At 38.3% G+C, this 445,567-nt stretch overlaps 11 protein-coding genes and 1 long non-coding RNA gene across 34 annotated transcripts; 8 read left to right on the forward strand and 4 right to left on the reverse strand.

The window, feature by feature from the left end:
- Positions 1–36,952: 36,952 nt before the first annotated feature.
- Lgr3 (Leucine-rich repeat-containing G protein-coupled receptor 3) lies at positions 36,953–42,801 on the reverse strand. The gene is made up of 21 exons (XM_034316537.2): positions 42,385–42,801; positions 42,049–42,162; positions 41,634–41,711; positions 41,418–41,520; positions 40,987–41,058; positions 40,843–40,914; positions 40,633–40,776; positions 40,488–40,556; positions 40,343–40,414; positions 40,086–40,157; positions 39,936–40,007; positions 39,527–39,598; positions 39,376–39,447; positions 39,197–39,267; positions 38,975–39,136; positions 38,660–38,805; positions 38,414–38,564; positions 38,102–38,231; positions 37,844–38,034; positions 37,627–37,785; positions 36,953–37,567 (listed from the first exon to the last, which is right to left on the reverse strand). The coding sequence occupies exons 1-21, from the start codon at positions 42,470–42,472 to the stop codon at positions 37,425–37,427; spliced, it is 2,253 nt and encodes a 750-aa protein (XP_034172428.1). The 5' UTR covers positions 42,473–42,801; the 3' UTR covers positions 36,953–37,424.
- A 519-nt stretch (positions 42,802–43,320) lies between these two features.
- On the forward strand, positions 43,321–50,365 carry LOC117600740 (odorant receptor 82a). Its single transcript, XM_034316559.2, has 6 exons — positions 43,321–43,977; positions 44,718–45,003; positions 45,081–45,180; positions 45,254–45,364; positions 45,456–45,611; positions 45,721–50,365. Exons 1-6 carry the CDS (start codon positions 43,485–43,487, stop codon positions 45,769–45,771), a joined length of 1,197 nt encoding a protein of 398 aa, XP_034172450.1. The 5' UTR covers positions 43,321–43,484; the 3' UTR covers positions 45,772–50,365.
- On the reverse strand, positions 50,309–56,382 carry hrg (poly(A) polymerase hiiragi). Of its 3 annotated transcripts, none has more exons than XM_034316538.2 (12): positions 55,896–56,382; positions 54,914–55,147; positions 54,588–54,831; positions 54,253–54,357; positions 54,022–54,172; positions 53,728–53,939; positions 53,340–53,637; positions 52,797–52,973; positions 52,369–52,490; positions 52,116–52,286; positions 51,933–52,031; positions 50,309–51,277 (listed from the first exon to the last, which is right to left on the reverse strand). In XM_034316538.2, exons 2-12 carry the CDS (start codon positions 55,117–55,119, stop codon positions 51,224–51,226), a joined length of 1,839 nt encoding a protein of 612 aa, XP_034172429.1. In that variant the 5' UTR covers positions 55,120–55,147; positions 55,896–56,382; the 3' UTR covers positions 50,309–51,223. The 3 variants fall into 3 exon arrangements, with proteins under 3 accessions (XP_034172429.1, XP_034172430.1, XP_034172431.1); XM_034316539.2 differs by having other exon boundaries at positions 51,883–52,031; XM_034316540.2 differs by lacking the exon at positions 51,933–52,031.
- Positions 56,383–56,401: 19 nt separating this feature from the next.
- Positions 56,402–281,890, forward strand: LOC117600737 (uncharacterized). 16 transcript variants are annotated; one of them, XM_034316548.2, is made up of 12 exons: positions 56,402–56,543; positions 56,615–56,701; positions 60,366–60,452; positions 126,315–126,471; positions 224,335–224,552; positions 238,320–238,458; positions 243,772–243,921; positions 244,739–244,882; positions 266,500–266,721; positions 276,840–277,082; positions 277,695–277,926; positions 278,000–281,813. In XM_034316548.2, the coding sequence occupies exons 4-12, from the start codon at positions 126,411–126,413 to the stop codon at positions 278,247–278,249; spliced, it is 1,659 nt and encodes a 552-aa protein (XP_034172439.1). In that variant the 5' UTR covers positions 56,402–56,543; positions 56,615–56,701; positions 60,366–60,452; positions 126,315–126,410; the 3' UTR covers positions 278,250–281,813. The 16 variants fall into 16 exon arrangements, with proteins under 16 accessions (XP_034172439.1, XP_034172442.1, XP_076548974.1 ...); XM_034316551.2 differs by lacking the exon at positions 126,315–126,471 and having other exon boundaries at positions 56,403–56,543; XM_076692859.1 differs by lacking the exons at positions 56,402–56,543; positions 56,615–56,701; positions 60,366–60,452 and adding exons at positions 157,221–157,281; positions 196,049–196,129 and having other exon boundaries at positions 125,605–126,471.
- Positions 204,605–215,616, forward strand: LOC143306140 (uncharacterized). Its single transcript, XR_013063572.1, has 2 exons — positions 204,605–214,100; positions 214,318–215,616. It is a non-coding gene; the product is annotated as an uncharacterized LOC143306140 (long non-coding RNA).
- Positions 281,891–289,211: 7,321 nt separating the features above from the next.
- On the forward strand, positions 289,212–290,788 carry LOC117601074 (BPTF-associated chromatin complex component 1). 3 transcript variants are annotated; one of them, XM_034317348.2, is made up of 4 exons: positions 289,212–289,304; positions 289,638–289,729; positions 290,169–290,267; positions 290,363–290,788. In XM_034317348.2, the coding sequence occupies exons 1-4, from the start codon at positions 289,287–289,289 to the stop codon at positions 290,643–290,645; spliced, it is 492 nt and encodes a 163-aa protein (XP_034173239.1). In that variant the 5' UTR covers positions 289,212–289,286; the 3' UTR covers positions 290,646–290,788. The 3 variants fall into 3 exon arrangements, with proteins under 3 accessions (XP_034173239.1, XP_034173240.1, XP_034173238.1); XM_034317347.2 differs by lacking the exon at positions 289,212–289,304 and adding an exon at positions 289,332–289,462; XM_034317349.1 differs by lacking the exons at positions 289,212–289,304; positions 290,169–290,267 and adding an exon at positions 289,328–289,462.
- A 166-nt stretch (positions 290,789–290,954) lies between these two features.
- LOC117601072 (lysosomal dipeptide transporter MFSD1) lies at positions 290,955–294,739 on the forward strand. 2 transcript variants are annotated; one of them, XM_034317344.2, is made up of 7 exons: positions 290,955–291,405; positions 292,314–292,590; positions 292,663–293,079; positions 293,156–293,344; positions 293,543–293,655; positions 293,736–293,974; positions 294,081–294,739. In XM_034317344.2, the coding sequence occupies exons 1-7, from the start codon at positions 291,267–291,269 to the stop codon at positions 294,123–294,125; spliced, it is 1,419 nt and encodes a 472-aa protein (XP_034173235.1). In that variant the 5' UTR covers positions 290,955–291,266; the 3' UTR covers positions 294,126–294,739. The 2 variants fall into 2 exon arrangements, with proteins under 2 accessions (XP_034173235.1, XP_034173234.1); XM_034317343.2 differs by having other exon boundaries at positions 290,956–291,405; positions 293,156–293,467; positions 294,081–294,738.
- Positions 294,740–294,898: 159 nt separating this feature from the next.
- Positions 294,899–299,630, forward strand: ath (ATP-dependent RNA helicase DHX33). The gene is made up of 7 exons (XM_034317340.2): positions 294,899–295,233; positions 295,680–296,297; positions 296,589–296,821; positions 297,504–297,854; positions 298,166–298,364; positions 298,628–298,904; positions 299,313–299,630. Exons 1-7 carry the CDS (start codon positions 295,007–295,009, stop codon positions 299,487–299,489), a joined length of 2,082 nt encoding a protein of 693 aa, XP_034173231.1. The 5' UTR covers positions 294,899–295,006; the 3' UTR covers positions 299,490–299,630.
- Positions 299,630–309,658, reverse strand: LOC117601073 (uncharacterized). Of its 2 annotated transcripts, XR_004580590.2 has the most exons (2): positions 303,366–309,658; positions 299,630–303,296 (listed from the first exon to the last, which is right to left on the reverse strand). XR_004580590.2 is itself a non-coding variant. In XM_034317345.2 (1 exon), exon 1 carries the CDS (start codon positions 305,836–305,838, stop codon positions 304,357–304,359), a length of 1,482 nt encoding a protein of 493 aa, XP_034173236.2. In that variant the 5' UTR covers positions 305,839–309,658; the 3' UTR covers positions 299,630–304,356. The 2 variants fall into 2 exon arrangements, 1 of the variants encoding a protein (XP_034173236.2); XM_034317345.2 differs by having other exon boundaries at positions 299,630–309,658.
- Positions 309,659–314,806: 5,148 nt separating this feature from the next.
- LOC117601068 (neuroligin-1) lies at positions 314,807–349,178 on the forward strand. The gene is made up of 8 exons (XM_034317338.2): positions 314,807–315,934; positions 318,429–320,102; positions 331,985–332,131; positions 339,528–339,716; positions 340,750–341,006; positions 341,671–341,817; positions 342,496–342,920; positions 344,421–349,178. The coding sequence occupies exons 2-8, from the start codon at positions 319,295–319,297 to the stop codon at positions 345,508–345,510; spliced, it is 3,063 nt and encodes a 1,020-aa protein (XP_034173229.1). The 5' UTR covers positions 314,807–315,934; positions 318,429–319,294; the 3' UTR covers positions 345,511–349,178.
- A 23,469-nt stretch (positions 349,179–372,647) lies between these two features.
- Positions 372,648–413,287, forward strand: Nha1 (Na[+]/H[+] hydrogen antiporter 1). 2 transcript variants are annotated; one of them, XM_034317341.2, is made up of 6 exons: positions 372,648–374,273; positions 375,189–375,575; positions 389,985–390,249; positions 393,893–394,093; positions 405,119–405,283; positions 411,048–413,287. In XM_034317341.2, exons 1-6 carry the CDS (start codon positions 373,960–373,962, stop codon positions 411,573–411,575), a joined length of 1,860 nt encoding a protein of 619 aa, XP_034173232.2. In that variant the 5' UTR covers positions 372,648–373,959; the 3' UTR covers positions 411,576–413,287. The 2 variants fall into 2 exon arrangements, with proteins under 2 accessions (XP_034173232.2, XP_034173233.2); XM_034317342.2 differs by having other exon boundaries at positions 372,651–374,273; positions 375,201–375,575; positions 411,048–413,286.
- Positions 413,288–414,956: 1,669 nt separating this feature from the next.
- On the reverse strand, positions 414,957–436,610 carry LOC117601069 (putative G-protein coupled receptor Mth-like 2). The gene is made up of 9 exons (XM_034317339.2): positions 431,514–436,610; positions 430,723–431,100; positions 423,820–424,078; positions 422,615–422,840; positions 420,274–420,509; positions 419,889–419,967; positions 417,154–417,332; positions 415,859–416,039; positions 414,957–415,510 (listed from the first exon to the last, which is right to left on the reverse strand). The coding sequence occupies exons 1-9, from the start codon at positions 431,805–431,807 to the stop codon at positions 415,180–415,182; spliced, it is 2,163 nt and encodes a 720-aa protein (XP_034173230.2). The 5' UTR covers positions 431,808–436,610; the 3' UTR covers positions 414,957–415,179.
- Between the last annotated feature and the right edge of the window lie 8,957 nt (positions 436,611–445,567).

Below are 445,567 nucleotides of genomic sequence, written 5' to 3' on the forward strand. Positions count from 1 at the left end.
CCAAATCAATAGAAGCTTCTATCTATGGTACATAATTACACAGTGAGAAAATGGCAATTGATTTTCCATATGTATTGCATGTTAAACAGATTATTGATGGTGATTTACTTATAACAGTAAACTAATGTATTTTATGGAGGCTGTAACACGCCAGGAAACCGAAACCAGTTTTATGGAGAAAAAAAAGTATCGTATACCACAAATTGTGGGTCAATCTTTTCTCGATCATAGTAATTTTGCGAAGAGAAACGGTAGCAAGGCAGGTTTGCATAACATCATGAATAGTGTTATTTAGATGGAACGAATATTTATGCTAATAGCAATGAATTATTGATAGAGAAAGAATTTCGTGGATCTGTAAAAATTGAAATTGAAATAAAAAACTATAATAAAATTGAACGAACAACATGTTTGAATATAAAAAGATAGTATAAAACGAAAGTTATAGGACTTCGAAAAAATTCTAGGCTCCCGTGCCTGACTAATGGTTGAGTTATACTACTGAAAAACGTCGCGCTCGATTGTTTCAGTAATATTAAGTAAAATTTGCATAATCAAAGTATTACAAAGGATTATTTTACGCAGATAGAAGTTTCATTTACCTATAAAAAAATATTTTTTCTGGTTATTCTCATTTTTCCATTTGTTAAATTAATATGTAAATCAATGAAATCAGAACGTACACTGGTTCTTCTAATACTTTTTAACAAATAAAAGTTATTAATCATGTTCACGCCTCGAATGAAACTACAGTATGACAGAACGAAGAAAAATAAAGATAATTTGTAACAGAAATCCTACCGTTTCGAACACGGTAATACATGGATATTGACGCTTCGAATGAAGAAAAAATTCGCGGTAAACTCGAACATGAGACGGAAGGCCGGCGATAAAACTACACCTACGTCCAGCAGGCTAACGGCACTGGATCATCCGCATATCAAACACTATCAAGTGAATATCAGTCGCTATGGCTGGTTCACCTACTTTCAATATCTGTCTCTCGTTTTACGACGCGATACCGATTAGCTTAACCACGCGAGAATCATTTTTTCACCATTGCATGGCATGTTCATGTGATCTATCGAGATCGGGTATCGGTCGATTCGTGATCCTGATATCACATCGTTCGCTTGAATTTACAATAGCCTTTGCTGGAATGATTGCAATCTTTCTCTATCAATTTCATTCTTTAGTAACTATTTGATTTTTTATCTTCTATTATGTAAATTGAAGACGTAATTTCAAGGTAACATTCCCAGGTCTCCGTTTACATTATTGAATAAAAAATTTTTAAATATTAAAGCTTCGATGAGCAATGGGACATCCAGTTGCCCTCCGGTTGATGTTTGCGCCCCGATGGTCATAAAACACGGGTTCTCCCTAACCGTTGCCGGTAATGTCATCTCGTTAAGTGCATCCCGGGTGCATAGAAGGATAAGCGTAGACATCGGCAGTATACTCTCGTAAAATAACGATCATTGCCCGCCACCTTATGACGACCAGATCCGAGGCTTGCAACCAGTTTTGCGATACGCATCGGACTCTCTTATATGGCCGTCTGAGGGATGTTAACCAGGTGTTTGAATCGAGTCCAGGATACAGATTGAGTCGTTGTAAAAATGAAATTGAAATTATTCCTCGTCCCGTGCGGTTACAAGCAGTTTGATAAGGATGCATCGATATCTGTATGCTTTTCCGGTGGGAATTACTATGTTGCTACCGGTGTCAAATGAAAACGCGAAATCGACGTCTAATAAATTTCCCTCCGATAAAACGGGACTTGGGATCGTGTTACGGATATTTCATACGTTATCGTTATCCTTAACTTCTTTAGTAGCTCGATATTATTGAAAACGCATATAAAATTGTTATGATTATTATCAGATCGTACACTGGAAAATTAATGTCTAGAGGGATAATTGAAATATTGAAATAGAAAGGAGATGAAAATTTATTATAATATCAACGACCCACTGTCTAAGAGCTAATGCTAATTTAAAATTTCATTTCACTTCATTCATTAATTGATTGCCTCGAATTTGTGGTTCAGCTTAAAATTCCCTTCTCCTTAAGCATCACCGTAATCAAAGTGTGCGGTGCACCCGTAAAAACCCTCGGCCGCAACATTGAAACCGCAGGTTTCTTAACTGCTGTTATGACGATCATACGTGCTTTAATTCTCTCCTCTCGTAGGCGTGTTGTCGAGGTAGCTGGATACCTCTAGCAGATGTCTAGGCGAGGTATGCTATCTTCCGGGAGTACGCATGCGAGTTTAATTCGTACAATCAGTTATCTAACAAGTCACGGCAAGTGTTTTAATGCCGGTGATCCGTAATCGTATTGTACTCGATACTTCCTCGTGCAAGGTTATTGCAGATGAAATAAACAGGACTCGATAACGCTTTACGACCTACCAGTATCTACAAGTTCGAAGATCGCTAAAGTAGATTGAGCCGTACGTCTTCGCGAGGCCTCGTTCTATGTAGATCGGAACCAGGTGCAAGAAATTTGTAGAAAGTATTTTCATTTTCTCTTTGCTTAGAGATAATTGTCGACTTCTGTTGTATCGCCATTCTTTCGCTCCTGAATTTCGCGCTTCGATACGAAAAGTCATGCGGAGTCTAGTTAATGTTCGAATGCCGATTGCTCGTGTTGTCCGAGTGAAATGCGAATCGTCTCGATAATAGGGTCTCGATACAGGATGTATCGAGTATCTCCGTACGTCTCGTGCCGGTATTTTAAGATCGCTACACGATCGGGCGGGGCTCGGTCGTCTCGGCATTCCGATATCGTCTTATCGTTGGTCAGTGATTACTCTGTGACTTAGACAAGATTAACGACGCCGAGCTTTTCAAGCATCCAACAAGGATTCAAGAATGAGTACTCGTACGCATGTGCGTACGTGTACCTGTTCTTTTCCTCGTATCACGGTATTTACAGATAAAATAAGTGTAATTTGCCTGGTTAGCTGATGCGGGGATCAATATTAATGATGAAGTTAGTGGAACATGTCCAGTAATCCATCAGTTCATTAGAATTATAACGATTACATAGCTCGTACAATCTTGACAGATGGCAATAGATTCATCAGCACTTTTGTTCGGGTAGATTGTAAATTCATTCGTAGAGTTATAGATTTTAACGGTATATGTTATATTTCATTATTGCCACGTACGTATAAGCGGCATTGATTTATGGCAATATAGGAGTAAAAAGACGGGCTATTAATTCTGTCTATCTTCATTAACGACAAAAAGCTGTCTGTGAAATAAACACGATAGCAGTGTCGGGTTTTATTTATTTTTCATTTACCTCGCCTCCGGTTTATAGCATTATTAATTAACGATGACTTAATGTGACCTGTTCGTATTAAACACGGTTCTAATTTTAAATATTATAATTTTAGAGAAATTTGAAGATTTTTATTAAATTCACGATGCATTGCTTTGAAATTGTTTGGTGGGTACTGTTGGATCGGCCATTATCGGATTCCCGTCTTTACTATGAATTATGAACGGTGTTTAAACAAAGGGGAGCTATCGACAACCGCGAAGATTGCATTGCGTGTACGTATTACTGTACGAGACAGGCTATCGTTCACAATTCTCCAATTTAACATTGCGGTTAGATTCGGCCTGCTTCCGCAGCCCCTACAAGCATCTCGCGTTATTGTAGCATCCGCATTATTGGCACATAAATGCAGACTACAAGCCGCCCACGCGATCAGGAAATGATCGTAGACCCACGCTCCATTCCGCATTGTTTATCAATTATTATAACGTACTCGCTTGCTCCCGTCATATACGAGGAGATACCATTGGCTCGGCTTCGAAACGATCATAAAGTGGATATGCTTATCGACCACAAGATTAGGGTGAAACGATGCCGAGGATATACTACCTCCTCTTACGTTGAAAGTTGCATCGATCAATGTACTTCGAATCGAAAAGTTATCTTACAACGTACTAGTTCCTTCCTTGCTGATAAATTATCACCGAAATGTAAATTTTCATAGCTTTTGCAGAGTACTGGTTACTTTGACGTTTCTAACGGCAAATGTGATACAAATGGTAAACAGTTAGAAATGGTTAAAAGAGAGAATCTTTGGAATTTCGAAAGATTGCAAATATAGCGAGAACATATTTGCACTGAATAAATATTCATATTTGAAAAGTGTCTAAAACGAACGAATAATCATTATTGAAACATCGTATTAAAAAAACGTTTTTGTTGAAGTTGTCGAGCAGATCTTTTGTCCTAGGTATCATCGATGTCTGTTCAGGTATTATGATCCGACGATTCGCAAACGTGGCGCCCATGTGGCGTCCGAGCATCGCGATGAAATATTCATTTCGCTGCTTGTTCGAGCGTACTCGCGCTAACAAGGCGCTCGTTAAGCTATCGTCACCACGGGCAAGAATTCTGGCGGGTGTATCGTGATTAGAGCTCTTACTCTTCGTGGCATTCGCGGCATTCGGACATTCTAATAATATTCCTGTGGCGCTAGTTAACATTTTAATTGCTAACGCCTGAACTCTTGGCCGTGCCGATATTAGCCTTCTCTGTCCCCTATGATTCCACTCCACTATACCACGAGTTAGCAATCGAGTATCAAATAATTACAAAAATAGTGATAGATACAATTTCTGAAAATCTATCCGACTCCCCTCGCTCGATCAGCTAATTATAAATAATTGCATCTTCAACGACTTTATTGATCCACGAGAAATGAAATTATTTAGGACGAGACCGCAATAGATTTCCGCAGAAAGGATTCTATTCGCAGTTTAACTGCGTCTGGATTCCTTGCTGTTGGAGTCAGCTAGAATAACGGTGTCCCTCTAAAACCGATCGTACCACGCAGCAAGGAATAATAGCTTTAAAATAGTTTCACTGGGAGTTGCGTTAGTTCTGTTGGCATTTTCCGGCGAAATAGCCGCGGAGACTAAGTTACAGATGGGACGAGTGTCAGCACTAGGAATCGGAATGCATCGTAAACGCAAGAACAACGCTCGGTGCTTTGCAATTAATTACACAGCTAGGCTCTATTGTGATGGATACCCCAAGAGGATCTATGTATCCTCGGCGAAAGTCTGCACATTTGCATCGGTTCTTTACCGTCCGATGAAAGTGCTTCAACGCACATTCATTTCAGAATTTTTATCCTTTCAAACGCGACGAACATTCGTTTAGACCGAGTTAGTTAGTCTATCTATGGAACGTTTGTTTCGTTATTGATTTCTTCGCGAAAGATAGACGCGTCGTATAATTCTTCCTCTGGGCAAGAACTTAAGCTATCCGAAAGGGTGAACGAGCAACATTTTACTCGCTGTTACTTTAGAACAGAGATGGCATTAGATTCATTTCTCAGAGTAACGTGATACATTGCGATTGAAATAAATTTTAGGATTTTAATTCTTTCTGCTGGATCATTTGTCATTACAGATAGTTCATATCAGTGGCATGCAAAATGTCTCGATATTCCGTCTTCCGCGGTTCGAGTTATTTCAGGTCCACTTAAGCGTTTCGGATAAGCGGCCATTTACTTTTCCTTTCAACGACTTCATCCAAATTGTCTGTGCTCGCTTAAATTCGTAGCTCGTTAAATATCCCGCGTACGGTCGGCCTATCCGCGGTCCTCTGTCAGCCGTGACACGTGCTTAGAGGACCGGCTGAAAAATCCGGAAAAATCAGTTACAAGCGCACTCGTGGCACGTATGTACCTATTTAGGTACCAGTAGATCTAAAAGGCGGCCCGCGAAAAAGCAACGCGCATCGTGCACCAACTCGGACACTGCTCGTAAATTCACGCGGACAAGCAAGTCGGACGTTAACGCAAGGTTTACCGTCAACGCCGTGAAATATTCCCGGTAAGTTGCCGGATAATTTACGCCAGTAACCGCGGGAATAACGCGCGCTTCGACCACGACACTCTGTGTCCCTTAGAGCTGCACCTAGGCCCAGCATAGAAGCTGTAAATAACGTTTTATCGACGTCACGCCCTCGCACGCAATGCTAGAGACTAGCTGTCCTCTTCTTTTTTTTTTTAAATTTCTTTCGCGTGTCCACGTCCCCGGAACAGAGCACGTGCGTGCTTTCTTTCCGCATCCCCTAAGCTCCAGTCTCGCCTCTGCGACCCGAAGAACACTTTCCCAACCCTCTGCTACTCCATTTTGGTATCCGTGACAGAGAAGATTCGCGACGAGAAATTACCCACTCTTGCCTGTTCTCGTTTCATTCGTTTTCACGATTCAGCTCCTTTTCTTTCCAGCATAGTAGAAATGTTTTCAGGGCACGGAAGTGCTCATTGTGTTTACCCGAGGTACTTTTTCCTATTTCTAACGGGAGAAGGTTCTGTTCGTTACGTCGATCGTGAAAATAAGGATTACGATGCCTTTCACTCTCTTTCCTCTTTCATGGCACTTATGCTATCTTACACGAGTATCTGGACATTTGGAGCTTCGAAACGGTGCTCATAAATGTCACAAAAATAGAGTAAATTACCGAGTGAAAGCAGTTCTTTCTTCCTTTCCATGGAAAGAGTAAATTATAAATTTGTCTCTTTATGTTCGGTTTAAAATTGATAGCGAATGTTTAGAAAGAAGGAAAAATTAATAACATACTGCAGATGCAACGTTGCAGTTATGTCTGCCCCAGGGTGCATCTCAACAAAGATGGTAGTTCTATCATTTTTCTAATTTTATTAGTTACTCAAAGTGGTTGGATTTCTAACGAGGAAGTGAAACGAGGGCGTTGGGCGGGGCACGTCTTTCTGTTCTTTCAGGAAGACCATAAGCAACTGAAAGAGGAATTCACCGAGGTGATGTTCCAAAGCGAGGGAACATAATGCATCGCAGAAAACGTTCTCTGACCGTTCTCCGCGTTAAAAGAAAAACAATCTGCACGGTCTGTAATGTGCAAGAAATTCAATCTCCTTGCGTAAGAACGTGGCGATGCAATAACGTTTCGATTGTTATGTCATTGAACGATTACTGAAATACTTCCAAGTGTTAATTGCCATTGAAACGGTCAGTAAAACGCTGTTTATCGCAAGCGTTTACCAACGACGCGTTACAAATTACATTTCCCGACGGGATATTACCTACACGTCATTAGAATTTTAATTCGCCACTTTCGTGCATAGGCGTTTCTCCAGCGGTATGTTGGTCACGGCGAATCGTATTACAATAGGAGAAACTTAGAAACGTCGATAATGTTTCTGTAATTCTAGGGAAATTAGAATTCAATGACATAATTGATGTAATTATTCCATGTACGAGATACGATGCATCGTTTGGAAGTAAAAAAAATTCTCTTTGTATTATGTATGCAGGTATTTGTACGCTTCCTTATTCCTCACGAAATCTACATACAGGTCTTCTTGGGATTACATTTGATATTGATCTAAAAATAAAGGGTTTGAAATCCTTCGGTAATGCCAAAAGCGTTAAGAATGATTAAATACTGTTTGCCAGCTCGGAGTGGCGATAACCTCAGATAGGATAATAGGAAGCGCCGACCCGGAAGGCGCTCGTTTACCGGTGTGGTCCGCGTTCGATAACGATCCCGTATTGATCTTCTCCATCGATACACTCTCAATCGATTCATCATTTCACAATCATACGTCGGAATGCACGGATTTCTTGTGCGTGTATTATTTTCGTGACGAACACTTTTACGTAAAATTCGCTATGATGAAAAAGAAAATTCGTTCCTCGTGATAAATATAATTATATCGCGTTGCTCCCGACACTCCGTTATAGCTAATGCTGTTAGACGATAAAATCACGGAATTATCGCGCGGTACAACGGCCGTAAGCCCGGCGAATTGCAATACCGTCCATATCTGCTTCTTGTACCATTGCCTTGTATGCACTTCACACTTGAGGAACCGCACACCGAGAAGTGCAGTAGATCGTAATAACAAGAATCCTGGCTCCGGATTGCTATTCAGATTTGTTGGTGTATAATGGCGATTGAATCAGGGTCCCTGTACCGTGTATTCGTGATTGCTGATTGCTGGAACAAGACTGTCGATGATTATAAATTTTTACTTTGCCTGGAATTCGATGATGTAAGTTTTCAGGATATTCGAGGATCTCTTAAAAAAAATTATTTTATTTTCTTCAGTATGATAAATTTACTTGAAATGTGAGAAAAAATAATAATTTTCTAAATCCTGATTTTGAACATCGTCATTTTGCACAGAAAGGTCCACCATTCTCGATACTGTACACATTTAAGGATGTAAATAATTGCATCTAGTAGTAATGATTCTTCGGCGTTGATCATGTTAATTAAATCTGCTTTTCTAAAGTAATCTGAGCAGCCGGTTAATTAAGATAGGATCATTCAGAGTGACTGGAAATATTTAGTCGTTTTACGTAACTCGTCCCGTGCTTATCTGTAACATCTATGTACAACTTTTTGCGCCTTCAGAAAGGATAGATTACTATGAAAGGAAAGCTTGTTTGCTTAAAACTACGTTGACGGCTATGACCGGGTAATAAGAATTTCTATCACGTACGAAGCGTTCAGTCATTGAAGAGTTGCTCGTAAAGTACGTATTGATAATAGTGTTTAAAGTAACTTGTTGAACGGATCTCTTCTTTCTTTTCAAAATTTAATAACACCTGTAATCTTTTTTTATTTGAGGTGTTTTATACATTTAATATTACCTTCAATTTTCTATTTATACGGATTCAATACAGTTAGGTATGATACATAGGGTTGGATGTTACAAATTAATAAATTCAACATAACACCTGCAATTAAATCAAAGGAAATCATCAAGTACTAATTATTTGTTTTAGAGAAGTACGTAAAAACATGGTTAAACCTGTCTTTTAGAAATCTAACTTTCACAGACTTGAAAGCATGTGAAAAGGGCAAGTGCTCGACATTCAATATATCCTATTCCACGTTAAAAACGAAAGCAGTGTCATGTTCAGACTGTGCGGAATGTCAATGGCTACAGTACATTATCTACAGCATTTGTGTTATATCGTAACATTAATACTATTCAGAATTTAGTTATATTTGATCAAATCGAACACGTTAAAAATTTCATTTTTGTCATTTAGATAGTTCTTACTTTAATAATTGAATTATCCTCCTATCTTTCCAATGTAATTTCACGTTATGTAATTTCAATGCTATTACCCCTGCATTGTTTCAGATTATGTAAGTCAACTTACACTTTTGTCTCTCTTTCCACACGTGTTTAGCATAGAAAATCATCCGAAACAAGAGTCTATTATTTCCCCGATTTCCTGTAAACAAAAAATCTAAACGACATAAGAGGTCTTGTTTCACGACAAGGCACAAGCACGCCGCTTATATTGCACAAGTTTTATCTATGCCTAAGATCAAGCAACAATAATAATCGATTGGGTCGACAATGGAGAAAGTTGGGCGGGTGCGGGTGTAGGAATCACGAGAAGTTAGACCTTAACGGAATAACTGTGGTTTAGAAATTTCCGGCTCTTAATCTTTGGTATTCCACGTATTTCTTTCGAGATAATCCACGGCTGAAATGTCTTCCAGTGTATCTTGTGTCCGACGCCGCGAGAAATTGCTTTTCATTCGCGCAAAATCCGCCGGTTTCCTTGGAAGAACGCGTGAAATTCACCACTAACTTACGCTTTATTAATGAACTAATTAAAACCACGTATTTATGCCCTTTGACGTTGAACGCCGTGGGAATATTCCATTTCCTTGAATATACTATGCTGTTTGATAGGAAAAGATTTTTAGCAAAAGGTCTTCTTTATAACAGCGCTATGATGGTATTCGAGATACGCGTAATTAACGCTTCTGTCTAATGATGAATACTAATCATTACAAAAGACTTTCAAATGGAACGTGAACATTTCAAGAGAATTCGTCGAGTATAGAATGTTAATGAGTCGTAAAAATTGTTTCGAGACTACTGTTTCCATTCTGGATCTGTTATTATGTATCTGAATGGAAACAATTACAATACCTCTTCATCGTTGCGCTAATTACCACTGAATTTCTCAATTTTTTCGCAAGTACGTTGCGTATGCTCGCATTGCAACGAGAAAATTCAGTCGTTTGGAAAGTTTTCCGTGGTTACCGTTAAAATAATTGACGAGAAACCGGTATTACTCGGGAAAAATGATTCGTTATTAATTAATTTTCCTGAAAAAGTGTTGTCTAGTTTTTCACCAACATTAGACAAACGCTAAGTGTCGGACACGATCTAATTCACATTACTTTCTTGCTCGTTATTACCATTGCATTTTCCAAAGCCAACAAGATAAGCTGTGTGCAATTACACGAATTCAATTACACTTGTTACAAAATTAGTAGCGGTACAAAAAGAAGTGGTATTGTCTCTGGAAAAATTATATAGACTGCAACTGCACTTGAAAGTAAGGTGTCGTCGATAAAAGTGCATCGTGGCGTGCATTTAATTAGCCGAGAGAAAAGAATTACGCTGGAAATCGTTGTTTTATTGTTTGCAAACGCCGACGAGATCCGTTGACGAATGTGCATGCGATATTTACATCAAGATTGTTTGAAGTTATTCCACAGTCTTCTAACACACGTTCCGCAGGAAGTGTCGACACGATTGTGACCCGGTTATACGAGAAATCGTATAGGAGAATCGTAAATCTACTCGCAGGAAATTGCGTGCACCGTTGTTGTTAGGGAATCTTTTGCTGTTGTTTTATGAATTATGTTGCGTACCTCTGTTCTTCCCTGAATATGTGAAGACATTCGTGAGCACTTTAACATCGTGAGAGTAAATAGAATTTATATTTGGTATAGTCTATTTTTTGTTTTTACTTTACACTATAATCAAAATGAAATTATTCCAGATCAAAGAGGTAAGAAAATCTGTTCTAGTTTCCACGGATATCTGGATTTTAATTTCATGATTTACTTCCTCGTGTTGGAATAAACCGGCAACTAAATTTCCGCAGTCGACTAAAAGTCTAATCGAGGCGATATTCGAATGTAATTAAGCGCTCCCGCCACTCTTCATCGCAAATGTTGAGAGGTCAACGATCGTTCACCGCGTTGCATGATCCTTTGAAATCAGAAAAACCGTAAACTCCGTTCGTATGGCCGACAATCGTAACAGTACAATTAATGCTGTTACGGGGTTTCCATTACTCCGTCACGGACAGCGAACCGTAATTAACGCGAAAGTTTATCAATACGAAGAATTCTCGCTACTTCCTGACGGCGTGTCCACTCATTTTTCTATTCACTCTGTTAAAATAATTTTCGACCAAGCTTTTGGTATATTTCTATTAAATTTCCTACGGTTGCATAAAATTTATTCGAAGGCAAGATGTTCTAATTTCATTTAATAAATTTTACTTTCACGTCTCGTGTTACGCGACGATAGTATTCTTTTTCCACGTAATAAAAAGCATCGTAACGATAACCGCAAAACATGAATCTCAGGTGAAAGGCACGTGGTGTTTTCGCGAAAGAAATTGAAAAAAAAAAAGTGAACGTTGATTGAAGCTGCAGATCAGACGGCAGAGTTGATGACAGAGACTTTGCGTTCGTTTTCAACTGCTAATGAGTTTGAAGCGTATGTCCAGAGCGTGTTTCTCTCGCTGGTGGAGTTCCATCTTCTTCATGGTTGAGTTATGTGACAACAAGTCCTCACGTGTTTTCGGTGACTCGCTATAATTAAGCGAATGTCGCTTCAGATCTGGAAGATTTTCGAGTGAAAAATTCCACATTCCTCTTAACACAAATATAGAAATTTTCACCACGTGTCATTCCTTTCATTACCACCGTTATATACTTATTATATTGCCTAAGATCGCCTTGGACTTACAATTAATAATATTAAATATAATTTGCCTTATTGTAACTAGTATTACCTGACATAATTTTTCAATAACAATTTTCTCAAAATTTCTATTTAATTTTTAATTATTCCAAATATAAATTACTTAGATACTTCTACCGTACCCTACATATGTTATTTCAAAAGTAAAATTATTCGCGCTTAGAAAGTTAGACCGGTATGTTGAAAGAGTTACAATTTACGAGACAGCTGTGAGTCGGTTTTTTCTTCCTGTCTGCACGGCACGTGACATTACGAATGTGCGAGATGAGGCGCGGCTACGCGATGATTATCAAATTAGAGGAAAGTTAAGAAAGTTAATCTGCTATTCGCTCGATATAACATCAGCTTCACTTTCGTTCGGTTACGAGCGTGTTATGACAACTTGAACAATTCGTTTCGACTTGCTTCGCGAGTCACGAATTACTGAACTAGAACCCGTGAATTTTAAACCGTGGAATTTTGTTGATCGACAATTCGGTGTCGTAAAACGAGAGCTACCTTAGAAACACGTTTATATTTGAAACGCGTCAGTAACTCTAATAACAAGAGTTGCCTGAAAGAATGACTTAAATATTAACACTTTAATATGAAACCGATTGTTCGTGGGACATTGATGCTTTTCTATCTTCTAACTTCTCAATAATTCACACGCAATAATCTAAGACTCCCTATCTTCGGATATAACACTAATCTTTGCAAAAACAATAATTCAAATGCAAAGATCTAATGCTATCTTTTCAGTTGAATTACAGCGTGCATAGACACCACGTACTTAGACTGTTCGTTTAAGGCTATCTAAATGATGCCATCGATCAGTGTAACTAGTCTGATGGATTATCGTTTAATTTGTCCTGTCACGATTCAAAAGTTCCTTATCGATTAAGTTTCCGGCTCGTTTCTCGTCGATGAGAGGCGAGCAGATAAGAAAGTGGTGGGCGTAAGGCCATCCATCTATGATATCTTCAAAATTGAAAAAGACTGTCCAGAATGGCTCGAGGGGCCGGTTCCATGATACACTTAAACGTGTGTTCTATTCCTTCGGTGTACCGTGCAATTATAAATAGAATCGTCGCGACACCGTGGAACCATAAATTGTCGCTTTGTGATTTAGCACGCGCGTTACGCATTTATCGGCGAAACGATCTGTGCGTCGAATAGCTATATAACCGTCATAGATCACGATCGAGAGCTTCTGGTATATACTCGTAAGCTTTTCCACTTCGAACTGCAATTAGAATACATAATTCGACGTGGTGGATGTTGCACTGAAATGCAGTTCGATAAATGCATCGGATAATTGAATCGTTCGCTTATCGTCACTCGACACTGTTTAACCCTTCTTTGAATACCATATCACTGGGATAATTTCGGGCAGATTTATGTCTCTGTAAATGTTTATTAATTGAGCATTTCTCGGATTGATATTTTGGCATTGAAATATTTTATTAGGATTGTAATTGAACATCTTGCGGATCGCAGAGGGTTGAGGGTTGAAAAATCGTCGAAAAATGAATATCAAGCCTGATCATTCCACGTCGCGTTCGAGATTCAATCGTGATAGCCGGCTCGCATAACACAACACTAAGCAATGTCAGTGACAGGGGACACTTCTTGTCTCGCTGCTTCTCTATGTGGACGTATAAATCCTGCGAGGCGCGATCGTTATTTCAGCAGGCTGCGCCGCGCCGGTATGCTTTGTTTTACTCCTCTTCTTCCCGGTGTCTGTCGTGTCGCTTTTGATTCCTTCACATCTCACTGGCTCCTCTTGTAGTATTCATCTCGCGTATGGTCACGTTCAACTCTTGCCCTGCTATGCTCCGATAGTTTGTATCAATGACAGTCGTTAGCGTCATCGTTCCCCGAGAGATTTATCGATACCGGCTTCGTGACTATACTTATTTGTCTAGGTCAGGCTACTGATAATCCATAGTTACAGTGTCATTGGATAACGGTACCATTTAATTATGTCGATCTAAGGATCGAACATGTGTTCTGGCTCCGGTCTGACCTGAACTAGTACTGTCATGGTTCTTGAAGAGCGTGCTTGATGGGATTCGAGTCCATCTGGATTGACACTTAAACGTTGAAGGAAATAGATAGGCATTGACTAGAATGTTATCTTTGTAGCGAGCCAGGCACCCTATCTTTACTTTCCTTAAATTAATATTAATTGCATTGTACTTGAACCCAAAATTTTATGATGGGTACCAGGCCCAGCTGGTCAACGATCATTATGGTGCTAATAATGACCACTAAAAATTTAACGAGTTCCAGGTACCTTCTTTCTTAACACCCCGTATAATTCATTTTATTGTTAGTACAGTTGTTAATACATGCGAATAAGGTCTCCAATTATTACAAATTATACAGCATACAATCGTTCTGCTTATGCAGCCCCCTCTCATTTCTTATTATTTTTTTTTTTTTTTCGACCAACCGAACAAAGAACTCTGAAGGGAATCGTAGTCAGTGGGTGGCGTTTGTTTCGTGACGTCGACGTTTACGATGTATTCAGCCTTCGGCCTGCGGGATAATCATCAGGGTCGCTCGTATACAGAACCACGAAGAGGTCGAAGGCAACTATGCAAATTGGTCTCCGCGTCTTTCTTGTGGATCTTTCGGTCCAACGCCTGTTTGCGATATCGCGGCGGTAGAATTTCCTTCTCATGAGTTTTAGAAAAATTTAGTCACCTTGAAGACAGGTAGCGATGTTTACCGCGGTGCTTGTATCATTTTTCCCCCCTGGCATTTATTTAAACATCGATGGATTATGATTGTTTCCCTTGCAGCCATGTAATTCGAAACGTTCACTGAATTTACCCACTTTGCTCGATATGGCAAGATAAAAAGTTATGCTTCTCAGGAACGATCATTCGAGTATAGCAATGCTAAAATCCAAGTAACCATCGTAATTATTCCGAGTTCATTTTATACTTGTTCCTAAAAGACTTTCTTCCGGGCAATGCAGCGTGCACGTGGAATGCGATCATTATTCGCAAAGTGAACAACAATGAGTAATGGCAAGTTACACTTTCTCTTGAACGATCCCTTAATTTGGTTCATATTCATTTGCTTCCCATCACAAATGATTTCCGCAAAGTACTTTGATTAAACACATTTTCTTCACTGTCCGAAATAGAAGGGCTAAGTTGTCGTATGTTTTGTTCATTTCATTTGCAAGAAAGTAGGTCGAGTGTTAAATTCGTCGAGCGAGGTTGGAAAGTAGATTAATACTAATTAGCTGTGAGATTAATTAATTACCCCTAATTTCTGATCGATGTTATTTTCATATAATGCCGGTTCTCGCGTCCTAGGATGAATAGACGCGTGCACGGCTGTGCATCGTAATAGCGACGGTATTCCCGATCCGAGGCTCCTCTATTTCCGTCTGGCACTGGAATCCGCGTCGAATTCTATCATCCTCGTTCTTCTTCCTCCTCTCATCCTCGTGCAACATTCAACCTTCCTATGGATCCCTTAGTATACTCGTACGAAAGTGAAGAGGAGGATGGGGAGACAGACAGATGGATCGCTACATTTCATGATCAAGGGCCAAAGATCTCCGCGTATGTTTCGCGGATACATCGCAATATGGGATGCAACCGTGGCTTTTATGATTTCCGAGTGATCTATCGATCCTTTAAATGGAGATATCGACCGGTAACCAGAGTTTCGAGAGAACCGTTATACGAAAAGTTCAATATCCGATGAAAAGTTTCTGAACCAAGAGGGAATTTTTCTGAGTGAAATTGCATGGATGGAAAATGGAAATTGAAGAAGAAATCCAAAGGATTGGAAAAGCAAGAGGAGGAAAGCCAACACTTCATCGGCAACACCAGCCAATTAGTTCAGCAGATGCGTTAAATCTGTCGTGTACGGGCCGTTAGCGAGATCCTCTTGCGTTCTGTTCAACTCGCGCAAGTGTACGGAGGGGACAAAACGCGCGGCGACTAAACAGCCGTGAGAGATAATCATGCGCCAACAGCATAACTAATACGAGGAAATGTAAGAATCCAACGGATTCCTTATAACTGTCCTTCCTCGCGTTCTTCATTTCGTTAAACAAACTGGGGATGCAGCATCAAAATTCCATTCACAGAATATTTTCTTAACGATACCATTCTTTCGCGATATTATTCGAAATTTTTATACAAAATTGTGCAGTTCAGTCGGTTTCACTGTTCGATAATTCGCGAATATTTTCCACGAGAAATTTTCCTCAAGCCAGTTTGAAATAAGATTCATCGGAAAGGAGCGAAGCCGAGGGCGACGTGAAAGACGCATAAGCGCATAAATATACCGGAGATCCTACAATTCCTCGAGGGATGCAAGGGGAAGAATTTATGCAAACGACTGAAAGAATAATCGAGGAACGGGCAGGGTGGCAAACAAGTGCTCTAGGGGTGAAGGTTTATCCTATAGCTTTTCGCAGAACCTTGGTCCCTGACCCGCGCTCCACGAGATTTACGCAAGGTGCTGCACGCGTGTGCCATGCCGTGCCATGCCGTACTATTTCGAGGCCAATTTACGGATTCCGCGAGAAAAGTAGAGAGCCCCTTCTGTCACCTTCTCCACCTTGGAGAGCTCGCCTTCTTGCTCCTCCTCTCATCGGCACGCTCTCGAAACGACGAAAGCGTCCGTTTCTCACTCGTGCGTGGCACGCGACTTTATGGAGACACACGGCACCGTTGGCTGTTAGCCGACATCGCGAAATTCTGCTTGCAAAATCAATTTTTGCCTGATTAAAATTAGTGTAATTATTTAGAAATTTTATTATGAAAATTCGACTGGCGCAGTAGAAATATCCACGTATGGTCAGACACATCATAGAAACGATTATTAATACAACAGAAACGTTTCTTATATCTCCAATAATCCAAAGGAATAATCGAACGTAAATCGTACAGTACCGGTAAATGAAAATCATTCCGCAAACATTGCGCCATGATTAATGGTCTCGGTAATTCCAATCGAATGGCAAATCGATCTGTTCTTCGTCGATTACACATTGGATGTATCATTTCTAGAGGCATCGATCGAGGTTGCCGTAATCGATTATCCTAAAAATCGATTCCGCACCGTGTGTAGGATGGTTCTGCTTTGGTATTGCGTAACGTCGGCTTCCTCGGAGTCGTTCTCGCGAATCTGTTGGCTGCAAATATCGTTCTAGAGTAGGACAAAGAGAGAAACAAGGAGGAGGTGAGCTTCGTTCGTTACACAGGCTGTCGCGATCCGGTGACAGGGACTAATACTCCTATCCACCGCACACGACTAACGGAAAGCCCCGACTAATCTGCCGCGGGGGGATTAGCGAGCAGCTATTATCGAATAATTTAGGTGCCCTAGGAATGTAGACAGATGCCGCTTATCAGGTTGACGGTCTTTCACGATTTATCGCCACTTGGTAACACCGTGTACGACTTACCCAGATTTTTCCATCCTGGAACATCCTCTGGAATGATACCGGTTCGCGAAAAAAGACACGGATGTATCGGTGCAGATAGATTTTTTTAAATTTTCTAAATTATCACGCTTTTCGCCCTGTTACCGCTGTAAGATGTATCGACACTTCAATATTGAATTTCAAACTATATTTGCATACGAGGAATAGAATGGTGGAAGTTGAAACGCGGATTCGTGTCACCGGTTGACTAATATTCCCACTCGTTACGTATAACTGACAGATAGTCTCTAGCTAATCCGCCTTGAGGATTAGCCGAGAGTTATTGTTGAACTAATAATTTTGGCACAGCCTGAACGCTGACAGCGAACGCTACATTTTCGTGGATTTTAGGGTAAATAGAACTGTTTATACAGTGAAAAGGAGATGCAGTTACCATTGTTCTTACGATAGCGACGGCTTATCGCGGTTAGGTTTCTTGGAAGCTCGGAGCGTAGATAGAATTGTTTTCGCGACTGATGATCCTCTTTCATTTCGAAGACGAAAAGGGGCCATTTCTAACGCTTTCATTCGCGGCACGAACAATTAAGTTCGCGAGGAATATATCTTTTACGTGGCGTACTCTTACACGGTCGCCTGCAGGTGTAGGCTGCCGTCCAATTAGCTACAGGTTGATGATTTTGCCAGGCATGCTCGATGGAATCGCTAATTCTAACCTACCCGAGCTTCAGATTGGTGAGTTAAATTGCATCGAGCGTGCCCCGTACATTTGTAAACGAACTTACGGTACACGCGTTTGCTTTGAATTCCTTCTATATAATTACTTATCATCTCCAGCCATCTTACAAACATTCAGACGTGTATAAAGCGTTCAAATGTATCTTGGAACTTGGGTCAAATTTATCGTGCATCAGAAATATAATGCAATTAATGAGACGAATAAAATTACAAGCAATCGTTGGAATTTTTCCTTTTTTTATTTTTCGTTGAATGTCACCCGACTGGATTTCTATAACAGGACCGCTAACTATAAATAACGTAATTAGAGGACTTGATGGAGATTGTTCAGATAAATACCGCTATTCCTTTCTTCGCGATACGTGCTCTCGCGAACTCCACCTACTTCCACATCCGGTCCTAAGCACCACAGATCAGTCTCAACTCACTGACCTAACCCTCGAGGCACATATAATTTCAAGATATTATGCGTCAGTATGTTTCTCGTACGCGTAGATTATGACTTCCGTGCACGTGCTTCGGATAAACTCATCTCCACGCGCCACTATTATCCTGATACCCGTTTATTCCCAGGATATCGAATATACCCGATCTAGAACGTACGGTATTTTCCTTTTATACCGTTTTCTTGTTATACAGTCTGGAAGTGTCTACTTTTTTCTATAAAAAAAATAAAAACGGGTGTTTTCATCCTTTTTAATTATTACAATTATGTACCATCAGCTGTGAAATAGCTCAGTTTGCAACAAAATGACGGCTTCCAGATATTAACATTGTAATACACGGTTAAGATGACGTTTGAAATTCTTCCTGATACGCGTACACTCACCTCTCCCTACGCACTCTTCCAACGAGTGCACTTGGTGCACCATAGAGAAATACATCGGACAATATTCGTGGAAAAAACTCCTACATTTCACCCACGCAGATGGGCGTAGGTGCTTATTGCGCTCCCGTAATATCTACGCAACGATGGACATTCGGATGGCTCTTGGCGAGGCTTTTCTACAGGGACCGTTGTCACAAAGTTTCATGTAATATCCAGATATTTTGTACGTTGAAATCCCACGAGAAATTCGCGTCGATTCGAGTGGTTTTTTATTTAAATCTACTCACTCAGGAGCTTTTACGATCGTACGATTTTCAGTTCCCCCGAAGTAATAGGGACGATCAAGATAAATCGGATCGTTTTATTCCTAATATTGTTTAAGGATGATTCCATTGTTTCTTGAGTTATGCCGAGTAATTCGTGAATCTTTCTGCGTATATTGAACTGGGTGTGTCCCATTGAATTACACAGGTCAATGCTTGTTCTGGCAAACGACCAGATATTCGAAAAATGGAATTGAGACCTACGCTGTTCCTCTGCGTTTCCTTCGTTTCATTTTATTCTTCTTCCAATTGCTTCCTTTAGGAGATTGAAAAGGGTGACAAACCTTGCGTTCAATCAGCTTGCAATACAACGACAAATTTCTAATAAAAATCTGGGTGGATAAAAAATAAAAGCAGGAAGGGAATATTACATAATATTCGACGTCTTCGTTTTTATTACTCACACGATCCTAGATTGCAGGCCAATCTTTCAAGCTCCGCGTTTCGCAACCTATTCGAAATTAATGTTTCTTTCAAATGCATGTTATCGTGTATTCCTCGAAGGCATATACGCACGTACACGCGTTTCGTACAACGAATCAACGCGCGTGAAAGTAAATGTCATCGTTGAGAAGAGTGATTACAATATTCAGAAATTTTTCAAACTATACCAATTTCTCAATACTCTCCTTTTGGGTCAAAGTATTTTGCATACCATGGTACAATTATTTTCCAAATTATTTGAAACTAATTTTATGCATACTTCAGTTATCATGCGTTGTCAAGTATCCATCATATTTTACATGGAATTTATTAAAAATAGAATTTCTAATTTTTCAAATTTCCACATCGTTTATTATTCTAACTCGTCGACAGAAAATTGCCATTCAATGATATTCGTACCAGAAAATCATTGATCCTTGAAAGCAAGCAGGCAATCTACTCCGTTGAATGGCCTGTTCGTCAACGATTTTTCTCCCGATTAATTCTTCGACATTCGAAGGAGCGAAAATAAGCGGCCTATGCGAGATTGGTGCGCGTTGCGGCTGGGGATGATTAGGGCGGGCGCCGGTAAAATATGCACTTGCGTCGGCTGCATTCTGCAACGGCCACTGCGAGGCTATGAATTCCGTCGAGACTTATGTCGGATGCAAATAGTATGTAAGAGTGCGGTGGGAGCAGAGATATGGCCGAGCTAATGACCGAAAGAGTATGAGGCCGCGGCCTCGAGTTTCCAAGACGCGAGAAAGGAGATCGAAAGTGAGGAGAGAAGAATTATTTCAGGGGGGGAACGATTATGGTCCATGGTATACGTGCATCAGCTACCACGACCATCGGACAAATCATTTTGCTTTTCAATGTGCTTTTCATTAGTTCAAAGGTGCAATTTTATTACGGTACAAGAATTTTATTGAAACATCTTTATTGTAATTGCTTCTTCCTCGGACCATCGAGTTAAGGGAATTAAAAGTAGAAAATATTATTCCTCGCGTAACGACGCGAGGGGGTAAGATAAAATGGCTCGGAGGTCGGATAAACTTGACAGAGGACAGTATTTAATTCTGGTGGCGGTAAACTGTCACGGTGCCATTTGCGAGGAGAGTCGAGCATCAAACCGAAAGAGCTAGACCGCGTGTAACCGTTGATCGCGTATCTCCGCGGGCTGTTTCTCTCGTATTCGCTGGCATTTCGTGCGTTGCCAGGCATTCCAGAAACCATATTCGAGTTCTTGCGGGCTGCTTTGGCGCCCGACTAATTATCCGCAATGGGAGATAGTTTCGCCGCATTTCGCACCGACCCCGGCGTACATTAATTCCCGTCCACGCTCGTTTATGCGGATCTCCGCCTTCTGCTTCCCGCCAGTCACCGACCGAACCGCCGCCGACTTACGTGCCCGAGTCATTCTCTTTTCGCTCGATTAACGTTAATACGTGAAGATGCTCGACGATAATCATTGATAAGAGAGACGCTCCGTCCTCGACCGGGCAACTTTGCACCGTTTCATGATTTCTTATTACCTTTCAATTATTCGGCTACTCGATTCATTCCCGAAAGATGAAAGCATTTCGAGGACGTTCGATAAAAATCCAAAGATACTCGATTAACGAAGATGCTTCGGATAATTGTTGATAAAGAATGCGGGGATACGCGTTTGCACTTCGGTGCATCGCGTTCCTTGATTTTTAAAATAATTTTTTTATTACCAATGCAAACGATTTTTCTCATCGTCATAGAACACTTCATCATTCGGTGCTAAAAAAGCATAAAAATGTGATTCACTCGAGTTTCATTGAATTTTATTGCCTGTCGAGCCTTCAGTCTATTCTGTTGACACGTGTCGTGCACTCGAAAGCACGAATGGACAATCATTTTTCAAACGTCATCGTTATTGACATAATTTGATCGTTTGAAATTAAACGAAATACGAGGTAGAGGGAAAGGATTCGCCTGATGGCTGTTGAAAATATTCCAGGTATGCTAATTAAACGCAAACAATGTAAGGTTCGACAAGGATCAATTTAATGATGACTATGAAATAAGAAGACGATGGACGGACTCGGTGCACGAGATTAATGCGATTCGATGCACGCTGCAGAGCGTGTTGCAATTCGATTACGTTTACATGGGTTGAGAGTCAAACGGTACGGACACGATTAGGCTTAGAATTCATAGCTGCTCTTCGTTTCTGATTAAACGCGGCAGGACCGAACAGAGACACGAAAGATATTCTCGATGTTGCAGATAATTATGGGCTTAATGAGTATAACGTTCGCTCTGTTTATTGCTACGTTGTACGTGTACGTTTTGATAAGGTTGAGAATTAATCAAGTGCATTGTAACTTACAAAGGATTAGTCTTATGGGATACGTTGTTTCAATCTTATTTGAGGTACATGCAAACTGAAATTTTATCAGGATTGAATCGGACAAATTTACAAAAAGAATACACTTTATTTTTGAGGATTTCTTTTCGAGAGAAATAGCTGTGATAACTCGCATACTTGCTGACTTACTCTTAGTCTGTTTGCTACTAAAGGAAGCCAAGTCACTCTCCTAGCATGAAAATCTATGGAGACACACGTGAATAAATACAGAAGTTTTCTTGTACTCTGTGAACAATAGGGATACGCTTTCTCTTGTTCCTATCAGTCTGTCAAGCGAATTACGCGTGATTAACGTACCAGGGAAGTAATGCGCGCGTTAAACAAAGCAACAGTTTCTTCGAGGAGCAGGAAAAATATCTTGAAGTTATGCATCCCGACGTATGGAATTCTATTTGATCATCCACCCGTCGTTGCTAACCACAATCAGTAGAATTTAACCGCAACAGACTTGGTGCCTGAACCTAGTATTTCTATTTGTACGTGTATTTTATGTTTTGTAGATAAAATATAGGAATCTCATGTTTCTGAAATTGAAACTGGAATTTATATATCGGGTTAGAAGTTATTTCAGTTTAATAGTGTTATTAACCCTTGGATTCAGAGATCATCATTTTAAACTCCTTTTCATTCTCGTTTGGAAATTCGAGGGTTGAATTTTTATAAATACATTAGGCATCAAAGGGACGTTCATTTTTCATAAATGATAGTTTAATCCCCAAAGGTTCCTATTTTACCCCAATTCGCTCCATTTAACGGTCGTTTTCCACTGTGTCAATCAACGTGTCAGCTGTCCGTCAACGAAAAATTCGGTATTTCCAGTAGGATAATTCTCGGTATTTCTCGTCGACGTAAGAGAAAAGGAAAGACAAGGGATAAAGCGTGCTCTCGTCGAGCGATCCACAAATAAATGCTTTTCACCAAGCACACACACGGGGTTCGCTATGAAGTCCACGTAGTCGATGACCGTGTCACGGCACGTCCAAAGTGTCCGTTCCGTTCATCGGGGAAGAATCTACCGCAAAAGCGGCTTCGTAATTGGCAGGTACGGCAACACGATACCGCGATGTAACGCAGTACACTGCACTCAGTGTGTCGCGTCCCTTCTTTCTCCTCTTCTCCTTCGACATGCTCTCCCTTATCCACGAGGATTCACCCACACCACTGCCCTTCAACCTTCTCGAAAGGAGCGCGTCTCCTCCGATCTCTACTCATCGTCCACCCTAAAGACGCGAGTATCACTTTGCATCTCGTCACGGCGTGCAGCCTGCAGACTGCGTTCCGCATGAAACTTTATATTTGGCGGCCTTCGTTTCGCCGACCAGAGAAAAGCCGCGAGCACTGCGATTTCGTTTCAAGGGTAACAGGAACTGGGGAATTTTTCAATGATAAAAATGATAAAATATTTCTCGAGAAGCGTTCTCAGGCACCGTGTAGATTAAATTATCAATTTGATATGATAATCTACGATTCATCGCGTCTTTAAAGTCACTCGTGGATTATGCACGGTCGTTGCAACCCGGTTGACTCCTTTTCTGTCGCCATTTTCAACCCACGATCTTTTACTCGAACGTGCGAATGTTTCGCTTAAGAAACACCACGTCCTGAACATCTCGCGAAAATCGGGTAGCAATGTTGGCGAACGAGAGGAGGCAAGAAGCCTGGCGCTTAACGAACGAGCCAGGCCGTCGAAAATGAGGGTGTAAATCAAATTTAACGCGGTCGTTACGCTGCCACCGAGTATCGTACGTTTCTCTACCGCGCGTTAATTAAGATCTGATCTCTTTTTCGTTCTGCGCTCGCTGTTTTTTCGACGATCAACAACCGCGGTGTATACATATCGAAGGAACGGAGGTACGCGCTCGGTAGCTGCCGAAGAGCTATGGAATCTGTTGTAACGGCAAAGAGAACACGATTTATATTTGCTAATAACTCTGTCACAGAGAGCTACCCAACTGCTATTACCGGCTTCTCGGTATACAGAGTCGGTTGGTGCTCCAGATATAGAGGCGCAACCTCGTCCGCGCAGAAGGGACGAAAGACGGCCACTTACACGGACTTGTATCCACCAGCCATATACAGATGTTTTACCGATATCATATTTGCTCCTTATACAGTAGCGCGCACCCGGCCACCCGACTGTTTCTCGCGTCACCCATTCGAGAAAATAGCCAGCTGCACCCGGCTGCTGGTCATTTCCGATTTTTAGAACGGCTTCGATATGGTAACTGGAAGAGTCCTATGGTGATTCTGGTGTTTGCCTTCCTTGTCTATTCCTTTGCAATCGATTGTGAGCTCTCTTAAAGCAAACGGATGCGCCTACCGATCTTGATATTCGTTAAATTTTTAGAAATTTTTTCATAATCAATACCGATCCATCTAGATGGCTTGTGCCTTCGATTAAATTCTTTGTCCAGCGAAGCACAAGTCCTTGATTTATAGAGGAAAATGTAACAGTACAAGATATCCGTTCCGTTGCCCAGTATGGTAATGCAAGAACTCCCGTAAATATTCTCTGACTTGGCTCGATGCGTGTGTGTGCTCTCTTTCATTGGTCGTGAAATCGAAACGATGATTTTTGAAGTTTATGGGACCAACTGCGTTTGTATGCTCCTCGGTGTGCAACCGTGATAAAGTATACGATGCGAGATTTTGCCAGGGTGTTTGGTTTACGTACTGGTTAACGGTACGCAAAGGTAGCTGTTGGTTTATCGAGGAAGAGGTATCATTGCGGTAGTCGATATACAATTTTCAATTGTATTATTTTAGAGTTCAATTTCAATTCGTTTTATCTACGAAAAATCCCTCACGCGTGATAACATCGATTTCAACGAAAGAAGGTTAACCAGATATATTCTCTTCGTGGTTCCTCGTGTAAGTTCATGGTTGCACACCGCCCAAAAGCGAAACATCGAATTCGAGACGGTGGGCCGTTACTTCACCCACAACACAGTTGGCCGTGTACAAAGGGCATGACGTAAGCGAATATACAAGAAAAAAAAAAAAATAATGAAAAGAAGAGAGTCAACGTGGGCGATTAAAAAAGAGTCGAATCACCGGGCCGATTCGAAGTTCCTTCCTCGATGTTGCCCGACGCGTGATCCATCGAGGAAGAGGAGCGTGCTGGTTTGTTTAAAAGAGTTAAGATCGACGAAGATTTCGAGGCATTGTTCGCGGCGATCGGCGATTAAGCAATTACGAGGGCATCGCGTCCGGCAAGTCGATCGGAAAGCGAACGTGCACGACGGTTCGTAGCTAATCAGCTGACTTAATGGCGGCAGAAATGGAGGCAGGGGATGAGCATCGAAGGTAGGGGAGAATTTATTAGCATATAATCTTGTTCAATCGAGGCATCGGACGTCGGATGATCTCGATGGTCCAACGATCGTCGCGGTGATCATTATGCTAAATAGTATGAATCCTGAATCATCGAGGTAGAAGCGACTCACGGTACCTCGGATCTCCGCTTCCAGCTACGTCGGCCACGAGGTTCGTGGGTGGATGGAATGTCGATAGGCATCTGGGTACACTGGTTGGCCCAGCTGTTGGTCAGGATTACGCGAGTACGTGGCGCATACCCGGCGAGAACCTTCCACGATACACATCCTCCTTTCTTTACATCCTCTTGCGGTTATATCCTGTGTCCACTGTCCGCGTCCTGTCGCTCCGACTAGCCGGATCCTAAATTGGAATTCGATCTTGCGTAATTAATGTTTGTGTGCGATCGCTCATAACGGTTCGCTTGAGCAGAGGTCGATTATTTTATCCTCTTCCTGGGCGAGACATTCGTGTACCAGCGTAAATTTAGCTTCGTCCTTCTCGATCGGCACAAGGCTGAATTTCATGAGCTCCACGAACGAGCTGCTGTGGCTGCAATTTAATATCCTTCCGTGGCTTTCGAATCACGACCTTGCCTAGATTTCATTAATTATGCAAGCATTTCTTCTTCGAATTTTATCAGATAGCTTCCTTTTATTTTGACAGTTTTTTTTACTCCTCTCACCTCTGTCGTCTGGGATGAAACTTTCTTCATGAACTTCTACACATGGTGCTCGTATGAACGCACGTGTGCACATTTTATATACTGTAAGGTGTACACATGAGTACCTCGATTGAGGTGGATAATATTTCGTAAACAGTGTCGGGTGTCCCGATCAATTTTAATCTTTCACCGTGGGTGTTTTTTGAGTTCAATAACGTGGACCTACCGATCGTTGATTTTATCTGAAGCTTAATCAATAATTTATGCGGTTACAGGTTGAATTAGCCATTTATTTATTGAAATTTCACGGAATTATTTGTTAACTGAGATTCTATCATTAATTGCAATTACTCAAGATATAATCATTTCATTTTTTAAACTAGATTTTTTAATTTTTTTGTTTTATACAACAATGATTCGTTCATTTTTAGAATATCTAATACCTAGTGCCACATTATCACAACGTTTATATCAAGCTAACGGACAATCAATTATCCCCGATACCCACGTACCACCATAAATATCCCTTACTCATTACGTAACTCTATTATTAAACGAACATAAGTTCTGCACACACGTAACACCGCGACGCGTGTACTTACGAGTAGTTCGATATAAATTCGTTACAATGATTTTCACCCTGTCTCGCGTGGCCTTTTGTCTCAATTTTATTATTCCACGACGTGCATTCGGGAAACGTGTTCGTGATTGTATAGTGTTAGAAAAGTCGACACGACGGCACGACTGGTTGACTAATTAAGGAACCGCCGGAGTACGATAAGACCTGAGCTAAGTATACGGGGTGAAATATTCCATTTGCATGGATTGTAACTGTTCTTTGGTTAGAACGTTAGAAGTAGGAAAGTAAATTGCATTAAATTCTTTTATAGAAGACACACTTTTTTGTAGTTTAACGCTTTCACTGCCACGATGGAATTTTATATAATTAATTTTCTTGCTTTCCGTTAAATAATACTTAGAAGCTATGCAAATTGTATACCTCACCCTATATATGGCGCGAGAAGGTGACAGCAAGCGGTGGTATAGAAAGTAACAGAGAAAGAGGGATAGCAGAGGAATAGTGCACTTAATAGATCCCGCGGGAGGGCTGATAATTAACATTCCCGTCGTATAAAGCGCCGCGTAGTGAACTTCTTGTCGCGTGGTCTTGCCTTAGCACCGCTTCGTCGAAGATAGAACGACCATTGTTTGTGGATCGGCATAAATACCGTATTCTCTCGCTTTACACCGTGGCCACATAATAGGATACCGCCTAGTGACAGCTTGTTCCCTTCTGCGTGTTATATGATGCACCCTCTATTGCGGTATATGGCGCATCCTGCTGCGACGTGCACTTTTCTGCATTGTACAGGTACGCGGCGAGCTTACGTTGCTAAACGCATTCAGGGAGAGTAGTTTATTCAACGAGCCACAGGATTTCCGGCTTTAGCTTCTTTCCACGCCGTAATTAACCCGATTTTTGCCAACTGCCCGCCTTTATGGACGGTGAAAGAGCGCTCGGACGATAAAGGTAGGCGAAACGAAATTGTAAGGAGCGGAATTTTCAAGATTTATGCAACAATTCTACTCATTTTCACGTTCGAAGCGGCTCTTTTAGCTGGCTACGGAATTCATTCAACCATCCTGGATATTTTGCCACGGCGTGACAAAACAGAGACACCAACAACGATAAGAAAATATATTTATGATACACGAAGGTGACTGGTCGCTGTTAAGTACTCTATCCACTTTTAGTATGCATTAAAAAGGTGTACCGAGGGATCGAGAAGTTGGCTAATCCTTTCTTCGCTTACTATGAATGGAATGGATTACGAGGGATTACGAGGTGACTTGAGAAAGAAAAGTGGGATAGTAATATCCCGTAAGCTCGATTCTCAAGTGGGAGTAGATTGTTTAAGAGCCGAGACATTTGCATTTGAATATTCTTGATTGAAATTGAAAGAATGTAGATAGAGATACGTATAGACTGAAAAGATTTCAAATCTTACACTTTTCACTTCCTGGTTACACTTCCACTGAACTTGTTCTATGACTCTGTGAGGAAACCTACTGTAACTCTAGCAGCCGGAAATGGCCGCAAATTACTTTGCAAGAGAAACGAAACCGTTTGATGAACACTCTTGATATACATATTCCACGTGCTGGGGTAATAATTAGAGAATTACGGAGGAACCGAGGGTACGCGACTAGGAAAAGATCTATTGTATTTCCTGAAGGCGAATACACGTTTATTATTCGAAGAGGAACGAATTATCATTGAGGAAAACGAAAGAGAAAGTGGCCCTGGATGTGCCAGTATATTTTATGAGATCATCAATGATTATTTTAAAGAATACAGTACTCTCTGTTATGGCTGTTTAATACTGCAAAGCAGCGAGAAATTTCTTTTCGTACTTCCTGTTTCAGGATGACTTCACTCGATTAACTTCTGCTCAGTTCTCAGGACACCATCATGGGTAGTCCATCTGATTTTTGCTTTGGAAGCAAAATTAATTACGCTCGTACCGTTAATCCAAATAGCACAGGATGATACAATTTATTTCTTACTTAAGTACAATTTTTGAAAAACCTTCTCTAACGTCTGTCTTTTTGTCACCGAGAGCGCAATTGCTCTGGATGTCATTAATTACGAATTTAACGTTTATAACAGTAGATATACTGTTTGAATGGAACTTGCAAGGTCTTTGCAAAATCTCGGCGATGGTGAAGTACTCTTTAATTGGAATTTGAAATTTTACAATTGGTACAGATTCAAAATAATTTTACTTTTTCGAAAATTGAGTGAAATTAGTGATGGTAGGAAATGGTCATGTCAGAAGGCAGGGCAATGCTCGATCGAATGTTTGGTACACGTCGTTGACCCCGATTTCTGACTCATCCTGCAATTTCAGTGAGGTCGCTTTGACTTGGCTACCCAACCACGCCTTGTATTGTCTCTCACTGTTAAACCCACTAATGTGTGCCGTTGTGACCCGCCCGACTGTTCGTCGTACGAGCATGTTACCGGTCGATCAAAGTGAGCGAGATCTCCCAATATCTGCGTGGCGTTATGATTTACCTTTGATGCAAAATCACGACCCGTGGGTGGAGCTCAGCGATGGCTAAAAACCATCTCGCATACATACTTTTTCGTTTCAATACCATTTATAAAAGAAGAGCAATTTTCATATTTTTCCTTTTTTCTTCATATATTGAGATTTGCAAAATGAAAAAGGCATGTTGGTATTATAATTTGTTTATTAAGAAATTTTTCAAATGTTTGAAGTTTATTTTCCAAATGGTGCTTCAATTCTTCCCTACGATGTTCGGTCGCCTTGACGAAAATGCTAATTTTGAAACGGCAAATCCGCTCGCATCATTGTTCTTCCAAACCGATCGTGACAATGGTCATTTTTTAATCCTAATAAACAATGTGTCATTGAACTTCGTACATAAATTTACACGTCAGCATATACCATACATTATCGTGCGACATTTGTAGGTCTCGCCATTAATATCGCTTAAAGAAACCGTGATGTAAATCAAACCTCCCAAAAAAGTTGATAAACTGAATGTAGACAATATATTTTTGTCTTTTTCATCTTTTTAAGTAAAATCTTTGTCACGGGACGCGCGAGCCGAGTTGATTATCACGTTAATGGTTGACGATGCAATTAGCAGTTAGTTGAACACTTAAGTCGATACGTTCTAGGGGAGTAATAATTATTAGACACAGGATGTCGGTGATCCTCTTATTATCTATTTCCTGCCGATCTCTCCGACCTTATTCTACTCGCCTACCTGCGAGCGTAATGAAACGTAATGGAACGTAATAGAACGTAATGAGTGGACATACACCTGGTCTATAACTCTTGCCTTGATCTTAAACTTGGCTTATAGCGTGGAGTGTGCTGAACTGTGAGAAACGCTTTGATCCTTTCATCGAGAAGGGACATTTTATCAAGTTAGACGGATGGTATAGGCTAATGTAATTTAACGCTGTGGATCCTCGACGAAATAAAAAATGTATAATGGATCGATGCAATTAATAATAGGCTCACGGCGAAACACCGAATAGTCATTTATTTGTCGAGCAAGAATTGATACGCTTACAGCGATTCAATAACTGCTGCCACGGTTATCACTTATCGCTATTAATTCCTGTTATTAGGCAAGGAAGTCAGAACAGAGATCAAACAGTCGGATTACGAGAATGGTCAGGAAGCGGTAATTAATTTATCTGTTACTACTTACCGAGGAAACTAGTGATCTATACGTCTGATCATCGGCGCGGACCGTTACTACTGCCACGAGGCGGGTAAGAACTTCGGCCGGAAGTCATTCTAATAAATTACACTCGCTATGTATCATCTTAGCGAATCTTACACCGAGATTGTTCGAGTAAATTGCGCTCGTGGTACGTGTTTACCGAAGTGAATAAACGTCGATCATTTACTTCGATCATCGTTTTTGACAATATGCCTTGATAAAATATCGAACAAAAACCTTTTGATACATTAATGAGATCCACTTTTTAGTACATTGATGTAATTTAATTAAATACCCTTTGGTTTTTCACGTTTTCTAAAAATCTTTATTTTCATTTTATTTTACTCTGCAATCAATCAAAACGGATTCTGAATCATCCTTCCTCTAATTAGCGTTTGTACATGTGAATAACTATATCTGGGATATAGGGAATCTCAATAAATCTTCATTTTGAATGGAATAAAATCTGTCTTCTCACGATAGATATAGCATTAAGATAAATTACATGTCCCTGGAACGGCACTCCTTCAGGAAAAGGTGTAATTAGAGTAGTATCCATCCCAAAAACCTAGTGACCATGTCCTGTCTGCCATTAGATACACGGACATCGCGAACGTGGAATTATAATAATTTCCTGACTGCTATCCGAACGACCTAATGTCGATCTAACGGTGTGTTGTCCGTTTCTAATCTCGGTCGTGCAGGGTATTATGTAGATCAGTTTTTCTCATTTCATGATATCTTTTACAAGAAAACGTTTCGTGCCAGATGGTTCGGTAGAGTGATTCTTCAATTTCTATAAAATTAAATTAATAATCGTTTGACCGCTAATGGAACTCGATTGCAACGAGCTCGAATTTGAAAGAACGCAGACATTAGCATGCTAAAATTAAAACGAGTTTACATTTTTCATCTCTAAAAGATTGAAATAATGAAAGAGGCTTTGGAACGTCTAATTAAGAGTTGTTACATTTTTATTCATATAAAAGGGTTAATTCCCTACGGACTGAAAGAGAAGAATTACTTTCTTTCCGAATTTCAAAGTCAGAACATGGTATAAACGTAAACGGGTAATTTGTGTTTCGTTTATACGTAAATTCTTCGTTCGTGGACCGAACGCGGCCTCGCGTGACTGAAAACCAAAGGAATTTTTATTCCACGTAATTGTGGGAAAGAAGATTCGTGGCGCCTCGTTCGCATCGATTTCGCGCCAGACGTCTGATTCAGGTCTGTCAGCCCTACGATTGCCTGTTTGATCAAATTTTCTTCGCGTATTTTATCCTGAGTCCATTGTTAAACGTGTATCAATAATATTACTATTGAAACACAAATTTTGTTTGAAATTTAACAGAGGGTTTACTATTCCAATTTTGTCATTTGCCAAATTACGTTTAGGAAATAGGATCACTCTTTCAAAATACACGTTTTATAAATGCCTATTCATAGAGAACGATTTCTAGAAATTCAAAGACTGTACATTTGAAACGTTTGCAATTTTATCATAGCCGAGGGAGTCAGGAATTGTAGGGCGTCGATCGATCACGACGACACGACTTTCGTTCCGAAATCGATTATTACGTCGAGTTATGTTCCCTGGGGAGGTAAACGTATAAAAGTGACGGTAAATCTTGAATAATCGTGAACGGTATGCCGGTAGATTTGCTATAATTCTTTGCCATATTCGCTTGCCACATTACTTTAACTTTCTATTGTTGTCGGGAATGTTTGTATTTTATTGTCACGTCTGTCGTTTATGAAACATTGCGATCGTGAATTGTGTCATTTGTATTTCAACTAACAGAATCACTTTGATACTCGCAACAATGATTTCTGCAATTTTTTTAATGACACGAATGTAAATTACAAAATAATAGCCTATGTCCTAATCTACTAATTTTCAAACGAATCGGTTCACCGATCGAAGAACAAACGTACACCTTCCTTACTATATATTACTAAGATTTATATCAACCTCCTGTGAACTCGTTCAATTCAAACGTCAAGAACAGACGTACGCTTGTAATTATCCCAAAGTCTATCAATAGTTCTGTTTCAATCAGTCTTTAAAACAGCTTGATCAAGAGAGCGGTTACCGAGTACCTCGGGTTAAGTGATTCCTAATTACGTAAAGCACGCTTTCAAGATTCCAGGGCGTCGATGAACGATCACGAAGACACGAACCGATCGCAACATTTATTCCAGCCGATCGTGAGCTTTAGTAACAAGGTAAAAGTTCTCTATGACGACAGAACTAGATGCCCTGAACCCGTTGTACTCAACATTTCTTTGTCATACGTGCTACCGGGGTTTACAGCAATTTATGTGACCTGTCCTTTTTGTCTGACTCCGGTCGCCGGTGATTTCCTTCGAGATATATACGTGCTTTTCAGTTTCTATGGCTACTACGTGGCACGCGTTTCTATTACACAACACGTGGCGCCAGGCCTTGTTTATATTCGCTAATGAATCCGATTCGATCGAACGTAAATCCGTATCGTAAATCGCTAGAGTAAACGTCGTGGGTGAAACTCATTGGTAGAAAGAAAATTCCCCTCAACGTTTTGTCCTTATCCAGTTTCAAATATTTTTCTATTCTACCAGTTGTCTTTATAGATAGTCGCTACTGGCAAGAGAAGGAACTGAAATGATTCATAGAGTGTTACGACAGTGATTTTGCAAACAGTCAAGTTGTATATGAGATCTTGATGGCCGATTGCGAATGTGTAAACGAAAGCATACGCGTTCGAATTACCGAACCATGAGAGTAATTGACAAGTTCGATGCATTTCTATGCATTTGTATGCATTTCTGTAAAGTTTCTCGATGCAAAGCCGGCCGACTGGTGCCGGATAATATCGAGCACACGTATGGATTTTCGTTCCGGTGTGCAAGTAGCTGCCGTTTGAGGTCATAGTTGATTCGAAGTGGATAGAATCGGCGACTTTCTCCGGGGGCCGTGTTCAGTATGGTCTGTTATAAAACGGAGCCGTGCCGCGAGCCGAGGCTTGTCCGATCTAACGCGATAAGCGAACTTGAAAACCTATTGTTACCAGCCGCCTTCTCCTCCACGGCTAAATTATCCAAATGCATTCGAATACCGTTCCGCGTCGGCTAACAGTAAACCGCTCCGAATTTTTCCTGCATCCGAACGCGAGACAAATTTCTCGTTACTACACGCTCGATCATAAATTTTCCATCGTTCGATCAGCCTTGGCAAAAGCGACCCGGTCAGCGTTCCCTTTTTCAGTTCAAGTTGAGGGAACACGTGCGCCCCTTAATCCTTTTGATCGTCGATTAATAATCCGATTAGTTCGATCATCAAAAATATTCGCGATTTTTATTAGTCCACGGCAAATCAGTGCGAAACGCTTTAATTAACGCGGTGATCTATTCTTTTTTACTTCGAGCACGTAACCGGCGATTTTTCATTGCGCTGGAGAAAGGCGCGGTGATTTTATCTTTGCGCTGGCTACGCGATACCACTCGAGATCGATTTGCATAAGTAAATCCACGCTGAACTAGGAAAGGCGCGTAGTTAATTAACGTGTCCCACTCGCAGATTTATACGAGATCGTAACCGTACGATTCGAGGAGTCATCATCTCGTTAAGGAGCTTCGAGGATTCCCAGCGTTTCGAAGAATCGTCCGCAATGCAGAAGTTGAGACTTGTCTACTGTGACAACGATTCCGATAACGTACCGCTGAATTTCTATAAAAATTTCAGACACCCTTTGTTGCTTCATTATTTTATCATTTATATTTTTTGTTTCCTTTTTCTTTTTATTCGAGATCATTAGATGTAAAGTTATTATTCTTAGTGGCATCATCTTAATAGCTATGTTTATATATCTGAACATTTTATGGTGAAAGGGAATGGCATCATTAGAGATAGGAATAGCAAAAAAAAGGCCACAGTTTATTGCTAGTTAATTAACTAGTTACGATGCAATCACCTGAAAATACTAACACCGTTCAAACTATTTCAACACCTTCAAATTTTTATCCTACTTATGGTGTATCGGTGTTAGGTTGATAGCTACTTTCGCTAATGAGAAACTTGATCTGTTCAAGTGGCTTCTTGCAATGCGAATGCAAGTTATAGATAGAGTTAATAATCGCATGGAATGCAAGTGGAATGGAGTGCTATAAATGTGGAATAATAAATCTACCTGTGCGAATTAACAGTAATATCTTTTGCAAGAAATCAAGGCTTAGCAAAAAGCGAAATGCATTTAGAAGATAAACAAGTCTGATTTTCTGAGAGAACAGTTTACAATTTTTTAATATTTTTTGTAGAAACAATTATATTTCTATTTCTAACAAGGATTTAAGATACTTAGAATAAGGTGGTTTTAAGCCATTTATCTAGCTTTGTCTAATATTGGGTGATCAATAGATGAAGGTGCACATATCGAGAGGTTAATCTCAGGGAAAGACGTTGCACTTGCATGCACATTCTACAGCGTACTTCGACGCTTAGCATCCGAAAAATAGCGAAAGAAACAAAAATGAAAAAAATCTTCTTACACTTACGATCCTCGTGCTCGCGCGATGGATGCCGAAGGTACATACAGGCATTTTTCCATGCGCGTTAGAAAGGAATTAATTTGCAAGATAATGAGCGTGCCGGTGTAGCTAGCACGCGTTCCGTGTACACCGAACGGGCCATTATCGATTCGAAAAGCGAACAACACGCACGAAAACGCGTTTCTATGAATCATCTCATCCGTATTCAGAGATGCTTCTACGCGAATTCGACCCTGAAGCAGCCACCTACATCGTGTACGATAGCGTATGCGAATTCTGTGCAAAGAAATGGACAGATTAGTCGAGATTCGATCGAAACAGCGTCAGCATTTCTAATTTCCTTTCCTTGAAACTTGCACTGTTCTGACGATTAACGTGTTAAGAAAAATTCACGACACGGAGGTGTAAGATCTTGCTGTTTTAAGATCTTCGACGAATAAGCATGCAAATGAACCTGCAATGCGTCGTCCTTGATCCGGAGTGGGTGGGTAAGTCGGTGCATGTAACTGGGAAAAAGCATGTGCAAGGACTGCATAATACTGTTCGAATCCGTGAAATTACAGAAGAAATATAATATTAATTTTTTTAGATTTTTCTGAAATTACAGAATAAGTATAATCCAATTTATTTTTAAGCCTTGCCAAAAAAAAGGATTCCTTCAATTGTATTTTAATTTTTTATAAAATCAATGTATTGTACGTATCGTAATTGGTTAATTAAATGTTATTCAAAGACACGTCGACAGAAGATGAAAGAAAAATCAGTCCGAAAAAGCGAAGCGTGTTGCAGGAAGTATCGAGGCCCCTTAACGGGATCCTCCCATTGGCCATCTACCATAAATTATACATTATATCGTGTAAGAGTCGGCCCACGTGGCGGCGAATCGTAGAGTGCAACGATGCATTCTTTTTTCTTTTCCTGCAGTCAGTGTAATAATTTATGTCCGCCCGTAACGTAGCCGAATATCGATTTTCTCGCTCGTAAAAACATTTAATTATAATATGAGGTTGCCATTTTAATTTGCACCCTGTTACTTTTTAACAATTTCCTTGTGTTTACAGTATAAGTGCATCTTCATCTATTTTATTCCACTATATTTCAAAAGACGACAAGTGGAACATGTTGATTGCTATATAATTTACTAGGTGGATGATACTTGAATTTCCATAGGAATTCATCATTTTTCATACTAATTTCATTTTAGTTTCCAGTCATTCTCATTTTCGAAGCCTCTCGGTCACAATTAGCCCAGCTCCGTTGAAATCGTTCAGAAGCCTTATCCTTCCAATCAGTTTGTTCCCATTCGACTACTTTTAACGCGTTGCCCGTTGACTTAATTAGGCAATCCAGGGAGGTCGGTAAAATACGAGGCGAAGTAATTTACGTTGATCGAGTGCCGAAATAAACGGCCAGTTAAGGCGCGTCTTGACAAAAAGCGAGCCGCTTATTCTTCGTTGCACAATAAGAAAATCGTACGAGAGAGGCTGACCCGAGGGGTTCCTTCTCCCCCCATAACGATGCAGCATCGTGCAACACGATCTGCCGATAGATCAGAAATGGATGCAATAAATTTTTCGAACGCGTTCTCGTAACCTTCTTCGTTAGGAGTAGTAATTTATTGTACGGTATAGAGACAAGGTAGAATCGCATAACTCGCGTCTCTTCGCGAGTTGCAACGATCGATCGAGTGTTTCAGAATCGATGCTGCAGATTGTAAAATCGACAGAGAATTCTATAAAAGCTATCATGCGATCGTCGACCGATTATTCCGGTCAATTAAATTGCAAAAAGTAGCATCGCGATGTTGTTGCGGCACTCGTTATATTGCTACCTGCTTTGAGGTTTCAACCCTTTGCGGTCATTAGATTTTTCTTGTTAGAATCTTAGAAGTATGGAATTTAAAAATTATAGAAGTTTGGAATTCTACAACTTTTTAATTTTAAAGCTTAGCATTTTGGAATTCCGGAATTTTTAAACTTTTAGAACTTAGAATCTTAGAATTGTAAAATACTAAAAGAGCCAATCAACATTTTTATTTTTGGGATGGGAGCAATCATAGAAATATTTGTAGTCCATGTTAGAATTCAACCCATGTCTTGGCTGATTGGATTATTAATGGTTCGAGTGTCCGAAGAAGTAATTTTTTGATGAAAATAATTTACGAGGTACCAGGATTTATGTAAACTTTCACTGTATTTCAGCAGCAGATACATTACATAATGTTCGCGGAATGTTCGCTTGATTTCTTTAATTATTTTTCGAGAAATCAAACGTTACATCTGTCTATGAGTTAGATCAATCATAGGAATGATGGAGTATTTGTGTAACTGTTGATTGCAAACTTTATTCAGTTATGCTAAAGTAATTTGTCTGTTGGGAAGTCCATTTTTACATACACCTACGTACGTCGGTGAGATAAATAGGCTTCAACATTAGGATATTCAGTGTAATCGTTTATCACAATTTTATTCAACTATGAAATAATGTTTCTCTTAAGGTATAATACTGTAATAATACTTGGAGTATTCGCGTATCATAAAACTTACCTATCTAATATTCAAGTTCTATGTAATTTTCGATTAACAAGTGAAGCGTAATTTAATCTAGTCCAATCACATTTTCTGATAGAGAAAGATGTTTGTTCTTTGGAATTTCTGAGCAACAGAAAACTAATTTCACAATATGGAATTTATGAAATATGATCGTGTTTATCAGATTTCATTTTACCACTGCTGAATCCAAGCAGGGGAGGAATTTTATTGTCGCAATTATTTCCACTTGATAAGGATAACATTATATTTTTGTTGCTCATTGTTGTGGATACGTGAGAATCTGCAACAATGATTTTAACTAAAAAAATTCAATTGAAATTGAAATAAAGGTAGAAATACCTTCAGCAGATGGTTTCCTTGTCACGTAGTTGCGCATTTTTCCAAACCACCCATCGCTCAGTCTCTCCCGAAATTTGGGGGTGGTAAACGTATACAATAGGGGGTTGACTGCACTGTTTACGGGGAGTATAAAAACTACCACCCAAGCATGGAGATCCGCTGTAATATGAAAATCATGAAAGTTCAGTGATGAAATTTAATAGCTGTTAATGCTCACCTGGAATGGGATACTTCATCATTGCTCTGATCTTAAGAATGATGATCGGTGCCCAACAAGCCGCGTCTGTCAGTACGATTAAGAAGAACCTTAATGCGAATTCGGAATCACCGACAGACAAGGAACAGGCATGTCTAGTTTTCCAAATGCTTAGAAACATACCCGCATAAACGTATCCAATTGTTATCAACCTATAAATTTCAAATTACATTTAACATTGATAATTACTGTGTTAACGAAGGTGTTAAACACATTTACCCTGTAAGATTTAAACCCAAAAAGATAAAGGCTGAATACTCCCATCCGATTAAATATGGATCATCGATGTGCAAAGGGAAACACATTCCATTTACACCATAAAATCTTGTGCTGCTTCGCCAGTGTATCACTTTAAAACAATAAGGAAGATATTAAAAGCTCAATATCAATTACTCATGACATTGAATCATAGAAGTGGAATTTAAATGTCGTTATCATAATCGACGAGTTAACAGGTAGTTGAACATCTTGACAGGTTATTAGATATTATCACGTGTCATGCAGTTGTGCTTCGAATGAGAAGAGACGAACCTGGCACAAGAGCAAGGGTAATTCCTATGATCCAAATAATGATCATTGACGCTGATGCTGTTTGCGGTGTCATGGTACGGTGACCTTTCAATGGTGCCGCGATTAGCATGTATCGTTCCACTGACATGAATGACAGGATCAATACTGAAACCTTGACAAGTGGATTTTAATTTAATACATTAAGCAATCATATATTTGCTCGAGGTTCTTTGAATTATTAAATGAACGATTGAAATAAGAATATACCTCTAAGGATGTCATCGCTAGGACTCCCACGAATGTACACGACCAAGAGGACATCCATGAACTGGCAACTTGGTTGTAATTGTCACGGAATATCATATCTGCCACGGCGATTATGAACAGATATAATCCCATCAGCATGTCGGAAACTGTAAAAGGATTATTTGATTTATGGTCGACAATATTATCGTTACGGTTATCCTTATTTATAGCTCGATAATCCCTAAAGGTTTTTATTATTGCAACAAGATTGTACAGTTATAAATCATGGAGATTTTGTTATGCAGATCATAGATCATACTTAGTATTTATTCTAACCAGCTAGATTCCTAATGAGGATTGTTAATACACGATTCTCGTCCTTAGCCGTGATTCTTCCCCAAAGAACGAGCACATTGCCCATACAGGTAACACAGGATATTACCCACACCGATGCTCGTAGAAGAGTCTTATCCAGTAAATGCGATAACGACGAGACACCTAAGACAAAAATTAATTATCAATTTTGGTAGAACGTTTCATTAATTGAAATTTTCTTACCGTCACTAGTAGGTCTACACCTTTTTGCTTTCGGTGCATAGGTTGCACAGTAATGAAATTTTTTGAAATACCTGAAAATTCATTACTTAATTGTAAATACCTCAACAATTATAATAATTTTTATTTGTTGTGGGAAACATTAAAAATCTGTTTGATACATTGCAGCCAGATCTACTTACACGAAGTCCAATTGCCGGAACACGTCAAACGCGTTTTTCTCTAACACATCCAAATTGATACCCTCCAGGTCGCTGAAAATTATATTCTAATAATAATTAAATTATCCGTAAAATAAAAAAATATTGACAAAACATCATTAACGAAACTCACAGAGAGTAAAGTCTCGTCAAAGGGCTCAACACCGTCATCGGTAGATTATGCAGACAATTATACCCTAATTGGCTGTAATTAAAGAAACCCTTGAAAATTATTTGCACGAATGGTACGAAAAGAAAAATATTGACGGAATATACTCGAGGTAATTGTTGAGAAATTCGCTTAATCCCACCGTGAAACATGGTTATGACGCGTTCATTCGTATCCACCTTATTTTCGTACGTGCCGGCACAATAAATAAAAGTTTTAACACCGGGTTATACGTGACGTTTCTCTCGTTTGCTTTTCTAACAGCATGTTCGACGGTAAATATCGGGTAAATATGTTGGAAGCACGCGCGTAGCTTAAGACGTGTAACGTTACAATTTATGCGAATACCCGTGTATCTCTCGTATATACTTACAGTCTGGTCAGATTTTTTAATGGCTGGAACACATTCAATGGGACGGTCGTTATGTTGTTGAACGCCAAATTACTGAAAGGGCAAGTCCGTTGTGCGCGTTGAAACGATAAATAATCAAATGTAATTATAATTTTTATACGAAGAACTTACAGCTCGATCAATTGCTCCAGATTCTGAAAGGTATCTGCTGCGATTGTCTTTATCTTGTTTTTCTGCATACTTCTAAAGATTGAATAATATATGATATTTCTTTAAAGAATTAATTTTCTTTGGTTTAATTATTTAATTAGCATGTCTAGGCTGAATCTCAAATAATCCGAATGTTGAATTTTTAATTTCTTGAAATTCGATTAATTTTTTAAAAATGTTAATTAATTTTTGCCTCTAACGTTTACTTACGTACGTACAGTGATTTTAATGCTGGGCATCCAGCGAACAGCGTGTCTGGTATCGATTCAAAATTATTCTCGTCCAATAATCTAAAATATTATTGACGGAATTAAAACAAATTCTTATATTTCGAGTGGTAGAATATTAGAATCAAGAACTTACATTTCATTTAGCGCCGGTAAATACGGCAATTTCAGTGTTTTTGAGGTCAATTGATTTTCATTTAAATTTCTATGCACATGTAAAACATTTACAAAATTGTAAAACTTGTATGATATCGTAATTTGGATAAAATGAAATGTCTTACATGAAATATAGAGCATTGCTTCCTTCTAAATCTGAAAAATCCGCCACGGTAATTCTGTTCTTATTAGCCCTCAAAGATTCCAAATTAATTAATCCAGTAAAATGCCCTGGTAGCAGCTCACTGATCTGATTATTATCCAGAGCTCTATTTACAAATCTTGTATTAGTTATAACAAGTATTATTAAAACCAATTTAACAATTCATACTCACAGCCAGAATAATTTGGTTAAATTAATGAAAGCACCTTTATCTATTATTTTTATACCACTACTATCAAGATACCTAGAATTAAAATAATTCATTTGTTCCATAAATTCCATACAAAAAATTCAATAATAAATTTCAGAAACTTACAGTATACGAATTTCTGGGTATTCTGCAAATGCACCCATTGGCACATGTTTAATGGAACTATCGTAGAGTGTTCTAAAAAATTAATGAGATGAAAGAGAAGAAGATTAGAAATATTAATGTGAATTGTGAAGCATTTCAAGAACAGTCCACCTGAATAACTCATCTTTGAATGATAGAAAAAAATTCTTCAAACAAACATTGTTTGATTTCATGGAGGGTGACATATCTATAATTAACATCCTATGGATATCTTTAGAATCGAGAACTAAGGGAATATAATTGAAGGTTTCTTAAATATTGACCTCCTGTAAAAAATCAGGAGTAAATCCAAAAGCTTTGTGTAGGATAGGCGAAATATGTAAAACCATCAAGTCCAAATGAATTATTCAAATGCATAACCTGTTAATTATTAAATATTAAGTAATTCGTACATCGAAGTAATTTCAGAAGATAAATTCTGTGGTATTTCGGTATATCTTTCACAAGTAGCACGACACATTACGTACATACATCCAGCAGGAGTGTTAGTAGCATCTATAAAGAAAGAAACGTAAAGCAATAATCTTTATCCTGTATTTTGTAATTTTCCTTTATTATATGTGCGATTTGATACTGTGTTTCCTTGTATATAAATTATATTGCATTACCGCAAATTGATTCTCTTACTGCATCCCTTACGGAATCCCTGTCGCTGCCAAACCAGTCCAACACACCGTGATAATCATCTGGGTACAAAGAGATATTCTTTTACGAAACGGTACTTCGCCACAATGTGAAAGTGCGAGAGTAAAAATGCGAGAATGTCGAACGTTACAACTAAATTTTCAATTTAATACACTGGCGGTCTCATATTTTGGAGAATTTATCACCGTTGCAAATTTACGTTTCCTTTATGCTCGATAAAGATTATTGTCGGAATTAAGTTTGAAAGTTTTATTTAGTGCACGTTGAAAAATTAATAATTTTCGTATTGCAATTACCATTTCATGGAATGAATAAAAATAAGGGGAAGAATACTAATTTTCGTATTATTTCTCAAGTATTATTGGGCATTGAACGTACAGCAACTTTGTTCGTCATCGCCAAAAGGACATTGCACTTCCTGGTCGCACCAATTTCTTTGGGGTAAACAAATAGTGGTGTTGAAACAGAGAAAAGTTCCCACAGGACAAGTATCTGAAATGACGAGAATTTTTTATAATTATCAAAATTCTCTATCATTTTTCAAGCAATTATTAATACGAAGTCACAAATGGATGATAATTAAAATTGGATCCCTGCTGTAATCGATTAACGATTTAATCTTCCCATTTCTGCTGTTTTCTAATTGGCTTGTGCTAATGACTAAATAAAAAAATTCAATAAAATTAGCAATAATGATTAATAAAAATCACGTACCTTGATTAAAATAATACATCAGCCCTGATAGGAGGCATACGGTCGCAATTAGAAACGCGCCAATTATTCCGATCCGTTTGAACCTCATTTCGAATAAAAAATATCTATGGCTCCCTAGGATGTTTAAAATGATCTAGCACCCTTGTTGACCACGGATTTCTCTATTTCCCCTCACATGAACAATCTTCTCCACGTGCACTCGGTGCAACGACTGTATGACACTGGTTGCATTCGGTAGTCGGTTGCAAGCTCCGCCGCCACCGTCGCGCACACGCGCTCTTCATCGTCCTCGAACGAGGATTCTTTCTACATTTTGCGATCACAATTTTATTCTGATTTACAACGATCGATTATTCTTATCACGATGATCTCAATGATGTAGATAGACGTCTTTGATATTTCACAATCAGCGAGGAAAAATAACAGAACAGGCTGATGTGCATTTGAATGAATTTGTATTTCCAAGAGATTTCTTTTATTTGTACTAAAAGAAAATTATTATTAAACGATAGATTAACTAAAATAAATTTAGATTTCTATTGAATTAAAATCTGAATGCAAGAAAACATTGTCAGAACAGGTGTTCACTGCAAAACTAAATTTCCCATTTTTCAAACTGCGAACAAAGTAATAATTACACCGTGAAGTTTCTATCCGAAAACTTCACATTCGTTCTTTAGAACCTCGCATGTAACTTCGAAAATAAACGAAACTCAGGTGCAGTTGATAATGCATGCAAAATTGTCCGGGACGAAAACTGCGACTACGTTTCAAAGCAATTCGCGCCGATACGATGGCGTGACGTTACTATACAACAGCCGACAAAAGCGATCAGGAATGTGTAATTACCCATTAATGTGGAAGTAGTATTGATTGGAAAGCTATGGGGATTCGACACCGCGTGCAGTTCGTGAATTTGTTACGTTCCAACTTAAAAACTGTAGTCGTGTATTCACTGTTCGTACGACGGTTGACATTTATTGTTTCTAAGAAAAATATTACAAAACAGTGATTAAGAAAACGAGTGATTCATGGAATTCACGGTGTCGAATAAGATAAATTTTACCGCATCATTCGATAGAAAATCAACGAATTAAACGATGAAGAGTCGTGTTAAGAGCAACATGAAGAAACCCATCTCTTTGAATATAGAATCATTTTACGACGAGACGGTGCTCTCGTGGAGTAAACGTCTCCTCGGCTTATCTGGTCTGTGGCCGGAAAATCATAACGATGTACAATTTTTCTTCTACATTACTTACGTGGTGATCTTCACTTGGCTGGAGATTGTCACGTTGCTGCAGAACATCGACGACCTTGAGAGGTCGTTGAAAAATATCACGCTATCGTTCCCGACCATCTTGATAGTGCTGAAGGCCGTGATGTTTCGGATGAACATGCATCTCGTCTTACCTTTGCTGGCGCTCGTGAAAAGGGACGTGGAGCAAGGATTGTATCAGACGCAGGAGGAACGAAGGACGGTCGTATGGTACAGCGTGGCCGCCACCTTATTTTCCACCTCGTCGGCCCTGTCTTTGTTCTTCGTCCCCACGTTGTTTTACACGAAGCCAGTCGTCGGCTGCTTTTTCTCGCGTAAGTGTTCGCCATTCGATTCCCGATCGGTAGGTGTTCTCCAGGTTAACCAGTTAAGGAGGTTCGAATAAAATTAAAGAAACTCGAAAGTTTTTCTAATTGTAAATTAATATTTATTAATACGAGATGTACGATACTTCGCTCGGCCCACTTTTCAGAAATTTATCCCAGCTTTTAAGCGTCAATTTTAATTTCATTAAAATGTAAACAGGTATAACGTGATTCTTTCGTATCCGCAATTTCGTAGATTGAAGAAAGCAGTAAAGGTGGTGGTTTTATTAAACTTACCATCCCGTCACGGATGCAAAAGTATGATAAATCAGGACTTTAATGCAGACTTTATCGCACGGATCCAGGGAACCACATTCGATATCCGTATCCTCATGATCGCACGCGTACAGTTAGCTGGCGTATGCAGGTTTATGGTGTTTCGAGGCGACAGTTACTTCCTTCACGATACACAAACGATCGAGTTTTACGAGGCTGTCACGGTTTGTCGAAGATTTTGCACGACCACCGACGACGCGACTCCTTTTTGCAACCGTTTCAAGCGTCTTTTCGTTAGCCAGCAAGAAACGCGAATTTATGTACTTCACTCTGGTCGTATCTACCACTCGTGTCCCTTCCTCTTTTATGAACAAGGAAACTACCTGAAATGTACCCTTCAAATTTTAAGAAGCGATACCATGCTTTCTTGAAAATTATTATTCGTATATTAATCTTGTTTTATTCATTTGCAGAGTTCATCAATTGCACCCTTCCCTACGAGTTACCCATGAAAGTGCATAACGTTTACGAAGTGACGGAAATGCGGACGTACGCTCTCTTCTGTGTTTACCTGATACCAGTCAGTATGATGTTAACAATCGGCGCAACCGGTGCGGACAGTCTTCTGGTGACGTTAACGTTTCACATTTGTAGTCAGCTTTCGATCCTGACTCATCGAATTAAAAACGTCGAACTTGAACCGCAAATATACTTTCCGAAGATGAGAATACTCGTCGAACGACATATCGAACTTTTAAAGTGAGAATTTAATTAAAAAAGAATCAATCGAATTAATGACGGTAATATGATTATTCTTAATTTTATTTCTATTTCAGATTGGCGAATATCTTAGCTGAGACATTCAGTTCCCTGATGTTTGTACAAACATTAGGACTAATATTTTCTTTATGCATTGTGGTGTATCAGTTATTGATGGTAATTTTACTTTTTTTATTTATTTAGATTTTCTCTGAAGTCTTGTTGACATGTTTAATTAAAAATTTTATAGACAAGCGAATCTGGCGAAGATATGAATACTATACATTTCATAATTTATTCCTGTGCTGTTGTGTTATTAGCATTTTGCTATTGTTTTCTGGGAGAATGTCTAATTAACGAGGTAAAATTTTGTATAAATAAAAATGCTATCAAAATTATTTTTTGCAATCCTTACACGTGAAATATTATCAATACTTTATTTATGTTTCCAGAGCAGTGAAATGCAATTAGCTTGTTATTTCACTAATTGGTACGAGTTGCCAGATAAGTACGTGCGATCTTTGATATTCTGCATTGCTCGATCACAGAAACCATTGTGTTTGACTGCGGGCAAGTTCTACGTATTTTCCCTAGAAACCTTCGGCATTGTAAGTTCCCTTCATCAATCCTAATATTACTAAACACCATCAAATTCTTACAGTGCAACTATAGAGTCTACAGTAAGTACATTTCAAACTTATTTATTTTTTCTTATAGATAATAAAAGCATCGATGGCATATCTTTCTGTCATGAAAAGCATTGTTTAAATAACTCCAATAGTGAACTTGTTAAATATTTATTAAGGGGAATAATTGTTATCCATTATAGTGTTACTTTGAGGTAGTTAAAATTATTAAAAAAATGTCAATAATATTTGATTACGCGTTTCGTGTTAAGAAGGAGGCTTTAGGGAGGGAAAAGAAAAAACGTCAACGATGACAACATAGAATGACACTAATTATTGACACATTTCAAACTCTATTTCATTACATTCAAGACAATCACAGTAGTCGTGTGTCATTCTATCCGATCATTGTTAAGCATCCACAATTTTTGGCTGAAGGAATTGAAAAGAAAAATTTATTTCGGTTTATTTCAAGAAAGATACAGAGTGTACAACTGCCGATGGGGATACAAATTATGCTTTATAACTCGTGCCTCGCGGTAAACAATCATCCGTATTGCAACGTCGAAGCACGTGGTTGTGTGGACCCTGTCGTCGTTGTTATGTTTTCTTTTTTACAACGACCTCGATCCTACGAATGGAGTAACAACTAACGCGGTTACGGTCTTCGCGATACACCGATATCGCGTACGGTCTCCTTCGAGATCCATGCACCCACCAGCACCCACTCTCAGTGGCAAGGAACTTAAGTAACAATGTGCATCCTCGTGTACCCTCGATGCTGCTGAAGAAGACGCGTACACGTTCACACACCAGTGTATAATATCCTTCGAAACGAGACTCTGCAAACTGTTTTATTTCGAACGAGATACACGAACGAACGGTACAATCGCGAGACAATGGACACACTAGTATAATGATATACACCAGACCTTTCCAATAGTCTATGTTGTTTCTATGGTGCTAGTTGACATCGTGTTAACCCTTTGTGTTGGAAAAATTCAAATTAAAAAAGTAATTTACAGAATTGAAAATGATAAATAGAGAAGTCTAGTATACTGTTGTGGTAGTGTTATCGAGGGAATTCTTAATTTGTGTTTTCGAAATTAAACAGAATAATTTTATTTTCCATTTTGAAGTGTCAACGTTTTGCAGTGAATGATTATAATCACCCTTAGTGATAAAATAGTTAAGAGAATTTCTGAAAAGTTAGTGTGATTAAGGCAATTTAATAATTAAATAATTTGTCCAATAATTTTATCCAGATCATATGCATCGTGTGTACACGGGAAGGGATGAGGGTAACGGTGTGTCATTGGGCGGAGAGTCCGTTCGGTGTATCGCGAGGAACCTAAGCACATAAACACGTGATGTAATGTATTCGATGCCGTTTAGTTTCCAATCAGACAAATGACTCACACCTTCACATGTTAAACACGCAGTCTCGATGTATTCGCGTTACTTCAACAGTTGTGTTCCATAGAAAATTCGTGCGTGTCACGTGTGTGCTCACGGTCTCTCGTATAATTAATATGCAACAAATTCCCGTTTATTGTGTGCATGTTGGTGTTTATCGTTAATGGAGGCGAATGTCGATCAAGACAGTCTTTAAAATTTCCTATTCTGTACATCTCTGTTCCTAAACGATAGTTGGCTTTGCCTTCAGCACTTTTTTTTCCTCAAGTTTTCAATTTCTTGCTTGTATACGAGAAAAAGACGTGTACGTGTTTCGTGTTTATGAGTGACGTTCACCGTTTCGTTTCTCTAATTTTTCTACGGTATTTCGACGTTTGGTGGGTCGAGAACGTCCCATTGACACACAGAGAGCTGCGACGTTCTCGAAAACGGATCGAGGAGGTAAGAATATGCTATAGACATGTCTGCTTGACATCTTTTTAAGAACAGAAGTAATGATTTTATTTTTCATGTTTCTTTTATTTTTTTGAAATATGAAAATACGTGGTACTTAATAGGTGAGGATAATATTGATGTTCACTGTTTATTGATCTTTTTGTATTTAACTATGATGCACATGCTTGACTATTTTTGGTAGCTATAATAATAGATAAATTAGCTTTTTCTAACTGTGATATGATTTTTATTATCGAGAAGTGAAACAACGATGAAGGAATAATAATAATTCCATGATAGTCGCAAAGAAAAGATTTCGGATGATAGGGAAATACAGCGCAAACCTTACGCTTGTTCTGCATCATTTTATTAACATTATTTTAAAGTAAAAAATTATTTCCTGAGTACTTTCATTGAGCATTCTCGCCTGCCACCTAACTGACTGAATGACTGTCGTAGAAATTATTCCAAGGAACTTTCATGGTATTCGTTGTCACGTTCGAAACGATAGAAATTAATTTGAAAGAAAATTCTTAATTAATACGACGGAAAAGATTCGATCAAAGATATATTTCAGTAAATAAAATATTTCTCTATGATCGTAACTTTCCCGTATTCTGATTAATGTTACATTCAGTCATTCAGAAATACCTAAAAGTTTATGTATTGCACCATAATCAATTCGTTTTTGAATCTCTTTTATTAGAAAGTATAATTAGGGGGAGAGAAAGATTAATATTTTTCAGTTTTGGGAAAGTTAGTTCTTTGCATCGTAGTGCATTTCGATCGATAATTAACTAAGGAAAAATGATAAAAACTATAATCGACCTCAACGTAATCGCATAAACAAAGGTACGAGATCTTATAATGATTGTACACTGAACTTGTTTAAATAAAAGGTTCAGAGTCGTCATAGAAAGATGAACACAAAATGAAGGGAAAAATAAAATCTTCAATATTCCCTTTTTTTATTGATCATGAGAAGGCGAAAGATGGAAAGATACCGGATCTTGATCAATCAGACCAATAGACCTACTATAAATTTTGACAAAGAAATTAAAGCTAGAAAGATGATTAAAAGATTATAGCAAAGAATAACTAAAACTGGACACATTTGACCAGAATAATGAAGAAAGTTTAGACAACTAAAATTTTAAAATATATCATAAATACGATTATTTGACATTAAGATTTATTAATATATTTTATAGAACACAAAATAGATTAAATATTTTTTATTAAGATACTAAAATGAATTAAGTCCCTCGGGGTTAAGGATGGGGATGAAAGTACCTATCATATAAACGATTAAATAATATTCGTTCTAAATGGAAGTATCAATAAATTGTCAAGTATTTCCTGCATAAGAAATTCTTTTATTTAAGACCTGAAAATCTTAATTTACATACCTTCACGATAATATCAGAACGCGGGTTCGTTTACATTAAACCTAGATCTCTGCAAGACTTAATCGTTCGTTTTGCATAGACTTTGCTCTTTACTGTAACAAAATTACAGAATTAAAAAAAAGAAAAAAAACATAAATAACGTTTTCATATCGTACACGAGGTCTAACTTGACTATATAACGCAAAAATAGAGAAAAATAAAGGGTTCATTTTCTAGTTGATCCTTAATCTCTCACTGTACAACGTGTACGTATACATTCCCAATACTGTATAAACAGAGAATTACGATATACCGACATAATTGACGAGAAAAAAAAACGAACTAGTATCCCCAAGATTATGGCGAGTATTTACAAGCAACGAAATGGTCCCTAACCATTGAACAAAATCAACTATAATATTCGCAGAGTATTGCAATGAATTTCAATGGAATATTTAATAGATTCGCAATAAACATTCATTAAGCAACGTAAAACACTTTCGTGCGACTGAAGTGTAAAAAAATTGTACAATCAGGTGCAACGGGACTTCTTATGACTAAGATTAAAGGGAGGAACCTCCCATCATTTGTATTGAACCTGGGAGAATTTAAGTAAAATTTAACATAAATCCCTCCAGGTCCTTGGACGTAAAGAATAAGGACAAATAAAGTCCTTAGGCCTAGGTAACTTAGACCTCTGAATTTTGGGTGAACCCTGAGAGAACCTAAGGAGAACCTAACATAGAACCTCCCATCTTCAAATCAGATAAATGATGAGATATTCCTTTTGATACCCTTCTTTTTAACTAAAGAAAGCCCAAGTTGCACGAGATTGTAGAATTGATATGAAATATCTGCCTACCCTGCAAATACTTAGTTTCATTAATATGATGATCATACACGCGGTTTTATACTGTGTATCGTTGGTAATCGGTATCTGTACATGTGTTATTAAATAGTGAACATCAAACACCTCGGTAGACAGCCGATAAGCGACATGCCTTTAACACAAATAGGTAGTTGGTAAAGGAAAAGGTGGTAAGCGAGATTTTGGATTAATTCTATATAGGATAAAATCCGAACTGAGAGGGGGGACTGAAGGCAGTCGAACACCTGAAATAACTCACCAACAGGTGATCGATGGTTTGAATAATCCAGATGCCAGTCCCGTGCTTGCATTGTTAAAGCTATAACTTCGTTTTCTGTGAATAAAAACTAAAAAGCGACCACTCTCCGTACGAAACTGATTCGCGTAACACGATCGTCAACAAGATAGTCAATGGCCTACGATATTTCATTTGCAGAGTTATTTTCTTTTAAATTAACCATCGAGGCAAACCTATTACAATTTTTTTTTTTTAATTTTTTTCTGCAAATAAAACATTTCGATTTTTTATGCCAGTGTCGGTGATTTTCAGTTCATTACTCGACTGGTTACAGGAAAAAAAAAAATTAATCTTACGCGAAATTATAACATTATTCGTAGAAGATGGAACTGATATTTCGTGCAATATAAGAGGTATAAATAATATTAATATTAAAGCAATATTATATAAATATTTAGCTAAACAACTGAAGCAAAAGAGACGTGTTTACCACGATACAGTGACGCTACTTCGAACTTAAAAAGGACAGATAGTTTCGTGTCATTTACGACACGAGAGAGTAACGAAGAGTATAGATTATTTACAACTTAGACGTACTACTTCTTTCTTTATACTTTATCTACTTATGCATTAAAGAAATGCGTTTTATACAAGAATACGTTTCATCTTCGTAACGCTGAAACCTTCGAGCGTATTTTTTTTTCTCTTTCTTTTTGTTTCGTTTCTTTTAATTGAAAACCCTAATTATAAGCTTTTAATGAAAATATAACCATTTTCCAGGCTTTTTCTTTTTTTTTCTTCTCTTTTTTTTTGGTTGCTTTTAATAATTTCGTGGGTAAAAATTATCATAAGCGATATATATGTATAAAATGAAATATAAAAATAAAATTATCGAACTTTACAAATAGTGATGCTTTCAAGTTCTCGTATTTTAATTCTCAAATTGTCACATGGTTTGCGATAAAAAAAATGTGACATCACAGACACTGGCACAATCATTCGTTCGCGGGTATAATTGTTCCCATTGACTGTTGATGTTGTTTATAAAGATTAAAATCAGAGCGTCTGTCATACAGTCGTGCATCGATTTACTCCAACGGGTAGCTTCCTTAAACGCATCACGTTGCTTTGTTTTTACGAAACGGGGGACTTACAGTGGGCAGTGGATGGTTGCATGAGAACTGATTTACAGTCTAGATGACCCAGAGGAGCATCTGTGAATCGACGTGAGGTAGTAATTCTGCAGTGGTCAAGTGCAAACGTACCCTTCCTGTGCTACTGTTGATGCACCAGTAGGCCCCTCCTGAAATGATTTCATTGACACAAGAATTAACGGATTAGGTCACGAGTATAGTCGCGTGCAATAGTACCTTTTGGGTACAAGAAAAACTGTAAGGGAAGACTTTCTATCATACTCCTGACTACCTATTATTTCGTCGTTCCCCTACACTTTCCTTTTATTTAAAAAAAAAAATCTATTTTTGCACGCGACGATACATTGCCAAGCGATAAATAGTGAGCGTTGAACGACGAGCAGCGCGTGAAGTCGCATACGTGTTGAAAAGCGCTGTTATACTATTATTACATGGAATTAATTTATTAGCAGATAATATTATACATTTATGATACAAGTAGTTATAAGGGAGAAGCAATGGTAATAGCTCGTATTTGTTGAAAATATTGTAGTCATCGCTCATTGTTCACCGTTTAATAATATACTCGTGACCTTAGTGTTCAAGAAACTGAGCAATTCCAAGTGTATTAAAGAAAGAAGCGGAACGTTAAAAATGATACTACGATATCCTCCGCCCCTTACCTCCTCAAGTTGCCAATTTACGATTAACGAGTTATTTCTTCTCTGACAAATCCGAAATTCGCTTACTATGCTCTAGTTTTATATGTAGTTACCTAATCCTGCTCTATGCTGATTATTGTTCATTATATGTACAATGTCTTACATCCTTAGCAGCTGTCAATGTTTGCTTGTATTCATCCAGACTAAATCCGGAATTGCTATCTTCTCCGCAAGACTGAACCACCAAAGACCCATCTTCTCCCTCCATGGATAATGTAATGTTTGTTAGGTACGCTCATCATAAAATTTTCCTTTTTTCTATATCGTCGTAGTTTTTAACGCGTACCTGTGTCACTTGCTGTTCATTGTCGTTAACTCTTCGCTTCTTTCCACACGAATCCGTAGTCTGGTCTGATAATCTCTTCCGATTCACCGGGTCTCCTTGGTTCCGTGGTGACACGCTACCATTGTTACCATTCCCAGCAATATTTCCGTTTTTATGTACACTGCCAGAAACCTGATCGAAGTATCATTTTTATTAGTATGATTCATGATATAATATCAGGAAAATAATCAAAGAGATTGAATTCTTTCTTCACCTTTCTTTCTCGCCTGAGCAGACTAGGAGAAACATAAGTGTGTAGATCCTTTCTCTTCACGTGTTTTGCCTCTATCCACATACCCTCCTTCAGAACGCTCAATTGTTCCGCTTGCCTTTGAACTAAAAATCCATGCAAAAGCAATTCAGATAAAAGATTATCTACTGCAATAATAATTTCTTGGGATAATAAACGCTCGTATTCGGATCAATTTTACGCTAAACACAAGTGTTTACATAACGAAAAAGACACTCGATAATAGTTCCGATAGTAGCAGTTCAACAACAGATTAAGTTATTCCTTCTGACCTAATGTTTTTCTCAGAAATTTCGTTTAGAAATAATTTTTCGGGTCAAAGTTTAAGTATCCTATTAACTAGACGTTCGACTAAATAAAGCTTTGTTGTAAATATCCTAAAATATACTTACTTGAATCTACAAACGATTTGATATCGTACGTTAGATCGACGTTCAAGTTCTCGCTTTTGGCAAACAGTAAGCCGATAAACCACATGGAACAATGACCCTCCGGTTCTGGTTCTAACGGTGGAAATGCCTCTGGGTTTACGTGTGCCAATGTGATGTGAGGATTCCTTTCCAGGGTACCTGTGTTTAAGAGTTAGGATTTTGCCATTTTGGCATCCGTGGATTATTAGTATTGCAATATCGACAAATTAATATTGAAAGTCAAAGTTTCATGATTAGATTAAGACACAGATTAAGACAGAGATTTGTATAATTCAGCGATATATTATAACTGCTGCTTATTCCTGTGAAAGAGGTATAAACTTATCTGACGACCTAAGAGTATATCTAAAATTTACGCTGTAATAAAAATAACCTGTTTTAATCTACGTCATTTAACTGAAACAAACACTATACAATAAATGATAAACTAATTCAAAAGTAAGCTCAGTAATTTTTTATAACTACGAAATATCGCGCGAACCACGAATGTATTCAGTATTTTACCTATCAAATGCCGTATTTTTGACTCGACAAGCCCACACCATTCGAGTTGATCCTCTGGAGATAAACTTCTTGCCAACAGTACAATATAATGTTTGTATTTGCCAAAGAAATTTGGTGGTTCAAACAGCTTGTCCCACGTTGCTTTCCCCATAATAATTTCTTCCGTTATCGACAGTCCGGTTTCGAATGCTTCCTGCATGATTGTTCTCGTTGAAACCGATACGTTAAACGTCGAATTTTGTTGAGGATATGCCGGCGTAATTATTGGCATCAAGTGATACCTATCCGATATATTAACCTTGAGGAAGAAATTTATTATATTACGAAGCTTCTGTTACTCTAAAACAAGAAAATTTATGCGGTGTATAAATGAAACAAGATTCCTTACTCTTGGATCCCAAACTGGAAAACCTAAATTAACATTGTCAGGCTGCTTTAAAAGTACTGGCTGTGGCCATTTCCACTGAGAAAATACAAGGAAAAATTTTTCTATTAACGTCGCCGCAACGGCATTAGGATAAAGTTGACACGTTCTTGCAACCAACATTGCCCAAGATACACCTCCTAGATATCCTAGCACATTACTATATATACCGTGTCCTATGAATAAACAAGTAAAATGAGATGTTAGAAAAATGTAGGTTCCATCGTGCGATGTGTGATCTTTAAAAAATCGTCTTACTCTTTGCCCACAATTTAATAGCTCTTAAAGCCAGCCTAAAATTTTCTATATTAGGTACTAAACGCAATATTTCATCAGTTACTCTGCACCCATTAAGACTTCTCACACATTTCTGATCAAGATTTTTCAGAAGCATATCATCCCTGAGATCCTACATAAACGAAAAAGATAGATTTATTAGATCTATGGTTGGGAAACAGAAAGTAGACTTCTCTTTAATAATCTACTAACCATTGAATCAGGGATTTCTTTAAGAGCTAGTTTTGCAAATAGCATGTCAATCTCAATACCATCAAAGTTCATTTTGATTACTGGTACAAATGCTTCTTCCACTGCCTAAAAGATATTAAATGACATAACTAAATAACTATAAAACTTGTATTTTTCTAATTGATACATTTTATATAAGACACACTGATGACAGTATTCATCATAGAATCCTACATTCTCTGTTGACTATTGATCTAAATGTAAATCACTACTTACTGTGCAAGAGCTATGTGAAAAGAAACAGGTGTTAAATGAACAATTGATTAATATTATTTGATCATTCATAAAATACCTACCCTCAAGTCAGTCACTTCTTCTTGCATTTTCAGTAATTCAAAGAAGGATGTAAAGTAATCCGACCTATAGATGTGACGGGGTACAACACATAGGGCATCTATATCAGCACCTTTGTGGTGTACCCCTAACCTATATGAACCGAAAGTATATATTTTACCGCCAACTTGTTCAGCAACATTAGGTGGCATATTTCTGGCAATACTTGTGTCCCTTATCCACTGCTTCACCAATGCATTCAATTTGCTAAATAAGATGAAAACTTAATGTAATGTACAATACCCAGTATTTGATATGGTGATAAGCATAGATGTTTAAAGAAAAACACCTTAAAATTTCCATTCTATGATTTAGTTCTTCTTCTGATTCAAATACATTGTATGGCTTTAATGCTTCCTTTAATTCATTTGTCCTAGTAAGGTCACTGGGCTTTGGTTCTGCTACACTGATAGCAGATGTCATACCCAATGTACGTAGATTCTTTTCTTCTTTTGAAGCATTTGAGTTGGAGTTGTTTCCTTGTGATGACCACATTTTGGAATTTGTTTACTTTATTCCAGATCTGGAACATAATTGATCATGTTTAAACATACAGCCATATATGCTAAAAAGATATATATACATGGGGAAGAAAGCTTAATTTAACTGAAACAAACACTAATACATAAGGGATTGTATTACAACATATATAAACTGTTTAAGAAATAAAATAATTTTATTTATGATAAAATTAAAACCAATAATTAAGTATCTTTACAATTGAAAATAATTTTAAATACATTTTGGATTATTGTGATATCTAAAACATAACAGAACAAAATAGATAGATAAAAATATAAATTTTTAATTGAATTCTATGTATAATGATATAAGTACACAAGGGGAAATAAACAAGAATTGCCTACTGTGGTATCTAAGTACATACAAACAAAACTCTGACTATTCTTACACAAATATTCAATTGAAATTCTAGGTATATCATTTCTCAGTACTTTTTATTCATCTATTATAATTCTACAATAACATTAAGATGCACTGATCAACATGCATAGAAACAAGAAAAAATAAAGGTTTTAAATACATACAATTGGTATGGTTTTATAAATGAAAGAAAAAAGAAAACAGAACAAAGTATAAAGGAGAATGAGAATGAAAATGAATACATTTATTTCACAGAAGCAATTTTACAACATACGCAAACATTCTTGAATAATTATTGTGATTCGTACAATTGTCTCTCCTACAACGCGGTACACGTGGTAGAGAATACGTAGAAACGTGGACGTGTCGCGGTTTCGTTAGATTCTTACCGCTTAATATTTTGTCAAAGATGCAATGACATGATAGAGATAGAGAAACTTCGGACGTGTTGTCAGGTTATAAAACGCGCAAAATGCTTGTGCTAAAGATGCATCACATCCATCCAATGTACGCGGACGATTCCTGAAAAGGAAATTGTACTCCTAGCGTGAATAGCACGTTCTTAGGGCACTCTTTACTCTCAAAGCAGCTTGAACAACTTGTAAACAATTTATGAGGTAGCAAAAGAATCCCGAGAAACGAAGGTCCATAAGTCATAAAATTGTTCGCGTCTACCAGATTATTTCATGTACTCCCTGATAAAAACAATTTGTCCACAATTATAATGTAAAGGAGACTTCACACTTAGGACACTTCGTACCACGGTGTATCGTGTAAATAAATAATTAAACGTTACTATTTGAAAATAATGGATAACACGTATACCCGCACTAAACCACCTACGGTATAAACATGGCTTCTCCTCACGGCTTGCTTTAAACGTGGAACACCAGGTGGCTAGAAGTGCATCCGGTCCGGATGTTCCCGTGATGCACCTCACGCGCCATCTTCCGCCGTAGTTGGCGTCGGAAAAGTGGAGAGTTCGTACCGGAGGTGTTTTGGCGCAAATATAACTGAAATATTACTGTTTTATTCCTGTAAGTTGCTATTTGAGTTACGTATATTTTGTAGATGAAAGATTTAGTCATAACAGGGTCGTTAATTTCAGAAATTTAATTCAACATGACATACAAAATTGTAAATGGAGGAATTGCGTTGTGGAGATTGTTTTACCGCGCTATTGAGGTTCTGCAAGGTATGTAACTTATGATCTGCATCATAAATGTGCTTTCATTGTTACATATACCGTTATTTAGATTCATTTATAACTTTCTCAAATTATGCACATGAATTCTTTTACCGCTTATTAATTTGATTAAATCAATGCGTAAAGTATCTCAACATTTAAACTCTGATGATATAAAACGCGTTCTCGTGTTTGAGTAACAACGTTTGTACAACGTGTTCGTTGCAAACATTAAATAGCAGAGTTCATTGACTAGAAAACCTATATTAATATTCATAAGTATATTGTATTTTCAATTTTGTATCTATTCACTACGGAAAATCTATTTCCGTAGTGATCATTATCATTTTGCATTATTATTTTATGAGAGAAAGAACTCGAAAATTCATGTAGGTTAAGGAAAGGAAATCAAATCAACGTTTAAAACATCGATCACATTACAATTTACATATATTTTATGATATAATGAATAAAATAGGTACATTAATCCATTGTGGATGTTAGATACATTTTAAATAATTCTAATTATTTCATTTTTTGTGAAAATTAATCATTTTCAATTATTTTACAAGATATCGCCTGATAATAGGTGCTATTTAGTTCTGAGTTTTCCCGAGAGATGGCGCCATAGGACATGATTTTTTATGGCGGTTTTTTACCTTTTACTATTCAAACGCTGATTCTATTTTCTTATTTTCTTCTATTCTTTTGGACTTTAGTGTAAAGAACAATTAGAGAAAATGAAGAAAGCTTCTATTTAAATATGAATGATCAGGTCATATATTTTTACTTATTTTTTAAATATTTAGTCGAAACGAGAAGTCCGTTCCTTTTGTTCTCCAGAAGTGCGTTAGAAGTCGTACCGTTTCGTGGATAATTTTGCTATCCGTTGGCTACTTCCTTCCGTTCGTTTATTTTTCTTGTTTTCTTTTCGTCGGTGGCATCCTGTACGCAGGAACACTCGAAATAAAAGGTAGATGAAAACGAGACGTCGCGTACCTCGAGTTTCATTTGCGGCCGAGAGTTAAGCTTGTGCACCGTACCCACGGGGCTGCTTCAGACAGAACGCTTACTAGCCACTGCTAAATTAGCACCGGAATTAATCTCCATCCACTCTCGCATTCTACACGATTCACGTATTCTCTCGACGAAAGTTTGAGCGTTCGAACGAATACAGTAATTTGCACTTTCACTCTTTCTTCTGTTTCTGTACTCGCATCGGTTACTCGCTTTTCTTGATACAGTTCGATAACAGACCCAGAGAAAATCATGGTATGAATTCTTTTTTGTGTCATTTCTTTCGTAAAGAATTACGAAGATTTTCCTTGTCGTTGGTTCATTTAACACCAACGTATCTTTTCGCCGTTATTACTCGTCGTATATCGCTCGGGAAATCTCAGGGATAACGAGAGGTCCTGGAATTAAAGGACTGCAAGATTCGTACCCTTCGAGATCGCGAGGAATAATTGATTTTTCCCAAGGGTTAGCATAAAATTGTGCAAGGGATGTATCTGAATTTCTAGCCACAGGTTACACAGTATTCACTTCATTATTTAAAGCTATTTTAAGATACTTTATTTAAAATTATTTTGATCTAGGATAAGGATAAAAATATCTGCTTACCTGAGTAAAATGAATAAATTTGAAAATACCAATTTCAATTGATTCAAATTAATCGAATTCTTGGATATGACATTTCGTGCCTTCTTTGTTTTCCTTTTATATCGATCCTCTAGAACGCGCTCGGTGTCAGCAATTTTCGTCGTCTTTTCTTAGCGTTATCGTCGCTTCGAGTTGGTCAGCTTTTTGTTTCGACCGAGTCGCGTCAAAACCCTACATCAGCGTCTTTTTCATCCTCCTTCCTCTTCGTGTTTCGATCGTTCAGATACCCGTATCTTCCCTGCAAGTTTTCTAGGTCACCGGTACCATTTCAAGCGTTCCCATTTCGTTCGAACAGTCCTGTATCTTGACTTTTCTTTCGCTGCGGAATAACAATCCTTGCACTCATCCGATACCAGGGATATTTCATTTTTTATCAACCTCGTAAACTGCGTCGTGTTAGAAAATTATGTGCCAGTCGCTCGACGAACGACGTGGCTTTAATTAAGACCCGCGAAAATCTCGTCGTGTCGCCTTAATTAAAACCGTAAACGCGAGAAGTCCGAGTGAGCAGCGGTTTTAAGAAGCGTTAAAAATCCTCCTTAAACGTGGGTTGCTTCCTTTGCCAGATATTAATATAAACAAAAATTTTGTCAAGGCATGTCGGATCCTCTGTATTTCAAAATCCGTCGGTTGATATACAAGAAGGTAATACAAGCGTCCATTGTGCGCGAGCACATCAGCTTCCATTCCCGATTTCACCGTCACAAGGAAAAAAGTCACCTAGACGATAGTAAATCTCGGATTATCCCTCGCGACTTAATGTCAAGCGAAGCTCCATCATCGTGGAAGTAATCTTCAGTATTCAAAACTGAACCTCTTCAGCACCTTTGAGGTGAAATGTTCGGTGTATGGTCGAAATCATTGTTCATTATAAATTGAATTGAAAATTATGCGTTCCTATAGTAATCTTTCGTGAAATATTCGCATTTCGTTAAAAATATGTACCCCTCGACTGGCAGTTCGTTATTTAGCGTATCGGTTCGAATGCGGATACCACGATGCGGCTGAATTATGCCACGAATACTAATGACCAGGGCCGACCATTGAAAAATGGTGTATTTTCGAGCTTCGCTTCGTTCAGCGTGGAACTCGTTAATAGGTCAACCGATAATTTCAATGCGGCGTGCTAATCCTTGGCTATCGATGCGACTTCATCGACAAAGCAAGAATAATGCGCAACACCGTCCAGAATCGAGTTATACCGTGCAACCCTTTTAATCCTGTTGCTTTATTGTTTTAACTCGCGATTTTAATAATCCAGAGGTATCCCATTCTTTTATGCATTTTTTTTCATCCACATATGGGTGGCATAACAGTCAACTTATTAATAGGATATTGTCAAAAATTACATAAATTGAAAAATGTGTTAGACAAGTTTCTGCTCCTTCTTCAAGTGTGATCGAAAATTGAATTATTCGTTCATAACAATTCATAACATTCGTAGTTACGTACATATATGGAGGGTGAAGCACGTTCGTTCATAATTTTGATCGAATAGGAATTAATTCACATGCTCATTAGCGCGTCGATTCGAAATACCTGTAAATAATCACGCCGTATTGCTTCAGCTCGTAAGTCAGTTGCTACGTTTGCCTGTGGTCAGTAATTACAATCACATGATATCCAACGAATTTTGATTCTCTATCCGACGATTAGTCATGCCAGAGAAGTGAGTAATTGAAACATTTGGGATCGAATGTGTGATCTAAATGAAAATTAATAGGTCGCTTTGCTTCCGTAATAATGTTCGTTATCAACGTATACAGCGAGTCGCAGAAGTATTCCCTCTCAGTTAATGACATGTTGATTGTCATGTTACTTGAATTTTCATTGGAATTCATCACCCATATGATATTAAAAATTATGGATAATAGGGATAGCGAAGCATTGCGAAAATAAGCACTTCAACTAGTGTAAATCGTAGATTATTGCAATTTATTTTGTAGATAAGAGTAGTAGAGAACACTTGGCATGAAGTAAGCCTGGACTGACAGTAGATTTATGCTCACAGGTCAGACGCAAGTAGTACGAGCAACCACTAGTCAGCCACCGTGGACGACATAGGCGACACCGCAATCGCAAGTATGCCAACGGTCTGGTGAGTCCTGTATATTACTATCAACAAATTTGTTACCATTTTATTATAAAAAAAGGCTGCATGCTCGCTACTAAGCCTATTTTTTGACTCCAAATGTGGGTCACCTATTTTTCATAGTATAATACTTTTTAACTTGAAAGTACAAACACTCGTGAAAAAGAAACGAGCCTGCGTTAAAAATTAAAAAACAGTTTTTCTTTACATTTAATTAACGTAATTATATGAAACAAGATATGCTTTACAAATCTGTGAATCGTGCATATTTACCATAATTTTTAAAGCGTATTTACTTTACTGTGAACAATGCAATCTCACCGCGACGGGTTACGAAATATAAAATAGAATTTCAACAAAATCCGTGTCAGTGCACCGGTGCAGCTGTGAACACAAATTCCTCGTAAACGTTAGATACATTTTCTGTAGTACGACGCGATTGCAAGTACAAATCGTGTTGTACAAAATCGTTCATCGGTACGCGGTGTTCGTGTAACGTAACACGTACACGTGTAATCGTATTGCGAAACGAGAAGTTTTCTACGTTTTGCAACCAACAAGAGCTGGTTTTCGTATTTCCTACGGCGACGAATTACAGTTCGCCTCGTTTCGCCCGACGTCAATACCGTCTGTCTTCATTTATGCGCTTCTGTAAAGCGGAAGCCGAACGTTCGTTCGTCGGACGTCAGACGAGATGAGAGGAAGTAATGCACGGGGTTATGGCTTCCTTTGTTTCAAGACTCCGAGAAAATTCTAACTAAATTACAATCTCCCTCGGATAATAATATAAACGTTAACATTGTTTCTTTTTTAAATTGAATGAATTTTATTATAATTGCGATGGGTTCTGCATTTTTGCAAAAATTTTACAATAGATTATTCAATTTGCAAACTAGAATCTGCAGCTAGAAATTTGAAGTATGAAGAGAATTTCTTATTTAAATTATTCCTAATTTTTCCAACTTCATGCTCATATCTTTAGAGACCCATTCAAACTTTCCTACGTTCGCCCTTGTAATTTAAGCATATTACTTGTTATACTTTTAGCAAAGTTTTATCGTATTATATTGTAATATAGTAATATGTTATATTAACAGGAGCAGAGTTAAGTTTATACACGAAAAGTGTTCAGGTGAAAAGCTTCTATAAGAACTTTCTTTTGAAATTTATGTTTTATCACCTCTCGTTACTATGATTTTTAATTAATATTTTCGTTCGATGTTCGCATGAATTGTTCTCATTCACTCATTCGTTTTTTGAATAAGAATGAAGAGTTTATCTGCGAAGGTTGAAAAGGTATGTCAATGTTACAAAATGGAAAATGGCTGGATAAGCATGTCCATTACATACACTTGGATATTGTCATGATTAACATCTTGCAGATATTACACAATAACGCAAGGACATCTGCTCGCCTTGATATTAACTCAGATTTCCTCGCGGGGAAATATCGTTCTCGCAAATATCCCTGTCGTAACTTTGCACAGGGATGCACGTAAGTGCATTTTCTCCAGTGCTCAGCATAGGAAACGTAAAATACGAGTCTCTTGGCTGCTCGAAATCCTCCTGTTCATGAATAAATAGATCGAGCTGGATGAACTTTGACATGGTAAACATGATTCTCCTTGCTCTTCGAACTGTCTTCATTTGCGACATCAGTATCATGCTCTTTCATGGCTAAATAGTTTTCGAGAAATAAATAGTCCTCCTGAACGAAGGCTGTATTTTAAAAATATTTTATACTTTGTGTTTTAATAATTTTCCAAAGATATTGAACGAATGATGGTTAAACGCCATTGAGTTCACATTTTCGTCCATCATTTGATGAAACAATCGATAAAGCTCCAGCTTTTCCGGCTTACGTTTTCAATCTTTGCTGCTCCGGAAGCAGAAAGTTCGCTTAAACGGAAGATCCATTAAGCTGGAGTTCTCATTTACTCGAGATTTTACCAACTCCATGGCTGCAATATCCAACCAGATATATAAACGAATCTAATTTCTCAACTTGTAATGGATAACTGACGATGTAATTTTTCCTTTACTTTCTTTTCTCTTCCTTCCTCTTCGTATTTTTGTATTCACTGTTGCTCGTTTTAAATATCACGAAACATAGCCAATTTATTTATACAGAGATTGTGTAGATGGAAAATTGAACTGAAAGAAGTGACAGTACTCATTAGACGAACGCTTTTGCCTGTAATAATCTCCTTATTCTAGAATTCTATTCATTCTCGGCGCAAAACCGATTCAGAATAGTAGAGGGTGGCATTCGTGAACGACTGTGCCGAACTATTAATCTTCCGGCTCTTTGATGTCGAGCAAACCATCGAATTTCTCAAAGTAACGCAAGATTCTTCCGGAAGAATGTTCATACCTTCTTCTGCCCGTACCTTCCGATCCGCACAAAATCCTGTCTCTTCTCGATCGCAAAGGGATTCTTCCGATATTTACCAGAAGGAACGAACGAGACGATGATTCCCCACCATCTTTGTCTTCTAAATTGTTGCACGCCTTTGAAAAATGCGTATCAAAGACACAGATTGCTGATGAATATTGTTAAACCAGAACGTCGAGGTCCTGAAGATGATGGTTAATTTTTAACAGAAGTGTTCCACACATTCTTGGAATTAAACTTTCGCCATCGTGCACGTGCAATGGCGAAAGATTTGCTGGATAATCGAAAGAGGAGCTACGTGTCGGTGCAAAATCGCGTCGGCACGCGAGGAGAGGTCGGAATGGGAGGAAAGGATGTGCATTATCGCGGTAAAGAGGACGGAAGAAAAGGAATATAGCAAGTGGCAAATGCTCTTGATCCATCGCACACAACCGGTCACCGTTACCCCGCATATTCCTGTCGATTTGTGCGACGTTTGCATAGCTGAGATTGCATTTTACTTTTAAATCCTTCTCGTGCAACTGGCCACCCTGGGCGTTTTTTTTTTCTTCTTCTTCCTCTTCGTCCTCCAATCGAAGATCTCTCCCTCGTCATTTCATAAGTTATGGCGACGAGCGATATTCCATTTTTGCCAAATGGAAGCCTTCCTCCTACCTCTTTCTATCCACTTCCACGGTCTTTTCACCTCTTAAGCCAGTTGTGAGCCCTCCGACGATAATATCCTTTGAACGGAGATACTCTTCTTCTGAGGATTTCTTGTAATATCCGACGGCACAGGGCAAGAAAGAAATTTTCTATGAAATTCATCCAGTCACCGCTCATAATTAAACGCGGGATCGCCTTATAGGGTATTATTTAAACGAATTCTGTTATGAGGATCTTTTGACGAGCATCGCGATCGGTCCTTGTGACGGAGGAACCGTGTCGAATAGATCGTATCTAATGAAACTTTCGATAGTTTCATCGCGGCAATTAACGCGTTAAAATTAGTTTCCTCGTCGCGTTCAGTTATGATGAGAAAAGGAAGAGCGATAAGCCGCGACAGTTATTCGGTGGTCGCTGGTCGACGCTGCGAAATATCCGATCCGCTCTAATTATACCGAACAGTTAATAAAAACATTCTGGCCGTCGGCCAGTCGGTTTCGGATCGGGCCAGTGGATACGGTACGATCAGAAAAGGGGTAGCTGGTTTGATGGAAAAAGTTGCTGACACAACTGGTCCCGGCCTATAACATCGTGAGGAGAGGGTTGACGGTGTACGAGCCAGCGAATCGCGTCGTCTGCAGGTTAAACTCGCCGGTATACGATTAAATCCATTGTCACGGCAATCGAGGTGAAATGTTTCCGATGCATTAATAACGCATAAATGTCAGTGAAGGTAGTAGCTTGTGGCACGTTGCCAAAACGTTAGCAGCGAGCTACGTTTCAAGCTTCGTCTATTTAGGAAATCCATCATTCTTGAACGGTCAGCCGTCGTTGGTACCTTTCGAGCTGATAAATACGCGGGCTCGTTGATGCTCGTTAACTTTGACCACGCTCGTTTCGTTTCTGTTAAGAGGAACATAGGTTCGGCTTTACAGAGTTCAGATACCGGTGCCGGCTGATCGATAGACGCGTAAAATCATTTGCCCGAACGAATTCGAACGGTCCCGGGGCTTGTTTCAACCCTCGTTTACTCCTCGTTCGCGCGTTATAGGGTAGGATCCTAAGAAAGAGGGGATAAATTCAGCACACCATTTTTTATTTAAAATAGAAAATAAAAAGTAAAATGTTCTAGCAATTTTTTTTCTTCTATTTTTAATGACTCGCCACTGATTGGAGAGAAACAACCCTCGGTACTCTAGTATAGTTTATAGACGCACTCTAATTACATTCAAAGCTTTCAACAGATGATACTAACTGTTGTACATACGTGATATTTCATTTAGTGGTAGATCCTCAAAACTTTCTAATAGAGTTTCCTACGTTGCACTGCTATGATATAAATTACTTCTCCTGGGGATAGTAAAGCATTGAAATCAATTACTATCAAGCTCCAAAGTAATACTTAACTAATTCAGAAGCTCATTTGCCGATTTCCAATAAATCATATCCTACTGACATCAAAATTTCTAATTCGATTATTTTGAACTGGTAAATATACGTACTCGTCGATGCTTGTTAACTTCAATCACTTTTGTTTTACATCGTTGAGAAAGAATAGAGATCGCATTGATTTCTGTTTTCATCAGGAGGGCTGTCATACATATGTCACTGTCTGTCAAAAACACCGGTTCTATGTAGTTTTATATTCAGAATTGCATAGACCAATCGTGGTTTAAAAAACATTTCCTAACGAAACGATTTTCTTCTAACGAGGATTCATATTTTCATTTTTCTTCGGTGAAAATATATATTTTTATAAACATTCGCAGTTCAGTTGTTACAAAGTAAGGGGTTAATCGAGCAGTTTCTTTGCCCCGTAAAATGTAATTTTCTTGTATGGTTTCTGGTTTTAATCAAGTCTAGGTCCTCTATGGACGTTGATCGCCGATCGAACATCGTGTTCCACGAATAGCTCGATTATCTGGAGATGGCCCCTGAGAGAGGTTGCTCTCATTTCGTCCTTCCTTTCCTCTTTTTACCTTCCCTTTACTGTTCGTTAATTCGGAACAGTTCTAGTCAAGTTAGGAATGTTGCCAAGACGTTCTTGGACGATTGATTACCCGCGACCTATTGCGATTAAATGAAACAAAACGATTTCAATATACGTCGAAGAGGATCTTATCGAAACTGTAATTTACTGGAATATTTGGTAAGATTTTATTAAGAATTTCTGTTTCTTCCTCGGAAGAAATACTTGCAAATGCAGCCTATCTGTGCTGTTAGGCTTCTTGATGTATTTCGAATGGAATTGCATACTTGTTGCATCCTTTAGGACGAAAGCTTTCAAGGTAGAACCCACTCGAAATTTCACGTGACAGCAGTAAACTGTCAACGTGTGCGCGTAAAGTGCTTTTCAATTTCGCGAAGGCGTAATTTCTCTCTCAACTTCTAAGCTTAATTCCTGATTTTATGTACTTTCAACTTTACAAATATTACCAAAGGTAAATTCATTTTTCACGATGTAAAAGGTTCACTTATAAAGGGAAGATTTTATTTCCATTTTACAATTTCCTGTCGCGAAGCAATCGTTTTCAATGATGTTAAAACGCCACTGTCCTTAACGATAAATTAATGATCTCTGTATACGACAGCCCTCTCAACGTCGCAATAATTACAAACTGATGACCGTCGGAATAAAAACATAGTCTCATTTCCGTCAAATTGATTTACAATACGCTGTACGAGCGAATTTTCACGAATCATTTATCATGCCTTTAATCCCACACGAGTTTCCTGCGTTGCACTCTATCGATATAAATTATTTCCGATAGGGATAATGAAGTATCGCAATGAACCATTTAAAACGGCACTTTTCATCGGACATCGAAGTTAATTTATTTCGAAATTCAACTCGGTCATTTTTGTTCTTCGCATAATAAATACCGAAATTAACGAGTAATAACAGTTACATTTAACTTTACACACCTTTTACTTGGGTTTTAATTTATTAAGTGGGCGGATATTCGCGTTACCAATAAAACTGGCACGAGCTTGTAGCTGGCGAACAATTGTGTAGAAAGTGGCCAAGCATTTCGATGAAAATCCGTGGTTCGTCGTTCCAGTTTACGCTTTACTAACCCTCTTAAGGCGAGCAAGCTCCGAGTGTACAACTATATGAAAAATACGAGCCGTTTCATTTTTTAAGAGGCCATACACGAAAGGGTACAAAGAGAGGGGGATAGAACTAGGAGCCTGGTTAATGGAAACACTTAGTTCCGTTTCCTCTTTCCTTTTTCTTTCTTCACTTGCCTCAGTCCCTTTCAACAAGAACTGCGACAGAGTCTTCTTGTTTTCATGTAAAAGCGAACAGAACTGTTTTCTTCCCTGTCCGCTCTATTTCTGACGAATTCTTTGAAACGAGACCGATTTTATAATTGTTATATGTAATTGTTGTATAAAAAATTTGATTCATACACCGTTTCTTCATCGAATAACCATAGATTAAATTTCAAATGATTTTTCCAGGCACTTGAAACGATTGCATAAATTTTTGATCAAATAGAATCTCGTGCGAGAGTTATGTACAAGTTCAATCTAACTAAGTCGCAGTGTGGGAATAAGAATTTCTGTTAAATGGCCCGATGATCGATAACGCGAAAATGTAGTTCGCGGGAGTTTCGGGGAAACGAATAAATAACTCATGAGTTGCCGGGGTGGAAGAAAATCCGATCAACGCTTGCTGAAAGCCGTTGATTTCTTTATCAGCCGTAAAGAAAAGCTCTCTCGCTTCCATAGAGCTGTTAATCTGAACGTTACTACGAGGCTTGCATATTCGATAAAAGTATTCAATCGACGTTGAATTCGTTCTTTAACTCAGGTAATTTTTTATGCATAACACTAATCGAATGTCTTTATACAACAAGACTTTATTTTGATAATAAATTTCAAATTATTGAAATAATAATTTATTTGAAAGGAAGTCTAAAGTGATCAATTATTATGTTATTTTCTGAATGACAAAATCCTGTAAGATTCGGATGATATTCTGGATTTGAAACATTTTTTTTGGCCGCACGTCAATTTTGAAATATGGGTAGCATCTGTAACGTGGATTACTTTCGGTATACATAGAACATAAATCAATTTTGAAACGTGGACGCTGTTAAGACAGATGTACCAATATGCAAGTGTACTCGTAGATCATTTTTAATCTTTGTGACCTATAAATTACGTGTAGTTATATTTGACACTTTTTGTCTTGACATTTTACAAATTGCAATTTTCTTAATCAGCAAGATAATTAGTTCTTTCATGAGAACCTTGTACTCAGCAAGACTCGATCTGTCGTTTACACAGTCTATACGAGGTCTTGAAAGTTTACGATCGTATCGTCATCCCTCATTACGACGCGACTTTCTAAACGGTAAGAAGTCGGAACAACGAGGCATTCTGCTGATAAATCACGAAGTGAATGAAGATAAGGGCGACTGCTCGTCGAATCGGCAATTCTTCGAATCTTTCCTTGTAAAACGAACGATCTTCAACTACCACCAGATCCGACGATGTTTTTCAGTTCATTTCGGGTTAGAGGGCTGTTCAAGGTTCTTTAAGATGCCCCATTCGTCTTCGATGTCTCGCTTGTAATCTAAGTAATCAGTTTGCATCTGTTATCTGAAACACAGAGGGTGTTTCAAAAATAACGTGCACCATAAAAATTGCTGATACAAAAGGACAAGAAAATTTCAATTTCAGCCTTGATTTATTATTGCTCTACTATAACTGAGGTCATTTGCAATTTTTCCCAGGGTATTGGTGTTGTAAATTTAATACTGGTACCTAATGGAACTCTTAAATCGTTGTTGGTTACTGAAACGAGATTTTCTCCATTCTATTTAATGCACTCACCTTAATACCGTATGAGCTCTGTTGGGGTGAAGTTTGTGGCCGCTTAAGATTGCCTTTACGATTATTAACTTCCCCAGAAATGTGCCTTAAGTTTTATATCCCATCAAATGGTTCAATTCTTATCGAGAACACATCATGTGCATGGGAATTTCATTCCATCTAATGCATTAATTAAATTATTCCGATCTATACAATTTTTAACTTGAATTGTTTCAAGCTTCATTCCTTTCCGGACGAAAGCACGTATCGTAGGAAATGTACGTGAAAACGATAAAGTACCGACACGTAGCACGATTGTTCAAGGATTAATGCTTTTTGATATCGATAAACAATAAACAATTGGAAATATCTGCTCTCGTTTACGTTAATGCAACCGAACGAAAGGACAGTGGGGAACGATAAATAACATTTTCTCGATCGACACTTGTTTGTCACGTTATGAAATTCCCAGGGGCGTATTTCGAAACAACGCGAAACATGGCTGGAAGGATCGGAAAATGAAAGAAAAAAAAAAAAAAAATGAATTTCGATGGCGGAAGGATCATCCCGCAGCCAGCATTGACGCGGCTTCTAATGGAATAATAATGCGATTCACGCGTCCCTGTTAATTCGTCGACGAGTATAATAGCACACGTGACGTTCCATTATCAGCTTCTACGAGCGAAACGAATTTATTTATCGATGGGTCCACGGGGAACACGAAATATCGATGTCCAGCCAGATATTCCAGTTGATTTTTCCGTGGTCTTTTCATGTCATCGACGGGAAACGAGATTTAATTATTGTTCGCCAGGAAAGCGTAATATTTCATTGAATTATAGCTGTTGCAATTCAATTTGATTCTTTGTTAGGTATATTGCTTTGTAAAGGATATCGCTGTGATTGAGCTCTAAATTTACCCTCTCCTTTTTTATATCATTCTTTTATAATTTCATAGATTGACATCCAATCATTATCGTTTGTTTTTATTTTTCTAAGATTTCCAGATTGCCTCAAAGGAAAACACTGTTCTTTGTCGAATAGAAAATTCGTCTTATTCGATGGTTGAACCTTTTTCCGTGTGCTGCAAACCACATTGTTCCGTGTTCGTTGTTTCGTATTTGTCTGTTCTTTTTCGGCTGGTACCTTCAAATGTAATCCTTTGGTTTTTCTGTCTGCCATTGTTTTTCCTCAGGGAACATTGCGGACAGAGAACATCGCGGTCAGAGAACATCGCGGTCCTCGAAATAGACGCGAAGTTCTGACGAGTAATCTAACGGGCTTGAAAGAAATTTACGGCTCTGTTTGACTCTGGCTATTGTAACGAGATTTGTCCAGTTCGTTTGCACCCCGTGTTCCTCACCCTTACCGGTTGCAATACAATCTTCGTGTAAACAAAGTAACGAGTCGTCTCGTTTTTAACTTGTCTTTCCAATAAAAACGCGACCGGAAAATTTACCAACTTCATCGAAATAGAAAAATCTTCTTTTGCTGGAGAGAATTCTCGAAACAGGAATTTTCTATTTCTTCTTTGAAGATTAGAAGCTGAAAGGAAGGTTTCTAAAATTTTCTTATTCGAAAGACGTGACTTTTTAAGATCAAAATTTTGGCGATTTTTCTTTTGCCAACTTCTAATCGTCATTATTATTAAATGGGAGGAAATTCTAACTCCGGATATCAGGTCGGAAAACTTCGTTCAAACGTGGATTTATATACTATAGCTTAAAGATTTTCAGTGATGTAAAAAAAAAAGAATTGAAAGGGAGACAGAAAAGTTGAACTTTTCGGTGAACCGACGAAGTAGCCTTTAGAGGAGGCAGCTACTTCTCAGAGTGACCACGGTCATGGAAAACTTTTCCAAATGGACCATATTTGCCCGTAGTCCTTCAGTTGAACGTTCTACGCGAAAATTCACTGACTTTCCGGCGGTTACGATTTTAGGATACAAACTTCTCACGATTTTCTCGGTTACTCCTTTCTATGTCGGTGTTCCGACGATTTGAACGACGTTTCGTTTCCATGGCTTTATTTTCGTCGTGTTAACTTCCAAGGCTGGTTGCACTCGAATTTTCCGAAACTTTCCTCTGCTTGGGTTTGTAATTTACCTGTAAGAACATCGGGTACAAAATGTACTGCAGGCAGAAGTTGAAAGCAGTAGCTTTATTGAAATTCCCGGCTGAGTAAATGAAAGGTGGTATTAATCTTTTGACCGCGAAAGACGTACATACATGTTCAATAATCCATGAAAAAATTGTAAAATGCTGATCATTTCTTTTTCTTAGAAAATTCTAAAAATGGTAAGGACGCAGAGAGCAAGCAATTAAAAATTACGTCTTCTCTGATGAACAAGTAAATCAATTAAGTCATTAAAAGAAATTAAAGCAATCTGTCAAGTATCATCTGATGAAAATTGAAAAAGTGTCTTTTTGAAAAACTGAGGGCATCAAATTGAAAATCTTCTGCAGATGTCCTCAATTTTATATAAATTCCTTCTGTATAACGGGGAAGAAAGAAATTGGATGTTCGAAGACGCAAGGGAAAACGGTCAGTGTGCTAGTTAAGTCGAAGCAGACATTAGAGCTTTTCATAAAGAAGACCCCTGCATAATGGATCCTCTGAACAAAGAGCTCGAATGAAGACCTCTACGAACGTTTACGAGTTCCACTGGAACCTCTCAGCTAGAACCAATGCTTACCAATTTCAAATAGAAATAGTATTTTTCCTTTTTTTCTTTTAATTAAGAACCTTTATGCCGGTTGAAAGCAACCCTTGCTGCAGTGCCACTTTTAGCAATTGATTTTCTTGTCTTTTTGCATTAGGCACGGCTCAACGAACGAATGTTAATGCTGATTAGATGTAATTACAGCTAATTGCTTGCTTCTCCCGTACTAGTTTCTGGATTTAATTTATAGCAAGAAAAAAAAACGAATTCAAAATGAAAATGAGGTCGTTGTTTCAGTGTTTTAGGAAACAGGGTGAGCTTGAGATTTTTCTTTGTTACTTTTAAAATAATTTTGATATTCAAGGCTCAATTACGGTAAAAATTATTATTCTTTAAATGCAGCAGCTGCGGTAATCAGTGATATTTTTTAGTACTTCTATTTCTTTCTTTTGCAAAAACAAAAGCTTACCTCCAGCAGAAAGATTTATCAGCGTAAAGAACTTCAAACAAATTTCTCTTTGATTTTGCCAAGCACTACTATTCTAGTTTTTATCGGGTTCAATTTTATCGTTCCATAAAACTTGGTGGTAATGCAGCTGCAGCTGAAAACGAGTTGTTCAGAGTGTAACTGTATGCGATGCTGGTGGTTGGAACGCATCGGATAAAGAGAATAGGACATTAAGGGAGCCAATAATAATCGGGTAGCAGTTTCCTTTTCATCGAGCAAAGCAACTCCCTCCGGGTGCTTAAATTCTACCGCACTGTAAATTCATCGAACCATAATTTTCTAATTATCTTTTAGCCGGCTGTAACTTTCATGATTATATACCCGTGTTGTTGATCGTAACGAGACACGTTGAAACGCCTAATTTTACGTCTATTCTGCTTATATAGAATTTTCGATAAACGCGAGCATATAATAATGTTATTATACACTATAGACTGTATATTTCGTTATTTTTATTATCCAAAATTTTAAGCGTCTAATAAGAGTAATTGTAATTGTTAAGACTTGCAAAGGGGTATTATTTCTTTGAAGTTTTTTGTTCGAGTGTAAATTCAACACAATTATTACCTAGTTACTGTTCGTTTAACACAGTCAACTTCTGTTTCGTAAATCAACAAAGTCCATTAAACGAACGAACGAATTGCAAATATTTGCTCGCGTCGTTTTCTACTTTTTCAAATATTCTATGTAGATATCACACAACAATTTGTTCGTAACGCTGGTGGAGAGGAATGTTTTCTATGAAACGTGTGGTAAATTTTTTGTTCCTCGAAAAAGTAATTAATATTTTGTATACATTATTAAAACATCGGTTTATTAGCTTCGCATTCGAAAATGCAGATAGTTTTCCAGGTAACACAGACTTATTTATAAATCATAATTCCATTTCATTTATAACAATGTTTTATTATGCAGCTGTACATAAAAAACAAGAACGACTAAATGTTTGTAATTAAAATTTTATAAAATACGTAGATCAATTAAAAATTCTAGTAAAACTTTAATATGTTTTATTTGGTTTGATTTGTCAAACTGATAAGGAAGTCGTAAAATTCAGTCATTCTTGGTTTTTACACTCTAAATTTCAACAGTAACCATTTTTTATTATTCAATTTTGTATAAAATGAAATAATGTTAGATTTTCTATCTTTTCAAATCCTCTATTCGACATGGAACAACCTAATACATTATTTATGAGTGTTGGTACCGTGTTCTTCGCCTTTATGGTAATCTCACAGCAATGTTGATAACGTGTGAAACGTTAGCGCAGGTGGATTATGTTAAGTTTTCAACGGGAGCGTAAGGCTTTACGTTGTTTGAAGGTTTATTGCGATGGATTTGAAGCAGAGGATAAATAATAAACGAGAAATTTACCATTCAATCATATATTCATCCTGTTTCTCCGAGAAATACAGTTTGCAAAATCTTTCACCAAGTATGATTTATAAGCTCAACTTTGAAGGATGTTTTCACCCTTTCAATATAACAGAACTAAACACGCGTCGAATAATTTTTTTTCAAATCAATAATAAATCAAAGTTTAACGAATTTTCTTTAAAAAGGTTGTATCTTAATTTGATGTCAGAGTTAAAGAAACAGCCAGGTACAGTTCACCTCGTCGATCGTCGAAATGAAACGATTTTCAGCGACGTGTCAAGGGTCTTTCTCTTTGAAAATTTCACGTGGCGGTCGGGTCAAATCGTTTTTGGAAAGGGGGATTAAGTGAACTCCTGAGAAGTCGGAGAATTAAAAGATTTTCTCGAAGTGGAATGACGTTTTCTAAACTCTCGTAAAAGCAGTTCAGGTCTTTCCTGTAAACAGCTCTAGCAGAGATGGTGCGGTGTCTTTTATTGAATTTTCAGAGATGATGGCTCGAAAGTAGTAACCGAATAACGAGGTAGATTGTTTTAATAAGTATATGTTTAATGGACGATTATGGTTCCAGTTGCTTCGAACTTTGATTTAATTTCAAATCTCATTTTAGTTTTAATCTTTTACGAGTCGACTTTATTTTATGTCTACAGAAAATCGACCATCTTTTTAAAACAAATCCTGTAAATAGAAATTATTTCATCTTTTCTTTGAACGAAGCCTACTTTTTCGGTTTAGTGATATCCATTCTTTAATCTATCAAAGAACTCATTCAACTCTAAAATCGACTCTATTTATCATAAAAATTTGCTCGTTAACTCTGTGCCAATGAAATTACATGCGTTAAGAAACGCAGTTTCCGGGATCGACTTTCGTAACTGTCATAAAATTCATTGTCGTCCCCGATCGCTAGCGAAGGCGTCGTTTCACAAGAAGAAATACGAAAATAACCCCGCTGTATCCGGATCGATTTTATCCCTGGTATCCAAGAAGCAATTTAACGATTGCGTTTTGCACGAGACCCAAAAATATCCGTTTCCAGCATTGTCTCGACCGAGCTTCCGTTCAATCGCTTCCGTAGGAATCCTGCGTTCAAGCCAGATCAAGCCAGAAAATGCAGCTCGATTCCGTCGCGAAGGAAACTCGACGATTCACCACAATGGACGTGTATTCTCGAAGATAGGCGACAGGGTTCGCGTCCCTAGGGAAATCGGTTGCTTGCTGGCTCGTCGACGAATCGGTTAATATGCATTATTCAACCAATAAGTCTGAACCGGCGTGGCGCGTAAATGCTTCTATCGATCCGACCGATGATCGAAACGACACGTTAGCTGGGGTAAATTTCGGAATTAACCCTCGCGCGATAATTATCGCGAGCATAGTCATTTAGACTCACCTGTAGAAGTGAAATATGGAAAGCTAATTGGTGGAAATTTTTCTTACTGATGCGTGAAAATGGCGAAGATTGAAACTGTAAATGGAGCGAAATCAAAAATGAGCAATCATTTATTTTGCCCGTAACTCTGTAAATTAGGTGAAGTATCGCGTTTGCTTCACTCCCCTGTGCAAATTATTAGCCTGTGCTCAAGAAACCGTAATCGATGGTTATATATTGATTGGAAATCGGTGAAGTTGGGGTCGAAGTTAGGAGTAGAGTAATTTAAATGAAAGTTTGTTGTGGAAACTAAAACAGGTGAAGTTGAATCGAAAGTTGTGCATTGGATCGGGTATTTAAAACAAGTAAACTTGAATTATAATTCTGAAAAATGAAATTAATGTTTTCGATAATAATATCACTGATCTTGATGCACAGCTGTAATTTCTCTAGCCGAATGTACCTAGCCTATAACGTTCCAAGAAATCCCTTTGGTAGCTTAAATGCAAACGTTAGTTTCACCCATTGTTTTCGCGCGAAAGTTTGCCCGCACTTGGCAAATGTAAGCGACACGTCCTTTCGAAGTTGCGCGTGTCAACTCTTGCAGATGGCGATTACGAAAAGCTTGTGCAACATTTATGTCAAAAGTTTCTCGTGTGGTTGACAATGAGTTCGCTCGAGCAATGTGACGTACAACCCATTCGCGAACTATCAGTGTTGAACCGAATTATCGAACTTTCGGGTAGTAACTCAATCATTTTCCTTTCTTCTTTTTCTCTTATTATTTTATTACTTTCAACCGAGTACATAAGTAACAAGTATGACAGTGCAAGTTTTCAGTGGTGCGTGAAAATGTATGCGACGAATGAAATTCCGTCCCGCGATTTCCATCTGCAGGCCGGATAGTCCGAGCCGCGAAACACCTTCTTCTCGTTCCGCAGGCGATAAATTATGCATCAGCTAGATCGTTTCTCCTTCGTCTTTCTTCGAAACTTCCTTTTCCTGTTTCATGTTTCTCTCACCCTCTTTCCGTTTCCTTCGTCCAGCGGGAGAAGTTTGCCGGTAGAAGCAGCTACCGTTGGACAAGTGGATTAAAAATTGTTACGGTACTTTCATAAATATTTACCAGGATGTATCCTGACGGACAGATAGAGCGTCTGGTCGAATTAATTGAACGTACTTGCCTCGGACGAATTGAGTGGAGATAACATTGGACGGAAGTTGACGACAGTTTAACTTTCATTACGGTGGCTTTCTCTGAAAAGTAAATTCGTACGTTTTTATAATAAATTATCTTCTTTTGTTCCCTCTAAATACATTGCAAAATATTACTTCGTACGTTCGATATCAATCAGTGTGGCTAAATTACTGATCCTATCGAAAAATGCTATATAACTTGTCGCTTCGATTTTTCGTGATCTATCCAACGGTGTAGAGGTCTTCAGGATATTTTTTAACACCCTGTATAGACGTATGTTTGAAGTAAGCACAATCTCCAGGAAAGTAATTTGAAAAGAAGAAACTTGGTTGACCCGCGATAGTGATTACCCGGGATCGAATATTTCCGCGAACGGTGTCTCGATGATCGCCAGTCGATTCTTTGACATGGAAAATAGACGTAAAGGGAAAGCTATGAAAGAAGCCATCGCGGAGAGAGATCAGAGATTAAATCCAGTTTTATCAGGTTGCTCTTTGATGTCGCGATCTGCTTGATAATCAGTCGGTGGTCTGCAATATATCACCGAGATGAATTCTTCAGATGTGCACCGCACAGAGTGCGCCTCGCCGTGGCGGAGTTCACCGAATTTCATAAAAACGGGACATTATTGCTCTCAAATATGCGTTTCGCCCTTCTTATGAAAAACCTCATCCTCCGACGTTGCGACGCCTTTTTTCTTTCCACCTGCCTTTTGACGTATCGCGTCTCATAGAAAGCAAATTTCAAGTCGTTTGCCAAAGAGGAAGTATCGGATACAAAACATTTCCGTCGAGATTTACTTTAATCTCTATTTATCTTCGAAAGGATGCGTCGCAGGATGCATTACTTTGCCTACTTCTAGCACTTTGCTTTTCTTAAACATTTCTTAAATATTTGTCAAAGAAGAAGGGATCAGTTAAACGTTCAAAGATTCCTCGATAGCGACGTGAGAAATTGAGTAGATCGAAGATGGCCGGATTATCATGGAGGGAGGACGTCGCGTCGTGTCGCGTCGCTTATTCAGGCTGAGAATCCGCGTGGAATGTCGACGATACAGGAAACGTTCGTTGCGGGCGTCATTATCCGGCAAATCAAGTACATGCTGACGCACATTCCGTGATAACTGAAGGGAGAGAGAAGATTCAGTTCCATGGAGGATGAAACTACCCTCTCTGAGCAAGCAAATCGAACGTAACGATGTCCGCAGCGTGCCACGGATAAAACGAAACGGCATGGGGATTCCATTGGATTTTCGCGTAATAGGGAGCTACCATTTGCAAACATCTGAATACTTTCCTTTCAGTTTGACCAGATAACATAACTGTTGGTCCTGTAAAATGCTACCAGCAAGAATCTACATCGTTTTACGAGAGAATATTTTTCTAAATCAATTAGAATAATTTACACTCATTTAAAGTTTCGTTTCTATCTGTCGGAATTCAAATTTTTATCATAGAAAAGAAGCTTTATGCAAGGCGCTGTTCTGTGCCGGAGGATTTTGATCCTTTCTGCACGTAATCGTGAAAGGAATCGCAAGGCAACGGTTTTAAGCGTTCATCGATCAATCTTTGCGAAGAATATTGATAATTTACAGCTTCTTTTTCACCGACAGCCGCGTAAAAATTCATACCCGTTCGCTTTTCATCGGCACGAAAAGCAACGGATCGAGGAGTCGCTCGAAGAATTCACGATATAAATCAGCGAGATGAAGTTTATCGGTCTGGTATGCCACGGAAATCGAGAAGGACGCATTAGCCCGACACCCTCGTCGAGGAATATTGCCGGTGCCGTGGGCACTTATTCGAGCATGAAATTGAGTCTTACAGTGCGACCCTCGCGACGGGGGTGAAACGGTTCCCTTTTTTGCCGTTCAACACCCTTCTAGTTATGTCTCAATCGTGGCCTGATTATTACGCAATTTGAATACGTTCAAGCCACGTCTTAGAAGAAATTACCTCCCCCTGTTGGATGAAAACGACTAACAGACTTGATTCTTCATTTATTATTATATCAAGTTATTTCTGCTTTGATCGCACAGATTTTTTTTTAAATTGACCTTCTCGAATAACTGAGTATTTTTGGTCATTTTCGAACATTCTCCTTTATTAATATTTTGCTCGAGCTGTTTCATAGTACAAAGAAGAAGACGTTTCATTATTAACGAGGGGATTTAGATCGATCAAGAATAGAACTGATCAAAGGGGTGAATCGTTGTAGCGATTTGCTAAGGCGAGACGATAAATCCGCATTGATGACGGAGCCCAGAAGAATCAAGACAATAGGTATCGTGGTGAGGTGCGCGATCGTAAATTTTGTTCCGGCCGCGTTGACCAGATTTATCGGTTCGTTCGCGTAGCCGGATAAGAAGAAATTAATTTCCCGTAGACACCAATTTTTCAGGGGTCCGTGTCGTACGGTGCGACCTTAATAACGTTCCCTCTGTGGCGCCTTTTAAATTCTTGCTTACTTCTTCTGCTTCTTCTCTTTCTTATTTATTGTCGCAGAATTCTTCTTTTTGACGAAGGATCTTCACGTTGTATCTCGAGTTGTTAATAGACACCGTTTGAATCGTTAGTTCAAAATTCCATGCTCAAACTCGAATATTATTTAAAATTAAAATAATGTTCATTTTACCTAGAGTTTAACAAGAGAATCCTTTCATATGAATACGTGTCCATTTGTGTAACGCGATAAACTAATTTGGAATCGGATAAATATTGAATTTTAGAAGCAACTTATGAGGTCAACTCGATTAAATTAACTTCTGTAATTACAAGAGTCGTCGTGATAAATTCGAACAGGGAAATCGAATTTGAAATTAGTTTCCCTAGCACGCTGTGTTGTATACACAGCCAGATGTTTCTTTCATATTAACGCTTGCAATTTATTTCCGTGCATTGGCTGGAATAGCCGGTGTCTGAAAAGCGTATACAATTTGGGTACTGTAATGAGAGAGGTCGTATGTTGAAATTCGCTTATTAACAAGAAATAGCTGTAATAAGGGGATGAAATTAGAGCTGCAATTAATTGCTTCCGATTGCAGGAAATTTCGCTAATACCACGAGATTTAACCAATGGATTATATGGATTAACGTTAAATGAGATTGGCTAATGTGTGATTAATGTTGAATTATCGTCTGGAAGTACTTCTACGTGTAGATACCAAGAATCTGTCCGGAAGGTTGGCGACGCATGGTATTTTCAATTTGAAAAAGTATCAAACCCTTTGATGTATGGTAATTTTAGTAATTTAGAATCTTTGATCTATTATTAGTCGAAATGATCAATGAAAACTCATTCAGTGTTCGCACATTATTATACAAATGATATTAAAGCCGACGTACTATATCTGTGCAGCTGTTGATGCTAATTAGCACCGACTCCGTTGTAGAAATCTTGTTTGGTCTTTAGCGACACGGGTTAACGCAGTTTCTAGGCACTTTCAAAACTAATTTAACAACCACGGTTTAATAACCGGTGAATGGTTTAACTTAACGAAGTGTCCTGTCAATTAATTAGTTATTCAATTGAATTATACTCGACGGGACTTCTCCTTTAACTTTAAATGCTTTCTTCCTTCAAAAATTATGTAGATTACTAATTTTATATATTCTTTTTTCTCTTCAATTCAACCAGTGTCCGAGGTAGCGATCGATGTGTTAATTAAATCTTCAAACAAGTGATCAGTTATTCCCAGTTTCAATCAATTTCTCCGTAAACCGTGTCTCGATTTGACATTTTGATGTCGAACGACGGAAGTTAAAGGAATCGCGGCAAATTCAAACGTCAGTCCCCGTATTGGGCATCTTCGGATAGAGGATTTCGCGACGGATGCAATCCTTGATGTCGTTACGTTTGAGAAACTGCGGCACCTACTGGCAACTTTGTCCCCGTTCCTTTACCTGCGGCCAGATTTACGAGGCCACGTTACGTTCGCAGGAAGAAGAACGGATGAATAATGGCGCACCTGGCTCGACCCAACGGTTGCTGGTATTATTTGCGGTTTCCAGAGAAATTATCGGGTTACGTGTTTAATTGTGCGGGGTTTTATCGTTAGACAGATACCGTTTCGCTTTTAATTCAACCTTTTTCTTTCTCCTTTTCTTTTTACCCGACCTTCTTTCCTCGCAATTCTTCCTCTCTTACTTAAGTTCAGTTTGAGATACTATGCAATTCTTTAATTAGCAGTCTTTTGCAAGAGCGTAGGATTTATTTTTATTGTAACATGGGAACTGCTTTTAATGAGGCTAGTTCTGTATAGATTTTCTTATAAAATAACATTCAAGTGGTATCTTTAAAAAATCGAAGGAATTCTGTGAAAGAGGAATAGAAAACTTAGCAGAGAAATAGCAATCTTTTATCAATCCCTTAGAAAATAAAAAGAAGAGATAGATCAATAATTAATCACTGATTAATTATATTTTGAGATGAATGTCAGTATAGGGATTCTAATTGAAATCATCTCCATTAAAAATAAATATGTTTTAATTGCCATGTAATTACAGAACGCCAGTTTCTCTTCGTTCCTTAAGAAACGAGTCAAAAGAGAAACTTGGATCTCCTCCTTTGAAAGCTTAAATAGTAAAGAAGCATTCGATATCGCAGAAGTATAACCGTCTGATGGTTCGTAATTAGCTCATCAGACATTCATAGTGAATAATTAAATCGAATTTCGCGCAAGTATTCATCCATTATGGATATTTCAATGAAAATACGTCTTCCTAAGGAAACGTCTATTCCACTCATAAAATTCTGCCACTGTTGCGGTAATAAATTGTGCGATTTGACAATACTTCGACAAGAAATCGATATATCCCGTAAGCGCCTTGTCTCAGCCGAGAAAAGATATATCGACGTCGACCGACTGCCAAGTGTCCAGATTTCTGTCGAAAAATTCGAATTTTCCCTCTGAGTCTCACTGATGCTTAAATTCCATCAGTTCGCAAATTTAATAGGTACCATTGTTCGTCTAAAATTATTTCACTCGTAAATATAAAATTGAAGAAAATCAACCGCTATGTCAACAGCTGGCTACCCGTTTCATTTGAAAACCTCAATTTAAAATCCTTTTGAAATCTGCGTGGCTCGTGTTCAACTTTACAAAAGGTTTCTCAGCAACTTTCGTTTCGTTTTATTCTTTCCGAAGAATTACGTGAAAAGTATTTTTGGCTAGAGGCACCTTACACTCCCTTCATCCACGCCAAATACTTGTCACGTATATCGAAACTTAATCCCCTTTAAGTTTTCGTTGGAAACTCCGAGGGTGGCTTAAAGGATACACAAGTTTTCCGACTGACCAAACAATGGATAGAATCTGCGGTTCGTGAAAAGTACTTGAAATATATTTCAGATAAATTGAAAATATATTAGAGTACCCTCTCGTTCACCCTCCAAATTTCATTCGGTTTTTCTTCAAACTTTTTCCTTCCATCCCTAAGATCTATTCACGTGTAAGTATTTCAAGATAGAAAGTAGCTTATTCCAGCTGATCTTTGGAAATCGACGTTGCAAGCAGATCGAAGAATCGTCTGAAATAATCAGAGCATTTGAAATCCCAGGTATCCAGTTTCTCTTGAATCGTTCATACGATGTTCTTTTTTCTCTTCCCGTGAAATGGGACCCATTCCCGTTCTTTACTCTAAAGACCCTCTTTTCTAGACGTCTTTCAGGCCGACTACACTCGTCTAGACGTTCCACTTAGTCCCCTTTTTTTCTAACTCGACCGATTTTCAATCACTCACGATTATCGTTTTTCCCCTCAATCAGTCGCCTGTTCTCTTTGATCATTGAAATCGTCGTGATGTAAGGTAGACTGGCGATGAGAAGAAGGAAAATTGGCGTTCAGATTTTCTGTGCTAGCCTTATAATTCATAATTCAATCGAATTAATTATATTCCTGGAAATCGAATAATATTTTCCTTCCTCTCATTAAAATAATATTTAACAATGAACGAAGACCGTTAATAATACACAACGCACAGAATTATTAAGCTCTACGAAAACATGATAAACAAAATATAAGCTTGTTGCAATTTTGTTTTATCCCCTGCGAAAATACAGTTCGCGAAACACGCAACGATATGTTGTTACCTTGTTACAAATGGAAAAACGTGTTTGTTTTTAACTTCCTGTGAATCGTGTGTGGCCGTTGCATAATTCCTGTGTAAGCAGATAAAGTATTCACCGGTGTGTGTGAAATTCAGTTAGTCCCTTGGAAGTTCTCAATGATTTTTATTTACGACTTGTTTCTTCGTCCGCTTTCAGCTTAAACCGGAGTTTTAATTGTACACGGTAAAGAAGATTCGCTTGTATACTCTGCTGAACGGAAAAAACTAAATTCAATCGATCGAAATTTATTTGCCTCTCGTTAGCTTGTAACCAGTATCAAACGATTGAAATCGATTGAGGTAGCGACGGATGATTGGAATTACAGGCGGATCATTTGCCGAAACTGCTGAACGAAGCTTAACGTAACGCCACACGGTAAACTCTTTAGCGGGGGTGGATGCCCAGTTAACTCTTCTGCTGCACGACGAAACGGTATTTCAAGTGCAAGCCATTAAGCCCTCAACAGTGTTGGATAGTGATTAGGTCCAGGGGTTAAATCCTTGTCAGTGTTAGTGTTCAGTGAATTGAATCACGCAGCTCTCAGGACAATGCTGCATATTCCTGGCGTCAGGCTACCAAGATAATTGCGCTTCCAGCATTAATCAGGCATTCGCCGGTTGCTCGCTTCGTTTGTCCCTGGCCTTATTGTAGCAAAGATTCTACGATTTATCCTACAAACTGAAGGTAATTACCTATGGAACTGAATAGATTTAAGAATCTATGAATTGTAATTGTTGCCCGAGTCATATTAGTAACATTGTCCGTAACATTTGGGAGTCCTCTGCGTTTACTGATATAATTACTCATAGCGACAGTGTTGTTTTAACGGTAAAATTAATGGTAGGGTTTTTTTATTCAAAAATATCACGGCCCATTGAACGATATTGAGATAAAGAGGTAGTCGATCATCGTGCCAAGCGGATCGTTAGAAAACAATCTACCGGTTTGTATGAACCGAAAATCATTAATCATTTCCTGTCCTCGTAAAATTATTCGATCGATTAAGTTCGTTCTAGCTCGTGTGTGGATGATGTATATAGAAACTGTTTTTCATTTATTAAAAATATAATTGAAATTCCATTCGCAAATTTTGCAAGAGCAAAGAGGGAGGAGATATTTTTCCTGGCGTGTGTACGATGTTAAGAGGATCTTAAGTAGTCACGAAATGTAGCCGGAAATCTTCGATAAAGAGACTGCGCCAAAAAAAGAGGAGGGTTGTTTTTGTCGAAAGAAAAAAAGAAAACAAAAATTCGGAAATAAGCACCTTCAGGGTGAAAAGCAGCAGATAATGCAGCGACCCTGAACAAATGAGAGCAATTAACCAAAGCAATTAGGGGTTTGGGTGTATGTACACGTTTAAAATCATGTCATGTATGTGATACATAGTGAAGAAAACTCTTTAATACGTATGTGGATGGCTCTGATGTTAGTTTCGTAGCTGGTTGTATTAATTTTTTAATGAAATATTAATGTTTGCAAATGATAAATATTACTTGGAAACAGTAGTGGCTGCATTATCTAACGCAAAAGGGAGAAAAGTATATTATACTTAATTGATATCATCAAATGTTTAAGTTTTCCAATAGAATCGTATCTGTCGCCAGTAAAATTTCATGGCCTTAAAAGCTTCTGAATATCATATCGCACTTATCATATGATACGAGGTTGCCGGTAAAGTGGTCGTCAAGAGAAGGTAATCCTCGTCGAAATACAATATGAGACAGAAAAGAGATTCCTTTCGCATCGGATCGAGTATTTTTTATTATTCCCATAAATCGGTTACGTCGTTTCTTCATGAAGGCGACACCGTGGCTCGCGTGCCCATAAAAAGGGTGCGATTTTACAAAATAAAAGGAGACCTGCAGTCGATCGAAAATCAATATCATCGCAGAGGCCGCGTTTTTGTGGGCGTAAACGTGTTTACAGCCAGCTAGAACGCTTCTTATTTTACTCGTTCCTGATCCACCCCCTACCCTCAACCTTTGACCCTTGACGACGCTTTAAACGGATCCCATAGAATTTTCCAGCAGATCTATTCCATCCTACATTTCCACGGGAATAAAACTCGCTATTCCGGAAACTCGTGGAATTCGACCGACGACAATGTCCTCCCCTGAAACAATACTTTTCCCCTCTTTGTCGATATATAGGTCTCGTTCCCTATGAGATTAATATCTCTGGTGGCGCGATACAACTCGAAAATCTCGATGTTTCGGGTTTCAAATGGAGGATTCAGTTTCGTATCTTTGACATGGGCGTGAAATAGAATTTTTATCTAGGATCATAGTTAGATAAATAATAAATAATTTTTCACTCGAAAAACGAATAATCTCACGGAATAACAAAAATTTTCTATTTTCAATTTTCTCCTTTTTTTCCCCTTCATATGACATGCCTCTTTTTCGATGCAAATTAAAGTTCTTTCACGCGAGTTGAACCAGCGCTATCAGGCGAGACACAAATTTCCGGTATCGGTTCTAACGGTAACCGAATATTCGAGTGAGAAATTGCTTTCGAAAATCACGGACAAGTTGTCTGGTCCGGGCGTCAGCAGAATGGATACCTTAGTCAACGCGTCGATACAGAATCGTAGGGAGGGAAAAAGATGAGGTGGATGAGAGACGTCGACGGATTTGCATGTCGATGGAAAATCGATTCGTTGAAGACCGATGGCCACGCCGTAACATCCATTACGGGACTGCACAAAATAAACAACGGCTAAAGCATTCCGCCGTGATGAACTTGCTTGTCTCATCAGAATGCAACTGTCAGGTGATTCTCGAACCGTAGAAATTCTTTCCGTTTTTCGACCAGCCAACAGGAAACACTGGCTTTCAATGAATAAAAAGAAAATGATCGAACCAGAGAGAAATTGTCCGATCTGGTGTGTGTCGTAGGTGATTCACGATATTATTCGGGAAACGAAATTTTCATTGAATACATCAATTCGATGTTTGTGAAAAATAAGGATAAAATCTGGCTGATATTCCGTTAACAATAAAAGATGCTCCACGATTTTTGGAATAATAATTTCACACCTCCGTCGCCGACATTTGTTACCTCACATCCTCCCATTTCGAAAATTATTTCACCGCGAGAACTAATAATCCAAAACAGGAAACCGACGCGTTGCACCTAAATAAATGACCCTGTTTTTCACCGGCAAAATGTGAAATTGTATTCATGAATCACGTGGAGATTTTTGCATATGTTTCATTGCGCTTGTTAATTTATTTTTTAAATGATACGCTGTTTAATTAAAATATTCTCTGTTTTCTCGTTTCCTTTTTTGCTACGAATTCGCACAGAAGCCCGGTGTTTCGAGTACGATAAATATTTTGTTCGCGTTTCATTTTCAAGCATTCTCGGCTGGATTTATAAACGTTTATTGCATACCGGTCTATATTAATATTGAACTGTGCTAATGTAAAAAATGTTTCTCTCTACTTTTGGCTGATGGTTCAGAATAATTTAAAAAATCGTAAAAAATATTAATCTAATCGTTGGCAGAAGTTTCGCCAAGTATTCTCGGTTATTTCGCAATAAAAGAAGAATTCAGCAAGAAATTCTCATTTGCCATTCATTCTCTCGCAAACTTTCCAGCGTTGATTCGCGATGCATAGATTCGTCGAGTCCCTTCCGTTTCCCTTTTCCGTGCCATTTATTTGTCCACGAGTTTTATACTCGAAATCCTTGTCACGAGCTCGTGGTCGTCACTGGTATCCGTCAATCTTGTGTTTCGACGAGAAGAGATTCCGGTTACAAGCGGAAATCGTTTCAGGACGATTACCTTGAAGACGTTCAAGGACGAGCTGCATTATTCATGTTACCGGGCAAGGATCTACATTGAAATCGTTTCCATGGAGGTCGACGTATATCGTCCTTGATTTACAAAGCAGATTATTGGAAGCATTTCTTCGTGTCGTCTTCCATGGCCGACGATTCGTCGCACGTTTCTCGTAACCAGACGAATCCCTCTTCGCCTCAAACTTATCGTCTGTTGGAATTCTGCTGACAAACGTGTATTTCGTGTCAGATCGGTCCGATAAAATACACTTCGCTAACAGTTTTTCACCCGTAGATAAAGATAAGATCGAAAGAAAACGAATGAACACTTTCACTCTCAGGATAAATAATTCCAGTTGCCTAGAAGTATTTCTAATTAAGTAATTAAGGAATTCTTTATGAAATGGCTGATGGAGTCTTATGGAAATTCAAGTTATCAGTATAAATTTTATCATTTTTGAAATAGATCACTCTAACTTGAAAACTTACAGTGAAATATCTGTTTAACTTGAATTCTCGTTACCAACGAAATTAATCCTTCCTGGCATCGCGTATCGCGCGATTAATAATTGTTCCGTATGACGCGTCACGGTTTCATTCAAGATAATCGAATCATAATTAATCCATTCCCCGGGCTATGTTCCATATTCATCAGTAAACCGCGCGGGTCACGTTTCAACGGAAAAACAAAGGTTTCCGTAGCGAGCACAACTAATTCTGGGAACAACGCGGATTTACGGATAGATACAGGGACATACATCTTTGCTCTCAAGGGATGAAACTCCTCTCTACGATCATTGTATCAAAGGGAATAATTTAATGAATCGCGTTTCCGTTGCTTTCCTTCTATGCACTACTATGGGTACGATAAGACTGAGCTACTTACTCGTCCATGCAGTTTAAGGCTATTTATATAGGAAACCATTAATACTATGACAATAGGCTATTTTTCAGAGTAAGTTTCAAAGACTGTAGTGGGTATCGTAATAAACGTTCTTGACATTGATTGACACGATTATCATCGATCTTTCGTATCGACTATCATTTGTCAGTGTCTTCAGCGTAGTACAACAGTACGCGTATCGATGGTCATCTGTGAGATTCATTTGAAATACCTATTGTTAAGGTGACAGAGATAAACGAATGAGATTAGGCGAGTGAAACTTGAACAAGAACGACCGAACGGTATTGTTATAGATATTAATTACGAAAATAATCACTTCCATCTTAATTAAAATGAGCAGTTATTAATAATATAAAGTGTATTTGTTAATTTCTTAATAGAGGAATTAATATCAGTATCTATGCTAATTAGTATCATTTTCAGTTGGAATATTTTATTAAAAATTTTTCATTTTTCTTGCAATTATACTTTATCCCAACTCAAATTACTGCATGTATAATATATAGAATTTAACTTCTCATAATTTAAAAAGCATTTGTATGAAATATGATAAAGTAATGAACGTAATAATATAGAGGGCATCAGAAGTTGAAATTATTACAAAAGGGGAAAAAATATAAAATATGAAAACTCAGAAAATCAATGTTAATGCTGCAGTCGAATTTTTTAAATGTAATATTACGTGATTTAAAATTTAAAATATCTGACTCTTTGTCCGTGTGTCGACGTAATTTTCGATTTAAATTATCAACGGGACATCACTGCTCGAATTTTTCTCTGTCGGACGAAAACTACGATCGTTTGGTCTTTTATTGCGTTTCGAAAATTAATATTCGAAATTAATACTTGACAATTCAAACATGTTCGATCCCCATTTTGCCTGGCTTTAATAGCCGCGAAACTTCGAGTAGAAGCTTTTAAAATCCACAGAATGCATTTCCAGTGGCTTACGTTATCTCTCATACACAATGATATGTACTCCGCTTTAACATCACCGTAATGTACGCAAATCCATTATTAATATGCTGATGAGCGAAATCAGAGAATTCTCTGCAAACGATCGTTACAATCGCAAGTCGATGAAGGCAGAACGATATTAAATAATGTTTCCTCTGATTTCTCCTATTTTGTAGAATGAATTGTTTCTCTTCTCAGAATGAAATAACTGAAGATGTACAATAGTTGTACTTTGTTAATTAGTAATTGGATATGCAGAAACGTGGTATCATATTAATGAAGATTTTGTTTAATATATACTTCATTGACAGGAGTCAATTTAGTATGACGATATATAATTTTCAATAAAAATGATTAAAAGTGTTTTTAATAGAAAAAGGAGTAGAAGTAGGATAACCAACAATTTCAACATTGCCCTATGATCAAAATTTCACAAAACTGTTAGCATTCATTAATTCCATTTAGCATTTCAATACTTTCAACATTCAAATAACTTCCCAAACTATTTGCATCATTCTATCTACATGAATTTAACTCCTCTTCTATAAATCCAACGAGAAACATCTGTTATCCACCGATAAATCTATGCATCGAGATAAGAAACGAGTTGCTCTCGTTTCCCTTCGATGTAATGAAAATTCGAAATCGGCATATTCCAAGCCTCGAGTAATTCCTGCCGAATAATTGTTCATCCACGAGCGTTGACGTAGGCCAAGGCCTTTCATCGTGGCTTTTGCATTTGGAGGCAATATTTTAGAGCGATTTCAGAGAAATGTAAAGCCCGAGGCACGTTTTACGATGCTTACAAGAGGAGATGGTTTCTGCAGTTTTCGTGACGGCTCGTTTCTATTCCCCAATCAGGATCGTAAAGCTCACCTGCGACCCTCCACATCAAAGGTCGACCGACCATCAACCATGGAATCGCAGGATCCCTTGTACCACTCGTAAACGATCAGGTTGCTAATGGGATTAAATCATGTATCGCGCGTCCTGACACGTTCCGGTATGTTTCTCTCTTGGGGATAACTCGCGAATCAGATTTATCGTCTTGGTTGAGCAATATCGTGACGAGAGTCCTCACCTGCCTATTAGAAACAAAGCATCCCCCAATGGCTTTCGATTACATTATTTATGGGGGTTCGAGCGTGGCTAATTCGATTCTGTTATGCGGTTTTCTGGTTTAATTGATTTCCTGTTATTTCAATTTTTACATCAGCTGATATTGTAAGCTATGAGTATAATTCAATTACCTACATTATCTTGAAAGCTGTAAAGTATAAAATATATTTCAAATTATAAGATGATACAAGCGTAGAAAGCTTCACACTTGTTTCAAATCGAAGCTTTTCATATTCCAGATAATCGATCAAAGTAGTTATAACTCTGAAAAAATCTCGACAATGGTATCTGACTAATGGCTTTTAATAACGCTATTCGAGTGTCCATAACTCAACGTGTCCAGAACTGATTCGAATAGTAGCATCCTGGTTTACTGATAATTCCGCTATACATCATTTCTTTCATATTTCTTCGATCACAGCATCGAAACGAAGTTTGTTTCCACGTGATAATATACCAGGTAGAGAAAAAAAATATATCATTCTCAGGGATTGCTTTTTGAAACTAATTAACTTTATACGCCAGGTGTTTCGTGTTTCCTGTAAGGAAATACTAATTTTTTGTTCCTCTATGAAACCGTACGTTTCGAACGTAATTAAGAGATGCAAGAGCATCGTGTTTCATATTAAACGAAGGCGACAGAAAATATAAATACTTTCCTCGAAAATACGCTTTGAATATTAATTCTGCTCAGAGAAGATCAATTTTCGCTTAACGATACCGTATAATATTTTTCAGAAATATTATATTTAAAATATAAAGTTCATCTTACAATTTATTATTTTATAATCAGTATTGTTTCTTGATTAATCGTCGTTCTTTATAAGTTCTTCCATTCTTCAAAGTCTATTATATCGTCTGATGGTTTCTTCACTCTATAAGTACATTAACTTCGCTGTGTCTATCTTTTCACCTATTCACCCGTTCGTTCGCCTTTTTCCATTATAAAGGATACCATGAATGACTGCAAATTAAGAGATGTGCCAGGGTAGAGAAAAAAAAATTTTATACACACCGGAGATATCTACGTGATTCGAATCTCCTATGCTTTTACCACCAGCGTTTTCTATGTCCACGATGATTCTTTGTTTCAGCTCGTCTCGTTTTCTTTTTCCCTCTGTTTTTCCTCCTTTTTCCCTCTTTCTCTTTTTAACTTTAGTTCCACTCTCAACGAATATCGTTACGATTTTTCCATACGTCACGAGGTACTTAGCCCTGACTCTCTTTGTGCTCTGAAATTGCACGAATCTCTCTGCCTCTGTCTCTTTTATTATCATTTTCCTTTTTTTTCTTTTTTTAATGAAATTTGTACGGCTTTTGTGATATCCTCTCCGTACAACCGAATGGATTCGGTTATGAAGAATGGTGGTGAAAGGATAAGTTTCACGAAGTCAATTTTTACTAAACAATATTTTAAAAGACAAATGCTTAATGAAAATTATTTACATAATAAAATGTAGAATAAAATAGGATTTTATTAAAAGTATAAAAACGAAGGGGCTTATGCAAAGATTAAAATCACCGTTGAGAATGGAACAATTTTTCTCCTTCTGTTAGCTAAAAGTACATTCAGAAAGGAATACGTATTTTTGTGAAATGTGCCGATGAAACAAATCTCGCTTTTCTATATTGAATTTAAACGAGAAAAATATTCGTTTTGAATTAATTAATTTTATCGAACAGTACCTATATGCATTTCATATGCACAGATGATATTATTTTTTATCTTCGAATCGTTCCGTTATTTTCAATTCACTATCTTTCGAAAGAAATCTTTTCTCGTTTATACCATGTTTTCCGATACACCCTCTACGACATATTACACCCTTATGGTGTAAGCGGTTTTTGATTGAACATCGCAGCAGGGAAAGGGTTAGAAACAAACAGACGAAGGAGCAGCAGGAGGAAACTCAGCGGGCAAACGTCTCGGACAGTCTGATAACTCGGTATTATTACGGTATATAGGTTTCTACGATGAAGGAGATGCCCCCCAGCAGAAAGGGAAGCGACATAAAAGGCGGCCTCGAAACCACGAACGCGATACAATTCACCGAGTACCTCGGCCTTTACCCATCATTGTACCTGGTAGCTCATTGTTCGCTGTCGGACAGTCGAGATCGTTCGTTCAATAGTTCCGCACCGGTTCTCTATTTTTTTTTTTTCGTGCTCGGTACTATGAATGCTATCCTTGATATCCTATCGAAAATATGAAGAATGAACCTTCAAGATACCGTATTTGTGACGCGACATTAATCCACTATCCGGGAAACTCAGCTGAACACTTGCTTTGCACGCTAAACCTCGTTCGATATTTCTTTTCTTTCATGCACGCTGTTGCGTTGATCGATAAGCTTGAAATTTAACGGGACGGACATCCACGGTGGATTAATTAAACTGAAAGCTCCGTTTTATATATGCGCGAATAAAGAAGTGGAAAGAACGTGTTTACGAGTTTTGGTAGGAAAGTTGTGGGGAATGGAGTCATGGAATCTCGTCGAAGAGGACGTTGACAAGCGGTAGAAATGAGTTCACGTTCGTCGACGATGACGAGTAGGATCTTACTCCCCGAGCTCGTTCGATAGGAAGCCGCAAGGTGCTTGGAAGTTTTCGTCGCTTGGGACTCCCAGTTTCTCGTTGTCGATCACAGAGATTACGCGTGACGTGCATCGATAACAGTACCAGCCGCATCTACGTGTCGCTGAACGTGCAAATTTTCGGCTCCCATTCGCACGTTACATCCTACACTACACATGCTTCGCTTTATGCTCGCAGATCAGCGAAGTAAACGAACAATTTTGGATTTCTTGCAAATTTTTGATAAAAATTTTCATTATTCCTTGCATTTCATGTTGACAAAATTTCTATTTGGTATCAAAGAGTAATTAAGCCCTTTCTGTTGTTTCGCAGAAATTGCAAAATTAATTCGATCTTCATAAACATTTTTACTGTTCTTTGAAATTTCACCCTCCTCTGTGTACACATATGTATAAATATGTATAAAAATTGTCAGGTAATTGAAAAACTTGGTCGTAATTTCATTTATTTTCATAATTCGCGTCGTGAACATTGCTTGTACGCATTCAGTAAAAGGTTTGGTAAAAAAAATCGTGAAAGAGTATGTTTTCCGAGCTCTTTTCTTTCTGCCAATGTTTGCATCGATACTTCAACCGTTTCGCTTTTCTCCCTTGCAAGTTACACATTCCTCGCGCTGCTGTAAAAAGCTGTACGCGAAATAAATAAGCTACGGGAAACGAAAATAGTTTAACGAGCAGCTAAAACTCTACCGTGGCGAACACGGTTGACGTTGAAAGCTCCGTTCAGAGGGTGAACGACTTCTTTTCCCTTTTAAATAGTGCTTCGATGATGACAAGAGTGTTGTGATATACAGCCTTGGCTTAAGACTTTGATCGATTATAGGGTCTCATGAATGCAAGCGTTTTTTAAAATATTTAAAGAACCTTCATAGTCACTTTTAATTTCACATTTTTCAATTTCCTCGAAGCAAAAATGTCTTCCTCCGTTCAATGTAAAATTCAATCATCAGAATCATCATATATATCTCGATAAAAAAACATGGAACGTGTATTTTGTACTTTTCGTTGAATTATATTCATAATAACATACGATATGAATTTATACCACGACCGAGAAGAGCATACCACGGTTTTCCATTTTATTCCTTTCCCATTTCGCGATAATTCTGATCCACTTCGCCATCGAGCTCTCATTCGTCGAGCAATGTAATTAGCATTTTTATTACGCGTGCATGTCGCGTCGCTCCTCGTCGTCGATGGCAGACAGCTCTATTCACGGCTCGACATTCAGTCAGGAGAAAGTTTTAAATTACTTTGTTCGAATCTTTGCGAAAGTTCACCCTCGTTCGCGACCCACCGATTTTCATCGATCGTCGATGCGCTCGAAAATAATTTTCGCAATAAGCGCCAAAAGTAAATTGTTTTTAAAGTACCTCATTGTTCTGCAATAATTTCAAAAAGTTTGACGTTCCTTCGGTATACCGGAGTTTCTATGAACACTGTTTTAAATAACATTGTACAAAAATGACCTATGCTTGATAATGTCGAGAACAAGAATAAGTAGCGGCTTTTGTATGAACACTGAATTACGAGCGCGTTTTACGCCACTTATCTCAAAAATGCAGCAAGATAATCTCTGCAGTCTCCGTTCTTAGCGTAAGACTTTTAAAATTAAATCTCGCCTTTATATGACCCTTTAAATCCTCCCAGCGAATGGAAAACACGAGAATCTCGCGTTTTTCAGAGTTCCGCGAAAGCATCAAAGGAAAAGTAACCTACATTTTTTGGAGAAGAAGCGGAGGGAGAAACTTGTACTCGGTTGGAAATTTTCTCTTGAGCAACGTGCTTCACGAAATATTATAAAAACAGCTTTTCATCGTCTGCACGCTTAGGAGTCCGCAACGTGTCGAATAATTCGGAACTTGTATTTTGGGCCTTTCAACCCTTTCCTGCAACATTATTTTCTTTTTTACATGCTTGAGATTCAGGTTTAATTTTTGCTCTGCTAAATTTTCTTTTATACCAAATTTTTTGTCAACGAAACACTGATGGTGCTTTTGAGAATTTGCAAATTTAGAAACATTACTGTGGTCTCGGTTAAATTTGTTTCGATTCAATTTTTCGTTAAAGTGGTAGGAAAATCGTTTAGGAAAATTGTGTTAACACTGTTCGAGTTGCAAATCGTTCTCCAGATTCATGCAAATTAGCGTCCATATCAGGAGCGTTGGACGACGAGTAGAATCTGAAAACATTTAAAATTACTAGCCAACCGTGAGAGAACAAGCCGGGTCATGATAGATGGAAATTAATTCGTGGAATTAGCATTTTAATTCGGTATCGCAGCTGTAATAGCGGGTCCCGTTTTTCCAGGGTGCCGGTGCCCCGTGTCGCGGATGAAACCCTCCGTGAACCCCTTTAACAATGTAAATATTTCACAGGAAAGAGAAACGGAGGTGATGGCTGTCCTTTCCGCGTTTTTACAGCTATGGTAAACACTGCTGTCGGTTCCTCGAGAGGACATCAGCTAGGAAGATTAAGAGCTTCCGCGAAGTAAAAGGTAGCAAGGGTTAGTCTCTGTTTCGAAGCTCGCATTTAAGAGAAAATTGAAAAAAGTGATACATCCTTATCCTATTCTCTATTCTCTTACACTCAGAGATCAAAAGATAACGCAACTCCTCTTATAATTTTTCTCATTTCTTTTCCTATTTTGCTCTTCCATTATTTAATTTCTCTCTCCCAATTTGTTCATCTCTTACAAACGTAATTCTTTCCTCTTTTTAATCCCTCCAATGTACAACAGTCGAGCGATTTTGTAAAAGAAATAATTTACAAGTAGCCTGAAGCGATCAGAATCTTTTGGCCCGGATATGGCAGTTCACTTTCGTTCGTTCTTTCACGGTTATATAATTTTCCACGGCTTTGGTCTGCTGTAAGGAAAGTGGTAGCCTCGTAAAATTTGATGGTCAGCTTGGGAGATGGTACGATGTGGCATCAAGTGGAAACACTCGGACCGTGAACCAAGAAAGTTCATTCGCAGTTATTGTTGGCCACTGTTGGACATACTTTGTCCCCTTTTCCACTCTTTTTAACCGTTTCCTTTTATATTTAGATTTATTTTAACGATCTTCCGCCTGCTCACGTGTGGCTCTTCCAATACCCACGTGTAAGCTATATTAAAGAAACTTCGCGGTGTATTACCGTTTTCATTTAAGTTTCCCAAAATTTTCTTCATTTGATTGCGATCATTAATCCTCGCGTTTAATATTGTAGATTTCCAACATCTAATTTCACAAACTGAACGTAAATTTTATTATAAAATTTTAACGTGATTCTCATAGCGATCCTTGACGTGAAAATTCTCGGGTTTATCCTTTGAGTATATCCTCTGTGCAGCATTTATTTTGTGTACCACCTTTTGCTGGCAAACGAACGCGCTCAACGGCATCGTCGCCTGTTGCGAGGTGCATCAAGGATGCACCCCTTAATTTCGAGAACGCCGACGCGGCGTCGCGTATGGACACACGAGACGGGATACGAGGCGTCGCAAAGGGAATAACGAAGTTTGCAGGAAGATCCGGAGAACCGCCGCCATGGCAGCACATATTTGTAAATTCGCCGTGAAGCCTTCGGGCTTGAATTCTCTACAGCCCCTTCCTGACACGTAGTTTAGTAGCTGAGCAACCTTTGCCAGCGGCCAATCTTGTCCGTTGACGAACTCACACGCCGATAATCGAGAAATAGATAAACTAGACGATGATCAAAGAGTGCTATGAAATTTTTAGAAAATATTTTTCATGGCCAATTTGTGATCGGATGACTTTTTTATATAAAAAAATAAGTATTTTTCTAAGAATTGAATTCTGATTAGAAAGTAACCAACTGTGGCACACGTGCGATAAATGATGGAAATCAGTCGTGCTTCGAATGATTCCAGGGAAATTGAATTTTTCCACTCGTGATTTGCATACCAAGTTTCAATGTATGTAAAATTTATTCTTCTCAGCATACAAAGTCATTCGAAGTTGAGTTAGTTGGAAATATTCAAGTTTTTGATGTAGCTACTATAAATTTTCATAGAAACTTCCACGATACACTGTGTGAAAATGCAATCAGTGTCAAAGAAACAATTCGACCCTACAACAGTCTATTGTCTAAGGCAGCCACGTGCCTTGAAGATAGTTTTCATAGAAACGAAATGGCTCAGCCCTGCCAAAGATGCGCCTAGAATAAATATTAATGCAACTCGTCCTTGCGATCCATGCTCGGTTTCCCATTGTTTCTCTTCTCCTTCTCTGCACCAGCTACGTGACATTTGCACCCTCCGTGCTTCTTACCCCTGGGCTTTTACTTGCCAGACATCGTAATTTCTCGATTCCTTGATATCTGTCACCGGAGGGTTATCCCTGCGGTTTCACTCTGACACAACGAACCCATTCCTTTTATAGATTTCACGTGTGTTCCGTTCCTGGCATTTGTCAAAATTTTCACTGGCATCCAAGCTATTGAATGTTCTGATTCGAGCCTTCAGAAAATTTCGCTCCTATTTGTTTATGAATCGTTACGGTATCTTCTCTATTCTTATAATTTTTGATATTTTTTCAAGGATATAAAATATTCGTGTTACGAAGGGCTAATATTGATATAGCGACAGAGACATTTGAAGAATCGATGAGGCGATATTATGTAAAAATAATGAAGCTTCTTTGAAAGTCTGAAGTGAAGAAGTTACACTGAAATGAAGAAGTTACGTGAGGGAACTATAACCGATAGATATCAAACATTCAATACCGAGGTGATTAAGAATGGAGAAGCTTCGATTCAAAATGTATGATTCAATGAAGAAGTTGTATCAAAACGAGTCTAGAATTCATAGTAGCTTTCCTCTTATATTAATTTTCTTATTCTTTCTGATGAATTTCTAAGCAGCAGTAAAATTCAGAAATATATCTTCCTCTTCGGGAATCTCTTCTGTTTTGTTTTCATAATCTGCCAGTAAAAGCAGAGTAATCTGGAATAATGAAAATGGAATCTAAAACACGTCGTGGCTAGAATCGAGTCGCTATTAAGAGGAATTTCAAGGGCGGATGAGCTAAGAGTCTGATGAGGATTTAATCGGGTTAGAAACATGCTATTTGGCTTCTTTGAAGAGGGGTCGGAATCGCATGTCGATCCAAGCGAGCTCATCGAAAGCGCGTTAAGGATGATTACCATGCGACTTACGCTTTCTTGATTGCTCGACAAGGGACCAACGTGTCCTGCGGTGACTGCTTCGATCCGAGATAACTTATTGCGTGCATGATATCCCAAAGTGAGACTGAAACGTAAAATGATCGCTCTTCTTGCTGATTTGAAACTGATGATGCATAGACGAGGATTTAGTGGCGGGATCCTAGATAAAGTTCTTCTGAACGCAAATTCTTTTGAGATATATGGAAATATTTGTAATAAGGTGATTCATTATTGCAAAAGAGAAAATATTGATATTGTTGATAAAATTTATCCTTCTTTGTTGCTTTTAACCTTATTGCATTTTATTAATTAACTTTGAAACTTGGTTGTTTAAGTAGGAGTAAGTTTCTGAATGTCGATTCCTTGCTTGCATCTGTTTATCAATATTTATCGTTTCAAATTTGTTTCGTAGAACGAAGTATCCTCTCAAAACTTGCTAAAACAATTTTCGAGCAATTAAAGAGCAAATAAGCAATTATAATTTGAAATATAAATTTTGTGGCAGAGAACAAATTACGAATTACCGAACATTTATATGTTATCAAGTGACTTATTAGTCTGTCACAAAGTTCTTTTATAAGTTGCATAGGAAAATTAGACTTTCCGATTTGAAATTCAATATGAACTTGAGAAAACGCAGAACTATTCGCATGAAACGCTTTCATTTCCTTTCATGAGTATCGCTGAAAGGATTCCATTCATTGAGAGGCCATTTCATTTGAACTGAACTATTTTGAATGCGTTCATCTTTTTCTTCTTTCATTTATTTCATCTTCCAATTGTGTTTCTAAATAATGCAATTCACAGAAAGATCCTCAAATAAGTTTTAATTATCATTACCTCAAAAGATCAAAGTAGTTAAAGGGTTAATGGAAGAACTGTTAAAAATTAGCATCTCAAGATTATCCTTAATTTGATGAAACGTTTTTAAAATCAAATTTCCAACTTTCCTCGAGTTGCATCGATTTCTTGGTGAACGAGGCATTCGACACGCGCAATGATCGTCGATCGAGCAAATGCAGACTGCATAATGCAATTCCACTTTGTGCCAGTGAAACGTGCCTTCTACGTGCCGTGGAAATGAATTTCATATGCGAACACCGTTTCTGACTCGAACTTGGAATTCTTTTTTTTTTCAATCGCTAATCGATGAACGCACGTGCAAACGGAAAAAATTAGCATCCCATTGAAATGAGCAAAGCTGCTAAACGATATTCTCCATTTGTCTTTTTCAAAATAATCCAAATGTTTTGTAACTAAGCGTTGAAAATTATTGAACATGCTATTATTTATAGAGAAACTAAATCCATCTGAGCTTGGTTCATTTACAAGCGTATTTGTATGCACAGTGTCATGACCTGTGCAAAGATGTATTATGGAGAACCTTCATAAGCAGCTTATGCCAAATAGGCGTACAGTACAGGCATCGCATCACGCTATAATTTTCTTACTTTGTAAATAATAAATTAATTCCAGCAGCCTCTCGCAACGGTGAATAATTCGAACTTACAGCGAATACCGTGAACAAGAACCTAGAATGTAATTTGGCAAAAGTGGTTATGATCACTTGAAATATTTCAAGTGTCAACGGATGTACACCGATTAAAATCGAAATGTAATCGTTGAAGGAGGAATTCGAATCTCATTAGTGTCGAACATAGATCGAGCAGCTTGAAAATCCGATATATTTCCTTTCAATGAATCCTCGTACATTTTTCATTTCGTAGTTAAGACGTCGGTTCGATATCTTTCCACCGATTGAGCACGAAACTTGCGAGATTAAGTGGAACCCTTTACCGGCTTTTCCCGTTTTTTCGTGGAAAGAAAGGACTGCAGGAAAGCGAGAGGCGATAAAGATGAAAAATGCATAGAAGTAGCTGACGAGCAGTATCAGCTAAAAATCCACCATCTACTGAACATTTCGTTTCGAGTTTCTTTTAACCTGGAAAATGGTGGACTATATCAAGAACACTTTCAGTAATTCGTGTTACTTTTCATAGAATTATTCGCCGATGGTGTAATTAAAATTTTGAAATTCTTAGAACTTCAGAATGGTAAAGGGAGATGCTCAAAATATGAAATGGTCAGCAGAGGTTGATCAATAGATCAGTGGAATTGCGAGAAAGATTCGTGGAAGGCGTCTAAAGTCCAGTAAAGCTGCAGTGTAATAAGTTCATGTAATTCCGGGCCATGGAGTCACGATCGTTCCAGTTCGATAAGTACTCGAAGCAGTTCGTTGTTCGAAGACGTAACTAATGAAAGCTGGAAGCTTGGCCTTCCGGACACTTTCCTGTTCGAGTGGACGTAAGAAGCCGAAAGCGGGAAGATGCTGGAAGTAATGCCACAGTATACAGAGCAAAAAGAACACCAGAACTAGCAGATCGAGCTTGGCAAGAATCCAGTTTGCAGCCCATAAAACGTTTCAATGTTGCCTTCTATAACTCATAATGAGAGGACTGCTTATGGTGGAACTAGAGAGGGTCAAAGGTCAATGAGATCTCTGAAAAATAATCAAAAATAGGTCAAATTAATAAAAGACACATTAAATGTAGGCCACAATTGACCCCATTCTGTTATTAATTAGAGTTGTATGAATCTACTTGCATAGAAATATCTTAGGTTCCTATTTTTTCTTCTCTACTTCCATGAATTTGTATACACATAATAGACGATTACAGTCTCTATTCAACATTTTATAGCGTTCTATAGATTCTAGAGATCTTTGTACGACAGTTGAGAATTTTTGTGAATACCCATGGAAGCTCTTTAGAATTTTACACAGCTGAGTTAGGTTTATAGCTACACATAAATCTTTATACACCTCCATAGCTATTGTAAAAATTGCCCAGTCTCTTTTGATATTTCTAAATTTTATACGATTTCTGCTTTTCGTATCCAGATTTTCTATGTTTTGGAACCTAATATTCCCGTTAGACGAGAAAATTCTACAGATCATTTTGTCCTTCCTATTAGGAGGAAAGGTAAAAACTGTAAAAGAGATTTAACAATTTTATGAGGTGCCTCGTCGAGGCACCGTGCTTTCCTCGTTCCTTTTTTTTTTGTTTGTCAACGACTGTCAAATAATCTCAAAAAGTCGACGTGGACGCACTTTTAACGAGCGTCTTTCAGCGTGTTCGTAACAGGCAACCGTGACTTATGGATTTTGTTTCGCCTCTGAAGCTCCCTGCGTAATTCTGTACAAGAGATTTTTCTGTGCTTTGAAAATTTCCTCATGGTATCTTTTTTCCTTTGAGATAGAAAAAAAGGATATGATCAAAGGTAGTCAGAATGAAATCAAATAATCATAAACGAGCTATAAATTTCCTTTGCTTCATTTCAATCCTCGTTTAATAAATTATTTTAATTAAAATATAATTCTATAATCGAGGTCACGTAAAATATACAATGACATTTTCCATTAAATATTAAGATTATTGTTATGATTGTCATCAATTATCAATTTGGTTTGTTTAATTATACAAGCCAAACCAATTAACATTTAATTATCGAATATTATTACGTAATTGTTACATTTGAGCGACTGTTTCAAATGTATCCAATTTCCTCCGAAATTGTTATCGATCAAACGTTACTACCTATTCGTAACGCTAGATTTCCTCGAAGAAATGATTAGAAAATTGTAGTTACCATGGTATTTGGTTTTTCGGGAGCATCCAGGAAATTGAAATAACAGTTATTTCCATGTAGGAAATGCACTTCTTCGAGAAACGTCACTGAATTTCCACTTTCGTGAAATTGCAGTAAACTCTTCGAAATATTGAATTTCCCTTTTCGATGTCGAAGATGTCCCGACATATTTCCTTTCCTTTACTTCGCGTAAACTTGTTTATTATCCTGTACATCTATAAATTGAATTCAAGGCGACAGTTATCATTTCAAAATTTGAAGCATCAGAAATGAAAAATCTAATTATCTTCTGAAAATTAATTTTCTTATTATTTTACAAGAAATCTATATCTACTGCAGTTTTTATTATTAGAGAAAAATAATGAACCAGAAGCATAGAAGTTCAAATACAATTTTTCGTTTTTTTTTTTCTTATACAAGCAGATGGGTTCCTAAACGCGTCTGTCATGCATCCTCTAATAAGAAGCGACTGGATGAGATCGAGTTTCCTGTCTCTACTCTGGAAAGGAGATCCTTATTCTAAAAACGCAGTAGAGCGTGTCTCGGTTAAACGAAATTACTGTTGCTCGTTAGAAGATCCTACGATATAATCTTGCATAATTTAAATTAAATAAAATTACTTCGGACAATTGTTTCGAAAATTATCAAGGGCGATTCTAAGCTTTGATAGGAGATAACTAAGAGACCCGTAGAGGCGACCTCTTCTATTAATTGCTCACACGAATATTGCATTCACGGTTGGACGCTGTGTACGGGCGTACAAATGGCGAATCAACAGTGCGGTTAACCACATTGTGTACAGTTACAACGAACCCATCAGAAGTAGTTAGGGGAACGCAGAACAGAGTGATAAGTGAGCCTCTTCTGATTACTAATTGTATGGCGTTTGATATTGGCTTAGAAATTCTTATTCATAAATTTAATAAGAAAGAACATTTCCAATTACTATATAATAAAGAGGAATTTTTAATTTTGATCGCAATAATCCATTCTCATTGAATTCTCTTATTACTGGATACCAGGACTGTGTACACTGCACGTATTTAATCACTTGAGCCCAATATTATCTCATCTATGATAATCCAGCTCGTTGCTAGAATATGGTTTCGTATTATACTGTAATCTGTGTAAGCCACGGATACTAAGGGTATTGTATAATCTTTCATGGCTCTTGGAACGTCTACCAATCGATCCTCCCAATACTGCTTCATTTTTCGACCTGACTGTTTTCGACTTTGAAAAATTGCATCCTCTAACAAGCAGAAAACGTTAGGAAGAAGCTAATCCGTGAAATTCTAGCTTTAACTATTGATGAGTAGAGTCATTGTCTTTTTATAACTATCCTCTATATTTTTTTTATCGTTCCTCTGCGAACGAAGCGAAGATTCGTGGTTCAATAAAGAATTGACTATCGCCTGTAGCCTGATCGGCTTATCACACCTGTTCGATCTCTATTACGTTCGAAGCCCGAAAATCGCAGTGACAAGGCGTCGAGGCTCCGAATTTCTCTGCTAAAAATTCGATAGAGGAAAGGAATTAGTTGGACAGAATTGCTGGATTTAGATTCAAATTCGTACCCTTCGTTCAGTGGGTTAGACCGTTCCATCGATTGGATTGCAAAGACCATTACAAGTGGAAATCTAATTCCCTCTCAACGTGTAAGAGTGTGATATCAATCTAGATTTCGACGAAGAAATAGAATACCCTCCACCACGTTAAATTCTCAGGAGATAATATTCATCTGGAAAATCGTCCACTTTCGGAATTGTATTAAAGGAAAAAGATATAGAATTTCTTATCTCGTGGTTGTAGGATACTGTGACCCATTTTTGAAACTCCGCAAAAATCAGTAATTTTCTCGAAGAATTGAACGTGTCGTTAAGCCGAAGCTTTATTTCAGCGAGGAATCATCTGTTGTTACAAATCCACGCTGAATTTTTCCAGTAGAAAGTGTGTCAGGATAAAAGGGAAAATCTCGTTGATTTCAAGGATGTAGACACGTGTTTTGTGAGTAGGATTATTCTTGTTTATTCGTGGCTTTTGCACGCGTTAGTTTTGCCGAGCAGCAAACCTTAATTCGCATGTTTTAACTCCGTAGAAGATTATAGTTTACTATTGCAGACGTCTTAGTTGAAATTCTGACAATTATGAAAATATCCTTTCGATGAAAGTATGGAAAATCTTATTCAAATATCAGGGACACGTAATTTATCAATTGACCGATAAAAGAAGATCGAACGACCCTCGTGGAAAATCGTCGTCATCGATCACTCGAGGTAGGAATTCGAGGAGCTCGAAAGACTTCACTAAACGCCTTCACGTGTCCCAATTTTCGGAGTCACTCGTCCGTGCGTGTAGCCTCGCATGCTTGAAGTAGCAGTCAATTTGTTTGGATATTTTCAGGCATCCAGCAGATGCTTTAATCGTTCGTCTGACCCGGAACATCTATTTTCTCCGTTCCCCGACTTCCTCCCTATAGTTTTTCCGAGGAGATACGGAATAACAGCTTCGTTATCCACGCTTTCGTAAATAACGAGACTGAAAACTCGAGCATCGAATTACGTCGACCAATTGGACGGGCGAACATTAATTATTGCTGGATCAAATTACCTATTATTCTTTAATTACTAAAATCAAAATAGAACATTTCATAATCGCAATCATGCAAATCGTGCTGATACAAAAGTGGTCAAAGGAGCTCGAAGGACGAGGAGGGTGTCAAGTGTATCTAGTGGGACATGAATAATAATCAACCGATCAAAGCGCGGCATTGTAGAATACAATTAAACGTAGGAACGTCATCGCTGGGAGCTCGTTAAACACGAAGGAGCGGGTGTTCGATTCGCGTACGAAATCCTGTCGCGTTGTTCCAAAGCTTCGAACTGCGTACTGGCAGACGCATATCAGCTTGTACCTTAAATACATGCCCGCATCACGGCTCACGTATACGTGTATGCAAGTTTCTATGTATTCCGTTCAGGTAGATGGGTTTCACGTTTGGCCCAGAAACAGCGGAGGCAAGTTGCCCGTTTGACCATGGCAAGACCCACCGCGTCGAGTCTGAAGATTTATAGGCTTTTGTAAGACTACACAGTGACCTGACCTAAGTGCAATTAAGAGGGCACAGATGGGGAGGGACCTGTATGCCCAGATACTGCGACGTGTGCGGCTCCAGGGAAGCACTAATGGAGCGGACGTGCGTTGAAACTGGAGACATCAGTCTGTTTCTCCCGGTTACGGAATGCTACAAAGCGCTACAAATTACCGAAAAGTAAGAGAATTCGCACGGAATTTCGATTGCGTTTCTGCGATTAATTATACTGGAGATTGAAAAGGATTCATCGGTTCGCGGAAAATAAACTTAGACGTGCAAATTTTTGCTCGAAGACTGTTTATTTGGAACATGGGCAAAGAGTGGTTGACAAAATTAAATGAATTCTCTGTTAAAAAGTCAGCACCTCGCGTGTTAGCACCGCGACTTCCCCAGTATGCATCGTTCAAAGCAATAAAACTTTATTCACGAGTTGGTAGTTTCCGTGGCCGCGTGTTTCGGACGCGAAATACCGCGATCCCGTGAAATTTTAATTAATACTTTCACGAGCCGCGTACGCATGGGAACGAGCTGCAAATTGTTGTTGGATTGACAATGTCTGCGGCTGAACTAGAAAGATAAAGAAGATTTTTAAAATATATTAATGCTGCTCCAATAACAATTTAGAGACTTTTAAAATGTTGATTTTACATAAAATGATGGGTATGGATAGTGAAGAGGAACATTAAAAAAAGCAACCTCCTTTATGTTTCTTCCTAAAAGTTTCAAAGATAACAAGAAATCTCTGCGTTGAACAGAAGATACATCTCTCTTGAAAGTTTTCTGAAAATTTCAAGACAAACGGATTAGTAGCACCATGGAAACCTTCCCCGTCAGCTCGGGAAACATTCTTTGGAGAAAAACGCGTTTAAAGTTTCAGAGTTTGGTTTAGTCATTATAACTGTCGAATTTTTAAATTTACCAAACCGTCGTTCCTTCCAGGTCTATATTCCGCAGTCTTAATCGAAGTTATAGCCCGTGATCCAAGTTTGTTTTTCTCTTTCTTTGAATTCTTCCACCCTCTGCATGATGAGAAAAGTTCTCTTCTCATCTTCTATCTGACAGTGAAGAAATCTAGAGGCTAGACTTCATGATTCGTGCATTTGCAAAATGTTTGTTAAATCATAATCAAACGTGGTTTAATATTTTGTTAAATTTCTTGGAATTTTATTTTCGGAAAATGTCAAAGAAAAATTGAATTTTTCCACTCGCCAGCGTGACACGTTATTCTTGAAACGAATTCGTAACGATTCTCGAATTTCAAGGTGAGCACATGCTTCTGTTTCATAAGAACGAAGCCGCAGGAGTCTCGACGAAGGCGAACCGGAAATGGAAACTCGAGACAGGTCGAGCCGTGTCGCGGGAGGACGAGTACAATGAAAAGCGCCGCTTCGAACGGCGAAGGGATGAAGAAAGTGGCTGGCGAAACTTTGAGGGTACAAGTCGAGATTTACGAGGCCCCTTTTCGCGCTTGGTTAAGTATTTAATTAAGCCTCTCTCTTGGCCTTGAATGACGTCGCCAGTCAACGATTTTACGCGGTGTTTCGTTGCCAGTATTGGGCTTGCCTTCAAGAAAGAATCCTTAATGAACGAACTTACGAGCCGAGGGTTAATTAAAAACGACGAAATAAGAAGCGTCTTTGTAGACGCGGACCGCCTAACTCGGTTGGTTTTACGTTTCAAGAAGCGTATTTCCAACTTTAAAAAGAATATTTAATGAGTGAACTTGAACATCTTACGAAGAATGAGTAAACGCTTTTTGAAATTTAACGTGTTTGACATCGTGTCAGTCATTATATGAAATCATATTTTTAGCTTTTCTAATGTCGAGTGTTAAGATGAATTAATTTTTCTTCTAACTAAATTAATCCCATAGTTCCAGTTAATTACAAAATTCTTCAAACTTTTTATCTCCTTTTCTATAAAACTATATCTCTTCAACCCCTAAATTTCTTCCCCTACAATGTACAGTCAACGATAAAAATTTCGATACACGATGTAAATCGCCCTTATTGAAGACAAAAACTGGTCAACGAGGTTCTTGACAGTTTGGTGTTCGCTTCATAAAGCGATTGAAGGTGCAACAAGACAACAGTGAAGGGGTTGTATGAAAATCCGTGCATGTAGACAGAGGATCGTTCGGTGTTTCTGAGGCAAGAGTTTTCAAAGAGCACGAAGGGTAGCTTCTAGTAATCGATAGTTTCAAAGACGTCGGATCGTAAACCTCCAGAGACTTTATAGCCTAACCCCCGTGTACCAACCTTCTCCGATGTTGTTCGATAGCTTCTATATATACACAGGTAAACCGCGTCAGCTCTGCAATCTTTTAGAGAACGTAGTTTCGAAGTCAACCGGTCACCGGGACAAGTAATTTACTTCCCGAAGCAATCACGTCCTTGCGAATTATTCAACAGGGTCCTTATGTTCGACCGTTCGTCCCCTACGTTTTCATTTTATACGTTTTTCAATTTTATACAAACCGATCCGTCATTGTAATCGAACTTTGACACATAAATCAGTGATGAATAAGTGAAAGCATTGAACAAATTTTATATTTTTATATTCTTAGATCTCCAAATTTCCACATTTGACACACTTTATCTGTTCATCATCGACAGAAATAAATTTCAAAAATGTATGTGTGTCACTTGTCCCCATTTTCTCATTTACTGGTTTCACTGCTATTCATTTGTTTGCTCGAAGTGGCGTGTCGTTGAGATTCCAACAAGTTTCATGAAACGAAAATGAACGGATACGCGTACCGACAGCGGAAGCGCATAGATTTTTCTCTTGTTGGTGCTTTTTTGAATTCAAACCGCAGCAGCTGGGCGAGACCCAAGAGAACGACAAGAACAATTCGACCAGCTCTATTTTTATCCGTCCGTGTCAACCTGAGAGATTTAAGACCGCATAGATAACGCTGCCTCACGTACTTCCTACGTTTTGCCTGATCCTCCCTCAACGAGCCCGTCGATCGTTTGCTCCTGATGCCTCTTCTGTTTTCCTTCAATTTAAATATCATCAGAGTCTGTCGTTACCTTTTTAGCACCTTGATTTTCGTGGTAAAAGTTGGTATTGTAATAGCAATTATTGATTTATTCATTAACGATCGATGCCTCAAATGAAATGTAATTGAATCCATTTATTATTCTCAAAAGCAACCGTAAAAATGTAATCGAATCGAGGGAAACGTTCTGTTCAAGTTTCTTTGTTCCTATTTCTGAAAGCGTCTTTATTAGCGTTAATCAGCACGAGTTCAACTTACAGACCGAAGTTACAATCGATATTCACGAAGTTCTGTAATCAATTGAGTTGGAACTTCGAACGTTAGTTGAGTGTCTGACTGTGGTTACAACTACTGCTGATGCGTACCGATGGCTTGAAAATACCTTCTAATTTCTAATTCTTCTTTTTAAAATAATAGCTTTTTCAATTCAATAAAACTTTTCAATTTTCCTTGAAATATCAACGTTTCTGTCATTTTCTCAGTCTATTCTTATTTCTCAGAGCTTCAGCCTCCTGAGAAAATAATTTCATATCCCGCATCGTCGTCTGTTCGTCGATGTTTTCGCAATGTCGAAGACGTGTGGAGGTTCATTTTGAGAATATTCTCGCGCAAGTAGATGCGTGTCGTTTCGTACTCGTACGAAACTGTCTGACTGCAAGCACGTCTGTGATTACCGCAAGATTGTATGTCGCAGGAAAAGTAACAGCACAGAGACGATTCAAGGTAGAAATTGCCTTTCGAGGTGTTTCGATCTATCAAAGAATCTAATCTCTATCTAAGGCTTTTACTTGATTGAACTTTGGACCAATTGCTGGGGGAATTAATTTTCATCGCTATTGAAAGCATCAAAGCACATAGCGAAAGGGTTATTAATATGCATTGCTGTTGATTAGTTTATGAAGTTAATTGGGGACATGGTCATCTTCATTATTTTATTCATTATTTTTCACAATATTTCGTTATCGTTTATTATCAAAAAATTCGAAATGATTGTTAATCCTTTATTCGACAAAACGAACTCATCAACCGGGCACAAGTTTATGGATTAACTCGAGAAGCCAGATATCTCGGCTGGTCTAGACCGTTCATCAATTACTGTTCCGTTTCACGATGTTTCTGGCCGTTGTTCGAAAGAAGAAGAATCCGAGGGAACGTAAAATAAAACTGGTCTTTTATGAGCAGACACGTAAGACGAGAGTTGCGAAATATCCAGTGGAAAAGCCTATGGCCAGAGCAGCCACGGTGCCCTCTATAAACCCAGAATGATCCCTGTTGTTGAACGTGCTCTTTGGCCACCCTCGTGCCGCAGGCAACGGCAAAAATATCTTGCTACCAGTTATCTCGTAATAGGATAAATAATGGAGCGGCTATTCCAGCCGCTTATACCGGCTGGCTGCGAACTAACCCCACAAGTATTTCCGTTTGATGGAATTCTTGAAATAAAAGGGATACTAGGGGATGCAGAAATATACTTTGCTGGACGCTGAGGTTGAAAGATACACGAAATCTGAGAATTAAGAATTAGAAATATTAGACTCGTGTATGTAGAGCATCAGGGGAAATTATTTTACGCGGTTGAAAAGCAGTGGAATTATTAATAATTTAATCCATAACAAAATTTACTTTCTCGTCCTCAATTTTTTAATTTCTTTCTGTACTTTTTATTTCTGAGAATTTCCTACATTTCCAAACTTGGAATATTACGGTTGATAAGGAAAAAGAACTTTTTGGTGCTTCGTGTTGTTCGATTAACAGAACAATCCTTTGTCAGATGAAAGGTCCAGGTTAGTATCCGAATCCAGCAATCCAATTTGCTGATTTTGCTTGCTCCTTTATTGCTATACCGTAATAGTATTTCCTTTCTTTTACGCTTACGCCTTTGTTTCTCTTCAAATCGATCCTTCACGGATAACACGTTTCCAATTTAATATAAGTTTCAAATCACTAAGGGGTTGGTCTGAATTAAATAATCAATTTATTCATTAAACTTTGAATACATATACATTTTATAAAAAATGATGTATTATTTTAAAAGTTGAATTATAGAGTTGTGTGATCAGGACTCGCTTCTCTGGGTGTCACAAAAATTGAAAATGTCTTCCTTTTTCTTGCTGGCACAGAGATACGTAGATTGCACCTCTGTTCTTCCATTCACAATTTGAACCCACAAGAGCGACATCCACCGTTCTCACGACGTGCCCTGCCAACAAATGCCGTCTCAAGCTTAGCATTCGCTTTAGCACCCCTCGTTCTACGCTAAGGTGACAACTTAACGAGAGGGCTTTCGCCCTTTTACCCCGAGGCTTGTTTCAAGGGCTTGTGTAGAATACAGACTCCTAGTACCTTGAATTTTTCAATGAAATGTGCATGAGATGCACAATTTTTTTCTTAATTACTAATATTATTCAAAATATGAATACCAAAGTATTCCTTAAACGATTGCTATTTCCCCTTTTATATCCTATCTTCTTTATTTCCAAGCTCATCTAATAAGTTCAAACTAGAATTTATCGGGTTCGTATGATAATAAAAAGAAAAATTATTGCCGTCCCGTATTCAAATGATGCATACACAACTCTAATATCAAAGGTATTGAGAAAGGTACGAAACACGAATTGCTGTCGCCAGCTACTTTATCGCCTGTTTTTAAATCGTAACTCGAAAACGGCGCGAAATTTATTCAACCATTCGTCGTAAAAATTGTTGAAACGCCTCGTCTCGTATTTCCCGCGTAAAATCCATGAAACAATGGTCGTAACTATAGAACTATAGAAGCGGCGATAAAACCGTTTCGTTGCGGAAACGCGGCTTCTGCCTTCATATTCTGTTTCGTCTCCGTTGAAATTCGAACGATGCTTCGGTATGGCTTATTTCAACGATCGGACCCCCAAGTAACGAATACGAATCCCGATTGCCGGCTCAAGCTTTTCCCTCGAACGTGCGAGATGTTTGCGCCGCCTTACGTCTCCGCTAAAGTAAACTCGCCCACCTGATTGCCGCGAATCAATGAAACAACCGGTCGAAACTGTCAACAGACATCTGAAGAACTTCGCAAACGTAGCTTCACCGATGAAGTTCAAGTTAACGTTAAGAGGGATCTTGCTGACCCAATTGCCAAGTTTCTTTTAGAAACTCTTCATAACATACTTTGCTACAATTTATCAGGGTAACATTTACGCAACACGTGTAATAACCGTTTCAGAAGCTATAATTTTAATCTAATAATAAACTAAGGGAACCTCGTGGTGTCGATTCTTGCGAAATGCGAGCGTAGGCGTCATCTCGAAGACGAATGACTTCCTGTCGCAGCTTTTCACGCTAACGAGTCAATCCCAATGCACTTTGCGGATCGAAACAACAGCGGCTAAACTAAACGTTTGCATCGGACGACGTTCGAGAGCGGGCAGCATGAATTATTCAGAGTCATAAAGTGGTCGCGCTCGCGCTCAGTAATTGCTGGTTTCTGAAATGGCGTGATCGAGTGTATGGTTACGCACGTGGAACAATGTCGCGAATCGATTTCGTGCCGTGGATTAACCGTACAGGCAATAACGGGGGTTGAGAGATAGGATAGGGATGTATTAAGACTTCAAATATTTCAAAATATCTTCAGAAATGAAAAATGATAGATGAATCTAAGGAGGGTGAAGTAGAACTATTTAAGTTACCTCTTAGTAAAAAATTGCAACCGGTAAGTTACATGTACCAAGACGTAATAAGATTGTAAGGGATTAACGTTTAACGAAGGCGATAAAAATAACGCTGCCTAGAACAAGTAAAAATCGCCGTTTAAGAAGATAGAACGTCCCGGATTTAACAAGTTGAGAAATTTCGTTTTTCTGCTAAGACAGGGTTCGTAAGAAAATCTCGAGTAATTAAATTGAAGAAAAACTCGTACTAACATCATATCGTTGCAATTTCTTTAACTAAACCTCACTGTATGCAAAAAAAATTCGCAGCCTCATCGATCATCGTCGATAAAAGCAGAAAGCAGTAAAATTATTGATGGATCGTTTGGCGTCATTCTAAATTAGAAACCGATTTATCGATTCTTATGTACTTTTCACGTCGTTCGCAAGATTCTGTCGATATGGGATATGCCAGTGTCTCCTATCGAGTTCCCTACCAATAATGTGGTTAGTTGCAGCCACGATCCACGGTTCACGGAGAATTGCTTCCAATAATGTCAGACACACCCGTCTAACTTCTCGATACGTTGAACCGTGCCAAAACCCTCGGGGATGTTTTCGGCCCGATACATTCGCTCTATCTGTACGATTAAAGAAATCGATCCCTCCTCACTTTTGGCACGTACCTAGACGACACGCAAGGGCGTGGGTATTCAACTTACTTAGGATTTCTGTAAATGCTCGTTAAACACTTTATTGACCATAAGTCTGCTAACCCTTAAGGCGACAGGGCGGACTCCTAGGAATTTCAATAGATATTTCTTTTTATATCGTTCAATTACAGATGCTATATTTGAGATAATTTATTTGAAATATGTATGTATATTTATAAATTTTTGGAGAAATTAGCTTGTTTTCCAGACGTTGAATTATTATCAGCTTATAAATTCTAATCCAAGAACACGACCATAGTATCCGATACCAACAATTTTCCAATCTGAGAATTAACGAGCGATCCGCATAGTTGCATCCCCTGTCCTAGCAATTACCAGAAGATATACGACCCAGCAAATTCTAAATGTAACGAATGTGGCATTGGTTGAAAAAGGAGAGGAAAGAAAGAGATACGTAAACTCGTGCCAACACTGGTAGTTTCGATCCGTTAATCATTCTACGTCGAAGAGTATGAATCATATGATTTTTTAAGATCGTGTTATTGATACCTGATGGCGTATAATTTGTTTGACGGATGTCTTAATGTTAGCAAGCTAGAGGAGGTAATTCTAATGTTTTGAGAGCAGTGTTTTTCAATTTTATGTGATTGAAAACGAGACATTGCGAAAGGGGATGAAATGTCTAGCAATTGAAGCGACAGTTTCTCCGATTCGTGAAAATAATGCTTGACTTATTTTGTTCGTGATCGTTCGAGCGTCACGATAACTGGAACAAGTCGTTTCTTTTCCCCTCGGTTAGCGAATCCGCCGAAAGCTGGAAGCAATGGAAACGATAACAGTGTGTGTTCTTCTCTTTGGTTCGTGAGCTATCGGCAAACGGATGTATTCGAGAATGAAAGATTATTACGTGCCGATGGAACATTTAACCTTGAGAAAATCATTTGTCTTGGCTTTAGTTAGCTTTGGAAAAATTACTGGCGCAAACAACACTCGATCATAATTAATTACATCAATTTATTATTCCGGATTCTTGGACTTTCAAATGAAAATATCTCGTTGAACGAAGATCGTAGATTTATTTAACGAATTGAAGAAGGAAACGGTTCTTTATCTATCTGGCAAGTAGCCGGTGTCTTTGCTGGAAATTTTGAATTCCCATAATCATCCACATACGCTTTCCCACGAGCCGTTGAACTTTCGTCGCACGAAAATTACGACCCACTAAATCGTTATCCACTAGCGTGCCGACCTACTCGCGTTGCTTCACCCGGTTAGCATAAATTTGCATTGCTCGAGGAGGCAGGCAAACGTTCTTCGAAAGAGAAGCGTCGTCGACGTCGTCTACAACGACGACCACGTCGAAACTTCGATTGAACGGTGGTCGTCTTGGGACGAGTTTCGAAAAAACAAAAATTCTGCATCAATTCTCGAGCGACCTAACAGGTTGCACACAAGATCTGATAACTCTTTTTGTGTTTCGAAATTTACCGATTAATTCAAAGTATAAATTCACACAGAGGCGAGAATTCATTTAAATTTAATTTAATTAAAGGAAAACATTGAAAGGGGAAAAGGGTGAAAATTTTGTAATCACCTATTTAATAATTTGCAGCAATTAATTGGTAATTGATAAATATTAAAATGTTGAAAATTAAACGAGTTTCGTTATTAGAAAAATGGAGATATTTATTTTGGGGGAAATTTGATAGCAGAAGATGCGTGTTCCAACCGAAAAACATAGCAATGGTTGTGTACTTGGGAAAATAGGTCGTGCACCAGGTAAATTAATGAGGGTGAAGTTCATTCGAACTAATCTCTTTGGATGAACAATGTTTGCCTTGCGAATGCACACCGCTTTTCTGCCTATTCCTGATGGTTTCCTCGTGTTTGCGTTTTGTTGCTCTCATTACATTTCACAGACGCGTTTTCCCGCGGTCAAATCTTTCGCAAACAGGAATCACATAGCATTACACGATTCCCTCAACCTACATTCGCTGAATTTTTTTCAAGCTCACCTTTGAAAACACCTTTAACAGATGCGGTGAAGCTAATCTGAAAAGGATTTAAGTTTAATGAATTTTCATGGTTTCCACATTCTCTGTTGAATGGCGTAGCGTTAAAGAAAAATCTGGCTGAAATAAGGAATCATTTAATCAACTGAGAGTGTATTTCATTCAATCATTTCTATTTATTGTTAAATTTTATCATAATAGACGTCGATATTGAAAGAAAAGGAATTCTGATTTCATAAGATGGTGTAATGAAATCTTTGTCTCCAATGGATTATTATCCAGGTACGAAGGCATTAAAAGGAAACCATTAACCGTTCGCGGGATTTTCCCATAATTTTGAAAGAATTAACGAAGTTCAAGTTTCTCGGCTAGTTGCATGTGTTACTCTTTGTTCCCTCAAGGAATTTCCAGTTTCCCTACGGTTTTATTACTAGCCCATACGGCACGATCCTCAAGGCGTCATACTTTTTCTGAGGGAGAGAAATATGACACCTTGGAATGCACATGGTGCGTGGAAATACCCTGGATTTTCCTCTGTGGTTTTCATGTTAGGTACGTAATAAAGCTACCCACCAATAAAGATATACTGCCTTTCTTAATTATCAAGATTTTTTTAATTTTCTCAAAAGGGGATTCCAAAAATTAATATCCTTCTCTGCTATTATTTCAAAGGATCATAAATAGTCTTCTTCTTAAAATTCCTATTTCAAATTTGCATATTCCAAAGGATCGGGTACAAGTATCAGGAATATTTCTCGAGCTCGGTGTTAAAGGGAAAAGTTTGTCGTCCCTGACTGCGGTGTACAAGCTAAAAAGAAAACTTCTCAGAAATTGTAGACTTCGAATTGAAGGTAGGAGAAAGGAACCACGATGAAGTGCAGTGGTGTGTCAGAAGTCGCACGTGAGATTGATGAGGTCTTCTTGTGGCTTTCTAACCCAGAACCAACACATTCCGTATCCTTTGTCCGTGTATACCGCTTCAACCACTCAGAGTGTATTAGAAAAGGATTAACTAGCTACTACACAACAGTCTATTCTGTTTTTACCATCTATCGTTACATCTCTATCTATCAAATCCATGAAATTATAATGTTGGATAAAAATTTATTGAATGCAAAGTATAAGCAACGTTTCTTTTGGAATTTCATATCCAAGAGGGTAACGTCCTGTACTGAATGAACGCTACACCAGTTGTTTACCAACCAAACGAAAGATCCTGGTATATAACCGAGAACATGAACTTCCGTCGAGGCTGTCAAACATAATCGATTCTCCCAGTGCGTTGGTAGCAAGCAAACAAAAACATTTTCCTTCGTCCGGCAATCGAATCGCGTCGAAAGGGAGGAAGAATCAACCACGTAGCTTCATGATTCACCGTTTCGCGAGGTGACAGGATTAAACGTTCCGAATCGCAAACATTTCTATCGATCGTCACTCGTTGCACGTCGGATATCAATCTAATGAATCAAACGTAGCCGTGTTAACGTGAGAGGAGAAGACAGATTGATAGATACACTATTGGTCAAAAGTTAAGAATCATCGACAAGAATTAGAATTTCAATGAAATACATAAATGAATGCTCTTAAAACAACCGAGGAAGGTTTATTTATTATAATAGGAAATTAATAAGCATCATTTTTCTATATTCGTACAATTTTTATTGTTACAAATGTATAAAGTGAGATACATAAAATGTACTGTTACAATTAGAAAATCATAAAGGAAAGGTTTATTTGTGAATTACAATTGAAAGTTCAAATTTTGAGAAAATGATTGAAAATTTTTGTCCGGTAGTGTAGATAGAAACATCGACAGACAAATAGATAAAGAGAGAGGATTCCTTTGATCCATGGGTAGAGTTTGCACCGAGTGCTTCCTCTCTGGAAACGTGGCCACGGAACGCGTCAGTCTTGCGCCGACGTGATTTACAGTCGGCGCGGTAAACGTCACCGGGTTATCCAAAACCGATAAATCGAGCTTACAGCAGGTCGACGGTCCCCCATGCTTGTTGGCGAATACGATTTTCCAACGTCCTCGACGGAGCAGCCTCTCTCCGCCTACTCGAACCGCCACCTCCGGTTCCTGGGATTAGATCCGGAAGTGCTTGCCAACTGGTTTGAATATTGGACACGTCGACTTATCCGACCGCCAAGGAACGCTCGGCTCTTTACTCGTCGGCGTGTTTAGATTCGGGAATACACCTCGATGCCGGATCGATTCTGAACAAATTATATCGGGACGGACAGGATGGAGGGGTCGAGCGTGCTTCCAATTTTGAGATCAACTCGAGAATTCTCGATGATGGGATTCCAGTTGATCGTCTCGACGATGAGATGTTGTAAATTCCACGCGTAATCTTCCGCACCAACCACCACCGATGCTTTTGCTAGAATTTTCATTGTTTCCCGTCCGTTCAATTGCCTCGATTTTCTAATTGGTTAGATACAAGTGTCTTTTATATTTTTGAATGATAGGAGAAAGAAATAATGGATCGGTGTTGAGTAGATTGAATTGAATGAAATTTTAATTGAAAGATGTGTGTTTGAGGATTTTCATCGGGGTGTGAATGAAAGCTGGTATGACCACAATACTCATACTTTAGCCTGCGACCGCAAATGAAACAACTACACGTAGCTCTACTTCCTAGGGTTTGTCCTTCGTCTGTTGAACCGCAAATGGAACCGATTCCTCCGAAACCACGACTGAAACGACCGCTGTTGGCACCACTCCAAAATAATTATACTTGAGATTTGGTAAATGCATAATTTCGTTGGTGAGGTGAATCAGATTTGGTAGAGGATGCTCGGATAAAACGCGACGCTCAAGGAAGATATTTTTTTTTGTTTCATAACTAACGAACTGAAATTTCAACATCCTGCAAATTCTGGGAATGTAATAAAATTCAACGTTGCAAATGCATAGAACATGATTGCGCCTCAATTTCAACGAAATTTATACTTCAAAATAACTGTATTGTTTCGGAAAAAAATATTTAATTGTTGACGAGGTCGGTTTTAATAACAGGTTTAGGTAATTATTATTTTTCTGAAATCCAGGAGCTGCGTGCAAATGTTTCAAAATTATGGAGTTATAGAAACAGGGGTGTAGATGTTTTTGTATTTAAATATCTTTTAACTAATTTTCAAACGTTGATCAATTAAGAATATTATTTTTTTAATATGTTTTTGACATAGAAGATTTTTCAACAGGCTTCATTGCATTTTCAAGTGATAAGAAAGGTGTGATTCACGCGAGAAATGCTGCCGAGCTTCGCGTAAAAAGCATTCCACGAAACACGCGTACTTGTGCTACACTTTTTCCAGCACGGAAAATTAGTAGAGGAGAAATGCTTGTTACTTGAAGGTAGAGATAAATCTTTTTCCTTATCCTAAGGAAATAAACGCGGTTCGTGTGCTTGAAGAGGCTCAAGTGCGGTAAGAAGATACGAGAGATGTGTCTCGCGTGAGCTTTGGGTATTCATTGCGTTCAACTGGTTCAATTTGCATCTCTCCTCTCTTGATTTCTCCTTTAAACTACTTAAACGTTGAGGAACGAACGAGAGCATAGAAAAAATATTAAAGAGATAATTTTCTCTTATAAACGTCAAAGAAAATACGAATATTTATGAAGATTTTATAAATTTAAAATTTCATATCTATCAAATTCAGAAGATAAATGAAAAAATGATAAACACTGTCTGCGTGTCTGTAATTTTACACTGAGGGCTGAAAAATGGGCTGGCACTCGTGTTTCGTCAATTAAGGGATCTACTTGTGAAAACTGGCCACAAATGTGGCGAGAACTCCCTCTGGATATCGTCAAGCACCCAGAAGGCTTTTTTGAACCGAGCCGACCAGACTACAGGCACAAAAGGCATCCCTTGTTTGCCGGCTCATTCTTCGTACTTTGTAACAAGATCCACGTACATACTTTCGCGGAAGACACGGGATCACTGATCTGTTTCTCCCTCGAAGACCCTCGTTTTACACGATAAAGAATGTCTTCTCATTTTTATTTCACTTTGATGCCCCTTCGTTCAAAATCCAAAGGCTGTACGTTTTTCCTATGTTATATTACTGTTCCACACTTTTATATCGTCAAGAAAATTTGTTTAATTGCATGCCTCTCGCGTTCGACGCTCTCCGTGCACGAAATATTGCACGAATGAAACGTCTGCAATCATAAAGACTGCACGATACCGAGTTAATTGAATTTCTCCGCGTTTACGTGCACGACAAATGAATTCTACGACTTCCCACCCTTTCTTCGACCACCTTTTTCCCTCCTCGTGTTTTAATAAACGTCGAGGTATCAAAAGGCGCCAATTTACACACGACATCTTTCATAAATTACGTTCTGTGGATGTTGAGAAGTCTCAGACAATCAAAGGCTGTTATCGAAAATAACTCTGAATACATCAAAGAAACGTAACGTTTATACACGGATTCTTTACATATGTAGAAATGTATGTGGTTGTGCTTCGGTAAATACGGTTTACCTTTCCCTGGGGCCATGCGTTTTCCACCGTTTCCTCCGGTTTTCCGTTCTCCTTGCATCTCGGTACGCGGAGGACACGACACAATCTGACAAACAAACATATTTCAAGCGACCGTTCGCACCAACCGGAACACCGAGGTTTAAAGGAAAAGAAAACAGAAGGCGATTACCGTGTATGAAACACGCGAACAGATGCAAATTCTATTTCCCGCGGAGATTGAATCCTCCGAAGGCTTTAGTCGAATCGAACAGTAAATCGGATGTGATTAATTGGTTTCTGGTTTACTAGATGAGTCCATTAACGCCTTTTAGTTTGCCGCGACATAACGTGGAATAAATAAAAGAAAAAAGTCGAAGGAATAAAAGCTTGAAGCATGGAAGATTTTATATTTTATAAGTAATTCATTTTATTTCAAAAAATGTACCGACACTGATCCTTTAAAAGTTCTCACCAGAATTCGTGCGCGAAAATTCCTTCCAGTTATTCTTTCTATCTCCTCGTATGTTTTATATATATGTTTCAATAACGATCACACTTTCGTTCAGAGCGTTTTCAAGGGGCTTTCGAACACCATGAATACCGTTCGTGGTTTTACTGTAATAACGCAAACCGTCGAGCTTTTGTCACGCAATTGCCACTCGTACATAATTGGCACTTCCGCTATCGGTTCTCTATATTCTATATCCTGCGAGAGAAAAGTATACAGGAGTATATTGTCGAGAGATAGGCACGTAATAAGTGGAGGTATTCCCTGGTGTCGGAATTCTTTTCAACGAAACATTTTATGCTGCTATACAAAATTTATTCCGAGAGGATGGATTATTTGAGGAGAAATAGGCTCTAAAGTATATAAATAACAAAGTCATCTAGTTAGAGAAAATTTCAACTTGAAAAACATCTACGCTTAATGTACGTACTGCTGTTTACGTGGAAGAGGTTTCGTAATTAGCCTTTTAAGAGGAACAAAACTTGGCAATCCGAGGTACTCGAGAAATAATGAGCAACGATATGGACGAGAGAAGAGTACCGTTGTTTTTCTATGATTTCGTCCCGATTTTAAGGGACTAGTGCAGTGTAAGCAAAAAAGATTTGCAAAGCTACTTCTTCGTTTTTTTTAAAATAATTATTATCGTAAAATGAATGAAAATAAAAGAACCAGTTCAATTTCGTGGAAATAGTACATGAATCTGGTTATTGGAAACCTTAGAGGACTCTTTTATAAACATGAGCGTGGTGTAAATGATGGAATTTCACGAGGAGTACTCTTACATCGAGCAGTCTGCAATTCTTCTTGCAGTTCGCAAGAATGAAAAGTCAACGGAAAGCGGTCAAGCTACTTCGTATTGGAAAGCCATTTTTCGTTCGCACACCCTCCATGGTGCAGGAAAACGAAAGACGGGTTCTTTCCGGATAAAGTCGGTCTATCAGAGGACATTGCAGGAATATAGAAAGTAGGAAAGGAAAAGCGAGTACTTCGGTTCGAGTGAAATTCTATACTTCGATGCGAAATTAGATTCTTATTATACAAATACACCTATATTTTTATCAAATATTTTCCTTCTTCAGATAATTTTCTATAATGATTAAAAATCCTATTTGCGTAAAGATTCATTCGTTGCATTTCAAGATAATTAAAATTTCGAATTAAACCAATATTAATTGAATAAATTAATATTAAAATCATTAAACTTAATATAAAATTAATTTCAATTTAGTGAATTCGAAGTACTTGCAATTATAATGAATATTAATTCAATAAACTGTAATTAAAATAAAATTTCCAGGTATTGCAAAGAGGAAAAATATTACTATAAGTAAATAGTCGTTAAAGATCCTTCGCGCCTCTTTAAAACACCATTAACCCGTTCGTTAAAAAATGATGAGGTTCTTCAATTTATCATAAAGTTCGTACAAGAATCATCAAGTACCTTCATTATTTAATTCAGAAAGTTTGTGCAACTTCTCATCTCTCGTTCTCTTTTTTTCTCCACGCCCCACGGTATCGGAAGCGAAGAATCTGCGGAAAGAAACTCACCTTCTTCGTATCGGAAACCTATTTTTCGTTAACACGGTTCGTATCGTGTAAAAGGAGCTTCCTTCAGTGGAAATCGATCAGTGGTTACCGTGAAAGTGCATGCGAGGAAAAAAAAGAAGAACAAAAAGTAAGATCTCCCAACGGAAGGAACTTTAATTGTGAAGAGATTATCGAGAGAAGTTACGCAGTCAGTCGATCAAACTTTCGAAATGTTTACAAGAAACCGAGGAAAATGAGTATCTACTTCTTTTATCGTCTTTCTGAACAACAGATTACTGTTTTTCTCAGAAAGTCGTATAATTTGGAATTCCGTTTAGAAAATATTTTCGTAGCAGTCATAAATACCGTTGAAGTTATATTTCCAGAGAAAGATGGTTGCATGCTCTTGAAGATGGAACGAGCAAAACATTTAAATCGTTCCACTTTGTTCAGTGTACTGGAGCGAACAGTCGCGTTAAAAACTTAAAGAGCAGAGAAACGTGCTTCAAGCACTGAAAGTGGCAAAAATTCTTGTCACTTGATGCAATCGATAATTCAACGTTTCCCACGATGGCCTGAGAGTACACGTAAGTGTACGGTACTTCTGTACATGCAAGGTTGAAAATTGAAAAACTACATTTTCCTATGAATACATGTAATTTCGAAAATATTTTAGAAGTTAAAATTTTTATTAGCATTTTTGAAAATATATTTCACTGCTTGAATTACATCGTACATCTGAAGGAAGGTTAGAAATGATGTAACAAGCAGGTGAGTTGATTGATGATACACAAGGATCTCGATTTCGTCCCACACGTGGATCGTAGCCGGACGTGTGCAACCAATCGAGGAAATTTTCGACGCGTGAAATGTGTATTTCTTCACGTAGAAACGATCTATCTTGTTTTCTGCCCTTTTCAACGCTCTATTATCAATAATAAATTGTTTTCCTAACTCGGTTCGAGGCACGGTCGCGAGACGCGAATCGTGATTGCCTTCACGATCGCATCTATCACGGATCCTTTTATCATTTATTGATCAATTCGCAATGCACTCTTGCTTCTGCCCCATAAGAAACCTTATCGACAAGGAAGATTAATGATGTCCGAGTCCGTTCGAACAGACCACATAATATGTTCCGTGTAATCTCGAATTTTCACAGGTAAAGAATCTCATCAATTCTCGCCAATCCTTATCTTCGCTAAAAATCACCCACAGATTTCTAAATAATTTTCACCCTTTGGGAAAAAATGTAGTCAATCAATGTATCTTCATCCCTTTCTTCAATTTTGAAGAAATAAATAATTATTCACACATGTACTGTGTTAAACTCAAGAATTCTTCGTCCAGGTTAATGAAATTCGCCCTACCGTTTGCATAGAATTAAAACAACAGAGTAAGTTGCTTTAATCTCGACACAGTGTTTTAGTTAATCTTGTTTCACGAAAAAGGAGACGTGCCCATTTTCAGCAGTCTCAAAGCTGCAGCCGCTTTATCGTGGATTTATCAGAATAGCAGAGGACCTCGCGGACAGTGTGTTTCTCTTCGTGTAGGCACCGCGTGCGATAATTACTCGAGTTAAGCTTTGTTTTCGCGCCGCGTAAAAGAGGGTAAAAGGAAAGGCGATTTTAAGAGTGTGAACTTCTCCCTCTAGGCTCATCCTCTCTACGCGTTTTCTCTTTGGGTCGTTTTCATCTCTTTTCCCTCTGGAATCAGGGACAAGCGGTATAAACTAACCAAGGTGATGAAAGTACGGTCGACGTTGCAAGAGCGAACCTTCCCCTTTATTTATGACGTTCTCAAGAATTTCACCGAGACTTTAACGGCACCGTCACCTGTCTAATTTATGAAAAATTCCCAGCCCCGAATTCGCCGAGCGTAAAAGCGCGGATCTCGTTCCTCAACACCGCCTAAGACAACCTCGATCCGCGCAGTTGCTATTTCTCCATGGGGATTGTTTTGAAAAGTCAATCGTTCCCGCCTCCTTCGACGATCCCATCCTCCCTTTTCGAACCATCTCAGCGATTTCTCGACTGAAAATCGCTTTGAAGTTCACCGACTGGATGTTGTTTGTAAACGAGGCTGGCGCCAACGAACAGTCGATTTTAACGCCTTCGAAAATACGCTCTGCATTCTTTTCGACGAGCACCAGCAAATTTTTTTCTTCCTTTATGCTGGCAGATTCTTCAGAGGTTATTGTACCCATGAACTTTCAAAAAATTGATATTGCTTTTAGAATATTTCTTAAGTACTCTATAATTGGTCAATTTGCTCCATTGTCCTCTGAATTATCTCTATCTGAATTCATCATCCGAAGACTAGTAATATTCAATTCCCTATGAATTTCATTTGCCATCTTCCTATCGCAAGAAATTGAATAATCTCGAAGAAAGCGAAGTAACATGTGCTGGAGCAGTAATTTCAGCGAATTGCAAAAGTTGCTCCCTGTGAATATGAGAGAGTCAAATCAGCCTTGTCGAAGTCTTATTACTTAGTACTTATCTCAGTAAAAATGACTTTGATTTTTATCGTCAGCGATGAGTAAGTGTAGTTGCGAAAATGTCTTCTCCTCTGCTCGTGGATCACCAACGATACCGTGTTTCTTTCTGTCACGGTTCAACCCTAGAGTTTTTTGCGCGAAGATCGTTTGCGAAAGGAAATGATCGCAACGCCAATGACTCGTTTCGATTTAATGCTCCGCGAAATAGATGGGTGCCATTTTTTCGTTGGCTCGCGAGAGCTGGAGCTTCAGCTTTGTCGGGGTGTTGGTTGGTAACGATGATTTACGCGTCTCGTTTGTTTTTTGTAATTGACACATCGAGCCAGATGGCGGGCACAAACTGCAGTTCGACAAACGACGAGATTTTCCGAGTAATCGACGGATACACAGAGAAATCGGTAGTTCGATATTCGCAACTGGGGAAAAAGCAACGATAAAAAAAAAGGCATAGGAAAGAGGTAACGATTGCTCGATATTATCGAAACGCGATGGAATTTCCAATGAATTCATGGGTTTCCGTGCAATGATTTCGCGGTTGCGAAATCGAGACCTGTAATCAGCTTAACGTGCTTTACTCGTGGCGATAAATAGCAACAGGATGCAGAGTAAATACGTGACGGAGTTTACGATTATTGCTGTATGCATCAGCGCGCTGAGCAAACGTATAAAATCACTGAAATTTACATGGCGAACTTTATGCTGCTTCCATTAACATGTTGACTACCATGGGAGACGCTACCGACTGATGCTATTAATTTCATTCAATTACATAATTCAGGGATCAACAGAGAAGGAGACTTCTGAACATTAGAAATATTATTCTACTGATTAGAAATAGATAGGAGTATCTTTTGATCGAAGCTGAAAAGAGTTGAAGTTTTGTGAATACTTTGATAGATAACATCAGTGTAATGATGGGCTATAGATAAGAAAAAGTTTCAATATTAATGTTGACAAGTATAAAGAAGTCTCACTTAAAACGAACAAACTAGAACGCACTGAGCGTAGTGGAGAATGTATTTCACGAGTTTGCTGCTTTAACTTGTTCAAGATGTGGAACTTTAGTGTGTTCCAAGACGATGCTTTCCATTATGCGATTCAAGCTTGCGTTAAAATGCCTTTTTCTCTGTGTATTATACGTAAACGCAAAAATTTTTAACATATTTTCTAGAATAAATAAATTATTCTAGAAGCAAACGTCAAAATTCGCAGCATGTTGTTTGAAAATGTTGAATTAAACAAATTTGTTAACATTTTATACATTTCAAGCAAATATTTGAATGTCAGGATTTAATCAAAAAATAAACTTCGCGAGCTGAGTTTAACATACAGTGTAAATATCATGTTTATAATGAACGTGATAATTTTATTGAAAAATGAATAAAATGTTGACATAAACATGTAGGTTAATGGTACACATCACTTTACGTGTCAAAAATTACAAAATTTAATTAAAAGTTATGGAAGTAGGATACTAGGAGGATATTATTTTGAAAATCTTAATTGGGATTAATATGCAGTTCTAAATAAAAATTCATTTCTTTTGGAGGTTGCCACTCAGTTATAGGCATCCCATATATTCTATAAATTTTAATTTAAAGAATTCTTATATTCTGGTGCACCATGGTACACTTTCTGAATTATATATCAAATAACATCTTAAGTGATCTAGCAAAAAGTGATCTTCACAGTACGTTTAAAATTATTTTTATTTCACCTGAATATTTCATGATTTTTTTTACTCTTCTGATATGCTCACGTTGCAAAAGTGAAGTAAACCGATCTAAATCTCCTTCGTTTTAAACAACCGAGGTACATGGCATGTAATATTTAAAACGAGTACCAACTCTGGATGCACGGTTCTTCCATAAATAAACCACAGTTCATGTACGTCGACGTGCAAGGGTTTTGTGTCGTACTGCAATGCACGTTTTTGGCTCACCGGATAAATAAAATTACCATATCTCGAGCAGATGGCTCTTCGTGTATTTTTGGACAGTTCTTACGGTGGATGCTTAAATATCGATGCACATGGCCTCCCTTCTTGGCCACGGTGAAAAACTTGCTTCCTGTACGAGCCTTGATAACACTCTGTCATTTCAGGAACCAACAGGTATATCGATTTTTGATTTCATTTTATCTTCTCTACTTTTTCGTGTTCTTCTTTCTTAACACTTCCATGGCCGTATGTTTGGGGAAATTTATCATCTTTATAATTTTATTTGCCTTTCAATGATAAGGCTCTATTGTAATTTCGTAGATATGAGGAATATCTGTAGCACTTTGATTCACTTCAGATTTGAAAATTCAATTCCTAGAAAGCGAGGATGCACCTGATAGTCCATAAATTACTCACGAATCGAGAACAGAAGGATCCATATTTTTTACGGCTGCATCCTCGTAATAACGTCAAACATTTGATCAATCGCAGCATTTAAACAGTCCCTTTATGAAGCAGTAAATTCAACATTATAGTCGTAAAGGGAAAAACTGCCAGATAAATGACTCGGTCTTAAGGGTAGAACCGTTTCAACGGAGGGTGTTGACTCCTCATCCCCCGTTGAAACCGCGACCTAGGCTAAGGCCTACCTACTTTCGTTTATCGCGCAAACGCACTCGACACTGCTCCCCGTGATGTGATCCGCATGTATATTACACTTGAAATCTCGTTTCTCCTGGTCGCGTACGTGGATGAAAGCGTTAAACGATCAAAATGCAATTTATGGTAAACACGGTACATGCATAAGGAAATGAATGTCCCTCGGCCCATCACGTTTTTAGATACTTGTTTAACTCGTGCTTTCCACTTAGAAAGGAATTTACTTTAAATTAGGCTTTAATTAACATCCGGACAACGTAACAATGTTTCCTATAATTTATAAGTTTTCTATGTTCTCTATCTTATTCATTCTCCAAAACAATTGGACGGAGGAAAATAAAATAATCGAGAAGCGTGAGGCACATCAATATTTTATATCCAATTTCGCTGATACAGTCGGCTTAGAAATAAATAAGGAAGCCTAAATTTCCATAAGGGTTTCGTTGAATGTTCACCGGGTACTAGGATATGTCGTCGCTATGAAGATTGACGCTAGGACCGAATATTTTATGAGTTTCTTACATCCTGCTGGCGTGTTTCTGAGCGACCGTCTCTGTGCAACCGCCACATCCCGCGGTGGCGTTAAGCTTTACGAGGTTAAACCTCATAAGGAGTTACGATCGTGTTTCATGTAGAGTTCAGAAGCTTGTAGAAATCTCGTGATACAAAACGGCACTTACAAGAAACACGTCCAGCTGAGTACTGTTTTAATTTCCTGCCATTCTTTATGTACCTTCGCTCCACCATAATTCCTTTTAATTAAAATTTATCGCATTTATGAGGGACTTCGTGCGGCTTACATTATCTATTCAAGCAAATGGCAACCGTAAAGGAAAGAAAAATAAAAAAATAAAAAAAAAGAATTGAAGCAATACGATATAAGAAGATAAAAGTTCAACTTGCTGATAACAAGACTCTCATCTAAAGTGGGTAAATGGATTACAGCCCGACAGATTTATTAGAGACTTGTTCCTTTTCTAGCAAGCAAGAAAGCAAACTTTGTGACATAATGTGATTGAAAATGGCAGATATTAGGATATTCGATGGTAGTTCTATCACGTTCGTGATTATCACCGTCATTCCAGCTGACAATTATAGCACGGATGTAATCGTGAGTCGCAGAACTTCTTGTCTCCTGACAGCGTTATTACGTTCTACCGGTTCATGTAATCCGTCCCAAGAAATTCTGTTTCCAGAAGAGAAGGTTGATAGTATTTGCTCGAAATTATCCTTATTTCTGTAGAACGACGAAATTACAGATTTCATATAATTCTATATATCCTTGTTTTTACAATCGTGTCTCTGTTCTTCAAACCAATAAACGTCTACGATATTGAATCTCATAACTCACGTTCGGAAATTCGTTGCAAGGGATACCGTCCGTTGAAGACTGTATTATGTAAATCATGACTCCTGAGTGACAGATGGTGCACCAACGTCATAGATCACGATACATCTAAGAATTTATGCGACCATCTATCTCCTTGTAAGATTATGAAACTTTACGAGGTCACGAAAATGACACTAACAAGTTCCATTTATGGAATAGAAGAATTTAAAAGCCGACTGGTTGTGTTACGACAACACAAATCTATGTTTAATTTCTATTAAAGAGGCATTAGTACTTATTTGATGGATCGTTTATGACAGGAAAGTGAAAGGGTTAAAGATTAATCAAAGCACAATAATTCTTTTCAATTATTTAATTCTTTATTAATTAAAATTTACGAGGTCATATGTTCATTGTCGTCAAATTTCGCGGCTTTTAAGACAAGCAGAGCAGCCGAAATGGTGGGAGGCCTCTGATTGGCTGAAGAGTAGCGCGCGGCGTGTAGAGTGTCTGACGTCACGCCTCAGCGGCTTGAAACGCTCCGAACCTTCAGTCGCGCGTCGAACCCCGAACCGAACACACGTGTCAGTTGTCTCTCCGTGTCGAAGTACCTATTGTTATCATTCAAGCTTCAATCGTCGAAATGTAAATTAATGCGATTAATTATCGTAATATCTATTCGAAAAGTGACGTTCAATTTAATGACTGGTTCAGTGAAGTGTTATTTAAAAAGCTTCATTTCGATCGGGTATATTTGTGACGGACGAGCCGTTCTCGTCTCGATCGTCCATGATCGTGTACCACAAAATAGAGGACGTTTTTGAATTACTCCGGTTTATTCAATTTCCGTGTACAATCAACAGAATGTATTTAAGTGACGATGGATAGCATTGCTCCAACTGATGCGTGTCAGTGAACGACGCGACGTTAGACCACGTGACCGGTGCTTAGAGGGTATGTGAACCACTCGTCAAGATCGTGACATATTTATTCATCGTTATCGACGTTCGTGAATTATAATATTATCGGTGCGTGATTTTTATCGTTCATTAGTATCGTGTATAATTCTCGTGCGAGATTGATTTCGTGTGCCATGTAATTAATATGCTAACCGCGAGGAAACGGACCGGCTCGATGTTCGACGCCGTAGATTTGACTTTGAATTCGCGAATATCAGCGTGACTACCTTGTATTTATTCGTCGTTCGAAAGTGCGTTTTACATTAGTGACAAAACGGGGGTGATGTGCAGGTATTTATGTCGCGTCAACTGAGAGCTGTGCACAGTGTGTACCGGATGTCAGGACGATAATTGTTGCTGTCTTAAGGCCTAGTGACTCGTGCCACCATGCTGACAATCGTGCTGCTACTCCTCCTGGGCCAACCGGCTGCACGGGCCGACTATCTGAGTGAGTACCTTTCCTTTTTAAATTCCAAATTTATTTCATAGCGATCTGCGATTTTCGTCCATGGAAAATTATAATTTGTATTGAAATTAATAATATGTCTTAAGAAATTAATTTTATCGGTTTTATCGATTGACCGAATTTTTCTTTCATTTCACTACATTCCATTTTGGAGTACAAGAACGAACCGCGTGCCTTTATGAATTTTTATCGAACCGTGTTTTACAACCGCCTTGAAAATCGTGTCGTAAAGTCTTGGGATTCAAAGTTCCGGTGTCGATATTGCGAAACGATGCTTCAATATTCCAAACTTTCCGTTCTTGGTCCGAAAATCGGGCTCCGGTTGACCGTGTCGAATCCTACACGATTCTTTTTTTATACCTTCGTCCAAGTACCACCTATGACATCATGGTTGTAGCATTTCTCGTTCGCGGTATTCTAAAAACATACACGGAAAGCGAGCAGCTCATTAGAGTGGAAAGTAGTGGAAATGAAAAGCAATCGAACTGAATAGGTAACCTGTTTCGAGAGAATCTCTCGCAATGTTTACAAACGGCAGGTTAGTTTTTCTAAACTATAGACGCGTAAAATTTTCCATGCTTTAGGTGTGTCCTCTGCCGTGTTATTAATAGGAAACCACTCGTATCACGCGGTGATATAAGCGTCGTAATTACCTATTTTTCTTCTCTTTGTTCAGACATTTTCCTGTACAGATTGTTATATCTAGCTTCGTAATATAATTATGGATGATACAATGGATAAATTCGATAAATTACACTTTCACCGTGTTGCATCATGAGAATAAATTATAATTTTATCTTTACTTCGTATAATTTTTAATCTAGGTTTAAAGCATTTCATAAATTTTTATTTTTATTCAACGTGATTAACGTAGATTAAAGTCTTCGAGTTAAAAGATGAAATTTAGATATTTAAATGTTTATTAAAAATAATCCATTCATAATGCATGTGAAAACTTTCGTGGGTGACGGTATGTCTCTCTTCCTAAAATTGAAACGCAGCCATCCACAGTAATTAGTGTAATCACTTAATGAAGGTAAAGTTTCGAGATCAGGTAGTACGTCTCTGATAACTTTGCGTACATTGCACTTGCTCTACTATATCTTGTTTCTACGCGATACATTGCAAATTCGAGATTAGTATTCCACTGTAAATTATTTCTACTCTCTATCGCATTATTTGTTTATGGAATTACAGTAGGATGCTAACTTTCCGAATACTAGTTATTTGAGGGATCAATTAACAGGGCACAAAATGGGTTACGTGTTTCAAGTAGTATATATGTAACCATGTTTACTTCATTTCATTCATACATGTTTATTTCAGAATATATTTATTAAAAATTTCTAGAATATTTGTTAGAATTTATCGAGGCAACGTGAATTTATTTCGTGTCGAGCCTGAAGGCATTTCTATTTGCAGAAACGACAACGTGTTTTCTGATAATTCTGCTAATTAAATAGCGATTTGATCTGCGAATCGTACAATATGTATCTTTTACAATCATTTATATTCGTTTTATTAAACATTGCCGTAGTTGGAAATTTTCATAAATGTTAAGGATGGAAGAGATCGAATTACTCGTATATTTGCAAAATTAAAAATGTTTGAAAAATAATGCAGTTTCGTGGATTTCACGAATTTCGAATCTTTAGTTTCATTTTATCTTTATAATTTATTATATTATTCATTTTTGAATTGTAATTAGTGTTTGATAGAGAATATAAATAACGTAAAATATGAAACATCAAAGTTACGTATACGTATGATCATCAAAGTGTTAATCTTCTATATCCAGTCTCCTATTCTCAGGAATATATTTACGTAATGTTTCTTTGCGTTTCTTCTTCAAAGCAGTATTCTATTTCAATTTGGTATTCAAATGACTACAATAATCTTAACGTGATGTTTCCATATTCAATATTACATGTACAATGTTTCTTGACGTGTTTGCTTATTACGGTGCTGACGTACAGCTGATAAGTAATCGCAGATCGTTAATTATTCTAATATCAATGTATTATGATAAAATGTATTTAACACTGCGCGTTACGTAATACATTTCTCACATGAAGGGACTGTTCTTTGTGAGGAAAAATATAAAGAGGTCGCGCCTATTAAAAGATAGATGGAAGTGGTAATTCGCGATTCGCGTATAGTAGATGAACCGCTTATAATTAACGCTTTTTACTTTTCCGGGTCGAACGGTCAAACGATAACGATCCTTCTCTGTAGATCAATGAATAATGAATAATGATCAATAGATGTCTGGGAAACGGAAATTCTTAGAAATAATTATGCAGGCTGCCTGGTTACACCGTGTGAAATAGATTTTTTGTTTCACATGATACTTCAGCAAAAGAAACAGTAGTCTTGTATAGCAAAAAATTATAAACTGAAGATTTTTTCTTAAATTGAAGGTTGTATTCTTGTTACATTCTCGTTACAAATGAGGCTATGTTAGAGAAAACGCTTTTTTGTCATTATTATCTTAGCTTCATAAGTCCTAATTACTTGAATCAGAATAGCTCTTTAATGAGATGTACGAAGACATTCTCGAATGTCTGTACATCATAAACTTCCCTCATAAGCAGTACGAGATCCTTTAATCCTGGCGCATCAGTTATAATCAGTGAAGGAACAATACCAGCGCTGCTTAATTATCTCTATCAAGAGATACGAGCTCTCGTTTTATCGTATCTCGCGCGTTTCGGCTCCATCTGGTCGGTAGAAATGGTTCGATCGATCTCGTAGCCATCGTACAAGATTAATAACTCCATTCAGCTGAGCAGACATCGTCAGAGTCGAAGTTCGCGTCGATTTCCCGTGATTCGAAGGGAGCGGGTACATCGACCGGTTTGCACCAATAACACAGAAACACCATTGAGAAAATACCCCTTGCATTTGGGATATCATCCGAGCCGGGTAAATATTTCCGAGTTCGCAGAGGAAAAGTCGGGCAAACTCGTCGGTAAGATACTGAATGGAGACGGAATAAGAATAATGAATATAGGAGAAAGAGTACTTTGGCCGGCTTACAGGGAAGAACCGACGAATAGCGAACGGTGGAAGCACGTAATTACCCTCGTAAATCCGTCGGACATTTCGCGAAAGAAGAAGAGTTGGGAGTCTCTCGCGCCCTTTTTGATAGCGTTTTATCGATAGCCTGGCCAGTCGCTCGAATCGCTCGTAAATTCTTATTATAATTGGCGCGATCGTGGACAGGGAAATCGTGATTGGCTATGGCTCGAGAACTTGCTGCTATCTCCATAAATCGCTGCCGATAGAATCCTTCAGGATGGAACTCTTGCGGAGGGGTTTTAAAAAAGGCCAGGTAAATTAGTAGTCGGAGAATTGGAGAATAGGTTATATTTCTCTATAGCGTAAAAATTTGGGTATGAAGATTAAGATTATTTAGATTTTATTGATTAACTGTATCAGCCATTGCTCTTTTTTAATCGCATCCGAACACAATACCAGGGTTAATATTTTACGGTAGATAAATTACTGAGATACTTGAGAGAAAATAAATTGCCAGCTTTTTGTCGACCGTTTGGATAAGTGAACAGACGAAAGCAAATCTTGCTTTTTTAAAGTTGTCGATTTATTTTGCAGCTATCCTAAGAGCGAGTATTTTTCTCCTTTAAAAGGATGCGAAAATCGAGGAAGTTACTCTAAGATCTATGTTTCCTTACGCTCTTCTCTCTTTATTTTAATCCTTGACATGAAATTGTATATCTACAATAGAATAGAGTTTCCATTTTCATGTTAAGTAACAAAGAAATTAAAGTTTTATTGCAACTGAATTTTTTCACAAAATTATGTCTCGTAATTTAATTGCTAAGCGAGCTTATCGCAAAAGAACGCGTTTCTGTGTGCGCCTAACGAGGAAACAATTTATAAACGCGTGTGAATTAGTTTCGTTAGATAGAGAAGTAAACGTACATTTGCATTTTTCTAGTAAGCAGAAAATAACGTGCATTTTAAACAAGTTATTTCGTAGCACCGTGCAGAGTACACCTTCCATTTTTCTTGTAGTATTTTTGTATCATGGCAGATGATCGATTGCCCTATTTTGCGAGTATTTCTCTTGGCTGTTCTATTTTTACTCTTCTGCAGCCGATGGTTCAGCTTTCGATCAAACAAATTTATGAAAAGGGTGAATTCAATTTTAATAAGACTTCATAGAACTTCATCATTTTTATTTATATAGAACAGGTATACATATTTTCGCATATTTCTTAAAAAAGTAGACAGAATTATCAAGTGGGGTAAAAAGAAGGAAAGGAAGGAAACGTGTTCTCAGCGTGTTACGAAGTTCACATCGAATCGAAGTGGCCGTTTGCCTTACGCGTTCTTTTTTGGGGAAGGAAAGTTCCCAGAACAGGAGAGTACCTCGTTTCGAAGCTTTTCCATTTCCACTTCGTTCTGCTGGCTGTTTCACGATTCCCGATTCAACGAGTCGCGCTGCTTGGCATAGGTTTAGTGTTCCACGCTTCACGGAAGTGCATTTACCTATTGTTCAGCCAGCTCGTCTTTCGTTGAGATTTGAAAGCACCCTCAATTTTTGTATTTCCCCTCATGTCAATTCATCTATCACGAATCTGCCCCTAGAACATAATTTTAATTTAATGCAGTGCATTCCTAAATTGACGAATAATTCTATTTTGGTCAATAATCTATTCTATTCTTTCATGAGTTTCATTTGAACACAAGTTCCTTCAATTTAACATACCTAGATTTCTCCTTTTTATGTTTGTACGTACAATATTTTGTTATTTCATGTTTCGATTCATAGTTTCATTCTCCAATCGCGACGTATAAATTTGAATGGCTAATTGTCAGCTCGGAGACCGTATTTTTGTTAGGAACGTGCGTTTAGTCGGCAGAAGCAACTGTCGCGCAAAAGCATTGAAAACAGGAATAAATAAGTTGAAACAAAACAGTTTGCGTCTGCAGCAAAATCAATGTATTCAGCTATTCTCATATCTGGCACCTGTTTTCATGCGAATTTCTGACTAAAATGGAAACTGCAGCGTACTGATAAATTGTGTGTTCGTTCTTATCAGGGTGGTAATCACGTAAACTAGCGTACACCGGCGTGGCGGTGCGCAACCGATACGTTTCGTTCAGCTGGCGATTCAGGTGTCTAATAATTTCATATTCCTCGCGAAATTATTCAAACGGAAGTATTAAATGCAGTATGCGCACGGCGGAGATACGAAATAATGAATTTTTTATCGAATTCTCGAGGAGGATGAAACACACTACTGAAAGTATTAAATGCATTCCTTTTGAAATTATCTATCAAACGATCTGTTTAATTTCGGCTGATCCATTATTAAATGAGCTTCAAAATGAGCAGAATTTTTTAAATTGCACATTATATTTTAATACATTTTATCTGATAAATGCTTTCTTCGTTAATGCATGCTGCATGATTTTATTATCATCTTAAAAGCATCTGAATGAAAAAAAAAATTTTCTATGGACGTTGTAACAAAGAATTTTTAATCAAATCATGTTCGATGATATTAAATCGTTATCATGATAACATAAAATTGCAGTTTGCAAGGAAACAATGCGTTTCCGTTACCATATCTTTTCCCAGTATCAATGGCATCGAGATAATTACGTAAATTAACGGAATCATTGATGTGTAACGTTTACGACGTGGAACAACGCGCTTCAAAGTGTATGTCGACACGTTTCGACCACAGTATACTTAATGAACGCGAAATTATTCGAACCGAGAATCACACGGCGATCGTGATCGGTCGTTGCATTTATTGCATACGATTGATGGGATTGGATTCGTAACACGTGGATAACTTGGCGAATGAGCTGTGCATCGCACTCCTCCTATCTGATTATCAATCATTAATTTCCAATTGTTGCTCTATGATCGATTATGCAGACGTAGTAATAGGAATAATTATTATAATTCGTTAATAACTGTAAACAGTAATTATTGACGGATACATTTTACTATGACGGCTGCCTAATTTGATTCGAATGGTATAATTATTCAGAGTACCCTCGTTAACGTTTAAAATTGATATACAGAATTTATTTTTCAATAATTAGATATAAAATTTTTAAACTTGCACAGAATCTACAGAATCAGAACTTCTCATTTCTTGTTGAAAAGGGTGTGCACAATTTGTCCCGCGAATTCTCTTGTTTAACCTTTTCTATTCTCTTGAACCCGTCTTCAGCGTACCTATTGTTTTTGTTCCTCGAAATTTATTAAATTATATTTTTCACTGTTTGCGCTGCTCCTTGTTTCCGAGGATCCCTTTCGTTCTGTTTCAATTTTCCCGGTTCTTCAACGCCTTGTCGTCGACGTTTCCATTATTCGCATTTTCTTTTTCATTGCTCGACCATCTCTCTTTTATTTCTGTTCCGGTGTCACCACCTCGTAATTTTCCTGATGGAAACACGGAAGGAACCACATCTCGTTTCTGTTTTTTCTTTTTAACAATTGCGTTTCCCCAACACGTCGACTTCAAACAACAAGTCTGTACGTAAGAAGGGAGGACATTTTAAGTGGAATTCTCAGCTACGTTTATTAAATTTTTTCTTCTGTATTTCTCCGGAAATTTTTTCGAAATGTAAGTAGCTGTTAGAAGAGTATTTACTATCTATGGTGATTGTATAGATATTAGTTTACAATTTTTCAAAGAAAGAAGAGTAAATAAAATTTAAGTGATTTTTACTGAATTTTATCTCATTTTGTCTATATTTGTTCAATACAGAGGGACACTGGCAACATGATATTATTGACCATGTTTTGAAATTAGTTTCAATAATGAAATTAATATTAAATTTCAATTGTTCGAACATTATTCCGATGCAATCCGATATTGGATAAATCAAATTTATGATATTGTTCAAAATTCGAAGCTTGCAATAGAAATTAAAAGTTTGTCGTAGAAATTGAAAATTAAAAATTTATTCGGCATGTAACAGTGTGCTTTAATTTGAGGTACTTTTATTACCGTGTTTTTGCAATATCATATATTCATTTTATTCTGATTGGAAATTGTACACCGGAAACTGTAGATTTTTTGCAGAGAATATAAAAGCAAATCAAAACCAAACAAATTACATATTGAATGACTGGTTTCATCTCTTGTAAATGCATGTTGACTGTGATTATTAATGCTACGGCAAAATGGCAAATAAATAAAGGGGAAATAATTTTTGTTTTATGTTAAATTAAATTTTAGCAGTGAAACAATAGATTAAATAGTTGTAGTGTACAGTTTTGAGGCGCGAATGTATCCTCACCGAATAAGAAGAGGAAAAGTTGGACTTTGTAGTGGAAGTTGCGATACACCATCGCTATTTTGTTGGATTTAACGTTAGTTTTACTTTGAACTTTGTAGTTCTTTAAACTCTTTGCAAAGAACTTTTCTCATCTTATATTCTTTTCACTTGCGATCGAAACTGTGAACATGGTTCTCGTTTATGCGTGCTTCTAACAAGTGTTCCTTATAAATTATATTATTTATAATAATTACGCTACTGTCCTTTATTCTTTGTTTCACTTAAAAGTGGATATACCTGCGGGTAGTATCTTGAATAAATACCGTCGGCCACCGGCTGACTGTGTCCAAAAGGATTAGTTTTCCCGTTATACCACTGGGAATCCTATTTCGGTTTTCCCTTTCCATTGTTCTTCTGGATTTTCGCTGCCTTCGCAGAACGCGTTCACACTTGTGCTGTTGCACGTGTATCAGTCACGAGAATTTCCCGAAGACAATCAACAGTTATCCTTGGGTACAATTCTTCAGGGACTAATTTCGTCGGTTTTCAAGCTGTCCATAAAATCGTACACACCTGCGCAAAGGAAAGGCGAAGGTACAAAGAAAATCCTATTCCTCGGTGGCATAACGTCGACAGAAATTAAATGGAGACCCATTTAACGATCTCTCGGTTCCAAAACGGGGGTGCAGAATTTCAGTCATCCCCTCGAAGATGTCGTGTCGCGATTTAAAAGACAGTCGACCTGTAAAACCCTGCCTTCGCGTGCTCTTCGCTCGAACGTAGCTCGCTCTCGAGTCTCCCTTAAACGAGAGGAAAAAGGTTCGGAACACGAGCAACCGTTTATATTTTCTTCTCTTCGTGTTCGCTTAAAATCCACACGAAATTCGCAACAACGCGCGTTCAACCAGGTTGGTCGTGATAAAAAAACGATCAAAAATTCAGGGAACAGACGCTCTCGTTGAGGTCCGCGCTCTGCTAGAGCCAGGGTGAAAATGAAATTAAGAAAGTACGAGATAGGCTTGCTGGTCCACGAAGCATATTACATTTTCCCGCAAGAGAAGCTGCGTTACCAGCGTCGCTATCCCGGAACACGGTCCGGAGATATATTGTAATAGCCTCTCGGGAACGTCCTTAAAAGTCGTTGAATTTACATCTCCACGTAGCAGGGCGCCAAGTGCCATGGAATAAAGCGCATCTTGCGCCCTGGCCAATTGTCCTGCGGTTATTCATTTTCCTACCCTGACTTTTTCGCGGTTTTTTTAACCCTTGTTCTTTCGTTCCATTGCCTTCGCAATTGATCATTGGATCACGATTAAATCTGCTTTTTGATGGGTAGACAGGTATCTCTTCATGGATTATTGATGGATGCTGAATCGCATTGGTCGAAGCCAGGATAAGCTTTTAGGAACATATTAGATTATTCAATTCAATTAATAAACAAAAAATTTGTCACCTCATTAAATAAATATTTGGAGTGAAAAGTAATTTGGGATGCAATAATGGTTGCAGTAAAATTTTATATTTAAATTTATTCAATTATTCAGTGTTAAATCGTTTCATGCATAAAGATTGTTTCTGTAATAGAATGGATTCTTTGTGCTAAGTTTCTTTATTCTACAATATGTTGCAATCCAATATTGAAGGGATAGTAGCTCGATAAAACGAAACGTGTTCAACTGTTGTTCACCCTGACCTGGCACGAGCTCTTCTGCCCTCACGGAATTTAGGAATTAATCTGGCCAGCAATTCCATTAGTTCGAGCGATATGTTTCGTTGCTCTTACAGCTACCCTCCGATATTTGCTCATACATAAAAACGATAAGAGCAGCGACAAATAGAAACAAGCAGCGGCCTGTTTCCCTGAAGCGTGAAATCGAAGTACATGCTGGACGCTCGTAGAACAGAAAGCTTTTCCTTGAGAGATAGGATTCGTTCCGTAGAAAGGAACTTCGAAATAGCATTGTTCGACTCTTAGAAATCTTTTTAATCCCTAAAATCCTGTATAAACCAAACGATTTCTTTTACCAATCAATACATTTGTAATGATTAAGAAAACTTGAAAATCAATTTTACGATGCAACAATTTCTAAAATTTAGAAATGTTTCTTATTTTACTTTTTGGTCGAGTAATTTGAACATCTCTGTGCAATTCAAATTCGAATGTAATTGGTGCCTTTAATGGGGTCACTTATCACTCGTGAGACGTTGAGACAGTCACTCCATCGCACGACAAGTTGTCATGTGATTGACTACAGGAGCCGAATTGCAGTCCTTCCGGTTTCTAGAGCACCATAGTTAGCAAGCAAAAATTATTTAATTGTTTAAAATAATTTTATTGATCGTTTTATCGTGTATTCATTGGCGCGGCGCGTTATTGATTGATACCTTTCACTTGCCGCAGAGACGGTCCGACCACGATACACTATACTACTTGCCAGAGTTTAACCACAAGGCTCCATCTTCGAGGAGTTATAAACTTTGTCTAAAATTAATTAATTAATTGAATATATATTACCTAGTTCCTTAATAATTCGCAAATATGTTGTTCACTAAACGATAAATAAACAAATAAACGTCATCAAACTAGGTAAACATTTTATTTAATCATGACGAGCAAATATTTTCCGGAAATTTACCTAGAGAATATAGTATTGCAATATGAATCCCAGTGTCCAAGAGGTAGTCAGCGTAAAATGCGGACGTTTCGACCGCGTGACACCTAGCATTTGCATAATTTGCATAATTAGCAGAGATTTTGTCCAGGCTGTAATGAAGTTCGCATTACAGTCCGTGAATTTGAAGGGACATGTTGCGTGTACCCCACTAAATTATTTCGCCAACTGGATCAACTGGACGGTACCAAGTATACGTTTTCTATTCCCTCCTAAAAACACTCCTCGTAATTTATTTAACTCCAGACACGTAATGGAACGGTAGTTCAGGAACGAATTTATTACGGTCTGAGATGTCGTGGATTTGATTCGAAATTCAAAAATAATTTGAGAAAGAAAGGATGTTATTAAATTTCGTCATTTTTTCTATGCAACGTTTTCCCAGAAATGGAATTGGTATTTGTCAAGGGACATTTTTTATTCCTGATTTGCATACTGAGTTCATGTTTCAAACCGATAGAATAGAATGGATGGGGGAGTCGTGTGTGCACGTTGAAGCGTACCGCGAGATAGTCGAGATAGATTACGGTGAAAATTGTGGGAAAAAAAGAATAGTTATCTATCGAAAACATGAAATAGACCTACGAATGGTAGTTTCTGTGGAAACAAAATTTATACTCGTTGTAGAATTAGTCATCTCCTAATTGCTTATCGATATTGGTTATTGGATGATACGATGCATAAAGAGAAGTTGATTTATTGTTGCTTGTTATCCTAAATTTTCTTACAATTCTTACAAAGTATCCTTGATCCACATTCGACCCACAATTTTCGGCACCCTAAAAGCATCGTTTCATGGTGTATAAAAAATGAAGTCGCGTTTCCAAAAAGTCGTCATTCGTCGGTACAGAATCGATACGTTCGATCAATGTACAGTAGAAACTAACACGAACAAACAAAATTCCCGTGAGATCCTGGGGGGTCTAGTGTAATACTTTTGCGTTACGTTTAATTCCCGGGACGCGTCAAAATAATTTACGAGGTGATAGACTCGCGTTTTGGAAGCCAGCCAATGGATACAGGAGAGCACGAACAGAAGGTAGAGCCGCTTTTGGATAGAGCCACGTGTCCATAAATTTCGAATTAAAGGAATCGTATGAAGCTAGACCGAAGCGAAGGGTATCCAATATTTTTGCGGCTTTTTGTATCACCGACCTGGATACAATGTGCAGTCCGAATTTTTCAGAGGATCCGAATGTTCCTGGATTTCGCTCGTAACATGACAGATTAAGAATCATATTTTTGCTTTTCTCTTTAGAAATATGTTGAAAATAAAAATGTGCAATAATAGACAGACATCGTTAATTAACCTCCACAAAAGGTATCGATTCATTTGAAAATCTCTCTGATAAAAGAGCTAGTTTGATAGAGATGATGCATAAAGAAATGCAACGCGTTTTCGTATGCAGCGCAAACTCGTGAAGGAAAGCTGGGATGATCCTCCCCGTCTAGTTACCCGTTTTCCTCTCGATTTTATTTCGACCTCTCTTTGAAAGAGTTCGTCTCGTTGATTCAACTCGAGTCGTTTTCCTCTTCTTTCGCTACTCCTCGTTTCTGCTACTTTTGTTCGGTTCGATCGAACTCGGCTCGAGAACTCGGTGCATCTCGATTGTCGATACATCGAGTTCCCCTGCCGTGGTCCGTCCGTGTGTGTTTCTCTTGCAGCTTCCGGCGAACAGTCACGGTTCGATTCTCTTTTTGTTCTCTGTTCGTCGACGTCGAAGCGGAAAAACTGGAAGACTGATGAATTTTCCTGTCCCATTTACTGGCACCGGCTCAAAGGGTGCATATTCAAAAATCCGGAACGAGCTCGCTTCGAGGATCCCTCGTTTCCTTCCTTCGACAACCATTAGTATTTCGATGTTTATAATACATAGAAACAAGTAAAAGCCTGTCGGCCTATTAGGTTTTTGCAAATGAAATGGTCAATTTATTCACAGCAATTTCAATGCTACGATTCTTTAATGGAATTTGATTAATTTCTGTTTAAAACATATGATACCACTTTTTAATAAATCTGATGTATGTTCAGATAATATTTAGAATTTTAAAGCAGTATTTAAAATACCACCCTACGTTAATATTTCTAACGAGCTTGCGGCAAGTATTTACAATTTTACCGGGAAGCAATTAAAAGCAGTTGTCGCGAGAATCTTGTTAAGTTTCAAGGTAAAGGGCTCCATTAAAGACACTCGCAGAAACACAGTTTCATAGTGAATAAATAGTAAAGCAATTAAGTCTCCGAAAATGAAGCTCTGAATATATAAAATGAAAGAATCTCTAGCACTTTTCTAAATGAAAATCTTCTCGAGAGTGCTTAAAATAATCTCGAACGTTATTTGAGAAACATTTGCGGAATTTAAAACGATATTATAAAAAATTGTATCATCCTGACAGTGAATGGGATTCCACAAATTTTCTCGACAAAGTGTCGATATTTTTATTGCAACAACCGGATCAACCCGGTAGATGAACCAAGTTCATCGGGCGTATCGGGAAAAGGCATACAATTCAAATTTGATAAACCACGAAAGGTGCATTTCCAGTTCCATCGATCTCCGTTCGGCGTTAATAGCCGGCAACGAATCTGAAGGCAACAGTTTGACAGAACGGGGTAAATCAAAGCGGAAACCACAGCGTGTCTAGAATCGAATAGAAAATATGGAATCGAGTTAAAAGCGTAGAAACCGTGTCAATTACACGCGCTCGAAATCCAGCTAGTCTTCGTCGAAGTTGAAATTTGTTTAAACAAACTCGAGTATACAGGTAGGACGAACCTCTGTATCTTATCGTCAGCGGCAAATGAGAAGTTCTGATTAAGAAAACGGGTTTTCACTGCACCGTTGTGCGTTTCGCTCTCGAATTAATCGTTCTAAAACAGAGGAGAATCTCCACTGGTCGTGGAGCAGAATCAAGGAGACAGGACAGACATTCAGGGGCCACTTATCTCTCGTGGCAGGATTTATGAAACGCTCTGTTCAAGCGACGGTAGGATAAGAGGCTAAAGGGAAGACACTGCATAGACACGGTGGGTAATGCGAGGATTAAGAAGCAGCCTAGCGAAGATAGTGCTCGTTGCAGCTAGATTAAAATATCGACGAACGAGGAGAGTTTTCGATTCAATTACTCCGCTGTGGTTGCTTTAGCACCGCTGACTCCTACTCTGACGTGTTTTGATTTTGATTATACAAGCTGTTATGGTATACACAGAACGTCTATGCTAATTCTGAACAGCCATTTCCTAATATTATTAGAGATAGACAAATTAATTATACAAAAATTGTATGGTACGAAAGGAGAATATTTTAGCGAACAGGAATTCCTTTTTACATCGTTATGTTGAGGTATAAAGGTGAAGTTCGTTCTTTTTAATGAAACTCTTCAGGGTGAGCCGAGCAATTGAACCAGCTTATATTCAGAGCTTAATTAGAAATAGAAAGAAGGCTGTAGGGGAAAGTATGTAGAAATATAAAGAGATAGGTTGGTTGAACATTCGTAGGAGTAAAACAGGAGCGATCGATCGGTGAAATCCGTGCTAAATTGCAGCTGCGATATCCTGAGGAAGGATTACTGCGTTAAGACCGGCTGGTTTCAGTAACCTCGTAATACAACCGATGATATGAAGCTATAAACGCGATAAAGAGTTGAGCATAGCTGTATGGTCGATGGTGTCACGAACCGCGAGACATAATCATAGGCATTGATCTAGTTTCTCAAGTGTAGTCGTTCGGCTATCCTTGTATAGTCGCCACTGAAATATAGCGTGCTATCGCACCCCAGGGGTCTATAATCAGCCTTTTCGTTCTTCAAAAGCAGTTAAATAGTAGACATTTTCGAGCAGCATGCTATATTTTTGTAACGACTATACTTCGATGGTAAACTACCTGCCCTGAAGGTGTTAGAATCGTTTAGCCTGCAATTTGCCAGATATTCGCCGTGATCGTGTTAAAACTTTCATATACAAATGGTCGCGCCATTCAGTGTGGTTGTCGGCACGATAACACCCGTGCTGTAAATCAAGGTTGATCTTCCTCAGCCCAGTTCATGGTACGAGGAAATTGTTTATGGCTTGTGTTCTGCGGCTTAGGTGAAATATGTTTACACACGGTTCTGCTTTGTTTCGTCGATAGTGTACAGTGTTCATTCAGTTTTAGACAGCTTTCAACGAGAGACGGGATAAATGATTAGGTGATTGTCGAAGAGATTTATGGTAATTCATCTCATTATAACGATATTGGTTTGGTTAATTTATTATGATTAAATTTACTTTAGTAGATTGAATGCCAAAGTAGATTTAAATCTAAATTATAATTAAATCTAATATCTAGATTTAGTTGATTTATTGTAATCTATGTAATTATTATACATATAATAGCATTTATGCGAGCAACCACAGTTAATGGAATTATATTTTATTAGAGAAATTAGAGAGGATACATGGTTTTCATTATATATCTTTTTTAATATTCAGTGTTAAATTTTCATAAGCATCTTCCATGATTGTTAAATGTTTTACTGTTGAACCACATTTTCGACTCGTTATCTGTTTAAGCGACACTTTCAGAACCACGAGTGCATATCAGTTGTTTCGTTGCACATTTGTGTCGGCCCGGCTGATATGCAACCACCACAATAACAGAAAAGCCAACATTACACGCGTGTCGAGCACTAATTAGGTTACTTGGTATATACGAAACAACATGACCTGCATGACACACGTTTGTTTTGTTAAAACTTTACCACGTTAGCATGTAATGCAGCTACCGTAAATTGCATTTAATTCTTTATCGTATTTCTTCTTTCAATTACAATATTTAATCGCAAAGTTTAATATAATTATTCACCAATTATTCTATCGTTGAACGAACAATAGTTTCAGGAATTTCATCAATTTTAAAAATTTTACAAATCTTAGGAATTTTTTCGGGTTAAAATTAATCAATATTGACCTGATGCATTTTTTTTTAACTTCAAAGACAGTTAAGAGTTATTTAAATGACCTCTTTTGAGTACTACACTCTGTATATGTACATCCATCGAATTAAAACGGTCAGTACCCATGAAATAACTCGTTACTGTTCAATCATTCTCGTTCAAAGACACAAAATGTTCCGAACGATTCTCGTTTTTTACGAAAATTGATGCAATCAGAAGCGAGTACGTTCAATCACGGCTTCTTGCTCGTAGAACGAATTTATACGTATTGCAGGGAAATTACCCCTGACAGCAGGTTTCAATTTCGCCGTTCAACCAAACAACCCTTCTCTGATACGTAAACACAGTGCACACGTAATAGGAGTATAGGATGTACCGGACTTCCGTCATATGTTACCGTCAACGGCATCGTGTATTTACATACGCGAAACACTCTATGTACACATATGTATATACCTGCGTACTTTTCGGTCAGTCGTCCACGGAAGCACGGATTTTCCCGTGTTTTCATCGGGGATACAGTGAGCTGTAAACCGATCGTGCTAAACCAGCCCGAAAGTCGTCGACAATTTCGTTCGGTAGAGACCTCTATTACGGATTTATCTGTTTCTCGATGACAAAAATATCCGCGCGATTATTCGTTAAATACTCTAACCAGAGAGAATCTTATCTACGATTTTCAATAATTCAATAATATTCAAATAGGGGCTGAAAAGTGATATAACATTTAATATGATGAAATTCATCCTAACCACACAGGTGATGGTTGTTTCACATTACGAAATATTATTTTTATTTTTACATTTTAATTGACACGTGGTACATTACTTTGATCTTACTTTTTACTCTCACACCACTTTACTGTCGTATTTGCTGAGGAATACATACAGAAGTTCCTCTAACTGGATCTTCCTGGTCTCACGGTTAGATTCATCTTCCTCTTTCCCTTTGCGGGTTCGTTAGACTTTCTGTTCGCCAGAAAATCGCCTGAAGGGTGTTGCGGTGTTTCCGTTTTACAAATTAACTGGTGCGAAAGGAAAAGGCGGTCGGTGACGGCAGCTTTCATGTGGTTTGGATTGTTCTTGGTGTGGTGACACGTTGCTGACAGAATTCGTCAAGTTTTTTATTTATCCTAAGAAATGGAAATAACTTTTAGAGATATTAACAAATTCATATTGTACTTTACGAAATGATCTTTCAGCAATGTATTTTTAAATTAATTTCAATTTTCAATATTTTCCTTGGTATATTTTTATTACACCCTGTCAAAATTTTCCTCGGTATTTCGGTAACAAAATTTCCCGGTTGTAGATAAGTTTTAATCGGTTCGCGTTTCTCGTTAAATCGATGAATCCGTTGCCAGTGAAATATTTAAGCCGGTAGATGCTCGAAGCGAAAATCAGGATTTGCTGGGTAAATAGGACTCGGAAATTTATTAGTTATGGGATAGGAATTAACGATCTAATGTTAAACGAGCAGAATCTGTGCGTGTTTCGGGCACGATAAATAGATACCTACCGCAAAGAATAGAGTCGACCGGTAATTTCGACAAATTGGATACTATCGCGATTATCCGAATGCGAATTATTTCAAAAATAGGTCACAGCCCGTAACGAATGCACCGTTGCGAAACTAATTTAAATTTGACTCATTATTCCGTGCACTCCTAATCATTTAAACGATTATTTCCTCTCGGAGATGATTGCTTTCATCTATGTTAGAAGGATTTCAACATTTCTACTAATTTTAGAAATTCAAGGAGATTTTTGTCGGATAATCAATTTGAATTTGGGACACGAAATAATGAAAAAATTATTTTATTTAAAAAGGAAATTTTATTTAGTAGTTCAGTGCTGGTACAGAAGGTGTTAATTTCAACAGGTTGATAAGAAATGTCGAGAAAATTGTAAAACAGTTGACAGGATGAGCAAAGAAGACATCAGTGGTTAATGATGTCTTATTGTGTCTTGAGATAGATATCGTACACAGTGAATTACTGTACGAGTTTACATTTCTGGCGAGCCTTCTGGCGCCGTGATTACGGCAGACTGATGCTAGTAATTTCTCAAGAGAACTGCCCACTTACGAAAGTTTCTTCCTGGTATACGTTGACTTATGGTCCGGAACTTCCGATTCCCGCTGCACTGTTCTGCTTAGAACACGTCCGAGAGTGCGCGCTTTTGTGCATCCTGCATTCAGTCAGTAGACTGATAATCGTTGTAACGATAGTAATCGAACGAATGCACACGATTTTTGAGAAAATTGTAGAATTTACTTATCATTTTGAATCGTCCAGCTATCCTTAAGTTTAAATTTCTTATGTTTTCTTCTTAAATTATATTTTTTCTTTGATAATCTGAAAAAGAAATAACAGCAATTTTCAAATTACAAATCTTGTAGCTTCTGCTTTCATGTAATATGTAAAATGAAAATGCGAGAGCTGGGTTGAAGGATTGATCCCTGGGGGTAAACGAAAAAATCTAGCGGTCAGTAAGGTAAAAAATTCGAGTGAGATGCAAATCCTAGACACGTCCGGCAGGTTCTTTTTTCTTTTACTGGCCCTTTTGCGCGTTGGAAGTGTCAGTCTGGTAAGAACAGGGAATTCTTTTACATAGCTGAACGAGAACGAAGGTTTAATACGTGCTCTTGGCGCTTTGCATTTGAAAATCTGACGTTGCAGTACGTGCGTCGGGGAGAACGGTGCTGCTCGAAATTTATGCTCCTAGGAAAATTGATATTTCACCCAGACTGAATTTCAAAATAATCCTTCGCGGTTCTTTCGTTCTCACCGATTTAATAAACGGATCGCTGGATCGAAACAGAGGGAAATCGGGCTTAACGAAATCGATCCGAATTTAATTAAATTTCGTTGTGCACCGCTTCACGAGTTGCAAAACTATTATTACACGTCGTGTTTTAATACATTCCCTTAGTAATTGTTATTTTTCCTATAAATTCCCAAGTTTGGTATTCGTAAAACCATCGAAAAATAAGACAAATTTCATAAATTGCAATTTTTAATCTAAGTAAGTGCCACGTATTTGGATTAGATTTTTTTAATAGAACATTTTATTGAATGAAAAGTTTGAAAGTGATAGTAGAATAAAATAGAACAAAATGGAAGTAGAGTACAGACAGGGAACTTATGAGTTGACTTATGACAAAATACCCTCGGTATTTCATACGAATATCCTTCCTTCCCATCGAACAGAACGTGTCACCGATTCTATCTACTCGAGCACAAATGATTTTACATGTCGGTCAAATAGAAGGCTATTTTTTAAAAGGGAAGGTCGTAGGATCGTGAAGCTAGGATAAGCAGTAGACGCAGGATGAAAACGTCAGGAAGACTAATGGTGGCTTTCTTCCGCTGCTTATTCGTTCTTTCTTCTTTCTTCCGTCCGTTTCTCGCCCGGATCTTCCGTATTTTTTCCCCCCTTCTATCACGAATAATTTAACCCTCCAGCCGGATAAACTTTTTGAAGTTACGACGTCGCGATCGGTTCTCCCTTTTCTTCCAGCTGGACCCAATCGAAATTTTTTAATACGAAGATTCTTCAGAAAGTCCAGAACTTTAATTGCGCCATGAGAAATGGACCGAAGAATCCAAAGTTCTTTTATCAAAAGTCGATGTGCATAATTCTTAGTGTTCTCAAATTCACCGTCCATAAGAAATTCATTAATTTCAAATTAGAATCTGTAAATAGCGTTAGCGTAGAACCTGTAGAGAGAAGAAACGTAATCAAAATCCATACCTCTATTATGAAAGATTTTAGGGCTGAAAGGGCTAAAGACTTACGTGTCGAATATATATATCGACATTTCAGCAAAGCTTCCCTCTGTCTATTAACTACTTATTACGAAGTGTACTTTTGAAAGTGTGCTTCGCGTTAAAAAGTTTGATTATGTTACAAGAAAATCGCATTACATGGAAGCTTGGCTGAATTTACAGTGAATGAAAAAAGCGTTGGCATCCTGTTGTGGAAGTTCTTTTCTGCTATAAATTAGTCAATTTGTAGGCACAATATTCTGAAAACTAGTTAATGAAAAGTTGCTCAAATTATATGAAGAAAAGTATTAAAAGGAACAAACTTGATATTAAGTAAAATAATTGCAAGAGACTAAAGAGTGTCGATATCTTTATGCTATCACTGTAGTTCATCGTGTTAAAGATCGTACTCATGTCGAGACTTCTCTACGCGCGAACACTGATTTGCATATAAAGTCGAATTTCCCTCAAGACTGTGAGATCCTACCTTATGAAATTGCGAGTTATTACGAGGTCCAGCGTAATATGGAACATGAATAACGCAGTATAAGATAGAGTTGATAGACGTACAGAGGTACTTGAAAGTCTTACCTTCTAAGTCAGTTCAGTGCTGGCTGTTCAAATTATACTTCAACAGTTTCGTCAGAAGAAATTTATTATAATTTCCTTTTTCAATGAATTATGCAGTGAAATTAACTATTTGAATGATTTACCATTTATTTATATTATTTATCATTTGTTCACTTCCTGCAAATATCATTATAATGAAGAAAAAAAAAAAATAAAGAAGAGATTACACGGTAGCTCCTAGAAATTGAATTTAATTTGCGCTATTCCAGCAACAGAGGCGCTGGAAAATACTCGGAGGGAAAAGTTTGTTGACAAAAGCTGTTATTATTTCAACTTTCTGATGGATTAACCGAGATACATAATAATAGAGTTGGATGCCAGTATTTTGCCGGTTCCTCCGAAGCAGCGCTAAACGCGGAAAGCAATTAAAGTTTTCCTCTTTTTACTGCGAATGGATATGAGAAATTGTCTCGGAAACTCGCGAACCATGCTCGACAGCATTCTGAAAAGGTCAGTCGTTACTTTTCACTGAAAGGGCAGCGACTGACCGAATTACAAATTGAATTAATATTGAAATTTAGACTTCACCGGGAATACCTATCATACAGCGTATACGTATATTAAAATTTGCCATTTTATGATCCGTTTCAATAGAGAATTGAATGAACGCATGTCCAAGATTGTTTAGCGAAAGATATATCGACTATGCTTCCCCATGGCAACGAAGGCAAATAAAACCAATTTTTATTCCAATACAAAATGGCCGTTGTGTACGGCAAGTTGGCTGTATTTCCTGGCATCCACTCATATTTCTTAGATGTAACGTCCGTAAGCTAGCAAAGAGTCATAGCACACGGGGAATGCAAAATTTCCAGCATTACTGTGAATGCTCGAAACTGGGACGCGAAGTTTCAACTTATATTTCCCGCGTAGTTCGCGGTGTCGCGAATAAATGAAAAACGGGGCGAGATTTAGAAACGTTTCGAATCTCATTTCGCCAACCACTCCATTCAGGTTATTGAGTTATACTTGAGGCGGAATTCAGAATTCTTGGGAATTGCACCGAGGTATCTGCGCGAGGATGACGATGAACGACAACGCGGACGATTTCTATGATTCATTCTTTGCCGGAGGATTGAATAAAATCTTCTGGAACGAACAGCGAACGTCTTCTGTCGAGTGATTGCGAGTATCATCGAGAAGAAAACAGAGATTTGCTGTTACGCGTACGGTTTCGTGCCTCGAGATTTCATCGAGCCGACGCGGATTCTTTACTCTGCTCTTCCCTTGTTTCGTTCGGAAGTTAGCGAAGGAAACGCTTTGAAATCGAGGAGCGTGACAATGGTATTATTTGACGCGACGATATTACATTTTCACTCGGTTTAGTTTCGTTTGATCTTCCGGCTTTCGTGACAAAGATCTCAATTTTATCAAAGTCTACAGGTCGTTTCGTGTAATCGGTCTATAGATAACATTAAAAAATCGATAGCATTCAAAACAAAAGTTAAGTTGGAAATGGAAAAAAGAATCAAATCGTAAGATTTTTCGTATAAAAAGTTTGAAATTGGAGAATAATTTTTAAAAATGTAATACCAAGAATAAATCTTATTCTAAAACGAACATCTTCAAGTGTATTGAAGGAGATCCAAGTTGTAAGAAATTGGTACTCAAGATGTAGCATATGATAGGAGGAAGAGAAACATGCAGGTTACTAAATTTCCCAACGTTCTTTATATTGCTCTTCAGAAGTAGCAGAAATCAAATAAGATCTATATCTTTCCGTGAATTTCCACAACATATGAAAAGCAGCATCCTCGTAAAGAGCAGAAAAGGGGTTTCAAGATACTTCTGATTTACTAGTAAATTTCCCCATAGAAGTTGACTTGCACATATTTGTATTTTTCATTCGTGAAAAATAAATGAAAATTTGGTCTCTCGTACATAACACACCATGCGATAACCATTAACTTTAAATGTATGTGTGTTATACTTGGGCAACAGTTTCGAAAAAGGAGCATTTGGTTGTTTTCTCGTGGAATCGAACGACCGGAAAGATAGATTCTCCCAGAGGAAGATGCAGTCGAACTGCAACTTATATGTCTCTAGCCATTTGCATCAAGTTTGGAAGCGAGTTTACGCGTGGTCGATTTCCGTTCCTCCGTTCCTATTTCGCGAAATTTATTTATATTTTTCCTACGTTGCTTTTAGTTTTATATTTTCGTGATCAAAACTTTCTTCGTCTATAGTTTCAATGATTTTCCTTAATTTGACGGAAGAAAATCAAGGTTTCATTTTAAAACCAATTATCATATTTTCATAAAGGAATCTTACTCGATTTTTTTTTTTTTTCATCATAAATTCGACTGAGGAAAGATTTATGAAAGGTTGAAGCCCCGACTTAGGTCACTGTTACGAGCTGTGCAGAGAATCGCGTAACTCAATTGCGTCACTTAATTACACGCTTCCATAAATCGTCCACTTCAATTTACCGCCGCCTTTTGCCGGCGTGGCACGTTTCCCGTGCACCGTAATCACTCCCGTTTTCCATTCTTTCTAAGTTGCTTTGAACGCTCTGTCATTGACCTACCAATGACCCACCATAGCAGTCGACGTGTTAACGAGGTTCACTGATCGCGGTAGTTTAATTGTTTCTTGTGAAAGGTAACAATCTTAGTTTTAAAGCGAGCAGTTTCATTACTTTTCGAGCAAACTACGCAGGATGGTAAAAGGTTTCCCGTGTGCTAGAATCTGGAAAATGACGGTCCCGATAGGTCGGGATGAGAATTATCGATGGAAGGAAGCATCCCGATCTCACGTTGTCGAGCTGCAAGCTCGTGCCTGCATTAAAGAATCATGAATATTCATCGAATCGCTGACAGACCGGGCTAAAATCGATCTTACCCTCGGCAAGATTGTTTTATGGGTCATATCGAGCTCTCGTGAAATTGAAAATAACTTGGAAGAAGCGCGTTAATCCTTTAACCTTTTTTTTCCATTAAGTTCTTCATCAAATGCTGTCGCATAGATTCTTAATAATAATTTACTTAATAATATTTTTTTCTAGTTTCTCATTTTCAACCTCGTTAATTCTCTTTCCAAATATACAAGGAACTAGTTATTCGTTTTATTCGCAAAGTACACCTTATTGTCCTGTATAACAGCATCCCCATGGCGACAATGGTATCCAGTGGTTTCGCAGAATAAAAATATATTCCCCGGATAACGAGCAGCATCACGAGTTTCCGAGTTTTATGGAACGAGTCCCGCGGTACCAAGTTCATTTTAGAACGTAATTTTCTGATCTATATAAGGCGACGATATGCATACTGTGCAAACTTCATTCGATCTACTTAACGCCATTCTTTTCATCTAACTATATTGCTCTTGAATAGATAGTGGGATTCATTCAAAAGTGGTCGTATCGTTAAAGAAAGTCGAGTGTTCTTCAGATTTTTACTTGCTTTCGCGCTCTTATGCATTAATAACAGCCTGTCACCTATTTTATAATAATTCATAGATGAACCATTAACGATCAAAGGTTGCTAATTGATTTCTGATCAATAACCGCTGACATCGAAATTGAAAAGTTCTACCTACAGTTTGCAACAAATTATAAAATTATTAAATTATAGATGAATTATTAATGATCAAAGGTTACACTATTAAACGATAGCCACCGACACCAAAAGGGTTTTAATAGGGTTTCGGTTGGTACGGTGTTAAATGAATTATCGTGATGCTTGTTTGAAGAATTAATTTTAATTAGATATTACATGAAATTCAATTTTCATTCTATTCCATGAATAGACCATTTATATTGAATTTTATCCTCCATCAAATTCAATATGAATATTTGATTTTTTAATAAAAAGATAATTTAATCGTTTAATCGTTTAATATCGTAACATAAATCTGTTAATTCCCATGTACATTGTTTCTACCTTACTCGTCCGCAATTTGCATAAATGAAATTCCAACGTAAGTCTCTTGCATCGAGCATTATTTCAACCGTGCCGTCGTCAAGGATCTCCGAGGATCCTTTTCGATCTCTTGATCGCTCTTCTACGACCAGGAAATATCTTCTCCGTAATACAGTAAGCGTAATGGGAGCATAAATCGTTCCGGATTAACAGAAATGCCAGAATTTAAATGTCCGAACATTCGTCTCGTCCAGCTCAGTCGGATACGAGTGGTCGTGCGCTCACATAATCGTCCTGGACGAAATGGAGCTTCGAATGACGGACATCCATTGTTTGAAGTGTTTCTATATGCGTTCTCACGCTTTGCCAGCAGTATAGCCGATGGATCCATGCCAGCCACTTACTTTTACGAATGTCCCCATCGCTTCGATTCGCCTCGTTCCCCTTAAACGGAAAACTCTCTAACAGGTTGCGTTTCATCGTAACTAGTATATTGCAATTTTATTTTTCAACGAACGTTCCGAATAATTTTCGCTGAAAATATATATTTAACTCCGCGTACATTTTTCTTGAAAAGGGTTAAAACTTTGTAGTCGACGAATTAGCAAATTCTTCGCACGAAATCGCACCTATGCGCGTGAAGAAACTTTCCAGGTGACCACGCGACGGCTCCCTCGAACCCCATACGCGCCTACGGTAACAATGGTGATCGCGAACGGGTACAATGGAGTCGAAAAGTTGGCCGAGGGGTTGTTGGTCGACTGGTTACCTCGCGGTTGCCTGACAAAAGTCTTAAAACAAAAGTCGCCCGGACTCGTGAATAGCTGAACTTTGGTGCGTTAGTTCCGTTTCCTTTGACCAAGTCATCCGTTGAACATTGCATCCATTGTCGTTGACGTGTTCAGACTCTGTTGGGCCGCGACGAAACAATGCTTCTTTCTCCCACGGGACCCATGCCTCTTGGTACATTTTCCCTCGCATTCGTTGGAGAAACAGACGATTTTGCTCTTTCCAAAGCTGATTAATATATTAATTCTCAATCTATTAAACGGAGTCAGGTGATTTTACAAAAATAATTAACTCGTTGATGCCAGGATAGAAATGGCCGTAAGTATTATAACCCCGTTGCTAATAAATTAAAGAAAATCCTGCAATATCGTAGGAAAATCTGAAAAAATTGTCTGTAAGACTAGGCGAATAAAGCGTGTAATAATTTCTGGACTCCTTTCAGCACACACCGTATAAATCGACCTTTATTCGCAGCGATCAAACATTCGCGTTAATTTATGCATCAACGAGTAGTTAGATTTGTAACCGGCCGTCAATATTCGCGAATGGAATCCCCGGTGTATTCACACGGGCATTAGTTACTCGAAACGAAACGAACCATTAAATTACGTTTCGCATTAGCCAAATACGAACAGTTTTTCAAATTTATTCGGTGTCTCCGGTTTGATCGGGGTAAACGGTGTCGGTTGACACTCGACACACATTTTCTCGTTCTCATGATGAATATTGTGCTCGACTCGGGAATATTTCCAAATACCAGTTCGCAATCAAATGCTCGCTGATTCGAGTTGCAATTGAATATTGTATAAATAATACGTACGTTCGAAAAATGAACGCTCGATCCTTTTGATCGTTTCTGTTCCATCGGGAAGATTAAACTGTCGCGGGGTGAAAAGGGAAGTTGCGAGGTCTATTGATATTTTCCTTTCTTTTTTCTTTATTTTCTATCGTGAAACATGGGAGTACACGTAGGTACAGAGGAATAAAGTGGACAGGTGAGAGACTAGCTTTTTTCAGGGTACGGTGGAAAAACCACTGGCTGTGGTTTCGCGACGAATTAGAAGACATTCACTGGGATTTGGTTTTGTTCGATTTTTCGTGGGTAGTATTTCATTTTTTTTTCGTTTTTTTGGCTGGGACACGTGCGGAAGACTCGAGAAGAATAGAAAGAAGAATATACTGCGTTGCAGTTGCAGTGGCTGTCAATCTTTTTTCTTGTTTTCGGTGCGTTGGAAAATTTATTATTTTTCCTAAAAATTTATTTTCTATCTTCGTTAATATTCTTTAGGCTATCGACTGATTGTTGCAACAAACGAATAATTTAATTTTGTTTACGTTCATTAGCTCGTTAGTTGCGCGCTGATTTATTCGGCATGGTATATTAAATTTATTCGCGAAACGAGAGAGGTTGGCCTCTTTCATTAAACGCACGTGTGACAGTGTAACTGGTAACGAGTGACTACGAAGATTTATTACACAGCACGTTCCATTTTACGACTGCGAAATTGTGACGTACGAAGTGTCTGGTTCAAAGATAATCCTGTAATGTACATGTACACGGATGTAGTGTTATTCACATGCAAGAGGTGCTGGATATTTTCTGCAAAATTGCTGGGGAATAATTTACACCTGTTTACAGTAGTCCTTTGGACGACGAGCCAGTATCAGTTACAATTTTAATGTCATTTTTCATTCAATCCCGAAATACTACTCACAAATTCCGATAGAGGAGCTCAGAGGAAGCGGATGGGCTGTTGAATTAATTCGTGTAATGACTGATAGTACTAAAAGCGACGAGGAGGAGGCGGAGTTCTCGGCAAAGGAGGTACTCGATGACAGATAATGACGACTAGATTACAGGGATTAATTTATTATTCCGCAGCGCGCGGTGATTAGTAAGCAGGAACGCATAGGCCGATAACCGTCTCCAATGGGGCGTAGATTTTCGGATTTTTCCGTGTGTTAGTAAAACGTGACATTCCGCGAACATTCCCTCACGTATCCGTATAATAGCCATTCCTACGGGAATAAAATGCTTCCCCCTCGTTCAGTATCTTACACCGTTGTCTCTGTTGCTCGACGGATTTGATAAATTATGATCCCATGGGATTAGAAGCTTTTGAAGCTCGATTCAGCTTTCATATGCTGTTTGTATAAAGGATGTTCTTGCATTACGCGGTTGATATTTGTCATTTGTTTTATGGCTAGTGATCGATCATACGTATGCTGCTTCCTGGGTTTTATTACACTTTTATGCTGAAAGGATCAAATCAGAGAAAAATATTGGAATATTAAAAATTATATTGGAATTAGACGCCGTGTTATCTGAAAAATAGTCATTATCCATAAGAGTATCAATTTGTCATAGTTTAGTTTATAATCCCGCATTATTGTCGCAATTACGTTTCAGAAATGATCGCACCCTTCTCAAGAAGCCATTACACCGAATAATAAATTAATCTTCCTCCAGCGTGGTATTAGAGGACAGGAGGTATTTTCTTTATTACCTTTTCCTCGGTCACATTCATCTCTTACAATTTGCTGCTTTCATGTACGATCCGTCATTGTAGCAAGCGATCTTTCAAAAGTTTAGTCCAACAATAACCATCTGTCGTTGTTACTCGTTCGATCAAACGATGTCATCCAACGAGAACAAACGGGCTCGACGAGAAATTATCTCGGCCGGAAAAGCTAGTTTAGGCAGGAAATGCAATCAAATCCCTAACAAACAGAGGAACTTTGAAGGCGCTGCTTTCAGTCGTATCGCACTTTCGGTATAAACGCCTTGCGATACTCTTTGAACGCTTCGTGCCCCTCTTGTTTAACTTTAAATATTTTAGTTTACCGCTTGCTTAAAACGTTTGCTCTTGATTTACGATCGTAGACGTTGTTCTACAGCAGAATCCTTCGGTTTTGATCTTTGATTCTTTGCGTTGGAAATACAATTTTACACGGTACAATAATGAAGTTTCTAGTTTAGTGTTTTTCACACGTTTAATTTCGAACAGTATATTTTTTCTTCTCGCACGTGGAACACATGCAACAATATTATTCGTCCGGAGAAAAGTCCGTGTTTTAATTTTTCAACTCTGATACACACGCGTGGCAAAGATTCCAGTTACCTCGTAACTGGAGCAACATCCACACGTGTCAACAAAATACGTGTCCGTAAATATTTTTCCTTCTCACCGGGGGCTGAAGAAGCGGTTTACACGTGGAAAGCAATTTCTGGTGTTAAGTAGAAAAGCATCAGGATAAACTGTTTACCGGAGTGGCTGCGAAGAGAAAGAAAACCGTGAAGAAACGGGACTGCAGCAGACCCCTTTAAAGCGTCGTACAACCGCATCGTTGTTTGTCTTAGCGAGGGTTCTTCTTCTGGACCTAAGGTTGAATCGCTTCCGGGAAACAGCGGGAACCGTCATCAGTTTAAGTATTTACGTGTGTTTTTTCCCGCTTCTGGGTCGCCCTGGATAGACATTTCGGACGTATGTCATTCTTCTTCTACCGATTTTGTCACGCGAAAATTCTTTGGAAAACTTAGTAAAAATACGATAATTTAAGTTTGCAGTAAAATTTGCCTCGTTTATTCTTCAAAAAAATAAAATTTCGTTTCGATAAAAGGGATCTATATTGAAGATTATTGAGAAAACTCTTTGCCAATCGTAAAGTGCACGAAAGAAGTACCTCAGGGAAAATCGCACGTAGTTTCGTCAGTGAAAAGTTACTGCATATTCGGTGTCCGTTCCGGTGAGAAACGTTCGATCGTGTAACTTCGGACGTGTATTTCAAATGTGTGGCGCATAATTTTCAAGTTTCGTGGATCCGCGCGAAATTTCCCAACCGAGTTTCATTACAAATCGATTCAGCGATTTGACCTGATTTTACCCTGACGTACAGACTTTCATGTAGCTGACAGCCGAATGCATAAGACACACCAGCACATGTTGCGGTGACCGAAGTTGAAAACCATGTCCGTTTAAATCGCCACCATACTAGATGCATATCTATTTCTATCTCTGTTAAATGGTAATAAACTTTTGACTTTTTCCAACGTGAAAAATAAAAGAATTGATTTTTAATTTTTATGTAGAATTGATAAATAAAAATCTGAAAAAAATGTTAAGGTATTGAAACATCAGAGAATACAGAGATTGAAATTGTTATTTTATTGAACCATCCAACGTTCGTGGAATAAAATTTTTCTACCGTTTCTGAAATTTTTTCCGTACAGTTTTCATATTGTAAATTTACACCGAGAAACGGAATGTCGCCTTCATATAAAAACGCAGTAAAACCACATTTTATTTAAGAACTTGCAGTGTTTTCAGGCAGTTCGAAAGCTCGCAAATGCCAAGGGGATTTTAGAAGTATTCAAACACGTTGCTTGTAAACGAGCGCGTATTTTCTCCAGAATCGCGTGAACAACAATGTAGAAAGTACGGACGCTCTATTCTCCCTTCTGGAGTATAAATATTCAAGAAAATATTCGAATGTCGCGGCTTTCGTATTTACGCGAATCTACGGCCAATAAAGTGGAGTGGCGGCTCCTGTTATGGCTTCATATTTTTCTAGCAGGTTATAGAATCGAAGTTGAGATGAAAAAAAATATATATATTCACTAAAGCTATTATATTTGCATAGTACACGTTATAGTCTATTGATTATTAATAAAGAGAGAGGAAGATATTTTTTAAGCTAAAATAACGAGGAAAGTTTGCTATAAAAATATGGTAGAAGATTTTGAATACGTGTATTTTTATTTCAAATTATTTTATATAAAAAATTAGATACAGTTATTAAACAAGCAAATTTTTCAAAAATATTTTAAATGAAGTAATACGTGTTCATCTCTTCTTATCATTTCTTATCTTTCTGCACACTTCGCAACTCGTTCAAGAACACATTAAATACACTCTCTTGCCCCTGATATTTGGTACATCAGTCTTCGGCACGACTGATAAACGTCAGGCAGTCAAAAATATCTTCCAGCGACCTTTGTTCCCCGATGGTTACACTTATGGCAGTCTTCTTAGAACCGCCACAGTAGCAACCGAACTCTTTCTTCGCGAGCTTAATACAAGCAGCTGTCGTCTACGATTCGATCAGCCCGGGCGAATTTTCTTGGAACCGGGTTGAAAATTTCAGCGGATACGGGAACGGGAACGTGAACACGCGTTCGAATTTCAAAAATTCGTAGAAGGAATAGAAATGGCTCCATTTCCGAAAGCCTCTAAGCTCGAAAAATCGTAAGTCCGACGAGGAACACGAAAATAGAGTTTCTACAAAAGCTAATGCATTCAACGCGAAATTTTCTAATGAAATTTCGGTCCCTTCATTCTCGTTGACAATTTTGAGAATCGTTTGTGAAAGTTTGTCTCGTTAGATGTCCGATGATTAGACGAATCGAAGTTTGAACGGACACACAAGTTAGATTGTAAATTCTAACGAGACAAAGAAAGGGTTCTGAAAGATCGTAGTTTAAAATACACCCAACTCTTCGTAAATAATGTATGAATTCGATTTGGTACATAATGCATTAAGCACATTGCGATCTATCTTCAATTTTTCAATTCATGACAGAAGTTTCTAGTTTTATCTCGTGATAAATAACACTCGTTCTATTACCGAATTCGAAAAATCGAACGTTCTTTCGTCGATAGTGTTTAAAGACGATTTGTTATTCCTGGAACAGCATGTTCATAGAAGAAAAAAGAAAGGAACAGCCGTCAGCTGTGCGTTCCGCATGCGTGAGCGGACGGCGACGATAGCCGTCGTCGTCGACGGCGCGCCGCGGCGGTCTTGCCATTAACGGGTCGTTATCGTCGCTATTTTTTACCCTTTCGTTATCGGTATGGGAACAGTCAGGGACGCGCGCTAGTGGATGGGAAATCATTTAGTCAGGGTTGAATGAAAATTCCATCTGGATCTAAAAATCTGTTATTTTAATAATCACAATTTTTATTGACACTTGTCGAGTTCTCCGTCGAAATGGAGTTGTAATACATGATTAACTGGTGTCGTAGGGAGGGTAACGTTTCGAGTAGACGATATACAATTAAGATACGATTTCGATCAAAGCGAAACAGTGCGGAGGTTGTTATCATTAAGGAAGCCCAATACGAGCAAACATTATCGCGTGAACTTCGACTGGAAGCTGGTCTGAATTATGCAGCTGCAAGCCGTTCTCCTATGAAGCCTTCACCCTTCCCCCCTCACTCTCTGTCTACGCTTCTGCTGCTCTTCTCCCGAGGCAAGAAGACCCCAGGGAGACACAAGCTGGTTTCTACTATAGTAGGAAGCTTGTCTGCCCGTTATGTCCCGCAATGGCTCCGAAGACAGGTTTATTTCTCCCTGCTTAATCACTGGGAAACACCGAGCCCTGCTGTATGCAGCCGTTTCCTGTCTCCTGAAATTGCCGCGACTCCGAGTAGGTGGCTAGATTAATTGATCCATAGTCTCGATTTGTCCGCAGGCCGAACGGCCAACTTCCGTGGTTACCTTGCGGCTTAATGTCGCGCGATCATGTAAGTAGGTTTCACACACGGGATCGGAGATCTTTAATCTTTGCGGGACGGATATGGAAGGTGATTTGTCGGGGGAACGTTACTTCGCAGGTTGAAACCATATTCAACGGGAATGTTGGAACTTTGTTAGTAGGGCGGTGCATAAAATTCAACCTTTAAAGTATTACTTTCACCCCTTGGTATCTTGTTCTCCATGCTGAGAAATAGGTCTCCTAAGAACAAATGAAAGAAAATGATTCTTTGAATTTTACTAACCTATTTTATTCATTTTCTGTTTCAGGTAAGTGATCTTTACCTACCACACAATTCGAGAGAGCATTGACACAAGGATGGCGGTATATGTAAGCAAACATTGAATATCGTAACTTACGCATGCATAATTAATTTCTGCAATTATTTTTTAATACCGTTACCTAGATCTGAGTGAAAAAAAAGTAGCAGATTCAATTTCACTCTACCATGATACTCGAGAGTTAAAAAAACAGAAGTTACAGTCTGTTCCAATTTAAACTACCGTCGGATTCAACCGTGAGAAAGCATTCTCTCGAAGGAATTTGCCGAGAGACAAACAGAAGTAACAAAAAAAGGAAAGAAACGAAATCCGCGAGTTCGATGGAGGTTCCATTTCCGGTGTGCTCGATTGAGATCTCGTCCTAATCGCGACCACGTTCGTGCAATGAAAGCAGCCACGATTTCGAGATCTAACAATCCGTTTTTCCTGAACGTACGGGAATCTCTATCGACTTTTGTTCCGTTCTCTTTCCTTCTTGATTTCCTCCCCGTGAATTTTGAATGTGACCCGCGCAATCCACGTCACACGGTAAATTCTGTCCAAGCCTCCGCTATTTTGCTTTGGTCTTTCTGTTTAAAATTCCGCGTCGCGCGGAGATTGCAACACGGAAGAATCGATCGCGTGTTTTGCATTCGCGTTTTCCCGCATGGAATCGCAGATACCGACGTGAGATAGAGAAACGTCTGGTTAATGCGGTTAATCGAGCCTGATATTTATAGGGGATCATTTTCATGGTAGATATGGTAAGAAATTGTGATGTGGTTCGAACTGGTACGGAATAACGAGGGTAGAATGCTTTTTTACCACGAACCCCAAAGTAGTTCTTTTCCATTTGAAAGATGACCTAGTTCGTGTAACTAGTCAATAAACTTGTCCCACGTGTCAAATACGTATGAAAGATAAATATAATCAATATGAAATATTCGTCTGGGTGCAACGAATAAACGTGTCGCTTCTAATATAAGACATATTCTTTTTTCTCTTATTGCACTCGGTGCAACCAGTCGCATTCGTTTCGACTATAGCCTCGTATTTTTCACAAAGATACGTTGTTTTTAGATGTCGCGCCGCTACGAAACGAAACGGATGGTTGTCGGAAAATTTATTTCGTCGCTTTTCCGATATCGTCGAAATCGAGCCGGCCGTAGAATTGAAAAGCTTCCCGAATAAGTTCGTTAAGATTAAGATATTTTACCGATTACTTTCTATCGCGCGAAAAGGAATTTGAATCGCGTATTAACTCTTCCGTGACTGCACGTTTCACAGAATCCTATTTCTCTTAATTTGCATGGAGACTTCAAAGTTTTCTATAAAATAGAAGAAAATCCGTGTGACAGTCCGCAATCTGCTTTAAAGGCGTTCGTTGGAAACCGTCTGTCGAAAATCCTCCAAGCCGATGAAATTGACAAGTAATCGATGGGGCGTCTTCAAAGAAATAATTTGAAATTCCATCGAAATTCTCGGCCCGCGTGGCTCGAAGAAGTCGCGCAAACGGATCGCGTATTTGCTATCCCGTAGGTAGACGGGAGACTGAAAACGAGGGACGGATGTAAGTTGGACTTTTCCGTGCGAGGCAAAGCGAATTGTTTTGCAGAGTAGTTGAAACCGCATGGAGGAAAAGTTGAAGGTAACTCGAACATCGAGCAAACCGATCGTAAGCGATTAAATGGACCAGTATTAGTTTCTTTCTGTTGAACACGAGAAATTCGACGCGAGAACGAAGGTTTCTTATTAACATAGCTTCTACTTGTAACTTGTCTCGTTGAACGCATGCGCTTAGGATAATCGCCGCCTAGGTTAAGGCAATTTGCTTGGTAATTAATAACACGGGGCCCTCTATTTGTTGTGTCGCAGCAAATTACGTGATTTAGGTAGCCATGCTAGCGATTCGGCTGAAACAACCTGGGTTATAATACGAACTCTCGCCAACTACTTACTTCACGAGACTTTGTATTCGTAAGAAGGAAACTTGGATTAATTGAGATTGTCGTTTCGAGTAATTTAACTTTGGAGTTTGTTGCGTAACGGTCACGAATGAATCGGTGCAATTTAACTGTTCGATTTGTAATAGCAAATCAATCGATGAAATATAATAAGTCTTATTCGTGAAATGATTAAATTTTCATCCCTTATCAAATTATTTGGAAAGGGTTATGAATGAATCGATTTAAATTTCATGGTGATATTTTGTGTCTCATTTCAAACGATGTCTCAAGTGAATTAAATCCGCAAATTATTCGCTGGAATATCGACGAGATAGGATGAATCTCATTAGATAGCCGAGGAAATGGTTGGTTGGTATTGGTCCCGGTGCAACCGAACAATCAGCCTTGGCTTCGGGGCAACCTTTGACCATTTTTATTCCACGGTAGAGTCTCAATTTTATCAGGCGAACAAAGTTCCGTCACCGTCTTTTTGTTCTCGTTTTTCGTCGGGCGAGGAGGTATCCTTGCGGTTCGAATAAAGGGCTACATTTTAAGTTTCCGCGTCGAAGGAAACCCTTTTAATTATTCGTGAAGGAACGAAGGATGGCAAGCGTAAACCCTCGTTGAACATTTACCTCCTTTTTTTCTTCGTTTTCTTCCTGTTGTTCGTGACCAGTGAGAATTTTAAGTCTCGCATCCACAAACGCGGCGACCCTCTCTTCAACTACTTTTTACTCCCTTTGTTTCGCTGCTACTTTTGAGACGTTCGATCACGTACCTTTTATTAAAAAGTTCCATCTTACCGCGGAATGAACGAACCCTCGGAGTTTTTGCTACGCGAATGAAATAACGACGAGTTTTAGGAAGTTCGAATCAGTGTCAGGATTAATTGTTTCGGTGCAGTTCGATTTGAGAGTGTACAGCAAGCATACTTTATTATGAAATTGCATTAAAAATTTAATTGAATTTAAAATTATAATCATTAATACAAAATATAAACATTTGTATTTAAACTAATCCATGGTTAAATGATATTTCATTCGATTTGCATTTTCTGTACAATCATACGACAGTTGCTTGACCCATTTCCTCTTCCAAATTCAATAGAACCTTTGTACCACCTGTACACAAACAGTTTGTTTCATATTTATAACATTTTTCAGAGACAATGGCTATTCTCTAGCCATGTTTGAACAATATATTTTTCCAGCTCATGCCTCTATGGTTTCGAGTGTCCAGCTGACCAAGCTAAACTGAAAACGTGACCAGGTAGATAGAAACAAGCTCTCTCAATATAAAACGACTTTCCAATCGCGTAATGAATTGTGACGGAATATAAAAGCCGTGCACAGCCGTTGATAAATCGCATCGATGAACCACAAAGAGCCGGGAGGAGAGAAGCGAATCTTCCCATCCATTCAATTTTTGATAGCAAACTCGTAACAAATCGTCACTCGTTATCTTGCGAAACGAGTATCGTGTCGTTCCAAAGAGACTGCTTATAAAGTGGACGCTGACGATGATCTATTATCAATAATCCTCAGTTATGTATTTAATAATTGAAATTAGAATTTTGAAATTTGCATTTGGCTCGTGTCCAAAAGCTTGAATTAGAGTTAATTACAATAGAACTGTGAAAAGAATATAATTTTTAACTTGTATGGATTAGGTTCTACAAAATTCTCTTTATGAGCTAATTTATAACTGGGATCCTCGGATTCCATTCATTCTACTCTCACACCCTTTCCCTTACTAATTGAATATCGATATTTTGCGATAATGGAAGCAGATACCAAGGGGAATGCAACGATCTATTTCACACCAGGTACACCGGGGTTACTCTTTGAGCACACGTACGATTTAACAGGTCAAATGTGTCTGCAATATACTAGATAATGCAACCATTAAAATATCCGGGCTAATTATTCTCTTGAACAGCTATTTACTGTTCGTTATGCTAAATTAAACGTATCGTTGATTGTTTTTAAGGGATTTTAAGGGTTTTGAAAATGATTCGAACTATTTATCAAAAAATGAACGATTTTAGTTAACTGCAATATACAAAAGTGCTAAAATTTGGAAGAAATTTTGACACAGTAAATTACAAGCATTCCTTCCATAATGAACCATAAAATTGTCGATATTTGAATACCTCTGCTCAGCAATTCATAAAAGCACAATTTATTAATTCGCAATATGAACGAAGAACCCCAACAAAGTGGAAAAACGCCACATAACAGAGAAATATTTATCAACCTGTTTTACCATTTATCTCGTAGCGGGTCCATTAAAAGGCACACAACTCGCGGAATATCGTCGTTCATTTTTTATGAAATCGTGCATTATTGAACTGGTTGCGCCTATAACCGTGGACGCTTCATCGCGTTGTTAATTAAAAATAAAAGGAGAAAATACGAGGCGCGACATGATTACGGTGCTCCATCAGAATCTCAGCTTTTATCCATGCATCGTTCATTCGCCGCTTCCTTTTGTTTCCCGATGCATAGAAAAACTCTTCGTGTTCGACAAGAATTATTCATTTGGGCGTTCAGCGTGAAAATGGAGCATGGAAAATCGTGATGGGCAAGGTTTAATCCATTAATCCTTGCACGCCGCTTACAGGCTCATTTCGATTCATCTACCCAATCAAAATATGCAAAACATGGAAATCTTGTAATAACAAAGATACCTGTGTTAACAAATTTCTCGTTTCAAAAGTTACTCGATTCACGAAATTATTTCATTAATCTGATACCATTTTGTCCAAGAATCGTGACACGAAACCGTGATCCAATACTTTTTATCAGTGACAAAAAAAATCCAAGAGGGTTCGTTTAATCGTAAATAATAGGAAACGAAGCGTTTTAATTACACACTGTATCGATTCGTTGGAGGGAAGGAAATATCGGTCGCAGTTCGTAGAAATAATTTAGCAGTACAGCTTGTTCTCGTGAACAAGAACAAATTAACACCGGCATATACGCCGGGAAAAAAAGTGCAGTTGAAAACTGGCTGGAATACGTCGACACGCACCATTCCAGCTGGCACGGTGAAAATTGCCTGGACTCGGTTTTTATCGCGCGATACACCACGGTTAATTAATTATCCTGGTTGCAAACGGTAGCTAGCCATCACTGGTCGGTCTAGGATTAAACACACCCCTCGAATTACAGTTGGAAAACTAATAAAATAGCGCCGTTGCTCGTGTCCGACGGAACAGTTTTTATTTCGTGTCAGCAAATTGAGGTCATCATAGAACTACGATATTATCTCTATACTCGAACGGAAAATAAAGATTAAAAAGTCAATAAAAACGTCATGTGGCTATTATCTATGAGGCGAAATTGTTTGAATAGTGAGGGAACACGCTCGATTCGCGTGTTCGCTCGTCATATCACCATTTTCATCCCCGACGGGGTTTGTTATATCGAGCGTTGCGATGAAGAGTGCAACAACCCCGACTGTTAATCTGCTCTTCCTAAAAAAAAAAGCAGATTTTTCATTAATCCGTGTCTCGCGCTGCTCCTGTGGGATCGGAAGCGTTAACATTATTCCCCTTTTTAAACATTGAGAGCGGGACGAGAGGGTCGACCGCGTCGAGCGGACGGTTTTGTGGCGAAATTCGCGATTAATGCGCGAGCAATTTAATGCACCGTGGACGAGAACGTCGCGCTAGATTATCGTGACTTTTAATTGGCCTCATGAAAGTTTAGAAATTCGTTGAATGGAAGCGTTGAGCACTGTTTCTCTTCTGTTTCCTTTTGTTACAATATTGTTCTCGTTACTTGAACTATAATGGATTATATTTACATGCTGAATGTGTATATGTAAATCTTTTCTGGAAAAAATCAAATAACATTCTATGCAAAATGGAGACTTCGCTAAAATCATTCGTGCGTTGTTGTTTCTGAAATTTCTATTAAAACAAAGGTTTTTAATATTTGTTTTATGTTGACAAAAGCCATTGTGAAATTCAAAGTTATATGGCTTTTGATCTCTCACGTTGTGGCAATCGAGTTTGAAAAAGATGGAATTTTTTCGGAAAATGTTTCTTCAAAAAGGGGATGTTTTCATTCTTGGAACTTTTTGATCGTTGAAACGAAAAGTGATTTTATTATTAGGGTCACTAATTTTTCTAGATACTTCAGAATGCTAAATCCAATCTCTGAGAGTTAATTAAATGTTCGCGAGGGATTCTTCGCAGAATACAAATATTTCTCGGCGTTCTAAAAGCGAGCAGAGAAAAAAGGGGTATAGAGAAGCGTTGTTCGCCGTGGAACACGAGATAAAAATCGTGCACACACGAAGAACACGTTTCCATTGCAACCACCTACGTATCGGGCAGGTTTTTCTTTGCAAATTTTTATTGGCCTGTTCCCGTTTCCATCGAATTCATCAGGCTTTTCTTGTTCGACGCTGATACCTGGCTCGTTTTTTTGCTAGCTGCAACCATTCACCAGCCTTTGGAAGTTTAACTATTCGAAGCAGCCGTGATGAGAATCTCCTTTCTATAGTCAAATTTATTAGAAGAGAAACGTGAGTGTTTTTCCAAGTTTTCCATTGTCTCTGTAAGATGCGGCTTGGCCAGGTATAAAAGGGATCGTGCCAAGTAACCCTTCTTCGTTGTCTACCATCGAGTTATCTTCTTTCCTATAAATTTGTTTTACTGCCGATGATTTTCGTTCGTCCTGAATTGGCCAAGTTTCGCGAGAATTCGTGCCGAAAATGTGCGATAAGTTTGTGCGGATTACCGAAGCTTTCGTATTTCGATGGAACTTTAACTATTTTCGAATAAATCCTTTTATTCTGGATTTCTGAAATTCTCTTCACCCTTATGGGGCAATTTTGTATTATTTCAGGATAATTGAAGTACTTAAATTACGAGAAATATGATTATTTAATAATTTAATACTTTGACGGTCATTAATGAATGAGGTTCACTAATGATGGTATAATTACAAAGGCATGGTTATTAAATATTCATTATTCTTTCTACCCTCTTATATGCAATTATTAGCTAGTTACCTAGCATAAAGAAATTTCTTTCACCTAAACAAACTAAGCTCCTCGATCCATAAGAATTTCCACGAAAATATCTCCTCTGTTATTAGTCATTCTCATTCTATAATACTTGGTTCCGCACAGTTTCGTTGCCTTTGGCTACTGCTCGTTTAATCTGTCTTCACTTTATAGAGAATTCTTTTATTCAGTGGAGATAAGTTACGTCCCATATTTCTCCTTAGACTCGCATCTCCTTTTTCACTCACACAAATATACGAATTTATGTGCGTTCATGAGGCAATATACAGGGGTGGAAAAGATGGAAGGAGAAAAAGGCATCTTTGTCCGAAATGAGGAGACGAATCTGCATAAAATACAATTGCAATTCGTGGTTGACATATAATTTTTTGCGATTTATTAAATTTGGAGAATAATCGGAAAACCAACTTCGCAACATATAATATTATTAAAATCAAATAGAACAATTACAGTTTCCCGATTTTCAAAATATTTAATTTTCTTTATTTGTCTTAAAATTGAAACAGCGAATAGATAGGTAAACTTAATGCAAAGCTCTAACGGAATTCCTGCAGCTCGTTACGAAACCCGTGGTCGATCGAGATCGCGAGAATTTTTCTTCCGTCACCTTCCGTCCGGATTTGTATTATTCATTGTCGAAGTTACGCAGCTTCGAAAGAGAATCGTGCAAATCGACCGGCTTCACCATTCGAGTTGACATTGTTAACTTTTTCTTCGGGCGATTAAAATTCAGGGAAATGATTCTACCGTTGAATACGAACTTTCCACGCTGTTGCTTCTCGTTCGACGAAATTCTCAGCTACCTTCCGTGTAGTTGAAAAGAAGACGAAAACTTTCAATCCCTGCCTGTGTTTGCCGCTCTTCGTTCAAAAGCACACGGAAACGATTAAAATTCTATTCGTGATTTTCCGTGCACGCTACCCCTTTTTTAACTCTCCTCCGTCCTCGAACTTTAACTGGATCGCAGCTACTGTTTCACAATGATTTCACGAAAATTCAAATTTATCGCCGAGAACGTGTTACGTGTTTTAATCGAACAATTTTTCGCGTATTTCCTGATTGGTATGACATTTGCATTATATATCATTTTAACGTGAATTTTAAACACGAGGATTCATAATTTAATCATTCTATTCCTGATACGAATATTTATTATAATTAGACTTCGATTCTAACCCAACTTCGATTATTAATGCTATTAGAACAAAGTTCTCCCTTCTATACGCCTTTGATTTAGACTTGTACGGCATTTCAAGACCGAGTTCGTTAAAGGTCTTAGCAAAGTTAACAAGAAGGCTTAGAATATTGCATACCCATTCACCTGATTTGAAGCACTTAAAGTAGTTTAGTGCTCAGAGACAAACGCGCATTCGTTAGCCGATCAGAAAGTGATTAGAACACTGAAAGTGCTCCATCTGTTCCTTGTGTTAATAACGTTAAATCTTAGTTGGTTCCAAGCTGAAGATTGTTTTCAGACAGTAGAAACAATCGAAAGTTGAATTGCCGGAATTATTTCTAATCACCTTAGACAACTTAATAGAATATTAAATCAAGTAAATCGAAACAGACTAAAAAGTTGCTGCTTAATTAGGTATGCAATAAATTAATATTTCGTATCCCTTCAGAAGAGAACACATAAGTTCCATTTTTCATACAAAAAATAGCATATGACGTGTAGTTTAATTTCATATAAAACTTTAAAGGATAAAGTAAAAATTTCCAGAAAAATTGTATGTTTCTGGTGTAAGTCTTAGCTTGGGAATTTTCCATATGTCCTGCGAGATAAATAATGTCCCGTTTCATATGCGTCCCGTCCTCTACATAGAGGTAAGAGGAGGTTGTAAAATTACGAGAACAGAATTACTTTCTTTTTTACATCCAATAAATCTTGGCGGAACGATGCTTTGTGTCCTCGCCGAGACGTGTACGGTCTCATTTCGTTGGCAAATATTCTACCTTGTTTCTGTTCAGCGTTCTACTGCAAAGGAATTCTCAGAGAGGAATTCAAAGGGCTAATTTCTAATTCACGTATCATACGATGTTAGATCGTAATCTAAAAAGAAGATGAATTATGGGGTAACAGTCGGGGCAATTTCCACTTGGTCGCGGCCAAAGAGCATCGAATCTCCCTAAAATATCATGGAGGTTCATTTGCGATGGTAAACGAGCGATTCGCGTGTCGAGGGAGTGTAACGGTGTGCGGGAACAGGAAATGCGTCGCGCCGCATAATCCAAGCATTACTTCGACCGCATTGTTCACTGGTCATCAACCAATTTGGAATTCGCAAAAGATCCACCGTTTCGGCTCCACTCGGCCAGCTTATCTATGGCCCTTCACCATGTATCTTTGCCCGTCGAGCGTGTAACGCGTTGGTTTGTTAATTAATTCGCAGCCCGACCAATTTGCGACTCGACCCAATGCTGATTCCGCGCCTCTCTCTTTGCATTTCTGGCCAGATTATTATCCGCGTGGCCGGCGGTCCGCGTCTGTTGTTTCCTGTCAGCCAATTTTGCCAATTTGTCATTGGAAAATTAAACGGGTCTTGGACATGCGGGATGCCGTTCGCCATTTGTGAATTATCAGATTTCTGTTTGTTGCTTTGCGGAGGTAAATTCGAGTTTAGAAGCTTGTTCTGGGAAGATCTGATTTTCGCGTTAATCCGTTTCAAGGGAAAATTATTTTGTATTCTTACAACTGTTTTCGGGGAGATTGATTTCTATATTTCCCCGTCAGAGCTTGACGAAACAATTTCAGTGGCGGAAAAGCGCGGTCGCGAACACGAAAAACTAATAGCAGCTTTTTTTCCATCGAAAGTCAAACGGAATCAGATTAAATCGACCTTTCTACCGTTCTTGCCGCGCTACGGCTATTTACCGACCTCTCCATCGACGTGGATTTTGGTAAATAACCGTATCGCACTCTGGCTTTTCACTGGTTTTTCTCGATTTTCCGCGTATTTTTCCAACGCGAAATGTTGCTCGAGCTCGAAATAGTTCTCCTAGTTCCATTTCATAGAAACTCGATTATAATAGCAAGAATAGTTTTGTTTTACAAAATCTCTACTTTTCAACGTTCTGTGTTTAAAAAAAAAATATATATTTTCCTGGAAAAACTTTTATGAAACATTATAGGAAGGGTAACAAACGAAAGCTATTTCTGCCACTGCTTTTATTCAGGGATGCGGGGATGAATATTTAATCAGAAAGTTTCTCTGCTTAAGCCATCCGAGGCTATAATTAGCCACTCGAAGAGGCAAGATGTCTATCGAGCTAATCAAATTATCGGATGAATGATTAATAAACTCTGACCGCCGACACGATATCGATCGATCTGTGTTTAAACTCGACCCATGCCAAATTTTCCGAGGACGTTGAACTATGATATTTATTTCCGTGATACAGTTAAACCATCGATTTTCACGAATCTTATTTAATATTATCCGTGTGTTAATTTAAATCCCTATTAGACCATTAGTCAAATACCCCTAAAAATGGCTGAAAGCAAACCAATCGTCCTACAAAATCCACCTTTCGTGTTAATGAAACGATCCCAATGTACACCGTCGTAAAATCACACCTGATCAATTTTACTTAACGTCTGCCAATCGGTCGGTCAATAATCAGGCCATTCCCCTGTTCGTTTAAAGAAAATCGATCCCTAACGATAGTAGTCGGATTTAGCGTGAAATCGGTCGTAAATAAAGGGAATGGGGGTAGACCGGTCGAATTCGCGTGTCGTTGAAGAAAAGATTAGCGAGCCTCGGGCACGTTAGTTCAATCAGTTGGTGGCAATCTTCGTGTCGTCAGACTCGAGTCATTGGCTTCGTTTTCGTCCTCCCTCTCGTTTGGGAGCGCCCTGTTCGCCTGACCAACGCGTTCATCCCTTTTCGACCGCTCCCTGTTCATCAACTAATTGGCCCGGATCTCAGCCACACCTTCGTTCGTGCTCGTTCACGGCGATTTCGAGCGCATTTACTCGTCAGGTAGACACGAATTACCAGGTGGATTCACTTTAGTTCCTGGCTGGCCATTGTCACGACACCGAGCCTTCGATTATTTCATTTGGCCATCGATGTTTCCGTGACAGGAATTTCTTTCTACCGCTTTGTTCGCGAAAGAATTTATTCAGAAAAATATTTGTACCATCAGTACGATCCAAGTTTGTCAAAGAGTAAAGAAAAGTTAACGATCCTAATTGAAATAAAATTAAAATCGAGCTTGCGACAGGTATTTCATGCCAGCCTCGAAGCGAACCGATCTCGAGGTTCGATTCTTTCCTCTAATTAAAACTTCTGATAAACTTCATCGAAGTCGAAGGAAAACTTCGAAGTCTCGTGCGAGTTATTAGCTCGTGCACGTCATTTATCGAATCTCATTTCAATTTCCATTCCCTCCATTTGGTACTTCGCGAAAAAGTGAATAGTTTCTAGATCGCGTTCGATTGCATTGATAACGAGTTTCGTTTTCCCCGTGGCCTGTAGATACTAATTACGTCGCCAGATGAAATTAGAACTCGCATAAACAAGCGTTCCTTAAGGCTCGCGTATGCATGTTTTTACGAATGTACCAGCTGGATGGTTCCCGTGGGATGGTGCAAAAAAAGGAGGAGAACAAGGTCGCTTGCAGTGGTACGGCTTCGAGCCCACGGGAAATATGCATATCGAGTTTCCTTCGGGAAGCTTGGCTCGTGCCTGACTCTTCCGTTCACGGATGTTTGACTTCGAGCAAAAAACACCCTCTAAAACGTGTTGTTCGATGCCACCCCCCGAGTTGTTTCCTTCTATTTGTTGAAACTTCATGCTTCCTGTTCGATGCCGGAATGCTTTTCAACATGGACAATTTGTCGATGCTTTTTTATGAGACGATCCGTTACGAGGAAATTGTTATTGATCTATTATTAACCAATACATCCGCTCAAATAATACAGGAACATACGATAAGGTTTGATTTCGATAAAATTAGTTTAGAAAATCTTATCTTTTGCCGCAATACTTATGTAAAAGTAAATATCGTTTACCAAGTTCGGTCTTAGAGGAAGTTCCCGTTAAGAGAAAAGTACAGTAACTCGAAACTATTAGGAAACTTAATTGGAAACTCCTGTAAACATTGTACCTGAAAAACTATTGAAAATTGCATGCTCCTTCTCTTAAACAAATTTCAAAGTACTCGTGAAAGTACACTCGAATCGATCGATCCCCAAGAGTCATCGAATCGGAACGATTTGGCTAGAAACCCCAAGAGCTCGAGGTTTTTTTATCGAAACAGAGGAGATTTTAATTACGCGCGTTCGGCCACGGTATGAGCAAGCACAAAGAAAAGAACCGAGAGAACAGATTCGACTAGAATGAAGAAACGTGAAAAAGAGAGAGAGAGAGAAAAAAAGAGTAAAATGTCGATGAAGGTATTCGGGAATCTCGTTAACCGTGGAGGTTTCCTTAATCAGCGTCGAAACGTTTCGTGATTTTGTTCGAAGGCTGCAAATCATTCGAGCAAATATCTCAGAATCACCTGTAATGCTGTTCGTTATGGGGCGGAGAAAAATGAAAACAAAATGTAGAAAAATTGCAGCTCGCTGCTGCAGGCAACGGAGAAAAGCGAACGTGAAGCACGACCAGGGGGAATGAACTGAATGGGCGTGGGTGAAAGAAAGAGGGAAAGAAGGAGGGAAAACGAGTATGAATGCAGTGAAATGAACAAAGCGTGCGAGACAGAGAGGGCGAGACAAAAAGAATGACACAACTGGGCGGAAACTTGAAAACGTTTTCATCTAACGACACGATCCTTCGTCATTCGCCTCACGTTCATCGATCCACGTTCATCTGCTTTATTCCAGGGAGCCGCGACCACCGAATCGTTAAGCAGCGCATGAAAATTATACGAGTCATTTCATCGACGAATCGCATTGCACTCGTGTGTCTACACTTTTACACTGAAAGATGGTACATTACTCAAATTGTCTAGTTTACGATGATATACTCTCAGACAGAGGGGCGCTATTTTTCATTTCTGATGTTAAAATTGCGATTACCGAGGTGGATAATTATGAAAAGTAATCGCTGCAAATTATTGCAAGTGTAATTTGCCAAAAGTGTTAAATAATTTTTGGATCCTCTTATCGAAATATCTGAACAAATGGTTTTGAGTTCCATAGGAAGATTACTAGGACTTTTCAAGATAAATGATCGATGGATCTGGAACACCATCAAATCGGCTCTACATGTCACTTGGGCGTTCCATTTTGCATTCAGCTTATTACAGTGGTGCTTTCTCGTCTGATTAGAGATTGACTATGTGCCGATGACTTCAGCTTATGATTAGATGCGTGGATGAACAATAGAGTAGATGATTGAAGGTTCTAATTAATGACGATTGTAATGGTGAACTCTAATTGATGTTTCTTTCCTTATTTCTCCAAGTAGAATTTTCATCCTCTCTATCTCTTTGAGATAAATACGTGTCATTTAACATTAATGACATTTAATCCTCACTCGACTTTCTGAATTTTCGTTTCTGCGAAAAAACTTGGAGCAGATTGCAGCAGAGTAAAAATGAAGCCCCGCTTCAACTTCAGCGCGAGAAACTCGATAATCTTTGCGAGAAACATTTTCCAAAGAGTTGAGAGCAGGCTGAAGCGCATGCAAATACAATTTTCTTCAACTGCTAAGTGTTCCTAAAACGTTGGAGCTTGGTGAAACGTAACGGCAACAGAAAACCTGTCGGAGACCGAAGAGATTTTAGATAAATTTATGAAAATCAGAGTGTAATAAACTGACGAAATCGTCAGGGAAAATTCACGAAAATTAATGGTTCGATACGACAAAACTTGATGGAAATAGATATTTCTTTCATAGCAATTTATGATTCAGACACCCCATAAAGTGTTAAATGTCAAGGGAGTATCAGAAAGGTTTTGGTACCTCTGTCCTCTAATTTCTTTTATTGTCAGAAAAGTGTCAAGATTATATATAGAGAACCATTGTTGGAGTTTTATGAGACAAATATTGTACCGTCCGAGACAGCCTTTTAAAATTTCTATGAAATACATTTTGAGCAATCTTTAAATATTTGACGTTTACATTGGAGCTTCCATAAAGTTTATACAAGATATACAGTGTAGAAAGATACGCTAGCGAATTGGAATAAATGAATATAAAATATTGGAAGGAAATTTATGCCACTGAACTGGTTGCTTTTCTATATTATTTACAGTCAACAGAATCGTCCAATTTAGATAATACAAATTATCGTAGATTATAAATCGTCTTGTTTTTTCACTTGGAAAAAAGTAAAAAATAGTCGAGTTCTCATTTTCCTGAACAATTGAAGGAAAGTAAGGTGAATGATTTTTCCCCGAACGGCTACTTTGCTCGAGAAGCAATTAAAACTTCCATTAAGATTTTTCATCAGCATCGTCGTTGACGGCCGCGAAGAGACACAAAGTTTCTTGCAGAAACTATGACTAATAATACCTCTGTTACCTTTTCCTCTCGTCGGAAAATTAATTAACACCTCTGCTCTCGGGATAGTTCGAGGATATTCTGTCCCGTTTCACTGGTAACTTTAAGTTATCTCCGTCAAAAACATTCGGAAATAGAAAAATAAGTGGAAGAAAAAAATTAATCATTTTAATGGCCGCAGATAGTACATCTGCTCCATATTCTGCAAAATAAATGGATATTCGTTTTTGATACAAATATCGTGATAGGATTTCAAATGAAAAATTTTTTAATCTTATATAGTCAGAATTCTTTCTATCTCTGCAAAATCTTGTTGAATTTCGAGCCTCGCCATGAATTTTCCGATTGCCATTCGCTGACGGAAGCCGAATAAGAAATTTAATCGTCAACACGGAAAGGCTGGTCGAGCAACGAGAAACTTTTATTTGTTTCTACGAACGACCTTTCGCGACTGGTGCATGCGAAAAGTCCTGAAACGAAGTTTCGAACCGACTCGACGAATAGAATATCGCGTACTTCGGCCAACGATCAGACGATTCAAATCCATTTCTGAAAATGGAACAACGCTATCGGAGCTCAGCTTGTAACTGCAACGAGCGAAACGTTGGATCGAACTCCTCTCGCAACTTTACCATCGGCCATTTCGTATTCGTTTCCTCGTGTTTCCCCGCCATTTATCGGCGAGTTCTTCGACGGAAGTTGACGCCACGTGGACACGCTAAATTTTCCTCGAACTTTGATCTTATCTCCTATGCAATACGTATCCGTCTTCATAAAAGGAAAGTTCATCAGTCGCATTCATTTTAAATATCAGAGAACTTTCTACATTCTGAAGTTCATTAGAAAAAAATTTTAATTCATTCAAGATTACACATTTCACCTTTGCTGTAATTAATTTAATCCTATAATCATTTCAAGTACGTTTTACTTTCTCAGAATTCAAGCGTTCCATTTCAAAACTCTAGAATTAATTACACATTTTTTCCAACCGTAATTAAAATTACGCTTTAATGAAAATGTCATTTACCAACATCGTTCGCGTTTTCCTTTAACGTCGTTAAAGCCACATCTTCATCGGTTTAGCGGAATTAATCGTCGACGTATAAACTGAAAAGCGTGCGACGATCGCTAATTAAAAAGCGCTGAAGGCTATGAAATTTAAGTCGCAATCGGTGCAACCTTGTTTGCATTCGAGTACCGGTGGCCTGAATAAAAGCTTTTTAATCTGAACGATTAAAGTTGAGAAATTTCGTGGTTGCCTCGCTTGGATCATCGGGTGATTTTAATTTACCAGTCCGCGGATTTACATTCAAACTAAACACTCGACTGGCTCGGTGTTGATTCGATGAATTCTCACGACGCCTGTTCGCATTTTCCTGTTCCTCGTTCCTTCAGGAAGCTGCTCCCTCCACGAGTGTGCTCCCGGAGATTGGATCGGGGCTGAAGATCATCTCGTATCAAGTTGGCGTATCGGAATCCTTGATCGCCGGAAAATTAAATGGTAGATTAGGTTATGATTAGAGGTAGCCGGAAATCTTGTACGACGTGGTGTAGGGTAAATTATAGCAGACACGCGAGCTAAGGATGCGTTAACACGTTAATTTCTAGGGTGTAAATTCATTTATACGATGAATTTATTAGATATTTAAGATCATCAAAGATCTTACACGGTAGTAAAGAGGTTGAATTTAGAGAAATTCGAGAGATGAATGGGAAATGGAAATCGGGCATGAAAGGGACATTTTCACAGTGAAAGGCGGATTAATGATAGTGGCACAGGACAGTGTTGAAGTTTTTGGTTCCACGGAAATCTAATTTAATCCGTAGAAAAGCTGACGAAAGGCCGAGATGAAAGGCACATTAACAGCTTTCAGAATAATGTTTTCTACTATAATGGGACGGTGCATACTGTTATTCATTACAAAAGCTTAATTATTTTAGTAAATTACTGAAGGTTTTTTTTATTCTTTACATATTATTTAAATTAAAATAATTCTAATTACAATCTCAATTTGAATTACTTACAATCAGTGATTAATAGAATGATACTCATTACAGTAATTAGTGGTTGGAATTTTGCATAACTCTAACAATGTATTTGTATGTATATTTTCCATGGTACGGTGTTTGAAGTTGATTTTCAAGCATCGGCTCGATAGAAAGTCACTGTTTGGAAACTCGTTGTACCGGAAAGTATGGAACTTTTTATTATGTTCCTGTCGATGACCACTTTTTCCCCTCGGTTGTAAAGGCTGTTGAACCATTTTGATGACGCACGGCCACCGAGAAACTTTTCCGGAGAATTAACTCTTTTGCTCTGATTCGTACCCTTGCTTACGGCAATAACGCTCATCATCCCCTGTGAGAGGTTCATTAATTACAGTCCTTCGTTCCCCTCTATCAATCCTCCGCTTTCACTCCACGTGGAACACGATCGACGGGCTGAAACAATTTCTGGAAGCTAAATAACCATCTTCTAAAATAAAAAAATAAGAACTTGATTGCTGTTGAAATTTGCAATTTAATAAAAAAATTTAGACCATCTTTTTGCCATTCAAATTACATCTATGTAATTTTGGTAATTTTATATTACTATATCTGAGTACATTTTAATTATCATTTACGTTGTATATCTTTTTAAACTGTTAAACCCAATTAGTTTAAAAAAATGTAGGGAAAAAAGAATGAAAACGAAAATGGCTCAAGTACTCGATATTCTACGCTGGTTTTGCATTCCACCCTTTCCCCACCCGTTATTTCAACCAACCTCTCATTAACACACCCCTTTCTCGATACGGATAGTGGAAGCGAAATTTCAATTTTCGCTGATCATTATACGCGAACTGACGTGATAATGCTAATGATGATAACGATGCAGCCTTTTTAATGAACCTTTATCATTACATTGTTCCCGACGAACCTTCTCCATAGGCGTCGAATGTATTTTAATCGTTTTTCTCCTGATTGTAATTTAATTTCGATGCTTTCAAAAAGTTCGAAGCTCGTATCGATTCTCATTAAAACTTCCACTGCTTAATATTACAGTATATCAATTATTAAAAAAAAAATGTCACGTTTATATCCTTTTCATATCTGATTGATATTAATTCACTGGCTTTAATTACTCGGAGTTATCGCAAATTGAAACTCGTGATAACTGCAATCAACTAAATTTGTCAATAAAATAAATATGTCAATTTATTTGCACCTGACGTTTTTACAATTTTCTATGAAATTGCATTTCTGATATTTTAGTAAAGAAAAGAGAAGTATAAAAATTAAAAAAATTACAAAGGTTCATTTGTAAGTCAATAGGAAAATGAACAAAATTTTCAAGAAAATTACTTAATGTAATTTCTAATTTGAATAAAGAAAACTTCAAATTGTCATTTCAGTTCAGAAAATACCAGTATAAAATGAGAAATGAAGATAAAAATGGGGGATGGAAAAAAATAAAAGGGTGGAAGAAGATATAGGAATATGAAAGGGTTCGATTTCCACGAATAGAAGAGCTGTTCACTGAAAAATGGTCGAATTCGTGTGTTCAATGCTTGACTACGTTTCTCGAGTGTTGATAAATCGCGATGGGGTCGTACATCTGCGCGCATCATCGCGATAATTACGCTCAACAGTGAAGATGAACGATCGGGAGAATACTTTATTTCCTCTCTGTAAATATTGACTAACCAAACCCTGTTCCCTGTCGAATTTTATCGTGGCTCAAGGCAAACTTTGACAATACTTTTCCAAACGCAAAATTTCAATCTTCAGCATTCATTCATCCATTAAAGTTCTATGTAAAATCAACTCCCAACTAAATGCTTTCGAAAAGAACCTTAAATATTTCATCTATATGTATTTTGGCAAAGAAAGAGATGATCCTTTCTGTTGTGCGAATTAACTTCCTGTCCGCGTGTCATCATCAAAGACCGAGTCGAAAAGGAGTGGATCAAAGAAGCGAGAAGCTTTCACAGCTTCAACGTTTCCTCCCCATTATTCGATAATTTTATTAACTCTCTCTGAAGGAAACGAGCGGTCATGCAGTTAACGAATAAAACTTTAAAAAGATTTCCAGGCAGCTCACGAATCTTCTCAGTGAATGGTCCACTGTTTCGAATGCTAGACATTCCGCCCAGTTTGATTCGTTCTATTTTACAAGAATCTCCTCTCTGTGTCTCTTTTATATACTTCCTTTTTCGAACGGCTTTGTTTTTTCGCAAAGCTCGTTTCGACCTCTTTTATTTCGCTAGACGAGATAACGAAAGCTAGACGTATCCGATTTTATATTGTTTTCTTTTAATTAATCGAGTTTATGTAATTTGCGATGCCCGTGACCATTAGAATCACGAATAAATGGCTCTATTGGCTGCATCTTTTCGTCTCCTTTTTTCACTCCTTGCCTTCTGCTCATCGTGAACTACGTTTTCCTCATTAGCCACGAACGATCGCGCCCGCTTTCATGAATATTTCACAATGCCAAACGCGAGGGAGGAAGTCGTTTCCCTTCGTCAACAATGGCACGGTTATATTCGAGTTCGATCGTCTGCAGCGAGTTGCGTTTCCATTGTTGCCCGGATATGGGCGTTTATTTCTTGACACTAAAAGGAAAGCCAAGCAAAAAGCCAGAAGTCTTATCGTCGCGAGGCTGTCGATGCTTGGATTTCTATTGTGAAGAAAATTGAGGCGGAAAGTCTTACTCTGATTTGATTTCTGGCATCACAAAGAAAGGACAATGGGGTAGCTTTTGTACTAGCTTTTCATCAATTTTGGTATTAATGAAAAAATGAAAATTCCTTTCGCATTTTCTGACATTCTTATACATGGCGCGTTGTTATTGAGCTAATTTACAGTAGCCAAACGTCGATTACTAATTGTCCGAGTGTTTGTTGAACGATCAGTGGGAAGTTTACTGCGGTACATTTCGCACGAGCTAAGTCTCTCGCGGGAAGATATCCCCGTAGATGGAGGCGCAGGCTTCCTGCTTCTAGTCTGACGAACTTTCTAAGTCCCGAGGAAAGCTCTGGCTGGAATGCGACTAACACATTTGCATCTTCGATCCTGAAACTTGGAAGCCGCCTGACCGCAACTTGACCGAAACTCCGCAGGCTATATCGAGGTTGCTTCGATCCGAGTGCTGCCAGGATTAAGTCAGTGCCAGACGATGTTAATCGATTCTTCAAGCTTTCCACAGCTGCAAAATGTCCCACATTTTTTCCTTCCTCTATTTGTTTAACGCCTCGTCAGCTCTAAAGCCATTGAAAGCTTTAGATTCAGAAAAATCAAGCATCGTGATCGTAAAAGTATCAATTTCTAAGATTTGCCCTAATTTTCTATCATTTTACGTACTCGCGCTTGATGAAATATCAAAAGCTTCGCACTAATGGCTAGCTCTCACGGTATCGACTTTTTAAATTGCCAATCAATTATGCCGGCGCTGCTAGAAACGGTAACAAAATCACAATTTTCAATGGATGTTCATCCAGACAGGCGGCACCACCGAGGGAGATTGTTCACGGTGAATCGATTTATTACCCGATCATGAAACGTTTGTCCACGGAAAACAAAAGAGAAACGACCGACATTTAACAGGGCGTTCAGTTTCCGAGTACTCGTAATTTTTTGCACGATTTTCCAACGGTCACCGTTTTTATTCAGCTTCGCGGCCGTGATCAGTCTCCGGCCCGAATTTCGATTTCACCCCTGCTGAAAATTGCAGCCATTCATTTCGCGATACGCGTTCACGCTAATAAACGAAAACGTTGAAAAAATTCGGACGAACAATAGCATGGAAATGAAGGGACGTATGCGGCTACCTTTGTCTCTCTCTGCAGTGTGCGTGGCCAACGATTCAGGGAAAATATTTACACGTATTCATAGATGATTTATGAACAATTCTTTGAATTATTTATGTTTTTATAGTTTTGTTCGATCGAGTTGCAGTATTATTTTGTAATTAAAATTCCGTTAAATTTGTTTACACCTCTGCCTTTTTAAACAGAAGAAATTTAATTACGGCGAACGAACGTGTTTCCTGTTTTTTCGTTTCCACCAAGTTCCGTCTTTCGCGAAGCGGAAACTCATTCGTCAGAAATTGATTTCTTGAGAAGGAACAAATTTTTCCAGCGATCAGAAAGACGCACTTCGTTGCCGATCTCACGAGCAACCGTCTTACGTTGGTACTTTCAGATCAAAAGTGACGAGGCAACGGAACCTTCAATTTTATTACATGCGCTCACCTTTTCGAATTCTTTGCCGGAATCCCCCAGAGGTTATGCGGTCTATAAATATCCATATACATATATTCTTGTTACAGTCGATTTTATAAGAAACTTGGAATAAATAACTCGGCGAATTATTGCGATTTCTGGAAACCCTTTCTCCTCGCCAGTTTAATAAAAATTTCAATTACCTATTCGTTTTGATAAATATTCGGTTCTTTTTATTAATCTATTCGGTAAGGGACATACGAAAATTACGGATGATACAATTTCCCGGTGGAGGAACGCAGGAAGAAGAAAATTTCAGACGAATTTTGTGCAACGAATGATCCATGGCTCGACAATAGCGTGCACATATTATTAGCGCGGGTTGGCCGTGCCAAATATAAATACGAGCATGGCGGTGAAACGGAATTCCGGCCTTCGTAGTCACTCGCGAAAACACCATCAGTGCCTTCTCGGCATTTCTCCCGGAACGATCGTCGGGAGCTTTCCGTTTATATCCACTTTGTTGTACAACAGTTCGCGTTCAAATTGGCGGGAAAATTTTGTCGAACGTGGTGTGGTTTCGCGAAAGTGCAATTTCACTGACACCGAGGTTATCCCTGGTTATTTTATAAATTAACGAGTGATACAATTGAGATTCAGATTAAAAATTTTCATTTGCATCAGGTATTAGAAATACTTTTAATGATAATTAATGAATATCCTGGTACATTTACCGAGTTTAGAAAATGGTTTTCATTTTTCTACGTGAAAGTATTATAATTTAGAAATCTTTGACCGTTTCTCCTGCTTAATGAACGTCAGCTTGCCAAGATTAACAGCCCCAAGGGGTGAGGCTGGCTACACGTGTACCAACCGTCGACATTTTGGAAGCCTCGTCTCCTCGACAATGCATACTCCGAGCGGTTGCAATACCGTCGGGAGAGCGGGTTAAAATGATCGAGAAACGATGGAAGGTGGAGAAAGCTATCAAGAAGAGCGAGGCTAGGCTTCCAGTGCTGCTTCACGAAAGTTAGGGGTGAGAAGATTGAAGGAACGTGGAGGATATTAGGGAGAATTCGATGGCGAGGAGAAGTATGGTAACTATATTCTGATCGAAACTTGTCGGACATCTTGTAAGCTGATAAATTCCTTCATCGATCAATTACGTTCACCATCGTTCTATGTATTTGTTTCCATCTGCTGTTGTATTTGGATATCAAGTGCATCATTGTTCCTTATATCCTTTCTTTCTATTGTTATATTTGATCACATATTGGAAACATGGAACTCATTCTTCTCGTATTTCTCTCTTTTCCAATGTTATAATTGACTATGAAGACATGGAACTCGCCATTATTTTCTATATTTATTTCTTCCTCTTGTCAAGAGAAATAGGGTTTTTAAAATAAAAAAATATTTCTTGATCCTCAATCCAGCTAAAAAGTAATTTCCTTCGATGGAGATTTGGATAAGACGAGATACAGGAGCAAAGCAGCGATAACAGTTGCCACTTTGTGATTAGGAGTTCAGTAGTCCAGAAGCGTAATTACTACAAAGCAACTATGTACGTTTCTGTCGGATGTGTATGGACAAGGATGCAGCCGAAACGTCTCTATACGTGTGTGTCTGAGATATGCTGGAGAAGTTCAATGCAATTCTCAGTCGGTTCTGATTATAACTGAAGTCGGTTTGCGCATAGTTGTGTTGGCTGGCTTAGTGGACCGATAGGCGAGCGAGGATGACTCTTGCATAGAACGAACACGATTTCTCCGACTAACTATTCGCATCTTCGACCTGGCTATTATATTCGAAAGGGACTGGTTAGCATCCGCGTCGGGCCAAGTGTACTCGTCTATTGGCCGAGTTCTGGCACCGAACTTCGAAACTGGCGAAGGATACGACCGGTAATTGGTTTGAGATGGATTCCGCTTTCGCAGCTTCGCGATCGTGACTTGTTTATTAACGCTTCAAGGATTTTCTCGCTATTCTGGTAACGAGTCAGATGCATTCTCGTTGATGCAATGAAACCATCGGTAAAATTTCATTTTCTGTGAAAATTAATTGTTTGAGCCAATTGTGCGTGGTGTCATGTGTATGAAATAATCTATCGTAAACTATTTTACTCAATATTTTGTTCCTCCAGAAATAAAAGAATCGTAAAAATCGAAATTGGAACTTTCCGATCGACCCAATATCTCAGTAATATTACCGATATCCCGTTCGGTACAAGCAAATTTTCCATTTGTACGAGTATAACAGAGACAAAAAATCGTCCGGAAGTAGGAGATAGAGAAATCCATGTAACTTACAACATTTACTGTGTACGTTTCTCTGTGTCGTACTCTTGGCACGAGAACTTAGGCATCTCGAAGCAATATCCGCCTTTGAGGTTCCGATATTAGCTCTCATAGAGTGGAAGGAGATGGTCGTATTTCCGTAAAAACAGGATCCACTTTCAATTGGTTACTCGGCCAAATATATATTTCACGTGGCCTGTATCCGTGCGCGAGCAAGAGGAAACGAGAAAAAACTTTTCCCTTCCTCGATCCTTCCGGTGAATTTCTTTTGTCGAGAGAATCGTCGTCGGAAATAAATCGCGAGTGGTTTGATTACGAAATTCTGATAGAAGAGTCGCGTCCGCGGACTTGATACAACCGAGTACCACGAAGGAAATTGATTTATAACTTCTTCGAACACGATCCAACTACTTTCGTTAGTTTCCTCGCGAATCGACAGCGAAGGGTTATAAGAAATTGCAAAAAGTATAGAGGAGGGAGTAATTTTTCGTGGACGAAGAAAATTTCGGTATCAAAGTTGTCTTGTTAAACTTTTCTTGACGTTAGATGAAAGACAATCGTAGATGCTCGAGGATCACTCGACAGACTTCGAATTGTATTATTTCGTTTCAACTTCCGGACCGTTAAATACCAGCGCAGAGATTAGTCAGTGAAACGGGACGAAGTTTCGATGTTGTTTCTTCGACGGTGTAGTAATTTTGCCGGAAGTGAGTCTCTACGCTTTGGAAATTTAATTGTACGATTTACGCTTGACCTGTTAGTTGCGAGTTTGAAGTTAATTGCTTCGAAGAAAAATGAGGGGAGCTCTGACAGGAATAGGCAAAAGTAATACCTTGTTTCTAAGGTATATTTATGGTTCAAGTTATTCCACATAAGATATAAAATGATATTTTTAAGGAAAAATTTCATTAACAATTCGCTTTAAATTTTTATTTCATTTTACGTGATAATTGCTGACTTCGTTAGGTTCTCTAATTGCAGAAGCAGCAATCTGAATCGAAGCTAAATTGAAAGAATTAGGGTAAATCCGTGAATCCTTATAGCTCAATTGCGGAAGAGTCAATTGGCGAACGATTCGAATCGGCAAGGAAATTGAATATCCATGTTATCGTAATTGATTACGGATCACCGTTTTCTTCTTGCGCGTTCATCTACTATCTTCTTTTCTTTTCTCCCTTACGTTTATTGGCACGCGCACCCTTGCTGCCCTGGAACCTAATCTGTTGCTTTCTGTCCGCCATTTATTTTCGTTATTTCCTTGGAAATGCTTGGAAACCGGATAGAACCCGAAGATTTACCAATTTAAACGTGTTATAAAATACTCCTTTAATCCTTTCGCGATTGAAACAGATCATCGTATCTTATGGTGTTAAAAAATAGTTTCTAAAAACAGGAATATAACAAAACTTATTTTCTATATTTGAAAAGTGGTAAGCAAAGAAGCGGTTCGTAAAGAAGATTACATATAAGCGAAGCGCACCCTTGCAACAGGGGTGACAAGGCAAGGGTGCAAAGCAAGGGTGCCTTGCACCCAATACACTCCGACTGATTTGCGCTTGTACTTGGTCTCGCGTTGAAGCATTTTGAAAAGGACTTGTACGAAAAAGGGAACTTGATGACGTCCTCTGACGTTGAAATTGCCATAATCCCGAGGCGACCTGAAAAAAAGAGGGGTCCCATTTTTCACTACGCACCCATTGAATACTGGAGATTCTTTAATTCCTTGGATTGCTACACGACACGTCCGCCATTGATATTCCGTTGGCGTTTGACGAGCGCCGCAGACGAGTGGGGATTAGTTTCTGAAATTTAATCCACTCTCCAGACTTTCGACAGGATCGTTCTGGCTGCATCTGTCATATACGAGAACCCTTTTTTTTAACAAAGAGGAGAGTACCTTTTCCTGCTTCCTTCATTTCTTTGAAAAAATTCTATAATTAACACGACTGTAGCTTCAGACTGGATTACTCTTTCGTTACTTTCTCTTTATAGTTTTCTTTGTGGATGATTCTAATTTTAGATGGATGGCAATTTCAGTGGTTGATTTTTCAAAATTTCAAACGTTTGAGCAAGTTTCACCAATCCTCTTTTACGATATCTGAAGACTTTATTCTTTATTAAAATTAAAATCTTTTAGAGTTTCATAGAAGATTTTTACCGAATGCTTAAAGCTTCTTGAATATAATTTTCATTCAATTTGATGGAGATCAACATTGAACGTCAAAATGTATTGTATTCTTCAAGATTCTTTGAACCAATTTCAATATGAAATGTCCGAACAGTGCTTGATAGTTCTACTAGTGATCCGTCCACTCGTATGCCGCATCAATCGTTGATATTTCTACTGCGGCGTCCAGTATGTCCAACCTACACAATAGAAAGCTCGATCTACTATTTAATAATTCAATTAGCTTATCTTCCCCGAACTCTTCTACAATTTTCATTCAATTGTTAACGTTCTTTGGCAAAGAAATTCGCGTTTGATGCTTTTTGAATTTCTTTGTCGCAGGGCAATTCGCGAGCGACGCATTTGTCCGTGAAACGAAGCGTTTCGTAAAGTCACGGACAAAGCGAGGGATTACTTACTAGCCGTTGTTTGAAGTCGTTTGAAAGAGATCTCGGTCGGTATGTCGAAACCAAGGCATCCTCAAGTGGCCTGTCCCTTGGGTGCTCTTAAATTCTTTCTGCTCCAGAAGCGCACCCTTCCACCAACTTCCTCCGAACTTGACGCCCGAGTCACGAAGCCATCTGTTACAGTTCGTCGAAGTTTCACTGCGAACGATCGTATTTATTCACACGGGATGAGAGATCTCGTATTTTTCACGAACGGATGAAGAGCTTTGAGAAGTTTGAACCCGCGGTACCGATTTGTTGGACCATCAGATCCTTCGAGGAAGATAGTTTCATTTTTTTTTTCTCTCTAACTAAAACAGTAACCCTTTCGCTATGATCGCCTCTGTATCTCATTAAACTTCGTCTAATTTAGGATAACACCAATTACGTGGTACACGTTGACTAATGCGATTAAAATTTCTGCAGTAAAAAATTTCTCTAATGGTCGAGTTTAATTTCAACTTTTACTCACTGACCCAACAACCACAAAACCAGTTTATATAGTTTTTATAATAATTAGCACTAACAAGCTTGGTTTTAGCTGAGATAAACTCTAAGAGATGATTTCACCCCTTAAGGGGATTTTTTATAAAAAAAATTGTCTCTTATTTTTAGTCTTTGGTAATGAAACATTTTTGAGATAATAAAATAAGATTAATATGATAACTTTGCATCATATCAGATTTTCGAGTGACCTGATAGTGACAGCTTCTCTGTCGTCGACACGTACTACGTTGAAGATCGAAATTTACCCTTGTAACGCATCAATTTAACCCTTTCCGGAATCCGTTTCACTCGATTAACTTTGAATTTGCAAGCGGAGAGAATTTGAAAATGGGTCACGTCAATCCTCCGTCGTCTCTCGATGGAACGAACGACAGGTTTCACTTTCTTATGGTACGCGATAAAAATTGCACTTGCCTACATAATGGAACCCCATCGCTGAGGTGAATAAGAAATTCGATCAGAAACGAGGCGATTCCACTCGCTATACTTGTGTCATTATTATTATTTTTACAGAAATATTAAAACCATTCGTGCTCTTTTCATCACGAATAAATTCTTCTTTCCTTTTAGTCTGTTTCAATGATATTCTCTTAGCAAAAGTACTGTGTAATCAATATTTAAGACAGAATAAAGTGTGCGTTTAAAGCAGGCGATTAACAAAGAACGAAAGAAAGAAACGGAACTGATTGCATTTTTCCACATGAATGCAATTGTAATAAGAATGGCTGCTTGAACATAAACGGATAGATGTTATTTTACGTTTGTTTTACACTCGTTCATTTTTTATTTGCTTGAATATTAATGAACGTGAAGAATGTTAAATGCTTTTACCCGGTTTTCGTGCAACTCGAACACAACATATTTTCCTAAATTTAATAATTTGGCATTTTAGTATTTTTGGTGTATCAATTTAAGGTTTAATATTTGATAAAAATGAATCCATAAATATTTCAGTAATAGTATTGATACAATATAATTGATTATTCGTTGATAGAAATAATACAGCAATCAGTTTATACTATGATGTTGTCCATTAGCAAATATCCAATTTTCATTCACTTAGAGTGTCGAGCAATATTGAACCACTGAAACCGTTTCCATTTCCCATAACAACTATTTATTTATATATTAATAGAATTATTTCAGTTTCAAAGGCAATTAATGTTTCCAACATAAATCTGATGTTCAAAATGTTCTTTACTTTTACACACCAATGGCACCCATGGCACTCGATCAATTAAATATTTATTTTGATAACACGTTTTATCATTAAACGCACATCATATATTTCCTGTGCAATTTCCACGTATCAGCCATGTAAGCTGTCATTTATTTCGTTTGACTTTTACCCTCATATCGTGGCACTCGTCGAGTATTAGGTCAAAGTTCACAAAGAGAGGAGGGTTGTTTCCCTTATCGGCGATCGAGCCACTGTCCCAGTGAGTTGCGTAAATATTTATACGATTACGAGGGTCGGACTTTGGTAGAGAAATCTTTATTATTTCAGGGATATGAAGACCTCTTCGATTCGCAAAATGAAACGTCCTCTGTGATCCTCCTCCCTTCTTCTTCTCCATTCACGTGCTCCGTTCGTCTGATCCTATAACCGAATTGGCCAGAGAATCGAAAGAGGTCCATAAATCGAGGGAGACGTCGATGCACCCTCTGTTAAGCTTTTCACGAGTGAAACGACGATCTAAAGCGTCTCTGTCGTTCGATGAGATTGGCGCAATGTTCCCTTTCAAGCAAGAAAATTGAAGCACTTTAAAATATATGCAATTAATTTGCCTAGCTCGAAGGTGACACTTTGATTGAAGCGATTCTCTTTCGTCTAGAATTTTGCTCGTGTTAGATTCGTTAGAAAGGAAACTGTTAACTCGAAATTTAACACTTGCCATCAGATTGGAAATGTTTATTAACAGTACATGTGTATTTGACAGGAATACTCGTTGGGTCGCCATTTAATATGCTTAATGTACTACACCCACTAAAATTCCGATAACTTTTAATCTCATTTAGAAGATCCACGTCTCCGCGAATATGTCATATTAATGCCTCAAGGGAGAAGGAGTTTCAAGCGGTGAATTACTTCTTTAAAAACGTTCTCTCGAATAACAAGAAATCCCATTCTTTTGTCTCGTCCCTTCCTGCTCTAAAGAGCAGGTCGCTGCTTTTCTACGAGCTCGATTCGCGTAAACTGCAAAGTTTCATTATAAATTAATGTCTCGACGTATCGTGGCACTGTTTTGCAATTGAAAAAGAAATTTTCCCATACAAAATTTCTCATTATTCAAGTTTCTCTACCATTCCTTTCTGACATTCGTGAAATAAAATTCAACTGGAGGATTGCACTTTTAATTATCTCAATTTCATTAGCGGAGCACTTAATTGGGATTCCATTATTCAGAAATCAAATAATTTATTTATCATCAGCAGATGGTATAAGTGTACGATCTCGAAATAATTAACGTATTTCATTAAAAGCAATTCGATGTCAATAATTGAGCTCCAAATTAATTAAAGTTATACTACCAATAAATGGTTGCTATTAATATTCCAATTCCATCGATAAAAAGGATCTATACCTGTCAAGAAATATTCAAAATGATAACTTATATTATTACTCGCGTCAGTAAGAGATAAGTTTACATTGGGATATGTTTGACAGAATTGAAGGATAAAACGAATGTAATTGGAACGTCGCAAATGTTATCCAGAAACGGTTCATTTCGCTGACAGGATCCCTGAACATTTCAACGGAAACTTCAATCCTACCTACTGAAGTGTATTCCCTGTATCGACGTTCCTATTATTTCGTTCGGAATCCCAGCTATTCGTGGCACTTGCTCGATGAAAACGGACACGCAGAATTTTCGTGAAACATAATCGTCCAGGCGAAACGTTCGTTGACGTCGAAATCAATGGTGACTGGGCATCACTTACCAACGTGTTTGTAATTGCTTTAGTCAGTGTCATTGACATTTTGCTTTATTGTACTTTGGACGTGCAGTAAAATCGAGGGTTGATTTTGGAGCTTTCAGATTTTTAGGTCGATCGAAATTAACTGTGACTTAAACAGGACACATTGGAAATGAAATATTCTATTTTTAATGGGACACAAGCATGTGCATCATCATTTACAGTATTATTATTTTCACGTTGTCAACTAATTTTGATATTCGTTGGCTCTTTGAAAAATTTATAAAAAATCAGAAATGGAGATAGATGAAGCTTACATAATTACCTGGCAGGAGCTGTATAGCCATCATAAAACTAGAAAATTTTAATACGTACACATCATTCTTCGTTTATCCATATATGATTCTTTTTCGTTTGTTCTGATCATGTTTCGAAAAATGTGCGTAGAGGAGAGTGCATTTTTCAGCTCTAAATAACTCGTTTGTAATGCGCAACCAGGTTCTTTCATTAATCTCGTGTTTCGGTTAGTATCAAATGAAAATACGACCAAGAGAAAAAAACTAAATGTTGAGGTATTTTCTACGCTAAATTATTCCCATCTCCCAATATTTGTTCGACGAAGCTATTACTTTTAGTGTCTTTTTTTTTTTTTTTTAACGAACATCTAAATATGCAGCAACACGCTCGCGTTTCGTTCAATATTGATTCATCCATTAAATTTCAATTGAAATATAAATAACGACAAGTTATCCGTACCGTGATGTAGAATTGAAAAATGTTTTTAAAGGGTTGTTAAACATTTTTGATATATTTGAAATCCTCCGCTGGTGATAGGTAAATTTGTCACGCTATCGAAACAGACTTTGATTATCACAGAATTTAATTTTCTTTAGTCTATTTTTCCTCTTGTGTATTTTTCACCGACTTCGATCGTGCATTTTCAAAAGGAAGAAGGGAAATGAATGAAACATTAGGCAATCCCCTGAAGGAATAAAGCGACATTTTGAAAAGAAAAAAGGGAAGAAAAGAATGGAGAAGGCACCGTCAAAAGGAAAGCCAGTGTTTCTTTGGCTGATTTGACGTTTTCGTGTACGCATATGTGAATGTGTGTGTGCATGCGTCTGCGAAACAACACGTTTTCATCGGTTCAGAACGGAAACTTGGAAGAAGAAAAATGGGAATATTGGGAAAATTGCTCTCATCGGTGTGTCTGGTGTCCATCTGGTGTCTGCTGATCGTCGAACCCATCCAGATTCAGGGGGAACAGGATCATCTGGGTAAATCATCCCTTTTTATTCTTTCTGTACTATTGATTTTCACATCGGAGTCGTACAATTTGTTGCTGGTATTCCAACTATCAGCGTATTTCAATTTCTAGAAAATTTGGAATGGAATTTCAAAATAATTACCACGTTTCACAGAGTTAATTGAATTAACGTCACATTGAAAAAGAGGAAATATTCTATATTTGATTGATATTTCATTTATAACATAAATTTTCTAATTACATCGGTAAAGTGAAAAATTAAACGTTTGTATCTTTAACAATATTTCACTAAAACTCATCTTATGAAGAAAAACTTATAAACGAAGATTGTTTATATTTTTTCCTGCCAAGCATGACGTGTTGTAAAACAAACCTTTTCATTTTATCCCGAGCGAGGGCTGGCCATGTTAAAAGTTTATGTGCAGACGCGCGGATGTTTCTACAAGAAATATTCTTGCAAAAGTGCAGCTATAAAGAATGATTTATCGCTGGCAGCACGAGAAGTGCTTGCTTTTTGTACGCTTTTACACCGTCAGTTATTTCGAGAATTATTATGCGGAAACGTTAACAGAAATATCGTCATATTTGTTCGCGTGCATCGGGCAAACATGTTCAATAAAACGATTCTTCTCCTTAAAATGTAAATAGGTTAAAGTGTCTACTTGTTCATCTATAAAGTTTCATTTAATTATTACCATACATGAATGGGAAACGAAAGGGTGTCAAAGCAAAAATTGATTATGATTCAAGAATAAATCAATATTTATTAAAAACAAACACGAGAGCAAAGGACTTGTGAATTTATCGTTGCATTCTATGAAATATTAATAGGTATAGGTGTGCTTTGTCCAATCGATATTTACTTTGCATATCGAGTTTGTTCCACTGATGTGTTACAATATATTGAACTCATATATTTTATTCTATCGATTATACAATTAACAAATAGAAACACATTTTTTACAATTACTTAGCACTTAATGCTAACTATTTGCAATAAATTCTATTGTAAAATATTCAGAATTCTTGTCAGGAAGATCTGTTAGGATATCAGATAGCTTCAGTGGATTCTCCGTTTGATTCGATTTAAATGAGAGCTTCCAGATGGGCGTGGGGTGAAAACACAGAAATATTGTTCGAATCTTCGTTGAAATCCTGCCTAGAGGCGGTTCGATCGAGCAAAAGCACAAATTTCATTAAATCAACCACATAAATCCACTATTACCTTTGTTCGATAACTTCGAAACGTTGAACACATATCTTCCCTGATCTTTCGAACGTTCAGAATGTCGGAATGAGAATCCAGGGAAACGGAATACAATCGGTATACAGGGGAAAAGGGATTCTCGTTTGATTCGTATCCTCGGCAAAAATGATTAACAATCAGATGGGAAACGTTGGATTCCAGTTTTACAACCGATTCCCTATTTCCAATCAGCAATCGTCTAAAAAATTGCAGATCTTCGGTTTGATAATTTTTGATATCTTGATGAACCACGTTGACGCGTTCGTCCAGAATTCACCGCACGGTACATTAAATCTGTGATTGCTTTTTTCGTTGCAACAATCAAAAGTAGGAAAATTGTCGTTTTTATTATTCCTTCTATCGCCTAAATTAAAATCTAAAGGAATAATTTTTAGAAAATTAAAATAGTAAAATCCTAATTTGAATTTAAATTCTCAAATTTCTGAATGGTTCATCTTTCAAGGATTAAAGAGTACAAAACAACAAATGAAAAAAACGGAAAATCGAGGTCTACTTTTGATAAAAACGTCACGGAGATCGATCGGTGATACCCGATAAATACAAGCTCGCCTCCATCGTGTTCGATTTCTGGTTCGTTGAAAACCAATGCAGGGTTGGATGAATGCTTTTTGTCCTCGCCATTCGAGGTACCTCTGTTCAATCGTTCTTTCACGCGTACGAGTAGCTCAAGGTCCATGGTTCGAGACTTCATTTCCGGAAAGCCGAGCCACCACGAATTACTTAGTCGGAGAATCTAATAACTTTGATCGGTTTTCATGACGATGAACAGACACGACCGGGTTCGAAGAGAATAGGTGGCAGAGATGGATGCCGGCTAATGGAGACAAATGGACGCGTAAGAACAGGAGAGGGTTGCTAGAGTGGGTATGAAATACTGAAGGTGCCTGGAGAAAAAGTCGAAATTTTAAGGTTTCAGCCCGATGGAGGATGGATGAGTGATTGATGCTTAATAATTAAACGGATTCTCAAATCCTTCGCATTCTCTGGGGGGAAAAAGTGTGAAATTGAAGGCTCGAGATAGATCACTGTATTTTCAAGCTATTTTTAGCGAAACGGTGTTCCACTTTTCGTGGTACACCTTTATCGATAGATTTTAATCAAGTAAATTGAAATAATATTAGAATTAATATGATGATTGGTACAGTGAAACTGTTGGAAATTTCATTAGTTGATCATAAGTTTTCGAAACTATATCGGTAGCATCGATGATGATTGGATGCATCGATGGTCGAAGGTGAAACAGCACTCTAGGCTGCTGACACTGACACCGTAAATAATTCGTGGTCGTCACTTTGAATCGCGCCTTGTCATGCAAATGTCGTTTCTATTGCATTTTGGTCACAGACGCCAAGGAAATTTCTACGCTCGGTTTCCCATTCCGCTGAATTTGATCAAATTAGCTGATAAAGGCAGTTGCTACCGGTCTGCACTCCGTTACCTCTGATCAATTGCTGTCACCGCGTTTATGGATGTTTTGCTGAATGGTGGTTGGAATTGTAACAGATACAGAAATGCATCGATGAACAGACATTTTGGCTATCGTTGACCGTGTTCGTTATCACGTCAACATCGAAACGTGAAATAATTAAAAAATGAATCTATTATATTGACAAATGATAATCATCATTTGTTAATACAATATCATTTTTCACGTATCGATTTTTCCACGAGAAATCTCATTTCACGAGTCAGCTACAGCAGGAATATACCTTCACGCTGATTTCATCGAAATTTCATGCAAAAATGGAATTCCACGTGGCTGCAAGTCAATCTCTGTTCGAAGCCGGTGGCGTCACTCAATTTCTATTTCCATCGAATTTGACGTACAAACGGAAAATCGATGAAGAAAATCTCGTCTAGAAACGATTCTTTTGAGCCGACGGAACTTCGACAAACGTGCTTTCTGTTGCATCGAATCACCACCGAGATCGTAATTCCACGTTTTGAATCTATCACGAAACAATTTTAAATTTACATTTCGGTATTTGCCGTTCGAACATTGTTTGCCAGATATCGTAGCGGAGACAATTTCACGAAATTTATTTGCGAGCAGGCAAATTTGTTCGATTAATACGCATCGTTGGTAATGAAGGTCGACAAGCAAACATAAATAATGCGGTCACTTGGAATTTCTATTAGCATTCAGTAATATTTCATTTATGAACAAGTCAAGTGATAAGCAATTGATCAGAGGGGAAAACGTGAAATCCGTTGAACGGAAAGAATCATTGGACCGTATGAATGAAGCGACTTGTCGTCTTCTTTAGATGGTCCGAGGAATTGATTATCCTCGAAGGTAAACAGCTTCTTGGCTGGTAAGAAAAAGAAAAGGTGCTCGATGAGGATCGAGAGCAGTGGAACGGGCTCATCACAAGACGTAATCTTCCGTAATTAATCGACGAGTGGCGGTTTAACTGGCGAGTAAAAGGGAGAAGCCGGTAGGTGCTGGGTTCTCGTGTCTAAGAGCGCCTAAATCCGCTTAATTACCTGCCTCTCGTTTGATTCCCGCCTGCTCGTCTTGTTTCCTTTGTGCCCTTGCCTCGAGAGGATGATCGAGAGGAGGCTATTTCAGTCGGAAACTGGCACGGATACGCTTTAAGAAAGACGTCAAGAAATTATAAATGCGACGATTCGTCTCGATTCTAGAACCTCTTGCTAAAAGAACGATTAACAGTCTTTCAAGGCTTTCATGGTCAATGGAAACGATCTCTTTATGGTACTCTACGAAAGTATATACCTATCTATGTATTCCTTTTCTTTTCATTATCTATTTAAATTCTAATGTCACACGTTCATTGTTTCCATGACAATAGAATTCAAGATTTCATTTAAAAATTAATTTATTTACACATAATGGGAATTGTTCCGAATTAATTGAAGAGATTAACTCCATCTGAAATACCTTCCTCCCAATTTAATTGATCAGCTGGTCAATTAAAACAGCCATTAGCTGATGGTTAATCCCAATAATACCCTTACCTGATTAACCACCCGAAATGATACCTGATCGAAATTCTGCGACGATACCACCATCGGATCAGTAACCTATGATAGGTACACAGGTATTTCAGCACTGTACATCATTATCTTGATAAAGTTCAGTGCACTGCTTATAGGACGTGAATCTATTGATGTTATATTTCTCTTTTAAACTTGAAAAAGAGGTTGTCGCTAGTTTAAGAGTAGTTCGAAGTGTACGGAAGTTTAGCACCATCAGTGTTCGACACACTTTTAAACTTGGACGATATTGTTACCGCGAAAACACAGGAAGACGGTGGTACAAGTTGGAAATGGTTCCTTTTACGATTCCTTCCATGAAATTAGATTTTCCTTAAAGATTCACGAAGAAGCAATAAAGTCAAGAATTACGAACTTCCTGCCGCTCTGAAAGATGTAATTTTATTACCGTTTAAAGTAATTAGGAACGGGAATTGTCTTTCGTCTTGTTTACAGTTCAACAACAGCGCTACGATGCACTGATTTCATTATTTATTGCAATATATAACAAATGTTATTGGTCAGGATTTATTTAAGAGTGTTTCTGATAAATATTTTAGTACAAGAATTTACGATCACAATGTCGTTACCTGTAAGTGTACCCAATATCCTGTATATCCTTAGAAAGGCGAAAACTGTAAATTTCAATTTTACCAGCCAGAAAGTGTGCAATAACCACGGCGATGATATAACATTACACTCATAATCTGGTATAATATCGTTATCCAGGCGAGAAGGAAAACTGTAATGTTCTCTTTGGGCGATTGTCAGTGTCCAGTTTCGAAATTGCTTCTTAGCTACTTTTCAGCAGTTTTGCCCTGCTGCCCGTTACGCAGCAACAGAAACTTTAGAACTGTGTCAAGCGTTAATAACCCCGTTGAATTTCCTTCCCTTCAAACTTGTCTGGAGCAGATCTCAGCCGATGCCAAACTTTCGTCTGGTAGATGGAAATATCGTTCTATGATACATTTATATATCCCCTTGAAATATAACAATTATTGAAAGGATCTAAGGAACTAATAAAAAAGTTGATTATCTTCACCGTCATCGTGTCATCTGTGACCTAAATGGAACCAATTTCAAAGCACCAGATGTCAAGAATAAACGTCATTAATTTCTTTGACTGGCAATTCGATTCGCTCTATAATTTATTTTTAGCTTAGAGCCATCTAAAACCCTTCTGTTAATTCTATCATCAACCCTTTCTATATCGGAGTAGAAAAATAAAATAGAAAATGTTGGAAAATAAGAAACCCCTCGCATGTCGAGAATGAGGAACGAGAAGAAAGCAGAGAGGAAAATGTGGAATTACCCAGAACTATAATACAGGGGACAAAGGGTACACTCAGGTAAATGAGAGGAGAACAAGGCCGTAGCATAATTCGTCGTTTCTCAATGCTTGTTTCCTTTAGCAACGGAAAATGGAGAGCATCGAGTCACGAAGACGTTGGCAGGGAAACAATTGGAATTTCAGCGGTCGGGCTCGAAGGAAAAAGTCGGTTGTCCAAGTGACACGGCCCGAAACTGGTACAATGGGGTTAGAAACGAGAGTCGAAGTCAGGACTGTCTTCCTGTGCGGCAAAAAAAGCAGCAGCGTAGCGGAGAAAACAGCACAGCTGTGCTTGAAAGCAATACCGTAGAAACGCTTTCCATCGAGGACGTGTGTCACCGCGTTAAAGAATTTTCGATTGCGAGCTGCAACAGACAGGGTTGCTTTTAACCCGACCACCGCCTCTAACTTATGCTACTTTACGATTTTATTCCATTTTTTTTATTGATTTTGTTAAGGCACATGTCAGGTATTTTATGCCAGCAATACGAGGTATTTCAGGATCCACCCTGGTTCCCAAGGTGGAGTAGAGTTTATCGAGTCGAAGTTGGTCAGAGAAAATATCTTCCACGAAAAGGGAGAAAGAAAGAAGAAGGTTGCGGAAGACAGCAGATTCGAGATTTTTAGAGAATCCAGTAGAAGTGTCGAATATCCTCGTGTTAGTACCGAAAAACTTTCAGGGAGACCGTATTAATCTTACTTATCCATAGCTTCTGGTTGTACTTTCATTCCATCGATCTTTCCACCCTTATTTTTCGATTCTCCTTCGAAGCTGGACATCTAGCAAAGATGTATTCCTATTGAAAGCGAATGAAATTTTTAAATACTTTCTTCTTTACAAATGTATATAATTTCTATAATTCTTTCAAAGCCATTTCGTAAGTTATTTTTCTATTTAAAATCCAGAAACCTTTTCGACCGAACAGCAACGCGTTCGAATACTTTTTCCACGCCATAGTATGTAAAAAGGCGAAAAGAAAGAAGGGGTTGAGGGAAGGTTTCCTCTAACATTGTGGATAGTCCACATGATTCGAAGCTCGTAAAGCTGCCACGTAACGTTTCGCCCATAAAATAGTTCTCCGGTAAAACGTTACACCAACATTCAGGGCATGGTAGTACAGTTTCTCAAGCTTCGAAGTTGCTGTCTGAAAAGGAGAAAACAGCCGTCAACTTGGTGATATCGGTGAAATAAATTGTGGGAACCATAGGTCGTTGTGTCGTGAAAAGCGTGTCGTTTTCAATAGCTTCAATAAAAGCGAACGCGAGAATAAGACGCATGCAGACTGTGCAAATATAATTCCGGTTCTGCTTTTGTGCTTTCTAAAGAACAGTTTCTATAAAAAAAATACAAGAGTTTCTGAAATTATTTCTAAAAAAAATTTTCCATCATTTTCCTCTTCGATTCCATTTGTCGGTTCATTTCACCCTTCACTGCAATCAAATATCAGCAGGTAAATAAAGCTGTAAAAAAAAATTCATAAAGTACACAATATATATATCAAACGCACACATGATTGAAACACGTTATTCAAAGGGTGAATTGAACACGGAGACGGGTAAAATAATACAAAAGCTCTCTTGGCTGATGAACGTTTTTTCATAACAAGGGAAAATAGTAATTGTTAGTAGAGGAGAGAACAAAACGAGTTTCTCTCGGTCGCGACACAAAGCACGCTTCGAACTTCTCTGGAAACAATAATCCACTTATGTCAGTTTAGTGTGCGGGAAAACGAGTTACAACGAACGTCCGGCTCCCGTAACTTTTTAATGTCGTTAACGTATGTTCCGTCGCGCATATTTGCGCGGGTGTACGTTATTTATCAAGCAAGCGGTGGCTCACAGGGTTTAATCTGTACGGTATTAAGGAGTTTCGTATTTCTACAGACGTGGCTCGATCGAAATTAAAAACAGGCAGGTATTTTGCTAACTTTATACGAACACTGTTGAAATTCACAGGATTACTATTCTGAGAACGGCGTATAGACTAAATAATATTAATTTCATTAGTTTCACCGGTTCTTCTCTTATTAATTATTCGATTAAATTATATTTTAGAGTCACCAGTGACCCCTATGGCAACTCGTGCGTTAATTTAAACAGTTGGATATGAAAAGAGATCGAAATCATTGAACCAGAAAGAAGGACACTTATTAAAGTTCCTTGCGGTCTGTAAATAGCAGAAGACGTGAACGTGGAATTTTAACGGCTCGAATTATTAACGTTCCGCTGTTTGCTTTTCAAATTATGTTCAAATAAGAGGGCTGCAAAGTAGACTCCAACAAGAATATAACTGTGAAACCGTGACATTTTTGTGGTCCAGTTGTTACTGAATTATTAAATGTGTAACCGGATTAATTTTGCGTAAGTGGAGAAAAGGTGGACAAGAACGTATAATATCTAATAAAAATTATCATCTAAGATTTTAGCATACTTAAAAAATTGCCACCCCTTTTGTTTTTCTTCGCCAAAGATAGCTCGAAAAATCCATAAATTACCCTCACGGAAGACGATCAATCTCCCCGGGCAGAAAAATCTATTTTCGTGATGTTATTTCGCGCGTGAAGAATAAGCGCGATTTTAACAAGGCGGATCATTAAGGTTTTCTAATTGCGACGGATGTTCGGGTTGCTGTAAGTTCGAACTTCCTCGAGAAGCTGCTTCGATAAATTACTCGGCTTCTTTCTTCCGTTCTAGCGAGTCGTCACGCGAGCAAGAAGAATCGCACGAATCGTCAGAATTCCGTGGCGATTCCACGAAAGCCTAGGTCGCGACCAACCGAGGAAAAATTTAGTTTGTTGCCGGCAACGACGCGAATAACCGAGCGGAAAACGTGGGCGCCATGAAAATACATTTCCTCCGTGATGCATCTTTCTCTTTATGGTAAACACTGTCGAGAGAAAATCGTGATAAAGCGGGATAAATTTTAACAATAAAATGAATTTACTGTAATTATTATTTATAACTAACCTAAGTATTTTCTTTTTGTTTCAGGTAAGTTATCGAACTTCCCATGGAAAAATCTCCTACTGAGGCCAGGATGGTAGAATAAATTCAAGCCGTCTCTAACCATAAGTATTTATTTCATATTTATTATTAACACAGTACAGTGATAAATATCTTCCATTATTTATTTTTCAAATTAATGATTCAGTATGTAACACGCGTTCGGAAATCCCATTAGATTTAACATTTCAATTTATTTGGTAAATTTTGTAAATGAAACGAGGCTCGCAGAAAAGCTCCTTCTCCTGTCGAACGAAGCTCTTGAACAATGCGTTAAAATAAGAATCCAAAAGAAGTGAAGGGCAGTTTAGAAACTCCTCGATAGTCTGCATTGTTTTTAGATGCACGTGTACAAGTCGATTCTCGCAGCTCGTGAATCGAGGGTAAAGTGTCCTGCTGTTGGCATGCAATGAAACAGAAATAGCCCTCTTTTTCTCGCTTATCGATGCTTATGCACCGTGTCTTCGTATATCTCGAATCTTCCTTTCAAGTTCGATCATTCTGCGGGCAATAAAGTAGCGCTAGATGAAAGCAAACGCGGATTTACAGAATATCTCAAAAAGGTATGCAATTTACAGCGTAATCATAAAAATTTCCAAGTACTAAAATCAGATCCACGTCTGATAAAGCACTTGGAAATTGATCCTCTTTGCACGTGATAAAACAGGAATGATGGAGGGCAAGCAGACAGGAGTAGGAGTCTAAAAGCGGCGGGAAACCTCGAAAATATCGGCTACAATGGATCCCAGAAGTGCGAACACGTGGCCATGTACACGTCAGAATGCACGTTGCAAGTCCCGACGATGACGGGGCGAGCAAAGGGTGCATTCTTCGCTGACGGATCCGTCCTCGAACGCGAGAGACCGAGTGGCTGTGGCCGAGAAACGCGTGTTTCGTCGAACGGATTATTTTCGTCGCGGTAAAAAGAGCGTCGCGACGCGAGAGAATAGGGAACGGGGGAATGCAAGTGGGAACTTTCACGATGCTGGAACGTCGAAGATGCGAAGCACCAGGTGCACGCTCGACCCGCGATCTTTGATTTTTCCTCGGGTAGCAGATGGTGCAGTCAAAGAGGCCAGGATCGTTGACTCCGTTCTAGTTGAATGGAAACAGGAAAGCTACGAGGACAGGGTATTAGGGGATTGGGTGGAATTCATTGAAATCGTGAGACACATTTCGGTGATGCAAATGTGTAACGGGTTGATTCCGTTCCAGCTTGGTCTAGGAAACGAAGGTGGTTCTCGTATTGTTGTGTTGGGTGCTCCGCAAGACATTGTTCGATATAGACCGCAAACAATACAAGTGTACCGTTCCCACATGTCTCTGTCTGGACACAGACAATGCGTACTTGGTACACCGCGAATCCTTACTAATTTCAAGGAAACTTTGTGGGGTTGTAAAGTGATCCATGTCGAGATTAAGGCTAGCCTTCGTGCATACCCAATTTAAATTTCTGAAAATCTCATCTCCATTCCACGAATACTATTCGGAATATCTCGTTACTTTCAAAAAATCCCTCGATCACTCTGTACTTAACAAAAGATCGCACACATTCGCACACGTACAACACACTACTACATAGATACGATCGAACTACCAGTGTAAGAATCTGTGGAAAATAGGGATCTGGGAATCAAACCCGAGTCTCCAGCTTCTAGCCTCCTACCTTATCCATTACGCCAATGTCAACCCCCTGTCATCCCTACTTTCATGATTCCTCTTATTGGGTATGCGGGTCCTGATCCCATATATAGTCACTTTCGCATTTCTACAAACGAGCCTGACATTTATTTCCTCTCGGTAACATAAAAAACACGGATGGTTATTAAGGCATTAGGTGTAGAAATAAATTCTCTCTTACCTTGGGTAAATGAAATTGTATCGCAACTCTTTAGTGGAAATAATGTTAGGTAAATTCGAGTTGCATTAATTTCATGATTCAAATTCGCGACCGTGACTGGATATAAAATTAGCATGACATCTGCAAAAAGCAGACATTATTTTCCCCTCTTTCGTTGATCTTTGATCTCGATCCTGGCTCCGCGAACGTTAGGCAGGGAATCGTGAAACGTCCTACAGTTTATTTTACTTTGTACTCTCTCCACGCTTTGTGCCTTTGCTCGGGAACTACTCCGGCAACGATAACGAAATTGTACGGCGACGTAATGCGGCTCAAATTGTCTGCTAGGAACGTTTTGGTAATTTCATGGCTACGGGCTTTATCAGAGGCTGGGCTGTGTCGCTTTATCGAGAGGGGGATCGAAGTTGAAGGGTAACTGCGTTGTGTTCAACAATTATCACCGTTTCATTTACGATAAGAATCGATTAGCAACCACTTTTATTCAGGATAAACGCTGGGAAAATTGCTGTTGCATCGTATGTGGGTGCCATTAGCCGAATGCATTAATTTTCAGAAAACAAATGAGTGATTAATTGTTTTATTGCTTTTGATCATTTACTTCACCAGCAATTTTCATATCTTCGAAGCTGATCGTTTGGTGGACGCTTTTATCATGAAAGCAAATATTTTGTAGGTGGAACAGGAAGCGGTATATTTCCGTTTCTTGGTTTAATCTCCGGTCTCGCATTCGGTGCGCCCTATGAAAAGGGTACAGAGACGATGCCGGAACTCGTTTCGCTTCCTGCTGTCGTCTTTTCCTTTAATAACACCCCTGCTGTTGGCATCGCTGGAAATTTTCGTTGATTCTCGATTGCAATTTAACGACTGTATCGATTTTCGTGTCAACCTGTCGCCTGGATGCTTTCGATTTTGACAAAACATAATTAACGATCTATTATAAAAATCATTTATTTAACAGCTTAACTGTTGTGGAGAACGGCGCTCCAAATTGTTTCAAATAATAGGATAATTAAAGGACGATAAAAGAAACTTACATTTTTAATGATAATCCTGTTATACTAATGGCACAATGAAAATTTAAATTCACAAAATTGAATTAAGTGCCTTACTATTAGGCACTCAGAATGAATTTTTAATTGTATAAATAATTTATGAAGCAAGTCTTGCATTTAATGTTCAGCTGTTATTAAAGTAAACAGAAAACATTGGATTACTTCAGAATAACAATCCGGGCTCTAATTATCCTTGAATCAGACAATATTGTGCAGTAACAGGAAGCAGGTTGGCACGATTATCTCGACCCAACAGTCGGGGCTGGAACTTAAGAATTCTTTGCATTAACAGAAGTTTTTACCCAAGTCTTGCAGACCAGGGCTATCCAACCTTCTTTAAAAGGAAACTTTCTTTAGCATTTGTACATACTATGAATGCAGGATAAAATCTTGACTTAATTGGTTGTTCTTGATTGGACAAGAATAAGCTCTGCAATTACATTATCGCGCTTAATAAATTGGTTCGCCTTACGATTTTTTCTTCTAGTAATGGACGAAGAAAAATATTTCTTTTATGGTATTTTCCATTTTTCGAAAAATAAATTTTATGTCTAACATTCGATAACATTATCTTTATTCTGTTTCAATTTTGAAGAATTGTTGGTGGAAATTTTCAATACAAATTTCCAGCATTTCTGGCTGGAAAAAAAAAGACTTGCCAGTTCATTCGAGGTTCATTTAAAATTCAAATGCTCTGAACTTCGTTGGACGTCTCGCTCGCGCTTCCACCTGAATGGAAAAATCACGTGGATGTTTCGATGCTGAAAATTCAGCGCGTTACGCTCCATTATGGCCGGGTAAAAAAAAATTTGTTTACACGGTAATCGAATTCTTTCCCGTGGCTGGTGGTTGTTTCGCGAATCACGCATGGAAATTCCACAGTTCCAGCATGGTATCGTTACCGAAACGACGTCGCTTTGATTGTCTATTGAAATTTGCGCCGATCGTTGACTCTGGACCTTCCACCGACTATCTGTAGCTAAACTAACTTCCGATTTCGAACAACATTTATGCGAATGATCGCGAATACGGGCAAGTTGAATACTCCCCCATGGCAAACACTGCTGGACTCTAGTTTAGGGGAATGTTTACATTAACTATTACGGGGGTTACTAGTGACTGACGTTGCGAATTTAATTCACTCGATAAATATTTAAATTTAGAATAATAACTCGATCGTTTATAGTATTTAAGTAAATATGTTATTCTACCTAAGCTTGAAACGTTTCCCAATATTATTCGAACGATAAATTTATAGTGATCCATTTGTGACATAGATAGTTTGATCTTCAAAATGATAGAATACAGCAAACAGTGAATTTCCAAAAAGTTTGGAAACGGTCCTTCGTCGGAATGACCGATTCAATTTTATTGTTCTTTTGTTTGCCACTATTTGCCGCAATGATACTTCAGTTGAGCGACACTACGAAATGGAGGTAGGAATTGTACGATTTGAAAAATATCAGCGTACAAAATGAAATTGGAGAGAACTATGGGAAGAGGGAAATTGATTTTTCAATGTTTGTTTGTTTCACTCTTTGAGTGCTGTGGACGTATACAAGGTGGGATATCATAGAGTGATTCTACATAGTAGATTCAATAAAAAATATACAATAAAACGTCTCTATAGATAAAACTAAAAATTCCATAGCTTTTAAGAAAACTGAAAAAGAACATCGTATCTATTTCCCTTCGTAAAAGTAGAATATACGATTAATTCATTAGGAGTTCAATCGTATACTGAAATGGCTTACTATTAAAAGTTTGTCGGCAAACAATGTATTCCTGAACACAAACACCCACATGTACAGAAAGATAAATGCATGCACGTGGACGAACTGGGTGTTTCTCGAATTGGAAACAGCTATCGATGGAATTGGTAAAAAAGGAAAAAAATACGAGAAGCGAAATAGCAAACCGATCGCAAATTTCTTCTCGTCCACGGGAAACAACGGGTTTGTGACCTGAAATTACGAGCTGGAATTAATTAATAACCGATATACCGAGAAGATCGCGCTGACCGGATTTATACCGGAGGCAAATAATTTTTTTTTTTTTATTGCCTTTAACGCGTTTTCCATATCATCCTGTTAATTTGCTTCTGGTTCGATGAACGTAGGCGCGATATTAAAAAATGTCGGAAATTGTCAGTGAACGGCTGCTCGTGTCCAGCTTTCATGCCTTTTTTATGTTTACTCTTCATGATTTTGTTCTGCCCATCGTATTTCAACCGTTTGGCATGTTGTAAATGAAAATTGTTTTATTCTGTTCTGTTAGGTACGAGTTATTTGTTCACATGGGGCTTTTATTAATCACAAATCACAACGAACATTCACGAATTCATAGCAATAAATAGTGATGTATATTATTAAGCGAAATGGTCATTCATATAAGAAAGAGAATCATAAATCAGCTTTGAAATTATAGTATAAGAAAGATGATAAATTTCCTGCTGAACTAAAATGAAATTCAAATAATATAAAACATCGAACTACGAAATTAATGAATGAGATGAAAGTAGAACTGAAATAATGTAAGAAACGATAAAATTGCAAGATGAATTTACTAAATTATCGATGATATAATATCTAAACATGTTTTCTAACATTGCCATTTTCATTTTCTCCATAGTTGATGGATTACCTTTACTTCACTTTACTTTATTTCACTTTGTATACTTCCTACTTTGCAGTAATATATAAACTTTGCTTCTGATACAGAAATTCATTTACTTTCATCTAAAAACAAAGTAGGAAAAATGTAACTTTACCTTTTATTTTTAACTGCTTTTCATTATTTTTATATTTTTCAGTTGAAAACCCAATTTCTCATTTTCTTGTTAAGATAACGTGGAAGAGATAAAACATTTCAGTCTACCCTGGTATCTCCATTTTCTTTTCCTTCTATTTTACATTTATTCAATTTGAGAAATTATCATTCATCTAAATTTTCCACCCCATTCTAATTCAATCTACAAATTTTCACGTCTTGGACTTTCCATTATTCCTTTTTCTCTTCGCTCTCTTTTTCTCCCCTCTCTTTTCCACGCTCGTTGCTCCCTTCATTTCTACGCCCTGCTATTTTCCCTGTTTCACCCCGTCAACTGTCCATTCTACCCACTTTTCTATTTCGCTCGCCGCGTTTAATCGCGCGACGCATCGCGCGGACAAATTTCGGCTCGTTAAGCGGCAGAATTAACTGCGGCAGGGACGAGTGCCGTCGCGACGCTCGCATAATGGATGGGATATCCTTCGACCGGTGGACCACCGACGCTCTAATTTAACAGGTGCTTTTTTTCTGTACCTCTCGCCTCGTGACTCGCAATACCTTTACCGTATAAGCGTTGAATTAGTGCTTTCACACCTGGAAAAGAAAAAAGAAAGTAAATTTTTATGAATTTTAAAAAATACAAACCATAGTTGATCTAAAAATTTAAAAATAAAATGAATTCTGTTTTTATGAGGATCGTCCCCTGTAGAATCGAAACAAATCAATTCTAAAATCCCCAGTTACCGTACAGTAATCAAAATTCTGAAATATAAAAATGCATTCCGAATATGGCAAAAGTTTCGCTCGTATCGCAATTCCTATTTTTCGAACATTACACTTGCACCCTCTTTGTTTCCTCCGAGGGGTTGCATTGGCGACAACTACGATAAAATTCTACCGTGTTTTCAACCCGGATTCTGACTCGCTGGGAAATTCATGAGGATCTGGAGTTCATTGTTCGTGTAAATTCGCTCGTTATAATTTGGTAGACGCGTCAGTTGATAAAACATTGTTGTTTGAGAAACTCTCGTGAAGGGTTGTTTTAAATTGAATGAACCAAAGGAACTGCTGTCAGGCGTACGTAGATAAGTTTTGATAAAGTAATCGTAGAAGGCTGAATAGAAATGAAATTTCAACACATTTCGTTCGAAACTCATTAAAAATTTCTATGTAAAATATTTTCTTTAGTTTTCTCAAATTAAATTATTGATCGTATTGATCTGAAATCAGTTTGAAACTGATAGATGTTCAACTATTAATCGATAAAGTATCAGGGTATCGTGTAGAATAATCCCTTGGAACTTTGAATAATTTTTCAACTGCAGTTATTAAAACTCTCTTTAGCAATAATAGTTTGCTAATTGGTATAGCCTGTTCAATTGAAGTTAAAGGTTCAATGAAACGATATGTTTATGTCCTCACAAACTCAATGAAGAAAAGTTTCTTATAGAATCTCATTCTTAATCTCAATGAACGTCGAAAGAAACAAGGTTCATGATCCACTCGCTCGTGCGCGGAGTTGAAAAGTTTAATCGGTAAAATCTTAATTAGAGGGTGCATTTATTAGGGTGGAACTAGCAGGAGGATGCGCGACTAGTCTTCCTCTCTTTGCATCGGCTGGCGCAAAGAAGATACCGACGGACCAGTTTTGTTCGCGTGCGAAACGGATGCCTGCAGTTTCTCGTGTGCAGATAACGAGGTTGGCAATTATTAGCAAAAGGCGGAGCCTGAAAATAAGAACAAAATAGAAAATGGAAGAGGAGAAGTGGTCGCTGAGGGCCAATGTCCTTGGTAATAATTTTTAACGAATATCTTTTTTTCAACCTCGCAATGAATCGCGAGGAAACAAAGGGCGGAGTCACGATTTCGATCGAGTTCGCCCTGTAGGCGAATTTTTACCAGCTTTATTTTCATTTGTTTTTCGCTCATTGTCAGTCGAAGGTAAAACTGCTTTTTCGCTTCGTGAATGATTTAGATGCACTGGTCTGTTCGTGATTATTTAAGGAATTCAGTGTTATAGGGTAAAGTCAGCATCTTTTACTACCCTAATTTTGAGTGGACTTGGGAACTTTCAAATTTTTAATATAAATTCAAAATAATTTTAGAGAAAATTAATCTGCTTGCTTCGGGTCAACTAACGAATGAGTGCAAATAAATTATTCTGTATTTATACGTGGTTTAATATCACAGTAAAATTAAGGATTAATGGGGGCGTATCGCAGTTGCGGTTATATCAAAAAGCTTTGTATAATTTCGAAATGTATAGATATCAGTGTTCTGTATTTTGAAATTCCCAGTTGATCGATTTATATACGTACACATATTTGCATGTATGAAATATGAAGCATATATTTCAAGTTACTCGTTCTGGGTATACTAATGTTTATCTTATGCATTTGATCGATGCAACAAAAGTAAAAAGTAATTTATATTTAAACAGAAACATCGATGTTTCATTCATTTAAATATTTCAATATTACTCAGAATTTTAAAACACAATTTATTTATTTTGAACTATAGTTACATCATTGAATGTGTCAGCAGTTTGGTATTTAAAATGAATTAGAAGTACAAATTGCTGACAATTTTAATTATTCAATATTTGCTAACAAATTTTTATTATGTACAGAATATTTTAGTTAATTACACGTTAGTTTAAACGGAGATCTGCAGAACAGTTAAAATTTTTTGTAGATTAAGCATGATAATAGATCGACCTATTGTTCGTCAAACGAGACACGTCAGTATATGTTTACAATTCACGCGCTCGACGCACGGCCGGAACTCAGTCGTTTCCAGTTCTTCAAACGTTTCGGTCGAGGTTTGTGTACTGTGAGCCGAGCCTGCTTCGAGCATGTGAGTTTTAATTAATTAATTATTTCAATTTTATTCTATCGTTCTTATCCCATTGAGCGTGGCAAAGGTGTTACAAATTTTTTAAGTTTGTTCTGCAGACGTTAAATAAATATGTATCTACTCGAATGATTTGATTCGATTAAAATTTGCGAAAACGTTTTACAAGAATGCACTATTATAATTTATAATATTCTAAATTTACTTTATCCTCAATTAGAAAGTTCCAAAAATGACAAGTTCGTCCTCCACTGTTACAATTTCTTTCATGAACAACCAAACACGCGCGTGGTGTCCAATTTAAACGTTTTATAAATACTCGACCGTGTTCGTTCGCTCGAACACGTTTTCCAAAACTTGTCGCGCTTATTGGGAATAATTAATTAGAGGCGCAATTAGGCTAACGATGCACGGGGTAACGGTGGACCTTGTTGCTTGTTCGTTGCACAAAAATAAAAATAAATTTGAACACAGTTTCAAAATTGTCGAAAATAGTCGAGGATAATAGAGGTTCCTCACGTGTTGTATAATAAGATCACAGTCAAATTGGATACAAAGGTACATAGAAATCGCATTTGTATTATAATATAACGCTGTTGTATTATAAATGAATGCTGAGAGCGTATAACGTACAGTCTCTGAGCAAGGAAAAAGCTTATCCCGGAGTCACGAGATTCTTTTCATTCGGAATGAAAGTGACAATTCATTTCTTACAGCAGGACATGTTTCACCAAGGGACATCACTTGTACACGTAAAAGCACTCGAAAGCTCTTCGCTCGAGCTTTCTTATATTTGTTCCTGACAGTAGTTCCACTTAATTGCTGCACACTTAATCTCTGTCTGCTTATTAAAGACGAGTGAATCTTTTTAGTCGAGCTATTTCAATGAAACGTGTCATTTATAAATCTCATCCTCTTAACATAATTCAAATAATTTTTCAAACTCCTTTTCCCATCACGATACAGAGAACGCTTTTAAATCGACAGTTTACTGTATTCTTTAAAATGGTAAGAATCTTGAACGTTTCTATATTTAAAGATGGTAAAGATACTCGAAAGGAAGGAAAATTGTTTTCATGACGAACTTTCATTTTTCACAGAAAATAATAGCGTTCTTTGTACAGACTTAATATTTAGTTAGGCAACTGTATTCATTGAAGTATAGTTACCTCAACACTTTTTATAGTACAATCAATCACTTTAGTGACACGAGAAACAGTGACATACTTTTAACGAGATAACACGCTTGCTGAGTATGCGTGATAAATATAACGACCCATAAATCAATCTTCCACGCTATTAACGCGAACTTGTTCGTTCATTACTTTCATATTCCACCCCTTTATACAGATATTCGCGTCCCACGCCGCAATACTATTCCTACTGATTCGACATTAAATCCTTCAATCTCTCTACAATTGCATTTGCACGCAACCCATCGAATTTGTCTCGTTGAAAAACGAATTTGCAATTAGCGAAAAATCCTGACCAAATAAATTGAAACGAACTTCCGTACTCGAGGCAGTTTCCAATATTTTTTGAATTATATTTGGAGGAATAATAATTTCAGAAGGAAGGAGTCGAGGATAAAACACGTGGAAAGAAAACACTGACGTTTGCCATTGGAAATACAGAAACATCCATTTTGCTCGTGTTATTTGAGAGACGCACAATATTATCTCTGTCGACCGAAAATGAGCAACGATTTCGAAGGGTTTGAAAGTGGAGAAATAGAAAAGTTTCGATAGGTAAAATATAAAAAACGAAAGAAAATATTCTCAAACCACTTTATTAATATTTGAAATAATGATTAACAATACATATATATCTAATGATTCCTTTAGAATAAGTAACTATTCCTTTTTTTTTGTTATTGTAAATGAATTCTTGGAGTTTTTCTGATAGCTCGTATTTCGTTCTGGATTTCACAAGTAGATTTCCGAAGCAAGATAAGCGCACTTCAAATCCCTTTGTCGATGTCTGGTTCGATCGATAGAGTTCAATACGTTACGAGGTGTCGTCTCGATGCACGTCGATCTTAACGCTCGATGGTCGTTTGCTTCTATTGCACTCGTGCCATAAAGTTCATCAGGAATGGCCTTTTTCAAGAGATCGTTATATCCATCTCGGTTTCTCGCGTGAAATCTTCCTCATCTTGATTTTTACTCTTCTTTCTCTTTTGAATATTTCTTTTTCTTGTTCACTTTGCCTCTTTATACGCCCTTCCTGTTTTTCCGTGTTTAACTTCCCTTTCCTCTGTTTTCTTTTATACTATCGTTTTGGTCCGTTCCCTTTTCTTGATTCTTTTCCATTATCTTTTTTTAAACTTTTCTTCTTTGAAATTGCTTTATCTTTCTTGCTCTTATTTGCGTTTATTTCTATTCTGGTTTTTCTTTATTTCTAGGACTTGCTTTCATTTTTCTTTTCTCTTTCTTTATTAACTTCATTTACTTGCAGCTTTTCTCCTTTTCTTTATATTCTAATTATTTCTCCGTTTCCTACTTTTTTCTGGTTTCTGTATTTCTCATTTTTTTCCACCCACGTTTCTTAATCTGTCTCTAATTTCTTATTTATCCTGCTCGTTAAACGAACAGGAAAATGAAAGCGACGTTACAAATAAAAGGATCCTTTCTTCCTTTTGAAATAAGATATTATATAAGGAAATGGGTTCATATTTTTAAATGAAGACGAAAATTACGGTTATTTTCATTTCTCTTCATTTTTCATTCGTACACTCGCTTCCGCAAAAACCTTTTACGTACAAATACTATCAAATGCTTACATGCCTCGCGTTTTTATTTCTTTCACCGATCAAGAAAGGTTGTTTGTTCCGATAAACGTGCCTTCAAAGAGATCTGTTCGCAATTAAGTTTTAAATTGAAATTAACTATCCTTTGGGTCGGAAAACACCGCAAAGCTGTGCAAAAATACTCAAGCTCTTTTTTTCGAATGTTTGTTAAGGTTCTGTCCATTGATTTTTTCCCACCAGGGGATGGTTCGTCTTTCTTTTACCCTTTGAACCTCTTTAGAACACTTGACCCATTTATGCAACCGGTATTCATGTTATGCCACGAATATTTACATAATGTTTCGCGGCACTTCATATTTTTAAAGAGCTCAACTTTGTTCCTCCTTCTCGAAACGGAATACTTGTCTGCTCGTTATAAATTATTTCTTTCTCTTTCGAGCATCTATTTTTGAAGACACTAGACCGTCTTTTTATTCAAATATTTGAGTTGAAACAGAAGGATTTTTATCGTTGTTCATAGGCGATGAGATCAATGGCTCAATTGGAAATTGTAGCTAATAATTTCTCGTTAGGAATAATTGATCCGACGCGAACTGAATTTTGGATTACCAGCTCGATGGATGCCAACCATCCTTGTAATCGGGCGGTATTTGCGGAAAACTCATGGCATTTTGTACGATAAATCGTGGCACTATTCCCGGGAAATCAAGAGAATTGCTCTTGAATGATTATGAAATATTTTTGGAAATTTCTACATTCTGTTTGCTGAATGAGCACTTGAAATATAAAAGAGAAAGAGAAATTATATTATGTAATTTCTCTATTTGTCTTCTGGCTTATTACTTCTGTTTCTTAGCATGGAAGTTGCTTTCAATTAATATTGCTACTTGCCACAGGCGGCGTACTATCTTCTTGTCACAGTGTCATAAGCACCTCGAGGTAGACACACGTAGGCAGTTTAGTCTGTCGCAAAATGTAGAAATACAGTGCGATACGAGCATAGATACGTGCCTTTACGTTTCCCTTAGAAACGTGAGCCTCTGAGGAACACGCGTGCACTTTCCGCCCTTCGTTTCACGTATCGTCGAGGAGATTCCACATGGAAATTTCTCATGTAATATCGCAGCTCTCTGTGCACCGTGGCTGATTTCCTTTTCGTGGATTAACCATCTCCGACAGATAGGAATTGTTGGTAAACGCATCCCTTTGCCTTTGCGAAGGAGAACATTCACTTAGTCTCTGTTATTCGCGGCATTGTGCATTCTCTTGAGAGTATGATAACATTCTGAACCGTATCAAACTAACTCATACTAATGTAGAATAATTTTCATTTGCTCTGACCTATTTATTCGTAGGATTTCTTACACTTTTCTGATTAAATTTTCGAATATTCATCAAAATGAATTACTAAATTTCTAATCAATATGCGATAATACGATCACTGTAATTGCACTGGAATACTGAAACAAAATCAATACAAGATTTACAAAAGTCCAGACATCACTTTCACGATATACTGATTCATTATGAACCGCAAGACTGCCAGTTTCTTTCATTGATAGACTTAATTGGCGAGTTCTCGACTTGAGAGCAGAGATCAGAACAAAGGAGACTCTGTTAATGCTTATGCAGCTGTGTCTCGCTTTTCTTTCTCGTCTTAAATCCATAAAAACGATCCACGTACTTAAAACTTTACACCATCGTACGCGACGATCGCTATTTCATTTCTCTACAGAATGATTCATCGATATAGAAATTCTGCGTATGATAGTACGCATTGAACTTTAATTGCACGCGGTGCATCGCGCCGATTACACAGTTCAATTATTCCACGGGAATTCGACGATATTCCAGTTGAATTGTCCTGTCGAATGTTTACACCAGTTTGCATATTTCAGCATGACTCGCGGATTTACTTGTTAATCCGTTTACCATTTGTTTATTGTCTCTAAACCTTCTATTTCTGCATCAGATTACAAATTAATTACAGAGTAATAAAATTTTATTTAACGCGTTCAAACGATGGTTTATAGTTTGATAGAATGCTATCTTGTAAAATAAAAACATTTAGCGACAGATTTCCTTCGGAATTTCTGGGAAATCCTTGGCGTTAACTAAAAGCAACACTGAGTGTCAGTCATAATGCCGGTGCAGACAGATCGTTTGAGCCGTCATAGCGGAAAATTACATATTACCGCGGCACCGCAATAAGCAATTTGCCCGTTGGTACACGTATTTCCAACGTACTTTGCCCACCCACACTCGGCCACTACTGCGATCCACTTAGAGATATGCACAAAGCCGTAACGAACAGCGCGCAGGCTGATATTTAGCGGAATTCTACGCATCTTCTCTGTTGGAAAACCATTATTAACGCCTTTTAACCATACAAGGTCCTTTGCATCTCGTGTCAGATAAAAATAACTCATTTTTAAAGTAGGTAATTGACAGTCGTTGAATTGACAAAAACTAACACATGGATGGTTATAAATTCAGCGATGTTGAAGGTGTGAATCGTGTTCGAATCGGGAAACGAGCTCGGTAAAGAGACATAAATCCTTAAGAAGCGTCACTTGGAAAGACCTAATCCATTTAATCTCTCGATGAAAAATCGTTCCACCGCGATGCTCGTTTCCCTTATCGCATTATTATTCCTTATCCCAGAATCGTATGTGCTGGGATGCGGGTGTGTGCATGCCTCTTCCTGGACGATTTCCAAAGTTTCATCTACGCCATGACTTATGATAGCGTTTCTCGTTTTTCTTCAACCAAAGCAACGAACACACATTGAATTCCGATATAGTATATTTATTCACCCATTCTTACTCTCCTTTCAACATTCAGTGATATGTAAAATAATGCACGGGGTATAAAGAACAGGAAATCTATGCGATCCGCGTGAGCAATAAAAATATATTTCATTTCATTTTTCAGTCGAAAATTATGCAGGACATTTGATATTGTAATTCATAAGATTTTGGATAAATGTTTGTGATGGCAGATACGGTTGTTTTGGATTTCTCGAATCTCCTGAAATTTTTTCATATTTCCATCGTTGAACAGAATTAAATTTACCAACAATATTACTTCCTCCGTCCATTTGTCTACACCCACGCGCAACTATTTTATTCGGTGACAATAATTGAACACGGTATAAAAAAAATGTGTGTATTTTTAAAGCTTCCTGAAAAATTCATATTATTACATTCTCTTCTTTGTCCTCGCGTTCAAAGAACTCTCATACAAAAAAAAAAGATATAAAATTGTATGAAACATCCTGCAACGACTATCCCTTTTTATGCTTGCCACAATTATTTGTCAAATTTCCATCGTCCTCTTTCCTATTCATTCGTTTCTCTAACAAACTGGAAGCGACTCTTAGTCGAAACAACGCGTTCAGGAAGCTGGTCGATCTATCCTTCTCTGCACCGCTCGATGCTGGAATCAGTCGCGCAATTTTTCATCGCTGTAAAAACAAATCGTTCTTAAAACGACGATCCGCGTCGTTCACCCCGTTCGCTCGTCTTTCATAAATCTCGCAGCTGTTCCGACACCCTTTGTTTTCTTAGCTAAGTCAAGAGCCGTGTTCTCGGTTCACGGGTTCGCTACGGATTCCTTTCTAAAACCGACCTCTTTCGAGCGAAAATGTCCATACGCCTTGCATCGAACGATTTAAAACAATTCGGAGCGTGTGATCCGGCCTCGTCTCGCGAGCATTTTCTCGCTTCGCCTAAGATGGGTTCCGTGTTACCATCGACGTGTTTCTGTTTCGTTGAAAGAGACAAACGGCACCTATCTCCCTAGCTGAATGTAATTGCGTTCCCGTGTAATAGCTTACGATAGATTATTCATTTGTCGCGGGAATCGTCGCTCGAGAAAATCGCTTCGACGATCAACAAAGCGGAATTGCTTAGAAGGTTGCTCCAATTCAGGATTACGATTTTCATGGCTGAGTGAATAGTATCTGACATGTGTGACGTGTACTATCGATCGAACGAAAGATTGTTCGGAGACGTAAAAATATTCAGGGTAAATTATTTGGTAGCTGTTTTATTTATAATTTATTTATAATTCATTTGAAAACAACTGTGAAATTTTCCCAGCTCGCCAAGTAAATTGCAATTATCCTTCTCCTTAATTACCAAGACACTCAGCCACCCTTTGAAATTTACGCCGTTCTCGGTTAAAAGCGACAGTATCGTCACCTCTTTCTCCTCAGCCATTTAGAAATTCCGGCCACGAGGATCCGGCAGTTATTCGAGAACCAACAGAGACGTCCGGGTAACCGGTACCACAGAGTTTGCTAATATTATTCAACGAGTATATGGGCTTCTCTCGCCTATAACGTTTAGGAAAAGACTTGGGTTAAGATTATTCGAGAACACGTTTAATCTTGTAAACGGTGCATCGCGAGAGGAGCTCATCTACGCCTGGAAAACGTTCCCGAAAACGCACACTTTCGTATTATTCGCGTGACGGAACAAACGCTGGCACGCTTGCGGGTATTTCGTTGAGCGTTTAAGCGGAATTCTGGCCGCACCGAAACGGTGTAATTACGCGGAGAGGTTTAATGGCGAGTGTAACGCGGGTATTCATCGAAAGGTACGATATTATTAACGAATGGATAATGACCGATTAAATTCGACGATATCGCGATGAGTTTTTATCTTGATACGTGTAATTACGGGTCTTGGAAGGTTTCGGGAATGATTGATTCGCGTGAGTCCGCCACGTGGGCGGCGATGATGCTTCCTAATAATTTTGATAGTAAGAGGCGACTCATCTCTTTTTAAGTATAGGCTGTCTGGAATAAGCAATGTCTTTTAAATGGTTAAAAATAGAAAAAGTTATTATTCGAAATATTTTCTAGGCTTCTTCATGCAATCTGTTCTAAGTCTACTTCAGTCGCGATCCTCTTGGTACGAGACATGGTTGTAATACTTAAGAGCTTTCAACTTTATTAAAAAATTTTAATACAAACTTTGTGATACCCTTCTACAAACATAGCAAAGTTTCGTCTAGGAGCTCGATTCATTTTCAAACGTGTACTTCTTCGTTACTACATGTAATCGGTGTTTAAACATGCAAATTTGAGTAAAATCTAATCTCTTATGAACACTAATTTTAATTTTGTGTAACAGTCAAAATTCTTATCCTCCTCTTATTTTAATGTGCACTTCATCTGATACACGCGAAAGGTCCCCACCCCCTGTGGCTCGGGGGGCTTAGAATACGGCCACGGTATTCCCTGCCTGTCGTAAGAGGCGACTAAAAGGGGTCACACAGACACATACACACACGTACATTGGGCGTTCATTGGGCAACAAGGTGACAGATAAGTTACCAAAAATGCCAGCCTTTGGGCGAAATTTGAGATAGATAGATAGATCTGATGCACATGCTTCGTTTAATGTATCTTCAAAATTTCCAACTTCAATTCTCTCTGTAACCTATTGTTTTCTGAAACAAGAAAGAAAAGAGAAACCATCCAATTCAATATGTAGAATCCCTGGCAGAGCCAACAGACTGGCGCTCTCCCAATTCGTCCGACTAATTAATTAGCGTTAATATTCATAGGGGCGTCCGCACAAATGGGCTGCTTTAAAAACAATTTAATTAATCTCCTTTGGGAGGGTGAAGCTTCTTTCACTCGTAACACCGTTCCATCTTTCTCTTTCTTCTTTCGACGAGCAACCTTTCCAGGTGACAGGGGCCACTGCTACAAATGTAATTCAACTTAATTCCCTCGGCGGGTCTGAACGTCCGCGACAGACGACAAAATCTGTTTAATCAGTTCCACTTACTGCTTGATAAGGAATTAAGGAACGTGCAGAGCAGTCGGCTTTACGCGATCCCTGCGCTCTACGTATTTGCGATCTTTATCTCCACTCCGTGCTATTCGCTTTGTTTTACCTTCGAATTAATGTACGGCTCTATTTGTTAGAGCAATTTCCTTTTTCTTTCGCTCGCTGTCAGGGCTTTAGGGATATGGCGAGAAAAGTCTATGAGGTTAGAGGTGAACGAACGACAAAGTCTTGACGCGTCGAGTTGTTTCGCTCTTTGAGCTCGAAGGGATGACAACGGAAAAAGGGGATGGCGAACATGGGGTTGAGATTGAATAGAAGAGATATTGATATCATAGCGTGGTGAAGGGTAGATTTAATAAAAGAAGGGATTCATTGTTAGTTATCTGGCATTATTTTATATTTGAAATCTTTAGAAAATGAAACAGAATCCCTTTTTTTCTTAAGATACGTAATTGGAAAGAAGCATCACGAGTTCTATAGCGGTTGAAGAGGTTTTCTTTTGACCACGATAAATCTTTTTAACGTTTCGTCGCTGCAGGCAAGTACAATGAACATTTGGAACTGGTACTCGGGCATAGCTCCGTCAATTCACGATATTTTTCAAACGAGAGAAAATCGATCGGCAAGGATGACGAGGAGCTGCATGGTGAGAGCCACTTCCGGCCTCTTCGCGAGAAGAAACGCGTCGCAAGCTAAGAGTTCCTGTCACTGTAAAACGTCTCTCGACGTGCCGCTGTAAAATGTTTTCGCTTCGTAGAACGCTCTCGACCCGCATACGCCGTTTTTCAGTCACTTTATTCCTTACGTTTGCCATTTTTCCGCCACGTTCAGAACGACCAGCTTTCGAAAAGTTCTGTGAGAGTGGTGAAGAAGAATCAGCAGTTAAAAAGTATTAGCACCTGGTCGAGTGCAGTTGGGATGAAATAATTGAATACAGTTGTTAAATTAGGTAAATTTTGAATTTAACATCTTTTATATTGGCACCATTTTATTATACTAACGACATTACACCATTTTGTACACTTCACAGATTTTTCATCTTCTTTAATATTATTACGTGTTCATAATTTCCATTGATTTTCATCATGGAGAAAATTTCTCGCGATTTTTCCATGACCCTTTGAAGCGCCTCTTTGTTTTGTAATGAAACGATAATGTTATTGCAGGAAACGATGCTTTCACGTTATCCCCTACACAATATCGATGATCGAAAAGCAGAATGCAGTGAGATAATAATTAACGGGGATTGTGATTTCAATTCAATACGTTCAATAGCGGCGAATGATTAATAGTGATGAATGCGCGTTGCTCGAAGAATAGATATTATTGAGTTGTTCTACTGAAAAGTAGCGTCTGCGTTGCATGGCTCCAACAAGTACATACTGTGGAGTGTGACGAATCCAAATCGTTTAAATCCTTCTTCCATACGGGTGTATAATAAAATATGTTAACATTTTCGATAATCAGTTATCAATTCTTCGATATTTATATTTTAATCGATGGATGTCTGATTTATTTCAAACTAACTACTGAATGTACGAACAGGCTCCAATCAAAACTCCTCAAACTAACGCTATTGTATGCGTTCATTGGCTATATTTTTAAATACTGTATTAAATTACTAGTATCCCTCGTTACAGAATATCCTGACCGGCATTAGTAAAGGAACAATGCATAAACTTCAATCTATTGTTCGCTGCATCTAATAGCTAACAATTTTGTAACAAGACTATGAATGAAAGCTTTGTATAACCAACAAATTTTAAACTTCAATTTGATGTATCAGAAATACAATTTTGCAATACTTTTACATAATTAAATCGTGTCGGACGAAGAGTAGAAAATGAAAAATTGAAATCTCACAATCTACTAACATTTTTACATATTCGAGACTATTGTTTGCACTTAAATCAATGTCTTCATCAACGTCAAGAGGCAATTAATAACTGCACCGGTCTTTTAAGTGATACGTTGTGACACTAATTTCTACTAATCGTTTAATTACAATCATTACTAGCAAATCCGTGCGTAATTAGCGCATAATGTCCAATACTTTTGTTATTAGTGTATAACTTTGTTATTAGTGCTCTGACGAAAAAATGTTGAAGGAAGAAGATAAATGGTTCGAAAAGCACTACATCTGTAGGCCCTTAGATTTTTTTAAATGTAAATAGTGCATGCGTAATTAACAATTTCATCGTTTTTTCAAATGGGAATGCATATTTTTTCTTGCATAAATCGATTCCCCTATTAATTCTACGTCAAAAAGTACTGGGGTAGTATGGCATAAAAATGCTTAGTTCTCGAGATATTTACGAAAAACGTTGTTATTGAAGGGGGATTTGAAATCTTTAAACCACTTTCTCTCTCCTACTTTCTTTCTTTCAGCTTTCTCCGTGGGCTCATTCTTCTTGTCTTTCGACACCCTTTCATTCTACTTTTTTTTTTTTTTTTTTTTTTTTTTAGCCAGGGGGTGCCCCTTGGAGCACCCTTTAGGAGCTGTATAAGAGATGCCGCACCTGAATGTTTAGGAGGCCAGGTAGTATGCTTACTTATCATGCATTAACTTGGGTTTCGGCATGTACAATCGCCTTTTCATCGGGTCCGTATGACCCGAGATACAGGTCTATAACGAGTGTTTTATACGGAACATTAGAGGTGTGCGAACAGCGCATTCAAACATGGGGCGGGTGACCGCGGACCCTGCGTTCTTCAAAAATGTTTTAGAATTCAACTATCTCGCGCCAAGATTCTACAAAATCAAACAGGGTAACCAGTGGTGTTGAATTTGAGATCGGTGATATCTAAAAAGTGCGGAGGTTTCATTCATGAGGCGACGAAGGGAAATTCAAGAGCCGATCTCCAGCGACTATCTCCAGAGGTAGTCGCGTGTGGCCGGTAAAATATTTTTGAAGATCGCATTAAAAATATTTTTGAACCTCCGCACGTTTTAGATATCACCGATCTCAAATTCAACACCACTGGTTACCCTGTTTGATGTTGTAGAATCTTGGCGCGAGATAGTTGAATTCTAAAACATTTTTGAAGAACGCAAGGACCGCGGTCACCCGCCCCATGTTTGAATGCGCTGTTCGCAGACCTCTAATGTTCCGTATAAAACACTCGTTATAGACCTGTATCTCGGGTCATACGGACCCGATGAAAAGGCGATTGTACATGCCGAAACCTAAGTTAATGCATGGTAAGTAAGCATACTCCCTGGCCTCCTAAATATTCAGGTGCAGCATCCCTTATACAGCTCCTAAAGGGTGCTCCAAGGGGCACCCCCTGGCTAAAAAAAAAAAAAAAAAAAAAAAAAAAAAAGTAGAATGAAAGGGTGTCGAAAGACAAGAAGAATGAGCCTACGGAGAAAGCTGGGAGAAAGAAAGTAAGGGAGAGAAAGTGGTTTAAAGATTTCAAAACCCCCTTCGATAACTACGTTTTTCGTAAATATCTCCTTTCCTTTCTCATGTATCTCATTACAAATTCTATGGTACATAACATTCAACAGTGTTCGTTTTCTCTCTAGTATTACCTTATTACCCTTTTAATTGTCCTGCACTAAAACTGTTCTAAAGTTCTAATTCTTCTGGATTCTAGCCGATCGCTATAACATGTAATCCACTTCGCGGCTGAATCTGTTCCCTCGTTCACTCGTATTCCTACGACGAATTGGAAAGCACAGCTTGCGCTGTACTTTTCGCTCGGAAGAGGAAGAAATTCGTCGAAGTTTCCTTGGCACACAGCCGAAAATCTGTTCAACGCATGAAACTCTTGCTACCAACTACAATCATATTTTCGTGATTTCAAACGATTCTCGGTGAGATGACTGTCAACGTTGAATTTCATTGTTGGTTACGGTTTAAACGTGATATAGGTACTTAAGTAGAGTTACATTATAGTTCCAGTACTAATTACAATTTAAGCTGTCGAGATTCGCCGAAAGGGTGTAATGATACTTCAATTATTTGCTAATATGTTGAAACAGTGAATATTTCATTGATTTGGGCATTTGTTAATTTTTCTTTTTACGAGAATTAATACAATTAATTTTATAATAAATTCATTGTATAATTCTTAATAGAAACGCTCAGAAACTGTCATACGAACATTGATTGGGTTTTCTCGTTTCGAGCAGAGGCGGCGAAATATAATTCAACATTTCCGCGAGACAGTTGCCTTTTTCGACAGTAATATCACTCGGCCAGCAATTTTATTCCGCAGCCAAGCACCGAGTTCCCGAGACAAGCGGTGATATTGCTAAAAGAGATAAAAGAGAAGTAAAACCGCGAACGCTGTCTCTTCTACCGGAGCGAAGAAAGAATCTAGCCGAGCGAATATCGCGCTCGAAACTTTCCATTAATATTCGGGAAATATTTAAACTTAGCGGGAAAGTTGAGGGATCGTTCGAACCGTGTTAATTCGGGCTTAAGCTCGAAGCTTGGTCACCGAACAGAGGGGGATGGAAAAGTAGAAACTACCTGCGGAGGGTTGAAATGATGTACAGAGTGGAAACGGGTATATTGCGAGCAGTGAATCAACAATAAAGTTGATCGGTGTCCTGTTTCCGTTTCAGACACCAGAACGACGTCGTTGCTTTTGTTCCAACAGTCACGTTTATCTGAATTATCAGCGGGCAACGGGATGTACGGCTAAAGTTTGTGAAATATCCTGATTGTATTTATTGAATTTCTGTTTGATTGTATTTTATTAAGTTGCATTTCAAAGCATCAAAAATCTGACAAATTTCGGTGAAAGAAATATTTATTTTTTGAAATAGCTGATTAATTAAAGAATAGTCAAACTGTGGTAATTTGAATACTTAAGCAATTCTAATAATTTATAAATTTCTCGGCGGTAAGGAACAATTAATTACTTATTTTATTGGTATTAACTATACTGTAAAGTGAGGTAGAGAATGTAATTGAAAACGTTTGTAGTGAAACTTTCTGTGTCTCGTTCTTGGGTCGCGTTGAACCTGTGCACTGTAACGAGTTAGAACGGAAGTTAACTTTTCTATTTCCCTGGCCAAGTGGACGATTCAGATAATCTAGCTAATGGAACGACATGATCGTTCCTTCTAACGGTAGCAATTTATTTTAATATATTTTGCAAAACCTTTTGCGAAACGCGAAACCCATTAACTGTCCACTCTATATATCTTCTGCTAACAATCTAGATTTCTTTCCCGTATTTATAAAAAAAGATAGTATTAGCGCAAACCTCTTAAATAAAGGCGATAAACAAGTATCCATTTCGTATTTAAATTCACGATGTATTGAAATATTTCGACAACAGTACGGCGACAATACGAAATTTTACGACCTCTGTTCTGCGTTTCACAGAAATTCGAGTATACCATTTAATAAATTAACTTCAGGTAAATTGAAATCGACCGCCAAATGAATGGCATTCCGCGATTATAAACTTGCGAGAAAATCAATTGCAACCGCGAAACGATTCACCCAATTTTAGAACAGAAAGTTGGATTTATTTACACCATAATACCTACCTTCGTTTCATATTTCAGTCGCTATTTAAATATGCTATCAACAAATAGCAGTTGTTTACTATTTTATAATTAATATCGAGTGCTATTATAATTTGTTCAATTAGTCGTTGTCAATACCTGCAAGAGAGTTGAAATTGGAAAGCTGGTTCAATGGTATTTCGAATAATTGCAATTATAACTTTTTTCTATATACTGCCGTTTATTCAGAAGCCAATTACAAGTTGCATTTTCGAATGCCAAAGACAAAAGGGGAGCTTTAACTCCAGAAAAGAGATTGACGATCCAGTGCCGGGCCATCGAGTTGAGAAAAGTTGGCATCGTTTCCAGATTTCGGTTGTTCCAATGAAAGGGTGGTTGAGTTCGTACAGTTTGCCTCGTAAGCAAGTCGAACGACACGTCTTCCGGTTTCCGTTACGATGCAATTGATCGGATTTCATTGTGAAACAAAAACAGCATCCACAATTTCGTGATCTCCAGGTTTGCATATCTAATTAAAATTCATTACAAAAACAAACTGCAAATAACATTCTGTTTTCGTTATTATTATAACTAACCGTTCATTATAAGTTCGCTTAAATTAAAATATTTATTTGACACGAGCTGCTGTCAGCGCGCTGAAATAAAAATATAAATTCAGCTGACGTGTTTTATGAAAAATAATTTCATTTGTAACACCTTACTCGGTTGTCAACGTGTTTAATTACGCTATCGTTAAACTGACATTAAAAATCCCAGTGACGTACAACATCCTTGAAATTGTCGTTCACAGTTCCGCCTGAAATTAAATGAAAGTTAATTTTTATAATGAACATACCTTCCGTGCATTACCTCTGCGAAGCTATTAGGTGAAACAAATTTGATAAATTTCGTTCGTCGACACTTAGAAATTTAAGTTTTTGAATCCATCTCTTCTTTAATTGAAAGAAAGATCGAAACGCTTCTATCAAAGATCTAAAATAATATCTGTTTTTCAATTTAATTAACCATTAATCTCCACGTTTCTGAAACAGTTTCAGCGTGTTGATATCAAGCTAGGAGACATTTACACCGACATTCCTTCGATCGAAGGGATGTTACGTTAATTCCCTTCTAAGCTTTCGTTTCGGTTACCCTTTAAAGCTTGGATTAACCGACGGACAAATTAACTCGAGTTAACTTTATCCGTGCGTTTTGATTGATCGCAAAGAGAAACTTTCGAGAAAATTCATATCGCGTTGTTTAATCATAGCGACGGAATCACAACTCGTTGAAGTCGAGCTTGAATTTCGCTCATTAGCCGGTTTCCACGCTTTGACAACGACCTCTCCGCTTTCGACGCTCGCTTTTCGCTTGTTACGTCCTTACTTCTTGATCCGTTCAGTCTACAATTTTCCAAACTTCCTTCGCTTTTTTTTCCTGTTTATAGAATCGTTGTTCTTTCTAATTAAACAGACTGCCATTGTGCTGACGTAGTTCTTCCTATTTCTTTCTTTTTTTTCTTACTTACGAATAAGATTAACGTTCTCTCGGGGCGAAGTTCTGACACGACGGTTTAATTAAATCTCTGTAATTCTACCGACTTGATAAGGGTAGTAACACGTTTTCTCTAGCGTTTCATTCTAATTGAATCGGTTTAAGTGTAAGTAGAAATTGTTTATTTTTTCGAGCGTTGTCTACCCTCTTTTTTACCACCCTTAATTGTTCATTCAACGTTGGTCACCCGAGTAACATAACAGCGTCTCGTTCGATTGATACGCGAGCATAAAACGCCCGTTCTTCAACGATCATAAATTCTTAACCACCGAAAGGATAGAACGAGCCGCAGAGAGCCGTTAAAATTGCGCCGAGGGAGAATTCAATTTATTCTTCGGTAGTTCCGATGATTCGATTCCGCAGGAAGATACAGCTGATAAATATCCCTCTTAAACAACGCGTCTAAGCTGCTTTGCGGAAATCGGCCGGCTTGTACAAGCGGCTGAACATTCGAATTTACCGTGTACCTAGCGTATATCCAACGCGAATAGAATTTTCGATTGTCTCGCAGCTTGAGAGCCTCCTGTGAAAACGGACAGAACGCGCTTGAAATAAGAGGTCAGCTAGCTGGTAGCTGAAATCCAGTTGGAAAATACGCCCGCGATAAATGTACCGCCTACGTATTTACATCTCTCCGGACAGTTTTATGGATGTACGAAAACAGAAATACTCTGGGGCTGATTTTTATTCGAAATAAACGGTCTCTTGTCCAGGCTCGTTTTCGGGTTCAGATTGCTTTGTGAAAAATATCAGTTCACCCATTTCGTGTGCATAATATTTTTAATATCAGGTAAAAGGTACATTTCTCGACTCTCGTGAGTAGTATTAATAAAAGTATTTTGCCTCTTCTTATGGATAGGGATTTGTTGTCCTGTAAACTTCGGCAGGTAAAGGGTTAACGCGAATGCACGTGGTTTGAATGGCGTAACGAGAGGTTGTTAGTACAGTAGCTCGATCAGCAAACTGGCATACGCTACGCATTGTAATCGCAGCGGATCTTGCACATATCCGCGAGTGCACCAGCGTTCCCATTACAATGGTCGCACAATGTAAGACACTTTTGTCCATGGCGGTCGTTTGTTCAAAGGCCTGCTTCCGAGGGTTTTCGATGATTCAGCAGACAAAATGGAAATCGATCGCATCGATCTTTCGAAAATAGGTACCGCTGGGAGATGGAAAAATTCTAGGTACGAGCGTCCAGTGAGTTATGAAAGTGGACGAATATTTGCGGACTGGCTGGATAACTGGTGAGATATTGTGATGAATATGAAGCAATGCGAGTGTTATCATCGAGCCATGTAATATTTATGAAATATTTGTTTCGAATGCAGTTACTGTGCAGAATTTTTGATACTTTCTGAATAGTTTAATTTAATTAATCCATTCCAAAAAATGTCGTTAGTCTTTGACGAAATCGAAAAGTAACGTAGATAGAAAAATTTGAAACCCGTCCAAGCACGTACGCATAATGCATAGTTTTCTATCACTTGGAAACAAATATTGAAGCAGCTTTTCAACATGAAAATTGAAACTTTTAAAATGGGAGAAATTGCAATTGGACGTGTGCGCGTCGCTTTTATCCATTTTTCTCGGGCTTTTATTATTATGTATGAATCAGAGGAAAGAACGGAACGCTTGGCATAAGAGGATCCTTTAAGGGGAAATAAAGGTAGAGAGAAATGAATTCTTTTGTGCGGATGTTTAAAGTTCTCAAAAATATGAAAATTGCAACCCACGGTAGCGGCTGTTCTCTAAGCCTGTCGTAAAACAGGATATAGGTAGATATGCGGCGTTAAAGAACCCTCAGAGAGAAATAAAAATAGTGGAAAACATTGTGTGAGTCAACAATTTTGCTTTACTGCATTCAAAGTTCATATTTAAGGGATGAAAAAGGCGAACTAATATATTAAAATTTAGGATCGAAAAAGAATAAAATATTTAATTAAAATTGTCCCTCTCTCCGTGGTACGTCGTTTCAAGATTATTGCAAAATTTCATGACGCAAACGACTTTGTTACTAATCCACGTCGCGTCATTATTGTATCCGTCTGAAATAACAGCCACGTCGGGAGCGTAATTTATTTTCACGCCGTGGTGAAATTAGAACCGCGCAACGAAATTTACTTTTCTCTTGTACAAACGAAATTACCGTTTCGGGGAAGGACGAATGATAGCCGGGTGGAAGGCTCGTTGCTCTTCAACTTTGCCAATGTTTCGCGAGATAAAACGATCCAAAGCGATCCAGTCGCCTACCAGATGTTCTTCGAAGAGCACTTGTCTGGTCGCGTGAATTATCGAGTTCGCTACTTCGAGTACGATCCATCGGTTTCGTCGTCGTGCACATTCGAAAAGCCGGGAAATTTCGCGTCTCCTATCCCTTTCATGTGGTCTCCTATCTATCGACAAAGCAATCGGAAAATTTCCTATCACTTCCGTCCCATAGTGCTCGATCGGAACCTTTATATCCTTGTAAGGAACTCTAACACGATTTTCAAGTAATTTACACCCGTAGTTGTAATTTGTTTTCCATTTGTCCGTGGATCGAAAATAATTTTAAGACGAAGAAATTTCTTTTACTAACAAAAGCTTTTCTTTTTTCTGTTTCATGTTCACCCTTGGACGACGCCCTCTCCTTTGGACTTTTCAACGAATTTGGGTGATGGCTCGCAACAACGACACACTGATTAACTCTGGTGATGGTGGGCCACGCTAACGCGTCGTGGCGATGGTGACCACAATTCCTGGTACACCGTGGTGACGGTGACAATGACACGTTAATAAATCATGGCGATGGCGACCGCACTGGCATGCTAACAAACCACCCGTATGGTGCACCACTTTGATACACTAACATTTTGTTGTACACCTTGTTGGGTCAACGACTTAATTGCTCTTGTCACACACTCCCTTTGATCGCTTTTAATTATCCAATATACTATTCGCTGCCTCATTACTCTTATCCTTCCTTTTGCAATTCTGATTTAATTTCGTCAAACATTTTATTCGTTGTCGTTGGAATTTTTCATAATTTTATTTTATGTAATTGGTCGCTATTCTATATAATTTTCTTTACCGTTTTTTATTAATCCCATATTATAATTGTAATTAAATGCAACCATAAATTCTGATGAAATTTTATATTCTTGCTTCGTACTTTCATTGTTGTATTAACATCAATTATTTTCATTGATTTAATACTTCATTCAATCATCGCCCTTTATGAACAACGAGAACCATGATTCACGTTCCTGAAACTGACTGCTGTTCGTCAACAACGATCCCCAAAATGATCATCGTCGCATTTCCCTATGTTGGCAATGAATGTCACTCTGTCTCACCGTCGTTTCGTTCTTACTCTGATGGATTTCCACCGAAAACACCGCAACCGTTGCGGTTTCGCGCGCAAACTCGCCGCTGAATTCCACAAATGTGGCCCGGTTGTCCTGCCTGTGTTTCGTGTGTAAACGAAACGACACCACTTTCGCGGGTGTCATCGATACATCGACCGATCCTCGATTGATCCACTCGTTAATTACCACGAATCCCTCGAAACTGATCACCATTGCGGTGACACCGTTACGGGTCGTCGATCGATCCTGACTCTACTGTTTCCTTCCTTCCGGTCGCTCCTGTCAATTTACACCCCTTTCGATGCATCCACCTTTCATCGTTCCTTTCCCTTTTTTTCTTTCTCGATACCCTTTCGCGTGATTTTTACAATTTTCATCCCTGTTTCGAACCCCTTTGAAATGGAACACCGTTGTTTCGATCGTTCGATTCGATCGAATTACGAACTTAATATCTTTGTCTTGTTCCCGCTTTGTAACACTTGATTTATTCTTTATCCGATACCCTACGCTCTTGTTCCTGATTTCTCTTTTACATTCGCTTTTGTTCAACGAACCGTTTTATTGAAATTCTTCGCATGTAATGATTGATATTTAATATTGTTTAATTTTATTTTGTATAAATTCGCGTGCGTTTTAACCATTATTCTGTGCTCGTTGCTTTATTATCTGCTTGATTTATTAATTAATATTCATATAAATTCTGTCGATACTTTTCATTCCTATTCATTACTGACTTCCTCATTTTCAACCTTTGAATGGAATCATCGTCTGTTAATTCGGATTGCGTGGTCGCGGTTTCGATTCGACAGCCTTGCTATCAGGCACCTTGAAGACCTATCAGCGTGCAGCATGCGACGAAGAGCTGATGATGCTCAAGTGTCCACCGGGTACCATGATATCTGTCGCCTTAGCTCAGTATGGCAGAGCCGGGGCAAATGGCACAGGCAGGTGTGGCGCACTCGATCCATCTTTACTGCTCCATGACAAACAGACAAATCAAACTTGCATCTGGCCCCAGTCGCTACAGGTATGTGTTTTAAAAGTATCTTCTTTCAATTTTTTAGTTATGAACAATGTATACAGAATATTTCGACGTTTCAAAGAGATCGAAACTCTATCTCAAATAGAACACGGTTCTCTAGTCTGATTGGTGAACTGTTTAATCTGGTGATCAATATTCAATAATGCTACTAGTAATAGGGTCGATTCAATACCTCACAGATTACAGCTACGCTTAGAAACCTGATACAATATTCTTCCCTAATGATTTAATAAAAATATTATATTATCGATCGCAGTAAAATATATTTTATCCAGAAATTCAATTGTAGAATAAGGAAAACTTTTATCTCGACGCGTAATTATTTTTTTAATTTATACACATGCAAGAAGAATAAAGAGCCGTTTTAATTGGAGGAACAATCAGGGGTTAAACAATCACGTTAATCGAATCGTTGCAAACCCGCAAATACGAAATCACGCACAATGCATTCATTTCTCTGAAAATGAGCAAACCTTGTTTGTTCGAAACCTACAAACGCATAATTCGTGAGAATCGGTACAAATGGCAACGATGATGAAATTTATTGAATTTTGAAATCTGGTATTAAATCCGTGTCACAATTTACACTTCAATATTGCAAATTTTGCGTTTCTCTCCGCTGATGGAAACAGATAGAGGTGTATACGTGACAGATAACAAAATATCTGTTATTATACATGAATAATCTTTGTATTTATATAATTGCATCCGTCTCTGATTAATTTTCATTCAATTTCTCGCCACTTTCCTATATTCTGTCGAGCTTCTATTATTCCTTCTACCACAAATCGCGATGATAAGTGAATAATAACCTGAACACATATTTCCAATGAAACTTCACACTAAAGTGGAATCTAAATCTGGTTGATCTGCGGCTTTTGTCAACAACGTTTCAAAGCTTCATACCTCAGATTATTGCTTCCGTGAGTTTCGTATTATTACTTCCGGTGTTTTGCTAATTAACACTCGAATTCGCTAAATTTAAATAGCACCGAAGTATTATATCATCGATTCAAAGGTAACGAAACATTCCAGGAATAATTTCATTTACAATATCATATAGAAAAGATTATATTTTTCCAAATATCAAATTGCATTTCCATGGCATTGGATTTCCTGTCGCCATATTAATGTCACGAAATTGAATCGTATTGATTTTTGCCCCTGTTATGGGCACATGGTGAAAACTACATCGTCGCATTGTCACGATTGTACAATTTCACTTGAAATTGATCATTCGATGTTTGACATTTGATTTTGATCGAATCATTTGTAGTCCAATGTTTAAGCCTTTGTTTTATTGGTTTCGAAATGGTTCAAAAAATACTAAAACTTTAGAGATTTCATCAGTTTTTGTAGGAATTCCCTTTGAAAAGAAATTTCTATCTATCCGACTGTCGAATATGCGAAATCAAATTTTATTCAGTTTAATTGAAAAGGATCGTTCTTTTTTATTTGTGAAATTGTTTTTGCGGTATCAAAACATTAAACATATTTTTATTTTGAATAATTCTACGTAAAAAGCAACCGAATTATTTTCAACTTTACCCGTTTCTCACTTTGCTCGACGAGATTCGCAATTGCCAGAGAATTTTCTGAAATTTCCTGGAAATTAGCTTCTGGCTTTCGACACCTTTCTCGTTGCTTCTTCGTTTCAGCGTTTCGTTTGCGGCCGAAATGAAACTGGAATCATCACTGCTTATGCGTTTTCATTCATCTCCATATATAAACCTGCGAATCTCATCTAACCAGACTTTGTTAATACATTGAACATCCTGGAGCTACTGAGATAACTGATATGCAAATTTAATATAATCCAGCAATTGAATAAAATTATATTGAAAATAATATTTAAAATGCGTAAAGAGTCAATTACATTTTCAATCGTTTAAATTGTTTTAATTAAATAGAAATATCTTTCATTATTTCTTTATCACTTTATGTCAAAGTGACCTAATGTGAAACGTGTTTCCTAAATAGTGGTATTTACGGTCAGATATGGTCTGCAATTTCGAACAGAATTGAATAAACCTTCTAAGCGGCGGTAATTGCTGAATGTTAACGACCACAAATCTCTCATTTGAGATTGTTAATGACAATTCAGAAATGAAATCTGCTTTGCCAAAAATTTCAAACAAGTCTTCTATTTCTCGACAAATTGTAGATCAATATGTACTTGACGTAAAATTCGTGTTCATTTCGGTGGAATCTAATCTCCTCTAGTTTTCACAAAATTTCAACATAGAGGATCTGTTCAATCGAATAATCTCTTACGTCCCAAGGCGCACCACCACGATAATAACTTATCGATGAAGCTACAATGGAAACTCCTCGTGGTTATATCTAGTGGGTTAGGAAAGAGGTACGAGGATTTCGTATTGATTTCGTATTTCACGTTTCCACTGCTCCGGAAAGGGACCATTGTGCATGGTCCTTGCCACGGCACCGCGAAAATAAAATAACTTCTTTTATTCAGCCAATGATCTCGTAGTCGTTTCTTGGCCTCTTTCGTCTTTCTTCGCGGACCTTTTATCCATTCCCTGCTACTTGTGGCCATTTTTTTCCTGGCCGACTTGAAACCTGCTAACCAGAATACATTTCACTGTTCTTATCTTACACATAAGTGAACCTTGCCTCTTATCTTTTTTCTTGTTCGTAAATCTGACTTATCTCGATCAACCATTGAACAGAATTTTGCAATTCTATTATTTTTCGGGTCTTTTCGATTCTCCTCTTAAAGGATATTGAAACATAAAATGATTCAAGTATTAATTGTAAATCATAGGAACAACGTACCGGAACGAAGAACGAGAAAGAATCTCCCTTCACCCTTTCTCCCATTTTTCTAGCATAATGTGATTGTTCTAACGACGTAAGGAACAGCGATCTCGCTCATTTACTTTTTCCCATGGGGCTTATCGGAAATGGAATATGAAAAGGTTGCGGCAAACTGGAGGACCGAGGACACAGAGTCCTCGAACGCATGGCATCGCGCCAAATACGCTCATTATTTTGATTGCCACGATCAAATTTATTATTCCAGCGCGTGGTAACTGCGGAAACGTCATCTAGATTTATCGAAGCGCAGCTAACCGTGGCACGAAACAATTTCGCCGTTCTATTCGGCGAAGTTTTATTAAGTAAACGCGATCTCCCCTCGGCAACAGCCGCTATTAAACGTGCCCATCGAGAGGTAGATTACGAGCTGCAATTTCCCTACGATTAAAACTCTAACGTGGTTTTCGCAACCTTAAAAAAATTAAAAAGTTTTCACTACGTCTCGTTAGCTTTTTAAAGAATTCCAAGGAGCTTTCGAAAATTTGATTTTCGGTACCCTCGATTTCGCTGAAGAAAATTTCTCAACGTTCCTTAATTAAAACGAAATAATTCTTGACTATTCCTGTTCTTATCAATTGAATCTCTCTTCGATATCTATAATAGCCTTCGGCACGCCGTTTCCTCGCGGAGGATCCTTTTTATTACCGGACAAGTTTCGCGTGTTTTCGACCGAAGTAAACGAGATCTGGCAAACTTTCAACATTCGCTTTCGAAACGACGAAATCGTTCGATGAACGTGTAAGTTCGCCTTCTTAATCGTTAACGACCGACACGAACTCGTTCCTTCCTTCCTTCCTTCCTTCCTTCGCTCTCAAAGGAGTTCCTCGTCGAGTGGCACGTGGCTGCCTTTGTGATTCGTTTGCCCATGTAAATCGACTTCTTAACAGCCTTTCAAAAATCGAGTTAATTGGAAGACCGATACTCGATCCTGCGAAAATTGTAAGTGCGAAAATTAAGCTTTAATGATCGAGCTCTTGTTGCTTCTGCTTCGCTGCTCCAGCATCCTCTTTGCAGCATTTTCAACCACTCGGTTCTAATTAACTTAATTAAATAATAAGTTTGTTCATCGCGACTTGAAATTTCTCTAACAATAAGCTTTCGTAAAATGATGCATAAAAACAACCTGCAGAATGTTATGTAAAACTCTTAGACAGTTTCTGTTTGCACGTAACAAGTATCTAATATTTCCATCGGCAGAGAATTTTTCATTGAAACTTTCCTATAGAATATAACCATACAATATTGACATTCTTCGTCAGAACAGGTCGCGCAAAAGCGTATGCTCGTCGAGCTCGCTTTCCGTTTTTGATCCCGGCATTAGGGGCAAACGTGTGCAGTAAACGTTACACGTAACCAGAAACCGTACCTTATTTCATACACCATGGCCATTTTCAGCCCCGTTTCGAGGAAAAATAAAGCTTTTACAGCGTTGAAAGTGCGCGCTTATTGGCATTATTCAGACCTTATTGTATACGGGGAGAGAAAAAAGTGTAGCACGATTCGCAGAGCTATAAAAGTAGCTGGATAAAGTCTAAGGATGAAATATTGGATCGATAGCAATTTCAGAATCGTTCTCTTAAAAATTTATAGGTATCGACTTTTGTTTTCCTTTCTATTTCGAGTCAGCTGATATTTGAAGAGAGTCGAAAGTGATCTCAAATCAAAATTTAGATTTTGCATTACGAATTTAAGTTTAGGAAAATGTGATTATTAGAAAGTAAATCGAAATAATGTAAAATTAGAATATTTCCATTTAAATCGTGAAAGTTGAAGAACTGTGAAACTCGTTACTCCTAGAAAGATTGAATTCTTTTCGGAGATTTTTCCATTTCGTATCTTTCCATTTAGCTGAAATATATTTCGTCGATTGTGCGATACAAATATGATCTTAAGCCACGATATGTATGTTTCTTTGTTAGGGTTTCTCGGAGAGAAACGAACTAGGTATACTCGAAAAAATTTCATTGTTATTTAAATGTTTTACTTAAGTGTTCTACTTTAAGGTGTTCTATTTTAAGTAAATAAGTATTTATGCAATATTTTATAAATGAATGAAAGTTTTACTAATGAGCAAACTTGTATAAGAAAATATATCGTGTCCAATAATACTTTGAGTATATTGCAAATAAAATATGAATAAATTGAATGATACAATAATAAACTTTTCAATGCAATATTGTATTTATAACCATTTTTAAGTTATGTAAGACCAATGGAAATGTTCATTATAGTCAGTATCCAAATCCGAACAAAAAGTATAAGGCAGTATCATAGAAAATTTCTTAATGCGCGTTTTCAACGAGGACAATGGTCCCTCGGGCTCGATTCAACGAAAGTAATCTCATTATGCAATAATGAAACCCGTGTAGCGTAATTTCGAACGACAATACATCCTATTCATCGGCTGAAAGGAAGCACGTCCTCGATTTTTCGAACATCGCAGTGTCACAGGAAGTAACTTCTAGGCTAACTAAATTTGGACAGAACTTTTTATCGTGCGCTCCGCCAGTGACTACAGATCCAACAAGACTGGACCAGCCTTTCTTCTCGAGGGGTCATCACTTTAAAGGTGCCAAACATCCCCAACACAGATTAGGTCTACACCCTCGATCACGCTCGGCGTCCCTATAGTGAAAATGGCGGTTTAAATAAGCGAAGACTTATTATTTTATTATAATTATTTTATTCAAATATTTTTGTAACAAATACATTGTAATATTAACTGCGTAGCGTCTTTGCCATTAAACATAGACTATCGCTGGTGGTTTGACGTGCGAGGTGAGGCGTCTAGGATTCATTCCCTCGCAGACCGCGGTACGACGACGTTGTATTTTAATAAACCTAATTTCTCAAACGACTCTTACATTTTACAACAAATTTGTATTCACTTCATGCACCTTAACAAATAAATCATTTTATAAAAGGTACTAAGTTACTATTTAATTTACCCAAATTTCTTTTTGAGTTGTTTATTTTATTTACACAATTTCAGTTCTCAGTTATTTATTTAATGCATGTAATTTCTTTCTTCAGTTATTTATTTTATTGACTTAAATTCTTCTCTCATTTTATTTATTCAATATACTTATTTTCTTTTTTTCTAAATTATTTATGTATACAACATTTAATAACTGTTTGATCTTTAATAAATTATAAATACAATACACATAAAAATCAAACTTACATTAAAACACAGTAATTGCTTTTCAACGTGAGAAATCTGATCTACAACGAGGTGCGAACTTCTCAGTCTTATAGCAACCGCCGAGGGATGCGGATCAACTTATCAAACATACGGGTGTTGCTAATTTCCTGTTGGAGTTTATTTAATCTACTTTATTTATTTTTTCACTTATTACATAAGCTTGTATACCTCTTCTGACCATCGGCCGACCGTTTCATTTATTATTTTTACCCTTCTTTATGAGACCCAGCTAACCTTTTCAAATTATTTATTATTTTATCCCTCTTCATGGACATCGCGAAGACTACCCCTTCCAATTATATATTATCCTATTCCTCTTTATGGACAAAGGCTTCCATTCGTAGTTATGTATTTTTTTATGCGTTTCATGCGATTCCCGGCGATTACCACTAAATCACTACATCTATGAATTTTTTGTATCGCTGCACCCATTACATCTCTGCATCTCATATAACCCAGCGTTTCTTATACCACAGCATCTTTTACATTGTTTCATCCCTTACATTTCTGCACCCTTTATATCTATGTATCTCTTACATCGCGGCATCATTTATATTTCTGCATTCATTACATCCCTGTCTTCACCAAATCCCTGCTTTCTTCACATCACTGCATTCTTTTCATCCCTAATTTCTTTCCATCCCTACATTCGTTTCATCCCTACATTCGTTTCATTCCTACATTCGTTTCATCCCTACATTCGTTTCATCCCTACATTCGTTTCATCCCTTCATCTCTTACATCCCTACATCCCTACATTCGTTTCATCCCTACATTCATTTCATCCCTTCATCTCTTACATCCCTACATCCCTACATTCCTTACATCCTTTCATCCCTTCGTCTCTTACATCCCCACATTCCTTACATCTTTTCATCCCTTACACCCCTGCATCCCTTACATTCACCTTCTGCAACAAGAGCGTGATAAATCGTGCAAACTTTAGTTCCTTTTTTCGCCGCTAGAGGGCGCTGATTCGACCTCGAGATTTTAGTTCGAATTTTTGCCGCTAGGGGGCGCTATTTTTTTGAGATTTTTGCGAAAACCTCGGAAAAAACAGCGCCCCCTAGCGGCCAAATTCGGAACTAAAATTTTCGCGAAAATTCAGCGCCCCCTAGCGGCCAAATTTTGAACTAAAATTTTCGAAATTTTTTTAGTTCGAATTTTTGCCGCTAGGGGGCGCTATTTTTTCCGAGGTTTTCGCAAAAATCTCGAAAAAAACAGCGCCCCCTAGCGGCAAAAATTCGAACTAAAAAAATTTCGAAAATTTTAGTTCCACACTTGGCCGCTAGGGGGCGCCGTTTTTTCGAGATTTTTGCGAAAACCTCGGAAAAAATAGCGCCCCCTAGCGGCAAAAATTCGAACTAAAATCTCGAGGTCGAAGCAGCGCCCTCTAGCGGCGAAAAAAGGAACTAAATTTTGCAAAATTTCGAAAAATCAACTTACCTTTACTTACCTTTACTTACCTTTACTCGAAGCAGTCTTTGTAATATAATTATTATAAGGTTTGCAGGGATACAAGCGATGAAGGGATATAAGGGTTGTAGGGATGAAAAGAATGTAGGGATGAAATGAATGTCGGGATGTAAAGGACGAAGATATGTAAGGAATGTAGGGATGAAACGAATGTAGGGATGAAAGGAATGAAGGGATGAAACGAATGTAGGGATGAAAAGAATGTAGGGATGAAAAGAGTGTAGGGATGGAAGGAATGTAGGGATGAAACGGATGTAGGGATGAAACGAATGTAGAGGGATGAAACGAATGTAGAGGGATGAAACGAATGTAGGGGGATGAAACGAATGTAGAGGGATGAAACGAATGTAGGGATGAAACAAATGTAGAGATGAAAAGAATGTTGGTATGAAAAGAATGCAGAGATGAAAAGAATACAGGGATGAAGAGAATGCAGGGATGAAAAGAATGTAGGGATGATGTAAGAGATGCCGTGGTGTGAATGATACAGAGATGTAAGAAATGTGGAAATGTAAGGAATGCAGGGATGTAAGGGTTGAGCCCCGTGAGGCCCTCAAATGTTAGTAAAATAATAAATAAAAGACATAGTGAAGGAAATAGCTAGTATTTGGGAAGGCTGAATTTTTTTTTTTTTATTATTTAACGTGAGGAAATCTTGCATAAGACCCCCCACCGACCCCTGGGGATGGTCGGCGGGGGAGTGTCAGATTCCTACTGACTAAAACCCCACGACGACCGGCACTGGCGCTAAAAAAGGGCTTCAATACCTTATGTGTATTACTCCGAAGCCCCTCACGCCTGTCACTCAGGTGTTCATCTCGAGAGAGGTTCTAACTGAGACCTCCCCGTGATGCTTGCCCTGTGGCCGGCACCAGGGGTCGCACCCGGTGCTGGCCTCTTTGGCCGCGTGCAAAGGGGCGCCCGGAGCCCCACCTCCGGACGCCTGCGGCCCTAACAGCCCCACCAGATTTGGCGGTGGAGCTATTATATTATATCTAGTGTTGAAGAACGGACGAAATTAGCCTGCTTTCGCTGCTCCTCTTCACCCAGTTTCTGTTGGGTATGACGGTGTTGGGATGAACCTCTTCACGGACCGTGGAGACTAGAGATCAATCGAAATACGGCAGTATCTCGCTGGGATATACGAGATTTAAGAACATAAGGGATACAGGGATGTAAGGATTGCAAAGATGTAATGGATGAAATGATGTATACGTTGCCGATATGTAAGGAATGTTGGAATATAACCGACATAGGGTCGAACCTCGCGAGCGGAATAAAATCAACTTCATCCCCCTAATGAATTTATACAAGAAGATAAGAAGATAAATACAGCAAATGAAATGAATGCAGAATATAATATAAGGGTATGTGTATACACGTATATGTATGTTTAACGTCTAGATCCGCACCGCTTCGCGGTCGCTATAAGACTGAGGGAATTTGACTTTGTTCTGCGGTTGATAACGGTGTCCGATCAGTTCGCCATTTTCGTTGGAGTTGCAATTTAATGACACCCAAAGGGAACGAACTTTTCTTTCAAAGCGGAGGCACCGCGCAATTTTGTCTCCTTTCTCCGAATGAAGCGTCTTTGATGGAACGAGACGAACGTAAGAATAGACGAATCGCTGATGCTATTAGCCACCGTTTCCACGTGGTAATTCCTTTCGTAATCGCCGATTGATTGTTAATTGGACGGAGAAAGAATTTGAAAAGAGTCTTTCGTTGATCAAGGAATAATTGTTTTAGAAAGTTAGTAATTACGAGGACGAATACGTTCGTTCTAATTACATATACTATTCTCCAGCAATTTGGACATTTTTGTGCATTGAATAGAAATGTGAAAACCTTTTTCCTCAATTATTGAGATACTTGATTTTGAAGAAAAAGGAATATAAATTTGCAACTCTGAAAATGTTTAGTACTTTTTGTACTGAACTTATCCGTATACTCTTACAAATAAAATTATGTAAAATACAATTTTTTATTCTAGTGTTGTAACTGTTGGAAAGAAGAATGAGAGAAGGACATGTATCGAGGCCATGGTATTTGCTCGTTTATTTTCATAGCACCGTTTTTATCAACTACGTGCATCGAGTGCGATTCCACGGAACGAAGCCACGTGATAACTCGTGATCACGATAAATCGACGTGTGCAATCACGTACAACGCGATTCTGGCTCGCCGTTTATCGTTAAATTCCAGTAACAAGTTCGAGATTTTCCGAGCTTGAAATTGCCCGCTGATCGAAGTCTTCTGATAACGTGGAAGATCACGATAACATGGAAATCTCCATTCAGTAGATGTGTTCATCCAGAAAAGGAAGGATTATAAAAACGAGTCGACTTTCAATGAAATTTCCTGATTCGATTTCGCAATTAATCCTACGAAACATGGAGATCTATGTTATGGAGACACCTGGAGATCTATGTTATTACTATTTTATATTATAACAGCGACGGAGTGATTTGTACAAAAATATTCGTCTTCCTCCATGGATAACATGACACGAAATGAATTATTAGTGTACTAATTAATTCAATGATACAACGCTAAACAGATTAAATCCGCCTGAATTATACAAGGGTATTATACAAAATTAATTGCTTCGAACAATCATCCAGTATAGTCGTCTCGATCGAATTTACATGATTTATAGAAATGATTAGCTGTCCATGTACATATTTCATCTCGATCTATATATTATGTAGCTTGTAAAACGTTTAATCACGATATTGTTGGTTAATATTTAGTATCATTAGCCATACTAATCGTTTGAATAATTATACTGTGTAATTACAATTTCAATTTTGATGAAAATAAATCAAATATTATTTAAATTGGCATTATTTATTTTTTTAAACATTACCTCCTAACACTTTAGACGATATGCAATTAATCATATAGCGAAGATGTAATTTTAGATGACTGCGTATAATTATATCAAGAAATTATATAGATGAAACAACTTACTTTATTGATAATACGATCATACCCTCATCACCGTATTCCAGACTGATTTTCCTAACTCGTTCTGCGCACCTGTGTCTCGCGTTGCTTCCAATGATATCCTGTTTCCGGAACGACAGGGAAACGTATCGTTAACCGAGGAACTAATGGACCACGGGATAAGCGTTCGAGCGTGTAAAGGTGCATGAGGATGAGAGGAGGGTGTTCCAAGAGGGAAAGGAGCAGGTCGAATGGGCGCCGAATGTGTGCATCGATGTATACAGGAAATCGATTTCTCCCGCGGGAGCTTTTCTCATTCGTACGTGAAACGCGTGGAAACGGGTGGAAGCTCAGATAGTCAATAATTAAATGCGTGAGAGCAAATGTTTCGTAGATTAGACGAGCCTCCCCTTATCGGGGATAATATTTCAATGCATCGATTGGTAAAGCTTGCTCAAATTTCACGGGATTTTTCACGAATTGTTACACATGGATGCAGAGATAACATTTGTTTGATTTATCGAGGTTGTTTTAGCTTTTGTTTGCTGTTAAGGATCGGAAATTTTTGTGGTATCTGTGGTTTGGTATTTGAACTGTGCAAAAGATGGAAAATTTTACTTTGTGTTCTGTTTCATCGTGTTTGATTTGTCGTCGATGGAAATTTGAATCTTTGTCTTGAGAAGTGTAATAAAAGTGACAATATGGAGGTCTTGGTAATAAAGAAATATACAGAGTTTTTAAATAAGAGAAATTTCAAGTGAAATTTAGAAAATCAAATTTAAGAAATAAAGAAGGGTTGATTGTTAATCCATATCTAAAGCTGAGTATTCACTAGTGCCACGTTATAGAATGTTTTCTTAAGTCAGAAGAAAAAAAATTGGGTTATAAGGGTTGAAATTGAATCAAGATCGTTCTCAATTTTCGAAGATGATACAGATTATTTGTGAAACGAGGGTCAGTCGAGTTTTCTATAAAAACGGCATCTCAGGAATTTGAGACAATATCTCGTAGGAGCAGCAGCAATTTCGGAGGCGAATAACTTCTCGCTTGGTGGATATCGAAATCGCAAAAACCGTGATGGTAAACTGCAGCCTCGATCGATCCATTTCTTTTTTACGAGCAATTTGAACGAAAATGAAATTTTCTTAATTAAAACTGAAATAAGCTTTCTCTGTTTGTTCGTGCTCGTTCCGAAAACGAACTTCTACGATTCTTCATAATCCTTCTAACTTTCTGTTAAATCAATATCTACTATACGTTGAATAAAAGAGAACATATTTAAACGTTTCAATGTAAACTAAAAGACCAGGGATATTGTTATCCTAGATTAAAATTTCATTGAAGTTTCGTTCGATTGGATTTTTTATTGGATATACGAACGATCAAACTGTCGTCGATTAAATTTTCTGACATCTTCAAACATTCATAAAAACGTCAATAAAATGACAATTATATTCTCTGTTGAATATTCTAATTAATACTTCGGAAATTGAAAATATCGAAATTTCTTTGTGATCGTAGATAAAACAACAACAGCTTCAAGCAGTGTGTTTTGCAAAAATTGATTAATCAGTTTTCAAACACGATACGACGCGACTGAATGATGAATACAACAATCTGACACAGAACAGAAAATTATTAGACTGAAATATTTGTTGTGCCATTGTTTTATGTATCGGCGTGTTCGAAAATGCGTAGACGGATTCGTTCGTAGAGATTTTTTAATTGGATTTTTCGTTTAACACGACTTCGATGGGCAAATTGAACTCGGGGTTAATAAAAATGATACCGCGAGCGTAGCTAAAGGCGTCGTATTTTATTTCTCTTTAATATCCTGCCAGATTCCATGACGGAATTGATATGTAAATAGAATAGGAAGATCATATGTCAAAGAGAAATTTTTATCTTCTTTGAATTGATAGAAATATTTCAAATAATAAATTTATTTTATAATTAAAAAAAATTATTAGTGCAAAATGATTTTTTAAAAGGGATTGAAGGTTGTCTCTTTTTGAATAACTATTACATAAAAATTATCATAAAAAAAATTTAAAAAAAAACAGTTTTGGGGAACTAAGGATTTGAACCGAGGACCTTCAGATTGCGAGGCATGAATCCGCTCCGTGGTTAAATACATGAGTCGCAATCTAAAGGTCCTCGGTTCAAATCCTGGGTTCCCATTTTTTTTCTTTTTTTTTTTTTTAATGATAATTTGTCTTTTTTTGAACAACTATTACAGTTGTGCTATAATCATTGCATTTATTATTAATTAATTACATACACTACAATTTTTATAGAATTTAAGTTATTCAAAATAGAATATAGAATTTTAGTTTAGAATTATATAGAATTTTAATTATTCAAAAAGAGACAAATTAACATTGAGAAAAAGAAAAATGTTGGGAACCAAGGATTTTAACCGTGGATCTCTAGATTGCGAGTTGTATGTGTGAGTTTGTCATATTTCAGTATGTAAGGAGTAACTAACAATTTGCCGTCTGCCCCCAAAATGGGGTATAGGCGTGTTCAGCTCGCCGAGCTCTACAAGCTGGCAAAGTTTCATTAATAAGTGAGTGTAACACTTGGGTAGTATGAGACTAAATTGTGTCTCCCTTCTTGTTCACGATGCAATACGATCCCATTGTTAGCCCACTTTCTACCCCGTGTTCTTCTTTTCTTCGTATCTTCGAATGACATGCTGTTTCGAAAGCGAATTAACTACGAAAAAGACAGGCGTACTTCTATTTACTGACACGTTTGACGTCGATACCTTGTAATACAGTTTTTCGCTTACTAACAAACGAACTTTGAAACTTTAAACCATTGAACGAGGAACTGTGATATCGAATCACGCTACTATGGGTTTGTTTCTCTGATGTGACTATTTCTAATAAAAACAGGGGATGGTGCTTTTAGACGGACGCAATGAAATTTTAGTAGCAGGAAAATTAACACATTCCTCGCGTAGAGCCAATTTGTCATTGAGTTAATGGACATTACACTGAAACGTACGTATGGAAACACGTATGTTTGTCAAAGAAACATTTAATGCTTCCCTGAGCATCGTGTAATAATATGGTAGCCAATTATGCATTTTAGTATAAACATGTTTACCTGATGTGCTAGAATCTAATTACATCGAAATACATAATTTTGCTTCTAATATACACATGCAATATCCTTCGAAAATTGCATAAATTTAATTAATCATTTCCTTAAATATTTTAATTAAATAACATTGAATCTCATCGTAAAGTGAGCGGATCTTCTGAATGACGTGTTAGTACTCACTGTTACAGACGGTAGTGGAGCAATGTCACAAGAAGAGGCAATGCAAGTTCAACACCAGTCCAAAGACCTTTGAAGGCGATCCGTGTCCTGGACTTCCGAAGTACATCGAGGTCGCCTACAAATGCCGTCCTTGTAAGTAATTATTCTTTCACTTAACACTTTTACAACTCTTTCAATCAATAGTTCTTTATTCGAAAATCCCTTGATACGTTTTCATGAAACCACATTCAAACGATGGATTGTAAAATGTTTTTATAAAATGGAAAAATGTAGGATAGCCGGAAGAATACCTACGCGTTGTTCGCCGCTTTTGACATTCTATTTCAGTTCTCCTTTGTTCTATTTCATTATTCCGAAACACATCTCACATTTTGAATTTAAAAATATGTTTCATGTTTTTCGAGGTACACGTAATTCAATTTTTTTATCCCATTTTGCCTGGGTATCTTTTCAGGGTAGATACTACATGTTACTTTTATATTATTATTCTGAAATTTGAGTAAATTTCTCTGTTTCATTTCTAATTTGCAATTCTGTCGCCGGGGAAGAATTCACGGGAAATTAAGTAATAAAAAATACAACTGAACTTCTATCAAATGTAACAGGAAAGAGGAGTAGTAGAGACGGTCAAAGTGCATTGTGCAAGGTGCACACACAAGCATAGCTCGAGATCTCACTCCGAGACGAGCTCGTTTTTCCTTGCAGCACTTATCGATGCCTTTTTACGGGGATGTCGAACATTAGCCCAGTTCAGAGACTGGCCGAGCTATGGATGTAGCTCGAGGAAGATTCTTTGCTCGCGTTACCGTAAATGCGACGACGAAACGAGAAAAATTCTTGTCCTACGTGGATCAGTTGATGAACGTCGTTCGATCATTTCTTGAAAAACGTACTAATTGACTGTAACGTAAAATGAAAGGCTTTTTGACAGTCTGTCGTTTCGATCTTACAGTCATGAATCGGGTAATTTAGAATTGCTACAGAAATTATTTTCGAACACTGCACTTGCATTAGTTGCACTTATTTAGAATGCATTAAATCATTATTTTCATAGGTACAAAATTATGATCATGATCCCTGTATCTATATATCATCCTATATTTTAATCAGGATCCCAAGTTACCATGGCAACGTGTGCTCTAAAATAGAGGATGATCTAGGTGCAATGGGTTGGCGCGGTAAACAAGGTGGGTATAGGTCGAGTGCATAGGCGAGAGAGCACGAGCGTAAAACACGGAACGGAAAGAATTACTACGCCCTCCGGCAAAAATTACTTCGAGCTTGTTACGGCAACAGGTTGTCACGGCCGTATTGTAGATGCACAGATCCGTACGCCGGGGTTCCTACGGTTAATATACATATTTTACTTGCCATGCAATAAACATGCCCCACTGTTTTATCATCTGCTCGCTTTCCTCTTGGTTCCTTTATTCGAAGCTACCTTTTGACTTTCAAAATTCTGGTGAATCGAGTCTCTTATTGTTTGCTAGCATCAACAGACTATCGTGGAAAATTTCAGCTTGCTATGAATTTAATTTAGCAAAATAATCAGAAAATGAAGAAGATCCAACTAAATAAATGAAAAAATAAATGACCTGCTGGATCAATGTGTCAATTTTTTTAACAATCAGAAAAATTCACAAGTCGTGAAGATAAAACGAATTTCGTTGCATCACCTGTTAACGGATTTCACTGGATGGAATTTTAATTTGCGAGGAAGTGGCTGCTTAGCGAAATTGGAATTTCCGCTCGAGTTTCATTTAAAAGGCTCGTCCACTAGCTGTCCGATGATACACAACAGTCCCTTGTCGTGTTTATTTCAAGGATAATTGAATTTAATCTGACGTCGATGAGAAGTATAAAAACAACGATGACGTCGAAATAGAAAAGACAAAAGTTAATCATTCCATTTCATATATTTTTCCCGCTTCGGGAAAGCTGAGATGCGTTTCGCATCCCCCTATTAGTCGCCTCTTACGACAGGCAGGGGATACCGAGGCTGTATTCTAAACCCCCCAGCCACAGGGGGCAAAAGTTAATCATTTGATTCGTCACATCGAGACAGATAAAAGTCGAAAAAAGGAACGATCGATTAATCAAATAATGGGACAGTTGAATGTGGCTTAGTTAAATCGATCGAGATCTCCTTTCCGGAAGTTGATTTTAACCGGATCGACGGTAGGAACACGTAGAGGGATGAAAATCCACGTTGCGCGTCGTAAACGTGCAAATTACTTTTGCCAGATTAATGTCACCCCATGCTGAACATCCTGAATCACCGTTTAATTAAATAAACGACCTCGAACAGACAAGTATTTTCGCACCCACCGCCAGCTGGACTCTGAATAATTGTCATTAGGTTTAATCATCCGACGATTTAGTTAATTATTCACCATTCGAAAAACTGGCAACCGCGTAGAACTATTCATTGCCCGTTGATGATATAAATAGTATTAAAATTATACAACTTACTCAACGATATTCAAAGTTTAGTTGAAAACAGAAAATTCATCAGATATTTCAAATTTCAATTCTTTTTTCAGATTTCAGAAAGAACAATATTTTTCTCTCCTCTCTTTTAACAAAATTCATTTTTTCTTTTTCGACCCGACCACGCTGTTCGGTTCACTGACAGCTTGTCATTATTGATTTTGTGAGGTCACTTCTCTGACTTCGATATATACCAAGCACCGTATTCTACACGTGTACAATCATACGTTTTCTATATTTTTTTTTATAGCCCACCGTATGTACGGTCACGTTTTCCTGTGGAAAGCAGGGAGAGACGAGGGCAACAAGTTATACAGAAAATCCATTAAAACAGTGAACGCTCGTTCCAATATAAAATAGCCGGTTCCGCAACGTTCGAACGGACGGATCGAACACCCTCTGCGACGGGAATGATTGAAACACTCCAATTTCTTCGTGAATATTGCATCACGCGCATCGTTCTCGACGAATGTTATCAGTTACGCGCGATTCCATTAAGTTCAGCTTTATTGCTTTCCTTGCGTGAGATATTCCGGGTTAGCGATTTAAATCTATTCCGCTGGACGATCAATTGGAGAGGTGTAAGGAGAAACGTCGAGAAATGCCGATGGAACATTGCTCTGCCGTTGAAAGGAAGATTTAACTTCGATATCGATTACGTTTATCTAATAGACCCCCTACTAGTTTTACCCCTCGACGAACATCTCTTTTCGTTTTCCTAGACGTACTTTCATTCGACTTGATTTCATCTAAGCGCGTTGTTAAAAATAAAAGGACGTAAAATACTCACTTAATTAACACCCTTCTATTTTTGATTTGTATTCCTAAATTTTATTGATTCAGAAGATTAAATATCCTCGTGTTTCAATTAAATTGAATAAAATCCTTCAATATCATTATTTAAATTCTCCACATGTTCCACATTCGAAACGTTAAATGAGAGTGTTTATCGCTTCTAAATGAAAATCGATTCGGTAGCCGAAGCTGAGCCTCATCAATTACTAAACAATTATTCAGTGCACGCGTTGAAACAACGTAACATCGTTCCCTGGATTACGAAGAAAAATGAATTAGTCAAGTGATGCACGTTCAGCTAATGACGCGATGCCGCAATAAGTGGCACGTGTGTCGTCGAATAGATTTGCGGTCGACACGTGAGGTGTCGGCTGGTTTTGGCAGCCAACGTGACACGTGTAATGTGTATTTGTCTCGTTAATTCATTGCGTTTGAATTACCGTGCTATCTGTATGTCTCCGACTCCCTTTTATCATGCTTTCATGTAGATTGACTGACGATCTTTCTAAATTATTAACACTTTGACAGCTGCACATTTTGTGCAATGAATGGAATTATATGAGAGATTAGAAAACTTACTATTTTGGAAGGTATATAATTAGTTCCAAATATAGTATATTTAGAACTAATGATTAGAATTCTACTGTAGTTCACACCATACACAGAACTCAAGATTCCATCGAATGTGGGTCGATCGAAGAGACGTGGAAAAAGTTTCCAAGCTGGTCCATTGTCGTTTCGAGTGGTCGAGCATGCTCGGTGCCGAGACAATTACTTCTATACCTACACCTTTTGCGCCCCTTTTTTCGAGACCTCCTTGCCAATTAATGCTTTAGACCGGAGTCTCGCCCGGAGGATTGCCCGATAAGGAAGTTTGCGAGGATCGTTCCCGTCTTTCTGGGAAATTTCACGAGCCATTGATACTACTATCCTTGATGAATCGCTTTGCTACATGCTCGGCTAGTTTACTTTGGAATCCTTCTGTATTTTGATCATCCTATTTATCGTCTAATAACGAAAATACTTTTTGAAACCCTTGGCAATAATTTTGTTAAAGAAAAATAAAAGTTACGAATGTAACATTATTATTCAGCTAATGTACTAATATATTTGAAACACGCAACAGCGTTTAATATGTACAAGTACTGAAATTGTGCATGCAGAAAAGCGCTGCACAGCTTGGACATCGAAGATAATAATTTTATTTATGATTCAGTAGCACAGTTTATCGAGATCCGTACCAAATATCGACCACGCATCTCCAAGTTATTGCTACAATTTATCTTATTTATTACCTGTTATTGTTAGATTTATCTGAACAGTTTATATTATCATATGATAATCATTCGTTATAGCAATTTCCCTGTTTCGAATTTAGAACATTTGTTACGAAGCTGTTTAACAATTTCGTGATTATAGACCGATGTAGAGCATCTGCATTTTAAATTTTTGCTTACAATGAAAATGTTATGTCATCGAATTGTGTCAAATTTCCTACAGTTAACAGAGCACTATTTTAGCTCAATTAATATTCAATAAATTTTATAGAACTATTCACGAGAGGTTCCTAACTTCGCGCCAGTTTCCATCTATAATAGCATTGGCATAATATTCGTAGCGGATAGAATTCCGATTATCCAGTATTAATCGTCCATAAATTGATTCCCCCAAGTAGCACAATCGTCAACGAGAAATTCTTGTACCTAAGACACAGGGACTGTCGCGTTTACGTTGAAGGATTGTGATATCTCTATACTTCGAGAGCTTCATGCTGATAATACATTGGAATAGTCTGGTTAGAGAACATTCCAACTGACGGGGTATATTATTACCAGAACAATCTGTTTCCAAGTTTACTCTAATAATCGATATTTCGTGATATTAGGTTGATATTAGCTTCTTGTCAAAATTATTCCCAATACCGTTCCAATATCGAGTTTAATATGCTACACATTTCCTATTTTGGATTTGTGTCACCAGCCATAAATAAAATAGATAAGCACTATTACTTTATAATTGATAATAACTAAAGTTTAAAAGGTGTAACCTTCATTTTCAATTTCTTCTTAATTGAGGTACATCTAACTTTTATTATCAATTGATTTTTCCAATAATGTGTTAAGAACAATGAAATTATTATGAATTTCTTACTTTTTTCAGATGAATTCAGAAGCAAAGTAGCGTGCGAGAATGATCATATCAATCTTGCCTGCCATCCCGGACAGAGGGTTGCAATTTTTAGTGCATCATTTGGTAGAACGGAATATGAATCTCATCAGTGTCCTCAACCACACGATGTGAAGGAAGAAAGTGAGTAAATGAATATTGATATATGAAAATTGAATAAAAATTTCATGGGTAGTTAGTATTCGCAAACTAGAGGATAACTTACAGAAATTAATACTGTCATTTAAAATAATTCTCTATTTCATAAAAGGAAGTAGCTCACGAGCTTCTGGTGCTCTACACGAGAACAACAGATTATCTGTCTTCCTTCTATTTATATATATATGCTTCGTAATAAGATTATCCTCACGCTTCACCAGTTAAGCATATACATATCCTGCCGTAGTATATGTACATGTAGCCTAGCTGTATATCCTCGCGTAGTTCGCAAATCCTCAACATGATAAGATGTACAGTGAGCTGCATGAATTCGTAAACATAGAGTGGGAGTGCATAAGATATCACAGAATGGTTATCTTAGAATGATCCATACTATAAATTCATCGAAACATTGAAATCAAGGATAATATTTTTCTCTATTTTATGAAACTATCTGCTGTTAAATTCTTCTCGATCAATATCCTAACACATTTCAAATCATAGAAAATCTCTGTTCAAATGAAAAATTCCAGAACAACTTGTTATAAAAAGAGACGTAAAAGCATGCTTTATACCGATATACGCTCGCTGCAGAACTGTTGTCAAATATAGGATTATTACTCGCGGATTGATGAAGTTGACGTTTCCATTAAGCGAGATAAAATAGTCACAATCACTCTTTAATCCGTCATTCGATTTTCAATCGACGACTGATCCGTGCGATCTTTGACGAAGTGAAGAAAAAAACATCGTCGATCAAACGATGGAAGGTGTTAAACTAATCGATTTCAATTGATTACAGCGTGCATCGCACCGCACGCGACGGAAATCGTGATAAATATGTGCCATGGGAAACGACGCTGCACCGTGGTGGCGAACAGTTCGACGTTTGGCGAACCATGCAGCCTAGAGAGCCGAACTTACTTAAAAATCATCTACACCTGTGGTGAGTCGAATATCCTATTCTGAATATATTCGCGGACATTTTTCAGGAGTTTGTTTTCACGATACAACGCATTCCGATCTCTAATAAAACCGTTTGTCCCGGGGAAACCATTTCTCGTTACGGTGTAAATCACAGTGTATTTTTAGTATCTGAACGAAAGCAATTTTATTTCTTTCTGGGAAACAAACGATGTTTACAAGCAATTTACCATTGGAACATTTAATAAAAATATATTGTATTGTTCCTGCTTTTTTTTCTTTATTAAAGACCAACAGTTCAATGTATCAAACCATCCCCAAAAATTGCCCCGAAGTTTGCCTTCGAGAAACAGGTAGGTTTGTTTCACGATCAAATGTCGATGTAGGAAATAATCTCGATAGATACGCGAGGAATAGAGACGATCTCAATTTGCGGCTAGTTGGACTAACGAGCAAACAACAAAGCGGTCACCGTAGAGTCGGAAGTTCACGTTAATGCCGCCGATTGACCCAAAAAGCTTCGGTACGATTGACACGACCCACGGCTCGCGGGAAGTCCTGTTGATGGCTTTTCACTCCGGATAGCTCGTTTCTGTACTTAATGGCCAGTCAGTTCGGACGAAAGGACCGGCTTAATAGCCATTGTTTGAAGCGGTGGCAAGTGAATAATGATCGGCTGTATTCTGTTCGACGATCGTACCGATGGTAACTTTCGGTTATCTATCGAGTTTCCAGATTTTCAAATCGATAGAATGGAAAGGATTCTTGGATTCTTTGATTTTTTGATTAGAATCTGAGTACCGTGTGTCGCCGACCTTTCGGACGGGTTCTTGATATCTGTACCTACGAAAGAACGGTACTAAGAAGACTCAGAGGACGGAGATAAAAGTTTCCAAGTCCAAATTCTATCCATCTAATGGCACTGAAGGGAAAAAATCGAAGTTCTACTGGAGACAGAAGGCATGTGCCCTAAGTTTTACTTCAACAATCCCTTTTTTTGTTCGAGAAAAGTAATTACATAAAAGAGGTCGAAGAAACAGGATGGTGAGAGGAACGAATCGAGGGGCAATTTCGTAATCCCAGTCAGGACACGAAGCGTGAAATTTTCAGAAACAGCTCGCTATCTTGCCACGGGCCACTAACGACTCCTCTGGTTATATCGTACACCGTCTAGCCGGTGCATTTCCGCGAAAAATTCCAGAATAATGATACTACCCGGCCTTTAACGACCGCCAGCCTTCGTTCGACCAAGAACCGGTGCCCGGCATCGAGCGTACAATACTCTGTAACGAGGAAAGCTACCTTGCTCGTCCGCTTGTAACGCAAACTTATTCTTATTGTGCTGGCGACGGGCTGCTCGCGCCACGGAAAATCGAGACAAAGATATCATCCCCCTTTACCGATCCTATTTTCTTCCTTTCCTTTCCTATCTAGGTTGAGAACTGGTCCAGATTCAGCCGCGGACACTTTTAATGGCACTCGTTGGGAACGGCGTAACATTGTCGCGAAGTAACGACCGGCTGCTCGCTCGCATTGTCGGCGAGTTTATGGTGCCGCACGAGGAAAAGTGGAGGTTCGTTAGGCTGTTTCCTGTTTTTTCCTGATTCTACGGGATTACTGCTGAATTGGCACGCGAACGACGCACGGAATGGGAGTTCGTTAATTGGCGAAGAAAAGACGTTATCAGAAATCATTTTGAATTGCAGCATTAAATCAATTAATAAATGTAAAATACTTCTCGAATAAAGAGTTGATTGGAATATATTCATGTGTATAGTATTCATTTATATCCCATTTTCACGTTTTAAAATACGTACAAACCGTAGATATCACTTCATTTAATTTCCGCTAATTAATACATTTCATTGTATCAATTAAACGGCATTACAATTTCTGAAATTAGCACGAGTGCGTGACAACCTTGGCATGTTCATACTAATTGAACGAGACGGAATGGAAGTTAAATGCTGGAATGAAACATATGATAAATGCAAATAATAGCATGAATCTAATTGCATATTAATGATGCGTGATATCTGCGATTAAAGGATCAAGACGTAACGTCAGTTAGGTTAATGCAATATTAATCACGTTTTTCATTTGCCAGCAAGGAGTTCGCGTATCTGTTTCAGATCGGCGTACTAAGTCGCCATCGTTCACTTTCTTGCCGTCAGTTTTGCGCGAAGACACGCGACAGCGTGATTAATTACAATCACTTATGCTAATTATTCACTAGACTAACATAAGATTCTCATGTATTGAATTTAATCAGCGGTATCGCGGCTTGATTGAATTTTTAATTATTCTCTGATACTGTTACCTGTGACAGTACCTTTTAGATTAATTGTTCGAATCAACCCTTTATTACCCGAATTTTCTATGTCATTGCAGTTTTCACATGCAACATTTCTTCCATAATTTTATACTTTAATTATAACGGTACTTGGCACAACTACTTCAGTAATTAAAATTAGGTCGCTTAAACCGTGGAAAGAATTTCTCAAAAATAGCACACGAGAAAAATAAAGAGCAAATAGTAAATGTGGAATGTGAAAACCTCATTGAACATTGAAGTTCATTATAAATATGCTTTTATCGTTATGTAAATAATTCTCTATGAAATATGACGTTTTTATTTTAAATGTAAATATCACGTACAAAAACATCGGGGTTAATTAGCACGTTTCATTGAACGAAGAAAACGAAACGAAATGGAATGAAATAAACTGGAAGTTAATTCTATTCTCCATTTTCACGTAATTTGTGCATTTTACATGCACGCGTGTACAGAATAAAATTGCGTTTTTATCTTGTCAATAAAAAAGATTTTCTCTCAAATTAATTTAGATTTTCGTTTTCGATTTTCCCAACCCAAAAATTATATAACTTTCTTTTCTTTACCTAGATATTTTGAACTTGCTTCCTGTTACCGTACTTAACATTTTGAATGATGCCATTTCGACGTTCAATTTCTTGATAGATCGAATGAATTTTGATTCGTAAATTGTGCACGCGTGGCTGCGTGGCACCGCGACAATTACTGATGCATTAGAAAACAGGTGGTTAGCACGTTGCATTTATCGTTGCATTCGTATGCAACGGCCGGCTTCTGGCCACTGGCCGCGAAACAGGCCTCGTTAGTCAATGCTTCTAGCTGCGTCTATTATGGACGTTCTCTCGCTGAAAAAGAGTAGAAAGAATTCGTTGGCTCGGTACTCTAATTCAACAGCGAACGATGCACGCTACCATGAGGTATGTAGCTTTTTCTGGGCGACGAGGAAAATATGCACATACGCTCAGCCGACGAAAAAGCTGCCGGAATAATAAGCGTACACGCCACGGGACGAATATTCCTGCTGCACGAGATCGAATTTTCCTCTCCCCAGATGCTTTTTATCTGTAGCTAGCTTTTTCGAAAAACACCTATGCTTTCTGGAAAAGCAACTTTCTTATACGAGACGGTGGAGACACGCTATGTTATCGTTAATTTTGCGAGAACGAAGTAGACCCGCAGGAATACTTGAAAAAATTTTATGATAATTTATTAATTCAATGAAAGTATAGAGCAATAATTTTAAACCTTTGAAGTAGATGAAAATCGAACTCTGTCGTTTAATCGAAAAGAGACTTGCAAATTTGAAGAATTTGAGAAATTTGTCCGGAAGAGCGAATTCTAAGATCCAAATTCCTTCATCCTAATCGATTCGACTTCGTTCGTCAAGTGCAATGGATGCAACCACGTGCATCATCATGCACGATGAAATCAAACGTAATTCCTGTTCCAACAACGACTGCAACTGCAGAGGGTTGTTCTCTTCTTCGAACGAATGTTGGATCACCATTGACCCGTAATAATTACGAAGCGATCTCAAAGTCTAATTGAATTCGCATTAATTATCCGTGCGCATCAAAGTACTCTGCAATATAACGCGCGTTGGTTTGTCACACTGGATGCAACGATTTATTATAAACAAGTGGCTAGCAGGCATTTACCAATCAAACTAATGCAGAATGTAGTAATTGGAAAAATATTTCACTTGTTAAAAATGTTTTGTTAAGAACGTAACCGCGAACAGTTCGCAAGATAAGAGAAAATTTATATGACACGTTAGACGAGGTATGAAGGAAAGTTTATTCGGGAATCAGGAACACGGCGCATCCTTTTCCACTTCATTTGTCCTCGTTAAGTTTTCTCGATGACGTGTTCCAAGGAAGCGAAGCGGCAGCAAAAATGGGGGAATAAGCGAAAAACGAAGAACGATGTGACAGAGTGAAGAAAAATGAGAGCACTAAGATCTGTCGAGAAAGTTTCTTCAATTTCTTATGGATTATCGGATCGATATTGCCATTTTTTGGCATTTAGTCAGCAATTTTAAGACGTTACAAAATTCTCTAATAAATTCTTGGACTGCTACTAATTAGTAAAAGTTGGAAAAGATAATTCTATTAATGTTTTGTTTGTACTGAACCTTGAATTTAAAGAGAGACCACTTTTTGCTATTTTGGAAATTATTTGATTCACAGAATTTTCTTCCTTCGTTACACATTTGAATAATTGTCGAAACGACGCGTTGCAAGTAAAACTCCTTATAAAAGAGTGGGCAGTTGAACTGCAAACAGCCTGGAATGAGCATGGACTGGAAGTGGACAATGTCTTCCGTGATTTCTGAATGCAGTGTTTCGCTGGACAGGCGTCCTATTCCGTTATCACGGATAGTAAACACAAAGGAATTACGGTCAGCCACGATACTCGGCCTTGTCTTTTATTCGAGAAGCTAGTAAACTTTTCCCTCCTCCCTTTACAACGGTTTTCCTCCATCCTTCTTGGTAACGTGCCACTTCCTTCCCTCCTCTACTTATTTTACACGAGCCATTTTTTTCACGACACCCTTTTCTTTTTGCTTTCTGTTCAACAACCCCCTTTATCGACGAGATTATATCTAGTAAACCTCGTGGAGAATGTATTGATTATAGACAGAGTCGTCGAAGTGAATGTTAATCCGGAAGTACACGCGTCAAATTAAAATAATTTGAGAAATATATGTAATATTATAAAAATACTCCCTTCTATCATTGTTGGTTTTTTCGGTGTTATTCGTTACACCGTTTGATGCACAATTATCGTATTACCATCAATTTCCAGTAATGAAATTAATCGAAAGATATGTTTTCATTGTCAATATCGTTGATCAATAAGTTAATTGACTGAAACGAGTTTGTACATTCTATACAACTTGATCGAATTTAATTGCATTGCATATTTAATTGTTTCATTATGGCTCTTAATTAACGAAATTAATAAAGCTTCATCTCGCTCTTGCATCAAGCCTGTCATATTGTTTTTATTTTATCATTTCACAGCTTTTTTAACACCTTTTTTAATCTACTTCTTTTCATAAAGTGGACGAAATTAGCGTGCTCGAACACGTATTTTTCGTCGAACAAAAATGAAACACTTATGTTTCTGTTTTTATACGTTGCCGGACCACGTATAATTCGGGGGAAAATAATGACATTCTGGCGATATTTATAAATTTTCATATAAAGTAGTTCCATTTCGTCGTAAAGTGGTTGGAAATGCTGAAGCATCATCTGCTGTCGTCGCCAGAACCTCTATGTGAATATTCACTGACGTAAAAGGATTCCTACCGGATAAATTTATGTTTTATTCCGGTGAACAGTAGTGTACTTAACTTTTTTTTTTATCTTAAAATATGTAACTATGTGATAGCATTCTGCGTCTTTGGTGTTACATCGAAATTGCCTATAAATATTTTCTGTAATAAATTATTTATTATAAAAGTTTGTAAGCAGAAAATCCTTCGATATCGAATAAAGTGCAACGAATAATAAAAATTGTGTATTTGAAATACCTATTTTCCCCGGCTCTGCTTTTCACGAATTTCAAAATATCATTACATCGATGGATGACGGAAAATGGAAAAAGAGAAAATCCGATGCGATCGCGTATTTGTGTCGATATCTACTTAATCGTAACAGAACAGCATTCATTTGGTTCGAGCATCGCGTTTAACGAAGTGCCAATACGAGAACCGATGATCCTCCCAATCATGTTCTGACACGGAGAACCGTGTCAATCACTGGCATGGTAGAAAGTCAAGCGTCAAACAGCGACGTGCAGCTAATTAGGGAACGAAGAGCCGATTCGATAACGAATGGCATCATCACGGATCTTCCTCCCCTGATTGTTATTTAATGATGGAATATTAGGATCGATGTAATGCACATTGGTTAGAATTATAAGCGCACATTGCGCTGTCGTAATCGTTAACTTGTGTGGGATATCTAAACAGATTTGGCTCACTTTAACCCATAACAAAATGCAAATATAAATATTTGAATATTATTTTATCATATATTACTTCTGATAGAAGCATGATACTATTGACATGTTAAAATTCACAAAAGGATAGAATTACTCTTCCGAAATTTTTGACACAATTTGAAAAATAAATATCTGAAGATGACATATTCTTCAGTCAGGAGAGCTGTTTGAAAGCTCTTCGAAGGATCTCATGTTCTGATTTCGGAATTGCTTCTTGGCACGGAATAAAACGGAAGAATATCCGTTTTATTTTCTCCGTTCTCGTTTTTCCCCGCTGCACGGATAAACTTATTCCCATATTCACATCGATACTTCTTATCGAGCTTATTTCCCGTTCATGTTTTTTTCGTTTACATTTTTTCCATACACGATATCAGTATGGATTCGCATTCAAGTTGATCGATCAACGAAGGAAAACTAAGTGATCATTAATTTTGGATTTTATATATAAATTATCTCGAAATTATTCTGAAACGGCGTCTCGTGGTATTCGAAAGAGGAAAACAGCAAATTCAGTTGGTCGAGACAGGTGGACTTGATTCTGGTTTTTCCGATTTCCATTTTAAAGAGTGGATTACACGGTACACGGTCGTCTCATGAAACATTGATGAACTAATCCCCTTCGGGGATTGACCGTACGTTCTGATTTTCAATCTTTGCTATGGTGCATCTAGACGAATAAATAACGTTATCTTGATCATCTTGATATAATTACAATATGAATTAGATAGTATTCTCTTGGCAAGTTTTCCGAAATTATTGAAATGTATTGAAATTGAGACATCTAGTTCGATTAGTAGCAAAAATTGATCGAGTATCAGAGACAAATACGTTGCCGGTGCAATTGTCAACTGCGCTCGAGTATCAAGCTACATTATTGTACCGGCACAGGTAATTGCCACTATTGTGATACCACGTGCACTAATTACAGGTATTGTGAAGCGCCATGGACTAGTTTACAAAGAGCCAAACGTTGTTTACTCGTTCAACGCCGTTGTAACAATGAATCAATTTTATCACCGACAGGAATTAGAATGTTCTCCAATTTCTGTTCAATCAATTACAGATCATTTTCAACACAAAGAAAAATATATTTCCATATTTCATGTAACACTAGAGTCTAGTGACTAGACGAAGGTAGAATCGTACAATATGATTGTAATCACTATGGAACGTTATTTACGTTAACATGTTAATAACAAGGAAGACGCAAACGATGTTAAAGTTTCCACCACGACTGTTTGCTAAGGACATTTTCGCTTGAAATGTTAGAAGGAGAATTTAGCCTAGACGACGCCCTTTAATTGATGCACGATGACGAGAAACAAAGACATTAATGTGGAAACTTCTCGTGATGAAATGTACATTGGTGGAGAACATTAGAAGCTGTCGAAAGTTATATTTACACATGGAATATTACATAGCTTTACAGGAAGGATGCGTATTTCCGAGTTCCGTTTATCGATCAAATGCTTTTGTCAGAAATTGCAAATAGAATCAAATACCTTCGACTCGAGTTCACTTATCACCCTCTGTTTCAAATATCACGAAACGTGGAGTTATATGATATAATTAATTATTTTTAATATTGAAAGCTGATCTTAATTAAGGGTGATTAATTGTTTAGCACAATAGCTTTTCGAGAATTCATAGTCATCGATGAGGATCGTTTATAATTACTAATTAGAGTCGTACTAATGGCACGGCATTGTTTGTACAACGCAACTCACCCACTAAGAATAACCTGCCTGGAGCGGTCTTAACCGGTCCTCGGTTTCCCATGAAGTACACGTTGAAATGTGAAATGTTACGCATTGTTCCAACAAGAGGAAGTAGTATTTCCTCGGTGGCTAGCCGACTAATTTGTCTGCTTGCTCTGAATGTAAGTCGGATTCTAAATCCTGAACCCGGCTCTAGAATCTTAACGTGTTGACTGTCGCAGTAGAAATATTTATGTTCAATGCAGTGTATCAGGATATACATTACAAATTAATAATAAAAATAATGAAAGAATTTAGAATGAAATTAGCATAGAGCGTTTAAATTCGACAGGCACGAAAATTACTACGTATTAAAGTCTAAAGTAGAATAATCAAACGACCTAATTTTCCTGGAAAGTTGACTTTTCCAATATCCTGAAGTAAGTAGCCAAATTTTTGGCAATCTCCACGACAACCTGTCCCCGTTTCCCATGAAACGAAAACGAATTCCGCCAGTCACGCGACTAACAGCGGAACGTTTGCTTCGCTGCCGAATAATCCAGGTCATATGGAATAATTTTCGAGCGAATCGAGTAAACTGCGCTCGATTGAATTTAAGGAGATCAACGAACTGTTTGAGATGCGCGAAACTATTCAAGCTGGATCGCACCATTCCCAGATTATTCAGAATTTGCCGATCCGATTCGATCGATCGTTTCGTTTTCCGAATAAGGCAAAGTAACTATCAGCTGGATTGTTCAACCCATGTTGAATTACGTAGTTAATAGTAGTAGTGGACCATCGTATAGCAGTCGTGGGCAATTCTTTGAAACCGAGTTTGAAATTTAGAAAATAATTTCACACAATTATTATTTTAATTAATTTCAACACCATTAAAAAATGAAAGAAATACGTCAGAATATTCACAGAGTGTAAACAAGAAGAGATACATTTGGAAAGACACTAAATATCAAAGGGTTAATAAATTGTCATCACACTGAAGAGGATGACTAAATTAAAGTTCGTCTTCAAGCCTTCAGAAAGTTTCGAAACCACCGGTGTATTTAACTTTCACTAATTACACTTTCATGGTGCACCTGATGTATTATAGGGTAGGTGCATGTAATATGAACGGCACGTAATATCAAACGCCGCAATATCTCGATAAATAACTAACTAACTTTATCGAGAAATATGTAAATTACCTGTGTATCAACAAGAAACAGCCTCGTTATAGGTTCTAATTGGAAATTCGTCGTTTAAAGATAAACATTGAAAGTGCATCAAGGTTTTTCAGAGAAGAATAGATAACAGACCACTGTAACAATTATTAACTGTCTGAAACAAGAACACGAAAATAAATATCGAATCTGTAATTTATTATTTATTTGATAATAGACTTTTATTAATCGTGTTTGTAATTTCCATACTATTGTTTGTGTTGTTTAATTAATCCATAAAGCTAGGTTCATTTAAATCGAAGTCCATAATTAAACTGAAGAGAAAATGTTCGTTATTATCGCTATAAATATGGAATACTTGTTTTGTTTTCCTTGGATAATATAATGGATATACTATGGCGTTATACAAGCATCAGGATTTTCGTTCATAAATTCATGGGATGAAATACTTATTCAATAGAAAGTATGATACAATATCATATTAATTATTTGAATGTTTTAAATTTACAGTCCTAAATAAATTCTCACTAATATATTAATATTAAGAAGAAAAGAATATCTTGGAAGATGCTACAAATCACGAAAACCGCAATGTATCAATCGTATAAATCATCGATAAATCAAATGAAAATAGCAAGTTAGACTGGAAAGCGATCGAACCTTTATCGAATGCGCACAAAAAGAAATTATTTCGTATCCCCTTTTTCTTCGAATCACTCGATATTCTGTACAAAAAACCATTTGACTTTCCAACGTCGTTATTAATTCGACTGATCGTGCTTAGCGACACCCCTTTAAGCTCCTATAGCACACCCATTTGTCGCCCTTCTCAGATTTATTGCACAGCTCGTCGAAATTTGTTGAATATCTTAGAATAACAGATCACAAGGCGACGTAGTATATCACGTTCCATTATATACCTATATTTTTAAATTAATAACGAAACATGTGTATTAAACATTCTACTATCAAATTAATTAAACTGAACACGAACACTTCATATTTTATTGAAATTAGCGAACGTTTTCAGCAACGACGAACGGAATTTATTTTATTTTTCCGTGCACGATTTATTTGTTTAAGCTTCGTTAACCGAACAATAGCCAACAGCAGCGTTTTGTTGAATTCGCGAGCGGGTCGTATTAATTCTTCAAATCACATCATTTATTCAACCCCGACGAATAGAATGTATTCCCAAGCTCCGCTCGTTGGAATTTACGAAAGCGGCTAAGGAATTATCACCCACTCGTAGTTTGCTCGACCGATCGAAATTTATAGAGGACCTCCCATCGTTTCGCCCTTCGCCCATCGCCCAAGATAAATATTTTCCGTGCTTTTCACCCCCGTGGAGAACAGAAAATATCCACAGACTCCGTGTTATGGAAAATACGTCGTCGTTTGTGGAAAACGTAACTCGACAAGGGGACAAACTCGAGGATAGTTTGAATCTTGCTTGATTTTTAACCCTTTATCGGTTGGCTGAAAAGAGTTTTCAAAGCCTTGATTTTCACAAATCAAGAGAACTTAGATGACATGAATTTAGATGTGTGCGCTTGAATTAACAGTTCGATCATAAATTGAATAAAAAGAAAACTATACTTGGACTGGTACTTTGGTAAATCGAAATGGAACTGGTATTTTCCTTTCTTGGAGCTTAAAAAGAACGTTCCATATACGATGCGAACACATTACTCGAAGAGCAGCGGCGAAAAGTATTATCGAGGAAGCGAATTCAAGAGAGGGCATGTTCTGTATTCATACGAGAGAGCTACCCTAACCTGTCCTTCCCTTCGGTCGCGCGATAAATTCGCCTCTGTTGACGCGGGAATTGAATTTCCTGTAGCGTAGCCGACGGCCACGACCGAAAGTCGAACGAATTTTTCGTTCTGCGGCTGGGACCGAGGATACAACGAATAGACGTTTCCGATAAAACGTTCACAGAATGGGATGCCCTAACGTTCAATGTTCGAAACGAAATTCGTACCTTTTGTAGTGTAACAAAACATTTTCTTTTATTTTTTAAATTTTATGACTTGGTGATTGATTACACTGTCAGCCGATAATTTATATGAATATAATATTATTCATTGTTCTTACGATATTTCCTTATTTTTGTTATTTAGAATTTCAAATAATTGATAGAAGAATTTCCTGTAGATAGATATCTGTGCGACTATGTGACGGTATTAACATTGCAGTTACGATAAGTGATTGCAACCACGATGCGGCGAATCGAAATTTAAGCGGGATGGAATCGTAATTACTATCCCAGTAAAGCTTCAAATTACTAATAATTAACTTTGCACACTAATTGGTTCGATTCTACGATGATGCTGTCGCTGTACTCTATATAATTTCAATACGTTGATTATTAATTTTGAGCAGTGATAATCGGCGATCACAACACCGAATTGATGAAATTTTCAATGCGGTTTACGAAATTGCTGTCGACGCGTTATTTTTCAGCGTTGAGAAGCGAGAACATGGTCGGGAAAGAACAATAACGAGAGAAGCAATGTGTCGTCGCGAGAGGATCACTTTCCTTCAGACATAAATCTTCGCCACCTTCATTTTATTCTTCTTTTTCGCGCTTATTCCGGTCGTCTTGAAAAAGCACTCAGCACCCACCGTAATACGGTATTCTTCGATTTAATTGCCATCCTGCTGGCTCGCTAATTATCTACTCTGCGTTTATATTCTTTATCGTTAAAGAACCCTGCCACACCTGAGATGCTAACAAGAGGAGTCAATGTTCAGTCAATGGGAATAGTGAATTCAGAATTATAGATCAGAGAAACTAGTTCACAGACAAAGTTTTGGGAAGGTAGTTTAGAGTCAGTGTTCAGGGCGTGAATACAGAGTTCAAAGACGTTAGATTAGAAAGGATAATTTCGAGTTAATATTCGGAATGAGAAGATGGTACAGTGACAATGGTCAAAGTGAAGGGTTGTTAGAGCTCAAAGTAGAGAATTAGATTATTCAACATTTCATTTAACTAGCTTCTCTTTTCTTATTTCAATACCCCATAGAATAAATAACCCATGTTATTTAGGTAATCAGTATTTTGATCCATATTTGAACGGTAGAACTAAATTAACCCTTTCTTTATATAACATTCTTTGTTCAGAATGATTCCTCAAACATACTAATAAAATTTGCCAGATTCCCGGCAAAATATCCTTTGTATCTCTGATCTGCTCGCAGCACACAATAAATCCTATAATAATCTCATCACGGTAACGAGCATACATCGTAAGTAAAGCGAAGAACTCAGTTACACGGTTTCGCACAATTTCCTGGCGTGAAGTCCCTTTACCGAATGAATGAAAAGACCGGCAATGATTCGTTTACCAAGGCAGCTCGTTAAACTTCGCTCGCTTGCTCGCAGCTCATCCTCTCTTCCATACGACGCCTATGCTCGCAGTAACTGGAGCTGCTCGTGAAAACGGGCGCAACAAATCGACCGTGTATGTTCCTGCGAGAGTGTATACGCTTGTCGTATATGTACGCGTGATCGTGCGGATTCCGTTCGCATGGTTGAGCAATACGGTTCAGTCGCGGTGTTCGAACTGATCAAAGTGGTGGCAAACCTGACCGCCCGGAGGTAGTTAGCTATACTACCATGGCCGTCACTCAAAAATGCTACCCTCATTGTTTGAACGATTGATACTTTTGACTTTGTATTTGATTTGAAAGGGTTCTATGTTTGTTTCGATTTTTGTAGAAAATTATTTGGGAAATGAGAGTTTATGTAACCCCCTGGAAACTATTTGGGTATTTAGAGACACTCTTTAAAATTTTGAAAAAAAAGATTGCAATGTTTTCAGAGAGGTTGAGGCAATCTTAAAAATGAAACAAGAAATGTCCAACATTATTTACTTATTTTGAATAAATGATCAACTACTAGAATCATTAGACTGACACTTATGGATTAGACGATATTGTAACCAGAAAATACCTCGGGATCAGATTTACCCTTTCTAGAGAAGCAGAACCCGTAAGGGTCGAGATACTACAACTTATTAAAGGACCGTGAGTCGTCTCCCCTTTGAACATTGAAACGAACGCACTCCGCGTTACGTGGTAACAAGGGGTGTGTCGTCGTTCACCCTTAAGAGCGGCGTGAAACGAGACGTGAAGATTCGCTCCATCGCGTCGATTCTTGAGAAAAAAAGCAGCCTAGCTCGAACCACCGTGAAAAAGGTTCCTGAACTCTCCTTTGACGACTTTGTGCCACGACTTTGATTTTGAGGTAGTCTCGGCCTTGGAACCTTGAAGAACCTTGAAATTATTCTGTTTCTCTTGAAATTTTAATGTACACGTGGAATGATTAAACAAATTGATAAAAAATTAATATTAACGTACGTCACACGAATACAATTACGTAGAGTGTACGAAATTTCACCTTTATTTTCATTTTGTTCCAATGAATTTAATTCGATTCCGTATTTCGTTGAAAAATTATATCTGACTGTTTATGGGAGAGAGGCGACCGGTTGGCCAGCTAATATTTTCTACATGGCCAATTAAAAATCGCACCGAGCGGGGCTTTGCATTAACGAAGTTCGTAATTTCGAAATGTAATTAGCCAGCTGACGTGAAACTTGAATGGGCGATCGCCGTCGAAAAGCTTATAATCGAACGCATTTTATTCCGTAATCCGACAGTCGAAGAAATACAAATTCACGTGGGATAATCTATACAGGGGCGAACGTGAATGTAAATGTAAATTGGACGAAATTAACCGTACATTCGAAAGCTACTAAAATATTTTCGATGTTAATTTCTTCTCTCCGTTAATTCGATATTATTGTGTTGTTTTATAAATGCCACTTTATTTCATTGTACCGGATAATATGTATTTCAGCTTCGACGATAAAAATTATCGCTACTAAAAACGAACTGTGTTCGTAAAAAAGCGAGCTCGAATTAATATTTTACCAGTCAGATATTCACGTTGCGCATATTAAAACAACTTATATTCAGCGCGAGAGCTGTTCTATTGAAATAACAACAAGGGAGCAACTAATTGTAACAAAGAGAATGAACGCATTCATTTTGTTTCCGAGTTCAATTACACCCCTGGCATTTTCAATTTTGCCTTTGTTACAAACGAAACAAGATTACGTATTCCTAGAAACGAATAAATTATAGAAGAAAAGGTGTGGATAATTGCATTCAGTTAAATTCATTAACGACTACGAAGCAATAGATAAATTTGCTAAAATTGATGCATTATCAATTTAAATGTTATGCAAAGGAGAATTAAATACTCCCCATAATAACATTCGAAAACGTTTTCAAATGCAAAGAATACAAATATTTTTTCAAAAATTGAGGTTGATGGAAAGAACGGTTTGCAGTTTCACAATCAGCGCATGAAACTGTAAAAAAAAAGACATACAATTGGTTATTGGAAGAGAAATTGCCTGTTAGCCAGTGTAATATCAACAAAGGAAAATACAGAAACAGGACCTTCTATTTTTCCAGTTGTTAGTTAAACAACATATAAAAAAGAAACGAGAAAAGCATCAATAGTTAACTTTATGCCTTCCGGGTTTCAATTAGAAAGCTATTACATACAATGCTGATCGCTCGTCTCTTATACTCTGCTGACGCGAAAATCATCTCTTTCTGGTTATACCATGAAGTAGTACAAGTTAACCGGTGTTGCTCGTCCGTGTAACAGGCTGGTCGACCAGGTAAACTCAAATGAGTATGCAAACAACAATATCGCACCGAGTACGAGCACGGGTGAAAATAGACGTTGGAAACACAGAGTTCTCGAAAGTTAGCTGGAACAACCGGTGGAAGCAACTTATCTGCTTACGCAGACAGGTCAGAGAACCTCGATGTCGAAGCTTCGACGTCCGGCATATTTTACAGCCGTTCGAGTGGAAATTCGTGTTATAGAACGGGAACGTGTAAATCTAAAAGATGAGTCAAGAATGGTATCCTTTTAGAAATGGAATCAATATTTTTAGTTTGATTTTGAAGAACAGAAGAATCATAATTATGAAAATACGAAATAATATAACAAATGTCTACTATGGCAGTCAAGTGTTAATTACCAAAGAAAGAAGAAATTTGGTTATAGCAAAATTTCCTCGGTAACGAACAGAAGATACGTTCGTTTATTCATGAGGCATGCAAATCCTCGATTATACTATCGTATGTTAAAGTAATCCGTAGAAAAATCAGGGCTATTATTAAGGACGTCGGGTTCGGAAGGAATAACATAAAGATAGGCGAGCAAATTAAACATGTAAATTAGCCAAATAAAATATCCCGTTTGCCTCGTAGGTAACGATACGAGGTACACAATCTGTTTTAATGCATTTTTCGCGTGCAAAGTCAGCAACGCGAATTTAAATCGTCTCCGCGGTAACTTACTGGCTCGCGGTCGTAGTAGTTTCAGTCTATATGTAGTCAGACACAAGAGCATTATCTATTCAAGCGATACCAACCTTTCCACCGTTGAAATACACTTTTCCCCCGTTTCAGAATTGTTTCTTTTCCCTTCACAGAGTGGTCTGATTACTTTGCTTGAAACGATTTGGTAAAAGCTTTTCCGTAGAAGTTGTATTAAGAAAATGATCCTCTCCTCCGTTTAATATCGCCACTTGAATTTAATGCCGCTAACGCTCTTCACGTCGTTACTGCACCTGAAATCATTCGTAAATTAGTTAAAAGGGAATCAATGCTTTTTAAGTGTTCCTGAATCGCTGTTAAATACCATGCTCTAAGGAGTCCACTTTACTTGAAGAGAAGCTGATTATTCAAACGAGAATAAAAAGGATGCGACTTGAAATTTATTTATTTGTTGACTCTCATATTCTTGGACACTGCCAGTAATAATTTTGTATATTCATATACTTTAATTAAGAGCCCGAATGTATTTAATTCAAGTGTGAGTTGTAGAATCTCTAAATGTCTCGACATGATCCAAACTACTTTTTACTCTCGTCTGCTTCCTAGTAGCCACGTTAAGGGAAAATTTTTGCGGCCAAGCAAAAGTGTTTTTATTCCGTTTCAGCACATAAGCCTGGCACTCAGCCAGATCTTAAAAATGCACTCGAGAGCAGCACTCGCTTATTTCAGCCGTCGCTACCGGATTAAACGAGTCCTCTCTTAAGCGTTTCGAGCCATGATTCCTTCTGGCAGGCATACGAAATTTTTCGGCTGAAATTTTCATGCGGGTCCCTCCACGTAATTTGTTACACAATATCGTATTGTTACGATATTCCCTTAGTCGCTAATGAGGCCACGTAAATTGATTGCAATTCGAAGCTTAATTGCGCCGTTGAAAACAATCCTCCGTCTCTCCCCCAACTGTCTGCGATTCTGAAAAATTTCGAGGTATTAATTGAAAACGTCAATTTATGTAACAATTGATTTTTCATCATGATGGATCAGGTTTTATGGATATCGAGTTGTTTTAAAATTAAAAGAAGTTATTTTCCTGTTCTAAAACAGTTGTAATTTTTTTTACCTCCTATACAGCCATAATTCTCTTTCCTGAAGGGTGTCGAATGGCCCCTCTTTCTGCCAAAGTTTCTTGCACAGGTCGTAATTAATAGTTGGTTTTAAAGTTCGAGGCCCTCAGTTCCCCGTATACAACGCCATGACTTGCCATTAATCAATTTCTCTGGGTGACAAGTTTACTTTATTTCTCCGTGTAACACTTCGCTTTATTTATCTTTCGCCACCCCCTATGTGGAAATACTGACTACTTTTCCGTTTTTCATGTAACCCCTTGATGTAGACGATAATTTATTATTCCGTTCCAGGAAGGTTATTGAAAAATCTGTGCTAGTTTGTCTTCAATTATTAAAAAAGGATTTCGTTTTGTATAGAATAAAGAAATTTCCCAGTGAGCAAGGAAGTAACATTGTTTCGTGACCAAAGCACGCTGTTGTAAAACGATTTCGGATTGTGCGCATTGAATGCAACTGATCGAACGACCGTCAGTAAAATCCAACCGGAAACACTCGCGACGGAAAGGTTGACCGATGTGTCGGATGTGTTCTCGCGGGATTTTGTGAATATTTTTTTATCGCGACAACCGAACTAACCGTTTGCTCGTGTCTTTCTTTTCTCTTCTCTGTTTTGACGACCCTGACAGCAATTTCCTGCAACTGTTGTTTTGACAGTGCTGGGTAAAAAAATTTCTGAATGAAACTTCAACGAACAACTTTCATTTTACACACGGTGTTCTAGGTTTTTTTTGTAAATGAAAACAGAGAAAAAGTTTTATATAAAAGTTAGCTGCAAGCTATTGGATGCATAATCCTATGAAGGTACGTCATTACAACGCTAATAATGCAAGAAAAAAAGTTGCAGAAAATTGAACCATAAATATTTCAGAAGATAGAGGAAGAAGGCATAACTAGATGAATGCAATTGATTGCAAGTCGACATCTCAATTGCTTCCCGAGATATAAGGCTTCAAAGTTTATGCGTAAGCGCGAGAATATTGAATGGGGCGCGTGACCTACATTTTTTCCAAGAAGTGCGTACTACGTCTAGTAGTAATAGTAAAAAAACATGAATGACTCCGTCGTGGTGCCTGACCAGCGCACGTAATGTAGGTCAGTAGTGTGCTGACCAGGAAGACGATAGTAAATCATCAAAAATTATAGTTCTCTTCAAACGTCGATATCTCGAAAACCAAAAATCGTATTTTGATAAACTAAACGCCATTTTAAAGAGGAAAATATGCTGCAAATAATGGTATAAATTTCGTTAAAATTGACCCATTATTTTTGATAGGGCGGTTCTTCAAAGTTTCGGTTATTTTAATACGGTTTAATGGAGAATTTAATACGATTTTGATAGTATTATTGCATGTAGTGATCCTCTTAACAGTTATTAACATGAATAATATAGAATCACAATTATTTTAATAATTATTAGAGATGAGTGATGGAAATTTTAGTAGGTAATGTAATAATATATCCGCTTTTCTATAATACCCTATCAAAATCCTTTATAATCCTTCATCTCCTTTCAGTTTCCTGAGGTTAGATATTATAATATTTTTCAACATTGAAATATTACGCTTTTCTTCAGTCAAGATAAATATGGAAAATTCATTTTTACGAACAAAATTCACGTAGTTCTGCCGTACGAAAACTAATTAGGAAAACCAACAGGAATGTTGGTGATGTCTCTAGTGAACGTTGCACATGCTTCGTGATCGCCAATGAGGATGAGAAACGACCGGTATGCAGATTTAGCGATCCCAAATTGTTCTCTGCATAGCCTGGTGACGTTTCATGAAATTAGGAACGCATGCACGCCAACAAACGGAAGGACACTTGGTTTGCATCGTCAATGCAACGAATTTCCACGTTGCATTCAAATCTTTCCACTTAAGGTCGATGAACTGACCTTTTCAAATAACAAATGGGCAATTTCGAAACGTGGTCAAAAAAGATTGAATATAATTTGATGACAAAACTAATGCAAAGTTGTACTTTTAAAAACGATCAGTATCGAACCACAATTTTTCTACTTTTCTCGTTGTATTTTGGCCACGATATTGTCGCTATTTTCGATCTGCTCGACATCGCATTCAATTACATAACAGACTAAGCTTTTCAATGTAGCATGGATTAAAATGCGGAATTACGATAACAATAATGGCAGAACCACGATTGTGTCGTTTACGCGAATACATATTCGATAATTTGGTTTTAAGCTAACGATTATAGCGACCATTATTTGCGAATCACATCAGTCGATAGCAATTTCATTGCTGTTGTTTCATTGAACGAGACTTTTTTCTCCAATTTCACAGTAACGTTTCAATTCTTTTGATCGTAACAACAGCAATCAACGCTATCGGAATTGTTGTTTGTTCACTTTTTAATTGAAACAGTCATGTAACGATTGGTTTCATTTATTTCAGATTGAAGTGTGCAAGTGGTAAATGATCAAATGTGAATTGTATAAGACTTCTGTTTTTTGCAAGAAAAATAAAATTTTTCTTTAATTCTCTGTCTGAACAAGAATTTTCATTTGAAACCTTGTCCATGGGGAACAGTACACTGATATAGAATGCATATGTATCTATGGTGTCAGCGCATCATCTCTGTCTCGCATTTTCTCTGTGCCATTATCCCTGCACGTGGGGTTATAATGTATCCGGTTCGGTTAAAGCGTCGAAGCTATGCGCCAAAGCTACCGTAGCCCATTGTGCTATCCAGCACCGCAACATTGGTGTTAAATTGCAATTATTAATCGCGGTAAGTAAACTATACGAGGCCGCCACTTCCCTTCGAGCTCGTTCCTCTTGCGAACCTCGAGTACGGTGGTTTCGTCGTCCCGTAATTTCGCGATATCCCTTGTATTTTATAACGATCACCTTACGCTTGGCTGACCGACGAATATTTTAATTATCGTTCCTTTCGCGAATCCCAGAATCGATTTCTTTCACGGTTCATCGTGTTTAATTGGAAAGAAATGTACGAGTTTTAATGGTAACGAATGTTGAATTGAAAAACTAAATTATATTGCTCATAGAATTTTCCTCTCGACATCAAATTTTAATTTTATTAAAGCTTTTTAGCTGCAACCGAGATTGATGATTCCACTAAAAAACGAATACGATTTACATGAATGCCTCTTAGACAGGATTACCACACGAGTTACTTCACCTTCGGGTGCAGTTTGATGGTATAATAAAAGCTTAAACTGCTCTCTCGACAGAGATAACACTTATTCTGCAAGGTAGAGCACGAAATTTCGACGATGCACCTCGTGTTATATAAAAAAATATTCTTCTTTTATCGTCTAACTAAATTCCAGAGAATTTGACGTCATTCCCAGGCTATCTTAGTTTTTTAAATTTTGTACACGTCCAATATTATTGCAAAGTTTTGAAATTCCTATTCTAGATTTATTTTCATCTAACAAAACGATTTCCCTGGGGCTCAAATAGCGGCCACGAGCATCCTTGTAATACCCTTAAAATATAAGTTATTTGCAAGACACGAATACAATTTGTAAGGAAGACGAAAACATTATTTGTAAGGAGCGAGACGCGCGTGCCAGAATTATCTTGTCACATTTGTCTTTACGTGTTTTGGTATTCTAAGTGCAGGAATATTCGTTGATATATCACAGTAAAAAGTATCTCTAAATTTCTAAAACGATTCTATGCTAGCTAAAACTTGAATTTTACTCCAAATTTACGTGTTAGGAAATTGAAATATCCCTACAGAAAATTGTGGAATTAATAAAGAGTTAAAATATGAAGAAGATTAAAGAAATATATATCTATGGAAAAGAACAATAATTCTTTCAACTTTCAACGGAATCAAGTAAAAGGTTGAGGGATTTAAAAACAAAGAAATTTTAAATTAAAATTTAAAGAGGATTATAAAGATATCCAGTGGAAAAATGTAGATGAAAGTTTCGTGAAAATTCAGTGCTCTTTGATGCTCAAATTTCACCCTAAATCATAAAGTTTGAAACTTTCAATGTGTATCACAATTCCGCGACAGAAGATTAGGAAATTCCTTTGATAAGTGGCGACGAAATGTCGTTGAAAGTTTTCAGGAAAGTTTCAGCGCCTCTTGTAGGTTAAATTTTACTTAAAACCTAAGAGGTTTGAACTTCTCCTGAAATCATGATGTCAAAGTAGAAAATTAAGAAATTCGAAACGGCACAGAGGTTTTGCTACAAATGAGAATGTAACTTCGATGTTTCTGCAAAACTTTTGCAAGTCTGTTGCGCTTCTTCTCCCTCTAAATTTGCATAAATTCATTGAAGTTTGCAGAAAACTTTTGAATGCAATTAAGCGGTGGAGAAGTTGCTAATTTTCAATGTTACGTCACGCTTGGCATCTGTTATTAGTGCATATAAAATGAAATTGGAACATCTATAATTGCATAAGTAACAAAATTTAAGAAGACCCTATGACACCTACATAAGAATGATGTGACAGTCAGAGTATATTAAATTATAAAGATAAAGAAAATGAATTTGGCGAATGTTATATGCACCAGGAGTTTGAATAGCTTTTCTAATTTGACGTAACGAAATCCCGGTTGATTTATGGTAGTCCCAACAGAATACGTCTTCTTATCAGGAATTTTCGCACGGTAGAATAATTCGAAGCGCGTTGTGCAACACGTCTACGTCAGACCAAGACACTGATTTGGTATCTACGTGCCTGTCGGGTTGAAATGCAATTGCATACGCGATACCGTGTATCGGTACCGCAACTCCTACATCGAACTCGAACATTATGCTACCGGAAATAAATCGAGCTCTGTCACAATGCTGAAATAGCGTGTCTTATCTAGGTAAACAATCTTGCAGGGAATAATCAAATAATTACAGAAACACCAAGTTACTGTTTCAAAATCTGAAATTGAACGAAAACTATGTTCTTCTTTTCTAGTACCCCGTACAGTGTTACGAGAACAATACGGGGGTGACGTGGAACCTGACGAAGTGAACTTGATGCACGAATTCGAGGAGGGCTTCGACAGGGCAGACTTCAGGGCTGAATTCAGCCCGAGTCCAAATCTTGAAGGGCCACTTCCGCAACCAAGGGATAACATTTCCCGAAATTTCCCAACGGTCAGCTCATCTCCACCGCGTGCTCGAACGAACAACGATGGTGAGTACACATCATAACAATATCGTTGTTTTTTCATTGTCGAACTTTGAGGCGGAACTGACCTCAATAATGTGCCATTCGAGTTGCTTTCCACGAGCTGTGTTACATTTTCTTACCATTGATCCCACGTCGACGAACGTTTCGTTTTACGACACGAGAAGGAAATTCTATGGAATTAATTCCTGCTTACTCGTATTGAATTCTCATATAAGAAATCAGGAAAATAATGTAAATTAAATGCAACTCGTATTGCTCTCGAAATGGTACCTTTTAGCTTTAAAAGCTTCATTGGTGGAATTGTCGATTTATTCAAAAAACGAAATTGACGATTCTATTATCTAATGCTTTCTCTGCATCAATTTCAGCTATGTTTCAAGCTTGCACCTTGCATGTCTGCTTTATACGATCGCCTTCCTAAGATCACGTTCAATCTGCACTGACATACGATTCACGGTTACGTAAACGATCGGCAGTAGCAGGCCAAAGTCGTTAACATCCACTGCATATACGAGCATTAATGCTCGTAAGTAATTAAGGTTAATGCAGCGCCGATACCGTGCTGCTTTATGACTTATACATATAACTCTTATGGCTGATCCGTACCGTTCACGACTACTGTGCCTCCTCTAGTCTTGGCCAATAACGCTGGACGGTTTACCTGATACTAATAGGAAATCGATGCCGTCGGATTTGTAAACCGAGGCACACGTCCTGTTGCGGACACGGAAAATAGGAGTACAGATTCAACGGGCGTCGTTGCTCAAAGCGTGATACGCTTCCTGGAATCTGGTCAACGATCCACCACGATGGGAGCTGGATTCTAATCATGTGGACCGATTGTTGGTCGTGCAATGAGACAGACATTTCGTTATGAAAACGGAGATTCTTTTCAGAATGATTTTCATCGACTGATAGAAGAAAAGATTGAAATATTTTTCAATATTTGATGTGGGTCTTGGTTCACAATTGACCCACAGTCGGCCCCGGAAGAGTTTCCACGTACTTTACAAATTTCTTCAAGTACATAATTTGAACAATCGTCCGAGTATGGAGTCTACACTCACACTTCCGTTATTAAAATCACAAATATTACCCTTTCCAAGTCGAACACAGGCCGGTAAATCTCAAAGAAACACTACCAGGTGTACTTCAACGCGAGCTACCCTTTCAAACTAAACAATACACGTCGCAATACATAGAAACTTTTTTCCCTTCTCTGAGTGCTTTCTCTCTCCGTTCACTGTTTTCCGTCTCGTACGAAAAACTTTCAAGCGGGAACGCTCGTCTCAAACGATGCAAGAGTACCATACTCTTCTACATGTACGGCGTGCAGTAATGGCCACGATGAAGCAACGCGTCAGCAAAAAAAGAAAACAATCGTCCCTTTTTCACGATCCGCTACCTCCAAGACGCTAGTTTCCTCTCACCTTTCCCTCGGAGAGAGGTAAAAAACTTGTTTCTCCGCGGTTTGATACACCACTCTAAAGGGATCGTTTGTTTCGAAAGTTTTCGCGACTGTTTAATTAACAGGACTCTTAGTTAACTGGTTTCCTTCCGGTGAGATAGGGTTGTTGTTTCGTCCTGGGACTGCTTTGTTCGATGTAATTCCCTGTGTTTCCAGCGCTGTTGTGGTTCAAACTCTTCCGTTTTGTTAACCTAAATTCTCTATAATAGTAGAGAAGGATTACAAAGGATCAGAGAAGACCGGAAAAATACATTTTGCAGCAAAGTTATTTTGAAACGCGCGTTAAATGAAATGTATCTGCATTGAAATTTTTCACATATCACGCGATATATTCCCACACAAAGAGGACAGTACATAATACTCGTTCGTTATCCAAAATATTTCTAATTATCAGTAGTTTGAACGAGATACGCGACGAAACTAAAATCGCGATACTTGAATTTCAAAGATTCCTTTGCGAGTCTAGGAAGCTTTAATTGGAATTCTATTCACTCGAACGCTTTCAGTCGCGAGTTTTGCTTTGCTCGCTTCGGATGCTACTTCTCAGATTCTCGAGTAGACTGAGAAAAGTACAAAAAAAAAGAACGAAAGCGATGCCTTTGTCCACGAGTTTTGTTCTTTTTATCCTGTTTAGCCACTTTCTCCTAACTCGTTTAATTTCATTTGAATACTTTAACGTGGAGGGGATGAGTCTTTGAAATATCATATTAAACAACTTTGTACTCGACCCACTCTGCATATTACTCCGTGAAACTGTATTTAATACGTTTACTTTGATGCTTTACCCAGGGATGCTTGAAACCTGTTCTACAACTTGTTCGATGAAAATTTACTTTATTTTCGCTTAATTTGCTTCACAACATTTACTGGGCGAACTTCTCGATTGGTATCATTATATAAATTAACACAAATGTTTTTCTATCGAGGAATTACTTACATTTTGAACTAAATTAATTTTATTCTACATTTATAATGTAATTCTGTCTTTACGAATGTTCTTGTTAATTTCGTAAATAGTATTATCATTACGACGACTTTAAGATGAATGCATGCTTCATCTAATTGGAAATTATTTATTGCTTTCTGACAGGGTTTAATTAAGAAGTTTAAACCTTGATAAAAATTGCAATTCTATGTAGAAAGCTTATTCTTCAAATAAATTCATGTATCACTTAATAATGAAACAGAAGCTCTTATATTGGACATAAAATTCATTTGTGTCAGACTTTAATTAAAAGCTTCCATTGCATAAATAACAAGCAGTCCCTTCAGTTTTTGCTTCGATGTCAGGAAAGAAGATTTGGACGAACGAGGAAAGGTACAAAATTACGTAATTGCATCAACGAGGTCTCGCATATTCATGTCCCGTCTACGGTCTCTGACTAAATGTTAATTAACTTTAGCGGTACAATAAAAGCTCTTTTCGTGACACTGCTGTCAGAAGAATGCCAGTGAAAAAAGAAGAACCACGCACTGTTTCTAAGGATTATATCCTCAAATTCTGTTTAAAATTTTTAGCGACGTTCTTTCACCAAAGAACATTAAACCTTTTATTGTAAAACTATTTATCATGGAAAAAAGGAAAGTAGCTAACGTAATTTGAGCTAATGCTCTTAAAAGAGCAAATATGGTGACTGAAGAAGCCTCAACTTAATCACGATGACAAAATTGGGCAGGTAGTTTGCTGCGTTATATTATACACGCCTCGACAACCAACTCATTAAAGCCACGAAACCGGAACTTGGAACAGTGCTTCGAAATCTACCGCGGTAACTTGACGAGCTTTCGTCCAAGAACAGTTTCGAGGACTCGAGAAGCCTAAGTGTGTATGCACCTGTAATTACGTGACTCTCTGATACAATGCACTCGCAGCCTTTTTCAGTTACTATCAAAGAGGATACAGTCTCCTTTATAATTAACTATCTCTTTTGAGCGACAATATATTTCGTATTAATAGCGAAAGGATTAAAATTCTTCAAGAATTTTATCTAGAATCCTTTCAGCTCGTTTTACTCGTTTTGTAAGATTCCGATTTAAACTCTGGCTTGTCATTAACGATCAGAGATAAACGAATCGTAAAATACATTATCTCGTCGTCGTGTCCCGTTAAAGGTTCGAGAAAATTAACGCGAAAAGTCAGGTTCATATTGGAAATTGGAAGGGAGGGGTTCATTCATCAAAAACCGTGAAGTAACCAGCTGGGAAAGAAGCGAAGGAAAAAGCGAGCCAGCGTTTATTAGTCGACTGAACGAAATTGCCTTTCGTGACGCGTGTCTCTGGCATCGCTTTTAATCCAATCAAACCTCCTCAAAATCCAATTTTCTCCAGGCGCTACCCTTTAATGCCACCCGCGTTGAGAGTTCCTAAAATTCTTCGTTCGACCTTGTTAAAATATGAAAAAATTCCTGCGAGCCAGGATTACTCGTGTAAAAAACGCAGAATTAGTCAAAATTCGAGAAAATGGTGTGTAATATTGAAAGGGCAATAAAAATGAAGCAAAGTTGCTCAGCTTCGAGGAAGAATTAAAATCATGGCCAAACGAGAGAAAGAAACTGATGAACGACAAAAGAGAGAAGGAAGAGGAAACGAAAGAGAAGTCTCCTATGAGGTCTCGCGAAATTGGATAACGTCCGGACGATATTGCTTTCGATGCCAAACGACGATGTCGGCGCCTGTGGTTCGTCGGACAAAGCCGCCCCATAAAGTTCGCGATTTCTTTTGTCGACCGGCCATGCTGCAATTCAAAACGCGGATAATGAACAGGGACGTTGTAACAGCACGTTATCGCGTCGCGTGTGCCTCTTCCGCTTTCGGGCACGCGCTTATACGCGGCTAGACCTATAGCCACTTTGCCGAACTATTACGTTCCTGGCCAGAATAGGGTGGCCAGTATTCGGTGGTATGGGTGCTTTTAATTAGAAGCTTGAATTATCTGCGCGGCTGGTAACAGGAAGCTCGCTCGCGAGAGAAAGCGGTCGTTACAGGGCACGCTCGAACGAGCTTGCGCCGATTCCGAGGGTTTCGATGCTCCCAGGGTGATTCTCATGAGAGTAAAAGATTTTGGGTGAAGAGGGTGCTGATCTTTGAAGCATTAATATTTCATATCAGCCATCTCTATGAAACAAGGGGATGTAGAGGAAGAAGATCTTATTATTAAATCTTTAAATTAATAACTTACTTCGAATTTTATCACAACGTTAATTGAGGATAATGACCGACGGTCCCACAATCTAATAAAATCGATCTTATCTTTTCTATCGAAAGACGTTGGCAAAGTTCGATTCGGGCCTTTCTGTCGTTTTATTCCCTTACGAAGAAAATATTGGAGAAGTTTTCGATGAGAATTCTCGCATAATCTCTCGCAAACGATTAAATAAGAGAACTTAATAATCGATCTTTCCATTCTAACGGATTCCAACCGAATCGAAGTGGAACGCTGTGACCAATGAGACTTGAATGGAATTAAATTTTTTCGATCGATACGTGAAACGAGCTTTTACTTTTTAAGTAGATTGCCAATTGATTGGGCAAAGGTTGCATTAATTGAACGATCCTGACAGAGAAACAAGCGATGGATTAAAATACTTCGAAAGTCGTGTTTGAAAAGAATATTAGAAATTTCATTTAATTAAAGATTTATCAGAAAGTCGTCAATCAATAAGATAAGAAATAAATTCTCTAAGAGGAACGATCGATCATCAGCAGTGATCATAGGTGAAAATTAATTTAATTGATCATGCTCCACAAAGTCGAGTATCAAAGCAGGAGAATCACCCTCTGTATTTCGTGTTTAGCCTGGTGCAAGTCAAACTAGATCGATGAAGAAGCAATTATCGAACAGCTGTCGTAGTGTCAATGTCTACCGAGATGGCTGATGCAGTTGCGCAAACTTTCGATCCCTTCAGGCGAGAATTTCTGCATCCTTGTACCTAGAGCCTGTGATCGTGAACAAACTTTACGACATCGCCTGGAAACACGGTCGAATTTTCACTAGGAACAAACTGCCTGTTATCATACTTTCCATCCATAATATTCATCACCATAAATTATTTCATGAAATTTTTTCAACACTTTGGAGGTACTTTTATGTGATGAAATTAGTATGCAGCAATCTGTTTTGGATTGCCTTAGACCTCTGTTATTGGTCACTGTTAATTGTCCCCAACTGTAATGAGGCTACACGCAATCAAGACTAGCATCAACGTTACATCGAAGATTGAACTATCGATAACCAATTTGACGTTAGTAATGAGAGTATACTAATATGATGTAGGCGTAATCTAATTTCGATCAGACAGCCGTCAGCTACCAAATTTCCACACATTAATTCACTGTCTGTCCCATCATCATGCGGACACTAAATCAAGCTAACATTGCATAGCAGCGTTTCCCTCACTGCACATTTCCAAATCTCCACAGAAAATTGATAAAAATCTTCTAAAATAAAAATGTAATTAAAATTATCGTTTCGCGTCAGGATATGAAATCCTCCATTAAAAGATCTCAATTACAATGAAAATTGAAATAATTAAAAAAATGTGAAAAAGAGATGCTCGTTGACTAAAAATAGAATTGATTTGAATTGAAATTTTATTGCAATTATTTTTCTGTTTTAATTTCTCGTTGCTTCGAATAAAAATTATTTTATAAAAATGAAACATCGAGTCGTAAAAATTCAATAAACAGTTGCCAAGCTTACCAAGGATTCACACAATAATTTCACATTTTGTAGAAAAATTTGTTTCCCAATTTAAACTCGAGGGAATTTAACATGAATACTCCACATTTTTTGAACTTCTCTTTCAAATAACAATTCAGGGAAAAATGTTTAAATTCCACGATATCCGTTGTTTCTAGAATTTCATAAAATTAATATTCCGTCAACAGGATATGCAGTTTAATTTTCGGAAAGACGCCAACGATCGGTGAACAATTAAACGGAATCCATAAATTTCAATGGCGAACAAGCGACGAGTCAATAAATCTGCTAATGAAACGGCTCTTGTTCGCCCGACGCCTGACACGATTATTGGTAATAAAACAACACTATGTCCAATCGTAAAACAACCTGGGTCAAATGCAACGTGCTGCCGATTAATTTCATGGAATCTCAGAGATATTCTGAATATCCGGCTTCAAGGGATTACATTGTTGTATAATATCCTATGATTTATTCGATGAAATATTTGATCAGAGCAAAGTAAAATAAAATTGATTAGTGTTTTAGAATTGAAACGAGCCATTTTGGTTGCACCAAGTGAATAATTCCAAATACCCAGAATTTCATAGCATGAATTTGATTTCCCAGATGAATACGAGAAATTCCCTACGGATGATCGCCACACTAAGGAAAATCATTCTATCGAACTAATAGACTGTTGCTCAATTGATTCGCATTAATAGCGTTCGAAACGTAGGGATATCGAAACCATTTGTATTAGTATGCTGTTGCTCTGACAATTGTTCCGTCACAGATGGGTCTATCGGCAAGCAATTCACTATCAATACAAAGGAACACTATGAACTCAATCGAATCCTGATTAGATCTATAGAAATCACTTTTGGAAAATTTGATGTCCGAAAGCACAGGCTATTCAATGAAATACAGAGTATTATGTCCTAAATTCAATCGTGACTTTTTAAATTCCTGTGTCAGTGCAGATAAATAGAACTAATTAATTGCATGCAATGTAAAGCGCGATTATTATCTTCTGGATATTCAGCAAAATTTTAAACAAAGAGGTGTTAAACCATCGTATAAAATTTTGAAATGATAAGCAGAGTGTTGTATTATCGTCTACGAAATTTTGTAAAATATATTATTTCATATGTGCATATGAATAATATGCAAAAATGTATCTTGATAGCAAAGAAATATCAAATAAGTCATGTTGAAATATTGCAATATGTACCAGTAACGATGCAATATATTATATTTATCTTTTATTACATTCAGTCCGTTAATTTTGCTAAATATCCTATTTGTTTAATCGTTTGCATGAACAGATGCATGTGTGTTAGTAATTGTTCTGGTTTTTCTATCTATCAGCTTGTGGAGATAAATGAATTCTTGTTTAAACGAAGAAATAAATATTATATCATCATTATGGAAATCTATAATTTATTAACTTAATCTGTACCAATAATTAAACTTCTGTGAATTATGCAAATATGTATCTTCCCCGGCGAAATAATTAAACGTATCACTTTGCTCCATATATTTTAAATATTTCATTTGATTTTCCATACGAAATTAGTGGATCATTTGCAGACTTTCAAATGAACACACTCGAAACCAGAATTCTATCCACGGTAAAACGATGTTCATTAATTGCAAATGTTCCAAAGTTGCTAATTGGGAAGCTAGAAACTCCAAGGCACCGTTCAATTGCACACAAATACAGTTCTCCGTGAAGCTTTTACTTGAACTGTTTAAAATCCAATGTAAATAATGTAAAACCCCGTGGCTTTGTTAACTTCATTAGATTTTATTTATCTTAGTAATCTCTTGTAACAAAGTTTTCTCTGCTCTTGTCAGAAGTCCAAATGAAACATCCCCGGTAACTTTGACAAAGTTAATGTTGATTGTGATTAAATTGCTTTTCGTTTTGCTGATTCTTAATCGGAACAAAACTTTCAGACAAATTTGAGGTAATTATGCAGAATAAATTACACCAAACCCATTTCCAAAATTAATACTATAATAATGTTTAAAAATATTGTGTTTTCGATGATACATTAAATAAAGAACTCGATGATGATTCGGAATTTCACAGTAGGTAATTTGCTGATTCTCGTGGGAATGCAATCGCATCAGCAAAAATGCATCGCAGCGTTGGCTTGGTTTAGTTTATGTAAATCAGTGTCTTTGGAGTATTCCTCTATAGAATCGGAACAAAGTAGCTCAGTTCTTTGAACGAAATAAACAGGAAGAACAGAATCATCCTTGTGAAGATTGTAAGTTTACCTACTGCTATTTATACTCGTCTAAATAGTGAACGTTTAAGATCAATTTCGATCCAGTAAACCAGACTAAAATTGCATTCTGCATTTTTCTTATTACATTTTCTTCTCAACAAACATAGACTTGTGCTTTATCATCTTATCAAGTCTCAGCATCACAATTTCTGAAACGTCAACATTCTTGTCGTATCTCGAATAACCCATGAAATTCTCTCAAATCCTGAAATTGTTCGTCCGCCACGGGGACAGGACATTTTCATGGAAGTTCGATCTTACGTGACACAATACATACCGATTATACCGGGCGCGTTGTTCACGTATTCCTGTGGCACGTTGTAACAAAGCTCCGCCACGGCGTGCTGATGTATGATACACGCGAACCTTGAATTTCCATTCGCATTGGCATGCAGCACGAGAGGAGTTTTCCTTGAAAAATATCTGTCCCCCATCGCTTGTCCGAGGTCTGTAAAGCTATCGAAACCGTAGAGTATCGGTGTCTTCTTTGCGGATCCGTCGATCTGTAAAAAACAGGGGTGAACGACACGCCGGACGGGTTATCGGCCCGTTTCTCCCTCGCATTCACCATTATTTTAAGTTGGTCGATGAAGAGGGTGGCCCTTTGTATTTTACACGCTGTTGCCTCGTTGAACGATGTTGCTTGAAATTGCGTTTAATGTCTCGCAGGATGAATCGTTTGAAGGTTCAAACATATTTTTTTTTCACGACGATTCAACGTGAAAATAGCTTTCTTTATGGTGGATAGTAACAACGAGGAAAAAAAAATGGAAGAACTTTAATTTTGCAATGCAAATTGTTGATCACAGAAGTATGTTATTTGTGAACATTGAAATTCAGACTGTATTTCGCTGGTATTTTGAGAAGCAGAAAATTGTTGAATATTCGTCGGAACTCGGAGAAAATTTTAATTTTAGAAGCGTAGACTACATTATACGGGAAATTCAACTTCCATGATCTGACGACCTTTCTTTTATTCTGAAGAGAAACTAAAAGCACAAGCCGTGCCAATTGCACGGATGTATGTACGTATATGTATATAATGCTTCAGCTTGAAATCTAGCAAGCACAGTGAATTACCCTCAGAAACTACTCGTTGTACATGCTTCATTTAAATTTCAGTGGGGTATACACACCATAAAATTACCCTAATTACCTTCTGTCACAAATAGCTGCAATTTCAGCGAGCACAGCTTCCAATTTGTAACAAAATTCGTCACGTACCTTGTTTCAATATTTTCCTCGAGTATCACATTTTCTGCGACTGTTCTATCACTTACACAATACTCATTTAATATCTATAATTAATTGCAACTACATAACAACGACACACGTTCGTAATTTTGGTGGAGGATCATTTTGTTTCCAATTATTTGTACATAATAATCTGCAGCTATATGTAAAATACATTTTACTTTCATTGGATTCGATTGGAGTGTAAATACCAATTATTATCGAGATACACGTTTCACCTGTCTTTCTTCAGTTCATTTCTGTTATGTGTAAAACGATCAGCTGATTCTTCGCTTCTTGTAAATAACAGGGATGGTCGCTGATTGATTAATAATGATTATTTAATACAATGATACCAGTCCCATCACTGCATTTTCGTCAAGTTACGATCACCTCTTTTTGATCAGCATCCACTATTCATTTATTTCTCGCGTATACACAGTGGACACACGATCGAACAAGTTTAAGACACTCGGTGTAGGAGCGAAAGACTCGCCCTTATCACCCACGATTAATCAAGGGACGATAATGTTCGACAACAACGTGGACAGTAGCGCTAGAGACGTACCCAGCAGTACCGTGTCACCGATTAATTGCACCACGGTTGTCTACGCCGTTCCTGGAGAGGATCGTGTCGTTGTCGGATATATCAATGAATGGATCAATGCCTATTCATTCATATCGAGTAAGTACACCATTCTCTTCTCGTTTCCCCGGTAAGTTCAACACTGATCCCTTCAGCTGATTTTTTAATCGATGCTGAAGAGTTTCGCGTTTACACAGGTCGGTAAAGAAAAATTCCACTCGTATTGATTGCGAGAAAATTACTAGCAGACGGGATATTATCTGTGATCGGTAACCATATCTGGCCTGGATCAATTAGAAACCCTTCATTTCTCTGGTTGTCAATGTGATTTGTTTATTTAATACATGTCGATGATGTATGTAAAGGAAAATTGCGAAAATAGTATTTCATTAATTTTTATATTCAATGTGATTTGCTATTTGGAAAATGTATGAGCTTGAGTTTCGTTTTGTATAAAAGAAACTGAAGAGATGAAATATTGAAAAATGAAAAGTATATAACACGAAATGATTCAATTGCTTCAAGGTTTGCAGTTGAAAGGATTGAGCACTTGTGTGTGGCATTGCATTTCTTTAGTAGAACAAGTTTCTAGCGATTTTGCATGCGATTTAGTATCTTTGATTTAGAGTACCCAACTTTATACTGTATGCTAATGTACAGCAAAGTTCTTTGGATAATTGTGTTAAATATTGTACGATTCCCTTGATACAGAGAATCAGGAGAAATTCTACCTCTACATCATAGTGTCGGTCACAGCTGGCATTCTAATCTTTCTGGGATTGGTAATTGGACGACTTCTTGTCAGCCGTCATCGCGCGAAGAGAGATGCAAAATTTCACGCGAATAACGAACCGCTTCCTAATGGATTCACCGATGACATTTCAGAGATCGATGCGGATATTGATCTTACGACCGCTATGCCAGTTCCCATGCAAGACACCAGGTTAGTATTTCACATATTTTTATATAAAATGAATTATAATATTTGAAATTGTTAGAATGGCAAATGGTGAAAGGAATGAAAATTTGATTTTCAGAATCCCAGAAACCCAACTAGCAGAGAGACTTCACGGCGATCGTTATTACGCGGACACGAGGATACCCATGTCACCCACGACGATTCACCCCGCACCAGGTCACCACCCTGGTAAAACAGGCGTCAGGGTGGATCTGGGTAACCATATGGTGGGCACCGACAGCCTACACACGATTTTGCGCCCAGAAAACCCACGGAGCCTGAACACGAAAAGCTATTATTACGGCTGACAGGAGGAGGGGGGTGTCCCGCGCGAGGGACGACCCCCGTCCTTGAGCCCGGTACCGGAAGTGAGCACGCGGAAGTACTGCTTTTAATCGAGAGTTTCTAAGGCACGAGCCACGAACGAAGCCGCTGTAAAGCACGTTCGAGAATTAAGCGATCCTCGCCCGTCGATCGATCGTTGTTTTCCTCGAGCGGAAGTTGAGTAATCTTCGTCCTCGCGCCCGGTACCGGAAACAAGCACGTGGTGGTGATGTTTTTCGTATTTTCTTTCTGTTTCGCCAACTACTCGTATTCCGTTAGCGTGTAATTTAGTGGATCCAAAAATTAATTGGAAATTTAATGATCGAACACTGCGATACCGGAAGTTCATTTGAACGCAAGCATACAAAATCTGATATTTCTCTTAGCGAAATCGTTTCATGCGTGCCTATGACCGACACCGGAAGTGAATGAGAGCTTTAGGCCATCCGGTTCAAAAATGTAACACGAGTGTCTGTAAATACGGCTTCGGTGAGCTGGAGAATTCGATCGATAATTCTTCGACCACCGATTGAAAATTCTTATTAATTGTTGAAAATGCTGTTGTTATTAGAGGGTGGTATTTTTAAGATGAACTCGAAATTCTGGGTAAAAATATATTAGCAAAAGTTAAATTGTAAATGAAGAGAGAAATATTTTATGCGTGTAATGTTCGTACTGCGACCGGTACCGGAAGTGAGTCGTCAAGTCTGAGAAAGCGAATATCATTGTACCTAGATTTTGATATCTAAACGAACGGTTCGCATTAAAAAGACAAAAGCAAATTTGAAGACACGATCGATGTTATAGAAAATTTGCACTTAAGCGAGTTTGTTAGAAAATTTCCGAATTAAAAAAAAGACACAATTAAGTGAAAATTAGTTACATTTCAACAACGCGGAATAGTTGTTTGTAAAGAAAGAAAAATTGTCTATAATCGATACAATAATTTCTATTTTCTAAAGTCGGATACTGGAGCGTTTTTAAATTGTAAGAATTCCTTAATTAACCAAACTAATTACGAATAAAATATAATGATCGAATTGTACCAGTAACGACGTAGTAAAGTTAAAGGAAAAATTAACACTGCCTGTTTAACGGTAATAATAACAATAACAAATTGATAACCTACGTATACGTACAATAATCTATTGCCAAGTTATGTTCTTTCTTTTTAACAAAAATCACGCACATGTTTCTTCGGTTGTTTGAAAGCTACATAAAGAAATGATTTCTTGTCGAACGATCAAGAAGACTGTCTGCAAAACTTACTGCCTAATCGACGAGAAAACAAAAATACGGGTCTTTTGTTATGAATCAGAATTTTCTGTTTCTCGCTCTTTCGTGGCACAAGTTATCACGCTCATCACGCTGCATTAATATAATCATACTAATCAACAGTATCGCTCAAACTCCTCTCGATTGAAATCCAATACACAGGAACAAGGTGTTAACGATCAGATAAATTGATTGACGAACGAAAACGACACGATCGAACAAAACGAATCGACGATCGATCGATCTCAACATATAATAATCATCTCACAGTCTCTAAACAATTAGCACGTTAAACAAACAATAAAAAAGAATACGAGAAAAGTAGAAAACAGGTCGATGGAGTATCTAATCCCGATCGATTCGGATCGATCGCGATTAAAAATCATGTAAGTAGCCATAAGTCCTGTGTGAACAGGAAATCGGTTGATCTCAACGAAGTTACAGCGGTTTTGTACTTCGACTACAGGTATGCAAATGAGATGCACCGCGAAACGACTTTTATAGAGAAACGATCTGTATGTATATCACGCTGTAAATAGGAACAATGTAATTTACTGTAAGTGTTGAGAAAGTTAATTGAAGAGAGTAAGAGATAAGAGTGCATGCGAGAGAGAGATAGAAAGACAATGTACCTAAAAATATTGAGAGTGTAACTTAAATCGAAAGACGTTTCTTATAGTCGTGAATTACTTTCCGTGCCATCGATTTATCGATTCTACGACCATTAAGTAGTTCTTTAACCCAACATCAACGTTTTATAGAAGTTCATTTTTAAGCGGCTGTAATTTTAGATTAATCGTTTCGTCGACCATCATTGTTAGCAGATAAATAATGATAACGTTTATGCATTAATTCTAAGAGAAAAAGTTATTAGTTCTATGTAGATTTTTATATTAGCTACGATTCCGAGGCTCGTTTATAATTAATTTTCTTTTCTACTATTTCATTATTGTTAAGGTTTAACAGGATTTTGTAAGATTTTAACCCTTAAATGACAAATCATTTCTCTAACTTTTGTTATTGAAATTGAAGAAATCGATTGATATTTATTTTTACAATTAATTTAGAGACAGATATTTCTTTAAATAATCTCCCAAAGTATCGCCTCATTAATTAACTGATATATTATACTAATGTTAATAATATAGTTTAAGATGCCCGTAATTTATTATCTCCCAACTATTTCTTTCCTCGTTAAGTTTTCATTTTACTATTTTCTTAAAATCGATGGACGCGTCCAAGATATGTACACTCGGTTATTAATAATCTACCTTGGGTCCAAGATGACCCATGGGTAATGGCTCAACAGAATGAAAATTGAAGCGAAACAAAGGTTGAGATGTTAGAATGTATCGAGATTGAAAGGGTTAAATATCGTTCGTAGATTCACATAACGCACCACGTATTCAGTAAGCATTCTGTTTTTATAAATAAACCTAAACGTATACCCGTACAATACGTTAATAGTGAATACTTATTATTAATCAGTTTGTAATTTATTTTTAGTATTTGAGCACTTTTCTACATTTAACTTTACCAAAGAGACTAATCTTTACTTTCTTCCTCATTTAACGGTACGTGACTTTAAATTTTAATACTTATTTCTTTTCTTTAATATAAATGATTTAAAATCAATATTATATTATAGAAAATGAATTAGATGGTATGTGAATTATTGTAAATTACAAGGATTACCAGGCATCGTTTTCTATATTCCATAAGCAAGAGTGATTGACGTTTTCATTATTATATTTAATACTATGCAATTTATTATTTATTCGCACGTACCATCGTAAATAATTAAGAAAGCATGTAAAATTGTACCAAAGGAAAATTATGAATATAAGTAATTAAGGGGCTCGGAATCGAAATGAAGATTTTTGTAAATTTTATTCCACTCATGTTCGTTTCGAAATGTTTCATCAACGAACATGAAATCGTCAAATCAAGATAATTATCTGTATCATGATCTGTAATTTACGTTATTAATTTGCATTCATTATTTATTCGATAATATTGTTCTACATGAATGTAATTTTCCTATAATATATAACAATTCACGCATACGAACTTTAGTTTTACTTTTTTTCATTCATACTAATATTGCAGTTCCGAAAATAAATTTTGAATTTAAATCATTGTTTTCCAAAAAAAATTTTGAATCGTAGCACTTAGCTTGATAGCGCTTTCTAAAAGTAATTTTTAGAAAGCGATATCAATTACCAGGTCACACCACGAGGAGGTGGCTACGATAGTGACCCACCTGAAACAAATACCCTACAAAATACACAACATAAAATAGCAATTTAAACAATAAAATGCTGAAATAAAAAACATTAACATCCTAATATCAGTGAAAATCGAAAAGATAACAATTTCAACAATAAAATGCTGTAATAATAAAACATAATTAATAACATCGTAATATCTCAGTAACAATAGAAATAGTAAAATTCGGAAACAAAAAACATAATGAACATTACAACCTCAGAACCATTTAATAAAGGATGTTATCGAGAATGTAAGAATCGAGAAAATAACGATTTCAACAATAAAATGCTGTAATAGGAAAGATGATTATTAACATCATAATCTTAGTAACAATTAAGAAAATAAAAATTTCAATAATAAAATGCTGTAAAAGAAAAGATAATTATTAACAACGTAATCTCAGTAACAATTGAAACAATAAAATTCGGAAACAGAAAACATAATGAACATTGCAACCTCAGAACCATTTAATAAAGAATGTTATCGAGAATGTAAGAATCGACAAAATAACAACTTCAACAATAAAATGCTGTAATAGGAAAGATGATTATTAACATCATAATTTTAGTAACAATTAAGAAAATAAAAATTTCAATAATAAAATGCTGTAAGAGAAAAAATAATTGTTAACATCGTAATCTCAGTAAGAATTGAAACAATAAAATTCGGAAACAGAAAACATAATGAATATTGCAACCTCAGAACCATTTAATAAAGCAAATCATACGAGAACATAAGATGTGATTCATCTGCAAAATCAATAAGAAAGGAATAACTTCCTGAAATAAAATAATAAATTAAAGCAAAAAGGGAGAAATAAAATTGCGATTCGATAACTCAACGAGTTCGATTTTATAAACTCGTAAAATTTCACATGAGAAACAAAACCTGTAAAAGACACACACAAAAAAAATTAGCGAGCATAGTGACAGAATGACTGTCCATCCGAAGATGGAGAGCCATTAGTAGTTCCCCTCTTCTGGGCAAATTTTGCCGGGGCTCTTCAGCATATAGCCTCTTCTTTCTTCGGCAATAGCCTCACAAAAATCACTCGCGAAAATTTTACGTTTGCTCAGACAATTGTAAAAACGTAACACGTAAACGAGCAACGATCCCTTGAATCGCTACTCGCATACCTGCATAATTTTTGCAAATGTCCAAGCAGAAAACACTTTTTAATTTCACTTCACTTCACTTCACTTCACTGCACTTTCACTTTAATACTTCATTTTTGTAATCGGGTCTAGTACCACGACTACGACTTACAAACTAATAAGGCTTGGCCTTGAAAAAATCAAGAGAGAATGCTAAATTAATTAATTGATAAATTAATTAAATTACATTTTCATCTTTTCTCTTGATTTTTGGTTTCCCAACCCCAGATACAAGCTTCTCACGTATTAGAGGAGAATACGAAGAGAAACATGAAAGCTTGTTCTGGCCCTGCCTACTTATAAACTAAACTCAATCACACCAGAAGTAAACTACCTGCCTGCCTATCGCTATATTTAAAAAAGGGCAAAAATCATTCTCACAAAAATTCACTCCACGGTTCTCATACAACCACCCGGGTGCAAAAATGCCTACACCTAGAGAGAACGTCCCGGGACGCCTCCGACACCCGAGTTCAATTCAACTTTCACACTCTAATAAAATCATACCTTTTTGCTGAAATCGACTGACAAATAATAGTGAACATTACGCTAAACTAATACATTTCATTTTCGTATTCGATTGAATTATCTAATGTAAAAGTTTTGCAATTTATTCTTGATAAGTATTTTGCAATGTTATAGTAAGTTAAGATTGTTAATAAACGACACAAATCCCACATCCTAACCACACACACACATGTGGAACTTATATCGTGGTTCACTATTGGTTCACTACTTTTGTCAGTCGCCAAAATATACACTTAAAACTAAACCTTGTCCACCGCCCTCCACCCACGCGAGTACATCTAAGTACCCGAATGAGCTTTGGGCATAAAAATGAACAAGGCCAAAGGTATTTTCACCTACCAGTTTTCTTCATGTGTGCTGAAATGCCTAAGCTAAAACGTATGATTAGCAAAAACTAAAGATGATATTCTCACTTTATTAAAAGTAAGAATATCGGCGAAATTTCACGGCTCCGATTTAGTATATGGGCTGGCCCCCCCAGGGAGTTTTATTTTTAATAAGAGTGACTGGACTTTGCAAATATAAAGCTTGAAGAGCAAATACAGAAAAGCAAAATTGAGCAACTATGACATAAAACATGGTGCACTGCTAATATCAGTTGGCAACGGAGGTTCTTAGGCCCCCTGGACTTGCGCCCGACGCTACATACCACCCACCCCGCCTGGACGTCGTAACGCCAGGACAGAATGCACCCCTTCGCTAAGAGCGCTACCCGCCCGTCCAACACGTTGCATCCAACGTGTCAGATTGACGGACGCCCATAGTATAGACAAAAGGACTACAGTTTAGAATATGGTAACATATTTTCATATGTTCCGTATTCTAAAGCTGCGCCTGCAAAGGCCTAGTAATGCATGGGTTTATCTCCCATGAGATGGTGTTTCACGGTCTTATGCCGCGGAATCCTTGTAACTAATTTGATTAAATAAAATATTGGATTGAGTTTAAAAACCAAAAGGATTCCCACCGAATACTAGTCAGTGCATTGTCATATTTACTCTCGCGTTGGAAATTTTTCGCAACACTAATTAAAATAGAAAATCCTGATCTAAAAACATGACTAGTACATAAACATCTGACGGGCTAATATTTCACTATACTGGGGTATGCGGGTGGATAAATGATTATGTGATAGAGTTCGTGATGCTGAAGTATGAATGATGAGTGTTTAGGGTCGAGAACCGTGAACGTGACAGAATGAATTTGAAGTACGAACGAAGAGCTTTCTACAATGCTTGAAGAGCAAATACTGAAAAGCAAAATAGAGCAACTATGACGCAAAAACGGTGCACTTCTAATATCAGCTGGCAACGGAGGTTCTTAGGCCCCCTGGACTTACGCCCGACGCTACACACCATCCACCCCGCCTAGGAAAGGATGCACCCCTTCGCTAAGAGCGCTACCCGCCCGTCCAACACGTTGCATCCAACGTGTCAGATTGACGGACGCCCCTAGTATAGGCAAAAGGACTGCAGTTTATTAAATGGAACATATGGATGTGCGCCACATTCTAAACTGCGCCTTGAAAGGCCTAGTAATGCATGGTTTTATCTCCCATGAGATGGTGTTCACGGTCTTATGCCGCGGAATCCTTGTAACTAATTTGATTAACTAAATAAAACATTGAGTTTAAAAACCAAAAGGATTCCCACCGAATACTAGTAAGTGCATCGTCATAATTACTCTCGCGTTATTTTTCGCAACACTAATTAAAATAGAAAATCCTGATCTAGCAACATCACTAAAGGGGAGCTTTAAATTATGCTTGAAGAGCAAATATTGGAAAGCAAAATAGAGCAAATATGACTCAACATTCGTCCACTGCTAATATCAGCTGGCAACGGAGGTTCTTAGGCCCCCTGGACTAGCGCCCGACGCTACATACCACCCACCCCGCCTGTTTAAGGCTCTAGGCCCAGGCAGGGTGCACCCCTTCGCTAAGAGCGCTACCCACCCATCGAACACGTTGCATCCAACATGTCCGAGTGGTGGACGCCCATAGTATAGGCAAAAGGACTTTAAGACAGCTTAGCGTATGGGATGCAACATACTTAAATGTTCCGTACTCTATGGCTGTGCCTGCAAAGGCCTAGTAATGCATGGTTTTATCTCCCATGAGGTGGTGTTCACGGTCTTATGCCGCGGAATCCTTGTAACTAATTTTATCAAATAAAAACCAAAAGGATTCCCACCGAATACTAGTCAATATATAGTCATATTTACTCTCGCGCCGGAAATTTTTCGCAACACTACTTAAACTTGAAAATTCTAACAGGGTAATATTTACCCTCGCGTTCAAAATTTTTCGCAACACTACTTAAACTTGAAAATTCTAACGGGGCAATATTTACTCTCTCGTTTAAAATTTTTCGCAACACTACTTAAACTTGAAAATCCGAACGGGATAATATTTACTCTCGCGTTGAAAATTTTTCGCAACACTACTTTAACTTGAAAATCCTAACGGGGTAATATTTCACTACACAAGGGTATGCGGGTGGATAAATGATTATGTGATAGAGTTCGTGAGGCTGAAGTGCGAATGATGAGTGTTTAGGGTCGAGAACCGTGAACGTGACAGAATGAATTTGAAGTATGATCGAAGAGCTTTCTATAATGCTTGAAGAGCAAATACTGAAAAGCAAAATAGAGCAACTATGACGCAAAAATGGTGCACTTCTAATATCAGCTGGCAACGGAGGTTTTCGGGCCCCCTGGACTTTCGCCCGACGCTACATACCACCCACCCCGCCTAGAACAGGGTGCACCCCTTCGCTAAGAGCGCTACCCGCCCGTCCAACACGTTGCATCCAACGTGTCAGATTGACGGACGCCCATAGTATAGACAAAAGGACTGCAGTTTATTAAATGGAACCTATGGATGGGCGCCACATCCTAAACTGCACCTTGTAAGGCCTAGTAATGCATGGGTATATCTCCCAGAGATGGTGTTCACGGTCTTATGCCGCGGAATCCTTGTAACTAATTTGATTAATTAAATAAAACATTGAGTTTAAAAACCAAAAGGATTCCCACTGAATACTAGTAAGTGCATCGTCATAGTTACTCTCGCGTTATTTTTCGCAACACTAATTGAAATAGAAAATCCTGATCTAGCAACATGACTAAAGGGGAGCTTTAAATTATGCTTGAAGAGCAAATATTGAAAAGCAAAATAGAGCAAATATGACTCAAACATTCGTCCACTGCTAATATCAGCTGGCAACGGAGGTTCTTAGGCCCCCTGGACTTACGCCCGACGCTACATACCGCCCACCCCGCCTGTTTAAGGCTCTAGGCCCAGGCAGGGTGCACCCCTTCGCTAAGAGCGCTACCCACCCATCGAACACGTTGCATCCAACGTGTCCGAGTGGTGGACGCCCATAGTATAGGCAAAAGGACTTTAAGACAGCTTAGCGTATGGGTTGCAACATACTTAAATGTTCCGTACTCTATGGCTGTGCCTGAAAAGGCCTAGTAATGCATGGTTTTATCTCCCATGAGGTGGTGTTCACGGTCTTATGCCGCGGAATCCTTGTAACTAATTTTATCAAATAAAAACCAATAGGATTCCCACCGAATACTAGTCAGTGTATAGTCATATTTACTCTCGCGCCGGAAATTTTTCGCAACACTACTTAAACTTGAAAATTCTAACTTAGTAATATTTACTCTCGCGTTGAAAATTTTTCGCAACACTACTTAAACTTGAAAATCATAACGGGGTAATATATCCCTACACAAGCGTATGCGGGTGGATAAATGATTATGTGATAGAGTTCGTGAGGCTGAAGTGCGAATGATGAGTGTTTAGGGTCGAGAACCGTGAACGTGACAGAATGAATTTCAAGTTCGAAAGGAGAACTTTATACAATGCTTGAAGAGCAAATACCGACCCCTCTGGGGGCCAGCCCATATACTAAACTGATGCCAATTTCAAGAGTAAAATCGGAAAAACGTTTCAATTTCAAGAGCGATTTCGTTATCAAAGTAAGTAGTTATAGTAATTTATAGTATTCATGCTTATTACTTTGATATTGAAATCCGCTCATCGCGAAATAAATTCTTGTACATATAAAAAAGAAAATGTATTGTGAAGTCGGAGGGTCATCCGACTTCTCTACATTTTTAAACTTGAAATCTATATGTGTAAATATGTACAAGAAAACCCTATCCTGAGCTAAGGCATAAAATACACAAAAAAGCAATTTGCACGATTATCATTGTATATAATGATACAGTGATATTCGTGGGTCACTATGCTCGCTCAAAAAGTAAAAATTACAACCAATTCCCGTGTCGCTACGGACCATTCGTCCTACGACATGATGGGAACCGGAGGAACTTTAAAGCATGCGACTCACCGAACGTTGACTTGCACCACTGCATTCGCAACGCATCTTAGAATTGACCCATGATCAGTGGCTCGTCACAGAAATGGTACCCTCATTTTGACCATAATACTTTCCTGAAACCCAAAAGATCACGATTCTTGAACGATATACATTTCCGTTTAACTTTTGTATTATAATTAACGTATACAAATATATTCATGCAAACATGTAATAAACAACTATTTGTAACTTCGCAAATATCTCAATACCCATGCAAATTTAAAAATACGCATGCAAAATAACACGACCATCACCGGACCATAAAACACAGTAATACATTTGCAAAAGTATGGCAAAATACATAGGGAACTACACCACAGAACACCATAAAATATTTGTCAAAGTACGGTAAAACACGTGAGAAACTACACCATAAAACTTGTTAATAAATCCGTATAAATATGTCAAAACACATGGGGAGCCACACCATAAAACACCATAAAGCACATGCGTATACATTCCAAAATGCAAGGGGTACCACACCATAGGACACACTCATGCACTTCATAAAACACTGATAAATCCGCATAAATATTCCAAGATGCATGGGAAACACCATAGACACACACACTAATACATGTGATAACACATGGGAGGCCACGTGTACTAACACTCGCGTTATGAACGCGTACCTGTTATACGTGACAGGTAGATCCGTACACCTCGGCGGTCGCGACAAAACTGACTAAATTTAACCCCGCTCTAGGTCGAGCACCGATAACAATAGGAGATGCGCGCCGCGGTGCGCAATCAAGCGTGACGTTCCGCTTCACTGCTCTCGCGCAAACTACTTTGAATCGAATTTGACATTTTTGTTAATAACAGTTAGTTAATAACAATTTATAATTTTATAATTCTTTGTTAACTAACTTATTGTTATATTTTTGAAAATTTTTTATGTTTCTACATTTTTGCGCAGATATATTGCAAGATTTTATTTAATTAAAATTTTATATTTTGCAATAAATAATTAATAAATTATATGTATTAAAATCTTACATTATATTTTTTTTTACATCTCCACGTCGATATTCAGTTTCTCCAGTTGCGTGAGTAATCTAATAAACGTGTTTAATCTTAATTCCTAATTACGTTTATCTGCCTAAGTGTTGTATGTTAATTAAAGACAAGTTTTGAGGCGCATATATGAATCTTATGTTTTGAATAATTTTAATATTATTCATACAAGTCTTTAGTATTATATACACCCTGAAAATCTAACATCAACTAAACCCCATCGCAGAGTAGTTTAAAAGATGGGAGATAGGGAGAAAAAAGAAACAACAAGGAAGTTACAGGTTCTAGTTGTTTAAAGGAAAAGATTCTGAGAACGACGCGAGATGGCAATAGCGTACATTTGCTCGTCTGATGGCGAAGTACGGGTACAACACAAATTGACATGAACTCTGCGAGCAAGGTAAGTTAAAAGGCAGTTGTTGTCGCCGATTTTAGGGAGTTTCCCGCCATATAACTCTTAACGGTCATTCTCCCCACCGCTCGTCTTTCTTTTTCTACGGGAGTCACGTGCTTTTACCCTCTAGTATTATAGCAATGGAGTCTATGAGTGGGCACAAGGTTAGGTTATGATCACATCTTAAAACGTTTTTTTTATTATTATTATTTTTCTTCCCCATACAATGGTGTGATATATATTATAGTGTATTAACTGTTCAACTAAAATCTACACAAGCAGAAAATTAGTGTTAATTACATACTTGATAGATGGATAAGTATTTCATTATTGTTTTAGGTTGGTGAAATTTTCACTGCAGCCGGAGCAGCATTTAATAAGCTCGGAGAGTTAACTATGCAATTACATCCCACGACGGACTCACCGGCAGGGTAATTGAACAATTAACACATATTGTATTGCTTTTTATTGCAAATATAACAATGAGTTTTATGCTTCCGCTTAAATTCACGCAACCACTATAGACGTTGGAGAAACGCGGGAGGTCACATGGTATCAGTGATTAACCAATGAGAAACCTACCACTAAATATTTAAGTTTCGTTTTCAAACGATCAAACTTGAATAAATCCTTTTATCATTTTTACTTTATTTTATTTTTATATAAATGTGATAAATGTTGTTTATCTTTATACTAAGTTCGAATTTATGTTTTATGTGATCATTAATGAATGTAGATAACCCATTACTGTATGAGATTTTCTTTGTATTTCCAATGATATGATAATCACGACTTGTATTGATATTGCTTTACCGCAAAATAACATCTGGCTGTATTTTTACTTAACTTCCTGTGTCGCTTAATCTGTAGTAAATGGACTGACGAGGAAATTGAGATGCTCCGTCACTCGGTAAAGACCTTCAGCGAAGATTTGAACAAAATAAGTGAGCACATCAAGGGACGAACGGTGTAAGTTAACAAAGGCTGCATCGAGCCCACGGTTGTTCCTCAATTTCTCTGCGTCAGTCTCGACGCCATATTAACCGGTCAATTCGACCTTTCAGTTCTCAGATTCGAACAACATTAAAGAAGAAAGCATTCGAAGAAGCTGGAATGCCGATCAGACAACAAATGTTATCCCAACAGTCAACGCAACAGTCGACAGTTGTTCAACAACAGCAAGTATCGAAACAACAAACGGCGAATCAAGGGTTAATGGGGAAATCGGCGGAGGTAACGCTAAATATGTTAAATGCACCAGAATCGGAAGTGGACGTTGAAGGATTACCCGAAGAGTGTCAAGTGAAGCTCGAATTCGAAGGCGCGACAGAAGAAGTTGCTTCTTAAGAGTGTAACCTCTTAGGATCCAACTTTTCATATCCCAAACTCTAAATTTAAGATAATTTTCATATAAAATACATTTAGCGTTAAGTTATCATTATGTACATTCGTTAATAAGTTATGTTTCTCAATAAATTTATAAAAATCAATATGGTGTCTGTTTCAATGGTGTCCCTTTTACCGACCAATTTACTAGCGCTTAGAGGGCGCCACGAAGCGGAAAATCAAACGGAACCTATAGACGTTGTTGGCAACATTTCCATCCTCCTGTTACGTTAGAGATTTTTTCGTTAATCTTGTGGTACTTAGTAGTTTCGTGACTAACGTTAGATCATTCCCATGACGCGTATGGACGATTGACAGATTAGCAATGACACGATTGGTCGCGTACCTAACTTACTCGAGCAGTTAATCGACAGCGTTCACGAGCTGATCTTTAATGTAATCCGTTTTTTCTAAATTGAGTTACAGCTGTCTTGTTTCATTACAAGATTGACTTATCTGTGTCTGATCAATGTGTAATGTTTAATACGGTGAACTTAAGTGGTCGTCTGCAATTCGAGGCACCTGTGGCTGTGCCTTTTTGTTGTAAACACTAAAACAACCATCAGGAATACCCGACGGACCATGGAAGGAGGCATATTGCAAAGTCCAGATACTACTCTGGACAGATCCGACGATGAGATCGCTCTACAAGGATTCTGCAGTCCTAAAAAGGCACCATACAGGTTTCTCGGACTAGCATTGATGTGCCTCTTAGGCTTCGGTACGATGGCCAATACAATGTTATCAAAGCGTGACTGAGTAGCCATTGTTTATATCTAATCATTTTTGTTTCCGTACATTGTGATCTCATTGCAGGCGCGTTATCTTTGAACTATAAACAACTTTTAGTATTTATTTTTGATACATTTTTGGAACATTCTTATTTGTTTTTAATGAATGTATTTTGAAAACTTAACGCTTAATGCAAAGTTTACATTTTAATAAATAAAATCACGTGTGATACGATTTTATAATTATTATAAAAATTAATTTTATGAACGACACTAAAACGAATTAAGTTTCATTGAAACTTAAAATTATATTTCATTTATTTGCGCGAATATTTGACCAACAATAAATTTTAATACCCTTTTATGCTATTTACGTTTCTCATCGCTTTATTTATTCACGATAATTAAGTTGTTGTTATGTTTATTTGAAACAAAGGGAATGTTTTCCAAGAAACGTTGGATAATCGCACTTAACATGCATATTTCTGATAAACGTTTTGTTTGAGTGAACTAAACGCGCGCGAGTAATTAACAGTTTATCTAATTGGGCTTTAATTTTTTTTTTCGTTATTAATATGCATGCACACATCGCTTTGTGTTCACTTCGATAATAACGAGAGTATCGAAAAGTAATTTTTCTCTTATCTCCGAAGTTTTATCTGTTCTATATTAATATCCCGATATGGAAATAACAGTAAGGTTCCTGTTAAAAATAATATAAAATATGCTCGATGTGCGTAAATTATGAATCACGTTTTTCGACAGCTCTTTCGAGGATCATTCTCTCGAATGATTAGGTCATTGACCCGTCCAAGATGATTCGCTTATCTCGCGTCTGCAATTTCACTCCGTACCATAATTAATCTAATCAAATCCTCTTCTTTCTTTTCTTTTTAAGGTTCGTATTTCTGTTTTGACAATCCTGGAGCTTTACAGGATAATTTCAAAACTGATCTACATATGTCCACTAGCAAATTCGTTTGGCTTTATTCAATTTACTCCTGGCCGAACGTGGTTCTCTGTTTCATTGGTGGATTTTTGTTGGATAGTGTCTTCGGTGTACGTTTAGGCACAGTTATATACATGGGACTCACTTTAATTGGACAGATAATATTTGCAACAGGAGCTATGGTCAATACATTTTGGGTGATGATGCTTGGACGTTTTATTTTCGGGTATGTATTTTATCATAAGTTATTAAGAACCTCAGTCACTAGTGTTAGCATTAATTTTTATATCTTTCATAGTATTGGTGCAGAATCATTAGCTGTTGCTCAGAACAGTTATGCTGTTCTATGGTTCAAGGGAAAGGAACTCAATATGGTATTTGGTTTGCAATTGAGTTTTGCAAGAGTTGGATCCACTATCAATTTTTTGGTAATGGAACCAATCTACAATTATGTGTCCCAATATTACAAAGGTCCAGAGTGTATTGGCATAGTTCTCTTTCTTGCTACTCTCACACTTGTGGGTTCTATGATCTGTGCATGTGTATTGGGTATCATGGATAAGCGTGCTGAGAGATTACTGAGAAGAGGAGAGGGACAAGAAGCTAAAACTGTTAGTTTAACAGATGTTAAAGATTTCAAGCCAATATTTTGGTTAATTGCTTTCATTTGCATTGCTTATTATGTCGCAATATTCCCGTTCATCGCCTTAGGAAAGTAAGTATGAATAATAAAAAAAATTCCGTTATCATATTTTGTATATCTACAAATGTTATATAACTCTTTCCTACAGAGTATTCTTTGAACGGAAATACGCTTACGAACCAACAAATGCAAATACAGTTAATTCTCTTGTATATTCCATATCAGCTATCGCATCTCCGATTTTGGGATATCTGGTCGATAAAACTGGGAAAAACGTTTCATGGGTATTTATAAGTATTTTAGCAACGATAGTAGCTCATGGACTACTCGCATTCACGTATGTGAATCCTTATATCTGCATGATTCTTATGGGAATAGCATACTCTATGCTTGCTAGTAGTTTATGGCCATTGATTGCTCTTGTTATCCCAGAATACCAGCTTGGTACTGCTTATGGAATGTAAGTAAAGCTTACTGCACTCTGAACAGCTAGAGACAATGAAATTCTTAGTTTTACAAAATCTCTTGTTTGCAGCGCGCAGGCTGTACAAAATCTGGGTTTAGCAGTAGTTTCAATATTAGCGGGCATAATTGTCGACCGAGGTGGTTACTTCATCCTTGAGATGTTTTTCTTAACTTGGTTATGGAGTATGTCTTTTATTTTTTCTACATTATAATCGTTCGAATAATTCTACAAAAATTCTTAATTAACATTCTTTCAATAACAGTTTCGTTGATAACTTCTATTGCAATCTGGGTGTCAGATATAGCGACAAGCGGTGGTTATCTAAATATGACACCAGGTCAAAGAGAAAAATATGCGGAAATTCGACGTACACCGGAAAGTCTCGAAAGGGAAAAATTATTACCTCCGGAATCTACTTCAGATTTGTCAACTGATGATCTTTTACAGCCGCAATCTGATATCAGCATAAGAAATCGCTATCTTGCTCGTATTGGAGGAATGGTAATTGTTATACATAAATTTCTTCTGATATTTTATAGTTCAGACAGTATTATAAAAATAACTATACAACGGTATGTAATTTAACTAATTTGTTTTACGTTTTTAGGTACCTCCTAATGTCAAACCGACGATCTATCGACCATTACGATGATGAATTTCATTTAGAATTAAATTTGGAAAAGAAATAGTTATGTTCGTTTAAAATCTCGTTAAAAAGATTTGCTCACTGTGTCTTCCTCTCACATAGCATTAATCTGTGATAATTTTTTAATTGATATGTTGAAAGCCAAGTACGAATCATTTTTAACAAGTCGACAAATAGATTTTTAATTGATAGTTTATAAACGTCGACGAGTTGACAAATGACAAATCTATATATCATTTAGTTTAGCATTAACTGTAACTATAAATTTTAATCGTAATACAACTTATTAAGTACAATGGAGCAGCATGTTTATAATACAAATAAATCAAGAATTATTTTCTACCTCTTGTTTAAACAGAATATATATATATATGTAAAGATGTTTAATTACTTATTTTTTATGATACGTAATAAGTTGTAACATGTAAGCATAATGTTTGAACAAAAAAGAAAATTTATGCAACTGTCTGTATATGGCTTTCTTTTGTAGCTACTAATGCTAATTTAATATATAATGTACAATTTATTTTATATCGAAAGCTTAGCAATTGTGAAATCCAAAAAAGGTTCATAAATAGCTTTTTATGCTGTATGATAAAAGACAAAATGAAATTTTCATATTTTCTGAATAATTCTATTCGTGTAAAATGTTTTATGTTTAGCAAATATAATAAAATTTTACATGCAAGACTTTAAAACTGACTTATGCGTTTCTTTTCCTTCATTTATCCCATAAAATAAAATTTGTATCATATGACAGTATGGGGACGCCATTGACTATAGTTCTGTCAAGACGCTTATTTGTACACAGCTGTAGTGTGCAACACGTGCGTGCTCGCGGACGGAATATCGGTGATAAGCTAGTCTTTACTTACATTATTGATAAAATGGGGGTTCACGACAATGCAGATTCGAAGTACAGTGTTATGGGTGCTTCGAGTTTTTCAAAATTGGCACCGAAACGTCCTAATACCGTCGTGTTTAACGATACTCCCAGTAAAATTCAAAAGTACGAAGATACTCAACAAACTGTTCAGACAGAAAACGTGGATAAAGGAATTATTAGCTTACAACAGCAGAGGAAAACTTTACCGGTGTACAGGCTTCGTAAGCGGTAAGAATTACCTTGTTTTGTTTTATAAATGTAATCTTTAATACTGAATGTATTCCCTACCTGTTAACAATGTCTTCTACTCGTGCATGCGAAGCATGGCGAAACAAAATGGAGAATCACCGACTGCGTATTTCCAGTAACTCGTTAGATGGCCGTGTAGGTGGCAGCACCACGTACACTAAGGAGACTCGCTTTCTGCAAGAATAACTTTTTAATTAAATTTTAATTTTGACGATATTAATATTGAAAGTGATTTAGAAAAGAAATCAAATAATTTTTAAGAAATATTTATATGCAAGGGGTAGGAAACCATCCTCTTCTTCACACAAAAATCTTTCATATGTATAATATATTTTTACAAATGCCAGCAGTCTATTCCCTAATCTTCCAATTAGATCTCTAATCACTTCAAACGTGAAAAATTCTCTCAATATTATCCCTTTCAGACTGCTCGAAGAGATCCGCAAAAACAAAACCTTGATCATTATCGGCGAAACGGGCAGTGGTAAGACCACCCAAATCCCTCAGCTACTTCTTTCATCCGGAATAGCTGGCAGTTCCGGTTGTATCGGTATCACTCAACCGCGGAGGGTGGCGGCTGTAAGCATAGCGCGTAGGGTGGCACAGGAACAGGGTGTCGAAACGGGTAAATTAGTTGGATATTGCGTGCGTTTCGAGGACGTCACATCCCCTCAAACCCGAATCAAGTATCTAACGGATGGAATGATGGTTCGCGAAGCAATGACCGATGAAATTCTGTCGGATTATACGGTGGTGATCTTGGACGAGGCTCACGAACGATCGGTGCAGACGGACGTGTTACTAGGGGTTGCAAGACGAGCGCAAAACTTACGAAAGCTTAAGAATCTACCACCTTTGAAGCTGCTAGTCATGTCGGCGACGATGGACGTCGATAAGTTCTCCAAGTATTTTCAAGCACCGCCCGTGTACTTGGAGGGTCGTCAGCATCCGGTGAAGATTTATCATGCCGTCAAGTCGCAGGAAGATTATGCGTTCTCCGCGCTTGTTACTGCCTTTCAGATTCATCGCGACAACCCCGCCAAGTAAGCATTCATCCAGCTTTTTCTTACGTTTTGAATGTTACTGAAATTTTGGCTTCGATGCGTTTAGATCATTACCGTACATTTATAATGAAATGTCCAAAGAAGTCGAATTGAACGTTTCAAGGTATCTACAAGAAAAATTGTCAGTCTAATTTTCAATTCAACAAGCCAGATACAAGATCTTGGTGTTTACACACCGTTACTTTTATTAAATTAGACAAGAGCGGTTCGAACAGAAACTAGGTCAAAAGGAAACAAACGATTTTCGCAATTTTTCTGTCTTCTCTTCAGCGAGGATATTCTGATCTTTTTAACCGGACAAGAAGAGATAGAAGCAGCAGTTGCGAGCGCAAGACAAGTAGCTAAACAATTGGACGGACAAGGGTATCTTCCGTTAAAGGTCTTTCCATTGTATTCCGCTTTACCGACTCATCAACAATTAGAAGCCTTTAAACCATCCCCTCCAGGAATGCGGAAACTCGTTTTGGCTACCAACGTGGCTGAAACCTCTGTTACCATTGGCGGTGAGTATAAATTAATAAACCTAATTAAGGTAGCAATTTGAAGACTTTGATTGCCCAGTTTCTAAGCGAAAATCTACATAATTAAAAATAGGATTTTTGAGAATGATGATAAATCACCCGTAAGTTCAGTATCCCCTACAGAACCATGCACTGATTTCAAACAATAACATCAAATGATGTTCGTGGGACGTAATTTTCAGTTTGAAGCCAAATAGAAATCGACGTGCGCGCACGTTATTCCAGGTCAGGGGGTTAATATGCACCCACCCAATATCTGTAGAATTAAAAATCTATACATCATAGGCAAGGGATCAATTAGAAACTGTATACTAATCCACTCCAAAAATAGGCTGCGATCGAAACGGCAAAATTACTATCATCACATCATCTTTTCTAAAGTAATTCCTTCTATAGTACTGTTAAAATAAAAAAACAAAGGGCTATCCTTTCGAAAAAAAAATTCCGACCAGTTCGAGATCGTTAGGCAACAGGTTAATTCGGTAAATTGTTCATCAGAGAGAGCAATCTCATTTTCCGAGAGCGTGGCAATCTGCTAATATCACGAGCCGAAAGCTCGGTACTCGTTCGTGACAGACTTGATTACTCGCCGCGCTTTCGTGATTACATTCGCGAGAGGATTCTGGCATCCTGCTACACGCTGATTCCCGATGAAATTACACAGGAATTCGACACGTGATCGACACCGGCGTGGTCAAAGCAAGAACTCATCACCCAACGACAGGGTTGGATGTATTGAGGGTGGAGAAAGTCTCAAAGGCACAGGCGTGGCAGAGGACTGGCAGAGCGGGCCGAGAAACGGCTGGTAAATGTTATAGGACGTACACGAAAGAAGAATTCGAGAGGATGAAGGAGATGCCTGTGCCCGAGATACAGAGATGTTCCCTCGCGGGAGTAGCCCTACAACTCCTTGCCATCGGGGTTGATATCACCACCTTTGATTTTATGGACAAACCACCGAAGGAAGCGGTCGACGTCGCGGTGACCTGTTTGGAAAAACTGGGCGCTGTTAAAGGCGAGTGTAATTATTTTGGAAGATTGCAAGAAATATGTTTCTTTTTTGTCTTGATTTTAAAACATTGAAAATGAAATTTTTTGTTTTCAACAAGTAGTCCATTGATCAGATGAAAAATGAATTTCATCTAACTTTATGTTATTAAAAAAGAAGCATAGAACTATACTGTAATGAGCAAAGAAAAGAAAACTTTACCGGAATGAACAGGAAGGATTCAGAACAATCGACTACCCTTATTTCTCCTCCAATTCCAGTTCCATGGGTATTACCATGTCAGATCAAACTTTCTCATTTGATTTTCACGCGAATAGGTTCTCCACCGCAGCTGACTACGCTCGGCAGGACAATGTCTCTATTCCCATTGGACCCACGGTTCACCAAGGTGATTCTTGCTTCCGTCGAGTATCACTGTCTCGAAGAAGCTCTCACAGTCGTTTCGTTATTGTCTGGAGAGTCCGTCTTCACCGATCCACCTGCGAAACGACAGCAAGCTTACGTCGCCAGATCGAGGTATCAATTTTATTCGTTTCCTGCCACGAACTTTTATTTCTTAGCAACATCGGAAAAGGATACCTTCGAGATGTTAAGAAAAATGAAATTTTAGAAACAACGAGCTTAATCTTTCATTTATGCAACAAAAGCTGCATTGTGTTAAAAAAAATTCACGAATCTAGAGCGGGCTGTATTCTTTTAAACGTCAAACAGTCTCGAAGGGTGATCGATACTTGCACTTTGTTACGTGCTACGTCGCCAGTCTGTTTCGTTCGTTCCAGATTCGCTTCACCCGAGGGAGATCACGTCACGTTGCTGAACGTTTTCCGTGCATACATGAACACGAAGCAGAAGAAGGTCTGGTGTCACGAAAACTTTCTGCATCATAGAAATCTGGAGTACGCCACGGAGGTGCGACAACAGCTCGCCGCATTGGCGGAACGCGCGAATTTGGAGAAGGCGAGCTGCGGTACGAATACGGAGCAACTGAGAAAAGCGCTCCTCGAGGGTCTATACGACAATCTGGCGGAACTGCAAAGGGACCAAAATTATGTTACAGTGAGTTGATCCTTGTATCGTTGTTACCACGATCCTAACACTTTAGATGCTATGGAAATTTTAGTTGCCTTCCCAGAAGCTTTCAATTTCTTCTTCTGTCAAACATCCTTTTATTTTATTATTTAAATCTGCAATTTTGGAATTTTACTCCGAATACGTTTATAATCGTATTCATGGGGTGTCCATTTTCATTCATCGACGAAGAAAAGCAACGAGGGGGGTAAAAAAGTTAACGCCAAGTGATTAAGGAAAAGTTTTTCCACCGGCATGGTTAGCATTATTTCGTCGTCTTGCCGGGAATTTGAAGCTTAAACAAGTTCGCCGGGTATAGGGCGCAGTTTAAGTAAGTTTTCACCCGGTGACTGGGTAACGAGAATTTTGGAGTAATTGGATTGTACGTCTGTGTAGGTGAGCTCGAAGCAGCCGGTAGCAATACATCCTTCCTCGACGTTACATGGTACTAAGCCACCGCTGGTATTGTTCACGGAGGTCGTAGCCACTGGAAGATGTTATCTTCGTGGTTTGTCTGTCATTGAGCCCTCGTGGTTGAATGAAAAAGGACTCAATATCGGGAAACACGACTAAGGATATATAGTGTTCCATGGACTTTATCAGAAGAAGGAAAAGCACACGCGGAAGAGTGCTTTTTATTGGATAGTTGTAATTTTGAATTATTCGTAAGACTCATTTTATATTGTACACAGAATTTTAATAAAATTGATTGTATTCTCGTTGAAAATAACGTGTGTCTTTTTTCCATTTTCTTTTTTGTAATTCTAAATTCATATTTCAAATGTTGAATATGAATGTTTAAGTACTGAATGACAAAAACTCGGTAATGCAAGGTGTTCGTTTCCATTTAGTCTCCACAGTTGAAAGTAATTAGCAGAAAGTTAAAGTTAATTAATCTCTCGTTGCGTTTAGTAGGTCATGGAACGGAACGGAGAGACAACAAGGAATTCACAACGTTTCAGGAAATATATAAATTGCTTCACTTGCTAACTTCCTAACTCCATCAATTATGAAGACAAATAATTCGCCAGAAAGGCTGGGACTTTTTCAAGGGTAATCGTATTTCCATTGCGAACGATTTAAATGATTGTGAGAACGGGTGGCGAACGGTGAAACGGTTAATTAACACTATGCAAACGGTTTGTTTGACGAGAACGAACAGGTAGAGCATAGTCGTCGAGCCCGATTCGGCGCATGTCACCCACAACAGGTGGCCATTTCGATAGAATGGCATAACAATCTCATGTAAATACTGCTATTATATTCTTTATGGTGTTATCTCGTTATTTCGTTGCGCCCTCGATACATTGAATCGAATGGAATTTATTACAGAAAGAAATGAAACTATCTCGAATACGTGGCAGCGTTCGCTGAACTATGAATCCATTAGATAAATCAGCGGGGATGGTGAATGAAAATAACAGATAGCAGTAAATTATGGAGATCAAATGGTAATCGAATTATTTCACGAGGCACGTCGCTCACTTGTACGCGTTCATTCTATCGAGTTATCATTCGTCCTCGCCTCTTACGCCCTCGTCATCTTTGAGATAGCTGTTTCCCAGGCTTCTCGTCTCGAGGAAAATCGCATTCCTCTGTGTCGCATGGTATTAACCGTATCAGCAAGCTCCATCGTGTAAGGTTCTCTCTCGATTTTGCCCGGCGTATTACGCTTTGTCGTCTACTCGTCACCCTATTTGCCGAGAAACACCCCCCTTTTGTTCTCAGACACGTTCCTCGTGCAAGGCCCTCCACCTTTCAACGAGCAGAACCTTAACGCTCGTGTCGTGCTCATGGATGTTCCAGATCTATGGAATTCTCGATAACCATATTATTTTCCGCCATTCTTCATCGAGAGATTCTCATATCCGTCGCTCCGGCTTTTGATCTTTTTCTTTCGTTCACCGTCGCGATAGCTGCCGCTATTAAATTCCGGAGCTCATCGAACAGTTAATCCAGATACCTTCAATCGATTCAGTTTTATTTCTTTCTTTCTCTTCGTTTATCACGAACTACGTTGTGGATGGATTTTATTATAATGAGAGAGAAAAATTTATTTCAACAGGGAAAGATATTTTTTATCTTGCTTTCTTCTTTAATTAACCCAAGTATAATACATTTCAATCTGTTGATAATTTTTTCTTGAAATGATAGGTGAAAATGTTGAAGGCACTTTTTTGTATGGAATTCATTCTGTACGATGAAAACAATGCAAATAATTTCCATTCACTCATGTTCGCATATGGCATGCTTTGAGTTACCGTCAATTTTTTATTTTTTCAATATACGTCAAAATAGACCAGACTAGGAACCATGCAAGCATGAATTACATGGATGTTTTGTGTTTCGATTACGAGAAAAAAATTTTTTTTTCTTTATGAAACATGAAAATTAAGCTTCTGTTCGCTTTGTGAAAAATAGCATATTGTACTGATGAAATAAGTTTCCAGGCAACTATATCGAATTGTAATATATTAATTTATTCCCATGTAATGCACACTTCATCGTTGTCTTCTCGCTCCATGTGCCTTTATAAAAATGAATTTCCAACGCATGCGACCGTCGCCACCAAGTATCATCCACTTCGGCTCGTGTCTCAAGAGAGTCATTGTTTCTGACTCGCAAATTTTTAGAATTTATGTCCTGAAGTTAGGATTTCTTCTATCAAGTGGAATATTTCTTCTGGATTGAAAATTGCATCAGCTCTCATGATCATAAATTATAATTAATCTTCTTACAAATATAGACCTATCATTTCCAACCGCAATTCCCTTGTCCTACTTAAACGCTCCTTTCAGGAGAGCGAGAGCAGGACTAATTATTCCGATCCTCGAAAAAATCCACAAGCTCGTCGGAAGACTATTCATTCGTTCGACAAGAGTTAGGTACACAATACATGAAAGAACGTGATATAGATTCGCGAATAAAAGCGCACGGTTGACACAGGTATAAAAAAGGGGGGTGAGAAGGTGATTTTTTTTCATTCGACGTTCTATGCCAGCCGCGTGATTAAGAATTACATATTTAAAAGGCTGCTCTTCGCGGTACCGACAGGAATTCGAGTTGTGAATGGGATACGTGAAAACCGGGGACAGAGAGGCTTGAAAGGGAACCGGAAATAAGTGTGGTTCCTTGAGAAGACACCAAAGCGTCGGCGTCTCTTTCGTTTTTGTTTCTATAGCCTAACTTACTGGGAGGGAGTATGTTGGACCGCTTTAAGACAGTCTTTAAGAGGTTCTTAATAATGAATTGCTCTCTGAATGCAGGGTCATAGAGCGACCCTCTTACGCGTTCTCCATACATATTTACGCGGTTCTTTTCTTTCTGTATCTGGGGTGGATTGAATGTACCAGCGACTGCGAATGCGAGTGCGGATCAGTGGAAGTGAATGATGACTCTTGCTACCCCTAAGCTAACTTCCGTTCCCTATTCCTCTACAGGAAATAGAAACAAGTAATAAATAAATTTATAAAATTTCATCGAATATTGATGATATTTCCCCTAATTGATAAAAAAAATTAGCAAGCGAAAATTCAAACTATTTTCCAGAAGTAAAGGTCGATTAACCCCTTAATTATCTAACACCCGCTAATTGCTGGCGATTGTTCACACAGAATCTCACTAAAAAGAATCTCACCAAGGTTCTGGAAATTCATCAGCGCGACGTGTACCGTCGTTCTAAATAAACGCGGTCGTGTAAACGAAAATCTGTGTAAGATCAGGGCTGAATACGAGGACAAACGAGGAGGGCTACCGTCGAAATAAACGCGTTCCTCGTTGCAGTTTGCTCATACAGAGCACTCACTGCGTTTAATCAACGTGTCGCTTCGCCTCCTTCTATGCACGAGACAATGTCAACAAGTCTTTCGAGAGTAAAAAAAAAAAAAGCAAAGGGGTTGTTTCACGCGAGTTCTACATAAATGATCGTTCCTATTTCCTTGCCCTTATCATTTCGCCTTTCATCCACCTCCTTGTCCCTTTGATGCCTCGACCCCTCAGTGTTTGATCTTTCTCGAGACCATTCAGGACTTTTCAATCCTTTCACAAGCATCCGTCCATCCTCTCCGCTATTCAAGGCTTGATGAAACGAATACCGGTGCATCGTCGATGAGTTTAACGAACCAAAGGAATACGATTAATATCGAGTATTTATTTACCTCTTGGATAATTGCATAAAAACGACCACCTCTCGGACTGTTCTTTTTTCTTCCCTATCTTTCTCCCATCGAAATGGAGAACCTTTGTCTTGAGATAATTATTCGTGCAACGACGATCGTTCGAGGGCTGTTGATTCTTGTTATCCGTAAACCATTGGTACTCGATGGATGCTCTTGGCTGAATGCTTCATCGAGAATCCTGATTTGCGGGGTGTCTAGAATACTTTATTAAAATAAATCATTGTTGTTTTATACATTTATCCTTATTTATAAATAAACAAATAACTATTACCATTTCTGTCGACGTTGCTTCATTTTCCAGCCAATCGTCGTTACTCCCTGATAGTAACTCGAGAAGCACTGCGGCTTGAAAGGGTAGCAGAGAGAAACAGAAGGAAAGATAGAGTTGGATGCAGCAACAGGTGGCATCAAAAATTCATTCGCGATGCTCACTATCGACTACAACGAACACCTGTTTCTGGGGAATCAATTGCCCCTCTTAATTCTAACCCCGAACCGTCCATGGCAGCCCGCGTTATCAGCGACTCATTTACCGAGCCCTGTCATGGCAAACGGTCGAACGATTCCTCTTCCAAGACGTCCGATATTAGCTGATCGATCGACCGATCGATCGATCTTAGCCAGGATTAACGAATCGAAGGATTAACGATTATTGGATGCTTTTACGGCACCTTCACTGCACTTCCGGTGCGAGCTACTTATAAATCACGGCCGCCTATATTGGGAGCTTCTCTAATTGACGCTCATTAACAGGGGTCTGTTTTGGTAGGAGAACATTTTTCGACGGTAACAAAGTTTCCACCCTGTTTTATAGACGTTTTTACGATCAACTTTACCTTCTTTATGAGAATTCTATCGGAGATTTCGCTTAACACGTGGACTGTTATAAGAATCAATTGATTGGCAATATAAGTTCAATATAATCAAGCAATTAGGAAATGAAGAGGATGTATAAGTTCTATTTTTATTTTCATTCGCGAAAAGTGATTTTTAATGATAAAAAATAAATCTTTTATTAAAATTAGAAATAAATTGTATAAAATTTGAACTTGGCACAGATCAATTCTTCATTTCCTATATGAAATATTAAACAACTGTTCATTTCAAGTCCCCCAAGAAGATCGGTATTACAAAGAGTACACTGTTGCTCTCAATTCACACTTCAGTCTCATCTCAATATGCCCTTGAATATGCTCTTGAATGCTTTAACTTGAAACTTCAACTTCAACTTCACTAATGGTACCTAATCTCAAACACTTAATTCAAGAATCAATCCACTGAACAGCTTTGCCCCATAAGTAGTCTTTGGTGCAGGCCAGTGCGGTATTGGACTCGACATAATCTATCAGTTCCCTGCCTACTTGCACAAAGAATCCAAGGGTTCTCAGAAAACCCATAAACGTTTCACGGATACGAAAAAACGTGCCAAAGGTTTTAGCAATTCCACGTGGCACGGCACGGTTGTCCGGAGGTCGTCGACCTCGATCCTTCGCCCAGAAGGATCGAGTTGATCTCGAATTCGTGCTTGTTCCTCTCGCCCAGCTGTCGTCCCCCATAAATTGCGGATAGTTGATGGGAGGTAAGAAGGGTGTTCCCACAGGAATGGTCGCGTTTCGACCTACGTTTGACTCCACCACGAGAAAATCCTGTTGGCTCCTCCGATACCGATTATCGCTCACGTTCGGTAATTGTTTAGAGCTGTTCTCGTCTCCACAATTGCTTCCCTGTTTCTTTTCCTCGTCGGGTGATCGATTCCTCGGTAACGCTCGAGGATTGATGGTGATAAATTGCCCGGGGACATTAACGATTCCTCCAGGTATTACGAACGATGCTTTTATCTTTGATCGAGTGTTCATTGGACGAATATTCGTAGCAAATATTGCCGCTTTATTGTTCCGTAATCGGTATTTCTTATCGAGTGTTTCAATGAGATTTCTGGAATTTGACGAACGTGACTCGATACCAGTTTTCCAAACAACCTGCTTCGAAATTTCATCCGAGGAAGAAGCGCGCGAAGAAGCCAGCCGCCTGATCCTCAATGGAAGCCAAACGAAGCCTCTTATCTGATCATTTACGTCACGTTTACCGCGTAAATTTCCGCGCTGATTCTCCTCGAAGCTACTCAACCGTTGTTCTACTCTTTGCAATTTCAGATTCACCGAGTTAAGCTTCCTCTCGCGAGGAAAATCGCCTTTATCCTTGTTACCTTCCAGCTCCTTAATCGCACCGTCTTCAAATCTCGGATCGGAATCTACCGTTTCTCCGACGGGAAGCAAACTACCGTCGAACGATTCCACTCGGTCCGGATGAAAAAATTGGAACAAAAATGGAACCTTTCGAGAAGTACCCGAAGAACCTTGACCCATTTTCGGAGATAAAAATTTACGAGACGAGCCCATCGATCCACCGAGCATCCAGTAATCTTCTGTTCGACTTTCTTTAAATTCATCCCTTGGAACGTCGTTCTTTCGAAGAGATAAAAGGGTTGGGCTGGCAAACTCTGAATTGGAAGATTCCTGGGATACAGAGCGCGACACATTCTTCATATTCTTTTCGAACAGCAGAAAATACTCGGCCCAGCAGTAACCGAGAGCCACCTCTTCGTGGTACATCTTGTAGATCTTCAGCCAATATTTTAGCGTCTGTCGTATCAGAACAAAGGGATCCATCATTTCCTCGGCTTCCGCCGATAACGACAGCATCAGTAGCGACAGTACGAGAACGGGGCGAATGGTGGCCGACATTGATCTTTACGTAAATTCACCTGCGGTAGAAATAAACGAGCGGAACCAGTCTAGTCAACGTATCTCGTTTCGTCACTTCAATCACCGATCGATTCTCGACCGACTGGTCCACTCTTCAGCTTCCCGTGGCTGATATCTCGCCTTCGTTTGGTCGTTCGACGAGTCATCACTGGGACAAACTCGCGGACTATTCGAGGTTTTTCTCATGCGAAATAACCGGACGTCGTCGCTGTTTTATTTTCACTCCGACGCGACACTCGAGAGACCATTGACTTTAACTGTATTTCAAACTGGGTTCATTCGTGCACCGTTCACCTCGATTTAGCACCGAAACTCCATTAATTAAGTCGTCTCCTCGGCAGTCTGACACAAAAACCACGCAGCGTCGACGAAAAATAATTTCGACGAAGGAATCGAGAAAAATTATCGTCCGTTGGAGCGTAGCATCGTCGGTACGAGCACTTCACCATGAAACACTCTCGAAACAGGCGAACGACAGTCTTCGGTGAACCGTTGCACGGAGGGTGGGTATATCTCGAGAGTATTTTACTCCGGCAAGGCCGAACGATCAACTGGCTAAGCTTTTACGAGACGGCTGTCCGTATACAGCAGGTACGGCAATTAGTGTCGGCGCCAAAAGTGCGGCAAGTGCAGAAGCTGGCTGGAAGGATTTCTTGTGCGTCCGACACCAGCTTTCCACTGTCTGAGTTGAATACGTGCGTGCATCTGACGGTAGAAGGCAAAGGTATATATAACGGGACAGCACATCGGCAGAAATGAGGATGAAGCAGCGGGCTGCATTCCTCTCTGAAATTATCGGATTGCGGATAACGACGGGCACGATTTCGGGATCGCTAGAACGAAACCTGTTTCCGAACGATCATCTTTGGGAATCCATTTATTTCTTCGTTTTACGGCTGCCGAGTGATGAGCGGAATGTGTATGTTTCTTGTCGCCGTAAAGCTACTTTCCAGCTGATTTAATGGTATTACGTCGAGAGTGTTTAAGTGCAATGCTTGGATGATGGTACGGCTGCAAGTGGGTTTATGGAATTTCGAAAATACGGAATTTTTGGTGATACGTGCATACCGGTTATTTGGTGGAGGAGTTTATAGTTTTCAATCCTTTCCTACATTTCCAATCATACGACGGTTCTCTTCGTTTTTTGCAGTTTTTCATAGAAATATTTTTCTCCGTCGTTTCATCCCACCATCTAATCTTTTGCGAACCTTTTCACCACCACTTTGTCTTCGGCAGGATGCTTACATCGACACCCACTCGTCGATGTCGTGGGCGAATTGGAGGTTGGTGATTTCGAGAAGCAGCCCGAGGCTTCTAAAAATAAGTAGGGACTCTTTGGTCCGTTTCCTCGTCGGTGGTCAACAAACGAATGCCTGGCCCTCCCGGTTGTTACTGGAATAAAATTGCGGACTGTGGGAAGAAAGGGATAAAAGGGTGGGTCTGGAAGATCGCAACGGAGATGGTGTCTTGTCTTCTTGAAAATCGATTGGCCCCGAATCGACGATTACGAGTGCTATTATTGGTACCGGAATTGGATACTGGAACACGTTTTACGTATGTGATGACTTTCCCAGATAAGCGATAATAGTGCTCGAGATGGTGCATCGATAGAGGACGATATTTGCTAGGTATTAGAGAAGACAGTGGTAGAAAATAGCCAATTTTCCTTCTGATCTAAAAGGTATCGTTCTTTTGATTATGGAGAAGTTGCGAGAACAGTTGCTTTCGACTCGCTAAAAATAATCTCAAAGCAGAATGAAAAGAATGAACGAAGAGGAAGAAGATAATAAGCACTGTACCTGGTTGTACATATCTAAGACGAAAGACGCCAGAATAATTTAACGCTTAATAGTTGCAGCATACTGCTACGGACGTTCATAGATTTCTTTCGCTTATTTCCTTCGTATTGTGTTTCTTGTTTCGACAGTTACAACGAGGCTCGCTTATCTAGGACGAGTTTAACCGGCTTCGAGAGCTCTTGGATCCTTTAAATCTACAGGTTATCTCAAAAAAGATGCACCCATGTACATCGGGTCTCCTAAGTATACTTTCAGTGATTCCTTTAACGACTTGGATCTATTCTAATTACTAACAGAGGGGTAACTAACTGAAAATCCTGAGGGGACATCCTACGTGTCGATGATTTGAATGTTTTTCATTAGAATTTTAGCAATTTTAACGGGGTATATTTATTTTGAAACGACTTATAGTTTTGGCTCGTTCTTCATTTTGCTGCTTAGCGATCGGAGAATGGCAGAACACGGTTTCCAAGGAAATAATCCTGCGAAGCAGCTTGCGTATCCCAGATTGCATGACTTCATGTAATTACGCGGACCCGATTTAAACGCACGCTCGTCCGAATATTACATGAACAGCAAATTAACAACAACGTTCCAGCGATAGCTCATTAAGGTACAACGATATTATGTAATGCATCGACTGTCGTTAAGCTGTAAACGTTATTAGTGAAGTGTAATTTAGTGGCCGTTTTGAAGGAATTGCTTAATAAACTTAACTAATAATGCAGATAACATGTTATGCGTTAGTTTGATGTACAGACTATCCTAGTTATATAGCAAATGCTATTAATTAAATCAACTCTTCCATATTATAAATACCCGATATCAAATTACAACAATTAATTGATCTAAATCGTTACTGAAACTCGTTAAAAACTTGTAAAATTCTGTTATTTGAAACAGAAACGTTATGAAGATTGACAGTACCTATATTACCTACATTTTTCTCAGCAATTAGCGATCCACTAAAAAAGTAAATTACTTCTACTATTACTGTCGAGCGTTCAGCGGTATGAGGGACATGTCCCCAATGAACGCTTGATGACCGTAGTGTATCAAACTACAAGGGTTGGTAAATAATTATCCCTAATGCAGCGGTATTTTTATTTGCAAAAAAATATTAGAATAATGAAAGAGTCAACTAGATTCAAAAAATTCGAAAATTTCTCGTGTTCTCTCGTTGGAAAGTTAAACCTCCCTTAGTAGCTGTCATTGATCACTCGTGTTTCCGTGTGTCGAAACGGTGTCGATACGTTTCCGGAAGCTATATCAAGCGGATAACGATCCCCGGCTTATCGTTGGTGTTACGAGCACTTGTGAATGGCTGTGGATGCGATACGATTGCTGTAACAAGCGACTAGAGATTCGTATTTGTTAGATACGATGCTCTTAAATTTACACTCCACCAGATTATCCTTTTACCAACATTCATAGTGTTAAATCCTTACAGGGGTACAGAAAATTTCTATTTTTCTGAAGAAGTTTACCTTGGACTCGATGAGATGTTAAATTGAATACTAAAAGCTAGCAAGCTTAGATTTAACCAGGCACATACTTGGGTAACCGCATAAAGGTAGCGTCAGGATCGATGCAGATTGCTTTAGAAACGTCTCGAAGGAACGTCTCGTCTCTATTGACGCATTGCTGACTGCTCTTATCTAAGGAACCGAATGCAGGTGAAGAAGGAAAGCACTCATCGATTCGGGAACGAAGCCGCGATTTCTCGAAATTGCCTGGCATTTGACTTACTGGGATACCGATTGCGCCGTTCTTCGACGCCAATCCTTTGGATTCCATTCCCTTTCCTAGCAATTTTCTCCATTTCACGTGATAGTTAGATTTCCATCGATTCGTCCTAACAGGTAAATTGAACACTACGAATGCCAAGTGCGTTCATCACCGATGACTCAATTTGTCAATGAATAAAATAAATTTGAGTCAAGAGAACGCTTCATCTTCATAGGATTTATATTACTTTTTTCTGATTAACAGGTGAAAAATAAAAATGACACAGAAATCAATCAAATTCACGAATAAATCTTCCATGTAACAAGAAAGAGCAAAGGGAAAAGATGGAAGATAGAGCTCGTACATTTCGTGCGCTCCATTATTTCCACCAAATCGTGTTTCCAATAACGTTCATATTTTACTATTCCTTTTATTTTTGTTAAGGAACGTCCTCGACTCTACGGTTGACGTATCGAATTCTGGATGGACGAGCGGATGCACCGGGTCAGAAATAAATCTCGGTCTATGATACTCGATTTTGACCATTTACCATTTGAATCGAACTGTCCGTATTGTAAAACTTATACTTCGTCGGAGAAACGTTATTTCTTTCTCTATCGCTTCTTACTTTTTCGTTTTGAAACGTTCAAACGAAATGAAATTAGTTAATAAATCATGGAACTTTTTGAAAGTACCTTGTAATAAACTTTCCTTCATTATGGAATTAAATTTACCTTTGAATATGCAATTTTGTAATCGGCTAAAAAGAAATTACAAACGTTTGATTAATTAATGCAAGTTAAATATTGGCGCCAATTAAATATTCGCAGTGAGAGGGAGCCACTTGTGAATTTGAAAGAGATCCTTGCCTCGGTGCACAAATCCATACGTGGAGTCAATGTAAGAGTGTTTAGGAAGTTTTACGCAGCGTTTCGTGATTTCTGTAAAAGATAACAGTTGAATTAGTGAACAAATATAATTTCAACATTCATCTATGATCAGAGGAGCAACGAAGGTAATATGGTGTTTTTATACATATGTACGTCATGCTAATATTCCAAAATATTTCCAAAGTAAATTTAAATTTAAATTTATGTACATTATTCAAAACCACACTCTTTCCTCTATGCAACATTTCTAATCTTAGAAAAAGCATTTATTTGAATAAATTTATTATAATTTTCAAGGCTGCAATCATAACGATGCAATTTGATTTATTGTTATTTTAAATTGATAATAGTAATTGAACAACATAGTTCATTATAGTTTTATAATTACTTTATCACAAAATTTTTACTTCACGAAAGAAGATTTTTATGAAGTTTCTATCTATAAGGACACAATGCATTAGCCTCGTAAGTGCGTAATTTGATTCTCCCTATTGATCTTCAAAGAGTTTTGCTATAGTAGCGAAGTCTAAAAGCAAACTCGCTTTTACCTTGTAAATAAATTTACATTCCGTATCGTTGAAAATATCGAATATGATATTGTGCGACGTCAAATTTTTAAAAAATTCAAAAACCCCGAGATTGTAATTATTATTTTATATGTAATATTCTGTACATTAAAATGAAACATAGAGATGCTTTACTGTATAAGCACGTTAACGTAATAATTATTTAAGCATAGCATACATAAGTAGGTACATACATTTCTGATTTAATATTTAAATAGCGAATCATGCATAAATGAAATGTATTCAACAGGTGTTTGCAAGTCTTCTATTATTAAGCACTTGCATTACATTTCATTTTACATTATGCACTAGTATGTATTAATTATGCTTTCATGATACGACGAAGATATTAATAATTAATTAATTACTGCGTGAAAGAAAATTTGAATAGTAGATATAAGAGGTAAAATGCAGTAGATTTACGTATATGAAACGAAAAAGAAGTACAGAATTTATGAAAATGATTTTGTGCATCTGTTCCTGTGAACCCATTTCACTACAAGGTTGTTAACTAATTATATAACAGTATAATCGTACCACATAAATTACCGATATCGTGGGGAAACATTTATTTCGGAAAAATCTCTTAGCATTTCTTGCAGAAAAATCCGTACCTTGGCAAAAGTCCATACGTTCTCTGTAAAGGAGGCAGGCATTAGCATTAAACTAATGAAATGTAAATTAACCGGCGTTGTCCTGGCGACTTAGTCTATCTCTTAAATTTCCCTCCCGATAACTACCCCTCCGGATACACCTGCTTAATTGACGGCGTTTCCTTGGAGGACAAACAAGGAACGACCAATCTCTCCTTCTTCCCTTTGTTGCCCTTTTTTCCCTCGTCCGGTCGCTTCATAAGTTACGATCGCTCCTGTGTCAGTGGAAAATTCGATCTATTTGTCCGCGAGAGGAGGAACCGCGTTACCTTCGATTGCACAGGTTCGAGAGGATCTAATTAACTGTGACGGGAATCGATTGATTGCTTTGAAAGCTGAGCTTCCGTGGCTTGCAGGTCGAGGAATTTTTTCAAATTTCTTCCGTATCGTATAAAGAAAATATTCTGAACTTTATGGTTGTGCGAAGGTTTGTAATTTTTTCATTTATTTGCTGCAAGTAAATACGATTTTCTCGCAACTGTTTTATCTTCAAAAATAAAGCTTCGTTTAAAAGCTATTTCACTGTTCCTTAAAACTGGCACACTTCTGTTTCCTTTCTTATTAAGTTCACAGCTAATTTCTGGCACCATTAATTTTCTTTTACGCTAACTAATTATTGTAATGTTCCTGGCTTCCTGTTATAAAGAACGTTTACTTCTTACGGACTCCCATTCATTATTCCGCGAGTGGTTTCTTTTTCTTTTATAATATTCCACACACTGCTCTTCAATATCTTTAGTCCACTTGCAATATTTCCGATGAAATTGCCTTCATTGTGGAGAATACATACCGCAGGACGATTTTCAATAGAAATCTCTGCAACTTTCAGCATTTTCTTTATATTATAACGACCGTTGTCTTAGAGAGAGAAACGAATAGGAAATTATTAGAACAAGTGTATGTTTTATAAAGAACATAAAATTGCGAGAATCATAAACTTCATGAAATGTGCTGCTATCAAAATACTAATTACTAGAGGTAACGAATGGAAAGTGCAAATTGAAAAATGAAACGATTCCATTCTGTATAATTGCAATTACAGTGTATTCTACACATAACTGTTTCCACTGTACCAATTAACGCGTTTTATTATGCATTTGTGGCAAATGGTTGCCAGAGGCTGTTGTTCCTAATGACACATTTCATTAACTAAGAGTCATAAAGCAGATAAGAAAATTCGTAATAAAACGGGTCGTTCCCAGATGATTTGCTGGAAATGCTATTTTTCAGAGGCTTCTTTAATTAATATTTTCTGTAACGATACACCAGTCGTCCTAGCCGGAGAAAAACCAGGCCATGCGTTTATATCGTAGCCGGCTTCCTCGACTACGTGGCAGGGTCACTACCCCGCTATAAATTGCTTTAACTCGATTCCATAACTCGAGCAGCGAATATCATCCACGTTCGAACCTTGTTTAGAGAACGCCGTGTTCTGGTCTTCGTCGTGAAACTCCTCCAAGGTTTTGCAGCCACATCCGGGGAAAGTTTCGTAAGTTGACCAGGCCTGCATCTGCGCACATCTTTTTTCTCAAGTCTCGTGCATCCCCACTTCCTGAACACTGCTACATCTTATTGAATGAGGGTAAATAAAGCCAGTACATCTTTCCTCCATCCTCGGGCCAACGATCGAAGCCACGAGTCTCAAAGTTTTTATTTGAAAAAGTAATACTATTTATTTTTTAGGATATACTTTATATAAGATGTACTTGCAGTTTTTAATACGATTCTTTCAAAATTCGACAATATTTCATTGATTAAAACATTTGAGTAGCTATAAAAAAAAAATTCAAGCGTCGTCGGATTCCCTCAGTATTCATCAAGACGCCAAAGCTATTCACCGTTTTATAGGACGGAATATCTTGGTCCGTGTTACCGTACGTACATTTGCATCCGGTGTTCTCGCCTATCGATCCAGAATGGAAATATAGTTTTGATCGGTTAAAAGCCCGTTCCGTCGCATTTTAAGTGCTAGCTGGGGTAAAGCGTAGAAAGAAAATGCGCGCCGAGTGCGAAGAAAGGGTGGCTCGTAACCGAGTCTCGTACCGTTCTGACGAGAGGAGAAAGCGTAAGCTTTCGCTCGTTAAGACCCGTAAATAACGACGACGTCGAGGATAACGAGGCAATTTCCGAGCATGCTCACGTGACCACGTTCGAGTTTAGCTACCACCGTGACGGCGATTTAAATATTCCACTGATTTTTACGGCCCTCGGCTTTCTACCCTACGAACGGGTTGAAAGTTACGACAAATAGCGATGCTTTCGTTTGTTTCGAATTTCCGCAAGATTTTAGCTGATTGAAATTTCAGTTCTACTTTCTACCGACAAAATAATTAAATGGAGGAGTACTCTTTCTTTTTAATACAAAATTTACAGAGCTCCGGAAAGGACGAGGTAAATTTTGTAATGAAAAATTGATATTCTTTAAGCTACAGTTTTTAATAGCAGCTTCGAATATAATGCAACGTTACCTTCTACGTAACATATTGGCAAAGTTCAATCGTTTAATTTAGAAACGCCCTGTATTTTACCAGATTCACAAGCAGTTCCGTTCAAAGCGGTAGTTTTACAAAGGGAAGGTAATCTTATAAATCAGGCGAACGCGTTTCCAAACTTTTTCCATAAACGAGAGCAGAAAATTGTTAGTTTACGCGACCATCTATCTATCCTACCCTATAGAAACAATTCCTATCCCCGTTCGTCCTCTTCTCATTTAATAAACACGTAATTCTTCGACAAACATCAGGGGGGAGTGCGTTCGCCACTCTTTCTCCCCGGAGATACCGCAAGTCAGGCTAACTCGATTCCTGTTAATTTATCTCAACTGTTTCTTCGGTGTTTACCAACCCCCGGGATTTATTTATCCCGATGGATAGAGAAGAAAACAATCGCGCTCGGCATTCGGTGCCTGTTGGTCGCTTTTCAAAGTGCAATCGAATTGCACCTGATGCATCAAAAGGTGTTTCCTTACGAATGGAATAGTTAGTGATTTACGGTTTGCACGTGATCGAAGGATAACCAAAGTTATCAGGCAGAATTGAAACATAGATGAAAAGCATTTAGGCTTTAAGAAGTTTAATCCGGACGACTTAATGGATAATTACCCAATAAATAGAAGATTCAATCACAGTAATCCGATCTAGCGAATATTTTCACCCTTTCTAAGATGTACGTTGTTGACCATCCCTCCCTTTCCAGCGCGATGACTGTCTGTTGCTGCCAACACGAACAAAGAAAACGTCTACCGTTCTCTGTTTCCATCCCTCGTTCGTCGCGGACCGTAGCGAGGGTAAGGGGTGCGACGAAAGAGACCAAGGCGCAGTAACAGCGAGGAGCACAATCTGGAAGAGATGCCGTCGAACGAGGAGAAATCGCTGTCGGGAGAATGCGAAAGAGGAGTAAAAATCGAGCTTAGAAGTTGTGCTCGATGAAGAGTAGAAGAGGTTCCATGCAGAAGAAGCAACGCGAAGATGGTAGAGCGGAGAAGTTTTGAAGAAGAAGAATAAGAAGAAAGGAGAGACAGAAGGGGGAGAAAATTGAGCAGAAGAAGGGTAGAAGGTGAAAGAGGGAGAAAAGCGTGGAGCGAGAAGGAGGAGAGTCGGAACGACCCGGGGGTTGCCGTGGCGTTATCGACCGGACTGGTGGTCGGTACGAAACCAGGCGTCGGCGCTGTGGATGTCCCGGCTTCCTCGAGTGCCGGACCATCCTCCACCTCCACTGCTACCGCCACCATCACCACCAGCTCCACCACCACCGACGGCAGCATCATCATCAGCAGCAGCAGCAGCAGCACCAGCAGCACCAGCACCGCCACCTCCATGGAGGTCGCGCGGTTGGCCGTCAGTAAAGCCCGGGACAGACTGCCGATCGCGTGCACGGAGGGTGCGGGTCGTCCTTGGGGATTGGTCTTCGGGATCGGGTTTGGTCGGTCGGTCGGTTGATTGTTCGGTCACAGCAGAACGGTCGTATGCGATTCATCCACCCCCCCTCGGAGTGTCCATTTCTTGTTTTCCTCTCGATGTCGCCGGGAATTTTGTGAGCCGTCTCGCGAGACGAACGACGTCGTCATGATATCCACACGAGAGTAGTGAAAGCTTAAGGAAGAGGTAGCACGAGATGAAGACACCTCGTGGTTAGTGGTTGGTGCGAGGGTGCAGGTGGTGGAGTGATGGACGAGTTTGTTCGCGAACCGATCAGACGGACGGAGTTAACCTGCACGAGTGCCGTGTGAACTAAGCCAGAGGTGGATCGTGGCAATGATCTGTCGTGTTCCTTTCGTTTCGTTTGCAACAATGTGCTGGCTTTATCCGACCTCTCGAACTGGACCAATGGGTGACACGGTGTCGTGCTGTCGGATTTGCAACGCGGTCCGTTGATTGAAGCCGGCTATCCTGGCATTCACTGTGCTGATCCTCGTGGAGTTTCAGAAAGTTTCAGATACGGTATGTTCAAAGTGTTTTACGAATAGAAGTGTTTCAAAATCATTGCTAAACGGCCGACACGTATGGCTCTGGCGTTATCGTTGTCTAATCATGTAAATTGCAAACAGCTTGCACCTCCGGGCTTATGGTTTAATAGTAAACTACTTAGCGAAGTGTTAACTTTGTTCCCCTCTCTTGAAGCCGTTTAAGTTCGAAGGTATGCAAATACCTGGTGGATTGAGAACTTTTAGTTAGCTCACGGTTTAATCACGGTTGAAAAGATTCCGTAACTTCCACGGCTTTTCCTTCCCTCCAACAGTTGCTGGAATAGAATTCTTCCTTGTACGTCGATTCATTTTTTAATGATTCTTATGACCTTAAAAGTATACATCATTCTTCTAAGTATTTTTTGTTTGCAAAATTTAGTTCTCAAGACACATCCGAAGGTATTAATTGAAGTTCCAATTTTCTTCCTCCAAAATTATTCACGATGTAAATTTGAATATTGCTAGTGATCATTAATATTGGAACATTATTATAGTACTAAGCTTCTGTGTAGAATACATATTTTAATGGCAACGAGTTAACATTAATTACCGGCATGATCATAAAGTACTATCGTAAAATGATTAACACTCCAACAGCCACAGTGAAATTGAGCGTATCTAGTACAGTACATTAATTATTCAGATCCTTCCCTCTTTCTTCTTAACTATAAATGCTTGTGAATATTCAAGTGTAACATAATTAATGGACTAACACTTTGATGGCCGTAAGTTTCGTGTAAAATACAATCTTCGTAATTTCATGAGCCTATGTGTATCTGAACTGAAGTCATTGATAAACATAATTAATTTTCAATTATATTCATTATATGTGTAATAATTATTCTTGAAACTCTCTTTACATGAATCTTATGCATACCTTCGCTAATCAGTATCACTGTCGTAAAGTATGAATGAATCACTAGCGAATAACATTGGTATTTCTATAAAAAAAGTTCATTGATCTTCCCTGTCTTGACTGTCATCATCCGAATCTCAATAATTCCTAAAGGATCGATTGCGCCAGCTTGGAAGTTGGCTCCCTGGTATTATTAATCGCCCTGCTCGTCCTCTGCAATTAGTGGGAGCCAGGAATTTAATTTCGCCACGAACTACTCTTCTTCCTACCCCTTCGCTCTCCTTTCTCTTATTTCCTTGTCCTACTCGTCTCGATGATGGTCTAGTTATCGATATCTCGACCAATAGGAGGAGACGGACAGATACTCGTCGCCTCGAATCTGACGCGTAATCCGACGACACTTTGATCCTCTTTTGAAGTTGCAAAGCCTCACCGACACCGGCCAACTTCCGTCGATGGAAGCCTCTGATAGGCGACGAATCAGCAAGTAGTTAGACTCTTGCCGGTCGCGTTTACAGTTTGATCCAAACTTTCGGATTGCAATCCTTCGCGCCAAGTTTTTCCACCATCCTTCCCGCGAAACCTACTTCCCTCATCCGATGGAATATAAAATGATAGGAACGGGTGTCGTTTACTGTCGCAGACCGTCGTTCCGTCTCGGTTCGTATAAATTTTCGTTCGCGTTAGAACGCGAATGATCTTTAAACTTTAAGAGACGAGCATTAGCCGTATAAATTTTTATCGGGGTGAACGTTCGTAAGTTTAACTCTCCTGTCGTTTGCTCGGAAAATACGATCGTTCTTCACGCAAAACCATTCATCGTTACTACATTTGGAATTACATTATTTCTCGAAAGTGTTTTTCATCGTACTATCGTATCATTGTTGGGAAGTATAAATTTGACCGAATAAATGTTAATTTTGTGTAAACGAATGCGCTTTAAATTACACGATTTCATACGGGAATACAGTCGAAAGATACGTTATCTGTGAAAGGAGCTGGTTGTATTTAACAAATTAGCTTGAATACGCGAGATTAATCCGTTCTCGCAGACGAATGAGCAAATGTACGTATTGTAATTACCATCGCCGAGGTAATGTTTGGTAATTTCCTTCCGCTTCGATTCCCATTGGAGAAGAGAGTTGTCGAAGCGAACTTCGGGTTGCACGATGAACTGACTAAAGGATTGCGTTTAAACCGGCCCACCAATTGGGAAATTTCAAATTCTCACATTGCCACAGCAACCGGACTACTATTGGGTTTCGTGTCATTTGTGATCTCGAAACGGAACGTGTTACAAATTGAGTTGCCGACGTAATTCCCAATGGAGTGAAAAAGCTCGCTGAACGTCTGTAGAAACAACAGCGAAATCGGTTAGTTTTCCCAGCCAGATTCTAATGTTATTACACCATTGTTCCCTCGCCGAGTTGTATTTCACCCCTGTAGAATGTAATTTCAGTTTGTCACTGATTTGATTGGGAAATTTCGTGGAAATTACATTGCCAGATGCACGATTGTTCTACTGCTACTATAAATTGAACAATTTCCATTATATTAGAAGTGAAATTTAACAAATTTTAATAGTAAACATTGTTTTTTACTTCTGTTACAGAAAAGTGCGGCCAAGACAGCTGCGCGACGAAGAATAAATCAACTATCACCATAAGAACAGAACTAAGGAATTGATTAATAGATAACGATATACCATAAACGATCCAGAAGCATCCCAAGAACTGCCAGTATCTTCGAGCCTGCATAAAGTACTTGGAAACTATTTCCCTCCGGGCTGTGTGAAGCATAGCCAAAGCAGCTAGTACTCGCTAGAAACTCTGTAAGCCGTTGGTCACCTAAGGGCTGGCACTACGGTATACACCGATACCCTCTTTGCCGATGCTTCCCTTAAAATTATTCGCTGACGTCGATTTCAGCTCGTCGTTCATCGAACGAACGACGAACGGTACGATAAACGAAGACGAGTTCCCGGCAACGTGGACACTCGTTCCTGTCCACGTACGTCCTCGAGGATGGAACTGAGAGCTTTAAAGTCGATCAGCGCGTTAGCACCGATATCTCGCGGGTTCACGGTGAACGGTTTAACGATCGAGTACGGAGAAACGACGAAGAAGTGTGGCCTGTACGCGTATTGGCAGCCGGTTAGGGATAAAGTGTGCGGAGAGATTAAGAATCGGGAGGGCAGGCAGCTGGAGTATCGGAAATCGAAGGGTGCGGTGAAGAGAGAGAGAGTATCTAGGATAACGATTGAAAGTTTGAAGAAGCGAGCGAGATCAAAGGAGAGAAAAGCGACGGAAGGTTCGAAGGAAGATACGGCGGGGAGGAATAAGAGAGTAGGAAACAGTTTCGTGAGGAAAGATCAAGGTGAAAGAAGAGAAGGAATAGAAGTAGAAGAGGGAGGTCCTTTAGTAGGAGGGCCCCACAGATGCGGGGCCCGGAGGGGCCAGTCCGCGGCGGCGTGACGCGATGCGGACGTCCTCCTCCTCATCTCCGAGGAAGAGGAAGAGGAAAAACCTCTCGCCTCTTTACCCTATCGAAGGGTTACCACCCTTGGACAATAGTTTCGAACGATCGTTTATCTTCCACGATGCTCACGAGCGTCTCGACGCTGTCCGATATTCTACACCGGTCTACCAGCGGTGCCTTTGGCCGGAAACGAACGGTTACGAGAAACGGCGCGGCTCTATCGAGATCCGGGTTCATTTATCGGGAAACGAGAATGTTTGTCAGAGGGAAAGGGGACCGTGCGGTATCTGTGGTAACGAAAGTGCGAGCAGAAGAACAAGTGAAAGAGGTGATGAAGATCGAGGGGGAGAGGTTGTCGAACAACGCGTCGACAGAACAGACAGATCGAAAAAGTGTTTGGCGACGATCGTCGTGTTTCTCGGACTTTTGTGCGGACATTGGTGCTCCGTCGGGGCGGAGGCTCTCGCGGGTAGCCAGAAGTACAGCACCAGGACGGTCAGGACAAGGTACGGAACTTTGCGGGGCGTCGAAGCCAGGTCGTCGACCTCCGTCGAGACTTACTATGGTGTACCATATGCCACGCCACCCGTTGGAGCGTTGCGATACATGCCACCGGTCACACCGACCCCGTGGCGCGGTACCAAACTGGCGGACACCATGCCACCTGCGTGCCCCCAAAAACCACCGGAACCGGATTCCAGTCAGCCACGGATCAGACGCGCCTACCTCGAGAGGCTAGCGCCGTTGCTGGCCAACCAGAGCGAAGACTGCCTATATTTGAACCTCTTTGTGCCCAAACCCCCTCATGGTAAGTCAAACTTCGATTTTTCTATTCTAAATGATTATTCATTGTCGAAGAACCTATTTATTCTCTGCATAATTGAGTGGTCGGATGGAAATTATAAAAATGTCCCATATCTAATGGCACAGTAATTTTCCGGGTTTAAATTTCGTTTAGATAAGACATTCACTCGAAAATACTCCCTTATCGGGGTTGAACTTGAACGTTAAACGGCGCGTACACCCCATGGTCCGAATAATTTTGCACGATAACCAAAGTACACCTTTGCACGCGAAACGTCAAGTGAAACTTTAACACATTCATCTTAATGAAAGCGATTATGGTCAGAAGCTACCCTTTGTACCTCACGCTTCTCGATAATGGTGCTTACCTACATTAATGACTATGTACCATTATCCTTAACATGGTCACGGATGTAATGAATTGTTTTCCCCCTTTGGCTTTCGCTAATATAATTGTTAATAAAAAATGTTGAGAATCAAGTGATTACTCGCGTTGAATGATATAATTAGTGTCACGAACAAGATAACCGATACTTCTCACAGCCCTAGCTAGGTTCCTCAGTTAAGATTCTCTTCATGGCGAGAGTACTGAGATGTTAATTTTACTTAAGGTTTAAGGTGGTGTCGAGATAAAGGTGTTAAAGAAAATTGTATTATCAAGAGGAGACTCTGGTGCCTGCAGACAGTGCACGTGAAGGGCTTAACTCGACAGGCTCTGTCAGTTCACTACTTTACGATACGTCGTGTTAGAGAAACCTTTGATAACAAACTTTGTCACCTATCTGTAAAATAGCCAAAAATTAGAAATATATGAAATTCAACAATTTCTCTTTAAAATAATTACTAAAATGATATTTAATTTTGAAATCAACGATGCTTGAAACCCCGCGTTCCACATGTGGAATTTGAAATATTTTAGAGAATATAATAGTTTAGCTATGGTGCATAGTTTATGTGGTATTTAGCAACATTCTAAACTATTATAGGCTAACCCATTTTAAAATTACACAGATCAAAATTGATCCAGTGTTGGTTGGAGAAGGGTGAAAACCCTTTCTTGTTAGTATTACGTTCAGAGAAACAAAGCAAAATTGAATGGAAGCCTTTCCGGATTCAAAGTCTGAACGTTTCTTTAAAAAAGGATATTTTTCTGCCGCATAGAACAGGAGGGTTTCTATGATCATTCGAACACAGAAACTACATTTCTCTGCCGTTTCGAATGTATGAAAATAGAAAAACGGAGAGAAAGAATGGAATTGCAAACGCTGCAATTGACGTGGCAGATTCTTGCCGAAAGCATCGATTGTGGTTGGATGGCTGCTGCATTTTCAGTATATTCGATTGGATGAAAAATTTATTTAAAAATTCTAAATTTTACGCTATTTCTTCTGTCGTCATCATTTTTGTCTTTGACCATGTCAGTCACCATGGTTGAAGGGTTAACAATTTATCTCTGTCAATTCTAAAATGATATCAATCCTCAAAAAATAGTCTCAGTGTCTGACTTGAGACTCTACGAAAATCAATTTTCTTCCTTTCACGATACCAGTTATTACACTGACTAACAATAAGTTATGGGAAAAAAGTATAGACAAAACATTGCACCCCTCGTGATATACGTCGTATAAAAAGCGGAGGGGAGTCCGATCAAAGGTTAGCGATCTAGATAAAACGTTTTGCACGACGTAGGAAAAAAAAAAGCCGAGTAGATTCTCAAGTAACTGGGGTGCGTTTGTAGCAAGGTCTCAGAGTGCCGATTACCAACCTCTTGATATCAACGTTGCTTTTTTTCCCTTCTCGCGCCTCGTTTCACCCTCGTGTCCCTGCCTTTTCTTCTCTTTTTTTCCCGTTTTGATTCACTTGCGTTTCGAGGATAGCGGTAGGCGGAGGATGCGGTATGGGGGCTGGTGAAAGAAAGCGGAAGAAAAGAGAGGAGCGTCTACGACAAAAGAACGCATCGATCGGTCCGTCGCGACGCTTTTCTGATTGCGAGCCAAGCGAAACGAGGAGACGACGCGAAAATCTAGACTACTCTATATCCAGCCGTTAGCTGGAAATCTGGTCTTTAAGCGAGTCGAGGAGGAGATGCCGCTCCTTCCGAGGGATTCTTATGCACGCGAGCCTCCCTTTTGTTCTAACCTTGCTATCGTGTCTTACGTAATGCACGCCCTCGAGTACCTTGCATAATCTCGAGATAAAATTGATTTTCCCGAGGAGGAAAATAGAAGTGTCGTTTATTATAAACGAGAGTATATTTAGAGCTGTTCCGGGGGAGGAAAGTTGTATCCGGATCTGTGACCCGTGCTTCTAAATAAGAACACCACAAAAAGTTTTCAACTCTTTCAGTTACTTTGTTATTTGTGAAGTTAGAAAAAAAAAAAAAAAATGTTCCGAATACTTTACGGGGGATGAAAGTCAGCTCATGAAATGCGGAATCTCTTATCGCGAGAGTGTTTAAAAATATTCATACCTGTCGCGCAAACAATATTGCAGATTCGATTGCGATCACATATTTTTAACGTGAAAAATTTCTCGATAATTTAGATCCCGCCGTCCGAAAGGGGCCACCCACATAAATCTGTATTTTATTACTATTTGAAAATCGAAACGGCACATTGTTCGCGCGAAATGAAATTGGCCACTGGCCAATATTTGACTCCTCATGCACGAAAGAAAAGAGACCGAATGCAGGAACGAAAATGATGCATATTTCATGGTTTTTCAAAAATCGAAATGACGTATTACCGATAGCTAGTGAAGGAACAGTTGAGGTGATTGGTGGTTCATTGGAAGATCAATCACGTCGTTTGCACAAGTCGAAGTGATTCAACACTTTTACAGCGATCGGTCTTCAATCGTGAAGAAAGTTATTCTACTTTTTTACCGAAGATAGTTTCTTCCTCCCTTCGAAGTGTATTCTATTAAAAAAACATTCTAATGAATATAACAGTAGCTTAGGTGCAATGTTAATTTCATTAGAGTAAAAACATAGAATCTGGAAGTAGTTTTGCCGTGAATTGCATTGAAATAAATTTAAGAACTTCTAATATATTAACCCATTCGATTGAAGTAACGAGTTGCACTCGAGTTGCATTTAAATGAAAATGCAAATTTTCAGACTAAGCTTTTTGGCTGCAAATAAAAACAAGTAGTAAGAAAACAAGTTCGATTACACTATTTTCGTAAGTGCGACGATGTATCCCCAGAATGTGAATGTATCCTTCTTCTCTAAATTGCATCTGGCATCTTGCATCTTGCATATTGCTTCGTGCAAATTCATTTCTTCCAACTTGCAAAGTATTTTTATATTAGTATATTTTCTTATCCTTTTCCGATACTCATGCATATTCTTCGATTCGAGTGCACCATCCATTTAATAAAATGATCGAGTATTAGGTGTTCAGGAGCTGCAATTTCCACCGTATTTTAATTCTCGCTTAAACGTAAACAGGAATCCTTCGTAACTCGAGTTCGCTTGCGCAAAGAAGATAAGCGGTGCTCACTTTATCCTGCACAGTTTCTTTGCCCGTTTCCCGAGGAAGATAGACACTTTCCAAGCGATATTCTAGCCTGGTTTTAGTTGCACACGGCTGCTCGTTGCAGCAAAACGAGTACGCTCCGATGTGCAAGCCTCGATTCTCTCGGCTCGTCTATAGGTAAGAAGCTTACCGTGTCCTGCGTTTTCATTCTGTGATATATGTAACCACGGAAAAACCAGTCAGCTGTCGAGGATTCTGGGCTACACTTTCGCCCGAGGTACTTCCTTTTCTTCTTTTGCTGCCATCCCGACCGTCGCGTCGAGACGCTGGATATTTAAATGTAATTCCCAGGGCGAAGCGTATTTGACTTAAACCTCTGAAGGGGTTTTTTTAATTTTATTCTGCTCGAACGGGATACATTTGCAAATTGCTTTTACAGTACTGTTCTATAGTGTAAGCAGAAGTTTTAGAATTTTACAATTTTTCAACTTTCGAACCTTAGAGTTTTAGGATAGTAAGGGTTTCATCTTGGCATGAAAATTTTAATTTTTTCATTTAAATTGCAAACAAAGCAACAGTTCGTAGAAATTACAATAACGAGCTGAAAAGCACACGCACAGGGACATTAATCGACACGGTCAAACGTATTACCGTTAATGTCGGAGATTATGTAATTTTCCATGTCCCCGTGGTAGTGTGCTAATCGTTTTGGCTGATGAGATATTCAATATTTCATGAAAATCACTGCGATGCTGATAACGTAGTTGCGTGTTTCCCTTTCTGACGCGATCGTACGTGATATTCGCAAAGCCAGCACTCGGTTAACCGTGATCTTTCACGGCTGCGAAACAAAACTATCCCCATTTCTCGTTGCACAGAAAAGCGACGGGAATAGAGAAAATAAGGTCTGCGTTCGAGAGTGGTTCAGCAATTTCGAAAGGGGCAGCCGCTGATGTGTTCTAATTGAACGTCCTAATTAAATCATCCTCGAGGATTGGGTTCACGGGCCGTGTTCCTCGGAATTAGGTAAAGAGGATTTCCAAGCGTAAGTCCGAGTGTCGGTGTTGAAGCATCGTTAATTTATTACCGTTCTCCTGGCGTCGTTGTTTTCGAGGTGAACTTCACGTTACTCTCTTTCGTTTAAGCACTCCGTAAGTGCTTTATTTGTTGTTCGATATATAGAACTCTCGTAGATGAATTTAAACAGACATTGCCTTCTGTGAATTCGTTCAGAGTATTATACAATAGGTAATGTTTCTCCTTTATAGAAATTTGTATAGCGTATACAGAGGATGGGTCAAATAAAGTGTTACAATATAGACTTCATTTTTTTTCTTTTTAAATTAAATAGAACTGCAAGGCTGTCCCATTTGCTAGTGAAACAAAGGGACTATTCCTCGTTGTTTTTAAATGGAATGTCTTATTAATTCTTTCTTTTTTTATTCAAATAACTTTTATCACTAAAGTATTTCTTTTTATCATGCACACTTGAGGAGTTACGAGAAAGAATATTTTTCTCAAGGAAAACTGAGAAGGTATTTTATTGAACGATATCCTTTGTCGATATTGAAGTATTAAGTAGTTTAGTATTGAAATATAGATTTCGAGAAATAAAATCGGAATTGACAAGCACTGCAATAGTATGTCACGAACTAATAAAATGTCAGCAAAGACGTATCAAAGTACGATAAAATCCAATAATCCGAATCTAAGAAGTCGAATACTATAAGATCATTCTAGCGCAAGTACCGATAAAAGTAATCGCGACACTTGAATATTTTTACAGTCCTAGTTCCTGTTGTAGCGACGATGTAAATTCGGAAATTACAGCGATTTTTTAACCCGAATGGCTACTTTAAAATGATACTTAGAAACTATAACCATTTATTATAATATGTGTATCTTTATACCTACGATACATCGTGTATGATGGCGCTATCGTTGACCTTTTCATTTTTCTTTTGAACCCGTCTTCATATACCGCGCACCATTTCCCTCCGTAAAAGTTGCTGGAAATACGAGCAGAATAATGCCGGAGATACGGCGTTAACTGATCGTGAATAACGTTGGTAATGTTAATAAATAATGGAAGTGTTCATCGGTATCATGGAACGTTCTTTACCTTGGAATTGTTACGGTTCGTGGTTGAAAAAGTATCGGGAAACAAAGGAAAGTCATACTTTTATAGAAATGAATTATTACTCTGTGTAGCTGCATAAATTGTAAAAATATTGCAACACCTGTAGGTGGTAGAGGACCGTCGTGACAATTATTATGAAGATTGCTCGGTGTAACCAGGCTAATCCTTAGAGCATCATTTGGCACCAGGAAGCGTACAGCAATTTCGTGTTCGAAGTTAGTTCCGAAGTTTCGGTCGTTGGAGGATTAAGTTTTCGCGCTGTTTGGATCATTATGCTTTCGTTGAACAGCGTCGTACTTCCGGCAGCAACGAATATTTGTTGCTAGTGCTACGTAAATTGGTGCAATTGCTACAAAATGTATATCCAGTTATGAAAGTTTCAAGTTCTACGAACCAGCAAAGATTGCAATCTATGATCTATATATTTTTTAATAAATCTACATCTTCCAGTAATTCATATTCCAATTTTTCGCTTCGTTTGACCTGTATACCTTACTTCCTGGTTATACTATTCCCAGTGGTTACCATTGAAAGTGTCACTTCCTAAATTTCTTCTATTCTAGTTGCTCCTATTCCAATATCTCTTTCGTCGTAGTGTCGCGATCGTTAAACATGAATGGGTGGAATTGAAAGGGTTAATTCACTGTTATGAAATGATTCGTGAAATCAGTCTGCCATGAACTGGCTTCATATTCAAGGCAGTCGCGAGAGATAATGCCGGATTCTAAAGGTACTCTCGAGTAAGACCACATAATAGATTGCATTCCAAGCTCTGCGCTGTAGCTACGGTATTAACAGCTTTTCACCAATGTACTCGTCACTTTCAGCTAGAACAAATTTTCTCCTTCGAGCAAAGCTCGAACGCTGAACAGATTTTGTCAGAATAAATTTTTAATTATTTTTTCCCAAATAATAATCACTGTCTCGACACAGTGAGGCTAAATGTATTTTGCTTATGAGGAACATTCATTGCTGTCTGCCTGTTGTTTTTTCGCGGCTCGTCGTTTCATTTTAACACGGAAAGATCTTTCGTTGTCAGCGTGATGGTTCGAGCATTTAGACGAGCCACGGGAATGGACATGGCGTGTTTAGCGGTAAAGGGCACGTTATCACAGGGAGTCGACTGAAAACGAGTAATTAAAAGTGATAACGCTTTGTGCTGGTTCTGCTCGAAATATAGCACTCCTTTTACTGCGAGTAATTAACCGTCGAGACAGAAGCGCGCGTGTGCTGAAACTAAACCACATTAAAGCCGAACGATGCCCTCTAGAAATTTGGTAAATTAAGGCAGTTGGAGAGGGATGCCAAACGAACGGATAAGGGATGGAAAAAAATGTCGTTAACTGGGATTATTAGATAATCGGGATATGTATTTCTGTTCATCTTCCATGAAACGAGTTCACAGGGAAATAAGTAATGTTTAATTAGAATTTTCATAGAACGGAATCGTCTAAAAGTAAGTACACTTTCTTTCACGCTAAAGCAATTTCCCTACAGCTAATCTGTTCGTTGAGCTGGCTTGTGAAAGGAAAGCGGACAAAGAATATTTTGCACGTACGCGCGTTATTACCGAGCCGAGTGTCTCGTTATTAAGTGTAGAGGAAATTTCCTAGATTCGAGGCAAACGAACGAATTACAGCGCCAGTTAAACCGTTATTTTATTAAAGCAACGAGGAACAATTTTCAGCTTTCCTTCCTTAACGAGTACGAGCAAATTGAAAAAATAATAAAGTGTCTCGAGTTTCATTAAAATTTTCAAATTTACTTTCATTTTATGATTAGAGATATTTTGAATTGTATATACGGATTGTCTGTATATTGTATAAAAATAAAAAAATAAAATATACTCTGTGATAGATATTTTTTCCAACCCATCACGGTAGCAGATGTGTTAAATTTCCCACGTTATATTATAATAATTTAGTTAAAATAACTCGAATGTACATCGTTATTTGAATATTCCGTATCATTATGCGCCACGAGCGAGGTTATTCCGGAAAAATTTACGTATCAAATTTGCCAAGGTAAAATTTCTGTTTCACCAACTTCGTTGCTTAACAATTTGCGCTTATTTGACTTTCCGCTTCCTCTCTACCCACCCGTGCATGTAATCTCTCCACGACAATGCATGCATATCCTCTTTCCCGTGGGAATATCGTTCGGCGAGATCAAAGGGGAAGGAAGACGAAAAAACGAAAGCGGATGAGAGGGTCGGACTTATCCGAAAACTGGTGAAAATTGCTGCCCTCCTCTCTCTCTCACCGTCCATTTATAACAGCAGAATTGAACGTCACCGAGCAAGAATGCCGCGGGTCACGGACATGAAAAGGAAAGCTAAACAGGCCTGATAAGGGATGAAAAGCTAAGAGGAGGAAGTCTATAAAGCCGAAGGAGAAGAAACGAGCGTGTGCGTTGTCGCGTTGCTTCTTCAATTCCGTAGTGCATTGCAGTCGATTATTCGATTAACGAGAGAGAACCTGCAAGCACCGCGGGAGTGAGGTGGCCTCGTGGCAAATCGACTTTCTTGTCGGCGACCAACGATGGATTGAATACCCAAGAATTCGAAGAAAAGAAGACGAAGCAATGAATTTCTTCATTTTATCGTTTATTCCAATATGTTAAATATTTTTAACCCTCGCAATCTGTACCAGCGACACATTGTAACCTGGGTAAACAGAGATTCAACGAAGTTAAAATCAATTTTCCGAGGTATTCGCGTTGATGAACTTTCGAATAATGGCACTGTAGCGAAAGTTTAATTATAACTATCACGCTACAAAAAATTTAATGACCATGTAATTGTATTAGAGACTCTTAATCATTTTCAATCGAGAAGGGTCTTTGATTTAGGTCACAATGTAAACAGCACTACCACCTGTACGACCTCATTTAAAACACAATTTCTTGGCAAAATGTAATAGCATGTTATTAATAATAAAATTAAACTGTATTAACATTTTCGTTTATGAAATATAATAAAAATTTTGAAAACTGGCATCTATGTTAGTGAATTAATTAGAAACACCTGTCTAAAATAAAGAAGGACACAGTTTTTTTTTACGAAGAAGCTATTCGTTTTTTCCATTTAGCCGAACATCGCATTTCCTAAGGATTCATTCACTTCTGGAAGCATGCACCCGATAAAATCGAGCGGACGTGTATGGAGGAGGTCAGAGGTCGAGGGATTAATTCTTCTTGGAAAGCTTCTTCTACTCTCTCTACCTTTTCTGCTTTCCATTCTCTTCCCTGAATACTTTTTTTTTGCATAATACCGTGAAAGGTAATTAAGGAAGACCAAAGTGATCTACGTTCTCGCTGGGCGAACGGCCGACTCCCTTAGGATATTTTTAAATTCGAGCCGCGCTTCTTCTTTCCTCCTTTCCTAACGATTTCAAGATCTCTCGTTAAGATCTTCAGATGGTGAATTTCCCGGGTGCAACTTTCCTTCACTCGAAGAATGCTAATCGCTAATTCAATTCCGGCTCCTCTCGTATTTCATTTTTAAATTTGATTTTTAATTATATAAAAACTTACTCAAGATTTGAAAGAAGAATTTTCCTTTTAAAATGGGTTCAAAGTAAATACCTACTCTTCAGAAAATTTAATTCACTTATAGATTGCTATTTTCAAAGAAATATTTGGAAGATATAAAATCCCTATTTCAGAACCTAAATCTAGTTCCTAGAACAAATTTAGACCGCTTGATGCAGTTTACATGATATCTCAGTTTATAAATGCAGTCTAACCCTTATCTACGATCAAACATCATGGACGCCGCGATAAGGAGGATCTAGCCGGTTTAAACGTCAGGGATAACGTAAAATACCAGATCTCCTCGTAAATTTATCCTAGATAGGATCTCGGCTCCTTGATGGAGGACCGAGACGTGCCGCTCGAAGATAGAAGCTGGCCTACTCACCTATCTGTCTACTCTGGCATGATAGACGTGTCAGAATTCGCAACAGGTGGATGTCTCGTCTCGTTTACAATCGCTTACGGCTTACAGAAGCACCGTTGTGGCTCGTTCGCGGACAATTATGTGATCTCATGAACGGCCAACCTGCCAATGAATCTCCGAGGAAAGTGTCTTCGATCAAATTCAAACGCTGCGACAACTCCACCTGCAACAAAAACAGCTTCATTTTGTTAGATAAATCGACTCTAAAATATAATATTTTGAAATATGTCAGACTATCATCAGTTTGAAATGAAATTATTATACTTTCTTCGATTTTCACAGTTTATCTCGAATATACCGAATTATTCTCTGCAGCAGGTGATCCTCCCGCAACAATATTCTCGATAGATGAATATAGGTACTATCATGTACAACCATGTCCTTGTTCAATCCATTTATAAATTGGAAGAGCAGGACAATATTTGATTGCTTGCAATACGTTGTAGAAGCACAGAGCGATGCGGGTTATTTGCAATTGCACTTGAGTGCTTGGCTTGCTTTTAAGTTAATTGCGGGTCTCTGTTTTCTAAATTAAAGTTGTTGTTGCACTTTTACCGCGGGCCTGTATTCAAGATTTTACTTGGGACTAACACACGACAAAGTGTACCGTTTTCATGTCGCATTAATTATTCATTCATGTTTCACCACTCGCCTTATCGCGGATGTAGTGCACCGCGAAATGCACCGTTTTATGGTTCGAAATTTCTGATTAATACACAGCATATATTTCGCTGCTATTTTATATAGGATATATTAAATAAACGTATGAAAATTAAACAAAATCTATTTAGGAAACAATCCGGAACGCTTTCGTTCGAAAGTAATCCCTGCACGTGACGTACTCGCGGCCACTCGGCAAGCACCGTTCTCATCCGAGTGGCACTCATCTTTATGGGTCAATTCGTGACTTACAAAGAACGCGAGACGAAGTCGAATAAAGAATACAGACAGGAACTACATAGCGGCGCATCTAGGAGGCTCTGTGATAGGATTCATTTACGCCCCTGTTCTCGTTGAAAGGAGGTTTAACCGCAAGCTAGAATCCATAGCACAGGTCCCGACCGAGGTCGAGTAGCTGCGGTTACCAATCGACCCTGGCCGCGGATACGCCGCTACCATCGGCCAGCATTTCGACCCGAAACCATTTCATGTCCACTGCACGTTCAACCTCTTCGATTTGCTTAGATTTGCTACCCACTTGGGAACACGGTTTAGGAGTTACTCGGCTACTCACCAGTACCATAAAGGCCAATTTAGACACCACTGTGTATTTGGATGCAACGTAGCTTTTCCCATATTTACAAGAATATAAATATTAAATTATTGTCCCGATTTAATATTCGAAAATTACAGTATTTCATTTTGGTCCAGACATGAATTGTGAAAGACGTTACAGAGTCCACGTATCGTAGAGAAATTATAACACGGTTATTCAATTATAACTGATGCGATCAAATTTAGTTGCTTTTGCATATTACATGTACACGTGTACAGGATGCGACGTCGATTACGATTGAATCGAATAGTGATATACGTTGCCGCAGTACCAGGTGAATACCAATAGTCATTGCTATTGATGAATATCGATTTCTATGTCTACGCTGTTCCTTTATTGAATAGTGTCCTAACAACATCGTGTTTGAAAGTGTTTCTGCGATACTCGAGGAACATTCGACAATATTATTTTACCGAAAAATATACTTCTAAATGCGTTCTTTTATTTAGTAAATAAGGATTCCCTTGACGTTATTTTTCTTTTGATTAAATAATTTTAATTAAGCGAACCTAGTTTCAAGTTCATTCAGGGTATACAAAACATTCGAATTTCCATTTAAATTTCTTTGTGTCTTTACAGAAAGTTTCATGTAGAACTCAATGAAAACGACGGCTGATTTTTTATTATTTATTTAGACGGGGTGTGCAATGAATAGTTCGGTTGTTTTAGCACAGTTATTTCAGCGATTTTCTTACTCGCCTTTTTTCCCACCGTTGAACTTTTAACGAGCTAGGCTCGAATCGTATTAGCAGCGCTCCCGCTGCTTTTATAAATGATTATAGATTTTAAATTCTGTCGTAGTCGAGCAAGAAGATTTAATTAATAAAATTAAAAGGTTACGATTAAGTGTAGATCTGTTACTCGCGGAGAGGGCTTGAATAATGGGCAAAGCGTTTCAAAAACTAATAATGGTCAGATTAATTTCTTGAAAATTTGTGTAAAAGTTCGGAAACTCAATGAACTGATCTCTGATATAATTAAATTTTTCTTAAACAGCTGCAAAATTTCACAAAATAGTTGTTTAATGTTTTAGGTAGTACCCCAGACTTGTTACCAGCTCTTCTTCTTATTCATGGTGATTCCTATTCGTGGGGTGCTGGAAATTCTTTTGATGGGACTGCATTGGCTGCTTATGGACGCCTTATCGTCGTTTCGATTAATTTTCGTCTCGGTGTACTCGGTAAGTCAATTAATTTTATTTTTCATCAACAGTGAAAATTTTCAATATTTTATTTGAAAAATGTTTTTCTATCATTTTCTTTTAATTGTCCAAATATATGTAATTTATGGTCTTGGTCATTGGCGACCCTCATATCATTAATAATTTCGTTTGTAGTATTAGTATAAATGAACTTTCAATGGCCATCGATTCTGAATAAATAACAATTGAATAGTGAAGTATTATGCTTTTAAATAATACCTTGGAACTTCTTGCTCGTTACCATTGATTTTTCTACATGTTCTTCGAAAGCATAGCGTTCACAGTTTCTTATTTTCTCGGTCAGCAGCCGAACTTGCTTCTTTCTCAACTTATATTAAATTCGTAACAATAATTTGAACTTCCAAGTCGGTCAACGGGTATGTTTCTTGAACAGAAATTGCTAATCGATGCAAAACAAGTTCTCTGTTCTTCCTGGAAGAAAGATGGAAAATAGGAAAATCGAGAAAGAGAGGAAGAAGCAGCTGTCTGGATTCTCAACAAGGAAAATAGCTTATCGGAACTTCTTCCTTTTTATCTGTTACTTTTTGTTCCGATGAAACCAGTTTCTATTCAATAATATACTTTCGTTGAGTTTCCTTTATTTTTTGCAAACTATAATATTAGACATTATTCCTGGAGTCATTTTAATTTTGACATGACCGTATTTAGTTTTTTCTTTCGAAGTCTGCACTAACAATAAGAACAAATATAATAAAAGAAGTGCTGTTAGGTTCAATTTAATTCTTACATGGTCGCATGAAGTTTTTTGTTTTCAACTTGCATCGCTCGTTTATGAGAAAATGAGGATTCCTACCGGTGGTGTACGGAATTAAGCTTCTAATTATATACGGTCAGTACATTCTAAGTGGTTTTTGCCAACCAACTAAAAAGTTGCCCGCTCGTTCTTGTTCTTGAAAAAACAAGAGGATACGAGTTCGCGAGAAGGCCTTTTTGCTTGTTAACCGGAATACCAGAATTTATTTGGATAGTTTACTTTCTACGCGAATCCTGTTTATCAGAGCATACTCGGTTCGATAATTGAAAATTTCGAAGCGGATACAGTAGAATACTCGCAATATCTCATAGTTTTTAAAATAAAATCCATCATTTTTTCGCACGCACTTTTGCACTTTTTATTTTTATTTTATTTTCTTTTTATACTTCCTTGCATTCCCGTTTCTCCGATTGCAACGTTTTCATTCCTGTCGTACCTATTTTATTTTCATATTTTCCCGGCGTTTTCACATTCCCTTTATGCTTCTCGCTTTTTGTTTCTCTCCTGCACGCTACTTTTTGTCGCACACATGTTTTTCAGAAACAGGAACGGTTATGACATTCATTTTTTAATACCTTTAATTCTATATGCAGTTTGCGGTGCAGTTTTACTTCAGCGTGAAATGTCGGGGAACTGCAGCAGCAGTTTGTGCATTGAACTACCGCCTTTTTAATACTATTTTCAGTTTCTTTTGCAATTTTATCAAATACTTTGGAATTTCAGTATGATTTAATATTTAAATCACTCGTCTTAATACTAGAATCACTGACGTTCGATACACGCAGAAATTAGAAATTTTCAATCAATCACTAATTTCCACTTAATTCTTGGTGTCTTGTTTGAAAACCAGTTTTCATTAAAAATGCACGCCCGATAAGTAACGTGTGAGACTTCCGCAGCAGCAAAGTAATTCCCTAATCTGGAATCTCTCAAGCAAGGCCAGTCCCTTATACTCAGACATCCGCATCCTTCTCAACCTGAACAGCTTAACTGTCGGTTAATCGCCCGGTGAATATTTAATCGAGCAATTTTCCTGTTGAATGATACCCAAAAGGAAGGAGTATGTCCCTTGACTTCACTATCTTTCCGTCATGGGACATTTGGTAAATGACACGTGCCCATTTTTATAGAATTTTGCGCAATTTTATTAGCATTCGAAAGGGGGATGATGATTCGTTAATCAAATCATTATTCAATTAACAGCTCGATAGCAAACTATTTATTCTAGCTGAGTTCAGATGGTTAGAAAGTAACAGTAGAGAAGGGTTAATCAGAAACACGAATAAGCTAGGGTCATCAGAATGAAATGATTTCTGAACGATGGACATCTGAGTTTTACAGTGTATGCGAACAAACGATGTATCCCCTTGCTATCAGAGACAAAGGGCTGGGATAACGGAGGGAAAATAAAAGAGAGACTGGTCTGCTTCGAGGGAAATATTTGAACTGGCTAAACGACAAGCTGAATGACACTTGTAAAGGTATTCAACGTAGCAAATGAATCCCCGAGTACGAAATTAGATGGAGGAAGTGGTTCGGAAGGGATGATAGAGATCTGTTGAATGTTTGAACTCGATTTCGCGACCATCTTGTTGAACATGTTTCGAATACAGAAATAAGTCGTGCCAATTTCTTTGATGAGTTATTCCTGGGGATAATGAGGTTGTCAAATTGGAAATGCTGGTTACATTAATGAAGAGAGATTTCTTCCTTGACCTAATATTTTCATATGCAATCGTTGTTACGGGTAAGTAGCTTATCTTCCTCTTTAATGATGCTTAATTTTATTGATCAGAAGATTATTTAAAACGAAATCCCCGGGATCGTGGAGTTATCGTAAAATATTTTACAGGCAACGGTGAAAAGTTGAAAAGCTATTTCTGTTTCGAAAAATCAAGGAGTGAAAGCTATCGTTGCGAGAACGATACTTTTGCTGTGCGTGGAGAAATAAAGGCCCGACGAACAAAGGGCCAAAGAAAACAAAGGAAATATAACGACAATAAAAACGCTCTGGCGATAAGGCGAGATTCAAACACGAAATGGGTCCTCTGTAAGCTCTCGAAAGGCAGTTTTCGCTATTTACCATTTCAAAGCCCCTTCGAATTGCACGCGACGCGATGACGATCAAGCATCTGAATTCTCGTTACGTCGAATATCTAAAGTGTCCTCGCGAGCAAACACTTCGCAGTCGCGAAATAGCGATGGAATTTTTAATTAAGGAAGCGTCGAAACATTATGGCTGAAAGGATTTTAAATATCTACAGAACGACCCTTAAAACGAACCCGTACCATTCATTTTGCGTTATATACAGCGAACCTTTTTTCTTTCCTTTTTTCATCCCTCGCTCTGTGAACCTTGAATGTAAATTGAAATTCTCAGATGTTCCGTTTTTAACTGCATTTAATGCAAGTAACTGAAATATTTTTAGTAATTCGACTGTCTTTTATGAAGACGTTGCGAGAGAAATATCAGCGGCAATAAAATGATATATATTTTTTAAGAAACAAAAATCGAAGTAAAGTAAAATCGAAAATCTAAGTAAGTATTCGTGTCATTCTTTTATATCATTTTTATTATCCTATCCCAGTATTTTCCCGTAGATATTTTATTCCCAACCTTTTGGATTTTCTTTCGAGCTCCGCCTACACACAACGCTTATCGTTTTGTTTTACTCCCTCGTGCGATTCCCATAACAAAATCGAACGAGCTCTCCCGGCGAGCGGTAATAATTTTCCACCTTCTGTTCGTGTTCCTTCCTTTTATCCCATTCTTCCTTCGACTGAAATCTCGCTGCCGCAAGAAATGAGCGCACTTTCCTCGGAAAACCTCAATTTTCACCCTCGAACCCATCCCCCCTCTCGCTCGACGTCGCTGCTTTTTGTTTTAAAACGCAAACTTGCCGGGATAAAAGAGTAATCACAGCGACCGGGGGTTGAATAGAAGCGCTATCGGTATCGGGTTGCTGTCGAGGGTTGGAAAACGAGGGGATATCGTCACTTGTGTCATCTGTTCCGTTCAAACATTTCTCGCGCGAAATTATACTCAAGCTCGGTTTCATCGCGATGCTAGCTGATCATCTAATTAAATAAGTGCAAGAATATGTTCGTGAAAATTTTTCGTTCCAGTCAACTTTACTACATGAAAAGGTCGTTTTAAAAAGCATCCCTGAAAAATTTCCAACTTCAGCTAACGTTATTATACGAAATGGTCATTTGAAAAAGTTATCAAACAAGGAGAAATTCGTGCAAAATTTCGCTCGACAAACTCCTAAATTCAGCTCGCGTTGCAGAAAACTCTTTGCCAGAAAGAATTTCCAATGGTACAGTTAGAAAATTTTACATGAAGTGAAAAATAAAACTTTTCAGTTAATTAGGATAATTGAAATTGATAAGTCTGATGAAAAGTTAGAAGTACAGGAGCGTACCAGAATGAGCTACACCTATCTCGTTACTTCTTTGCAACTTGTCGAACGTTAATTGACCTATCGCGATGGCGCGATATCGGGTATTAAAGCGTGCTATAAATTCAGGGTAAATCGAGCGTTAACATTCGTGTCCGCCATTCGGTACTGTAGAATGCATGCCTGTATCATCAGTTGGTGTAACGGGATTTTTTCGGGTCATGCATGTGCACAATCTGCGTCTATCTATTCGGAAACGCGGCCCTGCGGCGATTAGAAGAGAAATTTGAAATTTTTTATGCTAACACGTGTGCTCGCCAGAGAATGCTCGAAAATGTATGATAAAGAGGCAGGCGAAAAATACAGGCTTCATTTTTTCTACAATTTATCCTCCTTTTTGGCTTTGTGTAGTTGGAAAAGCTGAAATAGTTTCGAGATTACTCTGTTGGGGATTCTTGTGCAAGAAAGTAACATTGCTTTGTGAGGTTCATTTTTAGAAGGAGAAAATTAGTATCGTGAAAAATACTGTGCTGCACAAAAAATTATAGGTCCTCCCTAAATTTCAAAGAGTGGCATTGAAAATTATAAGTACTGTAATTTAGTGAACAATGAACTGAACTGTTTAAATCGAAGACGATTTCAAGGAACATTTACCGAAAATAATAACACGATCGTCGATTGTGTTTCACGTTCGCTGTGAAGCTTGCCTTAACTTAATTAAATCACTTCTATTAACGCGACAGAGGCAAAATATAATGGCCGAACCTGCTGGTGCACGTTATCAACTGCGGCACAACTTTCGACGGGACCTGTTCCGACGCTTTCCTTTGTTAGAATAGAACCTCCGCTACGTTTCGGTCGCCGTCGAAACGAAACAATGCGCCCATGGCATTATCCAATACGTGGCTGTCGCTCGATTCGATTCCTTCCCGTTTCTTTTTTCGCCCCTTTTCCGCCCTGGTTTCGATCGCTAGGCCGACAGAATCGATCTACTACTTCTCGATGCAAGCGCAAATCGACCGTCATCGAACGATTAGCAATGCAAAAATTTGATAACAATCGAATTGCAAATTGAATGACAATTTTTTGGATAGAATGAAAATCGATGTCGGTCAACTGTGTTGTAAAAAGAAGAAAATAATCACCGAGCGAATCGCTGTGAAACGGAAATTTGCATTTTAATTGAAAAGTTCCCATATCAGCATTTCGAAACTCGCAATATCACCCGCCCCGTAATTCACGCTTCAAAGTTCCTGATTGCTGTCTGTGAATAACCTTAGACTTTAGGAGCCATCGAGTTTGGCCCGAATTTAATGAAACGAGCGATAAGCTTTGAGTAATTACCGAGACACCGTACCGTAACATTGTCAGGGTAAATACTAGAAGTAATCATGCTACGGTCTTTGCTTTGCTCGTAATTAGACCGCTGCTGTACGAATATCTTGCGGTGTTTGCATCAGATGTCAAAAGGGGCAGCAGAGGCAAGGAGAATAGAACGATCGACAAAATTTTGCGGATAAATTCGTTATCTGATCCACAAAAATTTAACAATACAACAATTTCGCGTGAGTTTAAATTAAACCAAGAAGTAAGATCTGTTCCTGCGAGCTACAATGAACCGCGAGTAATCCAATCACCGTAATCCACGAGTTAACCAAAGAGAAGCAGAGGGTAAATTGACAAAGTACAGAGGTAGGAGGGGTTCGGTATTCATCTTCATTCAGGCAAGAAGACAATCGTGTTACGGTAAGTTCGTTAGATCGGGCGCAATCTGTTTGTTCGACAAAGCTTTCCAAGCTCGTCACACGAAAGAACCAGAATTACGAGTAAGAAACGGCGAGGACTTGAGCCTTTAAACCTCTTTAAGTGACAAGAATACAGCGCATGGAGTATCGTAAAGAGATCTGTTGGCTGTTACTTGTAATTTCCTATTCAATCAGCCTTTTTATTCTCCTAGTAGAAGAAAGGGAAAACAGTTTTGTTTTCTTTTTCTTTTTTTTTAAGCGAAAGAGGATAGTTTTTTCGAAAATCTTCATTTTAGATAAAAATATAGCAATTAATTTTCCAACATACAAGTTAATTAATTTACATCATTTGTTCTAAAGATAATATAAATTTGTATTCTTTTGGAGGAAATGTAAGAATATTACTAATTTATTCCCTCGAAGGATGACGTTGAGTAAATTAATTTAATTTTGTGAACAACAACAAATACGTTAACTTGAAGCTAATACAATATTCAGGAGTACACAAAAGGTAATTATGTAAATTGAGTTAACTTGTACGTGGTTTCTCGCTTTCTGCTTACTGCAAGTAGTAACGAAGAGCAATGGTCAGACGTAAATTACCAAGTTCTTGACTTTACAATTCTAATCCAGTTTAAGTATGTTACAAAAATATTAGCCTTTACATCGTTCGAATTTATATAATAAAATTATTAATAATAAAAATATGTAAAAAAATGAATGTATTAGCCAAGAAATTATCGGATGGCTTAAAATTTGATTAATATCCCTGGTTTAATTATTATCTGTTAAATTTGAATATTAAATGTCCCTGGAATATTAAATTATATTCCAATTATATTTCGAGGATATCTGAAATAGGTAATATATAATTACCAATATTGGTAATATGAATTATTACGAACAGAAACCCTTAATTGTTCTATAATCATAGTAATTCCTTGAATAATCGTATTAACCAGAAATCCACGAATTTATCTAAAATTCCCTATAAGGTTTTAGCTCGGGATCGCATAAATGATGGCTTTATGTTTGCGATAAGAAACTTAGCGTGGCTGGTAGTTTAGGATTAGCCGTCTTTACGGAATCCTGTGACGCGAATTAAAACGTTGCCTTGGTCTTTGAGCGGAATTCCGCTCTCGCTCTTAAACTGCTCGAATTTATTTAAACGGCGCGCGAATTTTCCCTGAAAACATCCAAGTTTTGTAGCGGCTCGTTGAAATTCGAAGATACGATTCACGAACTTTTCCTACTATCGTTGAAACGTTTGCTTCGAATACGAACTTTAGAGGATTCGGAACTTTTCAAGAATTCTCCGTTGTTTCATAATACAACGGATATATGGTCGATCCATTTGGATCGAATAACGAGAAGAGATTTTCGCGAAATGCGCAAACTGCACTGGATAAAATTTTCGAAAGAGAACTATGTTGATTCGGAAACCTGATTTTCAGGCTTTCTTAAAACTGGCCCAAAGGGGAGCGCGCAAGGAAATTATGGGTTGATGGATTTGGTGGCAGGACTTCACTGGTTGCACGAAAACCTTGGTGCTTTTGGCGGCGATCCTGATCGATTGACGCTCTTTGGCCATGGAACCGGAGCTGCGCTCGCCAATTTTTTAGCCGTTTCACCCATGGCGAAAGGTAACAAAACCTACCATTTATATAAAAGTAATCTATAAACGTAATCCAAAATTCTAAACATAAAAAAATTGCATCGAAGTACCCTTCAAGGGTTAGAAATAAAATGAAAAATCTGTCAATTATTTGCGAAAAAAATTAGAAAATTAATAAAGTCAAAAAACTATTTGCATAAAATGCACCTGACTTGCATCACTGTCCACGTTCCTCTCGCGCTATTTCCCACGCTGCTTTAAACATGCTTACCAGAATAACCCCGTAGAACACGTACAAGTATTTCCGTCATCAAGATATCTTAGGAAGCTGCGGGCACGAAAATGAACAGCCGTTGACTGTCTGGAAATTGCAAACATTGAAACGAGATATGGCGGTCGGGTTGGTCAGTATTCATTCCACGAATATACGCTCTCCGTTATTGCAATTTCGTTTCACTGCCAGCGATTCCTCGAGTCGTTTCGTGTTTCGTTGCGGTGAAGTAGCCGAGGCATAGGTGTCAGGACACATGCGTGGGCACAGCCGAGAGAGGGATATTCCTCGAGGATGACGCTGTCATCACCGTCCCCGTTGTCGACGCCCACTAGACACCTTAATAAGCTTCCTCGAGTGCAGTCTTCTCTGATCTCACGACAGAGAATAAGGGGTGCAAAGGCAGAAAGAGGGAGGTTCAACACCGGTGTAAAGAAGAAGGAGTCGTAGCTCGTAGCGCGTTTCTAGATTGCACCTTCATCCCGCTAACGAACCCACCTCGCGTCCTTCTTAATGCCTTTCCACAATGCGTTTTACTCTCTCACCCCTTTTGCTCGAATTCACCCCTAATGCTGCCTCTCTCACCGGGGAGATCCTAGCGATATCTGTAACCAACGTTATGAACCTCCTCTCTGCGAACTGAATTCCCAGAAACTGTAATTTCATTTCCGTGGAATGGATTTAGATTGTGGCGGCAGTACAACACGACTGTTATAGGGTGCGATAAGATTCAAGATTCCTTGATAAAATTAATTATGTCGGTGGATGTTTCTTCTTTTTTATTTCACAGAGCTAGTCGAGAGGGTGGTTTTACTTGGCGGTTCGGCTCTGTCACCCTGGGCCATACAGCGTGATCCTTTAATGGTAAAACGTCTTGTCGCTGATCAGACCGGATGTCCCGGTGACGTTGAGGCTGACGACATCGCACCGTGCCTTCGTTTGCGGAATCTAGAAGAGCTTCTCACCGTGCAGTTGCAACCGCCGAGATTCACTTCTGGATTTGCTCCTTTCGTCGATGGAGCGGTTATGCCACCACCGATCAATCAGGTATTCAAAAATCGATGTATTTTTCATGATTGTTTTTCTCTTTTCTATAATCGTTTACAACAATTTTTTAATCATACAAGTTTTATAGTAGAAGCATTTTCAAGCGTACTGGTACGAGATAAAGGTTTGAACGGCTGTAGGCGTCGATACCAGTCAAAGGGGTTAAAATCCTTTATCATTCCGCGCTATCAGTCGCTCGACGTATCGTTAGATATTTCGACCATAGAAGAGTGGACGAGACGACGTGTAAGCGATGAGCTTGCTAATTGAACCGACAACCGACTGACAGATGTCGAGCCAGAGAATCGCTGTTCTGTGAAACCGATATTAAGTCCCCGGCCTCTGTGCAGCTACCGTTGATCGCATTTCCTACGCCTTCCCTTCTTCCTTTTTATATCTGTATTTTTGTTTCGAAAAATCAATCGACGGTATCGACGAGAGAAATTGTTCGTCGCAGAAGTTTTAATTAAAAGTCATAAAATATACGCTGTAATTGCAATTAACTGGAAGTCCAGCGAGATCGACGACCCGTTGAAAATCAATAGTTGCCGCAACTTGCTGGCGTTCGCGTTGACTTAATTGCAACCGGGAGAGGTCCGGATCGATTTATCACGATCGCGTTCCACGATTCCGTTCAATCCGTGCTTTCTCTTTTGTTGTCAAGAATTTCCAGCCCACTGCCTCGTCGTCGGGACTGATGCCCTTGATGCCTGGACCTGGCACCGAGTTCGCCAATTTCGCCGATCGGGATTTGCTGCTCGGTTTAACGTCCGAGGAAGCTTGGGTTAATCTCACCGACGAAGATTTAATGGTAAGCAGACGCGTGAAGTTATTATAATAAGTAGAACAGTATTTTCTTTTCATTTAAGCTCAAAAGGATCCCTTCCAAAAATTTCATAAATTTCAAATTGATATTCGATTAAATTGTCCAAGTCTATCCCAGAAAATAAGGTTCCGCAGCCTTTTATCCCTGCCTTCATATTAAATTTACATTTTAATTGAAATCAGTGAAAAGAAAAACTGGTGTAAACGAGCGGAACGGCGTCAAGTATGCTCCTTGAATTGTGTTAAATTATTTTCAATCGAAGCTGCGAGTCTAACGAGACTCGAACGATCTGCATGCATCCGGTGTATCGATAATTGACACGAACCCAATAAATTACTAATTAGCGGGCTCACGTTTGCAAAACGTGGTCATTGATCGCGCCGGACATTATCGACAATTCAATGGCCACGGGCAATGGATACCTTGTGTAAAGCGCATTTCCGTAGCTTCCTTGATAATTTGATAACAGTCGGACGTATCGTGATCCTGCTGAATTGTTCGTTTAACGTGCCATTAACACTATTACCATTCAAGTATCTTAAGGCATTTACTTACTTTCAAGTAAATTTGAGAAACTTTGTTAAATTTTGATTTCTTAGACAGGACTTGGTTATTTATGTGACATAAGACTGGAGGCTTAAAATTTTCTTTTGGCGATTACAGAACGGCTTAAACGAGACGAGGAGGGATCGTATCCTGCGCACCTACGTGCGAAACACCTATCGTTACCACCTTCACGAGATCTACTCGACCCTCCGTAATGAGTACACAGATTGGGAGAGAGGCGAACAGAGTCCATTGGCGATCTGCGAGGGTCTTCTGTCTCTCCTCGGGGACGGTCAAGTTGCCGCGCCTCTTTTAAGGCTGGCTCTGCTGCACTCAGCCTCCGGGGGACGTGGTTATTTCCTGCATTTCCAGCTTGGCGATCGACCAAGCCAGAGGGGCGAGGAGGTACCTTATCTCTTGGGGATACCTCTTCTTCGTGGAGAGGTCGTGTCCGTTTTGTTCGCCCCGACCAATTACACCCTGGTCGATGAGAACCTGTCTAAACTACTGGTCCACTACTTGGCGAACTTCGTGAGACGCGGGTGAGTCTCTCTGTTCCACCTTGTTCTTGGTCCCCGGTTTTTACCCGCGGCTTTCTCCGTCACCGGGATTGCGTTTTCCTTGTCCCGGAAACCTGCGGTTCAACTTGCAGCTCCGCTTTCCGCTTAGAGATTGGATTTACTCCGAAAACCCCGTTCGTGGCAGCTCGTTTTGAACGTGATATCGAGCGGATCCTTGCATTCAAAGTCTTTTCTTGTGGAAACTTTGAAACATCATATAAATCATTGAATATACGATATTTTATTTATCTAGAACTTTATTTGCTCGTTTTCAATGAAGCGAAATGAATTTTATGCAGGTGTACTTGTTAATTTGAGAAAATCATTAACGAAACTTGCACTGATTTGATAAGTAAAATTTTTAGAAAATTGCAAGTTTATAAAAATGAGTTTTAAGAGATGAACAGTTTAGTCTAAAGATTTCGTTGCAGATTCTTTCGAATGGTAGTTAATATCGCAAAGAGCCATCCTCAGATGCAATTATCGTTAAAGAGAATTGCTGTAATAACATTCAAAGATAACAGTTCTGATTTCATTTGTCACCATGGTTGACTTTAATTTCCAACAGTCGGGTCAGCATCATTCGTTTTATTAAAGCAATTTAACGCGGAAACGTTTAGATTAATCGATTTTTCTTTCTCGCCGTTGAAACCAATTTCGACGTCCACAAATCACAAGCATCGTTGAAGCAATTGTTGAAATGATTAGATTCTTAAACCATATTCAACCGTTCCGATATTGCTCCGTGCAATTTTAACTTCGATTAAGAGTTCCTATTTACGAGAGGTTTGATTTTGAAATAGAATATTTCAGGGAACGCAATCATTTTGGTATAATATTTCCATCAATGTTCCTGCGAGACGTTAGTGCCTTAATTAACATCGTTGTAACAAGACTATCGCGAAACTTTAACAAGTTCGCCCGTAGAACTTTTCAAATTACGAACATCTCGCTTTTCCAATAGCCTGAAGTCGAAGCAATCAGTCGGTAGACTCGCTGACCATCCGCGTTAATTCCCGTAATTTAAAGTTGATGGACTTCGCCGTTCGGTGCCTTCGAACAGATTCGCGTAGTAGACGTTCTATGAAAAGTGCAAACGACAATCGTGGAATTGAGACGACGTCCAGGGATTTGGATAATTGGGATCGAGAACAAATGGCAGTGTGGTCAGCGTAAAGTCCTAACTCTCAAAGTTACAATTACGATGATTCGGTACCGATTTCTTATTAAGTGTCAGTAACTACGGTCAGTAAAATTTCTCGATTTTGAAATAGAAAAAAACAACCGGTGATTTCATTTGCACGAAGCAAACATTCGACCGCAACAACGCTTCTAAAGCAAACTAAAAAGATATACGATTGTCCCTGAATCCCTAACGTTCCTATGTATCCGAATCGTTCAATCCAGAATACTATTTCCATCCCTGAAATCGTCTCGTCCAGTCTCGTCTAGCGTTCTAGGTTCGTGCCCGGGATGTTTCAGGGATCCGAACGGCGTCAGCCCGTTGACATCGGGATCCGATGGGCTACCGAACAGTCCGCCGTTCTGGGATTCGTACGATTCAATAAATCAGTTGTACCTGGAGGCTGGTCGTAGTACGGAAATGCGGTCGCATTACAGGGGCCACAAGATGTCCCTGTGGCTGAATCTGTTACCGCAGCTACATCGACCCGGCTACGAGATCAGCATGCGTCACCATCACCTGGCCGAGAGTCCCAGCCTCTACGAAGGCGCGGTACGTCCGCAGACCATGGCGCTTCCGCTACCAGCGCCCCCGCTTCCGGTGCCATCGCCCACCGAGCCGTCGTCAGTATCGAGCGCGATATCGACCACCGAGTGCACACCGAACGCAACTGTCGCCACGACACTGGCGACTACCACGAGGACGATGCAGCACTCGAACCTGGGCCCAGGACCCAATAACCTCCTTAGGAAACTAGCGTCCAGTCATTATCAGAGCTACACCACGGCTTTGACGGTCACCATAGCCGTCGGCGTGTTTCTGTTGCTACTGAACATTCTCATTTTCGCGGGGATTTATCATCAGAGAGACAGAAACGCCACGAACGCTGCTGGAGGATTATCCTCCGCTTTCGGGGATAAGAAGAAAGAGGAATTATTGGAAGCTGGATGTTCCGGGATCGAGATGTCCTCCGGAAAACAAAGACTACCATCGTTGAACCTGATGGACTCGCCCTCTTCGAGTCCACCGGCTCACAAAACGAAACTGGCCCAAGAGCTCGAGCTACAATTGCAAGAGTTTCAGTGTTCACCACCTCCCGGTGGAGGCAAGAGGATACTCGAGCCACCGTTGTACAGTAGAAGTCCCTGTGTCCAAAGAACCCGCACACCGTCGCCCTGCGTCGACGCGACCACCGCAAGGATGGACGACGACGACGAGGACGGGGACAGCAGCAGCGACGATAACGACGACGAGAATCTCCCGGACCCCCCGCCGCCACCCAAGGCTCCGGCGCCCAACGTGGGTTTGTCTTGTCCAGGTATTCTTCGACAACCCGGGACACCCGGCAGTGCCAAGAAACGTGTTCAAATCCAGGAGATCTCTGTTTGAAAATGTTTCCACCCACACACATCCACACACCCACACCAAGTTTATTTACTTCGATCAGCGCTACTGCTGGCAGTGCGCGGTTCGAATGCTTCAACCTCTCGATTTGGATCAGGAATTAGAATTCAGCCAGTTGTTAAGAACGTCATGCCATGGATTTGAGATGTTTTTAAGAAAGATGCCTGTGGATCTAGAAATGCGTTCAGAGGGCAATCGATAAACAAGAAGAAGAAAACAGTATCATTCAGAGAAGAAAGTCTGTGCTTATGGTTTATTAGAATCTTGTCAGGAGAAGAAAATTCATCATCGAAGATTTACTCTATTTAGTAGCCATAGAAGAGCCGAGGATCACTGTCAACTACGTAAAATTAAAAACAGAAAATTATTGAAATCTGTGCACAAATCGATGGCCTTAATGAAATTTGGTGCTCGAAGACACAGTAGGTGGGTACATACACGAAATACGAGTGCAAATATTTTACAGTGTAATCCTACAGGAAGATCCCTAGGGACGAGCCCGAGGAGCGAGTATCTCCTATTCGAAAGAAATTTTTTCGCCCACGATTTTATTGATTGTTAATCGCGTGGAAGTGTTTGATACGTTCGAAGTTATCGTGAAGACAGACACCGATTAAAGCCCTTAGCTTGCTTGCTCGAGTTCTTCGGGATTAACAATATCGAGAGGATCTTGAGTCGGGCATTCGATAAGAAAAGAAAAACACGAGTCTTGAAGAACCATCGACTCTTTATCTTCCTTCGAGGGTTCAGGATAGAAAGGCGAAGTTCGCTGCAGGTCGTTGCGACGCTCGACGCCGTGAAACGAGGGGATTGATATAATCTCAGGAACCCAAAAAACCGAAAAAAAAAAAAATGAAGCAACGCGCGGAGGTGGCTTCCGGGCTTCCTTTATCCGAATTTTTCGGCGCACTAAGTGGAATTATTCGAGGAATTGGAAGGTCTGACCTTGACTTCTCGTGCCGCGAGAGGAAGTCGAACGGGAAAATTGGACCTGATCAAGCGAAACTGCAGGTTAAGCAAGAAGGGAGCCTGTTAGCTAATGAATTGGTGAATCTGAAGTTCTCGTCAGTGTAATCGCGTGTGTATTTAGTTCCGTGCGCGAGTGCGTGTGAGAGGGAGAGAGAGATCGAATCTGAGAATGCCTGTGTGAGACAGAGAAAGAGCGAGCGAACGAGATAAATGATAGAAACGTCAAGTGAGCTTGCAAGAGAGTGGACAATATTAAATTGTAAATTATGCTCGATGCGAGGACGTAGAACGTGGAGAACGTTCTTCGAGGATGCTTACAAGGACGACGCAGTTGGGTGAGTTTCTACTATTTATACTTTATTTTAATTTATTCATTTTAGTGACAGTTTATCTATAATTGAAAATAAGATTTAACCATATCGTGATAAAAATAAAATCGAAACTGGGCAAACAGTATTTCCTCACTGCCAACAACTCGCCTCTTCTAAATTGAATGCAGACCAGAAAGCTGGTGACGGAAAATTGAATTACAAAAGTAGTTCTTGAACACAAATGGAATTTCCAATCGGTAATTTCGAGGGCGTATTTACGAGGATTGTTCCTCACTGTTCTCCAGTTCTCTCGAACAATTAGCCTTGATTACGTTTCGCTGAATGCAGAAACAAGGTTAGTCGTTTATCAAGTTGATAACAAACACGCGCAATAACTGACTGAGGGATTATTAACTTTCGAATGAAATAGAGTGAATTTTTAATAAATACGCTAATCGAACTCGCACGAAAAGCAAATTAAATTGCAGTGTTAATATTTATTATCAAAACGATACGAAAGATATATTATTTCATCGTATTTCATTTTATAGAAAAAAGAAAAATTCTCTACGATAGCGAGTGTGATAATTTATGGTTGAGAATTTCTACTCCCTGCAAGTAGTACAAGTAAACGATAAACGCCAAGCGCTGAGACTTTTACAACTTCCTGTACTATTTCTTCACGTTTCCTTCTTTTGCTGTGGTGTGGTTGTAGAAATAGCTACAACTACAGAGAGAAGTAACTGTTGACAAAGGCAATGGGGAAAGTCGAGACACAATTAAAGGAAAAGGTGCGTCGTTGTAAGCATCCGGAGAAGTCTGAGCGTTAAGGAAGAGCAAATGGAAGAAGTGGTTGCGCGAGGGGCCAGCCGTAAGTAAAATCTAACTACTAATTTAGTTTAGTTCGAGGAGCGTTCGCCATTGTAAAAGAAATCGTGCGTTCTGGATGAAAGGGTTGATTCTATTGAAACGTTTATCGAGCCGCGGCATGGCTTGAATTTTGAAAGAAAGAAAAATAAATGATGTATGTTCGTGAGAGAGAAAGAGTGAGAGACAAATTTGCAAGTGTTCTGTCGTTAATAACTCGTCGACGAATCGACGAGTCCTCGAATCGTTCGATCGATTTCCATTTCATTCAATTTTTGCGATGATCCGACTCGAACGATACGAGGACTTGAAATAATTGCGAATTTTAGGATTCTCGATGAATTAACGCGTACCACACCGACGTTTTCGGCGTCATTTCCACACAGAATTAGGCGGAAACATGTATACAAATACGATAAAGACATTGCATACAGACAAACACGTACACTTACACGATTATCAATGTTTGGAATGTTGGAATTTGTTTAAATAAATACTTAAAGCATTTAAAGCGTAAACATTGACGTTTTGATTCAGATCCTTAATCCTTTTTCTCTCGAACCGTTAATTAATCCTTCGTTTAAGCTTTCTCGTGGAACCAGGTGAGTGTTAATTTTATTTTATAAAGTGACGAACGAAACCAATCCTATATCGAGGAAGCGACAAATAAAATCGAAAAAGAGAGATGTTGAAAACAGCGCGTTTTACGTGTTGGAAGATATACGCGAAACGTGACAGACGAGATTTTCTCCCGAGGCGGTTCTCCGTTTTCGCGCACGACGACACGCTCCGTTTCGATCACGAGGAAGCGGAGCGTTCCTCCTTGAAGATCTGCCAACATCGGCGATGCCAGCTGCCGTGAAAACCACGGGGACGCTCGATGTTTTAGGATAATGGAAATTCCGATTCCCTTGCGGCTCCTTGAGAACGAACAATCTCGAGGATCGTTTCCGCTCGGGTTATACAGGTTATTTCAAAATAAGTATCACTATTTGAAATATGACAAAATAAGTTAAAAGTATAAATTTGTTGTAAGGGGTTGAATATTGTTATCAGTACGTGATTTATACTGATATGACATTCTTCGCGTTCAGACAGTTTTATCGTCGATATGAATATCATGGGATGGTATTAAAATTTGTTCATTCATTTTGCTTTTGTTATCTGCGTAAAACTTTTATGTTTATCCTCCTGTTACGACCTGCTCAGTTCATTTTAAACGATTTTGCTTTGAAAGATTCATAAAAAAGGGAAACGTTCCACGTAACTACGTTCTATAAGATTGTAATGGAGATTCATTTCTATAAAGAGACAATATTTTTGTTAAAAGATTTAGATTTTGTTTGAACAAGAAGAACTGTAAAAATAAAAATGAGAACAATTTATGAAGCATAAGGGAAATTCGAAGATTGTTTGTCTGAGATTTCACAAGAGTCTATAATAAAATTTTGTAGGATTTTTCGGGTTGCAAGTTCAAAGCTTTGAAGTTGGCAAAGTTAGAAATTCCTATTCATAGAAGTTCAAAAAATATCTGCTTTCTGCAACTAATTTGAAGTAATATCAGAGTTCTGTCTGCTTTTCTGCTCACTGCGAGCGTACATGGAGGAACGAGAAACCATTGAAAACGAGAAAGTTTGATTTCTGTTTAAGGGAAATTTGAAGTGATCCTTATATATAAATTTTTCAACCAATGTGGAATATTAGAAGATAATTAGAAAAGGGGGCGATTGAAGCACGAGGTATAAATTCATTTGAAAATTAAGTTCCTAAATCCTAAATGCAAAATTGTGTTCGTGTGCTGGTAGGTGCACGTTTAACTTTAGAACAATGCTGAATTTCTCTGTTGGATTGAAGTTGGAACAGTTACGAACTTTGAGTTAAATTCAGAGAAATTTCTGCATTTATCGATCCATCGTGTCCAAATGGTAGTAGAAGCAACTTAAAGGAAAATATGAAATATAAAGAAGAAAATATCTACTTTGATTAATACGGAACAAAATCCTATGTCTTTGAACAAAATTTCCATAGGAAATGAATAAACTGCAGTGTGAACATGACGCAAAAATTTGCAAGACGCATTGCGTTAAACTTACTCTGAATTCCTTCAAAAAGTCGAAAGATATTCAGCATTAAAGGTGGAACAGAAAAATAGAAAAACACGGACGTGAAAAGAGGAAACAGAAGGAAAAGATCGTACATCAAGGCAGTCGAGCACCCGGCCAGGTAGCGTACCGGAAGAAATAAGAGTAACGTATGCTCTACCTTCCGGTTTTCTCTTGCTTCTCCACTGCTTCTGCTCGACGTGCTCTTCGTCCTCACAGCTGGTGGCCTCGTATTGACGTCTCATGGTCTTCCTTGCGGAGGGTGGCCGAAGCTCGAGGTTTAATGGGGTGCTTCCCGCCTCTTCAGGGCCGAACCAACGAGACCCGCCGCAGGCTCAAGTATAATTAGTCATGCCATACAGTCCATGGCATAGACCGAGTGTACCTACTATATAGGCTGTCGCACCTGATCGTACGTACGATCAGAAATATAACGCCATTACAAAATATTTTTTCAATTAATACTTCCTTGATTATATAAAATGAAATACCTATTTCTATTCTGAATGCAATTTTTATCATTGTTTCATTCATCCATCTATTGCCTAACTTTTGGGGTTGAAATAAATAAAAGCGTTCATTTTAAAGAATTCAGGAACTGAAATTTTCCATTTCAGTTACCGAAACGTTTCATCAAAATAAAAACCCCGTATAAAATAAAAGTTCAACAAATATACCCCAATTTCAATTAAACTTTTTCCTCGGGCAACCATATACCCGTTTCGATCTCGTTGGCGGATGGGACTGAAAAGTCAGACTTGGAAAAAAAAAAAAAGAAAGAAAATCATCGCAAAGGAAAGCGTTTTTACGATGGTATTTGCTTCACGTACGAGCACACAGCTACCAGCATGAAGTATTTGACGGCCGTTTACGAGCAACATACTGAACGTGCAGCGATAACGTTCCGCCATGGGTATCACGCCATTTTATGATCGCATGAAAAGCATTTTTCGAAATAAAAATCCTCAGCTTTTACGATCGTTAAAGACTACATTGTGATTTTTATACTCTCGCTTCGTTTGGCAGTCTGGTCGACGTCGGATTTCATTTTCGTGAAAATTAAATAGAATCTGAAATACGTCTACCATGTTTTATTGGCAAAATAAATATTTTCAGGTGGTACTCAAATATTTTTCATTTCGCTCTTTTATATCAACAAATGCAAGGTTGTTGTTGCGGCACGACTTTTCAATGTTCAAGGTGATATTCATTTTCAATTCGTATTAAATGATATTTCTGTAAACGGTTTGAAAGGGAAGGAAAATATTGAAGGAGTGTTGAAAAATTTTTCAGATCTTTTGATGGAAAGTCCCGTTTACGTGCTTTTAACGGACCTCTCGGAATGTAAGTAGAGAACGATCTTTAGATAAACGTCGACGAGCTTGGTTGCTCGTAGTTTAAAAGGTTGAGCAAATATTTCCTTGAAAGTATTTCTTCTTTATGAACTGTACAGAGAGAGGAAGAGAGCTGTGAGGCCGTAACACTCTACTAAGGTCGTACCCTCTGTTTACGATGGTGTAAAAAACACTTTTGACAAGAACTTTTTACACCTTACGAGTATCAGCCACTATGATATGGGGTTCTTAGCTTCGGTTTATTTAAGATTTCAAGGAAACTTGAACTTGACTTTTCGAGATAAATTTCAGAATCAACTGGATCTTGAAAATTGGTATTTTGAGATTTGAAATTTCTATTTTTTAGAATCTGGAAATTTCTGTATGGAGTCACAATCATCGATACCTCACACACGTTTAATTCGTAAATTGCGGTTTGCTGTCGGCCGATTGTGCAATTCAGCAGAGTTATGTCCAAGGGATCGATTGTACAACCGGCCATTAGTAGCGCAGTTAGGGAATAATTAGATAACACGTGTACATAACTTATAACTAAAATATCCATGTCCAATGACAATGTTTCAGTTATTCTATGTATAATTTAAATTGAATTTCTAATATAATTTCAATTATTTTACATCCAGTTAAATTTTAATGCAATTTTATAATTAAGTGTGTTTGCGATACAATCACCTTAAGTTAATCTTGTCAAGATGTCGTAGGACTGAAAACAATTTTCTTGTAAGTCTATCGGCGTTCAAGGAAAACTTGTAAATTCGTAGGGGATGAAACAGGTTCGATGGAGAGTCGAAAGCGCCATCAGCCGTGTTAATCCACTCTGTTAGCTCTAACGACGGGCGTGGTTTATACCCTCGGCTTTTACCGAATCGCCCAAGCACTGGCAATGAGCCTCCTTCACATTTACCAACCACTTTGCTATTATCTAATTTTCTGCTTACCGTAAAATGCGTTTAGTCGCGCTTCGAACGTGTAGGTGAACGCGACGCGTTCAAAAGAGGGCTGCTTTTATTCCGATAAAATCAACTTCGCACAATAAACTGCTAAAATATCTTTTCAGCGGTTTAAAACAACAATTGATCCTTGAATTCATTAAAAGCACTTAGATACTTCTTCGACTGTGTCAACAACAAAAGAACATTCGGAATGAAGATCATCAGGATAAAAGGCGAAGTTTTATCAGCAGTAAACATTAGTTATTCGAGCAGTAATTGGGGCTCAATAAACTGGAGCGTTGATCGAATCGATTACTCGTGTTTGAAAATAGTTTTTGCTGTCGATAACGAATGAAATGGAGGATCGGAGAAAAGAAACGAAAACAAAAAAAAAAAAAAAATAAAACAAAAAACGTCAATCCGTTCAGCTGTCCCGTTATCGAAGCGGAACAAGATCGATATTTTCTCGTGATTTATACCACGCAGAAATGAAAATTCTCTTTTGGTTACATCTTTCATGGGCTGTCGAAGCGAATTCAACGATAGCCATTTAAATCGCTTGACGAACGTCGATTCTCTGCTATCCGTTCATGGGAGGAAATGAGTGATTACCGGAAATATATCAGATGGTACGTGTGTTCCATGAATGAAACGCTTTATTCGTCAAATGGAGGAATTATTATTCTGAACAAGAAGAATTCTTACACTCCATTTTTTCTAACTTTGAAAACTTGGGACACTTGGAAAAGCTTCATTGAATCTTCTTTTTTTTCCTCATAACTACTTCAACTTGTTGACTTATAATTTATTAAACTTTTTATGTAATTTAGTATTCTACCATTGTTTGTTTTAATTACACTTCCAAGGATGCTTAATCTTATCATTGAACAGGAGTTTAGTCTTCTTAGGGAACTCCATTTGTAGAAGATGTTCTTAGGAGATAGTCGGTTCTCACAATCGATTTTGGTTTACCGCAGAATTCACGAGTCATCGGGACCGATAAAACTTCTGACAACATATCTATTTTACGTTAAATCGTTAAATTCCTCCCCGCCTTCACTCCTTTCTCTTCCTCATAACTTGACTCATTCATCTTGGAAAATCACATTTTATCTATTTATATAAATCATATTAAATTCATTCTGTATAAATGCTTTCAATTACTGCAGGACAAAAAATATTTTCCTTTATCCTATTTCTTTCTTTTTTATTTCTGCACGAGCAAGAATCTGAGCAGTGCATCTTTTCGTCGCGACAGCACGTTCGGCTATCTCGGCAACGGATCAAGGGTGTTGGGATGGAATTTCGCGGGTCTAATCGATACTTCCAACTGGTGTCAGCAACACGATTTCCGGAAATTCGCGTAGAGCATAGAATGGCCTGCATCTTCGGCATGCCTGCACCTGTTGAATTAGGACATCGATCGAGGCTCCTTACGAGCAGATGAATGCCAGCCAAGAAAGGAGGGTCGGACTCGCTTCAGCTTCGAAGCTACTGAATAAAGTGATAAATTTCACGGAATACGAACTTTCCGACAGTTTTATCTGCTTCTTTCGTTGTTCCATAGAACAGAGAAGCTAATGGCAAGAGTGTGTATCGGTAAAAGCTTAGTGCGTTTAGAGGAGTTAATTCACGAGACGCTAAAATCGAATGGATGAAATCGAAAACCGATTCGAAAATGTATGATTTTATACTAAACTTTGCCCTGTAATATCGAGTCACAATCGTGACACAACTTACGAAATTATGAAATATTAATAAATGTATTGAAAATATATTGAATCGGAAGAATCAAAAATTACGAAAATAGAAATAAAATATTTTGAGCTCAGAAACGCTTTCCAATTTTTCTTAAAAAACATATTTTTCTGAACTGCATCACTTTTCAAATATATGTGAGATTTATTTTTCTGTACCTATGGGGTAGCGCGAAGAAATATTTCATTGGTCGGAGGAATCGATACGGAGCGCGGGGTTGAAGTGTTACAAGACGTGGCACCGCGGACGACGTCAGTGTAAATCAAAACATTATGTCGATCGGCCGTTCTCCGTGTTTCACCCCTTTAAAAGCAAATGTATCACTCGGTTTGTCAACGCGATCGAAATAATGCGTCACGCATCCTGTGATCGGATTTTGACACTGCTTTCCGGTAAATTCATCGGAAATCGTAGAAATCGCGAGTTTGGTGGGTGCATCTCGGCGAGGTGAACAAAAAGGGGGTGATGGTCTTCGTTTGGTTAGGAAACGAGTGAGTGTTCTATTCCTCTCTATCTTATATATCATTTGTATAAAAACTAAAAAGAGTTGTGTCGAATGATAAATGTATACATTTTGACAATCGATAATTTATACCCCGATTCGTGTAAATTTAATACGAAATACAGTTTTCTAAGGGTTTTTAAAATGGTTTGGTTGATCGATAATGATTCATGTAGAAAGAAGTATATATAGCTTGTTAAAAAGACCAGTATTTATTGCACATCATTTGTTTCCTGCTTCACGAGAGAATTTAAAATTCCCTTGCGTTTATTCAAACTGAAGCGTTGATAGATGACACGTCAATAGAGCTGTTGAATTTTAAATCGCTCCTGCTAGTGTAACGATGGCAAACATTTTTGACGGTGGACCAAAATCAGATTAAAAATTTTGTAATTAAACTGACAACGAGTACTTTGGAAAATTACAACAATTTTTATATTTACAGTCTACCTTACAATTGTCTCGCAAGTTAGGGGTTTGTCATTGTTACGCTAGTGATAGAACGGTATCGAACACTTTTAATATTTAATGAGTTCTTTAGTATTACGTCACTTTGACTTTCACATGTTGGAATATAACGTTTATATGAAAACTAAAATGAAAAGTTAAACGTGTACTTTAGGAAAAACCAATTATCGGAATAGATTTGTTTTTCTATTATTTATAATTTATAGGTGTATAAAATCGGGTATTTCCATCGTGTAAATTATTTTACCAAATTTCCTCTGTACACTTGATTCCTCGATTAACAGTCACGCGATAGAACGTTCAAAGGGTTCTGAATCTATTCCCTGTACTTGTGTTACCGTATCGGAAGCTTACAGCGGAAGCTTACTATCCCAATCGTATCACGTTTACAGTTCTGGAAGCGATACTCCAAGTTTGCACTGTATCGACTGCCACTTCACTTGCAATAAATTTTCCTACCTTCCTTTGACGTAACATGATCACGTACGAGGGTGTATCTCGTCATCATTTGCACCAAGTTTCGCAACTATTTCCATAGATTTATTGTTGTGAGATAATAATATTTTGTCGTTAAATTGCTTATAGAAGATACGTGAAATCTGAAAGGATTTGAAGAATTTTCATAGAAAATTTTCTTAGAAAAATATTCATAGGAAATAGTTATCGAAACGATACGAAATAGGAAAATAGAATTGCTTGAATATTTGCAATAGAGAGTATTGAATAGCCATCACCAGATATAGGCGATCTGGCGTCCCGACGACGGTAATGGGGACGCCGTCGAATCGAATATTAAGTGTTATTTACCGCGGAAAGAGCGATTTGGGGGTCGTTGCGGAATTGCACGCGGTTTTCATTGTGACCGTGTGAACAAGCGATCAGAAAAACTGATGAAAGAAAATTAATTACGGAAATAAGTGTACTCGATTATTACAGAAATATTTAACAGTGATATTATAATTCATTAAACAACTCTGTAATTTTTCTTAGAAATTCTCTATCTTATTTCATCCATAATTTCTATTGTATTATTATTTTTGTATAACAACGTCAGGCTGGTTTTGAACGCGAACTTTGATGAATAGCCTTTCTCCAACTTTATACAATACCTACTCGATATAACGAAGTCACTGAAAGTTCATCAAATTCTGCAAATAAACTCGCTGTTAGGTCTATAAGCTTCGTAAGATCAATAAGTTGAATACTAGCTGTTGAAGAGAAATATTTTCCATTTAAAATAATAGCGTTGAAATCGAATCAAGTCTATATACCTATACCCTTTTAAAGATTAATGGAATGCAAATTGATTTCCTCCGAAAATCTGATAATTTTTAAAATGAATATTTCACGTAAATAAAGCGCAGTAAAAACGGTAGCGAATTTGGTTTTGTTCCTAAAAAGCCTCGCGATCACTTAATTATTTCGATTTTACGAGGAACGTTTAACGAGCACAGGTGTTTCTGTTTCGCGTGAAACGAATTTCAATCACTAATTTGATCGGACACCTGAATCGCCGAGGGGAGATTCCATTAGCAACGATTAACACTTACAAAATGGAGGGTGGAAATAGTTTTCACCGAAACGATGGTAATCCGTGGAAAAATGAATAGCCGCGAATTTGCGAGCAGTGGAAAATCCTCGAATTTCCGGCAGATATTAAAATAATCACTCGCTCTACCGATTGTGCGTTAATAGAAATAATTAAAGAGATCAATATCAACTTCTAATCGCGTACCTAAAATTGGTAGGTTGTTGCGAAATTTGTAACAATTATTTTCTTGAAATTAGGAATAATTTGTCTCCTATCGCAACATGGTAGCGAAAGATAACAAACGCAATTTGTTGTGGTATTTTTATAATGCTAGAACGCGTTGGTCATTATTTTCAATAACCATTATACACGAATTTTACATCACGATATTTTTCATTGTGTCAGCGAACATTGTGGTCCTCTAAAAGCAACCAGTTTGCGGTATTAGTAAAGAGTATGTTCATTTAATTTACAAAATACAAACACAGTTTATTTTGCTGTATTTTAGTAATATAGAAAGAAAAAATATATCGTGGTATGTACCATTGGTCCGTGTTAAATGTTAATATTGCAAAATCAAAATTTGCGAGTCAAACTAGCTGGAATTCCTCGATATGCCGGTGATTCGGTGCGATCTTGTGTACTGGGGTGTTAAAATCAATAATTGTTTAGCAGTTATGTAAACCACAACGTTTTAGAGTTCGATTTCGAGGAATTTACACGTTATCGGTTTTCTGAATAAATTGTTCAAAAGAAACAGGTGGAGAACGGAATTTCTATTTCAACAGATTAAATTGCTCAAAAAAATTGCTATAGACGTTTTAACCACATATGAAATCATAATTTTTCAAATAGATACAAATTTTTGCAATTAATACGTTATCATAGTTTGACGAAACAAAAGCTTCCTTCAATGACTAAAGTACAGAATATTAGGATTAATTTAATAAATTTCAGGACTCTTTAAAAGCCCATTATCTCTCACAGGTTACAAGGAAAACTATCGTGTTTCTTCGGTGCAACAAGAAATTCTATTAAACTTTATGCAGGTCAGGTGTCTCGTCAAACTTTGTTCTTTTCAAAGACACGTTTCTATCGCGCTTATCATTTTGCATTTTCATGTTACGTTACAGAATCGTGAAACTTCTAAACAACGTTTGTTTCGCCAAGTAATTTCATTAACGATTCTCGTTCAGATACGAAAGCTGCTTCATCGCCGATTCGACAGATATGAATTTTGTAAGCGGATCATCCGTTCGTGAGAAGATTTCGGAATCCACAGATTTCGGTGTAAAAATCGAATAAAATATCGAAAGGAGACCTCTAACTTTTCCTCAAACTTTCAGTGTAATTAGACAGTGGGTTTAGCGAGGGGTCTAAATTGAACTAATAACGATCAAGAGGGAAACGGAATGCGAAACTTGAATCGTCGAGAATTGTAACCGTTGAATCGAGTGTTGATATTGGTAGAGGGTAATAGACAGCGTTAGGGGTGATAGGGAGAGCGTGAAGAGAAGCAGTCACGAGGGTTGCCTGCCATTTGTCACCCTAATACTTGGGCGACGGTGTGCCAGCAGCGGACAAGACACGCGAAGGGTGGGTGACCCTGTCGCAAGAGCATTTCACGCGATATATCCGAGTTTCCGATATAGGTCTATGGGTATTCGTGCCACGTCAACTCCCAACCCCCATGTATATCCTCGCCATTCCGATAGAACAGAGTCTGCGGGTTCCAACGGATGAAAAATCTACCCCGTAAAGCGTCGCATGGGGATCGAAGGATAAATGATCACTGTGTTCTTATGGGAATGAAAATTAAATGTCGCATTCAAACCAGTAAATGTAACACCGACTTGAATGATACGAGATTGAAAGAAAAGTTTAACTTCAAGTTAAACCAATACGACGTTTGTAGTTGTCGCATACTGGTGTGGTCTATGCGGTACGGAAACAAGCAGTGCACTTTATCACTCGCTCGTGGGACTTACGAACCTGCAACGCAATAAACTGAGCTTCTAGCTCGACCTTTTTGCGCTCCGAACGCGTGGAAAACCAAAATTTCCACTAGCTGCTGATCTGAATGATATCACCGCTCTTGAGATATTGTTCTGGAAAAATTTTCTATATTCTCTACTCGAGTTTATATTACTGCATGAAATATAAGAAAGGACAATAACGCAAGCTAAACTAAAAATATGATGGGTTGTACCATAAAAGTATAAGAATTCTCTGAACATAAGAGCTCAGATGCAACCTACAATGGCGAAACGTTGTGGTTATTGCAGCTAATATGAGCCACTCGCTCTCTGTCATCTCCAGCTGTCTGCAAATGGCTACTGACGTTACTGACATTAACTTTTTTTATCAATAAGGCGTTCAGTCTTGCAGTAAAGTTTCATTCCTTATTTTTGCAATATTTTGTTATTCGTGTCGGTAGCGAATAGTGGGAATTATTTCGAATTTGATTGCTCGAAATTCGCGATACCCCGAACAGAAAATATTTCATCATCGACGTATGATTGAAATGTTATTTCACGCAATCGCTTGTATTTCTGCTATAACCGCGTTTTGTTCGTGACACAGGCGGGGAAAGATTGCGCAGTCTGCAACGGTAAACGGAAAATTGCTGTCTGGTTGAATAAGCTTGGAAAGGATTTCGAAGCTTGTATCCAGAATATATTTCATGTCCCGAAAAAGGATCGTGAAAAATATTTAAACGAGGATCTTGATTCGTGGTAAATCGTGCGGGAGGGAGAGCTGCAGGAAACTAAAGTTATTTTATACACCATTAACATGCGCACGGCGTAAAATGGAGCGGTATGTACAAAAGAGCAGGAGGTTTAAAATTTAAATTACAAATTCAGCTTTATGTAAAAAAAAAACCGATTACCGTAAAATCACGAAGCGAAAAGTGTGTTTAATCGAAAGGATTACACATCTTTATTAACATTCGTATTTTTTTTATCAATTCGGAATGATATGCAGTTAATCGGTTATGGGGATTTGGTATCAAAGAATGAAAAACGTACGATAATTTACAGGCCTCGGGGCTGAGCGACGTTTAAAATATCCGAGAAATATATCATCGAGGGGAGATACACAGCGAATGGTGAATGGAATTTTTATGAACTTCGGGGGGACCAGAATTAATCGTCCATAATAATTTAATAGATTTGAATCAATGAAATCATGTCCTGATGTTCTGTTGATATTCTATGCGAACGAGAGATCGTTTGCAATCGTTTAAATAAATTTTCTGCAGAGTAATCAACGTTAAATTGAAGTTTTAATTTTATAATCAGCAGAGTTTTAGTATGTCTGACTATACGTGGCTATTTCCACTGTGGTGCTCAAAGTGTTAAACAAAAACAGAAAAAAATAGATTTAATATTATATTAATAAATTTTAGAGAACTTAAACTTCAAAAAAATTGATAGGGATGTGTTTCCACCATCGTTGGGTTAAATTAAATTGTTTATATTTTAATTTCCCTTTTCTCGCTTTTCTAATTTATCGCCGGATCAAAGGGTATTTTAATTACACGAGCCTCGCAAGCAAACTTTTAAACAGCCTATGGAATTTGATTCTCTGTGTAAATCAGACAATATAAATTTACATTGTACAAAGTAGACAACAGGAAAGCTTTTCTCTTTTAATTAACATGTTAATTTGCCATTGTACGGTTCAACTCCAGCTCCAACGAATTTTTAATCAATGATAAACGAATGAAATCAGAATAATGAAACGCGTAATCTGTTTTAAACATGTTATAGCTAATTCTTTCAACTGTTTGTAATTATAACTGGAATCTGAAATACATCAAACAGTTTATATCATTAATTGGAGCGGGTTTAATTGATATCATTCAAAGGAACGGAGAACTGTCTCTGCCCTATTAATATGAAGCAGAGAGAAACCAGCGAGACGAAAATCAAATATTCATTTCGCTCTGTCTGTGCTTTCATCCTTGTATTAAATACATATTATGTTATTACATCTTACACACGGCCGCTAATTGCTTAGAACATTGCTATATTACCTATCTATCGTTTCCCCCTAAATAAGATTTATTTACTTTTTTCATTTTATCAGCGTTAAATAATAAAATGACCGATGAATAAGTTTTTATCCATAGTAGAAATATTCCGTTTTTTTATCAAGAATGGATAAAACGAATTTGCATCTGAACCATTTATACACGTTATCAACAATTTGCAAATGCTGAAATATCGCTTCATCCATTTTACATAATTGTTCTCTATACGATGAAAAAATTTCAATGAACAAAATGGAAAACAGAAGTTGTATAATTTTTAATACTATCAATCCATTTATATGATAATAATCATAGTATTATTATTCAATTATTATAGAATAATGATACTAATAATTGTATTGTTTTCTCATTGTCAGTTGCCATTCTCTCTCTTATCATTATTATATAATTTGAATTCCGATATGCAACGAGTGAAACAGTTTTGAAGTTAATTAATATCTTCCATCTGCTGAATCGTAAAATGTTTCGTAATTAAGCTGTATTTATTTTCAACCACTTCCGATCGATCAGTTATTAATTTTTGAACGTAATTATCGATACTAGCGTATACGAATAATTAGTACATAAATTAATAACACTTCTGCTGTAATATTCTTATTGTATCTCCATTCTTTTATCCTCGGGTATAAATTTATCTCCTTGCATATTCTTTAATAATATTGATGTTTGATCAATAACTTTTAGTTATAACATTCTCTCTATTTTTAATTTTCAATTACGAATTTCCAAATAGTAATTAGTAGATCAAATGAACTGAAATGAGAGTTAAACCTGTCAATTGATAACTCCCGTTTTGAATTGATAATTCCCGTTTCCAATGATCAAGTTCTGAATTTGATCACCAGCTTCGACAAAAACAAACTATAACATGTATCGAGATGTGATGAGGTCGTAATTACGGCCGCTAATTAAGTAAACTCGTATAGAAGAGGGAAAACCAGAACCATGTAAAGTACATGGTCAACAAGTTTTGATCATTGACAACTTCGCTTCGTTTACATAAGAGAAAATTGAAATACCTGAAGTTTGAAAGCAAAATGCTATTACTATAAAAATTAACGTGTTAATATTTTAATTGGGGATGTATGATTTAATTTAATTCTGATAAATTATCTATCTAAAAGGTTAGAGATAATGAAGCGTTAAAGGTATCATAGGAAAAATTCGGATTCGATCGGCGTAAAAATGGAGGACGATAAGGATTCGATTAGGATGCAGAAAAATATAGTCGAAATAAATTTGAAGGATAAACGAAATAACACGACGAGGCATTATCGTCCGTAAATATAGTGCGGACGTATCGATGTCTCGGGTGTGCAACAGAGCCGCCGTAAATCAGTGATTTATCTCTGACCTATTTGAAGTTTATAATCATGGGCTGCCGGTTGCAGACGATGTGTTGCACTTTAATTCAAATACGTTATCAGGTGCAACGTCAGCGACGCGTGCGATCCTGTACAATTCGATGTTTCGAACGTATCTGCGGTTCATCTCATAATATTGGTATTGCGTTTCGAAGATAGCATGGAATCACAGCCATAACAGGAACTAGATATAATGATAACTTTAATGTAATTGGATCCTTTTTGCTTTCGGCATGGATCTGCTCTATAAACGCTGCGTTTGGCGAATTGCTAGGCTCGTTGTTGAAAGGATGCGTATTGCGCACAAAAAAATAATCGAAAAACATATGGCATTTTAAAGTTTCCTATCTATTTTTGATCCTTGCTTGGAAAATTTCAGCTAACATCAATTTTACTCAACAAAATGTATTTTGTTATTAGCTATATCTAAATTCAGTTGGTCGAAATTCAAAAACGCTAGGCAGTGCACTTGGTAAAGTGTAATTATTCATTTCAAACCTGCCCCCGTCGCCGCGTAAATCTCAATGAAAATGCGTGGAAGATTATCCGAAAATTAAAATTAATGGTGTGTATTTGCATTTTCGTACCAGCGGGCAAGTTTAGCTAAAGCATACCTAATAGGGAAGAAAACTACGAGGAAAATGCTTTCAATAATTTATCAATCCTTTTTTTACATCCTGAACTTGGATAATTTATAATCGTTCTCGTGAACGTCAGTGTTCTTAAAGTAGATCGTAGCGATAGATATATGTTAAACACCGTTAATGCATTTTAGTTCTACTAAATTAGCTTTCAGGGTGAAGAAATTTGAAATACTTAGAATGAAAATTTAAAATAGCGATATTTTCCCCAGGATCACTAGCTGTTCAAAATGCCAAATTGCTCAAAGGATTGAAATGTTAAGTAGGAATTTTATATGGATTAATGGTCGTCGAAGTCGAGAAGGGTACATCGAAAGTGCTTGTCAGTACCATTAACACGAAATCGAAACCGCGTGGTCATTGATCCGTGGACATTTTGTAGTTCATCGAATTTAATTAAATCATGCTTTGATGTGTTGTTTCGCGTACCGTTCGATGAAACGGAGAAATTCAGCATAGAATTCGTGTTGTTGAAATAAGTCCACGGTATAAAACTCGGCTGGTTAGAATCGTATACGTTATCGAATATTTTGTAGAATATTTTCCAGAAGTCTGGTTACCATTTTCCCGGAAAACACGACACGGTTTCGCGCTAATAAAAAATATTTCCCGTGCAAAGCATCGCTGTTTTGCAGAGTTATGTTATCGGGTCGAATATCGTGTTACGTTTCAGTCGGAGAATTTTCATTAAAATGTTTTTAAACCAAAAAAACGTAAGAAATGTAAAAAATAAACTGTCAAATTTAATATTCCACTGAAAACGACATGAAGTTGCAATTTTTTAATATCTTAATATTTCTCTTTGAAAATTTTTAAAATTTCAATAAATGCTCATACTCGTTTGCTAAGCATCTAAAAATCAATGATTATAACTTACTAAATGGATTAAATTTTTCACAAGTGGGTCAAAATATTAGAACACTGCTCAAGTATCCTTTTTTCTTTTAGCCACTTCAGCTAACGATTATGGCAGAGCTTCTACTTCTACGATAGAATTTCGGAGAAAAAATGGCAGAAAGTTTAAGTCACAAATTATTTTCACCAAAAATTCAAGGAAGGTTGCAGCGTAACGGAAGCCAAATAAAGAACAATTATCTTACTGATACTCGATTATTTCACTAAGCTGAAGCGGAAAAATTTTTATGCAAGATTCATTGCGGATGCGGGCAACCATTTCATGGTCGTTTGCCAGAATTTAAGAGATAAAAGCTTCAACCTTAAGCCGGTCATTTTTTTTGCACACAGCTGTACGTTAATTAAATTTTCCCTTAAAATTTCATCTTCATCCCCGTATTTTCTGTAAAACTATTTCTCTTTCACACCAGAGTATTTGAACTTCACTGTGACTTTCTTTGCTGTTGAAATAAATTTCTGTCAACACGTTTCAATGATTTCACTATTAATTAATTGCATATTTATCGGAGCGTTAATTTAAAACTTGCAAATTCATGCAGCTAGATGTTTCTCGTTGCAACTTGTGCGCATTGCAAATATAACAGAATTCGAGAAAACTGAGAAGTAGAAATTAAACACCCTCGGATTTCTTTAGTAAAGGAAAATTTCAAGTTAATTTGCACATTTGCAAGAAAGGTGTATACAATTTTGCTGCCCATAAGAAATTCATAAAGTTAAAATTAAAATTACTAAATAGTAGTAGTGTTGAATTTGTTGAGAGAATTTTTTGAAAGGGTTAAGCTAAGATTATTTGATTCTTTTTTTCGCGAATGGAAGACGAAAATGAAATCTCAAGTTAATGCGAGTCAGATTGTTAGCTACGGCCCACCAATAATCACGTCAGAAAATTATTCCTCCTTGCTCTGTCGCACACTTCCTCTAACCATTACCACCAATTATTAGCCCTCGTTATCGCAGCTATGAAAATTGTTTCGACGAGCACTGTTTTCTCGCCCGATAGAATCCGAACAGTATATGGTACACACACTTAACAACATGTTTCTCGTGGTAACAACCTGTATATATATATTTTTCCTGGCGATAATACGACGGGAAAATATGCCCGGCAATTTATTTGTCGAAGTGTGAGCACAACATGTGACGGGCAAATATGAAACGCGGAAAAAACAGAGCAGAATAAGAAGAGAGAAAAGAAAGAAATGTTGGCAAATAGAGAAAAATATTAATACATAATGTTCAATGTTAACACTGTGTATTATTGTTATAAAAATATCTATATGAAATATTAATTAGAATTCAGAATAGAAAAATCGAGGAAACGCGTCAAGGCTTAAATGTACAAGGAAAATTATCACTATGAAAATTGTGAAAATTGGAAAAATTGCCAGTGGTTATTGAAAATAACTAGCTACTGACGTCTTTCGAGATTCGTTAGATCGTATTAGAAATATCTGAAGTTTAAATTTCTGAGCAAACTATTTTCACGCGGAACCTATTATCTATTTCTGAACAAACTATTATTACGTGCATTGATGACAAAATCTTCTAACATCATTCCCTTAAAATTTTTTCTTTTCTTAATTAGTAGAATAGGGTAAATTTTCATCCACCATAATTTAGAAAATTACACGTGTAAAGAGTGTTACTTCCTTAACACCAAGTACAGTTGTTGCATACAAAGGGTGTAACTTTGTGGTACCACCTATCCGAAGGTTGTCGCCAAAACCGCTATACTTTCCATGCTCGTCTGGCAGCCCTTTATCTCCAAGTGATATACGAGAACGTGCCACGCTTTTCTCCACGCGTTACATTGCTCGTTGGCCCGGGCTTTTAAGCTAATTCGAGGTGCGCCAGCTGCAACTGCACCACCTTCCCGTCGTCGTCTTGCTGTATCTTTTTCTGTGCTCCAGATATCCTGACACTGCTGTGTCCTTTGAAGCCGGCGTCAATTGCTCCATTTCCATAATTTTATTTCATTTTATTTCTTTCTACCCATTAAACTCGTGTCTTTGCTTTGTAAAACGAACAATACTAAAACTTAGACAGGAAATCTAAAGTAAGAGTTAAACTTTCATCGTGGTTTACAGGAATAAACACAATTTTCTGGATCCGTCTTCCAATAATACATTTGAGCGACGGCGTAGTCGCAAGTGGAAAAATAACTTCGATTTACTAGCTTCTCTTCGCCTACAGTTTCAGTGCAATTTCAATCTCACAGATGAGTTGGCCGGTGTTAAAACTTGTTAGCAACAACTGCACGATGTCGAGGTGTTCACCTTTTAACGAAGTTACCGACCCCTCGATATAGTCGTCAATTTTCCAACTCAGTCGACGAACTTGTTATAAAAGCAATAATTGTGCAATATTTCGTTTCCAATCATTCTCTGTGTACCCTATTCAACTAACCTCGCTTCGTTTCCTATGGAGTATGTTCTAAGCCCCTTCTACCAGTGAAATTGATCGTTTCGTTTTGAATATCCTGGAAAAATTGTTTTCACACTCTTTGAGTGTCAAAGGAAATTCCAAAAAAAAGTGAAACATAGACTAAAATAGAAAGGAGAGAAAATAAAAACTCTATTGATTAAATTTTAAACTTTTAAACTTTCAATTATTAATTTAATTATTCGACTATATTTAATTTGTGGTATCAGCCACCAATGACTTCCAGGATATTCAACGTTGCTAATAATAAATATAAACGACAGATTCGGTAATAAATTATTCCAGGCAAAGAATTTACATTGATGAATGAACGAACGTAAGCGTGAATAAAGTTATTTCGAGATCCTTTTCTCTATTCAATTTTTCGATGAAAACGAGTATCGTGATTGTACTCGAGACAAAGTAGAGGCGGGATTGAAAGATCCGCTAACAAGACTTCTTTTAGAGCACTTGTGCGACTTCCCCCGGGACAAAGACAATGACCATCTTAAAGAGTAACGACGGTACGATAAAATATTCAGTCATACGTGCCATTCAAATACTTCCGACGACGGTGACCGAAAATAAACCTTACACATCAACCATTTCACACCGAATATTAATAAGTCTCGTGCTCTGTCTCTTATTTATTTGTCATTTAGAACAGTTAACGTCGCTCATAAGGTTTCTTCTAATGGATAATGTATAATTACCCTGATATAATTAAGCTAATTCTAAAAATTACAGGGAAAAATGTGTCCAATATTACATTTCTGTAATAGACATTATAATATATCAGGATAAAATTAAATCTGCAGAATATTTTAAATATGTACATAAATCACCGACTCACAGCTTCGAAATCACACTTCATATATCACAGAAATACATTAATATCAAACACATATCATTGTTAAATCAACTTTCGTCTCAAAAAATCTCTTGAAATTAAAATACTAATTTTATTATCCTTCTAATATCGCTTCAATTAAATTTCTATTTCCTTTCTCTATTTTTACGCCAATTTATCCTAATGAAAAATTGAATGCCCGACAAAGCCATCGCGTTTGTGGAAACAGCCTCATCCGTCAGAAATCGTATGCCCAAACATCTTGATCCCTCAAGATAATCTCTCCACGTAAGTCGTTTGAATACACGATTCAAGGAGCCTGAACGAATTATTTCAATTTAACTGGCTTCTGCGCTAAGTCTTGATACGTGACGAGACTTCCTTGAGCACAATCGAGGGAGAGGAATTTGATCTTCTTCCGAAAGCGGGACAAGCGAGCGACTTGGAAAATGTTTCTTGAGGTACACGTCGCGAAACATGATAAGTGGTTTCTTGAAATGCGCCCTTTTTACTTTCGAGGGAATTCTTGCTCAATGCGTTTACTTGAACAGATGTAACCCCTGTGGGTTACACCCTAGGGAGATGGTAAATTTGCATATCATCTAGTTAACTCCACTAAGGAGAGAATCAAAGGGTTCCTGACAAAGGTTTCCATCTACCTTGATAACTGACCATCTATGATCCGAAATCGCAATCATCTAGCAAGGCAATACGGAGTAATTGGTATTCAGAAACAGAAAAATAAATTAGATTGCAGAGGGTTAATCGTTTCGACCGGGTTGTTCGAGCGCTCACGCGACTACCGTGTTTGCTAGTGTGCGTAGGGGTCAGTACGCGGTCGGACGAGAAGCTGAAAGATAGATCAGAGAGATCAGAGAAACGTAGGAGAGGGATATTTGCAATTCCAATCCCATCTTCGACCTCGTACGTCTCTCCCTCTCTCTGTTCGTTCAAGTCTCCATATTCATCCGTGTATGATGAACACCGACGATTCTCGCGTGACTGCCGCGCGGAATGCTCGATGAAGGACGGAAATTCGCGTGCTCCTCGCGAGCCAAAGCGTAACGCGGAAGATCGCGGCCAGCCTGTTACGAACTCCGTTTCTTTGCGACCATAGGGAATTTTTCCAGCTCCGCTGCTCACGTTCCCCGGTAGCGAAGCCGCGTCTTCAGAATCGACCGAAGATTGCGGCTTTATTGTCAAAATTCTTTGCTCGAGGAATTGAAAAGCATCTCCCCTATGCAACTGCATTTCGCTTCCCCTTTATATCTATTTCGAGACGGTGTCACGTTCGAAATACTAAATATTTTTCTATGGTCTAATTTTCTTTTCAAAAAGAAAAAAAAATTTTCCTTTTTAATATGCTATCACTTAAAATATTGATCTTTGAAAGGTGAATTAAATGTTGTTTATTAAAACAGCTTAATTAATGAAAAATCAATGTCCGGTTCACTGAATCAAGGTACATCCGATATTAATAGTCGAGCGATAGATGAATTATTAAATATTTCATTTTGGGTAAAATGACAAGATGTTTGCACGCTCTGCTTGATCGAAATATCCGAAACGTTCGATCGTTGAAAAATACGCATCAACGAACGAGCACGCGTGTCCGCGAATTCACGGCTAATGAAGAATGAAAATTCGCGACTTCCGGGAGCTCGAGTCGCACAGGCATGCGAAATCATGATTAGCGGAACGACAATATTCCCGACGCGCGTACTGCTTGAACGATGAAAAACGACCGTTCTCGACGACAGTGTCACGGGAAAATATGTTTTGAAATAGATACGGCCGTGTCTTTTTAGATGAGGCCTCGTCAAATTACAAAGAACTGAAAAATCCGGAGAAATATAAATAACTTGTAAATAGAAATTTCAAATGCTCCTTTTCTTTCTTCATTTCACTTTCATTTATCATAGTGATATGTTTTTTGTTCTATTAAATACTGATCACCGATAGCCATCTAAAGAGCACTATTATACTGATAAAGAAATGATTATTACAGTCATATGACTCGAGTTATCTTGATCAAATATTTTCTTTCCATTATCGAGTGATCGAGTGATACCTGAAAACCGATCAACATATAATCGAGATCAATCATTAATTATCAACTGTAACAAAACGTCTCAATATTTCTTATATCGAATAAATTATTCTGTTAACAATATTGATACAAAATTTGTGTAGTTATTTAAAAATGTTAAATTTCAAATATTGATTACTATTTGAAAATTAGCCAATTGATTTATAAAGATTGATCCTTCGTTATCGACGTAATTAGGCGCGAATGAAACGATTGTAAGAAGAAACCTTTATCCCATGCAAGTTACAGCAAGACCGTTTTGACCCAGATGCGGGCGTGTACCGTATGAAATGAAATATCGGAGGGAATGGATGCAAAGTTTTAATTGCGAGCGTTCGCGGATACTTTCGTGACTCATCGTAGACACTCGCCACGTTGAAGACGAGTAATTAATTCTGAACACTGACCGTAATACCGTGCAATCGAGCTGCGAACATCCATCGCGTTCTATCCTGGCAGGAAAATGAATCGAGTCACCGAGTCGGAAGCGTGATGACTGCTCACCACCATTGCCAACCCCTTTCACCGCTTTCCTATGCTTCGTTTCGATTCCTTCGGTGTGATTTACCGCCAATTGTTATCGGTTAGAAACGATTAGAAAGAGAATTTAAGCAATAATGACTAATTTTGAACAGTAGATGAAGTACCCTAACTTTTAAGTCATAGAGAAAGAAATTCTTCATTTTTTCAGGCTTATTTTTAAATTTCGTTTTCACTTTGAAAACATATCAAAAGTAGGACAAGTGTAAATATTATCACTTTTTCGTTTTATGTAATAATTGTAAGCTACATACTTATCTTTCTTACCTTGCGGTTAAGTGACAATTTTGTTACCATTTTCGTAAACTATAATTATTTAACTTCAATGTCACTGTTACGAGACGAGCATGAGAACATCCTTACGTTAGGATATCCGCTAACATAAATTCAGCCTGTATGTATTCTGTTTTCACTGGCCTCGTGCGAAAAATGGTAACAAATAACGATGTGTTTACTTCTACCGTGATATATAGAATTCTTACTCAGTTTTATCGCGCTTTGATTATCGCAGTAAACTATGATGGTGTTTTCAATATATTTTTCTAAGTTGACGCGTAGCACTTTTTAATATGATTTATCTGACTCTTTGCAACACATAAGAGAATTAGTACTAGCGCGTTTTCATCCTTGGATGTCTATTCATTTGCATTTTGTTCATTTTTAATTATAGTTCTATTTGCATAAGCTCATAATTCATTACAGATTAATACGCTTTTCATTCGAAACTTCGCATGTTTCTCAATGTGTTGCGTGCCTCCCGTGAGACTCATTTTAAGGTTAGCTTTAACTATTTTATATCTTTATATGTATGTATTTTACTTACGAACAAGATCTGGACCCATAACTTGTTGCGAGACGAGCACCAAATGAATATAAATGATTTATGGAACTTCGCGTTCTATGTAATACACTTATTATGCACAATAAAAATTGATATTATAACACGTGAACACTATTAAACGGAACGACGCTACGCAATGCTTTAAATGAAAAAGAAAACACAACAATAGAGGGCGCTGATCACGAAATGGCGCGAGGCACGAATATCTTGTTGTTAGATAATGTTTACATTTCTCGTTCTTATTTCTTCTGTATATAGTGTTAAATAAAATTAAAGGCAAAGCAATGAAAGAGCCCTAATAAAATTCAATCGCCATAAAAATTTGTAATAATACGAGTAAAGTTCAAACTCCAAGAAAACCGCATCGTAGCTTGTTGTTTGTATGATCTAACGAGACGAACACGTGCTTGGTGAGAGAATCGAATATAAATACCACGTGAACGCGGTTTTGCACTTACGATATAATTGTTGGTAACTAGGTAGTACACATATACGGACTGTTCGATCTTTTCCGCCACTTGCTCGGTAGAGTACTATGAGTTAGTGTCAATAAAACAGCTCGATTTCATAACTCGAATCCATTGTCAATGTTTTCTTTCCACCAACATTATTTTTTTTACGATTAACTCTATGGATTTCATTCTGTGAAATCTTTGAAATCACGAAACAACTCGCGAATTATTTAATCGAAAAACGGTAGAAAGTAAAACAATGAACTCGTTCCAGTTCAATGGGTTGTCTCGCAACGACAAAACGATTTCGAGACTCGGTCAAATTAAAAATTAGCTTGCTATTGAAAGAGTTGAATTCCCTGGGAGGCGCAACAAGTGACGATAATTCAAATTTCAAGCAGGATCGTGGAACACGCGCGATGCTAAACGAACGAAAATCCCGAAAGAAACACGGAAACGGAATCTAAAAAGCGTTCCATCTCGCTTATCTAACGATAAGAACAGACTCAACAAGTGTTCGATGAGTTCGCAAACATAATTGTTTCAAGCAATACAGCCGGAATGTACAAATCGATGTGGAAGGGTATAAAATTAAGGAAAATTCCAAGATACCATAAAAAAATATGTGTAATTTCAAATTAGCCGATAATTAATTAATTAGATGATTAATTCTTCTAACATATACTAATATCAGAAATTAAATAATTAAGACGTACATTCCAGCTGAAGAATTGCAAGAAATATTTTCCAAATTTCAACTACTTTTCTCTAATTTGTCTGCTAAATTAATTAAAAACATAATCAATTGTGTAATGAGACAAGAGAAGAGGCGTAATTAGGTTGTAGATCGATGAGCGGATGAGATTTAAAATATTATATAATATAATATATAAATGCTTACTTCGTTTTTAAATGAAATCCATTTGTTCGGCTCTCTGATTGTCTACACTCACTCACCGAATGTTTAAGAACGAATGAATGAACGGTTGCGTTTCGACACGTCTGCTGTCGCTCGCTGATATAATTCGAGTGTTTACTCCAAGGGATTATCCCTTTTTGGAATGCGGTACCAGCTCGGTCGACTTCGTAGATGGCCTACGGGTCTGAAGTAAACATTGTTTTTCACACGCACGCACTGGCCTGAAATAATCAAAACAGTCTTCCCCTGCTCGAACGTTTACATCTATTTCCACAGGTAACCACAGGTAAAATTCTAACGCGTCGCGAACGGAAAAATAATACACCGGTTATAACAGATCGTAATTAAAAAATTAATATAAACCTTACACTAAGTCGTATAAATGAAGGAAAATAAATGATATCCACACGTAACAAAGGTAAACGAAGAACATAAAATATTACATAATAAATACCACGAGCGTAAATCTTTTAGTTTGTTATTACCCTGTCGGTTGTACGCTAAATTTCAACGTTAAATATTTTCAGCGCGAAATATAGAATAAAACTGGAAGCACGGAAACGTGGAAAACAAAATCTATATGTCAATTGAGCGTTGATTTTGTACGAAAAAATAAGTTGGAAAAATGGGATAAAATTGTTTCATACGCAACTTCGTTTTCGTGAAAATTGAATTTCAAAATCCTTTAAACTATTGAAAAAAAAGATAACAAAAACTTTGACAGTTTTCCAAATGACGCTATAATTTTTCTATTCGATATTGCAGATAGCATGGAAACAGATTAGAAGATTATTTTTAAAAGTAGCTGAGGCGTTAACACGTAGATGAATCATTACGCATCGAAATGTAATGGAAAGAGCTAAACATTGGATTGCGATATACCATGTATCAATTAGGTATTCGATAACAGTACGATTACGTAGGACGAACGACAGGTGAAGATTCTAATTCGTCTAACGAAGCGTTTGAAAATCACGAAGAAGATGCTGAGAAGCTGGAGAACTTAATAATCTCTCAGCTCGTCTGGTATTTCGAGGTCGTTCTTCATCGCGACTGTCGTTGGTTAAATGAACGCGTTGACCTAGAGAATCGGTGCAATCAGGGGCACGCCAGGTCGGTGGGTTAGTCCCGAATAGACTGTCAATGAGGTGTCCAGCTGTGCCCATCCTGTGCAACGCGGTAACAATTATCGCAGCCGTAACAGGTCCCTCCTTGGCCCGCGTTCCAGTACTTTTTTACCAGCCCCACCATTCGCAAAAACACAGTTTGCGGACCGGCGATGCACACTTTGCACCGTTTAGTCGTTGGTTAACCGTGCTCGTTCAACAGCGTCGTTTCCGCGCTGTTCGCGTGTGCGTGACGCTTCTTATCGAAGAAGCTCTTCGTTCGATGAAGCAAGCTGTTTTCTTTTCTATTCCCGACCTTCGAGGAACGAACCGATCAAGGTGAAATCGTGACCACCTTGAAGTGTATAGAAATGGACAGGTTACACCGTCATAGAGCTTTCGTTTTTGATCTTTCGTCGTTTATCTATTTTGTTCTACCTTCGTTGCGCTTCTCCTGTGAAAGGTTCGTTTGACAAACGATCAGTAGTACAGCTCAGAACGGAGGAGGCGAGTTAGAACCGGCAACGAGAACCTTGAATTTCGCGTTAACGAGGTGAACAAAGCTCGCTGCGTCGGCGGAGAGGATCCGCGTTCTAGCAAAACCGGGTCAAGGTGTCAAAGACGTCAAGCAGTCGCGGAGATATCGGCGTAAGGTGTTAGCGCAGCGAGTACCCCAGGAAAACAAAGCATCACGCGACTCAGTTAACGATCGCCGGCTGGGTATCAGCCACGTGATCGTTAATCAACGATCGGGGATCATCGTGTTTGGACTTTCTCGGGAGTCATCGTCACGCGACTCCGCTACTGTCAACGATCGTCAGGCAGAGGGAGAGCTGTGATGGTGAACCGAGCCATCTTTATCGGCAGTCAATCGCGGAAAGTCGTCGCTTGCTTGTTCCCCCGATAGCTCCGACGACTTTTAAACTCGTCGCCTTCTACATTTTGAACTTGAACCCCGAACCGAGTGGGCGACTCGAAGGATACCGCGTTAACATTTCAACTCGTTCGGTCGTTTGAAATACTTGCAATAAAGACTGCTCGGAATATAACGAAGTTTCAAGAGATCGATGATCACGAATTGTTAAAAAGAAACGGGAACTTGAGTAGCACGTTGAGTACATGGATTCGTGTTGCTTCAAGAAAATCTCTGATCTTGGAAACTGGAAATACTTGTGTATCCTAACGAGGAACTTAAAGGACTCTTGGATCCCCGTCGCCAAGCTGGACCTCTTTGCTTCAGTGCTTAGGAAGATCGCGAAGCTAACGTAGCAACAGTCTAATTAAAAGAACTTCGTTGCACCGAATTGAATTGCAACACTCGAAATTGAAATTCTACGTTCTCTGAATGCAACTCGATATCTCTGGATCCTGAGTTGAATTTTTACACGCGTTATTGAAGTTCAGCTCTCCTAGCTGCTTTTCACCCATCCAAGAGTGTATCGATATGGAGATCGATATGACCGGCAAAACAAACAGATCTAACGAAGAATTAACCAAAAGACGCGTCTCCATTAGCGATCAGATCCTAGGACTGGATAATCCTGGTTTCGATCATCATCGACGCATAAGCGCCAGCTCGGAGCATAATTCCGATCAGGGCCGCGGTAAATCCATAATGCAACACGGGGGTAGCACGGAGAATATTCAGCACAAATTCGATCTCGAGAATGGCAGGATAAACGGGAACAGGAAGAAGTCCACGTACAGTCTGACGAGTTCCATCAGGGACAAGATCCAGTATTCGGAAGAGCTGGAACGGTGAGACTTCTACGCCTCTTTTCGGATACGGTTCGATTTTTGCTCGTTAGTTCGAGGTGATGGGTAATTACCGGTGGAAAGTGACGGGTTCGGCTGCGATGCTAGAAGTAATCCTTCTTAGCTCTGATAGACGTGTAATTATCGGTGTTGATATTTTTTCTTTTCGGGGATTTGTCGAGAGTGAAATTGATATTGTGATATAGCAAATCTTTGGGGCGAGTGTGAAGAATCATTAAAGAGGTGTTTTAGAGTCATTGGAAATAATTTGACGGTGCTTTTTCAGTAAAAGAATTTCTGTTCATAAAAATTTTTTTCCGAATTCTCGATCTATAAAATTTCCTTCGTATCGCTAGAATGAAATGTCACGTGGATCTTTTAATAATTTTCAAAAGCACACGTTATTTATCCTCGACGCAGATATGAAAATATTATTCCTCCAGTGCATCGGAGCGATATATCAAAGATACTTAGCAGGTACAAATTGCAAATCACAACACAGACGCAACGAATCCCGCGACATCTTCGTTTCCAATTATCCAAGCAAATATATACCGTTCCGTTCGAAAACGACGTCCGCGTGCAATCGATTCAGAGAAAATGAATGAAAACTATTCGAAACAGGCGATTCTAATCGAGTCGATTGTAACGGATCTAGGAAGCTCCGTGTAGATCGCGATGTAACAGTCGCAGTTACAAAGCCTGTCATTTCTGATCGCCTTGATAACATCATAAAGTCTAATGAGATTTAACGAAGCGCAACGTCGAGTTTCCTACGGATTATCCGTTTGCGAGCGTTTCAAAAAGTATCTGCTAAATATTCTTCTTTAGTTTCGTACTGTCTAAGATTGGTGCAAGGGGTTAGGTAAAACACCATTTTTCCCTGTTCTCTTTTTCTCATCTAATATTAAATTTTAGCATTCGTTCCAGGTCGTGGTTGTATCTGTTCTGCACGCGATGTCATGGACGCGACGACACACCGTCCTGGGAACCACCCGGTTGGAGGAAAGCTTGCCCTCATCCATTTTGTCCAAGCTACAGAAAATTCGCCAGGATCCTGTGTCTCTTTTTGTTGGGCCTACTACTCTGGGGCATCGTCTACACGATATTAGGCGATGACGCTGCCCCAGGTGGCCAACTATTCGGCCTCGCTGCCCTTTGCATAACAGCGCATTTCGCCGGTTGGTTGTTCTCGCTGACCACCCTTCCTGCACTAATCGGCATGCTGATTACCGGGATTATATTTCAAAATGTCGGCTTGGTGCACGTCGAAGGTAGTTACACCGTCGTCGTCTCCAATCTCCGGTGAGTTTTTGAAATATCTCTTTTCTAATTTCGATAATTAGGCCTTATTTAGTGCTTAGAAATAAGAACGAAGCACAGAACGTTTGAATGACTATCAGTCGAAAAGAATCTTCGGATAATAAAACGTGTGAAAATCTGAATGGATGTTTATGTTTGTCGTGTTCCTTCAAAAGCAATTATCGTCATTTTCTTTTTAACGAACCATTAATTGTTTTCCACCAGCTTTTAACTCGACCTCAATTTACTGCGAGACATTTATAGACAATGTCTGGATTCAGGACACTGAAAATCTTTTATGTTTTTTGTTATTCCGTGCTTTTCAGGCGACTTGAAAAATTGACAGTTTCTTAGAAAATTGTTTTTAACTTGTAACTGGTTAATATTGTAAGGATTTTCTGAATTAAGTAGAAGTAATTTTCAGAAATTCTAAACGAAAATATGAAATTTTTAAAATATACTCTGACATAAAAATTACAAAAAAACTCAAAAATGTTTAATTAACTTGACCGAGTGAATTCAAGAAAGTTTCATCACAGACGTCTGGCGAATGAATCGTGACTTTTTAAACTTCTTTAATTTCTTCAACTCTTCATTCAGTATTTGAATAGAACTTTATTATTTTCAACCTCTTAGCCAAGAAAAAGGACTCCTATCTCTTCACTTCACACCCTTTCATTCTCTCATACTCTCGCCATTCCCTTTTATCTTCCTTTTTCGTTTAGGATCATTAAGTGTCTCAGGAACTATTAGATTTAAAAGGAAAATTCGTAAGAAAAATCCGCTAGCAAAGTTTATAGAGAAACGCATGGAATAACCTGTATATCGATCGACGATGCAATCGGGGATAATAAAAGGATTTATGGGTTGCATGAAAAGTAACAATTTCCAAGTGTGAGACATTCAGACGGAATGTTTATAGTTGGTTGAACGACATCGTTGACCCGGGTGAGCTAAGGGGTTAATTATTACGGTGTTGCGCGTGACTACTGTTAGACTTAACTGGGCACGTGATTAAAATCATGTGCTGTTACGCACACATTGCTTCTTCGGCTGAATTTGTAAATGGAACTTCATCATTTCGTAATTGAAATTTATTCCTTCGCGTCATGTGATAGTATTTACTTCTTGTAGCCGGCCATGTTTCACCGGAAACGATTATTAGCCTGCTCGCCTTCTTCGGAAGTGTATGGAATTCGATACTCGAAGTATTTCGCCATGAAATTAATTCAAACACTTAAAGGCATTAAGTACTTTATTCTAGGTTTCATTTAGTTCACATATCTTGAATAACTTATTTTATCTTCACGGTTGCTAATACTTGAGCTTAGATTCAATGCTTCGGCATTTAATTTATCTTCAATTTATCAAATCATTCATAATAAAATCTTACGTGTCGAATGATAAAAATTTACAATCCCTTAGGAAATATGTTCTGCGCATTTTCTGTACAATACTTTTAAATTAATCAAGGAATCACCTTAAGTGTCCCTCATAAGTTTTAACGAGATTCTGCATGTTGAGAGCACAGTCATAGATCATTTAATCAAACGGTGTGATGTACGAAACGAGAGAGGCTGACGGATGAAAACAGGAAGAAAAGTGGATAAAATTCGCTAGCACCTAGCATTCAGAGATAAGATATAATAGAGAAATTTTCGTTCGTCAGCTATTTCGTTGAGATTGATAGATCACGTGGGAACGATATCGAAGTTTTAAATCACAGCTTTGTGCGCGCCACTTAATCCCCTTTCCGAGTGAAAAAATATTTCTTTTTTTCTCTTTTACTTCACCTTTGAATTACGGATAAAACCAACGAGACTTTTCTCATTTGACAGAACGTTCATATTTTGATTTCCTGGAATACAATAATTTTAAAGTCTTCGAATTTGATCGATAGTATCGCTTTTATTTGATAATAGAATAAGATTTATTATTATTCTGATTGAAGACATTTTTTCATTTATCATATCTTTCCTTTGTATATTCCAGTGGCTAAGCTAATTGTAAGCCATTTATTATCAGTATTTTTCAAGATTACACTAATCCAAGATAAAAGTATTTTTCCTTTATTCTTATTGGATTACATGGTCTTTACCTGCTCGTTTATGTGTTCTCTACGAGGATCCAAAGGTGAGGGTTTATGGGAAGTACTCCTATGGGGAATATTCGTGGCGTAACCACACGTTCTGCCATTCATTTAGATGAAATTGTTACTAATGGATTTCAGAATCAATGTTATCACTTTGGAAAATGGACAATTTTGAAAATGAAACTGAGCAACAATATTCCCCAAATGTAAAATCAGGGAATTATCAAAGGAAATATACCAGATTATGATATTTCCTTTGCCAATTTTGTAATGATTATGCTTTCCACTCACGAGTCTCTCGTCGAAAGTATTGATGACGAGCATCAAGAAGGTTCCCAGAAAGTCCTCGAAGCAACGACTCATCGTTATCGTAAGGTTGACCCCTTTTTAATGTCGAGGTCGTCCGACAGTCATTCGTCGTAGGCGATACATGTACAGCATAGTAATAAGCCCCATAGGAATAGAGAATTCCAGGTCCATTCCCGACTGTACTCGCTTTTAATTGAGCTGTTTATCGGAAAAGGTTACCCTTTGTTCTCTAGGTCGAACATTTCGTGGAGTCTTCTTCGGTATCCGGTGAAATTTCCAGTCACGATTGCGCTTAAAAACGTGCCTGTGCCTTGTATGAGTTCCCTTCGGTGTGCAGTCTGAAAAATTCGTGTGTCTTGGAATTTGCATTGTTCGGAGTAAATTTGTATTCATCCGAGGTGATCGTTGAAATTTTACCAAGTACTATTTTCCTTTTACAACTCTGCTCAAGAAACTGGAATTAACTGGTTGTAAGTAAATTCTTAATTATACTTACGATTAGTTATTCTGAAAAACAGATATATTCTATTTCACCGACAAAAGATCTTCTTTGTTACAATCGGACAGAAGACGATCGTTCATCTTGACGATCGACGGAGAAAAGGTGGCACTTCGAGCGAATTTTAATGCACGAATATTAGAATGCTCTGTAGTCCGGCATTCGTGAAATATTAGCTGTCAAGAATGCAGAATTTATGTCTTTGACGCGCGGTATTCGTATATCACTTGCCATCGGTTGTATTCGCTGCGCGAGCTTCGAGTGTTGCATTACGCGGCCCTCTATGCACCGACTATCCCGCCTGTATATCCCTGCTACGTAGATCCGATTTCGTTGCAATGATATTCGCATCGATATTCGCATAACGATTGTCGAAGTGTACGCGAGAGTTGCGAGCATTCGAGAGCTCAAGAATTTTGGAACGATGATAACAGAATTGGTCGTGGGAGGATTGAAATGATTCATATTAGCTGGGCTGGTTATTGTGAAACGATCGAATCACCGATGATATTGGGATATTTCATAAATATCGCATGATGGTAAAAAAAAATTATTACATGGAGCAGTGAAAATTTTGGGACCATCTTTGTTCACGTTGATATTACTTATGATTGTTTGATTATTTGCAACGCGATTTTTTTATATATGTATTAGTCAATTATTTGAACAAAGACCCTGAAAACGCTATTGGCAAACCAAATAACGGTCACCGATAATCCCTATGGCATTGAACGTGTGAATACAAAATGGCTGGTTATCAGTTGCAGCAAACAATGGCTCCAGGGTGAAATTCGTGTATTGTTCCTTTACAGATTTCAATCAAGACATGCCACGCCAATGGCAACCGGAAATTTAATACACTCTTTAAAGAAAATATAGCTAATAAAACGTTATTAGTTTAATAAATTTCCATTAGAAAATATAAAGTAATATTCGGAATTACATATATTTAAATTATTCTGGTTAAATCGTCCGTTTTGTCTGCAATAACCTAATGCATTGTTTCATATTACAAAACAAGTCAGAAAACGTGAGATTGAAACACGAAATTGGATTCCTCATAATTTGTACGCTTTCAGGTGTTCGTTTAATCTCCGTTTTCCGGCACCAGATTTCATTTTCATGCAAAGAATGAATGGAAAGCTACAATGTGGTACGCGTAGAATTTTCCCACAAAATTTCATTGACCAGCCAATTCAACTTTTATACGTAAAAGCAAATTTCAGAAAATTAGTGTTATCAATTTGGAAAATTATCAAACGAGTTCGTTTATTATAATATGTTTTAAATTGCAAAGAATGTGAAAGGTTTTACACTAATTGCATAATGTCTTTGATGAATATATAAAATGAAATAATTGCATAGAAAACTGCTAATTATGTTTTCTTATGACTTTGAAAGGTATGTTTAACATCAATCTAATTATTGGGCAATTTGAAACGACTAAATGACTTAATAACAGTAACTTTGGAATAATTACAGATTCAGTGATTTTTAATGTTAATTTATGTGTAATTATATGTTATATAATAAAAGTGAATAGAGTGATTATAATCGAAATAATTTTAATTTAAAAAAAATTAATGATAGAAAAATTGCTAGTATAATATTTTTAAAAGAAAATGAATGTCAATTATTTAAACAATCTAATCCATTATTTGTACAGCGCAAGATAATTCATTCTTTGCAATTCTATCAGTTGATATATGTAAGAATGCAGAGGCATTTAATAAATCAAAGCGATCCTGTGCGTGATATAACAATTACACTGAATCATTGATAACTTCAATTATACAGAAAATTTATTATGTCACGTGTATGTTCATTAACAGAAATAGAGCTGCATTCTTCTCTTTCATTATCTAGAATTATTTTTTTCTAATTAATTCCTTTATAATATTTGCGTTTTATTATCAGACCCCAAATAATATCTACAGAATTATGAATTAAAATGATTTTCAAAGTAGGAACCACTCGAATTAATAACTCGTCAGTCTGATAATTAATTTTCTTCAACTTCAAAGTTTTCCTCTTTCAACCAGAAATATATTCTATTGCAACCTGTTTGTTGCTTGTTAATTGAAGTCGAATTATTAATCTTTCCATTTGCATCAAAATGAAATGTTATGGTAGCACGGGATTTTCAGTCTCAAAACATTGACTATGATGGAAATTTAAATAATTCTGAGCGTTCGCGTATTTCTTTTCCGCAATATGTACGCGGCTCGCGACGATAAAAGGAAGAAACTCTGTTGGTATGTTTTCGTAAGAATATATTGCTTCCTCGAAACATCCGGCAATTTGATGCGATATTCCAGATTCGCAACATAATATCTTGCCAGTAACGTGTACGAGTGATAAAAAATTTCTGACATGGATTTTCCGTTGGAGTCTTTTTTTACACTAGACGAGTCATAGAATTTTTCTTCCTTCTGAAGTAACATCAAAGGTTTTAAAATTCTAATCATCAACACAATAATTGAAATCCTGTTGCTTTTCATTAACATAAAAATGATTTATCATTATTCCTGATAGCAGTTTATAATTTGACAGTGCATGTCATTATAAGAAAAATTCTTTGATCTAAACTGGATTACTGAGAAAAGTAATTTCGTCCTACAATTTGAGGACGATATTTTAAATTCACCTCATTTCAGAATATTCTATAAGAAAATTTCCCTTTGGTTACACGTGTCCTGATAGTTGCTCGACGAGACACGACATTGCACACGGTTTTCTTTGCGATTCAACCCGTTACACAGGCGCACGTGGTGTCTGTGGAAAAATATATTGAAATTGCCTGCTGAGAGTTTCCCCGTGAAATTAATATCGGCGAACGTGCGCTGCAATGTGTGACGATACCCTGTTACGCGATAGATCTTCTTTCGATGAATATGGAATACAAAATAAATAAAAATAAAGGATCTCCTCTTTGATTTATATGCAATTTAAGTAACAGGGAGTTCATCATATGAATATTGGATTTTACACAATTTTTAATTCTCCTTTTTGTACGTTAAAACGTTGTAGAAAATATTTTTAACAGAGATCTGTTATTCTTGAAATTCTATACAAAAGTTGTTGGCTAGTTAATCGCCAACTACTCGAAGTACATTGGTCTTTCGAAAAGAAATCTGCTTGCGTGTCTGGAATGCGGTACCTCGACGACAGACTGCGCCGAAGTTTGCCGGCAAGGTAACAGAGCGGACAAAGTGCGACATCCGGGAGCAGTCCATAAAATTCCTTCGGGAGAACACCCGTGAGACAGCCGTCCTCGTCGTTCTACCGTGGACTTTACACGGAAACGACGACAAGTCGTCACGGACGAATTCAGAGCCGTCGACCTACGGCTTCCGTTCTGGCTTCACACGATTTTATTCTTCTACCTACCAGATACTTGTCCCTCGCTACGTGTTATTGAAACATTTATATGGTGTCGTGGATCTCGTAACCTCATGCTCCGCCGAGCTTCTCCTTACTCACTGTCCTTTCGAATTTCAAACAATTTTACGGTGATTCGAGCTGTTTCGAACGGTGATTCGAACTCTTTCATCGAAGTATCTTTCATGCGTTAGTTTGCATTTAGACAATTTTATGATTAATGAAAAATTTTAACTTCTATACTTTCGATTTAGTGTTTCGAAATTTCGGAGTCTTAACTTAGACTCCATTCCCTCTGTCTCGAGTGGAACTTTGATTTTCTTCCTCTTAATTTGTGAAATTTACTTGAAATATAAATGCACGCAGTAGGGTTCAAAGGGTTAAGTTGACCTTAAATCTTCAGCGTCGTAGGATTAACAGCAGAAGCAAATGTAGCACACGCTTTCATATCCCGTTAATGCTCGGGAAGTCATTTGATTCAATAAGCGTTTGGTCAGTGCTCGACCACTTTGTTGGAATTGTTTGCGTGCAACTGTACGTTACAGGTTGGTCTGTGTAAGCGAGCGTGTAGGTGCAATCGTTCACAACAGTATCGATCGTGTTTGTCGAGGTTTGGCTATCTAGCTATCCCCTATCTGGCGTAAACATCCGGTTACAGCTCGCATGTTTAACCCTTTCATTGAGTACGTCATACACAGAGCTCGATAGAACTCGTAGTACAAGCGGCGGATTTCTTGTTAAAAAATTAAATCGAAATTGTGCAATTAATCTTTTTCATACATTAACACTCATTTTCTGAACGTAATTAAACCGCGATAAATGTATAAATATCCCGAAATATTAACGGGAAACAGAAATTAATCAAAATCAATAAGTAACTATACTTTTATCTCGAATGTTTAAATGCGATGATAATATTATCGTAGTAATCGATTTTTAAATAAATAATACATCTGCGGCTGAACGTGATCCAGTTTATATTAAAACAAATATTGGAGAAAATATGAGAGCTACAATTAAAACTTAGAGAGAGAAAAATTCATTCAACGTATCTTTAATTTCGCAAGTTTTCAAGAGTTCGCGATTCGAGCGTTCGTAGATCATAGAAGGAGCTCGTCACTCTATGGCAATTTTCGTTGGAAATTAGCATCACAGAGGGACGTAATTACACAGGTTGTGAACAGTTTGATCTTAGAAGTCTTTCGAGGGAAATTCAGCTCGCGTGTCGCTGATACAAGTAACAGGGTCGAGCACCCACTAGAACATTGTCGTAATTTTCGTATGAAAACTTGGTTTACCTACTGAACCGGGCGAACGCGTGGTTAGGTACGTCGAGCACATCGCGAAATACTTGTTCCCATTTAACCAGAGCGTATTAATTCATTTTAAATTTCAACCACTCGATCCGTACGTACCGTGTGATGTGTACACACACTTGCTCGATACTACAACCACTCGAGGGTCTCTTTATCTCTGCCGACCTCGTCGCGAGTTCCTCCTCAAAATGCATTTTCTAAAGCCTCGGGCTACGTTTGAAACGACAGAGAAACACGACCGACAGCTTCGATGTTTCGGATCAATTTTAACCGAGACGCGGATTAATCCACCGATTTATTAGCTGGCTGTATATTAAATATTTAATAAAAGTCTCGTGTCGTTTATGTCAATCTTCAAAGGAAAATGATATCGAACCTTCAAATTTTCTGATAATATCACTTATAGTGTATTAATTCGAAGCTTGCAACGTATGCCTTACGTTGATGATGTTAATGAATACTTGGAACAGTATTACAGTCCCTTTAACTTGTACGAGTAATGCCAGTAGCTTGGCTAAACCAAGTAACCACGCTCAGTAACGTGGCACACCACGTCAAAACGCGTTTAGACAGCCTAAACTCCAATATGCATTCGACATGCCGTAAAATCGATCAAACGTGTTTAAGCTCGAGCCGAAAGCCAATACGCATGAAAATTCTCGAGCGTTTGCGTGGCTCGCTGTTTCCCTTCTGTTCCAGGGAAAAGAGGTATACTTTAGCCCATTCCGTTCATTTAATTCTGTACAAAGACTTGCAAAGATCATCGATCTAGAATTTCATTCACGAAACAAGAGACTAAGTTCCAAAGCCTGTAAACGGCGTAATTCATTATAATTATTTCTTGTATACACGTTCGTTGCTTCGACCTTTCAATTGCTATGTTAGAAAGGGTTGAAAAGGCAGTCTAGTGAATGCATAAGCAAGGTAATTTTCGAAAATTACTAATTTTGGTACTTTATGAACCATTGTTAGATTGTAAAAATTTTGGAGGCAATCAAATTTCAGTACTGTGAAACTTTTTGGAATAACAGTAACCGCGTCTAGCATGTATTTACTGCGATACGGATTGGGTAACTTTAGAAAAGGACTTGGAGAACTGTCTTAGACGGACTGCTTCCAAGTAATTAACTTTTCAATCTCACTGCGCTTGGCACAGTTGTCGATTCGCTATATACTCGCTTAGTGGGCTACTGGATGATACTTCAACTTGTCCGAGCTGCAATTGAACTTCACGATTTTTCTATTTATAAATTTCCCACCTCCGAGAGCAAGCATTTACCTGAGATTTTTAAAGAAATAAATTCTTCGTTTGAAAGATGAGAAAATTTAAATAAACTCTTTAAATGTTTCATTTGGAAATGTTAAGAGACCTGAAATTTCGTGGAAGGATCGTGCAAACGAGTGATTAGCTTAATTACGTTACTTACAATTAGCGAATAGGTACTGCCTTGATTTCACCGTGTAGCTATATCTGTTTGTATCACGAAAATGTCCTTTGAAGTCGATGCAATTCGTAGCTTTCTAGCACGGTTCGCGAGCTGAAAAATCCCGTGGAAATTTGCATACGCACTCTCGACAACGGTGTCTTTGAGTGAGCATCGCATGGGAGTCCTTTTGATCCCACTCTGGCAAATACTGCACGCTTATGCCCGTTCTTTCGTATGTATTCAAAGAATAATTAGCTTTAGTTGCTTCACAAGATTTCCATTCGACGTGAAATGCAAAAGAAGAGATGCATTCAAGCTGCAGTTGCGAATACCTTCGAACACTAGACAAGTGTTATAAGTTTTATTTAATAGAAATTGAAAACCACATAAAGTCGTGAGATAAACCGAATAAATTTAATACCCATAGTCTGGTCGGCTACTTAGAATTCCTAGGAGTAGAAGAATGTCTGTTGGTGCATAGAAAAAGCGCGAAACGGGAGCAGGTTTCGAGACCGTGAATTGCGAAATTCTAGAAGACCACGTACCAAGATCCTTCTACGAGAGGATTCCTTTGATCCTTCGAGACCTATCGGCGCACCGAAGATGCTCGTTAAACGAACTCTCCTTGCTTCGATCCCGATCGACTATTACACGAACGGAAAGACCGTAAATCAGAGGCTATCGATGCCATGTCGAAGACTTGTCTTTGCCTTCCATCAACGATGAAAGGGGAAAAGTAGATTCTAAACCGTGACCTAAATACGACGTTTGACTTCGTAATTCAAAGTTTCGTTTTCCATAAACCCTTCGATATACTGATTCGATGTTTTTCCTTAACAGAGGATGCATGCTCAGGAATGTATACTTTGGGAAAATCAAAAAATGTCTTTGGATAAAATAATTTTAAAAAAGTAGATTTTGGTATTTTTGATATTTAAAAAATATTGAGAACATTAATGTCATTGAATAGGATACTTTGAAATAGAAATTCAATTTATCATTATTATATAACTATTGCAACATTGTTTGTTATCTATTATAACACAATCTCAATTGAAAAGAATGTTACTCTATCTGTGCCTAACAATAGAAAAAACTCAATAAGAAATAATGAAAAAGTTCATATCTGAGATTAGGTTGTCAGGATGATTTTGTTAAAGAATCTTAAGAGCTTACGCAGATCTGTTAACTGGTAATGTATTACATTCATGTGCTTCTGATTCATAAATGTTTATCAGCCAATAACAAAAGAGGCTGTGTAAACACCTACGTTGATTTATGCCAATCACATGGCATGATTTCAACTTTTTGAAATCGTCACGAAGCGTATCTTGTTAAAATACTTAAAAACATATAAGTTGCATTAAATTACACAATTTTCATATGACTCTAAAATATCATCCACATGTATGTAATCATGTTAAGATAGTTATAAATAAGAAACGAGTGGTGGTGAAATTTCAATGTCTTATGATCATTACTCAACAAATTCCTTGATAAAGAGTTTGTAAACAATAATATAGATCAATGGAAATGGGAAACATGTAGATCAATATCTAGAGTATAAGTAAATACCCAAAAGTGGATAGTCACTTAACGAGTGGTTGAGAGTATTTGCTAATTTCACTGAAATATAGAAAGCCAGTGTGAACATGTTACTCTTATCTAGAATCTATAGTAATCTATATTTACTCTGTTATTTTCTATCTTTCTTGGTGCATATTTAACACACGACAATCGCCATCTTAATTGTCATTTTATAAAAAAAATTTCGATCAGAAGTCAGCGTTGTTTAATTATGGATTTTAATTAGACGATGTGTTTAAGAATAACGAGGGAAAAATATTTGTAATTATTTGTAGTACTAAAAAACAAGATCAAGGACAAATACAATCGAAGGTCGACCGATTGAATTCACTGGTGTGTGAACCGGTAGGTGTTGTATGTCGCTTTCCGCGTGTTACAGCAAACCATTAATTCAAATTAGAGTACATTTCACTGGTTTAGCGGCGGTCTAGTCGAAATGTAGGTCAAGTGTCCTTCGCCCGCGACACATTTTGGCCCGGAAAACAATGAAATGGCGAACAAATGCTCGCCAAACGGCGATAATTTCTTCTGAGAAGCATTTTGTCCCGCTACTTTCGCCCGGGTGTCGCGTTTTTGTAAGAATTCAGCTCTATTGTTCGTGGATATTTTAAACGAACCACTGTGCTCCTGAAGGTTATTGTTTAAATGATGCATTCTTTTATAACTACTAAACCTGATGCAGTAAAATCTTGGAAAATATCCGTCTTGACAGTGATGGAGATTTAATTACGACAATTGAAATCTCATTAAAATTTGTAAATTGGGCTGCTCGTTAATTGCGTTATCCTCATTATTATCCAGAACATGCAGACTTTGATGTAATTATTGGTTCGTTCGATTCGCATTATTGAAATTTTGTAAATGAGATGTGTAAAATGATTTATCGGAATTTCGTAAATGTTATTTTAGGGCTGGTAGAATTGAATATAATTAAATTAAATTAAATGTGAACCGAAAACTTAAGAGAAGAAAGAAGCGAAGGACGTTCAAATGGAATTGTAAATTTGCGATATTTCTTTCACGTAACTCGTTGAAGCACGTCCGTTGAACAAGAAAATACCTCCCAAGAGGATGAAACTTAAAATATTTAAATAATCGTACTGCTGGAAACCGGAATGGACATTTTCCAGCGGGACGATTTTTAAATAACTTATTTCCACGTCGTGGCGAGAGCTCGATACGACTTTTGCATTTACTGCGAAGCAATGTCTTTCCCGCGGGAGAGACCGATTGAGAAAATAAATCAACCGAGTATCTTTATCGTACACACATGACCGGTGAAAAGTTTTGAAATAGTTGTTATCTGATATAAAATTCTAACCAATTGGACAAGCGTTAAAATTAAAGAATTTCGCTAAAATATCAAAGAACAGGTAATGCACGTTCCCCTCGATATTTATCGATAAAACGATAACGAATCACGAGACACGGTTGCATCACCATCGATCACTTATTATAATCGTGAACGGCTCATACTCTGGAGAGGGCAAATATTTTCGCTCGCGTAAATGATCTAATTGGTTATTTTGGGCCGACAGCTCGCAGATATTTCAGCTGTTTCTCGAAAATTATTCGAGCCTTTAGTAAAATGATTTTTATGTAAAAACAGACTGATGATAGTATGTGAAATCTTCTTAATTAAAGAACATAAAATCTTCCAATATGAATTTTTCCTTTAAAGGTTTAATCAAGCTACTTTATAATTACTTCAAATTAGTTTACAACGCTGTTTAACCTCGTACAGAAATAAAATCGGTGCTGTAGCTATTAGTAGACACACCTGCGGATACACGGTTCACGGGTTATTTATTGCTTGTTGTTTTCGTGTGACAACAATTTTATGGATTTCCGCTTTTGTTCGATTCCAATCTCCAGCTTACATTTTCACTCTTTTTTTTTTTAATTTTCATACTGCACCTTTTGACTTACAAATTTTGTTTTTGAAATTGGAAAAAAATTGAGAATTTGTTACCATTGCCGAGCAAGTTCAATTTCGAAAATTGAGCATTTAGATTTCACTGTCACTCATTTCGTAGCAATTAACTTTTCTCGTTTTCATTTGGTCATAATAGAAGCATTCATATAACGTAGGTATTAAAATCTTCCTGATAATTGAGCTTCCATACAAAGTTTCCATTGAAACATTTATGTTAAATAAAAGCATAGAAATTCGTATAACATACGTATTAAAATCTGTATGGAAATCAGTTTTGAATCAATTCAAGCCGGCTATGAATTACGTTAACATTTTAATCGTTCGAATTGAATGATATGAAGCGCAAGTTCCTATCACGTACGCGTTGAAATGATCGTGTCAGTAAGCGGGTAATTCCTTTCATTTAACGCATCATTATGCAATAACAAAGTTCCCATTCGCTGAACTGCATCGTGGGCGTCCAAGTTCCGTCCGCATTCCGCCAACTTCCTGTAAGTTCGCCTCGAAAACGATATTATTCTTCAATCAGCCAACGAGGCCGCCGTAAGGCTGCGGGATCCGAAATTTACTGAGAATTCCGTGCAGATCCGAAGGGAACAGAGATCCGGGGGAAAAAAGGCAGTAAGAAAATCTCGGTGAATTTCAATTCGACGTTCGAACGCTACGTCGGAACTTTTTTTTGCCTCGTGTAAAAGTAGAAATGTTTGAAAACTGGATCCAGAAATCGTTAAAACTGGTCCTCGTCCGACGAAAATCCAGGTTAACGCTTTGCCTGCCTCGAGAAAAATAAACCTGTGTAGTTAAACGTATTTTAGGAAAAATTACTTGAGTTTATTATTTAGTAATTAACATCAATGAAATTTAAACGAAATTTATTTCACATTATTCAACTTTTTAATTTCTAATTGACTTTGATAACGAATCTGCTGATATTTCAGAAATAATGGTTTGAACGAAAAATGGAAAATGTTTGTACTGGTCAAATTGAAAATCAGTATTTTCTAATATACTATCCATAATTATTACAGTGGCTATATAAATAGTTCATTAAATAACGAGTTTGTATAATTAGTGTTCCAGTTTATTTTCGATTTGACACTAGGTACACATTTCAAATTGTTCCAAACCACAAATCCAATCTGAACTTAGCGAAAAGTCATACTTTGAATGATTAAAGTCGTCGAATCCTCAAACGAATCTAATCCAAACTAACTCTCGATAAACACGCACCGAGATTCTCTCACCCTATCTCAGCTACTTAAGCTATGCAAATGAAGATCAGCAAAGCCGAAACCAGTTCTTCGAATCTGGAAAACGCGAAGCGCTTCTCGATGAAAACTCGAGATCGTTAAAGACGAGCTGACTGGAAGTTTGCTCGAGACCGATTCTGAGTCGGCCCGTCCGAAACTTATCCTATTACGAGTTTCCCGTAGAAGGGAGAGTGCGTCTCGGTCGGGTAACCGAGCCCTCCTGCAAGGCATCGGCAATCTAGAGAGAGGACGTTGAATTTACACGCAAACTCGAACGATAACCTGGCCCTGTCGCTTCGAAACAGAACACGAACGAGCCCTCCTCAAAGCTAGACCCCAGGCACAAGTGACCCTTCCCCCAGAATTGATCCATTTCCTTCTGAACTCCAGAAGCCACTCTCTAAAGTCTGCAGAATTTCCTTCTAAACGAATTTCAACGTTCTGCATAAGACTTGAAATAGATAGGGCTGGGTAAAATATTACTTAAAATAGTAAAATAAATTTGTACAGAAATTATCTATCTAATTAAAAAATAATCTTAAAATTTTACCCTATTTTAATGATCAAATAAGAATTAAGGATCAGTGGCTGATCTTTCCCATTTTCTTTTTCCAGAAAAATTGCTCTAGTCATTATCCTCACCAGAGCCGGTCTGGATTTGGATCCAAACGCCCTGAAGAGGTTGAGAGTCACCGTACCAAAACTTGGTCTAATCCCATGGATCGTCGAGACGATCGTGGTTGCTACGTTAACGTCGCACTTCCTCGAGTTACCTCTAGTATGGGGTTTTCTACTTGGAAGCGTGGTTGCTGCTGTTTCGCCGGCTGTAGTTGTGCCGTGTCTCTTCAGGTTACGTGCTAAAGGTTACGGAGTTGCCAAGGTAAGATTAGACGATCGTCTTAAACAGTTTTAGGCTTGATCCTCTGCTTTCTTTCGTTCACGAACCCATGAAATGCGACTTAAGGTTCCTGCTTATAGGAGCTAGCTCCATTCGCTGGAAAATTCCGTTCAATTTAGGGAAATGGTTATGTTCAGAGGTATTTTGATGATGGATGAATTGGAGCTTGATGGAATTAGATGATGCATTTCAATTTAGAACGATTAGGGCAACATGAAATACGTCGTGAAGATAAACTATTAAACGTAACTTCCTATTTTACCATACACTAATATTGAACAATTGGAAAATAGCATCGAGCTAGTGCACGTAGGTGAGAAAATAGATTGGAAATGTAGAATAAGGTTCTATCAGAGGGTTTCTTTTTCGAGGAAATTCAGTTTGAAAACTCGTTTCGATCTCGTTCACTACTGTTCTTCGAGTCTACAAGATCTTGTAATTTATTTCTAACATAAAACTACCGATAGGATTATGGTTTCGAAAGTTTCTGTAAAATAGTGGTCGTACTATGTTCTTATATAAAGTAAAATCATTCACAGATGGAACAAGAGAAAGCTCCGAGTACTCTTGTACGAAGGTGCAACATTGATTAGGTGAAACTGGATCAGTTTCAGGTTGTCGAAAATCTTGCTCGCAGCTCGTTTCGTCGAAGTATGGAGCTGGAAAGTTTCTCAATCCGGAATATCACGGGTCGAATTAGTCGCGGGTGAATCGCGGATGCTTTGCTCTTCGGGGACGCATTCGTAAGTAGCGTGGCGAACTTCCAACGTCTGTTCTCCGGGAACGTGACACGCGGAACAGGGCGTTGTGAATTTCCCTAAAGCGACTCGACGCTAATTAAATTTCTTTTCAACATCGGTATGCTTTGTTCCTGTAATTTCGCGTTATTCCGCACTCGCTCGGGGCGGGAAAAATTCGCAACAACCTCGAGCCTTCTGGCTGCTGCTTTGTGAACCGTTTGCTAGACGGTTTATTAACGCAACCGCGACGGAAGCTTCTTAACAAATGCGCTCTTTCGACTTAAGTGTTTAGTTACGCGACTTTCCACCGTTAAAATGGAAGTGTTTTCGTTCGTTATGTTTACCTTGATGTTTCAACGCTAATTTCCCGCTTTTCCCCGGTTTACATCGAGCTAATTTTCTAACAGCTTTTAGTTACAGCTATCTTTTAAAATTCAATTTTCACGAAATTTCTATATATTGGAAATAGGAAAATTCTTGATCCAGAAGATCTGAGATCGTTCCACGGCCAAATTAGTTCCAGTAGCGTCGAAATCTGGTTCGATCTCTATTTCTTCGATTCGCTCCATCGCGTCTGTATAATCGATGCGGGGAAAAGCGAGCAGAGAGCCGAAGAATGGCCAGCTTTATTCCAGTTGAACGGTCGAAATAAGACGAGAATTGGTTGCGGTTTGTCCACGTGGACGGTTCGCTTAAAACGCGAGAACCACGAACGGCTGGCTCGAAATGCTCGACGGGTCTCTAACCGGTACAAGCCGATGACGATAAATTCAGGGGAGGGCAGACTAGCGAATTAGATGGGATCATGGTTTAAACAGCGTTCTGTAATTGCGGTAAATTACGGGGTTCCCTGGTTTCGCTGAAATCTCTATGGACGGAAGCGCATTGTGTTTAGTTCCGATGAATCGAATCGCAACATGCAAACCATACAGGACAGACATTTTATCGAAGAATTAGCGATGAACATAGGAAAGGATCTAAAATTATTTATGCTTCAACTACAGAAAAATACCGAATTTATACGAGCCTGATGAAATTAATGATTTTTTCTCAATTACCTTCAAAAAAGGTTCCTCTTGCACCTGGTTAGAGTTCCAAGGGAAATGGTACAAATTTCGAAAGGATCTCTGTTCATTTTCCTTAAATTAGATAGGATTACCGCCTGAACAATGTTTCGTAATTGCAGAAGATTACGGTAGACGCTGGGTTTAACCAGATCTTTATCGATGAAGTTTACTATAGCCCGCCTGTTCCACCTACCAATTAGGTGTACCTTAACGACAATTGGGTTTTATTTAAAAGAAGGAAAATGAATGGAGTTGACGCGCCTGGAAGTCTCAAACAACGAAGAAATTATTTTTAATTCTTCCCATTATAATTTCATTTTTTATTTCCCTATTATCTCTTGCGATCGATTAACGAATGAAATATTAGAAATGATCTCCTAGACGATCCTTCTTATTGTTAGTAAGTAAACAACGTTTCCCGGAGTTTTCGTGAAATTAAACAAGGAAATTAAACTGGCAGGATCAGATGTGGCTCCGTAATTATCGGAAGTACATCGGTCGCAGCTGGATTTTATCGAAAGTTTGCCGGCAAAGTTTACCCTCTTCTTATCAGCCAAACTCTCCTCGGTTTGTTTATTTACTCTCGAATAAAGGAATCGAACGAACCAGGGTGGAGTAGTCGTAAAAGACAATTCCTGCAGGTCGATCGCGTATCCTTTAAACCGGAGACGACCAAATTATGTCTCGTAGCCTGGGGGCTACATTACAACCCCCATTGGCAATCATAAAAATTATAACACAATTTTCTTTCTATTCCTTTAAACGTTCTCTCTGTTTAACTCCTTGATAAATAAAATACAAAGTCTAATGATAATTTGTTTGAAATGAAACGAAGAAGGGTTAAGTATCTTGTAGTACATGGGTCCAAAAGTGAAATTTTGGTCGCCTCTGCTTTAAATGACGCTACATAGAACCCGCCAAAAATATCGTCTGTCGATGACCGGACTAATCGATATTCAGACAGCAGCCTTTATTCGAAAGGCGTATCCCATCCCCCGTTCACCCTCGCACCCTTCCCGATGGCCTGTCAGCAACAGTTCTTATTGACAAATCGACGTATTCATCAAATTTTCGAACGGCGCGAGGAAATTTCCATGAATGGCTAATTCAATACCACAGGCGTCTGACCATAACGATCAGTAACTACTTACCGGCACCTTTCGACACTGGCCTGACGAATTTCCGGTGATATCCATTTACTATGTTTGCGGTCAATTTAACAAACGACAATCCTGTTACTTGCGTCAAACGCGAAGAAAGGTAATTTGTCTGTGAATTGAATTTGAATCGTAAAAGAAATGACCGAGAAAAACAGACATTTGTCCATTTTCTGTAATGATAAACACTTCATCATATTTTTAGTAAACGAATTTTGGACTAGAAAGGATCTGCTATCGTGTCAGCTATGAAAGATAATCGTTTTTTAAAGATATATTTTTAAATAATGGAGAAATCATGTTAAAGAGGGTTAAAGTTTCAGTTAAGTTTCCCTTAATGCTTTCGAAGTTGTTTCGAAGGAATTTGATTGCACTCGGTAACGGAATTTCCGCGAATCGCGGATGTTGTAGCCGCCGTTGCTGGTCAAAAATAAAGAAAATTACGGAGAAACGAGGAAAAGTACGGCAACCGTCGATAGTCGTGCCGGTAAAATCTTCCTCCTGATCGATGTAGGTCGTTGGAGATACCTGATAAATCTTCTACTTCAATTTCATTATCCCAAGTTACTTCAATTTCAATTCGACTCGTCGTAATTATGATAGTTTTTCCTGCTTTCATATTTTTAATGGACACAAATAAATAATATTATTTTTGTTACAGGGCATCCCTACTTTAATCATCGCTATATCCGGAATCGATGATGCAGCTTCAGTTGCAATTCACGGAATCATGAAAAGTATCATGTTTTCCCACGATGCACTATGGTATCAAATAATCCAAGGACCTATATCCATTATCGGAGGACTTGGATTCGGTGTCCTATGGGGCTGGCTCGCGAAATACGTCCCGGAAAAGGGCGACGTAAGTACTCTTTACCTATCACAATTAATCAAAGTTAGCGATCATTGATAAATTTAGAAATAATTTTGTTCGCCATTATGAAATTGTAAATTTATTAAAAACGCAAGATAAAGGACGTTAAGTGGGGCATACGCGTCCCGCTGGTTGTAAAATAGTTAATGTTAGCTAACTCGTTCAGTGGGTCGAATTATGACCGCACGTCGATCTCGAGGTCCGATTATGGAAAGCAGATTCGCCGCCAAATCCTCGAAAGTGTTTCGTGTCAGCCGTGGACCTACAGTAATAGCTCTTTTAATGCCATTGGCGTTGTTCGTCGCGGCGTTAAACACGCTTCACGGAGCGTGTGATTCTCATCGTTTCTGATTTATTGGCGAAAAAAGGAGGTCCATTCGCGGATGGATCTAGTAGAATCTCCGGAGAGTGGCAGATTTTCACTCTGTATCCTACTCTATAATTTCACTATAGAAGACGGTTATTTGGATGAGAAATCTCAACAGAGAAGCCTGTCCGCCATTTTATGGTACTGGCATTAAATAATATAAATGCTCCCAACACGTATAGGCTCAGATTTATTATCAAATTTTGTATAAAGTTTCCTGGCAAAAAGATTTCCCACAGAAAGACCTTTTTTTTAAGAAAAAAGGAGTTTTTTAGTTTAAGCTATTTTTCTTTTAAATACATAAAAAGAATCTAGCTTTTCTGTTTGTTTCATTGAATCAAAGTAAGCCCTATACTGAAAGTAATTAAAGTCTAGAATACTTGGAATCTAACTACAGAACTAGGAGAACAAATTAAATCGCTGTCATTCCAGTAGTACCAGTCAGCGCTTGATCAGACAACCGTGAAAAAAGCGATCCAGCTAACGAATAATTAAACTTTAGTCCTCGCTCGAACACAACCTCGTGTTTTTCGTAAACACAGAGTTTTATTAATAACGATGCAACTTTTTCCAAAAGCATCATTCGTTTTTCCGAACTTTTAACGACACCGTAAAATCCAGTGACCGTGCAAACAAGTCAACGGGGTTTCCTCCAATATTTTGTTACATTCCCGTACTAAAAATCCGTCGTTGACTTGCGTACAATTTTATCGTTGTTTTTTTCTTCATTTCTCATTTGCCAAATTGCCGGCTATTTACGATGATTCATCGTATCATAATACTTGACCTGATCCAATAAAGAACATTGCTTTGGCACGCGACGATATTGTTCATGATCGATTATCAGTAAATGTTTCAGATTACAGATATAACGAGTAATTACAGAAATATTGACACTAATACCGAAATAAAAATAAAAGTAATTAATTTGCAAATTTCAAATTTTCTTTTCTCTTCAGCAAAGAATGGATTAAAGTAGAAAGAGTCTCATTTCGCGGAGGAGTTTTATTAACGTCAGAGAAGCGGTGTCAAGGGAAAAATTCTATCCTGCTAAAAATTTTACTAAAAGATAACAGCATTACTTTAAACGAACAGCTATTATTTTAAAGAAGATTTAAGCTGTCGAGAATTTTCATTCCCCTATGTGTCTTAAACCTTCTTATTTCAGTAAACACGTGTATTTTTCATGTCCTCGATGAAACTTTAGGGCTATATCGAGGGTGCTTTCAGTTAAAATCACTTTTAGCCGACAGATACTTTTCCCTTTTAAAAGAGACGTTCCGCTATTTGAAGAATTTTCAACGAAAAATTGTGTTTTCCACGTATTATTCAGCGTCATCAGAGCACCTAGAATCCTCTATCGTGCGAGAAACAGGTGAAATTTATTATTCGCCTCGTGTTTCGACATAATTTACACCAGTCGCTCCCGCGTCCTGATGCAAATTGTGCATTATCCATCTTAGTCTACCGTAACCGGGTTGAATTATCAATTTTGAGGTAACAGACGACGAAGCCACTGTTTATTATATTGCTTCGTGATAATCATTGCCTGCTATTTGTCCTTATTCGTCTCTGGTCCGTTTACGTTAACAAATGATCTTCAGAGACGAACAAAGGACTTTAGATTTTGTTAGAAGACACTCTACGTCTGTATCGGAATGATTAAATTAAAATAAAATATTCTCAGAAAATATCGTTAATTTTAGGGACGTGGATTTATTTGTAAAATTGTGAATAAATAATGAGTGTAGGAAGTTGAGGGTGAGCGAAGAATTTAAATGTGATTGAAGAGCGTTTATGACACAGCTCGAAAACTTTAGGCGAAGATAAATGGGGTACAGGATGAATTGAAAAGGATCGAGGGTCTAAAATTAGGAAACGTAACTTTGCAGAACATGGAAGTTGTGATTTAAAAAATAAAAATTACAACAAAAATTACAAATTTGCATCCAGTCGCGTTTATCGATTCCAAAGAAACTTGCATTTCGAACAATTTCAAACGACACTAATTAAGAAAAACTAGTGGAAATGGAACAAAACCAGTTGGACTGTATCCCTGTTGGACAAACCGTGGTAAACTTTACCGCAGTTGTAACCAGGGAAGGTGAATTGCCAGGATAGAGAGGGAGAGAAAGACAAGAGAGAAATCGATTTCCCAACAATCGTTGAAATTCGCTTCCGGCCACGAGAAAGTGGCTCGTCCGCCGCGAATCCGTGAACCAAGGTGGTGGAGGATGAGAAACGAGAGGGCTAGGACGATGGAAATATAAAAAGTCGGCCAGTGGGTCGATCAACGATAGGGCAGGTATTTCAAAGGGTTGATTTCACCATTTCTAACCACAAGATTCTAACAACGTCTTATAATAAAGACGTTTTTAATGAACATTAAAAGAAAGTAATGAGACAACTGTAAACTGGGTCGTAAATATTTTTCTTTAACATCGAGAATAGAAATCTTTTCGGTGCTTGATAGGATAAACTTCATTCGACGGGATAGGAGGGCGGGGGTGAGGGGTTGCATTGAAATATCTGTGCAAAAGGAAGCTTCATTAAGGATGGAAAGCAACGCTCAGAGTCTCTTTTTTATTTGAACAGCAGTCACGGACAGTGGAGGGATATTCTTAGTTCAGATTTGCAATCTGATTTCGGTTGAATATCTGAAAGTAGGTGAGCCTGGAAAATTAGTTGATAACAAGAGTACGCATTCTTTCGTGGTTTGTGGAAATTTATTGCTCACTGAAAAATTAAAGTCAGAATATACTATTTGCCACTTCCTTTTCACTCTACTAAAAGTAGTACGAATCTTAAAATCGTTAGAGAACCCTAATTTTCCCCCTGTAATCGAGGAATTTCTGAAACGAAAATACACGCCAGTGTGACGTATATTTACCAGCGCCGCGAGGTTCGCGTGTAACTTCCGGAAGAGGATAGACCGGAAAATGGGTCGTGAAATCTCTCTGGAGAATCGAAGTATCGTGATATCAAAATATCGCGGGTATTGTTTAAACGTTTAAGCTCAACGAAGTATTAAGTGCAAATGTGACGAGATGGAAATGAAGTAGAAATTTACATCACTGTTAACGATTTCAATGATTCCCTTTTATTTGATGAAATATTAATACGTATCCTAAGATTTTTTCAACGGGGATGTACATTTAATGCTAGCGGTTGTAGCGTTAGAGGAAGAGTTTTCTCGTGGAAAAAAACCGTATAGAAGGCAGTGTGTCACGAGGAAGGGGTCGTTCATCCCTGCGCAGGGTGGATCGCGCTTTCACGAATGCGAGCATCCAGCAGTGGGGATGCCAGATAAATCCACTTTCGCGAGATAAATCCACGTTTATCGCGGCTTTCTAGCCAGGCGAGAAAGAGACCGTGAAAAATCTACGAGGAGATCTCTCGCGAACCGAGCGTAAATCGCACGTGGTCTGGGAGTTCGTACCGTGGACGTGCGAATATCAAAACGTATTTCCAGTTTGGCTCGCTTAGAAGTTCAAGCCGTACACGAGCGACGGACCAGCCGCGTCTTAGCGATTCATCGAAAGGTGCTACGTGACGAACATACTTTGGCTAATAATTCGAGGCGGACATGAAACTTAGCGGACAGCAAATTGGACGTGTCGAGAATCCGCGATGACCTCGATCAAGTTTCCACGGGGGGAGCGTTAACCTTTTCATTACTAAGGGTGACTATAGTGTCCGGTGTATACTCAGGATGACTACAGTCAACTGTAATTATCTGTTCAGGGTATACAAAGGGTGACTTTAGTCACGTTTAATCGAGCTGTACCGTTACTTCCATTCATCGCTGCCATTTCTCGTTAATTCTCATGCAACGATACGTTTCTATGCACGGTATTCCATCCAAAGGTTAATTTGTACCAAGTGTAACATTGCTGTAACTATGTCTATTCTCTTCACTTGATGGACGAGGCTCGAGAATTTTCAATCTTTAAAAATTTGTCAAATGTCACATCACAAAATTTCATTAGTATCCTCGTCTCGAAAAAACAAATACATTCGGATTCTCAAATACTCTGTTGATGTTTTTGATTAATAAATTGAAGATACCTATTTTTGTCAAGTTGCAAATTATCAGCGCAGAACGTAGAACGGTAAATTCGAAAACTCTTGAATGAGCGGTGTGCCGTTATAAATTCGAAGACAAATTGTCTGGCAAGAAACTGGATTTTCATCGGAATTTCAAGCCAACGAACGGTTAAGAAGGTAGCGAGAGAAATGCGAGAAACAGGCCAGTAGGTCGATCAGCGAGACAATTGCACGGTTCTCTCTATTGAAGTGCGTTTTCGCATCTCGAAGACATTCTCGCTGGAATCGAGATTATTCGAGTAATTTAACACTTTCAAGATTGAACATACAAATTTATATCCATCTGATGCCAGCGGTTGCTGACTGAGTACATAAGAAATACTCCAAGAGATTCGCTTTATACATACTGTTCAATTGCAGAAGGTATACATGCTGATTCTATAGGAGAAACGGGGACACGTTAGAACTATATGCATATATTTGCCGAATGCGAAGAAGAAACGTGGCAAAATCAAAATTTACTCTACCGTTTTGCCAAATTTGTTTTTCTGGCCACACTGACGGATTTTTGTTTATTCAATCTTGAAATCAAATTGCGCCAAAAAAATATTTAAAAAGCACACGAATTAAAAATCCCAATGTTATGTAATTTTTTAATTCTGTAAAATATCGAAAATGGCAGGCTTCTCTAGGGAAAATAACTATATCCCAAACTCCCTCCTTCCCTCTCATAGGGTTCTAGGTTCCCTGGCTCTTGTCAGAAATTTTGAAGAAGTAAATAGTTACGAATCATTTTTACAACAATATTGACGGTACTAATTTTTTTCTGCCTCTAATTTATACTTGTCGCCTTGTGTCAAAAAATTCGACAAACAAATTCACGGCTGCTTAAAACAAACTTCGTATTTTTCCCGTCGTTTAAAAACAAAAATTTCCAATATAGTAAAGAGATAGAATATCCAAGGCTTAAATCCGAAGACAAAAATGTTAGTCACGCCAATGGGTAGGGGCTTAATGAAAGTTGACATGAATATTTATCATGCAAAACGGTGGCCACATTAAAGTAACATTTGTCCTCGAATTCAGTGTCAATAATGTCGATGACAAAGTTTATGAAAACCTGTGTCACCGGCACCTGCCACCGACAGGATACGAAATTGGAATCTGTCGAAACAAATTTCAATTGGCACCTTGAAAAAAGAATTAAAGACTGATGCTCACGAAAAGATGAATAAAATTTTCATATTTTCAAACGACCAATTATTATCATTTTTAATTTCAAGATTTAGCGTTATATAAAACTCTGAATTGTTTGCATTCATCTTCTTCGTTTTTTGTTTTTGTTTTAATAAGTTGTACTACTCGGTACGATATACCTGTCAATTTGAAAGGTGCAAAAAGGAAGGAAAAAGTCGTCAGATGGTGTTATATAAAATCTTATCCGTGCAAATACGTCCTTCTTTCTCTCCAAATAAAATGAATCGACGTCTCCGTAGATTTGCCGTTCTTTCAGGAGCATTCAACGGCGCATTTCGAGCGAAAGGTGAAAAACAGAGACAAGGCGGGAAGGGTGAAAATGAAAGCGGGCATCGAGGAAACGGCGGACCGAAAATTGAAAACAATACTTCGGTTAAAATCACGCGTTCGAAGGGAAACGTTTTATCGCGTTGAAATGAAAGAACTCCACGCGCGATGAAATCGATGTACGCGACAATAATTCTTTTCCGACTGGTACCCGATTTATTTCATCAAGGAACTTCTTCCGCGTGGAATTGAGAGAAGCCCGAAATAAATAGAAATGTCGATGCCGATGAAAGTTTTGAAATTACTCATTTTTATTAAAAGAAATAATAATTAAAATGAAACTTAAAAGTAACAATGAAATATCTGCGACAGAAGAATAATTTCAAAAGTGTATTATATCAATGGATAGAAAAAAATTTAATTTTCCAAAATAGATCCATAAAAAAAGCTCTTTCGTTTTGCTTTCTAAAAGAAATTTGCGATGGTGGTTCTCGCGAGAAGCCGTTCGTACTTGGTTTCGAGGAGCTCATTTCTCCGACCTCCAAGTCGATGTTTTCATCCACCTTTCATCTCTTCTTATCCACGAGCGGAGCTGAATCCGCGAGTCGCGCATTCAAGATCCTCGCCGTGGAAAGAGCTCGCGGAAAAGCTCATTGTCTTCGGCCGTTTCTTTTGTCGCTGAATTGCACTGCACTGCCATGTCAACCATGTCTTACCGTCTGCATGTAACATACTGTCTACGCGCCACGGTTACGTACCTTTGCCTCTATTTAACCGCATGTACCCTTTCAAACCGAAGAAAAGGGTTGATCATCGGATCTATGATTTTTATTAGATTTCGTTGTAATTCGGAAGAAATTGCATAGAATTTCAATGCGAGGAAATGAAATTAGGGCCACAAAAGAATAAATTGTCTTTGGATACCCGAATTATTACTAGTTACATTGATGATCGTGTATAGAATTTATTGTACAATTGCTTCCTAGTTGCTAGCACAATAGCGCTTTATTAGCGCTTCAAGAGAAACTGTACAATTTCGCTTATACAAATTGATTCCGGGATTGATTGACTGTTAAGTGAGTCAAGTGATCGTGATTGGCTCGCAAACTATGATTGGCAACTGATCGCTAATTGTAAGTTTTTCTTTTATATTAAATCAATTAATCTCGAATGGTGGGTCAATTTTGAGTTATTATACCAACGCTCGAATACTCGTTTGACTGAACGTTCAACTGGCTAATTAGTATCACCGAGGAGAGAATTAAGTATTGTAATAAAGCTTTGTACTTTTTCGGCGGTGAAATGATAATCGTGACGTAGTACAAAGACAAATATAATTACGTACCCTGGCAAACGTTTACCTAAGCCTCAGGAGCTATTCGACCAAGGAATACGTACAAATTTAATCAAGGATCAAAATTTACTTAGGTTTAAGCACGTTCCGGCAAAATCGTCCTGGAGAGAGAGGAACAGAGCTTTGCGGTGAGTAGCCTCTTAAGGATCTAAACTATATCCTCAAAGCACATAAAATATGAATTGGATAACTGACCGCTGGCGTAAACCGTTTTTCATTTATACCGAACGGGAAATTTTAGAGAGGAAATTTTTAGCGTATTAATTTAGCTCCAATGTACCAATTGAAATTGATTTCATTTATAACTTACATTGGACGATTAAAATCAAAATTTGTTCCTTTTGTTTTAAATTTTTGTTTAATGTCACTTCAATGGTTATGATTTTTATGATTTCTGTACACAATGCTTCCGAGGATGCACGTTTTATTTGCGAATTGTATTATTCATGAATAAACAAATTCTCTGCCGAACACAATACGTTAGACACATAAATTTTTGGATTTGATATAAATTCTACGTGTTTACCGATCAATGCACCCCCGATGTTATCGCTGATTTAATCAGCGTATCACGTTATTTGCATTCAAGCTTTTATCTGCCTTTTTGTTTGCACTTTATCGAATGTATTCGCACGATCATCGATGTTCGATTATTGATCCCAATTAATTTCAGATTTATTCATATGGCACTTTTCAAACGGATTGAAAATTTTGATATTTCAATGATCGTGTCCCTTTTGATGGTTCGTAGCAGAGAGCAGATTTTTCGCGTTCAGAGTCAGCGGTCAGCAAGAATATGATTCGAGATGAATCGTAGGAAGAAAAGGGGTTGCTTGGTAGGGTGGTAGAGCGAGTTGGGGGATGAACACGAGAGGCAATGCAGGTGCCGATGCGGCAACCAAGTGCTGGCCGGCTTTCCGACCGAATCCGTACACAAACATTTAATTCGTGCAAATCGATAGACGCCACTAGCAGCTCGAATCTCGACCCTCTGGCTGAATTCTCTTCAATTGAATTTTAAATCTTTTGCAATCGATACTTCGCGGACTGTCGCGTGTACACATCACTTTTAGACCTCCATTCATAGATCCTCCGGCGATTTTCTTGTTTCTCCGAGTCTTATAATTGAATGTATCAATTGTTTTACCGTGTTCACTTAACTTTCGCAAGTTGTACGCGCATTTGCAAATATCCGAAAAATGTCGTAGAGGCAAAAGGACAATGAACCGTGCAATCTTTTCGATTTCCTGTATCTTACGTTCCGTATTCTGTTATTTCGTTGGACGATCGGCTGCTTTGTCGGTGAACGAAAAATGGAAAACCGCAGAAACGAAGTATCGCAGTTTTATTGGCCAAAGAATCGCGATTCCCGCGGGTCCAGTGGATGAAACGAGCCGGAGAATCGGAAATAGAGAAAAGAGAGGAACGTGTCGAAGGGGAAATTGCTTCGTGGTTCACCGAACGTTAATTAATTCAACGCGCCGGTTTATTTCAGCTACCAGTTATTCTTGCCTTTTGTTCCGGCGCGGCGGTCGGCTAAATGAACAACGCTTTTCTTTTCTTTCGTCTCGAACGATGGAAATTACTCTGCAACCGGAAACGAACACAACGACGCGACGATACTTTCGAAAAATTATACGAGCAAGTTTAAACTGAGTATCCCATAAAAATTGGAATGGTTAAGAGTAAAGTAATTTTAATTTTGCTCTAAAATTTTATACGATTTTCGTCTAATTTTTTACTGTAGCACTTTTAAGAATATAAATTTTTTTATTTAAAATTATCCTTTTATAAAATTTACTAATCAATATAAGGATAAAGTTATTATTCGTATTTATCAATACAAAGATTTATACGTTTTTCAGCAATAGCGTTTATATTTCATCAGTATAAAGATATCAATCTTTAATCCTTTTCAATAGCAATAAATTGTATGTGCCCATGAAAGGAAAGAAGGTGCGGCAAAAACAGGGTAGGATAGTATGCATAGATAACACATAGGAAAAACTGAGACCATAGTTCGTAGATATTGGAATCGAATCCTTCTGACTACGTTTCTTGCTGAAGATCGATTGCGAATGGGGAAAAAGGGGTGGAAAAACGACTACGACATCGTATCGTAAAACTCATTCACGTGGTAGTGATGGGAATAAGATGGCTTGAATTCTACCGGATTCGAGATACGGTCCTTTTCTTCCACTTTCTGAATACAGAAAAGTGTTGAAAATTCGAGAAAATTGAATATTATTTTTATAAAAAGTGTTAAGTACACACTGCTTTTAATTACTCTATTACATTAAATTTGTGATATAAATGAGCATTACTTTTACATTTCATTCGTTCTGAAAATTCAACGATCGAGTAATATTCCAGGAGACACGCATCTATTGAAAGTCTACTTATTCACGCGTGTGTACTTACACTATACACACACTGGTCCACAGAGGAGGACGCAATATTCAGCGACTTATGGCAATATCGCAACGCATTTAGGAGAAGTCGTAGGATCACGTGTAGCCACGCCAACTGATCCCTATGAACACGTGCGGGTTACGTGGATGTCCGGCTGATTTGTGGGGGCACGAAAATTTCATAACAGTGTCCCTGGCAGGACAAAATAGGTGGCTGGAAACTGGAGACATTAGCTGAAATGTCATCCAACTATGGTATATCAAATTTCTAATTACTTTGTTTCGGTTCGTCCCCCCTTTCATCAGGATATCTAATGAGAACAATGGCGAACAGTTTGATATTTGGAATGAGCCAGTATCCATTCATTAATTATTTCACCAAATTAAATTTGTAGTGTCAACCATCAGTTCACTTTAATTTTATTTACTAATTACAATTGAAAAATTAATAATATTATATTAGTATCTAATAAAAATTTAACCGATAATGATACAAGTGTTCGAGAAGGGAGGACGAAACACAAAAAGAGTCATGTCAATTGAACTGATTTCACCGTTAGCGACTGACAGTTAACCCACCCCCTTTAGTAATCACGCCACCCTCGAGCAAACTTTACAACGATCGGAAATAAGAAAGGGGGCCACGATGAAAAGGGAAATTCAGGAACGTCATTGAATTAAATTTCAAACGGAAGAGGAGAATCTTCCATCCGTTCGTGGAAGTATGAAGGGGTGGCTCGGAAAAATGACGAGGGAGGGTGGTGTGTCTTATTCCGTGCAGTTTCACAAAGTGTGACTTAACCTTAACGACTCGCTCGTTAAAAGCGGCCGGATTTACCGCGGCTGCCGACGAAATTGCCCGGAGATGAAGTGAGGACGAGGACGAAAAGAATTTCAGAGTGAATAGAAAGAGGGAGTTGCTGGGTGCAGTTTGGAGGAGGTCAAGGTGAATAATCTGATTGTCGACGTGGATCTTTTTCACTAGGCAAGATTGATCGAGACTTGGTTCGGCCAGAAATAGTAATGGTACCAAATCGATGATATATTTGGTGGTATTATATGGAATTCCTATAGTCTACTACCATGAAATAGTTGATATATCAAAGGTGACTACAGTCACTCGGTAATAATAAAAAAATAATAATATTACAATAAATGGGAAGTAAAATTAATTAGTAATCTGTTGATTACAAAATATTGTGTTGAGAAATGATCAATAAATGAGTTTCAGTGAGGGTGTTAATAGTAACTCGTAAACGATCATCCCAGAAGACCATTGTAATCGATCTTCCAACTCGTTAATGTTTCAGCCCTACATGGTGCCCATGAGAGTACTAATGTTATTAGGAGGTGGACTGGTAGCGGTATTTGGAAGCGAGGCGATCGAACTAGGGGGTGCTGGACCATTGGCTGTGGTCGCTGCTGCCTTCGTCAGCTGTTATTTCTGGCAAACACAAGGCTGGGAAGTCGACGACGTAAGTATAACAGCATGTTTATTGTAACAAATTTATGAAAATTATTGTTTCATCGAATTAATTCTATTTGAAATTCTCACTCCTATGAAAAATAATACTCTAACTAATAATGTCTGTTTTTCAAGATTGCTATCAACTTCAAAAACTCCAACAATTTATTCTTTTAACTATTGCCTTTTGTTAAGAACTTGACATTTTCATGGAATACAATTTTTGTGAGAAATACAGTACCTTAAGAGCTGGCTGTGACAATGATTTATGATCAGAAAATGTCTGAGGCAATAGTTAAAAGAATAATTCAAAGGATTTCAGAGTGAATACATTTTTGGAGTTTTTATGGTTGATAGCAATCTTGAAAAACAGACATTATTAGTTAGAGTATTATTTTATTATTAAAAATGATTTAATAATTTCTCTCCCCTTCCATTCGTTTCGAATTTATTGTTCCTTCGCACACTGGATCGTCGTAACAAAACACGTGACGAACTTCAACAATTTCTCGGCAGCATTTTATTTTCAATAAACCGGTTGCACACGGTTCGACGCCGTTGAAGGCACGCCGTCGTTTATCGTTGACCCCCGTAACCCCGAAGGAAAAATCCGACGCGGGTCACCGGCGACTCCATAACCGGGAACGTGTTAATATTTTCCGTAGTTTGCTCATAAATCCTTCGACTTGAAAGTGGCAACCGATATCGTAACGCTGTTCCAGCTTTATGCATGCGTTACATTCTCCGTTGATCCTCTGATCATAAAATTCAGTTTCTTAACTTATTTGTTTCTTAACTTATTTGACGATTCGTATAACTTCTTCTTCTCCTATCACGCGTGTTTCCCGCCGAGCCACCCTCTTACTCTTTGTTTACGACACTATCCGGGAAAACTGACGTGCCGTTAGCTGCATATCGTCGTAGCCGTCAAAGATCGCTTCCGGTTTTATTAGAGTCGCAGCAGTTTTACGATGCACCAGTGGAAATTGAAAGGGATGACAATTGGCAGCGGGTAAACGGTCGCAGTTGCACATCTTGCGGGATCTACGTGACTGCAAGTTTCACGTGTACGGCAACACCGTACCCTCTGTTACGCGTTTCCGGTTAACTCTGTCGCGCTATCGGAATATGGAAATATTTCGGTAGCTGGTGCACGTTCAAAATAGCTAGAATTCGCACGTCGCCTCCGCGCACCACCGATATTTACTGCCGCTGTTTACCTGCAATCCAGATTACGTAACATACCTTGCCGCATGTTGATTTATTTAATTTAATTCCGCACGATCCCCGTATTATGAGCTACGTGATCCTTTATACGCCGTGTCCCAATAATCCTGCCGATATTGCACGCGAGCATTGAATCATCGAAGGTATCCGTCTATGCACCGATGATATTCATGATAAATTGGGAACGCGAACGATGGCGTTCTGTTTTTTTAATTAGACGAACGTGTGCTATTCTAGAACAATGTTAGCGATTAATTATTTGATTTTTTAAAATTTATTCTCAAAGTTGATAATCTGAGTCTAGCTAGAATACACCTTCCATTTCTACGTTCATTCGCGTTGATCACGGATCGTTGAAATAATATAGAAGGAAAATGGTAAAAAAACGTAACACTGCGCTCGGATTCTACCGGAAAACCGCGGCTCGCCTGATTTAATTAGAATCTGCCCGCACAGATCAAAGGAACAGCCCTCGCGTCCCGACGCTTTTAACTTCTACCGGTTGAACCGCGGAACCGTAAACCCTGATGAAAGGACAAATGCTTCTGGACGTTTTCGCGTCGCGCCAAAAAACAAGGAAAAAGGTTATTCATAATGGTGGAAAGAACGAAAGGGATGACGTTGAATCGCATTTCCCTTCGAAGAAGAGAGCAAGAGAGAATATCTCGATGTTTGTTAAAAATGCAACAGGAAACTTTGTCGCGAGGGAAAGAAGCTTCTTCGTCGAGAAGCTTGCCAAGGAAAATTTTATTTACCAGGATTACGAGTGACGTGGAAACGGAGAAAAATGTAGTGAAAGGATTATTTTTTTTTATGTTGGTTAAAAGCCTTGGAATGGAGAAACGTTATGACTCGAAGACAGAATTTCAATTTCTTTTAATAATTTAGTTCATGCTAATTATAATTGACCGGCAATTTAAAAAAAAAAAGAGAAATTGGTATAATGTAACAAATTAATATGCAACTAATAATAATTTATAGCAAATTGACCCGATCAAATCTACTTTCTGTGAAATTCGTACCAAGTTCCAAAAACAGTGAGCCTAAAATCTAAAGTGAGTCTAGTGGGGTTAATAACCCGCTCTGCCGTTCAGAAGCGTTAGCTTGTACCGGCGGTGGTAAAGGGCGCAATTGCGCTAAAAAAATAAATCCACTCCCCAGCAGCCACCACTGTTCAAGTGGCGCCGGGTATGGATAAATTGCCAATCATTGTGTTAGGATCCAGAAAGACCCAACACTTGACTCTGTCGGCATAAAGAATGTTGATATTGGGACGAAAAAGCTAACCTGAGTGGGTTAGTAACTACACCCACCAGGCGCCTTATGCCCGTATCATGAAAAGGTCTCGTTCAAAGTACCCGATGATGAAAGTCAATGGTCGTCGTCACCCTTTTAACAACCATGTAAATGGAGGCAAATTCCGTTGCCGCTAGTTCCCGGCGAGTAGAACCCTTTTAAGGGACGATAAGAGGTATAGGTCTCGGTTGTAATTGGTCTGGGTTACTAACTAACACACTCTTCCCTTCATTTCCGGTCTACGGTTCCGCAATCTTGGCCAGAATGCCGGGCCATTTTCACTCTGCAAATAGATGATTTATCTGGTTGCTTCTAGCCAGATTTCGAGCTTTCACCAAAACTACCAGCTATGTTTTGCCCTTAAAATGTCTTTGGAGTTTGCGGTGGAGAAATGGTACAGCGTGTAACGCGGACGGTTTGTTTATCAGACTGATGGAGAGACGCCTCCATTCGGAGACAGATTTGACTGAGATATTTACATAATTTGTGACTGGTTCCTTTTAAATGGGTTAAAAGTTTGGATCTCGTTGCCTCGAATTTTGCTGCTCATCTTGGAACGTAAATACTTACTGATAAAACTTTGATTTTCAAGTTTTTCTTGCTACTTTCGACGTCTTTGGTAGACGTTTCATAGAAAGATAAATTGTATCAGCTTCGGTGAAATATTTAATGAACAGAATCCTGGTTTATTTTGTAATTATTTATTAAGGTTTCTCTTTTGAACGTGGGATTTTAAAGTAGAGGGTTGAACAATTCAATCAAAATTAGTTAGAAGCTGGACAGTTTATAAAATAAAGTTTTAAATACCTTATAGTATAATGAAATATACCAATTTCAGAATTTCAATCAAATTTATCAGATTCACTGAGATTAATAACTCGGTTTTCCTGTTTAAATGCCAGTACAGTAAATACATTATTTTCACAACGATATTCGAAATTCTAACTCTGCTAAATTTCCCAGTAAGCTCATTTCGTTGCTTCCGGTAGCGCTAAAGCCCATTTAAATAGAATTACGAGGAAACTAAATTGTTACATTATTTCAAATGGAAGATGATAAATACTTCAAACATTAACGCGTGTCGTAAATTGTCTGAAAATTAAGATAAAACAGACGAAAACAAAAGGTTTCCCCATAATAAGTTAAAGCCACTGTTAAAAAGAATATTATTTCCAGCAATTGAATGACAAAACCGTTACAGATTGCTTCATTTTTTCCCAGTCATCCTTTAAATAGTCGAATTTACACGAATGCAACGGTGCACAGACAAAAAGGAAATAGTAGACTGAGAAAGTAGAGGCAATACGATCGACAGAGAATGGGAGCGGTTCGTAATTAAGTACTGGAGGTTATATAATGAAGTTCGCCTTCCTTGAACGACGATCGATTTCATTAATTATGCGAAACACCAGGGGGGTGGGTGAGGGTTGCTCTGGTTACAGGTCGCACTGAAAGCCCTCTCTGGAGTGGCGGTGGTAAGACGGAGGGGATGGAAAAAATGGGAGAGGGTGAAAGTCGTGGGTTATATTGGGGTGGCGGAGACGAAGGAAGCGAAGAAAAGGAAAGTCGGTGCGATTCGGCGGAAATGAAAAGAACTGGCAACCCCTAATTAACTTATTCGATCGGTCCGCGTTAATTAATGCATGCCGAGCGTACAAGCGATGCAATTCAATTACGCGAAATCAACTGACGGGCCGAATTGCACGGCCGGGCTTATATTGCGAGTACACGGGTCCTGCAAGGGAAAAGAATTGAATTGGTCGTTGCTAATAGGGATCATCTACTTTGTTCTATCAAATTTTCAAAGAGAAAGAAAATAATTATTTATTTCTGCTCTAATTGATGAATAATTTCATTTTTTTATTTTAAATCACAGTTGTCATTTATTGATCACTCTTTTATAATATGGAATAAATGGCCTAGCTTTCCAAGAAGCAAAATATATAGAAAATGATTTCCTATAAAAATCCCTTTTCACACTGCTCAGTTTAATTATACTTGGTGCCGACGATTGTGTCGTGGAGGGCTATTTGAACTCAATTCGAACTCCATTGGCTGGGAATAATGCCTGGTTGATGGTGGATTCTCCCTGAGCCACGTGTTTATATTATTCGTTTGAAAATGAGGATTGAATTGAATTGAATCGAGTCGTATTTTTTTTCTCTCGTTATTGGAACCTTCATTTAGTAAAGAGTCAGCCAATTTTCAGCAGAAGAATCATTTTACCCTAAACAGTATAGAGATTATTTAAAATTGTTTTACTCTGGTACACAGTTTTCTCTTCCCTCCACTTTATCATCCCTTATTTCATCGTACCAAGTGGTCGAGATTTATTTTAGGTTCGACGAAAAGTTTCCAACAAAATAATCTAAATGCAGGGACACGCTGGTCGAGGTAGAGTTTGTTGGAGAACTCGCGATATCCTCGCTGTTGTTCGAGTTTTCGTTATTCGATCGATGATACTTTACCATTTGTTCCCAGATACACTACATGAACAGTTCGCCGGGGACTAATCCTCTTATGCGATACTATTGCTACGTAACAGTGACACGGTCTAAGCGTTCGACGATCGTATCGTGAAAAATGGCAAGAATAAAAGTTCCTATTGAACGCGGAAAGCTTATAGGTATATCCTTTTACAAAATTGCGTCGACCGAAAGGAATGTGTTTTGAAAAGCTTTTAGCTCTTTGCAAAAATATTAATTTGGTTTTTGAAAATGGAATTCCTTCGCTCCCTATGTGGGATATTAAAAATCATAAATTTTCTTAAATTACAGTGATTAAGGTATCGTGTTGCAGCCGTTTTCCCTCGGCAATGTCCGATTAAAGTAGGCTTCGAATCCGTTATGAATTGTGCCTCTCACCACGACACGCGATACAATTACCTCACTGAGGGTGGCGTCGTTATTCTTCCGCACCGTCGCCCGTCGTCTCCCTTCAACTACCCACGAGAGATCGTCAATTTCATTAATATTTCGCCGTGGATATTATCGTGCTTAATAACAGCCTTACACTTTCTCGTTGTAAATCAACGCCATTAATACCCGCGACCAAGTACGCTTGTCGCCTTTGTCGTCTCGCCTCGAGTCATTAAAACGAGTAAATAATTCCTTTGCCTTGGATATCTTGAATGGAAAAGACAAGTAAACTCGTCCATTTTACCGACCATTCTTCGAAGAAGAATTATCATTAAGCGTGTCGTGATAATAATTATTTTAAGGTACCATTCTAACCACCCTCTTCTGTTTCAGAATCCTGTGGCCACAGCGTTCGAGATCTTCTGGATGATCTTCGAGCCCATCCTGTTCGCCATGACGGGCACGCAAATTAAAATCGACGAACTGGACAGTAAAACCGTGTATCTGTCTCTCGGATGTCTCCTAGCAGCCTTCATAATTAGAATAATCGTAACGATCCTCGTTGGGGTTGGCTCGAAATTGAACCTCAAAGAGAAAGTGTTCATTGCTTTAGCCTGTATGGCGAAAGCGACCGTTCAGGCAGCTTTAGCACCCACCACTCTGGACAGAATTGACCAGAACAATCCGAAAGAAATGTACTATGCTGAAACAGTGGTAACTGTGTGCGTACTCTCGATACTGCTCACAGCTCCTGCAGGAGCAATCCTTATTACCCTGTCGGGACCGAAGCTCCTGACGAAGACCACAGCGCCTATGGTGCCTCCCGAGGGTTGGAAAGCTCGCAGACCCTCGATTCGAGACATCTCCATCATCAACGAGGACCCGGACCTCGAGGAGACCGCAAACGAGAGGAAGCCTTGAGGCGAAATGCTTGTGCAAATGGTGCTCCTCGAACGTGACCGTTTTTCCTTATTTCTCCGTAGATCTTGTGTTACACTCGCGTCACAGGTTAATTCAGTAGTGGGTGCCTTGGTTCTTTACAATTGAATGTTCATTGGTAACAAGGAGAGTCTGCCAAATGGTGACTTTTAATTTTAATTAGCTTTTCTATGCTAATTGATTACGTTGTTATAAGTTCTTTTGTCCTCCTTTCCCATAGATCTGCCGTCCCTTCCTATAAACATCCCGGATTTCCGGCTCTGTCCATTATTCTCTGAGGGTTCAGGGATTTCTGGGCCTCATCATAAACCTCCCCTGACCCAGGTTCCCCTTCTCCATAAGTGGTCTCCAAAAGAATAACGATATAAGGGAGAACACCCCATATTCTATTATGAATTAATCTTAACATTAATATCTGCAATTAATTTTGAAAATTTTCGTATAATATTTAAATCTTCAATTTTCTGGTATATAGTAAATGATAAGAGTGTAGCTACTTGTATTGTACCACGTTTTCCCCCTTGTATACAGAGATTATAATAACGTGATTTATCAACGTAGAAAGGCTCATTAAAATCAAGGTATCACTTGGCGAGCTGTTCCTGTAAGTTTCAGGCTTTGTTGCTACAAGTTAGGAGAATGGTGATTAATTATTTTCTGATGTTTAAGGATTAAATGCGATTTCTGATTTACGCCTGGAGGTAATCTATGAGCTTCGTTTAAAAAATAGAAAATCTTGCCTCCATTCGAAATTTCAGATGGTTTGTTGTGTATTCTTTAAGGTTGTTAGTGGACAACGTTTTATCTTCGAGGTTCGAGCCTAGATCTGCTTAATCAAATTCAAGCAATAAGAAAGTTATTTTTATGACTAGAGGTAATTATAATTAAGAAGAAATTCGGTAGGAATTTTATAGATCGTTATTGAAAAATATTTTCAACTTCCTACAAATACCCCTTGGTATAAGGAAAAAGAAACAAGCATAAATAAAAAGACTGGTAATTTGATATGTTTGAAAGTTAGGATTCTAAAGATTTTATAAGAGATGACCCCCTTTGACAGTTTTTTGTAAAAATTTATTTAACACTTTATCACTAAATTTTTTTATCACTTTAATTCGAATGTCAAATGATTTTCTGAAATGTGAAACGTGTTAACAGAAAAAAAAGACACGTGTTGTATGAACATGATACACACTTTTTTTTTTTAGATTGTTCTGAAACTATAATGTTGTAAGTTACAGGTATGATTGATGAATGTGTGCGCCTGTGCACATGTGTGGATATGTGTGCTTGTACATACTCTGTGTCTATACAATTAGCCTTGAACACGAGAGCGAAAGAGAAATGCGACATAGTCAGCGAATTGATTAATCGATCGGCTGAGACTTCAAGTAAACGGTGTTCGCTTGTACTAATCGATTAATTAATTAGCTTGAGAGGACGCCGAGATTAATTTGCCAGATGGAAGGGATGACAGTGTGCCAGTGAAACCTTACTGTTGGTAGATATTAAACATTCAATTCCACTATGTTAGAATTAAAAAATAATTAGTTAACGATTTCACTGTTTTCATTTATCTTTCAGTAATATCATTTTTCCAATTTGAATACTATTTTTCCACATTTAAAAATCACTTCAACTTTTATTTTTTATATAATCTTTTTCATATTATTCTAGCAAACCGTAAAAGCATTTTTGATTCTAAAATTTCTGTTTACATTCCTTTGGAATATAATATTTTACCTTTTTCCATGAAAATCTGCTTCTATCATTTTTTTTTCGTTTTTCATTAAAAGATTTCATTGAAGTGATATTGGACTTCAAATATTATATTTCTCTATTTATTATACGTTCATTTGATACGATGAATGGAAAAATGACTACATGACAGTGTATAGAGGGTGGTGAAAGAAGAAGCCGTAAAGAAACAGGAAAATTAGTGAGGAAAAATGATTTTTCGAAAGTGCGGCCCTTCGAACCGGAAACTGGCACGGAAGTCTTTGGTTGTGCAAAAGAATGAAGGTAATAATAACAAGAATAATATTGATCTATCTCACGCGAATAACACTGAACTACAATATTTATTTAATTTTACAAAACACCATCAGTATTTAAATTTTTTAAATACTGAGAAAATGATTATTATTTTTACGTAAGATCAATTAATTCTCTTGAAGGATAAATACGTACCCAATAGAAATTAAAAATTTATTGAACATCCACTATAAATATTTTATTAATCAAAAAAATGCAAGGTGAATACATAAAATATCTAATTACAAATTTAATTAAACCTCTTACCTTGAAAAAAAAGAGGGAGAAAATGCACATGAAATCCATTATTCTGAAGCTTCAACTTTTTTCTTTGCACACTCTGCACTTTTCTCTTCTCTTCACCTTTCAATGCTTTCACTTTGCATCGAAGAACGGTTAATTAACGGCGATCTATCAAGAATCAGTGGTTATCTGAATCGCCATTTGCCAGGAGCTTATCAAGTAACAAATTAAACAGCGTGAGGAACAATCCGATTGTGCACCTCAGCGGAAGTGTCAATATTTGCTGAAAGGTACATCGATTAATAATGCATTAAACCCGGGAACGGTGTTTATTAATACCTAGAGACATCGTAGCCGATATCTTTCGGACGTCAATATTTATTTTCACTTTTCAGCAATTAAACCTGGCAAGCAATACTTGTAAATTACAAGTTAATTGCACCAAAGTAACGTAAATATTGATAATTTCTCAAATATGAAAAATTAAAAATTATCAGGTTTATTAAAAATGCTGATCATTTGAATGCTTCATATCTAATAGCATTTCGATTAATACAAATATGCTGCAAAATGTTGCAAAAATATTTTATCCAGCGTTTTAAAAAACATCTTGTAAAGAACGGTCTGTAAAATTGCAGGATTCTCAGTAATTTATCGCGTTTGTAACATCTCGGATGTCATCTATCGCGATTATTTTTCTCCGAAGTACAAATAATCGATGCAACGTTTCCACGGATGCTGCGAAACGAATACGAACCTTTTGGAAAAGTCGTTTATCATACATCTACATGATTTAAACCCGGTTTAAAAACTGCGAGTGTTTTTTAGAATGGTGCATTGTATCTGTTCGATAGTTGAGCCTTCCAAAAAAGAATCCTAGATCTTTTTTCGTCGACTTTATCAAATTATAATAATTTATAATGAAGGCCATACCTTCACAGGCTCAATGAAATACAAGTTGAAGTTCTATTACATTTTTTATTAATACATTATTCAATTATTGTGAATCGTTAACATAATCAATATAAATATTTTAGTCCTTATTTCATATAAAAATGAAAGTAACGACCTATGGAGAAGGAATAATAAAAACAAAAGACAAATTATCAAATAGTAAAAAAAATATATTTCCTTACTTCACAAAAGAGTTTTGTGGCAAGTTAAAATCGTAGAAAATCGTATATTTTTTCTACAATATTTAACTCTTTATGTAGGATAAACATTGGGTGACAAATCTGTATGATATTTCATACCCAATGCGATAAGCATGAACAGTGTGGTAATACAATTAATATTTGATTTTCACTGATCAAGGTGCTAAACTAACACCGAAACTAGACGTTAGCGTGCTGTTACTTGCACTCATTTTCACTCTTAGTGGGTCTTGTAACGTCGAGGTTCCTTGGCTCAAGCCTTTCCTCTTTTCGAAGCCCAGTCGCTTCATCAATGCATGATAAACCCTCTTCTTCATCACGAACAGTAGGAATATCAAGACACCCTGGAGACAGTTCAACGCGTCGGTCGCGTAGAATACTTGCTCCTGCCAGGTGTAATTAGTATATTGATTTACAAAGGAAGAAATTATCTCTGCGATCCAAGATATTCCCATGACGATAAACAGTTTCACGTTCATGATGAACCTACATTGATAAAAGTTCAATCTTTTATGTGAGCAAGAAAAAGGATAGGGTGTAGGGTGTAGAAATTTTGAATACAATTTAAAAACATTAAGCTTGAAATTTGAAAATTAATCAGTGTTATTCCACGAGGGTCCATTTTCACTGCGGCAGAGAACGTACTAAAGTTGCTTTTATCTGTAAGCTCAACATAGTTAGGGTATTTCGGTGAAAATCAAGCAAATCCAAAAGTTCCCTTAGCACTCGCATCGACAAAGGGTTCGAGAAGTGAAAACGCGGCCCGAGGTATTCCCGTATCGTATCTCTATCGAATTCAACGGGTTTCACTTTGAGGGAGGCCGATAAACTCACTTAGTTTTGTCAGCGTGAAATCGTTTGCTCCTGGGATCCGATGGGTCGGCAACCCTTCTTATCTCTGCTTTCACTTTGCTACACCGCTCTGACGTGAGAATGAAGAACACCACGTTCGATGTCAGCTGAATTGCGATTGGTCCCCGGAAGAAAATCAGATCACCGTACATCCCGGGCTGACCTGTGACATTCACACATTTTCTATGTCAAATCATCCAGATGAAAATCATTTCTGAACTTCAACTTCTGCCTTATGATTATTAGAACACGTGGATGTAGAAGAATGAGGGTTGATCCAAACAGAGGAAAGGTCAAATAATTTTCACATAATTCGAGGTTCTTCAAACGAATAGAAAATATTTGTATTGTCAATGGCATTTTAATTAGGTCGTTGGACAATGAACTATTGCCGCATTAACGCGCAAATAATGGGTTATTGGTGAGAAGGGGTTAAGTGAGAGGAGTAACTCAACTTTCACGGTAGTTATAATAAAATCTCGCTATTCAGACGTACAAAAGCAAGAAAAAGGGAAATGGCCGTGGAACATTTGTATTATAAAACACTTGGTCTCCGGTCGGCTTTAACGAGCTCGCCTCTTAAGGCTGGATTTCGTGCAAAACCATCGTCTAGCAACACGAACTAATTAGTGTAATTAGCTGAATGGCCGACACTCGTTTAGTGTAACGGCGAAGAAACGTTGCGTGACGAGAAAAGCTTAGAACGGATGCTCATCATGGCCTAAATACGTCTTTTCGTTACATTCTCATTGCGCGAATTTTTGAGGGCGTAATTAACGTGTCACGCTTCAACCGGTCAAAGGGTAAAATTTCACGTTGCACATCAAAGACTTTCGGTACAACAAAAGTGGTTGAATTATGTATCAAAGTTCGGTGATTGATAAATGTTCATCCTATGGATTTAATTAGCTTGCATTTAAATTAAACAAAAGTCACTGAGATTTCCTAAGAATCGAGAATCATTCTTCAGTTAATTTCATTTCCATCGGAAGACTAATGGTCTATGCAGCACACGATTTCCCGTTCGACTCCTAATTCCCAGTGAAATGAAATGGGAAGAAACTTTGTAATTGGTGCTTACTTATCAATGACTAGTCGAGTGTGAGCTAAAGAAACCCCCGTACGAAACGAGGAAAAAAGATAACGACACTGATAGTTACTTTGAATGGCCATTAAGGCAATTTGCGACTATTCCAGTTACTGAATCTCGAACATTTTTAATGACGATGGCTACGTTTTATTATAATAAAATATACTTCTTATTGCTATCTACTTACTTTCGAACCAGCAAGCTATAGAACCGAAATTAGGGCTCAGATGTCTTGGCAGAAGTTGAATCTCGTCGCTCAAAACCCCGAAGACTGTTATGAACATTGATAAGCCCCATGCATAGAGACAGTAGAACAGAAATTGTTTGTTATGAGATTGACCTCTGCTAATTGTTCCACGTAGCCTTCTAAAAGAGAAAAAATTTATTTTAATATTTTTTTTCTTTCGAATACTGTCATTTCGATCGTATCATCTACTTTAAAGCGTTTCGTATTTAGTCGCTCTTAATTTAATGTTAATCTATAAGGTCAGTCTATTTTTTTTAATAGAATCATCTTACATAAGATGTTTTTTCAAATGTCCTCTACATTTTTCTAGAATCATAAAAGTATTCTCATTGGCACGATCGAAAAACAGCTAAGGTAACCTATAGGTTACCTAAAAATATCTCTTGTAAATATACAAAGCTTTTTGTTCTTTCTTAATATTTAACACGTTCTTTGCATCTGTAAAATGTCTAATTATTTCGAACATCCTGATCGAATGATTCACGATGAAAAGCATTCGTTCAAAAAAATTGACGTATTAACCGACAAATGAATTAACGATGATTTAGCGGAAAACTGAGAGCAAAATGAAGGACGTTTATTTTCGGGGAAGCTGTTTGATTGATATCAAAACGATTCGTCGGATCGACGATAGCCACCCTATCGATAAAACGGAAGTCGAGGAATTCGTTTTCTCAGCTCATTCGTATGGAAATGGAACAGATGTAAAATGTAATTGCAAGGTTACTGTGCCTATTTATTGAAACAGACATTTGTAACAATATCTTCTCTTGAATTGTTAAAAATTACCATTCTTAAGAATTATAAGTCAAGCAATATGGTCACTTCAGATGTATATAATAAAAGAAACAAGGCAACAGAAAATGTATAACTTATAAATAAACTGACGACTAGAAAAATTCGAAAAATTCGAAGACTAGAAGAGTTCGAAACAATGTTTCGAAAGCTGACAAGAAAAGGGAAGAACGGGAAGGCGACGATTCTCTGTTCACGTAGTTCTATTTTCTCCGCATATTTACAAATCCAACAGCTAGAATAGCATGCTAGAAACACAAACTTTTACGTGTTGCGACATGAGAGAACACACACCTAAACCTTCGATGAATCAGGATTGGATGCGAAACAATGGGGAAGCAATTTGAGGAAAACGTTAAGTCGAAAGTAAACGAAATTATTATAAATTAGATTGAGAATTCTGATTTTGAAGGCATTCAAATTAATATTCTGTCTTCTTCGACAGCACCATTTTTCTTAATATAAATCTACTATGCTCGTTACTGTACAGTACTCAACAAATTCTTTGAAGTATCAATTACCTCTCTTTCATTTTCAAGAGGCAATCTCGAACTCTTCCAAGACTTCCAAAAGCTTCAAGAATATTTTAACTTGAAATTGTTTGAAATTCTTAGAAATTTCCAAGAGATAGTATCGGATATCCATTCACTATCCGTAGTAACGAGAAATTACTGTAAACCGGAAATTCCCCGTTGACGGGCGCAAAGTTTACGTTAAATATCCCTCCGGAATCGAATTACCCTTCGCTACTGACACATTACCCTAGTTTTAACAGCGTCCGGTGTAATTTGGAAATGAAATCTCGGTAAACGCGTTAAAAGCCTGGATTACCGTTGTTACGTGGTCAGAGAACGGCGATACCGTGGAAATTAGAAATCGGAGAACGAAAGTTAGGGTATTTCTCAAATTACCCACCAGAGAGAAGGTTAATTCCCTCAGGGGGGAAACAGGATGAAATTTATCGCGGCGGAATCCGCAAACCCGGATTATTGCATCTGTGAATATCGATGGAATTGATTAACTTTTCGATGAGAAAGGAAAATCGTTCATTTGTCATCGCTACTGGCCGGGTACTTTTTCATGAGTCTGCTGAAAGATTTAGTGCTATAAAATTGACGCTTTTTTTTTAAAAACTTATGAAGAGAAATGAATAATACTGTAAATTACAATTTTCTTTTTCATTCAATAAGTTCCATGGTGGTATAGGACTTCCTTAATAGGAAAGTAGCAGAAAAATATTGACTAACTACTACATTAAATAATTTATAAAATCCATTAAGTAATTCCATTAAGCAAGACAAAATATTAATCACGAATTCATCTGTAAGAAGTTGCTTAATAAATTCATTGAATTAATAAACTAGTGATCAATAAACGGGATCTTCTATGTAATCCTTCCATTGCAATTATCCGATAAGTATTTAATTGGAGGCAATTATTTTCTTGCTCAATGGAAAGAATGAATTGTTTCATTTCTATTAAACTTTTCTCTTGCTGTTCATCTCGAGGGATCCGAGGAGATACCTGGTACAACTTGCAAGACTTGAGAGGAGAATAAATTATGTGGGGCAAAAACTATTCTTACAAGCTCTATCATCCTGGGTAATCTATTATACTGGGGACACTTGAAAAATCGCCACGTATAAAATACTCGTCGCAGTATTCCTCGAAAACTTCTCAATAAAGATCCACCGTGATCTGCTGGATCATTGACGGGCTCGATTTCTGTCGCATTAGTCATCGTGTACTTAAGTCACTTTGCAACTAATTCCCTTTTAAACTCGATTATCCACCTTTTCTTCGTAGTTTGCTTCACGACAAATCTCCTTTCGCAAGAATTTCGTTAAGTTGAGAAAGAAAAATGAACCATTGAAACTTACCCAAATGTTCGCCAAATATCGAAGCACATGACGTTCAACCAACAAAACGCAGACCAGAAAGCGAAGAGCATGATGAATGCTGCAAATGAAAACAGAAGATTTTGTTCAGGGATTTTTCTTAACACTAGAACTACCAACGTTTTATGCACACTTGATTTTAAGTTAATTTTAAGCCAACGTGTATTTCAACAAAAATACCTCGATGAAAAAGAAACTTAAAGCCAGCCATTTTGACTGGTTTGGTGGTTCTAGTGTTAAAACTTATTTTAATTAAATATTTCATTTTTTAGTTTGAATTATTATAACATTCCGAATGAAATAATTCATCAAATTTTATAAATTTTGAAAGATTTAATTAGAAACTTTGAATAAGAAGACAGCATACCAAGTATCGCGCAATATTTAGTGGCATAGAGTTCTTCAATAGTTCCGTATTGTTCTGTCGGTGGTGTCACCCAAGGTATTATGGAAAGACAAGCAAAAGCCACCAGAAGACTCGCGGAATGGCACATCAGAGTTTTCCCATGTAGATTCTGAAGCGTTGGTAGACAAGCGTAAACCAACAACGTCAACAACAGAAACACGCAACTGATTGCCTCCAAAATGTTCGAAATTATAAATCTGAAATCAGTGCAAAGAAATAACGACGATTTTCTAAAGATCCATAGCTATGACAAAAGGAATCGTTTCAGCTCTGTCGAGAAATCTTAAAAAACTGAAATTTCCTCTCGCGGAATGAACGTGACCGCCACAAAGAAAATTGTATCTGCGCTTAATTATTCTCATTATCAAGAAGCCAGTATTCTGACAATAAGTGCTATCGTGTCTTCTCGTCATCAACGAGCTCGTTAATATCGCTTGATCCTTATTTATGCCAGAATTTAAGGAAACTTCGTAGCATTCAAATCTGTGAGCCGAATTGATTAATTTTTTTGATTAATAGAACGATGTATGTGGGCGTGAAAATGAGGCAATTAAATTCCACCGTTGCTGAGATTGAAGGAAATCATCAGAATTTATAGAAGTTCGTTGAGATGATTTACAATTCTTAATGGAGGATGTCGAAGATAAATGAAACCACTCCAGAAACTGCCTTTCTGAGAAATAATATTACAAAGGTGTGCAGAGATAAACATTTGAACTACAATTGTTTCTAATCATTTTCACTGAAATTTGCTACATTTATTTTCCGTCGTATTCACTATGGACAATGTTTTAAATATCGTAAAAAGTAAGGAAAAGAAAAAGAAATATACATATACGACAAAAGGCGAATGTACGGTCAGATGCCACTTCGTTACGACTTGTCCCGATGAATGGCACTTCTTCTATTCATCAGACAAATGGACTTGTACCATTGTTATTTATTCTTCTGTTTGAAGATGCACGGCCGTGCACATTGTCCGCATCACTGGCAAACAACTTGGCTATCTGGCATTGATGCAGCCACAATATACGGCTATCATGAAAGAATCTGTGCTCTAGTTTGAACGATTGACCAGCAACGAGAACTTGTATCCATAGTTTTTAACTACCCACGGTTAGTAAAGCATAAAATCCACTTTACAATATACGACAGAAAGTAATGAAGCAAATATAAAATTAAAATTCAATTGAAAATTGAAAAGAAATGTTTTCAAAACGGTACTGATGGAAACATAATTGCTATTGTGGGCCATGCAGACCAGGAAGGAGACATCAGAATTACAAAATTTGTAATTTTCTGTAAAATAACTAATTGCCTGTACGTATTCACACATGTGCTGTAAAACATCCAACAACGAATGTGAAAGTTTTGGAGCCAGCTCCTATTGAATTTCGCCAACTCGACTGGCTCCAGGTACTTGTTTAAACTTCGCGAAGTCAAATAAACGGATTCAAACAATAAATGGTCGCCATCCATCGGCTTAAAACTTTCGAACCCCGGGCAGATTGATACGAAGAGAAAACGCGGCAAAGCGTAGATTTTCATTTGTCCAACTTGAATCAATTCAAATTGGATATGAACCTTTTTTTATTTTATTTTTAGACTTTTAAAAGTGAAGTACTGTCTTTTGTTATAACGATGGACCATCGAGTTTGAACATCGAGGGTGCTCGAATGGTTTGTGCGGTTTTTTTCAAATTACAGAAACATTTATCGGATAGTAATTATACAACTTTGTGAATGGTATAACGAGCTGGATTCAATTCATGAAATTCGAGAGATCTGTTTCTATCTTTGCTCTCTCAAATATTATATGTGTAGTGGCAAGAATATTTTGTTATTCGGAGTTTTATTTTATAAATACTATTTACCCTCGGTAAATCGATATCGGGTTACATTTCACCCGAATTATAAAATTATTCTATTTGAATTTGATTTACGAGTGCATCAGGCTTTTTTTACTGAAGAAAAAAGATAATGAAAAAAGTATAAATAAATACATGAGATATGTGTAGCACAATGTTTATCCGGTGTAGTTTAGAAAGAATACGTTTCACTTTTTAACAACTAACAATGACGTTGAAGATTCTAAAATAACGAGGAAAAAAAACAAATAAATAAAACTTTATTACCTAATAATATTATTTTATACGGTTTTGCGTAATGCTGTCAAAAGAAAGAATAAATTGGTAAATCCAGAACATATGCAATGCAACTAAAAATACACTTTCAAGTTCCTATACACTTTTGAAAAAAAAATTGAAAAAAATACGTATTATAAAAAGAAAAGAACGTCTTACCTTACTCTATTTGGTTCCTTAATTGGAGTATCGAAACAAGCAAACATGGTTAGACTGTTCATTGTTGTATTATTGTAAAACATTTCCATACAGTATTCATCGTGGTACCACGGCTTGAAATCAGGATTGAAGCTAATATATCCTTCTGGCGTAATGCTCCACGTATCGTTTTCAGTCAGCATGAACATTCCATACTTGCATTTTGGTCCGACCATCAGACCATATCCTTTGAAACAGAAACGCGAACGAGAAATGAATAAATAAAAAGTATCAAACTATTGCATCATATTCTATTTATTTCTTACAAAACAGAAACCGCGAGAGAATAGAAATTGACTATTTTATATAAAAAACTTCCAGGAATATAATTTTATAATACCATAAATAATTTCCACGGATAAATAATTTCTTCAACTGCTAAAACTGCTAATAATTAGCTAATAATTTAAAAGAAATAATTTCTTTCTAAAAACTGCTTCATCAATAATGATGAATGAAAAGGAGGTTCAAGCATTTGTTACATCATTTCTGGCGGAGGAGGATAAATTTCCTTACGTAAATAGGTGTGACACAACCACTGTTTGCGCAAATTCAATATGCAAGTACTCGTTAGAACGGGAAAAGATTACGTTATAGAGATATGCAACCTGTTTTATTCCAACACTGAACTAATTGTATAATCGTTCAATCTCATTCTCAGTAATAAAACCGTGTCATTATCCGTTGCATCTAGGGAATTCCATACGTATTAAAATTTCAAATTTTAGATCTAACGATTGAAAACTAATCAGTGATGTTCATAGAACTTCTATAGACATAGTACGTGAATTCTGAGAATTACTGTTGGTAGTACAATTGCATTGGAATTAAGAAAAAATGAAAATAGTACTGGACACATAGATAATGGTCGAAATATTTCCTGATGAATCGAAATTCGTGTTATAGTGTTCCCTGGATTACTGTAACATTGGTCGGTTAAACTGGGTTAAGGGAAGGTGTCATCACGTCCCTGAGCCCACAATTTATGAGCGTAACTTGAATAGGGATATTCTGAGAGGGAGAGAAATAGAGGTTGAATGATCATACATTTTCTATTTGTTATAATACAAGAAAGAGGGAAAATTTTTTCAAGAAAAATAAGTAGATACAAGATATTATTTTAAAATTTTGCAAGGGTGAATTATTATTCAAGTAACAAAATCTACCTGCAACGCTGTCTGTTTTCAGAAGTTTCGAGACGGCTTCGTGAAAGAAACTCGGAGAATCGGGCAGTACGTCATTGAGGCACGATTTTGTGTTACAACATTTCCTTACGCAGACGTTATCCTGGCAAAGATCCGAACTCCTGCAAACACGAACCACCATGCGACGTGTCTTCCGGAAATCCGGCGTCAGCTCCAAACAAGCGTTCTCGCTGTTGATGCTCAATCTTTCGGTGTTCCTCGCCGAGGACGTCACCGTTACCTGAAAAATCGTACGAGATAACCGGAAGGGTCAATAAAATCGAATCAGTAAGAATCTAGTTCGTTCGAAGCTGGAGAAATTCGAAGTGCCAAGAAGTTTGAATTGTTTTTACGAGCGAACCGATCGGCAGTAGCCGTGGATTCCTCGAATTCCTCGAACGATCTTCGATGCTTCGACTCGTCTTAAAGACTCCACGGACGCGCAAAAATTTCGTCGAGAACTGGCGTGAAATCAAATATCACCGGTAGATTAAAGCGAAAGAACGTGACTCGCATCAGGGAAAAGGGAGAATTCCTGAAAATGAATTCCGTCTCCGTAGTACGTTAAATATTTCACCGCACCAGGCGTCAGGGTTTCCAGTCTTTCAGCCTTTCCGAATAAAGGAACCTTTGTCTCGTCATGGGCAATGAAACAGTAGTCATTTAGAGCTTCAAAAGTGCAGGTGAATAAATTACACTGGTAACAAGATCGAGTGAGTTTCTATTCCGGTAAGTTAATAATAAATAATTAAATTTTAATACCAAACTGACTCTATTAATTTAATTTAAAATAAATTCATACAAATACAGTAGACTAATAAAGTATCACTCTCTTTTTAAATTTTTATTTAAGCACACTGAACAAACACTGTTCACTGAGGGATTGTAAATGTTACCAATACATATTGTTCCTTTAAATGACTCTCATTTATTTCCAATACAAATAAAGCCAGCGTTTCTCGTTTAACGCGGAAGAAGAATGATGGAAATATACCGAAGAAGAGAAAATTTCGCTAGAATTTCAAACGGGTCATCGATTCATCAAGCTGAGCAAACTCCCTCCGTTGAAACATCCCCCGTCCTATTATTCTATGGGAATAACAGTGTTTCAACAAAAGCTACGATCCTTCGATCATTCTCCGAATCGAGTAAATTTAGCGAGAATAAAAAAAGAAAAAGTTGTTTGTCGATTCGAGATGGTGGTGAAAATAACGGCATCGAACCATGCCGGTTGAAGAATGGTCCAAGTAACCATGGAATTTCTTTCAAATATAACCAGAGGTTCGGTTTTGGAAGATCATTACGCGATGGTCGAACGCTTAGCTCGTTTTCCGTGTCATTATTTCGCAAGTGTCGAAGGTGAACGATCGAGGAAAACGGGACCCCATTGAAACGGAGATAACGAGGAAAAGACTGTACAAGGCGGAAATGAGATTTCTGTGTTAACACTGTGACTGTCAGCCCGAAGACGATCATTGTCTATGATTGACCAAAAGCAAATAGAAAAGAAAAGAACGATGGAGACAATAATTCATTGTCCGATGAAGAATTATCGGCATGATGAGGCGAGAAGCGTTATTAGAACGCGACTATCGACTTCGCGAGGGTACGCTCGATTGAAAGCAGAGAGCAGAGAGCTTCTATCTGACACCCTCTGCAATGCGGTCCTTGGTTTCACCAGCAGCGCATCGTTCCTACGCCATTGCACACCGGTGTGCAACCACCACGCCCTGTAGATTCTCCGGCGATGAGTCGAATTTATTTACCCGCTCCGCATCCTTTTGCTGCTCGAAATAAAGCCTCGCTACCTTCAGCCACCCCAGTGCGTTCACGCCAAAAAAACATCCCTTGATATTTATTACAGGGTGGAAAAGCGCAGGATATTCAAGTTATATCGCGCGCATTTCTGTAAGCTTGGCAGAAAGGGTGAAAGGAGCAGGATGGTTTCATTCTTCTAGGATGAAACATTTGGAGTGTACAGGTGCCTATGCTGTTTCTCTTAACTCAATCATCATAATTAACACGGTGATTACCATAGTGAAAAATAGATAAGATAGCATAGATAGAATAGATAAGCAACGATAAAAAAATAACAACTCAAATTATACGTAAAATCTGTTTCACTTGTCAAATCCTTCTTTTTTTCCACGATGCATTTCTGCTGCAACGCAGACGGAATACTATAGTTTCATAAACTCCAGTACGCTTCGTTTATTTATTCCAGCGCATGGCTGTGAACGTTTAGCACAACAAACATTGAATTCTGCGATACTGGATTTCGGTGGACACCGAGTGAACAATAAAACATTCTTTTAAAAACATCAAATATTGACGTTTGCATCTATGAATCTCACACAATGGTAGACGTTCCCGACAAAATACAAAACAGGTGCAAATTTCGTGTTTTTGTAGGAAAGATTTTTGTTATAAAATGCCCCGCGGATCTTTTCGATCTTTCCTCGTGAAAAATGATTGCACAATTAAGGTAAAAAAATTATACAACACCTAAAAGGAATGTATGAGAATTACGGGGAGATAGGAAGATTTCTTTATGAAAACTGGCAGCTCGCTGCCAAGCTTGGATCTTATGGAGCATGAACCATAAAGGATCCTGGATCATTCTTCCCCTATTTTGGATATCGAGCTAAGTTAGCGAAGCATATACTGCAGAAATAGCTGAGCAAGCACGATGCGATATAGTCTCGAATAAAAAGTAAAATTTACTCGGTTAGGATACCGTATAAAATTTGTTCTAGCAAACTCTGATCAAAATTTTCAGAAGTTGATTTATAGAGAAACTTTCATACCTTTTGCTTGAAACAAAACGGCAAGCTTTTTATCGAAAAACATACACGATTAGAACGATACCGACCTACAAATTCGCGGAAATGATTGCGTAGCTTAACGCGAGTAGAAGGGTTTAAAAATGAAACTTAAAGTTGTTGCTTTGAAGTTGCTGGATTTACGGACCTTCCAGACCTCTGTTTCCTGCTTACTTGGAATTTAGAGAACAGAATGCAGACATAGTTCTCCTAGAAGTTAATAAAAGTATGCTCCGTAAATTAGTTCAGTAGCTAATTTTCCCAAAGGGTTCGTAAATTAACTTGCTTCTGGCTTGTTAAAACCGTAAAAACCTGTTTTATTACTGCTTCAACGTTGTATCTCTGCAATAGAAAACTAAAAGCATCTGGCAAAAGTTTATTTTAAGTACAATTTTTTCAAGGAAAAATGGGAACAGAATCATTAAAATTTAATTAATTAAAAGTAGGTTATCATCTGAAAGTAGACAATCGTTAAAGTATTATACATTGCCAAATTGTCTCGTAATTACTATCATTGAAGATATTACTATTCACTTCATTAAAATTCAATCAGCAGATCAAATGTGACCTAGCCACGATGTGGAACAATGAAACTTTAATTCAATCCTAATCATAATTTGCATAATTAGCCCCGTTCAAACTGACCCAAAATGGAAATTCAATATTTAATAATTTAAACTTGTGTTTCTTGAAGAAAGAAGAACAACTGTTTCCGAACAATTTGATACATCTATAAAGAAAAAGAAAATGGGAGGAAGAAAAAACAAACTATCTCGTAGAAACAAACGTCATCTATTCAAACAATTATGCACGTGGTGTGCGCCCAAGAAAACGGAACATCACCTCGGTGTAACGCGAGGAAAAAGACTTTACTGTTATGTGATTCGTCACGTGGTTCTTATACGAGAGTAATGAAGGCGTCGAAATGTTTGTTATAAGGCACCCACGGCCTCGTGAATATGACTTCATCGTTTACTGGTCTGCTAGAAGAGGAAATCCCCCCAGTTATTAATACAACTGCTGCAAGAAAAGTGTACAGTCAGTGGAAACGATACACAATTGCACTTTCTTCCCAACAAAGCATAAAACTACCAACATCCATGGTTATTTCTAATCATCTACAATGACACACTGTTTTTATCTTAACTACCAAACATCACATTGAAATTTTTTGAATTCAGCATAATTTTCAAAGTGAAAATTCTTTGTAAAAATGTGCAAAGTTAAAATTAAAATTAAGAAGTTGAAATACTAGCTTTAATTGCGATTAAATTAAATTTTAATTTATAATTAGTTGCAACAGTTGTTGGTAATAACTCATGACCTATGCAGTTGATGGTACATGAAACTCTTACATAAAAGCAAAGGCCGCTGTTTAAAGGAGTGACAGTAAACGAGTGGCTGCTAATTACCGTCACCGTAAATGGAATCTAAAATAAGTTCAATGAAAAAAATAAAGGAAAAAACTCTTTTCTAATTGAAAAAGCTCTCACGTATCAGTTAACCGTTTCAGGTATGCTTATATGACACTTGATGGATTTTACAGACGCATTACATGATCCTCACTGACTAACTATACGACAGGTGAATGACGATTGTGTGAATAGCTGCAAAGACGACATGATAACCGGTTTGCTTGATTTTTATGTGTGCATCTGTCCAGGAAAGAATATTTATAAATGCATTGTGGTACGAAATGCCATCACGAATCGCCGGTTGACCGGTGAAGCATTCAACATGCGACTAGTGTTTGAATGCATTTGCCAAATGGTGGAAATTCCAGATGCGTGTTTGTACAATTTTTAAGAATACTTCAAATACGTGCTTTGCCTTTTTGAAAAAACTGATAAGGAGACTCTGCCACAAGAAGACTTTTATTCTCGATCTGAATCTTTCATTTAGTGATCATAAATTTAGAATCATTTTTCTCGTTTACGTAAATCTGACAGTTTAAATATAGCAAATAAATACCAGAAGCTATAGTTTAACTGCATTCAGCTATATTTACGTAATTACTGTTTGTATGCATTTGGGAACCGTTTTATGGAACTACTAAATTTATCGGCTGAAGTGAAAATAAGCATTAAAAATTGGAAACGTATGAAGCACATCATGCTTTTAAATTTTAAGAAATAAAAAAAATCGTCGAAATAATAAATAAATTATGCAGAAAATGAAATATTCAAAATTTACAAGCAGTCCGTCTAAACAATTCTATCTAATTATAATACATCAAAGATAGACAGACTAATTAGAATAGGTAAAAGATAGGAAACGTATTTCAAGGTTCATCTTCACGTTTGGTTTCAACTGAAACCAAGTTATTAGCGTCGCAAAAATCATCAAGATTAATATGCCTAATTATCTTCAAGTATAATCAGATATAATAAACCAGCCTGACACGCAACGTCGCGTCGCTCCGAGAATGGCATAAAATTTACGACAGCCTTGGGAATACACTATTCCATTGGCATCCATGTATAACATACACAATTTACGTGTCATTTTAATCAAAATATTTTGTTTACCGCGTGGCTTTCCCCCGTTCAACAAATACGACGCTGTTTTCCCAAGACAATGCTTTGATTTTCATTTTTGAGGGAATTTCACCGCCATTTCACCACGATAATACATTTTGGCACCTGCCCTGCTGCCCATGTTTTTGAAGGCGCCAGGTCCAATCAAAATATTCGTAACGTGTTCGAAAAGCCCAAATAAAAAAGACATTCAAAATAGCTGCTGAATCATTGCAAACAGACGAAGAAGCATTGATCGAAGGATCAACAAAGTAGACATTGTTCGCGTTCAGAAGTAACGCTGTTATCAAGCCAATATAACACGAAGAGTGATATCAAAAGTGTCACGCCCCTGACCGATAACGATATCATTTCCCATGAATAGGAAATCCGTAATAAACGGAAGACTGTTGTAAAATTACGGAAGAGGATACATGCTATAAACAAACTGACACGTACACTTGATAAATTAGTTTGCCGTCATTAAGGTTTGTTTCTCTTTGCGCGAAGAAACGATTTTTCCCGGTGAATTTATTTTCTTATCATGCCCGGTGACCATAAATAGTCTGATCGGGTCGTGTGAGCGTACGTGGCAGAAAGCAGCCTTTTCTTTAAGGGTTAACATGTGTTCGAATAGCTTCAAAATTTGTTAAACTTAAGAATTCTTCTTTTTAAATTACATTTTGCTGTGCAACGTTATTACTTCACCAAAGATAGATAACTTTTTAGCAATGGATGGGTAAGAATTTTCGTCGGAAATTAATTTCAACACAACCTAGGTGCGGCAGAATGTTTGCATATCTGCGAAGAAATTAATGCAAGCTTCTGAGTAAATGGACACACCTGATTAGTGGCATTGTTTCCCTTTTATCAGGATAGAATGTAAAACGCAAAATGGAATTTCAGGGCGTTTCTCTTCCGAGAAATGAAAAATGAAAAGTGCAGAATGAATTGACACTTCGAATTGAACATTTCATTCGTTTTAAGTAGCTGAGTTACATTAAATTTGCAAAGGGTATCCTCATCGGAGTTAAGCCCTCCACCTTCGGTTTCCCTCGAGTCTGTCGCATCTGAACCGCAAATTTTGAAATTATTTTTGAAATTTCTGTTTAAATTATTCAATTCCTATTTACAGAATTTTCAAGGAACTGGATGAATCACGCAATCGAGATAAGACGTGATCCTTTTTGATTGAAAATAAGAAAAAATAAGGTGAATGAAAAACTTGAAATCTTTCAATCATAAATAATAGAAGAATTCTTAACCATAAGACAATTTAACACCTAAAAATTCTAGAATACACTAGATTAAAAAAATTCTATAGAATTCTATTAACTGTTGATCTTCAATTTCAAGGTCCTCTGAAAATTTTCAGAAAGAAACTAAATAATCTTCCCTTCGTAGAATTTCACGTCACAGCAGAAAGTTCATTCATAAATTTCAACTACTAAGAAGAAGCTTCAATTTCTCGCCGTTGTAATTCGTACCTTTTGGAAACTTTCCTATTATTTCATTCATGAAATCGTAAAATTTATGCACACGTTTACCTGTAAGATTCCGTTCACGTAAACGAGATCCTCGGGGTTGATGACGTAAGTGAACGTCGCTCCCTGACATTTTCGCGAGATTCTGCTCACATTCAAGAAGTCCACGCTGTCCAATTCTTTCGGCAGCATGGATAGAAATTCGTTAGTATCCGAGAAGTTTTCATCAGAAATGACGTTGAATATCGATACGCAACTTCCATTACTTTCATCGAAAACTGTATTTCTTGGACAGCATCTTCTAACGTCCAATAGTCGCGGTAATGACAAAATTGGTTCTTTATTTTCTTCGTCTCTGTATTTGTCCGATTGACAATGAACAATTATCGGTACGCTTTGGTGTAAATTGGGTTCGTGTAGAACTTCGAGACAGGATGATCTCTGAAAGTGAAGAATAATGAAGATTAATCATAGAAATTAGAATTCAATTCTGTTGCTCCCTAATATTATTGCAAACAAGAATTTTCCAAACAGAATTGCAAAACCTTTCCAAACGTAATTGCACCATTAATTTCCTCCAAGACAGATCAATTTCTCGATGTTACAAATCACAAGCGAAAAGTAGAAAATTAACAGATCAAGATTTAACAAATTTAAAGAGAATCGATCCGTGCCAAGAAAGAAATTAACACGATTTTAACCAATTTAACATCCCAGAGTTGGCAAAGTGTAGTCGTCGAAAACTGCCGATCGCTAATTATTATCTTTCATCGTTGAGTTATTATTTAAACGTTCTGATGAATTTCTAGGATTTTTAGGAATCCTGTCTCCAATTGGACGCATTTATTTGGTACCTGCAAGAAGTCGGTGGATTTCAGCTCGGCAACCGGTGTCGTAGCGATGTCTTCCGGATTCTCGCAGATCGGAAATTGAAATTTACTTTCAGACGCATTCGAGCTGACATTCTGATCACCGTGATTAATCCTGTACAGTTCCATAGCGAATTGGGGTACCGGGACGCATCCCACCTTCGTCAGACCCGAGAAAATCTCATCAGGTGGACAACACTTCTTGAATCGCGTTTTCAAAGAGGACTCACCCACTGATAGTGAGATAAGTGTTAGAAAAATTAGAATTTTCGTCTTCATGGCAAAACACAAGTGATCCAAGTAACTGAATTTCACAGAAATGTGTATTATTTAAATTCGTCACGACTTACAACACTACACTAAATGATTCAAAATTTGTCTAATGTTACACTAATCTAACACTGCACCTCCCTATACGACTTTCAGAACTCTAAACGGCTTCATCAATCGGAAGAAGAACTGATTTGGTGAAATCGTAAGAATTCATGAAAACGTCGATCACTGAAACGATTCCAACGAGTTCCAACCACGAACGGATGATCCCTCGAGCGGTAACTCGACTGATTTGAGTTTTTGCCCCTCTACGCACGAATTTTCTCGGAAGCTGTAACTAAAATTGACCCGTGGGTGTGCCCAGAACTGTGTACACCCAAGTGATCCACTTTCTCTATTTTTATATCACTTTATTACATTCCATCGAGGGTGAACCACATGAGGGAACTTTGATCTCTGACGTTCATCTGGCTGCCTATCTTAATGAGACTCGTAAGTATCGAGGCACCGAACAACGCCAGACGCAACACTATCAAACCTTCACGTATCCCTGGACCGGAAACACGTGATTAACAGTAGAAATCGTCGATTGTTGGAGGCAAACTCTAGCTATACCTAGTCTCAACGGTAATCTTGTAGTCGTCGAACATAAACCGCCTGGTGGTCGATTAAATCGCCGCTTCCGTTGCATAATGCAACGCGATGCACGCACGCAGCTGCATCTTGGTAATCTCGAGGGGCGGTCTGAACAATTATAGAGGAGCTATTACTCGAAATTAGCCGGCCACGTTTCGAGGAAAGTAATCTTATTCGTGTTGCAGGATAGAAGTTCTGAGGAAACTTTACGTTCAACACCGTTCACGGTTCGTTGACCAAAAGCTTTTCTCCTGGCTCCGCTCTGTCGGTTCCAGCTACCCTATCAAACGAGTCCGCGAAATTATTATTATTCCTTCGCCTCTCCTTCTGATTGATTTCGCGACCCGGATCTCGTTATTTCTTCTTTATCCACCCCGTCTTTGTCCATCGATCACGTAGCCAATCCTTTTCCTCCAACTCCGCTCATTTTCCAAGAATCCGTATTCTCGCGGACCGCCTTCTTCTTCCGCGGATAATTTCCGAACGTTGCTACGAGACTTGTTAACGAGACGATCGATTTCCCGAGAAGCAGACCGCAGAAGAATGGCCTTCTCCTTCTATCTATCAATTTCCAAGGTTGTTCCACTTGTCAGCCTCGGTTGTAACCCTCGGTTTGAAAACGTCCACTCGGTATCACCCAATTCGTTCTCGATGCGCGTTTTCCACTCCGCCAGACGCTCGTACGCTGCTACTTTTCTCTTCAACACACGCTCGACTTGTTTTATACGTCTAATTTATCTCTCCTCGCGCCCTTGTCGCTGACCAATTTTTTCCGTTGTCTCTTCTTCCAGCTGCCCGGCTTGATTCTAAAGCGTTATTCGCGCTACCACCGTTCAGTCACCTTTCCCTCTCGACAGATCTTCAATGGTTACTTCTCGACTTTCTTTTCCCAACTTTGTTGAATTTCAAAGCCGACCCTACAGCATTCTCGAAAAACACTCTACTTCCCATTGATCCGGTGGACCTGGTTACCTGCGGTGTTCGAACCTCGAGATTGCGACTCGCCTTTGTCCCGAAAGAACCGTTCGAGTTCATCGCTCGTCAACGATCCCTCCCTCGTCTCCTTCTATTTTCCGAGTCGAACGAGCCAAGTTACCCCATCAAACTCGATCCCTCTCACGGTTTACCATTCCTCGACGATTTTCCTTCCACGACTATCGGTTCGCGTTTGCCTACGAGACACCGTGATTCTCCCGGCGACAATGGAGAACCGAGACGATTCAATCCATGGAAATCGAGCGTGAATCGCTGAAACGGGAAAGCTCGGCGAACAACCGTTCCTGGATAAATCTTGCCAATCTTTACGATACCAGTCTCTCGTGTCGCTTCCGAGATGGTGGAGGACGACACGTCAACGACACGTAACCGCGCGGTCCACACGAACGCAGAAACGCGACTGTAAGCTCGTACGAGCAGAGATCAGAGGGAAATTCGACTAAGCCTAGCACGAGAATGAGAAGACCATGCACGACGCGCCTCTTTCCGTTGGCGCCTGGTCTCCTCCTCCGCCTCCGCCCCCTACCTCACCGCATCAGGATTCCCCTCTACGGAAACAGACACCTTTTTTCTTTCTCTGTTTCTCTGAATACACCGTTCGATCGATCGATTAAACAAACGCGTCCCGTTTCATCGAAGGACTCGCGATCAGACTAACCTGCTGAACGCTAGATCCTTCGTTTTATAATACTTATTCCTTTTGGTCACTTTCCAGAAATTCTTTTTTTCGGACAACTGGTTTCAAACCTGTCGAGGCCTTTTTTCTCCACTGACCCAGTGCAGCAGGCTTCTTTATGTTGTGATTTATTTTATTTTGTTGGTGTGAGTTGCAGTTAAGCGGCGCAAACGTTTAGTGGGAATGAAGGATTGCACACCTGAGCGTCTTGGGTGACTCGAGTGTGTCGCTTCGGTGAAACGCGACGAATTGAAGGTGTAAGTGTAAGTGCACGTGTGTTGGACGTCGATGTAATTATTCGAAAAAGTAGAATTTATTAAATGATGAATCAATTTATTTGCGATCTTCTCTGTTGTGTCTTGATGTCATTAAAAGAAGTAGAGCAGAACTGTTACTCTCAGGCAGATGTAAAGATTTTAATGTTTCTCAAAAAATGCTTGAAAACTTAACAACCGAAGAAGGTTGCGAGCGTTTCAGTAATTCCAGTAAAGAGAACCTGGACCTCGAGCTTTCCTTATGATGCAATTATAAAAAAAGCGTTTAAATATGTTTAGCTTCTTTCTGACTTTTTTTTTAGTATTGTTTGATTACTGTAATCACAATTGGGTCATTTCATTAATGTTAGTAATTAATGGAAAAACTCATTCGTGACATAGTTTTGAAACCTCAATTTCTCTTCTAAACTGCATCCCATTTCGAATACCTTTTCAGATATACTCCTCGAATTCTTATTGGTGTCATTTGACAAATGTGTCGAATTCGATAATAGCATTCCAATGATCTCTGGTTTCTTCACGTTTGTTGGCACAGTTTCAAAGTGCTTCTTGATGAAAACTATATTTTAAACAAAAGACATCGACTCTTTTAGTAGTGAAAAATAAAAACGCTCTACGTGATCCATAAGTTACACTTGTAAAACGGATCGCGTTTATTTTTGATGTCCAAAAATTCCACTGTAGAGAACCATCTTCCAAAATCGAAAATATATTATTCTACATTTAGAATTACCGACATTTTTCCCCAAATATTATAAATAGAAAATACGAAGATCGTTTTATATTGCTTTCAATTACATTTCAATTTCATTTACGACCACATTCGATCGTTTCCTCGAAATTTTATTGGTATTAATTCTTTTCCCTTCAATTATCCCTCTTTCACCAATTTCATCTCGTCAATGGCTCGTTTATTCCTCGCCAGACGCATTAAAAAGCGACGCGCCATTATAGCGGAATGCTATCGAAGAAGAATACAAATTAATTTCCGTCTACAGGACTCGTGTTTACCGCTCTGATTAATCGTCTTCGTCGCGGAGGAGAGGAACGCTGTCGTTCTCCTCTTTTCTTCCCTGCGCTTCACACCCATCGTCCACCGTGTTCGTTTATCTTGGGAAGAACAATTTTTTAAGCTCGCAGGCTCATTCGTTAGTCACGGTATCGGTATGGCCGTAGAAACGGGGATAAAACTTAATTCATAGCCGTTTCGTAACCTCTTAGCCAGGATAAGCGGGAGACTTATAATTAATTTCCAAAAGATCTTCGCCTCGTAAAATATAACTCGAATGTTTCATTTCGAGGAGAAGCTGTCTGTCTATATAGATGCTCCAGCAGCTTCCACCTGCGATTTCTTTTCCGTCCTCTTCCTTACGCGTTCATCTTTGGGTGCTTTCCACCCTGTCAGTCATCTTTTTTTCCCTTTACACCGACCTTCGTTATTACATCGTGAGCCAGCTTCCGTTTCTTGGCTGCCTTCTCAGAAGCAGGTCCCTGTTTTTTATTTTCATTCCAGTCTCTAAGAAATTATGAATTTTTTCCCAGCCACCCTTTCGTAACTGTTATTTTTCTGCTCGCCTTTTAATAAAAGGAAATTCTTTCAATTTTATCGGTTTCATGAGTAGAGAGATATCAGGATAAATTTTGAGGGAAAATTCTTGGAAACTTGGATTCATAAACTTGTATCTTAAAAAGACCGCCATCAATTAAAGTCTTTTAAATTCGATGTCCAGCTCTATCTATACAAGAAAAGGCGCAAACAACTCGACAACTTACCGATCTATTTTCCGAAATAAAGGAATACTAACGTCATCTATAAAAAACGACTGGAACTACATACACAGTTGTTACGCCCTCTAGAATGTATTGCGACCATAGTAAAAAACAGAACACAAACCAGTCAGTTTGCCGGTAAGATATTCTCGGGGCCAACATTCTGAATTACCGACATAACTTAAAACTTTATTTTCGCCAATTGCTTGTAAGACGACCGGGAATAATTAGATACTACATAAAGGCCGGAATTGTGAATAACAAAATTGCATTTACATATATAAAACTCGCAGCCATTTGCTCATATTGCTCATAATAAAATAATTAATAAATTATATAATAATACCTTGCTTGTATAAGCCACGAATAACTGAACTTTCTATAAATGATTAGTAATTACATTATGATCAATATGATTGCCCAGGTCTCACCACGTGGAGGTTGCCGCGACTGGAGACCCGCCCGATCCGCACCCATCCACCCTTCCTTTTGCAAATAAAAAAATGTACTATAATACAACCAAATGTAGTATCATACATTTTTTCAGTATTACTCCATTTGTTGTACAGTTACAGAACGTACGACCCATGTACATTCTGTAAATGTTACACAAATGGATATGTCAACTAGCCTACCCGGAAACGGTACTAATTTCGAATAGACCTCAGCATGAATCTTGAAAACACACAAAACCATTATGGTACTGATAGAAAGTACCCACAATGGAAACAACACACAAAACCATTATGATACTGATAAAAAGTATCCATAATGGAAACAACACACAAAACCATTATGATACTGATAAAAAGTATCCATAATGGAAACAACACACAAAACCATTATGATACTGATAAAAAGTATCCATAATGGAAACAACACACAAAACCATTATGATACTGATAAAAAGTATCCATAATGGAAACAACACACAAAACCATTATGATACTGATAAAAAGTATCTATAATGGAAACAACACACAAATCCCATCGGTGAGAAAATCAGAACAAATCCATCGATTAACATTTTACCTTCAAATTCACAGGAAATGAACCATATATTCCAGTCACGTGACCGAACCTACCTAACTAAAAAGCTAAAGATACACAGGAATAATTCCAATCCTTTATTCAATGTACATTGAATCCTCCCTAACTAGAAGCTAAACCATTTTCAACAATCGTTTCCACACTGTAACCTGCCTACATAAAAAGCTAAGATCAACCTCAGTGTAACAATAATGCCGTTTTACCCATTTCAAAATTTCGTACAAACCATTGTTTTTTACAGCTTAAATCCTCCCTAACTAAAAGCTAAACCATTTTCAACAATCATTTCCACACTGTGACCTACCTATATAAAAAGCTAAGATACAACCTCAGTGCAATCATAATGCCGTTTTACCCATTTCAAAATTTCGTACAAACCATTGTTTTTTACAGATTAAATCCTCCCTAACTAGAAGCTAAAAAGTGATTCCAACGTTGTTATTCAGCAACATTTCTTCGGCACTGCCAATAAGGAACCCATCATCATTAAACAAAATGACAAAGACAATATAAGAGACAACAAAAACAAGTGCAAAACGAGAACCAATAAACTCTTCGTGTTCATGATCATCGGTGTCCAAATTTTTTCTAATCTGAAACAAACACAGGCACACACATATGTTGATAATATACTGAAATACCGTAGATCTCAACTCCTGAAACACACAAAAATAAGTATTAGAAAAGGAGAAAATAAAAAAAAATTAAATAAATAATAAGAAGTAAGAAATAAATAAATAAGATCAAATGAAATTGAAATAGATACTTATCTTCTTTTTTCTGCTACTGCCACTGTCTCATGTGCTGCCATCGATGATTCTGCAACGTCCACTTGTGTTCTGCTACGTTCTCTTCTATTCTGCTGCGTCCCCTTCTCTTCAGCTGCATTGGCTTCTGTTCTGCCGCATCCACTTCTGTTCTATAAATTCCTCTTCTCTTCTGCGGCCTCCTCTTCTGTTCTGCAGCGTCCTCTTCTGTTCCGCAGCTTCCTCTTCTGTTCTGTAGCTTCCACTTCACTTCTGTAATATCCCCGCTTCCCTCGATGGCTCTAAAACAGATCTCAGAAATAAATCTCCACCAAAGACTACACCCTGGCATCTGCAATCTTCGCTGCTGTGTCCGATGCCTCCTTTACTGCTTGCCCACTGCTACATCCGGTGACTCCACTACTGCTTCCGGTGCTTCCACTGCTGCCTCCTCTTCTGTTTTGCAGCCTCCTCTCTTCTGTTCCGCGGCTTCCTTTTCCGTTCTGTAGCTTCCACTTTTCTTCTCCAATATCCCCGCTTCCTTCGCTGACCCTAAAACAGATCTCAGAAATAAATCTCCACCAAAAACAACAACCTGGCATCTACGATCTTCGATGCTATGGAGCTTCTTCTCTTCTTTCCTCTTCTGCCGTGTTCCCTTCCATATTGTAGCATTTTTCTTCCTTTCTGTCTCCTGCTTCAGTCTTTCAGAGCGTACTCTTCTTCGTCCTAACTACAGCGTCCTAAGCACTTCCATCTTCTTCGTTTGTTTTCTTTCTTCTCCGTTCGTCTTTTTTCTTCTCCGTTTGTCTTCTTTCTTCTCCGTTTGTCTTCTTTCATCTCCGTTTGTCTTCTTTCTTCTCCGTTTGTCATCTTTCATCTCCGTTTGTCATCCTTCTTCTCCGTTTGCCTTCCTCATTCTCCGTTTGTCTCCTTCCGTCTCCGTTTGTCTTCTTTCATCACCGTTTGTCTTCTTTCTTCTCCGTTTGTCATCTTTCTTCTCTGTTTGTCTTCTTTCTTCCCGTTTGTCTTCTTCTTTCTCCGTTTGTCTTCTTCTTTCTCCGTTTGTCTTCTTCCTTCTCCGTTTGTCTTCTTTCTTCTCGGTTCGTCTTCTTCCTTCTCCGTGTGCCAGCTGTGCTTTTGCAGCTGTACCGCATTGTCCACTCCTTTGAAAATCCTACTCCTTCCACATCTGGGACAATCTCTATTCTTCTTCCGTAACGCTGACAATTCCGTTGAGTTTTCCTTTTCTTCCGCGCTTTCTTCGCTGTTCTACAGCATTCTCTTCTCATTGGCATCGATCTCGTCTTCATTGCAAACTCTTCTTTTCTTCTGCACCATGCAACCTAACCTAACGGTTGCGAATGTGCCACCGTCTTCAAAAACAAATACTGACGAAATGCGAATATCAGTATAGTCGACCGCATTCCTACCCGGGAATTGAGTTCGCTCGACGCCGAAATTCGCGAATATTTCACGTGAGCCTTTTCAGTTTCCCGTCGCGACGCGTTGGCTCCCTAAACACCGCCATCACGCTCGGTAAGCGTGGAATAATATCAGTATAGTCGCTCGCATTCCTACCCGCGAATATATCACGTGAGCCTTTTCAGTTTCCCGGCGCGACGCGTTGGCTCCCTAATCACCGCCATCACGCTCGGTAAGCGTGGAATAATATCAGTATAATCGCTCGCATTCCTACCCGCGAATTGAATTCGTTCGACGCGGAATCTCGGGAATATATCACGTGAGCCGTTTCAGTTTCCCGACGCGACGCGTTGGCTCCCTAATCACCGCCATCACGCTCGGTAAGCGTGGAATAATATCAGTATAATCGCTCGCATTCCTACCCGCGAATTGAATTCGTTCGACGCGGAATCTCGCGAATATATCACGTGAGCCTTTTCAGTTTCCCGACGCGACGCGTTGGCTCCCTAATCACCGCCATCACGCTCGGTAAGCGTGGAATAATATCAGTATAGTCGCTCGCATTCCTACCCGCGAATATATCACGTGAGCCTTTTCAGTTTCCCGACGCGACACGTTGGCTCCCTAATCACCGCCATCACGCTCGGTAAGCGTGGAATAATATCAGTATAGTCGCTCGCATTCCTACCCGCGAATATATCACGTGAGCCTTTTCAGTTTCCCGACGCGACACGTTGGCTCCCTAATCACCGCCATCACGCTCGGTAAGCGTGGAATAATATCAGTATAGTCGCTCGCATTCCTACCCGCGAATATATCACGTGAGCCTTTTCAGTTTCCCGACGCGACACGTTGGCTCCCTAATCACCGCCATCACGCTCGGTAAGCGTGGAATAATATCAGTATAATCGCTCGCATTCCTACCCGCGAATTGAATTCGTTCGACACGGAAACTCGGGAATATATCACGTGAGCCGTTTCAGTTTCCCGACGCGACGCGTTGGCTCCCTAATCACCGCCATCACGCTCGGGAAGCGTGGAATAATATCAGTATAGTCGCTCGCATTCCTACCCGCGAATATATCACGTGAGCCTTTTCAGTTTCCCGACGCGACGCGATGGCTCCCTAATCACCGCCATCACGCTCGGTAAGCGTGGAATAATATCAGTATAATCGCTCGCATTCCTACCCGCGAATTGAATTCGTTCGACGCGGAATCTCGGGAATATATCACGTGAGCCGTTTCAGTTTCCCGACGCGACGCGTTGGCTCCCTAATCACCGCCATCACGCTCGGTAAGCGTGGAATAATATCAGTATAGTCGCTCGCATTCCTACCCGCGAATATATCACGTGAGCCTTTTCAGTTTCCCGACGCGACGCGATGGCTCCCTAATCACCGCCATCACGCTCGGTAAGCGTGGAATAATATCAGTATAATCGCTCGCATTCCTACCCGCGAATTGAATTCGTTCGACGCGGAATCTCGCGAATATATCACGTGAGCCTTTTCAGTTTCCCGACGCGACGCGTTGGCTCCCTAATCACCGCCATCACGCTCGGTAAGCGTGGAATAATATCAGTATAGTCGCTCGCATTCCTACCCGCGAATATATCACGTGAGCCTTTTCAGTTTCCCGACGCGACGCGATGGCTCCCTAATCACCGCCATCACGCTCGGTAAGCGTGGAATAATATCAGTATAATCGCTCGCATTCCTACCCGCGAATATATCACGTGAGCCTTTTCAGTTTCCCGACGCGACGCGATGGCTCCCTAATAACCGCCATCACGCTCGGTAAGCGTGGAATAATATCAGTATAATCGCTCGCATTCCTACCCGCGAATTGAATTCGTTCGACGCGGAATCTCGGGAATATATCACGTGAGCCGTTTCAGTTTCCCGACGCGACGCGTTGGCTCCCTAATCACCGCCATCACGCTCGGTAAGCGTGGAATAATATCAGTATAGTCGCTCGCATTCCTACCCGCGAATATATCACGTGAGCCTTTTCAGTTTCCCGACGCGACGCGATGGCTCCCTAATCACCGCCATCACGCTCGGTAAGCGTGGAATAATATCAGTATAATCGCTCGCATTCCTACCCGCGAATTGAATTCGTTCGACGCGGAATCTCGCGAATATATCACGTGAGCCTTTTCAGTTTCCCGACGCGACGCGTTGGCTCCCTAATCACCGCCATCACGCTCGGTAAGCGTGGAATAATATCAGTATAGTCGCTCGCATTCCTACCCGCGAATATATCACGTGAGCCTTTTCAGTTTCCCGACGCGACGCGATGGCTCCCTAATCACCGCCATCACGCTCGGTAAGCGTGGAATAATATCAGTATAATCGCTCGCATTCCTACCCGCGAATATATCACGTGAGCCTTTTCAGTTTCCCGACGCGACGCGATGGCTCCCTAATAACCGCCATCACGCTCGGTAAGCGTGGAATAATATCAGTATAATCGCTCGCATTCCTACCCGCGAATTGAATTCGTTCGACGCGGAATCTCGGGAATATATCACGTGAGCCGTTTCAGTTTCCCGACGCGACGCGTTGGCTCCCTAATCACCGCCATCACGCTCGGTAAGCGTGGAATAATATCAGTATAGTCGCTCGCATTCCTACCCGCGAATATATCACGTGAGCCTTTTCAGTTTCCCGACGCGACGCGATGGCTCCCTAATCACCGCCATCACGCTCGGTAAGCGTGGAATAATATCAGTATAATCGCTCGCATTCCTACCCGCGAATATATCACGTGAGCCTTTTCAGTTTCCCGACGCGACGCGATGGCTCCCTAATAACCGCCATCACGCTCGGTAAGCGTGGAATAATATCAGTATAATCGCTCGCATTCCTACCCGCGAATTGAATTCGTTCGACGCGGAATCTCGGGAATATATCACGTGAGCCGTTTCAGTTTCCCGACGCGACGCGTTGGCTCCCTAATCACCGCCATCACGCTCGGTAAGCGTGGAATAATATCAGTATAGTCGCTCGCATTCCTACCCGCGAATATATCACGTGAGCCTTTTCAGTTTCCCGACGCGACGCGTTGGCTCCCTAATCACCGCCATCACGCTCGGTAAGCGTGGAATAATATCAGTATAGTCGCTCGCATTCCTATCCGCGAATATATCACGTGAGCCTTTTCAGTTTCCCGACGCGACACGTTGGCTCCCTAATCACCGCCATCACGCTCGGTAAGCGTGGAATAATATCAGTATAATCGCTCGCATTCCTACCCGCGAATTGAATTCGTTCGACACGGAAACTCGGGAATATATCACGTGAGCCGTTTCAGTTTCCCGACGCGACGCGTTGGCTCCCTAATCACCGCCATCACGCTCGGGAAGCGTGGAATAATATCAGTATAGTCGCTCGCATTCCTACCCGCGAATATATCACGTGAGCCTTTTCAGTTTCCCGACGCGACGCGATGGCTCCCTAATCACCGCCATCACGCTCGGTAAGCGTGGAATAATATCAGTATAATCGCTCGCATTCCTACCCGCGAATTGAATTCGTTCGACGCGGAATCTCGCGAATATACCACGTTCTACACCTCAGCCTCAGCTTTAGCGTTCGCCTTAGTTTTCGCTTTAGCCTTAGCTTTAGCTTTCACCTTAGCCTTAGCTTCAGCTTCCACCTTAGCTTTCACCTTAGCATCGGCTCTAATTCAAGGTTTCGCTATCTCTCGAATGTAATCACGACGCGACCCGGTAAATTGTCTCGTCATAAAGTAAATAAAAAATTGGAAATTCTCAAAACGACTGGTGTTGCAAAGTATGTACGCACATAGTTCTGATACGTATATTAAGCGAGCGATCTGAGTGTGCCATTTTCCTAATCCCCTATCCGTCCGCGTACGCCTGGCACACTTAATTCACGTTCACGATTAGTATATCGGATAAAATACGTTTCGGTGTTGGTACCCCCCGGCCCTAACCCCACCCACATATGTACTATCTTTCCCCATAAGCTATCCTGCGGTGCCTTTCAAACACGAATTTTCGCGAAACAAAAAAAAAATTAAGAACGACGAGGCACACAAAAATGTTCACGTTCGCGAGCATGCAACGCGATGAACATTGCTCGTACATATTTCACTCGCCAGTCACGAAGAGATCTTGTACACTAGTGAGACTAAGTATTAAGTGACAAGACAATACTTGTTTGAAAATGATAACATAATGGTACAAATGCATCGGAACCATTAGGTCGCAGCTCCCGACCCGTCAACACGCTCGGTAAGCGTGGAATATCATTGTAGTCGATCGCATTCCTACCCGCGAATTCAATTCGTTACTCGCCGAATTTCGCAAATAAACCGCCTGAGCCTTATTAGTTTCCCGTGGCGACGCGTTAGCTCCCTAATTCCCGTCATCACGCTCGGTAAGCGTGGAATATCATTGTAGTCGAACGCATTCCTACCCGCGAATTCAATTCGTTACTCGCCGAATTTCGCAAATAAACCGCGTGAGCCTTATCAGTTTCTCGTGGCGACGCGTTGGCTCCCTAATCCCCGTCATCACGCTCGGTAAGCGTGGAATATCATTGTAGTCGAACGCATTCCTACCCGCGAATTCAATTCGTTACTCGCCGAATTTCGCAAATAAACCGCCTGAGCCTTATTAGTTTCCCGTGGCGACGCGTTGGCTCCCTAATTCCCGTCATCACGCTCGGTAAGCGTGGAATATCATTGTAGTCGATCGCATTCCTACCCGCGAATTCAATTCGTTACTCGCCGAATTTCGCAAATAAACCGCCTTGAGCCTTATTAGTTTCCCGTGGCGACGCGTTGGCTCCCTAATTCCCGTCATCACGCTCGGTAAGCGTGGAATATCATTGTAGTCGAACGCATTCCTACCCGCGAATTCAATTCGTTACTCGCCGAATTTCGCAAATAAACCGCGTGAGCCTTATCAGTTTCTCGTGGCGACGCGTTGGCTCCCTAATCCCCGTCATCACGCTCGGTAAGCGTGGAATATCATTGTAGTCGAACGCATTCCTACCCGCGAATTCAATTCGTTACTCGCCGAATTTCGCAAATAAACCGCCTGAGCCTTATTAGTTTCCCGTGGCGACGCGTTGGCTCCCTAATTCCCGTCATCACGCTCGGTAAGCGTGGAATATCATTGTAGTCGATCGCATTCCTACCCGCGAATTCAATTCGTTACTCGCCGAATTTCGCAAATAAACCGCCTTGAGCCTTATTAGTTTCCCGTGGCGACGCGTTGGCTCCCTAATTCCCGTCATCACGCTCGGTAAGCGTGGAATATCATTGTAGTCGAACGCATTCCTACCCGCGAATTCAATTCGTTACTCGCCGAATTTCGCAAATAAACCGCCTGAGCCTTATTAGTTTCCCGTGGCGACACGTTGGCTCCCTAATTCCCGTCATCACGCTCGGTAAGCGTGGAATATCATTGTAGTCGAACGCATTCCTACCCGCGAATTCAATTCGTTACTCGCCGAATTTCGCAAATAAACCGCGAGAGCCTTATCAGTTTCTCGTGGCGACGCGTTGGCTCCCTAATCCCCGTCATCACGCTCGGTAAGCGTGGAATATCATTGTAGTCGAACGCATTCCTACCCGCGAATTCAATTCGTTACTCGCCGAATTTCGCAAATAAACCGCCTGAGCCTTATTAGTTTCTTGTGGCGACGCGTTGGCTCCCTAATTCCCGTCATCACGCTCGGTAAGCGTGGAATATCATTGTAGTCGAACGCATTCCTACCCGCGAATTCAATTCGTTACTCGCCGAATTTCGCAAATAAACCGCCTGAGCCTTATTAGTTTCTCGTGGCGACGCGTTGGCTCCCTAATTCCCGTCATCACGCTCGGTAAGCGTGGAATATCATTGTAGTCGAACGCATTCCTACCCGCGAATTCAATTCGTTACTCGCCGAATTTCGCAAATAAACCGCCTGAGCGTTATTAGTTTCTCGTGGCGACGCGTTGGCTCCCTAATTCCCGTCATCACGCTCGGTAAGCGTGGAATATCATTGTAATCGAACGCATTCCTACCCGCGAATTCAATTCGTTACTCGCCGAATTTCGCAAATAAACCGCGTGAGCCTTATCAGTTTCTCGTGGCGACGCGTTGGCTCCCTAATCCCCGTCATCACGCTCGGTAAGCGTGGAATGTCATTGTAATCGAACGCATTCCTACCCG

Source organism: Osmia lignaria, chromosome 16 (genome assembly GCF_051020975.1).
Source record: "Osmia lignaria lignaria isolate PbOS001 chromosome 16, iyOsmLign1, whole genome shotgun sequence".
NCBI lineage: Eukaryota > Metazoa > Arthropoda > Insecta > Hymenoptera > Megachilidae > Osmia > Osmia lignaria.

Coding starts and splice junctions, on each gene's coding strand:
- Lgr3 (XM_034316537.2), bottom strand. CDS start 42,472: ATGAGGTTCAAACGGATCGGAATAATTGGCGCGTTTCTAATTGCGACC. Junction 40,557..40,632: donor AGCAATGCTCTATATTTCAT/GTAAGACATTTC, acceptor ACATGTGCATAG/AAATTTAAATGAAAATCAAT. Junction 38,232..38,413: donor TACCCTTGCTCTTGTGCCAG/GTTCGTCTCTTC, acceptor ATTGTTTTAAAG/TGATACACTGGCGAAGCAGC.
- LOC117600740 (XM_034316559.2), top strand. CDS start 43,485: ATGAAGAGTCGTGTTAAGAGCAACATGAAGAAACCCATCTCTTTGAAT. Junction 45,004..45,080: donor CGACATATCGAACTTTTAAA/GTGAGAATTTAA, acceptor TTTCTATTTCAG/ATTGGCGAATATCTTAGCTG. Junction 45,612..45,720: donor CCCTAGAAACCTTCGGCATT/GTAAGTTCCCTT, acceptor TTTTTCTTATAG/ATAATAAAAGCATCGATGGC.
- hrg (XM_034316538.2), bottom strand. CDS start 55,119: ATGTGGTCATCACAAGGAAACAACTCCAACTCAAATGCTTCAAAAGAA. Junction 54,832..54,913: donor CATAGAATGGAAATTTTAAG/GTGTTTTTCTTT, acceptor CATCTTATTTAG/CAAATTGAATGCATTGGTGA. Junction 52,032..52,115: donor ATGAACAGCAAGTGACACAG/GTACGCGTTAAA, acceptor TTATCCATGGAG/GGAGAAGATGGGTCTTTGGT.
- LOC117600737 (XM_034316542.2), top strand. CDS start 187,371: ATGGGAATATTGGGAAAATTGCTCTCATCGGTGTGTCTGGTGTCCATC. Junction 224,553..238,319: donor TCTGGCCCCAGTCGCTACAG/GTATGTGTTTTA, acceptor ATGACGTGTTAG/TACTCACTGTTACAGACGGT. Junction 277,083..277,694: donor TGCCTATTCATTCATATCGA/GTAAGTACACCA, acceptor CCCTTGATACAG/AGAATCAGGAGAAATTCTAC.
- LOC117601074 (XM_034317347.2), top strand. CDS start 289,439: ATGGAGTCTATGAGTGGGCACAAG. Junction 289,730..290,168: donor ACGACGGACTCACCGGCAGG/GTAATTGAACAA, acceptor CTTAATCTGTAG/TAAATGGACTGACGAGGAAA. Junction 290,268..290,362: donor CACATCAAGGGACGAACGGT/GTAAGTTAACAA, acceptor TCGACCTTTCAG/TTCTCAGATTCGAACAACAT.
- LOC117601072 (XM_034317343.2), top strand. CDS start 291,267: ATGGAAGGAGGCATATTGCAAAGTCCAGATACTACTCTGGACAGATCC. Junction 291,406..292,313: donor GATGTGCCTCTTAGGCTTCG/GTACGATGGCCA, acceptor TTTCTTTTTAAG/GTTCGTATTTCTGTTTTGAC. Junction 292,591..292,662: donor CTTGGACGTTTTATTTTCGG/GTATGTATTTTA, acceptor TATCTTTCATAG/TATTGGTGCAGAATCATTAG.
- ath (XM_034317340.2), top strand. CDS start 295,007: ATGGGGGTTCACGACAATGCAGATTCGAAGTACAGTGTTATGGGTGCT. Junction 295,234..295,679: donor GTGTACAGGCTTCGTAAGCG/GTAAGAATTACC, acceptor TATCCCTTTCAG/ACTGCTCGAAGAGATCCGCA. Junction 298,905..299,312: donor GGGACCAAAATTATGTTACA/GTGAGTTGATCC, acceptor ACGTCTGTGTAG/GTGAGCTCGAAGCAGCCGGT.
- LOC117601073 (XM_034317345.2), bottom strand. CDS start 305,838: ATGTCGGCCACCATTCGCCCCGTTCTCGTACTGTCGCTACTGATGCTG.
- LOC117601068 (XM_034317338.2), top strand. CDS start 319,295: ATGCGGACGTCCTCCTCCTCATCTCCGAGGAAGAGGAAGAGGAAAAAC. Junction 332,132..339,527: donor TTTTCGTCTCGGTGTACTCG/GTAAGTCAATTA, acceptor CCTGATTTTCAG/GCTTTCTTAAAACTGGCCCA. Junction 342,921..344,420: donor GCGAACTTCGTGAGACGCGG/GTGAGTCTCTCT, acceptor GGGATGTTTCAG/GGATCCGAACGGCGTCAGCC.
- Nha1 (XM_034317341.2), top strand. CDS start 373,960: ATGGAGATCGATATGACCGGCAAAACAAACAGATCTAACGAAGAATTA. Junction 374,274..375,188: donor TATTCGGAAGAGCTGGAACG/GTGAGACTTCTA, acceptor ATTAAATTTTAG/CATTCGTTCCAGGTCGTGGT. Junction 394,094..405,118: donor ACGTCCCGGAAAAGGGCGAC/GTAAGTACTCTT, acceptor TTAATGTTTCAG/CCCTACATGGTGCCCATGAG.
- LOC117601069 (XM_034317339.2), bottom strand. CDS start 431,807: ATGAAGACGAAAATTCTAATTTTTCTAACACTTATCTCACTATCAGTG. Junction 431,101..431,513: donor AATCCACCGACTTCTTGCAG/GTACCAAATAAA, acceptor CTTCACTTTCAG/AGATCATCCTGTCTCGAAGT. Junction 419,968..420,273: donor TAAATATTGCGCGATACTTG/GTATGCTGTCTT, acceptor TTTCATTTGCAG/CATTCATCATGCTCTTCGCT.